The sequence below is a fragment of the Mesoplodon mirus genome, assembly GCF_964341445.2.
Source record: "Mesoplodon mirus genome assembly, chromosome: 7".
NCBI lineage: Eukaryota > Metazoa > Chordata > Mammalia > Artiodactyla > Ziphiidae > Mesoplodon > Mesoplodon mirus.
Window position 1 is genome coordinate 1,974,601 of NC_138983.1, and position 521,255 is coordinate 2,495,855.

At 57.0% G+C, this 521,255-nt stretch overlaps 8 protein-coding genes across 12 annotated transcripts in view; 5 read left to right on the forward strand and 3 right to left on the reverse strand.

The window, feature by feature from the left end:
- The window catches only part of TSPAN32 (tetraspanin 32), a 17,600-nt gene extending 13,685 nt beyond the window's left edge, over positions 1-3,915 (forward strand). The window contains exons 7-11 of one of the 2 annotated variants that reach the window (XM_082627386.1): positions 10-93; positions 377-447; positions 938-3,078; positions 3,442-3,501; positions 3,887-3,915. In XM_082627386.1, the coding sequence (XP_082483512.1) occupies positions 10-93; positions 377-447; positions 938-1,229 (447 nt within the window). In that variant the 3' untranslated portion in view covers positions 1,230-3,078; positions 3,442-3,501; positions 3,887-3,915. Of the gene's footprint in view, positions 94-281; positions 499-937; positions 3,079-3,441; positions 3,502-3,886 lie in introns of those variants that run through there. The other variant, XM_082627387.1, reaches the window with a different exon arrangement.
- A 28,816-nt stretch (positions 3,916-32,731) lies between these two features.
- Positions 32,732-51,370, forward strand: CD81 (CD81 molecule). The gene is made up of 8 exons (XM_082626520.1): positions 32,732-32,994; positions 44,358-44,472; positions 48,141-48,238; positions 49,028-49,102; positions 49,399-49,503; positions 49,964-50,065; positions 50,607-50,693; positions 50,786-51,370. Exons 1-8 carry the CDS (start codon positions 32,929-32,931, stop codon positions 50,846-50,848), a joined length of 711 nt encoding a protein of 236 aa, XP_082482646.1. The 5' UTR covers positions 32,732-32,928; the 3' UTR covers positions 50,849-51,370.
- Positions 51,371-52,205: 835 nt separating this feature from the next.
- Positions 52,206-56,059, forward strand: TSSC4 (tumor suppressing subtransferable candidate 4). Of its 2 annotated transcripts, XM_082626517.1 has the most exons (4): positions 52,206-53,107; positions 53,674-53,835; positions 54,545-54,658; positions 54,815-56,059. In XM_082626517.1, the coding sequence occupies exon 4, from the start codon at positions 54,837-54,839 to the stop codon at positions 55,812-55,814; it is 978 nt and encodes a 325-aa protein (XP_082482643.1). In that variant the 5' UTR covers positions 52,206-53,107; positions 53,674-53,835; positions 54,545-54,658; positions 54,815-54,836; the 3' UTR covers positions 55,815-56,059. The 2 variants fall into 2 exon arrangements, with proteins under 2 accessions (XP_082482643.1, XP_082482644.1); XM_082626518.1 differs by lacking the exon at positions 53,674-53,835.
- A 1,784-nt stretch (positions 56,060-57,843) lies between these two features.
- TRPM5 (transient receptor potential cation channel subfamily M member 5) lies at positions 57,844-71,898 on the reverse strand (the record flags this gene model as incomplete). The annotated part of the gene is given in 24 exon segments (XM_082629316.1): positions 57,844-57,909; positions 58,239-58,268; positions 58,271-58,313; positions 59,085-59,214; positions 59,346-59,702; positions 62,843-63,017; positions 63,111-63,230; positions 63,429-63,485; positions 63,489-63,551; positions 63,698-63,904; positions 63,908-63,956; positions 64,074-64,166; positions 64,402-64,514; positions 64,889-65,034; positions 65,384-65,507; positions 65,591-65,733; positions 65,798-66,116; positions 66,381-66,499; positions 67,606-67,769; positions 67,883-68,261; positions 69,497-69,680; positions 70,423-70,589; positions 71,202-71,379; positions 71,782-71,898. Coding segments are annotated over 24 exon segments (3,543 nt in total).
- Positions 71,899-86,174: 14,276 nt separating this feature from the next.
- On the forward strand, positions 86,175-436,568 carry KCNQ1 (potassium voltage-gated channel subfamily Q member 1). The gene is made up of 16 exons (XM_082629545.1): positions 86,175-86,615; positions 141,791-141,881; positions 179,501-179,627; positions 180,095-180,173; positions 180,534-180,630; positions 181,206-181,346; positions 190,117-190,227; positions 191,255-191,350; positions 193,575-193,697; positions 194,636-194,780; positions 250,159-250,279; positions 358,837-358,912; positions 364,083-364,177; positions 364,962-365,008; positions 365,854-365,915; positions 435,363-436,568. The coding sequence occupies exons 1-16, from the start codon at positions 86,236-86,238 to the stop codon at positions 435,591-435,593; spliced, it is 2,022 nt and encodes a 673-aa protein (XP_082485671.1). The 5' UTR covers positions 86,175-86,235; the 3' UTR covers positions 435,594-436,568.
- A 28,837-nt stretch (positions 436,569-465,405) lies between these two features.
- CDKN1C (cyclin dependent kinase inhibitor 1C) lies at positions 465,406-467,987 on the reverse strand. Its single transcript, XM_082628182.1, has 4 exons — positions 467,806-467,987; positions 466,976-467,625; positions 466,309-466,445; positions 465,406-466,213 (listed from the first exon to the last, which is right to left on the reverse strand). The coding sequence occupies exons 2-3, from the start codon at positions 467,613-467,615 to the stop codon at positions 466,312-466,314; spliced, it is 774 nt and encodes a 257-aa protein (XP_082484308.1). The 5' UTR covers positions 467,616-467,625; positions 467,806-467,987; the 3' UTR covers positions 465,406-466,213; positions 466,309-466,311.
- A 13,568-nt stretch (positions 467,988-481,555) lies between these two features.
- On the forward strand, positions 481,556-503,792 carry SLC67A1 (solute carrier family 67 member 1). Of its 3 annotated transcripts, XM_082626996.1 has the most exons (12): positions 481,556-481,649; positions 481,858-481,961; positions 482,528-482,718; positions 484,718-484,815; positions 485,796-485,897; positions 486,391-486,523; positions 494,599-494,717; positions 496,028-496,135; positions 497,111-497,211; positions 501,235-501,336; positions 501,562-501,682; positions 503,568-503,792. In XM_082626996.1, the coding sequence occupies exons 2-12, from the start codon at positions 481,878-481,880 to the stop codon at positions 503,753-503,755; spliced, it is 1,347 nt and encodes a 448-aa protein (XP_082483122.1). In that variant the 5' UTR covers positions 481,556-481,649; positions 481,858-481,877; the 3' UTR covers positions 503,756-503,792. The 3 variants fall into 3 exon arrangements, with proteins under 3 accessions (XP_082483122.1, XP_082483123.1, XP_082483124.1); XM_082626997.1 differs by lacking the exon at positions 481,858-481,961 and having other exon boundaries at positions 481,566-481,649; positions 485,737-485,897; XM_082626998.1 differs by lacking the exons at positions 481,858-481,961; positions 482,528-482,718 and having other exon boundaries at positions 481,585-481,649.
- A 1,954-nt stretch (positions 503,793-505,746) lies between these two features.
- On the reverse strand, positions 505,747-506,893 carry PHLDA2 (pleckstrin homology like domain family A member 2). Its single transcript, XM_082627444.1, has 2 exons — positions 506,404-506,893; positions 505,747-506,136 (listed from the first exon to the last, which is right to left on the reverse strand). The coding sequence occupies exon 1, from the start codon at positions 506,808-506,810 to the stop codon at positions 506,415-506,417; it is 396 nt and encodes a 131-aa protein (XP_082483570.1). The 5' UTR covers positions 506,811-506,893; the 3' UTR covers positions 505,747-506,136; positions 506,404-506,414.
- Positions 506,894-521,255: the final 14,362 nt, after the last annotated feature.

A 521,255-nucleotide genomic window follows, 5' to 3' on the forward strand; every position in this document is an offset into this window, starting at 1 on the left:
TCTGCGCAGGACTGCCTGCAGGGGATCAGGAACTTCCTGAGGGTGCACAGGAACATCGCCTCCACCCTGATCAGCCTCGGCCTCGCCTCCATGGTACCCTCTCATCCCCACCCCCGCCCCTTCCCCACCTGCCTGTGCCCCCCCACCTCAGACAGAAGGGCAGGGCTGGGCAGCCCCAGGTCAGATCGTGGGTCTTGGGGACCAGCAAGGCTTGCCCTGCGCAGGGAGCCGGGAGGAGCAGGCCTGTGGGGTGACAGGGCCTCCCTGATTCCCTTCCCTAGACGGCTGGGAACCCTGCACAGCCCAGTGACCTCCTCGGGGGGCGATGAGCCCCCTCCCCTGGAGCTGCTGGTGCAGGTGCCTCCACCTCCCCCAGGTGTACGTGATGCTGCTCAGCGCCTTCCTCTGGTTTGCCATCCGCTCGGGCAAATACACCCTGAGCCCACGGTAGGCCCGCCCGCCCCTCCCCACCTCCCCAAAGGGGTCCTACAGCCCTGCAGCTGGAGGCGGGCAGGCAGAGAGCACGCCTCCCCCCACCCCGCTCCCAAGATCTCTGCCTCTGCCCAGCGAGTGGGACCCCTGGACCACGGGCCAGGCCAATTCTCCAGAGGAGGTGCTTTGGGGGAGGCTGGGCCCACTGAGGGCCCCATCCTGGCCGAGACCTGGCCTCACAGCTGCCAACTCCACCGACATCGAGAGACAGTGCTTCTGGGGCCCCCGGCCAGGACCTCCCCTGAGCGGGGAGCAGGGAGGACCCGGTTCCAGCAGCCGAGCAGCACCCCACCATCCCTCAGCGCCCACAGCGTCCCTGCCTGCCACCTCCTTCACTCCCTGACCCAGCCACTCCGCCCTGGCCACCTGGGTGCCGTCCCTGCCCAGGCATCCCGCCTGGCCCCGCTGCATCCTGCAACGGCCTCACGGTCCCTCTGCCCCTCAGGGACCGTGGCTGCCAGCTGCAGGAGCCCCGCTTCTACAGACGCTGCCAGGAGGGGCCCGCCCCTCATCACGCGTCTGAAGCAGATGCTCTCAGGGGCCGTCGGGGTCCAAGCAGTCGCTCGGGTCACCCTCCGCTGCTCCAGGACACCCACCCACCTACACACAGGAGCAACAGAGACGCTCCGGCCTCGGCCCGCACGCGATCCTTACCAGGAGGGGATGAGCTGCTTTCCTCCACATGGTGGTGGGATGGGGAGGGAGGGGACCCCACCAGACAAGCAGCCTCCATGTAAGCAGACGGGGGACCGGGGGTCATTTGCAGACTCTGGGAACAGGCTGGGAGGTGAGTCAGGACAGAGGAAGCAGAGGGCAGCTTGGCTGGGCTCTGCTTTGAGTCTCACAGGGTCAAACCCAGGGGTGGGCTGGGCTGGGCTGGCTGCCCCCGCAGGCTCTGGGGAGGACCCACTCCAGGCTGGGTCAGGCTGTTGCCAGAGTTCGGTTCTGTGCGGCTGTGGGACTGACGTCCCTTCCGTGCCCGCTGTCTGCGGGGCCTTTGTGCTCCCCGAGACCCCTTCCCCTCCATCCTCAAGTCAGCACGGCAGGTGGGTTCCTGCTCCTGCTGGGAATTCCTCTGACTCTCCCCAGGGCTGGAGGACAGTCTGCTTTCAAAGGCTCACATGTGTAGATGAGGGCCACCCAGGTAAACTTTCTGCCGTACAGAGAAATCACATTTGTGGTGATACTGTGTCCACGGGTTCTGGGGAATGCATTTGAGAAATCCCGCCTGCCACGGCCTCTCCCTGTGGCCATCCAACTACCCGCCTGGTGACTTCTCTCTAACGAACCGTCCCTGACGATTTGCATCCTTGGCTCAAAATCAAAGTCCTGGGTGGGATGCCAGACTGGCCCAGCCTAGGCTGAGGCCCCAGCATAACTGACAAGGGAGAAGGGACTGTGGGGCCCTTTTAACTTCCATAGAGGGAGCTCAGCCCTGCCCCCCACCAAAACCAACAAAGTTGGGCGCCTCTCCAGTAAGAAGCAGCCCTCTGTGACAGGCAACCAAAAAGGGACAAAGTGACCAATGCCCGCTGCAGTGCACCCCTTGTGTTTCCAATCACACACACACACACACCCTCTTCCCACACTTACACCCCCAAAAACAAGACGATGCTCAGCCAGGATAAAGCAAATAGCTCTCCTACAACTGAAGGTGCACAGGCCTTTCCCCCAAGGAATGTGCCAGAAGTCCAACGGTTCTGCATTTGATAACCGTCCAGGGCGTCCGGGGATGTGCGCGCCTCTCCTGGTCCCGTTCTTCTCATCAGACAAAATAAACTTTAAAGAAGCACCAGCTAAATTCCTGTGTACAGCAGTGGTGGAAAGAAAAGGGAATGTAGTTAAATTCTGTAGAAACGTACACGACACCGCAGGAGAAAGGACTTTGCCGGAAGCTGTAAACGGTGCTCCTTTCTGCAGTGGCCACGAGGCTGTGACCGGCCTTCGGGCTTCCCTGCTCCACGTCCTCTCATGGGTCCGAGCGCTTCTTCTGCTGGGTGAGCCCACTCTTCGTCGGGGACGGAGCTGGGAAGGAAGGTCTCCATCCTGTGGTCACCTCTGCCACCGACTCTCATCACCAGATGCGCAGGACGAGGAGAGACCCGGGGGACCCCTCAGCCCTCCACACTCAGTAGTAGCACCTTGTTTCCTCTTGACAGGATCACCCAGCCATCCCCATGGCCCCCTTCGTGTCCTCTTAACCCAGTGGCAGAGGAGCCCCGAGTGGGCCAGGTGGAACCCCCCACCCAGCTTCCAACTCAAGGACACTATTGTTTTGTTCAAAGCATTCCTTTGCTGGTTACTAAAATGGCCAAACCAGGGGCCTCCCTGGTGGCGCAGTGGCTGAGAATCTGCCTGCCAATGCAGGGGACACGTGTTCGAGCCCTGGTCTGGGAGGATCCCACATGCCGCGGAGCAACTAGACCCGTGAGCCATGGCCGCTGAGCCTGCGCGTCTGGAGCCTGTGCTCCGCATCAACAGAGGCCTCGACAGTGAAAGGTCCACGTACCGTGATGAAGAGTGGCCCCCGCTCACCGCAACTAGAGAAAGCCCTCGCACAGAAACGAAGACCCAACACAGCCAAAAGTAAAAATAAATAAATAAATTAATTAATTAAAAATGGCCAAACCAGGAGAGCAGGGACCAACAGGGCCGAGAGGCAAATGTTTGTGAGTGACTCAGTCGTTCTAATCACAGGAAGGGTGCCGCCCCCAACCCCTACCTCCCCCTCCGTGCATCCTGATTCAGGGGAAAAGGTGCTGCTGACTAGCGTGTCCTGCAGGACACAGCGTCAGTGTCCCCGCACTGTCCCCCAGCCGTGGCCCTAAATGATGCCCAAGACTAGGCCACCATCCCTCAGGGTCACCTCCTTTGAGGAGCAGGGTACATGGTGGCCCCCTGGGAAGCCCATGGGCACCTCCCAATTGCCTTGTTTCTTTGACTGTGAAGTCAGGTCCTTGGCCAGAAACAATGACACGTGAGGAACCGGGACAGCAAATAAGGCTTTAAGTAAGTAAATAAGGCAAGTGCCGGTGCACGCAGGGGAGAAAATCCAAATCCAGCACGAGGCCCAAGTCCGGTGGGAACAGTCGCTACCCTCCCCCACAAGGGAGGGGCCCATGATGTCTACGGTTGTGTCAACGTGACCGGCCCCAGGCGCCCAGGTGGGACATTACTTCTGGGGGGAGTCTGGGGGGGTGTTTCCAGGTGAGATCAGCATTGAATCACGGACACATGGGAAGGCACCACCTGGTCCCCGAGGCCTGAACAGAACACAGGACAGGGAAGGGAGAACGTGCCCTTTTCGGGCCCCACCCCTTGAGCTGGGACAGCTCCTGTCACCTCCTCCTGCCCTCAGACTGGGGTTTACACCATCCGTTCCCCTGGGTCTCAGACCTCCAGACTCAGACTGGATGACATCACCAAACTGGTCTTCCTGGGCCACCAGTGTGCAGACAGCAGGTCATTCCCAGTCCCCATGACCACCTGAGCCAATTCCTCATAATCATCTCTTTTTATAGAGAGGTAGGTAGGTAAATAGATGGATGATAGGTGGATGGGTGGATGGATGGGTGGGTGGGCGGAGGAGATGGATGGGTGGATGGATGGATGGATGGATGTAGAGACAGATATCCCACAGGTGCAGTTTCTCTGGAGCATCCTGACCAATACAGGGTCCAAAGTCAGTGAACCTGCTACAGGTGGCAGGCTGGTCTCCCATGAAGATACTGCATTGCAGTGCAGAGTTGTACGCTGCTATAACAAATGGAGCATCCGGCTGTAGGGGTGTCCAGGTGAGGCTCGGTGGCTGGACCACGGTCGGCTCTCCCTCCTACCCTCTGTCTGCTTTTCACGAGGCCACCGGGCAGCACGGGGGTGGCTGGGGAAGAGGCTGCCTGCCCACCACGGGGTTCCAAGAACCTTACAAGAGTCCAGACACCCAATCTCACTGGGTGATGCGGAGCTGCTGGGCCTGCCCAGCTACGCGACCCAGTGGACAGATGACACCCACTTCAGGATGGGCGGTTCAGGTTACCCTGCTGTCCCACGGACAGGGGTCAGCTTCTCCCCTGGCCCAGAGGGAAGCCAAGTGCTGGGTTGCAGAGGGAGGCGAGGTCCTTGCAAAGAGTGTGGCTGCGTGCCCGTGTGGGACTGGCGCTGAGGTTCCCCATCTCAGTTTTCACAGCAGCTGCTGGGGCCATGGGGTCCTCGGGTCACAAGGACCAAGCTGTGTGGCCACTGGGGCACCTCCGCTGCTCTGCACCTCGCTCAAAGCCAGCAGCCCAAAATGCCGCCTGGGTGCCGGTGAAAGCAAAGCTGACGCCCAAACGTGGCTTCCTCCATCTGTGCACAGGTGACCAAGGCTGCAGAGGAGACACGCTTGTGTCCACTGGACCCAGCGAGGACTTGTGTTTTCCCAGGGCTTACTCTCACTCTGGCAGATGCAGTTTTCACCGAAGTGACCAGACATTTCTCCAGATCTCATCAGCACAGGATCTCGGGGGGTGGGGGGGAGCACATGGTCAAGGTCCCTGTGGATTCAGCTGTGGCTGAGACCCCGAGTGTCCGTGTCGTCCCGAGGCAAGACCACAGTCCTGCCCTTCCAGGTGAAAGCAAACGGCCTCTGGTTTTCTGCATCTCTGGACAAACCTAAAAATACAAAAACAAAACCAGGGATTCACTGGCCGAGCAGCCACATGCCAGGGGGCGGCCCCTTGCATCGATTTGCACCGATTAAGAACACCTGAAGCTACGGCTGCGCTTATGTCACCACCTGATTTCAAGATCCCCCCCACCTCCGCCCCCCCCCATGGAGCACACAGCTCAAAATCCGACGACTTGATGCAGGGTTCCGTCCAGAGGCGGGGTGCCGAATCACTGCACGTGCGCGGGCCCACCCTCAGGAACATCGCCCAGCGGTCCACTGACTGCTCGCTCCAATTTCAGTGCTCGCAGCATCGCACACGTGTTCTTGCCCACAAACTTAAAACTTCTGTCCTTCTAGTAGGTGTTAAGTGGTGTCACATTATGGCTTTAATCTCCTATTCCTGTTTCCTGTTTTCATGATTATTGGCCATTTCTGTTTCGTATTCTGCCAAATGTCTGTTCATGTCTTTTGCCCATTTTTTAAATTGGATCCTATGTCTCTTTCTTCTGATGCATGGGGAAGTTTTTATGTATTACTGGGTAGAAATCATGTGTTACTTATATGTATTGTAAATATTGTCTCATATTTGTGAATTGACTTTCACTTTCTTTATAGTGACTTCTGTGAACAAATGTTCTTTCTTTGTTTTTTACCTTTTAATGAAAGCTTTAATACAGAAAAGAAGTAGAAAGAGTAATGCACTGAACACACATATATCCACTGAGACAGCTCATTTTATGTGTCAACTCAGCAGGGCCTTGGTGTCCAGCTGTTTGGTCCAACCAACAGCTGGCTGTTGCCCTAAAGGTATTTTTAGATGAAATTAACATTTAAATCAGAAGAGTTGGAGTAAAGTAGGTCACCTGCCATGGAGTGGATGGGCCTCGCCCAATCAGTCAAATGCCTTAAGTGCAAAGACTGAGGTTTCCCAGAAAAGAAGGATTTCAACCTCAAGACTGCAACATACAGAGCCTGCCTGGGTTCCTGCCTGCCCACCTGCCCATGGAGTTCAGATGTGCCCCTCTCCCAACTGCATGGACCAACTCCTTAGAATAAATATCTAATTTTCTCTCTCTTTCCCTCTGTCTGTCTGTCTGTCTCTGTCTCTGTCTCTCTCTTTACATATAGACATGCATACATATACACACACATATATTTACTTTAAGATGTATGTATTGATATATGTAAGTTTCTTAGTCAATTCCATACATCATGACACTTCAACCAGAAACAGAATAGATAAGCAGTTCAGCATTCATCTCCAAAAATGGAAGACATCCCCAGCAGACCCACAATCCCATTATCATGGAGCTAAGTTAACAATAATTCCATAATAGCATTGAAAAACCTAATCCATATTCCATTTCCACCATGTCCCCCATTAGCTTTTATTGCTGGTTTGTTTACTCCAAGATTCTATCAAACCCCCTGCTTTGGGTATGTCTCCAGTCTTTTCTAATTTACAGCAGTTTCCTCCCACCCCCAGTATTTTTCCCCACGCCATTAACTCATTTCAGGAGCCCAGGTCAGGTGCCCGAAGGTCCCAGGTTCTGGAGGTGACATCCTCATGGTGCCATTTTACGTGTTCCTCTCTCCCCTGTTTTTCCTGCAACTGGAGGTCAGCACTAAAGGCTTGGTTGTATGGCAGCTGGACCACTTTGGCAGGAGCCCTGCACAGGTGAGGCGTGGTGCTCCTTGCTGCCCATGCCCGGGGAGCATGGTGCCTGCTTGTCCCATGTTAGTGAGGCTAAGTTTGATCATGGGGGACACCAGATATTTCCACTGTAAAGTTGTAGCTCTGGATGTCCTGGTGATAACCAGTTCCCCAGCAAGCATCCTCCTCCTGGTTGTAGCATCTGTGGATCGTCCTTGTCTGAATCGATTATTTCACCAGGTGTGGCAAGGTGGCAAGTTGCTGACTGCGGGAGTCGGCATTGAAATTAGCCCGAGACTCTGCGGTATCTGGCTAACTACTCAAATCTGCGACTGTTTGCAAAAGGAGCCATCTATCATAACACAGAGGAGTAGCTGTGGGTGTATTTCAGTAAAGCTTTATTTATATTTGACTTGTGGGTCCTAGTTTGCTGACCACTGGCTTACAGCATTGTTTTCACATAAGATACAAATGTCAGAGTATAATGTTTTAGTGTAAAACTTCATTACTTACTACTGACCAGTAAAATTCGATAGAGCTTAAGATAAATTCATTCTCTCCTATTAAATAAGAGTTTGCATTTGACTTAATGAACATTTATTAAAGTTTAATTTTTTAACACACACACACACACACACATTAGCCCCAGAGAGCCCTTCCTCTTGCTATAGTCATGCCCCCCTGTGCAACCCCCTTGTCTAGAGTGTGGGCTGATCTAGCGAGTGACTTACTTCCAGCACCTGAATGAGGTAAAAGTGATGGGGTGTCTTCCGAGACCAGACCTAGCTTCCGTCCTCTTACCCTCTCTTGCTCACTCTACAGGGAGCAGCAGCTATGTTGAGGACTGCCCTATAAAGGAGGGCAGAGTCCAACCAACAGCCAGCAAGAATGAATCCTGCCCACAACCAGTAAGTGAGTTTGGACGGATACACTGCCCAGTCGTGCCTTCCGATGAGACTGCAGCCCAGCCACTGAGGGCCACCTCGTGAGACACCATGCAGTGCATCCTGGGGCTTATCCTGTGAGAGACCCTGGACCAGAAGACTCAGCACTAAGCCATGCTTGGGCTCCCCACCCACAGAAACTGAGATAATAAGTGTTTGTTATTTTATTTTATTTTATTATTTTGGCCATGCCACATGGCTCACGGGATCTTATTTCCAGAACCAAGGATTGAACCTGGGCCCTCAGCAGTGAAAGCGTGGAGTCATAACCACTGGACTGCCACGGAATTCCCACAAGTGTTTATTATTTTAAACGACTACATTTGGGGCTAACTGGCTACTCAGCCACAGATAGCTAATGTGCTGATTTTGCCATTCCTTCTGTGTCTCTTAGATGGCTCTTCTTTGGAAGGTCATGCATTCCTTCATCAACTAAGACTTACTTGAGAACTTGGGATATTCTTACTTTTATTTCTTCTTGAGTCAACTTGGTCCATTCATAAGTTTCTATCAGTGTTTTCGCTTCATTGAAGTTTTCATGTTTCACGGCCTACAACTTTTTTGTGACACTCTATTTTGGAATAATTATACGTTTACAGGATGTTGCAAAGAAGTGTACAGGGAGCTCCCATGCACCCTTCACCCCTCCTCCAGGAAGCCTGATAGGAGAATCTGCTGTCTCAGCTTTCCTGAACGGGTCTTACAGACACCACTCAAAACATAAGTAACTAACAAAAAAATGGGGAAAGGGGCATGCAGAGTCACGGAACTCCTCCTAACAGGGTGGAAATCTTTAGGTCGTTATTAAAAAATGGATTAATAAAAGGGACATTGATGGGGCAAAACAACGGTTTTAATACAGCCCTCTGAAGGGTGGGTGGGACAAAGGGACCCCCTACTGAACCCCTAACATTAAAGGGCTCCCAACAAGTCTGGTCTGTTTCCCCCAGTTTGGAGGAGTGCAAGAAGCAGGAAGGCAGAGGTGACAATGAGAAAGCAGACCTGGCATCTCCTGGGGACAATGATTGGGCAGCTTAATCAAGATAAAAGTTGACACTACTATTTACAATAGCCAGGATATGGAAGCAACCTAAAAGTCCATCAACAGAGGAATGGATAAAGAAGATGTGGTATACACACACACACACACAATGGAATACTACTCAACTATAGAAAAGAACGAAATAATGCCATTTGCAGCAACATGGATGGGATTATCATACGAAGTGAAGTAAGTCAGAAAGAGAAAGACAAATACCATGTGATATCACTTATATGTGGAATCTTAAAAAAATGGTAAAAATGAAATTATTTACAAAACAGAAATAGAGTCACAGATGTAGAAAACAAACTTATAGTTACCAGGGAGGAAAGGCAGGGAGGGATAAATTGGGAGATTGGTATTGACATACACACACGACTATATATAAAATAGATAACTAATAAGGACCTACTGTATAACACAGGGAACTCTACTCAATACTCTGTAATGACCTATATAGGAAAAGAATCTAAGAAAGAGTGGATATATGTATATGTATAACTGATTCACTTTACTGTACAACAGAAACTAATACAACATTGTAAATCAAATGTACTCCAATTAAAAAAAAAAAGATAAAAGTTGACAAAAGGGTCCCTTGGCTCAACCCCCTGCTGGGGACCCAGAGCCTTGTGCACAGAGTGGGCCCCAGGGTCAGCGGTGGAGAGACATGGTCCAGGACTCCTTGATGCTGGAGCCATGCACGTGGTGATACCAAAACCAGCTGGTGCAGCCAACAATCGGAACGATGGGATGGGGAGAGTACAGAGGCGCCGGAGATGGTAGGATGATGGTAGCTGGGATGTTTGAACAGGCTTTCGGTAAAGAAGTTGTGCCTCCCTTACCTAATGTTTTATGATATGGATATTATGTCATAGTGGGGGATGTGGCCCCTACCTAGTATTGTGAAACCAAATCCTGTAGATGAAATCCCAGTGCAGGCCACCACAAAGAATGTCAGGGTCGATGGAAGTAAGGTCAAAATTTGGAGGAGCACTGGGGTGTTTGAACAGGCTTTATGTCATGCGACTGCACCTCTTCCACCTGACTGCACTGGGGGATGGACATGGTGCCCAAGTGGGGGGCGTTTCTCTTGCCTGAGCTGGTAAAACAGGCATGTGACTCCATCCTTCAAGCTGTGTTCACCAGACATGCTAAATGGGAACCAGTAAGACCTGAGCCACGCAGTGGGGAGTAGAAGCTGGGGCGCTAGGCAGGCAGGTCCTTGTGTGATGGTCCTGCGTGAGGCCGAGACGGGGGCTCAGGGCAGAAGCCTGCGGGCACTTCCCAGTAATGCCCGCAGGCACTTCAGACGAGAGAACTTCTGTTTGGGTGGACTTATTACCTTGGTATCAGACACCGACTGGAGCTACCCCAGTAGTCGCAGGACGTAAAATGATCATGAATCCTGAAATACCCATAAACTCCAGGATGATGTGGGGGAAATGCTCTCACGGGGGCGGTGCTGCCCAGAAGATCTCTATGATGACATGGAAACACTTTATACTGGGTCGTGCAGCCTGGGAAATGTGAGGTGAGACCCTCCCGGGCAGGGACCCTCTTCTGGCCCAGGACTGGCTCTCCTAGGACGGACCGAGTGAAGAGCTGCTAGATTCTGCTGTCACTTGGACGGTGCCCTACAATCAGCTCTCGACTGACCGATCAAGAGTGTGCGGACAGCAGCAGCATCCTGTTTGGAAGGCCTCCAGCCTGGCCGAGGGGGCTGCAAACAGCTCAACCTGGCGTCGTGCAGGCTTGCGTGTGCTGTCCTAGCAGTGGGGGAAGGACCGAATGGTGGGAAAAGTCCCGACGTTCGGGTTTTTACTGACAACATGGGCAGCAGCCAACGACCCGGCCATATGGTCAGGCAGGAGGGCCGTGGAAAACTGGCCTATCACAGGGATGCCCACGCAGGACGTGGTCCCGTGGAAATCTCCATGGGAATCTGGGGGGTGCGTTCAGGTAGGCACACCCTCAGAGGCACACATGCCAAGGAGAGCTGCCCTGCCACCAACGAGAGACCGAGGTGGCCATTGACCGACCATGTGGCCGTTCCCGGGGGCAACGCCCTGATCACAGCTGCAAGGGGAGACTGAGGCTGGGCTCCCAGGGTCTGCAAAGGGGTCCTGACAGGAACAGACGCTCACTCGGGATGGGGCCTGGCTGACTCCATCTGATCTGAGGTGTAGATGCTCAGAGCCATAGGAAACTGGAACAGAAATGTTGCAGCAATCTGGGCAGCCAACTGCCATTTCATCAGAACGAGGGGCTCACTCTAGGGCCCAGAATGTCCAGCAGGGCAGAGCTCCCCTCCTCAGAGCACAGGTTGGCGGGCAGAGGGACCAGCCGGGCGTTGAAGCACAGGGAGGTGGAAGCATGAGGGCGGGCGCTCTGCGTGGGCGGGCTGGTGGGTGATCCCGCTGGACGGATGCGCCTGCTTTTCTGGTGGAGCTGGGGTAGCGGGGGTGGAGGAGGATGCTGGTATGACTGTGCAATTCCTGCAGGGCCAGTGGGGGGTGCACGTTTTTCTTTCTTCCCCACATCACCTCAGTTTTTCCCCCAATTGTTGCAGTGGTCACAGGGCCACATCTGCAACTACCAATGCCAGAAGCAGGGATGATTCCTATGTGAGAGACTGCAAGTGGGGGATTTCCCTGGCGGTCCAGTGGTTAAGAATCGGCCTTCCAATCCAGGGGACGCGGGTTCGATCTCTGGTGGGGGAACTAAGATCCCACGTGCCGCGGGGCAGCTAAGCCCGCGCCCTGCAGCTACTGAGCCCATGTGCTCTGGAGCCCGTGCACCGCAACTGGAGAGAAGCCCGCACGCCAAAACGAAGAGCCCGCATGCTGCAACGAAGACCTGACACAGCCAGATAAATGAGTTAATTAATTTAAAAAACTGATTAAGATGGTCCATTTAAAAAAGAAAAAAAGAAATTGTAACTATGTTTTTAAACCTGATGTCAGAATTCCTGAAGAGGCCAGTGGTGACGTCGCCCCATCTGGCACACCGGGGGCTGACAGCGGATGCTGCCGTGTGGCCAGGGGCCGGATAGCCCGCTAGCCCTGAACCTGCGTGGATGGGAGTGGACTGGGGGGAGGACTCTTGGGGCTTGTATCCTGGCGTGAAATCTAGACCAGCTTGTCTGGGTACCAGGGGAGGGAAGGAGGAACAGCAGCTGAGGGTGAAGAGATGAATCAGTGGGTTCTGTGATGCCAGGAAGGAAACCCGATAGTACACCGACACCTGAGAGAGGCCCAGAGGAAGATGGTGGGAGCCCTTAGCTCAGGCTCAATGACACCAGAGGCCTGACAGGTGAGGCCGTGGGGAAAGGGCCACTCCTGTTTTAGAACCTGACCAGATTGGATGGAGGCCTGCAGTCCTGAGGGGCCTCACCCTGGGGGATATTCCCACCTGATACGTCTATGGACCGGGCCGATTCTGGCAACGTGCCGATATCTTTTGACTTTTATGATTGCTTTGCTGTAAGGGATGCAGTCAGAGACCAGAGGGTGGCCTGTGATATAAGAAGATATAAATATCTGGTCTTTGCTCTGGTTCCTGGCACACAGTCCTAAAACCCTTGGCATTTCTTGGGGCCTCCCCGGCGGCCCAGTGTTTAAGACTCTGCACTCCCAGTGCGGGGGCTTAGGTTCAATCCCTGGTCGGGGAACTCGATCCCGCATGCTGCACGGTGCAGCCTAAAACAATAAATAAACAAGAAATTAAAAAATAAAAGAGGGCCTCCCTGGTGGCGCAGCGGTTGGGAGTCCGCCTGCCGATGCAGGGGACGCGGGTTCATGCCCCGGTCTGGGAGGATCCCACATGCCGCGGAGCGGCTGGGCCCGTGAGCCATGGCCGCTGGGCCTGCGCGTCCGGAGCCTGTGCTCCGCAACGGGAGAGGCCACAGCAGTGAGAGGCCCGCGTACCGCAAAAAAAAAAAATAAAATAAAATAAAACCCTTGGTGTCTCTGGAGTAATGAGCCTCCTTTTGTGAGCTAATGAGATGAAGGGTATCTGGGGGCCCCTAGATCACTTCAGGATGAGCCCTGGTCTCCAAAAAGACCAGGTGTGATTAGAGGGTTGCAACCGTCAGCCCCCCCACCACCCCGAGTTCTGGGCAGGGGAGGGGGGCTGGAGGCCGAGTTAGTCCCTGTGGCGGTGATTTAATCAGCCTGGCCTATGACTGGAACCTCCATAAAAGCCCCAAACCGAAGGGGTTTGGTTGGTGGACAGTGGAGGTGCCAGGAGAGGTGGTGCACCCAGGAGGGTATGGAAGCTCCTCGCCCCACCCGGTCCCGAGCGTCTCTTCCATCTGGCTGTTCCTGAGTTGCATCTTTTATCATAAACGGGCGATAGTAAGTAAAGCACTTTCCTGAGTTCTGGGACCCATTCTAGGAAATTATCAAACCTGAGGAGGGGGTGGTGAGAACCCCGGATTCCCAGCTGGTCGGTCAGAAGTAGGGGTGGCCCTGGACTTGTGGCCGGCATGGGGACCATCTTGTGGGGCTGAGCCCTTAACCTGGGGGTCTGACACTAACCCCAGGCCGACAGCTTCAGAATAGACTTGGATCCCCCACTGGTGTCCAGAGACTCAGAGAACTGGATGTGGGGGTTGGGAAACACCCCTAAGGGGCTATGGTAAGTAAAGCTGCTATGGACACCTGTGTACAGTTTTTTGAGTGGACGCAAATTTTCATTTCTTTTGGAGAAATGCCCAAGACTGTCATTGCTGGGTTGTGTGGTAGTTGCATGCTTAGCTTTATTGAAAAAGAAACAAATAAAAACCTGCCAACGTAATCAAATACTCTCTCACTATCACTATCTCCTGCTGAATCTGTCGGTAGGTCCCTTTTTACCTTCCTAACATTTTTTCGTTGTCCTTGTCCTTTTGTGATCCAATTCTCCAGACTTTGTTAATTTCGTTCATCTTTTCAGGGAAGCTTTTGGCTATCAACCCTCTCTCCTGTACCCACCCCCGCCCCCATTTCATTAGTTTCTGCTCTTCCAAGGTAGGTATTGTTAACTTCCCACAACGATTTCCTCCTTTGGCCCTTCGTTGTTTGGGGTAAATATTTTAAACTATCTTGTTCCTGACTTCTGGCCTCCTGAGTCCTTGGCCTTCGTGGAGATGGTCTCGTGGCCGACAGTGGAGGGACGGGCTCCAGGGGCACCCTGCACCGGGCCCCACGTCCGCTGTCCTCAGAGTGCCCTGGCGAGGCTGGCCTGGCGAGGCTTGGTCCTTGGACTGTCCTGACCATGTGACAATGAGCATCCCTTCCCCCCACCCAGGGTCAGCCGGGGACACACCCCACAGCAGGCTCCTGAGACAGGCTCTGGTGCCCCCGGCCACAGTCCTGCCACATTATCTGGTCCCATTGCTGCCCTTCTAACGGTCACAGGCCTCCCAGGCCTTCCTTGTGACTCCCCCCTGCCCCCCCAGAATGGGTTCTTGCAGACTCTCCAGGAGCTGCAGGAGGTTGGTGCTCAGAGGCTCTGCTTGGCTTCCATCCCAGGGCAGCCAGGCCTCCTTCCCCGTCTGTTGTGTGCCGGCTGCTCAGGTTTTCAGTGCTGGACACTAACCCCCCAGGGGTTCCCTGGCAGATGACATGCAATGTGCTGGCAGCGGCCTACTGCTTAGCCGGGACACTGCTGTCTGTCTTGTCACCTGCATATTGACACACCCTTCCGTATATGTGAAAACATTTCACAGTTTCACAAATGTACAACGCGACGGCAGAGGCCCAGCAGTGCCCCCTGCCCCCTGCCAACCCCAGTGTCCCAGGGATGGTAGGGGTCCCCGACGTCACACGGCAACCTCCACCCCCAGCGCTCGTCTGGGCGCTTGTCAGGCACTGCCTCGTTCTGGCCTAGGAGGGCCCGGGCCGTCCTTCGGCACACGGACTCAGTGCCCAGCAGTAGGAGAACTCCCTCCCCCCATCTGCAGCACTCGCTCTGCAGGGGAGGGCAGTGAGGGGTGGAAAGGCTGACACCCACTGTTAGGGTGCAGTGCTGGGGGTCCTGGCCGGTGGCAGAAAGCGGCAACCCCCCACCGGGGGCTCTCCGGCCCTGCCGTGCCCGCAGCCGACAGCCCTCCCTCCTGCTGGCACGCAGCCCGCTGAGTCCGGGGCACCTCTCCAGATGGGTCAAGGTGACCTGGGAGGACAAACACCCCAGCTCTCAGACCAGAGGGGATTGCAAGTCCTCATCACTCGGGAGGGTGAGGGGTGGGTACCGGTAGTTTCTGTCCCTCTGGCCCAAGGGATCAGAAAGCGCCCAATCCAGGGGACAAGTGCAGCAAGGGAGACCCCCCCCAGGCCCCAGGCCCGGGTCAGAGGCCCTGCTAGGCCTTGGGGGCAGAGGTCATGCAGCAGTCCCCGCAGCCAGGCCCTGGGTGTCCATCCGTCCACATGGCCGGTGGTGTCTGCCTCACCTCCCTGCCAGGAGCTGGGAGACCTCACGGGGGGAATGAGAGTGCTTACCCTCTCCCACTGGCTGTCGGGCACCTCGGGCGGCTCAGGGGATGGCGAGGTGCGGGTTGTCGGGCACTTTGTCCGTGAGGACACACGTCCAGGGGGTCGAGGGCCTTGGTGGGCAAGGTCTGGAGAGCCCCCGGGAGCTGGAGTCTGCTGTGCAGGGACCCTGTGCCTCCCACCGGCAGCTTCAGGGTTCCCACCCCCACATCCAAGGCCAAGTCCCTTCCAGGCTGCCAGGACCCAGGTTCAAAGACGCTGGAGGGGGGCTGGGAGGATCGGGTGACCCTGCTCAGGGTCAGAACCCGGGATTCGCCGGCTGCTGCCTCTCTCCCAGCCTCAGCCCCAGAGCTGGAGGCTCCAGTAAAGCCGGGGCTGGGGCCCTGCAGGCCCCCCCGGGGTTGCCCGGTGTCCAAGTGTTGGCAGCCTCTGTCTGGGCCGCGGAGCTCACTCTCAGGTCCACCGCCTGCGGCCCAGACCAGCCTGGGGGTCCCTTCACAGCCTCCCATTGAGGGGTATCCCAGGGTTCCCCGGGGTCAGGCCTGACCCCGCATACCAGCTGCAGCACCAAGCACTAGAGGCCACGGTCAGCCCGTCCCCTGTTCACTCAGCTGTGCCCTCCTCTACTCACTGGAACAAAACCTGCTGAGCCCACCCCGGGCACCGGGACACGGCTCGGAGCCGGCAACGCCGGCGGCGACAGAGGACGACCCGCCAATGGGCCACAACCTCGTGCGGTGGCCAGCGAGATGAAGGAAGGAAGACGGGGCGGGGTGGGAGCCACAGGGGGCGCTGCAAGGGTCTCAGCCCAGCTGGTGGGCAAGCTCCAAGCTGAGACCCGAAAGGCCAGGGGGATGAAGAGGTGTGTGCCTGTGTGTGCACATACGTGGATGTGTGTGTGTGTGGGCATGTGGGCATGCTTGTGTACGTGTGGGTGTGTGTATGCACATGCGTGCGTGTGCACCTGGCTGTGTGTGAGTGTGCACGTGTGTGTCGGGCAGGGTGGGGAGGAAATTCCAAGCAGAGGAAACCAAATGTCCAGCTGCTCGGAGGTGAGGGCCCTGTGTCAGGAGCAACAAAATCTGGACGTCCAGGGTGGCGAGCGGCGACGGGGCGACGGGACGGCTGCCGGCCCCAGACACGCCCACTGAACGCGCCAGTCTGCTCACTCCTCTCTGCACCCGACGGCCGCTGCCGGGGCTCTCGGGCGCTGACGTGCGCCTGACCCTCTCTCTGATCTTTGCCTCGCTTGCCCCGACTCAGACGTTGTTCTGGGCCTCTGTCACCAAGCTTCTAAAATCCCAACTCTGGAAGCAGCTGGCTTTCCAACTTTGCCAACTTCTGAATTCCTGGATCCGTGTCCATATTCACTTTCATTTCTGCTCACAACGTGGGCCTTCTTCTCGACCTCACCTCTTCCTTGTACACATGAGGCCAATGGCACCCAACACACACACAGAGCACACCTGCACACACACAGAGCACACTTACGTGCACAGCACACCTGCACACACGCATCATTCTGTTTTCTGACTTTGGCCCTTGGCTACTGGCTCAGTCCCTTCACAGTCCGCCTGCAAAGTGACCACGGGCATTTTTTACCAAATGCAGAGCCTCAGCACCACGTGGACCACCAACCACCATCGTTCCAGCCTCTGCCATGGGCTCCCATGGCCAGTGTAACAGAGCAGGACTCCCCCTCCATGTCCTCAGCCTGCCTTTTGTCTGTAAACATCTTTAGTCAAAGAATAAATTTAATCAGAGAAGTGAGAAAATGTAGAAAGAAAGAAAAACAGTCAAATAAGATAAAATAGTAATAGTTTAGCCACTAAACAAAGTCAAGGACCTTTAGTTCCTCCTCCAGGGCTGTAGATCATATTCTGAGCCATGTCCCTTGAGCTGTTTCACAGATACTGAAACACCCACCAGGTGGAAGAAGTTAACTCTACGCTGCCCACGAGCACATAGACCCCAGACCAGATGGAACCAGGAGGCTGATGATGTTGACTCCTAGTTACCTCACCACCAACCAATCAGAAGAGCGTCCATGAGCTGATCACACACCCCACAACCTCCCCTCCCTCACCCTGTCTTTAAAAATCCTTCCCTGAGGACTTCCCTGGGGGTCCAGCGGTAAAGAATCTGCCTTCCAATGCAGGGGACTTGGGTTCGATCCCTGGTCAGGGAACAAAGATCCCACATGTTGCGGGGCAGCTAAGCCCGTGCGACACAAGTACTGAGCTCGGGCGCCTGAATGAGAGAGCCCACGTGCCTCAAAACTACAGAGCCCAGGTGCCCTGGAGCCTATGTGCCACAACTAGAGAGAGAAAACCCACACGCCACAACTAGAGAGAAGCCTGCACACCTCAACCAAGACCCTGCGTGCCGCAACGAAGACCCGACACACACAAAACAATAAAAAAAAAAATCCTTCCCTGAAAGCCTTTGGGGAGTTCGGGCCTTTTAAGCACTAGTTCCCCGGACTCCTTGCTTGGCACCTGCAATAAACGCTGCTCTTTCCTTTTCCACGACCTGAGGTCAGGAGACTGGTTTTACTGCGTGAGTGCACAGACCCGAGCTTGGTTCTGTAACACCAGCAGCCTGTCTGCTAAGCCAGTGTCACATCATTTTAGTCTAGGGCTTATTTGTTACCACAGCATAACCTGGTCTATCCTGACTAACAGAGAAAAAGGTTCTTTGAAGTAGGGTGCTGCCATAACAAAACACCTAAATTAACAAGTATCCACACGTCACTGTGACACCAGGCAGTACACTTTGCAGCACATGAGGTGGGGCTCCGCCTGCCATGTCAGGACATTGGCTGCTGTGCCCAGACCTTGGCTGGCTCCATGCCACGTGTCTCATCCTCAAGAAGGCTGGCCTGGGTGTATTGTCTTGATGAGAACAAAAGCGAGTCATGTGACTAAGACCAGCATCGAGGGGCAAAGCTCCTGAACCACGGTGGGAGGGCACCCCAAAGTCCCATAGCAAAAGCGTGGGCCCAGGTAAGGGTGAGGCCTGAGGACGCAGATACAATCTGTCAACTTTTAAAGTCAAAAGCTGCAGGACCAGGAGGGGGCTCACCCCCACCTGATGTGTTACCACCTGGACATTTGGACCTGGGGGGTGGATGCCATAGCCAGAGGGCTTTGGGGAGGAAGAGGATGTGTTCTGTGTGTGAGAAGAAGTTGTCTGGTGAGCAGAGGGGCCCTGGTGGAAGAGGCGGTACTAGGTGCTGGGCAAACAGATAGACTGCAATTCCCAGCCTCCCCTACGGTCAGTGCGGTCACTCAGCATCACATGACTGCATTCCGACCAGTGGGAGTCGAGGGGAAGGGAAGTAGGCTAATTCCCACATGGTCCCCCCTTTCAAGGTGACCTTGGAGGCCACAGTTTCCAAAAACAGTTAGAAGATGAGGCAGACACGCTCAGCCCACGAGACTGCGTGCGGTAGAAGGAAGAACCCTGAGAGTTCAGGGTGTATTTGTTACTGCAACATAGCCTAGTTTCAGAGTGTGGTGGCTGAACCAGTAGCAACCCCTGAACGGGGTAGAAATGCAGATCCTCAGGCCCACCCTGGACTCAGGAATGCTGAAGCAATCATGTCCTAACAAGGCCCCCCAGGGAGTGTGGTGTCCATTCTGACTAAAAGGAGTCACAGACACTGAAACCCCAGAGGACCCTGTGGGGCTCCTGGGCAGGAAGCCTCACAAACAGTTGCTAATCAGGGCAGGGAGGGGATGCAGAGACAAGGGAGGGGCAGTCAAGAAACAATAGTGCAGCCTTGGAGCAGGGTCCTGGTTCCACCTCAAGGGATGCACATAACAATGTCTTTGAGCTCTTCTGCAAAACTAAAATCCCCCAACAAACGGAAGATGTTATCATTCTTCATCCCAGAGAACCGCATCCAGAGACCATCTGAAGCCAGATTAAAGGAACCAGAGAAGCTCATCAGGAGACCACCCGAGGCCAGATTAAAGGAATGCAGGCCCTACACACACCCTGATCTTATTGACAACCCCACCCTTGAACCACTGCTATAAACTCCTCGACAAATCCTCCCGGGTTGGGACACACAGTTTTTCAGGGCGGGGTGCGGGGGAGCTCACTGTGTCCCCCTTTGCCTGGCAAAGGAATAAAGCTATTCTCTCTATTCTCTTCTACTTCACCCAAAAGTCCGTCTCCGAGATTCGATTCAGCACCGGTGCACAGAGGCCGAGTTTTCGGCATCCATATGAGCAAGGGCACGATTAGTGTGAAGGATGGCTGCCATAGGCTGGTGGCTAAGATGTGAAGACAGGAACGGCAGCAAAGTAGGTGCTCAAGACAAAGCAGGTATGAGATAAACACAGGGCAAGTGGAAGGATGGAAGGGAGGCGCCTGGGATCTTCAGTCTCATGGGTGAGGCAGTTCCGAGGCAGATGACACCCAAGGGGTGACAGTGGGCTCGCAGGTGGAGTGAAGGTCACCGGCGATGGGATGTCAGTGGCGTTCAGTGCGTTGTCCCACCTGCGATGGACACAGGGCTGGGCTGGAGAAGAGGACCGTGAGCTGGTCCTCTCCAGATCCAGCACACCTGGCTCCTAGGATGGAGATTCAGTCCCCTGCTGACTTCAGACTCTTGGAACAATTCCAGAGACACAGCATATTCCTCAGGGCTCTCAAGAGACACAGAACCAGTAGACTGTGTGTGTACATAGACGGAGACTGATTACAAGGAATTGGCTCATGCTATCAGGGAGGCTGGGAAGCCCCCGGACCTGGAGTTGGCGAGTGGGAGAACCAGGAGGGCAGATGGTGTCAGTTCTAGTCCAAAAGCCAGTGGGCTCGAGACCGGAGAAGGGTCCACATTTCAGTCTGAGTCTGAAGGCAGGTAAAGGCTGTGTCCCAGCTCCTCCATCAGTCTGGCGGAGTTCCCTCTCACTCAGCCTTTTGTTCTATTCGGGCCTTCACCTGACTGGACAAGGCCCACTGTGCTGGGAAGGGCCACCTGCTTTATCCAGTCTATACATTCCAATGCTAAGCTCCTCCAGAAACAGGGACACACCCAGCATAAGGTTTGGCCAAAAGTCTGGGTCCCCTGTGGCCCAGGCAGGTTGACACACACGATGAACCCCCTCACGTGGCTTCTGTCCTTGTAATGGTGTGGAATTCCACCCCACCTCCCCCTTCAGGACCAAGGCCACCACAAGCCCTGAGCTGGTTCAGACATGATGAGGGCCAGACGCAAAGGAAGCTGCAGGACCTCTTCGGGGGCTGGGAGAGGCTGGAGAAGTCGGGTCCTGAGCGGGCCGCCCCACAGGGAAAGGATACCAAGTTGAGTAAGTGTGTGGATATTGAACACTCCCTGTGACACAGGATTTAACTCCCTGCAAGGCTCCTGGAAGACAGTGCTAAAACATCGCTAGATTGGCCCTTGGATGCCTGGGCACAGAAAAGAACCAAATCTAAGTGTAGTCATCCAGGGCTGTGTAACAAGATACCACAGCCTGGGTGAATTGGACAACAGAGGTTTGCCCTCTCACAGCCTGGAGGCGGAAAGTCCAAGGTCAAAGTGAGGGCTTGGCTGGTTCCTCTGAGGGCTGTGATGGAGGATCTGGTCCAGGCCCCTCTCCCAGCTCCTAGTGGCTTGCTGGAGACAGGTGGGGTTCGTTGGCTTGAAGAAGCAGACCCCCAGCCTCCACCTTCATCTTCACATGGCCTTTTCCCTGTGTCTGTGTCCAATCTCCCCGTGACTTTCTCTTATAAGAACAATTGTCCCTGGATTTAGGGTCCACTCTAAATGCGGGGTGATTGCCTCTTGAGATCGAAAACTTAATTCCCTCTGTAAAGGCCCTATTTCTAAATACGGTCACGTTCTGAGGTACTGGGGGTTATGGCGTCAACATATGAGTTTGTTGGGGACACAATTCAACCCATAACATCACCCCTCCCACCGAGGAAGCAGACCAGCAGGTGTGATGCAGGGGGGGCTGGCTGGAGGGGGATGGGGACAGACACCCCACGGCTTGACCTGATGGCTCAGGGAGGCTCAGCAGCGTGAAGAAGTACAGGTGCTCCATCAGGAATCCAGCCCTGGGCCTCCCAGCGCAGGCCCTGCCCAGCGGCCTGTGCACAGCCTCTGGAGGGGTCGGACCAAGGTCCGTCCTTATGAGTAGGTGTCCGTGTTCTGTCCCTCACGACCTTGAACCCCCGGGGCCCTTGCAGAGCATCACGGTCTGGCCAGCATCCTTTGACCTGGTCAAGGGTGAAAACGATAACAGCTGATGAGCCATTGGGTGCCCGTCTCTGGAATCTGAGCAGAGAGTGTGGGGAAAACTCAACAGTTAGAAGAAAAGAACTGGAGGTACTTCAAGATGGGCGCCAGCTCTGCACGGGCTCCTGTGGCCAAGGGGCCATGATCCCCCAGGAGGAAGTGGGGGTCACCGTGTCCTGGACTTCTCGGGTCTGTCTCTCGCCCTGCACCCCGTGATCGGAGGCCTGTCCCTGTAACCACGCTGTCCTCCCAGCTCCCTCACCACCAAATCAGGTTTCCTGATGATTTGCAGAAAACATTTTGGAGATAATAAAATAAACAGGCAGAGAGGACTCGGGAACCCTGGAGGTGGGGTGCAGGCAAGGCCTCACCCAGGGAGGATGAAAACCTCCACAGACAGCGCCATGTTGCCCCAGAGCCAGCCCAGGGCAGAGGCGGGAGCAGGGGCGAGGCCTGTGCTCCCAGACCTGGGCGTGGCGTGCAGAGAGGCAGGACATCCCGCCTGCCCTGGGACAGGACTCTTGAGAGGCTGGCAGAGCCCGGGTGAGGAGGGGCTTCATGGATGGGCCAGCAGGAATGGGCCAGCAGGGGGCTCCGAACTGGACGGATGGCGACGCCCGCAGACACCTGCAGGTCTGCAGCTCCATTCTGGCCTCATGGGACCTTGTCCACCTTACACACCCCTATGCACTTCGGGGAGGGGGGTGGGGGAGGGGAACACGGAGTCTGGAGTTACAGACGGAGACAGAGCAGGACCCCAGCCCAGAGGGTGCTGCGTCCCCACCCTGGCACCCTGTACAGAGGGGCTCAAGGAAAATGAGACGGGGGTGGAACAAGATGGAGCTACATGCTGGCGGCCCAGGAGCGAGGGAGACTGACCGGCAGTGACCCGGCGGCCTCAGCACGGAGATGGGCCACGTCTGGGGCAGGAGATGGCTCCCCCAGCTTCTCCTACCCTGTGGGCTCTGTGAGGCGAGGGGGCAGGGAGGGGCGTGTGGCCCAGGGCGGAGTCTGAGGGAAGCCGGCCGCCCAGCCCAGCACTGTGAGTGGTCAGTTACCCAGTGTCACGCCCTACCGCCCCACCAGCCAGGCCAGGAGGGTGGGGGGCTGTGGGCTTTGCTAAGTCATTTATATATGTTGGTTGAACCCCTATAGTCCATACCAGGCAACATAAATGGCCCCCAGGATGCAGCAGGGCCCAGATCGGGCACAGATGCTGGCCCCAAGGCTGACGCTCTGGGGAGGCTAGGCGTGGGGGGCTCCCCAGGACTCCCCTCTCCCCCTGCTCCTGCTCTGGGCACAGCGGGGAGGGGTGCAGCCTCCGCTCTCCCCAGCCCCAAGCTCGGGGGTTCAGAGCCCTTCCCCGTCACCCACCCCACCTGAGCGCTGGGTCGGCCGGGGTCCTTGCTCTGCCCACCTGGGGCCAAGGTTCCAAGTCCCCATGGGAGGCTGGCCCGAGTGGGGCCCCCATTCCAGTGTTCCCGAGACTCAGGAGTTCTTGGGATCGGTGTGACCGGGATTTGTGGTGTGAGGGGGGCTGGGCGAGTTCAGAGGTGGGGAGGGGAGGAGGGGCAGCAAGAGAATGGGGGCCTGGAAGAGATGCAAGGGGCCCAGAGGACACGCAGGGCAGAGAGCCGGGAAGCCAGAGACCCACTGCCCAGGGCTAGTTTCAGTGAGGCCGGTGGTGCCGAGGGCTCAGTCTCCACCGGACCCACCAGCTGCCCAGACCCCCACGGCCAGCGGGAGTGGAGGCAGTCTGGCCAGGGCCTCAGCTCTAAAGGGGACTTAGAGTAGCACCTGGCCCAAGTGGGTGATGGGGACCGGCCCCCAGGGAGTCCCCAAGGAGAAAGGCTGCGGGACTCACTGCCCCCATCCACCTGCCTGGCCAGCTGAGCCTGTTGTTTGAGGTCAAAGGTCCCCCGGCTGCACCCAGACGCTGGGATCAGCCCAGGTACAGCACCTCAGGCTGGGCATCCAGTGCCCCCAGTCCCCTGCCTGCCCCCACCTGCCTTCCGAGAGCCCCTGGTGTGTAATCCGGGGAGAGGGACAGACAGAGGGGAGGGGGAGCCTCGTCTCACCTGCCTGCTGAGGTCCCATCGGGCCCCCGTCCCCCCAGACTCAGAACCTCTCCACCCTCCCCTGCACCCGTGCCCCCACGGGAAACAGCCTCTCCACTCCCACAAGGCAACCAAGCTGAGGGGTACACCCCTCAGTGTCCCCTCCTGCAAGTCCCTTGGCCTGTGCCCCGGTAGTCATGCTTTCACTCCATTCAGCCTCCTCACCGCCCACCGGGGCCCCTGGAGGACCCTCCCCGTACTCACATTTTGAATCCATCCTCAGAGCCGCCCCCAAAGGCATCCAAACACTGGAGAGCATCCTGCCCTCCTCTGAGTCCTCCCTGGGGCCCCACTGCCCGAGGTCAGATATCAGCTCCTTGCGGGGCCTTCGAGACCCCAGGACCTCTGCCCACCTCTCATCCCCTGCTGCCCTCCCACCTCCATTGGCTGGTATCGATTTTAAATGTTCTCTCCCAGTTCTTTGATTATCTGGTATTGATTTGGAAACCAGAGCTGGGTCCTTCGGTAAAGCAGTGAGAGTAGGCAGTGTTGATTGCTATTCGTTTTCCTTAACCTTAAGAACGGAAACCCCATTACCCCACGCCACCGCAGCTTGGATACCGAGGACCCCGCCTCCGCTCCCCAGCCTACGTCTCCATCTGCACGACCCCGCCTCATCCACAGCTGTTCAGGGGCCTTGGGCCTCCCTCCAGAGAGAGCCGCCAGCTCCCCAACGGGAAGCGCCAACGGTTTAAGGCTCCGACCCCACCCTCTGCTGCATCCACCAGACGGGATCGCTGTAGCCTGGGCGATCCCGGTCCCAGTGCTGAAAGATCCCCCTTCGACCAAACTTCCCATTCTCAGTAGACCTGACCTGACCCCGACTCCGGGCCCGTCATGACGTGGGGCCCCCTCCCCGCCCACGTGGGAGCCGGGACTGGACGGTGGATCGTGAATCCCTTCCTTTCTGGGCACCGCCTGTTTCTCCGTCAGGTCTCACCAGGGCAGCCAGGACGCAGAGTTCCTCTCCGTGGTCCTAATCATGTAGACGTAAACAAGGCAATGGTATCAGAGCTTGTTCGAGGGAGAAAGACCCTGGGAGCCTCTGGTGGGGGCCTGGGAGCCCAGGGGCAAGTTTAAGGGGCCCCCTGACTCCCTCAGCCTGAGGCTCCCCCCATACCCCACCATGCCTCTCACACCCGATGTAGTACATTCTTTATCCCTATTTTAGACTCACGGAGCAAGAGGCTGACTGTGCAAAGGACAAGGACAGACCACATATGACAGCAAGGTCTGACCCACATGAGAAGTCCAGGAAGACCAACCACAACCTCTGCAGAAATCGGCCCAGAGGGTCAGGCCGTGGCCAGGACCACCGGCTTCCCTATTCTTGCTCCCAACCCAGGACGGCCCAGAGAAAGCCAAATAGCCCCCAAACCACTCCCACGGGCCGCCTGGCTGGTTAGCTACCTCCATCTCCCCCAGGGCTGACAGCCTCTGATCAGAACGCAGTGAAGCTTCCCTTCTCTTTCAGCTTTACTGAGATGTACATCATATACCATCACATTCGCTCCTTTAAACTGTACAGTTCAGGGGTTTTTATATGCTCGCAGAGCTGTGTCACCATCAACACTACCCAGTTTCACGTTCCAACACCCCAAGAAGAGACCCCGCAGGTACACTCCCTCCACCCGCCGAGCCCCAGGCAACCGCTAATCTGCTTTCTATCTGTGCATTGGCCTGTTCTGGACATTTCCCCAAAACGGACATTTCCCATAAACAGAAATATAACACGTGGCCTTCTGTGACTGGTTTCTTTCACTCAGCATCATGGTTTCAGGGTCACCCGCATTGTAGCCTGTGTCAGTGCTTCCTTCCTCTTCACGGTTGAATGATACTTCACGGTACAGCTCCTCTATACTTTGTGTATCTATTCAGCCGTTGGTGGGCAAGTGGATTGTTTCCACCCGTTAGCTGTCGTGAACTGTGCTGGACACATTTTTGAGAGGACGTACGGTTTCGTTTCTCTTGGGAATGTACCTAAGAGGCATTGCCAGGTGATGTGATACCTCCATTTAGCATTTTGAGGAACTGCCAGACCGCCCTCCAAAATGACTGCATCACTTTACATTCCCACCAGCAGTGTTTGAGGGCTCCAGCCTCTCCACATCCTTATAAACACTTGTTATTTTCTGTCTTTTTGGTGATAGCCATCCTAGTGGGTGTGAAGTGATTACTTATGGTGGTTTGTTGTTGGTTTTTTTTTTTTTTTTTTTTGCAGTACACAGGCCTCTCACTGTTGTGGCCTCACCCGTTGCAGAGCGCAGGCTCCGGACGCGCAGACTCAGCGGCCATGGCTCACGGGCCCAGCTGCTCCGCGGCATGTGGGATCCTCCCGGACCGGGGCACGAACCCGCGTCCCCTGCATCGGCAGGTGGACTCTCAACCACTGCGCCACCAGGGAAGCCCACTTATGGTGGTTTTGATTTGCATTTCCCTGATGATTAGTGATGTTGAGATCTTTCCACGTGCTTATTGGCTACTATCTATCTTTTTTGGAAACTGTTTATTCGGGGACTTCCCTGGCAGTCCAATGGTTAGGGCTCTGCTCTTTCACTGCCGAGCGCGTGGGTTTGATCCCTGGTCGCGGAACTAAGATCCTGCAAGCTGCTGGCCAAAAAAAAAAGAAAGAAAAATGTTAATTTAGATCCCGTGTCCATTTTTAAGTTGGGCTGTTTGCCTTTTTGTTGTTGTTAAGAGCTCTTTACATGTTCTGGATACTAGTCTCTTATCAGATATCTGATTTGTAAATATTATCTCCCATTTCATAGGCTGTCTCTCCACTTTCTTGATGATATCTGTTTTGTTTAAGGGGGCGGCAGATCATGCTCAGAGACTGAGAGTGTCTTTGCCAATACTTTATTTAACACAGGTTCACGGCGGGAGTTATAATAATATCACAAGCATACAGGATAATGTCTCTTAATAAGCCAATACAGAAATAACATACTCCAAACAAATGATAGATTAATTACCCCCTTTGTTCCAGCCAAGGGGAAGTATAAGGAATAAAGTCCACATCCAGTTGAGATGTACCTCTTGTACAAAGTTTTGGTTTCTCGGGGAAGCGGATGTCCCACTGCCCGCGCAAAAATAAAAGTCCCTCGTTGCTAGAGCGCGTTGCTAGGGAACCACGGTGCTGGTGTTGGCCGGCTGGCTGATCTCCTTGGAGAGAAGGCTGCACCGTTTGTCACCACTGCTCATAAAGGGATCACCTTTACCAGGGCGGGAGCTAATGCCCCAAGGGCTTCGGAGAGCTAGATCAGCAGTCTCGCCTGGTCCTCACAGACTCCTGGTATTTACAGCCCTAAATGTCCGGCACCAGAGCTGCTTTTTCACACGGTTCTTACTGATAAGCCCCCAGGGAACCCTGAGCTGCTGAGCTCTGATAATAACATAACATCCTGACACGGTTCATTCTTATATCAAAACAACTTTACTTCTATTTTGTTTGTTTTGTCTTTACTTTTAATTTTATACTGGAGCATAATTCATTAACAATGTTGTGTTAGTTTCAGGCGTACAGCAAAGTGATTCGATTATACGTACACGTATGTCTATTCTTTTTCAGATTCTTCTCCCATATAGGTTATTACAGCGTATTGAGCTGAGTTCCCTGTGCTATACAGTAGGTCCTTGTTGATTATCTATCTTATATATAGTAGTGTGTATATGTTAATCCCAACCTCCTAATTTATCCCTCCTCCCCAAAACAAATTTACTTCTAAAAACAACTTTTTTTTGTCTTTGCCATAATCAAGTGGATTAAAACAACTTCACTTAAATCATCAAGTGGATTTGAAATCATATCAATCAATACACAATATCCTTTGACACATGAAAGTTTAAAATTTGACCAAGTCCAATTTACCTATTTTTTCCTTTTTCTTTCTTTTTTTTTTTTTTTTTTGGCCGAGCTGCATGGCTTGTGGGATCTTAGTTCCCTGACCAGGGATTGAACTTGGGCCACTGCAGTGAAAGCGCCACGTCATAACCACTGGACCACCAGGGATTTCCCTACTTATTTTTTTCTTATTTTGCTTGTGTTCTGGGAGTTGTATACAAGAAACCATTGTCTAACACAGGGTCACGAAGGTTTATGTTTTTCTCTAAGAGTTTTTAGTTTCAGCTCTTACATTGAGGTCCATGATCCATTTTGAGTTAATGTTTGTGTACAGCATGAGGTAGGGCCCCAACTTCATTCTTTCGCCTGTGGATATCCAGCTGTCCCAGCACCAGGTGTTGAAAGGACTGTACTTTTCCTCATCAAATTGTCTCGGTGTCCTTGTGGCAACCCACCATGAATGTGAGGGTTTATTTCTGGACTCTCAGTTCTATTCCACTGATCTGTTTGTCTGTCCTTAACACCAGTGCCACACTGCCTTGATCTCTGTAGTTTTGCAGGAAGTTCGAAAGGGGAAGTGTGACAACAACTTTCTTCTTATTTTTCAAGTTTCTTTTGGCTATTCTGGGGCCCTTGCAGTCCCATATGAATTTTAGGATCAGATTGTAAAAAGCCAGCTGGGATTTTGATAGGGATTTCATTGAAGCTGTAGATCAGTTTGGGGGAGTATTGGCATCATAAACATATTAAGTCTTCTGATCCATGAACACCAGTTATCTTTTCACTTAGTTAGATATTCTTTAATTCCTTTTGACAACGTTTTGTAGTTTTCAGTGTACAAATCTTACGCTTCTTTTGCTCCATTTATTCCTAGGTATTTTGTTCGTTTGCTGCTGTTACACATGGGATTGTCATCATAATTCCACGTTTGGATTGCTCATTGCTAGGTATAGAAATAAAATTGATTTTTGTATATTGACCTTGTATTCTGCCAATTGTTGAACACACTTACTAGTTTTAATTTTGTGTGTGTGTATCTCTTAGGATCTTCCATACACAACATCATGTCATCTGCAAATAGAGATAGTTCAAGCCTTCCTTTCTAATATGGGTGCCTTTTTAGTCCTTCTTCTTGCCTCAATGTTCTGGCCAGAACCTCCAGGACAATGTTGAATAGAGTGGCAGGAGTATGCAGCAACATGGATGGACCGAGAGATGATCATACTAAGTGAAGTAAGTCAGAAAGAGAAAGACAAATAGCATATGATATCACTTATATGTGGAATCTAAAATATGACACAAATGAACTTATCTACGAAACAGAAACAGACTCAAGGACACAGAGAACAGAATAGACTTATGGTTGCCAAAGGGGAGGTAGAGTGGGGGAGGGATGGATTGGGACTTTGGGATTTTATTTATTTATTTATTTATTTTGGCTGCGCCAGGTCTTAGTTGTGGCATGCGGGATCTTCAGTCGCAGCATGCAGACTTCTTAGTTGCAGCATGCATGTGGGATTTAGTTCTCCCACCAGGGATCGAACCCAGGCCCCCTGCATTGGGAGCACAGAGTCTTACCCACTGGACCACCAGGGAAGTCGCGAGTTTGGGATTACACATGCAAACTATTCTATGTAGAATGGACAAATAACAAGGTCTTACTGTATAGCACAGGGAATTGTATTCAATATCCTGTGATGAGCCATAATGGAAAAGAATATGAAAAAGATATATGAATAACTGAGTCATTTTGCTGTACAGCAGAAATCAACACAAAGATAGTGGCAGGATGTGGGGTCCTTGTCTCGTTCCTGATCTTAGGTGGGACGCTCTCAGGCTTTTACCACCAGGTGTGATGTCAGCTGTGGGTATTTGTAGACGCCCCTTATTGGGTGGAGGACATTCCCTTCTATTTTGAGTGTGCTGAGTGTTTTCACCATGAAAGAATATTGTTTTTTGTTTTTGTTTTTGTTTTTGTTTTGCCGTATGCGGGCCTCTCACTGCTGTGGCCTCTCCCATTGCAGAGCACAGGCTCCGGATGCGCAGGCTCAGCGGCCATGGCTCACGAGCCCAGCTGCTCCGTGGCATGTGGGATCTTCGCGGACCGGGGCACGAACCCGTGTCCCCTGCATCGGCAGGTGGACTCTCAACCACTGTGCCACCAGGGAAGCCCGAATATTGGGTTTTGTTAGATGCTCCTCCTACATCCATTGAGATGATCACATAATTTCTGTCCTTTATTCTATTGATAAGGTGTAGTACATTTTTCAAAATGTACTTTTTTTTTCAAAAAAACCTCCTCCTTTTTTTTGTTGTTTTTTTCAACATAAACCTGTCTCCCTTGGGGATGGCCTTCGAGTCCCTGCCAAATGCAGCGAGGGTGGCTGATTCCCTTGTATGTAGCAGGCTCTGCAGATACAGCCAGTTTGTCTCATTTAGGTGGTCTTTGTTTATTTCCACAGGAAATGAAGGCAAAGAGGCGGGGTTCCGTGATTCACCGACTCCCCCCGACAGACCATGTGCCCCAGGAGAGCAGTGAGTCACCAGCTATGGGCAGAGAAGCCTCTCCATCAGACAAGCTGAAAGGAGGCCCTGGCCTCCTGCCTCCCATGGCCAGGCCTTGCTCACGTGCCTGGGCCTGTGGTCATGTTCCACGGCAGACAGGGACACGGTGGAACCAGCCCGAAGTCACTGGGAGGGGAGGACTCAGGCCAAACCCAGCTGGATAGCAAAGCCTGCTGGTCCAGCCGAGCTGCCCACTGTATCCCCATCAGCTCCTCTTCCTAGGGCAGTCAGGGCCGCAGGGCAAGGGAAGCACAGGGAGGGGGTCTCCTATCCCAGGCATAGCAAGCTCTGCCCCGTCTCCCACATTCTCTAACGCAGCCCCTCTGGGAGCTTGCCCATGCATCCTGGAGCTGGGATGGAAAGCGCTGCAGTCCAGCCAACGACGGGAGCCTTCCCCAGGACACCCCCGCTGGGCGCGCCCTGCCCCCGATCACACTGGCACACACATCATGTCACCGCTCCCTGTGATATTTACTGTTGTGTCAATGTGACCAGCCCCGGGCACCCGGGTGGGACATTATTTCTGGGGGAGTCTGGGGGGGTGTTTCCAGGTGAGATCAGCATTGAATCGCGGACGCAGGAGAGCAGGTGGGAGGGCACCACCTGGTCCCCGAAGCCTGAACAGAACACAAGACAGGGAAGGGAGAACGTGCCCTTTTCGGGCCCCACCCCTTGAGCTGGGACAGCTCCTGTCACCTCCTCCTGCCCTCAGACTGGGGTTTACACCATCCGCTCCCCTGGGTCTCAGGCCTCCAGACTCAGACTGGATGACATCACCAAACTGGCCTTCCTGGGCCGCCAGTGTGCAGTCGGCAGGTCATTCCCAGTTCCCATAACCATGCGAGCTACCTCACAGGGGCAAGGCCTGAGGTTCCCCCTGTGGAATACCCCCAGCCACTCCCACTGGGGCCAGAATCCAGTGCAGCCCCACTCTGGCCTTCAGGCCCAAGAGCCAGCCCACCTGGCCCCTGACCTCACCGCTGGTCCCAACCTCAGACCTCAGAGTCCAGCCCTTCCCACATCCTCTGCTCCCACCCCACCAGCTTCCTTTCCACTCCTCCAAGCTACCCCTCTGCCTGGAATGCTCCCCCCAGCACCCCTCAGGGGTGGCTCCATGGCTGATTCCTTCCAGGACCCACGGGGAGGAGTGCCACCCCCCACCTGTCACACATCCTCAGAAATCCCCCCCCCTTTGCAGCACTGGCATGATCATCGTGGGGTGACATCTGTCACCCTCACCAGGGCCGAAGGTCCTCAAGCGAAGGGGTCCTGGCTGTCCAGCTCCTCACAGCGAGCTCCTGGAATAGTGCCTGGCACACGGCTGGCACCCGCTAAATGCAGGACTGAAGCAGAGGACAGAACAAGCTGGCCAGGCGGGACCCACTTTGGGGGATGGCGGGCCGAGGATGCAGGTGCTTGGTTTTGCCGCTCCCTGAGGGGGGGCTCTCTGCCCCCACCACCCCCTTCCCCAGAGGGTCCAGGGAAGGGACAGCCCACACCTTTGGCTGGAAATGTCCCTATCACTGTGGGCAGCAGGGAGCTGATGGGAGGGCAGGGTGCCCAGGGCACCTAGACAAGCGATTCTTCACACTGAAGACCTGTTCTACCTCCGCTTCAACAGAAAGGATCTGGGCAGACCCCCAAAGGTGTTACTTCTGTTGTAACGTCCCTTCGACACCCACAAACCCAAGACTTGTGGCTCTTACACAAGCGTGAAGCCAAAACAAACTTTACAATAAGCCACCAAGAAAACTACAAAACTACCAGAGCCCGATGAGTACGACAGCGCTGCTCTGGCCGCCCACGGCTATTGAAATTCAAACCACTGTACAATGAACGGAATGAAAACTTCAGTCCCCAGCGGTGGCACTGGCCACCTTGCAAGTGGTCAGTAGTCACTCGTGCCAGGGTTACTGCAGACGCAGAGCTCTCATCTCTCCAGCTGCATGTCACCTTGCTGTCACCTGGGGAGAAAGCTTGATGAGTCACCCCTCTCTGTCTCCTTAGCCCTCTGGAGTCAGCAGGAGTGTGGGGCCGGGCCCCTGCGGTACTGGCGCCACCAGGCTGTGCATGAAATACACAACACCTGGAGGTTCCATAAGCGGCTTGGGCCTCTTGGACACCACACTGGCCTGGGGGACACCCTGTCTGTGACCTTTCCAGCACAGACTCTTCCAACAGCCCTCAGGGACTCCCCCTTCCATGGGACAAGGGCTTGGCGGCCTAGGCTCGCCTCCCAGGATCTTCAGGCCAGGGCCGCACCACCGCCACCCGGGTTCCTATCCCGGGAGCGCTGTGAACCAAGCGCGCTGCTGTCTCGGCAGAGCTGGCGCCCGTGCATCACCTCCTCCGCGGGGCCTGCTACCAGAGTCCCAGGCGCCTGAGGGAGGAGGGGAAGCAGTTTTCCCCGCCTGCAGGCCTGTCCTCCGGCGCGGCCCCTTAGGGGAATCCGAGCGCGCCTGCAGCCCAGGGACGCGTGCCGCGCTTGGCACTCTGTGTCCAGGCCCCGAGGTCCTGACTGCACCAGGTCTGACACCCCGATGTGTGTGAGCCGGGGGGAAGGGACGTGCGCCCCGCCCCCCGGGGGCTGGGCTGGGGGCTGCGGCTGCTGCCTCTCCGCGCTCTGGCGGCAGGGTCGGGGGCGGGGCCTAGGGGGCGTGGCCTCGGCGCCCTATAAGTGACGGAGTGGGGCGCGCGCCCGCCCAGAAAGCGAGCGCGCATCGGCGGCAAAGACAGAGGCGCTTCTCGGCTCGGCCTCCAGCGCCCTTCTTGCCCCCCGTCCGCGCGTCCCAGCCGCCCGCCAGGCCACCGGCTGCCCATCAGGCGCCCAGGCCCCGCGCCCGCCGCCCAGGACCGGCCCGCGCCCCGCAGGCCGCCCGCCGCCCGCGCCGCCATGGGGGTGGAGGGCTGCACCAAGTGCATCAAGTACCTGCTCTTCGTCTTCAATTTCGTCTTCTGGGTGAGCCCGGAGCCGCGGGTGGGAGGGCGCTCCCCGAGCCTGGCAGGCCGCGCCCCGCTAGGCCCTGCCAAGGGGGCGCAACCGGGCCGCCAAGTTGCAGGGCCACCTGTGTGCGCCGAGCGCGTGGTGGGGGGTCCTAGGCCTGTGGGTCGCAGCGGTGGGGCTCGTCCGGGACTGCCGTGCCCCTCGAGGGCGGGGCGGGGGGCTCCAAGACGGGTTTCGGGCCTCTGTGCGTCGGGACCCAGAGCCCCGCGGCCGGGCCGGGCCGGGCCGTTTGAGGACCTGGGGTCTGTTCCCGGTTGGTGATGGTGATGGTGCGGTGGGTGCGCGCTCCGAACCCGGTACCCGGCCACTGCTCAGCCCTCCTGGCCGCTGTTTCTGGGACCACCCTGCTTCGCCGGGACTGAGGGGCTCGAGGGCGGGGCTCCAGACGCCCCGCCCCCATGAGCTCATCGGGGCCACCGCCCCTAGATGGGCGGCCCAGTGCGGTGTCGGGGGCGGGGGGCGCCGACGCACACTCTGCCAGAGTCTTGGGGACCGTCCACCCCATCCTGGGCCCAGTCCAGTTCACCCTCCTGCCTGCTGTCGCCACCCTGAGGGTCGTATGGGGGTCCGGGCCGGGGCGAAGCGCAGAGAGGAAGCGCCCTGGGCCCCGGGTGGCCCGCGTGCTGGGGTGCCTCCCCCCTGGTGCCCCCAGCTTGTGGAACCCCATCCCCCTCCCCTCCTCACCCAGCCTGACCTTCCAGCCCGTCCTCCCCCTGGGGCGCCATGGAGGCTGTGAGGGGCAAGGGGCTGGGCGGGTGTTCTGAGTTGGCACAGGCAGGGAGCCTGGAGACCTGGTGTTTCCGAGCCCCAGGGGTGCCGGGGCTGGGTGGATGTCCAGGTCTGGGCTTGGGAGGCCTCTCTGGAAAGAGGAGCCCACGGGTTGGACGGCTCAGGGTGCGGGAGGGTCTCCTGGGGTCTGTGGGCTGGTGGCCTGAGTTGTGTTTCCTCATCAGTCTTCACTGCTGGCCTGGGACTGATGAAGCTTTGGCTTTTGTTTCCATTTCCTGTCAGTGTTGGAATTAGGGGGGTGGAGATCTCCTTCTGGCCCGGAGGGACCAGGAATGGTTGTCGGGAGCCCCTCTCACAGCTGTGTCCTGCGTCCCCTGCGGTCCCCTGGGCATAGTGACTCGGGCCCCCTCCTGGCCCCTTCTTGCTTCTCCGCCACCCCAGGCTGCTCACCCCTTGTCACGGAGGACCAGGACAACATCTGGTGGGTGCTTTCTTAAGTTGACACTGGGAGGGTAAACTTTTAAAATGGCTCCTGGAAAAGTGTGTGGGCCTGGGGACATCTGTTTGCCATCTGGACGGCCAAGGGTCCCAGGGTGGACCTCGGGGCACTGAGGTATTTGGGGTGGGGAGGGCAGGGACTGGACACGGAGTGGAGGTGTCACATCTTCCCTTCAGGGGCACTGGTGAGGGTCCTGTAGCCAGCAGCCTCTGCCCTGGGGGTGGGAGCGGTTAGGCAGTCAGGATGGGCCAGGGTGGGCCTGGCAGCCTTTGCTGAAGGGGTGGTCTTGGCAAGGGGTGTCACCGGGACACCCCTCTGCCAGCCCCTGAGCCTGTCCGTACCCGCAGAGCCTGGGAGGGCCCTGGTGGGAGGGGGAGGGGGGCGGAGGAAGGGGACTTAGCAGGAGTGGATTCTTGCCTTTGGACTGAATGTAGGGGCGAGGTAAGTCCCTCCCACCCCCAGCTCAGCCTGGGTACCTCTGGTTATTTCCCAGGCAGCAGGGGTGGAGGCCTGACACATCCCCACCCCCACCCTGGGCCACTTTGTATTTGGGCTTAAGGAATTGTTTCTGAGGCCTCTCCCCTTCCCTCCCTCCCTGGGCATGCCCAGCTGACCAGAGGAACATTTGCTTCCAGTGGCAGCAAGGCCCCACCCACCCATGCTGGGCTGCCCCCTGTGGTGGGATGCCACGCTGAGCCAGGCGGGGCGGGGGGGTCTCTCTGTGCACCCCCTCCCCCAGCATCGCTTGGCCAAGAGCATGGTGCCAGGGGTTTGGACCTCGGTGGAGTCCCCACCCTGCTGCTCTGGTCCTGGGCTTCCTCCCCGCTAAAGCGGGGGGTCCTTCCCCTGGGATTGTTGTCGGAGTAGTTCAGGAAATGGGTGTTGGGCATGGTGGCTGGTAGGGAAGACCCCATTCCTTGGCCAGTGTAGGCAGTGACCTGGGGAAGGGGCTTAGACGCCTGGGTGCCTGGGAGGCCCCCGCAGGGTCCAGTGGGTGAGGGAGGGCTCCTGGTGCCCAGCCCCACCCACTCACCGTGCACCTGGCCACAGTGCAGTAAGGGGGTGCTGGGGGTGGGAGCTGGGTCAAGAAGTTGAAGATGGGTGTCTGGATTTGGATCTGGGCTTTTTTTTTTTTTTTTGGCTGTGTTGGGTCTTCATTGCCGTGCGCGGGCTTTCTCTGGTTGCAGCGAGCGGGGGCTACTCTTCATTGCGGTGCGCGGGCTTCTCATTGCAGTGGCTTCTCGTCGTGGAGCACGGGCTCTAGGCTTGCGGGCTTCAGTAGTTGTGGCTCACGGGCTCAGTAGTTGTGGCGCATGGGTTTAGTTGCTCCGCAGCACGTGGGATCTTCCCAGACGAGGGCTCGAACCCGTGTCCCCTGCATTGGCGGGCGGATTCTCAACCACTGCGCCACCAGGATCTGGGCACTTTTTAAAGTTTCCTTTCAGAGAGTAAAGCCTTCCCCCGTGGGTGGAAGCATCAGAGGCAGGCTGGCATGCTGTCTGAGAAGGAGCCGGTCACCATGCACGCCCACACACACCAGCACACACATTTGCTCTCCCACCTCTCAGCGCCAGACCCCGGGGCCCAGGCTGTGTGCACTCAGCACGCCTGACCCCAGCCTGCTTTGGGGCCCCCTGCCCAGGTGGGCCCAGAGGTGTGAGGTGGGGACACGGCAGGAGGAAGAGCAGCGGCCCGGCCGAGCTGGGGAGACAGTGCAGATGCTCCCCCGAGGGCATGGAATTCCCGCCGGTGGGGTGGGCCCGGGAGCTTTCTGACGAGGTGACTGGGGCTCAGGGCCCTGCTGCTGGAGCAGCTCAGGGCGAGCAGAGGCTCCTGCCCCTGCTTCCCTGCTCACCCCACTCGAGTGGGCGACCTGGGGCGACCTGGGGTGGGCGCACGCCCTGTGTGAGCCCTGCTCGCCTCATCTGTGAAATGGGTGTGATCACAGCCTCTCCTCTGCAGGGGGAGCAGCAGCGTCCCTGCCTGGGACTGGCGGCTCCTCCAGCCGGATGCAGTCAGGGCTTCCTTCCAGAGGTAGCAGGGGCAGTGTGGCCAGACCTGGCTGGGAGTGGGGCTGATGGGAAGCCCTGCTAACTGGCTTTAAATTCTTGCTTCCGGACAGCACATGGCTGTCTATCACTTAGTGGTTCTGTCGCCTTCCTTCTCGGAGAGGGGATGTGACCCAGGCGGGCTCTGGCTGGGGGCAGGGATTTTCTGTTCCTGGTTTCAGTGGGGGGGGGGGCAAGTGAGCTCCCCTGGTGCCCCCGGGCATCTGGCTGCCACGCTCTGGGGAAGCGGCCGTTGGGCCAGGGCCTGCTGAGAAGAGGAAATCTGTGGTCTGTGCCCAGGACTGGCTGGCCCCAGGGAGAGTGTCTGGGCATTACGGGCTGCAGAGCTGGAGCCAGAGGCGGGGAGCCTGGGACCCTGGCCGGCTGCCGATGCGGTGCCCACCCTGTGGGGTTCCCACCCCCACCCCTGCCCCCAGCTCAGTGTGCCTCCAGAAATTGAGTTCACCCCCAATCCCTAACTCATACTGCTTCCAAGTCCAGACAGGGAGATGGGCCCCCCCAAAGCACCCCCCTCCCATATAATCTACCCCCCCCACCCCCCGCCTTCATTTCAGCGCCTGAAATCCCATGACAGGGAAGAGCCATGAAAATCAATAAGGTGTAGAGTCCGGGCACCCGTGGAGGGGCAGACGTCACCTTTGCACTTGCGCAGCGTTTTGGAGAGGGCCCCAGGTAGGGGTGGGGGAGAAATGCGGGGACCCTGCCTCTGCCCGCCCCCCGAGACGCAGGCTGGGCCAGCAACCAGGGCTGGGGGTTTCGCCTTGGAGGCAGCACGCCCCCGTGGCCGGGACTCCTCATGCTGCGTGGAGCACCAAGCTCACTTCGAATCGGCCCTTTCCAGATGTCCTGCAGGTGTGGTGTGACCCAGCCTCTGGACTTCAGTGCCGCTCCCCCGCCCCCATACTTTGTACTGTGGGGCCCGGCCTAAGCCCCTCCTCCCAATGGCGGAGCAGGTGCTGCTTCACGCAAGACCACCTGGGACTCTAGGTGGGCCCCCAGGTGCTAGGGGAATCCCCACAGGCGGGCAGGGGGCCTGGCCCCAGGGGTGGCCGATCAGCTGGCAGTAGGTCTCCCTTCCCTGGCCGGCCACCAGCGCGTGGTCGCAGGGGTGCCTGTTGGCACGTAGCTGCCCTCCCTGGGCTCGAGGGCTGCGGGGCTCGGCGAGCAGGGAGGCACCTTAGAGCTGGGGCTCGGTGCATGGTGGGGGAGGGTGCTGAGGGCAGGGTGGTCAAGAGCCCAGTCATGGGGGTCCGAACGCCACAGAGGCCTGGGGAGCAGGCAGTCCCCTTGCCCTCTTCTTTGAAGCCATGCCCTTTCTAACTTTGGAAGGTTAGTGCTCCCCCTGCCCCCAATTACTGGGGTAACAGGATGATTGTGGAGAAGGTGAAGGACAGGAAGCTGGGACCATGCGGAGTGGGGGGGTGGGCGGCCCGTGGGCGGCCCCCTGGCATCCCGAACCGTCACACGGGAATCTTCTGTACCAACTCCCACACGCAGGCCAGCCTGGGTCGTAACTCTCCCTCGGGGAGTGTCTAACGGTGCTCTGTAACCCCCCTTACCTGTCACATCACCTGCAGCTGGGCGTTGAGTTTGGTAGCCAGCAGCCAGCTCCTGGCGGGGATTTGGAGGTCAGGCCGTGACCCCGGGGCTGCAGGGGAACAGAAGGGAAGACCCCAGGCCGCCCGCCTTCCTGGTCTCCAGTCCCAGGTGCTGGGAGGCCTGAGCCCCAGAGTTTGATAGCATTGGTCTTGGGGGTGCTCGGCGGGTTTGGGAAGCACCCTCTACAGCCCTGTCCGCCCCCGGAGCTCACGGGGAGTCTCCCTCTCACGCGGGCCAGGCCCTCTCTGCTCCCCATCCCAGGGGCTCGGCCGCCCACCTGCTGGACGGACAGTCTTCCCCTCTGTCCCCGAGATAACAGCTCAGGCGCACACGAAGTCCCACTCCCCTGTGCCAGGCGGGCACTGGGCTGGAGCCATGCCCTTTGCCTCCAGCTGGCTCACGGGAGCGATGAGGAGACCAAGGTCCCGGGTGCCCACACGAGGAAGTGGTGGAGGCAGACTGGAAACCAGGGCCAGTGTGGTTTGCGGCCGGCATGACCCGAGGCGGGGCCAGGGCATCCCCAAGGGTGGGGGGCTGTGCCTGGGTTTGTGCAGGGAGCACGTGGCGGCCAGGGAACCCGGCCTGCCCCGGGGCCCCTCCACTCACCTCTGGCCCCTGCCTGGGCCCACCACCTCCTGTCTTCCGCCCAGTGTTTCCCTAGCCTATCCAGATCCTCCTTGTCTGATGCGTGCGCCCCGCTGCAGCCCCTCGAGTGCCCTTTGCTGGCGGGTGGCTGGGACGTCTGTGTCCACACGCCCCTTGCTGCAGGGGCTGAGGGGACGGAGGGGCATCCCACAGGAGGGGCCCTTTCAGCCAGTGGGGTGGGCGTAGGGCCGGGGGGCAGGCCGCTTCCCGGCCTCCCCGCCTGCAGTGGGTGGTAGGTATGCTCGGGGTCGGGCCCAGGAAGCAGGCGGGCCCTGCGGGTTCCCCAGCGCACTCCGCTGTGCCTGGAGAGGTGGCAGGGTGTCCTTGGGGGCCTGCACTCCCCTCCTGGCAACAAGGGGCTCCTGCATCCCGCAGCTGGCGGGGCCCAGTGTCCTCTTCCGCCCCCGCAGCTATTCTTAGAGGCCAGTCCAGGCGGCTTCCTGACGTCAAGGGGCCTGGAGGGTGGTTTCCGCTTCCTGGCTGAGGCGAGGGTCGCTGCTCCTCTCTCTGTACTTCCTTCCTGCCTGGAGCTGGGTGGCTGTGTTCCCGGAGGGCACGACAGGGCCGTAGGGTCGTTGCCCACCCCCGGGAAGGCTGGGTCAGGCCCTGTGTCACCCTGTTCTCATGGTGGGTGGAGATGGAGGGTCAGCCTTCAGGGACCCAGGTCCCTGCCCGGCCCAAGGGTGGTGCCTTCTGCCCCCACTGATCCTCCACATCCCATCCTCAAAGGGTCTTTGCTGCACCTCTTTCCTCTGACTTATCCCGGTGTCTGCCAGGGCGTTTCCTGCCTGTGGCCTTCACTGCCCTCCTGGGGAGGGTCTCCGGGCCCCCAGGACCTCCTGGTTGCCGAGCTGCATGGGCACTTCGTGGCACATTTTCCCAGCAAGAGTGTGCACCCCTTGCGGTGGCAGGTTAGGGAGCAGAACGGCTCAGAGCCAAGGCCCTTCCCGGGTCACGACGGAGCTGCCCCCTCTATCATCTGTCTCTGAGAGCGTCAGCGCTGCTAATTAAGGGAGCACGTTGACGCGTGGGTGTCCCTGTCACTCCTGGAACGCGTGGGCAGGACTTGGGGTGACCACTGGGCCAGCACGTGTGGGTGGGGAGGGATGGAAGACAGATCCCAGCTCAGCTCCCACCCAGGGCCTGGCAGGAGCCGGTGGGGGGGGGGCGGGGGGAAGGTTGCCCCAGGCCTGCCCGGGCAGCACCCACTCCTACGCCCTTTCAGCTGCTTCTTGGAAACGCAGACAGGCCAGGCAGGAACCCAGTGTACTTGGCAGCCCCCCCCCCCCGCCGTTTTTAGTTGACGCTATTATTTATTAATTCTCAGAAACGAGGAAGAAAGAAACAGAAACTGCATCTTTCATAGGATTACAAACAGTCCGCGCCGTCCCCTGCTGTGGAACCCTTCAGTAATCCCAATAGGTTAGGGGCTCCTTCCTGAGCTGCTCGCCAGCCCCACCCGAGCAGGAGCATCTCAGGATGCAGGAGCATCTCAGGATGCAGGAGCAGGTGGCAGTGGCACTTCCGCCAGGCCAGCTGGCAGGAGAGAGGGAGGGGGTGAGTGGAGATGTGTCAGACTCTGCCACTGAGCAGCCTGCCCGGAGACCGCCGAGGGTGGGCACAGTAACCGCCGGCTCTGTCGAACGCTCTCCATGTACAGCGGCATCATCTGAGCACTGCGTAGGTCAGCTTGTGTACTTTTATTTTATTTTTATTTTTTGAATTTTATTTTTTATACAGCAGGTTCTTATTAGTTATCTGTTTTATACACATCAGTGTATACATGTCAATCCCGATCTCCCAATTCATCCCAGCACCACCCCCACCCCCCCTTCCACTCTCCCCCCTTGGTGTCCGTATGTTTGTTCTCTACGTCTGTGTCTCTGCCTTGCAAACCCTTTCATCTGTACCATTTTTCTAGGTTCCACATATATGCGTTATTATACGATATTTGTCTTTTTCTTTCTGACTTAACTTCACTCTGTATGACAGTCTCTAGATCCATCCACATCTCTGCAAATGACCCAATTCCGTTCCTTTTTATGGCTGAGTAATATTCCATTGTATATATGTACCACGTCTTTTCAGCTTGTGTACTTTTAGTTCCTCATTATACACACAAGGATATTGGAGGCACAAAGGTGCCGAGATGGTCCTGAGATGACCCAGCAGCCAGAGGCTCTGGGGGCCCTTGGCAGCCACACTCTAATTCCCACCCAATGCGAGGACTAAGTGCTTTCCGTTAAGTCTGGACTCCGTTTTAGAGCGGGCATAAGTGTTCCTTAGTTTATCCAGTCCCTTTTTTGACCCTAAAACCTCAGTTTTGTGGACAAGACTTCAGCGTTTCCGGATGCTTGCTGTTGGCCGCTAGGAGCCTGGGGGTCCTCACCTTGGTGGACGGTTGGCATGAAGACAGCAGGCTGGATCCTTTGGGACCAGAAGAAACATTTACCCCTAAAGGCTTTGCTGCTTAGAAGTTCAGTGGACGGGGATTTGGGTGTGTGGGGTTTTTTAAACAGCTTTGTTTGACATAGCGTCAACTGCACGTTTAAAATGTACAACTTGGTAGGTTTTGACGTAAGGAGGCACCTGTGAGACCTAGAGGGTGGTCCACCAGGAGAGTGAATGTATCCATCACCCCCAGAGGTGTCCCTGGGGCCTTGGGATCCCTCCTCCCCATCCCAGGCCACCCGCTGGCCTGTCATCTGTGCCCGTGATCGGCATCTCCTGTACTTTTTATATGAACGGAATCGGAAGGTGGTAGTGTTTCCTCTTGGTCTGGTTCTGATGATCAGCGGGGTTATCTGGAGATTCACTCTGGTGGTTGTCTCAGTAGTTCCAGTATTTTCTTCCCTTCCCCCGCTGGTGGGCATCCACCCACTCACCGCTTGAAGGACATCGGGTTGTCCCCGGTTTGGGGGTGTTACCAGGAAAGCTGCTGGCACGTTTGTGTGGGCACGAGCTTCCACCCCCCTGGGGCAGTACTGGGGTTGCAGGGGCTGGGCGCGTGGCGGGTGGAGGGGTGGAGAACGTGCCAAGGACCCGAACTCTGTCTCCTGTGTCCCCGCTGCTCCCCACCCTCGCCTGGGGGTCTTCTCACTTCAGCCCATCCCATAGGTGCTTGGGGGTGTCTCACTGTGGTTTAATTTGCATCTCCCTGCGACCAATGACTCTGCGCGTCTTTCCATGCGTTTATTTGCTGTGCACATTTCTTCTTTGGTGAAGTGTCCAATTTTTTTTTCTTTTGCCCGTTTTTTAAAAATCGGTTGTTTGTTTTCTTGTCGTTAGAGTTTTGCAAGTTCTTTTTAAATTTTGGATACGGGTCCTTTGTTAGCCATTTGCAAGCCCCAGTCTGTGGGTTATCTTCTGAAGAGCAGGCTTCTTTCAGACCTCTGCTGCTTCTGGGACCCCTGCCCTGCCCTGGGCACCCCCTCCCTGCAGAGACACGGGTCCACCCCACCCTCTGCCTTTTCTCATGGCCTGGGTCGGGGGATTGCGGGGGGGGATTCGCAGTGCTGCCTTTGCCCTTCCTCCGTAGGTGACCTTAGGTGAACGCCCATCCCACCCCCCGTAACTGGGGGTGGTCACTGCCACCATTGCCTTCATCCAGGCCCACCCCAGCGGGTCTGTGCGGGGCCTGGAATGACTGAGGACCAGCTGAGGAGGGTACACGTAAGCACCAGGCTCTCCCCTGCCCGGAGGCGGGACTGCCTTCCCTGTTCACCCATCAGGAGGTGGGCTGGAGCCACAGGGGAGTCTGGAGGCTGCTGTCCCCCCTCTGCCCCTGCTCCCCACACATCCTGGGGTCTGCAGCGGAAAGCCCTTCCCGAGACAGGAGAGATGAGGACTTTGCCTGCCACCCCACGGTTAGCATCTGGGTGCTGGGATAAGCATTACCCTCACAGCATTTCTGTTAGGACCAAGTGCCCTAGATGGGCTTGTCCCCTTGGCTTCTGGGGTGAGGGGCTGCATGGGGAAGATGGGAGTGGTCCCAGCCCAGCCAGGGGGGCGGGAGGTGCCACTCCACGCTCAGCTCTCCTTACCGACGGGGATGCTGAGGCTGAGTCAGGGCTTGGGGCCAGGCCTCTGTGACTGCAAAGGAGGCCCAGGACAGGGCTCCCCCTGCCCCACCCCCTCCGTCCTGGAACGTCTCACAAAGCTGTCTCTGGACCACAGTTTCAAAACAGAGTAAGTGGCGGTTTCTAGCCAGAGTTACCACGGCAACCCTCAGCCTCACCACCGCCTGCTCTGGAGCTGCAGACCGCAGCCAGAGGAGCAGGACTCCCTCCAGAGCCTACCTGCCCCGTCCCCGCCCTCTCCCTCCCCCTGCCCCGTCCCTGGGCCCTCCCACCCGCTTGTGGGTGTGCCAGGCACCAGGAGCAGCCACGGGACGCTGGGAGTTCGGCACTGCCCTTCCAGGGGTGTGCAGGCGGGGCCCGGGGGCCCCGGAGGGACCCTGTCGGTCCCGCTGCATGTGCTCCGGGAAGGGGGAGAGCAAGCGTGCTGCCCTGGGTGTGGGGAGTGGAGTCCCTAGTTGAACGTTTGGAAGAGAGGGGCAGAGAGGGTGCCGGCCTGCCCTGGGGAGGCGGTGTCGACAGCACCACCTTCCGGGGCAGCCCGGCTGCTGCCCGATGCCAGCGGTCCCCAGCGGTCCCCACCAGCCTCATCGTCCACGGAGCCCAGCGTAGGAGAGCCAGGGCCACGGGGCTCCTGGCCTCCCCGCCCCCCATCAGCTCCCTAGCGTCACCTGCCTGGAGATCCCTGGAGATGCTTGGGGCTTTCCTTGGGGCAGCCCCTGGTGCTGGGGCTTCGAGTCTCACATGCTCTACTGAGCCTGTCTTGGGGCCGCGCTCCCTGGCCAGGGCCTTGGGGAGAGGCACTGGGCCAGCCAGGTGGTCTTCTCGGGGTCCGCCTTTTGGTTTCTCTTCCTCATTGGACACGTAGCTGACGGTCTGTGCAGGTAGGAGCGGGTGCTTGTAGCCCCGGGGACAGTTACTGCCTCGGGGAGCAGCCCAGGGAGGAGGCTGGGGTGCGGGGGCCAGCTTGACTGGGTGGGTCAGATACTCAGGCATGGGCCTGCTGGGCCCGGTCTGGGCTCACCCTCAAGGACAGACCCCACCTAGCCCTGAGCCACTGTGCTCGCAGGGGCATGAGTCAGCCGGAAGCCTGCGCCCCCCCGTGCCAGGCTCTGAGCGGAGCCCCCTTTCCTGCCCGCCGCTCAGCGCAGCCTCCACCTTGCGGTCTCTCTGGCGAGCGAGCTCCCTTGCTCTCCCGGCAGTTTCTCATCTCCGCGACGGCAGGCAGTTACCCCACAAAGCCCTGGCCCTGTGGCTTCCCGGCTGCCACCGGCCCCAGCAGCCTCTGCCATCCACACCAGGGCCCCAGTGGCATCAAGTGCCCACCCCCTCCTTAAAGAAGTATTTGTTGTCTGTCTGAATGCAGATTAACCAGGTGTCCTGCATCTTATCTGGTAGCCTGTCTGGGAGTCTCACTCCAGTGGTGCTGGCGGGAGGGTTGGGGACCAGCCACATGGTCCCCCATGCCCAGGTCCCCCGGGGCATCTTGACAACCAAGGCAGCAAATCAGACATTTGGAGCCAGCAGCAGCCCAGACCCCAGGGGCTAGTGAGTCCTGCCTGGAGGGAAGCCCTTCACGCAGACCCAGCGGACAGGAGGGTTCGGCAGCCTCCTCTGTGTGTGTGTGTAGTGTGGTGGATTCACACTCACCACCGCTGGGCTCTGGGCCACGAGTGACACCATGCCCTGCTCTTTCCCCAGCTGGCTGGAGGTGTGATCCTAGGTGTGGCCCTGTGGCTTCGCCATGACCCTCAGACCACCAACCTCCTCTACCTGGAGCTCGGAGACAGGCCTGCACCCAACACCTTCTACGTAGGTAAGTGGCAGAGGACGGGCTGAGGACCCTGGCCAGCTCTGGGCTGGGGGCCGGCGGGAACGGGCCACTGGGGTGTGTGACCGTAAGCTCGGTAAGGCCTCAGACAGGCTGTCGGGGAGGGCTTCCAGGAGGGCTTCCAGGAGGAAGCAGGGGCTGAGCCAGCTCAGCGGGGCTGGCTTCTCGCTGGGGCAGGGAGGAGGCCAGCCAGGAAGGGCTCTTGCGGCCATAGGGTGAGACGGAGCCAGAGAGCAGGTGGGGTTATATCAGCCTGGGGGCCTTGAGGGTCCCCTCTGGAGTTGGTGCAGTGCCTGCCTGGGCCGGGGGTGCTCCCAGGGAGAGCTGGAACTGGGGCGGGGTGTGTGTGTGGCTTTTTGGGACCCCACCCGATCGCCTGGGGTTGGGGGGGCAGGAGCAGGAGAGTGGCAGCTGGGTGGGGCGGGGGCCGAGGGACGTTCGGGAGGCCCGGTTCGGGGGCGTTGCTGGGCAGCACAGAGGTCCCTTCCAGTGGCGGACCAGGAATGTCGAGTGGCGCTCAGACTGGGCCACGCCTGCCCCCTTCCCCTGCGCTCCCCTGTGTCATGGTGGGTGTTTCAGGGGAGGCTTCCTGGGAGGGTGGGGCTGGAGCCCGGAGCCCCCTGGATGGAGACTCAGGGCCTGCATGACTCAGCCCTGCAGCCACACCTATAGCCACCCTGTTAGGCTGCGAGTCTGCCTCCTGGGCGCCTGTGGCGGCCCCTTTGGGGCGTCCGTCAGGCTGGGGGGCGGGGGGCTTGGGCCAGCAGCCCCCAGGGTGGGGGTGGGAGTGTCAGAGGAGAGACAAAGGGGCGGGATGGGAGAAGGGGTGCCCCCGCTTCCTGCTGGGGCCCCGCCCCCCATCAGGGAAGGTGGGGCCTGGCCCTTGTGGAGCTGTGGGAGTGTTTGTTGAGATGCTTCTGTCCTTTAAAGGACTGGCTCCTGGGCCGGTCCCTCTCGCTCCCACAGGCGAGCAGCAGGGCAGGGAACCTTCAGGGCTCAGGGCGCCCTGAGGGGCCAGCAGCCACCCCGGGTCACACGCTGGACCCTCGGCGGCAGTGGCCCACACACTCACCTCACTCCCAGGGCCGTGGCGGGTGCCTGCCCCCTCCCTGCCCGTGGCCCTCTGGGCCATACGCTGGGAGGGCTGGGTCCCGGGGGCCGTGGACGGGGGGTGGAGACCGGAGCCTGGGGTTCTGGCGGCGGGGCTCCCGGGGTCAGCCGTCCCAGGTAGGGTCCCGAGCCCTCTTCCGCAGGTTCCTGTGCTCCCCCCGCGCTGTGGGACCCCTCACAGGTTTGAGTCTCAGGAACAGAGGGTGAGTCCGCCCCCTGAGAGGGCACAAGGGGTCCGTGACCCGGGGCCCCCGCACACGCGCCAGGCCCCCTCAGAAGCAAGGCAGTCAGCGGGGCCCACACGTCTGAGGACGCAGGAGTGTCCTCTGGGCCCTCGAGGGGTGTTTCTCTCCCGCGGGGCTCCTCCCAGGCCTCCCCTTTCCCTCTCAGAGCCTCCGCAGGGGTCCGAGCCAGCATGTGCCCGGGGCTCTGTCCCCGTGTGGGAAGGGCTGCTGCCATCTCTCCGTCCCCCTCCCTGGGACCTTGGGTGCAATGAGCGTGGGCTCTGCTGGTGGCAGAATTGAACCGGCCCCAGGGCGAGCAGTCTGGGAAGGGGTCCCACCCAAATTGCTGGGGCCGGGGCCGCCAGCCTCGTGGCTGGGGCAGCTCCTGCTCTCAGCCCAGCGTCTGACCCAGGAGGCAGGAGAGGAGCTGAAAGCTCCCCTGCTTCAGGCCAGGATGGGGCAAGAGCGGCAACAGGCTGCAGACTTGGGTTAGGGACACAGTCCAGGCCGGCACGCAGACGTCTGGGGGGACCTTGGCGGGAGAATGGAGGCGGCGGGGCTGTGCTCAGTCTCTGGCGGAGAACGGGTCCCACGGGAGAGGCTCGTCAGGGGCAAGGCTGGCGTTGGAGCAGGTGTCCCCCCGGTCCACTCACTGGGGGCCGCACGTCACCTGGGGCCTGACCCTGTCTTCTCCTGGCTCTGGAGAATCCTGCCCTTGGAGCAGCAGTGCCGGCTGCTGGGGAAGCAGTGTTAGCTGCTGGACCACCCGGCAGGCTGGGTGCCAGCCCCTGGACCTTCTGCTGTGTCCCCATGGGCGGGGGCCTCTCAGAGCCCCTCTGGCCACAGAGTTCCTGCCTACCCAGGGCCGGTCTTCTGGAGCCTCTTGCTGGCTCCGATGCAGACTGGGCCTGCCAGGGAGGTGGGGGAGCAGACGTGGGCCCTGACAAGAGCTCTTTGTCCAGTGCCAGGCAGCGGGGGAGGGTGAGCTGGGCTGGCTTAGCACCCCAGGCAATGCTGCAGAGCCCAGGGGGGTCCCGGACCTCACTGGCCAGAACCAGGCCGAGGGCTCTAGGTGGAAACCCGGCACCGTGGGGGGCTTGGGGCTGGGCCTGGGGGGGTGGGTGGGTCAGGTACCGCCTCTGGGTCTCCCAGCCTCTCGCAGGACCCTCCAGAGCCCGGAACGCCAAGGTGCCCCTCCCTGGCGCCCTATGCCATCTCGCTGAACCTCAGGTAGTGATGTGGGGATAGGGGTCTCAGGACCAGAGCAGAGGACACCTGGCTCAAGGGTGCTGTGCCCGAGTGAGGAGCCCCCGAGGGCAGGCCTGGCGGGAGGCTCCATCTGTCCAGAGGGGAGGCCCTGGGCGTTTTCTGAGCCCAGCAGCGGGTCCTGGCCCCCAGGCTCCTTCTCCAGAGCCTGGCCAGGCAGGGGCGACAGGCCCTTGGCACCGGAGCCCTGGGACCCATTGTCCTAGCACTGTGGAGGGGGCTTGGGCTGCCTGCCCGCTAAGTAACCATGGCGACTGGGGGTGGGCCCAGATCTGCTGGCAGGACTAGGGTTGTGGGAGGTCCTTGGAGAGACGTGGTCCGCGTTTCAAGGGGCGCGGGCCCCGCCTGGCTGAGCTGTGGACGCAGAGAAGGGCCGCATGACCAGCATGGGTGCTGGGCAGGCCAGGGGGGCAGACTGACCCCGTGTGCCAGCCTTGAGCTGTCCCAGCCGCCAGGCCTCTGCGTCCAGCAGGCTCCAGCCCCCAGGGTCAGGGCCTCAGCAGCCGGGTAGAGCCCCCTCCTCTGAGCAGAGCAGCTGGACTCGAGCCCCCGCCTGAGAGGGCACAAGTGAAGTGGGGTCGCCAGACCCCTGGGCTCACCTCCACCCCACCCCACGGGTCAGTAGCTGGGTCCTCTGCGCCAAGATGGGGGTGATCCTCCATGGCGCTCCCAAGTCCCGGAGACTGCGGGGACCAGAGAGGGTCCGGGTTGTGGCGTCGCACCGAGTTCTCTGAACACTCACCACGGGCCGTTCGGTCCTGGCCTTGGTAACACCGGTCTCCACCCATGTCACAGAGGAGGAAACTGAGGCCTGGAGAGGGGCCCACACGGTCCCGCCGGGCTGCCAAGCCCTTGCAGCTCCTCTCCAAGCCTCCAGGCATCTGACGTCTCCCCAGCAGGGCGGGTGTCAGCGCCTCGTGGCCCCTCCAGAGGCCTGGGTGGTAGTGTGTGTGTACGCAGCTGGGGAGGAGGGCTTCCGGGGGCATCGGGGTGTCTGTCTGTCCTGCCTCCTTGGGCTGTCAGGGCCCTGAGGGCACCGTCTCTCCCCTGCAGGCATCTACATCCTCATTGCTGTGGGTGCTGTGATGATGTTTGTTGGGTTCCTGGGCTGCTACGGAGCCATCCAGGAGTCCCAGTGCTTGCTGGGGACGGTAAGGCCCTGGGCCGGGGCTGGGCTGAGGGTGAGGGCTGCGGGGCCGGCCGGGGGCAGAACCGGGAGCTCTGGTGGAGGCAGGATGCCTTCAGTCCCCGATGTGGAGCTTGGTGCCCCCCCTGGCCAGTCTGGCCCTGTGGACCTCCCCCAGAACGCCAGCTCTCTGGTTTCCCCAACTGGGTCTCAAATCCCTCCGAGGTGGACTGCCGTCTCGTCTAGTTCTTTGTCTAGTTCCTACTGAGTTCCAAAGTTGCTTTTTCTCTTTCTTCCTTCTTAAAAAAAGCCACAGATATAATAGGGAGTGAGTCCCAGTCCCAGAGCCAGCCTCAGGTGCCCCTGGGCATGTCACCCACCGACGGGAAGTGGAGGCCTGGCTGTGCTGCCCAGGGCCTGGCGTCTGGGAGACGTGGGCTGCAGGAGGCTGTGCCTGTGTCTCCGGTGGGCGAGCCCAGGCACACCACGGTGACCCCCTTCCCATGGGCTTTGCCTCCCTGCCCTTTCCGACCCGCCCAGAACCAACCATGTCCTCCCCTCCCACACCCACCCCATCCTGTGGAGCCCGGTCCCTTGGGGATGATGAGAACATTGGCATCTCGCTGCCGGGCCGAGTCCTAGATTCTGCTTCTCGGCTCCACGCCTCTCATCCCTTCGGGTCCTGGGTGGGTGGATACCACCGGCCACCACACACACGCCAGTCGGTCACTGGGGCCTCAGGAAGCCCCGGGCTGGCTCTGACCTCCCCTCTCCGCCCTCCCCTCCCCTCTCCACCCTCCCCTCCCCTTTTCAGTTCTTCACCTGCCTGGTGATCCTCTTTGCCTGTGAAGTGGCCGCCGGCATCTGGGGTTTTGTCAACAAGGACCAGGTGAGGCAGGGTCCATGGGGAGGGGCAGGGGGGCTGCTGGTGGGGAGGGAGGAGGGGCTCGGGCTGCGGGGGAGGGGTCGGATTGCAGGGTGCTTTGGGAGGGCTCTTCCCGGTAGGAAGCCCACAGAGGGCTTTCTGGAAGAGGCAGCATGGCGACCGAGTGGAAGGCAGGGTCACCTTCTCTAGGGCTCGGTGGCGGGCAGGTCTGTCCTGGGAGTGATACCTTCCGGGAGAGCCAGGTGAGGGCATGTCTTGCGGGGGCAGTCCCGCTGTGCTGTGACCGCCTCCCTCCCCAGATCGCCAAGGACGTGAAGCAGTTCTACGACCAGGCCTTGCAGCAGGCCATAATGGACGATGACGCCAACAACGCCAAGGCTGTGGTGAAGACCTTCCACGAGACGGTACAGTGGGGCTGGGGGGAGGTGGGGAGGGCGTCCCTGGGGGCTGGGGGACCAGGGGAGAGGCGGGGGCCGGGGAGGGCTTCCGGAGGGGCTGGGGGACCAGGGGAGAGGCAGGGGCCGGGGAGGGCGTCCCGGGGCCGGGGGTTTTGCCCTCCCAGTGACACCTCAGCCAGGAGCGGGAGGGGCATTGGGACCTGGGGAGATTCTGAGGGACCTGGGGGTCCCAGGTGGGAACTAGATGAGCCAAGCCAGCTGGGGTACAGGGGTCTCTGCGCAGCACAGCTGAGTGGGAGGAGGGAGCAGAGTGGGGCCCCTGGGCTCTGTTCTCCCCTTGGAGGGGACCCGCCCAGCCCCCCGCCCAGCCCCCCGCCCCCATGCTTGGCCGGCGCAGCTCCTGGGGCCTCTGTAGCCTGCGGGCTGCATGTCCAGGGCTGACGGCGGGCGCCCTCCATCTCTGCAGCTTAACTGCTGTGGCTCCAACGCGCTGACCACAGTGACCACCTCTGTGTTCAAGAACAGCCTCTGTCCCTCGGGCGGCAACATCGTCAGCAACTTGCTAAAGGTGTGTGGTGATGGGTGGGGCCTCCCAGGGTGGGGCGGGGCCTGCCTGCTCCCCCATTTGGCTGCCACCCCTGGTGGGTCCTGGGCGGTGGCTGGCCCTCTCCGGGCTCCCGCTGGCAAGGGCAAGGACACGGCCATACTGGGCAGTGCTGTGGCTGGAGTTGGGGCTGCTCTGCCTGGGGGCTGAGGCCAAATTTTTGCTGCCGGCCGGCCCATGGAGAGGCGAGTCTCTAGGTTCCCGATGGGGGAGCCCTCCGAACCTGGCACGGAGGCACCCTGACCTCCCGGGTCAGCCCCGTCGTGGCGGTGCTTCCCTATCTCTGAGTGCAAGAGGGCGCACACGGCACACTCGCCATTTCCGTGTTTGTTTAAAACGATGTGAGTTAAAACCTGGCAGAGACCAGGCCCTGTTCACACCTCTGGGAGGGGTCCTGGGGGGCAGGGCTGTGCCCCTCTGTGCTCCTTCTGCAATGACCCTGGGCTGCGGCCTCGCCGGGGGCTGAGGACGGGCACCTCTGACTGCTCTCTGGCCGCCCCCTCAGGAGGACTGCCACGGGAAGATCGACGAGCTCTTCTCGGGGAAGCTGTACCTCATCGGCATCGCCGCCATCGTGGTGGCTGTGATCATGGTGAGTGGGGCGGGCCGGGCATCTGCTCAGGGCCCCCCCCACGGGTCTCCGGGTGCTGACCCACCTGCCCACCCCCACCCCCTTCTCCGCAGATCTTTGAGATGATCCTGAGCATGGTGCTCTGCTGTGGCATCCGGAACAGCTCGGTGTACTGAGGCTGAGGCCGCAGGGAGGGCCGCTGGGACCCCTGCAGTGCCCCCAGAGTGACCCGGACACTTCTGAGAAGGGGCCGTCACCACCTGTGTATATAACCTCCTGGTATCACTGCTACACTTATCAGCCTTTTTACTTTTGGGGTTTTGTTCTTGTCCTGAAGTTCCCTGTTGCTTTCGGGGCTGATGTCACCTGTAGGTGGCATGTGAGTGGCCTTGGGGACTGCAGGGCAGGGGCCCCCTCTGCTTTTGGGGCTGCTCGGGGGTTCTGCTTGCTCAGCCGGGCCTCTCCTCTGGGCCACGAAGGGCCGTCCGGCCGAGCTGCGCCCTCCTACCCACCCGTCCCCATGGGTGGCACACGCTCAGCCTTTTTTAATCCTTGTTCCTTTCCGGCCACCTGTCTCTAGAGCCGGGTCCACGAGCAGCCTTATGCCTTCAATGCACCTCTCCTTTCTAACGCGTCACCTTCGATTGTAATTACATCTTGAAAGTCATTCAATAAAGAAGGAAGAATCAGGCATGCTACCACAGTGTCCGGCCCCTTCCTGTGCCCGTGGTGTCTGAGACCCAGGGGCAGCCCGAGGGGCTGAGGAGCCTGGCGCAGGCGGTGCTCAGCTCTTTGGACCTCGCTGGGCCCAGGCTGTGCTGCCGACCCTGTTGGTGGGTGTCTGTGGGGCGCTCAGAAGGACTCCGCGGAGGGAGTGCCCCTTTGTTGGACCTTGTGCCACCTGGAGCAGCCTCCACCCGGCCCTCCCTCCCACCCCCATTCCTTGTGCACCACTGTCCAGCGGGGTCTGTGCAGGGCAGTCAGGCGGCCCAAGAATGTGGTACAGGATGTGGGGCCCCTGCAAGACTCCCCACCCTCCTGAGGGCCAGCTCAGGAGGATGGACACACTGCTCCCTCCCAAGGGTCTGAGGGGCTCTTCTCTGACCTTCTAGTTGCTTGCAGACGTCCTGTCAAGGGGCTGGGTGGCCACATCTTGCAGGGGCTGGAGGGCAAGGCCTCAGCCACTACCTGGGGGAGCCTGCCTGGCCCACCACCGTGGACTGAGGCCCAGCCACCTCTTGGGTAGGCTGCTGCCCCCAGCGGGAATGCTGGGTGATGTCACCATGAGCTGCATGCAGGTACCCCCCGTATGTACATTAACTTGACCTCTTGAGACAAGTCCCTGGCTGGGATTCATACGTCAAGGGCTCCCTGGGGACTCCTTGGGGGGCTGATTTTGGAAACTAACCCCAGCCCTGCACTGGGGGTCACAGGGCCGCAGCGGGCCTGCCCTTCCACAGTCCAGGGGGGTGCTGGTGGGTTGGGAAAACGGGATGGCCCAAGGAACCCGCTCCTTTTTACTTCTCCCTGTGCTGCGAAGTCCTGGGAACATTCTGGCCGAGGCCTGGGTGTCACCCCTGCTAGCTGCGGTGTGAACTAGCTGCCTGCGGTGGCCTGGACTCCACGTTCCTGGTGAGGCCCTGTATGGGGGGCCTTAGGGATGATCAGAACGGGCCCTGTCTCCTCTCTGGGTCCCTGGGCTAGGCCGCAGCATGGCCTGAACCCTGAATTTCCGGGGTGCAGCCCTGGGCGAGGGAGCGCGCTCTGGCCGTCCAGCAGGTGAGGTGCCAGCAGGGAAAGGGCGCCGGCCGCCTGGGCCCCGGGCCGAGGTACGTGCGGCCCGTCCAGGGGAGACCGGGATCTGCCCTGCGCTTCGGGGCAGAAATAACCAGCCAGGCCATCAGCAGGAATAGGTAAGGGCGCCTCTCCCAGGAGGGCTGCTGCACAGCGGGCCCGGGCAGTCGGGAGGTTGGCACGAGCGTGCAACGTGGGGAACGCGCTGCTACCCGGCTCCCGGGACCCACGAGGGCGTGGCCGGCCGCTCCAGGCCAGGACCGGAAGTGCCCGGGAACGGCGCCGCACGCGTCGATGCACTTCCGGTCCCCGCGGCTTCCGGCAAGTGGCGCTGTGGCCCCGGGAACGCGGAGCTGGCCGTAAGCCTTCGAGCATTCTGGGAGTCGTAGTTCTGCCTCCCAGTCTCCCCCCTGGCCTTAGTCAATTCCGGTCTCTTCGCGCGAGAGCGCCGTTTCCGGGAGGGAAGACAGAGAATGCGTAGAGACCACACTCCCGATAGGCCTCGGGAGTAGCGGCCCCGTGGCTTGTGGGAGATGTAGTTCTTCAGGCGCGGAAGCCGCGGCCCTCAGCCGGCAGAGGACTCAGTTTCCCAGAGGGCCGAGCGCGGCGCAAGATGGAGGCAGCCAGGCCGCGGTGAGCCGGTAGGTTTGTGGTGGGGAGGACGGTGCTCCTGGGCGGTCGGGCTCCGGGAGGCCGCTGTCCGTAGTGTGCTGCGCCGAGCGGGGAGACCCTCGTGAGGCCCGGACCCTTGGCCCACCCACCCGAGTTGGCCCCAGAACTTAAGCCCCCGGCACGGAGAGCCTGCTGAGCACGGGCCGAGGACCTGGGCGCGTGGAGTGGAGAAACTCAAGGGTCCGCCTCCCAGGGGAGCGAGACAACCGGCAAAGAAGCCAGTGTTCCCTGGCCTGCCCGGATCCCGGCCCTGAGAAAACCCCTCCTCCGAGCCCCCCAGGCCCTCAGCCTGTACTCAGTTCTGCCCTGCGCTGAGCTCGGGAAGTTCTCAGAGAACTCAGACGCAGACCCCGCATTCCCTGTCTTGGGGCGCGATCCTCGTCTCCCCGCGGCGTGTCCCACTCACCACAGGCGTTCCCGCGATTCCAGGGGATGGGGTTGCAAGTTTAGGAAGCCGGAGTCTGGTTTGAACTCCAGCTTTGACTGCAACGTCCTGTATGACGGGCAAATTCTCTCCCCGCTCCGGTCCTGCCAGCTCTAAAGCAGACACCACTGACGTTTACTTCGTGTCCCCTTTCCTGGAGTTGTGCCTTCATTTTGGGAGTCACGCGAGACCCAGAGGAATGGAGATCTTGCCTGTGTTTGACCTGGTGCCGGGCACTCAGAGCCACTCCTGGTCTGCCTGGCCTGGTCCTCGGTGGGTGCACGAGCAACGGGTCACCCTGGGCCAGGGAGGCTTGGTGGGAAGAGGGAGTTGGTGGACGGAGGGCTGTGCGGAAGGTGAGACTGGGCTGTCCTCTGAGCCTGGAAACAAGCTTCGGGGTGCCTGGTGACACTGGAACGCTAACCAGGTGTTGGCAGCACTTCTGTGCTCAGCTGGGAAAGTGAGAGGTGTGCGGAGGAGCACAGGACGAACGCCCCAGGAGCTGTGGGGCTGGCCTCTGCGTAGCAAGGCCGCTCCGGCTTCCTGAGCGCTTGACCCGCAGATGCCAAGGATGTGTCTGCAGACTCCTCTGGAGCTCCAGGGCATCTCACAGCGGTCAGGAGCACACCTCCTCCCCACGGAGCAGGCAGGCGCCCCGGCCTTTGTGGAGTACTCGCTGCCTGCCACACAGCGTGCTTGGCTGAGTGAGGGAGTGCAGAATAGAGGTCGCTCTTGGCCCTGGGTTCAAGCCCTGGCTGGCTGCTTACTACCAGACCCCCCGCCCGCCCCTGCAGCAGGCTTCCTAGTGGCTTTAGTCAGACTGGCTGGAGAGGATTGAATGAGGTGACACGTCAGAAGGCCCAGCTCCTGGGCCTGGCTGTGTCAGGGGCTCTGTAAACCCAGGCCCGCTCCCGGGGTGGTGGCTCCACTCCTGCATGTCTGCCGTCTGGTCTGATGGCTGCTTTTCCCTCCCTGCCCTCAGCCAGCCACTGAGCCACTGAGCAGAGCCGTGCCTGGGGGGAGCAGTTGCGACCAAGAACCTTCTCCAGCGCTCGGCCCACCAGCCGTCCAGCACAGGCGCCCAGCAGCCAGGGAGGTAAGAGGAGGGCTTTCGGGGCGGGGGACCTGGCCGTTCCTCCCTGGACACAGCTCTTCCTGCTGCTCCTTTCCCGGGGTGGTGGGTCTGCAGGAGGGACTTGTTCTGAGCTTGTGTTGTCCCCAGTGACCGAGTCCCTGGGCTGCTTTGGTGCAGGTGTGGCGTGGCTGGGGGACACATGGCTGAGGCAGGGGACGGCCAGCACTTCCTCGGCTCCGGGGGCGACGCTCTGTCTCCTGACCCCGTCTGCCTCAGCGACTCGGACTCCGACCTCAGCCTGCTCGATGATGCTGGAGTGGAAGCTCTGGCTCCAGGGGGGCCGCCCGGGGAGGCCCTGGGGGATTCGGGCCCCGTTAAGCCCCCCTCGCCCCCCAGGAGCTTCCCCACAGCGGCGGTGCAGCCCTTCCACCTGAGAGGCACGAGCCCCACCTTCTCCCAGCGCAGCCACGACATCTTTGGCGGCCTGGAGCGGGCAGCCAGGCGGGCTCCGCCCTCTGCGGCCCCAGCAGTCCCTGGTGACAGTGGGGGCTTCCGGCAGCCACTGACACTCTCCAGCCGGCCTCCAGCCGGGGCCCCGAGCAGGGCCACTCAGAATCCCGCTCCCCCGAGGGTGCCCCCCGTTCCTGACTACGTGGCCCACCCTGAGCGCTGGACCAAGTACAGCCTGGAGGACGTGGCTGAGGCCAGCAAACAGAGCAACCGGGCCGCCGCCCTGGCCTTCCTGGGCCCCCAGAGCCTGGCCGCCCCCAGCGACTACGTGCCCTCCTTCAACCAGGACCCCTCCAGCTGTGGGGAGGGCCGGCTCATCTTCACCAAACCGGTCCGAACCGGCGAGGCCCGGCTTGAGAAGAGGAGGGTCGCGAGGAAGGCAGGGGAGCCGGGTGGGAGCACCCGCGGGATCCCGGGAGCAGCAGGGGGCGAGGGCCCCGTGGAGCTGGCCCACCTGGCCAGGCCCGGGAGCCCGGAGGCTGAGGAGTGGAGCAGACCTCGGGGGGGCCTGCAGGAGGTGGGTGCACCTGAGGGGGAGGCCCACGCGGGGTCTGGGGCCAGCATCCTGCCAGGGGAGACGGTGGGCTTCCACAGCAGCAAGAAGCGGAGCAGGGACCACTTCCGGAGCAAGGGCAGCAGCCCCGAGGCCCCAGGCGCGGAGGTCTGAGTGGGGGGACCGCCTGGCCGCCTGCCTGCCCTGGCTGAGCTGGAGGGACGGCCACCACTGTCCCCCTGGTGTGGCTTCAGGGGCGGAGCAGGCCCGGGGCCCCACCCCCAGGGAAGGGAGCCAGCGGGCTGCCTGTCGGTGGCACCAGCGGCCAGGGCAGAGACCTTGCTGAGGGTGTGGGCCCGGGGATGGCAGAAGCCCTGACCCACCCTGTGCCCAGGGGGACAGTAAAGGCTCTGGGTGTTCCTCAGGCTCCGTGTCTCTTTGTCAACCCCCCTCCGCCTGACTGTGGCCAGGGCCCTCTCTTCTCTCCAGACACCCCATCACCTTGTTCCCACATTGGAGCCTCCCAACTTAGCGTCAGGGGGCTCTGAAGGTTTTTAAATCAAGCCTGTGTTCCTCAGTGGCACGTCTTCCCAGCCTAGCTGAGATGACCCCCTCCTCAGTCCAGAGCAAGAGTTGGAGACCCCAGACCCGTCCAGAGGTGGGCTCACAGCCATTGGTGTGCAGCCCCTGCCTCCAGCATATGCCTGTAAGCCCCAGGGCCAGGAGCGGGGAAGCGGCCAGCTGAGCGAGCGCCCTCTCCAGCCCTGGCCAAGCTCGCCCTTGACTCTGTCCTACTCAGGGTGTGTGAAGACGACCGGTGTCCTGGGACAGTGTCGCCAGGACTGCTGAGCTGCTGTGCAGGGCGATGAGGACGGTCCCCAGAGGGCGCTGGGGAGGTAGCCGGGAGTGGGCGTGGCTCTCCTGTGACAGCACTTGGGGTTGGCCAGCCCATCGCGCTGCTGAGCCCCGGGCCTGGCCCTGCCCCTGCCGCCCCTACCCCAGGGCTCCAGGTCCCTAAGGGAAGGAGAGGCCGCCCTGGCTGGCCACTCAGCTGGGGCAAGCTCAGGAGCTCAGACCCCATCCCTGCAGGGCAGGAAATCTCTCTCCCCCCGCAGTGCTTCACTGACCGCCTGACACCTCCCAGACACCCCTGGGGTCCACTCTCATGTGGGGCTGCAGCCCAAGGTATGGGTGTGCTTTCCAGGCTCCATTTAAGATAAAGCAGCTTTGGGGGCGGGTCCTCTTGGGGAGGTGACCCGCAGCCGCTGCCCAGGCCGGACAGCCCTGCGCTCACTGTGCGAGCTGTTGGGGCCATGCCGTGGCAGCCGACACACGGTGAACACTCAGTCTTGGGTCTTAAAGGACAGAAGTTCCAAGTGCAGGCATTTCAGAAAAAGACCAGTTTCTTGGTGGGCGACACAGGTTGGGCCTGGACTCCAAGGCAGCTAATGGGAGGTGCCCCGCACAGGGCGCTCAGCAAGTGTCTGCTCTCCTGGGCCTGGCTGGTTGGTTCTGGTCAGGGTCCTGAGGGCTCTGCCTGTCAGGGAGGGCCCATGACACACCGCTGCACCCCGTGCCCGGGACGTCCAGGGAAGGTGCCGGGCAGGGCAGCGAGTGGTTCCTTTTGGCAAAACCCTGAGCCACATCCTGCTGGGGGGCTCCACTGGAGGTGGGGGCAGGCTGGCGCGTCCATGGGGCCTGGGGCTCTGGGAGAGGTGGGCCCTGCGTGCAGACAGTCCAAGTGGCTCAGGTGTTCGAGGGCAGCCGGCCGGCCTCTGGGTGTTCCCTGCTGCCCAGGCCCCCTCCATGGTCAGCAGAGGCCTGTGGGTTTCCACCACTGAAGTTCGGGAGTCTGGTGGGGGAAGGGAGGCCCCTCCTTAGCTGCTGGGTGCCCAGTGGGGCAGCAGGGGAAGGGAGAGGTGGCCCCGGCCGGGGGCGGGGGGGGCAGCAGCCCAGTGGGGCCAGGCAGAGGCTCCGGAGTCTGGGTGGCCACGCCCTCACACCCTGGCTGGGTCAGTGGGCTTCGTCAGAGAGCCCCTATCCACCCTGAAGACTGGTCAGCCAAAGGCCATCAGAGACGTAGGCCGGGCCCCTCCCAGGACAGGTGGGAAGCAGAGGCCCAGGCCAGCGGGCTGGCGGTGGGTTGCTCGCGCCCACCCCGCCCCAAGCCCACCCAGGACGTGTGGGGACAGCCACACCTACTCTAGTAGCTGTCCCTGCGGGCCAGCGTGTTGGCCATGGAGGAGAGAAGCACCGTGCAGTAGTTGACCTGGAGAAGGGAGGCGCGCTGGGACCTCCCGGGCCAAGCCCTGTGTCCGCCTCCCTGGGCCCACCGGCGCCCGCACTGCTCTGTGACCCTCCTCTGGTGGCTGCCTCTCGAAGGAGGCGGGCGGGGGGGGGCCCTCCAGCACCGTAACGTGGGGAGTAGACGGTGAGGGGTCTTAAATGCAGGACCCCCCTGGGGAGAGTTGCAGGGTCTCCCCCTCAGGGAAGGGTGGGTACAAGTACGAAGCCCCAGGCCCTCCCTGCCCTGACTGCTGAGCCCCGCGGCCAGGCCCCTGCCCCGGGAGAGAAGGGCGCCCTGGTGTGCCTGCCTGCCTGAGACTCCAGACACTCGACCCGCTTCTCCCCTGCTCTCTCAGGCCCCCGAGGTACTTGGCTACAAAGTCCACCCTAGGATAGGAGCAGGCAGGCAGCAGGCCGCTGAGCATGGAGCGGCGCGGGGCGGGGCGGGGAGGGCTCCCAGATTGGGAAACCTTCCCGTCCTCCCCCATCCTGTGGCCCAGGCCCTTCGGGTGGGTTTGGGGGTCACTGAGCCTCTGTGGGCGCCTGAGTTCAGGGTGCTCTGGCCCCTCGGGCCTGGGTGCAGAGCTCTGCTGCACCCTCCCTGCAGGCACGGGGCGGGGGCGGGGTTCTGTCCAGCAATGGTGGGCAGGGCTGTCCCCGCCCCCCCACCCGCAGGCAGGACCAGGCACGTGGGTCTGAGGGAGGGCTGGGGACGGACCTCTCTGGGAAGACCTGGAGACCCCAGAGCAGAGGACACCATGAGTATTGGCCCCATCCCCCAAATGCAGGGCAGGCAAGGCCCCAGCAGAGCTCTGTCCAGGGTCGGGAGGGAGGCCGTGTGCTGGACCGGGCCACATCCCTGCGCCTCTCAGCCCGTTTCCCCAGCTCAGACCCTGTGACGTGAGAGCCCACGCCAGATGTAAGGCAGCCTGATGCCCAACAGTGATCCTGGTAAAGACCTCACAGCCCCCAGTCCCATGGCGTGAATTCCGGCCCCTCACCAGCTCCGCCGGTGCCTCTACATACCGGCACCCTGCGGGGGAGGCGGCCAGCGCTCCAGGCAGGGCCCTTGTCCCTGTAAGCTGCCCGGTGGGCTCAGCACCCCAGGCCGCCTGCCACACCCACCCAGGTTGGGGGGGCGGGGCCGGGTCCCAGCACCTGTGGGCCGTCTTCCGCAGCAGCCCCTCCCCACTGTCCTTCCTTCGCCTCTCCGGCTCACTCAGGAAGTTCTTCTGCACCGCCTCCCAGGTCACCATCTTCTGGTCCAGGGGCTCCGTCAGGTCCCTCTCTGGGAGGGCCAGGCAGCCTCAGGGGCAGAGCCAGGCAGGAGGAGCCCTCCCTGTGGTGCCCCTCCCCAGGCCCAGGGCCCCCCCGCCCCACCCCTCTGGTCCAGGCAGCTGAGTCCAGCCCAAGCCTCGCCCAGGCGCGCCCGCTTCTGCTGGGCCTCCTTCCGGAAGAACCTCTTGAGCACCGGGTCCAGGTGGCGGAGGAGGATCAAGGGCGGGGCCGGGGCAGGGCGCTCGTGGTACCCCACGGTGAGGTGGTGGCGCTGGAACTTCCAGAAAGTGTCCGCGTTGCCCTGCACCACCTGGAACGTGTAGCTGCGGACGCGTGTGGGCGGCGGTGGGCACACGGCCCGGCTCCCTGCGCTGTTCCCGGAGTCCCAAGGGCTCCCCCCGCCTCGCCGTCCCCTCCTCCTGTGACTTCTCTCCCCTCCTCTGGGGTCTTCCAGTGCCCCCCCTCTGCTGCAGCCTTCGCAGACCCGGGCCCTACTCCCTGGGGGGCGGGGGCCTGGGAAAGCATCGTCACTCCACCCACACGCACACACCTGCCGTGCCCTGCACCACCTCCTAGGTGCCCTGACCTCCAGGCCCAACCCAAAGGGGAGCCACGGTTTTGGGTGACACCCCATTTCCAGGCCCCTCTTGGGGGCAGAGAGGTGAATGCAGCTTGAGGTCCGGAGGGCCAGGCAGGTCTGGGCCAGAGACGCTGGAACGTCTGCACCAGTGTGGGGGGAGCTGGGCTCGGCAAGGGGGGGTGGAGTCTCTCCTGCAGGACTTCGCAGGGCCCCTATGGCTCTACTGCCTATCACAGGGCTCTGAGCTGGGGGGCAGGTCTGCACCAGTGTGGGGGGAGCTGGGCTCGGCAAGGGGGGGTGGAGTCTCTCCTGCAGGACTTCGCAGGGCCCCTATGGCTCTACTGCCTATCACAGGGCTCTGAGCTGGGGGGCAGGTCTGCACCATTTCCAAAGCCTGTGGAGGCAGAACACCCTTGACACTGAGCACTGTGGTCATGGGGACAAGCCAGCCTGAAAAGTGCCCTCTGGGTGGGGCCGTGAGTGCCCTGGGAGCAGGCTGAGCTCCACGCCCTGGACAGGGACGCCCTGGAGGGGCCAGCTCCAGCCCCTCCCCTGCCTGCCTCTACCCGTGCAGGGCCGGCCTGGACCCCCACCGCATCCCAGGAGTTGGGAGGACGGTGCAGAGGATGCGGGGAGAGCGCCTCCCCATCAAGAGGGCTTGTGGCTCCAGGTGGGGACCTCCACAGGCCGTGCGTGTGCATGCGTGTGCGTGCGTGTGCGTGGACCCGGACACACGCCTGCACGTAGGCCTGTGTTTCTGTGACTGCCCCTCCCAGTCTTCATGCTGTGACTGAGTCCGGGGGGCACTGGGGGCCTCTGGCTCTCTGTGGGTGCCTGTGTCCCCGCCTCCCTGCTTGCGTGTCAGGCTCGCAGGGCCTGTTTCCGTCTGCGCGTGTCTCCCTCACGGGGGCCAGTCCCTCCTGAGTTACTGTGATGGGGGTTGGTGCGTCCCCACGTGAGTTCCCTCCCCGGCTGCCCCCTCCCTCCCCGCCCACAGATCTGCCCGGGGCTGATGGGTGACCCTCCTCCCTCCCTCCGGCACCCTGAGAGGAAGGCCAGGGCCAGGCCTGGAAAGCGTGTCTGTGAAGCTGTAAACCTGTCTGATGGAAGTGGATCTGTGGTCACGAGACCCCTGCGTCTCCCCCATAACTCTCAAAGGCGCCACCAGGCTAGGCTGGGAAATGAGTTGTCCTCGTCTCTGACCTCCTAGAGCCCAGAGACGGAGCTCTGCCCTGGACGCTCGGCCCCCAGCTCCCGCGGGCATGTGTGGGGCAGAGAGGGCAGGGCGGCCACCAGGGAGCCCGCGGGACCGCGGGCTGCCTTCCCTCTCGGCCTAAGTGAGGGAATTACTCTTGGCTGCACCACCGTGGGCTCACAGGGAGGGGCCGGGGGCGGGGGGGTGGTCGGGAGAGAGACAGGGAGGGAGACAGGGACCTGCCAGGGACCCTCCGTGCCGGCCCAGGCCCGGCCCTGGTCACGGACTTTCCACTGTGGAACTTGGCCTGGCAGCCACAGCAGCAATTCAGGCTGGACCCCCGGGAGTCTGCACTTCCTCCGTCCTGCCCAGGTGGCCCCAGGCTCCTGCGAACCCCGAACCATGACAGAGTTCCTTTGTACCAGCGTGTGGCCATGGGGACAGGAATGAGCCCCCACCCCTGCCTGTTCCTGGGGGCGCCCACCTCACTCCCTTCCTTCCGAGGGGCCCCATGGGACTGGGGCAGTGTTGGGGGTCATGGTAGCATCCCCCAGCAGGGGCCATGTGGTGCGGGCAGGAAGAGCTGGAGGGCAGGCAGGGCCTCATTAAACTAATGGCCTGGAAACTGGTGCCCACGGATGAGCAAACACCGGACCCAGTGCCGGAGGCTGCGGGACTAAGAAAACAGCCGAGGAAATGAGCCTGCAGAGCACCCTAATTAGGAGGCAACTCCCATGACGGCCCAGCCCCACCGCGGCCCCATCCTGGAGGCCTGTTTGCTTCAGTCACGTCCTCATCCCATTGACAAATATTTACCAGGTCGTGGGGCGCTGACCTTGCGTCATTAGCTGCAGTGGCCACGGTCAGGCCTCAGGGACAGTGTGCCCGTGATCGTCCGGTGGGCCCCAGGTGGCCTCAGTCTGACACCAGCCTGAGCGAATGATCCCTCCGCCCCCCTCCTCATGCCAGGAGTGCCCGGCAGGGCGGGTGCCCTGGGCCCTCACACTGGGCCCTGGCTGCTGGCCCACCTTGCTTGAGGGGCTGGTCCCCCTCCCCCTCACTGAGTCCCAGCCATCCCAGAGCCTGTACAGGCGTCCCTGCCTCCAGCCCAGGTCTCCCTGAGCCCCCATGGCTGAGCCACTCTGCCCCCCACACTGTGCTGACTTGTGGGAAGGTCTCAGAGCCTCCACCAGCCCCAGCGCCCCCAACCCCCTGTACAGGGGCCGCCCTGGAGACACCCCTCAGACAGACCACACACACCCGGCCGGAGATCAGGCACACATGCTGGGTGGGTCCCCAGAAGCACAGATGCCATCAGGAGCGGCTTCCTAGCTAAGGGCCTTTCCAGCAGGTGGGCCCGGGGCTGGGTGCGGGGCCGGGTGGATGGGGGCGGACAGGAGACCTGATGCCCGCTGGGGACATGCCGGGGGGGCAGGGCAGCTGGAGGGCCCAGACCCCAGGCGACCTGTAGTGCCTACCCATCCCCCTTCCCAGCAAGGCTCCCCCCACCCCGCCCAGGCTGCTCCCTCTCCCTGCAGCCCCGTCTCCATCTCCAGCCCGAGGCCCGAGTTTGGGGCCTCCGCAGCTGACACACATCAGCTTGGAGCTGTCCCCTGCCGGACGTGGCCCTGTGTGGGTGGGCAGAGCCTGGGGGGCCAGCCCCGGGGACCCCCCGCTCTCAGCCACTCCAGGCCGGGGTCTCCTGTGACCCTCAAACACCCCTCTCAAGGGCCACATGTCCAGGGTCTTACAAAAGGAACGTTCATAACTGGACTCGGTTCAGCTGCACCTCGGGGTGGGTGGGGGTCCCACGTAGAGTGGGCACAGAGGACCCCCACGCCCACCCCCAGGCTGCGTGCTGACCATCGATCTCGTCCAGTGGGATCTGCCCGAAGATCTGTAGGTACGGCCGGTAGAGCACACGGCGGAAGATCCACTGCAGGCGCCTGTCATGGGGGTGCAGCAGCGCCTGGCTGGTCACGCCGTAGGCCACAAGCCACGCGCTCAGGAAGAAGAGGAAGAAAAAGACGTCCTTCATCTCCACGGCGGGTAGGCGTGTGGGGAGAGAAGCATCAGCACCCGCCTGGCGGTGGGCCTCCGTCTCACTGCCCTCCCAGGGGCGGGGGCTCACCATCCGCTCCACGATGATGATCTTGGGGCCCAGCTGCTTGCGGATGACAAAGATGTGGATGAGCCGCAGCGTGAACACCATGAAGTCGATGGCGAGGATCATGCGGCTGGCCTCAAACACCTAGGGCAGCATCCTGGCAGGGCGGGGGTAAGGCAGGCTGGACGGCTGCTGGTGCCCAGAGAGGGCAGGGGCTTCCCCCAGGACACACAGCATGGGACACACAAACACAGGGTTTCCGGGGCCTGAGAAGACCCATCCTGAAGGCAGCCTGGCCCACCAGCCCACCAGGGCTGCCCCTGCCAGGCCTCTGGGACCCACAGACCTGCAGGTGACACCGACAATGAACAGGAAGATGGCCACCATGTCACAGTTGTTCTAGTTGTCCTCCACGTAGAGAGTGAACTTCTTCACCAGATGTGTGTCCTCATCTGTGAAGAAGCCCTGGCAGGGGGCAGACGGCCCAGTGACAGCTACCTGGGCCCCCACCTAGCTGGGGACAGCCCCGCCATGGCCAGGCTGTGACCGTCAGGGATCGGGGCTCCATCTGGAGCTGGGACGGGGCTCGGTGGGCTGGGCCCACCACTGACCTGCCGGATCTCCTCCAGCACCAGCGTGAAGACCCAGAAGTAGAGGGTGACCTCAGCCCCCGACAGCCCCTGGGGAGGGGACCTGAAGTCCACCAGCTGGACGTAGGTGAACAGGAAGAGGAATGCAAAGTACACGACCACGTTCCCCAGGAACACAGTCACGGGCGCCCCCCAGAACTTCAGCCAGCGCGTGAGCAAGAAGGCGGCTCATGGGCCTCGGCCACTCTGAGTCCTTGGCGCCTTGGCCAGCTGCTCCGCCCGGCACCACGAAGGAGGCCACGGCCAGTGGTGAGGCGGGTGGCCAGAGCCCCGAGCTTGCCGCTGCCCACCGGGGTCCAGCCTCCCTGCCACTGCCCACCCTCCGCAGGGCCCTCACCGACTGCCCGGGCCACGGAGCAGCCTCTTCTCCGTGTGCAGGCTGTCCAGCCCCTGCAGGTCCTCTGGGCCCGTCCTTAGAGGGGCCTCCTCACTGGGAGCACAGGGGGCCCTCAGCGACGTGGGGAGGGCACCCAGAGGCCCCCCACTTGGTCCCAGGCACCCAGCCAGCAGAGGAAGTGCTGGACACACTGCAAAGGGACATGGGTAGGGGGCGTGCATAGGGGGGCCCACATGTATGCTGGATGCGGTGGGGGCCGGCGCCGGGGACATGCTGCCACCAGCCCCAGTGAAGCCCAAGGCCCCCCAGCCGCTCTGTCCTGACAGACCTGAAGGTGATGAGGTTGGTGTACACGGGGGCCGGGCAGAGGAAGGCACCCAGCAGCCGCAGGATGGGCGTGCCCGAGGCTATGTCCCCCCACCAGATCTTGGTCAGGAAGGCCTGAAATAAAGGCACGGTTGCCCCTCCCCCCGCCTGCCCCTGCCTCCACACTTCTGCCCTGCTGTGCCCGCAGCAGGCCTGCCCTTCCAGATTCAGCGGAAGCATTGCCCCTCCCAGCCTCCATCCTGCTGGGGAAGGAAGATCTTTCGATGGGGGAGGCCAGGCTCGGGGGTCCGGGAGGGCTGAGCTGAGGAAGCGGGGTTTCTGCCGAGACTGGAGGTGGAGAAAGGGCTGGACGTGGGGAGAGTGACCGGCTGAGGGAGCCCCCCACCACCATGGCCGGGACACAGGCTGGGGGAGGCGCGTGAGCGGGGTCGGCTGGGGCACCTCCTGTCTGCTCAGTCCCTCGCCCCACAGCCCTCCCCAGGGCTCACCTGCACCCCGTCGTGGGCAAAGAAGGCCTTGGTGTCGGCCTCGGTGGCCAGGTGCAGACACGTGGCCCTGCTCCATGAGCGGTTCCGTCGCGCCAGCAGGGCGAAGGCGCACTTCCCGCTGTTACAGTAGCACTCGGAGAAGAGGTCTGCCCGAGGGCACGGCCGCTGCCACGATGCCCAGGCCCAGCCCGCCTGCCCTCCTCCTCCGGCCGGCCCTCTGCCCTGTGCCTGCCTCCCAGGGGGCTGGTGAGACCCGGGAGAGGCCGGCCACGCGGAGGCTGCCCATCCCGGCCCGGCCTGCCTGTCGGGATCATGGGGGCCTCCCTCTCCCCGAGTGTCCCTGCCCGCCTGGCCACAAGGCCCAGCTGGCCCGAGTTTTGGAGCTGCGTCCTCGTCAGCTGTGTACCTGTCTGCCCCCGTTAGGATTTTAAGGGGGAGCCCAGTGGCCCCGAGGAACACAGGGTCACTGCAGCCCCCACTGCCTCGGCTGCTCACCCAGGGCTAGCTGCTCGTACTTGGCCTCACGCAGGGTGCAGCCCACCTCGGCTCCCGTCTCCAAGTGGGACATCTCTTTGAGGATCTTGCAGGCGGCCAGAGCGGCTGCCACGCCCTCCTGGCCCTGGGAGGTCAGGTCTGAGGATGCGGCTGCCTCCCCGCCGCACCCCGCCCCCAGGGACCCGGTCCCCTCCCCGGAGTCCTCACCATGGCCCAGAAGTAGGTAGCCATCTCGTGGCGGTTCTGCAGCGTCGCCCACAGGAACAGGTCCCTCCAGGGCCTCTCTCTCCTCTGGTTCAGGCCCAGTAGCCCCTTCGGGCCTGTGACGTGGGCCGCAGGGCCGGGTCCTGCTGCTGGAGAACGGGGGTGTCAGCCCGCAGCTGCGGCCCCGCCCGCCCCCCGCCGCCCGCTCACAGCCCACCGCCTGGTAGAGCCCACGGCAGGCGTCATGCAGGAAGTCGCTGAGCACCTGCGACACCTCATGCAGGGAGAAGGCGGGCGGCTCCCGGGCCTGCTGGGCGCCCAGCCCAGCCCGCGTCAGCCAGCCTTCCTCGTGCTTGTGCTGCAGCAGGTCAAAGAGCAGGCTCTTGAGGGGCACCGAGCGGTAGAGCTGCTGCAGTCGCGCGTACGTCAGGAAGTCCGCCACGTCGGCGCCACTGTCCACGAAGAGGCGCACGAACTCGGGCTTGCTGCTCACCTGCGCGTCCGTCATCACCTCCTCCAGGTCACGGGACTGGGCGGAGGGGGAGAGGGAGCCACTGGGGCGGGGCGTGAGGACCCTCGGCAAGGCCCCCGCCTGCCCCGCTGCGCCAGGTGGCCCACAGCCGCCGCAGTTCGGCCCATCCTGCCTTGGGGGGCAGACGAGTGAGGCGGCAGCAGCAGGTGCCCCGGTCTCCCCCGGCCCGCGCAGCCACGGCTGGGCCAGGAGGCACCCGGACACCACCTGCCCCAGCCCCCCACGCGTCCCCGCCCGGAGCTGGCCACAGTCGGGTGACACCTTCCACTGCACGTCCCCGTTGAAGATCTCGCTCCTGGCGATGTCCACGCGGTCCCAGGCCACGGCCAGCTTCAGCTCATCCGGGTAGTCCTGCGCCTCCTGGCTGCGGCTCTTGCAGGCTGCGGGCGGAGGTGGGGAGGGCGAACCTAGGCGCTGGCCACAGGGTCCCTCAAGGTGACTCTCCGAGACGCACAGCCACGGAAATCGCACCCTGGTTTGCTCCACACCCTCTAGATTCACAAGACGTCCCAAGAACCCCAGGAGCCAATGTTGGGAGCGCCAGGACCCCAAGGGGACCCCAGGGGTGAACGGAAGAGCAGGGAGCCGGCGGCCTGTCTGGAGGAGACTCCCCTCCCTCAAGGGTGTCCAGGCCCCCTGCCCCGCACAGCCCCTCCCTGCCTGGGCCCCTGTCCCCCACCAGCGGTCAGCCCCTCCACAGGTGTTTATGCCCAAGAAGAAGCACATCAGGTGACAGCCAGAAAGTGGAGACAACCCGAGTGCCCATCAACAGAGGGACAGAGAAACGAAATGTGGAATGTTACTCCACCCTAAAAAGGAGTGAAGCCCCGACACAGGCTACAACGTGGACAACCCCCAAAACATCGTGCTCAGTGAAGGAAAGACACCAGCGGCCACACGCTGTGTGATCCCATTCATAGGAAATGCCACAAGTAGGCAAATCCTTAGACACGGCAGATTCGTGGTTGTGGGGGGCTGGGGGAAATCGGGGTGACTAGCAGGGCTCCTCTGGGTGGTGGAAACGTTCTGGAGTTAGTAGTAACGGTGCCCAACCTTATGAAAACACTAAAACTCCCTGAATTAATTGAACAGTTTAGTTTCTTAAATTGTGATAAAATATAGTAACATAAAACTTGACAAAGGCAGGACTTTCTACGGATTGGCACGTCATCCTTGCACGGAGGCCTTGGTAGGCTCTGTATTCCTCCAGTTTTGTTACACGTGCTGCCACGGCCGAAGCGAGCAGTGACCGGTACACACGCCCACACACTAGCACGCTCGCTCACACGCCCACACACACAGCGGAGTGCAGCCATGCCAGGGGTCGCTCCCGGCCACTGACAGCCCCCAGGCGGCGGCCCTGCCCCTGGAGGCCGAGACCCAGGACGGGGCAGGGGCCGGGAGCCGCCCCTTACCAGGCTGGTCAGCCATCTGCCTCTGCCCGGTGCCCTCCGCGGGCCTCCCAGTGGGCGTGGCCAGGCCTCACCTTTCACCAACGCCTTGAGGATGGACAAAGGCCCCGAGGTGGCGCCTTGGGCCGGGCACGTGGTATACGACCCCACGTCCCCCAGTGAGAACGCCAGCCCTCTGCCCGCTGGGCCCAGGGCAACCCCACCCACAGACCGAGGCTCCGCCCCCAGGCCTGAGGGCCTGAAGCAGGGGTGAGCACGGGAAGGTGGGGTAGTTTTGCAGCCAGAGGGGCCGGGCACGGGGAATGCAGGGGGCGGAGTCCGGGTTAGGGACCAGCGCTTGGCCCTCCTGACCTGTCTCGGGCGGCGCATACCAGTTCTGTCCAGTGCACGATGTCCTCCCAGGAGAAGTTCTCACTGGGGAACTTCTCTCTAAACTGCTTCTCGGCCACCTGGGGCACCAGGAGGTGGGGCTGGTTCATCAGGGCAGCAAGCATGTCGGCGATGCCCCCCAAGCCTGCCAGGATCAGCCACAGGCTGGCGTGCTCCACGGCCCTGGAAATCCCGTGAGGTGGACAGGGAGGGACAGCAGGCCGAGTCAGCTCCAGGCCCGTCCCTGGCCTGGCGGGGGGCCCTGCAGGAGGCCCCCACCTGCCGGCCCTGCCTACCTCCGGGGTGCTGGGGTCACCTTTGACCAGCAGGCACAGGACGGGGATCTCGATGCTGCTGATGCCTGCAGATGGAGCACAGGTCCACCCCGGTGCCCGGGCGAGCGGGGGGCCTGGGACCCTCCCCATGGGTGACCACCACGGCCTCAGACCATCAACTTGCCACGTTTTCCGGGCAAACTCCAGCCAAGAGGCTTTTTCTAGAGAAGTGCGGGCTCCAGGCTGCCCCGTCCCCCGGGAAAGGATGCCAGTTCTGCACCTCACTATACAATGTGGCCGCTTCGTGGCTATTTAAACCTCAAGTTGAATATTCAGTCCCTGGCTGCACCTGCCACATTCCGAGGGCCTGGCATCTCCCCGCATCAGGGCAGAAAGCTCTGTTGACCACCTGCCAGGTCATCCGAGGCCCACGGAGCACATCGAAGAGGTGAAGGAGGGGCGCTGGTCAGTTTTTTCCCCAAACAAACCAGAAATGAGACTTTTGAAGGTGAAGCCCCAGAGAAGCCTGGACCTGCTGGGTAGGCTGTATAGGAGGAGCCCGGCAAAGTGCTGGGAGGACTCCAGGCAGGCGGGATCGTCCCCCCGCCCCACACCCAGCAGGGTCCCCTCTAACTCCTAAGGCGCCTCCTGAATGAACGTGGAGGATACTTGGGTTGCGTGGGCCGCCAGGCATCAGGAACACGGGGCTCAGCACTGCACCCACATGGTGATGGTTTAAACACAGCTTTGGTTGTGTTTTCATTAAAGGGCGCTCAGTCGACAGATATTTCACATTGCTTATAAATATTGTAAGCAATTATACGTATCTTGTTTATAAATATTAGTCGTGCACTAGTGTTCGCAAATCCAACTTTCGAACCCACAGCTGGCCACAGCGGTGCCCCGGCCTCGGACAACACTGCCCCCTGGTGGCGCCTTACCTCGGGCCAGTGGAGGGAAATAGGCTTCTTGAAACTTGGAAATCTCATTTTCCTGCCAAAGCTCGGAGCCCACAGCCAGAGCCTCTAGCCAGGGGACCCCCACTGTAAATCGACCTACAGCCACTCTGCCGACTGGTGGGAATGTCGCTGCCTGGCAGGGCTACTTCCCGCAGCTGTGTCCCCTGTCCCTGTGGCTGGCAGCTCCCCCTCCCAGGTCTTCCCAGTGGCTTGAGTCTCAACACTCTGGCATGCTTTGTGCCTTCAGCCGGGAATGCCCTTCCCTGCCCGCCCTGGTGGTCCTTCCAGCCCCGTCCACACGCTGCGACCACCCCCATCCCGTGTTCCCTGGCAGCCTCCCTGGGCAGCCAGGCAGGCCTCACCCCCGTAGCCGGTCCTTTGCTCCAAGATGTGCTTCTCCAGCCTCAGCCGCAGCTCTGTGGGCTCGTTGACCTTCCCAGGGGTGCCCGGGTCCACCAGGATGAAGTGGGAGTGGTTGTTGTCCAGGGGGCAGAGGGGGCCCTGGTTGCCACCATCGTCCATGGGGTAGTGGACAGGGCTGTCCTCCTGGGTCCCCCACGCACATCATGAGGCCTGGGCAAGGCTTCTGTCCAGGCCCCCCGCCCTCCAGATGGAGGGAGGGCTGGCTGCTGTTTCGGGGGTCCAGAGGCAGGCACAGGGAGGGGACCTTCTAGACAGAGCCCAGTGCTGGGGGGAGCTTCTCTCACAGGGCTGCCTGGGCCTCCTTTGGACCTGCCTCAGACCCCTCCCCCAAGGTGGGAGCAGAGGCCACTTGCCCAGGGTCACCCAAACTTGCAGGGCGGTGCCCAAGCCAGGCATTTGGGCACCGATTTGGGCGGGATCCTTGGAGCCCAGGTCCCCATGGCAAGTCTGTGCGGGCTGGGAGCCTGGCAGCCCCCTCCCCATGCCGTTCCCGGGGCGATGCTGCCACCTGCTGGCCACATGCTGTGCACGCGGCTCCCCGCTCCCCCTCCGGTCCCTCCCCGCAGCCCCTCCCCCTCCCCTGGCTCTGAGTCGTTTCCCTGCCTCAGTCCTTCAGAGCAGTCTCACTCCTCCCCCGGCCCCACGCCCAGGCCCCTGAGCCCTCGAGGTCTGGGGCTGGTCTGTCCACTGCTGGCCTGTCCACTGTGGGGGGACTCAGTCACAGATGGAGGGCTGTGGTCAGCTGTGAGCATGCCTTGGTGGCCTCCTTAAGGCATGCCCTCCTGCCCTGGGGGGTGGCCGATATTCGGGGGCCTCCCAGGCCCACCGTGTCCCAAGGCCACAGTGCCCCGAGCCCGACACTCACCTGGGCAGCGTCCAGAAGCTGACGGTGCAGCACGCGGCCCAATGAGGTGATGCCGATGGCCACCACGCAGACCTTGATGGACGTGCTGGCCAGTGAGTGGTCACGCACAGCTTGACCGACGTACCGGGCAAGGCCCACACGGCGTGCGCTGGTCAGGATCCAGGAACCTGCAGGCCCGGGAGTCACTGCGCCCAGTGGCCCCAGGGCATCCTGAATGGCCCCCACCCCAGGGCCCCCTCCCGCCTTTGGGGCATCTGCTGGGAGCTGGCCCCCCCAGATGCCATCTGGACAGAGCAGGCCACGACTCTGTCCCATGGCCTGTGCTGGGCCAGAAACCAGGAAGGTCTTTCCCGGTTACAAAGCTCTCAGCCCAGTGGGTGTACAGACCAGGCTTTTTGTCTTTTCTGCAATCAATCATTTCTGGCGTGAAGGAGACCAGAGACCCCACGTCCTTGACTGGGTTTTCTGAAGGCCCAATGGCCTGAAAACAAAGCCCAGAAGTTTGATTCTGACCCCAGTGACTGGCCAGATTCCTCGGGCCAGCTTCCTCCCCCGAGGGAAGCAGAGGGGGAGAAGGGGGCCCAGCCACGGGCAGCAGGGTGTGGAAGCTGGCACTGCCCCCAGGTGTCTCGCTGAGGCCTGCGGGCCCCACGGGGTGGCCGGGCCCTCCTGGAGAAGGCTCCTCTGCTGCGTCCCCGGGGCTGCTCCCACTGCCACCGGGGAAGGGTGGCCGTGGGGCTAGCGGGCTGCGGGGCCGAGGCCCTGGCCCGGGGCCTCACGTGTGCTCTGAGCCGCCTTCACCAGCCCCGTGCGCAGGACGTCCCGCAGCCACGGCTTCAGGGCAAAGGGCCACTCCTCGCCCACCAGCGACGCCACCAGGTTGGGGGCCGGCAGGTGCCATTCGGCCAGCAGAAGGTCAAAGAGCACAGACGGGGCTGCGCCGCTGGGCACAGGGTGCTGGGCATGGGGGTATTCTGAGTATGGGGGTGCTGGGCATGGGGGTATTCTGAGTATGGGGGTGCTGGGTAAGGGGGCCCTGGGCACAGGGGAGGGCTGGGCTCCACGGGGTGGGGGGCAGGGTCGCAGCCAGAGGCCAGGGCTCCCCCAGGCCCCGTCTTGACTTGCTGTGTGACCTGGGCGTCCCCATCCCCTCGGGAGAGGCTGAGGCCGGAGAGAGGAGGGTTCTGGACACGCCGTGCCTGGGGGTAAGAGGCAGGGGCCGGAGGGTGCTGCCAGCTCCACAGCTGTCTCCGCCTGGGGCTCTGAACAGCCCCCGTGCACCCGCCACCCCCGCTGTGGGAGAGCGGGCGCAGGGGCTCAGTGCTGAGGGGAGGACGTGGGGTGCGGGCAGCCTCTCACCTTGCCTCGCTTCTTCCCAGAGCCTCCGAATTCGATCTCACCCCGGCACAGGCCCGGGCCCTGTCGGTCGCCAGCACCCCCGTGGCTGCCAGGACGGGCGCCCCCGGCACCCTGCATGGGGCCCTCTCTGCAGGGACAGAGCCCACTCCTGTGGGCGCGAGAGGCAAGCGCTGCCCCGCTTCCTGCCAGAGGCCAGGGCCGCCTGCACCAGGGAAGCCCCTCTCCCCAGGCGCCGCTCTGGCAGAAATGGGGGACCACCAAGAGGATGTCTGCCCCGGTGCCCTTCCCACCGGCCGGCCCCCCTGAAGCCCCACTGTGTGGACTCCGTGTCCCCCTTCCCCAGCCCCACCTCCTGGCCCAGCGCCCACCCCCCATATGCCCCCACTCACCCACCCTGGGAGCAGCCGGCCGGCCACATCCCTGTCAGCCCGGGACACGGATGGGACCCTGGGTGTGCCTGGTGCCCAGGCAGAAAGCGGGTGGAAGGCGAGCAGGTGAGGCCTGTGTACACAGCTCAGGTGCAGGGGGATCTGGGGGGCTGGGCGGGAGCCGAAGTGGTAGAGACGCCCCTCCTTGCCCAGGTGGGCCCAGAAGGCCCGGGGAGGGAAGGGTCTAGCTGCCCCCCGCCCCTCCCACCACCCAGGGACCTTCCCACCGAGCCCTCACCCCTGGCCCAGCGCTGCCCACGTGCCTGGCGGGGTTGGCACATTAGCAGAGACTTGGGAGCCACGCCAGGGTCCCAGGAGTGGCCCGAGTGACAAGGACCTGGGTCCCATCAACCTGCCTGACAGCAAGCACCCCCAGCGCCTCCCGGACCCACTGCTGACGGCTGCCAGCCAGGGCCCAGCCCGGCCCCCCACCACCTGCCCACGGCTCCCCATGGTCCCCACTGCCTGTCTCCAGTGGCTCCTCTGCGGGCTCAGCGGGGAGAGCACGCCCTCCCTGCCCCGCCCTCCCAGAGCCTGGGGCCAGAACACAGGAGGGGCAAAGGTCTTCTCAGAGCCGGTGGGACCCCCAGGTCCCAGGGGACCTGAGAGGCCCACCTTGTGAAGCTCCGTCTCCCTGGTCGCCCCGTCCATCACGGGTGTCGGCCGCCGCGCCCCGTTCGGCTGGGGTATTTTCCCAGCTTCTCCAGGGTCAGCCCCACCCCCGGACGGATGGGCCCTTTGGGAGAGGAGAATGAATCTCTCGGTAAAACGCTTTCCTATGGCAGCTCCGGTTCTCAAGGCCAGGCCAGCCCTTTGTTTCTTGGAGAGGGGCCACCTGGGTACACAGGAGGGGCCGGTGGGGGGGCACCTGCAGGCATGACATGGTCCTCCCACTGCGTCCCCCCAAAATCACGTGTCCAAGCCCTAGTTCCTGGTGCCTGTGAACACGCCTTTTGTAGAAATGAGTTCTTGGCGGATGTGATCAGTTTAAGAGGAGGTCATTAGGATGGGCCCTCATCCAGTGACCTGAGTGTCCTTATAAGAAGAGGGAAGAAGCCCAGTGAAGATGGAGGCAGAGAGTGGGGGGGTGCGGCCACAGCCCAGGGACGCCTGGACACCCAGAAGCTGGAAGAAGCAGGCAGGACCCTCTGCTGGAGGGAGCTTGGTGGTGCAGCACGTTGATTTGGGATTCTGGCCTCCAGAGCAGGGAATCAGTTCCTGTTGCTCTCGGCCGCCCATCTGTGGGACTTCATCACAGCTGCCCAGGGCGCTCATACAGCCCGTATCTTGTCCCCTCCCCACTGCCCACACCCAGGCCCTGTCCCCAGACACTAGCGTCCAGTATTAAAAACCCATAATCACCAGCTTGGAAAGGCCATATTCAAATCCCACCCCTCTGCGCTCCCTGCTCTGGGGTGGGAAGTGGGAGGGTTTGCATCCGCCCCCGCCCCCCAGGGCTGGGCCTGATGCTTTTGCTACCAAAAGCCTCTGAGGCCCGGCCCTGCCACGACACGGAGGGGAGTGGGGAGACCTGCACGCGAGCACACAGCCAGGGGGAGGCTAGACCTGGCCTGGGCTTGGGCACCGGCCAACGCTCATCCCCTCGGCACTGCTGCCCTCTGGGTTATAACTGCACGGGTGTCCCAGGGTGGCTGTAACGAGCGACCACCAACTGGGCATCTTAAAACAACAGGCGTTGATTCTCTCGTGGTTCTGGAGGCCAGAAATCCCAAAACAAGGTGTCTCAAGGCCGAGCTCCCTCCGGAGGCTCTAGGGGAGGGTCCTTCCTGCCTCTGGCAGCTCTGGGGGCTCCAGGCGTCCCTGGGCTTGTGGCCGCATCCCTCCAGCCTCTGCCTCCGTCTTCAGGTCCCCGTCCAAGCCTCCCTCTCCTTATAAGGACACCGGTCATTGCATGAGGGCCTCCCTACTCCGCTATGACCTCATCGTAACTAACTGCTCCGGCAAAGACCCTCTTTCCAAATAAGGTCATGTTCTGAGGTTCTGGGTGGATGTGAATTTGGGGGGACACTCTTCAACCCCAAAGTACGGGCAGCGACGTGGGATGTGTTCGCGCCATGCGGGGAGGGTGGGGCTGAGCAGGGGCCTCGCTCCCGCCGGGGCCTGGCACCCCTCCCACTGCTGGACGCACCCCCGGCCCGGGGTGTGTGCGGGGACTGGGCAGCACTGCCGTGCTCATAGGCCGAGAGCCTCGGCTTTGCTCCACCAGGGAGGGGGGCCTGGAGGGGACGGCGGCGGGGGGAGGGTGCTGTGGTGCTCCCCCCCACCGCAGCCCACATCGCCCTTTCCTCACTGACAGGGCAGGAGGTCCTCACCGTCCCCGGGGCCACAACCAGCACCCCTCACCCCACGCCCTGAAGGCCTGGGCCCAACCCCTGGCTTCCCAGCCACAGGGGGCCAAGGGGGCATTGGGGTCCTGTGCTGAGAGCCAGGGGGCACTGGGCCAGATGCCAGGCAAATGGGACCACCAAGCGGGAAAGACATGCAAACGGCGCATTTGCATGAACAGCCGTCCGGGTCTTTGAGGGCCCTGTTCCCGGAAGGGGCAAGGGGGGGTGTGGGTCTGGGCAGCTGGGGGTCCTGCGTCACCCCCCCGCTGGAATCCCGCCCCCCCCACCACGACCGACAGGGAGAACAGAGGCAGGATCTTCAGCCCCAGCAGCAAGGGCACTGGGGGCTCTTGCTCAGGGGGCAGACGGCCGCCCCTGGTCAGAGGCCACCAGGGAAACGGCCCCAGCGCAGGCAGAGCCGGGCGGCCAGGCCCCGGGGGTCCCAGTCCACCCGGCCCTTCCTGGGTTGTGTCACTGGGCAAGCACCCCACCTGCCCGGCCCCTCTGTTCCTCCCTGAGATGGGGAGCACACTCAGCGGGCGGCGGTCAGCACGGCAGCCCCCGGCCCCCAGTGAGGACACGGGTCTCCCAGGCCAGGAGCGGAGGGCACGGCTCGGGGAGGGGGCAGAGAGGGGGCACAGCTGCCCACGCGCTTGTGAGGCCCCCAGCGGGACAGGTACCGGCTCTGAGCCCTGGCTCCCCGAGTCTGGCCCCCAGGGCCGTGGGGCCACCCCCTGCCCAGACCCACCCCGAGCCCCCCTCACCTGCAGAGGGACCGTCTGGAAGGCCGGGCTCTCCCCAGGCTCCAGAGGAGGAGACGGAGATGAGTGGCAGCCCGTGGCCACGGAGGAGGGTGCCCCCACTCCCGCTCCCTGATGGGGGCTGGCGGCCAGGGAGCCTACCTGCCTGCTTCCTCCCCGGGCCCGGACACGCGGCTGCTGGTCAAGGAGCGGGTGGAGGTCCCCACAGCCTGGCGCCCGCCTTTCCTGCCCCCCACCACCACGCCCGGCACCTGGGCAGCCAATGCCGTGACCAGCGCCAGGCGTCCCCGATCTCTGCCCCACCCGGCCCACAGGCCTGCTGCAGCCAAAGCCACTGTGTGCGAGGGCCAGCCTTCCCCGGGCCTGACAGGCCCCGTGACCCCCTTGGGCGTGACCGGTCTCCCGGTGCCAAGAGGTGGCCCCGTGTGGGGCTGGCTGCTGTCCCTCCCTCCCTCCCTCCGCGGCGGGAGGGGACGGCTGTGCCACACCCGTGTCTCTGCCTCCCAGCGGCCCCCAGTTTATCTCTGCAGCAGGTGGGAATGACCGCCTCCAGGGGGTGTGGCCAGCCGTCCTGTGGAGGACGCGTGGGCAGAGACTAGGCCCACAAAGCCGAGAGGCGCGGGTGCCCCGTGTGCGCTGTCCTGGAGGGTGGGACGGCTGGGTCAGCTGTCAGGTTGTCAGCACGGCAGGCTCCGCACAGACACTGTCCCTTCGAGCAAGGGCAGGACAGGGCAGCACGGGGGTGGCCCTGGAGCCCCACAGTCCTGGCTCACACTCTGCAAATCCTTCGGGCTCCTTAACTCTGGGCCTCAGTTTCTCTGAGAAAATGGGGATCTGAGTAGCCCGGCTTCAAGGAGCTTGCGGGTAACACATGACAACAGATGACACTTCTGTGTGCCCCTTCCCCAGAGACCCCAGGACCTCCTCCCAGGGACCCCTCATCCCCTGAGCTCTGGAATCGGGGGGAGACCCTGTCCAGGCCCTGTGCTCTGGGACCACTGGTGGCCTCTCAGGTCTGGCCCGTTGGCCACCAGGGGGCGCCCCAGGACCGCAGGCTGGTGGAGGTGGCCCGGCCAGTGGAGGCAGCTTTGCCAGGGACACGAGGGCTCCGTCCTGGGCTGGGCACGTCCCATCGATGGGCCTGGAGCCCACCCAGGGAGGAGAGGGGCCGCCTGACGATCCCTCAGGAAAGACTGCATTCCAGGTAAGTGGGGCTCCAGGGCAGGGACCCCACAAACCCTCGGGGCCTGAGACCCTGTGGACGAGATTCTGAGGGGAGATGCAAATCTTGGGGTTCCTGGGCGAGGGCCAGCCCCAGCCCAGCTGAAAGACCAGCCTGGGTCCACACCCCCTGCTGGCCTGGGGCCTGGCCCCGCTGTGCGTCCTGCCAGCGTCAGGGGTATATGCAGAGTGAGGGGATCTCCCCAGAGCCTCCAAGTCTGGGGGGTGGGAGGCACACAGTCCTTGGCCTCCTCCCATCCTCTGTTCCAGGCCTGCCCTCTACCCTGGCCTCCTGGACGCTCCTCTCCGGCCGCCCCCAGCCCAGTACCAGGCTGTGCTCCTTCCCTGCCTACAATCCTCCGTGGCTCCCTATTTCTCCACAATAACACCCCACCACGAGCCCGCAGCCCTGCCCCGCCCATTGCCCACCTCTCCAGCCGTCTGGCCTCCCCCTTGCTCTCTCGTCCAGCCTCAGAGCCTCCCCTTCTGCCCACGCCCGTCCCCCTCGTCCCCCCCGTCCCCCCACCATCCCCCAGCCACACCGGCTCACGGGCCTCCCTGGGTCTCTCTCTCCAGGCCACCCGGCATCACTTTTCAGGAAGCTTGACCCTCTGAGGGGACCTTTTATTCACCTGTGTGCTGTCTGTTTGCTTCCTGCCTGGGGTTCTCAGCCACTGAGTCTCCCGGGCCCAGAACAGGAGCTGCTGGGAGGACACACAGTGAGCAAGTGGATGCGGGGAGTGGACGTGCGTCTATGCGGAAAGCCTTGTGACTGAGGGGCCGGGCGGGGCGCCACTGAAGGAAGGAGGTGCCCGGGGCCACCAGCACCCACTGACGCTGTCGGGAGGACGTCCCAAATTCTGCCTTCTGCTCCATTTCCAGCCGCCTCCACCCCCTTTCCTACAACTGGGTCCAGGGCCGGAGCCACTCGGGACAGGACTGAGTTCACACGACGACGCTTGCTTTGGGGGAGAGGCCACGCCTGGCAGAGCGCATGCCCGCCCCCAGGCCTCTGTCCGTGGGCCGGCGGATCCTGCTCTGAAGCAGGCTGACCACAGGGACCCACCGTCTTCTGTCCCTGGCTGAGGCCTGGGAGGGAGGGACATACGCATACGCCCCGCCCCCGACAGAGGGCCAGCCCCCCCGCCCCTCCCCGTGCAGGCTGGGTGCCTCGTGGGGCTTAATTTGCAGGAAGACTCAGCCTCCTGAGCCACCTCTGGTGTTTGTCTCCCAGGACAGAAACCACAACTCAGAGAGGGGTCTGGCTGGCTCTGGGTCTCCCTGCCGGCCTGGGGGCCTCCTCCCACCCGGTGCCTCCCTCGGGTCTGAGTGAGGTCGAGACTCAGGCCCTCGGACAGGAAGCGCCCTGGCCTGGTCCTTGGGGGTGGGGAACGCCACCTCTGGCCACTCCTGGTTGGAGAGGGCAGGGTGGGCTCCGCGGGACGGGCCACCGTCCGCCGCCTCTGGGCTGCCCCGAGCGTCCATGGTGAAGGCTGAGAGCCTGGTGCTTCACCCCGTCTAAGGGTTGTCCACGCCGAGTAGCCCAGACTTGCCCCCCCACCTTGCTGACCACACACATGCCAAGGTTTCTGTAGCACCCCCCTCACGGGACTTGGGGGACCTGCAGGCCCTCCTTCCCACGGGGACGCCCACAGCTCTGAAGCTGCGCCTCGTGGGCCCTCACCCCCCTCAGCCGTGGCCAGTATCCTCCCCCTGCTGCCGTCACAGATGCAGGGAGAGAGGCCGGAGAGGCCCAGCCGGGGCTGAGCCGGGACTCGGGCATGGCCACGGGCCCAGGCTCACGGCCTCTCCCTCCCACCATCCTGTCCCTGGAGTTTTCTGGAGTCCAGGAAGGAGACACCCCCAGCCTGCTCCCCTCTTCCCCTCGGCACCTGGTGGTAAACGCAGACCTACAAATACGGGAGCGCCTCCTGTCCCACCCGTCACCGAGGAGCAGCCGTCCACTTCAGCCCCCAGAGCAGGTACCACCGTGGAGCACTGGGCAGGCTGCTGGCCTGGCCTGCGTGAGGGGCGGCCCCCGCGGAGTCCCTGGACAGCTGTGGGTCCAGGTCCTGATGCGAAGCGGGGACGGTGATCCCACCGCCTCGCAGGGCCTGTGCGGGAGGGAGAACGCTTGGAACAGAGCCGGCCTTCGAGCTCCTGGCACGAGTCCCGTGCAAGGACCAGTGTGAGCGTGTGCGTGTACACAGCGTGTGTAAGTGTGAGGATACCCCGTGTGTGTGTGTATGCACTGTGTGTACGTGTGTGTGCACGTCTGTGGACGCACAGGCTCTTACCCTGAAGGTGCAGCTGGAGCACCAGCACGTGGACATCGGGCCAGGGGGACCACAGCTCCACCAGTCCTCAGCTGCCCCTGTGTCGCCTTCTTCTTGGCCCCCGAGGAGGCCGAGAAACTGATTCTCCCTCCCTGGGGGTCAGTTAAGGCTCAAACCACAGGCCTCTGTGGACCCCCACCCCGTTCTCCCAAGCGCACCGTCCACCCGCCTTGTCCTCGACCGTCGTGTCACCCGCCAGCTCGTCCAGTCATTCAACACAGATTTACTGAGCAACATCTAGGCGCCAAGACTGTGCTGGGGGTCAGGTGACATGCAGACAATGAACAAAGAAGTAAGTCAGAAGCAAATTTTAAAAAAGAAATGATTAAAATGGTTGTGGAGAAACATAAAGCAGGCAAGAACCTGGGTGGAGGATGGATGGATGGTTGGGGGATTTTATTTTTAAATGGTCAAGGGCTACCTCACTGGGAAGGTGACATCTGTGCAAATAGTTGAAGGAAGGGTGGCTCACCTGCCCATCATCAGTCACTTACCCACGCCCATCCATCTGCCCATCCATTCACCTGTCCGTCCGTCCCTCCGTCCACCCGCACATCCATCCATCCGTCCATCATCCATCCGTCCCTCCATCCATCCATCCATCCATCCATCTGTTCCTTGTCCATCTGTCCACCTGTCCACCCACACATCCATCCATCCCTCCATGCATCCACGCCTCTCTCCAGTCACCCACTCACCCTTTGTTAACTTCTCCTGGGCGCCTGGACTCAGAGGTGAGTGAGTCAGCCTCAGCCCTCAGGGGCCCACACGCAACAGGGAGGGCAGCTCTCCCCTCCCCCGGGCTCTGGCAGCTGTCGGGGGAGGAGGTGGTGGCTGGGCGAAGCACTCCACCACATGGCATGTGAGGTCCTCATGCGGCTTCTTCCCGATCTGTGTGTCTCACAGAAAAGCTCACCATCCCCTGCGGGCAGGGCCTGGCCTTCTGCCCCTCTGGCCTCCCCCAGCAAGGCTGGGAACTCAGTAGGTGCCGCATAAATACGGGCAGGTTGGCTGAATCCTCCCTGCCTCCTCCTCCTCCATGCACCCCTGTTTTGCTGTTGGCCCTTCTCCCCAGCCTCCCTGCCTCCCTCCCTCCCTGGCCCAACCGGCTCACCTGCCCTCCAAGTCCACTCTTGGCTCAGGCCCTGCATGGGCTCTGGTTCTGCGGGGTGGACAGCGTAGCTCCAGAGGGCCAGCCCCATTGGCTGAAGAGCCAGGTCAGCAACACCAGCAAGGTGGACAAGGACCCTGGCTGGGAAATGGCTACCATGGCCTCAAAGGATCAAGCCCAGGTCTCCCATCTCCCTTCTCCCAGTGGCAGGGGACACCCGGCAACTCTCTAGTAAGGAAAAGCTTATTGGCTGGCTTATCAGATGACCCAGCACAGACACTGCCTGGACTCCTGGAGTGCACGGCAGCCTGCTGCCCCCAAAGGGTCAGCTGAGGGCAGTGGGCGGTGGGCAGGTGCCCTGGGACGGTGGGGAGGTCTCAAGTCCTGGTGATCAGAATCGGGGCATGTCGGGCCCCGGTCCTCACTCCCCAGGCTACGTGGGCCAGGCACGTGTCCTCAAGGGTCCCACGAGGCTCGGAGGTCCCTGACTTCACCCCATCAGGTCACACAGGAAACTGAAGAATCAGGGTGAGTGTCTAAGGGTGCACATTTTAGGGGTGATTTCACCAAAGAGGGCCCCAGATGGTGACCGTGCATCCTTGCTACAGTTGGACTGGCAGGCTAAAATAAACTCAAGTCAATTTCACAAGCCGTTGATGCAAATTCCCAGCAAAGATATTACAAGGTGGCCCTGCCAGCTGGAAGCTGACCCGAAACCCCAAACCTGATTTTTCTGCCCAGCGTTACTGCTACTCAGGGCTCCTGTGAAGGTGACCCTGCCAGGTGCCAGCTGCCCCGGGGCCTCATCACTGGGCTTTGGATTCTTGGGCTGGTCCCTAAGACGTCCCCTTGGAAGGGGAGGGGGAGGCTCAGGGGCCGGTGGGAGGGGACCTCAGGGTGCTTCCATCTCTGGCCACAATGCCCTTCACTGAAGCCGAGCACCTCCACCCCGCCGCCCCAGCACAAAGCAAGTGTCGGAGGCCCCAAACTTTCGTGAAACTTTTGCTTAATTTGGAGGACAGGCATTGAGCCCCGGAGAGCATCCAGAAGGGCTTTCTGTCAGCTGAGCCAGCCCTGATGGCTATCTGGGAACTTGTGAGAACAGGGTGCATGAGACCAGGTCGGGTGGTGTCAGATGACCTAACCTCAGATCAAAGGAAACATGCAGGCAGTGCCCCGTTCTCTGACCGGGCTGGCAGGACCTGGATCCCGGGCTGGGAGGGGTGAGTGAGGGGACGAGGCTCTGTGGGCAGGGCCCAGCCACCGAGTGACCCGCAGAGCCGGCCAGCTGGGGCGGAGGCATGGCCCCAGGGCGATGGCTGCCTGCCCCCGATTCTGCCCCCAGCTGGTCTCCCTTCTGAGAGCCCTGATGCCAGCCCCCAGGTCCCATTGCTCTAGGGCTGCCCTTAGGAGCGGAGATGGAATGTCCCTTTTCCCTGTGTGGTCACAAAAAGGCTTGTGTGCACACACACACGGACCATATACTGCCGTACACGCATACGCAATACACGTGTGCACCGTATCCTCCACAACCTGCCCACACACCATACCGTGCACACATGCACCCAGAGCTGTGCCCCGTGCACACGTGCACGCCCAGCTCTCAGCCTTCCTGGCCTGCCCCCAGTGTGGCACCTGGGGGAGGAGGGCGGGCCGTGACAGCCCTGGGACATCCTGCGGCGCTGGAGCCCCCACTGAGGCACGCTCAGCTCAGTCTGTCCTGCCCCATGAGACTGGCTGCAACTTGTTCCCCAGGCCGGGACAGTCTGTGCCGGCTAACTGTGGAGTGACCGTCCGACAGCCCACGGCGGCAGAGATGGAGTCAAGTCAGAGCCGAAGGATGCCCCTCGGCCTCTGTCCTGGAGCGGTGCCCAAACTTGGGGTCCTCAGTGTCCCCTGCCCGCGAGGGAGAGAGAGGAGTTGGCTAAAATGCAGAGTCCTGGGAGGGTGGGCCCTGCCGCAGCACAGATCACCCCCTGCCACCGGCCCTGCCCTCGTCCCCTAGTTTTCTTCATCTCACTCATCCCCCTGATGACCCTGGGCCCCAAGAAGGCCGGCCTCGCGCACACGGCTCTAGGGCCAGGGCGGAGCAGTGTCCGGCGCACGGCGGGTGCTCAGGGGGATGTGAGGAGTGAATGGGTGAGTGGGCAACTCAGCCGTGGGGCTGGAGGTGGCCGCCAGCCAGGAAGCCTCTGGAGGCGCAGCCCCGGCCTGGACCCTGACCTCTTGGGGGCCGCACAGCCCTCCCTCCCCAGCCTCAGTTTCCCCCTGTGTTCGTGACAACCTCTGGGCTCCTCCCACGGCTGGCCTGGCATGGGTCTGGGGTGCTGAGGGGTCTTGGCAAAGTGCTGCTGAAGGAAGGTGAGTGTGGTGCTTCCAGAATATTCTGAGGCCCGGAGATAGCCCATGGGCCTGAAAAGCAGGAAGGCGGCCTCCCGGTCCATGCATATCCAGGTAGATCCATCTGCCTGTGCATCCAGGACCCCAGGGTGTGACAGGAGCATCCCAAGTGACTGAGAGGCAGGTCCTGGGGAGGGAGGGGGCCTTCCAGTGGGGGGCCTGGAGGGCAGCTGGGGAGCCAGTGACTGGGTCAGGCGCACTTCCCACCTTTGAGCAGAGGCCCTGGAGGCCCTTTGGCTGTGCTTCCTACTCCTGCATGCTGGCCCTGCCCCCTCGCCCCCCCACCAGCCCTCTGCCCTCATTCTGGGCCCTTCCTCACTGTGCCTGGCTTCATTCCCCCCACCCAGCTCTCCCATCCTCCCCGAGGCCCCCACCAGCTCCTTTGAGCTTTCAGGGAACTTGCAGCGACCCCTTGTTGTCTGGCCTCCCATTCATTGCAGCGTCCCTGTGCCGGGGCCAGGACCCCAGAGCTGGCTCCTGCACAGCTCAGCCCCTGAACCCCCAGGTGCTTGGGCGGCTACTTATTATAATTTTTAAAATACAGAAACTTACACAAAAGTAAAGCACACAGTATCAAGACTGTATCTGCCAGCGGGCTCAACGATGACCAGTTCAGAGCAGGTTGGTTTAATCTCCACCCCAGCCACTGCCCCGCCCTCCTGATTATTTCCAAGCAATTCCCCAAAGTCGCATCATCCATCCGGAAACACCTCAATACATACCTATGGCACGTGTGGCCTTTTGCTACCCTGAAGTTCAGTGTGTACAGAGGGGGCAGGACAAATGCTTGACTCTGTCCTTTTTTCATTTATTTTACTCCTTTTCAGAATAATGAGCCCTAGCCTCCGACAAAGGGCCAGTGAAGACTTTTTAGTATCATTTTGAATGAATGCATAAAGATATTTGGTATGTTTTAATCCACACTTCTTTTGGATGCAACAACTTTTCAGCAGACAGAGAAAGTATTCTTGTTTTAAGAAAACAGCTGAGGAGTTTATGCTAGTATTCCCAATTCAAATTTAAGGATCGATTTGCCCTTTGATTTTATATATATATATATATATATATATATATATATATATATATATATTTTTTTTTTTTTTTTTTTTTTTTTTTTTTGCGATACACGGGCCTCGCACTGCTGTGGCCTCTCCCATTGCGGAGCACAGGCTCCGGATGCGCAGGCTCAGCGGCCGTGGCTCACAGGCCCAGCTGCTCCGCGGTATGTGGGATCTTCCCAGACTGGGGCATGAACCGGTGTCCCCTGCATCGGCAGGTGGACTCTCAACCACTGTGCCACCAGGGAAGCCCTGATTTTACATTTGTATCTCTTTTCTCTTGTCCTGAAAATCCAGGTTCCTAAGGAATTTAACATGATATATGTATGACACATATTACACGTATATATCATTTCAAAGCATCAATACTAATGATGTGACTCTTTGGGTTCCTTTTGTCCTCTGAGTGTTAGTGATTATATTGGTAACGTTGTGAGCTGTACCAGAGCATGATTCAGCTTAACTGAGGGACGTTCTTGCTGTTTCTAGCCTTTTACTAATACAAATAATGTCGTAACAAATAGCCTTATGTGTGTATCATCTTCTATTTTCCCCACGTATCTTTGGGCCAGTTCCTGGAAGTGGAACTACCTAGCCAGGCTAAATGATACGAGTGCTTTTCCTAATGCCACCAGGACCCCCTACCAACTGACAAGGTGCCAAGAACACCTGCTTTCCCTCGGCCCTGCCCACAGAAACTGCGGTCCAACGTCTGGATTTTCGCCAATCAGATAGGTGAGCAATGGTCTCTCAGTGTACTTTCAAATTTGCATTTTTGTTGTTGAGCATTTTTTCATAAGTGTAAAGATCATGAATCCCTTTTCCCGTGAGCTGTTCATGCCTTTCGCCCGCTTGTCCACAGGGTCGTCTATCATCTTCTTCTCAGTTTTAGATGTTCTTTATGTACCAGTGCTATTAATCCTTTGCCTGTGCAAATTCTTGTTCCAGTTTGTCACTTGTCTGTTTTGTTGATTTCAGCTATTGTCTCTGGATTTCAGCCACAGTTGGAGATGTTTTCCCTACCTAGAGCTTGTTGAGAAACTCACCCATACTTCCTTGTAGAACCTACGTGGCTTCATTTCAGCGTTTACATTGAAGCCTCTGATCCATTTGAAATTTATTCTTGTCTGTTGTGTGCAAGATGGATCAACGCTTTTCTTCTTTCTCTTTGACTCTCCAGTTGTGCGTTGGCACTGACTACTAAAAGTTCTTCCTCCTGCTGATTGGGGTGTGGGTGTGCTGACACTTCATTCACGCATGCCTTCATTCAGAAAGTATTGACTGAATGCCTGCAGGTGCCCTGGCTGTCCCACAGGCCCTGCGGAGGCGGACTCCCCACCTTCTTCTGGCTTTCTGCCCATTTGTATCCTAAGTGACGCGCTTCCCAGGAAGGTTCCATTGTCTCAGCCGCCCTGAGTCTCCACAGTGCCTGGCACAGGTTGGGACCCACTTCATTCATTCTTTCTGCACATACCAACTGTGCCGGCTCTGTACAGGCACCAGCCGAGGTGTGGGGAGTCAGGGGTGAAGGGCCGAGCTGCACTCGGTCCAACAACAAGAGCTGACTTTCTGATGAGGGAGTACGTGAAATAAATCAGCCCAGGGTGCTCAGTCAAGACCTGGGACGTGTCTCCTAGGTTATGGGTCCCTGAAGTGGCAGGCAGTTATCCCCCTGCCCAGGGCAATGTTCTGAGAGAGGCCAGTTTTTTTCTGCTCGACACCCTTTCTCCACCCTGATGTCAGGGCGTTGTGCAGGGACCCAAATGCCAGTGCAGGGTAGGGGACCTGTGCAATTCTTCTGACCCTGTCACCCACCTCTACATCACCCCCACCCAGGGAAACCTACGGGACACAACAGCAGCCCTGTCCAGAGGGTGAGGAGGACAAGGACTCCATTATCTGACACCTCTCCCCTGACCTGACCAGGCAGCCCCTCCTGCCGCGCCCCTCTCCAGAGCCCCGAGGCATCGCCTCCAGGAGCCCCCGCATCCTCCCCACGCACACGGCTCCCCATTGGGCCATCCCTGACCCACGATGGCCCCCGTGGCCCTGTCTGGCCTCCAGAGTCCGACAGCCCTATGGGCACCAACCCGACCACATTCTCTGCCCGCAGCACGCGCGCTCGCTCGGGCGCTCGGGCACCCAGGGGACGCTCGGATTGTTCGCGGGGCTAACCGCCATCCTCCTGACGTGCCCCGCCTTCCCCCTTCACTCCCACCCTCTTCTGAGTAACTGAGAGGGGGTGAAGCGGCTGTCTGCTCCCCACCCCGTCCCCCTGCCCGGGCAGTTCGTGGTCCCTGCACCTGCTGACCCCGCGCCTTCCTTCCTGACTTGGCTGGGGGCTTCTTGCAGGCCTAGCAGGTGGGCCTGGGGAGGGCGAGCACGTGGGCGTAGGCGGGGCGGAGCGAGGAGCGCGGAATGGGGCGGACCGAGCAGATGGGGCGGGCGGGGCCAAGAAGGTGAAGGCTAAAGGGGCGGACCCAACAGGTGGGCGCAGACGTGGGAGGGACCGACCAAGCAGGTGAGCGCAGTTGGGGCTCAGCCTCCGGCGCTCCGGGCGCCGACGTTGGTTGGGGGCGGGGCGTCCGGCCCGGGGCGGGGCTCGCCAACTCCCGGGACCCGCCCGCGGCCACCGCCCCCTCCCGGCCCCGCCCCCCACGCCCTGGCGGGGCGGGCAGCGGACCCGCGGCCCGGCTGGCAGCAGCGGCCGCCCGCACTGCGCCCCGGCGGCCGACTTCGCCGCAGCTCTTCGTGCCGCCTCCCGGCCGGCCCCCGCGGGCCCTGCCTGGCCATGGCCGCGGCCACCTCCCCTCCCAGGGCCGAGAGAAAGCGCTGGGGCGGGGGCCGCCTGCCGGGCGCCCGGCGGGGCAGCGCGGGCCTGGCCAAGAAGTGCCCCTTCTCGCTGGAGCTGGCCGAGGGCGGCCCGGCGGGCGGCGCGCTCTACGCGCCCATCGCTCCGCCCGGCGCCCCGGGGCCCGCGTCCCCCGCCGCGCCCGCCGCGCCCCCCGCTGCCGCCGACCTTGGCCCGCGGCCGCCGGTGAGCCTCGACCCGCGCGTCTCCATCTACAGCGCGCGCCGCCCGCTGCTCGCGCGCACTCACATCCAGGGCCGCGTCTACAACTTCCTGGAGCGCCCCACTGGCTGGAAGTGCTTCGTCTACCACTTTGCCGTGTGAGTATCGCCGCCGGCCGGGACTGGGAGCTTTCCGCGGGGCCGGGGAGGGCGTGGGGGAAGCGCTGTCCCTGTGCCACCTGCTGCCGCCCGAACCTGGTCGGAGCTGCGACTCAGATCAGCCGGGAGGGAAGGAAGGGTTAATGGGAAAAACAGAAGCAGCGGGGAGCTTGTCTGTTGGAGTTCAGGGACGTGTGGGTCTGACCCCGTGGGGGTGGGAAGCTCCCCGCTGGCGCTGCCCAGGCATGAGTTGGGGGAGCCAGCTGGGAGGAGTGCGCTGCCCAAGCAGGCCCGCTCCTCCCTGGAGGGACGGTCCAGGTGTTAATCCTTTCGCGGGAGGACGGGGGCAGGGGAGAGAGTTCCCCGGGCGGGGCTGGGAGGCAAGAGAGGGCAGGGCCCGGTGCCCCCGCTGGTGCAGCAACATCTCAGACCCTCCCCGGTCCAGGCGGGCCCTGTGGGGCGTCTCCTGGGCAAGCGGAGCAGGGTTGCCCCACAGGGCGGCAGGCCTCGTGGTGTAGCCTGAGGTGTCAGCATGGCCGTGGGGAGTGCCCACGGCGCCGCAAGAACCCAACCAGGCTCTGGGAACCCTGGGTTGAAGCAGGGGAGCCTGGAGGGGACACACAGGGTGGCGGGGAGGAGAGAGGTCGGGCCCCTGATTCCATTGGTCCATCAGAGGAAGCTGTGCGCCAGGCGAAAGCAGCGCCCTATAGGCAGCACCTGCCCCCGCTGCTTCCCAGGTGGTTCTGATGCCAGCCGCCGCTGCGCGTGCCTGTGTGGGGCAGGGCAGGGTGCGCTGGGACGGGGCCACGTGGAGCCCTCCCCCCCCCCGCTCGCGGTCCTGCTTCCCTGCTGCCTGGCCAGTGGGCTCTTGGTGTGGGGCCGGCCTCTGGCCTGGGAGCCTCGGCTTGGCCATCCCCGGGCTGACCTCGGAGGCTGCTCTGGGGCCTGCGGGGGTGACCCCCCTCTGGCTTCCCGCTGGTAGGGGCAGGTGCTCGTCCCTGCCCCCTTGGCGGGCCTGGGGCTGGGAGAGACCTGGCTGGGGGGTGTCCAGGGCCCTCTTCTGTCCCACTCCGGTAGCCACCACCGGAGCCCAGGGAGCAGAGAGGCTGCTTGGAGCGCGGTCTCAGCAGGTGCGGCGAGGTGGGGCGGCAGGACTTCGGTTCCTCGCCTTCGCTCCTCTGAGCACAGGTGGCACCAGGGTTGCTCCCCTCCCTGCGGAGGGGCAGTCCTTCCAGAGCAGGAGGGCGAGTGGTGGGGACAGTGTCCTCAAGCCTCTTCCCCACCCCCCAGTCCCTGCCTGCCGAGGTGTCAGAGAGAGCTTAGCCGTGGCCATGGCTGGTCTGCGGGAGAGGGCGGCCTTGCCCGCGGCTGCAGCGGCAGCGGCTTGTCTTGGGGTTTGGGGGAATGTTTGTGTGCACTGACCCTGAGGGATCCTGCCCTGGTCTGACGCTGGCTGTTTGAGCGCCCAGCCAACAGCTGGCTCGTGGATGCTGCTGTGTACGTGGGCTGCCTGCCGCCCAGCCCTCACCTGCTGGACCCCAAGCTCCCGGAGGTGGCCAGGGGCGGGCCGGACCCCACAGCCGGTCCTGGAGCAGACCCTGCCCAGCCGCCTCTCTGTCCGGGAACCCTATGTGCCAGCTCTGGGCAGAGAATCGCCAGGCAGTGCAGCAGTGCCTCCTCACCCCTAGGGCTGCCAAGGCGAGGGGCCTGCAGACACCCCGCTGGCTCGCGTCCTGTGGTGGCAGGCCCGAGGGTGCGCGTGGTGCCCAGGTCCCCTGGCCGCTGCAGGGCCTTGTGGAGGAAGAAGGCTTGCTGCTCCCCAGAGGAAGTCTCTGCTTACACTTGTGTTTTCTTCCTGATTCTGATTGTTTAGCTCTCGGAAGTTGCTCAGCAGAGTCTGCCTTGCCCAGCCTCCCCAGGAGCTGTAGGGCAGGGGTGGCTTCTGGGGACAGTAGCTGAGTGGCTTCCCCTTGGGGGAGGAGCTGGGGTGGCTTGGTGACCTTGGGTCAGTCTCTTCCCACTCTCGTCCCCACCTGTAAGAGGTGTGCCACAGTCTTCCGTGCAGGGTGGGTCTGCAGGTGGACCCTGGCTAGGCAGGGGACGTGGCTTCCCTGGGGCCCGGGAAGGTGCCCCCTCACCTCCAGGAGGTTGGAAGGGCCCCAGACACTCTCTGAATTGGCCAGTGTGTCCAGGGGACCTGGGCTCAAGCTGGGATTGCAGGGGCAACCTGGGACTGAGTGGCCAGAGCCTGACCGCAGCACTGAGAAAAGGGGTGGACGGTGCCCACTCTGGCCCCGGTGTTGTTCTGAGAAACGTCCGAGATGGTAGCAGAGAGAGAGCTCTGTCCTTGGTGAGGCAGATGGTGAAACGTGCGGGCTGATTGTTACGACCCAGGCTGAGCTCGGTTTCCGGCCTGGGAAGGATGAGCCCGGCCTTGAAGGGCTGGGGAGTGGGTGGGTGTGGGAGCCGCTGTCCTGCGGGCCCTGCAGGGCTGGGCACACTCTCCCAGGCACAGCTGGGGAAGCAGGCCAGGATATCCTGTCCCCCTCCTGGTCGGGGAACCCCTGCTCTGGCCAGGAGAGCGGCCCTTCCTGTGCGCGGCCGCCTGCCCCGTCTGCCGGGGTCAGGGGGCAGGAGGCTGCCCCCGCCGCCCGACCCTGCCCCTGGCCCCCAGTCCTCATCTGAGGCTCTTCACATCCCCACCGTGCGGCGGCTCCCACTCTGGCTGAGGGCTGATGGGCCTTGGCCAGGGTTGTCTGGTTAGGGAGATGCCTGGACTGGAGTGGGGCCCGGGGGCCCCATAGCAGCCCGCCCTGGCCGCTGGGCTGGGCCTCCACAGCCTCCGTCTGTAGAGGCCAGGGTGGAGGCTGCCCCCAGCTTCCGTGTCCCTCCTGCCAGGCGGGGGGCTTCCAGTCACAGGAGCCCGGAGGAACCCCCTCCTCCCTCCTTCTCCCTCTCTCTTCTCTCTCCCTCCTCCCCCGACCTCTCGGGAGCTGCAGGGTGACACGTGCAGACTCCTGTCTTCTTCCAACTGCTGCCACCCACGCAGCCTGGGAGAAGCCCCCGTGCCTCAGTTTCCTCATGCGGGGACAGGTGCCCCTCGCCCCCTCCGTCAGCATCCCCGCTGGTTGGGAGAAGCTTGGAGATGGTGGGGGGCTAAGGGAAGGTTTGGGGGAGGGCCCAGGAGTGCGTCCTGTCCCTGCCCTCCTGCCACCCTGCCTTTCCCAGGTTCCCTAGAACTTTCCGGTGGCTTTGGCGGCACCTTCAGAGCGGGTGTTAATAATTGATGGCGCTGGCAGCGTTCCCTGGCGGTTTGTTGGGCCGAGCCCGCCCGCCTTTCTGAAAGTGGAGGCCAGTTCCCTGGTCGCATCCCCCCACCCTGGCCCCTGGTGCCCATCGCACCCCAGGCAGACCCACCAGAAGGGGAGCTGGTCAGGGAGGGCGGAGGGCAGGGGCGGAGGGGAACAGGCTCTCTGGTCTCCCCACTATCCCCTTTGAGACGCCTCCAAGAAGTTCTTAGCCCTCAGTTCCCAGTAAAGCTGGGGGAATTCCTTCTGGTGCTTCTCCCTGTGTCACCTTCTCCCAGGGCCTGGTCCTCGGGTCTCCCCCTGGCTGTCTAGAGACCCCTCACTACCGCCCCAGACCCAGCACGCTGTTTCTGGACCCACTGCCCTCTGTATGTTGAGCGCCTCATCGTGATCTGGCACTAGTTGGGGGACCACAGGTGTCCCTTACGCCGGGGCCACCAGCTGCGGAGGAGGGAGCCCGGGAGACCTTGAGGATCCAAGGGAGGTGGTGGGAGGGGAGGGATGGTCCAGGGGGTGGGAGCCCCTGGGCTGGAAGGCACGCCCAGCGAACGCCGAGGTCTGGGGCCTGGAGGCCACCTGGCGCAGGATGTGGAGTGGGCCAGGCTGTGTGGTAGCTCGGCCCTGGGAGGCGTCCAGGCTTCGTGCCCCAGCGTTGCCCCGAGGCTGGGCCACCTCCCTGGGTCCGTATCCCCTCCTCTGTGGCAGGCTTGGTGAGTGTGGCACCTGCCGGCAGACTTGCTCAGGTGGGAGGGGATGCTCGCCCGTGCCTGGTTCTGAATCGTCGGCTCCCCTTGGGCTCGGTGCCCGTGGCCTCCGCTTGCACCCGTGGGGGTACCCAGGGCTGGAGGGGTGGGAGGGGCCCATTTGCACTCACCATCCCCACGCCCTGGGACCTTCCCGCAGCAGGGTCTTGTGGGGCTGGGGCGGGGGCTTTGTCCCAGGGAGGCAGACACGGGAGCAGCTGAGGCAGGCCTGGAGCACCACACCCACCGGGGGCTCCCTGCTCCACCCGGGGTGTCCGATTCCGATGCCCCGGCTTCTAAAGGTGTCAGGGGCTCGGGATCATCCTCCTCCTGCAAAAGCCGGTTCCCAGGTTGACTCTTCTGGTGTGAACGGGGTTTTTCAGGCCAGTGTGTCCTGGGGATGCTGCTGAAAGGCAGGTGTGTCCAGCAGTCAGGAGCCCCGGCCCTGGTTTCTCACCAGCTCCCAGTGCTGTGCGCTGAGTGGGGTGCTGCTCCTGATGGGGGCCCTGGGCTGAGCCCTCCCTGCCTCCTGGTCTGGGCCGTGGACCCAGGAAAACTTTGAGGCCCTTCTCAGACTGATGTTCTAAACCAGCTTTCAGCTCGTGTGGCATTTCTCGTGGCTCAAGGCCCTGCCCACGGGTGAGATGGACGGGCTGGGACGGTGTCACGTGTGGCTCCTGTGAGGTGGAGACGGTGTCCAAGGACGCCTGTGTGCAAGGAGAAGGTGCTGGGCCTGGAGGAACGGGGGCCGCAAACCTGAGGCCAGACAAGGGGTACACTTGCTGCTGGGAAACGCCACGGACGCTCACGGGTGCTGCTTGGTGCCTGGGCTCTGCTGCTGGGGGAGAACGAGGAGGAGCTCCGTCACCTGGACCCTTCAGTTCGGACTCTGCGGATCCAGGCCTGGATGGAGGGTCCAGCGGGCCGGCTTCACTCTCCCTGGGGAGGCACCTTGGAGCAAGGGGCAGAGCTTGGAGGCGGCCCGGGGTCCCCAGGGCAGGTTGGGTGACTGTCTGCACTCCCTCCTGGAGGGCAGAGAGGGCCCTGAGTTTCCCTCCAGAGGTTCCCCGAGTGCTGGGACAGCCCCACATCTCACGGAAGGCGGGGTGATGGTTGGCAAGGGGTGGGGCCCCAGCTCTGCTGTTGGGCAGGGTGACCACCTGTGACGCCATGTGCCATTTTTACACACGGCTTCTGACAGTGTGATGAGACTTGGCCTCGCGATGGTTTGTCTTCTGCTTCCTGGCCCGGTGACCCCAGGTCCCTTCTCTGAGCCCACGTGGGCACTAGCTGGGGTGAGGGTACTGGGGCAGAGGGGCAGCCTGGCTCTCCCCCAGGCCCTGGTGGAAGACGGAGAGGGACGGGCTGGTGCTGTGTGCAAATCCTAGGCCCAGAGAGGGGAGGTGACGTGCCCATGGCTGCACAGCTGGCCATGCTCCAGGCTGCCCGCCTCTGAAACCTATTGCTCCTTCCGATGGTGGGGCCAGAATCCTGGTAGGCCTGATGGCGCCTTGTTCACGTGACTCCCTCTCACCCTGGGCAGGGGTTGTAATGCTGACCCTGGGGTGGCTTGGCCACGTGAGGAGCGGATGCCACCGTTTGTCGGGGGAGGGGAAGGGAGGAGGAAGCTGCCTCTTGAGGGCAGTACGTGAGCCCAGAGAGGGCGTCCCTGGATGTGCCAGCATGGCTGGGGCACTGGCTCTCCACTCCTGGGGCTGCTACCCTATGGGTGGGTGACTAGCCTTTGGAGGCCTTTGATCTGGCTGCGTTAGGCCTCTGCCCTAAAGCCCTGCTGCCAGAACCCCAGGCTGAGGCTCAGCTCGGAGACCTCCTCCTCCAGGAAGCCTTCCCATGTTGCCCCAGGCAGAGCCATGCCTTCTTTCTTTGCCACCCCCTTGACCTGATGCTCGGAGCCCCCATGGTGGCTCAACCACTCTGGTGCTGTGTGGGGTATTAGTGTGTGCTGGTCTCAGCGCTCTTGGGCGTTAGAGGGTCCGAGTGGGTGGGCAGGGCCAGCCTGTACCTAGCAGGGATAGGCGCTCGGGACAGGGTCACCTGGTGTCTGGCCTTGGTAGCCCAGGGCCCCCACCCCACCCCCCGCCCCGAGCCTGGGCCGTGGCGGTCAGCCTGCTGCCCGGCAGCTCCGAGCCCCACAGGCAGGCTGGGCCTGATGACATCGTCTGTGGGTATTTTTATCCAGTGACATTCCTGAGCTTGGGCGGCGGGTGAGCTCAGAAAGTGGTGGGCAGAGGCCGCTGGGACCCTCCCGTGGCTACGGGAGGGTGCTGTAGGCCCCCGTGTGTTTGAGGGCGGGGGCTTTTCGGAGCCCTTTCCCCCAGAACGTCTCCATCTTCACAGTAGCCCTGGCTGGGGTGGGGGTGCCGATCCTCACTGCCCGGGTGAAGAACCTGCAAAGGGAGTGTGTCCTGAGGAGGTGCCCGAACCCCCGTGCAGAGCGCGGTCCCCCCGGAAGGATGGACGCGTGGCCCAGGGAGGTGACACTGCCGTTGCCTGTGGCGGGCTCTGAGCACAGGAGGACCGAGCCGTGGTCCCAGGCGCTCCATGGCGGGGTGTTGGCTCCACGCGTCAGAGCAGGACTCTCCAAACACCCCCCGATCTGCAGGTGCCGTTCCGCCTTGCAGGGGCTGGGGCAGCGGACGCCAGGGTCCGCCCCGCCCCCTCTCAGGCTCTGGGCCTGCTCCCCGCTCCCTTCTCTACTCAGTGACCTGTGGGCGGGGAAGCAGGCCCAGCCACTTGGCTCGTGCCACCCCCGGAAAGCTGCTCCGCTTCTGCCTGGACGTCTTACAATACTGATGTTCCCGGCATCGTGCCTGGTGTGTGCCCACTGGCCCCTACCCCCCCCCCGCAGAGGCTCCCTCCGCCGCATCCATGAAGCGCCCGACGGTCACCCCTTCAGACTTCCCGAAACACTGACCTCACGCCTGCCTCTCACCTCGGGCACCCTCCCAGCTGCCCCCGCCCACCGGGTACCAGTTCACTGGGGAGCAGGAGCTGTGGACGTCCCCCTGTGTCTCTCAAGGGTGGGCTCCCTTCTCTCCTTCCTCTGAAAACCATGCCCTTGAGCGATTCCTCCACATCTTCCTGCCGAATTTGCTGCGGAGTGCCATGCAGAGATCTAGAGAAAGTCAGAAAAAGAAGCCGAGAGTCCCCCACCCTGCCCCCGAGTCTGTTCAGCCCTGGAATGCTTCTCCATGTGGAGATGCCAGGCCACGCCGGGACCCCCACTTCACCCCACCCCGGTCTAGGCCAGGGGCTGCCTCCTTCACTGCCAGGCTGATCGTAACCCTTCCATCTGGGAGGGGCCTGCAGAAGGAGCCCTGACCCAGAGGGCCCCACCCGGCAGAGGGAGCAGCTGGGGGTCCCCAGGGCACCCAGAAGAGCTTCAGGTGGTGCCTGAGCAGCCCCGGAACCACGTGCTTGGAACGTGTCCGCTTGACGGGTCACGTGGTTTGGATTTCTGTTCCAAGACATCCGCAGCTGGTCTCTCGCAAAAGTCCCATCCGCGTTCTTGGCTGGGACGGCTCAAAATGTTATAAAACAAAGCTTGGGTAGTAAAAGCACTGTGGCACTGACATGTGGACAAGCAATAGAACAGAATTAAAAATCCATGTATAGACTCAACTGCGAATGAATGTTTAGCCAAAAATATAAGCAGCATCTTCAACCAATGGGGAAAAGTTGGGGGGTTTCTAATAGGTGATGCTTCAGGAAGAACAGGTGAGGCTGGACCCGGTCCTTGCACTGCCCACTGGGATGGACCCCAAGTGGTCGGAAAACCACTCAAGTACCGCAAGGAGGCTCGGGGGACCCTCTACAGTGCAAAGGCGAGGGTGGGGAGGCTTCTCTGTGACTCAAAAGCCAGTGCATTAAGGAAGAGGCTGTATGAGAAAGAAGTGGTTTTTGCGTGATACCACCACCTGGTGAGCAGTAAAGAGACCGGTGGAAATCTGGGGGAGAGACTGTGGCACATGCGCCGGGTTAATAGCTCTAAGATAGGAAGCGTTTCTGAAAATAGAGAAGAAAAAACCCAGTGACCCCACAGAAGACAAGCAAGAGATGTGAGCAGAGTTCACAGAAGTGGCTGGTGGGGTAGCCCTTAAACGTGTGAGAAGATGCCAACCCACTCACTGTCAGAGACACGCAGACACGGGCTTCGCTGAGGTCCCTCCAGGCTGGCAGAAATCCAGAAGCCTTTATAGACATATGTAGCTGGCGGCCGCCGAGGCTCTGGGAAAGCAGTGGTCATGTTACTGGAGGGTCTACAAAATGGTAGAATCCGTGGGGAGGAGGATTTGGCAACATCTGGCACAGTTACGTATGCCCGTACCCTCGGGCCCAGCAATCCCACTTCCAGGGGCCTATCTTGAAGAGATCGGCAAAAAAAAAAAAAGAGGAAAGTACACCTGTGCAAGGCTGATTGTTAAAGCGTTCTTTGTAAAAGCGCAAGATGGAGAACTCAGATGCCAGCCTGTAGGAAGCAGGTTAGATCCGCTGCGTGCAGAATATTGTGCAGGTGAGGAAAAGGGACAGTGCAGTCTTCACGTGCTTTTGTGGAGTGATTACCAGGAAATATTTTTACGTGGAAAAAACCCCGCCACGCACACACAGTGGATAAAAGTATAACATGCTGCTGCTCCTCTAATTAAAGGGTACGCTAATATACTTACTTTATATTAAGAAAGAAAAGCAGTGGAAGGATAAACCGAAACTTATAAAAAGTTACCTCTGGGTAGGGGGACATGACAGAACCCAAATGTCTCTGAGGATGATTAGATGGTTTTATAGATTTGACTTTGGAACCTTGTAAATAGTTCCCATAACTTTAAATATAAAAGCAACTCCTGATCTCGTAAATCCCTAAATAAATCTTAACGAGAAAAAGAAGTTCTTCAAAACCGAAATGAAACAAATGACCTAGTTTGCACTGGGGTGGAAGAATCCCTAGAAAGGTCTTATCTCGGGGGACCTGTTGCCGGTGGGTTCAGAATGAATGGAGCTGGGTGTGTGCGTGCGCGCTGTTTTTAGTCATGGTGTCGCGGTTGTGATGGGATTTGTTTTATTATTCTAAGGCCCTTGCATGGGAATCATGGGGTGAGGCTACTGAGGAATTCTGTTGGTGTCGCTGAGAGCTGGGATGATGAGCACAGACGGAGCCGATGAAATTTAGGTGATGCTGAGCAAAACCCTCCAGCCTGCATTTGGTGAGAAGCATCAACATGTGTTCACAATGATTTTGTTTAAAAACTGCTTCTCTGGGGCTTCCCTGGTGGCGCAGTGGTTGAGAGTCCTCCTGCCGATGCAGGGGACACGGGTTCATGCCCCGGTCTGGGAAGATCCCACATGCCGCGGAGCGGCTGGGCCCGTGAGCCATGGCCGCTGAGCCTGCACGTCCAGAGCCTGTGCTCCGCAACGGGAGAGGTCACAACAGTGAGAGGCCCGTGTACTGCAAAAAATAAATAAATAAATAAAAACTGCTTCTCTGTTTACATGAAAGGGCTAGAAAGAAGGGCTGGCCCATTGCTATGAGCATCCCTGGCCCCCAGGTTGTGGCCCCCAGGTTGTGGCCCCCAGGTGCCCTTTCCCCGGAGGGAAACCAGGGGTCCCGGAGAAACGTCTGCATTCAGGTCTGGGGCAGGAAACATACAAGCTGAGCCTGGACCATTGCGCCACATGGGAAAGCAGGAGCGGCGTCAAGGCCCCTGGGGCCACGTCTCAAGGACTTGGAGTCAGCTGAAGGACATGCCCACTGGCTGCATCACGATACGTCGAGAGTAAGGCCCTCCTCAGTGGACTGATGGCCTGATGAGGAGCTTCAGTCCCAGGCTGCACCCTGCATCCATCTGTGGGCCAAACCAGCAGCCGCCTTTGGAGGATAATAGGGAGGCCGCTGGTTATTTTGAACCCCAGCAAGTAAAGGGAAAAGACACAGCCCGGGTCCTGCTTCCCCACATGCAGCTGCACCTCAGGGAAGCCACATAGCCGGTGAAGTCCTGCCTCTTTGGGATCCCGGCTGATGCCTGACCAGGCGACTCGGGGGCTAAAGCGTCACCGTGGCCTCCTGCTGGGGTCGTGGGTTCGGCTTTGAGTCTCACGGCTGCTGAGGTCTCCAAAGCGGAGACAGCCAGACACCCTACGCCTCTGGAATTTTTTGCACAGAGACCTGCAATCAATCAGTTACTTACAGACTCATATCAAAACCCTATCAGTGAGTGGCAGTGAAAGGGCTCTCACTGATTCTGCATGATGGCGAGTTGTATAGTGATTTCATGATATGTTACAGTGTAACAATAATAAAAATAAAGTGCACGATAAATGTAATGTGCTTGAATCATCCGGAAAACACCTCCACCCCACCACCCCCAGGTCCATGGACAAATTGTCTTCCATGAAACCGGTCCCTGGTGGCAAAAAGTTTGGGGACCGCTGACCTACAGGACAAGAGGCCTGATTTCTTCAATGAATAAATGAGCAAGAAAAAAAAAAAAAAGAGGGTGTGGGAACATATAGATTGAAGGAGTCCATAAGAAGCGTTGAGGGATCGGTTGTGACGTGACCTTAGGTCATGATTAAACACATTGGAAAAGCCTTGTTTGCAGTCACCTTGTTCAGGGACACGTGCCTTTTTGCCACGAGTGTCGCTGGCCTGTGGCTGTGCCGTCCTGATGTTTCATCCACAGGGTCTGAGTGGTTCCCTCCCTTCCCAGGCACGGACAGGGACTTCAGGGGTCCCAGGGGCCGTGGAGCAGCCTGGTTAGACCCAGCTCCCTGACTCACCGAGGCCCCTCGGCCATAAGATGGGGGACGGAAGAGATAGGAGGTCCTGCCTCTGCAGTTGGGGGGAGGGCCATCTCTCTCAGAGGAGCGCTTGCTCCCAGGCATGGCGCGTTCTGGTTTCTTGTTTGGGGTCCTTGTCATCCTTGTCCACTGGCTGGGCTGAGGCCCTGAGCCCCTTCCCGTGGACGGGAGCCCTGCTGTCGGAGGGAGGCCCCGTTCCTCTGTGGTGCTTCCCAGCCCCTGACTCCCAGCTTCCCAAGTCTCAGGAATTTGAGACCTGTGGTTGCTGTGGAATAAGGGGAGGGTCTGGGACCCCTGGGCCAGTGCAGGGCACAGTGTGGAGTAGGTGCCCCTGAGGGATGGGTGGGTGGGTGGATGGACAGACAGATGTAGAGATGGATGGTGGATGGACAGGTGGAATGATGGATGGATGGCTGTGTGGGTGGATGGGTGGACAGGTGGCTGGATGGCTCCACGCGGGTCCCAGCACCCACCAGGTATACCAGTCAGCCATCTGCTGTCCTGAGAGGGGCGTTCTGGACATGGTCTGTAGGTGGTGTGGCTTTGGCCACACTTGTCCCCAGTGTGGTTGGGTGGACCGGCTGTTGGGCCAAGCTAGCCAAAGCCCAAGACCTAGAAAGTGGCAGAGTGTCCTCGGCGGGGAGACCTAGGCCTGCCGTCTTTCCGGGTTTCCCAGACCCAAAGGCCGTCTCTGTGGGCACTGGTTTGGGAAGCCATGGGAGCCGTCTGTGGCCTGGATTCTGGGTAAATGGGGGTGTGGGTGGGTCGCCATGCTGTCCCTGGGGCTGCCCGGCTGCCGTGCACGAAGTGGACGTGAGTGTGGCTGGCGGCAGGGCCGGTGCCCGAGCTGCGCTCTCTGGGGCTGAGTCTCAGTTCACCTCCGCCCTCTGTCTAGTCCCGTCGTGGACCTTGCGCCGGCCCTGCGGGCTCCCAGCGAGGGCCTCAGTTTCTAGGCTGTGCACACGGAGCCGTGTGCGGTGTCAGCTCTGGTTGGGGTGGCAGCCCTCATGGCTCACCCCACCACATCCCCTGGAGACCCCGCCGTCACCTCACGTGGCCGTCCTGTGGGTGCTTCCTGCTCGCCTCCCATGTGCCCCGGGGGTAAGGGTGACCCCACCGAGAATCAGACAGCTCGGGGAGGCCGGGCGGTGGTGAGGGACCTGGTGGGGCAGGCAGGAGGCCAGGAGTCCAGGTTTCTGTGGAGCGCGGCCAGCAGCCATGCGGGGTCCTAGGGGTGAGGGTCCCAGCCTGGTTTGAGACCCTCGAGCTGCTGAGTGGGGGGAGAGGGGGAGGGGAGGGGGAGGGAGGGAGGGGATCAGGGCAGATTCCAGGAGGCCCCAGTTTGCGAGTGATCAGAGCAGGAAGTCCCGACACATGGCTCTGTTCCTGGCCTGTCCCTGACCTGCCGTGCACCCTGGGGTGACCGGGTGACCCTCTGTGTCCCTGGAGAGGCCTGTCCCTACCCCACCGGGCTGAGGATAAAACAGGAGATGGGGCAGGCGAGAAGCCCCCAGAGGTGGAGGCCGCTTTCTGCCCTCCCCCATCTGGCCCCCTGGATCAGGGCCCAAGGTCCCGCGTGCAGCTTGGCGGGGGCGTGGGCACCTCCCGGGCAGCACTGGAATGTTCTGGCTGCCCTTGGCACGAGGGGGATGGGCGAGGCTGGGGGCTCTGCGGGCCTTTCTGGCCTCGTCCCCAGGACAGGCCCCACCTCCGTGCTCTTATCAAGGTCTCTGGCAGACGGCCCGCCACCTCCGAGTCACGCCGCCCCGGGGTGTCCGTGGGCCTTTCCAGCCTCTTTGGGCAGGCGGTCCTTTGGGGCGGGCTCTCCGTGCCCTGTGATGGGGTGACTCGGTGCTTGCTCAGGGACAGTGGAGACCGTGGGGCTGAGGTTGAGCCGGGTTTGGAGGACGCGAGGCTCCGAGCAGCAGCCTCCCACTTCCTGCGACCCCAGGAGGTTGCCGGGGAGGGCGTCAGCCCCGTGGCAGCTGGCTGGGCCCCTGCCTGTGCCTAGTCACTCCGGGGTCCATGCCCACGGGACCACCTCCCCAGGAATTGCTTGGCAAACTCACCACAGGGAAGGTGGGAGCCAGCGCCCTGGGGGCCGCTCGTTGGGCATGGGGTTTGGTTTAACAAAAGGGGTCCAGGACAAAGGGCCCTGTCTTTCCAGCAGGTAGCGCTGTTGAAAGGACGGCACGAGGCAAAGCGGGGTCAGGACGCTGGGGGACACTTTGGGACAAGTACAGCCTGGACGGGGTGTGACAGGAAGGCAGTGCCCCCTGGCAGCAGACGGCAGGCCGCGCGCTCACCGGGGCCAAAACGCAAGGCCATGCAGGTGGGGGACGGTCCGAAAGTGGATGCCAAGGGGTTCCTGGTGCTCAGCCCTGGGTGTGGGTTCTGGGTTGCAAGTTTTAAACTTTTGCTTCTATGAATTTTCTACTTTGAAAATACCGGTCGTTTAAGAAAATAATAAAGTGTCGTTTCTATTAAGATAAGCAGCAAAGCACACCCCAGGAGGGTCCGGGGCCCTTGGTCCTTCCTGCGGCTGAGAACCCTCAGTGGGTTGAGCACGGTGTGGTGCCAGGGGGGAGCCACGGGGGTGCGTGCCCGGCGGGTCTGCCTCTGCCTCCACATCGGGCCGGGACAGGCCTGGCTCCCAGGTCCTGCCCTTGGGGAGATGGCGGGATGGGAGTTGCCAGGGTGGGCAGGGCTGCCGTGTAGGGGACGCCAGCTTCTCTCACGGGATCATGATTGCACGGCCCATGTCGGGGTCCCACTCGGCCCAGGTCTGGGGTGACCTGGAGGGTAGACCTCGGGGGGGTCCTGCCCAAAGACAACAGGAGCCAGCTGTCGGGGCGGAAGTCCCTTCAGAGGCCTCGGGCCTGGGGAAGGACAGCAGGCTCACAGCGCCTCTGTGGCCCTGACCCACGAGCCCAGCCCGGGAACCTGGTTGCCCATCCAGGAGGGAGGCCCAAGGCCCTCGCTGCAGCCGCAGCCCTTGGAGCGGTTCCCTGTGATGGCGGCCAGCTGCCCTCTGCCCAGCCACGTGGCCTGAGACCGCTGATTCCGCCATGGCCAGGCCAGTCGTGGGGTCTGAGTTGGAGGGAATCACACCCACGGTGGGGGGGGGGCAGCTGATGGCCCCGCAGCTTGTCAAAGTGGGTGCAGGCCCCAAGGGGACAGACACAGGGTCACATCATTGGTGGGGGGCAGGGCTGGTGTCGAACCCCATCCCGGGACTGTCCCTTGCTTCCCGAGTTGCTCTGTGCACCCTCCAACCTGTGCTGGCCACTCACCCTGGTCCTGCTCACCCCAGGGATCCTGCCCTGAGGGGCGGGGGGCCTGCTGGGTGTTGGCGTGGCTGCTCAGGGCCGCTTTGCCTGCTGGTGGCCGGAGCAGGCGTCCTCCTTCATGGATGTCCCCAGGGTGTCTGGGCCTGAGTCAAGGATGCAGGCCCCGGGCCCGGTGCTGTGTGCAGTGTGGCCCAGCCTGATGGGGCCGGCGGGCCTTGGTGCTCTGCCTAACACCATCGCGCTGCTCCTGGGAAACTCCTGGCCAGGAGCTTCTGGGGTGGGGGGTTTGAAGGGGTGGCCTCTGGTGGCCCTGCAGCCCGACGCTTGCTTTGTGGGACAGGGCGGGTGCCGTCGGGCCCCGAGCCTGGGCAGCGCTTCTGGAGCGGGAAGGTCGTCCTCGGCTCGACGGGCCTCGGCGGGAGCCGAGCCGCCCCGGGTGGTTCTGGATTTGGGTGGTTCCTGGTGGCACCTGCCTGGCTGGTAACACGACCCGTCCTTCCTAGGGAGCTGGGTGACCGCACCAGCGTTGCCTCCCTGGGGTGGGGACTGGGTGTGTGGGCACCGCTCCCTCCAGTCCTGGGCTGAGGCTGAGACCACGGGTCGCCCCAGGGGACTCAGGAACTAGTTGGTGAGGCCTCTGCTCAGGACGTGTTGCCAGTGAGGCTGGACAGTGACCTTCCTTGTAGGGGAGGTGCAGACACACTGTGGCCCTGGGTGGGGGGGACCAGGCCCCGGTGGCAGAAGGGGCCTCCGAAGGCCAGGGGACGCCTTGGCTGAGCTCCGGCCTGGACGGCCACGTGTCGGTGGGGAGGCCCCCTCCCAGTCCTGTCCCCTCTGTCTGTGCTGTCCCTGGCGCACCTTCCACTTTGCAGGAGTACAGTGGGGGCTTGCAGCGTGCAAGTCCTGGAGGAAAGGGGGCACCAGGCTCCTCTCCGGTCCTGGGGCCGCTGTCCTCAGAGGGGTGAGGGGCTGGCAGTGTTGCCGTCCCCTGGGCTTGTCCTGGAGTGTTTGTCAGGTGGCACTGTGGGCGTCTGCCTGGCCTCGGGGCTTGGTCTCTGGTGTCAGCCTCGCCCCAGGGAACACGACCCGGACCCGGAGGCTGGAAAGCCCTTTGGGAGCTTACTGCTGGCAGGCCCTACCTGTGGCCGGGCTACAGGAATGTCGAGGGAGGGCGCTGCCCGGAGGGGGAGAGCGGGGCAGGGGGTGGAGGTGGGGGAAGTGTTCCTGCCTCTAGGGCAGCTGGCGGGAGGGGTGCACTCTGTGCCCCAGCCAGGTTTGGCGTGCTGGCGGCTTAATCTCACAAGGCCTCAGCTGTCTTATCTGGATCAGGGATTGTGATAGCTTTCGGTTTATAGAGCAGGTTCCTCCGCCCCCCCGCCCCCCCTCCCCCGCCTGTGCTCCTGACATTTTAATCTGGATCATTCCCTGGGGGGAGGGGCAGCCTGTGCTCTGCAGGGGGTCTGCAGCATCCCTGACCTCGGCACCCACTGGATGCGAGTAGCGTCCGTCCCCCAGCTGTGACAATTAAAGCATCTCCAAACATTGCCCCGTGTCCCTGGAGGGCAGAGTGCCGGGTTCAGAACCCCTGCTCGCAGAGGAAGTGTCGGGGATCAAAAAGGTCAGCACACGGCAGGCCTGGAGAACACCGGGCAGGTGGACACCGCGTGCAGCCCAGCCGGGTGCAGGGGTGCCATCGCTGCGGGAGGGTGGTGGTCTGCTTGAAGGGTGGGCCCAGTCCACAGTCAGCAGAGCCAGCTGGCCTGTTCCCCTGGTCCCACGGGATCCGTGCCTTCTGCAGCGGGGGGCAGACACGGGAGAGGCCCTTGGTGCTGATGAAGAGCAGAGCTGGGAGGGGACGGGGCTGCCCCGGGGCTCTCAGCCCCATGGGGACAGCTGGCCACGGGCTGCGCGCTCTCAGCGTGGTGTCCTGCTCGGGATTTAGGGACATACATCCAAGCCAGACCCCGGGACATCCTGAGATGACACTCACGGCCCTCGGCCGGTTGGGGTGGGGTCGGCATCCACGCTGGGGCCCACGAGCCGCCCAGCCCTGGAAAGGACTCGGTCTTCAGCTCTTGCCCGCCCTCTAGCTGCCCCGCGTGTGCCTTGGGCCTGGGCCTGAGCCCGGGCCTCCCTGCAGCCCCCAGCCCCCTCCCTCTGTGGTGTTCTGGGTCTGCAGTGCTGTGTGATTTGGGTCCCAACTCAGCTGAGGCCTCGCCCCACAGCTGCTCCCCTGGGGGACTGGCCTGTGCCCCGGGAGTGCCCAGCGGGCAAGTGAGGCCCGATGGACCCACACTGCCACCCTGTCCCTCCTGCCCCGGCCGTACCCTTTGCACTTGACCAGCCCAGACGCCGTGGCCCACCTGTGCCCTCTGCAGCCAGCCTCCCAGGCCCCCAGAGGGGCTGAGGGTCCCTGCTGGTTGCTCTGGGAAGGTTGGGGTGATAGTGCCAGGTCTCTGCTGCCCCCACCCGGTCCCTGCACTGCTCGGGCACCCCAGGGGCCCGCCCCACACCCTCCAGGGCCAGTACTGAGCAGGGGCCCGTGTAGCCAGAGGTCTTCCTGGGCTGCGGGACCCTGTGCACGCTGCAGGGGGCCGGGTGGGGCTGGAGCCTGAGGGAGGGGCTCTCAGAGGCCGCAGGAGGCGAGAGGGGCCAAGCTGTGGCCGGAGAGCTGGGCAGGGCTGCTCGGCTGGCCCGGGGTCGTGGGCAGTGAGTTTGCCCCCCGTCGCGGCTCCTGGGGTGAGGCTGAGCTGTGGACACCCTCGGGTCTGGTGGGAGGCGGGTGCTGACTGAGTCTGCCCCGTCCCCTCGTCCCTGGATGGGTGCAGGCAGGACACAGTCCCCTGGCCTGGCCCGGCCCCCGCAGGGGAGGTGGTGTGGCCAGGGGGTCAGCCGAGGAGCCCCGGAGGAGGGCAGACACCATGTTAGGAAGTGGCCCTCGCAGAGGCCGTTGAGATGATATCAGGGTGCGGCGGGGGGTGGGGAGGCCGGCCTCAGAGCCCGAGACAGGCCCGCTTCTGCCAGGCCTCGTACTGGGTTGCGTGCCACGGGCCCCGTCTCAGAACCGCTTCTTCCAGAACAGCTTTATTGAGATATAATTGACACCCGATCAACTGCTCTGAAGTGCACAGCTGGAGCAATCTCAGCATGTGCGCCCCATGAAACCGCTGTCAGCAGTGTGGGCACATCCATCACCCCCAGAATGTCCTCGTGTCCCTTTGTGAGCCCTCCTTCCTGCCCCCCCCCACCAGGCCACCACCCATCTGCCTCCCGTCTCGGCAGGTCGGTTTGCGGTTGGTGGGATTTTCTGAGAGCGGGGTCCAGCAGCCAGCACTCTGCCTGGCTGCTTCGCTCACCATCCTCTGAGCTTCATCCTGATTGCCGCGTGTCAGCGTCTCACCCCTTAACGGCGGGGGAGCATCCCACCCGTTGTTCACCCACCTGCCTGGCAGTGGACATTAGGGTTGATTCCAGATTTGGGCTGTTACAAATGAAGCTGCTTTTTTTTTTTTTCCTTATTTATTTACCTTTTATTTTTACTTTGAAACTCTCTGTGGCTCCTTTTTCTACTGGTCAAATTCTCCACTGTATAATTATAAATATTCTACTACTTTCAAGCTCTTATGTGATTCACTCTTTACCACTCCCCACGCCCATACTTTTCTTTTTTTTTTTTTTTGCGGTACGCGGGCCTCTCACTGTTGTGGCCTCTCCCGTTGCGGAGCACAGGCCCCGGACTCGCAGGCTCAGCAGCCATGGCTCACGGGCCCAGCCGCTCCGGGGCATGAACCCGCGTCCCCTGCATCGGCAGGCGGACTCTCAACCACTGCGCCACCAGGGAAGCCCCATACTTTTCTTTTTATTTGTTTATTTTTAATTTATTTTTGGCTGTGTTGTATCTTCAGATGCTGCTTTTTGAAAGATGCGAAAGGTTGGGTTGTTTGTTTTCTACTGGTGAATTTCAGGAGTTCTTTATGATATTCTGGAGGCAAGTCCTTCATCACCTGTGTGCTCTGCAAAGATTCTCCCTGGCTTGTGGTGTCTTTCAGAGAGGAAAAGCTTTTAATTACGGTGAAGTATGATAACACCTGTTTGTCCCTCTATGGACTGTTGTTTTGGTGCTTTGTCTAAGAAATCTCTGCCTAACCCGAGACCCAAAGATCTGTGTTTTCTTCTAGAAGTTGTGTAGTTGTCGGTTTTACGTTAGGCCTACGTCCGTTTTGAGTTCATCTCTGCGTCAGGCCTCAGCTGTGATGGAGGCTTCCTCCTGCATGTGGGCTCCCAGCCGTCCGAGCGCCGTGTGAAGGGCCCTCCCTCTGCTCCCTGACATGCTCACCCCCAGGCGTCCTCGGCACTGGTCCCTGACGCCGGAGACTAATATTCAGGACCCTTGGCTTGCACCTGTCCACCTGCCAGAGCCCAAAGGCAGGTACCGCAACCCCCATCTCACTCCATACTCGTGAGTTCTGGGACTTGGAGGGCCCGGTGGCCCTGATGGTCCCGGATCCGGGTTCTGAGCACCGCAGTGCATCTCAGCCTCGTGTGTGTGTGGGCACATGTGTGGGTGTGTGTATGCGTGCGTGGGTATGTAGACACGTGTGTGCATGTGTGTGGGTGTGGACACACGTGTATTTACACGTGTGTGGGTGTGCATACAGTGTGGGAGCGTAGGTAGGGGCGGCGCGTCCTTTGCTGGTGGGGGAGAGCGGGAAGAGACGGGAGCGCCCCTGAGGCCAGCCTGTGCATCTCGGGGTGGGACGCCTGCACACAGAGGGAAGGTGTGGGCTAGGGCCTGGGGCCTGGGGTAGAGCAGCTGGGGAAGGGAGTCATGCTGAGAGCTTCTGGGGCCCCTGCGACGCGAGCATGAGGGCGGGGGGTGGGACCAGCGTGGGGGGCACTGGTTGCCGACTCGGGCTCCTGCCTGCCAGGCGAACTTGCCCCCTTCCTGCCCGGGGTGCAGGGGGCTGTCCCTGCCCCCTAGTTTGAGGAGTGGATGCGGTAGCACTGTGAGCGTGGCTGGGTTCTGTGCCGTCCGCAGGGGCGTTGGGAGGGCACCCTGGCCTTCCTGGTGGTGGTCGGGGGGCTCACAGCTCTGGCCCAAGACTGGACCTCAGGGCCGCTTATACCACGGGTCCCGGATGGGCATGAAGAGAGGGGCTCTCGGTGAGGGGTGGGCTGCGGAGGGGCTGATACCAAAGGCATCTGTGTCATTGGGGGGAGGAACTTGCTGTGTTCCCCCTCCAGTCTTGGCCCCTGGATGGGGGGCACCTTCTAGACAGAGTGGGGCACAGGGTCCCTCCCAACCCAGGCCCCCACCTCCCACTTTGCCCCCCAGGAGGCTCCTAGCCACAGGATTGACTCACTGTGAGATCAGACCTCCAGAAGGTTCTTCTGGCAGCTGAGGAGCGGCTGGCCTAGGACAGGAGAGCAGGGGACGCGCTGGGGCCTGGCCAGGATCTGTTACCGTTTATGCCCTTTGTTTGCTGCTCCCGTATGTGTCCAACAATAAACCCACAGACTTGGAGGATAAGAGTGGCCGGGGGCTTTGGTTGGCTTGGGAGTCCGGGGCGGGCATCAGGGACTCAGAGAGGGTTCCCACTCTGGGGCTGCAGTAGCGGGGGCCGGGGCCTGGGTGGCAGGTGGCGTATGCTGTGGCTCCTGCCCGGCTGCCCGGACTTGGAGATGCCGGGTCGGGGGTGAGAGGGTGCAGGCCCTTCCCTGGGGACCCGGGTTGGGGAAGGTGTCTGTGCCAGGAGGCCGGGGCCGGTGTCTGTCCGGGTCTGTCATTGTGTCCCCAGCCGTGGCACAGTGCCTAGGGTGGGATGGATGGTCGGTGATGACTTGTGGTCAGAAGGAGCATGTGTGAGTGACCTGGTGCTGCTCTGCTGGCCAAGGGCTTTTCCCCACCATGGTCCAGAGCCTGGGGCTGCCTCCCTGAGCAGGGAGGGGGGCAAAGGAAGCCCCCTACTCTGCAGTGGGCGAGCTGGGCTCCAGCGGGCAGGGGAGAGGAAGCGGCCAGCGGGTGGTCAGGGCCGCCTGAGGCCCCCTGTCCGCCCAGTGGTCATGTCTGTCGTGCCTGCAGGGAGGGGCAGGCAGCCGTCCTAGAGTCGGAAACGTTTATGATTCTGAGCATCAGCTGTGGCCCTTTTGCCGCCCTGACCAAAGGCCCAGTGTCAGAACATTCCATGTGAGCTGGAGCTCCCGGGACAGAGAGACTCAGTGCGGGCCGTGCCTGCTGCTTTCCGGGCCTTCACGGGCGCCTCGTGCAGCGCGTGGGGTTCGGGTTAAGTGGGAGGTGGGGGGCGTTCGGGGCTGGAATGGATTGTTCTAGGTCAAGATGGCGGTGGTCAGCCTTACAGGGGGTGGGCCCTGGACACGTGCCGGCCGCCCATCTGGGCACTTGATGTGGCCTCTCCTGATGGCACCTCTCCACAGCCCGGCATTAGCCTTGTTTACAGACGGGGAAACTGAGGCATGGGATTCCCCGCAGGTGCGGGGCAGAGCCAGATGGAACCCGGGGGCTGGACTTCAGGGAGCCCTCTTTGTGTGCGTATGTGCATCTAAATATGCACTTTGTTTTGAGGTAAAATGCGCGTAACCAAAATTTATCATTTTAACCATTTCGAAGGGTACCAGTTCTGTGGTAGTTGGTACATTCACAGTGTTGTACAGCCATGGCCTCTTCCTGATTCCTGAAGGTTTTCATCTCCCAGATAAGAAACCTCTTACCCACGGCCAGGGCCTCCCACTCCTCGCCCAGCCTCGGGCAGTCATGCTCTGCCCTCTGTCTCTGTGGATTTGCCTGCTCTGGGTATTTGCTATAAATGGAATCCTATAACGTGTGGCCCTTAATGGCCGACTGTTACTGTACTGTTTCAGGCTTCCTCCATGTTGTGGCCTGTGTTAGAAGATCATTGCTTTTGTTTTTTTTTTATATTGGGGTATAATTGCTTTACAATGTTGTGTTAGCTTCTGCTGTACAAGGAAGTGAATCAGCTGTATGTACACCTATATCCCCTCCCTCTTGGCCCTCCCTCCCGCCCCACCCCCCATCCCGCCCATCTAGGCCATCACAGAGCACACAGCTGAGCTCCCCGTGCCGTAGCGCAGGTTCCCACTAGCGCTCTGTTTTATACATGGCAGTGGGTATATGTCAACCTTAATCTCCCAGTTCATCCCATCCCCCTTCCCCCCACTGCGTCCACCCGTCTGTTTTCTACGTCTGTGTCTCCATTCCTGCCCTGCACATAGGCTCATCTGGACCACTTTCCTAGGTTCCACATACATGCCGTAATGTACAATATTTGTTGTTCTTTTTCTGACTTACTTCACTCTGTATGACAACGTGCCGTCGCTCTTTAAGCCGAACGACATTGCATCGTGTGGACGGACCACATTTTGTTTGTCTCTTCATCCTTCAGTGGACGCTTGGGTTGTTTCCACCTTTGGGCCGTTGTGAGTAGTGCTGCTGTGAATGTGTGTGTACAAGTGTTTGTTTGAACACCTGGTTGTGATTCTTCGGAGTCTACACCCAGGAGTGGCATGGCCGGGTCACATGACCACTGGTGGGCGCTGCCCACGGGCCCCTTGCCTGCACCAGTGCCCTGGCGGGGGCCTCGGAACAGTGCTTTCACCTGGGGGCCGTCCGCAGCGGATCGTGGTTTCTGGTCTCGTCAGCTCTCCATGCTGCCTGCCCCCCGACCCTCCACGCTCTGGCCCCGGATGAAGTCCCTTCTGTTCCCCACTCCTCACCCACTTCAACCCCCTCACACTGGGTGCCCAGGCCCTCCTGGGGCCAACTTCCTCCCTCCACCTGGAGTGCTCCCCGCTTCTGTCAGGTGAAACCCTGCTCCTGAGCCCCTGTTTGAAATGGCAGTGGAGTCTCAGCCCCCAGTTTCTACCTGTGATGAGAAAGAGCCACACTGATGGTAGCCCCCAGGGCCATATCAGGGACAGGATGTGCTCCGGAGCTGGACCCTGGGGAGGAGCTGTTCTCCTGAAGGATGGTGGGAGGCCCTCCTCCTCTCCCCTCCCCCTTCCCTCCCCTCCCCCTCCTCCTCTCCCCTCCCCTTCCCTCCTCTCCCCCTCCTCCTCTCCCCTCCCCCTTCCCTCCTCTCCCCCTCCTCCTCTCCCCTCCCCCTTCCCTCCTCTCCCCCTCCCTCTCTCCCTCCCTCCCTCCCTCTCTGCCTCCCCTCCCTCCCCCTCCTTCCCCTTTCCTTTTCCTCCTTCCCTTCCCCTCCCCCCACTCCTCCCCTCCCCCTCCCCCTTCCCCCCAAGAGCCTGAGAAAGGGGTGGGACCCATATTGAGATGGGGCAGCAGCCATCCCACTGCTGAGCCCCAGCCTGCTGGCCTCTCCCTCTCACTGCGATGGCCTGGCCTTCCATGTCCCTTCTCTTTCTTGCCGCCAAACTTCAAAAATCCCTCACCCACAGTGCTGCATCCTTGCTTCCCTCTCCTCCCAGCGGGGCTGGGTGCTCCTTGGGGCGCCCCTCCTTCCTGGCTCAGCTCCTGCTTTCTGCGGGCTCCTTCTCAGCATCGTTGCACATGCTTCCCGTTGCCTTCCAGTCAACAAACCTGAAACCAGTCCACCCCTCAATTCTATACCCCACCCTACCTTAGGCCGGCTTCTCCCTCCCACCCTGGAAGGCCAGACTTTTCCATGCATGTAAACAGTGGCGAGAGCCCCTTACTAAGAGCCTCTGTCTTAGAATTGATTAACAAACAAACAAACGCAAATACATGTTGCCTATAAAAATCACAAAATCAGGTATAGCACCATCAAAATAAAAGCATGGCTGAAAATTTTCCAGCACACACACCTAGAGAGAGCAGAGGTTGCATCCTTAATCTCAGGTAAAGAATTAGGGCCAAGAGGGTAATTTTATTTTTCTAATTTAATTTGTTTTATTTTTTGGCTGCACCGCACTCCTTGTGGAATCTTAGTTACCCGAGCAGGGATTAAACCCACGCCCTCGGCAGTGAAAGCATGGAGCCCTAACCACTGGACCGCCAGGGAATTCCCCAAAGAGGGTAATTTTAAATTGCTAAAGATACAGTCAGTGCTGAATCAGTAACGTTCATGAAGGGCAATAAAATAAAAGCCGTTTACGATGCAAAGAGAAATAACCAGAAGCTTGAATCACTTCATCCAGTCTTTGACAGACTGGAGAAAATCATCCAGTCTGTCAAATGAAAAATCATTTGAATTGTTAATATAGTTAAATTGATAGATATACCAAACTTTGCACCCTATAAGCGAAAGATACATCTTTTACAATATTCCCGAACGGTCACAACAGGTGATTTTACGCTAGACTGCAAAAGTCTCGGTACAATCTAAAATCAACAAACTATACTGGATTCCCTTGATTTCAACATAAATTTAAAGCTAACTACAAGTTTAATTAATAATAGGTTTAAAAAAAATCTCCTTAGAAATGAAAACAGCAGCAACACTATCACTACATGAGATGTTAAAATTAAAGCAGTGTGTACATATCTGTACTGTGAGGTAAATTCATAGCTACAGGTACTTTCATTCTAGAAAAAGAATAAATAAGTAAACTAAGCATATAAGTTAAGAAGTTCCCAATAAGAAAAGCAGAAATTAGGAAATAAGAATAGAAAACAACATATTAAGAAGCAGAAAAATTGGATTGACAATATCCAATTCAGGAACTGATTCTTGGTTCTTGAAGAATGAAAAATGGCACACCTTTCATAATTCCAGTCAAGTAAGAACAGCAAGTGTATAATTTTAAGTGAGACACGAGAAGGCTCTTGGGTAACATATTTAGAAAACGTTTTAAATTTGACAGTGACTTGTAAAATTCTAACACATTTGAAAAACTTTGTGATATGGTTGCCTATTTGGGAAAAGATATTAAAGTTGTGCTAGTGAGAAGTAGAACATCTCAGTAAGGACGGGGTAAGTTTGAAAATTCATGGAAGCGGGTGCCACTTGCTCTGAACTCATCAGAAGGTTGAGGTGAATGGAGGGACGGTGTGTGATCAGGACACCGGGGTGTCTAGGTGCCACCTCGGGGGGTGTTCACGGCACAGTGTTTTCCTTCTGTATGTTTGAAGTTCTCCAGATGTGGGATCAGGAATAATGAGAGAGAAAATGCTTTTTGAAAAGTGACTGATGAGCTTCCTCCTGGAGGGCCTCCGGCCAGATGGCCCCCACCCCGACGGGTCCATAGAGGGAGGCTGTGCGTGGCCACAGAGAGCGCCCACCCTCGTGAGCTGCTCGATGGGGCAGCTGCCCGCTTCCGCTTGTAAGCGCGGTGCTGTCACGACATTGCGGGCCAGCCCTGTGCCCCAGTGGCTGTAGGAAGCCGGAAACAGCACAACATCGAGCTAAAGCCAAGAGCACGCTAAAAAAGTGACCACACGTACAAACTGGGGAAAATGGATATGACTCGTGAAGTAAGAGCATCCATTCTGACCCACCTGTGTGCGGATGTGAGTAAGTAAGGGGGGGACGGGAAGGTGTCCCGAGGGTGGACGCTGACCAGGCAGGTGGGAGAGTGGCGTGAGATGCGGTCACTGCAGGTGCAGGCGGGTGACAGGGTCTCTCAGCACCCTCTGTGGTGCTGATTCGTTACTGGGGAAGATGTAACTTCCCAGGGACAAAGCCTACGGTCCCCATCTTCCCCAGTGGGCAAAGCTAACCCCCCCAGGAAGGGGACAGACCCACACGAGACGCCCGGAACGGATGTCCTCCGTTAGCTGTATCCTCGCCAAAGACACAATCTGAATCTAATCGTGAAGAAACACCAGATAAACCCAAGTTGAAGGACACGCTCCAAAGCAGTTGGCCCGAACTCTTCAAAAATGTCAAGGTTAAAAAAGTGCAAAGAAAGACTAAAGAACTGTTCTGACGAAAGGAGAACCAAGAAATATGGTCTCTCAACAGCATCTGTGATTCAGGAGGGAATCCTGCGAGGACAGGGTGGGCAAGTGGGAGTTGGAACAGCCCCGGATGAGGTGACGGCGTCACGTTTCCCGGCTTTGACAACCGTCCTGTGGTTATGGAAGAGAAAGTCCTCGTTCCCGAGAAATACACACGGAAGTATTTAGTGGAAAACAGGCACGATGTCTCCAACCTACTCTCAGATGGCCCAGGAAACCCTAGGGGGCAGGGGAGACGGCTGGGGGGTAAGGACAACAGCACAGGAAGTGGCCGACTGACTGGCTGGGGACTCGGAACCAAGGGTGCTCGGGAGGACCTTGTGCTACTCTTGCAACTGTTCCTGAGTTTGAGATGAAAGAAGATAAAGAAGAATGTACCCCGCAATGACCACAGCCACTCTGGGTTTCTCTCCCGACCCCGCAAGTGGGTGGCTGGCTCTTCTGAAATGTACCGGTAGGCTGTATATTGCATCATGGCTTCTAATCAGAAGCACATGATTGTTTCACTCGCGGCTGGAAAGGCTTCTGATTATCTCCTCGCCAAACATCAGAACATGTTTTTACAAGATTCGTTTTTCTGATTATAAAACTCCGAAATGTGGAGCTTAGACCATTTGGAAATTTTTAAAGAAGAAAATTAAAATTAGTCATTGCACCACAACCCAGACGTGCCACTGCTGATTGATTCCTTTCTAGCCTTTTGTCGGGTGTGTGTGTGTGCGTGTGTGTGTGTGTGTGTGTACACACTCTGTGGTGAGCCCTGGGTCCACGGCTAGACGGCAGCCCGTGGGCACTGCGGCCATTAGCTTAACCTATTTGTACCTCGGTTTCTTCACCTGAGAAGTGCGGATGAGCAGAGCCCCTGCCTTGTATGGCTTTGGAGGATTGAGGAAGCTCCGCAGAGCACACCTAAGTCAGCGCACCTCGGAGGGGGCACGCAGCACCCACTACTCCATGTGTATTTGCAAGTGTATGTTTGTGTTAATATTTGGCAAAATTGAGATGATGCTAAGGCATTAATTCGTACCTTTTTCTCACTTGACGTGTGACATGTGTCCGTTCTTCTCCCACGTCAGGATCTCTCACGTCAGCCTCGTGTTTCCACCGCGTCACTGGACACCATGCGTTTAACTGTCTCTCTGCTGCTGACATCTGTCTCATTTCCTATTTTATTCTTTTTTATACATAACGTTGTGATGCAAATCCTTGTACATTCATTTTTTTCCCAGAACCCAGATGACTTCCTTGGGTCGCCATTTGCAGGAGGAGGCCGATAGGCTCCGAGGGTTCCCACAGTTTCATGTCTCTGACACCTTCAGCCAGACTCTGCCTTCCAGGAAGATTTTCCTCATTTAACCCCCCACGGAAACGCTGGACATGACTTGTTATGTTACACCCTCTCCAAAGCTGGGTATCATCATAAAAACACTTTGCCATTTTGATGAGGCAAAAATAGCATCTCGTTTGTAGTGAGGGGAATGCTTTCCTGTTTGTCGGCCTCTTTGTGTTTCAGCCATACGCTCGCTCAGCTGCCCGCCGTGCACCTGGGATACGGGAGGTTGTCTTCTGGGTTCCTGGGAGACCATAAATTAAAGGGATGGGAGCTCTGTCCTCTAGGAGATTACGTTTGAGAGAGTGAACAAACCTCTAGAGTGTCAGATGGCGGTTAGAGCCAGAAAAGCATAAAGCAGGGAAGGGGGCAGCGACAGTGATGGGGTGCCCGTTAGTGGGGGTGGGGGTGTTTGAGCAGAAATGTGAAGGATGTGGGCTGTGCCCCCTTATGCAGGAAGAGCATCTGGCCGGAGCAGGTGGCACGTGCAGAGACCCTGTGGTAGGGGTGTGCGTGGCCCGTGTGAGGGGTGATGGGGGGTGAGGATGAGGGCGGAAGGTGGCCCGGTCACAAGGGTGGACCTCAGAGAGTGGTGGGGGCTTGGGGGAGGGGCAATGAGAACTGTCCTCTCTAAACTTATGTACTTTTTTTTTTTTTACTTTTTATTTTGAAATTGAAAATAAGTCCCAAAACAGTACAGAAAGCTCTGGACCCCTCACCCAGCTTCCCCTTCCTAGTTACATCTTCATAGCCAGACGCATTTATCAAAACCAGGAGGTTGACGGTGGTGCGTTTTTACCCCTGAAACCACATACCTTATTTGAATCCCATTGGTTTTGCCACCGACGTCCTTCTTCCATCCCGAGACCCCCGCCCTGCATCCACTTGTCCCCTTTGTCTCCTCCTGCCCTGGCAGCCCCTCGACGTCTCCCTGACTTTCACGACCTGGACCTTTAGGACGAGTGCTGGTCAGCTGGTGTGTGGAATGCCCCTTGATTTGGGTTCTCCTGCTGTGTCTCATGATTAGATCAAGATTATGCCTTTTTGGCAAGAATACCCGGGAACCATGCTGGGTCCTGGGAAGTGCCTCCTGTCAGGGTGCAGGGCGTCTTATTTCTGGTGATTTTGACCTTGGTCCCCTGGGCAGAGGCATGTCTTTCAGGACTTCTCTGCTGCAAGTGAACCGTTTCCCCCTTTGTCCTTAGTAAGTATCTTGAGGGAGATACTTTGACACAGTGCACATACCTTTTCCTCCTAAAGTGTTGCCTGCTGGTTTTAGCATCCATTAGTGGTGGTTGTCCAGTGGGGATTTTCTCTTCCTGCATTCTGTCTCCATTTATTAGCTGGAATTTCCTTAGGAGGAGCTGTCCCTTTTCCTCCACTGATCTATTCAATGATGTATTTACATCAGTGTGGTCCTGTGGATATTGATTTTATTTATGGGTTGTGAGCCGGTCCTTTCATAATTGAATTTATGGCTCCAGTTGTCCTGACTTTGGTCTTGGGGGTCATGCAGGTCAGCGTCTGTGCCCTTCCAGCCTTCCTCCTCATCCTTCGAGCACTGCATCCCTTCCCGGCTTCCCGAGATGCTCCAGACTTGGCTCGCATTTTCATTCCCCGACTCTGAAATCAGTCTCTCCCCCCAGCAAGCCCTGGGTCCTTCTATTGGCAAATGGTATTTACAAACGAAACCCTCGGTGCTGGCTGTTCTCCTGCCAGCCGTGTGGGCACCTCAGCTGCTGGATGGAGGGAATACGTGTGTGAGCACCAGCCCGTACAGACACATGCATCCATCGTCATTTCTCTACCTGGCTACCTGTGTGTATGTACTTTAACACAAATACAGGTTCACCCTGATGTCTCCGGTTCTGGTGCAGCCCCACGGGGCCCCGTCTAGCCTCTCACCGTCTTTATTGCAATGTCTTTCTTGACGGTGGACAGCCTGCCCTCGCTGTTTACTTGTCTGTTCGGCCCTAGTGTGTACGTGGAGTGGCCGCACGTACATACCGTGTGTACCGATGGAGACTTGGCATCACGCACCCTGGAGAAACAGACTCGCCCATGGAGTGCAGTGTACGCGCAGTGTTCTTTTGTCTTTGGTGTACGGGATCCTGTCCCGTTGCTATAGCCCATGGTCACTCAGGACACTTCCTTTCTTCCCCGTCCACGTGGTCCTGTCGTCCATGTAGTACAGTGAAATTCATTTATTAGGTTGACATTCCATTCTGAGTTCTCCTGCACCCCGATCAGTTTTATTGCCTGTGTATTTGGGGGACATGGGGAGGGGATGTGAAACACTGCGGTGGCTGGAAGCATCAGGGCAGTAGGACACAGAGTCCTCAGAGGAGCGCAGCTCCCCCGTAGCACCCGTGCAGGCCCGCCCCCCTCCCTCTCCTGTCTCTCCTTTCCCACCCACCCCTGTAGATAATCCATCTCTTTAGTCCCTGGTTCATCCTTCTTGAGGTTCTCTTGCAATTACACGTGTATTTTCTTGTATCACTTTCCTTTTTTACATGAAGGGAAGTGTACTATAAATACTCCTGTCTGTAAACTTTTTAATTTTGGGAAATTATGGAAATTTATATAATTTACAATAATAATGGTAAAACACATGTAACGTAAAATTTACCATCTTAACCGTTTTTAAGCACACAGCTCAGTGGCATGAAGCACGTTCACACTGTCGTACAACCATCACCACCGTCCATCTTCAGAACTTCTTCTTCCCAAACTGACACTCTGTCCCCACTAAATACTCCCCTCCCTCTCCCCCAGCCCCTGGCCCCCACCATCCTACTTCCTGTCTTTATGAACCTCCTGAGAGTGGAATCCTGTAGGATTTGTCCTTTTGCGTCTGACCTATTTCACTCAGTGTACTGTCCTCGAGGTTCATTCGTGTTATATAGCATGTATCAGAACTTCCTTCCTTTTTAAGGATGGATACTGTTCCATTCTATGGATGGACCACACTTTGTTTATCCCTTCATCCATCAGTGGAGACTTGGGTTGCCATCACCTCTGTGGAATAATGCTGCTACTAACATGAATGTATAAATATCTCTTCAAGACCCTGCTTTCAATTCTTTTGGATATAGAACCAGAAGTAGAATGGCTGGATCATGGGGCAATTTTATTTTTAATTTTTTTGAGGGCTTGCCATACTGTTTTCCACAGTTACTGCTCCATTTTACACTCCCACCAACAGAGCCCAAGGGTTCCAATTTCTCCACATCCTCATCAACGCTTGTTATTTTCTGCTATTTTTTTGATGGTAGCCATCGTAATGGGTGTGAAGTGGTATCTCATTGTGTTTTGGGTTTTTTTGCGGTACGCGGGCCTCTCACCGTTGTGGCCTCTCCCGTTGCGGAGCACAGGCTCCGGATGCGCAGGCTCAGCAGCCATGGCTCACGGGCCCAGCCGCTCCGCGGCATGTGGGATCTTCCCAGACCGGGGCACGAACCCGTGCCCCCTGCATCGGCAGGTGGACTCTCAACCACTGCGCCACCAGGGAAGCCCTCATTGTGGTTTTGATTGCATTTCCCTAAAGGTTAGTGATGTTGAACATCTTTTCATGTGCTTGTTGGCCATTGTATGTCTTCTTTAGAGAAAGGTTTATTCCTTTGCCTGCGTTTTTTCCAGCTTTACTGAGGTATAATTGACAAAATAAAATTATAGTATGTTTAAAGTGTACAGCGTGATGATTTGATATATTTGTACATTGTGAGAGGATTCCCTCTATGGATTTAATTAACACATCCATCACCTCACATGTTTACTTTTTTTTTTTTTTTTTTGGTGAGAACATTTATGTTCTACTCTGTTAGCAAATTTCAATTATACAATACAGTGCTCTCAACTATAATCACTCTGTTATACTTTAGCTCCTCCGACCTTATTCATTTGATAACTGAAAGTTTGTACCCTTTTACCAACCTCTCCCTATTTCCCTCCCCTCAACCCCTGGCAACAACTTTTCTACCCTCTTGTTTCTATGATTTCCGCTCCCTCCCTCCCTCCCTCCCTCCCTTCCTTCCTTCCTTCTTTCCCTCCCTCCCTTCTTTCCTTTTTTCCCTCCCTCTCTCCCTCCCTTCCTCCCTCCCTCCCTTCTTTCCTTTTTTCCCCTCTCTCCCTCCCTCCCTCTCTCACTTCCTTCCTTCTTTCCTTCCCTCCATCCCTCCCTCCCTCCCTCCCTTCCTCCCTTCCCCCTCCCCCTCCCTCCCTTCCTTCCTTCTTTCCTTCCCTCCATCCCTCCCTCCCTCCCCCTTCCTCCCTTCCTTCCTTCTTTCCTTCCCTCCCTCCCTCCCTTGCCTCCCTCCCTCTCTCCCTCCCTTCCTCCCTCCCTCCCTTCCCCCTTCCCTCCCTCCCTCTCTCCCTTCCCTCCCTCCCTTCCTCCCTCCCTCCCTTCCTTCTTTCTCTCCCTCCCTCCCTTCCCCTCCTTCCCTCCCCTCCTTCCCTCCCTCCCTTCCCCCTTCCCCTCCTTCCCTTCCCTTCCCTCCCTCCCTCTCTCTCTCCCTTCCTTCCCTCCCTTCCTCCCCCCTCCCTCCATCCCTCCCTCCCTTCCTCCCTTCCTTCTTTCCCTCCCTCCCTCCCTTCCAGATTCCATATATAAGTGAGTTCATACAGTGTTTGTCTTTCTCTGGCTTATTTCACTCAGCAGAATGCTCTTCAAGTTCACCGATTGTTGCAAGTGGGAGAATTTCTTTACTTTTTAAGGCTGAATAATATTCCAGTGTGTGTGTGTGTGTGTGTGTGTGTGTGTGTGTAAATATACAGTGTCACATTTTCTTTCTTTATTCGTCTTTTGATGGACACTTAGATTGTTTCTATACCTTGGCAATTGTGAAGAATACTGCTGTGAACATAAAAATATCTCTTTGAGATAGTGAGTTCATTTCCTTTGGATATATACCTAGAAGTAGGATTGCTGGATCATACAGTAGTTCCATTCTTAATTTTTTGAGGACGCCTCCATAGAGTTTTCCATAGTGGCTGCACTAATTTACATTCCCATCAACAGTGAACAAGGGCTCCCTTTCCTCCAAATCCTCACCAACACTTGTTATCTCTTGTCTTTTTGTTGATGGCCATTCTGACAGGAGTGAGGTGCTATCTCGTTGTGGTTTTGATTTTCATTTCCCTGATGTTTAGTGATGTTTAGCATCTTTTCATATACTTGTTGGCCATTAGTATGCCTTCTTTGGGAAAATGTCTATTCAGGTCCTTTGCCAATTTTTTAATTAGGTTATTTTTTGCTGTTGAGTTGTATGAGTTCCTTGTATATTTTAGATATTAACCCCTTATTGGATATGTGATTTGCAAATATTTTCTCTCATTTCCTAGATTGCCTTTTCATTTTGTTGACAGTTTCCTTTGCTATAAAGAAGGTTTTTGGTTGATGTGGTCCCACTTGTTTGTTTTTGTTGCCTTTGCTTTTGTTATCAAATCAAAAAAATTGTTGCCAAGACCAGTGTCAAGGAGTTTGCCTCATATGTTTTCTATGAGGAATTTTACAGTTTCAGGTCTTAATGTTCAAGTCATCAATCCATTTTGAGTTGATTTTTGTGTATGGTGTCAGATAGTGGTCAAGTTTCATTATTTTGCATGTGGCTGTCCAGCTTTCCAACACCATTTATTGAAGAGACTGTTCTTTTCCAATTATATATTCTTGGCTCCTTTGTAGTGAATTAATTGATCGTATATGCATGGGTTTATATCTGGGCTCTCTATTCTGTTCCATTGGTCTATGTGTCTTTTAATGCCCATACCATACTGTTTTGATTAATGTAGCTTTGTAATATCGTTTGAAATCAGGGAGTGAGATGCCTCCAGCTTTGTTGTTCTTTATCAAGATTGCTTTTGCTCTTTGGCGTCTTTTGTGGTTCCATAAGAATTTTAGGATTGTTTGTTCTGTTTCTGGGGAAAATGCCATTGGAATTTTGGTAGGGACTGCATTGAATCTGTAGATTGCTTTGGTGGTATGGAAATTTTAACAATATTAATTCTTCCGATCCATGAGCATAAAATATCTTTCCATTTATTTGTGTCTTCTTTAATTTTTTTCCTCAACGTCTTAATAGTTTTCAGTGTACAGATCTTTTATCTCCTTGGTTAAATTTACTGCTAAGTATTTTATTCTTTGTAAATGGGGTTGTTTTCTTAATTTTTGTTTCTGATAGTTTGTTGTTGGTATACAGTAACACAAATGATTTTTTAAATTAATTTTATATCCTGCAACTTTACTGAATTTGTTTATTCAGCAGTTTTTGGTGGGGTCTTTAGGGTTTTCTGTATATAATATAATGTCATCTGCAAATAGGGACAATTTTACTTCTTTCTAATTTGGATGCCTTTTTCCCCCCTTTTCCTTGCCTAATTGCTCTGGCTAGGACTTCCACTACTATGTTGAATGGAATTGGTGAGAGTGGGCATCCTTGTCTTGTTCCTGATGTTAGAGGAGATGCTTTCAGCTTTTCATCATTGAGTATGATGTTAGCTGTGTGCATGTCACATATGGCCTTTATTATGCTGGGGTATGTTTCCTCTATACCCAGTTTGTTGAGAGTTTTTATCATGAAAGGATATGAATTTTGTCATGCTCTTTCTCTGCATCTAGCAGATGATCATAATATTTATACTTCGTGTTGTTAATGTGGTGTATCACATTGATTGATTTGTAGACATTGAACCATCCTTGCATCCCTGGGATAAATCCCACTTGATCATGGTGTATGTCACCTTTAATGTATTGTTCACTTTTGTTTGTTAGTATTTTGTTGAGGATTTTTGCATCTGTGCTCATCAGGGATTTTGGCCTGTAATTTTCTTTTCTTGTAGTGTCCTTGTCTAGCTTTGGTATCAGGGTAATGATGACTTCTAAAATGAGTTTTTAAGTGTTCTCTCTTCATCTATTTTTTGGAAGAGTTTGAGAAGGGTTGGTGCTAATTCTTCTTTGAATGTTTGGTAGAATTCACCAGTGAAGCCATCTGGTCCTGGACTTTTCTGCACTGGGAGGTTTTTGATTACTGAGTCAATCTCCTTACTAGTAATTGGTCTGTTTGGATTTTCTATTTCTTCATGACTCAGTCTTGGCAGGGTGTATGTTTCTAGGAATTTATACATTTCTTCTAAGCAGTCCAATTTGTTGGCATATAGTTGTTCATAGTAGGCTCTTATGATCCTTTATATTTCTGTGTTATTCATTGTAATGTCTTATCTTTCATTTATTATTTTATTTATTTGAGTCCTTTCTCCTTTTTTTTTTTTAAAGGAAACTGTTACTACAGCCCTCTTTTTTAAAAATTTATTTATTTATTTATTTTTGGTTGCATTGGGTCTTTGTTGCCGTGCGTGGGCTTCTCACTGCAGTGGCTTCTCTTGTTGTGGAGCACAGGCTCTAGGTGCACAGTCTTCAGTAGTTGTGGCTTGTGGGCTCTAGAGTGCAGGCTAAGTAGTTGTGGTTCATGGGCTTAGTTGCTCTGAAGCAGGTGGGATCTTACTGGACCGGGGATCAAACCCATGTCCCCAGCATTGGCAGTTGGATTCTTAACCACTGTGTCACCAGGGACTCACCCTATTTGAGTCCTTTCTTTTTCTTGGTGAGTCTAGCTAAAAGTGTGTCTATTTCATTTATTTCCACTGTGATCTTTGTTATTTCCTTCCTTCTGCTAACTTTAGCCTTCATTTGTTCTTTTTTTATTTTTTTGTAGTTCTTTGAGATTACAGTTAGGTTGTTTATCTGAGATTTTTCTTTTTTCTTAATGTAGATGTATATCACTATCCTCTTTCCCCTTAGAACTGTGTTTGGTATGTTGTGTTACCATTTTCTTTTGTTTCAAGATTTTTTTAATTTTTTTTTTTTTTGTGGTACACAGGCCTCTCACTGTTGTGGCCTCTCCCGTTGTGGAGTACAGGCTCCGGACGCACAGGCTTAGTTGCCATGGCTCACGGGCCTAGCCGCTCCATGGCATGTGGGATCTTCCCGGACCGGGGCACGAACCCGTGTCCTCTGCATCAGCAGGCGGACTCTCAACCACTACGCCACCAGGGAAGCCCTAAATTTATCTTTTGATTTCTTTTTTGACCCAATGATTGTTAAGTAACATGTTATTTAATCTCCACATATTTGTGAATTTTCCATTTTTATTCTTGTAATTGGTATCTAGTTTCATACCATTATTGTTGGAAAAGATGCTTGATATGATTTCAATCTTCTTAAATTTATTAAGACTAGTTTTGTGACCTATCATGTGATCTATCCTGAAGAATGTCTCATGTGCCCTTAAGAAGAGTGTGTATTCTGCTGCTGTTGGAGGGAATGTTATGTATATGTCTGTCAGGTTCATCTGGTGTAATGTGTGATTTAATTCCAGTGTTTCCTTATTGGCGTTCTGTCTGGATGATCTAGTCATTATTAAAAGTAAGGTATTGAATTCCTTACTGTTACTGTATTGCTGTCTGTTTCTCCCTTCAGATCTTTTAGTATTTGCTTAATATATTTAGGTGCTCCTATGTTGGGTGCATAAATATTTATAAATATTATATCTTCTTAATGAATTGGCCCTTTAGCATTATATAATGACCTCCTGTGTTTCTAGTTACAGTCTTTGGCTTAAAGTCTATTTTGTCTGGTATAAGACTAGCTACCCTTGCTCTCTTTTGGTTTCCAGTTGAGTGGAATATCTTTTTCTATCCCTTCACTTTGAGCCTATCTGTTATCCTTGAAGCTGACGTGAGGCAGGATATACATGCAGGCAGACCTCAGAGATGCTGCAGGCTCAGTTCTAGACCACGACAGTAAAGCAAATATCCCAGTAAAGTGAGTAACATGAATGTTTTGGTTTCCCAGAGCATATAAAAAGTATGTTTACACTATACTGTAGTCTGTTAAGTGTGCAATAGCATTATGTGTAAAAATATGCATACCTTAAATAAAAAACACTTTATTGCTAAAAAATGCTAACCATCATCTGAACCTTTAGCAAGTCATAATCTTTTTGCTGGGGGAGGGTTTGAAATATTGCAAGAATTACCAAAATGTGAGTCTATAGACTCAGTTGACACAGGCTTTCCACAATCCTTCAATCTGTTAAAAAACCCATAATATCTGCAAAGCATAAGGCAAAGTACAGTGAAAGAAGGTCTGCCTGTAGTTGGGTTTTGCCCGTTTAATTGGGTTTTTGATGATGTTGTTGAGCTGTAGTTCTTTACATATTCTGGATATATGATTTGTAAATACTCTCTCCCATTCTATGGGTTGTGTTTTCGCTTTGTTGATTGTATCCTTTGCTGTGTAGAAATTTTAATTTTCATGAAGTCCAATTGATCTGTCTTTTCTTTTGTTCCTGTACTTTTCGTGTCCTAGCTAAAAAAAAATCATTGCCAAATCCAGTGCCATGAAGCTTCCCCCCGTATCTTCTAGGAGTTTTACGTCTTATGTATAGGCCTTTAATCCATTGTGAGTTAATTTTTGTATATGGTATAAAGTTAATGGTCCAGCTTCATTCTTTTGCATGTGGAGATCCAGTTTTCCCAGGACCATTTGTTGAAAAGACTATAGGTGCTCTTTCATGATTGCTTTTCTCACCTACCTGTACATCCTGGAATTCACTCCATATCAGTTCATCAAGATTTTCCACTTTTTTTCACAGCTGCCTTGTACTTCGCTGTGTGGATGCACCATCGTTTATTTATGGGCATTTAGATGATTTCCGATATTTTGCAATTACAAACAATGTTGCATTGAATAGCCTTGTATATTTGTGTTTTCGTATTGTTGGAGGTGTGTCTTTAGGGTAGATTCCTAGAAATAGAAGTGCTGGGTTGAAGGATAAGTATGTAATTTTGTTAGGCACGACCAAATTTCCTTCCAGAAGGCTTTTGCCATGTGCACCCCCAGCAATGTATGAGTGAGCTGCTTCCCTTGCAACTTCTCCAACTCTGTTATCACACTATTTCATTTTTTGCCAGCCTGACAGAATTTCTGTAACTGTGCATTTGGGCATCTTTCACATGTCTGAAGGTCATGTATACGTGCATGCATACACGTATTTGTTAGTTGTCCATTCGTGTCTTTTCCACGTTATTCTATTGAGTTTTTGGCCCTTGATCCCTCAAATTTTAAGTCATTTATATTCAAGGAATGTTAGTTCTTTGTCTGGGGTTTATGTTGTGAACATTTTCTCTGAGCTGGTCATTTGTCTTTTGACTGTATTTATGGTACTTTTTGTTATGAAAAAAATTTCTATGTTGATGTAATCAAATTTATCAATCTTTTATTCTGTTGCTTCTGGATTGTGAGTCATGATTGAGAACCTTTCCCTACACCGAGGTGAAAGAGGAATCGACATATTTCCTTCTAGAACTTTGGGGCTCCGATTTTTGCGTCCGCATGGGATCTACTTGTGTATGTGTGATCTAGGCCCTCTCTTCGCTGATGGCTGCCCCGGGCCCCTTCCTTAGACGTCCGGACTGCTCACCAGTGCCCTCTGACCTCAGAGTGGGATGGGACTGGGGGCAGGGAAGCCAGAGGCTGATGCTGGGAGGGCCCGTGGGTGGGGGAGGCTTGCCCCAGGGGCCCTGGCATGAGGGTGAGAAGTGAGGGGGCCTGTGGATGAGAGGGTTTGAGGGTGGAGTGGATGGTGGGTGTGCAGGAATGAAAGAGGGTGCAGGACCCTAAGGCCTTTGCCTCAGCACCCAGGGAACATAGCTTCTGAGATGGGAGGGTGCTGTGGTCGGCGAGGATAAGCAGCCAGGTGTGGGACGTGTCATGTTGCAAGGGTTTGCCCAGCGAGACGTCGTGAAGCCAGTGGGAGCTCAGGGGAGAGCCCGGGCTGGGGTCACAGGTCTGGGGGTCATCAGTGTATGGGTGAAATGAGAGCAGGGGCCTGAGCTCTCCCAGGAGTGAGTGGGTTGGTGAGGGGAAGAGGAGGGGGGCGCCGCAGGGGACAACCCAGCGGGAGGCTGAGGGTGGCGGGTGTCCTGGTGCCAAGGGGAGGGGGTGTAGGGGGCCAGAGTGAAGTGTCCTGTGGTCCTGAAGGGTCTCAGAACCGGCCTTTGTGGGTGCCTGGAAGCCTGGCTGCACCGCTGGGAGCCACCCTAATGCCGCATCCTTGCCAGAAGCATCAGGATGGTTGAGGGACCTGACACAAGCGTCCCGGGTGTCAGATGGGGCTGGTGACACCCACAGGGGTTGGGGGCTCCCCCAGGGCCCGAGGACAAGCCTCGGGAGGCTGGTGGTGGACTTCGCGGAGCATGGAAGATGTGGGTGACACAGCTCTTCTGTGGGGGGAGCCGGTGACCTTGTGACACAGCCCTTCTGAGCGCTACCCCTGCCCCTGCCACCCCTGGGACCCCCAGGGGACCTTCAGTGACTGCAGTGACCACTGGCTTGTATGATAGAAGCTCCCTGGCCTGAGGGATGGCGGGGAGGGGCTGTCAAATTAAGATTTTTAAGAAGAAAGGTGTCTTTTCTTTTGGGCTCACACAGGGCTGCACGGCACTAACGCTGTTTAATTCATGCTGCCTCCACACCAGTGTGCCCCATATACCTGGGCATTGTGCCAGAGCTGCCCTAGTGGACTTTCAGCTGCAGACTCATACAAACCAAAAAGGCAAAGCTCCAGCCAGGACGAGGTCTGTAGAGGGAGGTGCGCAACACCGGGAAAGTGTGTGTGGTGTGTGTAGGGGGGCTTGACCAAGCAATCCAGGAAGGCTTCCTGGAGGAGGGGTTGCTCATGGTGAAATAGAAGTTTCTAAATCACTGTAACACCTGCCCCACACTGGGGAAGGGCTGTGTTTGTATGACAAGTGCAGTGGGCAGTGCAGATTGGGAGGCAAAGCATCTATCTAAAGGTTTTTATTTGCTATTTCATGAGACAGAGAATTTCAGTTCTTAATATTGTATGGTACTATTTCATGAGGGGGTGGCTTCAGGCTTTGGGGGAAGGCTGGTGGGATCCCAGAGCCTTTTCCCTTTGTGTCAATCATTGCTTCCCCCCTCCATCTCCAAGTTCTGCATCTCTGCTCCCAGGACCCCCTTGCCTGGCGAGCACTGTCCCCCGCCCCAGACCTGCAGGGGCTCTTTGCTGTCATGAATGACCGGCTTCCAGAAGGCTGGTCCGTGCTGCATGGGGGGGCACTCAGTGTCCTGGGGAGGGGTCTCAGTCACAGGCAGGGTTGGGAGGAGGCAGGGTGGGCTGGGGGTGGGGGGTTTGGGTGGACTGCTTGGAGGATGTGCCAGCTATTCTGGGCGGCCGGCAGGAAGCGACAGCTGTGGGCCGGGTCCTCGGGCGGCTCCCAGACGGCCGTGCAGAGGTGTCGGCCTGGTGTTGGCGTTTCCGGTCCCCGTGTCTGCGCAGCATGTCCTGGGCTGGTTCTCCCTTTCCTTTGCTTTGTTCCCTCCTTGGTCAGGGCCTCTGTGGGTTGGGGCCAGACTGAGAAAGAAAAGAGGGGCTCTCGGGGCAGGGTCTCACTGGCCGCTGGCTGGGCCGCGGGGGCCGGCAGGTGTGGGCAGGGTGCCCACAGGGCTGGCATGGGGCAGCCGTGTGGGGTCATGCTGCGGGTGTGATGAGCGAGGGCTGGGACGGACTCACTGCTGATGTCTCCTGTCCGTTGGGACGCAGCCCGACTCTGGTGTCCTGGTGTCCGGAGGCTCCAGTCCCCCTGGTTAGGGTGTGTGAAAGGAGAGTACCTCTGATGTCCCCGCCCTTCCTCCCACTCGGGGTCTCTGGGGCCCAGGCCAGGCGCTCAGATCCCAGCCCAGAGCCCGTGTCTGCTGGTGCTGGGAGACCTGGCAGGCCCAGATGCCTCTCCTGTGCCCGCAAGGTGCTCCTGGGCATGGCCTTCCTCTGACCTCCTTGCTGGTGGTGCTCCCGGCCCTTCACCCTGCTCCTGCCACCCTGGCCTCAAGCCTGCCCACCCTGCCTCAGGGCCTTTGCACTTGCCTTGGCCTGGAATATCCGTCCTCAGCCCTCACCTCCGTGTCACCGCCTGGAGCAGCCTCCCTCCCTCCCTCCCGTCACTCACTGTGACAACCCCTCTCTGTTTCCCAGGGGCAGCTGTCACTGTCTGTTATTTTGTTTATTTGGTTTCTGGTTTATTATCTCTTTTTCCCCGTGTCTGCCTCGTCCCTGGAGTCCACCAAGGTGCCAGGCACAGAGCAGGTGCTTTTGCCCCATCTGGGGGTGGGCAAGGGTTAGACCCCCAGGCCTCGCAGGCAGGCCGGGTGAGAAGTGTGCTTTTATCCCGAGCACCTGGGGAACCACAGGAGGGCTTGCTGGGGTGCCGCGTGGCAGCACCTTGTTCTCATTTCTAAACCTCCTCCAGGCCTGTGTGGCCTCCTCCAGGCCCAGGACCTTCTTGGCTGGCCTCCGGGTAGGTGGGGACCTGGTTTAGCCGAGTCCTGGTCCCTCCTCGGCCTGGGAACCCTTCCCCCGTGATGGGTGACAAAGCGCATCTTTGAGCACCCCCCCCCAACCTAGGCCGGCCGTGCTGGGCGGAGGCTCCGACCTCCCTCTGCAGCAGAGGCCAGGCTGCCATCCGGGATGGAGGATGCTGAGGCCAAAATAAACCCGCTCATTGCATCCGGCGTTGAGTAATCCACGGGAGGCAGTGATGGAGGAGCACTAGGGACCCCGCCGGCCCTGCCACACAACTAGCTGCTTCCTTCCCCCCTCCACGCCCTAGAGCGGCTCCCGGCTTTGGTGCAGGCTGGGCCTGGTTCCGGGCAGCCTGGGTGGAAGTCCAGCCCGGGAACCTGGATGCAGGAGGGCGGGCTTGGCTGCAAGGGGGCAGGGGGCACCTCGACCGCTTGGGGGCCCAGGCCACGTCCACCAGGGCCCCTTCCTCAGGCACGTGTCAGAGCCTGGAGTGTGTTTTCACAGATCAGAGTGGGGTGCGGACACGGGGTGAGGAGGAAGCACGGAGGAAGTGAGCATGTTGGTCTCAGGCCCGCTGGAGAAAGAGGAAACAGGCCGTTTTCCGGAGGGGCAGGCCCTTCAGAAGCCACAGCTCGTGTGGGCGAGATCTGCGTCGTGTCCCAGGATGGCGATGGGTGGCCCAGTGTCAGGCACCTGCCACGTGCCGGGCACCCTCCCTCGGTCACACCTACGACGGTGGCCCAGCCCCCTCACCGTGTCTACGCGCTCCCAGCAGGGCCGGCATCGGGCCCTGCTCCTGGGACCCTGCGGGCACATCTGGGGGCAGCTCGAGGCGTTGGCACCAGCTTGGGAGTCGGCCACAGGGCCACCTGCCCCGCCAGCCTCCGCCCGTGCCGAGGGCCGGAGTGCTTGGTCCCCGGGTTCCTGGAGGCTGCATCTGGGGATGTTGTCCTGAGCCTGGGTGGGAGGCTCCAGACCCCCGCTCAGGGCTTATCATCCTCCTCTGCCCCAACCCCTGCCTTGGCCTCTCCAAGCCCCTGCCCCCACTGCTGCCACCACGGGTCACTGGTAGAGCTCCTGATGGCCCAGCTGAAGGCAGGGGTGAGTGGGGGATGGGCTTTCCGCAGGTCGGAGCTGTCTGAACAGCAAGCTTGCGGCTCCCGGGGTGGTGTCATGGCAGTGGGCCAGGCCAGGGCTTCCGTATGGGGGCGGGCAGGTTGGCTCACAGCAGTGGCCGCTGGTCAGGGGACCCTGCAGTCCTTGGGGACTGACCATACCCGGGCCTGGTGTGGAGGTGCTGGACAGGCAGGTGGCAGTGGCTCTGTGTGGGTGCAGCCTGCTTGGCCCCTCGGAGGGTGTCAGCAGCACGGCAGAGAGGGGTTGGGGCTGGATTTGGGGGTCAGCGTCGGAGAAGTGGTGTCCCCACGATGGGCCCGAGGGACCATGTTTGCCTCCTGCCGCCCCTGACGCCCTTGCCTCGCCTGCACCCCACCACATCCCAGCTCCCCCAGCTCCCCCGCCTCCTGGGGATGCTCCGTAGCGAGAGCTGGTGTGTAGCCCCGCCTGACAGGTGTCTCTCTTGCGGCCCAAAGTGGGGCTGCCGCCACCTTAGGCCTGAGGCCCGGCCACGCTGGGGTCCGCCCGGGGCCGCCCTCTCCCGTCCTGCCCCTCTTCGTTGGGACGCCAGCAGAAGACAGGCAGAAGACCTGGCCCCGGCCCTGATCCCAAGACCTTCCCATCGACAGCAAAGCCGACCACAAAGGCCGGGGTGGAGGGCCCCATTCAGGAGGCCTGCCCGGGGCTGTGTGCGTTGGCAGGTCCCTCTGCCCGCGGGCTGTCCCCGTCCCAGAGTTCTTTCTTTTTTTTTTTTTCTTTTATTTGCGGTACACGGGCCTCTCACTGTTGTGGCCTCTCCCCCTGCGGAGCACAGGCTCCGGACGCGCAGGCTCAGCGGCCATGGCTCACGGGCCCAGCCGCTCCGCAGCATGTGGGATCCTCCCAGACTGGGGCACGAACCCGTGTCCCCTGCATCGGCAGGCGGACTCTCAACCACTGCGCCACCAGGGAAGCCCCGTCCCAGAGTTCTTGTTTTGTCAGCAGAGGGCTCTTCTGGCCCGGGGTGACGGGGAGAGGACAACAAGGCTTTCTTGCTCTGCGGGTGGAGGACAGGCCCCTGTGGCCCCTGCATCCCATTTCGGGGGCCTTGGGAGGAAGAGGGTGTTCCTTGGGGAAGGAGGCATGGCCCGGATCGCCCCTGGAGAGAGCTTGAAGCCAGGCCCCTTCCCGGTCTGGGCTGCCCGGGGGTCCTGAGAAGCTGGTATCTACCTCCAGGGAACCTTGGCCCATGGGCCGCAGGGAGACAGGGCAGCTGCTTCTTGGCCTCACAGCACAGGTCGGCTCTGGGGCGGGGGGTGCCTCTGGCCCGGGCCTTGTGCCAGTGCTCGGGCCCCACACGGAGCCAGTGGTGCCCGGCGTGCGGACCTGCTGTCTCTCCACCTCCCCCAGGCACTGACCTTCTGGGCTTAGGGGCCCGGGGGCTGGGAGGGGTGTCGGGGGCCCCCGAGGCCCTGGGCGGGGGGCCACGCTGTGGCCCCAGCAGCCCCCCACGGGGCCACACCTGCAGCTACCCTGAGGGCTGGGTGTGGGTGTGGGTGAGCTGAGGTCAGCCAGGGGGCCCCTGTCTCCTGGGTGGGCAGCCTTGGCAGGTTGGGCTGGACGCAGGATGGGGGTCGGGTGGGTTCTGCCTCGGGCTGGGGCTGCCCACGTGGGCTTTCTGGCTTCTCAGAAGGGCCCCCGCCTCCGAACTGTTGGGTCCGGGGCTAGGGAAGGAGGAGGAATGTCTCATTTTGGCCAGCGAACCTGCCTCTGTGGGTCTGGGTGGTGGTCTTGGCCCTGAGGACAGACTTTACCGGGGGGGGGTCGCCCTGAGGGGCTGCCGGGGCTGACTTGAGGGCAGAGCCCCTCTGGACAGTGAGCGGGCCTGTCCCCGGCACACGGGCCCCTCCAGAGGCTGTGTGGTAGACCAGCTGAGGCTGCCACAGGCTTTACCACGAGGAGCCCTGAGCTGTTCCCCATGAGGTGACCTTGTCGCGTGGTCTGGGCCGGCCCACCCGCCCTGGCCTCAGTTTCTTCCTCTGCGGAAAAGCAGGGTCGGCTGAGCTTCTCACCAAACCCGTGCTGAGTGCTTTCAGTGCGGGACAAAGCCCAGGCCGGGTGGGCACTGGGCACATGTCCCTGGGAGGTACAGCCCTCCCAGGCTGCCCACCCCTGCCCTGGCCTTTCTTGTTCTCTGGGGAAATCCTAGGTGTTTACAATCAGGCAGGACCAGAACAAGCTGGATTTAAGAGGGATTCTTGGCATTTTTGAGCCTCCCATTTCCCCACCTGGGAAATGGGCATCTTAATACCTAACTCATCCTGTTAATGGGGGTTCTCCAAGAAACAGAATCATGTGTATGCGTGTGCATGCATGTAACCACACACACACACACACACACACGGACAGAGAGATTCCTTATTTTTATTTTTATATATATATTTTTTTATTTTTTTGCTGTGCTGGGTCTTCGTTTCTGTGCGAGGTCTTTCTCTAGTTGCAGCGAGCAGGGGCCACTCTTCATCGCGGTGCGCGGGCCTCTCACTGTCGCGGCTTCTCTTGTTGCGGAGCACAGGCTCCAGACGCGCAGTCTCAGTAGTTGTGGCTCACGGGCCTAGTTGCTCCGTGGCATGTGGGATCCTCCCAGACCAGGGCTCGAACTCGTGTCCCCTGCATTAGCAGGCAGATTCTCAACCACTGTGCCACCAGGGAAGCCAGAGATTCCTTATTTTAAGGAATTGATTTGGGGAGCTGGCACATTCCAAATCCAAGTGCAGGCCGACGGCTGGAAACTCAGGCAGGGTCTCTGTGTTGGAGTCTTGAAGCAGAATTCCTTCTTCTCTTTGGGGAAACCCCAGTGTCTGCTCCTGGGGCCTTCCCCTGATGGACAAGGCCCTGCATCAGGGAAGGAGACCAGGGTCACTCAGTCTGCTGCCTGTAGGTGTTCACCACGTCTAAAGCACACCCTTCTTGGCCGCCTCTGGTGTCCGAGTGTCAGGTGGGAGACCCCGGCCCAGAAAGGTTCCCAGACGTCAAGGCGCAGGTGGGAGGTGAGGTCTCTCTGAGGTGGGGCAGGAGTTTTGGCTGCGGATAGGAATCGGCAGTGAGGGGCACGTGTCCCCTCACCCTCCCCTCGGAGTCAGGGAGTCCTGAGGGTCTGGGAACCCTCTCCCCGGGCATGGAGACCCCTCCCGGGACTGAGGTTTCCCTGCCGAGTTCTGGATTCCACAGACATTGGTATCTGCGTTGGAAGAGACAGCGGACATAGGGGGACCTCCTCCATCATTCCGAGTCGGCGGCTGCTGCTTCCCTGCCTGTCTGTGCCGCCTCCTCCCTGAATTCTTTTCAGGGTCCATGTGGCCGTGTTCTCTTCTCTCCTCTGGGCTTTGCACATGCTGTTCCCTCTGCCTGGGTCAGGCCCCCGCCTCTGAGAAGCCCTCCCTGCTTGCCCCTTCCAAGGGGAGTGGAAGAGAGAAGAGGGGTTGGGAGAGAAAGGGGTGCCCAGCTGGAAGCCCCCACCTGCCCACTTCAGGCCTGTGATGTCCCTGGGCCTGTGGAGTGTGTGCGTCAGGGTCAACCCCACACCTGCCTTGGTTCCCTGATGAGAGGTGGCCGGCACCCAGGCCCCTCGGTAGCAGCTGGGGAGGCCTCCCTCTCCTGCAGGCTCTCACTGGTGGTGGTTCTTAGCCCAGTCGTAGAGCTGGGTGGCATGCTGCTGAGTCCCTGAGGTCCCAGCCCCAGACTCTGGGGCTGCTTCTGTCTCCCTAGAGGAACAGAGTCAGGCTCTTGGCACCCTTGACGCACCCCCACTTCCCAGTGGGGAAACCAAGGCTCAGGTCACACAGCTGCTCAGTTTCCAGGGACCCCTTGAGTCAGGCCGAAGCCTCCACCGTGGAGTTATGAGGTTTCCTTCAGCTGCAGATCAAGCCAAACTGCAGCAAGAAAGGCTTAGGCTAGACAGGAGGAGGGACTTTTCCAGCAGGGATGAGCTCGAGACGCCCATCCCCTCGGGCACTGATGGGGTTGCGTTGCCCGGCTGCAGGCCACCTTGCTCCTCCTTGTACTTGTGTTGAGGTGTGTCGGGAGCCCTGCTGTGGCCTCGAGTCTCCAGAGTTGCCCTGTTTGAAGGAGGGCAGGGATCTGGACCCTGGGCAGGAACCCCACCAGACCCCTCCCACCTCCGCTGGTGCCCAAGTCCTCCACTACCTGTTGCCCCGTCTCACCCCAGAGGGGAGGCTGCCCCATCCCGTCCGGTCCCATCCCAGGAGAGGCCTGCAGGGCCCGGCCGCGCCCAGGCCAAGGATCTCCCTGCGACACAGGCCGTGTCCGGGGTAGAGCCAGTGGGCACAGGTACGTCCAGCTGCCTGTGCTGCCCACTGGGAGGGCCTGCTGGGCTCCTCCCCCAACCCGGAACAGGCCTCTTTCACGGGGAAGACGACGTGTGTCCTGGGACAGATAAGGCCTCTGTCCGTGGGGTCACTTCAGTTTGTTCTCTGGCACCTTCTAAATATACCCTCCGAGGGGGTTCTTATCGCGGCCGGGCCGGGCCGGGCAGCCAGGCTTAGCGTAGGCGACACTGTGCGGGTCAGAGCCACCCCCTAGCCCTGGGCCCTGGATGGGCTCGTCCTCTCTGCCAGGCGGCCCTGCCTCAGGTGGGCCTGCCGTCCAGTTCTGGGACCCCGAGGGTCGGGACATCCCCCAGCCCTCCTAGCCAAGCCCGCCTGGGGCCTGTCCTCCCACCGCTGGGCCGGGGCAGCCCCTCAGGGGTGGTCAGTGGGAGGACAGGCCCTGCCACTCAGGTGGACCCTGTTTTCCTGAAGGCGTGAGGGACAGCCTGGTGGGAGGAGCCTGCACTGGAGTCGGGCAGCCCTGGAGTCCCTTTCCCGCTGCTGTTTGCGGCCCTGGCTCTGGGCAGTCACATGCCCTCTTTCTCCTCCGATGAGGGACAGGCCTGCCTCTGGGGCTTCTCGTGAAGACCAAGTAGAAAGGAGGCGGTGGGCTTTTACTCACCTTGTCCCTGCCCTCCTACCCCTCCGAGGCCTGGACCCGCTGGGGCTCCTCAGGGGAAGGAGGATGGGGTCCCAGGTCTGTGGGGGGCTGCCCCTGCTGTCTGTTGGATGCTGAGAAAGTGCCCAGGGGGCTGGATGTTCCAAGTTCAGTCGCCCACAACCTGATGCTCGGATATGGCTATGGTGTTTCTGATTGTGTAACAGGCCCCTGTGGAATCACACATGTGTGTACACACGGCACCCCCCTCCCCCAGACCCCTGCAGCCGCCCCTCTAGTGCCCTGAAAAGGCTTTGAAATGACTGCTTAGGGCGATGTGGTTGAGCCCTCAGCCAAGGCCTGTCCTCAACTGCCCCCCCAGCTGCCCCCCGCTGGCGTGGCCCTCAGCAGAAGGGGTCGCCCCCCCGGAAACGTGAGGGCCCTGTGCTGAGGTGGACATGGAACGTGAGCGGACGCCAGGCGTCGGGATGAGATGCAAGCGTGGCCACAACCCACGTCCTCTGACAGCAGCCAGGCCGCTGGGCAGGGCGGTGGCCTGTGTGACCCCCGAGCTCGGCTGGACCCGGGCCGTCCCACTGCCCGCCCTGCAGGGCTGTCAAAGCAGAATGCATGGCCAGTGCGGGGGCCGCCACTGCCATCTTGGGGTGGGGTGCAGTGGGGCTTTTGGGGACCGGCCAAGATGGGCCTGAAGCGCCTTCGGCCAGGGGGCTCCCCGGGTACCCCCGGGGCCTCCAGGATGGAACGTGTTTCTGTCTGCGCGGGGAGGTCGGGGTCCCTGAGCGCGGCCATCGGGTGAGCGAAGGTGGTAGACCCCGTCTTTATGGTGCGCTGCTCTCGGCGGAGCTGTCACACGCCTTCCCGGGGGAGCAGGACCCCGTCCCTATGCCCAAGCTGTCCCCTCACCTGCGTCGTCCTGGGTTTCGGGGAGAGGCCCCGAGGAGAGGGTGCGGGCTGAACCCTGGCGGTCGCTGCCCGGCCGGTGGCCTCCCCGCAGAGTGGCCGTGAGAGCAGTGCCTTGCAGGCTTGGGAGGGGCCGGCGGCATGGGAGGGGCCGGCGGCACAGGCGGTCCGGACAGGTGCAGTGCCCCACCATGGTCTCCCCCAACTAGCCTGGAGTCGGTCTCCTGGGGCAGCCTATCCCTGCTGCCTCTGGGGCCGACTTTGGGCAGCTGGACCATGGCCCTCAGAGCCCTCGCCCAGTGCGTCGTGATGCACTCCTGGCAGTGGGGTGGCCGTGCCTGCTCCCAGCTCACATCAGAGCCCACCCTCCCCCCAGGGAGGCTCCTTTCTGCCTGGCACTATTAGCATGCAGTCTGGTGGAGGGGGGCATATGTGGAGAGCTGCCTGGTGTCTTGGCCCTTTGGAAGCCCTGTAGGGCCTTGGCTGAGCCCGTGGGGGTGGGATGTGGCAGGGCAGGGCAAGGAGGAGAAGAAGGGTATGAAAGGATCTCACTGCTTGATAGACCCTGGAGGCCTACCTGGAGGAGGTGGCACTGAGAATTCTTTCCACTGAGCTCCTGAGTTCAACCTAAAACATTCGTTAAGTCAATCAGTCATTCAACAAACACTCATGTACCAGGCCCCATATGGGGCCTTCAAAGGGGGACATCGGCAGATGGGCCTCTGCCTGGGGAGCCTTTGCTCTATCAGGGGGCAAGAGTGGGCAGCAGGTGGTCAGTGGTCTGATGAGAGTGGGGCAGGACCCACAGGGCCCAGCTGTGGCATCAGAAGGCCCCCTGCGGGGAGGCCCAGGAAAGTGGGTTTGGAGTTCAGACTTCATAGGAGAGTCTTTAGCTTGGGAGGGGGCTGGTGGGATTTGCATTTTCCCAGGATCGCCCCGGCCGCCCAGTGGACACTGAAAGACTGGGGCAGGGAGACCAGTGGGGTGTGGGCTGAAGCTTCCGGTGCAGTCCTGGTGGCCCTCCGGTGGTGGTGGCCCCCAGGCAGTGGAGGCCTGGCCTTTGGGGAGGTGCCGTGCGCACAGGCACAACGTGAGGGCCCAGCCAGAGCACGAGGTGTGAGGTCCTGTGTCTCCGGGCTCCCCAGCCCAGTTCACTTTCAGAAGAAGTGTCAGCTGAAACCCCACAAGGCTGTGGAAGGCCTCCGTCTAGCTACAGGGATCGCATCGCCCGGGTGAACCTTGTAAAGGAATGAGACTCGGTGCCTCTGAACAAGCCCCGTGGAAGGTTCAGAGTTGGGGCGGGGGGGCGGCCGTGGAAGCCCTGGTCAGGAGGCCTGGCCTGGACCCTGCCTGGCACGAGGTGGGAAGACGGGGTGGGGGGGCTGCTGTGGTCACGGGTGAGAAGCATGGGGGTCCCTGGGGAGCCGAGCCTCACCTGGGCCAGGTCGACTGCCACTCCCGGCTCCTTTCGCTCTCTGGCGCGATGCGGTTTGGATGGTGCAGTGCCGAGTGGTGACCTCGGAAGGACACGGCTGTGTCCTAATCCCCGGAGCCTGTGACCTTATTTGGAAAGAGGGTCTTTGCAGACATAGTAACAAGATGAGCAGGAAACTCTAAATGTATCTTGGACTGTTTTAAAAATTGTGACACTAACATATGTTTTTACCAGACACCTGATGCTGATTTTTGAAAACTCACTAAAGATTCACTAATAGATATCATCATCCTAAGTAATTTCTTTGTTTATTAAAATGCTTTATACGTTATAGAGGCTGACTAATGGCCCCCCAAGATGTCAGGCCCCCTGGAACTTGCGAACATGACCTTACGTAGAAAAAGCGTCTTGGCAAGGGTGATAAGTTAAGGGTCTTGAGAGGAGGGGATGGTCCTGGATACCCGGGGGAAGGGGGCCCAAATCCACTGACAAGCATCCTCATAAGAGACACACAGAAGAAACAGACACGGGGGAGTTGGCCCCCTGACGATGGAGCAGAGACTGAGGGATGTGGCCATGAGTCCAGGATGCCTGGGGCCCCCAGAAGCTGGAAGAGGTCCAGTCCCGCCCCCCACCCCCACCTGCCCAGGACAGCCCCCCGCACCCCGTGGTTCAGCCTTGGATGTGGCGTTCCCGCTTGGAGGACCCTGGCACGGAGGGCTGGGCCTGGCCCTTGGCAATGGGGTCCCCTGCCCAAGGGGGAGGCTCAGTCCTTGCCTTGAAGCTGGAGCTGGGTAGGGGGCCCCAGGGCTGGCCGGTCCCCTCGCCTCTTGCTGTACAATCCAGCGCCCTCTCAGGGCTGGGCAGCGTGGGCGGGAGGGGCAGCCCCACAGCCTGGGGCCGGGACCCGCCTCGCCCGTGGCCTCGGTCTCCTTGTGGGAGGTGATATGACACCTTCCACACGGGGTGTGGTGGGGAGCTTGTGCGTAGCACCCAGCACCTGGGCCCGAGGTGTGAGCTGCCACGTGCCTGGCCCAGCCCCACCCAGAGCAGTGCTGCGCATGGGCTAGACCAGCGGGGCGCGGGGTCTTGGCATCCTATTGGGCAGTGTTGCCCCCAACCCCGGGGACAGCCCTGGTGGGACCAGAGGTTGCCTTCCCCCAGGGGTCCAGTGCCACGGGGGATATGTCCAGGCACTGGCTCACCAGCCCCGGGGCCCAAGCGGGGGTACCTGTCCTCTGCTTGTTCGGAGGTGTTTATTATCTTTCAGGGTGACTTTTGTGCAAAGAGGAGCCCCTCCGATACACCTGGGGTTTGAACGTCAGCACCTAATCTATTAAATCACGCGTTCCGAGTTCGGCCTTGAGCTTTAGGCCACTGGACAAGCCCTTTGTCTGTTATCGGCCCGAAGGTCCTGGCAGGGTGGGCGGGTTTTTGAAGCTCGCTCAGCCTCATTTATAGCCTTTGTCAAACACCGGCAGCCATCCAGGGCTTGTGTATAAAAGTCATTTACTTAGTTTCCTTTTTTTTTTTTTAACTTTAAAAACATTGTGTTAAGATACATGTAACATAAAATTTATGCTGTAACCATTTCTAAGTGCACAGCTCAGTGGCATGACGCACGTTCACATTGCTGTGCAACCACCACCCCGTTCACCCCCAGAACTTCATCTTCCCAAACTGACACGCTCTGTCCCCATTAAACACTCACTCCCCATCCCCTTCCCCAGCCCCTGGCCCCCAGCATCCTATTTTCTGTGTCTGTGGATTTGATGACTCTCAAAGGCACCTCGCAGGAGCAGAATCGTGCTGGACCAACAAAACTTTTCAAAGTATGTAATTTATCCATTGAATAAACTGAGCACACAGATAACGGCACATCTTACGTTCTCTGATTCGTCCCAGCGCTGCATTTCAGTGTCCCGGAATCTCAGCTTTGAGCCCAGGGAGCCCGAAGGCTGAGGTCTTTCACGTCTGGGTTCTGAGGGCGCCTTGAACAGGCCACATTCCCTTTGCACGTGAAGTGTGTGCTTCTTGTTCACATTTTCAACGTTATTGGGAAACATCCCCGTGTTGAAAGAGGCTTCCCTGTGGGCTGGAGAGACCGTCACGGTTAGACTTACATAGGTTCCCCGAGGGTCCGGCCCATGCCCTGCCTCTGCGGGGCGCCGGCCTGGGTGAATCCACCAGTCCCAGGCGCTGGGGGTCCCAGCCCATTGCAGGGGTTGAAGGGGGTGCAGTCTACAGCCCGCCTCCTGCACCCTGGAGCGCCCTCCCGCCGAGTTGCGGACCACGGCCCTGGCACGGCTCCTGCATTCTTCTGTGTTTCCAGGGCACCTGCTGCCACGGATCCTGAAATGATGTCCGATAACGTTCCGGGCATCCCTCGGGGCGGGGGCTGGCGGCCGCAGTGCCAGGGGCGGATCAGCCGTCAGGGCACAAGCAGGCCATTGTCCTCGGGCCCGGAGCTGCCTCACCCCTGGCTGCAGCCACCTCCCTCGGGCACTCACATGCCCTCCTGGGAAGTTGGATCGAGCAGAACTGGGGGCCGAAGGGGCCTCTTCTCCCCGACAGCCCTGCTCCCCACGCCCCATCCAAAGAACAGGGTGGTTTCCTTCTTTCCCTGGACCTCTGTCTCCCAGCTCCTGGGGGTCTGTGCCTGCCTGGCTTTGGGGCCTTGGGAGGCAAGCTGGGACGGACAGGTGGTGGCCAGCCCTGCAGAGGCAGGAGGGGGGTGTCAGGCACCTCAGGCTGCTGCGAGCCCCCAAAGGGCAGGGACCCTATCTTGGCATCGCTGAGGCTCCGGGGCCCATGCAGGACAGGTTGGAGGGGACAAGAATCACCTTTGTTAAGGGATTCTTTCTGAAACTAGCACGACGTATGCGAATAGTTGAAGAGCTGTTTAGCCTTCAGAATACAGCAAGGCTGAAACTAGCAAAGTGTGTAGGGATAATAAACACCAAACCCCCTGAGCTCCAGAGAAAGTAGTCTCCAGCCGGGTCCCCGGGGAGGAGCTCCCGGGCAGGGGCCCCGCGCTCTGACCCAGAGCCTCAGCCTCTGGGCGCACAGAGCGGGGGGTCTCCATGCACCTCTGAACGGAGCTCGGGGTGAGGGCACCCGCCCTGCTGTTACCCTCCATGCAGGCCTGTCCACAGCCCCAGGCAGGGCTGCTCTGGCCAGAACCTTCCTCCTTGGCAAGGCTCAGTCACCCTTCCCCCGGCCCCCTGAGCACAGCCAGACACAGGACAGCGAGTAGAAGAGGTCTCCCGGCAGCCATGGTAACTGCAGCCCATTCAGGACGCTCCCCCGGGGTCTCTGTGCCCCGCCTGGCACGCAGTTCTAACAAGCCCTCGCTCTGCTTTCTGTCCGAGGTCATCCTAACAGCGACACTGAACGGTCGGTTGCCACCCTGGCAGCAAGAGTCATACAGGGACAGGCCTTGTAGCAGAGTGACGGCGGCCTCCTAGGCCCCAGAGCACGGCCGAGCCGCCACCTGGCGGCATGCAGCGCCCACCACGATGCACCGCTTTGGGCTCTGTCTGCTTCGTCTGCCTTGGGAGACAGGAAACAGCAGAGAATTCAGGACTTTTCGAGCACATCCTGGCCGTGGAGGCTGGGGAGCCCTGGGCAGCGGAGCCCAAGGACCTGGGTCCAGACCTGGCCCGGGCCAGCCCCCTCCCCTCCCGGGCCTCACCTTCCTGGCTGCGGGTCGCTGCAGGCTTGGGGACAGTGGTGCGGGGCACAGGGCACGTGACTCAGAGCTGAGGCCAGTTTTATTGATGTGGGGACTGCGGGTCAGCACTGATGTTGGTGTCCTGACCTCTGAATCTGAGTGTGACCGTGTGTGGAAAAGGGGGCTTCGCAGGTGTGGCTAAGCGAAGGATCTGGATCTGGGGGATTGTCCTGGATCACCTGGCAGACCCTGGGTGTCATCGCAAATGCCCCTCAGATGGGGGGCGGGTCAGAGAGAGATGAGACCACGCGTGTCGTGCTCCCTGCCCCCACCCCCGGGACTTGGCCTCGTCACCTCCGTGGTTTGACCACGTGAGGTTCATTCACCCTTGGGAAGCGTGGAGCCCGAGCCCCTGTTTCCCCGTATGTAGCATCTGTGGCATCTGTCCCCGGATCACTTCCTGTGGCCCGACAGGGAGTGGTTGAAGTATCCCCACGGGCCATGGGCGGGCAGGTTCTGCCCATCTTCTCAGGAGGAGAGGGCATGAGGTGGGACACTGGTCCTAGCCTTGGGCAGGCACAGGACTGACCCCTGAGTCCATGCCCGGATGTCCACTGCCCTGAGAGGCAGTGGCCACGGGCTGTGGCTCTGGCTATGTTGATGGGGGAACTGAGGCCCGGGAGTAGCCTGGACCACGTTGCAGGCAGTGTGGCTTCTTTGTGCAGCTGCCTCTACACCCAGGGGGCCTCGGGGTGGGGGTGGGGGTGGGGTGGGCACCTCCCTCCCTGCGGGACCTCACCTGCCCTGGTTTCTCTCGTCCGAGCCGGGCCGCGAGGTCCTGGGACTCACGGGGCTTCAGGGTGTGGGCCGGGGGCAAGTGAGCTCTGTGCCCGAGGGACAGTCGGGCCAGCCAGGCACTCACTCTGCCAGCCAGGGTTCGCTTGTGTCCTCCTGAGATCGAAAGCTTCCTGAGGTGGAGGCCCAGGGTCTCAGTCACCACACAAGGGATGCCCTCGGGTCCCAGCAGGGAGGCATGGCTGCATCTGTTAAAGGGCTTCCCTGGGGGCTGGGCGGGCCTGGGCGCCCTTCCAAGCCGGCAGGTAGGTCCGCAGTCGGGCAGAGTGGAGGGTGGGCGTTCAGAGTCCTGGGGGGGGTGGGGGTAGCACCGGGTATGTGGACTTGGGAGGCTTGATGCAGCCTCGGGCCCTGGGGCGCTGGTGTCGGGACAGGAGGCCCCAGGCCGGGCGAGGGCTGCGGCTACCAGGGTCCTGCTGGGAGCCGCTGGGGGACTTGGGGCTGCGTTTCAGACTGTGCTTCGGGCCCAGCGTCCTGGTTGGGGCTGGTGTGAGCCGGGCTGTACCCCACAGAGAGGAAGGTGGGGCGCAGAGGAAGGGCCAGCATGGAAGGGACGGAGGAGGGAGCTGGGACTCGATGGAGGCGCACCTGAGCAGGTGCGGGCTGAGTACCTGCTGTGCGCCAGGCCCTGTCTGCGGCACTGGGGTGCGGCGGGGCTGGCACCCCACAGCCCTCCTCTGGGGGCTCATGGTCTTGGGGGTGGACGACGCAGAGGGGGCAAACAGGCCCCAGGCCCGGCGGTGATATGTGAGCATGAAGGACACGGGTGGAGGCACGTGGGGGTGAGTGTTGGGTCCCGTCTGCGGGTGAGGGTGCGGAGCTTGCAGGCGGGGCACCGGCAGGTGCAAAGGCCCTGAGGCAGGCGGGGGGGGGCACGCTGGGAAGGAGCTGGGGTCAGGGTCACCGTGGTGTCATGCAGGGGTGATGTTGAGGGCTCAGTCAGTGGCCGGGCAGGGTGGACTCTGGGGCCCAGGGTGGAGGCAAGCACTGTGGTCAGGACAAGAGACAAGGCTGATGAAGGGGCGGGTGGCTGGGACCCGGCTCTGCGGGTCGAGCTGACCCAGCCTGTGTGAGGCACCGGGAGAGAGGTGGGGACGAGAGCTGTTGGAGGGAACCCCGCGAGCTGCGGGAGAGCAGCCGGCTCTTGGAGCGGGCTCCCCAGGCAGGGAGGAGCATCTGGGCGGCCCGGGTCCTGTCTCCCCCAGGAAATGTGGGCAGGGAGAGTGGGCTGTGTCAGGCAGCCTGTTCTCAGCGGGCTCTGAGGGGCCGGGAGGGAAGGTGGGCTGGAGTGGGGAGGAGCGGGGCAGTGGGGGGAGATGCAGGGGGCTTCTTAGTGGGCACAGGGCAGGCGTGTGGGGATGGGGGGTGGAGTGAAAGCAACTGCGGACAGCAGGATCTCGGTGGGGAGAGGGCCAGGGCTCCTGGGTGCTGGCAGGGGGTCCGTGTCGTGGGCCCAGAGAGCTTTCTCCACATCTGTACCCCCGGGGCCACCTGGAGAGTGTGCTTGGAGCCCCTGGACGACCCCCCTAGAGGTGTCCTCTTCCCAGGCAGGAGGAAGGCTGGGGGCTCGTCCTGGTTTCATCCAGGGATGTGGAGGGAAGGGCCTGGAGGGTCTGCCTTCAGGAAGCCTTACTGGTTCGGGTGTGATCAGAGCAGTCCCGTCTGTGCAGGGATGGGGTGGGGTGGGGGGATGGGAGGGGGCTGAGCCTGGGAGCTGGCCCCAGGGGCAGGGGCTGCCATCTTCCCTTTGTTCAGCTCCGTGGGCTCCACCTCAGGCCTCCCCACACCCCCGCCCCCGGGATGGGGAGGGGAAAGCAGGCGCAGGGCTGGCGTCAGAGCAGCCTCCCGCCCGGGAGCCCAGGCTCTGGTGACACCCCATTAGCGGCTGCGGGAGACGGCCCCCTCCTGGCGCCTGTGCTGCAACCCCTGAGCCTCGTGTTGAGTGCACTGCCCTGGTTGTCAGGACGGCCACGGAGCCCTGCGGCCATCGCCACTACGTGCAGGTTCAGGACGTTCCCCTCCCCCAAAGGAGGCCCCTCCGGCCCCGGTGGTCACCAGGCTGCTCTCTGCTCTGTGGATTTCCATCCTGGACGCCTTAGAGACAGGTGGTGGGCAGGGTCTGGTTCTCGGCGTGGGGTCCCAAGGCCCACCGTAGCCTGGGTCAGAGCTCATCCCACCGTAGCCTGGGTCAGAGCTCATCCCTTCGAGGCCGGGTGACGTCACATGCCGTTGGCTGTGCCACACTTTGTGCACTTTTCACGGCTGGCGGTCAGGGTTGGCGGCCCTTGGAACCCTCAGATCCGGGGAGGGAAGGGCCTGGTCCCTCAGGCGGCAGGCGAGCCCGCCTGCTCCCCGGGCCTGGGCCATGTCTGAGGGGGGAAGGGGTGGGCATCCTGGCGTGGGCGCTGACCGCGTGTCCTCCTGTCCCGCAGCTTCCTCATTGTCCTGGTCTGCCTCATCTTCAGCGTGCTGTCCACCATTGAGCAGTATGTCGCCCTGGCCACGGGGACCCTCTTCTGGATGGTACGTAGCTGCGTGAGGGGTCCTGCACTCTCATCCCCCAGACGTGTGGACCAGGGGGTGAAGCCAGCTGCTCCTGGCCTCTCCCACCCACAAAACACTCCTCTGCCGGAGCCCCCCTGCTAGCTGGCTCTGCAGGCTCGCCCTGATACTGGGGGACCAGAGGTGTGGGGATGCCCTACCCTGGCACCCTCACCTGCCAGGATGTGGCCGTCAGGCTGAGAAGGCCGAAGAATGAGAGGACCCCGGGGCCTGGTGGTCTGGGAGAGCTTCCTGGAGGAGGGGGCTTCTGAGCTGGGCCAGGAAGGAAGGACAGGAGAACACGGGCACAAGGAGCCGGGGTTGTGGTCTGCTCGGCCTGCGCTGTGGCCCCGGGTCTGGCTGGTACTCGGACCCTACAGGAGTCTCAGCCCCTGCCTCAGCCTCTGGCCAGGTTGCCTCCAGCCCTGGCCAACTGATGGCTGCAAGCTTGGGTCCCCAAGTCCTCGTAACATGGCCTTGAGGCAGTGCCTGTTTTATGTGCATGCCGTCGGCTCCACTTTCCCTTTGATGTTTCTGGATTTTGGTTCACAGGAGTTTCCCCCTCTCAGGTTATAGAGAAACAGCCACAGCTGCCTCAAGCACTTGTCTGGGTTAGTCGGGTGGCTTTAAACTGTTGATGGCAGTGGGCACACCCTGGCGTGAGGATCAGATTCACTCTCGCTCTATCCCTCTCGTCTGCCCCCTCTCAGCACCACTTACTCCAGAGCGTGTCTTTGTTCCCCAATGTGAGGAGCCATTTTTGTTGTGAACCAGGAGTCCAGGTGCCAGCGGCTCTACTCTGGGATCTCCCTGTTCTGTCCACGGCTGTTTGTCCGTGCATCTCTCCCAGAGCCATGCTGCTTTGCTGATGTTTGCACTAAAATTTGTTTTACCATGTGGTTAGTATCTGTGCCCAGCTCTTCTCTTTCAGGGGCAATTCTTGCTTGTTTGTTTGTTCTCCCCAGTGACCTTCACAATCAGCTTGTCTGCCTCCCAGAAAAAATCCGATGGTGTTTCATGAATGAATCTGGGGAGACCGACATCTCTCTGGGGTGGGGTCTTTCTGTCCACGGTCAAGCCGTGTCTGTTTTATCCAGGAGGGTTTTATGGTTTCGTAACGTGGGTTTTAGACCGTTGTTGTTATTATTTTTAATATACTAATAGTTGTTCTTGTTAGTTGCCATCACAAATGGGATCTTCTCTTCCACTGTGTTTCCTGGAGGTTATTTTGGTGTCTCGGAAAGCCTTTGCTCTTATCGCTTGTACAGCCTGTGACCGCCTCTGTTTTGTTATTGTTTGCAGGAGTTTTTCCTCTGGTCCTTTAGCGTTTTCTGAATTTGGAATTGCCGCTGCTTGGTTTGGTTTAGCATGCTGTTCAGGTGTGGAGACTGGCATCTGTCAGTCGCTCTGCTTACCGGGCCAGGGCTAAGGGGGCTCCCTGTGCTTCCTCTGAAGGAATGTGCCAGCCCGGGCAGAGAGGTGTGCATTTTCTCAGTTGGGGGGGTCCTTCAAGTCCAATGAGAGGGCATGATTCTAAAGTGATGGTGTTGACTTCTGTTGGGTGTCTTTCCTGCCTCTGTGGAGGTGTGGGCGGGTGTCCTTGCTTTCCCGGGATAACTGTAACTGTCCCGGCATTTTGTTTTTACTGTCCTGTTGGGTTATACTTTCTCATATAAAGGTACGGACTTGTTTGAAAAGTAGGACGGCCGCCATCCCAGCAAGACGGATGGCCTTTCGGGGTCATGGAGCCTTCCCCCGTTCGCCTGGTCCTGAGGACCTATGGAAGTAAGCCCGGTGCCAGCCAGGTCCGTGCCAAGGCCCCAGAGGCCGCAGCTCCTTGCAGAAGTGCACTCTGGCAGTATGGCGGCTGCCATTGGCCTGCAGAGAAATGTCCCCAAACCCCTTCTCTGGACAGGCCGTGGGGCAGGCCAGGGGTCATCTCCCTCTGGGTGAGTGGTGAGCCGGAGATGCTTCTCTCTGCTGTGGGCATCCCGGGTGCCCTGGCCGGCCGTGTGTCTGCTTCCCAGATGGGGAACTGTCCTTCCCTCTGGCCGGCCTCCTTCCCACCTCCCAGACTGCAGGGGAGGAGCTGTGGGGGGCAGGGGGAGAGTGGAGAACGTTGGGGGGTGTCTCTGGTGCTTTGGGTTATCACGGGGTGATTTGAGCCCCTGCCCAGACTGCACAAAGCACGTCTGCTCTGCGAGCTGCTCCTGGGTTCTCCTCGTGGCCAAGGTAACGGAGGGTTCAAGAGGCAGCGGCTGGAAGGGGCCAGGAAGACCTTGCTGGGCCGGGCCCAGGTCCCAAGGCTGCCGTCCTACCAAATGTAAGTGCTGGTACTGCTGGGCCCCGGGGCCTGGTCGGCCGCTCGTCCCCTGTGTAGGTCTCCTGGGGCCGTAACAAAGTCCACAGCCCGGGCGGCTTAAACAGCAGATGTTTATTGTCTCCCAGTCCCGGAGGCTGGAATCCAAGACCCAGGTGTGGGCAGGGCTGGTCCTCCTGGCCTCTCTCCTCAGAGTGTAGACGGCCGTCTCCTCCCTGTGTCCTCACGACACAGAGGGTCGTCCCTCTGTGTGTGTCTGTGTCCTGACCTCCTCTTCTTATAAGGACCCCAGTCCTGTGGGGTTAGGGCCCCACCCTAGTGACCTCATTTTACCTTCCTCGCCTCTTTGAAGGCCCAGCTCCAAATACAGTCACATCCTGAGGACTTGGGGGTTAGGGCTTCCACATAGGGATTTGGGGGGCACAAAGTTCAGCCCATAAGGCCCCCTGAGTGACTGGGGTCAGTTCCTCCTCTGCTGGGAGGTTTACTCTTAGGTTCTTAGCGGCTCCAACAACATTGAATTCCCTGGTTGATGTAAAGCATCCCAGGGACCGCCCCCGAACCCCACCCTGCCACCCCGGGCCCTGCATCAGCACCGAGGGTCCTGAGTTTGGGTGCCAAATCCTTGTGAAGCTCAGGCAGGGCTTCTGGGTACAGCTCAGGTAGGGCCTCTGGGTGCAGCTGGGATGGGCTGGGTGAAGCCCACATAGACTCTCAGCCCGGGAATCACCACTTATGTGTCAGCGCATCCCAGGCCCTGCGCAGGGGGTGGAAACCAGACCCTTGGTTGGGGGTCACCCCAGGACCGCCCTGGGGTTGGGGGCAGACCCTGGCGGCCTCAGGCCTCGCCTGGCCCGGCCTCCACTTTCCCCTTGGCCTGGCCGGGAGCATCTCCCTCCCCAGTCAGTGCTCTCACGTTCAGACAGGTCTCCTCGGGGCAGGTTTCGTGGTGCCGTCCTGGCCCCTGAGTCCCGGCAGCCCCCTGCCCGGCGGCCCCCAGCCCCTGCCCGCCACTTCCTGCTTAGCACCGACCTCCACCCTCAGTCCCGGCATCTGTGAGGCTCGAGTGCCACCTGGTGGCCGTTCTCTGCAGCGCGGGCACCGTTCCCCTGCTGAGGATGGGGGCTTGGCCCGAGCTGGGGGTGCGGTCCTGCCCCCTCGCCCTCTGGGGCCTGGGATGCGTTTGCCAGCGATCAGCTGCCGTGCTCCAAGCAGAGGGCACCCCACTGTGGTCGCATCTCCTGTCCCACCCCTCTGAGGGGAGAGACCCTGTGCCGCCTCCCTCGTCCACCCCCCTTCTCTCACATCAGCACCTTGCGCGCTGCCACCCTCGTGTCCCCCCAGGAGTCCTCTCCACACAGCAGCCATTGGTTGCGGGGGCGACTCTCCAGAACAAAACTCTGATCGTTCTAGAAGCTCCCGGTGGCATTCAAGATCGGCTGGGCCTCTCAGGCCCCCAAATGCTGCTCACCCGGCACTGGCCCGCATGTCTGTCCCGCCCCCCCCCCGCTGCTCCCCTCTGCTCTGATGCACTGTTTGCTGACCCTTGGACACTCCCGGCCGCCTCGGGGCCCTTGCACGTGCTCTGCTTGGCATGTCACAGGACCGGCTTCTCCTCCCGTCAGGCCTCGACTTGGCTGTCACTGCTTCAGTACCCCCTCCCTAACCGCCTTCTGCGCGGTCCAGTCCCTCCTGCGGCACACCCCGCTCTTGCCCCAGCGGTCTGGGTGTGACAGGGGTCTGCGGGCGGGACGGGGGAGTCACAGGGTCTGTCTCCTTGCTCTGTTCCCCACCCCTAAGGGCAGGGCCCCAGGGGCTGCGACCCCTCCGCAGGCCCAGAACGGTGCTTCCGGGGTTTGGATACCCCTCCTTTGAGCCCACGTGCCCAGAGCCGCCCCGGGGGGCACCTCAAGCTGCTGTGCAGTCCTGGGCCTCGGTTTCCCCATCTGTAGAACGGAGGGCTTGAGCAGGATGGCCTCAGACTTAACCTTTTGATGGCCTTGCAAGGTTTCCAAGGGTTTCCTAACTCACTGGCCTGTGGAGACAGATCCTTTGCGGTGGGTTTGAGCTGGCTGTATCCAGCCGCCACCGGAGTCATGGCCATGGGGGTGTGGAGCGTCGGGGATCCTGGGAGGAATGAGGCAGCCAGGGGCCCAGCCTCCAGGGTGGACGTGAGTTATGTCCGGGGTGGGGACGGGAAGGAGGTAAGAGGTGAAGAGGGACTGGGGGTGGGGGTGTCTGCGGGGATGCTGAGGGCCTCCTGGAGGAGGGGCCACCCAGAGAGGGGAAGGAGGAGGTAAGCGGGTGCTGGGGGGTCGTGGGGACGGGTAGGGACCCTCCTGCAGCGGGCAACCTCAGGTGGGCCGGGCAGGCGCAGCGCCCCGGAGCTCTCGGTGGAGGTGGCGGCCTGCGGGGCGGTGGCCCCCAGGCGGAGGGAGAGCGGGTGCGTGTGGGGAGGGGGCCGCGGGGGCGGGTGTTTGCAGGCGGCCCAGGGCGGGGCCGCGGGACACCAGGTGGCGCTGTTGTCCGCGGATCGCGGGCACCGCTGGCCCCAGCCCAGAGCTCCGAGCGGAGCCAGACCGCAGCCGGGAGCCCAGGAGGGGCCGAGCGTGGGCTCCACACAGGATTCCGAGAGCAGCACGATGCTTACATGGTGGAGAAAAAGTCATTCAAAGCTGTGTTTTCCCAGAGAGCCCATATTTCTTCCTTTCTTTTCACGCGCTCGCTTTTACGGGGCCAGAGAGCCGTTATCTCAGCTCTGTGTGAGGGAGCCCCAGGGCGGCCTCCGAGGGATGAAGCGTTCTGCTGAACCAGGGAGATCTGGGGGGCCTGAAAAAGCCAGTTTGGGTGGAATCTCATCTCTGCTTCAGGGTCTGTCCCAGGGCTGTGAATGGGCCCGTTTGAGATCTGAGCCTTGTTTGTGGTTTCCCGGGGAAAAGGGCCACTGCCAGGGCTGCAGGGCCGGCTCCCAGCATGGTTCCTGACTTCAGAGGAAGCCCCGGCTGTGTGTGTGTGTGTGTGCGTGTGCGTGTGTGTGCCTGCCTGCGTGCACGTGTGTCTGTGCGTGGAGGTGTGCGGTGTGCTTGTGTGCCTGCTCGTGCACATCGCCGTGTGCACGCACGTGCGTGTGCATGGGTCCGTGCGTGTGTGCTCTGTGCCCGTGTCTCTGTGCGCACACGCGCAGTGGACGAGTTCTGGGTCTGGGTGGCTCTTCTGTGTCTCCCCCTGTCCTGATGCTGTGACAGAAACACTCCCCTCCCTGCTCTCTGGAATAAGAGACCCAGGCTGGGCCCAGGTGAGGGGCTGGTTTTTGTCTCTGAAATCGAGGGGTTTTTTTTGTTTGTTTTTATTTTCCTTCCTTTTTCAAATCCCACACAAAGAGAGAGGCACTCAAAAGCACAACACAAACACCGCGTATTCCATGCCTTCTGGTGGGGAACATACCAGGGAATTGTCCTGCGATGCTGCGGTTAAAAACCCCGTGAGCCGCGGCCCGGAGGCCTAGGGGATGAGGTCATTGCTGCGGCTTCCTCCCCGGCCCAGGCCCCTCGGCGGTGACCCAGCCCTCCCGCCGCTGGATCACCCACCCTGGGGCTCTGGCTACGCCAGCATGGAGCGAGACTCTCCCGTCCCCTGGGCCTCAGTTTCCCAGATGCAAAACCAGGCTCCATGGGACTCTCTGGGCCCCCTTGGGCCCCTCTGCGGGCCTCACTTTTCTCAGGAACGCAGTCTAGGCTCTGTCCTCAGAACCACCCCCCCCGCCCCCCGGCGGCCCCAGCTCACACTCAGCTCGGGCCTCTGCAGGCCCGCGTGTTCCCAGCTTCTGCTCTCTACACCCTTCACATGCCAGTGAAGACGACCACGCTAAGTCAGGACCTGCGGCCCCCGTGGGGAGCCTGCTGCGTGCGCGCCCTCTGCTCTGTCCTTCACTCACACGGAGGGGATGAGACTCCCAGAGCTTAAGTCACTCCTACCCAGTGTCAGGGCACCGGAGGGTGGCCCAGGTTTTCCATTAACAAACCCCAAGGTCTTGTTTCCTCCAAGGCCACCTCCTCCTTGGAGTGCTCTTCTCCCAGCCGTCTCCTCTCTGCTTGGTGAACTCCTACACATCCCACAAAGCCCCGCTCCTGTACATTGGCTTTTGGGATGCCTTCCTGCTCGCTCAGTGACATCACTTGCTTCGTCCTCCAGTGCTCTGGGAAGATGTCATCTCCCCCACTGCGGGGCCTTGAGCTCCTTGGTCTCTGTCCCCAGCACACAGGAGCTGCCCAGTGAGGACTGGTTCCCACTGCCTGGGCCTTCTCTGATGTTCTGCCTCAGAATGTAGTCCACCCTTTCCCTCCACCCTGGTAAGGGGTGTCCTCGCCTGCGTTTGTTCAGCCAGCAAGTGTTTCTCGTGCACCCACTAACATGCCAGGGTCTGTGTGCAAATAGCAGGGATTCTCGGGGACAGGACACGGGCTTCATGTCTGTGCCCCCAGGGCCCTCCCCGTGGGCCCTGTGTAAGAGGGGGCCAGTGCTGAAGCATGGGGAGGGACTGACCCCCCGTCCCCGGGAGCCAGAAGGTGGTGGCGGTGCCCTTCTGCGAGCACACGTGTATGTGCGTGTGGACACGCATGTCCCACCAGGCCAGGGTTGGGCCTTGGCCTGGCTCAGGTGTCCCGCTTGTCCCTCTATAGGGCGGGGGTCTTGGCTGCCTCATGGGCAGTGACTTTCCGTGGGCAGAGCAGAGCCTCTTGGGTTTGGGGTAGAAACACTGAAAGCTAAGGGACAGCCCCACACTGCAGTCTGCATTCTGGATATTTCTGCCCAGCGGAGCTGGCTGAAGTGTCCCGGGGTCTGACCGTGCAGCCTGGGGGTGTGGAGCGGCCCGCGGCTCCAGGCCACAGGGGCCCCCTCGCTCGTGCCTCTGAGGCTCTGCCCGGCGCCGACCCAGGGAGACGGGATAGAGGGACACTGGCCTCGGGGACGGGGGAGGGGGTGAGCTGGGGGTAGGGGTCCGGGCTGCTCCTCAGGCAGGTGAGGAAGGGCCCCACCCTGGACAATGCGTGTGTGGGGAGAGGCAGACTGCTGTGTTTGTCCACCCCATCCCAGGTGGGGTGGGCAAGACCCAGGCAGCCCCTGCACTCCCCCGGGTCTGGGTCACCCCTGATGTCCCTGTGTGAGTCCGTGAACAGAAGCTTAAGGGCCGCCAAGCAGAATTTGAAGCTGCTGCCCTCAAGGGGTCTCGGCTAATTCTCCAGAGCCCCTTTGCCACCTGGTGGGGACCTCTGAGAACGAGAACCCCGACTCCCGGGATTCTGTGGACATTGGCCTGAGCCCCCTCTAAAGCCCTCTAAACCAGGGGCCCGGCGCCCCTGCTCCCTGTGACGGGCCCCTCACTTCCTCTAGTGTCTCCAGGGCATTTCTCCACCACCGCCCCCATCCACACTCGAGTGTCATTGCTTCTCCCAGCGCCTGTGGCCTTTTTTCCTCATTGTGTGTGGTTGTCGTGGGTTTTTGGCTTCCTCGGCCTGGAGTGGCCTGGGCCCTCCCTTTGGGATCTCCCTCCTGGGCTTGCAGGGGTGAGTGCCACTGTCCCTACCTTATAAGGGGGACGGTCCCCCAGCCCGAAGGCATCTGAGCAGGAGGAGGCTGAGAGCTCGAGGCTCGCGGGGCCCTCTCTGGGGCCCAGGGTGGTGGCTCGGGCTGTCCCCACCCCCGGGGCCATCGTTTATCCCCGCCAGGGTCCCCATCCCCAGGGCTGGCTGCGTTCCTGGCCTGGAGGCAGCTGCTCCTGAGGGGACAGCTGACATTCCTTCTTGCGGGGTCTGCGCTCAGCCGAGAGCCGTGAAAACGGGAACCCTCAGCTGTAACCGGAACCTTCCGCGGGCTCACGGGCCCTGTGGGTGGAGAGGTCCTAGGGCAACTTGCGCTCGCTAACAAAGGCGCCCTCTGTAAAGCCCACGCTCCGTCGCGGGCCAGGACTGTCCTGTCCATCAAGTCGGTTCAGAACCAGGGGAGGGGGGCCTAGGCAGGAGGTGGAGGAAACTGCAAAGTGTTTGAAACTTTCCCGAAAAACACGTAACCTGATCCCGCGCGAGTGGCCTGAATCGGGTCACGCCCGGGCCGGCTGGGCAGTTTTACGCCCCAAGCCTGTGCAGGGGAGGACAGGGCCCCACCTGGGGTTGAGGGACGGGGTGGGGGCGAGGGGGGCACGGGGACGTCCACCTGCAGCCCCTGGTCCCCCAGGAAGCAGGGCACCTCCTCCAGATCACCTCCCCCGGACCCCCAGAGTTTCCTCCTGAAGGAAAGCGGAGCGGTGGGGGGGGGCCCTCGGCTCCTGCCTGGTGGCGGGTGCTCTCGGGTCCTGGGGAGACTCTGCGAGGTCAAGTGGAGGCCCTGGGGCCCGAGACCAGCCAGGGCCCGGCCTGCAGGGCTCCCCCCGCCCCCGGCTGTGTGAACCACCAGGTCTGGGTCTGTTTGTTTCTACAGTGTTTCCTGTTTTCAGGCTGTAAAGCTCTGTGCTATGAGGTGGGTGCCGGCGTGTTAGTTGCCTTCCGGGGTGTCTTTGCCGGGAGCCTGCTCAGAGCCCCTGGCCAGCACCCCGTCCGCCCTGGGCTCTGGGAGCGTCTCCTAGGCTTCCCCCTCAGGGAAGCCCGTCCCGCTGTGTCCAGGGGCCCTGGGAGGGAGGAACGACTACCCTGCTGGTGGAGGCTGCTGGGCCGGCCTCCGCTCCCTCGGGCAGAAGGAGACGGGGCTGGGACGGCAGCAGCCCATGGCCTCTCCTGGCACCCGCAATGCGTGTGCGTGCATATTCGTGTGTCCACATGTGTGCGTGTGTTTGCGTGGTCTCCTAGGCTTTCTCTCCAAAGCGGCCAGGTGTCTGGGTGGTCTCATCAGCTCTCCCCACTGTACCCCCCTCTTTTCTTCACCCTTTTCCGAGGTTGTAGAGACTCAGCTCCAGGTTGGTAACCAGAGTCAGTCGGAGCTGCCCCCGGTTGGGATGCGGGGGCTGGGGACCAGCGGGGGCGTCGCGGTCTGGCCAGACATGGAGCTTGGCCTCCCATGTCGGCAGGAGGGCCTTTCGGGCCAGGTGTCCCTCTTGCCCTTCTGGAAGGCGTCAACCGTCCAGGAAGGGGGTCTTCACCTGCACCCAGGCCGCCCATCGGCCGCCCCCCGGGGGGAGGGTCCCGCGCGGCGCTCTGCCCCCCACGGTGTGGGTCTGGCCGGGGCGGAGACGGGGGGACTGCTCTGTGTTTTCCGTCCCGCCTCGCCCGCCAGAACGTGAGGGTCCAGGACCAAAGTCAGACGTTGGGGTGCGGGCGCCTGCGCGGCCCGCAGGCCCCTCCACTGGGGATTTAGCGGGATTAGAGTGTGCCGTCCTTGGGACAGGTGTTTCCTTTATGCTCTGCCCGGGGGCTGGAGAGAAGCGCGTCATGAAGTGCCACATTCAGTAGGGTCTCCGGCTTGGGGTAGCTGGAGGGCCGGGTTTTGTTAGGGCTTGTTTTTACATCTGACCCTGACCAGCTGGAGTGCCTTGTTTTAAGCGCGGGGTAACAGCTGACATAACATAACGGGGATCAGGCTGAACAGGCAGCCGTGTCGCCGGGCGCGGGCGGGGGCCTGGCACCGGCGCTCCACGTGGGGGCTGCCCTGGGGAAGTCGTCAGGGATAATGGGATGAGCCCGGCGGGGCCTCGTGGCCGTGGGGTGCACGGCGCAGTGGGGTCTGCCAGCTGTCACCCCCGGGCGGGGGCTGGGGGCTTGCAGGTGCCAGAATAATCGCCCCAGGAGCCTGCATTCAGATGGGCTATAATCGTGTTCTCTGCTTCCCCAGGTCACGGAGAATGGGAACCAGAGGCCCCGGCTGTGCGCCCATTGAAGTATGCCATTGTGTGACTTCACGGGCGGGAGGAGGGGACTGGTGCAGCCCTGCGGGGTCGGGGGGCCGCTGCCCATGCACCTTGCCCACCCCCGCACCCGACCCCTGACTCACTAAACGGACCTCAGAGCCAGGGTCGGGGGGCGGGAGAGGCTGCTCTTTGCGAATTTTCCGTCTCCCAGCTATGTGTGGGTCAGGCACACCGGGTGGGGTGGGTGGAAGGCGGGGCTGTGGAGGCCCCTGGGGCGGGGGGCTGCTGGCAGCCCTCTCCTGTGACCAGGCAGGAGACGCCCCCGACTGGAGCCAGTCCCATGTGCCCAGTGGGCTGCCCGTCAGCTCCTTCTGGGCCCCTGGGCGGCGGCCCCAGCTGGGCTCAGGAGGCCTTGATGACGCCCGTGAGCACAGAGGGGGCCCAGGGAACCCCTCAAGCCTCCGCAGGGTCGTGGGAATTGGGGGCCACGGTCCCCTTCTCACACACGTGGGTCTGCAGGCGCCGATCCCGCTGGGCCTCTGGCTGCCCCGGAAGGCGAGTCCGGGCCTCAGGCCTTGGCAGTTTCACTTCCCCTTGGCTGGCGGCTGCGAGACAGACACCCCCAGCCCAAAGCTCAGGGCAGGGGTGTCACGTTTGCATTTCCAGGTGGACCCAGCCACCCCTGGGCTGAGAGAATTTGCCCGTGCCAAGCTGACGCCCAAGCCGGGGCTGCTGCGAACTGGTGATGCCAATTTCCCAGCTTGAAGGATCTGGTTGGTAAAAACATACCTGGTCCAGCCGGACACTGGCAGAGAGGCAGGGGTGCACAGGGGTGCACACGCACGCACAGACACACACGTGTGGATGCACTCACGTGGCGTGCACACTCAGGCACATCCACGTGTCTGCGTGCACACGTGCACACAGGCACACTCGGCTGGAGCTTCGGCCGGCAGGGAGCGAGACGCCCTTGGGGCCGCGTTCCATTTGCACATTTAATCCAGAAACTGTCAGCACGGGAAGCCTGGACGGGAACAAAATGTCAAGTGTGTGCTGAGAGGTGCAGCCTGCCCCCTTTCCTGGCGGGCGATGGTCTGGTCAGTTTCCGAGCGTGATGAGCTGAGGATAATTTGTGCGTTCGGGACACAGTGCAGTGGGGAGACCTGGGTGGGGGGGGGTGCGGGCAGCGTCTTTATTTCATCTTCAGTTTCTTGAGCTGGGCCTGTGTCTTCTCCCCAACCGTTCTCTGAGCCCGGCCGGGAGGGTCGGAGACGGGGGCCGCAGTCCTCGGTGGTGGGGACTAGGCTGGGTCCATGTGTATTCATTTCTCAGCATTGGCGACTCCACAAGGTCCCTGGACCCGGGCTGCAAAAGACTGAACGTGACCACAGAGCCCTGGCGACCTCACCGTTTTCAGGGTGCTGGGCAGCGGGGCTCAGCCCCTGCTGTTGTGGTCCCCTGAACTTTCCCCAAGCATCCCCCTTTTGCTTAAGGGCTCTGTCTTCCTTTCAGGGTCAAGGTGATTTTCTTTTAAACAAGGACATCTGTTAGACCACTTAGTAGCTCTGGGACGTTGGGAAGATGCTCTCTCGTCCCGGGGAGTTTGTAAGAATTCCTGGTTTCTCCCCAGTGTTTGGAGAGCCAAACATGTCATAAGCTCCGTCACTGGTCGCTGTGTACACGGGCAGCTGGAGGCCTCTGTACCCCACCTTGAGAACGGGTGGCAGTGGAGCAGCAGGCCCGGGCTCCAGGCTTCTCCCCCTTTCTGCTTCAGGGTAGGCCTGCCGTTGGCGGTGGCTCCCCAAGGCCCCAGAGCCAGGATGCGCACACACAGGCCCCCAGGCCTCACCAGAGAAACTCCAGGTGGCAGTGGTCCAGATCCCCCCAAGACCGCCTGGTGGGCCGCACACATTCCCGACCCTCTCCAGACCTCAGCCTAGAACCCCGGTGCTGTGGGTAGCTCAAGTGCCTGGGGCTGTGGTCTGGGCACAGACAGCGTGCAGGTTCTCAGTCCAGAGCTGAGGGCCTTGAGGGCCAAAGGGACAGTGGTGGACAAGTGGCCTCTTCCTCCTGGCAGGGTTGGGGCAGGGGTGCTGGGGAAGTAAATGGGAAGGCCGTCAGTGCCCACCGAAGGCGCCTTAGTTGGGAATCAGTGACCTCAGTTAGGAGTCTGTTAGCAGCACCTGGGCCCTCTGCACCTGAAACGCAAGGGGGAGCGGTAACAGACAGACAGACAGACAGGCTCAGGTTTGCCACGATGGCCGGATGTACACAGATGTGGTAGTCTCTGGGTTATGTACTCTGTTCATGTAAGCCAAAGCCAGCTTTCAATTGCGGTATAATCGACGTGTGATAGACGGCCATACTTAAAGCGCACAGTCTGACACCATGAGACCATTACCCCCAGAGCTGTCCTCAGGGCCTTGGGATCCCTCCTGCCGCCCCTCCCCACTCAGGAGGCAGCCACTGCCCTGCCCGTCAGCAGAGACTGGTCTGTACTTTCCAGGGTCCTCTGGTCAGTGCATCACACACACGTGCTCCTGTCTGGTGCCTCAGATCGTTGTTCTGAGGTTCATCCAGGTGGTTGTGTGTATCCAGGGGCCATACTTTTCGTTGCTGACTTGTGTTCTGCTGTGTGGACGGACCACAGTCTGTTTATCCATTCACGTGGGGGCGGGCATTTGGGTCGTTTCCCATTTTGAGCTGTTGTGCGTACATTTGCGTTCAAGTCTTTGTAAGGACTTGTATTTCCTCTTTCTTTTAAAATATATTTTATTGAAGTATAGTTGATTTACAATGTGTTAATTTCTGCCGTACAGCAAAGTGGCTCAGTTATACATATATAGACATTCTTTTTCATATTCTTTTCCATTATGGTTTATCGCGGGGTATTGAATACAGTGCCCTGTGCTATATACGGTAGGACCTTGCTGTTAGGACTTGTATTTCTTTTTTCTTGGGTAAATACCCAGGGGTAGGATGACTGGATACTATGGTAGGTGTTTATTTAATCGCTTAAGAAACTGGCAAACTGTTTTCCGAAGTGGTCGTACCACTTCTAAGTCCCGCCAGCCACATGAGAGTTTCAGTCCCTGCAGTCCTCACCTGCGCTGGATGGGGTTGGTCTCTTCCATTCTAGCCAATCTGATAAGGTGGGGGAGTGCTGTCTCCTTGTGGTTTAATTTTCATTTTCAAATGACTAATGATGTTGAGGATCTTTTTGTGTGGTTTATTGGCCTCTGTATAACTTCTTTGGGGAAGTATCTTTCAGACCTTTGGTTCATTTAAAAATGGATCTGTTTGTCTTATTTCCTGGGTTGTGAAAGTTCTTTATATATTCTAGATACATGGGTATATGTTTTACAATTATTTCCCCCCCCCCAGTCTATGGCTTTCCTTTTCCTTTATTTAATAGTGTCTTTTAAAAACTAAAAGATCTCAATTTTAATGAAGTCAAATTTATTGCTTTTTCATTTTTTATCTGTTTCATGCTTTTAATGTCATATTTAGGAAATCTCTACCAAATACATGATTACTAAGGTTTTCTTCTGTGTTTTCTTCTGGTGGTTTTAGTTTCAGTGCTTACATTTAGGTCCATGAGTTACCTTTTGTCTACCATGTAAATTATGGGTTGAAGTTCTTAATTTTTATAATTTATTTTTATTGAAGTATAGTTGATTTACAAAGTTGTGTTAATTTCTGCTGTACAGAAGAGTGATTCAGTTATATATACATTCTTTTTCATATTCTTTTTCCATTATGGTTTATCCCAGGGTATTGAATAGAGTTCCCTGTGCTACACAGTAGGACCTTGTTTATCCATTCTATATATAATAGTTTGCGTCTGCTAATCCCAAGCTCGCAATCCATCCCTCCCCCACCTGCCTCCCCCATGGCAACCACAAGTCTGGTTTCTATGTCTGTGAGTCTGTTTCTGTTTCGTAGATAAGTTCGTTTGTGTCATATTTTAGATTCCATATATAAGCGATATCATATGATATTTTTCTCTGTCTGACTTCCTTCACTTAGTGTGTAATCTCTAGGTCCATCCATGTGGCTACAAATGGTGTTATTTCACTTGAAGTTCTTAATTTTTTTTTTTTTTTTTTTTTTTTTTTGCGGTACGCGGGCCTCTCTTTGTTGTGGCCTCTCCCGTTGTGCAGCACAGGCTCCGGACGCACAGGCTCAGCGGCCACGGCTCACGGGCCCAGCCGCTCCACGGCATGTGGGATCCTCCCCGACCGGGGCACGAACCCACGTCCCCTGCATCGGCAGGCGGACTCTCAACCACTGCGCCACCAGGGAAGCCCGAAGTTCTTAATTTTTTATGTGAGTGTCCAGTTGTTCCAGTGCCGTACATTGAAAAGAGTATTCCTTACCCAGGGAGTCACCTTGGCACCCTTTCAAAAACTCAATTTACCATAAAAGTGTGGGCCTGTTTTTGGTGATGCGATTCTGATGCATTGATCTTTCAGTCTGTCTTTATGCCAATACCACGTTGCCTCGATTACTACAGCTTTGTAAAAGTCTTAAAATAAGGAAAATCATCCACCTTTGCTCTTCTCTTTCAAGCTGTTTTGGTTATTCAGGTCCTTTGCACTTCCATATAAATTTTAGAAACTGCTTGTCAATTTTTACAAAGAAGATTCTGCTTGGGATTGCATTGAACCTCAAGATCAACTGGGGGAGAATCCATCTCTTACCAATATCAGATCTTCTGACCCATGAACATTGTAGATCTCTCCATTTATGTAGATCTTTAATTTCTGTCAGAGATGTTTTGTGGTTTTCAGTGAAAGGCCTTGTACCTCTTTTGTCAGATACCAAGTTTTTCATATTTTGTTATGCTATTGTCAATGGTATTTAGAGCTGTAATTAATTTTGGTACTTATATATCTTTTATATTGATACCTCTGTAACTCAATTTTTAGTTCTAGTAGATTTTTTGTGTGGATTCCATTGATTTTTTTTTTTACTACATTGATCATCATGTCTGCAAATAAAAACAATTTTACCTCTTCCTTTTCGATCTGGATGCCTATTATTTTTTCTTGCGTGATTGCACTGGCTAGCCTCTCCAGTACAATGTTTAATAGAGATGGGAAGAGCGAACATCCTTGCCTTCTTCCCTGTCCTTCCCAGAAGTACGTTTAGTTTCTCAGTATCAAGTGTGATGTTACTAGGTTTCTGTAGGTGTCCTTTATTAGACTGAGGAATTTTCCTTCTAATACTAATGCTAAGAGTTGTTTATTTTAACATGAATGGATGTTGAAATTTGTCAGGTGCTTTTTCTACACCTCTTGAGATAATCATGTTTTTTTCTCCTGTAGTCTCAATATGGTGAATTATATTGATTGATTTTTCAGACGTTAAATCAAGCTTGTGTTTCTGGATAAACCCCAGTTGGTCATGTTGTATTATTACCCTTTGTAGATATTGTTGAACTTAATTTGCTAAAATTTTGCTAAGAACTTTTGCAACTAAGTTCATGAGGGATATTGACTATAGTTTTCTTATAATGTTTTTGGTTTTGGGGTCAGAGTAATGCTGGCATGGTAGAGTGCTCTGGGAAGTGTTCTCTCTTCATGTGGGGAAAAGAATTTTGTAGAAGTGGTCTTATTTCTACCCTATGTGTGTGGTGGAATTCATCAGTAAAGCCACCTAGGCCTGAACTTCTGTTTGTGAGAAGGTTGTTAACTAGATTTTAAATGCATTTAATAATTATGTTCAGGTTATCTATTTTTTCTTGAGTAGACCTTGGTATTTTGTGTGTTTGAGGAATTTGTTCATTTCACCTAAGACGTTAAATTGATTGGCACAAAGTTGTTCATAATATCTCATTATTATTTTTTTAACATTTGTAGGATTGTGGTGATGTCTGTTCTCTCATTTCTATATTGGTAATTAGTGCCTTTTTTTTATGATCAGTCTGGCTAGAGTTTTAGTGATTTTGTTGATCTGAAATAACCAACTTTTATCTTGGGGTTTCATTGGATGTTTTTTTCTTTTTTGTTATTTCGTTGGTTTCTGTTCTGATTTTTATTGTTTTTTTTCTGTTTGCTTAGTTTTAATGTGCTCACCTTTTTCTAGCTTTTAAGGTAGAAGCTGAGGTCATTGATTAAAGATCTCTCTTCTAATGTAGGTGTTTGGTAGTCTAAAGACCACTTTAGTTGCATCTCACAGATTTTGATGTACTGTGTTATTTTCATTCCAATTTGGCATATTTTCTAATTTCATTTTTGATTTCTTCTTTGATTTATGGGTTACTTAGAAGTGTATTACTTTCCAAACATTTGGGGATTTTCAAGATACCTTTCTGTTATTGATTTCTACTTTAATTCATTGTGGTAGAGAAAGCACTTAACATGATTTGATTCTTTCAAAATTTATTAAGACTTGTTTTATGACCCAGAGATAAGATTTATCTTTGTAGATGTTCCATGCACAGTTGAAAAGAGTATGCAATCTGTTGCTGTTGGGAGGACTGTCCTATAAATGTCAATTAGAACATTGTGGTTGTCAGCGTTGTTCAGTCTCCTGTATCCGTACTGGATTTTGTGTCTACTTGTTCTCTCAATTATTGAGAGAAGGGGTGGGTATCAAAATCTCCACCTATAATTGTGGATCCATCTTTTCATTCTTCCATTTCTAGTAGTTTTTGCCCAGTGTATTTCGAAGCTTTGTTATTGGGCGCTTTAGTATTTAGAATGGTATGTCCCCTTGATGAGTTGACCCACTTATTGTTATGAAATGGCCTTCTTCATCCTGGTAACTTTCTTTGCTCTGAAATCTGCATTGTCCGGCTTTCTATTCGCTCGTGTTAGCACAGTCTGTCTTTTAAACTTATTTTACTTTTAACCTCTTTGTGTCTTTATATTTAAAGTGTGTTTCTTGTGGGAAGCATATAGTTGAGTCTTCATTTGTGAGTCAAATTAAAATACTTTTAAAGGATGAATTAAGCTTATTCGCCTGTATTAATATGACTGGTGTTCTTGGTTTCACCCTGTCGTAGTCTTTTTTTTTTTTTTTTTTGCGGTACGCGGGCCTCTCACTGTTGTGGCCTCTCCTGCTGCGGAGCACAGGCTCCGGAGGCGCAGGCTCAGCGGCCATGGCTCACGGGCCCAGCCGCTCCGCGGCACGTGGGATCCTCCCGGACCGGGGCACAAACCCGCGTCCCCTGCATCGGCAGGCGGACTCTCAACCACTGCGCCACCAGGGAAGCCCTGTCGTAGTCTTTTATAATTACGTGTATTTTGCCATAGTTGCTGTGGCAGTTTTCTCCGTGAGATGTGTATCCTTTGCTCTTTAAAAGTATGTTGGTATTTCGGAAGGCTTGTGCTTTTGTTCTGACAGTTACTTTTCTTCCTATACCTTTTAAAATGTCCTCAGTCGTTGTTTTTGACTTCCCCCTTCAGTAGCTGGCTTGTTGGTTATTATTGCTCTCCTTTAACCCCCACCTGTAGCCTGTGGGGCTTATTCCTTTTTTCCTCTTTTATAAGTCTCAGACCCCACAAATCCAGGATCAACAACTGAATACTTAGAGGGCAAGAAAAGGATGAGTGGCGTGGGAGATGGGGGTACTGGTGGCCTCATTGAGCAGGTGTCTCTGGGTGACGGTGAAGGACTGAATCATGCATGCGTTTGGGGGGCAGGGGTGCTCCCGGCAGAGGGGACGGCTCCCATCCAGACCCTGAGCAAGCATGTGCCTAGCTCTTGTGTGTGGGGGGGTCAGCCTGGTGTGAAGGGTTTGGGGCTTGCTCTGGGCACTTGGGCTTTCCTTCTTAGGAGCCGGAGCTCGATGTGGGGTGCCCTCTGACTGGTGGAGGAGGGGCAGGCGGGCAGCAGCAGGGAGGCAATGGATGGTGACTTGACCGGATGCATCATTTTATTTTGATTGCACGAGTCATTTATACCCCAAATGTGGTTCCTTCTGAGGAGAAGGGTAGGAGAAGGCTTTTACTGATTCTGACAGGTTTTATTTCTCAAAAAAAAAAAAAAAAATCTGAACCAAGTGTGGCAAAATGGAGAAAAAGCAGGAAATGGGGTGGGAACTTTTTCTTGTCACGTTATCTGCTATATTCTTAGGTCTATTTTTAAAATCTCATATTGAGCAAAGAAAGAAAAGTCTGTTTAGATGAAAAATTTCCGCAGCAGTTCATATGGTCTTTCTCAGCCTTGTGGGTGCAGAGGGGTACCCTGATATCCTGCGGGGGTCACGGGAACGTGTCTGCAAATGGCTAAATTCCACTGAGACATTCGCAGAGTTTACCAATCCCTAGGGGAAAGCATTTCTGCAGAAGGTTTTATAGGTCTGTGGGGAGGTGGGGTTGTCTTACTGCATCACAGTGGAGCCAGCTGCGTGCAGGCGTGTGCGTGCCTGTGTGTGTACGTTTGTACGTTCACTGGGTGCTTGGGTGTGTGCATACGTGTGTGTGTCTGTGTGTTTTGCAGCCAGGCCCTGAGACAGCGGACACAGAGACCCTGCACTCTCCCCTAGCCCTGGGCTGGGCCCTGAATTGATCTGGGGGGAGCCAGAACTGACGGGAAGCCATGTAGGGTCTCCTCCCCGCTCGCCGTCTTGTCACTGCGTTCCCCTCCCCTGTTTCACCCTCTTTGGTGTCCTGATTCCTCACCCACTGGCCAGTTGTCTTGGATGCTGTTGTGAGCTCCTGGGTCCCAGCCCGTATTCAGAGCCCCCGCACCTGGGGCAAGGGGGCGTCTCAGCTGCCGGCACCACAGTGGAGGTGGTGGTCCCCAAGGGGCTGCAAGGGGCTTTGGGGCGGGGTGGCACTGCCCTGTCCTCCATCCAAGCCGCCGCCAGGTGATTCCGGGACCTGGCGTGTGGTGGGCCGTGCGGGAGCCCAGTGCTGCCTGGTGCCCTGGCTGTGCCAGGTCTGTTTCTGGGGGTCTCTGTGCCTGTTTGCTGAGCAGTGCTGCTCCCGGGATCCCGCTGTCTGTCCACTCGGCCCAAGGGCGGGCTCTCCTGCCCCCAGGCGCCTGCAATGGGAACAAGAGGTGGTCTGTGTGCTATGGCCGCTCCTCCAGCAGGTAGGCTGCCTGGGCTTCCGTGGGCCCGGCCTGGGGACGCCTAGGGGGCATCGGACGTGAGTGGCAGCCCATGGCCAGCTCCCCAGGCCTGCTCGGCCCTTCCATGCCATGGATCCGGGGCCCTGGCCCCCTGTCCGCCAGTCACCTGGCGTGAGCCTCTGTCTCCACTGTACAGTTTGTTGTGGCCAGGAGACCCCAGGGCCACTTTGTGAGTAGGATGCTGGCGGGCTCACCGCCCTCAGGACAGGAAGGCGGTCAGGCCTGAGGAGGGACAGGCCCGGGTCGGTGAGCGATTCCGTAGCAGCCCGAAGGTAACTATCGCCGGCCTCCCAGCCACACGCGCCCCCAGCTCCGTGGGTATGGAGTGCACAGCCAGAGACAGCACCACACAGGTGGGCGGAGTTTGTGCCAACAAACTGCTTCCTTAAACTTAATGCTATGAAACTAATTAATTCTACGAAGCATTGTTAGGCTTACAGAAAAATGGAGCACAAAGCTCAGAAAGTTCCCACTTACCTCCCCCCACCCCCCGACGTGGCCCCATCGTGAACACCGTGTGTTGCAGGCGTTTGTTGCAATCGATGAACCGACTCGCTTGGCTACTATTAACTCAAGTCCACAGCTCACATTAGGGGTCCCGCTTGGGTTGTTCTCTCCGTGGGTTTTGACAGGTGTGCGGTGACGTGTGTTTCGGGGTCGTACAGAGCGGGCCTGCTGCCCTGAAGCGCCTGTGCACTCCCGCTTTTCATCCTTCCCCCACCCCGGAGCGCGGCCACCACTGCTCTTTTTATGTCTCTAGCATCTACAAAAGCAGACAGCGCAGGCTTGGCCGCTGCCAAGTGTGAGGCCCCGGCTCAGGCCTCGTGTGAGCAGCCAGCCAGGGGCGTGTGCCCCTCCCTGGGGTCTCCGCACACAGTTCGAGGGGTGCCCTGCCCCACTACCCTGCGGGCTCTCGCCTGGCCTGCGGGAGTGCCCATCTCACTCCCCCGAGTGCCTGCCTGTGGTTCTCTGGTCCTGGCTTCTCGTGATTTCTTCTTTTCCAGAAGCATCCACACTCCGTGGCCACGAACCGGGCCATGCTCTGAGCATCCCTGGAGTGAGGGCGCCCCGTGTCCTTCTGGGGACCTTCTGGGCTTGGCCGGTAGGGGATAGAGGTCAGGCTCTCTGGCCTGGGGTTGCTGGGCTCCGGGCGGCTGAGTGTCCGTGAGGACCTGGGCCCATTGCCATCTGGGCGTGACCTTTACTCCATCCCATGTCTGAGCTCTGCTGTCCCCCGTCCCACGTCCAGAGCCTGCCGGCTGCCCGCCCACTGCTCTCCCCCGGCCGGGCCTCACCAACGCCCACGATGTGGCGGCTGGGACAGACCTCTTTAAGGAGCAGTCAGATCCGGTGCTGCCTTGTTTATAACCTCCGGAAGCTTCCCACGCTGTGAAGGGACACCTCCTGCCCCCCGTGACCCACAGAGCCCCTTGAGGCGAGGTCACAGCCCCGCCAGCCCCACCTCCCGACGCGGCCTCCCCAGGGTCCGGCCTTCGTGCGTGTTCTTTAGGCTGGAGCCCAGATGTCACTTCCTCAGGGAGGCCAGCCTCCACTCATCCCTTTTGCCCTCGTACGTCACGCGGGGGTCACGGTGCTGGGGGCTTCGCAGCGGGGGGAGGGCCTGAGATGCCGGGCTGGACCTCTCTCAGGTGGGGCACCGTCGCTCTGGGGGGCGGAGGAGCTGTGTGGGTGCTCTGAGGTCTCGGGGGGCCCAGAACTGCAGAGCATCCCGGGTTGTGTGCGGGGGCGGGGACACACTTCCCAGGGTCAGAGTGCCGGGTGGCCACCCAGCAGGGACCCAGCCAACACGTGAGCCCGGGTTCTCCGAAGGAGGATGGAGCGTGGCCGTGAGTCTGAGGGCTTTTCTGGGGGAGGGGGTCGGGTCCGGAGCTTCTGGAAGGAGTCTTCCAGGGCGCCCTCAGCCTTGGGGTGGGCTGCGGGTGACCCTGGGCTCAGTGCAGCTGGGTTGCAAATGGGGTTGGGGTCCCAGGGATGAGGTTTGGATGTCCTCTGGGCTTCAGGCTTCATGAACACCTATTTCCCGAGCATCTCCTGAGCCGGCTTGGGGCCTGATGTGAACCAGTGCGAGTGAGCCGCCCTTGGGGGCCCTCGACGCGAGAGGGGGATGGACGCCAAGGGGGTCAGCAAGATGTGGGGGCCGGCACACCACCCGTCCCCTAGGAGGACAGAGAAGAGGGGGAGACCACCGGGGCAGGGGGCAGCCGCGCTAGCCCCGCTGACAGGGGGTGTTTTATGCTCTGGAGGCTGGGGGCTGCAGTCAGCAGGGTTGGAGGAGGCTGGGCGAGCTCGGTGGGCCTGGGGAGGGTCAGGCATCTCCTCTGGGCAGACAGGGGACCAATTTCTCACTCAGGGTGGTTTTAAAAAAGCCTCCCCAAGCAGATCTTCGATTTAGTGCAGCTCTGCTTATATGTAAACTTGTCTTTTAAAAAACGATCCGTTTTTCTCGTCCATCTCTTAGGTTGGTTTGGTGATTTTTCTCATTCCGTCTCATTTTCGTTCGCTGAAAGTTCTCCTCTTTAGGTGTGCAGGTCAGCGCGTCCTGGCAGACCTTCACCGTCTTAGAGTCGCCACCGCAAGCAAGACCTAGAACATTCCCACCACCCCCGAAAGTCCCTCTGTGCCCTTGGCAGCCCTCCCCCCCCGCCCCCGCGCCCCCAGCACCTGGTAATCACGGATGTTTCCTGTCCCCATGGTCCTGCCTTTTCCAGGACGTCATTTGAAAGGCATCCTGAGTTCTGTAGCCTTTGTGTCTGGCTTCTTTCACGGAGCAGAACACATTTGAGCTTCATCCATGTTGTGGCCTGCGTTCAGTAATTTGTTTCCTTTTAATTGGAAAGGATAAAATGTACCCCAGTTTGTTTATCTGTTCGCGGGCTGATGGACATTTGAGCTGTTTCCAGTTTTCGGCTGTTATGATTAAAGCCACCCTGATTACTGCCGTCAGGTTTTTGAGTGGTCATATGTCTTCATTTCTCTGGGGTAAATCCCTGGGATGCTGGACCATGGGCTAGATGCACGTTGACCTTTCTAAGAAACTGCAAACTGTTTTCCACACTCTGCTCTGTTTTTTCCTTCCTTCCATCGAAGTCTGTTTCCATCATCCGCGTTCCCATCAGCACTTAATACTGCCCGAATCGTATGCCTTAGCCGTTCTAACAGGTGTGTGGCCCCTTCCATGGCTTTAATCTCATTTCCCTGGTGACCAGTGACGTGGGGCATCTCCCTGTGTGCCCACTTGCTGTTCATATATCTTTTTGGACCCAGCGTCTGTTCAGTTTTTGCCCAATCGAGTAACTGGGTCATTGGTCACATTAGTGAGCTGTAAGCGTTGCTTATATATTTTACATATAAGTCTAGATATTAGATTTCAGTGATGAGGTTTGTGTTTTGCAACTATTTTCTCCCAATCTGTGGCTTCTCTTTGCTTTTCCTTAACAGCATCTCTCAAATGAACAGAAGTTTTTAATTTTGATGAAGTCCAATTTTTCAGGGTTTTTTTTTTTTTTTTTTTTTTTTCCCCTCTCCAAGGTTCATGCTTTTTGTGTTCTGTCTAAGAACTATTTGCTGGATCCAAGGTTACCGAGAGTTTTCTCCTATGTTTTCTGTGGATATTTTATAGTTTTACATTTTATATTTAGATCTGTGATCCATTTTGAGTTTAATTTTATATACAGTGACAGGTATGGACGGAGGTGAAATCTTTTGTGCATGTGGTTATTCAGTTCTCCCAGCTCCTTGTTTCCATCGAATTAGTTTGACACCTTTGATGAAAATCAGTCGACCATCTGCGTGGCTCTGTTTCTAGACTTTCTAATCTGTTCTGCCACCATCACCCTGCCTTGATTCATGTGGCTTTTATCGTAAGCCTTGAAATCAGGCTGTGTTAATCCCTCAATTTCGTTCATTTTCAAAAGTATGTTGGCAATTCTAGTCCTTTGCATTTCCATCTTAGAATTGGTTTGTTAATTTCTACCCCAGAATCCTGCTGGAATTTTGATTAGCACTGCGGTGAGTCGTTAGGTGAATTCAGGTATCAAACACATCGTAATAAAGCCGAGTTTTCTGAACACGATGGATCTCTGTGCCTCTTTAGATATTTTAAAATATCGCTCATCTGTGTTTTCTAGTTGTCAGGGCACAGATCTCACATGTAATTTGTGAGACTTGGTACCAAGTATTTCTTGGTTTTGAAGCTACTGAGATGGTATCGTTTTCTCAATTTCACTTTTGGATTGTTTGTTGCTGTATGTCAACCTCGTATCCTGTGGCTTTGCTAACCTTATTAGTTCTGGAAGCTTTTTTTTTTTTTTTTTTTTTTTTTTTTTGGTATTCTTTAGGATTTTCTGTGGAGATGAGCATGGTGTCCCAAATAAAGTCAGCTTTGTTTTTTCCTTTTCAATCTCTGTGCCTTTTATTTCTTGTTCTTGTCTGATGCGCTGGCTGGGACCCTTTTCAATCTCTCTGTTTTTCTATTTCTCTTTCTTGCCTGATGGCCCGGCTGGGACCTCCATGACAAGATTTGGTCGTGAGGAGAGAGGAGTTGTCCTTGTCTGGTTCCTGATCTTGTGGGGAGACAAGTGGTCTCTCCCCCTTAAGCATGATCATAGTTTTGGGGTTTTATATGTGCCCTTTATCTGCCAAGGAAGTTCTTCTCTTCCTAGTTTGCTGGGAATAGAGCATGTGTCGAGAGTGGCTATTGGATTTCGTCAGACGCTTCTCCTGTATCTATCGAGATGATTCCCTGTGTTTTCTGACTTTTAATATGGTGAACTATACTGACAGGTTTTCAAATGTAAGCCAACCCTGAATTCTTAACATAAAGCCCACTTGGTCACGATGCATTTTAAAAGAATATATTGCTGGGTTTGCTTTGCTAAAATTTAGCATAGAGTTTTTGCCTGTGTGTTCACGAGGGATGCATCTGTGGTTTGCTTATAACATCACTGCTCTTGGCGTTAGGTACCACCGGCCTCGTAGAATGTGTTGGGGAGTGTCCCTGCCTTTTGATTTAGGCAGAGCTAGTGTAGAATTGCTGTGTTTCTCTGTGGGTGTTTGGTAGAGCATGGGAAGCCATCTGGGCCCGGAGTTTTCTGAGTGGGAAAATTTTCTGTTAGGAATTCAATGTCGTTCGTAGGTCGGGGCTATTCGGGTTCTCTTTTTCTTCTCAGGGAACTTTCAATAGTTTGTGTCTTCGAAGACATTGTCCCCAAGGAGCCGGAGCCCCAGCCCAGACTGGGGACAAGACCGTCTTGTGATGGGTGTCACTCCCGGGCAGCCTAGGGACCGTGGGGTTTGTAGCATCCACACGCAGCTGTCGGAATGCAGGAGGCCTCCTGGGTGCCCCGAGAGGGGACACCAGAGGGCTGGTGGCCTCTGGCCCAGAGCTGCTCCAAGCCCCCTCCCCATCCCCTCGGCTGCTGGCTGCCCCTGCTCTCTGGGAACAGGTCACTGTCGGGGCGGGGGGCGGGGACATGGGGGGCTGAAGATCAGACTTTCGCCGTTTCCTTCCAGTTCTGCTCCCTGGGAAGGCAGCCCCTTCTCTGAGGAGCGAAATCCAAGTAGCCAGCTCTCAAGTCCCCGGCGTGGCTGCCTTTGTGTCACACTCTTACTTTGTAAACTTCGGCCCTAAAACAACACACGTCGTCTGAAGCTGCTCACATATCAGCTCTTGAAACAGCAAAATCCGTGCACAATTTCCTCTCAATCCCTTAAAACATTCCTGAAAGGAAAGAAAAAAAAAAAAAACTGTTTAAATTCACGCCTGTCATTAAAATCTCTAGACGTGCAGCATCAGAGCAGGTCCCCAGCTGTCAGGACACAAAGGAACGGCCCGTGCACAGCGCACACGCGTGCATGCTCGGGCGCACGCACACCACGCACACGCACACACGTGCACGTGCTCTCGCTCACACACGGGTGGGAGCAGCCTGAGTGCATGCAGCGCAGTGCCTGGACCAGATCCTTAGGAAGGATTTTCATCCCCAAGTCTCCGCTGTGGTCAGCTTCTAGTTCTGGGTCAATTCTTCAATAACACACTTTGAGAAGCTCGGCAGAGAAAATCCCCACCGCCCCCCGCCATGGTCCTTCTCCCTGAGCCGAGTGGCCAAGGCAGAGATCAGTGGGGTGGGGCTTCTTTGGGATACACAGCCCTCAGAAGTGGGGTTCCTGGGCTGAAAGTCAACCCCATGTAGCTGCCCTGTGGACAGAAACAGCGCTCCCCGCCTGGGGAAGATGGGGGATTTGCTTTAAATACCTGTAGAGCTGGCTGCCGGGCAGCTGACGGTGCTGCCGTGGGCACGGCGGGCTCCCTCCCGCCCTTGCCAGCCACTCCTGTCTGGGGCTCAGGACCTGCCTCCCCGAAACCCCCACCTGCCTTTCCTCTACTCAGAGCCCCGGTGCCTCTCCCGCCACACCCCCTCTTCCCACCTGGGGCCTTGGCTTCTCTTCTGCTGGCCGCCAGCATCATGAGTTTTTCCACGGAGTGGGAAAGGGGCGACCGATGTTCCGGGACCCCTTCCCAGGAGGACAAAGCTTCAGGGCCTACAGCCTGGACGTCCCCAGGGACCCTTCGCTTGGCCGTGGTATCAAGCTGGAGCCCCCGGCACCATTGCCACCCCCTCAGGCCAGGGGTTTGTGATCAAGGCGTGGGGGGTTGGTATCTGAGGCTGGGAGGGGGCCTCCCCCAGCTCTGGTGGTTTGGTGGTGACCAGGGACATTCCTTGGCTTGTGGAAGCATCACCCTGATCTCTGCTTCCCCATGTTCACATGGGGTTCTCCTGTGTGTGTCCTTATGTCCCCCGTTTATAAGGACACCCGTCGGATTGGATTAGGGGCCCATCCTAGTAACCTCAACTTAATCACATCTGCAATGACCATGTTTCCACATAAGGTCGCATCCTGAGGGGTCAGGACTTCAACTTACGAATTTGTGAGGGACACACGTCAACCCCGAATGGCGCCCGAGTGGGGCAGACTTGTTGAGCGAGGGAGGTTGGGGGTCATTCTGACCTGCCCCTGTTGGCGTGAGGGGCGAGTAGCCCTCAGGGACTGTTGTCGCCCGTGGTTCTAACGGCCCAGCCCGGGTCCTGGATTTGGTGCTGTGCTCAGAGCCCGGGACTCAGCCAGAGTGAGATGGGAGAGGTTCCTGTGCTCCGGCCCTGCATCCCACTGTGACAACGGTGACCTCGTGAGGGGAAACCAGGGGGCTGCTAATATGATGAGAGGACTGGGCGGTAGAGGAAGCTGGTGGTGGGGACGGGCCGGCAGACCCCTGTGAAGGTGGCACCGAGGGGAGAAGGGGGCTGAGGGGCAGGGGAGGAGCCGCAAAGGTGAAGGCTCAGGAAAGAGGTGGCCGCTGAGGACAGAAAGGAGGCCGTGTGCACATAGCTGCTGCCCCAGCCCTCTGTGCTCCTCCCTGAGCCCCCAGGAGGAGGGTGGCCTCGGGCATGGGCTGGGCATCCAGGTGCCCAGCAGGAGTGTGCCAAGTGGCTCATGGAGATGTCAGGCCCGTGAGTGTGCATCAAGGACGTGGTCCACGCAGAGCGCCTGGCGCACAGTAGGTGCAGCTGGATGGACAAAGGATCGGGCTCTGGTGTTCCCAGCATTGGGAAGATGGCAAGCTGGCCCAGCAGTTCTGGGGGGCGGGGGTCACTGTGCTGGGACCAGGATGAATAAATGAAGGAAGGAAGCAAAGGATGGGTCGTTTCCTTCTTTTTATCTGCTTGGGAGGAAGATATTCCCAGATACCTAAGTGCACGCACGTGGAGAGTTTTGCCTCTTGAAATGTGGAAGCAAAAACCAAATAACGAATTTATTTGGTTTCCAGAGTCGTTGAGATTCTGAAGCCTGGTGGGTCCTCCATCTCTCATCGTCACAGCAGGCAGTTGCCAGAGTAGCTGTAAGGAAGGAAAGCAGAATCCTCACAGCACGCAGATGTCCCATAATGAAGTCATCACTTGTCCTCAGTCCTGTCCCAGAGACCCCGTCTGCCACGCCTGCTCCCTGCCACATCCCCACCGTCTGTGTCTGACCACAGGATGCTAGTTGACTGCAAGGTGAAGTTAGCGTTCTTGCAAAAGGTGCAGGGTTTCATAGGGTCTATAAAAGCAACACTGGAGATGCTTTATTCACCCACAGAGCCACTGACAGGAAAAAAGTCACGCCAATTCCTGCCTCACTGGGGAGACAGCCGTAGGGGAAACTCTACAGTGGAAACTGTTCCTAGGCCGGAGCAGGTTTGGTTATGAGTTAAGGAACTGAAGGATCACAGTGATGGAATGGAAGGGTTCAGTGAAACTCCCAAATTCTTGAATAAAAAGGAAATGGGTAATATGCTGATCAACTTGACGACTATGAAGAGAATGAAAGAAACCAAGTGAAATAGCAAATAGACAGTAAAGTGGAAAGAAGCCAGAGGTATCCAGTTTTACACTAAATGCAAATGGCTTGAATGCCTCTGTTAAAAGGCAGAGACTGTCAGAAGGGTTTTTATTTTTAACAAATACATTGTTCAGAGGAATTCAGTCAAGCAAACTGGTGATGACAGTTGAAAAATGAAGGGATGGCCAAAGTGATGCCCAGCAAGTGCACACAAAAGGAAAAAACAAAAGCAGCGTGGACAGCATCAGGGTCCGTGCTGAGACCGGACTGGACAAGGCACCATTTCTAGAGGAGAAAACTTTCATGCATCAGAGAACATAACAAAATATGTAAAGCAAGCACCATTGGAAATGCAGGGGTTGACTGTGATACGGGAAATTTTAATGCATCTTTCTCAGCACAGGATGATTCTAGCAGATGAAAAAATCAGTAGAGACATGGATGGTGACACGTTGCAATTGTGAGCAATTTCAGATTCCAACAGTAAGCCCAAATAAGTCCCTGTTACCTATAGCCAGGCAACAAGCATCCCCAAATGTGGCTCCTTCAAACAACCATCACGAAGAGCTTAGGGTCCGTGGGGATGGCTCCCCTCTGCCCTGCCTGGAGTCAGCTGGGGCTACAGGCCCTAATTCCGGGGTGGTGGGCCGCATGGTGGAAGGCCCTCTACCCACATTTCAAAACCAGCACTATAGCTATGGATCCTAATCACGGAGGTGTTTTGTTTATGCCCATGGAACACTTGTAAAGACCAGTCACTTTATGTGGCCATAAAAACACCTAACACACTTGGAAAAATTGAGACTTAGCTGTTTACATTTTCTCATCAAAGCCCAATACAATTAGAAATAAATGGTTACAAGGTCACCAAAAAGGCTTGACTATTTGGGGATTAAGCAGCGCTCTCCTATGTGGCCATCAGGGAGAGGAGGCCAGTGGGGAGCACGCAGGCCGCATTCAGTGATGAAAGCAGCCCCTCTGCATGCAGGAGGGCACTTCCCGGGCCCCCATCCGGGCCCAACGCCGACGGGACATTTGTCCTTTCCACGCTGTTGCCCACGTCACTTGCCAGTGGCTTCGTTGTCTTCTCAAGTGCATCTCCCCAGGGTGGTTGAAATTCACTTGTGAAAAGCAACTAATAATACAGTAAAAGTATATAGGTTATATTTTGTGTAAACACACACACACGCATTTTTCTGTTTTTTTACCAAATGCCTCCTGGGTGCCCACCATCTGCCAGACACCCTGGGGTTGGGGGACGAGCAGGCTTTGCTTTGTCAGAATCTGCCCAGACTACCACCTGGGGGCCCTCTTTTCGGCCGCATCTGCCTCTCCCGTGCCAGCCAGGTGTCAGGGCGCCAGACTGCGTCCACCCGCTGACCTGGGGACACCCAGGTGGGGAGGAAGCAGGCGGCGCTTGGGCACCCCCGTGTCGCTGGTCCCAGGGCTGGAGGCACCTCATTAAACCACCTGCAACTCGTGTGACTTTAGTTGGGTTGGCACCGGCAGTCCACGTGAAATTAAAATGACCTCGCGCCGCTCTCCTCCCTGCTCTAGGCGGGAGGCCTTTTTCCAGAGGCTGAGCCTGACCGCCTGCGATGCTGGGAAGGATCTGGCCGCCACGAGAATGGGCCCGAGAACGTGCCAGGGCACGGTGTGCCCCAAGGCCCCCGTCTTGCTGAAACCCCCATCACATACCCGCTCCCTCGGGGCCCGGACCCATTTGCCGTGCCCAGAGTGACAGGTGCTGGGGTTTGCAGTTACTTGCAGAACTTCGGACAGAGGGCGAAGGGGGCGGTAGTGGTGCTGGGGGGGCCTGGACTGACCCCCACTGCACCCTGGCTCTCCACGGAGTGGGGTCCTGAGTGGCTGGCTGCAGGAAGGGGTTGCTCCAGGGACGTCCTTGTGCTTTGCTTGCTCCCTGGAAGAGGGTTTCCGGGGAGCTCGTGGTGGAGGAGGTGCCCCTGTGGGAGGTGGGCCATCCTTGGCCCTGCCCAGTGGCCACTCAGCCTGTGGAGCCGTCGTGAAGTGTTCAAATGTGGCTCCCATGGGGCTGGGGTTGACTGTACAAGGGGGAGCCCAGGGGACCCGACCCTCTCTGGGGAGGGGATGCAGGCCCATCAAGGAGCAAGGAAACCCCATAGGGAGTTGCCATGTGGCCCTTTGAGCAGCAGGTGGGTGCCTTGTGGGCTCGGGGCTGGACTGGGCTTCTGGGGTAAAGATAGGCCCGGCCTTGGACAGACAGCTGAGGAGGTGGCATGGGGAGGGGTCCCCCGGGCTGGGCTGAGCGCTGCTGCCTGGTTGGGGAGGGGGGACGCAAGCTCAGGACAGGACAGGCAGCGAAGGGTTCAGCATCTGTCAGACGGGGTCTGGGCGCCAGTCAGGAGGGCCGTCTGTGCTGTGAGACCCGTCTGGGTTGGGCCCTCCTCTAGGCCTCCCCACTCAACACGACCCTGTCTTCTAGATCCTTCCTCCCCACAGCCCGAGGAGGTGGGTCCCGCCAGCACCCGCATTTCATGGACGGGGTCACTGAGGCACCGCGGGCTTGAGGGGCTGACCCGGGTCAGCAGCCCTGGGCGTTTGGTGGCCCTAGATCTCACTGTCCTGCGGGAGGGTGGACACTTTCGGGGGCCCGGCCTGCCCCTCTGTCCTAGCGTGGATGCCCCTCGGGCCACAGAGCCACCCCCTCCCTCCTCCCAGAGCCTGACCCAGGGCCTGGCCCACCGACCCTGTCATGGCCACCTCGGGCCGCTGGGACCTCGGGCAGGATGCAGAGGGGCCCAGGGGCAAGGTGGTGGCCGCGCATCCAGGGATGCCGTGGCACCGGTGGACACAGCCGAGCAGAGGGGCTCCCCATGGGTCAGGGGGAGTTGGGTGGGGAGGGCTGTGGGGGTCAGCCCCCCAGCAGGTCCTGGGCGGGCAGAATCCTGGCCCCGTGCAGGGCCACAGCATGCGCCTGCCCCAGGCCGGCAGCTCTGGCTGGGTGGAGGTGCTGGTGTTCCACAGTGGGGGGAGGGCGGCCAGCTGTGCCCAGCACATGTCACCAGGAGGCCCACGGCCCTCGCATGGGTGCGCGGCTGGGAGCAGCTGGCCTCAGGCAGGCCCCCGAACAAAGAGCCTTTGAGCAGCATGCACGCCTGCTCCGCGCCCTCCGGCCAGCTGACCTTCCCGGGAATGCCGAGGCCGTCCCCCTCTGTGGCTTATCGGGTCCCACGTGGAGGTAGAACAGCTGGCCCTGGAGCCCGCCGACCGGGGTCTGTGCTGGGGACCCCAGCCGCCCCCCCCCCATGGGGACACCTGGCCAGGGCCAGGCGGCCCACACCTCTTCCAGAGACCTCACCCTGGTGGCCGGCGCCCCTGGCCCTGACGGGTGGCGTGGTCTGGCCCCCAAGTCCACCTCTCCTCCAGGCTCCCCCATCTGTCTGGTGAAATCTTGTTTACCGCAGAAAGCACAGGCGTCCTTCTCACCCGGAAGCCTTTGAGGGACCAGGAGGTCCCGCAGTGGGTCCCCCAGGCCCCATCTCCGAGTTGCCCACGTCTGGCATCCACAGGGCCGCCTGGGAGGGTGCCGTGCCTTTTGTCCTCAACCCCAATTTCTGCTTTCCGTCGGCCCCCACCCCTCCACCCCACAAAGCTCAGCGCCTAATTCCCGGCAGTTAACCTTCCAACTCTCTTTAAAATTGATTTTTCATTATGAAGATAACAGAGCAGTAACATCTGAGCACCAGGACGGTAGCGATAAGGATCCATGAGGCTTCCTTTATTGTTTAGCAAAAACAACAAAACAAACCCTTTCATCCGAGAAGCTAGGCTCTGAGCACAGGCCATGCGCGGGGCTTAACCTCCAGGCCGGCTCGCTATCTGTCACACGGGGGCCGTGCTCCGCGGGGCCGTTCCCAGCGCTTTTGAACCAGGCGATGCGGGCAGGGCTGAGCCTCAAAACACATCGGGCTTTAGACAACTTTCCCGATGGATGAGGGGGATTCACGAGCTGATAAAAACGAAACAATAGATAAGACGGCCGCGTGGACCTTCACCCTTCTGGGGGGTGGGCAGTGGTGCCACGGGGATTACGAAACGCCCAAGGAATCTGCACCCTTTCCCCTTTGTGTACCGGGGCTGGAAAACCCAGATAAGCACCTGCTTTTCTGAACCTTTATCTTGACTCTTGGGATTTGCGGATCTGCTGTTGACTGCCGTTACCCCAAAACGCCGAAGGCGGGTGCGGGCTGGTTCCCCTTACTTGTAACTTGGTCGAGCTCGGGGGTCCCAGCGTTCGTCTGCCCGACGGCAGGGCCTCCTCGTGCAGAGCGAGCAGGGCCCTGGGCATCCTGTTGGTAGCCGGTGCCCTTGGCCCGGCGCCGCACTCTGTCTCAGGGGTCCAGTGCCCGTCCGTGTCCAGTGCGGCCTGGCCTTTGTGCTTCACTTCCTGCACTGTCCTCTACTGGGGACGCGGCTGCACCCGAGTGGCCTTTGCAGGCAATCACTGGGCTCCGTTTGCTCATTTAACAGTGAACTAACAATGGACCACAAAGATTAAGAGCCAGAGGCTCAAGGACGGCGGTTTCTGCCCCGCGGGGCCAGCCCCAAGGTCCAGGCAGAGGCCTGAGCACAGAGCGCCCGGGGGCAGGGGACGTTTGTGTCGTGGAAGAACACACACGCCATACAGGTTACCGTTTTCAAGTGCATTTAACGCGTCAACAACATTGCGCCGCCACCACCTCCGTCTAGTTTCAGAACTTTGTTGTCACCCCGAAAGGGAACCCTGCACCCATCAGCAGTGGCCCCCATTCCTCACTCCCCCAGCCCCTGGCAGCCACCAAAAGGCTTTCTTTTTATTGAAATTGTGGTAAAATACATAGAACATACAGGTTACCACCTTAACCATTTTTAAGTGCACAGTTTGGTGGCATTAAGTACATTCACGCTGTTGAGGAAACATCACACCATCTGCCTCCAGAAGTTTCTGTCTTTCCAAACAGAGACTCTGTCCCCATTACACACGCACTCCCCTCCCCCAGCCCCGGGACCCCACCGTCTACTTTCTGTCTCTATTGGATGTGACTCCTCCAGGGACCTCATGTGGGTGGAATCAGACAGGATTTGTCCTTCTGTGTCTGGATTCTCTCACTGAGTGTATGTCCCCAAGGTTCGTCCACATCACAGCCTGTGTCAGAATTGCCTTCCTTGTAAGGCTGAATAATATTCCTTAGTGTGGATGGACCTCAGTTTGTGTATCTGTTCATTCGACGGACACTTGGGTTGCTTCCACCTTTTGGGTGTTGTGAATAGCGCTGCTGTGAACACGGGTGTGCAAATACCTTTGAGATCCTGCTTTCTTTCTTTCTTTTTTTTTTTTTTTTTTGAGGCTACACCCAGAAGTGGAATTGCTGGATCACATGTGATTCTATTTTTAATTTTTCGAGGACCCTCCACACTCTTCCACAGTGGCCGCGCCATTTTACATTCCCGCCCACCATGCGCAAGGCTCCAGTTTCTCTGCATCCGCGCCAGCACTTATCTCGTTTTCCTGATAGTAGCCGTCCTGATGGGTGTGAGGCGGTGTCTCGCTGTGGTTTCGATTTGCGTTTCCCGATGACCAGTGGTGTTGAACAGCTTTTCATGTGCTTCTTGACCGTCTGTATGTCTTCTCTAGAGAAATGCCTATTCAAGTTTCATACCCATTTTTTAATTGAGTTGTTTCTTAGGAACTTTGTTTCTTAAAATAATTCTAAACTTTACAAATAATACTGCCAAGAGCCACCCCAAACCCTGCTGCTTGGGAGACACATGGGGAGCCCAGGACCCGCTGCTCTGAAACTCACAGAAGGAGGGGCACGGCCGCCAGGTGGGGGGCTCGTGGCTGCCTGGAGCCCTGACATCTGAGTGCCTGGTCTGCTTCCCGCAGGCGGGGGATTCTCGGGCCTGTGCCCTGGTCTTGGCGCCCGGCCGGCTCACAGGTCCCTGGTCCATGAGGCCAACTGCAGCTGGGAGGCGACCTTGCTTTGTCTGAGGGACAGTGGCCAGGTGGGAGGGGGCCCTTCGTCCCTCTGGTGACTGTGGTCTTAGCGGAGGTCCCTGACACGAGGACGGCCCCTTCTCCCCATATCTGTGGGGCAGAGCTCAGGGCCGTGCTCCGGCCGGTATCCTTGACCCCTGCTCACATGCGGGCACGCAGGCACCACGTGGGCTCGCGGACAGGGGCCTCTGGGCTGACTCTTATCAGTGGAGGGGTCAGGTGTGATGGGGGGGCCTGAGCGGGACCGAGGGGGTGTGGGGACCTGGGGGGCGGGGTGGGGAGGAGCTGGAAGGACAGGGTCCCAGGCTGAGCACTTGGGCCCAGGCGGGGAGGGGGGCGTGCCTTGGGCCGGCGGCAGGCTCTCAGGTGGGCCAGGGCGAGCCCTGACCCTTAGTGTGGGCCATGGGGCCAGGGCCGTGGCTTGAACTGGGTGGGGTGTGGAGGCAGGGGCTGAGGTGGGCAGGCTCTGGGGGGAGCTTGAGGCCTCTGTGTTCCCCTCCGGGGCTTGCTCAGGGCCTGGTCTGCAGAGACAGCCGAGCTGCAGGCCTGCCCCTGCCGGCTGGAGAAAACCCAGGGCGAGGAGGGTGGCCGGGGGTAGGGGTGCGGGGGTCATCCTTCTGGGTCTGGGTCACTGAGGCTGGAGGCTGGTCCCCCTTTCCCCGGAGCTAAGAGGAGGCAGCCCTGCCATTCCGTGAGTCTGCTTTGGACTGGGGGTGCTGTCCCCTGAGTCAGGGGCAGCCCCACAGGAAGACTTGGGGGGTCAGCCCTCCGGCAGGCCCTAGCCTACTGGCTTCCACAGATGGACAGTCCAGCCCAGTCAAAGCCCCCAGAGCAGCCCCCAGCCCAGGGTGGCCCAGGCCCCTCTGGTGAAAAAACTCCAGAGTCCCTGCAGGTCCAGAACTTCGGGCCAGCCTGTCCGCCCTCCCGGCACCCAGGTCAGTGGACAGATGGCTCCAAAAGATGGTGATGGCCGGGGCCACAGGGAGGCCCTGGAGGTCCCGGCGAGCGGCGGCCAGTCCGGAGGTCCCGGCCTTGGCCCCAAGTGCCACCCTGCCCAGCGCTCGAGGCTGATGGTGTGGGGATCATTTCATCTTGGAGCAAACGTGTGCTCCCCCCGCCCCGGTCCGGGCTCTCTCCCGCCCAGCATGCCGGCGGGGCCACATTAATGCACAGCCCGGCCTCGAGCTGCATTCCAGACTCAAACGGGATTTGGGGATTAGCGTTGTTTTAAATTATTCCTACACCTCACCCCTCCAGAGGGAGAGTCCCCCAGCCAGCCCCAGCCTGCCAGCCCCAAGAGGGCAGGGGTAGCTCTGAGCTCGAGGCCAGGATAATCCGGGGGGAGGGGGAGACGCAGCATCAACAGCCAACCCTGGGAGTTACTTATTTATCTAAAGGTCTGTTGCAAGACTGAACTGCAAGTAAGCTCTTACCTGATGTGTGTAAGATTTCTACCACTTTGAATATGCTCAGGACGTGGCTGGAGCAGGTACTTAAGTAACAAAATAATGCATCAAAAGAAGAACAAACCTGCTAAGGGACTGATCAGCCCGATGGCGTATGGTTTTGCAGAGCTGGGATGGAGGCCCTGAGGACTGCTCTTTGGCGGACTCTGTCCGCCCCCTCAGGGCCATCGGCAGTCCGGTGACCCCGCCTCTGTGAAGGTGCCAGCACTGGTGTCCCTGCTTTGGGGACCCAGAGGAGGTGGCTCTGCGGCCCTTGTCGAGATGGCCAGACACTGGAAGCCGGACCCTCCAGCCGCTACACCCCTACGCCGGCGTTCATTGCTAGGGCCTCCTGTCTGTCATCTCCTCCTCACACCCACTTAGGACTAGCCGGGCCAGAATCTCGGGAAACACACGCCCGCGACGAAGCCCTGGTACCAGGGAGCCCTCGGTCGTTCGTTGGTCTGATCGGTCGTTCGTTCGTTCATTCATTCATTCACTCACTCAGCAGATCCATGTCCAGGGCCAACCAGGGCAGGCATGCTCCGGGGCCGGGGAGAGGGCGGCGGGCAGGTAAACATGGCCCCTTCCCTCAGCCACCCTCCAGCTGAGGACAGAGGTGGCACCAGCATGAGCCTCTGAGGCCACAGAGCCTGCGAGCGTCCACCCTCCCTCACCCTCCACCATCCCCCACGTGACCCCAACCATACATACCCCCACCCTGAAGAACTTGACGTTGCAAACCAAGAACTTTCTTGCAAAAGGAAAGCGGTAAATTTCCCACATTTTCTCCCATTATCCCCTGCGCTTGCCCCAAACACAAGCTGGATGGTATAAGTATTCCTTCCTAATTATGGATATTTGGGAACAAGTGTCCGGTTACCCCCTCCTGGTGGGCTCCCTGGTGGGGGAAGGCAAGGCCGGGCATGGGAGCAGGCCCGGCCACCTGTCACCCAGTGGGAGCAGAAGTCCCCAGACAGGGCTGTGTTCCCTGGGTTGGGGCAGGGTGGGGACAGGGCAGGGCACCAGCTGGAAGTGAGCTGACAACGTCCTCAGGTCCATCCACGCCGTAGCCTGTGCCAGAACTTCCTTCCTTTATAAGGCTGAGGAATACTCCGTTGTGTGGATGGACCACATCTTGTCTTGGCTGTTCAGGGGCCCTTGAGATTTCGTGTGAATTTGAGGGCTTTTTCTATTTCTGCAAAGATTGTCCTCAGGGTTTTGAGAGGGATTGCATTGAGCCTACAGGTCACTTTGAGTGGCACTGACATCTTGACAGTATTAAGTCTTCCAATCCATGAACATGGGATGTGTTTCCACCTATTTGTTGTCTTTCATTTCTTTAAACAATATTGTTTAGTTTTCATTGTACAAGTGTCCCACCTCCTTAGTTAATTCATAAGTACTTGATTCTTTTTGGTGCTAGTGTAAATGGAATTATTTTATAATTTCTCTTCCAGATTGTTCATGGTTTGTGTATAGAAATGCAACTGATTTTTTTTTAATTTTAAAAAAATTTATTTATTTATTTATTTATGGCTGTGTCGGGTCTTCGTTTCTGTGCGAGGGCTTTCTCTAGTTGTGGCGAGCGGGGGCCACTCCTCATCGCAGTGCGCGGGCCTCTCACTATCGCGGCCTCTCTTGCTGCGGAGCACAGGCTCCAGACGCGCAGGCTCAGTAATTGTGGCTCACAGACCCAGTTGCTCCGCAGCATGTGGGATCTTCCCAGACCAGGGCTCGAACCCGTGTCCCCTGCATTAGCAGGCAGACTCTCAACCACTGCGCCACCAGGGAAGCCCAATGCAACCGATTTTTGTGATCAACTTTGTATCCTACTTTGTTGAACTCATTTATTAGATCTAACAGGTTTTTTTGCGTGGAATCTTTAGGGCTTTCTACACATAAGATCATATCGTCTGTGAACAGAGATAATTTTACTTCTTCCTTTCCAATTTGGAAGCCTTTTATTTCTCTTTCTTGCCTAATTGCTCTGGCTGGGACTTCAGTACTCTGTTGAATAGAAGTGGTGAGAGTGGGCATCCTTGTCTTGGTCCTGATCCTAGAGGAAAAGCTTCCAGCCTTTCTCCGTTGATATGATGTTCACTGTGGGGTTTTCATATATGGCTTTTATTACACGGAGATAGTTTCCCTCTATTCCTAGTTTGTTTACTGCTTTTATCATGAAAGGGTGCTGAATCTTGTCAAATGCTCTTTCTGCATCCGTTGTGATCAGGAGACCATGTGATTTTTTTCCCTCCGTTCTGTTAATGTCATGTATTACATTGGTTGATTTTCATGTGCTGAACTGTCCTTGCATTCCAGGTATAAATCCCACTTGGTCATAGTGTCTAAGCTTTTTTCTATGGTACTGAGTGCAGTGGTGGACCTGGGCCTGTCCAGGTGGGCGATGCAGCAGACCGGGGCCCAGGCCGCCTGCTCTCAGTGGGCGCACGGGGGAGGGGCGCGAGGTGAGCTCACGCCCCTCCGTCCCCACAGGAGATCGTCCTGGTCGTGTTCTTTGGGACGGAGTACGTGGTCCGCCTCTGGTCAGCTGGCTGCCGCAGCAAGTACGTGGGCATCTGGGGCCGGCTGCGCTTTGCCCGGAAGCCCATTTCCATCATCGGTGAGTCACGCCCGCCCCCCTGAAAGCTTCACCCCGAGGTTTCCTGACAAGGGCTGAGCCCCCTCCCCCAGAATCTGGCAGGCGGACCCCCATCACGAGCACCACCAGGCAGAGTCCCTCCTCCGCCTGTGACGGGGCAGGATCCCAAGGCCAGTGGGGTGACCTCCCAGGTCCCCCACACAGGAGCCAGCCTCAGCGCCCAGGTCCTCTGTCCCAAGAGGCTACTCACAGGGCAGGGGGTCTGGTCAAGCTCAACACAACCTGGGCGTCCACTGCCCTCAGCGGCCTGCAAGACAGGGCTAGGGAGGTAGGCTCGGGTGGCCTCTGCACGTGCCTGGGGCGGAGGGCCTGGTCTCCCCATTGAGGTATCTCTGTGTCCCCGCTGTTGGGCCCTGTCCCGCCTGACCGCCAGGCTCCTTGCTGGTGTCCAGCTGCCAGGCTGGTGACGGTGGCACTGTCCCCTCCAGACCTCATCGTGGTCGTGGCCTCCATGGTCGTCCTCTGCGTGGGCTCCAAAGGGCAGGTGTTTGCCACCTCGGCCATCAGGTAGGCGGGGCTGTGGGCTCCCCGGTGCGGGGGGTGAGAGCGGCGGGGCCGTGTGCTGGGCAGGGGGCAGGCTCAGGGCCGGTGCTGAGTTGGGTGGGCAGGAGCGCTTACTCACTTCTGGGACTCAGGCTGGGACCTAACAGTCTGGGGCCCTCAGTCTGCTCGTCTGTAAACTGGGGTGATCCTGGGGCCGCCCCCAGAAGGTGGTCTGGGGGCCAAAGGAATTGAGAAATGTACAGGTTTAGCTCCGGGCGTGGCGTGCTGCCCCAACCTTGACCCTGGGCTTTGGGAGGGGGGAGGGGCGCAAAGGGGAGGGGAGGGCGCATGGGGGAGGGGCACACAGCGACCTGTCCTCCGCAGGGGCATCCGCTTCCTCCAGATCCTGAGGATGCTGCACGTTGACCGCCAGGGGGGCACGTGGAGGCTGCTGGGCTCGGTGGTCTTCATCCACCGCCAGGTGGGTGGTCCGGTGGGGGGAGGACAGGGTCTCAGCCCCGCCTCGGCCTGAGCCAGCTGGGCCATCCTGCCCCCAACCTGAGGGGCCAACGTCCCCAGCCTGCCAGGCAGATGGTGCTCACGTTCCTCAAGCTGGGACAAGAGACTGTCGGGCAGATGGAAAGACAGAAATGCCACATGGAAAAGGGTCCGAGAGCCCCCGAAATCTAAAACGGGGGCAGATCATGATCAGCCCCGTGAAGGTGGAGGCGGCTGACCCGCACCCCTTCGTGAGGCCCAGCCCTGCATCTCACCGGGGTTCTGCGGGAACCAGAGCCGGGCCGGTGGTCCAGGGCACTGGCCTCGTCCCTGGAGACTGAGACCCAACACTGCCACTGACAAGTTGGGAAAGATAAGTTAGTGCTGAAGTCCAATGTCTGCATGTGAGACATGCTGGCAGTTATGTCAACTTGGTGGGAAATGTTGGGGCTTGCCGCTGGCAGGCCCCGCTGCCTGTGATGTCTGCCCGGCGCGGGTGCGCAGGACCCCAGGTGCCCGTGGGCGCCGGCTGGTCACACCTCCTTTGCCGTCTCCCAGGAGCTGATCACCACCCTGTACATCGGCTTCCTGGGCCTCATCTTCTCCTCCTACTTCGTGTACCTGGCCGAGAAGGACGCCGTGAATGAGTCGGGCCAGGTCGAGTTCGGCAGCTACGCAGACGCCCTCTGGTGGGGGGTGGTAAGTCGGGACCTTCGGGCCACGTGGCCACTGCCCACCCTGGGCCTGGGCGGGGCGGGGCCAGGATGTCGCCCTGGGGCTCTGGTTTCTCAAGATCTTACGCCTTGAGACCACCCCTCCAAACGCTTGAAGCCCCGCCTGGGCACAGGTTTGTAGTTGGATGGGCGGGTGGCACAGGGCTCCGCGCACAGAAGGGCCCCGCGCTGGACGCGTAAAGCCCGACAGTCACCACTGTGGGGTCCTTAAGGTTTTTAGCTTTGAACTTGCCGTTTGGGAGGCAAGTCTGGCAGGACGGAGAGCGACTGTGCAGGGGGCACGACGGCCGCACGCGGTCCCAGCTCCCACCTTCCCCAGGGCCGGCTTTTCCGCCACCCTGTGCCCCGCGTCTGTGAGGTTCTGTGCTGGCCCCTCAAGTATCCCTGCACCAAGGAGCGTGACTTTGTAGAGCAAACAGAAGCCACCATGACAGGTCAGGGGATGCTGGGAAAAAGGAAAGTGCTCCCACGTTTTGACTGCGCATCCGGCCCGCAAATTCTGTAGCCGGCCCCGGGCAGCGGTGACACAGAGGTGCCCTGGCTTCTGTCCTGGGGGCCTCGAGGCTCCCCCGCCTGTGAAGTTGGGCTCCTTGGGTGTGCTGTGTCCCCCTCCTGCAAGCAGCCAGCACCCTGGCCTCGGCCTGGAAGTGGCCAGGAGTGTGGGCTGGCTCCTTCCAGGGATCAGGCTTGTGGTGGGGAAGGGAGACGTGCGGCGCGGGGGGCAGTACATGGACATGCTGTGGGTGGTTGCAGGGGTCTCCGCCAGCTGCAGGACGTCTGAGCTGCGTGGGCCCCGGGGACCTGCTCACCACGGAAGCCCAGCATCACTGGTGTGTGGGCCTCAGGGCACAGAGGACACCCCTCAACAAACCCTCCTCTCTGGCCTTGTGGGGAGACAGGTCCTGGGCTCTCAGTTGCAGGGTGGCCAGCAGCTTACCGGCCTGGGAACAGCACATGCGGGGGGCCCTGAGGTGGCCCCAACAGACCCTGGCCGTGGGGGAAGGCGGGGGCAGCCCGAATGCCCGCTCCGTGGGCCACCTCTGGGCCGTGGGCCGGCCTCTGCTCTCCCCCTTCCCTGTGGGGTGCGCTTGGGTGCCAGGGGCCATGGGGTCCAGAACAGCCTGAGCAGCAGAGTGGGTGACACCGGCCTGGCTACGAGCTGCCCGAAGCTGATGGTGGCCGGTGGGAGCCCTTTGGAGCTGGGGGCTAGGTGGCTGACATCCAGGCTCGCTCAGCCAGGGAGAGGAGAGGGTCGCAGGCTGCACGAGGTTGGGCTGAGGCCTCGGGGCAGCACCAGGTCCAAGGGGTCCCGGGTCCGGGCAGTGGCTGTGCCGGGCCCTGGCCGTGTCTGTCCCTGATCTGTTTCCTTCCGGAAGCGGGGTAGGGGTTCACTCTCTCCCCAGGTTCCCCACCAGCCTCCACAGGGAGGCCCATCCCAGATGGTCCGGGTGGGGCGGGAAGCTGCTCCGTGCGCCTCCACCCACACCCCCATGAGGTCCACACGTGTTGGGGGAGGGGCTCCTGATATTGGCCGAGTCGGCGTTTTTTCTGGAAGCTTCCAGTGTACCAGGCCGCCCAGGGAAGGCAAGCTCTGCCAGCCCCCCTGCAGGCCCGTGCCTCCGCGGGCCTGGGCGTGGCAGCCCCCGGCTCATCCCCCCGGCAGGTTCGGTGGGACAGTCCAGTGCAGGGCAGGGGAGGGGACGCATCCTGGTGACAGGCAGGTCCTGTGGAGGGACAGGATGCCCAGAGCTGGGAGGATCCCCGGGGCCGGATGGTGCAGTGGGAAGCGCATGGGTGACGGCCCGCAGCTCGGCTGATAAGCGGTGCTCGGCCTTGGCACTGGCCCCCGCCTCCCCGGCCGCTCAGAGCTGCCCCCCGGCCCGGCCCCTGCGAACGCCGCTCCCGCTCGCACACCTGTGCAAACATCCGCCCGCCGGCCGGGAAAACGGCCCCTTTGTGCCCGGCTTGGCACCGGTGCCCCAGCCTCGCCATCAGCTGCGGCCCCGGCCTGGCCATTGTTCCCGCGGGCCCGGCACCCCCGCCACCCAGCTCCTGGGCAGACGACTCCCATTCACAGCGGTGGCGCCCCTGCAGCTGTCTAGGCGGGTGGAGCGGCCGCGGCTCGAGTTATGGGCTGTGCTTCTGGCACGTCCTGGACAAACAGCTCAGGAAGCGCAAGCCAGAGCAGCCTGGCTGGGGGCTTCGGAGCCAGCTGGCCGCTGAGCCCGATGGTGGCTCTCCCTCGCTGTCCTCTGCGTGGCTCCGTGGGCCACAAGGGGAGCGAGCCCAGCCCTGCCGTGCCCCGTGGCTCCCCGTCCAGGGCGGACAGACCTGCCTACCAGGTGGTACAGCCACCAGGCACCTGACAGGGAGAGGCCTGCTGGCTGGGCCACTGCCCATCACCACGCTGCGTCCACGCCAGACCGGCACCTCTGGCTGGATGTGTGAGACAGACCCGAAAATAGGGCATCTGGGCCGCTGGGATGGGCCATCTGCTGTGTTTCCTCTGTGGAGCCAGGGCAGGAGGGTGGGTTCCTGGGGGGAGTGGCCACTGCTGCGTGTGGAGCCGCCGGGAGGGCTGTAGGTGCCACAGGGGTGGCCCCAGCATCCTCAGCATCCAGGCTTGGCCGGTGTTTGCTGGGCGAGGGAATGAATCAGTTGACGTGCCCGTAAAGCGGTTCTGTCCGCGGCCCCCAGGACAGAGGGTGCATCAGTGTCCTGGGGCGGCCACAGCAAAGTCCCACAGACTGAGTGCCTTAAAATAACAGAACTGCGTTCTCTTATGGATCTGGAGACCAGAAGTCCGAGATCACGGGGTTGCAGGGCCGGCTCCCTCCAAAAGCTCCGGGGGAGTGTCCTTCCCGCCTCTTCCAGCTTCTGGGGCCCCAAGTGCTCCTGGGTGGTTTGTGGCTGCACCTTCTGTCTCTTCTCAGGACACTGGTCAGTGGGTGCCAGGCCCACCCAGGGAGCCCAGGACCATCTCCTCTCCAGATCGTGAACGCAGTTGCATCAACAAAGACCCTTTTTTCAAATAGGCTTGTGTTCTGAGGGCCTGGGTGGACATGGATTTGGGTGGACACCCGTCAGCCCAGGACAGCGCCGTCCCAGGTGGACATCACGAGACTGTCTCTCCCCTCACCGAGCCTCAGTTTCCAGGCTGAGGGTCCCCTCCGCTCCCGCTACCCCAGGTGGGGACGCCTGACTGGGTGTGAGAGCTCCCCCTCACCCCGGGTGTGGCACCCCACGCCTGGCTGCCGAGGTGCTGGGGAGGATTTAAGACTTTTTTCTTTGCCCTTGGAACAAAATGCGTTTGTGTGTGTTAAAGTTTGAGTGGAGGGGAAGCAGTTTTTGCAAACACGGGCTCCTCTGTTCAGTGCCCGGGGGTCCCTCAAGTCAGGAGGTTGCCGGGCTCTGTTTACCCCCTGCATCTAAATTTAGAATTTAGAGTGGAAAGGCTATAGAAGCCGCCCCTGCGTTCAGCCACCATTTAAAACAAGAGTCTGGCTCCTTAGCTGTTGGCTCCAGAAGGTTCTGGCTCTCTAGGCTGGACTGCATCCTGGCAGAGTGCGGCCAAAAGGGTCTGGGGGCCGAGTGGGGGATCTGGGTGAGGACAGGGCCTCCCAGATATTCACATGCAAGGCCTGTCGGCACCGCTCAGTGGGTGGAACAAGGGTCAGGACCTCATCTGGAGCTAGGGAAACCGAGGCCCTGTGGGCCTGGGGTGGGGGGGTGGGGTGGGCCAGGCCAGGCCCCCAGCCCTTCAAAGCTCTTCCTCTGCTTGGACTCCATGCAAAGCCCAGGGGTGTTATGCAGCTAAGAACAGAGGGTCTCCAGGACCCCAGGCTGCCACCTGCCCCCATCCCATCCTGCACCTGTTGACAGTTGTGTATGGGGCTGAGACCGTGGGCTCTGGGAGCCCAGCCAGAGAAGGGCCTTTACGACTGGGTTTTGTGGGATGAGTAGGGGTCCACAGGGCAGGTCTGCCTCTCTGTACTTACTGCCCGCTGAGGGACCCCCTGGGACGATGTTCTTACATGGACTCAGCAGGCCCAGTGAGGGGGGTGTTCAGCTCTTGTCATCCGGGGTAAGAACTTTCCAGCTTCAGCTCGAGGGAGAGAAACATGGTCAGCGTCAGGAACACAGTGAAACAGGAAGTAGCGGGGTAAAACGGGCGGGAGCGTGGTGTGAAGCCATCCTGTTCCACTGCTGACCTGCTCAGTGGCCCTGGGCAGGTTACCCAGCCTCCCTGGGTGTAAGCTCGGTGCCTGTTTTCGTGAGCTGGGGAGGGTTGTCATTGAGGACCCAGAGAGCCCGGGGTATCTGGCGCCCAGCGAGGGTGCAGCAAAGGCTGGCTGTGAATTTTAGGGGCTGTTACTGGCCACGGTTCTCTTGGCAGCGCCCCCAGGCTGGCCGACAGGCAGTGACCCCCCAGCCACCTAATTCACGCTCGAGTGTTCGTGGCTGCCACGGCCCAGTCACAGCCCTTAGCCCTGCTGGTGCCCAGGGTCCAGCTCTGCCCCGGCCGGCTCCCAGCCTCTAACACCTTAACTCACAGAACGGCCCCTCTTCGCGCGCGCATGTGCACGTGTGCGCGCCTATGTGTGTTGGCTCTTCCTGGCCCCCAGGGACCTGTGTTTCCCGCCAGGCCGGCAGTGGGGCGCAGAGGGGTGGGTGCACCGTGCAGCCGCGCTGGGACCAGGGCAGGGCATGTGACCGCTCCGTGCCTTGGCTTCCCCATCTGTAAAACGGGAGGCGGCAGGTCTACCTCCGAGGGCCGACGTGGGGCTCCCTGAGGGGACCACGATCCCAGGAAGGTAGCGACTCTTTCTGTTGCTTCCAAGATATTCCTTGGGGGACTGGGGCCTCTTGGCCGGGCTGGTCCTGGGCACCAGGCACATCCTGGCAGTCCTGCTCTGCACTGGGCACTGGGGCCCAGCAGGGGGTCAGCCCCGCGGGGGTCTCGCTCTCGGAGGCTTGGCCGTGGTCGGTCGTGGTACACATGCCGTGATTTCCCTGGGAGTCAGCGAGGGCCCCCTGAGGAGGACACATTGGAGCTGAGCCCTCGAGGCAGCGTCTCCTGCGTGAGGGGCCACGAGCCCGGCCATGCTGTGGGGTGGGCGCGGCCTGGGCAGGGCCCGGGGTGTCCACAGCATCCCGCCAGGCGCTGTGTGAAGCTCCTGAGGGCCCCTCCCGAGGAGGAAGAAAGGTCTTGACCCCGTCCCCACAGTCCGCACCCTTTCCCCGTGAGTACAGCGGCCAGGGCGCCGAGGTTTCCATAGGGAGAAAATGCACTCACGCGACGAGGATCCCTGGGCCTGCGTGGGTTTCTGTTCATTTACTGACTTTTTCCTTTCTGAAGGGAAGCGGGCTTATTTGGGGGTATGTGTTTGCTTTTGTTTTTACCCAGAATTTGCAAGCCTGGCAGGGTTGTCCCCTCGGCCCGCACGTGCCGGCCTCTGTCCCCTTCACAGTGTCCCCTGCAAGCCTGGCCGAGGTCTCCTGGGGCAGCCCCGCGATGGCTGGAGCTGGGGCCCGGGACCGCTGCTCCCACCCTCTGCTGTCCTGAGGCAGTCCTGCCACCCGCCCAGCCTCCCCTCTGTCCACAGCTCTCCTCCCCCGAGGTGCTCTCTCCCTGGCTCCGTCCTTCCAGCCTCCTCTGGGCAGGTTGGTGGCCCGAGGCTGGGTGAGCCCCAGACCCCTCAGCGCGGCAGCCTCTGGCCCTGGGCTTGTTCTCCGGCTGTCCTGCCAAGGAGCCTGGGGATGAGCAGGCCTCGGTGTGGTGCCAGCTCCGTCACTTAGCAGTGGTGAGACCCCCCGGCCTCCGTTTCCCCCTCTGGCAGGTGGTCCCAAACTCACAGCATGGTCACGAGTTTGCCAGACGGAGGTGCCCTCCCCCGGTGCGAGCCCCTAGTGTCCACGTTGGTGCCGTCCTCACTCCCACTCCTGGCTGCCCGTTCCCTCTGGACAGATGGCCACGGCCTGCAGGGTGGCTGCAGGCTGACCGTGTCCTCTGTGGAGCCGGGCTTCTGGGCTGGCCCTCCCGCTTCCCCCGGAGGCCGGCGTCCAGGAGGAAATAAAATGACACCAGCGCCAGCTTCTTGTGACACAGTGTTGGGGGGACTGGCCTGTCCCTGGAGGGAGAGACACGGGGGAAGGAGGACGCACCCTGGGCTCAGCACCCTGGCTGAGTTGTCTCCCCGAGGCTGTGCCCAGGGGACGTGCAGCTCTGCATTCCAGATCGCCTGCCATGGGGGGCGAGTTCCGAGCACGCAGGCTATAAAACGGCCCATTCCTGAGCTGCTTGTGTCTGTGAATTCAGGAAAAACAAACAGCTCTGCGGGGATGGGCTGTTTCCTCAAAGAGCTGAAAGGATGTCGTTAACTTGACAAAGAAGGTCTGTGGCAGAGTCTGAGAAGCCAAGAGTGTGCCCCGCACTGCAGGGTGGGGGACACCTGGCCGGGGCTCCCCTGGCTTCTTCCTGCTGTCCCACCGTTGGAGTCCCAGCACCCCCAGCCAGGCGGGCGAGGACATGGGGTCCAGCCTCCAGTGCTCCTGTCCGAGAAGGGAGGTGGCCTCGGGTGTCCCCACCCGCTGGCCTGCCCGCACCGCTCGGCCCCCAGGGCCTTCGAGGCCAACCCCTTTCCTCATCCCACCTACGTCCGTTTCCCAGTTGTCTTGGACTTTTTTTTTTGCCTTAATTTTGATAATTAGAAGGTTGTATTATGTGTTATTTGTCTTGAGGCCCGAGTTTTCTGGCACTGCTTAAAATTTGCCCCCTGGCGTGAGGGCCACACTCAGGTCCATCTCAGAGGTCACCCTGCCCCTGCCTCCCTGCATGGCTGCCGTTCTCGAACTTGGAGTCTCAGGACCCCTTGACGCCCTTATCAGTGACTGAAGACCCCAAAAAGCTTTTGTTTACGGGGCTCACGTCTGTCAATACCGCATTAGAAGATAAAAGTTAGAAATTTAAAAATAGACCCACTGTATGTTTACACATAAATAAATAATTCTATGAGAACCATTTTCCAGAAGACACTGGCTGCGGCGTCTCGGACGCCCCATCCCATCTGCAGCCCTGACGTGCCTTTGCTCCGGGCACCCAGGTGTTGAGAGGCAGCTGCCGCCCAGGCCTCACACGAGGGGCACAGACCCTCTGGGGGCTGCTGGCGAGGCGCTGCAGGTTCCCCTGGGCCCCTTATCTGCCTGTTGGCCTTCAGCCTTGCCCAAGGCCTCAGGCTGGCCTGCTCCACCCTGCAGGTACTGGGCCGTGCACCGGCCCCTCTTTATGTGACCTTGTGCCACGTGTGGGATGTGCACATGCCTGTGCCTCGTCACTGCCTTAGCGTGTCTCGGCGTGCGTGTGCGGCTCCCTGTCTCTGTGGCAGGCCATCTGTGTGTGTGCACATGTGCACGGGCAGCACACTGGAAGCGGGTGTGGACCTGTGTCTGAGGGACGGTGACGTTGCCAGGAAATGCTCCGTGTGGCAGTCACAGGAGCCGGGACCACGAACAGTCGCGTGGTGGGTGTTGGCGGGCGGGAGCGTACGCCCGCACTGCCCCCAGGTTGTGCTCTGTGGTGTAACACGGGCTCCCGCACTGTGGTCCTTCCCGCTGCCCGGACCCTTGGTCACTCCTGCTTCCTGAGGGCCTCTCGCCTCTGCCCCGGGGCTTCCGAGCTGTCCTGTGTGCCTGTCCCTGTCTGTGTGGACACGTGTGCGGGCCCCAAGGACCCTGCTGCAGAAGCCGCCACCTCCCACCTGGGCCTTGTTCAGTGGAATCTGTGAAATGGGCCTCCCCAGGCCCTGCTCCCCGCCGGTCTCAGGGGGCAGGGGGGTCTTACAGAGGCTCCGTGCAGAACTTCCCGAGCTGCCGGGGGCCGTCCTCACTTGGCCTGGGCTGGGGGCCCTGGAAGGGAGAAGCCAGGCTGCCCAGCACAGGGCTGGTGAGACCACGGGTTGAGCGCGTGTGTTGACGGTCTGAGCAGGGACTCTGGGCACCCTGGTCCCCCTGCCAGACGCAGAGCTGGCTCCTCAAGCACCCAGACTCTGGCGTGGACAGGTGTGGGCCGCGTGGCCGGCACAGCCAGGGTGGGCTCTGAGTCCCTGCAGGATGGCATTGTCGGGCTCTCGCCGGACGCCCCGCCGGGGAGCAAGCCTCAGATGCCAGCAGAGGCAAGCCTAGGGTGCGGGTGGGGTGGAAGCAGCCCCTCAGCCCCACTGTCCCGGCACACGCCCTGGACGGACAGCTCCCCCGTGTAGAAGAAGGCTCAAGCTGCGTCTGATTCCCTCCGAGAAAAGGGCAAACGCAGCATCTGGTGCCTGGGGTGGCATCAGGAAGTGGCGTGTCATCGTGGCCGGGCTCTTTGGGGAGGGTGGGCCTCTGTGGGAGCTTCCGGCTTCCTGGGGGCTGGAGCACAGCGACATCGGTGGCCCGGTTGGCAGGCCTCCTGGGGACAGGGCAGGGAGTGGGGCGGGGAGGCTGTCCCCCGTCAGCGCTGAGCTCCCGTGTGTACGCTGGGGCTTGCTTCCTTTGCAGCGTTAGCCTGGGGGACCCAGACCCTGCGGGCTCAAGCACCGTGCTCTCAGTCGCCCGGCCTCTCGGTGCTGGGCTCTCTCGCCGGCCTCTGTTGCACGGCGGCAGGTCTCGGAGGGAGCGCGGGGCTCAGGCTGGACGGACGGACGCCCGCCCTGAGGTTCTGGAGCTTGAGTGCCGACCGCTGTCCCTCGTCCTTGCAGGTGACTGTCACCACCATCGGCTACGGGGACAAGGTGCCCCAGACGTGGGTCGGGAAGACCATCGCCTCCTGCTTCTCCGTCTTCGCCATCTCCTTCTTTGCGCTTCCGGCGGTAGGTACTCCATGTTGGGGGGCCTTTCCACAGTTCCCCAGCCTCCTCCAGGCTCTGGGGCTGGCAGGGGGGCCCTGTGAGCAGACCACCCTCAGGGGGCACATTCAGACCCCAGCTCGCCTGCCTCAGAGCCTCTGGAGGCCGCCGCCTTCCTGTTCCCAGCCCCCAGTGGGTCCTTTGGAGCAAGTGTGGGCGGCGGCGATCACCAGGCCTTTCATGGCAAATAGTGGGGTGCAGTCCGGTTCATTCGGCTGCTGAGGGTAGGGGTGAGGCGCCCATGGTGGCTGCCACAGAACCACAGAGGTGCAAGCCGTGAGGGAGGGAGCGGTCCTGCACTGTGGCCTGGGGCGGCTTTGACTCCTGTCCTTCCTGGAGACCGTAGACCATGGGCGTTAAAATCTTCTTGTTCACTCTGTGTGTGTGTAGGTGCCTGGTAGGTGTGTGACCATACCGTGTGTGTGTATGCACCGTTATGTGCACGTGTTATACATCATGCAGTCTGTGTCTGTGTGTACGTACTGTGTGTATGCATCATGCACGTGTGCTCCATGTGTGTTTGTGTGCGTATGTATTGTCTATGCACGTGTCACACAGGTATACGTACCGCATGCATTTGCATGTGCTCGTGCATGTGTGTCACATATGTGTGTTCTCTGTGTGTGGTAGTCCTCATGCACTGCATGTGTGTCCTGCGGGTACGTCGGTCCATGCACGTGTGTGCCACGCGGCTGTGGTATAGCGTGTGTATGTATGCACACATAGAGCGTATGTATATGTGTATAACTTGATCCCCTCTGTGGACAGGGAGCTCCCGCTGGTGGGCCGGCCCTTTCCATCCTGTTAGCAATCCTGGGGGTGGGGCGGCAGTGGGTCCTGCTTGGGTGGAGCTGCCTCCTGCCCCACGGGCTGGGCCGGAGGCACTGACCTCCTCTGTGGGGCCTGCAGCGCCAAGCAGGCCACCGGTGCCCTGCCTGTCTCTCCACTCCCCCGTCTGCAGGATGTGAGCCCTGGTTTCTGTTCCTTGCAGGGGATTCTCGGCTCCGGTTTTGCCCTGAAGGTCCAGCAGAAGCAGAGGCAGAAGCACTTCAACCGGCAGATCCCAGCGGCAGCCTCGCTCATCCAGGTGATGGCAGCCGCCGCCGCGGCCTTGTCACCGTCGTGTGGTGGTCCGTGTGCCCGGCTCTGTGTTGCCCGGGCAAGTACGAGCCGTGTCTGGTCTGGGAACAGCTCTCAGCCCTGAGCTGACCCGGCCCCTGGGGCCGCCGAGACCCTCTCCTGTGGACACTCCTGAACACGGAAGGGCCGCGATCCGTGCCACAGACGTGCCCACCTGTTGTAACTCCTGTCCTGGGAACCGTCGGGTGATGCTGATGGGGTTGGGGCACAAGAGCGTGGGAGCCCACCTTCCTCCATCCTGTGGGCCAGCCCGGGGGACGAGAAGGTGGCCTGGCCAGTCCCGGATTTGGTCAGTCCGGTGGGCCCTTGGCCTCCAGCTGCAGCGGCCGCCTTGGTGTCTGTCTTATCCCTCCTCTGTGGCCAGCCCCCGACTCTGCAAGGGAGCAGGACTGGGAGGGAAGAGTAAGGGGTCCTCAGGTGGCCGTTTCCCCCCCCAGGGTCGGGGTCAGGGCCTGGTTGTGCAGTACTGAGGCTTCTGGGCCACTCCCAGCACCAACGGGGCTCAGTCCTCCCGGCCGACAGGAGGTGAGGACTGGTGACCCAACGGCATGGGCTGCGCTCTGGACTGATGGGCCAGCTTCACTTTCTGAAGGCCCGGCAGCTGCCCCTGCAGGGCCCGGGGCTCACAGTGCTGGGCCATGGGGGTGGGGCAGGGGCTGCCCCTGCCCTGGGCCCCTCGCTCCCCGCACCCTCCTCCCCCCCAGGCTTCTGTGATGAGGCTGTCCAGGGGCTCCCAGCCCGAGAGCAGTGGGAGAGGAAGGTTCCAGAGGCGGGCAAGCAGGCAGGCGGCTCTGAGCCCCTGGACACTGGGCTCCGGGACCCCAGACTCCTGGAACGGCCTGGAGGACTGGGCGGCCCTCTCAGTGCCAAGCAAGACTCGGGCACAGGGACCCCTGGAGGCTCGTGTTTCGAGGGTGTTGGGTGGCGGCCGCCCGGGGCTGAGGAGAAGGCGGAGTGGGCACGGGGCTACGGGAGAGGTGGCCAGGCAGGGGCCTGGGGCAGCGTTGTCACCGCGTGCCAGCGTGAGCATGCGGCCCTGCACCCGCCAGTGTGGCTGCAGTGCACAGCCTGGACCCCTCTGGGCTCCCAGAGCTGAACGGCCCCCGGAGACCGTCTGGGGTCACGCCGGTGACCGCAGCTCAGCCAGGGCCTCTATCCTGTTCCTCGTAAGCCTGTCCGGAACCTCCATCTGGGGCCGGACGCTAATCCTACACCGGAAGGAAGTGAAGCCAACAGCCGTAAAGCTGGGGGCTCGGCCCCCTGTCAGGCCTGGCTTTATGGCGCCACAGCCTCCTCTCGGGGAGACCGTAAATCAGGCTGCAAATGGCCTGCCCGCGGAGAGGGCGCACTGACTTCCCGTGGGGCGTGTGTGCGGCCTCACACAAGCCTCCCAGGAGGCGGGAGAGGCCTGGAGCGGGGCCTGGAGGGCGGGGCTGGGATGAGGGACGGCGGGGCGGGGGGGTGGTTGGGGGGGGCATGTCCACTGGGTTCCCGTCGCAGAGGTGGCATCACTGTCCCGTGAGCCCTTCCCCGCCACCACCCCCGCCGCCGGCATCTCTCTCTCCAGCTCCCACGGCCGGCAGTGCTGAGGCCCTCAGGGTGCGCCCTCCCACAAGGCTCCTGGCGCCCCCTCCGGCCCCCCCACCAGACGTGGCCTCCCCTCGGGTCTCCTCCTCCAGGCCACATCCTGGTGGTAGTCGCCGTGGGCATCTCTAGAGTGAAGGCCTAAGACCTTCACCCCCAGGCCATCTGGAGGCCCCGGAAACTGTGGGTCCCTGGGGGCTCTGCCTCCTGCTGGCCCTGGGGGCCCTGCCCCTCCACGCCCCCAGTGACCTCTCCCCTGCGGCATCCCCGAGGAGAGGCCGGCGACCAGGACGGAGGGTGGGGCCCCGCGGGGGAACCGGCAGGTGGAGGTGGGCGCAGACGGACTGGGGCTCACAGGCCCCTGTGGTGGCTGAGCCGCGTGCGACCGTCCATGAGGCTTTGGGCTTCAGAAGGGAACAGGCTCTTGGGGGTGGGGGCAGACCCTGAGCCTGGGGAAGGGGCTGGTGGGCAGAAAGCCCCGTGGGTCTTGCCAGAAGGGGGCCCAGGCAGGAGTGGCGGGACGCAGCTCCCTGGGAGTCCCCGTCAGGGGCTCCGCGGTGACAACCACTCCCTCCTGCTGGTTTCAGACGGCGTGGCGGTGCTACGCGGCCGAGAACCCCAACTCCTCCACCTGGAAGATCTACGTCCGGAAGCCACCCCGCAGCCACGCTCTGCTCTCCCCCAGCCCCAAGCCCAAGAAGTCTGCCATGGTAACCAGCCCCCGCCTGCCACCAGGATGGGGCACTCACACACGGGTGGGGAGGCCACGCGGCCACAGCTCACGGCCAGGATTTGACTCTGGTGCTTCAGCCTGGCGTGGCCCATGGCACTGTGGGCACTGGGGATGTACACCCCGTGCTGGGCTCCTGCCATCCCGTTGTCCCCAGGCTTGGGGGCTTGTAGGACTGGCCGCTCCAGGGCCAGGGCTGTGGGAGGTCCCGAGGAAGTACCCCGGGAACAGGATGGGCTGGATTCCGGCCAGCTGCTGGGAGAAGGCTCTTGAGAGGGCCTTGGTGTTGGGCTTTCCATGCTGGGCCTGGTGGGCCGCAGGGGCTGGACGTGGCATCCTGGCTCAGGGAAGAGGGTCTTGTGGTCATAGGATAAGGGAGCTCGGGCAGACTTGAGGCAAGAGTCTCGTGAACAAAGGGTATGGCCCACCCGACAGAGCTCTCCTTCCTGGCCTGCGCCCACACCATCCTTGGAGAGACGCAGTCTCCCAGGTTCTGGCTGCCTCTGGAGCCTTTGCACCTGCTATTTCCTCTGCCAGAAGGTTCTCCCAGATCCCAGCGTGGCCTGCTCCCTCCAGGTCACCTCCTCAGGGAAGCCTCGGCTGGCCTCCGTCTGTCGGCCCGCCCCGCCCCGCTCTAACTCCCCGCTGGTCACAGCCCTCGTGACCACCTGCCCTGGGGTATTCCTGTGTATTTATCTGTTTGCTAGTTTCCTGTCCTCCTGTACCCCAGGCTGTGAGCTCCCAGGGCCGCCACTGGGCAGAGACCCTCTGGGAGCATCACACGCTGCAGCCCACCCTGCCTATGTGCGAGAGTGCTGGCCTGGGCCCTGGCAGGTGCCCCAAGGGTGGTCTGGGGCCAGCAGACGGCCTGGCAGAGGACACCCGGGAACTGATCATTTTATTGTCTGGTTTTTTTAGGTAAAGAAAAAAAAGTTCAAACTGGACAAGGACAACGGGGTGAGCCCGGGAGAGAAGATGCTGACAGTCCCCCACATCACTTGCGACCCCATGTCGGAGGAGCGGAGGCCTGAACATTTCTCGGTGGATGGCTACGACAGTTCTGGTGAGAAACCTTTACACAGAGTGAGGAGTGGGGACAGGGCCACGCTCAGCTCCGACCCAGGGCTGCTGGGACCTCTGGGGTGTCCGGACGCCCCCTTCTCCCCCTAGCACTTGTTCTTGTCCTGTGGACAGCTGGTATTGTCTTGTCTGCTCCCGCTGGCCCGCGGAAGTTCTCTTCTGTTCTGGGCTTCTGGGAGCCAGGCCCTGCCTCGCTCGTGCTGTGGGGCTGGCGCCCCAGGTCTGGCAGAGAGGAGGTGGCCCGTAGTGCACGTTGTCCCCCATTCCAGGTGGAGTGGGGCTGGGGGTCCTAAGCCAGCACCGTGTGTGCCTGCAGCTCTGCCCTCCTCGACGCTCTGTGCCTTTGTTCTCTGTCACTTCTGTGTCCATCCCTCCCCTCTTGGACCTCTTCCCGGGACCCCCAGAATGTTCCCGCCTCCGCCAGAACGTTTCAGCTTACTAAGCTGGTGGTTGCAAGGGTGGTGTCACTGTCTCAAGCATGGCAGAGGGTGGTGAGTTCATGTTGTGCTCATGGGCGGCTGGCGCCCCGTCCGCCTGGTGCTGGCTTTGTGGGCGGCCGACCCGTGATGTACCCTCCCGCGTCTGGTCACTGCTAGCAGAAGGGCAGAAAGCGTTCTGGAGAGGAGCCACGGCCTCTCCCTGCTCCCAAGGCTGCCTGTGGACGTCCTCTCAGGGAGCTGGGCGTGCAAGACGGAGCCTGGGCGCCCACCCTGCTGGGTGCTGGGCTGCCCGGGGCCTCATCACACACCGTAGGGATTCTGGCCCGGCCGCATCGCCGACGGGCCCCTGGGTCGCGTTGCCTGCCTGCCCACTGGAGTGGGTACAAAGGACAATTGTGACAACGGCTCCGGATTTGGGGCAGGACCATTGTCGCAATGCAGATGGGGGCTTTCTGCAAATGCTAATGCGCAGGTTGGGCGCGGGGAGGAGTGTCGCTCGCTGGTGGCTGAATACGGAGCAGCCCGAAACGATGCGTCCATTCAGCCTGCTTGGCGTTATTAAGTCCTCAGCGATGTCTGCGGAATGTTAATGAGGCACAAGTGCCGGGGAAGTCGGGCGCCTTTTGTGGAATTGCTCCCGCACGGAGGAGTTGGTTCTCTCCTGCCAACGCGATAAGTCAGCCCAGCCCAGAGCCACCGGATTTCTGGAGCCTGAGCTGTCGGCCTGGGTCCCGTGGGTTACCTGACACTCCTGAATCCTCCTCACCCGGAGGCTCTCAAGAGCCCTGGTGTGGGCGAAGGGGCGCTAATCCCGGGGCCAGATGCCATCACTGGGAAAGGCCTGCAGGCCCGGCTCCCACGCACTGGGGCGCGAACGGCCGTGCTGAATTCCACCGCCACGCCAGTCCCAGGCCTTGAACCTGAACCTCAAGAATGGAGCGTGCTGGACAAAATCATCTCTGTCCCAGCACGCGGTACCTGCCCGCACGCCTGCCTGCCACCCTGCCCACGGCACCTACCAGCCCGGGGCATCCCCTGCCCACGGCAGTGCCCGCCCGCACACCTCTCCCCCACCTCAGTGATTTCTCTCTGTGTCTCAGGCTCGCAGCTTCTCTGGGCTCCTGTCCTGCGACCCTTGGGCCCCGTGTCCCAGGCAGAGCTGCTCCCCCTCGTTCGTGTGTTCTAGAGCCTTGTCTGAGCCGCTCTGATTTCCGGGTGGATGCCCGTCTTCAGGGGAGATCTCGTGAGCGGTGACAGGTGGCCGGCGCGGCCCGGGTCCCTCCTGCACGGCGCCCACCCCCCTGCAGGTTCCGGTCATTCGGTTGCTTGCGCCGTCCTGACTCACCAGGGACTGTTAGCACCCCTCGCCATCCAGGGAGGAAGAAAGGCAGAGGGCAGAGTGTGTGGGCCTCTGAGGGATGAGCACCTGGCTTGAGCCAGGCAGGTCTGGGAAGGCTTCTAGGAGGAGGTGACATCAGGGCTGAGTGGAGCTGGCCGGGAGGGTGAGGAAAGGCCAGTGAATGGCAGGAGCATCTTGGACAGAGGTGTTCGGGGGCCAGCCACACCTCTGCATGTCTCTGCCAGGTGACCTGGGCGTGGCACGTGGTATCTGCATTGGGTGGGGTGCTGACCTCACCCACCTCACATAGATGCCTGAGGGGCTTCTTCACCAGTCTGGCAGCCTCGGGCATGAGTCATGTCCCGGAGACAGCAGGCATTGGACGGGGCAAATGGTGGAGGCCATGGAGCAGGAGTGGCCACGGGTCAGCCCTGTGCCCCGCGTGGTCCCCTGGGGTGGCACGCACGGGACAGCAGGCAGGACTCGGTCAGGGCCCACAGGTGAGACTCGGTGGCGGGCCAGCCCAGGGCCCGCAGCCATGGTGTCAGGGTGCGGGTAAGGGGAGCCGGGAGCCAGCTGGAGGTGGGACCTGTGACCTCAGGGGCTCCCTGGATGACGGTGGAGCTGCTGGGGGGGCGGGGGCGGGGTGAGGACACCGGGTGAAAAGAGCACTCTCATCACAGAGACTTCAGACAGAGAATTTCAGAGAATGAAGGGCCCGAAGCCCACGTGCCCCGCTCTGTGGAGGGACCACGTCGGAGGCGTGGAGGCCCTGCCTGCTCTGGGGGTTTGCGGCTCCTGTTCACGTCTGATGGGCTTCACCGGGGGTGGGGGGGTCCGATCCTCTTGCCTTCTGCGTGTGGAGGCCGTGCAAGTCGATTCTGTCCTGACGGCCTGCCCGCCCCATTGGTCAGCAGCTGCTCCTTGCCTCCTGCACCCCCCGCCCCGTGCCGGGGGGCTCTCACCCCACCACCCTCCTGTTTCACGGGCCCTGCTGCCCCATGGTTGGGTTTTGCCTTTGTAAACAGTCCTCTGCGTTAGCTGCTTGTCCTGACGCTGGAGGAGCGTGTTGCCGACAGATCTGCGAGTTTTCTGTCTCTCAGTCTGGATTTAATTTCCTTCCTCCCGGAGCCTGTGCTTTCTTCCGGGATGGTCTGTCCACGGTCTACTCATTTTCTGCTCGTCTGAAATTTTTGTATTTTGCCTTTGCTCTTGGACAATGGTTTAGTTGTGTAGAAGATCACAGGTTGAGATCTGTATTTATTTTAATTAAAAAATTTTGTTTTAATTGAAGTATAGTTGATTTACAGTGTTTCAGGTGTACAGCAAAGTGATTCAGTGACATATATATATATATATATTTATTTATTTATTCTTTTTCAGATTCTTTTCCATTATAGGTTATTAGAGGTCTGTATTCTCTCTGAGCAGGCTGGAGATCCACCACCGCCTCCCGGCCGGTGTGCCCTGTCGAGCTAATTGACGGTCCTTTGTAGGTGACCCTTCCTCCCGTCTGGTGACCTTGAATACCTTCTCTTTGACTTTGGTGTTCCATCGTTTCACTGTAGTCAATCAAGCTGGTGGATTATTTGTACTTGTCCTGCCTACAAGGTGTCGTGATTCCTGAATGAGCGTTTGTGTCCTGCATCAAGTGGAAAATCAGCCCCACCGTGTCATAGAATAGTACCTCCCCTAACTGCTCTGACCTCGCCTGGAAACTTCCACTTGCCCCTCCAGGTCCATCCTCCTTGGCGTCTCTCATACCCCCCGTCTCTGTCTTCCTGTGCTGCATCCTCAGCAGCTTCTTCGTGGTTTCCTAACTCTTCATGTGTGCCAGCCGGTGAGGTGTTTATTTCAGTTGCCACCTAGTTTTTCATTTCCATACGTCCTCATGTGAGGGTCTCACCTGCTTGATCTTAGTATCTTGTGTCTTCCTCACGTCTGACGACAGAGCTTTGGATTTTTTGGCCCCTTGAATGTGCTCATCTCCTCGTACCCATCCTGTCACTCCATCACCTGCGGCTCTTGGAGAGTCTGGTTCTGTTCGCGGTGGACTCTCTGACGCTTGCTTCCTCGTGGGTCTGCCGGCTTAGGCTGTGATTGTCGAGGTTTTGTATCCATGGGTTCCCGTGGGCTCTGGAGAGGTGATCCCGCGAACCACGCCAGGACACGCGTGGGGTTGGCTTATGGGTGTGGGGTTTCCTAGACAACCCAGGTCATGTACGCACAGAGCCAGTGTCCTGTAAGAGCGAGCCTAAGCACACGCACCATTTACACCCCAGGAACGCAAGCCGAGGCAGGTGAGTCTCCTTTCCCCCCGTTGGCCAATGCGAGGGTTTGGTTGGGTTTTGTCTGGCTTTGTTGTTTGGTTTGCATCACCCTTTGACTCTTGGTTCGGCTTTTCGACGTGGAGTCTCAGCTGCCAGTTCTTCCTTCGTGCTGCTTCCAGGCACGGCCTCGTCCCCTCGGGAGGCAGTAAGGTCCACACTGGGGCTCCTCAGGTGGGCAACCCCTGGAGGCCAGCGGGTCAGAGCTGGGGCGCACCTGCTCCCCTCTTGGCCATGGGGACACCCCCTTCCTTCCCTGTCAGGTGAGCTCAGCGGAGCCTGCAGGAGGTTGGCTCTGTTCCAGAACTTGCAGAGAAAGGCTTTTCATGACATCAGGCCCACTTATTGGCAGAAACGGAAGTCCTCCTCTTGGTGACAGACAGAGCTGTTCCCGGCGAGGAAGGCTGGGAACCCCCGCTGGCTGGGGCTGGGCAGTGATGCTTCAGGTTGGAACTTCCCTGGGTGTCCCTCGAATCACCTGGAGAACTTTACTTTTAACACAGGCTCAGAGACCTACCCCTCAAGATTTTGAGTCACAGTGGCTGTAGGGAGGCCCAGGAATGTGTGTCAGTTAACAAGCCCCTAGGTTACCTTGAAGCAGGTGGTCCATGGACTGGTGTAGCCCTGAGGACAAGGTTCTCCTTCTGTGACATCCTGGTCTGTGTCCACCTCGGTCTCACCTGGGTCAAAGTTGCCTTGCTCAGGACAAGAATAGGGTCCCAGGCGCCCTCCTGCCATCTGCCCCTCTGTTCTGGTCTTAGGGTGTGACGTTTCCCCTGGCTCTGGCGAGGACTTGTGATCATAACTTCTGGTGACCATCCTGGTCACCACACATCACTCATGCAGCCTCGGGGTCCCAAGAAGGTGGTCCCCGCAAGGTCTTGCAGGCTGGGGCCTGCGACTCCTCCAGTGGGTGTGGGAGTCTGGTGGGGCAGGAGACAAGGCCCGACGAGCTCTGTGGGCATGTTCTGAACTCCCGGACCAGAACCTTCTCACGGGCTCTCCCCCAGGCTGCTCACTCCCGTCCCCTCCGAGCTGCCCCAGGACTTCACTGAGGATGGTCTCTCTGTATCTTCCTCACTGTCTTCCCCCCTCCCATCTGCTCTGGACGGCCAGTGAGCAGGTGAACAAATGTGTCTGCTCATACCGCCCCCCAAGGATTCCCTGTCCCCTCGGGGCTGCCGTCTGGATGCCTCTGGGTCTCGTGGTAGCCTGGCCCTCACTCATCTTCCCAGCTCTGCACCCCCCGTCTGCACCCACAGCCAGGCTTTTCCACCTGGACTCCTTTGCCCGAAGGTCACCCCATCATGGCCCATCTCTTCATGACCAAAAGATGGCCACTCCCAAATTTCAAGAGACTTTTTTTCTGCTTAAAAACATGGCATATGCTCATTATAGAGCCTATGAAACATACACACGAGAACAATGAAGAAAAATAATCCCCTGTTGTCTCACTGCCCAGAGAAGCAACGGTTAGGCTTTTGACAGAAGTCCTTTCTCCTTAGTTTTAAAGAATAGACACACCTGGGTTGGTTCCACCTACACTATCCAGTATTGTTCCTGCTTTTATCACTTGCTGTGATACGAGTGTACAATTGATTTTTTGCTGTGTCCAGTCAAACGTTTATGCCAGTGATTTTGTGCTCCTGGTGTGCTGCCTTAGGGGAGGGGTCTGCAGGCTAATTTGGAAATACAATGGGCAAGGATTCCCTGATGTGTTTCTGATTTTGTGGGAATTGGATCCAGCATTTTACTGTTTTGATTGGTGGTGTTCCTGGCTTTTAAACTCTGTCAAAGACAAAACAAAATCCCAAACTAGAGAATATTTAGAAAAATAATAACAGAAGTACTCCGTATCAGATCCTATAATATATAAAGTATTTAAATGACAGTTGATTCATAAGTTGGTATATCTAAATATGACTTCAAACCCAATAGCCAAAAGGGAAAAAATAATGAATAATATATAAAAGGAGAAAGAAACAAATCCAGGATGAGAATTGGGGATTTTAATACACCTATCTCAAAAGTTGATAGAACAAGTACAGAGCAAAGCAGTAAGGATATAACTCTGAACAATACTTTCAACCAAGTTGACCTAATGAACACTTATAGAACACTCCTCCCAACAATAGCAGAGAACATACTGTTTCCAAGTGTACACAGAACATTTACCAAGATAGAAGCAGGTTCTGAACCATAAAACAAATCCCAGTACATTTAAAATGATTCAAGTGATATATAAAGTCTGTCCTCTGACCACAATGGAATTAAATTGAAAATCAATAATAAAAAGATCTCTGGAAAATCCTCAAATATTTGGAAACTAAATAAATGCTTCCAATAGGACAGGGTCAGAGAAGAAATCCAAATGAAAACTAGAAAATATGTTGAACTTAATGAAAATGAAAACACAGCATATCAGAATGTGTAGGCTCTGCTAAGGGAAGCACCCAGGAAGCAGCACAGAGCACCAGCATGTACACTAGAAAAGAACTGGCTCCAGTCGGCCTCAGCTTCTACCATAAGAAACTAGAGAAAGAGTAACAAGCTAAACCCCAAAGTAGTAGAAACAAGAAAATAATAAAGCTCAGAGGGGAAACAAATGAAATGGAACACTCAAAAACAAAAGAAAAAATAATGAAACCAAAAGCTGATTTGTTTTAAGAAGATCAATGCAGTTGATAAACCTTTACCCAGAAATATCAGGAGAAAAAGAGAGAAGACACAAATTATCAGTATCAGAAATGAGCGATATGGCAGTACTGATTCTACAGATATAAAAAGGATCATAAGGGAATATGCTATACAAGTCTTTAAATTCAGCAACTTAGGTGAAATGGGCAAATGTCTTGAAAGATGTAAACTACTCAAGAAATAGATAACCTGAATAGTTCTCTCTTGCTGATAAAATCAAAGTTATAGTTCAAAACATTCCCCGAGACATTCTCCAGGACCACGTGGCTTTACTGGTGAATCCTGCCAAGCATTTAAGAAAGATAAAATCAATTCTAGACAACATTTTCTGGAAAATTGAAAAGGGTGGAATAGTTCCAAGCTCATTATGAGGCCAGCATTGCCCTGATCTGAAAACCAGCCAAAGACATTGTAAGAAAAGAAAGCTATAGTTAAGTATCCCTCATGAACATAGATGCAAAATTTTATTTGCAAAATTTTAGAAAATCAAATCCAATAATATATTAGAATATTATACATCATGACCAACTGGGGTTCGAGAATGCAGAGTTAGTCTGACATTTTAGAAAATCAGTCAGTTAACCATATTAACAAATGGAAAACCATACCATTTTCTCAATAGATGCAGAAAGAGAATTTGACAAAATCCAACAGCCAAGTATTACAAAAGCAAGTAGAAAATAGAAAGGAGTTTCCTCAACCTGATAAAGCTCTCAACGAAAAAACTACATCTATAGCTTCTTCTTAAAAAAAAAAAATATTTATTTGGTTGTGCTGGGTCTTAGTTGCAGCAGGCAGGCTCCTTAGTTGTGGCATGTGAACTCTTAGTTGCGGCATGTGTGTGGGATCTAGTTCCCTGACCAGGAATCAAACCTGGGCCCCCTGCATTGGGAGCACGGCATCTTAACCACTGTGCCACCAGGGAAGTCCCAGCTATAACTTCTTAATGAAGTAAGACTGACTGCTTTCCCCCTAAGGTCAGGAACACAACAAGAAGGCAAGAGAAAGAAATTTTAGACACCCAGGTTGGAAAAGAAGAAATAAAACTGTTTTTATTTGCAGATGACATAGTTATCTGTGTAGAAAACCTGGTGAATATATAAGATGACTACGAGAACTAATATGTGAATTTAGCAAGGTGGCAGATTCAAGATCAACATGGAAAAATCAATTCCAGTTCTATGTTCTAGCGGGAAATAATCTGAAATTGAAATTTTAAAATACCACGTACGGTAACATGAACAATGTGAAATACTTAGAGACTAATCTGACCAAAGGTGTGAGAGCTGTACACTGGAAATTATAAAATATTGCTGAAAGAACGGAGAGAATATCTAAATAAATGGAGGGGTATACCATGTTCATGAATCACAATTCTACACTCAGTAGCTGTTTCTACACTCCTCAGTATAATATCAGTCAAAATCCCAGCAGGCATTTTGTAGAAATTAACAAACTGATTCTGAAATTCATATGGAAATGCACATGACCCAGAACACCAAAACAGCTTTGAAAATGAACAAAGTTGGAGGACTACACCAACAGTGTGGTCGTAGCATCAAGGTACGCAAATAGATCAACAGAACAGACTAGAGAGTCCAGGGAGGCCTACACGTGTATGGACAACTGATGTTTGACCAAGGTACAAAGGCCATTTGGTAGAGAAAGGGTAGTCTTTTCAACAGACAGCATTGGAACAACTGGATATCCATGTGCCAAAAAATGAACTTGGATCTACATCTTGCATCATATATAAAAACTAACTCAAAATTTACCAGAGGCCTAAATTTAAAGCCAACACATATAGAAGGAAACATAGGGAAAACATCTTTGTGACTTTCAGTTAAAGATTTCTTAGACATGACACCAAAAGCAAAAGCCATAATTAGAACAAATTAACTGAACTTAACAAAATTACAGGCTTCACTTTGAAGGACACTAAGAGAATGAACAGACAAACCAGAGATTGGAAGGAAATATTTTCAAATCATACATCTGATAAAGGACTTGTATCCAAAATATATGAGGGACACTTATGACTGAATAGTAAGACAACAAATAAAAATAGGCAAAAGCTTTGAACAGAGACGTCATCTAAGAAGATATATGGGCAAGCATATAAAAACATACTCAACATCATTAGTTATTTAGGAAAGGCAAATTAAAACCACAATGTGATACTACTATACATCATTATATTGGCTAAAATTAAGAAGACTGGCTGTACCAAGTGCTGGTAAAGAAAGTAGAACTCTTATACTCTCCTAGTGGGGATGCAAAATGGTGCAGCTGCTTTGGAAAACAGTTTGGCCGTTTCCCAAAATGTGAAATATATACCCACCATATTATCCAGACATTCTATTCCTAGGTATTTGTCCAGGAGAAATAAGAGCAGATGCATATACCGACACTTGTACATGGAATATTCATAGCAGTTTTATGAAAACTGGAAACAACTCAAATGCCCATAACGTTTGGGCAGTTTTTTTTAAGTTGTAGAATATCCGTACATTGGAGTACTACTCAAAAATGAAAAGTAACAGCCTAAATGAACCTCAGAATAATGATAATGGGTGAAAGAAGCCAGACCAGAAAAGAGCACATACTGTATTATTCTGTTTATATAAAACTCTAGAAAATCCAGACAAATCTAGAGTGACAAAAAATCAGTTGTTACCTTGGGAGGGGGGTGGGGGGGACAGGGACCGTGTTGGGAGGAGGAGTACAGAAGGGCTCAAGGAAACTTTGGGGGGTGATGGATATGTTCAACACATTGTGACAATGGTTTAATTGTATGTCAGAAGTTACTAAATTGTGGGGAAAAAGTTACTAAATTGTATACATTAAACGTGCATTTTATTATACATCAGTTATGCCTTAATGAAAAAAATATAGAAAATAAAAATATTTTGCATAGCACAAAATGCGAAAAATAATTTTTAAAAATTATATCCTGGGGAAAATAGTTACCACTCATATCATAGATATAGGGCTAATTTCATCAATATATTAAGAAACTCTTGTAAATCATGAAGACAAAAGAATAAAAGGTACAAAGACAGTTCTCAGAAAAGATGCTGAGAACCTTGATTATGATACAAGAAATGCAAATTAAAGCCATGAGATTTTTAAACCTATCTGATTATTCAATATTAAAGAGTTTGATAGGTGAACGTACAGGGAAACCCTCCACCTCAGTCACTGATGTTGGAAGATTAAGTTGATACAACTTCGACGGAGACAAATGAGATAATTTCAATGAAATGAAAGTTGCACATGCCCTTCAAATCCTTGCAGAAATTTATTCTACACTGACAGCGCACGTTTGCAAAATGATCCGTTACCGGGATCCTGATTTCTGCAATTGTTAAATAGCAAAAGGCAGCAAACCACCAACATACCCATCGGTAGAGGTCTGCTTAAAGAAGGTGTCATGCATCCATTAAATAGCCATTAGGACTGTGAAACTGTATTCTCAGTGTTGATGAAAGACATCCCTGATACCTGATCCTAGAAATAACAGGGCCTCAGGTTCAAACGAGCAGGAAATCTGCCATCATGTGTGTGCGAATACAAATGTGCTACAAAAGTGAACTCTGTCTGCCTTCCTCTGTGTCCTGGAGCGGTTTGAAGAACACTGGAATTACCTTCTCTTTAAAGGTTAAATATTAGAACTAAGTTGTAAAACCGTCTGGGCCTGGTACATGTTTTAAAGGAGACCTTTAATCTCCTCTTACTCTGTTTTATGGTAACTTGCTTTAAGTAAATTTACTGCACCTTTTGGGGTAATTTATTCATTGCTATTTAACTCCTCAAGGGTTTCATTTATGTTGCCACTTGGTAGCAACTAATTTTCTCTTTTAGTGATTTTATGTCTTCTGTATCTCTCATCTCTTTTCTTTTTCTTGCCTGAGCTTTTATAGTTTTGCTCTTTTTCTTTAATCAAGTTCATGAGAGAGTTATCTTTTTTATTTATTACACTTTTATTATCTTATCAGAAAACCACCTTTTTGCTATTTTTGTTTTCTATTTCACCAATTTGGGCTTTTATGTCTATTAATTCCCTCTTCCTGGTTAACTTTATTCATTTGTAATTTAATTAAGAGTAACAGTACGATTATTTAAAGTCTTTCTTCTAAAAGGCATTGTAAAGGTTATAAATTTTCCTCTGATTGCAGCGTTAGCTATGACACATAGATCTTACTATGAAATATGTTCCTTTTCATTGCTTTATTGGTAGTTTTTATTTTGTGTTTTGATTTACTCTTTAGAGTTCTTTTAAGAAATGTTTTCTTAGTTTTTAAGCAGTATATTTTTTATCACTGGGATTTATTTCCAATTTAACAGGCTTACAGTGAGAGGATGTGGCCTGTGAAATCTCTACTTTTTTAATGAAGATTTTCTTTGTGTCCAAGTACGAAAATAAAATTATTGCTTTTGTAAATGTTCCATGAACCTAACTTAAGAAGAGATATTTTCTTAAATATATAAGAAATTATATATTTTATTTGTAGGACATGAACTTTTTTGTATACAACAGATAAAATTTATGTAGAGATGGATTATGCATACATACATATATACATACATATATACTTATTCACTGCATCATTCAGATATGTTCCAACCTTCTTTATTCTTATTATTTTTTTTAACCCAACACATCTGCCAAATTCTGAAATGGGAAAATTAAATCCTTCCTTTACACGTATGTTTTAAAAAGTCAAGTGGCAAATTTATGGACTGGTTTCGAGCACAGCCCAATAGTCAACCTTCCTGGGGCCAAAGCCCAGCTCTGCCATTTTCTCCTGTGTGACCCTGGGCAAACTACTGCCTTCTCTTTGCCTCAGTTTCTGCATCCATGAAATCAGGATCCTAACAGGGCTGCTCCCAGGATTATTGTGTTGACCGAGTAAGCTAAGATATGCAGGTGCCCACCCAGGGCCTGTATGTAGCCAGCACTCTGGTGTCTCTGGGTTCTGCCCTGACCCTCCCTTACCCTCCCCTGCCAAATAGCCTGCATTCCACCTGGATCCCTGTGCCACAAATCTCAGGGCTGGTCTTTCTTTTAAGCTTTCTCACTTTTATTACTTTATCATACACCTGTAACTCTACACATGTGTATAATGTGTATGTTTTTGTGCTGTCCTTTTTTTTTTCCCTCACATTTGCTTGGTTGCCTTACCTCTGCAACTTACGTTAATGATCTAAGATTTATTCTCATGTTTTTCCCAGTGCTCATAATATATGATGAACTCAGTATACATGATACTATAAGGGTTTATCATTGATTTCCAAACATATGGGATCATATCATATAAGACTCCCTCCAAAGACGCTGGAACAATTCGTCCTAAAATGTACACCTCTCCTTCATTCCCCGTGCTATGCACATGCCACAGTGCTCTCTGTTGCTGAGAATCCATTTTGCATCAGGTTTTGGCCGATTTTCTAAAAACCTCCCTTGAGCCCGACTTCCCTACGTACAAGTACAGTAGTCCCCCATGATCTGTGGTTTCACTTTCCACAGTTGCAGTTACCTGCGGTCAACCATGGTCCAAAAATATTAAATGGAAATTTCCAGAAGTAAACAATCCATAAGTTTTAAATTGTGTGCCAATCTGAGTAGCGTGATGAAATCTCATGCGGCCCTGTTCTGCCCCCCCAGGATATGAATCGCCCCTTTGTCCGGTGCATTCCACCCTTTAGTGACTTAGGAGCTGTCTTGGTTGTCACATCGACTGTCCGTGTATTGCAGTGATTGTGTTCACGTGACCCTTGTTTTACATCATAATGGCCCCCAAAAGCATGAGGAGTGACTCTGGCTATTTAGATAGGACGGAGAGGGGCTGTAAAGTGCTTCCTTTAAGTGAAAAGGTGAAAGTTCTCAGCTTTTTAAGGAAAGAAAAAAATAGTTGTATGCTGAGACTGCTGAGATCTATGGTACGAATGAATCTTCTGTCTGTGAAAGAGCGAAGGAGAAAGAACTCTGTGCTAGTTTTGCAGTCACAAGTCAAACTGCAAAAGTTACGGCCATAGTGCATGATCCTTGCTTCACATGGGAAAGGCATTACATTTGTACAGTAAAATATTTTGAGAGAGACCACATTCACATAACTGTTACTACAGTGTGTTATAATTGTTCTGTGTTATTGCTGATCTCTTACTGTGGCTAATTTATAAATTAAACTTTATCTAAATTACGATATAATTTAAATATAAATATAAAACTTTAGTATGGAGGTTCCTTAAAAGACTAAAACCAGAGTTACCATATGCTCTAGCAGTCCCATTCTGGACATATATCTGGAAAAGACGAAGACTCTAATTCAGAAGGATGCATTGCACCCCAATGTTCATAGCAGCACTATTTACAATAGCCAAGATGTGGAAGCAACCTAGATGTCCAACAGCATATGAATGGGTAAAGAAGATGGGGTATACATACACAGTGGATTATTACTGAGACATAAAAAAGAAGGAAATAATGCCATTTGCAGCAACATGGATGGACCCAGAGATCACCATACTGAGTGAAGTAAGTCAGAGAAGGACAAATACTATATGATATCAGTTATATGTGGAATCTAAAAAAATAATACAGATGAACTTATTTACAAAATAGAAACAGACTCACAGACATAGAGAACAAACATGGTTACCAAAGGGGAAAGGGGTAGGAGGGACAAATTAGGAGTATAGGATTAACAGATACACACCACTATATATAAAATAGATAAACAAGGATTTACTGTATAGCACAGGGAACTATATTCATTATCTTATAGTAACCTATGATGGAAAAGAATCAGAAAAAGAAAACAAATAACTATATATAACTGAATCACTTTGCTGTACACCTGAAACTACACAATATTGTAAATCAACTATAGTTTTATATATATAACTATTGTAAATCAACTATAGTTATATATATATATATATATATATATATATATATGTAAACTTTAGGTATGTGTGTATAAGATAAAACATACACAGGGCTTGATATAATCCACGGTTTCAAGCATGCACTCGGGGTCTTGGAAGATATCCCCCATGGATAATGGAGGGCTACTGCACCTTTCTTTCTATGATAATTTCCAGGATGTATTAGTTTGCTATGGCTGCCATAACAAAATACTACAGACTGGGTGGCTGAAGCCACAGAAATATGAAAGTCCTGGAGGCTGGACGCTTGAGATCAAGGTGTCAGCAGGGTTGATTTCTCTTGGGGACTCTCTCCTTGGCTTGGAAATGGCTGCCTTCTCACCGTGTCCTCACGTTGTCTTTCCTCTGTGTGTGTATCTCTGGCGTCTGTATGTCCTAATTTCTTATAAGGACACCAGCCTCATTTAACTTAATCACCTCTTGAAAGGGCTTGTCTCCAAATACAGTCACATTCTGAAGTACTGATGTTTAGAGCTTCAACATATGAAATCTGGGGGCCACGACTTAGCCCGTAACACAGGTATTAGGTGCATTATTCGTTTCAGTGGGTGCTGCCAGGTTGCCTTCCTCAAGGGCACTCTGTCAGCCACCACTGGCAGAACGATTTTCCATCCTGTCAGCCGAGTAGGGCAGGGTTCCTCCGCTGTGACACTGTTGAAGTTTGGGGCCAGATCATTCTTTGTTGAGGGGGCTAACGTTGTAGGATGTTTTGTAGCATCCCTGGGTTATGACAACCAAAATGTCCAGATGTTGCTAAATGTCCCCTGGGGGGCAAAGTCACACCCAGTAGAGAACCACTGTGAATGCCTCAGGGTTTGGGGGCTTTTTTTCAGCTGTTTATTTGGAAGTAATTTTTAATTACAGAAAAATTGTAAGAGTAAGAATGAGCTAGAAAACACAGACCCTTCACTAAGATTTGATTCACTGATTGTTAACATTTTGCCCCATTTATTTGATCATTTGTACCCCCTTTCTATATGTATATTCGCATAACACTTTTTTTCTGAACCATTTGAGAGTAAGTTGCATACTCTACACCCGTCTGCCCCTAAACATTTTGTTGCGTATTTCTTGAAAAATAAAGATGCCCCCTTTTAAAGCTCTAGCATGGTTATCAAACTCTGCAATTAAACGTTGATGCAGTCCTTTACCCAGTCTAACATCGGTTTCCCAGCTTTGCCAGTTGACATGACAATATCCTTTGTAGCATTTTTTCCCTCCAAGGCAGGATCCATCCCGGGGTCGGTATTGCCTTTAGTTGTCATGTCTCTTTGGCCTCCTTTAACGTGGAACATTTCCAGTTTCTGTCTTTTATGACATGGACATTTTTGAAGGGTACAGCCCCGCTACTTTGGGTTGGGGGCAGGCACCTCTGATGTTTCCTCATGGTCAGATTCAGGTTGCGCGTTCCCAATGCGCACACTTCCAACGTGATGTGGTGTCCTCCTGGGGGTGTCCCATCCCCGAAGCACACGATGGCATCTGCCCCTAACTTTAATCACCCGCTGGAAACATTGTCCAGTTGTTTTGCTAAACAGTTACACTCTTTTGCCTTGGAACCAACAAACAATCTGGGGGACATACTTTGAGGCTATGCAAATAATCTGGCTCCTTATCAAAAAATGCCTCCCAGATTTAGAGGCTTTCCTGAACCAGACTTTATTATGGTGGTTGCAAAATGCTGATTTGCCAACCCCACTGCCCCTTCCACAGAAGTACTGAAGAAAAAAAAAATACTGTCTCACCAGAATGGTATTCCAAGAGAAAATATCTCAACATTCTCCTGTAAGAAGGAACCTCTCTTCTCTTCCACTTATTTATTTCTGTTGATTGATTGTCTATATGCATGGGCTTATGGGTTTTTTATTATAATTCTTTACTGTCCTTATTTTGATATTCAAATTGTCCCAGATTTGGCCAGTGGAAGACCCTTCAAGCTGGCATCTGTGTCCGTCTGACATGTGTTTTGTTGTTGTTTGTTTGCTTTTAGCAGTTCCTTATGTTCTGGTATAACAAGATTTGGGCTCTGCCCCAGCCCTAGAATCAGCCAGTTTTCCCAGGAGCCTTGGTTCCTTTTAATGGAGAATGAAATCACTAGACACCAAAATCTGGGCATTGTGTATGCTTACTGCTGTTAGGTATCTTTTCTTCTAGGCCCTTTCTGTGCACAGAGTTAAGGAAATGTATGCATATACACGCACATGTAAATATGCGTTGTCCTTACATACGTAGACATGGACACAGAGACATGCACACACAGAAGCATTTGCACACTTTAGAAATCTTGGGTCCATACCAGTGTCTCTAATTCTCCTCCGTCCGTACTGGCTTATTCCTTATTTGCAAGCCCCTTGTCCACAGTGAGATGCCTGGTTCCCAGCCACGTCAACACAGAGACTCATTGCTCAGCCTACAGCGCATCTAAAATACTTTCTTAATTGCTTGGTCCTCATCACTACAAAATCAAACCTACTGAAAAGCGTCCATGATCTGTTTGTAACTCTCTACATCACCCCGCTCAAGACTCAGGGTACATAGTCAAATACTATAGTTTCAAACACCTTGGATTAGTGATTTCTCCTCTCCCTCCTCCTCTGTCTTTTCAATGTGGTTATGTTACTCATTTGAAAATTAGTTGGGTATACATTTCTCTTTTTTTTAAACTTGTTTTTAAAAACGCTTTATTAAGGAATAATTTACATACCATAAAATTTACCCATTTTCAGTGTAATTTTAGTAATTTACTGACTTGTACCATCAATCTCTGCAGTCTAGGGTTAGAACGTCTCCCACCCCGCCGTTAAGATCCATCATGCCCATTTATAGTTCATTCCTCTTCCCACTCCCAGCAACCACAAATGTACTTCCTAGTGGTCTCCGTAGATTTGCCTACTCTGGACAATTCATATATATGGAATCATATAAAATGTAATCTTTTCTCTTCTGGCTTCTTCAAGCATATTTTTGGGGTTCATCCAAATCACAGCACATTAAAGGATTTCATTCCTTTTTATTGCTAAAAAGTATTCCCTTGTATGGGTAGAACACATTTTGTTTATCCATTCACCAGTGGAGGGATGTTTGTGTTGTTTCCACCTTTGGGGTATTATATTGATAAATAATGTGGCCATGAATGTTCATGTGCAAGTCTTCGTGTGGACATGTGCTTTCGTTTGTCATGGACGGATACCTAGAAGTAGAATTGCTGAGTCAAATGGTAACTGTATGTTTAAGTTTTTGAAGAATTGCCAAACTGTTTTCCAAATTGGATGTACCATTTTCCATTCCCTCCAGCAAGCTGTGAGAGTTCCTCTTCCTCCACCTCCCTACCAATATTTGGTATTGTCCATCTCCTTTACTATAGCCATCCTCTCAGGGGTGAAGTGTTCTCTCATTGTGGGTTTTGATTTGCATTTCCCTAATGACTGATGATGCTGAGAATTTTTTCATGTGCTTATTGGCCAGTGATATATATTTTCTTTGATGAAATGTTTATTCAGATCTTTTGCCCATTAATAAAGTTAAACTTTGTAGTTTTAGACATTCACATGCAATCATAAGAAACAATACAGAGAGATCCCATGTGCCCTGTACACCGTTTCCCCCAGTGGTAACATCTTCTAAAACGGTTGGCCCTTGAATAACACAGGTTTGAACCACACAGGTCCACTTATATATGGATATTTTTTCAATAAATATATGCTACTGTACTACACTCTCCATAGTTCATTAATCCACAGATGCAGAACTGCAGATTGGAGACCCAACTCCAAAGTTGTAAGTGGACTTTTGACTGCCCAGCAGGTCGACGTCCCTAACCCCTCCATGGTTCAAGGGTCACAATCAGCACATTGACAATGAGACAGTCAAGATACAGAACATTTCTATCTCCACAAGGATCCCTGGTGGTGGCCCCTTTATAGCCACACCCACTTCCCTCCCACTCCCATCCCTCTTTAGTCCCTTGAAATCACTAATCTGTTCTCCAGTTCTACAATTTTGTAATTTCAAGGATGTTATGTAAGTGGAATCACACAGCATGTGACATTTGGGGTTGGCTCTTTTGCCTTACATGCTTCTCTTAAGGTTCAAGTTGTTTCGTGTATCAATAGGTCACTTATTTTTTATTGCTGAGTAGAATCCCATGGTGTTGATGGACCGCAGTTGTTTAGCCGGCTGCCCGTTGAAGGACGTGTGAGTCATTTGCAGTTTGGGACTGTGACAGATCGTGATGGGCTGAGTCATGGCCCCTGAAGTATCCGAGTGCTAGTTCCTAGAAGCTGTGACTGTCATCTTATCTGGCAAAGGAGGCTCTGCAGATGTGCTTAAATTCAGCATCTTGAGATGGAGAGGTGATGATCCTGCCTTATCCAGGTGGGCCCAGTGTCATCACAAGCATCCTTCCATATGAGGAGGCAGAGGGGGATGTGACTATAGAAGAGAAAGGTGATATGATGTTGGAAGCAGGGGAGAAGATGCAGTGTGGTGTGAGGACAGGGTTATGAGCTAAGGGATGCACTTGGCTCCCAGAAGAAAAGGCATGGTAACGGATGCTCCCCAAGGGGCTCCGCAAGGAGTCAACCCTGCCAGGGATTTTTTTTTTTTTTTTTTTTTGCAGTACGCAGGCCTCTCACTGTTGTGGCCTCTCCCGTTGCAGAGCACAGGCTCCAGACACGCAGGCTCAGCGGCCATGGCTCACGGGCCCAGCCGCTCCGCGGCATGTGGGATCTTCCCGGACCGGGGCACGAACCCGTGTCCCCTGCATTGGCAGGTGGACTCTCAACCACTGCGCCACCAGGGAAGCTCTGCCAGGAATTTTTTTAGTCCCATAAGATTAATGTCAGACTTCTGGCCTCGAGAACTGTCAGAGTAAATCTGTATTGCTTTAAGCCACTGTTTGTGGTAATATATTGCAGCGGCAATAGGAGACTGATACACAGGTAAAGCTGGTGTAAACACCCGTGTGCAGGTTCTTGTGTGGACATAAGTTTTCATTTCTCTGGGACAAAAGCCCAAGAGTGTATTTGCTGAGTTGCGTGGTAGTTGCATGTTTAGTTTTTTGTTTGTTTGTTTTTTGAGAAACTGCAAAACTTTTCTCAAGTGGCCGTTCCCATTTTATGTTCCCTGCAGCAATGTATGAGCAATGCAGTTTCTCTGCGTCCTTGTCAGCCTCTGGTGTTGACACAATTTTTCATCTGACCTATTCTCATAGGTGTGTGGCACTGTCTTGTTGTGGTTTTAATTTGCATTTTCCCAATGGCTAGTGATACTGAAAATCCTTTCATGTGCTTATTTGCCATTTGTATATACTATTCAGTGAAATATTTGTTCCTATCATTTGCCCATTTTCCAACTGGATTAGTTTTAAACATGGAGTCTTGAGAAGTCTTTATATATTCCAGATACTAGTCCAAAGTCAGATTTGTGGTTTGCAAATATTTTTGCCCAATCTGTAGCTTTCCTTTTCATCCTTTTAACAGATTCCTTTTAATTTTGATGAAGTCCAGTTTATCCTTGTAATGGATTGCACCTTTGATGTTAGGTCTAAGAACTCTTTGCCTAACCGTAGACCCTGAATATTTTCTCCAACAGTGTTTTTAGCAACAGCTGTAATTAATATATAATTCATGTACCATACAATTCATCCCTTTTAAAGTGTACAGGTCGACGGTTATAAGTATATTCCCAGGGTTGTGCAACCATCACCACAGTCTGTTTTGGGACAGTTTCATTACCCCCAAAAGAAACCCAGTACCCTTCAAATATTACCTCCCAACCCCTCATTCCATCCACTTAAGTCCTAGGCAACAACTAATCTACTTTCTGTCTCAATGGATTTGCCTATTCTGGACATTTCGTAAAAATGAAATCATATAGTACGTGGTCCTCTGTGACTGGCTTCTTTCCCTTAGCATAATGTTTTCAATTCATCCATGTTACAGTATGGAAAAGTACTTCATTTCTTTTTATAGCTGAATAATAGTCCATTGTATGGATATACCACATTTTATTTATCCATTCATCAGTTAATAGGCATTTAGGTTGCTTCCACCTCTTGACTCTTGGGAATAATGCTGCTGTGAATGTCTGTGTACATCTATTTGGGTGGACATATGATTTCGTTTCTCTTGGGTACATATGTGGGAGAGGAATGCCGAGTCAAATTAGTGCTATGTTTAATGTTTTTTTTTTTTAGAAACCAACAGTTTTCCAAAGTGAGTGTGCCATTTTACATATCAGCAATGTATGAACACTGTACAATTTCTCCATATCCTCGCCTTGTTATTATCTTTTAAAATTTACTATTATAGCCATCTTAGTATGTGTTAAATGGAATCTCATTGTGATTTTGACTAGCATTTGCCTGTGACTAACGTGACCATTTGTGTATCTCTTTTTGAAGAAATGTCTATTCTTCACCCATTTTTAAAAATTGGGATCTTTGTTTTTTGGTTTTGAAATGTAAGAATTCCTCATATATTCTAGCCACAAGTCCATTATCAGATTTATGATTTGCAAATATTTTCTCCCATCTGTGGGTTGTCTTTTCACTTTCTTTATATCTTTTGAAGCACAAAAGCTTTTAATTTTGATAAAGTCCAGTATACCTATTTTTTTCTTTTGTTGCCTCTGCTTTCGGTGTTATAGCTTAGAAAGTGTTGCCAAACCAAGGTCATGAAGACTTACTTTTACGTTTTCTTCTAAGAGATTTATATAGCTTTATCTGTTATATTTAGGTCTTTGACACATTTTGAGTTAATTTTTGTATATGGTATGAGGCAATGGTCCAACTTTATTTTTTTCATGGTGTTACAGCACCATTTGTTCAGAAGACTATTCTTTCTCCACTGAATGACCTTGGCATCCTAGTCAAAAATCAATTGACCACAGACACAAAGCTTTATTTTTTTAAACTCTCATACAGTACCATTCATCTGTGTCTTACTTTATGCCAATAACTACACTGTCTCGAACACTCTGTAGTAAGTTTTGAAACTGGGAAGTGTGAATCCACCAACTTCATTCTTTTTCAAGATTGTTTTGGCTATTCTGGGTCATTTGAATTTCCATATGAATTTTAGAATCCACTTGTCAATTTCTATAAGGAAGCCAGCTGGGATTCTGGTAAGGATTATGTTCAAACTGCGGATCAATTGGGGAGTACCCCCATCTTAACAATATTGTCTTCTAATCCATGAACATGGAATGCCTTTTGTTTATTTAGATACTTTCTTTCAATGAGGTTTTATGGTTTTCAGAGTATATATTTTGCACTTCTTAAATTTATTCCTGAATTTTTTCTTTCTTTATTGTGGTAAAAAATTATACATATAAAATAAAATGTACCATTTTAACCATTTTTAACTGTACATATCTGTGGCATTAAGTACATTCACATTGTTATGCTTTATGTCATGTTTTCTTAATTTCATTTTCTGTTTTATTGAAAGTGTGTAGAAATATAATTGATACTGATCTTGCAACCTTGCTAAACTCATTTATTAGTTACAATCATTTTTTAGTGGATTCCTTGAGATTTTCTATATATAAAATCATGTCATCTGTGAATAGAGATAGTTTTACTTCTTTCTTTCCTAACTGGATGCCTTTTATTTCTTTTTTTGCCTAATTGTCATGGATGGAACCTCCAATACAATGCTGAGTAGAAGTGGTGAGAGCAGATATCTTTGTCTTATTCTTGATCTTAAAAAGAAAGCATTTTGTCTTTCACCATTAAGTATGAAGTTAGCTATGGTTTTTAAATAGGTGCCTTTTATGAGGCTGAGGAAGTTCCTTTCTATTTCTAGTATATTGAATGCTTTTTTTTTTCCATCATGTAAGTGTGTTGAATTTTATCAGATGCTTTTTTCTGTGTCTTTTCTTTCTTTGATAATCGTGTAGTTTTTGTCCTTTATTTTATTGATATGGTGCATTAGATTTTCAGTTGTTAATCCAACCTTACATTCCTGGAATAAATCCCACTTGGTCATAGTGTATAATCCTTTTTATCTATTGCTGTATTTTATTTGCTAGTATTCTGTTGAGCATCTTGCACCTATTTTCATAAGAGTTATTGGTCTGTAGTTCTCTCCTCATGTTATATCTTTGTCTGGTTTGGGTAGCAGGGTGATACTGGTCTCAAGAATGTGTTGGGAACTGATTCCTCCTCTTCTGTGTTTGTTTTTGGTGGGGGAAGAGTTTGTAAAGAATTCGTATTAATTCTTTAAATTTTTGGTGGAGTATACCAGTGAAGCCATCTGGGCCTGCTGGGCTTTTCTTTGTGTGTAGGGTTTTGATTACTAATTAAATTTCTTTATTTGTTATAGGTCTATTCAAATTTTCTACTTATAATTAGTAGTTTTTTACTTTCTAGGAATATGTCCATTTTATCTAAGTTGTGTAATTTATTGACACAAAATTGTTCAGAGTATTTATTATAATCCTTATTATTTCTGTATGGTTAGCTGTAAAGTTCTTTCATTCCTGATTTTAGTAATTTGAGTCTTCTTCTGTCATCAGTCTAGCAAAAGGTTTGTCAATTTTGTTCATCTTCTCAAATAGCCAACTTTTGGTTTTGTTGACTTTATTATTTTTCTATCCTCTGCTTCATTAACTACCACTCTGATATTTAGTATTTCATTTCTTCTGCTTGTTTTAGGTTTAGTTTTTTCTTCTTTTTTCTTCCAGCCTCCTAAAGTGGAAAGTTAAGTTATTGATTTGAGGTCTACTGTCTTTTTTAATGTGGGCATTTACAGCCATAAAAGCCTCTTTTATCACTGCTTTAACCATATCCCATAAATTCTGGTACATTGTGCCTTCATTTTCATTCATCTCAAAGTATTTTCTAATTTTCCTTGTGAATCCTTACTTGATTCATGGTTATTTAAGAGTGTGTTGTTTAAATTCCACATATTTTTGTGTTCCCCCAAGTTTCTTTCTGTTATTGAGTTCTACTTTTATTCTATTGTGCTCAGAAAACATACTCTTTATTAATAGTGTCCTTTAAAATTTATTGAGGTTTGTTTAATGGTGTAGCATATGGTCCATCTTGGAGAATGTACCATGTTCACTTGAAAAGACTGTATATTTCTATGGTTGCTGTTTGTAGTGTTCTGTGGGGTCTAGTTGGTTTATAGTGTTGTGCATATCTTCTATTTCTTTATTGATCTTCTGCCTATTTGATCTATACATTATTGAAAATGGGGTATTGAAGCCTCCAAGTATTGTTGAATTTGCTCTTTCTCTGTTCAGGCCTATGAATTTTTGCTTCATGTGTTTTGGTGCTATATTGTTACGTGCATATAAGTTTGTAATGGTTATATCTTCTGATGAATTGACTTTTATCATTATAAAATGTCCCTCTTTAATACTAGTAACATTTTATTTAAAGTCTACTTTGTCTCATTTTAATACAGCACTCAAAGTATCTTGTGGTTGCTGTGTGCATGATATATCTTTTTCCATCCTTTTACTTTCAGTCTGTTTGTATGTTTGAATCTAAAGTATGCTTCCAGCATATAGTTGGATAAAGCAGTCTGATAAGCTCTACCTTTTGATTGTTTAATCCATTCACATTTAATATTATTAATATAGTTGGATTTGTTTGCAGTTTTACTTTTGGTTTTCTGTTTCATGTAGTTTTTGTTCCTCTATTTCTCCTTTACTGCTTTCTTTTACATTTACTGAATATTTCTAAATATAAATTTTTAGTTTCTTTAGTTATTTTCGACTGAGTTGTTTCCTTAGTAGTTGTTCTTATAGTTATAATATACATTTAACTTATCAGAATCTACTTCAGATTTATACAACTTAATCCCAGTTATATACAGATGTTATTCCTATATTGCTTTATTCTGTTTTACCCATTTCTGTGGTATTATTGTTAAACATATTACATCTATGTATGTTATAAACCCAGCAATACAGTGTAATAATGATTACTTTATATAACTTTATGTCTTATAAAAAGAAAAGCAAGTATATATTTATAGTGTTTGTCTGATTAACCTCAATTAACATATTTGACCCTATTCTTTTGTTACTTTGGATTCAAATTACCAACTGCTGAAATTTCTTTAGCACAGTTCAGCATTGCAACAACCAACCTACTTTGAGTTGGTATTGATACTTTTTCTCTTCATCAAGGATTATCATTTTTGTGTATGCTTTCATCATATTACACCCTATGCATGTTCACTAAACAATATGTAGTTTTTTGCATTATTAAAAAAATATAGGTAAATTGTACTATACTGTAAATATCCTCTTTTTTTTAAATGAATTTATTTATTTATTTTTGGCTGTGTTGGGTCTCGTTTCTATGCGAGGGCTTTCTCTAGTTGTGGCAAGCGGGGGCCACTCTTCATCGCAGTGTGCGGGCCTCTCACTGTCGCGGCCTTCTCTTGTTGCAGAGCACAGGCTCCAGACGCACAGGCTCAGTAGCTGTGGCACACGGGCTTAGTTGCTCCGCAGCATGTGGGATCTTCCAAGACCAGGGCTCGAACCCGTGTCCTCTGCATTGGCAGGCAGATTCTCAACCACTGCGCCACCAGGGAAGCCCTGTAAATATCCTTTTAATACTTGCCGTTTTCACTTTCTATTATGTTTTTATAATTTAATGAGGTTGATACATATAGCTCTAGTTGATTTGATTTCAATCCTCTGAATGTATATCACTTTCTTTTATACATTATCTTGTTTAAGGGGTTTGAATTGTTTTAAGTTTTTTCTATTACAAACACTGGATGTTGTTCCATTGTGTTGCTTCTGTTCTATTGTGTTGTGCTGTTTCTGTTTTGATTGCTCTATAATAAAATACTCTAAAACTTAAAAAAGAAAAAAAAAGACAAATATTTTACATTTCTGTATGGTTCAGGTCCAACGATACAACTAAATACCTGTTGTTTTATACAGTTGCTTTACAATTCAGTTAGAAGAAATAGGAAGAAATATGAATTTATATTGTATAATTACATAATTGCCTTTAGGGATGCTTTTTGTTTTCTTATATGTGTGAATTCAATTTACTGTCTGGTGTCACTGAAAACCTTTCTTCAGTAGTTCTTATAAAGTAGGTATGGTAACAAGAAATTCTCTGTTTTTGTCTATCTGGGAATGTCTTTATTTTGCCTTCCTTTCAAAAGAGTCTTTCTGGATATAAGATTGTTAATTTTTTGTCTTTAAACACTTTGATTATGTAACCCCGCTGCTCTTGGGTTCCATTTCTTTTTCTGATGTAAAGTCATGTTAGTTTTGTTGGTTTTCCCTTTTTTCTCTTGCTCCTTTCAAGATTTTCTCCTTGTCTTTGGCTTTTAGCATTTTTGCTATGATGTCATGTTCAAATAGTGACAGTTTTATTTTTTCTTTTCCTGTACGTACGCCTTTTATTGACTTTTCCTGTGCTATTGAAGTGGCTATTACTTCCAGTAGTATGTTGAATAGGAATGATGAGTGAACATCATTGTCTTCTTCTCAATCTTAAGGGGAACTCATTCAGTCTTTCACCATTCAGTATGATGTTAGATAAAGTTTCTTTTGGTTGATGGTGTTTATCAAAATGAGAAGGTGCCCTTTTATTTCTATTGTTTCTGAGTTTTTATCATGAAAAGGTGGATTTTGTCAGATGAATTGTGTGTATCAGTTGATATGATCATGTAATCTTTAGTATTTACCTGTTAATTTGGTGCATTACATTGAATGATTTTGAATACTGAACCAATTTTGCATTCCTAGAATAAATCCCACTGGTCACGGTGTATAATTCTTTTCATATATTGCTGAATTCCATTTGATAATATTTTATTTTAAAAATTTTTTGGGAGGTTGCTAATGTTATTCTCATTCCTCTGTTAGTGACCTGCTTTCTGGAAGCTTAGTTTTTCCCCCTTAATTTATGCTTAGCATTTTAAAATGTCACAACAATAAGCCCAGAAGTGGGGTGTTTTATCCCTTATCTGTTTTGCTAGACACCTGGTGAGTGAGCCCTTTTAATCTGAAGACTCTCACATCTCTCTACTCTGAGAAATCAGTGTTTTATTTATTAATTTCCTCCCTTTTAATATTTTCTCTGCACTCTCTTTCTAGAATTCCTATTAGTTGGATGTATCTCCTGGATGATTGTCTTTGTCTTTATATGTTAGTTGCAAATCTAAATTTGTTTTTCTTTTTACTTTTTGACCTCCCCTTCACTCATTTCTCCCACCTCCCCACCCCTCCTCTGAAAACCACCAATATGTTCTCTGTACCTGTGAACTTCGCTTTTGTTGTTTCATTTTGTGTCTGATTTCACATGTGAGAAAGATCATACAAAAGGTATTTGTCTTTCTCTGTCTGACTTATTTCACTTAGTATAATGCCCTTCATCCATGTTGTTGAAAATGACAAGATTTCATTGCTTTTTATCGATGAATAATATTCCATTGTACATATATACTACAACTTCTTTATCCATCGATTCATCAATGGATATAAGTTGTTTTCTTGGCTATCGTAAATAATGCTGCAGTAAACATGGGGTGCACATGTCTTTTTGAGTTAGTGTTTTCATCTTCTTTGGATAAATACCCAGAAGTGGAATTCCTGGATCGTATGGTAGTTCTATTTTTAATTTTTTGAGGAACCTCTATACTGTTTTCCATACTGTTGCACCAATTTATAACCCCACCAACAGTGCACAAAATTTCCCTTTTCTCCACATCCTCACCAACACTTGCTATTGCTTCTCTTTTTGATAATAGCCATTCTGACAGGTATGAGGTGAAGTCTTATTGTGGTTTTGATTTGCATATCCCTGATGATTAATGATGTTGAGCATCTTTCCATGTACTTGTTGGCCATCCTTTAGTCTCCTTTGGGAAAATGTCTATTCAGATCTTCTGCCCATTTTTTTTTTGTTTGTTTGTTTGTTTTTGACTGTGCCATGCAGCCTGTGGGATCTTAGATGCCTGACCAGGGATTGAACCCAGGCCCATGGCGGTGAAAGTGCAGAGTCCTAACCACTGGACCTCCAGGGAATTCCCCTGCCCATTTTTAATAGGATTGGTTTTTGTTGTTGTTATTGAGTTGTATGAATTCTTTATATGTTTTGGATATTAGCCCCTTATCAGATATATAATTGGCAAATATTTCATAGTGGGTATTTGTGCTTTTTGAGGAATTGGTCTATTTCATCTAAGTCGGCAGAACTTGTGTACGTAGAATTGTTTGACATATTCCCTTATTATCCTTTTGATGTCTGCAGTGTTTGGGAGTAAGAAGTTTTGTATGGTTTTCTTAGTAACTGCCCTAGGTATTGAGTATAAATATGTAATTTATCATAACTTACTGATATCAGTGCTTTACTTCTTTGAGTGAAGTATTGAAACCTTACTTCCATTTAGTTTCTTTTATCCTCACCATTTAAAAAATACAATTGTCTTTAAGTATTTCCTTCTCATCCATTAAGCACCATGTTAGATTGTAAACTTTCCTTTGCCGTTCTTTAAGGGTAGGCTTGCTAGCAACAAATTCTGTTTCCCTTCTTCTGAAATGTCTATTTCCCCTTCATTCCTGAAGTATATTTTGCTGATTGTAGAATTTACAGTTGACAGTTCTTTAATATTTGAAAAATGTTATGCCACTTCTGCTGGTCTCCATGTTTTCTGATGAGAAATCCACTGCTGTTCAAATCAGTGTTCCCTCTAAAAATATTGTGCCATTTCTCTTCTTTCAAAAAAAATTTTTTGTCTTTAGTTTTCATATATCTATAATGTGTCTTGGTATAGATTTTGGGGGGTATATTTGGGTTTATACTTTGTATTCACTTAGCATCTTGAATCTGTAAGCTTATCGTTCACTAAATTTGGGAGTTTTCAGCCATTATTTCTTTGAATACAGTTTTTATTTCACTCACTCCTCTCCTTTGGAATTCCAGTGATACAAATGTTAGGTCTTTTCCTGTGGTTAAACAGGTCACTGAGACTGTTCACTTTTTATTTTCAGTCTATTTTCTATTGTTCAGCTTGAGTGAATTCTATTGACTAGCCTTAAGTTTAAGATTCTATTGTCTACAATTGAATCCATCCAGTGAGTTTATTTTCAGTTACTGTATTTTTCAGTTCCATAATTTCCATTTTTAAATGGAAATTGCTGATTCTTTGTTGAGATTTTCCTCTTTTTCATTTGTGTCAAGAAACTTTGTAATTGCTTATTAAAGCATTTTTAGGATGACTTCTTAATGTCCTTTTCAAATAATCCCAACATTTTATTTACTTTTGTTTTGGCATCTCTTGATTATCTTTTTTCATTTATATTGTGACTATCCTGATTCTTTCATGACAAGTGATTTTCAGTTGTACCCCGGAAATTTTAGAGATTATAAGACTCTGGATCCAATTTAATATTTGGCTCTGTTTTTTTGTTGTGGTGATTGTGGCTTTTTTTTTTTTTTTTTGGTTATTTGTTTGTTTCTTGTTCTGTTTTTAGCAGACAGTTCTCCTGTTGAGGTGTAGCAAGAGGGCTGGGTGAGCATGCATATACAGCTTCCCCCTGTGCTCCCCAGCAATCCCACTCCAGAAAATGTAGGGCAGTGCCTTACACTACTTCATTGTAGACAGGTGAGTGGAAGTTCAGCTTCCCTTTTGTCCCACTGACATCTTCCCAGTGAAAGTGGGGGCACCAACTCACACTGTCTTGTTGCTTTTGAGTTGGGTGTAAGATCACCTCCCCAGTGGACCACGCTGCCGCGTAGAGTACTCAGCTTCTCATTGGGTCCCTGACACCAGAACAGACGAGGTCATTAAGCAGAGTTCCACATAGCCCATGTCCCACCGCCTCATTCAATAATAGTAGTTATGTAATAGTTCAGTGCTCCACTCTTAATAATTGACAAAACAAGATAGAAAGTCAAAGGATATAAAAATCTTGATTAAAAAACTTGAACTATACTATTATTTTACTGTTGAATTGTCTATTATGGCTGAATTGTCTATTTCTTTCATCAGTTCTGTCATTTTTTGTTTCATGTATTTTAGGACTGTTGTTAGTTGCATATATAATTTTTATTTCTTTATAACTTTTAGTTTTATCTTATAATTTTAATTTCTTCCTGATGAGTTGACCCTTTTATCATTATAAATTCCTCATTGTCTCCAGGAATATAGTTTATTTTATTTTTTATTTATTTTTTTTTTGCGGTACGCGGGCCTCTCACTGCTGTGGCCTCTCCCCCTGTGCGGACGCTCAAGCTCAGCGGCCATGGCTCACGGGCCCAGCCGCTCCGCGGCATGTGGGATCCTCCCAGACCGGGGCACGAACCTGCGTCCCCTGCACCGGCAGGCGGACTCCCAACCACTGCGCCACCAGGGAAGCCCCAATATAGTTTATTTTAAAATATATTGTGTGATATTTAGTATAGCCACTCCAGCTTTCTTGTGTTTAGTGTTTACATGTCATCTTTTTTCATCCTTTTTCTTTGAATCTATTTGTGTCTTTGAATATATAATTTATATATTGTAGGCAACATATACTTGGTTCTTGTTCTAGGCAGTCTGGCAATCTCTGCTTCTTTAGTGAGGGTTTAATTCACTTATAGTTAACATAATTATTGACATGGTAGGATTTACATGTGCCATTTGCTCTTAATTTTGTATGTCTCATGTCTCTTCTCATTTTGTTGTTTTCTTCCTCCTTTACTGCGTTCTGTTGTATTAATAGGTATGTTTTAGTGTGCCATTCTTTGTTAGTTTCTTTTTCCTATTTACAAAGTTATTTTCCTATTAGTATAATCTGGGGATTACAGTAAGCATCTTAATTGAAAACAGTGTGCTTCAGGTTAATGCTAAATTATCTCTTCATATACTATTTTTCTTCCCTTTTATCACCTTCCAGGGACTTTAATTATGCATACACTGTCACTCTTAATGGTATCCAGCAAGCTTCAGAGGCTTTGTTCAGTTTTCTTCATCCTTTTATATTCTTCAGAATGAATCATCTTTATGGATGTATCTTCAAGTTCATTGATCCTTTCTTTCTTCTGCCAGTTCAGGTCTGCTGTTTAGCCCCCCTAGTTTTTCATCTAAGGTGTGCTTTCAACTCCAGAATTTCTACTTGGTTTACTTTATAATCCATGTCTCTTTATTGATATTCTACATTGATGAGTCACTGTCATCATACTTCCCCTTCATTCAGTGACTGTTGTTTTTTTAGTTCTTCAAACAGATTTGCAAAAGCTGCTTTGAAGTCTTGGCCTAAGAAGGCTCTCTCAGGGATCCTTGCTATTGACTGCTCTTTATTTCTGTTTAAGGGTTGCGCTCCTTGCTTCTTTGCCTGTCTCAAAAATTTTGGTTAAACCTTGATCATTCTGTGTCCCCATTCTTCCCCCCAGCCAGGGGTGATTGTTGTTGCTGGGTGTTGTGTTTGTTGACTCGTTTATTCCTTGCCTGCACTATTTATGTAGTCTGTGTGTCATGCAGCAGATTGCCACTGATGTCTCTGCTCAGTGTTCGCTTTTGTGTTTTAATTCTCATTTTTGTTTTTAAGCCTGGCTTCCTTGGTGTCACCCCTGGATCTGCATAGCCTAGTGGTGAGGCTGATTGGTCAGTTTTGTTGAAACATCTTGAGCCAATGAGGCTTCTACCATTTGCTGAGGTGATCTTTGTATGAGTTGAGATATTCATTCAAATTCAGGTAGTTTACAAGTCTTCCTGGCTTTTACTTTCTACTTGCACAGGGTTTCACAGTCAGCCAAGGATACATGATAACAAGGGTTCTCTCTGGTCTCTCTTGAGAGGATGTGCAGCCTTCCAGATTTCAGGGATCCTTCAAAAATGTTTTTCTAGTCTATTGCTTGCCCCAACCAATACTGCAGACTTCAGTAGCTGTGATGTTGGCCTTGCCCAATTATTTTCCACTGAGATCACTACTGTTTGACAATAATGCAAGGATTTTTCCATGGAGCTCCAAATCAAGTTATCCCTCTTTGTTGGCACTGAGACTGAAAGTTCTTAAGGTTACTGTGCCACTGAGCTTGGGTGGGGAGATGGGAGCAGCCCCAAGTTAAACTGCCATAGACCCTGCTGTCCCTACCAAGGTTTAGTAGTTTTTTCTTGAATAAACACCTTTCAATTTGTTATATGCCTTTGGGTAACTTCTGGAGTTCTTAAATGACTGGGTTTTTTTTTTTATTTTGTCCAATTTTGTCATTGCTCTCTAGGGAGAAGTTTTGTCAAGGTCCTCATTCCACCATTCCAGAGGCATCCCACACCTTGCTGATTTAATTTTGTTTTTTGTATACGTAGAACATTAATTTACTTCCAAAGTCAAAAGTATACAAAAAGGTCTACTGAGAGAAATGTCCTTTCTTCCCATACCCCTCCCATCCTAATTCTCCCCACCTCTTGTTGGTAACCAATTTCAGTGTTCTCTGGTTACCAGTAGTGTGTGATTGCGTGTGTGTTATCAAACATATGTCATAGTTTTCTCATTTCCTCTTCTTTATTACAAAAAAATGTGGTCTTCTGTATATGCTCTTTTTTACTTTGCTTTTGTCGCCTAGCAGTATCTCCTAGAAATCACTCAATCTCCATTCATACAGAGCTTTCTCTTCCTTTCTTACAGTTGCCTGATATTCCTTGGTGTGTACATAGTACAGTCTTTTCAACCAATCTCTTATACTTGTATGCGTAGGTAGTTTCTGGATAGCAGCTATGCTCATCATTCTGTGGTCAGCACTCTGGTTAGCCTCTAATATTTTGTAATTGCAAATAATGCTGCACTGAATAATCTTCTGCATATTTTTTCCATATTATTGGAGGTGTATCCTTAAGGTAATTTCCTAGAGGTGGGATTGTCAGGTTGAAATATAAATACACATGTAGTTTTGTTAAATATTGCCAAATTCCCCTCTACAAGGCCGGTGCCATTTCGATTTCACACCAGCAGTGTGAGACTGTCCCCACACAGTCTCACTAAAGGAGTATGTTATCAAGATTTTGAATTTTTGTGGGATCTGATAGATAAAAAATGGTATCTCAATTTAGATTTAGCTTGCATTTTTCTTTTTACGAGTGAAACTGCAATCTTTTCATAAGTTTAAGGGCCATTTTTATATACCATTTCCTGAAATATCTGTTTATATCTTTTGCTTATTTTTCTATAGTCATCTTGGTTCTTTACTCCCTACATTTTAAAAAATGTTGTGTATATCATGGCCATTAGCCTTCTGTTACAAAGATTTCCTTCCATTTTTGTCATTGTCTTTTGATTAAGATTTTTTTCTATGCTAAAGGTTTAGTAAATCTGTAGTCAAATTTATTTATCTTATTACATCTAGCTTTTTAGTCACAGTTGGGAAACCTTATTCCTATGCTTAGTTTGTAGAGGAATTCACTCCTCTTCTAGTATTTGTGTAGTTTTATCAAGGAAGTGTCCATCCATTTGTATTTTCATAAGAGTTTAGTTAAGAATGGATGATGAATTCCTGGAGGTAATCATGTTTCTTCTCAAACCTATTAATATGGGGAAATACTTAGGATTTCTGCATCAGCATTCATAAATAATATTGGCCTTTTTATGTTCTATTTTTATCAGGTTTAGATATCAGTGTTACATTTGCTTATAAAGTATATTTGGAAGGTTTCCTTCATTTTCTGTGCTGTGAAACAATATATGCAAAATTTGGACTCTGTTCTCTAAAGGATTTTGGTAGAATTCTCCTGTGAAATCTAATGGATATCACACTTTCTTATAGGGTAGTTCCTTAATAAAACTTTATTTTTTGGAAATTATTTCTACTTCTATTCTACTGAGATCAATTTTAGATGAATTGTGTTTTCTATTTCTACTGAGATCAATTTTAGATGAATTGTGTTTTGCAAGGAAATTATCCATTTCATCTGGGTCTTACAAATATTTTGCATGTAATTGTACCAAGTAGTCTGTTATGATATTTATGAATTTATGAATTTCCTCCACAACAATAGTTACTTTCTCATTACTTCTTCTGCATATTTGTGCTCTCTTTTCTCCTTAATTAAATAGTAGTTTGTCTATTTTTTTAACCAGGATTTTTATTTTATTAATTTGGTTTACTATTTTACTGGTTTCTGCCTCATTAATTTCTGCTTTTGTCTTTGCTATTTTCTTCTTTGTGCTTTCTTTTGATTTACTGTAGGATTTTTTTTTTAGCTTTTTGAATGGGTAATTTGTGTATTTTTATTGATCTGTGTATTCAGACTTATGTGTGCTCAAGAGGAATATTCTCTATTGCTGTGGTATCCTGTTCCATATATATACAAAAGACCTGGTTTATGAATTATGTTCTTCAGATCCCTTATATCCTTGCTTTATTTATCCATCCACTTGGTCTGTCATATGAAAGTAGAATGTGACTCTTGCATTATTAATGTATTTGTATTTTCCCTGCATATCTAGTAGTTTCTGTTTTATGCAGGTGGTATTTATTGCAGTTATTCATAATTGTTGTAACTTCATTATGAAATGTGGCTTTTAGCATTATAAAGGATCCTTATTTGTCCCATTTAAGCTTTTTTAACATTAATTATACTTTTTCAGCATGCCAGAATCATAACCCATTTTCTTGGTGTTTACATTTATCTGGTGAATCTTACCCATTCCTGCATTTTTCAGCATTTTAATCACTGAATTTTAGATGTCTGATTTTTAAAAATTGCATGGAGTTGATTTTACTTTATGAGCCAATTTGAATATATTTTTCTTTTGAAAAGCATGTTTTTAACTCTCATTTATTAGTATAACTGATAACTTTGATCTCAGTTCCTTTTATATTATCACATATTGCAATTATTGCCTGTATTATGACATACTGACTTTGTTGCTCTGTGTGTCTGCCTTGCTTTTTCATAAATTATTTTGGTATTTAAGGATGTTTATACTTTTTTTTTTTTTTTTTACTAATGGTTCCCTTTGTATTACTAATCTTGGTTTAATCCCCCTTTTTCTTTCTTTATCCTATTTGGTATGCCACATGGATTCCTATCTATTAGATGTATAAGTCAGTTTTATACACTACATCTAATACATACTTACTATATATACACTGTTTCATTGTCTCTTCCTTTTCCTCCCAGATTTGTATTCTTTCTATTTATTTGTATTCTTTCTATTCTTTCTATTTTTTGCAGGGACATATGATGTTCTTGTATTATTATTCAGCCATGACTCTCTCCAGGTCTTCATCTAGTTCTATAACTAAATATATAGAATGTTTACCATCAGTTCTTTTGCCAGAGTTTTTCCAGTCTCATCATGGTTGGATGAAGCCTATCCTCTAAGCCTTGCTTAGCAAGGGCTCATGTGTACAATATTTTGTACATATGTAAAACTGTTTTTCTATCACCTTGATACATGAAGTTCAGCTTGACTGGATATAAAATCCTTGGCTTGTGGTACTTCCTTAAGTTTCTTGAAAATTCTGCTCCACTTTGTATATTGTTTTTGTTAAGTCTGTTGCCTTTGTTATTTCGTCTTTTGCTTGGAGGCCCTAAGGATTTCTTCTCTATTTTTAAAGTCTAATAGTTTTACCAGGAAGTGTCTCAGAGTTTATTGTTCCAGGTCAGTTTCCTTGGTACCCACGTGGGTCCTTTCAACGTGTTAGATTTTATCGTATTTATAGAATTTTTAACATATGCCTTTAAATATTATTTCTATTGTTTTTCTTTTCTTCTTCAGAGACTTGAGTTATATGCACATTGGACCCCCTTTGCCTATCTTCCACTTCAACCGTGGTCACTCTGATGCTATTTCTGTCTTTCTCTCATTTTAATTATCTTAGCTGTTTTCATGCTTTTCATCTATTTCTATCTTTAGTTCAGTCACTTCTTGTCATTTCTTATTTTTATTTATTTTTATCCATTTCTGTTTTTAAGTGACCTTATTACTGATTCAGGTATGTTTTCATATCCCAAATGTTGAAAATATTTATTTTGGTTGGGAATGTTATTTATAGTCTTCTTCAGCTTTATGGTTAGATTTTGGAGGAGACTTTTATAAGCAGAAAAGTTTTTATTCTCATTTTCTGATTTTTTTTTTCTCACAGTAGTATTATATGAATGTAGTCTGCTTACTTATATTCCCATGTACTTAGTGGTCAGAGTTCCTAGTTCAAAAATGCCATCTTCTTTCAGGCTTGTCCTCTTTTAGGCAGTTGCATTTCCAGATACTGCTGTCCTGGGGTATGTGTGTGAGGTAACTTCCATGTCTTGCTTTTCTTTAATTCCTGCAGGAGTCTCTTTCACTTCTCGCTCTTATTTCCTTCTTTACCTTCATGGTCATGCCACTTCTCTATTTACCTGAGCCTCCCCAAGACGTGATTCTCTGAGACTGCCACTTCTAACCAGTCACTTCAAAGCCCTTCCTTGTTGCTGTTGCTATGAACTGCCTATTTCTGTCCTGCATTCTCCATTTTGACACCTAATGCTGGACTTTGTTTTCCTGGGGGTAACTGTGTCTGTGCTTCTTTGAAGTCTTCTGTGGCCCCTATTTTTCCTTAATGAGGTGAAATCCACATAACATAATTAATCATTTTAAAGTCAAACAATTCAGTGGCATTTAGCACATAATCCAAGGTCGTAAAGATTTACCTCTGTGTTTTCTTCTAGGGAGTGTGTGGTTTTAGCTTTTATATTTAGGTGGCTGATCCATTTTGAGATAATTTTTATATGGTATGGGGTATGTGTCCAACTTCATTCTTTTTCCTGTGTCCAGTTGTCCCAGCACCATTTGTTGAAGAGCCTGTTCTTTTACCATCAAATGGAATTGGTACCCTTTATTGAATATCAGTTGACTATATATGAGGTTTTATTTCTAGGTTCTCTATTTTATTCCATTGGGCTAAATGTCTACCCATATGCCAGTACCACATTATTTTGATTAATATAGCCCTGTGTATGTTTTGAAAATGGGAAGTGTGAGTCTTCCGAGTTTGTTCTTTTTCAATAATTTTTAAGCTATACTAGGCCCCTTGCCCTCCATAAACATTTTAGGATCAATTTTCTCCTTTCTGCAAAAAAGACCATTAGAATTTTGATAGGGATTGCATTCAGTCTGTGGATCACTGGATAACATTGCCATCTTCACAATATTAAGTTTTCCAATCCATGAACACAGGATGTTGTTCTATTTATTTAGGTCTTTAATTTCTATTAGTTTTGTAGTATTTGGCATAGAAGTCTCTCACCTCTTTGTTAAATTCATTCCTAGGTACTTTACTCTTCCTGATGCTAATGTAAATGGAATTTTTTAAAAATTTCCTTCTCGAATTGCTCACTGCTGGTGTATAGATACACCAGTGATTTCTGTGTGTTGACCACACGTCCTGCAAGTTTTCTGAATTTGTTTATTAGTTCTAATAAGTTGGGTTTTTTTTTTCTTTTGTGGATTCTTTGGGATTTTCTATGTAGGATCATATCTGTGAATAAAAATAATTTTACTTCTTCCTTTCCAATTTGGATGCTTTTTATTTATTTTTTGCCTAATTGCTATGGCTAAAACTTCTAGTACACTGTTGAAAAGCAGTGGTAAAAATGGGCATCCTTTGGTTCCTGGTTTTAGGGGAAAAGTGTTTAGTCTTTTCACCATTATTATGTTAGTTACAGGTTTTTCGTAAATGCTCTTTATCATGTTGAGAAAGATCCCTTCTTTTCCTAATTTTGTGAGAATTTTTATCTTGAAAGGTTGTTGGATTTTGTCAAATGCTTTTTCTGTGTCAACTGAGATAATTCTATTACTCTGATGTATTACTTTGATTTTTCTTATGTTGAACCACCCTCCCATTCCTGAGATAAACCCCACTCACTCATGGTATATAATTCTTCTAATATGCTGCTGGATTTGGTTTACTAGTATTTTCCTCTGGGTTTTTTGTTTGATTGTTTTTGCATCTATAAGGGATATTGGTATCTAGCTTTCTTGTGGTGTATTTGTGTGATTTTGGTATCAGAGTAATATTCATCTCATAGAATATGTTGCAGTGTTCCCTCCCTTCTGTTTTTTTTGTTAAGAGTTTGAGGGACTGGTGTTAATTCTTCTTTACATGTTTGGTATCATTCACCAGTGAAGCCCTCAAGTCGTAGACTTCTCTTTACTACGAGATCTTTGATTACTGAGGGATTCATACTTTTTTTTTTGTGGTACGCGGGCCTCTCACTGTTGTGGCCTCTCCCGTTGTGCAGCACAGGCTCCGGACGCGCAGGCTCAGTGGCCATGGCTCACAGGCCTAGCCACTCTGCAGCATGTGGGATCTTCCCGGACTGGGGCATGAACCTGTGTCCCCTGCATCGGCTGGCAGACTCTCAACCACTGTGCCACTAGGGAAGCCCAGTGATTCATACTTTTTACTTGTTATAAGTCGGTTCAGAATTTCTGTTTCTTCTTGAGTCAGTTTTGTAGTTCATGTGTTGCTAAGATTTTGTTCATTTCATCTTGGTTATCTAATTTTTTGGAGTACAATTGTTCATAGTTCTCTTATAATTCTTTTTATTTCTGTAAGGTCAATTGTAATGTCCTCACTTTCGTTTATGTTTTTATTTGCATCTTCTCTTGTTTCTTCTTAGTCATTCTAGCTAAGCATTTGTCAACTTTGTTGATCTTTTCAGAAATAACCAACTTTTTGTTTAGTTGACTCTTGTTTTTCTATTCATTTTCCACTCTCACATTTATTATTTTCTTCTTTCCGCTAACTTTGGGTTTAGTTTACTTTTCTTTTTATAGTTCCTTAGGCTGTAAAGTTAGGTTATTGAAATTCTTTCTTCTTTCTGTATGTAGGAATTCATAGCTATATTTTTCTCCTTGAGCACTGCTTTCATTGCACCCCATAGGCTTTGGTATGTTGTGTTTTCATTTTTATTCATCTCAAAATATTTTCTAATTTCCCTTGTGATGTCTTCTTTGACTCATTAGTTTTTAACGAGTGTGTTGTTTAATTTTCACATATTTGTTAATTTTCTAGTTTTCCTTCTATTATTGATTTCTAGCCACACTCCATTTTGGTTAGAGAAGATACTTGGTATGATTTTAATTTTTAAAATTTTACTGAGACTGCTTTGAAGCCTAACATGTGATCTATCCTGGAGAATATTCCATGTGCACTTGAGAAGAATGTATTCTGCTGTCATTGGGTGGAGTGTTCTACATAAGTTTGTTAGGTCTCCTTGGTTCATAGTGTTGTTCAAGTCTTCTATTTCTTTACTGATCTTCTGTCTGGTTGTTCTGTTATTAAGTGTTAGGTATTGACGTCTCCAGCTATCATTGTAGAACTGTCTATTTCTCCCTCCAGTTCTGTCAATGTTTGTTTCATGTACTTTGGGGCTCTGTTGTTTGATGTGTACACGTTTATAATTGTTACATCTTGATGAACTGACTTTCTTCCTCAGTACAAAAAGTCAACTCCTATACAGTTCTATCCCCCCATGTTGTTATTGTCAGAAATTATACCTTTATACATTGTATTCCCAATAACATAGATGTATAGATATTGTTTTATGTATTTAAGTCATATAAGAAATAAAGAGGAATTATAAACTAAGGATATGATAACACTGGCTTCTATGTTTACCTATGTGGTTACCTTTTCTGGAATTCTTTACTTCTTTGTATGGGTTTGAGTTACTTTCTAGTGTCCTTTCATTTCAGCCTAAAGGACTCTCTTTACCACTTTTTGTAGGGCAAGTCGACTAGCAAGGAACTCCCTTAGCATTTGTTTATCTCAGAACATATTAATTGCTCCTTCACTGTTGAAATAATTTTGCTAGATATAAAATTCTTAACTCGGGACTTCCCTGGTAGTCCAGTGGTTAAGACTTCGCCTTCCAATGCAGGGGGTGTGGGTTCGATCCCTGGTTGGGGAGCTAAGATCCCACATGCCTCGGGGCCATAAAACCAAAACAGAAGCAGTATTGTAACAAATTCAGTAAAGACTTTAAAAATGGTCCACATCAAAAAAAATCTTTTAAAAAAATTCTTAACTCAGTTTTTGATATTTGTTTTCCTCTTTAAGCACTTTAAAAATTTTATCCCATTCCCTTCTGGCCTCCATGCTTTCTAATGAGAAATCTGCTGTTAATCTTACCAACTACCCCTGTATGTGATGAGGCACTTCTCTCACTCCTTTCACAATTCTGTCATTATCTTTCAACAGTTCGATTATGATTTGTTTCTTGGAGTTCACTGAGCTTCTTGGAGGTTTAGATTCATGTCTTCCATCGAATTTGAGAAGTTAGCTATTATTTCTTCAAATATTCTTCCTTCCCCTCCATCTCACCTCTCCTTCTGGGATTCCCATTATGGATATGTTGTTATGCTTGATGATATGCCACAGGTCCCAGAGGGTCTGTTCATTTTTCCTTCCGCTCCTCAGACTGGATAATATAGATTGACCTATCTTCAAGTTCCCTGATTTTTCTTCAGCTCAAATATGCTAATGAAACCCTCTAGTAAGTGTTTCACATTAATTGTTATACTTTTCCAGAATTTAATTCCTTTTTATAATTTCTCTTTATTGACATTCTCTATTCATTCATACATCATTCCTTTAGTTCTTTGTCTACGAGTTCCTTCATTTCTTTGAACATATTTAAGAAAGTTGATTTAAACTCTTTATCTAGTAAGCTCAGTGTCTGTACTTCCTCAGAGATGGTTTCTGTTAATTTCTTCTGTGAATGAGCCATACTTTCTTGTTTCTTCACATATTTCATAATTTTTGGTTGAAAACTGGCTATTTTGGATATTATATATAGTAACCCTAGACAGTAGATTCTTTCCCCTTCTCAGGATTTTTTTTTTTCTTGCTATGAGCTGTAACTGTTTAGTGACTTCTATTTTTTTGACATCTGTATTCTTTGCCATGTGTGGTTTCTAAAGCCACTGTTCCGCTTGTGTTCAGCTGGTGTTTTGACAGAGACTTCCTTGAGTGCCAGGAGTCAGAGAGAGGGAGAGGAAGGAAAAAAGTGAAAGAACTCTCCCGGCCTTTGCAGCTTAGCTATGTGCTGGGGCAATCCTTCAAGATTTGGCCAGGCTGTTTACAACTCTGCCTCCGCCTTCACTTCCTGTTTGAGGTGGGCACAGAGATCAGTCAGAAGTGAAAGCTTAATGTGTTCTCAGGACTTTTCTGAGCATGCATCCTGCCCTGGGCATGCTCTTGACTTTCTCAAGTTTTCAGTGTTACACAGGTGCCTTAGAATGGCCTGATTTCTCAAAGACACTCTTTCCCCAGCTTTTCCTCCCAGGCTTTCAGTGCTCTATTGTGTGCCTTAACGGTAATCTTTTCCCCAGGTGGCTGTGATTTGTTTGGCTCCCTTACAGTGTTTTCAAGGAATGTCCACCATTTTCATTTGAGAGTTCCCTTGTAGAGGAAGCAAGGGCAATCACCTTCAGGCAGCCTCCAGACAGTACAGAACAGACACATTGTTTGAGCACAAGATCTGCCCTACTCCCTCCAGAACGAGGGATCAGGGTCCCATACTGGGAGTGTGGGCAGCCATCTTCAAGACTGCTAGTGAGTGGGGGACGGGGTGTTGCAAAGACAAGTAAAAATGCCACAGAGCTTCCCTATCCTTTTTAGATTGCCTGTTTCATGGTTGGGTGTTCACTTGGGTGCCATAAACCTCTGACTGCTTTCTAGAGTTTTGACAAAGTTGACTCTGACGTATTTTACTTCATTTCTCAACGTTTCTGTGAAGGGAAGGCTCCTCAGAGGTACCGACTCCTCCATTTTTGCTGAGGTCCCTCGCTTTCCTAATGTGTTTGGACTGGGCATTTTAAGCCTCATCTCCTGACTTTTCATCTAGAGGCCTGCAGTGATGGGCAGGTGGCTATAGTGCTGTTGGACTTTGGTTCATTCCTCCATCCACAGGTAATTTGAAGGCCACAGTACTCTGTTTCCTAGTGCTGCTAAAGGCATGGGTCGTGTATGGTTTTATTTGCACTCCTTGTTGGTTTTATGCTTTGCGGGGGAGGACAAGTATGGAGATTTGGAACCAGACGGAAGGGGAGCGACACGCTGTTGTTCCCTAAACTGCCTGGAAACCTTTTAAAATTATGCCTTTTTCTAAGCGCCTATGTCTAATCCATCAGCAGGCCTTGTCAACTTTCTGGACTTTGCCCGCTCCTGCCTTCTCTGCAGCCATCTCCCTGGTCAGAGCTGCTTCCACTTCTCTGCCTGGGTTGTTCCCCTCCCCTCCTCACCGATCTGCTTCCGCTCCTGCCTCCTCTCCTCCGTTCTCCACACGGCAGCCCAAGGGAGTTCTTTAGAGTAGACCTTGCTGCTCTCCTACTGAAAGCGCGCCAGCAGCTTCCCGTCGCACGGTCGTGGGTCAATTTCCCTGGATCTTGAGCCCACCCTGGGAATCCGTGTTGCAAGTCGCTTGTTGAGGGAGAGCTCTATGGTGGGCAGCTGGGAAGCTGCAGAGAACACTCCTCAGAGTTGTTCCACCAGCTGCTCAAGGAGCTTAGGGTGTTTATCTCTCACTGCCGAGAGCTGCCTCTCAGGGGGTTCGTTCTGCGTCACTTTTGGCCTGCCCTGTGTGTGGCTCAGCAGGCCCCCGAGGTCAGAGATAGCGCTCGGGAAAGCATCTGGCAGGATTGCATTAAGAAGCCTTTGGTGCTTATGGAACGTGAGTGCTGAGGGTACATGGGTGGGGCCCCTGTGCTGCCTCTGTGTCCTCGAGAACAGGGATCATGTGTTCTTTACCTCTGTGTCCCTGATGCCTGCCATACGGCAGGGTCTCCGAGATTTGCTAAGCTGTCTGACCCAGCTGGGGTCTCGGGTCTCCCACAGCCAGTTAACACCAGCCATGTAGCCCTCTGCTCTCTGCAAAACGCTGCTTCCTCAGTAGGCGCCGTCCTCGTTTCTCCACGTTTTTTCTGATTATTGGAAATTTCCTCATGTTCAACCCACTAGGAGGCCAGCAGCATTGGAGTGGGGACTCTGGGGCCACACCAGACAGAGGCCACCATGTCTCTCCCTGAAGTGGTGTTTGCGCAAACTCGGTGGGGGTGGTGTCAGAGCTGAGAGTCCCCTGCAGGGCCCCTTGCCCTCTCCTTGCCTCCCGGTGTGCTCCTGCAGCCAGCAGGGACCGGGTGGGGGAGCCAGGCTGAGCTGATTATTTTTGACATCAGTTGTTAACATAATTTTGATGTTAAGCCTCCCCCCGCCCCCAGCTCTGGGGTGGCTCTGACTGTGTCCAGGCTCCGGCTTGGGGAGCCATGGGGAGCCTCTCAGCCCCGGATCTGGCCTGGCTGGGAGGCGGCCTGGGAAGGGACCTGTGTTTCTCAAGCCTGCGCCCTCGGGGCCTGGGGGTGGGGCCCAAGCAGATGTCTGGATTTGGTAGCCAGGGCCTGGAGCCGGATGCTGAGAACGAGGCCTGCAACTCATTTCCCCATTAAACATTCTGAGAACATCTGCACCGGTTTCCAAGGCTTCTCCCTCACTAATTGCTTTGATTATTGTGTGAAGTTAAGAACTGGCACATTTCCGCGGTGTTGTGATGAAGGTGAAAAGATCGCTCTTAATTAGATTAAAAACATTTTTTTCTTCCTCTGTAATTTTGCCTTGAAAATCAAGGCCATTTTTTTTGTTTGTTTTCTTCATCCAAAGACCTCCAGAAACTTTCCTCCCCACCTCTCCAGAGGTTTCTTGGGAATGTCCTGTGAGCTCAACTCTTGGAGAAGACAGTGCTTAACCCAGATTCCATTGTATATTAACGTTTCCCGGGGCTGCTCTTGCTGCCGGGAACCGTCCCCTGGAACTGTGTCTTAGGAAACCTGGACGGTGACTTCCCGGAGCATGGAGACCCCGGAGGGTCGACCGAGTTGTGTGGGTGGCTGCGTTGCTCCCCTTCCGTTTCCTGTGCTCACTCGGGGTTGACCCTGTCCTGGCTCTGTTGCTGCCTGTCCTCCTCAGCGCCCCCGCTCTTTGGACCCCGCCCTTGGTCCCGCAGAACCATTTCCGTTCCCTCTCAGACTTGTGTGTGCCGAGGCCTGTGAGCCCTGTGGTGAGGGGCAGCGCTGGGGGCAGGGGTCCTCGGTGCCCTCATCTCTGGGAGTGTAGAAAGCCCAGCGTCCTCCCCAGGGTTGGTCAGGATTCCCAAGGTCACCTTTGACTCTGTCCACATCACCGTCGTGCTCATGTCCAATCCACGCTGCATGCCCTTGACTGGATGTGAGACCCAGCACGTTCCACAGTTTGCTTTCAGCAACCTTACAGCAGCGTCACAGCAGTAGAGAGCCAGCCTCCAGCTTCAGGCAGCCACTTTCTGAGAGCTCCCTGGGCCGTTACAGAGGTAGCTTCCTCCCCTTTTGTCTTGTACCCCCCCAAGGCACCGTGCAGGACGTGAGAGTAACTCAGCTCCTGTGTGACTCTGAATCCTCAAACCCATCCCCTTGGGCTCATGCCTCACCCCCAAGTTTGTCACACACATTCTTGAAGATTCTCTTGGTAACAAATGATGGAACCCCAACTCAATCTAGCTGAAGCACAAAAGGGACATTTTTTGGCTCACACAACTGGACCCAGCTGTTTCAGACACAGCTGGACCCCGGGGCTGGGATGATCCCGTTTGCTTGCTCTCACTCTCCCCCTTTTGTGCTCTCCGCCCACCCGCCTTGTTCCCTCTTCTGCTCCCCCTCCCTCTCCCCATTGCCCCTGGGATGGCTGTGTCCTCAGGCAGCCACCAGCTTAGCAAACCCAGCAGAAAGAGGCCATCTCTTTCCCCATCATATCTGCCAGAGTCTGGGGCCAGGCTCTCATTGGTCCCAGCAGGGGGATCAGCCATCCTCAGACCTGCCTTTGTGCCTCTGAAGGCCAAGGAAGGCCTGGGCCACAGGCCCTCTCTGGGGATGGCTAGTGAGTACCTGAATCCTGCAGCCTTGGGAGCAGGGAAAGAGAAGCCCCCCAAGGAAGATTCAAGAAACTGTTCCCAGAAGCCAGGCCTAGCTGCTGGATAGGCAAAAACAACAGGTGTCCACTCAAGCAAGGTATTTTCCTAAGCGGAACTGGGTGCCAGCTGTGAATATGCATTTCCACTCCACTCTTTGCCCTGTTCCTGGCAGCTGTTGTGGGAATGGCTTTTACACTTTCTATCCGTGTCCCTTACTTCTCGCCTCTGAGTGGAGACACAGGTGGCGACGCGGCAGTGCTGGCTCGTGGTCTGTGAGCCGGGCATGGGCAGCTGGCACAGACCTGGGGCCGAGGCTCAGCAATGTCACGCAGGGTCTGGCTGCAGCTGTCCGGATGCCCTGGGGAGGGGGTTCTCGTTCACAGTGCAGGATCTGCAGGGCTTTGGCAAATCCGCCAAGAGGGGGTGGATTTGGGGGGTGGGGGCGAGGCAGGTGGGTGGGAAGGGGCTTTGACTTGGGGCAGCTTTGAAGGGGCAGCTTCTGTTCATCCCTGTGGAGAGAGCTGGCTTGGGGAGCACGCCTGTGCCAGGCCCCGGAGGGATACGGGGGAGGTGGGAGGCGAGGTCCCTGTGCCTAGGAACATGCACAGCCCTGCGGTCCAGGCACACATGAGTCCTGCACCCAGCCAGAGGAGGGGACAACCTCTAGAGCCTTGGAAAGCTCTGTGAAGGATCTGGGTTGCACCTGGGAGATTAGGCAGGATTCTAATCAGTCCCCAGCAGGAGGGCTACGTGAGGACCCAGACACCAGGGGGACTCTCCTGGGGGCAGAGGGCAGTGGGGATGGGCTGGGGCCCTACAGCAAGTTTGACTTGGTTCTGAAGTCCTGGCCTAGTCTGTGTGACCCGGAGCATGAGTTTTAGCCTTTTGAACCTGTTTGCTTGTCTAGAAGTGGGAATCAAAGCTGCCATCCCACAGAGTTGCTGTGAAAATGAAATGAGGTCATGACTGAAGCAGAAAATGGGGAAATGGGAATTCCCTTCATGCATCTTGTGGAAGCCAGTGTGTCCCAGTGTTGGGGATAAGCTGCACTTGCTGTGAACGTGAGGGACCGGAACAGGCAGGGGGCAGGGGCTGGATGGAAAGTCAAAAGAAGTGAGACCAAGGTACTCCTGGGAGCAGGTTTTGGGGACGTTTGTGGTAGGAGAGGGCTCTGTTCAGGCACGTGAGCAGTTCCAGGCCAGGTGGAAAGACAAAGGATGCTCCGACATACTCTGATGTCACTCCAGGATGAGATGTGCAGGACCGTGGGATGGAGCAAGGCACAGATATGGGAGACTTCCACAAAACATTGTTTCCTGACTTGAGAAAGTACCATCCAAGATAGAACGCAATAAGGAAGGAAATGAAAATCATCCAGTCTCTTCACCTAAAGACAAACAGTTAATATTTTGATCAATTTCCTTCCAGTCTTTTTTCTGTGCCCATATTTTCAAATCACCCTATTAAGCAGGGCCACTGGCTGGAAGGAAAAATGCTGCGCTGTTTGGTTCCTGTTCTCTGGAGAGAGGGTGAGACTTGGCAGCCGGTGTCGCCAGCTGTGGTAGTCGCCACGCCAGAGGCTGCGTTCGCCATCCCAGACCTCCCATTTTCCTAGAAAACAAAATTGTTTTGTTCTGCCCTGAAAACTTAGGCCCAGATTCTGGCCTTGACAAGGCAAAGGCAGCCAAGGAATTAAAGCATTGACAACTGGGATTGTCTTATGAAAGTGTGACTTCATTGTCGCCAGGATGCAGTGCTCTTTTTCCCAAGGTCTGGCACTCCAGATGGCTCACCTAGTGTAGCTCCGGTGCCCTCCTCGGGGCCTGGGTGTCCAGATGAGTTGCCCTGATGAGTCCACCATGGGCTCGGCCCGCTCTGCAGTTGTGAGGCGAGGGCTGTGGGTTTTTTCACGTCTTTGTAAAACACCCATCTCCGTCTCCTTGAAGTTGGGGATGACAAGCCAGGTCTCTTGGGACACAGCACTTAGCACAGAGCTTTGCCTGAAGGGGCAGCGTGCCACTGTGTCTGCCAAGGATTCACGTCTACCCCCAGCCCCTGCCACACTCCCTGTACCTTCTTGCAGGGGCCTGACCAGGCTGTGACTGCAGGTGGGTAACGGGGAGGGTCTGCAGCCTTGATTGCTGCCTGCCTGCAGTGGAGGAGGCATACCCCACAGTCTCTGACACAGAAGCTGGGCAAAGCAGTGCCATTCCTGTTGAATTGGAAAACCAACCTGTGGAGCCCCTCTCTTTGCCCCTTGCTGCGGGGACCCTCTGTGCTGTTCTCAGGATTAAACCAAACATCACACATTCTTTTCTGGCAGGTGCAGGCCCCACCTGCTCCCAGCAGTCAACTGATGTGCACACTTTAATTTCCTAAAACACCAGGGCTGGGCCTTTGTCAGGGGTCAGGTGGCTCACCCTTGGCCCTGGGGCTTTGGAGATGGCACTTGTCATCTCGGATGTTTGGAAAGCAGTCCCACTTTCCAGCCACTGCTCTGCTGTTCCTTCCTTCTGTATACAAGTGATGCAGATGTAGAAATATGTATTTGTGCTCGTTTTTCCTTTCCCTTTTTTTTTGAAAGAACATTTGAATCCTGGATGAAGTTCTAGCTCTGTCACTTGACGACTGAATAATATAACCCAGGGTACTTGAATCTCAGCCCCGAATCTCCAAAATGGGGGCTGTAAATGTTCCCGCCAGGTCCCAGACCTGAGAGCCTTTGAACGCACACGCATTCTTCAAGACTTACCCGTCACTTTCCTGTGCTCTCCGAGAATGTCACGGGCAAACAGCCCTTCACTCGGAGCCCTTCTCCAGGGTGTGACTAAGTAATGTCTGTGCGGTTTCCTGCTGGAAGCCTGCCCTCGCCCCCATGGGCTGTGAGCTCCCTGAGTTTATTTACGTCTCTCTGATTGCTACTCAGGCACAACACCTTTCCACATGTTCATCGGCCATTTGGATTCCTCTTTTGCGATGTGCTTGTTTGTCTGTTGCCCCATTTTTCATTAAGTTGCTAACATCTGTCTTATTGATATGTAGGAATTCTTTATAGTTTGTGGATACTCTTCTTCTGTGGTTGTCTTTTTACTCTTAAACGTGTTGTCTGATGATTAGGACTCAGTTTTAATGTAGTTAAATTAATCAGTCTTTTCCTTTACGGTTACTGCTTACATTTTAGAAAATCCTTCCAAACCCTGAGGTCATGAATATATTCTTTTAGATTCAGTTAGAAAGGCTTTATAGTTTTACTTTTCTTCATTCGTCTTCAATTGCCTGGAATGCCAAGAATGAAATGTTGATGTATGGTGTGAGGTAAGGGTCCAGGTCAACCTTCGTCCCATGTGGACAGCCAGCTACCCCTGAACTTCCTCCTCCCACTATGTGCAGGCCACCTCTTATACACAGCAAGCATCCAGATGTGTGGGGGCTACTTCTGGACAGTCAACCCTGCCCCCTTGGGCTGTTTGTCTCTTTCTGCATTAGCACCACACCACCTTAATGACTACTACTTTGTAAGAGGTACCGATGTCTGGTAGAGCAAGTTCTCCTACCTTGTTGCTGTTCAAGAATTTTGTTGATTCTTGGCTTTTTGCACTTCCAGAGCAATTTTAGAATCAGCTTGCCAAGGTTCCAACACAGAAACCGTGGGATTTTTATTAAGATTTGGGGAGAATCTTTTCACTATTGAGTCTTCTAGTCAATGGAACAAAAGCTATTTCTCCATTATTTATGTCTTCTTTTTTTTTTTTTTTTTTTTTTTTTTTTTTTTTTTCTTTTTGCGGTATGCGGGCCTCTCACTGTTGTGGCCTCTCCCGTTGCGGAGCACAGGCTCCGGACGCGCAAGCCCAGCGGCCATGGCTCACGGGCCCAGCCGCTCCGCGGCATATGGGATCCTCCCAGACCGGGGCACGAACCCGTATCCCCTGCATCGGCAGGCGGACTCTCAACCACTGCGCCACCAGGGAGGCCCTTTATGTCTTCTTGAATGTTGCTTGTTAAGGTTTTATAATTTCTCCTTAGAGTTCTTGTATGTCCTTCATTACGTACTAAAAATTTTTTGTACTACTGTATACAGGCTTTTTTTTTTTTTTTTACAGAAGAGACAAAAACAGTACAGCTTCTTTTTGTACTCTCACCAGCTTCCCCTAATGTTAGCATCTTATATAACCACGGTGCAGTTATCAAAACTGAGAAATTAACATTCAGCAGCACTAGGAGTTAAGCTACAGTTTAGTTGATTTACCTGGATTTCCCCAGTTTAACTACTAATGTCCTTTTTCTGTCCGAGGATCCATCATTGCATTTAGTCAGGTCGGCTTAGTCTCCTCTGATCCATGGAGGCAAATCTTGGTCCCTCCTTGTTCCTCATGACCTTGACACTTGTTTTTTTGTTTGTTTGTTTTTTGCGGTACGTGGGCCTCTCACTGCTGTGGCCTCCCCCGTTGCGGAGCACAGGCTCCGGACGCGCAGGCTCGGCGGCCATGGCTCACGGGCCCAGCCGCTCCGCGGCATGTGGGATCTTCCCAGACCGGGGCACGAACCCACGTCCCCTGCATCGGCAGGCGGACTCCCAACCACTGCGCCGCCAGGGAGGCCCCGACCTTGACACTTCTGAGGAATACTAGTCAGGCGTCAGTGTCCCTCGGTTTGGGTTTTGTCACTGTCTTCTCAGGATTAGACTGGTGTTACGGGTTTGGGGGGAAGAATGCCGCAGAAGTGAGGTGCTTTCCTCATTGCACCGTATCAGGTACGTGACATCGACATGGTTTATCACTGGTAGTGTTGACCTTGACCCACGTGGTTAAGGTGGTGTCAGCCAGCCTTATTTAGTATTTTTCCCTTTCCACAGTCTAGTCATGAGAAGGGGGTCAGCAAGTCCTGCCCACACCCAAGGGGAGGGTTGTTACGGTCTACCTCCTGCATGAGAGAATATCAAAGCACTGGTGAAGGTACGTTAAAACCACCACAGCAATGAATAAATATTTGAGAGGAGATACTTTGAAGTTTCTCCTTAAAGTTTCACCTACTAATTTTAGCATTCACCCCTGGATCTTGCCTGTAGCAAATATCACTGTGGTGTTCTAATGGTGGTTTTTTCCCTCAGTCTTTCTACATTTATTATCTGGAATTCTTCTATAAGGAAGATTTATCCCTCTCTTCCAATTATCTGTTGATCTATATCAGTATGGACTCAGGAATATTTTTTTTGAGCTATAATCTAATACTATTATTTTGTGTAATATTCTTTTTCTTTTCCTGTTGAAGTCTTTTTTTCTTTTAACATCTTCTTTGGAGTATAATAGCTTCACAGTGGTGTGTTAGGTTCTGCTGTAATAACAAAGTAAATCAGCTATACATACACATATATCCCCATATCCCCTCCCTCTTGCGTCTCCCTCCCACACTCCCTATCCCACCCCTCTAGGTGGTCACAAAGCACCGAGCTGATCTCCCTGTGCCATGAGGCTGCTTCCCACTAGCTATCTGTTTTACATTTGGTAGTGTATATATGTCTATGCCACTCTCTCACTGCATCCCAGCTTACCCTTCCCCCTCCCCGTGTCCTCAAGTCCATTCTCTGCATCTGTGTCTTTATTCCTGTCCTGCTCCTAGGTTCTTCAGAACCTTTTTTTTTTTTTTTTTAGATTCCATATATATATGTGTTACCATACGGTATTTGTTTTTCTCTTTCTGACTTACTTCACTCTGTATGACAGTCTCTAGGTCCATCCACCTCACTACAAATAGCTCAATTTCGTTTCTTTTTATGCCTGTGTAATATTCCATTGTATATATGTGCCACATCTTCTTTATCCATTCATCTGTCGATGGACACTTAGGCTGCTTCCATGTCCTGGCTATTGTAAATAGATCTGCAATGGACATTGTGGTACATGACTCTTATTGAATTATGGTTTTCTCTGGATACATGCCCAGTAGTGGGATTGGTGGGTCATATGGTGGTTCTGTTTTTAGTTTTTTAAGGAACCTCCATACTGCTCTCCATAGTGGCTGTATCAATTTACATTCCCACCACCAGTGCAAGAGGGTTCCCTTTTCTCCACACCCTCTCCAGCATTTATCGTTTGTAGATTTTTTGATGATGGCCATTCTGACTGGTGTGAGGTGATACCTCATTGTAGTTTTGATTTGTATTTCTCTAATGATCAGTGATGTTGAGCATCCTTTCATGTGTTTGTTGGCAATCTGTATATCTTCTTTGGGGAAATGTCTATTTAGGTCTTCTGCTCAATTTTGGATTGGATTGTTTGTTTTTTTGATATTTTGCTGCATGAGCTGCTTGTATATTTTGGAGATTCTTTGTCAGTTGCTTTGTTTGCAAATATTTTCTCCCATTCTGAGGGTTGTCTTTTTGTCTTGTTTATGGTTTCCTTTGCTGTGCAGAAGCTTTTAAGTTTCATTAGGTCCCATTTGTTTATTTTTTGTTTTATTTCCATTTCTCCAGGAGGTGGGTCAAAAAGGATCTTGCTGTGATTTATGCCATGGAGTGTTCTGCCTATGTTTTCCTCTGAGAGTTTTATAGTGTCTGGCCTTACATTTAGGTCTTTAATCCATTTTGAGTTTACTTTGTGTATGGTGTTAGGGAGTGTTCTAATTTCATTCTTTTACATGTACCTGTCCAGTTTTCCCAGCACCACTTACTGAAGAGGCTGTCTTTTCTCCATTGTATATTCTTGCCTCCTTTATCAAAAACAAGGTGACCGTAGGAACAAGGTGCATGGGTTTATCTCTAGGCTTTCTATCCTGTTCCATTGATCTGTATTTCTGTTTTTGTGCCAGTACCATACTGTCTTGATTACTGTAGCTTTGTAGTATAGTCTGAAGTCAGGGAGCCTGATTCCTCCAGCTCTGTTTTCCTTTTTCTCAAGATTGCTTTGGCTATTCGGGGTCTTTTGTGTTTCCATACAAATTGTGAAATTTTTTGTTCTAGTTCTGTGGAAAATGCCATTGGTAGTTTGATAGGGATTGCATTGAATCTGTAGATTGCTTTGGGTAGTATAGTCATTTTCACAATGTTGATTCTTCCAATCCAAGAACATGGAATCTCTCTCCATCTGTTTGTATCATCCTTAATTTCTTTCATCGTCTTATAGTTTTCTGCATACAGGTCTTTTGTCTCCTTGGTAGGTTTATTCCTAGGTATTTTATTCTTTCTGTTGCAGTAGTAAATGGGAGTGTTTCCTTAATTTCTCTTTCAGATTTTTCATCATAGTGTATAGGAATGCAAGAGATTTCTGTGCATTAATTTGTATCCTGCTACTTGACCAGATTCATTGATTAGGTCTAGTAGTTTCCTGGTAGCATCTTTAGGATTCTCTATGTATAGTATCATGTCATCTGCAAACAGTGACAGTTTTACTTCTTTTCCGACTTGGATTCCTTTTATTTCCTTTTCTTCTCTGACTACTGTGGCTAAATCTTCCAAAACTATGTTGAATAGTGGTGAGAGTGGGCAACCTGGTCTTGTTCCTGATCTTAGTGGAAATGGTTTCAGTTTTTCACCACTGAGAACGATGTTGGCTGTGGGTTTGTCATATATGGCCCTTATTATGTTGAGGTAAGTTCCCTCTGTGCCTACTTTCTGGAGGGATTTTGTCATAAATGGGTGTTGACTTTTGTCAAAAGTTTTTTCATCTATTGAGGTGATCATATGGTTTTTCTCCTTTGTTAATATGGTTTATATCACATTGATTGATTTGCATATATTGAAGAATCCTTGCATTCCTGGGATAAACCCTACTTGATCATGGTACATGATCCTTTTAATGTGCTGTTGGATTCTGTTTGCTAGTGTTTTGTTGAGGATTTTTGCATCTATGTTCATCAGTGATATTGGCCTGTAGTTTTCTTTCTTTGTGACATCCTTGCCTGGTTTTGGTATCAGGGTGATGGTGGCCTCGTAGAATGAGTTTGGGAGTATTCCTCTGCTATATTTTGGAGGAGTTTGAGAAGGATGGGTGTTAGCTCTTCTCTAAATGTTTGATAGGATTCTGTATAATATTTTTAATATTATTTATTTTGTTGCTCAAATTGTTCTAGCTTTGGTCACTGGATTGAGAGTTCTTTGGGGTTAGTTCCTGTGTCCGTTTGATATGCCCTCATCCTTTTCATTTATTTTTGAGCATTTCTTTTCTTTCTAACACTAGACAACACTTCAGGCTTATCTTATATTTCCACTGCCCTCGCCCTAGAATCACCATTCTATTGGAGAGCCCTGGTTCCTTTTACTGGAGAATGGGATTTAGAAACCAGGATCTGGGCACTAGGTGCTCATTGCTCCACAGTTGGTCACTGCTTCTAGGGCCTCTCAGTGGACAGAGCTAGGAAATGTATGTATGTGAATAACCCAAGTGTACACGTATATCTGATTTTATTTGTGTCTATGTTAAACTAAATGTAAGTTCATACTGATATTTCTGACCACAGGGTTTGTTCACCACCCCCCAACTCTGTTACTTTTTTTCTGACATTGAGAATCCTGGCTCCCATTATCTATAATTATTTACTTATTTAACTCAAGTGTACCTGTAGTACCCGTATGAGAAACAAACTTACCAACTAGAATACTGTGTTTATGACATTTTTTTTTTTACTTTAAACATATCCAATCAAAAGATTGTTTCCCAAGACTTCATAGGCCAGCTGCTTCTTCCCCTCTCCTTTTAGTGCTATGTTATGTATTCGTAATACAGAATTCACTCGTGACAGTATGCTCTCCATCCTGGATCCTCCAACAGGCTTATTTTGGCGGGGAGAGGGGGTTGCATATAGTAAAATTTACTCTTGGAGATGTACAGTTCTATGGGTTTTGACAAATGCCTGGAGTCATGTACCTACCACCACAACATCATACAGAGAAGTTCCATAGCCCTAAAAATTCCATTGTGCAACTCTTTTGAAGTCAAGTACTCCCCCTCCTCTAAACACTAGCAGCCATTGATCTGTTTTATGTCCCTGTAGTTTTGCCTTTTCCAGAATGTCCTATAAATGGAATCATATAATATGTAGCCTTTTGCATCTGGCTTCTTTCACTGCTTAGCAAACTGCATTTGCGATTCATCTGTGTCGTTGCATGCGTGAACCACTAGTTCATTTCTTTGATTGCTGGATGGAATTCCATTGTATGGATGTACCACAGTTTATCCACTCACCTACTGAAGTGCATCTTAGTTGTTTCCAGGTTTTGGCATCTGTAAGCAAAATTGCTATACACATTTATGTACAGGTTTTTCTGAATGTAAATTTTCAGTTCAGTTGGGTAAATAACTGGGACAGGGACCAATGGGTCACAAGATAAATGTATGTTTAACTTTATGAGAAACCACCAAACCCTCTTCCAACATGGCTGCACCATTTTGCATTCCCACCAGCAACATGTGAAAGTTCTAGTTGCTCTGCATCTTCGTGAGCATATGGCATTGTCAGGCTTCGATTTCTCTTTTCTTAATGTAAAGTGAAAAGTAAGGCTCTAACCTTATTCTTTGCCAAATATCCAAAACTGACACCATTTAAAAATTTTAGTCATTCTAACAGGGGTATAATGGTAGCTCATTGTGGATTTAATTTGCATTTCCCTAACAACTACTCGTATTGATTGAATTGAGCATCTTTTCATGAGCTTATTAGTAATTCATTTTTAAAGCTGGGTTTTTAGCTTTCTTGTCAAGTTGCCACAGTTCCTTACATATTCTGGATAAAAGTCCTTGACCAGAGAAGTGACATGTAAACATTTTCTCCAAGTCTATGACTTGTCTTTTCATTCCCTTAGCAGTGTCTTTTACAGAGCAAATGCTTTTAATTTTGATAAAGTCCAGTTTTTCATTTTTCTTCTGCTCACAGAGCTTTTGGTATCATACTTCAACACTCAGTGCCAAATCCAGAGACTTGCTCCTATGTCTTCTTGAAGAGATTTTATAGTTTGTGTTTCATTTTAGTTTTTTCAGTAAGACTGCATACAATACCTTTACATTTTCATTTTCTGATTGTTGATGATCTCCTACAATGTGAGGTGTAAGTGCTAAATGTATTAAAATTTACACACACTCATACATTTGTATTTAGAAGATGGCTGTACTACTTTGGGGTGGGGAATCGTTTCTTTTTCAAAAAGCAAAAGATAGGTATCACTTCAAAATCATAAAAAACTTTCTGTGATAAAACAACCATAATTAAGGTAAAAACACCAAAGGTAGACTGGGGAAGATACTTGTGCCTCATATGCAAAGGGTTAGTTATCTCTAGCATAGAAAAAAAATTCCTACAAATTGATGAACAGAAGTGAGCAAAGGATATGAACAGATAATTCCACAAGAGGAAAACCAAATAGCCTCCGAGCCACAATGGGCATCCAGCATAGAAGGAAAAGCACCATGCCCATCTTCATCTACATTTGATGGGCCCAGCAAAGGCTGCCAAAGGCCAGTGCGGGCATGGATGTGGAGAAGGTGGCATGCGCACACACGACTGCTGGAGCCTAATTGATATGACTTCTTGGGAAAACAATCCAGCAACACCTATTAAACTTACCAAGGAAACACCCTCTCACCTGCCTCAATATGTCAGGTTTTCATAAAGATGGATGGGTGCATTATCATTGTCATAAAGTAGTGGCTTAAAGCTAATGGAACCAAATGTCCATCACACATGGAATGGTTGAGTTAATTGTGGTAGATCTAAGCTACAGACTGTTACGCAACTACTAAAATAAGACTTAGATCCATGTCTAAATACCTGTAGAAAAATGAGATGGGCATGTTGCAGTGACAGGAACAAAGTGACAAGAACTGAGCCGTCACGTGTGTATAAATGCAAGTCCCACCAGGTGTCAGCTGCTCTGATGAGCAGAGGGATGAGCTAGGAATCTAGTTGGTGGTTAACGCTGATGACCTCGGGGGAGAAAGGCCTTCATGAATCTTTGAGTCGTGTCCCTTTTTACAAGTAATTTGTTATTTTACAATAAAAACTTTAAATGGAAAAATAAAAAAGGTCCAGATTGAAAATCAGGGGGCTGGTAATTATTCTTAGTCAGCCCTGAGCACTAGCATCCAATCACTGCGGGTGGGCCCAAGAATCTGAATGCTAACACCAGCCGTCAGGGTGGTTCCTGTGCCTCCCTCAGGGTGCGGGTAGTGGATGCAAGGGGCCAGGAGCTCTGTGGCTGCCCCTTCCTCCCCGGCTTGCGACACTCTGTGAGCAGGAACCCTACCACCCTGGGTCTTCACTGATGCATCAAAAGCCATCCAGCCACATGACAGTGACAGCATGGTGATGAGAGTCAGTGTCTTACCAAACCTGTGCTTGTCAGCTATGTTCTATTCTTGACCTGAACGTCTGCTGTGAACCTGGGGAGAGGCCCAGACACCTGAGCTCAGCCCAGGCACAGTCCCCACTCTGAGGAGGTGTCATCGGCTCTCAATTGCTCCTTGACCATTGTGGCCTCAGGCACATGGGGGCCATCGTGACCCCCCTGCCAGTCCTCTGTGCTGAGGCTTCATCCACCATCTCCACTCCTCACCCAGCCCTGCGAGTAGATATCTTACCCGTTTGTGGGAAGGCTCCAGGGGCACAGGTCCGCCCCACAGCCAGGGTAGCAGCTTGGGGTGAACATCTCAGCTCTGAGCAACCCTGGGCCCCCTCTGCCATCAAGCCTTCCATGGAAGCCTGACGTGCTGTCCCGCATCTTTCCCCACAGTGAAAAAGAGCCCCACGCTGCTGGAAGTGAGCACGGCCCATTTCATGAGAACCAACAGCTTTGCCGAGGACCTGGACCTGGAAGGGGAGACTCTGCTGGCGCCCATCACCCACGTGTCGCAGTGAGTGTCCGCTCACCCAGGGGTGATGAGCTAGAAGGGCGTGGGGCTCAGCGCTGGACCAGGGCTCAGGTCTATTCACCCAGTGCCCACCACTCGCTGCCTGCTCTCAGCAACCTGGGGCCACCGACCACCAGGGGCTGGCCTCAGTGCCCGGGCACCAGGCAGGGAGGAGAGCAAGGGCATTTCCCGCCGAGTCTGGGAACATGATCCTCTTGTTTTGACTTATGGAAAACCAGACTGATCATTTTCCACTTGTTTTCGTGCTTTGAGCGTCTGAGAAGATTGTTTTTCTCTCCCCTAGCCCCCTCCCCTGCCCCCCAAAAAAGAGACGACTTTGCTTTTCGCATTTCCCTGGTGGAACCCTGGCCAAAGCCACGGGGCAGATGCCGACTGCTGTCTGCCAGTTGCCGCTGCTGTCCTCAGGGGCTCCTTCAGGTGGAGGAAATGGCTGATTTTCCACGCCTTCCAGTTGGCCTGCCCCTGAGGCACAGCTGGCCTGGGACACATGCCCGTCCTCCCCCACCGTCGCGGTATCGCCAGGCCAATCCCTGGGGCCCGGCCGTGGTGTGATTCCCCTCCGACGTGACTCAGTGCTCCCGGCTAGGGCACCCAGCGGTGACAGCCTGTGGCGGGGTCAGTGGGACACTCAGGCCCATGCTGGCCACTGCCCCGCTGGGGATTCCCCTAGAGAAGTCTTTGTGTGTTGGGATGTGTGAGCGGCGCTCTCAGCCCTTCTGCGAGTCACTTGCTGGCCTTCCTTCCTTCTCTCTGCGGGGTCACTGAAGCGTGTTTCGGCTCTCCGGACTCTCTAAGGGTCTCGAGGTTGTCCTGAACCGTGTGCATCTCTCTGGAAGTGAGGCCCCAGGCTGGCTGCCTTTGCTGCCGGCCAGGTGTGGCCTTTGCCTTGCAGATGACTGAGGAATCGGGACCCGAACTGCAGGGCCTCCTGGCTGCTCTGTAACCAGAGGACTGACAGAGTCGGGGAGCCAGAGTGAGAGGAGGGTAGGACTGTCTCAAGGTGGTACCATGATCAGACAGGATGGACTACCATCCTTCCAGGCCCCCAGGCTCACAGGGAGGTTGACAGCGCCCCATCGATAGCAGGGTGTGCACAGAAAGCATTCTCAGGCCCGCTGGGAGCCACCCAGGTCACTGTGAAGCAGGGTTCTTCATCCTCGTGGACTCGGCACCGGAGCAAGCTTCCAGGCCACCCCTGGGAATGTGGCTCTGACCTCTGGGCCCATCCTGGAGATGACCTGATAGGCTCACTTGATAAATGGGCAAGGGCAGAGGCGTGAGCAGTGGCGGGTGCCAGGTGGGACGGGCAAGTGCCGGTCAGCGTCCCAAGGCAGAATGCCAGCTTACCACTCTGGCTGAGGCCTGTACCGAACCTGGGGCACAAAGGACCCCAAAGTGGTAAAAGTTGCAGTTTTGTGGCTGGTGTCTACAACACAGGTGGCAGTGCCTGCTCAGAGTGAGGACGGCCAAGAGCCTGCTGGGAACCATGACCCTCCCGTGGGTGGATACTACCCAGGCCTCACCATGCCGCTCAGCCTGCCCCTTCCTGTCCTCCTGGCCGCTCTCTTCCTGTCAGAGCTCACTCTTCTTTGTTCTCTCAGCTGTGGCCTGGCCCCCAGAATGCACACGCAAGGAGTTGCCCCCCGGGTGGACAGGGCTATCACCCACCATCCATCCAGCAGGGCAGTCAGTCTTCACCAGCTCCCCGGGCCCTGCCAGGCCCCTGCAGAGGCCCAGGGTGAGGGTGGTGAGACTGGGGACCGAGGTGGCCCAAAGCCAAGCTCACAGCTGCCTTGCACAGTCCCCCCTTTTGAAGCGAGGTCCATGTGTGTTGGCATCTGCGTGCACCAAGTTTCCCAAGGCTAGAGGCCGCCCACCTGCCCAGGGAGCCCCAGGAGGGAACTCAAGCCAGTGTAGCTGCATCGTCAGAGGAGCCTGGCTATTTCTTGTCTTCCCTCCTCCAAGACAGAGGCCCCAAGCTCTCTGCTTGCTGTGGGCCTGGGGCATCACCAACCAGAGAGCCTGTGGCGGGCCTTCTGGGTCCACCAGTCCCATGGCGTGGCCCGCTGGTTGTAGCAGGAATGGACCCTCCAGCGCCGGTTGGACCTAGGCAGTCCACACCCAGTAGAGTCCTCGCCCCAGAACAGACCCTGGAGATGAGACAGCTGGGAAGGTGGGAAGGAGCCTGGGTGTGGTGCTAGGATGAGGGGTCTACAGTGAAGGCTGGGAGTGAAAAGACTGAGGCGGTAGTCGAAAGGCCACCTCCAGGCACTGTGGGCTGGTCAAGGCAGAGTCGAGGTTGAGACGGCAAGGGATCTGCATGCCCACGTCCTCCGGAGTCAGAGTTCTGCTCAGGGGAGCCCAGGTGGGGAAGGGGGGATGCAGGCGCAGTGAAGGAGATGGTGGGGCCTCAGACCTAGGCGCCCCCAGGGCTACAGGCTGGGTAGAGGCCCCACCCCACCATGGCTGGGGAAGGAGGTGGCACCGACGGGCACCATGTTTACTTAGGGCTGTGACTGCCGTCAGGGCAAGGCGGGGAGGAGGATGGCCAGGCCTCGGTGCCCATGCTGGGGCCACATTCCTTTGCCTCCCGCACGGCCCGCCTGGTGATTGATGCCTCTAATTAAACTCGGCTCCAGCCGCTCGGGGACCCGTCTCGGCTCCTGCGGGCAGCTCAGCCCCACGGACTCCATGCGGGGAAGAGAGGGGCGCACGCCCTGGTGTGTGTAAGGGATGGGGGGTGTGCGCGGGGGTCTCACAGCGGGCAGAGTGGGTGGGAGGCAGTTACTGAAAAACAGATCCATTTTTCTTCAGCATTTTACTGATGTTAAATGTATTACCATGTTGGGCCAGTTCCAGGATTCAAATTAAAAGCATAAATAAAGACACATTTTGTTTCCATCTCAAGCTCTCCCCGCCCGCCGGGCCCCAGGGAGGTGAGGTCACTGCAGCCTTGATTACGGGAAGGTCCCTGGGGCTGGGCGAAGCTCCTCTTTCCGGGGCCTGTTGGCCATCGGTGGAGCGAGGGGTCAGGGGACTGGGGGTCAGCAAGCCAGCCTGGTGCAACCGAAGGGGCTGCCAGTGAGCAGGGCCCAGGGTGCAGTGGGCTGGGGAGACACAGTAGCTTTGGGCACTCCAGCCCCACAGGCAAGCCCCTGGGCAGCTCCAGGGCCCTCACACGGATCTGGGTGGCCGGGCCAGTCTCACCCACACCTTTCAGGAAGATAGTCTTCCAGGTCCTGCAGGGCCAGAAGGCAGCTCGTCTGCATTTGAGCACCGCCCCGCCCCCCCCCCCCACTCGCCGCAGTCTTGCCACAGGGCTTCCAAGGAGCAAGTGTGAGGCAGGAGACAAGGCATCTGGGAGCGTGGGGCGCAGCGGAGCCCGCACCCCAGGAGGAGCTGGGGTGAGCTCCTAGGCTCCTGCCTACTGAGGGGAGGGCCACCCCTGTGTGCATCCCTGTGCCTTGCACACGGTGTCCCATCTGGAACAGCCTTGGCACTCCTCTGCAGCCATGAGATTCCTACTCATCTTTCCAAGGTCCTCTCAAGTCATCTTCCTCCCAAGGAGGCCCAGGACGTCCACAGGCCAGGCAGCCGCGTCCTCCTCCAGCCCCTGAGGCCCTCTGTACCAGCTCCCTGAGCCCTAGTATGGGGCCTGGGACTCTTTTATAGGTACCTGTCTCCCAAGATTCTCAGATCCTGGGGAGCAAGCGATGTGCAGCTCCCCTGGGCCTCTCCCTATCTGGCACCCCCTCAAGCCCCAGGCTGGAGGGAGCTCCAGGACTATGGCTCCCACCCCAAGGCAGACAGGGGCCCCCAGCCAGCACCTCCCGAGGAGGAGATGAAGCAGGGCTGTGGGCGCCTCAGCATGGGTGCTGGCATGTAGGGCCAGGGGCAGCTGGGTCAGAACTGGCCTCAGCATCAGGACCTGTGGCTCTGAGCTCCAGGGCTGTGTGTGGGCGTGGCCTCGCAGCAGCCTTGGGAGGCTGCGGCCATTCCTATGGAGTCCTCCCCACAGCTGCAGTCAGCCAGCACTGGCCTGGCATCCACATCTGCCCCACTGGTTGCATGCTGCATGTGGACACCCAAGACAGTTGGTTCAAGTGGCCAGACCCTCTGTGAGCACAGCAGCCTGTGGTTTCCCTGAAGGGTCCCTCTAGGAGAGTTGGTCCCTGGCCCCCCCACCTCTTTCGTCATGACATCTCGGTTGGGCGAGATTCAGCCCTTTTCAACTAGCCACCACTCTTGTCCTGCTCTGCAGGGGGAAGATTTCGGTTAGCACCCTGTACACCAGGACAGGCACAGGGAAGGCCGGGGGCCTTCTAGGAAAGGAAGGCACAGGGAAGGCAAGGCCAAGGCTGGGGCGCTACAGGTCACCCACCAGGTGACCGTGAGCAAGCACGCTCACACACACGCACACACACCCAGCGAGCATATACTTGCAGGCCTCCTGCGACATGACAGCCTGGAGATCCTTGAGCAAAACCAGCCCTGTGTGCGTTAATTAGAATTTCCATGTCTTCAACTTTCTCCTGGACCCTGCAGAATCTCACGCCAAAACGTTCAAGTTTCTCTTTTCCAGCAAGGCCGCTGTGGCCTGGCTTTCATCCACATCACTGCTAATGTCTCCTGAAATCTGCATTTGTCAGCGAGGCCAGGGCCAGCCCCATGCCTTCTGGAAACGGGGGCAAATGTCACAAGGCTTGGTCCTGCACTCAGCTCCATGGACCAGGGGTACTAGCTCTATTGATGGGACTAGGTTTGCTTGGGACATTTCAGAGACACCCAGGGCCCACTGCAGCCCACACCCATGGACCCTGGAGGCGCCAGGCACTGTACCTCTGCGAACACCCAAGCCGCTCGCGCTGTTTCTCACCCTGCAAACTTTGGTGGGAAAGGACGGAGAGGCCTTTCTGGGGCCAGTGTCCAGGGGGATAAAGGAGGGGGCTTGCCAGGAACAGATGAGGCTAGTTTGTCTTTCCAGACCAGTGTCCTGTCTTCTTCGGAGCTCCAGACCACCTCTGTCTGCACAAGGTGCCAAGGAAGCCCCGTGGGAGCCCGCCCGGGAGGGCTGTGCGAAGCTACATGAGTCACAGGCTCCCCGTCAGAGCCTCACAGCTCCGGCCAGGCGCAAACCCGTCTCTGAAATGCACGGGGGGATTAAATGTTCTCCTAATTAAATTAAAAGCGAGGCGGAGTGGCTCAGTGGGAAAGAGACGGGACTGGGAATCGGATGCCCTCAATCTGGCTCCCAGCCTGCACCAGCCCAGCTGCGGGCTGCCCCCCGGAGGCCCCCTAACCTCTGGGAGCCTCACTTCCTCCATCTGAGCATGTGAGGAGGATGCAGCCAGTCTCCTGGGGCTGCTGCTCTGGGGAGTGGGCCCGCTGTCTGGGTGGGAGGCCCAGAGGAAAGCGGGGAGGCTCCTTGCTTCCTCAGAAGCCATCCATAACCCCCGGCCCAGGCGCTCTCAGGCCCCGCTCAGCAGTCTCCGTGGTGCAGGTCCTCAGCAAGGCTAGCGTGGACCGGGTTAGGGTCAGGGTCAGGGTCAGGGTATCACTGGAGAGAACGTCCACCCCCTAGGAGTGGCTGGGGCAAGTGACTGCACAGATCGCACTGGTGTTGCTGTGGAGACATTTCCCACCGTCGGGGAGTCCCACGCAGCTCCCTCTCGGGCTCTGCTTGAACCCAGAGTCCCAAGGCAGCCTGGTCAGGAAGCCTGAGCTGTGTGTCCCTGAGCCAGGGGTGGAGGGTGCTTGGGGGCAGCCCCAGCCCCTCTGCAGGCCTGGGTTGTCCATCTCTCAAGTTTAGAAAGGACTGGCCTTGTATATAGGACATGGTTTTCGACGTTTTAGTTGAAGGATGAAGTACACACAGATGAGTACACAGATCTCAAGTGTACTGCTTTATGCGTTTTCACCCCCGGGACTCACGTAACCAGCCCCGAGCTGAGGCAGCAGAACCTCCAGGAACCCCCTAGACTCCCTTTTCCTGTCACTGATGCCCACGGGTAACCAGTGTCCTGGCTTCTAGCAACAGGACTCAGCTTTGTTCATTCTTGAACTTTCTATCGAGAGACTCACGCAGTGCACGCGCCCGTTTGTCCGAGTCCCTGGGAGCCCCGCCGTCTGGCTGAAGAGAGCAGCGCCTCCCTCTTTCCTTGCCGGCTGGCACCCCGCTGTGTGAATGGCCTACACTTTGTTTATCCATTCTCCTTGGATGGCCACGTGGACAATTTCCAAGGCAGGGTTGTTACCATTATTGCTAAGAATATTCTGTCTAGTCTCTGATGAACATATGGGCTGCTTTGTGGTGAGTATGTGCCTAGGCACGGAGTTGCCAGGTCACTGGATGAGCTTGCTGACTTTTAGTAAACACTGACTAACAGCTTCCCAAAGCAGGCATACCATCTCCACTCCCACCAGTGGCATCGGGGCATTCTGGCTGCTCTATATCCTAACACTTGGCATTCTCCATCATTTCCTTTTCAGCCATACTGGTGTCTGGTGGCATCAAACTGTGATTTTAATTTGCAGTAAGCCAATGGCTAATACAGTTGAGCCCCTTTCTACGTGATTATTATTTAGTTGGATACTGTCCTTTGTAAAATGCCCACGTTGGCTGCCCATTTTCTATTGGGTTATCTTTTCTTTTGATCTGTAGGAGTTCTATCTTTACCCTGGACATGAGTCATTGGTCAGATTATTTGGGATATATATATATGTACACAACACCTCTCCCTCTGCAGGTTGCCCTTTTCCTCTCTTAAGGTGTCTTTTGATGAACAGAAGGCCTTAATTTTAAGGTGATCCAGTTAATCAAACATTTCCTTTCTGGAGAGTGCTATTTGTGTCCTATTTAAGAAACTTTGACTACTCCAAGGTCATAAAGATACTGTGTTTTTCTAAAGCTTTAATAGTTCACCTTTCACATGGAGATCTACAGTCCGCCTGGAATCAATTTTTGCATGCAGTGCGAGGCTGAGGTCAGGGTACAGTTTTCCCCCATTTGGATATCCAGCTTGACTCAGCACCCTTTACTGAAAAGACCATCCTTTCTCCACTGCCCTACCTACCGTATCAGCATCATTATAAACCAGCTTACTGTCTACATGTGGCTCTGTCTGCAGACCCTATTCGCTTCAATGAGTCAGATTCCAGTTTTTCTTTTTTGCCAGGGCCACGTTTCATCATCACTATAGTTTAATACCAGCCCTGGACAGCTGATCATGCAGGCTCCAGCCAGTTCTCCTGCCTTGCTTGGCTGTCTTTGTGTGGCACCTGTCTCTCCATGCATGTGCCAGTTTCCACAGAAAACTTCTAATAGGTGCGGCGGCTCTCTAGATGAATATGGGGAGAATAAACATCTTGACTGTGTTGAGTCTTTGGAACTGTGGTCTTGACGTGTCCCTCATTTATTGAGGTCTTCTTTCATTTCTCCTACCACGTCCTGTAGTTTTCAATGCAGTGATCATGCACCCCTTGTCTGAGATTTATTCCTTGTTAGCTGGTGTTGGTTATGGGTTCACCAAGCCTGGGAACATTGCCTACCAGGGGACTCTGGCCAGCCTGGCTCATTTTATCCTGCCCATGGGGCGCCAGGGAAGTCACCTCACCTCTCTGAGCCTCAGTGTCCTCTTGTAGACATGAGGGATGTGTCTCATGGTGCTGGTGTTAGCTTTTGAGGAGATGGGGTCAGGCATCCAGCTGTGTACCTGATTCAGGAAAGTGCCTGCTAAACAGCAGATAGTGTAAAATGTCACCTTATGATGAGAGGCCTCATGGGGACATCCCTTACTTGGCCTGAGAGCTTCTGAAACCACCAGGTCACAAGCTTCCGTGGGACACAGATGAGGTCACAGTGCGCCACCGTTAGGTGTCGTCCTTATTTAACAAGATATACCTGGAGGCCCAAAAGCCCCGGGCCCCAGGATGGGCTAGCGGCAGAGGAAAGATGCAGATCCACAACCACAGCCTCTCGTCCCTGGGAGAGGGGCTCACGAGCTGTTCTGGCCCCTGTGGAGGTGCAGGGAGAAACCTGACGCCCACTGTTCTCCTCTTGGGGGGAATGCAGAGGACCGTGGTCACAGGTGCCCCGACGTGCCTCTGCCCTCTATTCTCATCACCGTTGGGCTCACCTGCCAAGGATGGCACCCGTCTTCAAGCAGAGTGAGGACCAGGGCAGGCCACAAACCCTGCCTTCCCCTGGCGCTGTGCTTGGCACGGAAGGGCAGCGCACGGTGTCTCTAGGGTTCTGAGCGACTCGCAGGCGGCACAGCCCGAATGTGGCAGCAGCGTTCATAGGCCTGGTGGCCTTCAGGTGCTTCGGAGAGGGTGAGCCTCGGGCAGGATCGACGGAGCCCCTGCCGTGTGTACGTCTCGCGTCAGGGGTGGGAGGGGCGCTGCTGCGGGCCGAATCCTCGGTAGGGCCCTGCGAGCGCTTAGTCAGTCAGTCCCCCGATTCACAGGACTGGGTCTTGCCGGCGTCACTCGTGAGGTAGCGGCAGAGCCAGGGCTTGTTCCCAGACACACTGTCTTTAGGGGAGCCCCAGTCTGTGATGGGGAAGCTGGACTGGCACCCTGAGGGCTGGTAAGCAGAGGGTGGGGAGGCAACTAGCCAGCAGAGGCAAAGAGGCCTGGCCTCTGGTTTGGGTCTGTGGCCCCGAAGTGTTTCTATGGCCCTCCGGGCAGGAGAGGACAGTCCGTGCAGAGACAGTCTGTGCGCTGGTTGGGTGACTCTGTGACCATCTTCTCCAGTGAGAATTCTTCGCATTCAGGCTCTTCGCACACCATGGACCTGGCACCGCCGTGTGAGGAGGGCGAGGGATGCGCAGGCCTGCACACTACTCCAGGGCAGCGCTGATCTGGCCCCCCAGGGTACAGTGGCAGACCCAGCTCTGTGGCTTCTCATGCTGCCCCAGAGCGCCCCCTCTAGTGTTCATTCTTTAAGATTTCCCAGCCCTCTTGGGACAATGCAGGTGTCCTAGGCAGGGGCCACACCTTAGATGCACATCCTTAGCAATGACTGGCTAGCCGTCTGAGGTCTGGCTAGAAGTCTGTCAGGTTTGGTTGGCCCGTGGGAATGCCGAGTGCCATCTTAGAGTCCTCGTGGAGGGAAGAGGAAGAGAAAGAAAAGATGGAGGCAGAGGGAGCTAGGAGGCCAGGTCTAGCCTCAGAGTCTGGCATCCCTGGTGTCCACGTCATCCTCACGCCTCCAGCTATGACCCTAGTGTTGCTCTGATCTTCTCAATAAGTAAGCTCTTGACCTGGCAGTGGCCCCAGAGGCTCACACTGAAGATGGCACCGGGAGTGCCTGGAGAAGAGTAGGTGTACCCCAGGGGTTCACACACGAGTTCGCCCATTTCAGTTGGCACAAGAGCAGCTTAGGAGGGGATACATAAAGCTCTGAGAAAGGAATTTTTTTTAGGGGAAATTCAAGGAATTTTCAAAGGTAATTTTGACTCTACATGATTTGTCTTCCAAGACCTTGGAACTGAGCCATCACAGATCAGACTACACTGTACCCAAAGTAGAATCCTTGCTGTTCCCTATGGTGCCTTGCTGGGGAAACTGAGGCAGAGAGCAGGGTGACTTCATAAAGCAATAGAAGATATTTGGGAAATGGGGGGGCGGGTAGGTAAGGCTATTCAGGGCACAGAGCTACACACACGCGCGCGCGCGCACACACACACACACACACTATATATATATTTTTTTTTTCAGCATCCTTCCCCGCAGCCTCACTTGTGGTTATGGGCCTAAGACTGCTGCCCTCAGAGAGCCAGGCCCCTGAAGAGGAGGTGGGCGGCACCAGGCAGCCAGCCGCTGGTCCTCTGCTTAACTCCTCAGTTAGCTGATCTCTGTATCTGGGGTATAAAGTTCGGGGTAAGGTCACATTGGGACCTTTAGCTGAAAGTCCTTGAGCACGTTCTGGGAGAGTCCTGCTGGCCCCGCTCGGTCTGCACTGGGGCCCGGTGTCTCCCACTCCCTGGCCGGGACTGGGCAGATGTCCTCAGGCCCAAGGGGACCTTTCTTTTCCTACTTAATCTCCTCTCGTGGGCCTTTTGTAGGTGGGCTTGTTTTTCAATGTTTTCGTTAGGTTCATATCCAGATTTGTTAAATTAAATTGAATCTCTTCCAGTTTGAAACACTTGAGCTTTTTTTCTGCTGTTCTTTTTGAACTGCCGCATGAACCCCCCAGCTGGGTGTGTGGGCTCCAGGTGGGAGCTCGTGGGGGCCTGGCTGTAAGGCCAGGGTCATAAGATGGGGCAGCCTTGGGTGGAGCAATGCTCAGGAAAACTGGCTCCCAGCCTGACTGAGCTCGGGCCGGTGTGTGTGCAGCGGCAGAGGGTTGGGACCATCCCCAGGGGCTCCAAGGGCCTCACTTGAGATGCTCTCCCAGTGATACTCCAGTCTGCGGCTGTGCCTGAAAGCTCTGTGCTCATGGGCCGCCCCCCACCTGTCTCATGCACTGGGAAATGGACTCTTCAGACCACATGGCCTGGGTTCAGGCGGGGAAAGTATCCCTTTAGATGCCAGGAGATGGAAAGACTGGGAAACGGGAGCCCTGAGACCAAAGACGAGAGGACCTTGCTCAGCTGCTGGCAGAGCCAGGGCTAGGCCCTCAGCTCTGAACTCTGAACCCTGTGCTCTTCTGCTGTCCCAGAGGGGCCTGTCTGCTCTAGTGGGGCCTGTGCTCCACCTCACGCCAGGCCCAGCCAGTCCCCTTCATCACCTGGGCCAAGTGACCCCAGTCCCGGGGGTGGCTGGGGCACCTCCCCGAGCACCGGGCCGCAGTCACCCGAGCGCTGGGGGGCAGCGCATATGGCCGTCAGCTTGGCCGTGCCCTGCTCTTTAGCTTGCTCCCCCAACACGCAGGGGACGGGAGACAGCGCCCCCCAGTTAATTCTGCGGCAGCTCATGCCCGCAAGGAGAGGCTGGTGGAGCTGAGGCACTACAGAAACACTGAGACGTGGGGTCAGAAAGGACAGGGAAGCTGGTCTCGGGCCACCTCAGAGTACTTATCCAGGAGACCCAGGTGGGCAAGACCAAAACAAGGGTGCCACCTTTCCCAGCCCAGGCAGGAGGATCAGAGTAGCCCTGAGCAAGGCCAGAAGGCTGCCTTGTGACTAAAGGCCCAGGCTGCAGAGGTGCAGCCTTCTCCCCGGGCAGAGAGGCAGGCCACGAGGAGCCTGGGGCTTATGAAAACAGCTCCATGAGCAAACAAAGGGCACTGTCTGAGGAGAGCAGAGCCTGGCCTTTGTTTAGCAGTGGACACTGTGCCGGGGCACCAGGCCCTGGCAGACGCATTCTACCTTGGCGCCAGGCCTCCCTCTGTGCTGAGCCCCTAAAATGCCATAAAAGCTTCTGCTCATCACTGTCCTCGCTGGCCCTGGTGACCTGCAGAAATATCACTCTCTCCGCCTGTTGCCACCTGGCCACACAGGTGCAAGGTCCCAATGACTCAGGCCAAAGAGAAGCTGAGCGTGACCGGCCGGCCCACCACGCGAGGCTGATCACGGACTTGTCTCATTTACTGGGGCTGGTGTTGGGCTCTGCCTGTAAATGTTTAACTCCTAAGGATGCTGACCTCAGGGCTTGGGAGGCTCAGACCGGCTGGGGGAGAGGGGTTCCTTCTTGCTGGTATGCACGCAGGGACCCCGTGGTGGGAAAGGGCGGCATCAGCCTTTGCAGTAGGCCCACCGGCTCCGCAGCCAGCAGAGCAAAGGCTGGGTGGGAAGAGGGCCAGCCCCACAGCGTGCTGAAGGGAGCAGCAGCGCTGTCCTCCCCTGCGTAGGTGAGCGCGGGCCCCGAGCGGGAGGCCCGGCCCCGAGGGCCCCTCCGTGGTTTCCCACCGCTTCAGGCCTGGGGTGCGGGCGCCTCATTTGGAACTGCTGGTTGCCCCACAAGGACCCGGCCTAGGTCTCCCCGCTGGCGGGGAGGAAGCTGTGGAGGCTGCTTTGCTGGGGCCACCCAGTGTGGGCTCAGGAAGGGAAGGAATGCGACCGAGGCCGGGTGTGGCTGAGGAGAGTGCAGCCAGCTGTGGGTTTTTCTTGGGGCCGAGATAGACGTGAGCAGAGATGGAGGCCCCTCTCTCTCAGTCCCCACCACACACACTAGGACCTTTCTTCAGCGTGTGGCTGTGGAGCTGGAGGCCAAGGACACCCTCCGGAAATCTGAATTCCATTCGCTCTTGGCAAAGAGCAGCTTCCTGCTTGGGGAAGGTGTGCGCGTGTGTGCGCGCGCGTGTGCACACATGGCCATGGGGGCTGGCGGAGGGAGAGGCACGTGGGCGGAGCAATGTTTGATGAGACGTGTAAGGTGGCCCCAGTATTTCCCGGCACTGGATGGCACTTGCAGAGCTCGTCCAGGGAGTTAAGACAAATACCTGGAGTGAGTGAATCAGCAACGTGCGGGCCGCACTGCCTCTGAAACAGGCTCTGGCTTAAAACAGTCACGGCAAAACATGCCTTTGAATTTGAAAGCCAGAACTCTCTGCAAAATAATTCAAAAAGTTTGTTGAGCCTTAAACCCTTCCTGACGACTCCTTCCTTCTGAAGTTAACTCGTTAAAGTTGCTCCAGTCCCAGCCTGGTGCCAGACCAGCTTCCTGGAAACCCTCGCCAACTGCTGGCCTTTGGAAAGGCTTGTCGCCCTAATAGCTGTTTAAAAACACAAAACAGCTCACTGGGCACCTTGGCTGCAGGGTCTGAAAAGTCCTTTGTGCTATAGCTCCAGCTGCAGCGTTTCCAGGCCTCGCTTCTGGGGCGGACTGGAGCTGTCTCTCTTCGTGTCCTCTTACAGTGGCGGGCGCTGGGCCGGCTTCTTCCCGCCCAGCTTCTCTGCCAACGGTGTATCCAGGCCTCCCCACGCCCAGGTGGATGTCCAGGGCAGAGCCCTTGGAGAGGGTGGGTGTGGGCATGTCCCAAGAGGGTCGCCAGCCTCAACTTCCTCTCTGTTCCTTCTCCCCATGGGGAGAGATCAGGACCCCCTCCTAGGTCAACACTGTGTCACTTCCCCAGAATACCCAGCACCCAACCAGCTCCCAAGCAGTGCCATTTCAGAAGGGAAGACAATCTGCTCCTCCCCGAAGCAGAGTCTCGGCAGTATAAAGCACGAATGTAAAATGGGGTCTAAGTTATAGTTTAAAAGAGTTTAAAATGTGAATATGCATTGGAAAATATTTAAATTAACACAGACATTAGGCAAATCAACAGAAAAACGTATTAAATGTTGTCACTGTTGCATTAATCAAAATCAGAGATTACCTGAAAATGGAAAAAATTTACATAAAAACTTGATTTAGTGACACACAGCAGTCAGAACATGCCGTGCACGGTTTACTTCCTTAAAAATCACTCCTCTCAAAACTCTGTAATGACAAAACATATGTAACATTTCATCTCCTAGGAGAGCCTTGCTGATCTGCAGATGGGTGGAGGGCACCCCTTCCCATCGAGGGGGGGCGGGGGCGGGGGGCTCGCTGGGAGCCCGCCCAGGGCCTGCTCTCACTCCAGCTCTGCCTCTCTCTGTCAAAACCCTCTTTGTGCCGGAGCAGCCCCCGCCCCTTGGAGTGACATGAACCAGAGCCCACACTGCTGTGCCGCGGGAGCTGCCCCTCGGCGGCCACCCCAGCCCTGCAGCGGAGGGCTGCTCATTCACGGCCTGGCAGAACATCTGCATGAGCTGCAGTACACCGTTCTTTCCCTATTAAAATGTTGTGCTTAAAAAATAATAATGATAAAGTAGTTTTATACGCACATGGTAAAACACATTCAGTGTACAAAGGGAGTATGGCGAAAAATCAGGCTGTCCCCACCACAGCCCTGAATTCCTAAGTTTCCTTCCCCAAAGGTTACCACTTTTAACAGTTTCCTATTGTATTTTTTCAGAGTGTGTTATAGGGGCAAACATGTATCTATAATATACCTCCTTTTTACACAAGTGGTAACATATATTCATCTGCAGTTTGCCTTTTTGACTTAATATATAGGTATGCCAGACTTTTTGAGCTGCCCAGACAAGACTGGTTCATCATAGGGCAGTACACGTCAGGGGCATTTTTATTTTGCAGTGATATGTGTGTACACACACAGGAACAGGTGACAGCTCAGTGCACTGTAGCTCAAGTGCTGCTTTCTTGTGGTTAGCTTCCAGGATCCTGGAGAGAACGTGGCCTCTGCTCTCAGTCTACTGGACTGGGCTTTCCCCAAAGGTGCTCATGGCGGCTCTAGTCTTTCTGGCATGGGTCCTGTTCCTGGTGAACACGAGGACCCAGCTGCCTGAAAAAGGCACGTAGGTGGTGGGGTGGGAGGCCTGTAAGAAGGCTAAAGAATATCATGCTGGCTGTTAATCAGAGAGCCTTCCATCAAAGGATGCAGAGATGGGCTGCTCATTAAAGCCTGATTAAGGCCATGAGCATTTTCAAGGGCAACACTGACTTGACCGCAGCTGGCAGGAGGTGGCCAACAGTTACTTGCTTGATGGTCTGGGCAGGAAGCAACCCCAGGGCATCTGAAGAGAACGGAGCCCTGGCCAGTGTACTGTGCGGGGACCTGTCTCCACAGGCATCATGCTGTAAGGAAACCTTTCAGCTTTCCGTAAGCAAGCCCTCTCATTTCTTGGTAAGCACGCGGTGGCCCCAGTGTGCACTGTTCAAAGGGAAGATGCCTGTGTGTTCTGGAGATGGATCTATATTAAGACATCTAGTGCTTCTCCTTTTTATTAACAGCTGCAGAGCATTTCACTGTGCCATAATGTATGGAACAAGTCCCCTATTGATGTATGTATAGGGCAGCTAAAGACAGCCATTAACCATTCAAATATTCACTAATGAACTGCCCGGTTATGAAATTAGTCGCTCTGAAACATCCCTCCCCACTGAACACTATTGTTTCTCCCCACCCATCTTATCCCTGCTCTATCTCTGTTGACTGAGTCTCCTTCTAGGCTGTCTCTTATCAAATAAGGACAATGTAAAGTAAATCACTTATGAAGAAGAACTGTAAATCTTGTCAAGATAAGAGATTTCATGAAGTTAAGGGAAGTGAAATTGAAGCATCTCTAACAGAGATTAGGAGATTAGGCAGAGTTAAACCAGTTATCAACTGAAGAGAAAATCAAGGCTGATACCTAGATAAGCATTTCAAAAAAGAAATAATAAAAGCAGATGAAATAATAAAAGATTAAGGGTAGGCCCTTAGTGAAGCCATGAAGCCCCCTACCTTCTACAGATATGATCCTCTGTGTGAAAGTGCTGCCAAAGTCCATTATGAAGTGAAAGATGCCCTACTGTGGTATCACAGCATGTTTTATAAACATGACACCAGAACCTCTCTCCATTCACTTTTTTTCTAAAATGAGTAGGTATCTACGATTATAATAACTTATATTTATATAGGATAATCTTGTTTTCAAAACTATTATTACTACTTCTCAAGGTAACTTCCCAATCAAGTCTATTTTTCATGAAATTTTGGTCTCCATTTTAAGTGCATTCACTTCAAGAGGCCCATTTTTTTCCATTTCCAGCAAGGTTACGATATTTGTACATGTTTTGATAGATACTACCAAATCATAAAGGCTGGTACCCATTTATGCTACTATGAAAATTGCACAAACATGCCCGTTTCCCCACACCTTCACCAACAAGTGAGTAGTCACAGTTTTTATCTTTATTAATTTGATTGAGGAAGAAATGGTATACTGGAGTGTTAATTTACATTTTTTTATTGTAAATGAGGATTTTATCTCTTCAAATAAGTAAACACATTTGTTTTTTCTTTTTTGTGAACCATTTCTCCATACCCTTAATTTTTTTTAATACCTCTTCTTACTGATTTATAGGAACTCTGTCTTAGATGTTGAAAATATTTTATCCCAATTTTTCTTCAGTCTTTGAGCTTCTATAGTTTTCTGCTGGCAGAATTTTTAAATTTGAGTGTTTTGGGGGGTTTTGTTTTTGCTTTTTGTTTTGCATTTCTTATATTTTATTAAAAGTTGAGCTTGTTTCTGTGTTTCAGAAGCCAGTTGTATTTTCTTTTCATAAACTGTTCAAATTTTTGGTCCATCTTTTCCTGTTGGGACTTCAGAATTTTTAAATTTTGACACAGTCGACTCTGGCAGTCTTTTGTGATTTGCGGTCCTTGTCTTAAATTTTGGAAAAATTTTGGAAAAAAACCTCATTCTGAGACTGTTTTAATGAATTCTCCCGTGTTTTCTTCTGTCATCTTTGTTTTATTTTTCAGATTAAAAAATATTTTTAATTGAAGTATGGTTAATTTACATGTTGTATTAGTTTTAAGTGTAAAGCAAAGTGATTCAGTTATACACACACACACACATATCTACAAGCATACACACACACACACACACACACACACACACACACACACACACACACACACACACACACACACACACACACACACACACATATTCTTCTTCAGATTATTTTCCCTTATAGGTTATTACAAGATACTGAGTATAGTTCCCTGGGCTATACAGTAGGTCCTTGTTATTTACCTATTTTATAAATAGTAGTGTGTATATGTTAATCCCAAACTTCTAATTTACCTCTCCCCCACCCCACTATCCCCTTTCGTAACCGTAAGTTTGTGCTCTATGTCTGTGAGTCTATTTCTGTCTTGTAAATAAGTTCATTTGTATCATTTTTTTAGTTTCCACATATAAGTGATATGAATATGATTATCTGTCTGACTTACTTCACTTAATATGGTAATCTCTAGGTCCACCATCCATGTTGCTGCAAATGGCATTATTTCATTCTTTTTTATGGCTGAGTAATATTCCATTGTGTATGTATGTGTGTGTATACATATATATATATGTACACACATACATATACACAGACCACATCTTTATCCATTCATCTGTTGATGGACATTTAGGTTGGTTCCATGTCTTGGCTATTGTAAATAGTGCTGCTATGAACATTGGGGTGCATGTACCTTTTTTTTTTTTTTTTTTTTTTTTTGCGGTATGCGGGCCTCTCACAGTTGTGGCCTCTCCCGTTGCGGAGCACAGGCTCCGGACGTGCAGGCTCAGTGGCCATGGCTCACGGGCCCAGCCGCTCCGCAGCGTGTGGGATCCTCCCAGACCGGGGCACAAACCCATGCCCCCTGCATCAGCAGGCAGACTCTCAACCACTGCGCCACCAGGGAAGCCCGCATGTATCTTTTTGAGTTAGCTTTTTTTCTGGATATATGCCCAGGAGTGGGATTGCAGGATCATATGGTTAACTCTATTTTTACTTTTATAAGTTACCTCCATACTGGTCTCCATAGCAGCTGCACCAATTTGACATTCCCACCAACAGTGTAGGAGGGTTCCTTTTCCTCCATACCCTCATTTATTATTTATAGACTTTTTAATGATGGCCGCTCTGACTGGTGTGAGGCGATACCTCATTGTAGTTTTGACTGCATTTCTCTAGTAATTAGTGATACTGAGCATCTTTTCATGTGCCTGCTGGCCATCTGTCTGTCTTCTTTGGAGAAATGTCTATCTAGTCTTCTGCCCGACTTTTGAATGGGTTGGGTTTTTTCTGATATTAAGCTGTATAAGTCGTTTGTGTATTTTGGAAATTAATCCCTTGTCGGTAGCATCATTTCCAAATATTTCCTCCCAGTCCATAGGTTGTCTTTTCATTTTGTTTATGATTTCCTTTGTTGTGCAAAAGCTTTTAAGTTTAATTAGGTCCCATTTATTTTTGTTTTTATTTCCATTACTCTATGAGACAGATCCAAAATAATATTGCTGTTATTTATGTCAAAGAGTGTTCTGCCTATGTTTTCCTCTAGGAGTTTTATAGTATCCAGTCTTACATTTAGATGTTTAATCCACTTTGAGTTTATTTTTGTATATGGTGTTCAAGAATGTTCTAATTTCATTCTTTTACACACAGCTGTCCAGTTTTCCCAGCACCATTTATTGAAGAGACTGTCTTTTCTTCATTGTATATTCTTGCCTCCTTCGTTGTAGATTAAGTGACCATAAGTGCAGGGGTTTATTTCTGCGCCTTCTATCCTGTTCCACTGAGGTTTATTTCTGCGCCTTCTATCCTGTTCCATTGATCTATATGTCTGTTTCTGTGCCCGTGCCATGCTGTTTTGATTACTGTAGCTTTGTAGTATAGTCTGAAGTCAGGGAGCGTGATTCCTCCAGCTCCGCTCTTCTTTCTCAAGATCGTTTTGTCTTTTCAGGGTCTTTTGTGTTTCTATACAAATTTTAAAATTTTTTGTTCTAGTTCTGTGAAGAACGTCATTGGTAATGTGAAAGGGATTGCACTGAATCTGTAAATTGCCTTAGGTAGTACAGTCATTTTTAACACTATTGATTCTTCCAATCCAGGAACACAGTGTATCTTTCCATCTGTTTGGGTCATCTTCAATTTCTTTCAACAGCATCTTACAGTTTTTGGAGTAAAGGTCTTTTGTCTCCTTAGGTAGGTTTATCCCTAAGTATTTTATTCTTTTCGATGCGATGGTAAATGAGATTATTTCCTTAATTTCTCTTTCTGATATTTCGTTGTTAGTGTATAGAAATGCAACAGATTTCTGTACGTTAATTTTGTATCCAGCGACTTTACTGAATTCACTGATGAGCTCTAGTAGTTTTCTGGCAGCATCTTTAGGATTTTCTACATATAGCATCGTGTCATTTGCCAACAGTGACAGTTCTACTTCTTTTACAATTTGGATTCCTTTTCTTTCTTTTTCTTCTCTGATTGCTGTGGCGAGGAATTCCACAACTATGTTGAATAGAAGTGACGAGTGGGCATCCTTCATCTTTTTACATTTAAATAGTGCTCCCTCTAGATCTGGACATAAGGAGTCATTAAATTCAATTTATTTTCTACGTGTCTAACTAGTTATCCCAACACTATTTATTTGAATACATCATCTTCTTTCCACTGACTTAAGTTGTTACCTTTATCATATTTCAAACTCTCATGTAATCTGTGCCCGTTTCTAGACTGTCTTATGGATGGCTGATGGGCCTGGCGATGGGCCAGCCTCAGTTATTTGACTTTTGAACGTTATGCTGTGCTTGTGAGTAGAGCAGGTTTCTCCCATCTCTCTTACTTTACTCATAAGTGGAAGCTGCATTTCACACAGTACGGTCAACCAGGGAATCCATGGCATGGCCTCAGACCAAAACACTCTAGACACAGGATTAGCTCTTGAGTTGGACGGGAAGCCTGGAGTGTTTGGGACTGAGTCCTCGCCTTGGCAGCTAATGCTGTCAGGGAACAGGAGCACTTGTTTCTTCCAGGCTCACTCACACGGCAGAATCCAGACAAGGGATGCACCGGGGTCTCGCGTCTGACCCTGGGGGCCATTTCCTACTCATGTATGATCACAGTTTCGGGGCATCTTATGAAAACTGAATTCGGTAACTCAAGAAAGTAAGTAAGCCTAATCCAAAAAGGAAAAGAATGGCAATAAGAAACATCTGTAGCATGTAGCCAGTCCCTCCCCTCCCCAGGCCCGTCACCGGAAAGGAAAAGAACTGACGCGGTCAAGTGTTGTAATGGGGGTGCTGTTATAACCAGTGCGGGTCACAATGGTTTCACAGCATGACTTGGACGGCAGTGACTCAGTTTCCTTATCTAATCTAGACCACCTGTACCAAGGTGGCTTTTCCCAGCCTCATCCTTGTGAAACTAGCCCAGAGGAATGCTGCTCCTGTCCCCGGACCTCCTGCTTGGTGCTCTCCTTTACTGACTTATAAACAGAAAAGTAGTGGTTAAGAGCAGGTTCTAGAGCTGTAGTGCAAGTTCAGATCCTAACTGCACCCCTCCTACCTGCGGGACCTTGAACGAGTCATTTAACCTCAGTTTCAGTTTCCCCATCTGTAAAATGGGGATAAGAAGAAAGAGTGCCTTCCGCAGAGGGTTACTGGGAGGATTAGATGAATGACTAACGTGAAGTACACAGAATGGTGCCGACATATAGTAAGGTTAGATAGTATTGGTTAAATGCATGTCCCTACCTCAAGATGCGTCATTCAGTTCATGTTTATCATGGTAGGTGCCTGACAACATCGATGGAGAGGGGAGTTTGAATGAGTAGAATCACCTTCAGAAAAAAGTGCAGTTGCACCCTCATTAGACTATTTAGGACAATGGGTAATCTTTAAAACCTGGTGCTTTTCTGGAACACAGAGGGACAGGCTGCACCAAAGAGCTCCAGACGCTTTTTCAGAATTGTACAGGACTTGCATTACATGCTCATTTTTTTTTTTTTTTTTTTTTACATAAGATGCTGCGGGTAGGAGTTTATTAATTAATTTATTTATTTTTGCTGTGTTGGGTCTTCGTTTCTGTGCAAGAGCTTTCTCTAGTTCTGGCAAGCGGGGACCACTCTTCATCGTGGTGCACGGGCCTCTCACTATCACAGCCTCTCCTGTTGCGGAGCACAGGCTCCAGACGCGCAGGCTCAGTAGTTGTGGCTCACGGGCCCAGTTGCTCCACGGCATGTGGGATCCTCCCAGACCAGGGCTCGTACCCGTGTCCCCTGCATTAGCAGGCAGATTCTCAACCACTGTGCCACCAGGGAAGCCCAACATGCTCATTTTTTTTACACATAAATTTTAGAATCAGCTTGCCTGATTTAAAAAAAAAAAAAAAAAGTGTGTGTGTGTGTGTGTCCCTCCATATTCTGCCAGTAGTTTCTATTGAAACTGCAATCAATTTAGATTAACTTAGAATTATCTTTCTTACAAATATTTTTGACTTTCTAGCCAAAAATAGGAGAGATTTATCCATGTGTTCAAATCAGTTGTAATGTCCCTCAGTATTTTTTAGCCCTCTGTTCATATAGATTTTCTGTATCTTAAAATTCATTACTGGGTATTTTTAGGAAGACGACTGGTTTTTTAAATTTGGCAATCGTGATTTTTTTCATGAATTTTTCATTTTGAGATAATTGTAGATTCACATGCAGCTAGCTGTGAGAAATAATAGAGAGATCCCATGTAGCCTTCACCCAGTCTGCCCCAGTGGTAACATTTTGCAAACTGTAGGACCAGATCACTGCCAGGACACAGACACTGACACAGGGGAGCTTCTGTCACCCCAGGGTCCCTCATGTAGCCCCCTTTCATAGCCACACTCCCTTCTCTCCCATTTCACCTTGTCCTTAGCCCCTGGCAACCACTAATCAGTTCTGCATTGCTTTAATTTTGTCTTTACAAGAATGCTCTATAAATGGAACCGTACAGTATGGGACCTTTTGAAACTGGCTCTTTTCACTCAGCACAGTTCTCTGAAGATTCATCCAGGTTGCTGCATGTATCTTTGCATTCTTGGTGTGACCCTATTTACGTTGGTTATTTTTACAGCTGATGGACCCTGGTTACTAATAGCTTCCCTTTTTTGCGCTATCATAGATGAAATCAGTATGTGTTCTTTTATTATGCCAGCCTTGTCAGATCAGTGGAATTTTGGCTCCACAAAGAGACTGTGGAAGATTTCATTAAGGATGTGACTATTTTAAAATATATGCTCAAAGAAAAAAAAAAAAAAGCTCCTGTGGAAAAAAAAATTTGTTTTGTTCTTAATTTTTTTTCAACCACTTTATTGAGTCACGACTCACATACAAAATCTGTACATAATTAATGTATACAACGTGATGAATTTGGAGATAAGTGTATACCTATGAGACCATCACCACAATCTAGGCCATAAACATACCCATCACCTCCAAAAGTTTCTTCACGCCCTCTTTATCATGTATATTATTATTTCCTAAGAACACTTAGCATCCGATCTACCCTCTGAGCAACTTCTGAAGCACACAATGCAGGGTTGTTGACTACAGGCACTGCCCTGGACAGTAGCTCTCTAGGACCCATTCACCCTGCAGAACTGAAACTTTGTGCCCTTTGACAAATTCCTCCAAGCTGCCTCCTCCCCCTGCCCCTGGCAACCACCATTCAACTCTGCTTCTCTGCGCTTGACTATTTTAGATTCTTCATATAAGTGATATCATACAGTATTTGTCCTTCTGTGTCTGGCTTATTTCACTGTCCTCCACATTCATCCGTGTTGTCACAAATGGCAGGATTTCCTTCTTGTGAAAGAATTCTTGTACAACAACTCGATTTCTGAATGCTAACAGGATTCAGGGGGGAAAAGTCCTTTTTACATCATTTATGTTTGATAGAGAGTGGGATAGAAGGAAGCAAGTTTCCTCCCTATGGGATAGATACAAGAGTTCAGGGGGCCCCCAAGGAGGGGCCTGGGAGCCCTGGGGCCATCCTGTGGGGCTGGGATGAGGGCATTCCTGTCTTGAATGCTCCCCCGAGAGAGGGCCTCACTTTCTCCCAGTATCTTCTTGTCTCCTCACCAGCCCACCCAGCTCTGTCTCTCTTATCTCTGTCTCTCTCCCCAACTCTGTGACTCCTAGTCGTCTTGAAGCTCCCTGCTCACCCCCACGTACAGGACTGCTCTCAGGGCTGGGGTGAATGCAGACAAAGAACGGGAATCTTTGCGAGAGCTCTGGGGGAGGGTGCTATAAGTTGACCTTCACGGCCTCAGGCTCCCTTGATGGGAAATGGGGTTTGTTAAAGCCCCCACCCAGTCTAGACTGGGCCAGCCCATACACGCACACACACACCCACACACACCCACACACACACACACACCGCTGAGCTAAGAAGGGCAAAGGGCAGCCCCAGTCTGAAACTCCCGTGGGTTCCCCCAGCGTGGATGTGTGTACGGTCTAGGCTCTAGGAGCTGAAGGGATCTGTAAGATCCAGTGCGGTGCCCTGCAGGCAGGTGGAGGAAAGGGTGCCCCCTTGCCCTGTGTGTCCATTCTTCCAGGCGGGAGGTGTGAGTGCACACACCAGGCACTGTGCAAGCCCCAGGGGACTAGGAGGATCTGGGCAGGGGCCACCCCTGCTCTCTCAGAGGTCCTGATCTCATCGGCAACACTCCCTGGGCACCGTGTTCCAAAGGAGCCCCGGCGCTACCATTTCAGTGAGGAGAAAGCTCGCTGGCCCTGCACACATCTCTGGACTAAAGAATATTCTTAAAATCATAATAGTACTCGCCCTTAGCCAGGCACTGTGCTAAGTGCTTTATAAACACCATTTCACTAATCCTTACATCGCAGCAGCTTTTGACATAAGAATATTATCACTCCTGTTTTATATACAATCCACCTGAGGCTTGAGAGGTTAAGTCGGGCCCAGGGTCACAAAGCTAGTATTGACCCTGAGCAGTGGCTCTGATGAAGTCACTGTCGCTCCTCAAATACTCCCTTGGTATCATTTTAAACAAGTCAAGCTCTCTCCTGACCCTCTCCCCTTCCCCAGGCTGGGACCGACTATGTCCCTCCTTCGGAGTGGCCAATTTCTAAGCCTCAGACTGGTCCACAGAGAACCCATCTCCCCTCTTGTTCTTAATGTATAACTGGGTGTTTGTCTGTGGTGAAGGGTTACGAGCAGTCTCTTTCGATCCCAAGGCCGGTGAAGGCAGAAGTAGGTCTTTTAGTTCAGCATTATCTTCAGTGTTTAATCCGCACAGAGCCCATCGTGGCCGCGCTGTGAATGTGTGACGAATAAATAAGTGAATGAATAAGCAAGGGGGGATTGCACCAGGGCCTGTCAGGTGCAGGACCCTGGCTGTGGCCCATCCTCCTCACAAGGGCCTGCCCAGTCTGCAGCGGGTCTCGAAGCAGCAATGAGGCCTTAATGCTCTTTCTGGAGCTCCTTCACCCCTGCTCTTCCTCCAGGGCTCACGTCCCCACTCACACAGTCCGTGGCAGTTGGAGTCCAGAGTCTACCAAAGGTCTCTGATCAAAAAACCTGCCCCCCCTGGAGCCCACTCCCTTCTGCTGCTGTTCTAGAAATACAGGGAAATCAAATGCAGTCACTCTGATGATCCTCCAGGGCCTTGTTATATGGGACTGTTTCAGTTTTCGTAGATCAAGAGACCAAGGTTTGGGGATGGCAGATGTTCCCGGGTAGAAAGCAGTGGTACCTGGGGAGGAACTCAAGTCCGTGCATGCTGAGACCAGGCTGTGTTCACACGCCTTCCTTGCTTGGTTGGCCGCCCTAGTTATGCCCTCCCCCGAGAGGAAGTCTGCTCCCCCTTCCTAATGGCAAGTCTCCTGTTAGCCTGAGAACCAGGGGCCTTTAGATCTTGTTCCCGGGATAATTCTCACCAGCTCAGGAGGCATGGGGATGGGCCAGTGGTAGGAATGGGGCCAGCACCTGATTAAAGGCTCCAAATGAGGGCTCTCGCACTGGGTGATGGAGCTGGAGGTGAGGGACAGAGCGAAGGTCCTGGCCCTCTGCAGCCTGCTGGCCTGAGTGTGGACAGTGGTTTGCAAGACCAGTCATGTGGAGGCCAGGTTTTCTGTGCCAAGGGCTAGGCCCCTCTTCCTGTCACTACTGCCTACAAAGGCTGGACCTGGGGCTCTGGCTGATCAGGAAAAAGTAAGAATTGCATATGATTCCATCAAAGATGGTTTTCCTATTAAAACATGACTCGTGTTAAAACACAGGGCTTAGTTCAGAGTAAACATTTCGAACTGCTGAGGAGAAGCAGAGATTTATAACACAGAGCAAGACTTAAAGAAGTAAAAGCCCCTGTATAGTGACTGAGGCCGTGAATGCTGCCCTGAAATGCCAGCTCAGTTCAGACACAACTTGATCCAACCTGCTCCATCTCTGCTTCCAGGAGCACCCCCCTTACTTCTCACCTCAGTACTCCCAGGTTGGGAGGTCTTGTGGTCCAGCCTGGGCCTTAGGCCCTCCTCACTCCCTCCTGGCTTGAGCTCCAGGGCAGCCGCCCTTGCTCTGTGCCCCCAAATCTTGGCCTCCACCAGCTTTGTTAGATTCCTCTCCCTGGCCGCACACTCGCTGCTGCCTCTCTCTTCCAAATCATAAACACAAAGGATGGCCAAAGGTACACTCTCCACGACATTTTTCCTAGTCAGACAAAACCTAATGACTGCCTTTTGTTTCCTTCCATTTAGAAGCATTTCCCTGGCAACCCTGTCTCTCCTTAGCCAACAGCAGCTAACTTCATCCTTCCCCTTTATCGAGATATTGTTTAGAGCAAATAACTCATTAACTGGTACAGCAACTTGGGAACCCTTTCACACCGGCTCTCAAGAGGACCTTTCCCCTGAGAACGGGGCACCCCACAGAGCTTAGGAAGAGAAGTGCCTTCGGGGGCTTTGGTAGGGCTCTGCCAGCAGACAGGCAGCTGTCTGTTAACGACTGTGCCTGGTACCTTCTCTGATTGGATTAAGCAACTTAACAAAAGGGAAGCCGATGTGGCTGGAGTGACCTGCCACATTCGTATTCCTGTGGCATCTCCTCCTAGGTGGCCCAGGTGTGTGTATGAAGGCCTGAGGCCTGCTGCCAGCACCGCATAAGCTCCAGGGGGCCGTGTGGGCTCAGTCCCCACTGATTCCTCAGCTCCCCAGCAGCATTCTCTTTCATTTGAAAATATACTCATTTGATAAACAGACTGTGTTCCAGAACTTTCTAGGTGACCTCCCTTCTCTTCCTCCTTTTCCACTGTTAGGGGTTGGAAAAGCAATAGACTTGCTTTCTCAGTGTCTCTGGAGTGACTTTCGGGGCAAGAAGAATGCCCCTTGTCCTTGGCACCAGAGTTGAGGCTAAGCTTTCTTAGGAGAAGAACAGGCTCACTGGCCTGACTGGGAGCTGGTGGCCAACTGAGAACTTGCTTTGGCGGAGGGAGCTGGGAGGAGCCCCTCAGCTAGGCCTGCTCATGTAGAAGGAGTGAGGGAAGCTTCTGCCTCTCACTCTCCCTCACAGACTGCTCCAGCCACAGGCAGGGGCTAGGAATCTCCCTACCAGGGCAAGGGCCAGACCAGCCTCCTTCAGAGGGCAGCCCGAGACACAGGCGACGCTTTGCCAAGGTTTTGTCTCTGTCAGAAAGTAGGTCTGTGTTCCTAACCCACATAGTACACTAGATGGATGCTGGTGTACTGTGTGTACAGCAGGTGACCGAATAAGAAGTGAAATGGCTTCCATCTTTAGAGCTCTGCGGCTTTGCATTTACAACTTCCTCCCATCCCTGCCTCACTCATATTTCCTGGATTTGACATGTGTGCCTCTGGGGACAACCTGTGAGAATTACAGATTGCCAGGGGCGGGGGCGGGGGTGGTGGTGCAGCGATGTCAGATTGGCACAGAGCGTCTAATGTTCAGACCTGAACAGACAGGGAAGGGGTTACCTGGAGAGGGTCCCCATCTGGACAGAATGTTCCCCTACGTGGGGCAGCCGGCACAGCTCACGAGAGCATGTCTTCGGTCCTCAGATCCCATAGTGTGCGTGCCATGGCATGTCACACCCATAACCATGTGTCTCACACTTCAGGGGCCCAGCCATGTCACGTAGAGGGCCACCCACATCACTGGTTCTGGACAGGTGTCGACGGGTCCCTTTTCACATGGAACTGCACCCTGAATGGGAAGCCCCACGTGCCTTCCACCTGATGGGCCACGCCAGAGGGCTGCTCACAGCCCGGTGTGCGACCCTGGCCCCACTGCTCAGTGGCAGCGCCCACACAGATATCGAGCCTCGCAGCTGCGGGGTGAGCTGCTGTCATTCCGCGTGGGGTGGGAGGATGAGCCCACGCGGGCAGTAGAGGCCACAGGCCGCCACAGCCCCTCGCTCAGGCACTGAAATTCCAGAGGTCCCATGCAGGCTTTAGGCCTTCGGGTCTGGGGCTTATGGAGGCGGGCCCCCGCCCACCCTGGTGCTCTGACTCCGTCTGCCCAAAGGCGCTTGCAGTGTCGGCCATCCTCTGGAATAGGACTCCCGGGCAGGGTGGGCCAGGTTGTCTCCTAGTCACCTCCTGACTCACCAGGGTCTAGACCATCACCTGGGCTAAGCCGAACGTTCTCTCTATGGGCAAGCCTGCCCGAGTCCTGGCCCACTCACCGTCAGCCTGCACACTCTGGGCCTCAGCCCAGTTCCAGGAGAGTCATGATGGGGCTTGTTCTAGGCCCCTCTGGCTCTCACCCATCCAGGGGATGGGAGAATAGAGAAGGGTGCTGGGCCCGCCTCTAGCAAGCCTGAGTCAATGGCGAATCGTCGCCCTTCACCCTGTCTCGCTCCCTCGCACTGGGCTTTTCTCTGCCTTCCTGAGAACGCAGCTGTGCCCGCCCGTCCGGCTCCTCGACCACCAGCTCCAGCCTGGCTGTGTGACCCTAAGGCCCTGTGATGCAGGGGACAAACATGCCCATCCCGATGATGGCACTGGCCTGGGAGGCCAGACCCCAGACCACACCACACCGTGCCTGGCCAGGGGAGGAACGCACTCAGCAGCAGGGTGTGGGCACCCTGTGCAGAGACCTGGACCCTTACGGGCAGAGCCCCTGCCTGCCAAGTTTCTGTGATTATTTTGAAACAGTTCCCAGCAACAGACACCCCCCCCCCCGCCCCCAGCACTGAGTCTCATTCGCAGCCCCGGAACAACAGCTCCCGGCCCTGGGCAGCACGTTCCTGCGGGACAGCTGCTGTAACCGGATCGCGCGCCCGGCTGCCAGCACTCTCCACATGAGCACGTCTGCTCTTAGGCCAAGCTCTGGGCTGTGCAGAGCGTGGCTGCTCGACCAAACACGGGTCCCCCCGCTTGGATGGCAAACCCCTGTTCGAGGCTGGGATGTCCTACTCGGCCCCATTTTCAGACTGGGACCACTGGCTTCCAGCTCTAAAACTGCATTCCCTCCGGAGCAAGAGCTCCTCTGCCCACCCCCACAGAACAAACAAAGGGACTCAGGTGCACTTCCCTCCGGCCAGAGGGCCCTGGTGTGTCAGTCCAGTCCCCAGCCTAGAGGCCAACCCAGGTCCATGAGGGCCCTCATGATGCAGAGCATGCCTGGTCCATCCTCCTGGTAAGTGAAGGCGAGGGCAGGGCCAGGTCTGGCTTGCTGAGGCAGGAGCAACAGCTTGGGGTGAAGACATGGCAGTCACAGATCTAGGGGGACAGGATGCCAGGGAGTGACACAGATGCCCTGAACGGGGTGTACCAAGTAGACCTTAGCCCACCCGCAAACTGCAGTGGAGAGATCTGGGTCGGGGATTGTCCGCCAAGTACAGGGGCGGTTGAGAGTGCTGGACTCCCAGGCCTGACGGCCTTGGGTTGAGGGCTGGGACAGCCTGGCCTGCTTGTGGCTGCCCTCAGTGCTACACTCTGCAGAAGGCTCTGGTAGGTGGATACACGCCCACGAGCCCAGCTGTCCACACAGCGCCCCTGACTGCACTGGGGCTGCTGCATAGTATTCAAGAGGGCCGTCCTGGGACTTGGGACTGTTTGTACAGTCCTCTCCCTGAAACAGCCTATTCGGTGGCTTTGACCCCCTGACCCCTACCAAGGAGGTGTGGCTGGCGGGGGAGGGACAGGTTCCCCCTCCATTCTTCTCAGGCCCTCTGCTCAAGCTGCGGCCTTCCCTCCCCAGCCAGGTCCCAGAGCCTAGGGTACAGTGTTCTGATGCGCCTGGGCCAGCAGCCAGCCAGTCGTGGAGACACTGAGGACGGGGGCCTCCAGCCCAGACCCTGGTTCCCAAGGAGCCTCAAAGGCCAGAGTCGGGGTGTCCTGCGGAAATCCTGGTGGGATGGAAAATCCCCAGCAGTTGGGCCCCAGGCTGAGCTGTGACACTGCACTTTTCCCGCCTGCTGGGGGTCAGCCGGCTCGCTGCTTCCTGCTTCCCTTTGATGTCCCTGTGTGAGGGAGGGGTCAGCACCCCTCTGGGCTCGGGCACACACACATACACACACGCGCGCGCGCGCTCTCGGCTGCAACAAGGACTCTGTGCTCTGGGGCCTGGGTAGTGGGAATGCTGGGGTCAGGCAGGGGACCTGGTGGGCTGGGGAGGGAGGCCAGGTGGAAAAACCCCAGCCTCGGCAGAGAGTTCCTGAGAGAGAGGGAAGGAAGGGTCTGCCCTGAAGCCCGCCGAGGGCATGTCCGCTCTCCCTCCTGGGCTGTCTGATCTGGGAGGGAAACACCATGATGAGCCTCTGTCTAGACGAGGAAACTGAGGCCTGTGGACAACCCAAGCACCGCCACTCAAATGGCCTCCTTGGGGCCTTCCTCTCACATCTGGGGAGCTTCCCCAAAAGTTTCAATAGCTGCTGCCGTTTGCCAGCCCCCCCTGCAGCGCTGGGCCCCAGTCTCTGCGTGCGCCCTCTCCGGTTCACTGCATGACGCCGGGCTTGGCCTACAGCTCCAGGTGGCAGGGCAGAGCTCGTGCAGCCAGGCCTCGTGGCCCTAGTGCTACCGTTCTACATGCTCAGTGCTGACGAGGCGGGTGCCCTCCCGAACACTGGGACCGAGGTGGCCCTCTGACCGGCCCAATGACCCCAGGAGGTACCCCGCTGGTTTTAATTTGGGCTCACAGATGAGGAAGGTGAGGCAGAGAGACCTTAGGTGACCTGCCCAGTGGCGCGTACCCCATCGGTGCTAGAACTGGGACGCAAGTGGGGTGGCCTGGAGCCGCTGACTACTGTGCTGTGCCGCCATGTCACACCTACATACTCCACTGTCCCCCAGGAGCCCCCGGGCCCAGCCCTCCTGGAGAGGTGCCCGAGGGGCAGAGCGCAGGCCAGAGGCCATGCAGCAAGGTCTGGAGCTGAGCTGGCGGGGAAGAGGGAGCTCTGCTCTCTGCGCCTTCCACATGTGGCGCTGGGGAACAGGTCAACCCTCTAGAAGAACCCAGAGAAAATGGCAGGGGATGACCGGGAAAGCCGGGACTGCAGGGCCCAGGCTGGGAAACTGGAGGCACGAGTACCGCCTGCAGGATTCTGAGGGGCGGTTGGCCCACCCTGTAGTAGTGGCTCCTCCGCCTGGGAGTAGGGTGGTTTGGCCCCCACCCACCTGTGCAAGAAGGCCTTTGAGATCCTGAGGAGAGACGCTGTGGAGATGCAGGTGGCTGGGGAGGTGACTCCCCCCACTCTTTTAATGTTCAAACAGCTCAGCTTGCTGACTTGGATGCAGGGGGTTAGGCGGAGTGGCTTTGAAGTCGGCCCTTGGGGGACGCTCCTATCAGCCCCTGCATAGATAATCTCCCACCCGGCCCTGGGACTCAATGCCACTCTTGGGATGCCCCCCCTTACAGCTTGGGGCCTTTTTGGTGGCCTTGGGAAGAGGGGGCCTTCGGGGGGAAAAAGCAGCCTCTCCTTGGGAAATGGGGAGCGTGGGGGAGGGGCAGCCCAGGACACATGCCCCCAGAAACCCCTGCCCTCTGCTCCGCCTCTGCTCCAGGCACTGGTGTTCCTCCAAGAGCCCTAGGGGTAGAAGGTGTCTGGAGAACCACCCTCCCTCCTTGGCTCAGAAGGAGCCTGGCCACAGCCAGTGTGTCCCCGACATCTTCCACCTCATAGCCCGTGATGTGCTCCCTTGCCTTGTCTGCCAGCCTGGGAGCTCACAGAGGGGCACCCCATCTGATGGCCCCCGCGTCCCAGCACTGGGCCTGCACAGGAGGGCCAGAATAAATGATGAATCAATGAATGATGTAGAAATCTGTTAGCCGGGGTACCTTCTGGATTCTCAGACATCCAGACATTTCAGGAACAAAAGAAGCCAGCAAGTGGCCTGCAGCCCTGGCAGCACGAGTGGGAGGGGCAGTGGGATGAGCAGCCGGCCAAGGAGGCCAGGGTCAGGTGAGTGGCTGCTGGGGGCAGTGCCCTTTGCACTGGGGCGGGGCACAGTCCCATTGGGAAGCTAGTTGAGGGGGTGGCGTTTGGCTCCCGAGTGGCCTATGCAGGGAGGGAAGCCATACCTTATCAGGGTGGCACTTGGCCCTCCCAGGTGCCTCGCCGTGGCCTCGGGCATCCCTCTGGGCTCCCACCCCTGCATGTGCAGGGAAGGCCTCTTGGACTCCAAGGCTGCCTTCCCGCATAATGATGACAGTGGCGGGGCCTCAGCATGGCCCAGGGCTCTGCTGCTTGGGAGACCTTTGCCCGAGCACAAGCTGAGAAGGCATGTGAGCCTCTGAGGGCCGGCCCTGCCTCTCCTACCCTCTCTCGGGCTGGTTCTCCAGCGAGCTGAAGGTTCGAGAGTGACTCTCTCTCTTCCGAGGTTGGACAGGGAGCCTAACAAAGGCCTGCAGCCCTCCCCAGCCATGAGAGGACAGGGAGGGCTGGCCTCCTCAGAGCCCGAGCTAAATTCTGCTGTGTCCGTGCCCAGTGGCCTCAGGCAAGTCACTCTGTGTGGCCAGGCTGCTCTTTGTTGCATCTGCACGCGCGCAGTGCCTTCGTCCCTGGGCCCTGGGCGGCGGGGGATTAGATCAAGTCGAGCATGATGAAGTTAAGGTGCTGCGTGGTTACTTTAGAGGGCTGGTGCTGCTGGCGTGACCGTTCTGCGGGTGACATGTGCCTATACTAGAAGGCTATCTCCCTCCCTGAGAAGAGCAGGGGTCCTAGGGGCTGCGAATGAGGCAACGTGAGAGCAGAGGCCGGGTCCTGGGACCTTGGGACCAGCCCGTGGGCCTGGTAGGGTCTCAGCTTCCATCATGAAGAAGGTGCCACGGGGCCAGGGGCTGGGCAAGAAGCAACACGAAGAGGGGACAGAACCCCAGGCCTTGTCAAGGAGTGGGTGGGTCACAGGCTACTAAGCACACATGTGTTTTAGCGCACGAGTGAGTGGGTGTGTGTTAGGGCAGATGGGTGTGAGGGACATCTGTTAGAGTTTCTGAGCAGTTTTCATCCCATTCCTAGAGCCTTCAGGGGGGTTCGGCCTGGCAGGGATGTCAGAGGGAGACTGTGGACTTCAGGCTGTGGGAGCGCTCTCCCCACTTGCCCTGGATCCCGGGCTGCTGCTTTCCCACTGCTGGGAACCGGTCTCTGGGGGCACAGGAGTCCAAGCCTCTACTCCCACCCAGGTTTCCCCTGGGTTGAGGCCCCAGCTCCTTTAAGCCAATCTCAAAGGTTCATTTGGAAGTCACGGCCATGTGTTCATGTCCGCCAGGCTTGGATGGAGGGCAACGGCTTTGGGGTGAAGTCTTGTCTTAGGCATCAGAACAAGCTGGATGAGGGAGGGCATGGGGAGCCTTTGTTCTAGATGCACACAGATTCCTGGCGACACCAGGGGGTGGGGGCTGAGCAGAGTCCCTCTCAGGGCCTTCTGGGAGGGGCACTCAGAGCTCAGCTGCGTTTAAAAATTAGCAGGCGGAGGAGTTCGAGGCTCTGCAGTTAACCCCTTTTGAGCCTTTGAAGCCTGTTTGAACTGTTAATCAGGAAGGCTGGGCTGAAGGGCTGCCGCCACCCCCCTGAACGCCTGGCCCTGGCTGGGTCTCTGAGTCTGGGCGTTAAAGCCGAGAAACTGCTGTCTGCGTGGGGTCTACTGAAGCCCCCCACCCCCTCCAAGACTGTGATGTTGACGGCCTCTTTGTTTTCTCATCTCAGCCTATTCAAGGCCATTTTTCAGCTTGCTGGCTTTGCGTTAAGATTGGGGGGATTTTCCACCCTTCCGAGGTTATGAAATAGCTCAGCAAGGACGAGGCCTCCCCGCGGGAGTCAACCCAGCCTCCCGCACGTGCTGCAGGGAAAGGCTCTTTATTGCCACAATTCCAAGGGCAAAATGAGAGAGAAGGAAGGACTTTTGGGGAAGGGGTCTCTCCCTGTCTGTCCTGGGGAACGATGGCCAGCAGAGAGCCACGCTGGCTGGAGGCACATCCCAGCAGGGCCATTTTTAGGCCAGCGGTCATCCACTGCCAATGGTCAGAGGGCCAGGAACACTGCTTGCAGTGTGGCCTCTGCAGGGGCCATGACCCTTACTTAGGCAGGTGACTTCCCCTCCTTCCTGGTCTCCTGGCTTTCCCGCACCTCTCCGGCTCTGTCCTCCATCTTCTTTGCAGGCTCTCCCTCGTGGCCTGGCTGTTAACACCTGAGCTCCTCAGGACCTGTCCAGGGCTGGCTTCCCTCTTCTCTCCAAACTGCTTCCCCGAGCTGCGCCTGCAGCTTCCAGCACCGTCTGTGGGTCCCTGATTCCCAAACATGTCTTCAGCCTGGCCCTCCACGCTGCAGACCCACGTCCCAGTCACCAGCCCCACGGCTTCCTTCTGCAGTCTCTCATGCCATACTCCACCCCACCAAGGCACCCTTTCTCCAACAACAAAGGTCCCTGCCACCCACCCCTGCCATGCAAGCCAGAAACCCCAGAATCATGCCCAGCACTCCCCCTTCCTAGCTGCCCGAGTCAGTCCAACACCACACCAGGTTGATTTCACCCTGACATCTGCGAAGATTTCTGCTTCCCTCTGTTCCCGTCACCACTGCCCAGGCAGGTAACCGTCTCTGGGCACTGCAGTGCCTCTGTCCCCTTCCAGTACCTTCTCCACTCAGAGGAGGGGGATCATTTCACAACACAAATCCAACTGGGTCACTCCCCGTGTGGGACTTTCAGAGGCTCTCGGCACTCTCAGAACAAGGCCAAAGTCCTTAGCAGCAGCGTGGCCTGCTCTTCGCTTCAGGTGCCTGGCCTCTTTCCGGCCCTTTGGCTCATGGGCTCCCTCCACCAGGGGGCCCTTTGCCTGCAGCTCCTGTCCTGCCTCCCCCACCTTCCCCAAGGGAACTTCTAGGACCCCAGACTAATTCCTGGCGCAGACCCTGTTCCAGGTGGTTCCTGTTATATGAGTCTCTTCCGTGTCCCCACCTGCAGAGCACCCCCCTTGGGGTGCAGTAAGACACACACATGCACGCACTGGGTAGTCTCTCCCCTCGGACCACAAGCCCCAACAAGGGCAGGGGCTGCTCAGTTCCTGTTCCTACCGAGTTCCTACTGCCTGCTGAGTTTTCGACAAAGATTTGTTCAGTGACCAAATCTGTAAAATGGCAATGGTCGCTGCCCTGCCTCTCAGACAGAATTCACTGCCTGGGCAAGTGCTATGTAGACGGGAGAACGCTGCCTCAAAGTCAGCTGTACGTGGCCTGTCTCACTAGCAGGCCTGGGGTGCGGGCGAGCTCTGCGAGGGCCTGCTGCAATCTCCCAGAACAGCACAGGCTAAGAATGAAGGAACAGGAGCTCCCTTGTTGGAGGGAGGGGAGAGAAGGGATTCCACTGGGCCACACTGGGAAAGGGCTCCCCACCCTGTAAAAGCAATCTGCTCCAAGACTACTTCCTGTCACACCCTCAGATGTTCCTCACTTCTGCCCTCTTGGACACACACTCAGGCGGACATGATCTGGCTCTCTGCTCCGGTCAGGCCCTCTTCACAGCCCAGGGTCACCTGTGTGGCCGCTGGACTGAACCGCTCTGCTGCACACCTGCCACAACTCGCCTGGGCACCCGATGGCCCTGGTCCTCTCTCCCACCCCCATCCCCACCCTGAAGCCCAGCCAGAGCCTTGGTGGGGGCCCAGTCTGCCTGGGCAGTGGCCGGAGGAGCTGGGGCCTGGGCCCAAGCTGGGGACAGGCTTGTGTGCTGGGCACTGGCCCCCCAGGGAGTCCCCATTCTATGACACTAATTGCTACAATTAGCAGGAGAAAGGGCTATTAGATCAGTTTCTTCTCCGGCTGAGGCCTGGCTGCTGGGGAGGGTGAGCCCAAGCCCAAAGCTTTTCGAAGCAGCAAGGATTCTTCCATAAATGAGGCCACATTTAAATTGCAAACAAGGGCCTCGCCCAGCCCAAGGAAGGGCTCCCAGAGAAAGGCTTTAGTTCCGCAGATGCAGCGGCTGGGGGAGCGGGTACAAGCTCTGGTTTTGGTTTCGTGGGCCTTCCCTATCTGATGGAACCTTGGGTCATCCAGGCTCCCGTCAGTGACCCAGTCCTGCTGGGACCGGCCAGCAAGGAGGAACACGGCGATGGCTGGGGAAGGAAGGACAGTGCTAGAGGCCACTCCCTCCCCTCCCCACCCCCACCCCCCGCACCAGGTCTGCTCTGAGGCCCCCTAGGATGCCTCCTCCTCCCGGAGCGCATGGCAAACCTTCTGGATCTGCTGTCCATCACAAGAGCCACTCACTCGTCAGTCTGCACTAACTGGGAAAGGTGAGAGGGCCCACTCGGCCTCTACCCAGGCCACCTCTAATTCAGACAAGCCATAGGCGCCTATGCCGGAAACAGCTCAGGGAATGCAGCTGCAAGACAGTTCCAACTAAAGCCCCAGGTGGCAGCCTATGGCCTTGGGATGGAGGCACCTGCCAACCCTGAGTTATACCGCTAGCCAAGGAAGGGGGTGCTTCGATTGGCCAGGCCTGGGTCAGGGTCTCTCACTCAGAGGGTGAGCGCTGGGTGCTGGGTGTGGCAGGATGCAGGTCAGGACTTGCTTCACTTAAAGGGCCAGAGCAGAGATCATCCCAGTCCCCGGAGTGGGTCTCAGATAGACAGTGGCCCTCACCTGGGGTGCCCCCCAGGGGACATGTGGCGATGTCTGGAGACGTTTTTGATTATTACCGCTGTGGAGGTGCTACTGGCGTCTACTGGGTAGAGGCCAGGCAAGCTGCTAAACATCCTAAGACACAAAGAACAGCGCCCCACAACAAAGAACGCTCAGACCCCAAATGTCACCAGTGTGGCAGCTGAGAACCCTTGGTCTGAGGGGCTGAGATCCTGACATGCTGTGTACCTTCTCATTGCATTCTGAAAATGGATGCACACTTTCCTGGCCTGGCCTCTTCCTTCATTCAACAAATCAATGAAGCCATTCAACAGCAATGCATGACGTACCCCGCCGTGTGCAGACCCTGTAGAGAAGACAGACACGCTCTCAAGGGGCCTCCCTTCCGGTAGAGGAGACAGGCAGGCAACAAATAAGTAGATGCCTAAGGAACCAGAAAATACTGTGACATAGTCTGTGCACGTGGAAGCCTGAAACATAGTGCTGACCTAGCGAGTGACTGAAGGGGCCAACTGAAATGGCACGTCAGAGAAGGTCTCTTTGACAGGCGGCATTTCAGGTGAGACCTTAAAGGATGAGAAGGAAATGTCGTGCGAACAGCCAGGCAGAAGTAGCTGGTGCAAAGGCCACAAGGCACTTGTCTTGGCTGGTTTGAGATGCAGGCAGAAGGCTGGCGTGACGGGAGCTTGGTGAGGGAGAAGGACAGCGGGCGGGGCAGATCTTGTAAAACCAGATGGAATTTGAAATTTATTTCCCCAAAATAGAAGCTACTAGAGGATGCCTGGCAGGGGGGAGGGATAGGACACACATTCATTCATTCACTCTTGGCTTTGGGGACTCTGCTGCATAGGACATGGGGTTATTCACAGCCCTAAGTTCACGAAGCACTGTGGGCTACCCCATAAGGGTCTGTGGGAGGCACCCCTGAAAAGGCATCTTTCTGCTTTTCCATTTAATCCCTGTTCTCCACCCCACCTCTCCTCTCGCCGTAGCCAGCCGCTCCAGTGTAATTTATTTATATCATTGTGTGCATGCGGCCTGGTAATGCATGGAGTATCTTCTAGCATGTCTGGGTGGTGTGTAATTTTAATTTAAATACAGAGCCGTGTACCGAGGCTCTCATTTTGTTTGGCGTTTGTGTCCCTCGGCGCTGTGTCTGCACACGTCTCCATTTTGGGAAGTGTACATCTAGTCCTCACTCCTAACCACAGTGCCAGGTTCCAACTCCCCACCCTCACAGGCAGGCTGCACTGAGCATGCACACACACAGCCCCTCGTTGTTCTGGTGAGAACTGCTCTAGCTGTTTACCCAGCAGGGAAACTGGTAGGTTGCAGGTATTAAATATTTTATTTGAGGAAGAAGTACTGGATGGCCCTCCAGAATGTCTTTGCCTGTCTACATTCCCACCTGCAGCACACAGGGAGGCTTGTTTCCTGCATTTCTGCCAACATTTGGCATTATCCTCCTTTCTACTTCTTCTCAAATGAAGAATATCTATTACTTTCATTTGCATTTCTCTGATTACTAATGAGCTTGAGCATCTTTTCACGTGGTTGTTAACCCTCCTGCAAATTGCCCATTAATATTTTTTGCCCACTTTCCTTTCGGGCTTCCTATCTTTTTCTTATCGATTTGCAAGGCTTTCTAGTGTATTTTAGCTGTTGTTCCCTTATCAGTTTTAGTTGTCTCACATATCTTGGAATTTGTCATCTGTAACCTGGGCAGAGCAACACAAGTAAGAGTGAAAAAAAGCAAGTCACTATTATGAAAATAGTTTTGACCTTTGCCGTGATGGATTTATTTAACAGAGATACTTAATTAGCATGTATTCAAGTTCATAAATTTTAGTCTTGAGGTTTGTACTTGTGCGCTGACCCCAAGGCCACCCTGGGCCACAAAATTCTTCATAGTTTTCTCCTACTGAACAAATGTCAAGTACCTTTTACTTGTAAATCTTTAAGTCCTTTTGGAGCCTGCTTTTCTAGGGGGGGTCACATGGGAATCAACATTCATGTTTCTCCATTTAGGGCTAAGTTTCCCAATACCATCTTCTAAACAGTCCCCTTAGACATGTGGGGCCACCTTTATCTCATGCCACCTTCCTCTAGTGCAGGGCTGCCTCTGAAGTCTCTCCCGGGCCTCTGTTTCCCACCATTCCAGTCACTGAGGCTTGGAGTAGGCCCCAGGATCTGCTGGTACAAGGCCTTCTCTGTTCTCCTTTTCCAAAGTTCACTTGGTGTTTGTAGATCTTGTTTTTTTCACATACACTTTAGAATATGTTTGTCAAGTTCCTCAAAAGCTCCAACTGGAAGTTTAACCAGAGTGGTATTCAATTTACAGATTTGGAAAAACCTGACATCTCTCTAGTACTGAGCTGTCCCATCCAAGAGAATAGAATGTCTCTCCATATCAAAAGATCTTCCTTTATATCCTTCGATAAATTTTTAAAATTTTCTTCATAAAAGTCTTCTTTGTTAATTCCAAGACCTGACATAAACTTTGCTGCTACACGGATTTGTACCTTAACTTCTACTACGCTTTTAAAGTATTCACTACTGGCATGAAAAAAAATGCTTTGGGCGGGGGGGGGGGGGGCGTACATTGATCTTATATCCAAAGACTCTGCTGAAGTCTCTTTTCAGTTCTAAAAGTTGAATTTTTTTCCACGTAGCTCAGTAGTTTTCAGAGTGTGGCCCGAGGACCCCAGAGAGCCCCTGAAACTCCTTCCAGGGTCCAAACTATTTTGGTATTTTCGTGATAATACTCGTAGACAACATTTGCTTCTTCTGTTCCGAACCACTCTCCCAAAGTTAAAGAGTTTTCCAGAGGCAGCACGACCCCCCCCCCCCCCGCACCGGAATATGTGCTTGTACTGTCCTATGTTTTAAGCATTTCTCAGTTTTAACTTCTAAGAAGGTTAACTATCAATCAAAAAAGATATAACCCATATTAACAAAAGCTCTTTGGGGACCTCAGTAATTTTTAAGAGTACAAGGGTCCTAAGACAAAAACGTTTAAGAACGCTGATACAAACAGTCTGTCTTACATCAGCAGTTCTCTCTTTCTCTTCGGCCCTCTCCATACACTTCGCTCCCTTTCCTTGTGCTGGGGGACGCGGCCAGGATGGCATCCTAAGGGTACTCCTTATCTTAAAGGGACAGATACACTTTTGGTTTCTCCCTTAAGTGCTGAAAAGTAAAGTTTTTCTATATGACTTGTATCCGTTTAAAGAAGTTCCCTTCTAGTCCTAGCTGGCTAAGTGGTGCCCTCCCCCAACTCGTACAAAGGCATTAAACTTTATCATACAATTTTTCTGCTTCTACTGAGAGACCCATATGGTTTTTCTCCTTTAGTCTCTTAATGTGGTGAATTACATGGATAGAATTTCTGATATTGGATCATCTTTGCATTCCTAGTGGAAATCCCACTTGTTTAAGAATTGTTTAATATACTGTTGGATTCAGTTAGCTAACGCTGTACATGGGACTTCTGCATCTATGTTCATAAGGGAAATAGTTCATAATTTTCTTTTCTTTTGGCTCTCCTTATTTGAATTTGGACATGCTCTGATTCACAACTTAAAAAAGATCCCTCTAGCCGGAGCATAAATCCTGAAACAGGCCCACTCTTCTCTTCAGCATGTTTGGAAATACATTAAAATAGAAGCGTAATCAAGCAACCCAGTCCTTCGATTTTTCTCCTAGTGAGTATCTGGAAAACAGGTGCAGAAACGGATCATCTGAGACACCATGGAAATCTGGTTAAGCCTGCCTGCCTGCTTTCCTTCGACAAGCACTGCCCGAGGAAGGTTGTGTACCAGGCTCCAGGCTAGGTGCGGGGCAGGCAGCAGAGAACAAACCAGAAGAGTCCCTTCCGGGAGCTCTCCGCAGGCGCAGGCACGGCAACAAGGAAAGGGGCTGGGAAACACACCTCAAATGTAGATTTTACTGTTGTTAGCAACATTCTTGTACTTTGTGACACTCAATCTAGGTCAGGACTGTTCTGTGCAGATGGAGGAACCCCTCTCGTGCCCGCAACAGTCCTCTGGGAAGGCACTCATCCCCGTTTCGCAGAAAAGGTGCCAGAGGAACAGTGGGGGCTGGCGGTGAGTTTGTCCCCGGCTCCTGCCCACACTGAGCCCCCGACTCCAATCCTCAACTCCCAGCGCCTGCTGTGACCACGATTTCTAGGCCCTCCTCCCATCCCCCACCCGGGCCGGTGATTCCGACCCCCAAATGGAGACCGACCTTTGACTCAGAACCTCCACTGCGACTAGAAACTTCGACTTCCAATTCCTGCCTCTGATCCCCAGCTCGGACCTCTTAGTAACCGCCAACTCCGATCTCCAACTCGCAACCCCGATCCCCAACCCGGACCCTGACTCAGAACCGCGACTCGGGCTCCAATCCCCGACTGGGACGCCTGACCTGGAGCCCCTCCTCGGAAATCCGATCCCGACTTGGCTTCTCGACGCCCCACACCAGCAGCCCCGACCCTGGACTCGGAACCACAGGGCGGACACCAGACCCCCACTCTGATCCCCGACCCTGGACTCGGCACCACAGGGCGGACACCAGACCCCCACTCTGATCCCCGACCCCGGACTCAGAACCACAGGGCGGACACCAGACCCCCACTCTGATCCCCGACCCCGGACTCGCAACCCGGGTCTCTCCCAGGACCTCTGATCCTCAGCTGTCCGACTCAGACCCCGAGGCGGACCCCAGCCGTGGATTCCAACCCCCGACTCGGACCCCAGACGCAGCACCGCGAGGCGGACGCAGCACCGCGAGGCGGACTCGGCTCCCCGACTCAGAATTCGGATCTTAACGCGGACAGACCCTGACTTGATCGCCGACTCAGAGCCCCGACCCGCACTGGGACCCCGGACTCGGACACGGATCCCCGACGCAGAAGGGCGAGGCGGACTCCAGACGCGGATCCAACCCTGGACTCGGAACGTGACCCTCGGATCCTCCATCCTCCATCCCCAGACTCGGAAGCGTGACACGGAGGAGGACCTCGCTCCCGACCCTGGTCTGGCTCCCACGAGGCGCAGAGGGAGCGCCAGCCAGGCTGGGCCCAGCGGCTGAGCAGCCGACCACGGCGACCCCCACCGCCCACCGCCCGCCCCCGAGACGCGGAGCTCACCTCGGCTCGCCGGCAATCGCCCGTCCCCGCTCCTCCCGGCGGACCGCGCCCAGAGCGCTGAGCGGCCGTGAGGCGAGCGCGGCCTTGAGGAACGCGGCACTGAGGCGGCTGCGGCCGTGAAGAGCGCGGCCCGAGGAGCATCTCGGTGGAGAGAGCGCGGCACCGAGGAGAACGCGGCCTGAGGAGAACGCAGCCCGAGGAGCGCTGCACTGAGGTGAGCGCGGCCGCGAGGAGAGCGCGGCACTGAGGTGACTACGGCCACAAGGAGAGCGCAGCGCGAGCAGCCGCCGCGTGCCAGGAACAGCGACCGTCTGCCGAGTGGCCGCAGTGGCGGCTGACCCGGGTTGATGTGGCGGCCGTCCCGCCGCTGATTGGATGGCCCTTGGGGGCGGGAGTGCCACGTGCCGCAGCGTGGATTGGCCGGGCACAGAAAGCGGTGTGCCGCGCTCTGCCATTGGCCGAGACGGCTGCTGCCGATGCCACCCGGGCTCGCATTGGCCGGGCGAGCCGAGCGCCACGTGCCGCACCCCGCCCTGTCCGCCCCTGCTCAGGGGCCGTGCCACCCCCACCCCCACTGCCACCGCCACCGGCACCTCGGCGGTCCAAACGTTCACCCTCGCGATCGGGTCCTGTTGCGAGTCCAGCGCTCGCTCCGCGCCTGGGTCGCCCCTCGATGCGGCGCCGTGCACCCCAGGGTGACCCCGCGGAACATCTGCGGCACTCTACACGTGGCCAACCCTCTGCACACTCTTCCCCGGGCGTCCACGCGGTCATATGGGCGGGGTGCACAGGCTCCCGCGTGGCTGGATGGGCGCACCTCCCTCAGGGGCTCTGCCGCTCCGTCTTCAGGAGACCCTGCGAGGAAGGTGCCACGATTTAACCAGGTCACCCTGTGGGAGTTGGCAGGGCTGATGACCCAAGTGGCCTATCTTCCGCTGGACCCTGACAACTCTGTGTGCGATCTCCTCCTCCTCCTAACCTGACCCCCCCGCCCCCCGCCTTGGCTGGAGGCCGGGTCCTGTCTCTGCCTCTTGACTGTTTTCCCTACCAACCATCCATCCACCTGCCACCTATCCACCCAGCCATCTCTTCACCTACCCATTCGCTCATCCATCCTCCCTTCCTTCCTTCCTTCCTTCCTTCCTTCCATCCATCCATCCCTCCATCCATTACACCTATGAGCTCCTCCCGGCTGCCAGGCACTGCCTTAAACAGCAGTGAGGAAGCCTGTCCTCACAGAGCTCTCACTGCACTGAGATTTTACCAGCACGCCTGGACCTCCCACTCGAATTACAGAAACAGTCTGGGAACATGGAACTCTCAGAGTGTTCTCCAGAGTGGCTACTCCTGGCCCTCCACCCAGGGTTGAGCTGGCAGCCATCCCCGCACCCAGTGGGCTCAACAAGGCCATTCACCTCAACTGGTTTGCCTGAAATACATGTCTACGAAAAGACCCAGGAATCTGTCCCAGGGTGACTGAGTCCAGTTTTATCTTGTGGTTCAGCCTAGAGGACAAAGGGGAAATGGCGTCCTCTTTCCCAGTGTCAAAGGCTTGCTCTCTGACCTTCAGAAACAGCCCAGATTGGCCATCTCCCTGGCCCCCGCCCAGCCCATCAAAAGGCCAGGCAGCAAGCCTGGGTTGGAGCACTTGATTTAGGGGGTCATCCGCCCTTGCACACCTGGCTGGGAGGGTTTTGGCATCTGCCTATGCTGGAGGCACTTGTAACCAGGACCAACCAGGTGGGGCCCTGCGCTCAGAGGGCCCCATGCTTAGGGGTTAGTGCTCTTTTGTCGCCACCTTGAAATTCTTAATAATTTCATCAATATCTTTGAACTTGTGTTTTATGAGTGAAGTCTGATGGGGCAACGGAGCAGGCTCCGGGGGCTTGGAGCCTAGGCTCACGGGTGGTGCCAGCCCCTCTCTGCCCCCACAGGACAGGTTCTCAGCCGCCCTCTCTCCTGCCTCTTCTGACTGCCTAGCCTCCCTCTCCCCACTCCCACAGGGTGACCCTCTGGCCCTGGCCAAGAATGGCGGGGAGAGACTGGCGTCCTAGCCCACAGTCCGCCACGCTGAGGCCCCTACTTGAAAGATGGAGGTGACGCTGTCAGCCTCACGAAGCAGCTAGGACAAGAACGAGAGAGAATACACAGGAAAGCAGCGCAAGCATTGCGGAGCCGGCAGGTCCAACATGGCCTCGGGCACTACCCTGGTTCTTACTGCTTTGAGCAAGCGGGATCCGGTTCAGACCTCTGCCCCTGTGGCCTCCCACATCTCTCTGTGGGAGGTGGGGCCCCTTTCCTGGACACCCTGGGGCATGTCCGTTCCCACCACCCCCCGCCCCACCCCGCCCCGGGATGTCAGGGGAAGCAGGAGCCCCAGGACTTCAGAGCAGTTTCAGAGATTTCAACGGCACAAAAATCCCTGCCTGTGTGGGGTTTACATTCCAGTAGGAGAGACAGACAAGAAATTCTCCAAGTGTTCTGGACATTCTCCTTTGTCAGAACCGACGATCCCTAGGTTGCTTTCGTTAGCTGCATCGTAGGAAGGACCATGGTTGACCCCTCCAGTCCTCATTCATGAACGCCAGCTTTTTCCCAACCTTTTGATCTTGGTTTGGGGTTTGCTTTTAATCCAAGGATGTTGAGCATGGGATGAAAAGCCATCTGAAGCAAATCCACTTAAAATGGTGACCACCTCCGAGTAAAGAGTGACAAAGGGCGTTGATTAGAATTCCATCTTGAAAACTGATTTTTTTTAATTGAAAAAAAACCTGATTAACTGGATTTTTTTTTTTAGTTAATTTAAAATGTTATGTTAGTTCCTGGTGTACAGCAGTGATTCAGATTGTGTGTGTGTGTGTGTGTGTGTGTGTGTACATATACTTTTCTTCAGATTCTTTTCTATTATAGGTTGTTACAAGATATTGAATATAGTTCCCTATGCTATACAGTAGGTCCTTGTTGTTTATCTATTTTATATAGAGCAGTGTGTATCTACTAATCCCAAACTCCTAATTTATCCCCCCCTTCCCCCTTTGGTAACCATAAGTTTTGAAAACTGATTTTTAAAAATCCTTAAAATTGAGTTGACTTGATCTTGTAGCTAACAAAATGGGGGTTCTGACTGTGTACCCGGAAGGGGCGCATCACAAGAGGGGCCGACTTCACGCGTGCGTGGTTTCCCGTGACTGTGCTCGCTCACTCCAGCATGCCCTCTAACCTCAGGCCGAGATCCCAGACCCTCACATCCTCCCCTCACAGACTCGCTCACGGTGGAACACTGCGGGCACCGCGGGCACCGCACCTTGGTGTGCTTGTGTGACCGTCTCCTCGGGGCCGTGCTTTGAGCCAGGCCCAGGAGCCTGCCGCCGGCCATTCTGACACAGTGGTGGGGAAGGGTGGTTCCGAGCCACACGCGGGCCGAGTCCTCAGCCCTCACCCCCTCACCGCGCATGGGGTGCCGTCAATCAGCCAGTGCTGCCCGCCAGCCCAGCACACCTGTTGTGTGCCCCCCAGCCCCGCCTCCTCCCTAGGCCTTTGGGGGAGACAGAGAGGAAAACAGCCCGAGACTGAGAGGGGTTTCTTGTCTCGTCGGGAGACAAGAGACACGTGGGAATTGGCTGAAGAAGCATGTGAGGCTGGGCGGACTCCAGGCCAGCCCGGGACAGACTGGGGGCTGCCAGGCGGGCAGGGGGGAGGGGAGCCTGGAGCTGGCCTTGGGCACGTGGGCAGAAGTCAGGGATGGGGTGGCAGGCACGGCCAGCTCCTCTCTGGGTTGTACTGGGCTCCCTCCCCAGCCTGGGCCAGGACAGGGGCTCCCTGGTCCTGGAGGCCCTGGGGTGTGGCACCTAGCCCCTGTCACCTTCTGGGGCTCGGGACTGTGGGGCGGGCGTGGGGCAGAGAGCCCGGGCACCTGGCGGCCTTGACTCTGGCTCCCCGTGTGACAGAGGGCATCTGGTTTATCTCATCCGTACGCGATGGGGGCCGCTCCCTCCAGCACTGATATTCGGGGTTCAAAAGGTTTCCTCGCAGGCCCCTGCACCCGAGTGCACGCACGCACACACGCACACACAGCTGAAGAGAATTAGGCTCAAATCGTCCACTCGGCTTGTCTCTTGATTCCGAGGTATTTAGAATGGGGGTGGGGGATTAAGGGAGGAAGTTGCTGAGCTAATTCTCCTGCCTTTGCCAGCACAGAAGTGCAGATGGGGCCCAGAGCCCCGCCGTGTCCCAGAGGAAACACCAGCCCTCCTTCACACGGGGCCGGGCGGGAGGAAAGGACAGGGTGGGAGCCCCTCACCCGAGCGACTGGACGTGGCAGGGCCCGGCCCAGGGGTCCTCCCGGCCGCAGTTCACCCTCCACCACTCCCCACCCCGAGAGTCTTAAGGGTGGAACCAGCTTCAGGCTCAGCCAGGTTCCCGGAGAGCTGCTTCCCTCCAAAGCAGGGAGGCCCAGGGCCACGTGGCTGCCTCAGCCCCATCTTCCCAGGAAGGGCCCTTGCCCCACGCTGCTCTCTGAAGTGGCCAGGAACACAGAGCGGGACGAGGAGCCCGAGGTCTCCCTGTGTGGCTGACACAATTGCCAAGAAGCCCCCTCTTCAGGTCAGCCCTGGCCGTCGGCACCCACTGTCTCCGTGTCCCCGGCAGCCGGAGGCCTCTCCTTGGTCCTTCTCGGCGCTGCACTCACGCTGCATACAACGCACACCACCACAGCTGTCCCTGGTGAGGGCTCTGTGACCCTCACAGCGCCACCCCCAGCTCTGTCCCCCCAGGCTCCCGGCCTTGTGTTCTCCACTTCAGAGCTTGGCACCCCTGGTGAGAGCGGACGGGCTCAGGTCCTGGGCCTTGCAGGCCGTGGTGGGGATGCAGTGCAGTGCAGGGGTGCCTCTGGGAGGTCTGGGGGAGAAAGGTGGTGAGGATCAGATCTCCCTTCTGGAAAGATCACTCTGGCTGCCAAATGGAGAGAGAACTGGAGTGGGCAGGGAGGCAAGGAGGCCCAGGAGGGCCGTGGGGAGCCTCGCCATTGCCCAGTGAGAGGGGCAGGAGCCTTGGCAGCCTTGGTGGCTGTGGAGGTGAAAGAAACAGCCAGGCCCGGGCCCCCACGGGAGGCAGCTTTGGGAGGACTCCTTGGCAAGGCCAAGGACGAGCTTCGGGTAACCCTAGGATGGGTTTGGAGGGAAGGTTAAGGGTCCACTGGACAATGTTAAGAAACCTGTGTATGTGCGTCAGTCCCCCCACCACTACCCCCCAGCTGTGGAGAGATCCCACGGCCCTGGGACATTGTCAGTCCACGGGTACCCAGCTCTCTGTGGTACCCGTCCCCATCCTAGCTAGCCGAGGCCTGGGCGGGGCACAAGTGTGACTGGCATGGGTCCTGCGCCTTCCGATTCCAGGACGTTCTTGGGCCCCCATAGCACCCCTTCTCCAAGAAGGAGACAGGAATGGAATCACGGGGGGAGTGCCCTTAGACAATTATGCTGCACTGGGGTCAGTCCCGGCCTTCCCTCACCAGCAGATTTGCTTTCCTGAATCGGCGTCAGCAAGAACGTGATGCCGGATGGGTGGGGGGTCTCGCGTCCAGGAGGTCCCGATGAGTGGCAGCGTGGGGTGTGGGCCACTCCCCATCAAGAGGGCAGCCGTGCTGTGTGTGTGTATGTTTGGGCATTGCATGGCCACGCCTTGATTAGCCAACCCCGGCTCTCCCAGAGCCCCTGCTTCGATGCGGGTTAACTCAGCAGCTGTCTCCTGAGCACCTGCTTGAGGCCTGGTTGCATGCCAGGCATGGGGGGTGGGAAAGCAAAGTGAGCCAGGCCCTGCCAGACCCATCGCCTACAGAGCCGTTTTTATCGCTACCTTCCAGAGGCAGTTTCTTCCCACGGTGCATCCGTCCCAGAGCGTGTCTGCCCCCACTTCCTGCCCCGGCCTGCCATTTCCACAGCCATCACTCAAGCCTAATCTCCGAGCCCTTCGGGTTGGGTGGGCCCAGGGCCTTTGAGGACATTGGCAGTGCCAGGGCCACCCCGGAAAGTGTTTTCAGTTATCTCTCAAGTTCTAGGAAATGTGCTTTCTAACAGGAAGTCCCATCCCCATAGCTCTGGTGGTTATAGACTGTTTTTTAAACATTGCAGGGCTCTCCACTGATATTTGTGGTGAGGACAGATATAGGCAGAGAGTCCACTGTATCCTCAGCTCTGTGCTGGTAAAGAGCAAGGTGGCTGCAGTGAAACCCACCAGGCCTCTGGTGAGCAGTGGGTACAAGGTGATTGGCTGTGAGGGGGCTATGGATGGAATTTGGACAAGAAAGACAGGAATGAGAAGAAAGGGCCTTCTGACTTGGGTACCATGCGGCTGTTTGGTGTTAAGACCTGTCCATGAGGTCTTTGAGACTCTTCCCTTCGAGAGGTGGAGCTTATTTCCTTCCCCTTGATTTTGTCTGGACTTAGTGGTCTGCTTCTGATAAATAGAATTGGCGGAAGGTACACGGTACGACTTTCAAGGCTAGTCATGCAGCTTCCTCCTCACTTTCTCTCCCTGGGATCAACGACTCTGAAGGAAACTGGCCACCACGTTGTAAGGACACTCAAGCAGCCCTGTGGAGGGGTCCACTCAATGGGGAACTGAGGCCTCCAGCCAACAGCCTCATGAGTGCACCATCTTGGAAGTGGATCCTCCAGTCCCAGTCAAGCCATCAGAGGACTGTAGCCCTGGCCAACATCTTGACTCCAGCCTCCCAAGAGACCCTTGCCAGGTTCAGCCTGACCCTTGACAGGGGTAGCAAGGAGGGCTCAGCCTGCCTGCCAGCTTTGCCGGTGGTTGATGGCTTCCAGGAATGTGGTATTTGGGCCCCGGGAGAAAGGGTGCTGTGACCAGACAGCAGTATCTGCCCCAGGTATGCGAGGCATATTTCTGCTCTCTCTCGGAATTTGAATTCTGCCTGCAGGCCAGTGGCTCTTAGTTAGCCTGGGGTGCCCATGAGAACCACACCCTGTGCACAGAGGTGAGCAATCTCAACTCAGTGGGTGGTCTCCAGGCAGCAGAAAGCTGTCAGAGTCTGAGCAGGGGGGTGACTTTGTGACACTGTGCTTGCGGTGGGGAGAAGCCAACAGCTGGAGTGTAATCCAGCAACTGTAACGGTGACTTTTTCTCCCCCAGAGGACATCCAAGTCCAGGTCTTTAGGACACAGGTAGGATGAAGGGCGGTGCTGGCCTCTCCTGAGGCTGGCGACCAGGGACCCTACCTCTCCAGGCAGCCTCCAGGGCACCCGGACATCAGGGGGCCGGGTCACTATGGTGCCTTCTCACCTGAGCGGGTCTGACCCCAGCCTGCCTTGTCGGGCACAAGCCTGGGGCTGGCGGGGACCCCACGCTCTTGTGACCATTCTCCCTTCCCTCCTCCCTTTCCTGGTGCCCCGCCCTCGGGGGCCAGCAGTGGACCTGCACATCGGTCCTTTCGCTTCCCATGGGTATAGCTTCCTGTTCTTGGTTGTGGCCTATGGGCCGGAGGACGGACCCCGAACTCCTTGATGTCTGTCCCACACTGATGGTTCTTACGGGACCAAGGCTCGGGAGAAGGCTCGGCAGCCAGCTCTGTCCCAGTTGTGTTTTCTGTGCCCGCAGACAACGATGGCCATGTCATCGGTCAGCCACAGAGAAGGGGGAGCAGGCACATTGGGGGAATGGCGAGATGCCCTGTGTGGGTGGGCAGTGGCACCGAAGCCCCCTCCCATTTTTCTGCTCTCCCTGGGTCTTTGGGAAAGGCCAGTGCTTTCTGGCAGGATCGTTTCTGCTCTGTGATCATCCACTTGGAACAAAAGGCAGAAGTGGGGCTTCCCTGGTGGCGCAGTGGTGGAGAGTCCGCCTGCCGATGCAGGGGACACAGGTTCGTGCCCCGGTCTGGGAAGTTCCCACGTGCCGTGGAGCAGCTGGGCCTGTGAGCCATGGCCGCTGGGCCTGCGCATCCGGAGCCTGTGCTCCGCAACAGGAGAGGACACAACACTGAGAGGCCCACGTACCGCAAAAAAAAAAAAAAAAAAAAAAAAAAAAAAAAGGCAGAAGTGGTGGGAATGGCCCAGATTTCATTAGATCCCCTGGAAACCAGGCACATGCCTGCCTAGACACAGACCACACCTGGGGACAAAGCCTCCACCTCACCGGGCAGCCCCTGCCTCCGAGGCCTCACCCGCTGGCTGGTGCTGTGGGCCATCCAACTGCATGTCCACCTGGGAGCCCCAGTGAGGCTCTCAGAGCAGCCTGAACCCAGCAGGGTGATGGATGGGTGCGGCCGGGGCCCCTCCACGTAGGAAGTTCTGTGTTACCAAACCAGCAGCTTGCGGTGGTCACTCTAGCAGACCCAGTTCTAAAGGCTTTATGACCATAGCTCATTTAATCCTATCACAGCCCACCGTGGAGATGGGGAACTGAGACACAGTGAGGCCAAGGGACTTGCCAGGTGTCATACAGGTAACAGGTGCCGGAGCCCGGCTTTGGACCCTGGCATCGTGGGCTCTGTCTGTCTGTCCTTCCCTCTCCACCACTTGGCCTCAGGACACGGCCCTGCTTGCACGGCAGCTACACGGCTCGGGTGGGCAGTCTGGTCATGGACACAGCACTTCCTGGACAAGAGGGCAGGTGTGCCTTGGTCCCCATTTGGCCTCCTGGGTGCTGAACCCACGTGTGCCCAGTGGGGGAGGCATTGCCGTGCCCCTGGAGTCAGACTCCTCCAACAGGTGACCAGGACTGGGGACCCCAACACCCCTGCTCATTAACCGTTCCACTTGACCATGACATTCTTTTTTACGTAGTTGGGGAGGCCTCAGAGGACCCCTCCTCAGCAGGGGGAGGACCCCCATGGGGCCCCTTGGCCCAAACTGGCTTCAGAGCAGTCACTGAGCAGACTCGCCGTGGACAGGTTCTCAGCAGAATCCTTTCCTTCTGGGGTCTGCGGCCCAGTGCCAACCACCGGGGCGGCAGAGCAGAACCAGACCAGGCGATGCATCGGGGTCCCATGTGGGTGATGGGTCTTTGCTGGCATTTCTGTCTAGCTCCGTGCTCTTCTTTTTCCTTTGTAACTTCCCTTCAGTGTACCCCAGATCTCCGGGCAGGGTGGGGTGGTGGAAAATGGAGTCAACCCAGGCACAGGCAGCATCCCCCCAAGGGGGTCGGCGCAGGGACCTCTGATGGGCACGGGGTGGCCAGCGGCCTCCAGTTTCAGCCCAGGACCCAGGTCTGAAGGCAGGAGGTGAAGGCTCACGCAGCCTCAGCTCTGAGGAAGCGGAGGACCCAGTCTGAGATGGGGGCTCCATCTCCTTCACCCCCGTTCTCCGCCACCAGGCCCACAGCCAGGTCCAAAGCCCTTCTCGAGACATGTCGATGGCAGCAAACATTTTACAGATGTGACATGCTCGGAGCCTGGCAACAGGGGCAGTCCAGCTGCTGGAGAACATGGTTGGATTTACGTCCACGGCGAAAAGCACCCGGTCACCTTTCTCTGCTTGGAGTGTAATCTTTTTTTGGAAGCCTTGCTGGAAAATCTGAATCTTGTGAGCCATCAGCTGTTTATAATCAGAGAAGCATATGTTTAAAAGAGCTGAGGGGCCTTATAAACTCCGTGTGCAAATTACCTTTGGGGCTGCCTGCTCCCCCGCCCCTCCCCACGGCTGCCATCGCTGGCGAGGGGCTCAGCGCACTGCACAGAATTACTGTAACCCCGTTGTGGCATGGGGTCTGTTTAGCTTTAGTCACGTCAGCTTGGCCCTGGGGCGTGGGAGCCTCTGTCTCTGCTGCACGGCTTCCAGGCCCCCACCCCCACCCCAGCTGCTGAGGACTTCTGGCTCCTTGTTCTTGGGCCCTCACCATGAGAAATATCCAACCTGGGAGCCGCGTAGCACGATGCGGGTAGGAGGGCTTCCTGGGCCCCGCCACACTCAGGGGCAGCCTGGAGTTGGGGTGCCGCTCTCGGGGCCTGCTCGGGCACCAGCGTCCTGCAGCGTTATTTGTTTGGTGTTTTCTTGGTTGTGATTTTTGTTTTTCTAATAGCTTTATTGAGATACGATTCACATGTTGGACAATTCACGCATTTAAAATGTACGACTCAATGGTTTTTAGTATGTTCCGAGTTGTGCAACCATCACCGCTAGTTCCAGGACATGTTCAGCACCCCGAAAAGAAACCCCACCTCCTCTGGCTGCCACTCCCTATTCCCCTCCCACTCCCCAAGCCTGAGCAGCCACGCGTCTACTTTGCGTCTGTAGGGATTTGCCTGTTCTGGATGTTTTATATGAAGGGAATCCTACGATATATGGTCTTTTGTGACTGGCTTCTTTCACTGAGCATTACGTGTTCAAGATTCATCCATGTTGTAGCCTGTGTCAGTGCTTTAATTCCTTTTTATGGGCAAATAATATTCTATTTTATGGCTGGACCACACTTTATTTATTTATTCATCCACTGATGGACATTTGGGCTGTTTCCACTTTTCAGCTATTATGAATCACGTTGTCGTGGACATTCGGGTACAAGCTTTTTTATGGACATGTATTTTCATTTATCTCAGGTATCCATGGAGGAGTGGAATTGCTGGGTCATAAGGTCGCCCGATGTTTAACCTTGTGAGACTGTTTTCCAAAGTGACTGTGCCATCTTATGTTCCCAGTAGCATCGTACGAGAGCTCTGATTTCTCCGCATGCAGCTCGACACTTCTTACTGACTCTCATTTTCATCTTAGCCATCCTAGAGGGTATGAAGTGATATCTCATTGTGGTTTTGATTTGCCTTTTCCTGTTGGCTAATGATAGCGAGCATCTTTGCATGTGTTTATTCGCCATTTGTATATCTTCTTTTACGAAATGCCTAGTTAGATCTTTTGCCCAATTTTTTGGTTGGGTTATTTATCTTTTTGTTATGGAGTAATTCGAGTTCTTGAAGTAGTCTAGATACAAGTCCCTTGTCAGATACATTTTCTCTCATCTTTGGGTTGTCTTTTCACTTTCTTGATGGTGTCCTTTGGCTCTCAAAACTTTAAAATTTTGATGAAGTCAATTTACCTACTTTTTTCTTTTGTTGCTTGTGTTTTTAGTCTTATATCTAAGTAACAGTATGCAAATCCAAGGTCACAAAGATTTATCCCTGTGTTTTCATCTAAGAGTTTGATAGTTTCTGCTCTTACATATAGGTTTGGGATCCATCTGAGTTAATTTTTGTATATGGTGTGAGGTAGGAGTCTAGCTTCATTCTTTGGCATGTAGATGTCTAGTTATCTCAGCACCGTTTGTTAAAAAGACTATTCTTTCCCCATCGAGTGGTCTTGGGCACCCTTCACAAACATCAATTGACCATCAACGTATGGGTTTATTTCTGGACTCTCAGTTCTGTTCCATTGATCTGTATGTCTGTTTTTACACCAGTACCACAGTGCCTTGATCACCATAACTTTGTAGTACGTTTTGAAATCGAGAAGTGTGAGTCCTCCAACTTTGTTCTCCTTTTTCAGGCTGTTTAGCTGTTCTGGGTCACTTGAATTTACATGTGAATTTTAGGATTGGCCTGTCAGTTTTTGCAAAGAAGCCAGCTGGGATTCTGAGAGGGATTGCACTAAAGCTGTAGATCAATGTGGGGCGTACTGGTACCTCAACAGTGTTAAGTCTTCCAGTCCATGATCCGAAGATGTCTTTCCATTTATTTAGATCTTCTCTCATTTCTTTCAAGAATGTCTCATAGTTTTCAGAGTGTAACTTTTACACTTCTTCGGTTGATCCTGAGGGATTTTGTGCGACCATGACCAGCAGCCATGCTTCCTTCCCACCCACTGGTTCTGCCTAGCTTCCAGGCCCATCCTCCCTGGAGCCTCCCCACTGCTCCAGGCCTCGAGGCCCCTGTCTCTGGGCTCCAGTGATGTTTCTTCGTGGTGTCATCTGGTGGCAGCGCCCAAAGTGTTGCCCTGGTGCAAGTCTGCACACCCTGCATTCCTGCCTGGGGCATGCGCACTCCTCCCTTCTCTGGGAGCTTCCTCGTGTCCTGGCCGGTTCCCTGAGTCACCCCTCGTGCTTCCATGGCCCTTGTAGGGCACCTTTACATGCCTCAATCATCCTCTGCCAAGTGTGAATGCCACCCCCAGACTGCGGCTCCCTGAGGCCCGAGTGGCTCCACCATCTTACCCACAATGCACCCCAAGACTGGGCACAGGGTGTGGAAACCCCAGGAAGGTCTGCAGGAATCACTGAACTGTTTCCCAGGCAAGTCGTTTTATCGCAAGTCCCCACGACTGATAAACAGTCCTAAATACCAAGTGAGGCATCTTGGGGCCTCACCGCCAGGGAAACAGGACTTTGGCAGCTTATAAAAGGAATTTAATTTTTCATATTTCCTTTCAACTCAAGGGTCTCAAATCCAGTCTGCAGCCCTAGAGGGGAGGGTCCTGGCACTGCTTCTGAGGAGGGTGCCTTTGAGGGGAGGTCCAGAGTCAGCTCATGGCGAGCTCGCCTGGAGCCGACGGCCGGGAGCTGGGGCTGCTCACCTGCTCACCTGTGTCTGTCCCTTTGGATGGGGCTGGGCCAAGCTGTGTGGACCAAATTGGATTACTGCCAGCTGTATGCCCAGCCTCACTGGGTCTCTCTCTCCATCTGTAAACGGGGAGGGAGGGGAGGAGGGAACACTCCCTGGATTCCCTGACCGCCAGAAAGTAAGGAAGGGGACCACGTCCGAGGAAGTAATGGTTTATGATTCCTTTGGGCACTGGGGAGGGGCTTTGTGCCCGTGCCTGATTTAAGCCATGAGTATCACTCACTGCCCTCATTTGTCTGTTCATTCTGCACTTATTGAGCACCTTCTGTGTACCTCGCCCTCTGCTAAGCCTGGGAACTGCAGTGTGGAGTGAATGGACACCAGTGCTCCCTGCCTGCTCCCAGCTGGGCTGCCTGGCCTCAAGGAGGTCATTACAGGATGGCGGGGGCCGGGGCCAGAGTGGGATACTGTGCTCTCCAGCAGCCCCCCAAGGCTGTGGGGAGGCTCAGAGCAGGGCTCCCTGTAATCACAGTGAAGGGTTGAGAGACAGAGAGTGCCCAGGGCACCAGGCCAGACAAAAGTGTGTGGACTGGAGTCCCGAGGCCCGCATGCCAGACTCAGAGCCTCACCCGCACCTCGTGAGACAGGGGTGGGTGGAGGAGCTCTGGGGGCTTCCGTTCAAATGTGCAGATGGGGTCGAAGGGGGGGCCTCCCCGTGACCACCCCCGCCTCAGGCCTGCCTTGCTCGTCCGCAGCCACACCCCATGGCGGGGAAGCAGAGCCGCGGGGCTCCCGAGCCTTTCCCACACGTGACTTTCTCGCAGGCTCCTGGCAGGGGGCTTGCACATTGGCTCCTTGAGAGTCTAGGGTGGGACACGGGAAGGAGGCTACGGGGAGGACGGAGGGACTCCCACCCCTGCCTCCCTGTGAGGCCATTGTCAGAGCAAGGGCAGCTCCCCAGACGACCCCCAGCTGTAGAGAGGGTGGGGAGGACGGTCCTGGTGTGGATGAGGACTCGGAGGCCTCGCCGTGTGGGCCCACCGCTTGGCACCGGGCACCCAGGAGGCGGCCGGCGAAAGACTCCCTGTGATGTGAACCGCTGGACGAAGCATTTGGTGTTTGGGGATTTTTCGTTCGGGAGGGATTAATGAGCCTCTGAACGAGATCCCAGAGAGCAGCCAGGACCCTGCCTGAGAGTCGGCTTCCGTGGACTGAGTGTGGGGAGGCCCCGCTCCTCCTGGCGCCCGGGCCAGCCGGACCTGCATTCCGCTCCGCCTCCCGCCTGCTGGAGACCTTCCCTGAATCACATTGTTCGCGCTCTCCATCGGCCCTTCTGGGCTCTTCCCTGCCGCTCGCCATAAAAACGCTCCAGTCATCTTTTCCGCTGTGGTTTTTATTGTTTTATTTTATTATTCCAGCTCGATTCAGTTGGGAAGAGCTAGAGAAATGATTTCTTCTCCCCCAGACTCCAGAACAAGTCGTAGCCATTGTAGATTTTAATCAATCACCACTCCCCCACTTCTGTTTTACTTTCTTCAACTTTTCTTTCCTTCCTGTAAACGGGGTTTCAAGGACAGGAACCCATGTTGCTCCTGGAGCGGGTCTCCGTTTCCCCCCCACCCGCCGCTCCCACCCGATGGGAGAAAAAAGTGAGCTCAGATCGTGGGTCAGCTCTGTTTCTGGAGGCCATGGCCACAGGCGCTGCTGGCCCCTGGCTGGGCCGGGCTGTGGTGGAGCCAAGTGCAGGGTGAAGGCCCAGGGAGGAATCCGGGCTCTTTTGGCTGCCGGCAAGATTATCCATTAAATCCATATTCCTCACTGTAGAGTTCACGTATTCAGAGAATATCCCGTACTCTGGCCGTCTTACATTACTGCAATATTGCTTCCAGATGGGCAAACACCCACTCAGAGCCCGGCCCTGCAGACGCGACGGCCCAGCGTGCTGCGCACCCCCGTGCCTTTGTTCTCCGGGTCCCACTCGGTCCCCACTCACTTGGGGAGCTCTTGGGGGTGTATTGGGGGCGCCCCCGGCCCCACAGGAGTCTCTACAGAGAGAGAACGGCCTGGATGCCGGAGCGTCTCTGGGCCGGAGCCACGGGCAGAGGCCTGCCTCCTGAGCTTTCCCCGTGGTCGGGGCCGTGACAGGCGTGGTCCCACTGGTGCCCCGGCTGGAGAGGTCCTGCTTCACCACTGGGGATAAGGCAGATGGAGCGTTCTAGCATTCTGCCCCTGACCGGGTCAGGCCCACTCCCCTCACGCAGCCAGGGCACCAAGGTCAGACCCTGCCCGGCCCCTGCCCGCCCTCCCCGGCTCCTCAGAGGCAAGGCATGTGTCCCGAGCTCCTGCCTGCTGGGGCCGTGGTCTCGAGCCTTCCTCACGCGGCTCCACTGCCGGGTCTGAGCGCTGTGGTGGAGTCAGGGCAGTGGGACGGCCATTCTGTCCTCGGTGGGGATGAAGCCTGCTCTCTGCCCCCCCCCGTCTCTGTGTCCCTGGGCTCTGACGTCGTGCAGGTTCTGAGTGGATGGAGGAGCTTTTGGAGCCGCAAGTGTCAGGCGGATAGGTTGGGGGAGGAGGGTCGCTCGAGGCTTCACAGAGATGGTTTCTTTTTTTAAGGAGGAGACGGCACAGCGCAGGCCAAGGTGTGGCAGGTGAAGGGGCCGACCCAGCCGGTGTGCCCGGGCTCTGGATGCCCTGGGGATCTCGAGGCCGGGGCAGTGCCAGGTGGGAGAGGGTCTCGAAGCCCAGCTGAGGAGCCCCGCCATCAGCTTTCAAGCGGTGGCATTTCTTCCTCGGGCAAGGCAGCAGTGTGGACAGACGTGCCTATCCCAAAGAGTCCCAGTCCTGGGACCTGAGGCCTGGTCCCCTCACGACACGTGTTCTCTGGCTTGTCAGCATCTTGACGCTCTGAGTGGGGACCCCAGGGCTGGTTCCCTGAAGAGGGGGTGGCGGGCAGGGCAGGAGCTGCACACACAGGGCCCTGGGTGCAGGTCAGAGCAGCACGACAGGCAGGCCAGCAGTCAGTCACAGTGACACATGAGTGACACGTGGGCCTGCCGAGCCCTCGCATCCCAGCAAACTCTCGGCACCAGCCCGGACCTACGGACCAGGACCCCCAGCACAGAGATGTTTGCCCACCCACCCCAAGCCCCGCAGCCAAAGAGTGGCCAGTGGGGTTCGGTCCCGCGCCTCTCCCAGGGGTCAGGGCTCTCTGGAGAGCTCAGGGGAGCCCACGCCTTAAAGGCCTTACCCTGGGCGAGCAGGGAGGTGGAACAGGGCCGGCTTTGCAGGTTACCAGACCCATCCGGTGGCCAGTGGGGGGCTGGAGGGGAAACCAGGGAGGACCCTCCTGCAGCCGCCCAGGCATAAAGCGCCGCAGCCAGGCCTAGGCAGGGCTTACAGGAGGGAAAGTGGGGAGGGTGAGGCAGGCGCTCTGGGACCTACCGGCACCTGCTGTGCATGAGGCACAGGGAGAGGAAGGGGGCCGTGGTCCCAGCTATGGGTGTGGGATGGGGGCCACCGCACCCCGAGAAAGACCCAGACCCAAGCCTGCCTCCTCTGTCCCACCCCTCCTGGGGTCTCGTGCAGGAGACTCCCATCCATCCCTGGACCCTGCCAGCCTTCAGAGCTCATGACCACGCCAGCAGTCAGATCCAGAAGGACCTCTCTTGTTAGGAGTGGGTGCTGGCTCGGGGCACCCCCATATCACACCCTGTCCCTCTGGCCACATTCCGGACCGACCTACCCATGGGGGTTGACCAGCTAGGGTGGCCCCACGCTTTCCTGAAGCCTCTTGTCCACCTGAAAGCCACCAGCCTCCTGGGCTGGGGGAGTCGCCGCGGGGGCCCAAGCTCCAGTGATTGAGTGGGCAGGGGGCGGCCGGGTCAGAAACCAGGCTGATGCAAAGCATTAAACAGTCCCAGAGTCTCCTGGAAATCCCTCTGGCTGTAACGGATGGTGGGGGAGAAGCTGCCCTTTTACCCAAGGGACAAATTTGGGGCTTGATTACCTGAGATAAAACAGGGCTTCCCTGACAACCTCAGGCCTGCAGCTTCGGGATTAATTCCCTCCCGTAAAAGCAAATTTCAGAGGGTTTAAGCCACCCGGGGGCCGCGCCCTGCCTTTGACCTCCCTTATGCTGGGAGTGACAGGACCAGCTCTGTCGTCAAAGGCTGACCCTGCCCATGGAGGTCAGACCCCCTATTTCTCACCCACCTCATTTGTCTTGGTTGCTAGGCCCACATTAATTGCTATTTGTATCACTTACAATTTTTCACATTTGGGATGGTCGTAAATAACCCCAAAGCGATCTGTGCCCCCTCTCGGGGCCAGGCTCGGGCGGGTCTCCTGCTGGGGAAGAAGCAGGAGATAGGTGTGAAGCTGAGGGCCCCCTCGGCTTCCTCAGACGCATCATAGCTCATCTGGGTGCCCCCCCCCTCCCGGGGGGAATGGTTTTGGGTGGTGGAGCTACGTGGCTGTCCCGCTGAGTGAGCCACGGTGGTCAAAGGCAGCCCAGTGGTCGGCAGTGCCACGTGCATGGTGGCCATCCAGGAACCTCTGAGTGTCCCTTCTCCACAGACAGCCTTGTCTTTGGTCCCAGGGCCAAGTAGCGTCAGCGCAAACAGCCTCAGTTCCGCGGGGCCTGCTGGCTTTCCGCTCCCTGCCCTCTCAGAACATCTTAGCTGAGGGCTTCCCAGCAACCACCAGACCCCGACTGGCCCAAGACGTGGGGCTCTCGCTAAGTGGGGGTGCTGCGGATGGCACAGGTGGTGTGGCCCTTCTCCTGGAACCGGACAGCCCACAGTGAATGGAGCAGGCACTGGTGTTCTGGCTCCAGGGCGATATTTCTATTCCCACATTCAGAGGGAGCCGCAGGCAGCCCAGAGCCGGAGGTAACGAAGTCCTGGATGGTAAGCAACTTCCAGGGATCACACCCGGCCTAAGGCCAGACGCACTGTAGGAGCTCAACATACAGCTACCGGATGAGTTCACAGGTCTCGACATCAGATGCAGAATGGGCAACGGGCCCTGGACTAGCCAGGATGGGCAGGATGGGTTTCATTCCCTTTTGTGCTGCTTGTTTAACGCAGAGCGGCTGGGGGGCCTGCACAGGAGGCCAGGCTGCTCTCACAAGCAGCCCTGGTCACTGTGCCAACAGGAAAGAGAGCCTGGGGGGATGGGGTGAGGCATTTGGGGTCCCTCCCCCCGACGAGGGAGGACACCATCGGAGTTTGGGGATCAGGAAGCCACACACGTGGGTTTCTGCTTTAACGGCCCCTTGTTGGGGCTTAGGCTGGCTTTCTGGAAGGGCTCCGGCCTTGCCCCTCAAGGTGGTGGCGTGGAGCCCCATACATGCAGCGCACTGTGCAGGGCCCGAGTTCACGTCCGCTGCTCCACCGCCTACAAGGCACGTGTTCTCAGGCTTGACATTTACTTTCTCTAAGGGTCAACCCGGGGAGCACAAGCCCTCCCTTGCAGAGCCATGTATGAGCTTAAATGAGATTCGTGCCCATGAGGTGCGAACACAGTTCCCAGCACGGAGTAGGCAATCACCGGGGGGTTGTACTATTATCGACAGGCCAAGCCGGCTGGGCCTTCTGTGGGGCCTCCCACACCCTGCAGGCCTGCAGACTCCAGCACCGTGTCCTGGAAGAGTTAATGATCAGCCAGAGCCCCTGCCCCCAGCCGCAGAAAGGGTCTTGCTAGCTGGCGACCGTGGCCCCCTGGAAACCACGCTGCCCTGAGGTCTAGGAGAAATGGACCAGGGGTGGGAGGAGAGAGGGGTGCCTGAGCAGACCCCCTTCCGGACCCCCTTCCGTCTCACTCCCAGTAGGGCAAACAGACACAGCAACCCCTGCAGGGGCTCTTCCCAGCACTGTGTCCCTCGGGCTGCAGGGCTCTGGGTCACCTCGTCGATAGTCAAGGCTGTCTGGGGTGGAGGGTGCTGGAAGTCAGCTCACGGCTCACCCTAAAATGAGAACAGTAACAGCTGGCCCACCAGGCACATCTGATTGCAGCCTGGCCTTCCATTTGCAGGTTACTCAATTTCTCCCAAAAGCTCAATATCAGAAAGTCAGCAGGAAGGAGACTGAGGCGGCCACGGTAGAGTTCCTCGCTCCCTCCCCTGCTCCCTCCCTCCTGACTTTCCGCCCTTCTCCCTGTCCTTCTCCCAGAGCATTACCTGCCCCCGCCCCCCAGGCCCCCCCAGGCCCCCCCAGGCCCCGGGCTAGGAGGAGCCCTGGTGTTGGGGGAGGGGCGTTCCCAGAAGTCACAGTCCCCCTCCCCCACCTCCCATATTCAGGAAAGTTCCTCAGGCCCTACTGGCTGGCTTCTTATTTTGTTCTGAACACAGGCCCTCAGAGGAGCAGAGTGTGGGGCTGTAGGGGCCTCCCTCGGGATGCCATATGGGGGTTGGAGGGAGACAGGAAACCTGCTCCAAGGGTGAGGGAACGTGAGGGGTAGCCTGTCGGTGGTCTGGGGCCAGAGAACCCCTCCCCACCCCTGCTCGCCCAGGACCTCGAGGTCAGAACACCCCGGGGAGTAACTCAGCATCAGGGTACGTCGGGGGTCCTGGAGAAAGGACTAAACTTTGCTCTCTGGCTGGGAAGGGCACGTCTGCTGCAGAAGCACCTCTTCTGGCTTTGCTTTGTTGAAAGGGTGTAGCCTCGGGGCCCCGGCAGCGCCTTGTCTGTGGGGTTGATCCCTCCTCAAGACGAGCCCGGGTGGACAGGCCACCCTGCCCAGCCTGGCTTAGAACCCTCGAGGACTCCGCAGCACCCAGGGTGGGGCTCAGAGCAGTGCTTCAGCCCCAGCCCCTCCTGACCCCCGCCTTCCTCTCCCTGCTGTCACCTGCCGTCACCCCCACCCACTCTCCTCCCACTGGGCACCGGCCGCCAGAGCCCCTGAGGGGTCCCAGCCCGGCCTGGCCTCCATGCTGCCTGGCTAAGCCCCCTCCTCATCTCTGTTTCCACACCGTCCTTTTGACTCATGGAGGCCTCCCCGACCCGTGACCTCCCCCTGTGAGCCTTATGGGGAGCAGCCCCCGGGACATGGGTGACCAGACAGAGGACGGGCAGGGATCGGCCAGCTCCGGGAGTTGGCTTCCAATGGCTGTTCACCGTTGAGGAAAGTGGGACCGTCCGGAGCCATGGCTCCGGGAGCACATGCGCGGCCTGGGCTGTCTGGGACCCTCCGAGCGGCTTTGTGTAGGCGTGTGACCCAGCCAGTGCCACCTGTGTGTCAGGGGAAAGGAAGCTGCTGTTAGGACATCCTGAGTGTTGGTGTCCACCTGGTGCTGACCAAGCTCCAGCCCCCTTTGGAGGTGTCGACTGCGCTGTCGCCCGCCTTGAGTGCGTGCGGGGGCGGGAGGCCCCGTGGCGCCCAGCCCCGCCTGCCACCTCGGAGCTGTGGGCTTAGGATACAGGACTGACCTCCCCCATCTGGACTTGCGCGTCTCCTAATCGGGGTTGCTAGCAGGCCTGTGCCTCCTGACCATGGACGTGAGGTTACAAATGCACGAGTGTAGCTGTCGCGAGAGGTGATGGTGGTTAATGCCATTGTCACTCCTGGCACATGCGTCCCCAGACGCTGGGAACACAAACCGAAATAAGAAGTCAGGAAAATTGTCTCTGCCTGAGAACCCTCATGGTTTTGCCACCCCCAATCAAGATGCTGCCTGGTGGGTGGCAGCCTCGTCTGGTGGCCACAGTGCCCGAAGCTGGGTGGTAGCAACCAAAGCTGGGGCTGCCAGGCACAGAGCCTCGGGCCATAAGCTGTGTGGTTTCTGAGAAACAAAACAGCCCCAGCTTGGCTGTGACCTCTGGAGGCATCCTAATTGTCCATAATCTTCAGTTACGGAAAGACGGAAATGAACTCAGATCAAGCTCTCATCACAGATCTGTGACCAGGCCATGCACATCATGTCCCATCCCCATCATGTACCCCTCGCGGGGTACACCGAGCCTCAGTCTCCCACAACTGCCTCCCGACTACCCGTTTCCCTGCAGGCTGGAGCAACCAAAAGAGTGGTGTTCGGTCCCCGAACTCGCTGAGGCCTGCAAGGAGACACTCCCGCTGCAGGAGACGGCGTGGGAGCTGACCTTCCAAGTCGATTGGACACGCGAGATTTAGACACTCGAGACAAAACGTCTCCGTCGTTTATTATCTGTAGAGAGCATCGGCGGACTCGCGAAGGCTTGCGTGTCGGCAGCTCTCCCGTCCGGCAGCTTTGCACACGCAGGCATATGCTCCCTGGCTCGGCTGCCTTCCGGGGCCAGGCTGAGGTCAGGCCTCCTTTGGGCCAAGCCCACGCTGGCCTTGGGAGGGGACAGCTGAAGGCCAGGAGGAGGCCACTGGCCTTGGGAGAGCCTCCCAAAGCAGAGGCAGCCCCCTCGAAGGTCACCTGGCTGCTCTCTGTGAGGGGAGTGGGACCCAGGGCTGGCCAACACCAGCAGTGTGTCATTAACCCCTGCCTGCCCGGAGCTCCGAGCTCCTGCCGGGGCCTTCCCTGAGCGTCCTTCACTGGGGCGCCCTCCCTGGGCACCAGGGACCCAAGAGTGACCACTGAAAATGGGAGCTGAAGCCTCAGCAGCCTCTGCCGACCCCCACCCCTTGGCAGGCCTGACTTCCAGAGCCCAAGGCCCCCACGCCTTCTGGAGAATTCATAGTACCGCTCTTGCGGCCTGTAGGAAGTTATGCCCCTGGAGCGTTTGGGGCGATCGTCCCACCTTTGTCTCATTAAATTGGGTTAGTTTGGGGAGCAGGCCTTGCTGGGAGTCGGAGACTGGCATAGACCCCCAAGGCCACTGGGGCTTGGCACTGAGGGGTTTGAGGTTGTTCCTCTGGCTCTCCCCACTCCAGAGGTCAAGCCAGCACCCCACCCGCCCCAGCCCACCTCCACAGCTTTCCAGGGACGAGGGCAGTGTGGGCAGCCACAGCTTTCCAGCTCAGAACCCCGGCACCTGCAGAGGCCAGGCTCAGATGCAAGAAAGGGGATTTGTCTTTTGAAGCCTGTAAAGAGTTAAAAAGGCGGGGAGGGGGCCTGGCGGGGGCCTGCTTCAGGTTATCCATTCTGAATGTCAAGGGGACAAGCTGCCAGGGCCAGACCAGCTCCGGGGAGACAACACGACAAGTTACAAAACATCCAGCAGCGTCCACAACTAATTTCTTCCCCTGTTTGTCCTGCCGAGGAGGCCAAGTTAAAAGGCAGCGCTTTGGGGGTTGAAAGGCTCCCCGCGGGGTCTCTGCGCAAGGGGACCCCGAGCCGCCTTTGTGGCCTTTGTGGAAGGCCGTTAATAAGCCGGCTCCCGCGGGGCACTTTGAGGGCCGAGGCCACAACTCCAGCCCCAGCACGGCAACCTTCTGTCTCCTGTGCCTGCCGCCCGAGGGTGTGCCCGGTGCTTCCCAGCCGAGGTGGGAGTGGAATTAGCAGATTGTATCAAGAAATATTTCTAGGGATTTACATTCCGGTGGTCAAGAGTCTTCTCGAGGCTTTTCTCCTGCGTGTTGGGGTGGGAGCCGCCCTGTAGAGTGGGCCAGGGGGCGGGGCAGGCCTTGGGGGTCACGTCCCCATCCCCACAGGGCCTTTAAGAGGTCTCTCGCCACTCTGCTACTTGAGATGTGACAAACAGTGCAGGGTGATGGTTCTCCGGGGCTGGCTGTCGTCCCCACAGCTGCCAGACCGGCCTCCCCAGCCTGGCCAGATGCTGGCCGAACCTCCGAAGGCACCGAGCTCACCCAGACTCAACTGTCTGTCTCTCCGTCTGTCCCCCAGTCCCTTCTGAGGCCCCTCCTCCAGCTAAGGGAGGACCCGGGGTGGGCTTGTCTCGGGTGGCCCATGAGACCGGGCTCCACGGCCCCGCACAGGCCCAGCCCTCTGGGGACACCCTCACTATCAGCCCCAGAGGCCGGGCTCCGTCCACGTCACCCGGGAGACATGCACCGAGGGCTTCCTGTCCCCCTTTCCGCAGCTACCTCAGCTCCCCGTGGGTCTCGCGGCCCGGCCTCTTGCGTGAGCGGCCCCCACATGCAGGGAGCACACGCAGCCTCCCGGGGTCCTGCCAGCACCGAGTGTGGGAAGCCTCACGCCCCCTGAGAGCAGGGCTGGGTCCTGAGGCCCCAGCAGGGCGAGTCTGGGCACAGGGAGGGGGGAAGCACAAAGCTGACACGCCTGTACCTCAGAGCTCACAGGTGACGTGACACCCCATCAGGTTGACAGGTGAAAAAAAGCAGACGGGGTGAAGGCAGGAAAGGAGAGCAGGCAGCTGGGGTGGGGCTGGGCGTGACTCCTCAGCCCACGGGGACAGCCTCTGCATGGAGGTGACAGTTGGGCGGCACCGGGGGAGGCCATCCGTCCCCAGGGGGTGGGGTGTGAGTGTGGACCGTAGGAGCCCTGGCGAGGCTCTGTCACCCCAGGGCCCTGAGAGACGGCTGGAGCAGGCTGGGTGGCTGGGTCTGTGTCCTGTGGGTGACGGGGACCTTGGAGGGCTGTGAGCAAGGGGGTGACCACGGGCAGAGCAGCTCTGAGTGCCCTCTCCTCCTGTCCTGCCGGCACGGGTGTGGCTGCTGACCGAGCTTGCATCCCTCTGTGGAGCTCCACGCGCCTGGCCTCCCCACTGCCGCAGGGTGATGCCGCTGACAGTGCTGTCCCCGTTTACTGTTGGGACAAATGAGGGGTCACAGAGTCTCGGGAGCCTCCTAAGGGACACTGGGCATGAGGGCCTCTTGGGGGGATGCAAGAGGGGTGTGAACTTCCCCCAGACCAGGCCCGATCCCGGCTCCAGCCCTCGAGACCCCCAGCAAGTCCCTCCTTCTCTGAGTCTCGGGGCCCTGTCTGTCCTGTGCGATACGCTGCCTCCCTCCTTGCTGCACTGGGGGTGGGGGGCGGCATAGGTGAGAGTAGGTGGCACTGTTGATGTGCCTGCCACACCTGGAAGCCCGTGAAGACAGCCCCAGGCCTGGGCCAGCTCATGTTCCTGTCCCTGGTGTGCCGGCGGTGCCTGGAAGCAGCGACAGTGTAGTTAAAAGACGATGCTGAGTTTCAGAGACACAGTGTATCAGTTAGCTTTGCTGCCAAACAAAACTGTCCCCAGGTCGCACGGCCAAGCCCAATTCCGGAGAGTAAAGAGACACTTCCTCCCCTGGATGAGAACGGCGAAGTCACGTGACAGAGGGGAGTTGACAGGCATGAGAGGGGTGGTGGCAGCCTTCATGACCTGCCGCAGGTGTGTGAAGGAATTCGCTCTTTTCAGTGGGTGGAGCAGAAATCTAAACCCTGCTCTCTCTGTCTGACACCGAGCCCTGCCCTCCATCCATGCCACCCCCATCCCACCCCATCACCACCTCCACAGGCAATTCCTGGGCCCTGCCCAGGGGCCCCATCTTTCTGATAGAAAACCACATCTGGACCTGGACAATCCAATAAAGTCATTGGGGAGCCACGGACAAGGAGTCCAGGAAGTAAAGACAGAAAGAAAAACATGCACACATGCAGGCTCAGAAAATATACAGCCCTCTCTGCAGGCTCAGTATCACTTTACGGTGTCACCTTTCCGCATGTAGCCACTTATTCTGTCAGGGCAGAGAGCCCTCCCGCTCCACCAGGTGACGGTCCTAAATCCTTGGGAGCGACAGCCGTCCTCCCGCCTGGATTGGGTTTCTGCAAAAGGGAACAGGGCTGGAAGCCAGGGCCCCCATCGCACCCGTGTAGGGCTGCCTCTGAGCTGTGTGTGTGGAAGGCTGGGGACAAGGGCTGGATGTTTCCCTGGGAAGCTGGTGCTGCCCACGGAGTGGGGAAGGTGGAGCTTTGTCCCCCAGGCAGGCCCTCGGCACTGCACCCCCTTTGCGGTCCCTTAAGGAGAAGGGCAGGAGGAGCCTGGGGGCCCCGTGCCCACGCTCCTCCCCGTTTGTCACACACCCCAGGAGGCAATACTGTGATTATCCTGGGCTCACAGATGAGGACATGGGGACTTGCCTGAGGAGAGAAAGGAGTCGGAATGGGGGTGGGGGTCACCAGCCCCCGGCACGTAGCAGCATCTCTAGGATCAAGCTTTCGGCCTCAGCACAGAGCTGGCTTCGTCCTGCCCTGCCGCATGGCAGCTGTGGGACCTTGAACGAGATACTTAAAGGCCCGGGTCTCAGTGTTCTCAGCTATGAAGTGGGGACACAGGGGTCTCTGTTACAGGGAGCAGACGACTGACCCAGTGACCGGTCCCAGCTTCTGAGGGCAGCGCCCAGTACAGCCAGGGCTCAGAAACGGGGGGTCTGTCGGAGCCATCACGCTGGAGTCCTTTGTGTCACCAGGACACCCAGTCCATTTAGGGACAGTCAGCGAGCCTGACGGTCACGTGTGGAGTTTGCTGAAAACCACAGATGCGTCTGCTAAACACGGGTCTTGAACTGGGGCTCGACCTGTTCCTGCCCTGTTTCAGCCCCGAGAGCGTGGGCCCCGCAGGGACTAATCTGTGACAGGGAGACGGGAGCGCTGTGCACTTGGCGGGGATCCTCCATGGCAGGGACAGTGGCGGCTGCGGGGAGCTCCGCGGCCACCTCCTCCCCCAGGCCCACGGCCACGGCCAACTCATGGAATGTCAGCAGCAGGGGCACAGCGGCAGGGCCGGCACTGGGAGAGGGGCTCCCGGCATCTGCAAGTTGCTTTGGCTCTTTGGTGGCTTGACTTACAGCACACAGGCTGCCACCCAGCTCTCAGGACCAGGAGAGGCCATTCTACCACCTTTTGCCTTGAAAGAACAGCTTTCATAGCGGAGATGCCCTGCCGTTCGTCTGTTTGGGGCCCTGAGCTTCTCTCTGAGTCTCTGAACTAGAGGCCCACGTTTAGCTGTGGTTGAGGGAGCACCTTAGCCAGAGGGTCCCTGGGTTCAAGGGCTTCGCCCCCAGAACCCGAGGCTAGCTTGCCTTTGCCCTTTCCCAGACAACCCCCCACAAGGCCAGGGGCCCCTCCCCCCCAGCTGTGGGCTCCACGGCTGGATTCCCACGTCCAGCTGAGGGGGATCTGGGGAAGGCGGGGGCTGCTGGCCTCTCTGAAACCGGTCAGCTTGCGCAAATGCTGTCTCCCCTGCCCCGAGTGCCGGTCACCTGCCCAGTTAATCATCCCAGGGCCCTGCGGGTCAAGGAGAGGCGGGAGGCCAACTCCCTGCTTCTCAGATTCTGCTGAACCAACTGAAACCCTAACCTTCGGGCTTCCCCACTAATTTGTGATAAGGCCTCGCCAAGAAAAACAGCAGGCGAAAGACCCCTGATTTCTCCACGAATTCCAGAGCGCTTGGTTCATTCCAGCAGGGAAGGGGCCCCGAGGCGGCCGTGCGTGCAGAGCCATCGCTGTGTGGGTGCATGGCTGGGGACGGCCTCTCGGGAGCAGCTAAGGAGGACCACCTGCCCGTTCCGAGGAGATTGCTTCCAGCTGGCGGGGCAGGAGGCCGAGGATGTGTCCCGCGGTGGCTCAGACCGGGCTGCGCTTGCTCACGTGATGTGCGTGCAGCTGTGGCCCGCACGGGCAAGGGTGTGCGTGGAGGTTCGTCCACCCAGGCTCCTGACCTGCGGACCCCGGGTCCCCATATGGATCGGGGGGAGCTGCCAATGCCCTGAGAATGGGAGCCAGCGGCGCATCTGGGTGAGGGAGAGAGTCCTCTTGGAGGCCACAGAGGGCTCTCGTGGGGCCCAGACACCCCACAAGAGGCGGCCACTGCTCCCTCAGAGCTGGGGAAACTGAGCCCCAGGGCGGAGAAGTGATCGGCTCCCGGTCAGCGCTCCCCAGCCCCACCCCGCTGTGGCCCACGTGGCAGGGCGGTGGCCAGGAGCCCAGAGGGGCTCTGGGTGGGACTACGGTGACGAGCCAGTGGACTGGGGCCAGAGAGATGGGCAAGGCCCACTCCCAGCAGGGAGGAACATTATTTGATATTTTTTCCCCAAATCACATTGTTTCTGTGTTGGCCTGAATAGGAGCTGACTTCAACAGGGAGACGTGGGGATGTCAGGGCACCGACTGGCCTGTCTGCCTTCCCCTGGAACGTGCCCCTCCCTCCATGCAGCGGGCAGCCGCCCCTTGCTGGGCAGAGGGGCACCCCTTCCTTCCCCCTACCCCAGAGACTCGGGAAGAGGACCCAGGCTCCTGCCCAGCAGCTCTCAGCAGACATCCACGCTCCTTAAAGAGACACAGATCGTGTGCACCCCGGGCACTGTGCTCCCCTAGATCTGCCCCCCTGGGCGGAGGGCTGGCCCTGGGCGTGGAGGTCAGCAGGGGCAGAGGACATTTGAGCCACTTGGTTGGGGGCTCAGGCTCTGCGGTCCTAGCTCCCTATCCCCAGGGGGGTCCTAACAAACCCTGTGTTGTCTTTAAAGCATCCTGGCGGAAAAGCCTGTGCCCGCCTTCTGCTCTGTCGGTTTTGTTTCAAATTCTGAAGTCCTGTAACCCTTCCACCCAAGTCAGAGCAAGGCAGCATCGTACACCAGACTCCGGAAGGATACCGCCCCCCGCCCCCCGGGACAGTGGGGCTCTGGAGCAGCGGAGGCCTCAAAATCTCAGCGTCTGCGGATGTTAGGGAGTGTGAAGGCAGCTTGGAGGATGCGAGGGGCTCTGGGACAGACACCCTGGATTCAAATCCCAGCTGGCCAAGACCTGGGGCGGCTCACAGCCTCTCTGAGGTTCCGTTTCCTTATCTGTGAAATGGAGATAATAAAGGGTAACTATGTGTGGGGCAGGACTCCATGGAAAGCAGACACACTTTGGGATTATCCTGTGTGGGCGGGGCGTTGGGAAGCGTGGGGCCTCCTGCAGGAATCCGGGGCTAATGTCCTTGCAGCAGAGGGTGGGGGGATGGGGGAGGGTACCAGAGCCCTAGAGAGCAAAGGTCAAGTGAACAGTTTACCTTGAGGAGAGGAGCAGGGACCAAAGCTGGGGGGGTGGGGCGGGGGTGGCGGTCACAGCCAGCAGGGAGATCCAGACCCGAACTGGAAGGCCCCGGAAAGGAGCCTGGGATGTACACGCAGAGATCAGGCTCCAGGACAGAGTGAGCCAGTGGAGAGGGCTGCGTGGTCTGGAAGGGTGAACAGACAGCATCCAGGATTCAAGGACACGTCAATGGGAAACACGCATGGCTGAGCCTGGCCTGTGCTTTGCTCGCTCCGTGATGGGGTGGAGACACAGGCAGGCGTGCCTTCCTCTGTGGAGCTGTGGGGCGTCGAAGTGGATGCAGAGGGGCACCCCGTGTCCCCCTAGACCCTGCCCTCCTCATGCCCTGTCCCCAGGCTCGTGTACTCTGGTGTCCTCCTCGTCCCTCCATCCCTTCCAGCTCGTTCCTGCCTCTGCCTGTGTCCACCCACCCCCAGGACTTAAGCTGGCCCTGCCCTCCCCCCCACGCAGGTATCTCCTCTCCTGTCCCCTCCTCTCCTCACAGCCCTCCCCTGTGCCCCCCAGGGTCCGTTGTCTCCTCTGCCCCAAACAGAAGCACTCTGAGGTCAGGGGGGATCTCTTGTTCCTGCCCATCAGGGTCCAGGCCACTTCCTTCTGGAGATTCTCAAACCACCCTGAGTGAACCCATTGGCAGAGCTGGGCCTTGGGGAGGACAAGGGCGGGGGACCCAGGTCCAGGCAGAGCCCACTGCATCCTCGCAGAGGCTGGCTCTGGGGGAGACCTAGATGACCCATCATGTCCCCGAGGGCTCAGGCTGGGGGACGGGTGTCCCAGGAGGGGCCCACCACGGCAAATGGTAGGCTGGCTCCGGGGCTCAGGGCCTTGGCAGCCCCCCGCCCCCCTGCACTTCCCCAGCCCCTCGCCACACTACCCGCCCCCCCACCCAGAGGACCAGGATGCTGTTGAACCGCCAGAAACCTAATCTATTATTACACAGAAACTTCTGTGAAGTCAGGGGTTTGAACTCCCCAGAAGTGTTTGCCTGATTTGGGGCCGATAGCGGGTGATAAATGCTGGCGATAAGGTGTTGATTGGTTCTGGGAGCTGCTGTAGACACAGGGGCTGTTGTGCACGCCAGGCGGGCAACTGTGCTCACCAGGACAATAGCCCGTTTATCCACCGCTCTGCTTGCCGCCCGCCCACCCACCCCGGACAGCCACGAAGGGTGCTCGGGCCGGGGACCCCTGAGCCCAGCCCTCCCCGGGGCAGACCTCAGGGGCAAGCACCCTCCCAGCCGCTGGGAATCTGCCCCTTGCGCTTCTCCTCCCTGGAGCATCCCGGCAGGGGGGGAGCCACACTGTGGGTGGCAAAGTTCTCTGGCCTCAGTAGCCACACCTGTAAAATGGAATCATGAAGCCCCAGCACTGTAGGGCTGCCGGCAATTAGATCGAATACGCAAGTCCTTAAGGAGAGACACGCGGGTGTTTATTTGACAAACATGGACACCTGCTCCAGGTAGGAAATTGACACAGATCGATGATACAACATGGACACAAAATTGACACAAGTCAACATGGATGGATACAAATTTGGTACAAATGGACACATACTGGAGGAGCCGATATTCCAAAGGGGGAACCATGGACAATCACACGAGAACAGATGGAAATGTGTTTAGCTCTTCATTGTTTATCGTTAAGCGCCTGGGAGGAAAAGGGAAGGTAGGCAGGTCTGGTGCGTGGAAGGGGCCTGTCCCATACTGAGTCAGGGGGCATCTCACGGAGAGGGTGACTAGTCCAAAGCCCGGGGAAGGTGAGTTTTGTGGCGTCAGGGTGGAGCTTGCTTTGGAGGGGGCCCCACAGAAGGAGGCCGATGGGGCCGGGGCTCTGGAAGTCGCGTGAAGACACTGGCGTTCGCTCTGAATGGGGCCCAGCCCAGCCCAGATGGTACAGGGTCACCAGCCGCAGAGCCGAGGATGGACTGTGGAGGAGCAGGGGCAGAGCTGGGAGATCAGGGTGGAAGCTACCACACGGTGCAGGGCAGCCAGCTGGACCAGGCGGGCGGGAGGGAAGCGGCAGATGCTGGGGGTTGGGGGAAGGGAACTGTTTCAGCCTCCCGTGGCAGCTATAACAAATTCTCACAAACTTAGTGGCTTTAAACAACACAAATTAATTATCTCACAGTTCTAGAGGTCAGAAGTCCAAAATGGGTCTCACTGGGCTAACGTCAAGGTGCCACGGCAGGGCTGTTTGCTTCTTCTAGAGGCTCTAGGGGAGAATCTACTCCTGGCTTTTTCCAACCCCTGGAGGCTGCCTGAATTCCTGGGCTTGTGGCCCCTTCCTTACAGCACTCTGACCTGCGCTTCCATGGTTTACTCCTCTCTCTTTCCTTTCTAAGGAGCACGGGTGGGGGGCACTGTAGAAGCTGGCAGGGGAGCAGTGTGGCTGGCGGGGGCAGTGGGGACAGACCACGCGGGGCCTGGGAGGCCCCAGGAGGGAGGTTGACTTTGTCCCCAGGCAGCAAGTCCTGGCATCAGGCTCGTATGGCCACAGTTGCTCCCATCCTGCCCCGTCGCAGTGGAGGCAGATTTGGTGGCGGGGAGGGGTGCAGCCACGGTGGCTTGAACAGGGAGACGGAAAGGGGGAAAGGGGGCTGGGGCCAGGCCTAGGAGGCTGCGGACTGGAGCTGGGCCGGATGGGCCAGAGGTTGCCCTGGCAGGATGGGCCACAGGGGCCAGAGCCCCGGCCCGGGTGCTCCATGGCTCTGGGAGCTCAGCTTTGTTAAAGGAAAAGGAAAGAGGCCTTATCGCCATACGTTGCAAGCAAACTCCTACTTCTGGCCGCCAGCTGAACGCAGCCCCTGCAGGCCCTGGGCCTGGTGGGGAGGGGGCAAAGTCGGCAGAGTGTCCTCGCTGTTCCCTGCAGGGCAGCCGCCCCACTGCCACCAAGGGACAGCTCGCAGCTCCCCGCAGCCTGAGCGGGTTCTGCGGGGCGGCCCCGCCCATGCTCTCCATTGCCGCATGGAGAGAACAGAACCGGAATGCCGCCGTCCCACGGTCGGAATGCCGAGCCCCTGGGGAATTCAGGCCCTGGTGAGTCTGGCACATTCCAGCTGTGTGTCAGTGGGAGAGTCCCGGGAGAGGGAGCCAGGGCCGTAGGCCGCCCACCCAGCACGGGGCGCAGGGCAAGGGCGCCAGTGAGGCTTGCCTGGTGGATGTGTGGCTCCGGGCGGGTGGACTTCCTTCCGTGTCCGGCGTCCTCTTCTCGGCTCCAGGCAAGCCCCTCTGGTGTCGCCCTGTGTTCTCAAATAGGGCCCCATTGTGGCCACACGCAGCCTGTCTTCCCTGGGGACCCTGCAGCCCCAGGGATCAGGGCCCTAGAATCCCCACGGTGCACAGAGGAGGGACAGAGACCAGCCCAGGCAAGGAGCAGGTTAGGGTGGGGCCGAGGCCCGACCCTCTCCCATCCAGTCGCCGGGGTGCTCCGCTGTCTAGGAGGCCTCCGGTGGCACCGAAGCTTCAGAAGCTGCTAGAAGCTCTTCCCTCAAGCCGCCTTTGTCCATCTCTTAGCCTCAGGCCTTCTGGTTGAGAGGTGGTTTTAAGAGGGACTCATTCAACCAAAGTAGGTCACTGGGCCGCTGCAGCCGCTTCTCACGGGTGTTATCCTTAGGACAGCAAGTCCACTGGACCTCTGGGCACCGGAGCTGGGAGGTCAGCCACCAGCCCCATCCTCGGCCACCCTGGTAGCCCTGGGTGTGTATGTGTGTGACGTGTGTTGGGAGTGGAGGTGAGCAGGTCCCCTCTTTCTCTCCGCCCGCGCTAGTGCCTGAGGCACTGTCCCCAGCACAGCCCGTCTCTAGAGCTTTCTCCTGGGAAGAGAAGGAAGGGCAACAGCAGCAACACCAAGAGGAGGCCAGGGTGGGGGTGACTGGGGACACCACCCCTGAGGCTGGCACACACTGGGATCCGGCCCTTGAGGGTTCTGAAATCAGGGAGAGCCAGGAGCGCCTGAGACAAGGCCCCGTCGGATGTGCTCACTGCACAGAGGTTTGGCGAGTGCCTGCAGTGTGCCAGGCGCCATTCTAGAAGCCGGGCTGCAGCCGTGAGTGAGCAGCCCGGGCACAGCCCTTGGCCCTCTCTGCTCCTGGGAGCGGGTGGCCGGCCGACGCGCTGGCTGCACTGGCGGGTCTCTGTGCAGCAGCTCTCACCCTGGCGTCCAAACTCCACAGTCAGCACTGCTGCATTCGACCGGTGGGCACACCGCGCCCCCGTGAAGCTCCTCGTGCCCAGAGGCACTGCCCCCGACCCTGGCTCCCTCCTTCCCAGGTGCTGGGGCCACAGGGCCTGACCTCCCGATGGCTGCCCTGGCCGGGCAGAAGACTCGGGCTTCTCTTCCCCCTTTGCCTTTGCCGGACCGCCATTCAGACCTTTCCTGGCACCTTCCCGCCCCGTGCCAAGGCCCAGAGGGGCTGCGGGCGACGCACACTGCAGCTGGGAGCGAGCAAAGGGGCCTGAGGCACCAGTTGCTTCCGACGGGGCCCGAGGGGCGTCTGACCTTTCCGGCCACAGGGCAGCAGTTGCGTGAGCACAAACAATCAGCCCAGTGTGCAAGGCACAAGCGGCCTTTTCTTCCTCCCCAGGCCAGCGCACACAGCTCCCAGCCTGGCTTCCCTTGAACAAACATATTTATTGTGGCCGCCACCAAGGGCCTCGCCTCACAGCCGGAGCCCGGGGGCCTCTGTCCCACCCACCAGGGCCCAGGGAGGGGACCCCTGCCCTGACAGTCTCCCCCCAGACCCCCTTGCCCTGCAGGCCCCAGCCCCGCCATGCCCGAGGCAGGGTGGCTCCAGTCCCCACCTTGAGATGGCTGCTGGCGCTCCCGCTGGGGGCCCATGACCACCCACAGGCGGCAAGCCAGCCCTGAGCCCCAGGCACGTGGACAGGGGGCCACACCTGAGCCCACCCTCCCCTCCCAGGCCTCAGTTGTCTCTTCAGTGAGACAGGTAGCATCACCCAGCCTTGCCTGTTTCTAGTACCACCCGGCACAGCCCTGCCCAGCAGTCAGGGGCTGGGGAGCGGCCCCCTACCCCAGCCCACTCCATTAGCCGAAGTCCTTCTCCCCGGCCAAGCCCTGTATAGTCCTCAGGCCTCAAGTGCCACTTCCCCTGAGAGTCCTCCGTGGGCCGCCCGCATTCTGAATCAGGACCCCCTCGTGGTTCTCCTCCCAGCCCTGGCCTCGCCTTGTAGAGCTTCTGGTTTCTGATCGCACGTGTCAGGGAGCTTATCTCCTCTTGAGAGCGGGGAGAGCGGGTCCCTGGCAGGGGAGGCCACCGCTCTGGCCCCAGGGGCTACAGATGCGTGCATGAGAGGCTGCGTGAGAAATGTTAGAAGAACGAATGGAAGAACAAACCAGTAAATGAAAAACTATGCAGGTGGGTGGCAAGAGAGAGCCGGTGAGTCTCTGTGGTCAGGCCGGAGCCCGGACTGCACCGTGGGGCGGGGCGGGGCAGGGCAGCCAAAAAGGGCCCGGCAGTCCCGTCTGGCCATGTGGACTTTGCTCCAAGCAGTGGGCGGCATGGAGGGCGGGGGGCGACGGGTCGAAAGAGTGAGCTTTCCCAGCCCCGCCAGCCACTGCAAACTCGGAAGAGGGCGGGCCTGGCGTCCAAAGCTGCTTAGCTGAGGCAAGGGGAGAAAGGGCTGTTGGTGGGGGGGGGGGGGGGGATGAGGGAGGGAGGGTGTCAGAGGCAGGCTTGGTGGTGAGTGCATCGGGAGAGTGGGGCTCTCGAGGCCAACGTTAGGCTGCTTGCTCAGGGGGGACAGCAGTGACACCCCAATCCAAGAACTCCAAGAAAAGAGCAGGCCTCAGGGTGGGGGGCTTCCTGAGGAGTCCAGCCAGGTCCCAGGCCTGCTCAGTAAAGTGTAGGAAGCTGGCAATTCTGGGCGTTACTGTCTGGACGGGGCGAGAATAGCACGGGATCCCGAGCTCCATTTCTCCGCAGCAACTGTGTGTTGTTGGACAAACCACTGGCCTCCGTTTCCCCTCCTGTGAAACAGACGCTCTGCCCCCTGTTGGGGCCTGCTCATGTGACCCCGTGTGAATGGAGCTGTGGTCCCAGCTCCAGGAGGGGCCGCGGCAGAGCTGTGGCTTCCCCGGCCCTGCGCTGGGGCCACCGGAAAGTGAAGTCCCCATGGCCACCTCTGGGGTGGCAGTGCGTGGCCCTGGCCGGGGGCGCCTGGCTTACACAAGACTCCCCAGTAAAGGCGTTCGATCTGACAGCTGTGTTGACAAGGACACAGGAGGCCCTGCGGGTGGAAACAGGAAGAGGGCACAAAATTGACCTTAAGGTGGTCACTTCCAGAGAAGCCACTGGGAGACGGCCTGGCCCTCGGGAGCAGAGGACACTGGGAGCCGAGGGTGGGGACAGGCTTACACAGGTGGGAGGGGTAGAGGCAGCCACCCCTCCTTCACTCCTCGCCCACCCCTGACCCTCAGCCCCGTGGGCCAGGGACACTCAACGCCACACCTCCCTGGGGTCCTCCTGCTTCTAAAGGCCATACGCCTTCACACCCACCCCTCCAAGTCCTACCAAGGCCTGGCCCACCCTCCCCTCCCTCCTTGCGATTTTCCGTCAAGCACGTATGTGTGTGCACGTCCGGCACCTCTGAGAGCTGGACTGTGATCGGCTGGAGCGGCCCTAACAAAGGCCCCCAGCCCGCGCAGCTTAAACAGCAGATGTTTATTGTCTCCCAGTCCTGGAGGCTGGAATCCGAGACCCAGGTGTGGGCAGGGCTGGTCCTCCTGAGGCCTCTCTCCTCAGAGTGTAGACGGCCGTCTCCTCCCTGTGTCCTCACGGGGTCGTCCCTCTGTGTGTGTCTGTGTCCTGACCTCCTCTTCTTATAAGGGCACCAGTCCTGTGGGGTTAGGGCCCCACCCTAGTGACCTCATTTTACCTTCCTCACCTCTTGAAAGGCCCAGCTCCAAACACAGCCACATCTGAGGCTGGATCTGGTAGACAGGATGAGCTCACTCACTTCTTCAGTGTCTGGAAGGGGGACAGAGACAAGGAGGTGGGCCCTTGAGTTTCCACATCCCTGGGCATCTGGGGACTGGAGAGCCCAGATCCAGGGCCTGTGAGTTGGAAGGAGAGCTGCCATACTCGGAGAGCAGGGGGCATGGTGGGTTCCGGGGTGGGGGGCACTGGGCGCCAGTTGTCCAGGAAGGAAACCACTGGCTTGAAGTCTTCACCATGGCGGACTTGCTCAGGCTCACCCCCGGGTCCCCCAGCTGCACAGCCTGCAAACCGCACCCCAGCCCCTTCCAGGTGGCCTTTTGTCATCTCCTGCGGGGACAAACCCAGCTGGGCAGGGACTGCGACTGATACGGGTGTGGCCAGAGCAGAGGGCAGCCTCCTGCTGCCTGTGTCTCTGACACCTGTATGTGGCCTCCCTGGTGGGCTCCAGGGGCCAGTACTTGGTGCTGTGTGCAGGCACCGGGCTGGGTGGGGCTGTAGGACGGGAACTGGGTCAACACAAGATGCCTGAGGCTCAGGGACACCCCCCCCAACCCGGTACGGGTGGGGAGCCGGGCTTGAGCCAGGCCGGCCTCAGGTCACTTCTGTGTGGTGCTGGCCGAGGGTGGGGAGGAAACATCATCCTTCCTGCCCTCCCTAGGGGGTGTTGAGTGCCCCAGGCCAGATCGCTACACCCTGGGACCCCCGACACCCAAGGAGGAGGAGCTGGGGGTCCCACATCCCATCAGTGGGGTCCAGAAAGGCTTCTGGCAGGAGGGTGTTTTGGGCCAGGGCTTTTGAATTAGGCAGGACGCCTTGGGGGCCGGGGGCCCAGGAAGGGCAAGTCCAGAGCGGGAAGCAGGGGAGCAAAGGATGGATCTGGCCTCTCGGGTTCCCCGGGCGGGGGCGGAGGGCTGTGAGTGCGGTGAGCCATGAAGGGGGTGGTTGGTCACCTCTGCTGGTCACTGTGCAGCCGGAGGTGGGAAAGAGGCCGGCAGTCCCTGCTCTCCTGGGCGTGTCGACCTCTCAGTGGGGGCAGCAGGGAGGCCCCCGGGGGGCCTGCTGGATGCCTGAGCCCTGGAAGGAGTTAACTCCCGGCCTCGTGGGCTGGCAAACTCTAACTCACAGGGCTGTAAAAGTCTTGTGTTTTAAAAAATCAGTATATTGGCTTAATTTTATAGATTTCAGAAGTCCTACTTGAAAATAAAAATCTCCTAATTATATTTATGATTCCCGCGTGAATCCATTTGACTCCGATCGTGGCGAAGAACCTTTGTGTAAAATGTCGGGAAGTAAGCCCCGTCCTGACTCGGGCCTCACGGCCGTAAAGCGCAGCTGGTGGGTCCGAGGCGGGTGGGAAGGCGCTGGGGCTCCGCGTCCACCTCATGGCCGGAGCGGGGGAGGCCGGGCCTCAGGGAGCCCAGGGGTGTCGGCGGTGGTGGTGCGTCTGAGCCCCATAGCAGGGCTCTCGAGGGGGTCCCGTTGTCGCCGCTGTGGCACTCGGGAGCCAGTCAGGGGGCTGCACGGAGGGCGGGCAAAGGGGTTGGCAAACCCCCGGCCCAGGGGAGGGAGCTTCTGGGGTACAGAATGGATGCTGTACCCTCTTGGGGGTCAGGGGAAGACTACACCACCCTCCAATGGCAGGGTAGAGTGTCTCAGCCTGACCTTGACTCGTAGACTGGGAAACTACCTGGAAATGGAGGTGAGCAAGGAAAGCTTCCAACAGCGAGGAAGGAAGAGAGACCCACAGAACGGGAGGCAGGAGTGAGACCCCACCCAGCAAAGGCTGGGGCCTGGGGGCTGGGGTGCGGGCCTTCCTGGCAGGCTCCCTGGCCAAGGGGGTGGGCAGCCGCATTGTCATGAGGAGGCCACAGTGACCTGAGGTGACGTTTGTACTGAGCGTGACAGAGAGGCACCGAGTCCTCCCCTTCCGGGCTAAGGACCAGAGTGAGAAAACAAAGGCAGCAGGGCCACCAACACCCAGAGAGTCTGCCCAGGTGTTCCCTGGGCCTCTGCTCCCCGCCCCCGCCCCCCAGGGGACAGAGACCCCAGCCAGAGCTGTGTAATGGGCCTGAAGCCCAGTGTCCTTGGAGGCCAGAGGAGGCTGACCTCTGCCTGCCCCGTCCCGGCGGGGACCCTGGGTCACTGGGAGGACATGGGGCTTGGCCTGGAAAGGGCTTGTGTGGCCTCCAGGTGTGGGGATCGTCTGATTTTCCCTGGGGCCCCCCACCGGGCCAGGCTGTCCTCTCAGCAGACCACGTGCTGGGCGCCAACCGCACGGACTCTGGGGGGATGGTCCTCCCCCGGCCCCGGCCTCTGCACGCGGCCTTCCTTCCGCAGGAATTCGGAGCAGGCTGCCTAGTGGGCTGTAACTGGATGCCGGGCCGGGCTGCCCCTGTTGTTGCAGGTGCAGTGTGGGTGCCCGCGGCCGGGAAGGGCCAGGGGGGCACTGGCTGTCATTCAACAGCCGGGGCGGGTGGGGTCCCCTGGTAGGAGCATCGGCGGGGGCCACGGAAGACAGTCTGAGCCCTGCTGCCCAAGTGCGACCTTCAGCAAGGACTCCCCTGTGGTCTCCGTCTCCCTGCGATGACACTGGCCCAGTCTCCTGGGGTGAGCGTGAGGAGAGGTGACAGGCTGGCAACCCACACATGCCCAGTGTGCAGGGACAGGCCCTAGGTGGGCAGGCCCCCACCCTGTCAGGCTGGATGGGCTGACCCAGTGCCCACGGCGTGAGGCCCTGCGAGCCCCTCCCACGGCCGTACCAGCCGAGGCTCCGGAAGGTGGGTGGCAAGTCCAAGGTCACCCAGGGTTGCATGGTGACACAAGGATTTAAACCCAGGAGTTCTGGCTCCCCGATGGGGGCACCTTCCACCCTCTCACTGGTCCTCGGCTATGTGGATTTCAAGGCCCCATCAAATATCCATTATCCACCCCACACCCCCCCAGAAGAAATGGGGTGACATAAAATGGCTAACTTTTTAATTGTGTGGGAAAAGGACATTTTAAAACACAACTATGCTGTAATTAGATACCACCGTTGGGTTCTAGAAAATCTGAGGACATCATCTCCGACCAGAGAAAGGAGTCCTGTGTTTTCTGGCAGGATTTTGGTCCCTGAGGCCATCTGCCAGCCCAGCCCCCTGTGCCCCTAGAAAGCAGCAAGTCCCAGGAAGGTTCAGGGAGTGTAGGCTCTGAGAACCTCCATCAGCACTGTTTCCTCGCTTGGTTAATATTGGCCCAGTTGACCGTGTCCAGGGGGATGGGAGTGGGAGGACAGGGCTGTCGGGGGCCATCCTGAGGAATGTGACTTGGAGGAGGGTCCTGAGGTAAGTCAGCCTCTGTGGGCCAGGACCAGAGGCCTCCCTGAGGTGGGACCTGGCCACTGAGCCTAACGGGCAGGCCGTGCAAAGCCACATGGCGTCCAGGGCCCGCCGCCCTGTGCCCACCTCTGCCTCAGCCCTAAGGAGCTGGGAGGGAGGCCAGGAGCGGTGCCCTGCAGGGCTGGCGGGGCTCTGGTTTGCTTTCAAACCATGAGAAGCCCCAGGACTTGTTTCTCTCTCTTTCTGTGAAATGGCCCCCTCTCTGTCGGGGGGAGCACCTGGGAGAGCCCCCAACGATGACCGGAGCAAGGTGGGAGTACCGGAGGGTGCGTGCAGCTCCCCGTCAATCTGGACGGGGACGGGGGAGCTTTAACAGATCCAGTGCAGTTGCCTTTTTATTGTGTGTGTTTTGACAGCTACCATCTACCTAGAGTCACTTATTCTGGTTTCAGATACACTTAGATAAGGAAACAGTCTATTTAAAGGAGGAATATTAGGTAAACAGTGGTACAGGTGTTCAAAGATACAGCATGAGGGACAGATGTGGTGAGGGACCCCAGTGTGTCCCCACCCAGGAGACAGCACACACTGGCTTTGAAGGCCTCCCCAGCAGGCCCGGAACCTGGGTGGGCGGCCCCTGGGGGCTGGACACCACACGGTGGATGCCATGTTAGTCTCCTATGTCTGCCGTGACAAATGTCCAAAATGTGGTGGCTTGAAACCATGCGAATTTGTCATCTTACAGTCCTGGAGATCTGAAGATCCTCACTGGACAAGGCGTGGGCAGGCTGGGTTCCTTTCTGGAGGCTCTGGGAGAATCCCCTCCCGGCCTTTTCCGGTTTCCAGAGACACCCGCGTTCCTGGGCCCCTGGCCCCATCCTCCATCTTCACAGGCAGCCGGGCCATCGGGGTCCTGCTTGTGTCCCATCTCTCTGACATTCTGCACAGCATTACATTTCCTCCTCTGCCTCTGCCTCTCTGGCCTCTTTCCCTATAAGGACGCTTGTGATCGTATTTCCACTGGGATAATCCCGGATGTTGCACGTCAAGGTCACCTGCTTAGCAATCTTCATTCCATCTGCAACTTTTGTTCCCCTTTGCTGGGTTACCAAATACATTCCTGGATTCCAGGGACCAGGACGTGGTCACCTTTGGGGGCCATTATTCTCCCCACGGTGCCCTGGGTGGGGCACGGTCCCTTGTGTCTCCCTGCACCCCTCACAAGCCAGCTCTGGCTGCACGGCCTTAGATGGGAATTGAAGGGGTCCCTCAGGCGGCAGCAGACCAGGGCATTGGAGGGTGGGTCGCAGAGGCAGGGTAGGTCCCTGTGAGCTGGTGGGAGGTGCCGGTGGCCCTCCCCCTGCCAGGTCCTGGCCTTCCCAGCTTGCCCTCCTCCAGACCCAGACGTGACCTCCCTCGGGGTCTCTGTCCTCCCCGCTTTAGCCCCCTGTTTCTGCTGGAGCATTCCAGAACGTTCCCCCCACCACTAGCCTGTCACTGTGAATGGCGACAGCAGGCTGTAGAATGTGCTAGTCTTGTCGAAGGCGCTGTGGACACACGGATAGCTGGGGCCAGGGGCCTCTTCTGGGACCCTCGACCTTCCCAAGAGGGCCCATCCCTTCTCCCAGCTGAGCCCCTCTCTGGCTCCTCAGGCGGGCCAGGGCGGTTGCTGCCCGCAGGAACCCCCAGCGGCCCCCAGGAGCCCCCGTCCTACCCCAGCCCAGGGCCGCTACTCCTGTCCATCGTATACCCTTCCAGAACTCGGGGCTCTAGAGTTTGTCAGTCAGCGTTGACTGCTGCAGGACCCTCTGCTGGGCACTGTGACGTCGTTAGATTTTTCCACATTAAAAGGTAAAAAAAGAAGAGAAATACATTCTGAAAACAAAACAGGTTTTTCCCACCGTGGCCTGCTCTTGAGGCCGGCAGAGGTTTTGCACAGAATGGCCATCCTCTCTTGCGCACCCAGCAGGGGGTGGCTTGGACCCCAGGCCGTGCTGGCAGGAATCAGCCCCCGCAAGCTGGGCAGAAGGGTCCAGGGTAGGGGCTGCCTGGTGCCCAGAGCTCAGATGTTGCAGGAGGTGGCCGCTGGCCTTGGGCTCTGACAGGCCCAGCCGAGGAGCTGAGTCTGGAGTGCCTGTTTACAGGCGCTCCTGGGGCGCACGGCCATCTGGCCACTGCACCCCCGTGCTGCAGCGGGGCCCTCTCTCCCGCGGGTCCTCTGCCTGCCCAGCTGCACTGCCTTACATGAAGGATTTGTTTGAATGCTGGTCCAGGGCGCCCCGACCCCCCGCTACCCTTTCTTGGGGGCAGTTTGCACTTTGCAGCTGAATCAATCAGAGGCTGAAATGCCATGGCGGGGGGTGTTTACTGATTTGGCTTCTCTGGGGTTGAGGATGCTCCATGTTTGTCCAGGCTCTGTCCTGCCTGGTTCTCCAGGAGCTTTGCAAACAAGGGCCCCGGGAGGGAAGGAGGCCTCCCCTCCCCCGAGCGCGCCGCATTCCGAGGGGGGCCGGCCACAGTGCCAAGGGGCCGGCAGGGGCCTCCTGCCCTGGCTGCTGAGGAAATGCAGGCCAAGCCAAGCAAATAGCGACGGCCAGGGGGCCCCGAGTGAGCAGGCACAGGAAGCCCAGTGCCTCTGGGCCTCCGGGTTTGGGTGCAGAGACGACCGGAGACACGCGACAGCGGCCACCGAAGGTCCATGAGCGTGGGCGGTGGAGGGGTTTCGGGAGCGGTTGGTTCTCACATCCAGGAGGGTGCCCTCTGCCCTCACCGGAGGTGGGGTTCTCAGGTTTTCAGTGAGCTCCTTATTGAGGCCACGGACCACACAGGCTTCAATACGCATTGGCAGGAGTCATGCCCCCCCATCCGTAGTGGGGAGACCCAGGCTCTGACGTTCTTAACGGTCACTCGGGGACAACTGGTGTGACCAGGACGCCCCCGCCAAAGGGATGAGAGGCACCCAAGCGATCGTCTCTGCTTCCACTAGAGCTGCGTCCTCCTGGGCCTCCCTCCCCACGTGGGGACTGATTTTGGTCTTGGGGGCAGGGGGTGTCTCCTAGCCCCAGGACTCCGTGCTACTCAAGTGGGGGAGGCCTGGGTTTCGACGGGGCATCTTTCTTCACTCCTTTGGAGGTGTTATTCAAGCCGTTCCCCTCCAGGACCTGGCACAGGCTACAGAGAAGGGCCTCCCCCTCTCTGACCCGCTGACTTCAGGGTTAGAAATAACCCAGGTCCTTGGTGAGCACTCGGGGCGCGAGACGTCGGAGGCCCAGGCTTGCTGTCGCTCTGCCCTGACCTCCCCCCAGCTCCCCGATTTTGACTCCCAAAGGAAGCCGTGAGTAAGGAATGTCCCCTGGAGGAGAGCAGCCCTGCCTGGCCCCCTTTCGCCCGACTCCTCAAGTCTGCACAGCTGGGCCACAGGGCTCTGCCGATGGTGCCCAAGGGGGTAGAGTGGGAGCCCTCCTAACCGACATCCCGCTGCCCGCTGTGCCCACCCAGAGGCCCTTCCCCTGATGCCCACGGGCAATGCCTGGCGCACTCAGGCCACAACCCAGATGCAAGGCTCATCTTCCTGATGGCCTAGATGCACACACGCACGTGTACACACCCACACACACACACGCACACGTGTGTGCTCACACACAGTGTTCTGTGGCAGTCTCAGTTCTAATTGATTCTATTCTGTTTTAAATAATTGTATTATTGTTTTATTGATCATCATTTTACATTAAATAATTGAGTCATTTTTATAATAATTTATAGCAAATATGTAAAAGATATCATGAATAAAGTACATGATATAATGTTTATTATTATTTTAACTACTTCTAAAAATTATGATGACCTGCGGTTTAGACCCCCTGCTCTGGCCCACCACTCCCACTCCCTGGGACCCTGATGGTTCAGCCAGGTGGGAACATGGTCGTAAATGTTTCGTTGAAGTTCATGTACCAGGTGGATGCACACAGACGTGGATTTCAGATTTCCATGACAACTTCACTGGCAACTTCGGGAAGGTTTAGTTGAGGCGTATTGGAGTCAAACAGCTAATAAGACCAGGAGGAGGGGTCCCCACAACTTCTGTTCTCAGATGGCCCCGTGAGTGCCTTGAGCTCTCTGTCTATCTAAAAAGACAAGCCCAGAAGTTCTAGGCACGCTCAGGGTGTGGAGGTGCACCTGGCCTGCATGGCAGGGTGACCCAGTGGATGCACAGAGGAGCTTTTTTGGTGAAAACAGCATGTCTGGGTGCCCAAGATCAAATTCGAGATTTCTGCTTCGTGGCCAACCCTCCGGATGACCGGCCCGCTGCCGCCCAAGTGCACAGCTCCGCAGGCCACTTGCCCCAGTGATGGGTCGGTGCCTGTTCAGTCCACAAACTGCCTCGGGAAAGGAATGTCACACACGGCCGGTCCTTCCGGTGGGGCAGGATGTTTCAGGGGAAATTACACAGGCGTCCTCCCAGGACATCAACTGCAAGCCTGCCCTGGTGGGCCTGGGGGGCAGGGATGCAGCCTGAGGGCTGCCTCCTGCATATTCTCACCCGACCCGGCCTCCCCTGACCCCAGGCCTGAGCTCTGAGCCCCGAGTGCCCCCCGCCCCGTGTGGCCCGGGACACCAGCCGCCCCGCTGCTGGCACCCGCGTACCTTCACCTCCTCCTGGCCTTGTTGGAAGTCAGCTGTTTACTCCCTCCTTGGACGTACTCCCACTCCCCCAGACCGTGAGCCCTGGGGCCTGGGCCCGGCAGGGGCTCAAGAAGTGTTTTGTTGGCACTTCTGGGGCCCTGTGGGGTTACCACCTTCCCCGGCCCTCCCCCAACCCACAGGGGAGCCCGCGGCTGTTGAGTGCAACCACCAGCCCTCCGCTCACCCCGCTTGCTGAAAGGCTTCTCTTTGGGGCTGGGGGAGGGGAGACTAGGGATGGGAAGCTGAGGGGCCCAAGATCCAGGTTCTTTGCTCAAAGAGTCATGGGGAGAGGCCCGTCCCGCGTCCGTTCCCATGCCACTTCACGCAGCCCGTCCAGGCTGCCTCCAGGGGCTCAGCCCAAAGCTGCGGCCTGCACCCTGCCTGCTTAGGGTGCCCTGCGTCCACTCTGGTGCCTCCTCCAGAACAGGAGGTGACACCCATTGCGAATGTGAATGTGAGACTCAGAGGAGAGAATGTTCTGGGCGGGGCTGGCGCCAGGTGGGCTGGGCAGCTGGGGAGTTTCTTAGGGCGTCCGAGTTCCCTGAGATGTTTCTGGGCCTTAGTGAGTAGAGGGATGAATTTCCTGCCCACTCCAGTCCCAGCGAGCACCTGACGCCTGCGGCGGTACGAGATGCGCCTGTTCTGGAGCCCTCACCTGAGGCCGGGCAGAGCTGAGACTTGTCTGAGGTCACTCCCGGTGACAGGTGTGCACGTGTGCATTTATTCCTTCCTTCATTGCTCCGTTCATTCGCCACGGATTCCTGAGCCCCCTACGTGCCAGCCATCGTCCTGGGACCTGAAAATACAAAAGTCAACGAAAGAGACAAAATCCCCTTCCATAGAGCTTAGGATTGTTCAGGGAAGAAGGAATTTCTGCAAAGGGAAATGAGGTTCCTGCTGGACAGTCAGATGGTGGGCGAGGGCAAGGCCTCGGAGAGGAAAGGAATGGCCCAGCCAGTCGTAACGTTCTGCCTTGAACGGAAATCCTAAATCATGACGTACCAAATGCATCCACTTGGGGCCTTATTGTGTGTGCTCTTAGGAGGTATTTTCGTGCATTTTCTCCCATCAGCGTTATAATTCACCGACTGTCTTGCAGGTCTTTAAACACTTCCAGGTATACCTTTGTGTGCTCGGCGAGAATCCAGCTTCATCTTCCTCCATGGAGTGACCCCATTTTCCCACCCCCCCCCCAACCTCTCCAGGCTGTCCTGGTGGCTGGTGCTGTCATCTTAGTGGTCGGCTCCATTCCCAAGTATACAAGGGGTGTGATCCCACACCACTGTTCTGCTGTCCAGAGGATATGCCTGCACCACACAGATGGGTTGTAATGCCAGCAGAAGACCTACCCTCCTCCCCACAGTATCCCCTTTTAGAGTTTGAGTTATGTATTCAGAACCGTTGTGCCTCCATGTCAACTTTAGAGTACACTTATGGAGTTTCTTAATTTCAATGGAAAGTTTGCTTGGGATTGCATCCACTTTATAGATTAAATTTGGGAAAAATTGAAATCTCTATCATATTATACCATCTCATCCAAGAGCAAGGAATCTCTCTGCATTGACTCAGGACATCTTCTCGCTCCTCCACTGGAGTCTGAAAGTGGTTTTGGAGGGAACCTCTGGTGGGGGTTTGCTTTTGTTATTCCCAGATAGCACATCCTCTCTAGTGCTAAGGGGGGACTTACTTTTCCTAGGACTTTATTGCTGGAGTGAAGAAATGCCATTGATTTGAGCAGGTTCATCTTCTATCTGGCAACCATGCTGGACATTTTTATCAATTCGAATCACTGATCTGTTGATTATGCTGATTTTCTAAGTAGGTGACCTAATCAGCTACAAATAGTGCCAGTTTTATCTTCTCTCTCTCAATCCTCACAACTATTTCTTTCTCTTCTTTTGCATGAAGTGAGGTCTCTAGAACCACCTTAAATAGCGTGGAGTCAGGGGCATCCTTGTTCCAGATCTTGGTGGAAGCGCATTTAAAGTTTCTCCATTAACTGGATGGTTTGTTCTAGGCTTTGATCTATAAACTGCCAAGTTAAGGAAGTTCCTTTCTATTTTTATTCTTCAGAGATTTAATTTTTTACTGTGATTTTAATGCTTTCTGTACTAACAGGGATGATCATGTACTTTTTCCCTTGAGGTGAGAAGCACATTGATAGAGTTCAGGTGTAGAACCATCCCTGCATTCCTGGCATAAAAGCCTAATTTGTATTTCTTTTTTAATACAATGTCATGTATGGTTATCTAATTTTTTTTTTTTTTTTTTTTTGGCGGTACACGGGCCTCTCACTGCTGTGGCCTCTCCCGCTGCGGAGCACAGGCTCTGGACGCGCAGGCTCAGCGGCCATGGCTCATGGGCCCAGCTGCTCCGCGGCACGTGGGATCTTCCCAGACTGGGGCACGAACCCGCATCCCCTGCACCAGCAGGCGGACTCTCAACCACTGCGCCACCAGGGAAGCCCGGTTATCTAATATTTTGTTTAGGATTTTTGCCTCTATGTTCATAAGTGAAATGGACCTATAATTCTATTTTCTTATATTTTCCTTTCATGGATTCAGAATCAAGTTCACCAGCCTGTTAAAATGAACTAAAAAAATGTTATTATTTTTCCACTTTCTGGAACAGCTTGTAGAAGGTAGGAATTTCTGTATTAGGTGTTTTATAAAACTTTGGCAGAGGTCACCTACAAAGCCATCCAGGCATGAGTTTTGGGGGGAGGTCTTTGGTTACATCTTAATTTCTTAGCTACATGTTTATTCACATCCTCTATTTCGTCCAGCGCCAGCTTTGACATTTTATCTAGTTCTAGGAATTTATCCATTTCATCTGGGTTTTCAAGTTTATTGACTCATAGATGTCCCTAATACTCTTTTTAAAAGTTATTTTTGCAGTTTCCATCACATCTTTTTTTTTTTTTTTTTTTTTTTTTTTTTGCGGTACGCGGGCCTCTCACTGTTGTGGCCTCTCCCGTTGCGGAGCACAGGCTCCGGACACACAGGCTCAGTGGCCGTGGCTCACGGGCCCAGCCGCTCTGCGACATGTGGGATCTTCCCAGACCGGGGCACGAACCCCTGTCCCCTGCATCGGCAGGTGGACTCTCAACCACTGTGCCACCAGGGAAGCCCTCCATTACATCTTTTATCACTTTATCAACATGTACATTGGCATCCTTGGTCAATCTCTACACCTCCGTCAAAGGTGTTCTGTGTTGCCCCTTTTTTTGAAAAAGCAGTATTGCAGAAGTCTATCTACCTTAGTAATCTTTGCCAGGTATGACACACCACCTATTTTTGTATGACCCATGAGCTGAGAATGGTCTTTACATTTTTAAATGGTTGAAGAAACTCCAAAGAAGCATAAAATCGTTCTGATGCACGAAACTTACTTGAAATCCAAATTTTAATGTCCAGAAGGTAAGTTTTGTCAGCACACTTCTACACTCAGCTGTTTCCTCACTGTCTACAGCTGCTTTCAAACTACAGCAGCAGAGTGGAATGAATGCCCACTCTCGTTCAAGTTCCTCATCCTGGCGTCCAAGGGCCAATCTGCTGTAGCCTCATCATCAGCACCTCTTGCCCCACCGAACACACCCACGTCTGTCGCCTCCCGATCCTCCCCACCTCAGGTGTGCCCTGTGCACCCAGTGGACTTGGTCAAGGTCCTGACCTTGCTTGCCGTCGAAACCCATGCTCCCCGAGCTCTCACCTGGCGCTTGGTAACTCGAGTTGATTTGGTGGCTCTCGCCCTCCCTCTTAGGCACTTACTCTGCCCAGCCTTGCCCGGTCATGGTGCCACCTGAGTCCATGATGGTCCTGGGGTAGAAGGCGGGCCTCAGTGATGGTGCCTGGTAGCGGGGGTGGGGAGGCCAGGGGAGATTTTAAAGCAGTTTTGGAATCACAGAGTCATTACAAAGGTCATACAGGGAGCTCCCACCTAAGCCCTCACCCAGTCTCCCCTATGGGTAACATCTTACATTAGGATGATGATCTGTCACAGCTCACAAGCCAGCAGCGGTGCATTATGATTAACTGAAGTCCACACTGCCCATAGATTTCCGGTTTTCACCCAATGCCCCAGGACCCCGTCCAGGATCCCCCATGACATTTAGTCGTCACCTCTCCTCAGGCTCGCTTGGTTGTGACAGTTGCTCAGACATCCCTGGCTTTCGATGACCTTGAGAGTTTTGAGGAGGACTGTCAGGTGTTTTGTGGGACGCTGCTCTGTTGGGATTTGTCTGCTCTTCCTCTCGTGGGCGGACTAGGGTCGAGTGATTTGGGGAGGAAGCCCCCGGAGGTGAAGTGCCCTCATCCCGTCGTGAGGGCACGCTTATCACGGTGCTGGCCGAGTCAGCACTCAGCAGGTTTCTCCACCATCCACTTGTCCTCCTTCCCCCTTCCCGTACTGTCTCCTTGGATCTGCCAGAGTTTGTCTCTGCAGTGGACCCCTGAGAGCCCCAGGGTGGGCAGATTCAGGAAGGGACCCTCAGGAGAATGAGGTCTGGCCTCCGCCCGGATCAGAGCCGTGACCCTAGTTGCGGGGGTGGGGAAGCTGGGCAGGCAGACGGAGTGTCAGGCCAGACGTGGGAATCCACACATGGCCCCTTCTCAAAGGCGGGTGCTGTCCCCAGGGCCCTGACGGGGTCCTTGGGCCTCTTTCATTGGGTACATACGAGCCTAGCCTGGCCCATGGTGGAAACGCAAATCTAATTAGTCTGGCATTGAGCCCGTCTTAAAAGTATTAACAGAGCCTTAAACTGTGCTGCTGGATGGGGATGGAGAAACGCCTTAGAAAGAAATTACCGGATGGTGACAAAGCCCCAATTTATTAGTCCTCTCCAATGGGGGCTGCGCAAAGGACGTTAATTACTTTAATGGGACTTATTTTGCTTCGTTGCCCAAAGTAATTGGTTTATTAACCTCTCCTTTCCTTTGGGGGGAGGGGAAGGCAGAGGGCCGGGTGGTGGCCCTGGGAGCGCCTTGCCCAGCGCTCTGCCCCTCAGCCCAGCATGCCCGCCCCCCGGCAGCCCAGTGCCCTGTCCCTGTCGGCCTAGCCAGGAGCAGCCCAGCACCCGTCCATTTGTCCTTGTTTGCCGGGCACTCGCTATGGGTCCAGCACTGGGGAAGTGGCCGTGAGAGACGGGGCCGTCCAGAAATGCGCTGCAGCCCCATCCATGTGCCCCAGAGCAAAGGAACCTGGCTTCAGGGAGGCGTGGGTGCACCGGGCAGAAGTGCCACAGAAGGGCTGGAGGCTGGAGAGGGCAGGACGGGCAGAGGACTCGTGGAGGAGGGGGAGCAGAGAGCAGCGGGGGAAGGGTGTCCAGGCCGGGGTGGGGATCGTGAGGGTCAGGGTGTGCAGGCAGCCCAGCCTGGGGAGTCGGCTTCCTCAGACATCAGGAGATAGGAGTGATAACGTTTGCAGTTCAAAACATCCCTCCAGCTGGAGCGAGCCGTCCCAGAAACAGACCAGGAGCCAGCCGCTCCCTCACCACCCACAGGGGGATTCTCCAGAAGACCGCTCAGGCCTGGGGCCCTGAAAACAGTATCTGATCTTCAGAAGTCAGTTCACCCCCCTACTCGGCCCTCAGGGCTGGGTGAGAGGCCAGCACTGCCCTCGGCCTGGCCCAGAAGCGGCCCGGACCCAACAGGAAGGACCCCCCCCCACCAACCCCCAGCTCCCTGAGTAAGGCGGGGATGGACCAGAGTCTCCTTGTGTCCCTGGACCGTGGGTAGGAGGAGAAGAAAGCGCCCCTCGGGAGCGCTGGCTAAGCCAGAATGCCCCTGTCCCCATGGCTCACCCTGGCGGGACCCACGTGCCCTGTTCTCCGCGTGGACCCTGGTGGCTGCACCTGCCCTGCTTGTCCAGGGAGAGTGGTTGTGTGTGCTGGGGGGACATGGTGGGGGGGGTCTGGAGCTGGGGGCGGTCATGGGACTGCATGGCTTTGGGCCCCCCAGGCGCCCCCCCGCCCCGCCACGGGCTCTGGGCCTGGAGCGGTGCCCTGTGCGACACTGCCTCCCGTTGAGTTGGGTTCCAGGCGGGGGGTCTGGGCCCAGTGCTGACCCAGAGGCGTGGGAGTCCCCAGGCAGCCTGGAACGTGGGGTCTCTGATGCCCTCTCTACTTACGGGTAGGGACACTGAGGCCCAGAGTGTGCAAATGAGGCCCCAGAGGCCACCCAGGGCCCACTGCGGGGGGGCCCCCACTGTCACACCAGGCCTGGCGGTCACAGTGCACAGGGCCCGGCTGGTTCCTGCTGCTTCCCGCGGCTTCCTGGCTCCCCAGGGGCCCCAGGCCATCCCTCCCTCTCGGGGCCTCAGGTCATCTGTCACGTGAGAGAGACATGCTGGGCCTTTCTCGCCTCTGCTGTGAGCTTTGTGGTTGTTCTGGTCAGGTGAGCAGCGCCCCGGTGATGGCTGGGTGCGTGGGCCCCCCAGCCGCGAGGAGCACCCACCTCCCCACGCCGCAGCCGTCACCTCGTCCCGGAGTTTAACCATGGACTGAGGGGCCATCTCTCACCCTCTGTGCTGGTCAGACATGAGCTGCTGGGGTCAGTGGGGAGGGTCGAGGCCCCCAGAGCAAAGGGAGGGGGCGCGTGCTGACCCCAGCAAGTCCCTGTGCTCGTTCCTGGCGTCCAAAGCTGCCTGGTGGCCCCTTGGTTAGTGGGAAAGGGGCTTTGGGAGGAAGGAGGCTCAGTGCCTGGCTGGGCTTCACCAGGATCCCCAGCTCAGCTGCTTCACCCCTGATCTGGAGGCCTGTCCCCCCAGCACCCCTCCAGGAAGGATCGGTGGATGCCATGATTTCCAGGGGGTGCAGGCTCTGCAAGGGCAAAATGACCCCAAAACTCAACCAGAAGCCCAGGAGATTGGGGTCCAAGGTAGGAGGGACCTGGGGGGGGTAAGGCCTCAGCTGGGGACAGGCGAGGACATGTGCCCCCAGGTCCGCTCACCCCTGCAAGTCTGGGAGGGGATGGGGGTCTGAAGACGGGGCTCTGCCTCTCCCGAGCTGTGTGCGGTGGGCAATCGGCACTGCCCCTGTGGCCTTCAGCGTCCTCATCTGTACCGTGGGGATAACAAATAGGTAGAGCATGTGTTTACAAGCACAGGGCGTGGCTCACAGTAGGTGCTTGTCAGTGGATGAGAACAGGGTCAGAGAAGAGGAGGAGAAGGGGTGCGGCCAGCCAGACCCCCAGCCGAGCCCTGCAGGGGCCCCGAGTCCAGGTCTTTGTTGAAACAGCCAGAGGCGGGGCCTCTGGGGAGGTTGAGACTCACCTTGTGTTCTGGGAAAGGCGGGGTCCTCAGCCCAGGGGCTGTGGTCACCAGAGATTGGGGTGCAGACTTGTGGGTGGCCTGGCAGGTTACGGAATCTGTTGCGGGGGTGGGGGGAAGACAGCGGGACACTTAACGGGGGCTTTGCCCCCAGACACTAGTGCAGGGATCCCACCTTCAGCGCCCCAGGGCAAAACCCGCATCAGCTTTCTGTCACGGGGGAAGGGGCTAGAAAGAGCATCGTGCTTTATAACCACCTCAGGGGGTGACTCGCCCATTCCTCATGCCTGAGAGCAGGAAAGCAGGGCCCCCAGGGGCAGGGCGGGGCCGCACACAGCACCTCCTTCCCCACAGCAGGCCTGCTCAGCCCTTCCTAAGATGCCCTGGGAGCCTGGCAGGACCTTCTGGGTCCTGACCCCCAGGCTCACCCATCTGGAGAACCCCTACTCCTCGGGTCTACGTGGAATAGCCCCGGTTTTAACTCTGAGTCTTTCCCTTTCCTGCCCGGAACCGGAGTGGCTGTAGAGACTCCGTCCTGACCGGGTTGGTACATAATTCATGAGGCTTCGGGAAGGAAATGCTCACAAATCACTTTCCTAGACGAAAATCTGTAAGAAGCCCGTGTAATTCTTCCTCGACGTTAGGGGGTTTTCTCTCCGTTGCTTTAATCAACGAGGTCCCAATAAGTCATTTCAGTGAGGCCATTACCGATGGCTCATAATCTCCCGGGGGCTGCGAGCGAAATGGGACCCCCGGCTCTTTTCCTGAAAACACTTTTCTTGTTTTCTTTCTCTGGCGCGCTGGAAGCAGGCCAACTCGCCAGTTCCATTAACTTAATGAGGGCTGACAGCCTGCAACAAACGTCCTCATAATCTCCCCAGGATTTAAATGGGGTTCTCCCCAGCCGCCTGCTCACACCCAAGCTCTCTCCCTCTGTCTGCTCGCCCGCCCCCCTCCGGGGACAAAGCCGGGACAAAGATGCGTTTCTTCACTGGCTCCTTCCCAACAGCTCTGCCCGGGCAGCCTCAGACTTTCAGGCTGCCCACCCAATTTAGGGCACCCCACTGGGGCCCGGGGACCACTCTCCCCACAGCCCAGGAAGGGCCAGAGCCTGGTCCTAGTGATTTCTCAATACCTCCTAATCTCCAGAGCTCAGAGCTGCACAGCTGTGACGGCTTTCCTGGGCTCCACTTCACTCCGAGGCCACGTCCTTGTTATGATGAAACCTCAGTCCTGGTCTGCACTGTCCTTTGTGGTCCCTCCAGCTCCTAAGGCCTCCAAAGCTCAAGGAATTTGCTGGAACCAGCTGAAACCCAGCATGGGGATCTGTGTGGGGCTCTCACACCCCCCATCCACTCGCACCCTTTCCAAAGAGAGCTTCGGGCTCTTAGGAGGAAACGGACACCGACATTTGCAAGAGGACCCGGGTCATGGGGCTGGGGTCTCCAGCAGCCAAGTGAAGGCAGGGATTGAGCCAAGGGTCCCGAGTGGGCGGCAGTGGCACGTCCCACCCCCGAGAAACCTTTTCCCTGATGTAAGGACTCAAGTCTCGCCCGTTGTCTTGGGGAGCCGAGGTGGAGGTCCCAGACCTGGTCGCCCAGGGTCACAGCCAAGTCAGCCCCTCCCGGCCATGTTCATGTTCTCCGTGGGCCCCAAATTCTGGCTCTTCCACACCTCACAGGCCATCCCAGGCAGCCCTCGGCCAGTGTCAGCCGCAGCTTTTACATGCAAGCCATCCATCTCTGGGTGCCATGCCCCTGCCCAGGTCACAGCACCAACTGTGAGCACTAGGATGGATCTGGGCGAGGCAAGGGCAACAGTGCATCAGGAAAGGTCACCACGGCAAGGGGCTGAACCCTGCAGGGGCTGCCATTTCTCCCCACAAAACGAGGCCCCTGAGTGCTATGCGTCGGGCTAGCGTGGGGATGGAGTGACCCTTGGGAAACATTGCGCTTGGTGCCACCCGATCGCTGCTAGCTGCAACCGCTGTGGTCAGCATTTCTGTCCTTACTATTGGAGTTTGATGGTGCCCTTTTCCACTGGGCACCGAGCACAGCGCTGCCCACTCTCCCGGCCTCCCCCTGTGCCCCTCCTCCTGCCCTCACTTGGGCCACCAGCCACATGGACCTTCTTTCTGTCACTCTCTCCCATCCCCAGCCCTCGCTCAGCCATCCTCCCTGCTGACCGCTATCTCCCGCCCCCTTCCTGTCTCTCCTGCTGCCCTAGATGCCCTCAGGCTCCTCAGACGGGCACTATCCCCACACTCTGTAACCCACAGTGTTCCCCAAAACTGTCACCTCGCTGGCCAGACCACCAGCCCATCCACCACTCTCTTCCCTGACCCCATCCAGGGTTAGCGATGGGTGTGGTGCTTTCTGGAACCTGGGCCACTCCTGACTCTCTTGAGGTCTCTGTATTTTGGCTTTTCCATCCTCACGGCTCGTCTGGCCCAGGATGTCCCCAGCGGTGGTCACTCTCCTGCCTGGCTGCTTTCAACTCCCTGGGAAGTTGACTTGGGCTGACTTGGGTTGACTTGGTCTGCGCTGAGCTGAATGGAGTCGAGTTGCCTGAGTTGGGCTTTCAGCTTCACTGAGGTCACCTGACCCAAGCTGAGTGAGTTAACTGGAGGTGACGTACACCAAACTGAACTGAGTTGAACTGAGCTGTTGGGTGGTCCGATCTGTGCTGGGTGGTCTCTGAGGGTCCAGTCGGATGCCCTGATCTTAAAGAGACCGAGAATTTACTTCTTTCCCTTGGTTCTGGGGTGTGTTGAAATAAGTTAAACCATTTCAAATCCATTGCCAAATCCATTTCAGTCACCTGTCCTGAGGTCCTCGAAGAATTTCACTGCCAACTGGTTGGGGGGAGGGGGTAGCATCTGCTCCGGCAGGCCCAGGCTTGGGGGCCAGCATGGGATTGCTCTGACTTTTGGATCACTGATATGAAAACAATCTTCCAAAGACTTGAGAACCCAACGTGTTTAGTGTTTCGCGTGTGAAACAATTTAGGGGAGAGAGAGAGAAGGTGCGTAACCTCGGAACTTGCCCAGAGCACCGGACGTTTTGTTCTGTTTGGGCCTGGTTGTGAAGGACCCAGCAGGTCACCCTCGGAGTTTGCACACCCTTGGCAGGCGGTTGGGAGCTGGGGCGGGGAGGTGTAACAAGGTCTGTGATATGCGCCTTGGATTAAAACGGGTCCTTTGGCAGCCACATGGTGGGGGATGGATTGGAAGTGGGGCGGCTGAGCCAGAACGGGGAGTTAGGGGCCTCCGGGGCATCCCGGGAGGGAGGGAGGCCAAGCCCAGTTGCACCCCTGAGGCAGCCAGCCGTGTACGTGAAGCACGCGGAGGTAAGGTCCCTCCCCAAAGACGCTTGTGCCCTGGCCAGAGCCAGGATGGCTGGGGGCGTCCCAAAGGCTCCCAACCCTTCCCCATCCCCTTGTCCCCAGAGAAGCACCAGCACCTTCCCTCCCAGCACCTGCTGTCAGGAGTGATCTAGGAAGATCAGCCACACCTTTGAAAGCCGGTTTTAGTGTATTCACAGAGTTGCACAACCATCACCACTGCGCCAGCCGTCACTCCCCACCCCCGCTCCCCAGCCCCAGGCAAACACTCATCTCCTTTCCATCTCCGTGGATTTGCCTATTCAGAACATTTCACATACATGGGATCCTATAATATGTGGTCTTTTGTGCCTGGCTTTTTTCACTCAGCACGCTGTTTTCAAGTTTCACCCATGTCGTAGCAAGTGTCAGGGCTTCATTCCTTTTTATGGCTGAATAAGATTCTATTGAATGGATATGCCACATTTTGTTTATCCCTTCGTCAGTTGATGGACACTTGGGTTATTGCCACCTCTAGACTCTCAGGAACAAAGCCACTACGAACATTCACGTACAAGTTCTTGTGTGAACATGGGTTTCCACTTCTCTTGGGCATTTCACTGCAAGTGGAAGGAATGGCTGGGTCACATGAGAATTCCAGGCCTCACATTTTGTAAGGAAGCTCCAGGCTATTTTCCACAGTGACGTCCCCATCTTTCACTCCCACCAGCCGTGCATTCTTGACAATATTTGTTCTCTTTTCATGGTAGCTGTCCTGGTGGGTGTGAAGTGGCTTTGACTTGGGTGTCCTTCATGGCGATGACACTGAGCGTCTCTTTACCTGTCGATTTGCCATCCGTGCCTTTTCTTTGGAGAAATGCCTATTCAAGTCCTCTGCCCATTTTTTAAAATAATTTTTATTCGGTGTAGTTGATTTACAATGTTGTGTTGGTTTCAGGTGTACAGCAGAGTGAATCAGTTATACATACACATATATCGACTCTTTTTTTAGATTCTTTTCTCATATAGGCCATTACAGAGTATTGAGTAGAGTTCCCTGTGCTACAGAGTAAGTCCTTATTAGTTATCTATTTTATATATAGTGGTGTGTATGTGTCAATCCCAATCTCCCAGTTTATCCTTCCCCTCCCCGCACTTACTCCCCCCTCCCCCGGTAACCATAAGTTTATTTGCTACATCTGTGACTCTATTTCTGTTTTGTAGATAAGTTCATTTGTCGCCTTTTTTTAGATTCCACAAGATTTAGCACCTATATGGTTTGCAAAAACAGCAAACAAACAAACGAAAGCAATGCCAGCAGATACCTCACTTCCTCGTGTTGTAATAGAGCAAGCCTCAGACAGAGGGGCAGAGAAGTTTCTTGAATGTGTGCCCCCGGCCAAAGGAACAAACCAGTGGGTGAAAGAGGGAGTGAAATTAAGTGAAACGAGACCCCAAGGGATTTCCCACTGCGGTGAGCTGTCCCCACCATGAGATGTGTGCTTTGTCCCAAGATGTGTGCTGAGCCCAGTTCCCAGCTCAGCTGCATTATTTCCACAGTCACCTTGCATGTGTTGGGGGCAGGTCCTAACCACCTTCGGCCCCCACTCCTGATATGACTTGAGTTTTGAAGGGATACATGCCCATCTCAGGCCAGAGCCCTGCATCTTCACAGATGAGTGGAGTCTTCTAGACTTTCCTCCCCAGAACATGGGGACCCGGGGGCTCGGGGGCTCCCAGGCCAGGGCTGATCGCCTGCTCCTGCCTCCAAGCTCCGAGCTGGACGTGGGGAATATCTGGGCCACATGCCTCAGCCCCAGCGGCGACCATGAATTACACGGTGATCATTTGATTACAGTTGGTGTTTGGGGCTCCCAGGTGCCATGACAGCAGGGGAGTGTGGCCACCCGACACCTCCCTGGGGAAGGGGTGTGGCTGGATGTGAATGAGGGTGGGCTGTGACCAGGAAGGAGGTGAGGGAGGGTGGCAGCCTGCCCGGGGGGGCCCTCCAAGTGGGCATGAGCGTGGCCCTGCATGTGGCAGGGATCGGTGGATGTGGGAGGCATGGTGGGAGGGTGGGCTGCAGAGAAAGTTGCAGACTCAGCCCCCATCACGCCTGGGCTGGGCCTTGTCCACCAGCAGCTCTGGCCTTGACCCCTGTCAGAGGTAGCCACGGCTGGCCAGCTATGGAGCCACTGTACATTCGGCTCAGGGTCAGCAGAAGACAGGCACGGTAGCCCCTTGGTCCACCCGTCCTTCGATTGCTTCTCAGACCCAGGCGGAGCCAGGCCGGGGCCCTTCACAGCCTATCCTGAGCTGTTTTTGTCAGAAGCCAGTGGGCCGTGCCCGCTGGGCGGGCTGGTTTGAAGTCTCAGGATTGCAAAACCCTCACCCCGCAGGGTGCTATCTCTAAAGAAGTCTCCTGACTCAACCACAGACTCCCCCCAGCCCTCAGGCAGGCATCCAGAGCTGCCCCGGTGGGATGGGTCAAGGGCGGGAAGGGAAGACAGCAGGGCGGCGAGCCCCCAGCCAGCCCGGGTGGGCAAGACTCAGAAACAGAGTCCAGCCTGAGCTGGGTGGGGGGCAAGGGGGCCTGGGCTTCCCCCCGCCCCTCCCCACAACAGAAACCAGAGCCAGGGCAGGAGGGTGACTGGGCTGTCACGGGGACAGAGCTCATACTGCAGTCTTGCCCTCAGCGCTGCCGCCAGCAGGGAGGCCGAGCCACGAGTCACGAGGCTCTGCTTCCCCGGGCCTGAGACGGGGACACCCTGCCTTCCTATCAGAGCCGGCACTGGGCAACAGACACATACCAGGCCTCCAAGGGAAAGGTGAGAGCAGCCTGCTGTCTCTGCACACCCTCCCCAAACCCCTTCCTTTGGAAAGACCTGAAAGGGAGAGTCCCCACAGTCAGCCACTTCCAGGGGCAAAAGAGCAAGTGTTCTGGGAGACCAGCAGGTGGTTCATGGAAATGTTCCTGGGTGCAGACCTTCAGGGATGAAGTCAGCAAGGGGCTGGTCCTCTGTGGCTTCGGCTGGGCCTCAGGTTGCGCTGAGCACAGCAGCCCACATCTCTGACAAGGGCAACACCCTGCTCCCTGGTTCAATCATTTCTGCTTATATTGTTATCATTTCCACCCTTCTGCTTACTTTGGGTTTCAGTTGCTCTTCTTTTTCTAGTTTCTTAAGGTAGAAACTTAGATCATTGATTTAAGACTTTTCTTTTCTTTTACTATGTCATGGAATGCTATAAATTTCCCTCTGAGACCTGCTTTAGCTGCATCCCTCAAATTTTGACATGTTTTCATCTTTCATTCAGTTTAAGATGTTTGTATAAAATTGTGATGATCTGTTCCTTGAAAGTTTGGTAGAATTTGGGATAAAGCCATCTGGCCCTGGCTTTTTCTTGTGGGAAGGTATTTTAACCACCACTTTAATACCTTTAGTAGTTGTAGGCTTATTCAAATGTTTTATTCCATCCTGAGTCAGTTCTATTGAGTTAGATTTTTTCCTGAGAATATAGCCATTCCTGTCTAGGTTTTCCAAAGTTTCTGGCATATAGTTATTGAGAATATTCTTCTATTAGCTTTCAAATCCCTATTTGTAATGTTTCCTTATTTTCTTTTATAATATTTTTATTTCTGTCCTTTCTCAGTCTCACCAGAGCTTTCTCTATTTTGTTAGTTTTTTTTAAAGAACAAAATTTTTGCTTTATTTAGAGATTTCAAAGACTTACATAAAGGGAAAGATATACCATATTCATAAATAAGAGACAGTGGTATAAAGATGTCAATTCATTTCTTCCTCCTTCATCTATAAATTCAGTATAATTCCAATAAAAACTCCAATAGGTTTTTTTTTCCATGAAACATAATATGATGATTCTAAAATTTCTGTGGAAGAATAAAGAGCCAAGAATACCAAGACCTTTTTTTTTTTAAAGACCTTTTTAAGAAGATCAAGGAAAGGCCATTTCTTCCAGGTACCAGGACATAGTATAACACATAGTAATTAAGATGCTGCAGTGTGGGTGCAGGAATCGATAATTAGCCCAGTGGAATAGAGAGCCCAGAAAAGACCTGCACAAATGTGAGGTTTTTGAGTGTGATCAAAATGGCATTGCCAGTCGCTGGAATAGGTGATCATTCATAATGAGAAAGTGAAGTTGGGCCCCGACCTCACAACATATTCAAAAATTCACTCCAGATGGGCCTAAGAATTAAGTGTCAAATACAAAGCTTATAACCATTAGAAAATATAAGTTACTTTGTATCTTTCAAAACTTAGCATAAGGGAATATTTCTCACACGAGACACAAAAGCACTGACTATGAAAGAAAAATATTAATAAATTTGTTTATGTAAAATAAGCACTTCTGTTCATTGAAAGACACCTTAAAAAAGTGAAAAGATAGTTTCCAAAGTGGGATTTGCATTAGTTTTCTATTGTTGCTGTAAGAAATTCCCTCAAACCTAGTGGCTTCAAACAACATGCATTTATCCTCTTTTGGTTCTGTAGGTCAGAAGTCCCACACAGCCTGAGGGTCTGAAAGGTATCACAGGGCTGGTTCCTTCTGGAGGCCCCAGGAGAGAATCCATGCCTGACCTTTTTCAGCTTCTAAAGTGTCCTTGGCCCTTTCCTCTACCTTCAAAGCCATCACATTGCTGCTCTCTGGCCTCTTTCCCACAGTCACGGCTTCTTCCAACCACAGCTGGGAAAGGCCCCACTTTTAAGGACTCAAATGTCTAATTGGGCCCACCTGGATAATCCAGAATACTCTCCCTGTCTCAAGGTGCAGCACCTGAATTGCATCTGTAAAGTCCCTTGTACCACGTAAGGTGACATATTCATAGGTTCTGGGAATTAGAACATCTTTGGGAAGCCTTTTTCTGCCTAATACAGGAATAGGTATTCCCAATACATGAATTGACAAAGAATTGGTTTGTTAGTAGGTAGATAGATAGGAAGGGAAGGAAGGAGGGAGAGAGAGAGAGAGAGAGAGAGAGAGAGAGAGAGAGAGAGAGAGAAAGAAAGAAAGAAAGAAAGAAAGAAAGAAAGAAGGAAGGGAGGGAGGGAGGGAGGGAGAAAGACAGACAATTTACATTGAACTAACCAATAAGTGCACAAATAACTGAACAGAAAAATGGCCCAGGGCTGTGCCTTTCACAGTGGAGGACACATGGCCAGTCAGTGTGTGAGAGCATCGCTGACACTGGTTTCATCTGGTGTAAATCCCAAAGCCTGATCACTAGGACAGCAGACGGGGATGTGGGGCAATGTGGGGCCCCGGGTCTCTCCTGAACCGCTGGTGGGATGCTTAGTAGGGCCACCACTTTGAAGGACAGTGTGGCAGCACCTGTAAGGTGCAATTTTACATACTGATGACCCGGCTGTGGCATGCCTGGGTACTCACTCTGGGGAAACTCCAGTCCGTGCCCAGCCGGAGAAGGTAACCAGGAGTGCGTGTCGTCCTGCCCTCACCAAGCCACGTGCCCATCCAGGAGGGAGAGTGAATGTACTCAGAATGTCCACATAGAGGTGTCCTTTCCACCAGTCAAAACGAACGAACCAGAGTGACTCACAACCGTGTGGGCGGGTCTTGGCAACATAAGCCCAGGGAAAAGCATAATACGTTTCTATAAGGTTTAAATCACTAAAATAAAAAATATATGCCCTTTTTTGGATATATATAAGTGTGATAAAGTTATATAATCAGGAAAGCAAGGAGTGAGGGACATGGATTCAGGTCGAGGGCTCCCCAGGGTGGAAGAGGCAGGGGGGTGGTTGAATTGGGGGCTGTCGGGGTCTAGCTTTTATTCTGAGCAGTGGGCTCCTGGGGGTTTTCTACATTATTGAGAGAAAACAACCAACTCTATAATGATGGATAAAAAAATGAAACACCACAACCAAGTGAGATTTATTCCAGATAAACCCGGCCGGTTCAATATTCAAAATTCCATTAACATAACCCATCACATCAACAGGCCACAGAGAAAACTCTCATGATCCTATCAAGTGATGTGGAAAAAGCATTGATAAAATCTAATATCCATCCAGGTCCTTCTCTTTGTCAAAGGGGTGGCGGAGGGTGCCTCCTTTCTCAGGCAGAGGGAAGGGGACGCACGCTCTTCTGCAGGGCTCGGCGTGCCCAAGGGGAGTCCTACCGCCCGTCCCACCTGCCTGGTGTTGGAGCCACCAGAAAAGGGCACTCACCTCCTCCCCGGGCCAGGCCCAGCCTGGAGAGAGGAGAAGGCCCTCAGAGAGAAGGGCCAGCCAGGCCCTTCCCCAGAGACCGAAGAGTCTTTGTGTCCAGCAGAGAGGCTGGCCATGGGGCTGTCACCAGAGCAGGGGCCAGGCCACAACAGGCCTGAGCAGAGCTGGCCGGGCCCCGGTGTCCCCAGCCCTGGCTTCCCTTCGGCCTGGGGGGCCGCTTGGTTGCAAAGGCCATGGCTTTGTTCCGTGGACCTGGCAGAGGCGAGGGTGGCGGCAGCCTCTGGAGGCCACTGGGGCAGTCACTGGGTGTGGTCCTTTGTTCAAGTGAAGTGGGATCTGAGAACCTCGGGCCTCGTCCAGGCCTCGGCAGGCATGGCCAGTGGGGCCCTTCCCAGTGGGGCACCTGTGGAGGCCCCGCCCACCGCCTGCTCACACACCACCTGGGGGGACTGCAAGAGGCAGGAACCTGAGGCCAGGGGACGTCCCCTCCCAGGGCTCAGGCCTGGGGTGAGGGGCTCATGGGGCCAGTGGCCCAATCTCAGGGCCTCCCGGAGCCTTCTTTGGCTCCCCCTCCAAGCCCGTGTGCGTGTGCGCGCGTGTGTGTGTCCTGAAGTATGTAAGTTGCCGCCCCCTCCCATGTAGGTGCACGAGTGTCACCAGGCCTGGGTGCTGCATGCAGGGGGTCCCCGTGAACGCATGTGCTCAAGTGAGCCCCGGTCAGAGGAGATGCGGGGACACAGACAGACCTGAGTGCCTTCTGCACATGGGCCTGGCCCACCGTCCAGTAATGTCCAGTAACGTCCAGTAACGTGGGGGTCTTGGTCTCGCTGGAGAGCATCTCATATGATCTGCGCTCAAAAGTGGCCAACTCTGGGCTAAGTAGAAACCACCTGTCCCTGAGAACTTTAAAAGCTGCTTATCTTGAAAGGCTTTTTAAAAAACTATATGATTTATTTATTGTAAAGTGCACAAATCCTGCAGGAACAGATCAGCTTATTTTTACGTATATATACCCTACATAAAAACCCACGAGGTCAGGACATAGAACACCTCCATCCCACCAGCAGTTTCCTTCCCACCTCCCCAGGGAAGCCTCCCCTGACGCCCCCCACCCCTGCCGCCACAGGTAACCCCTATCCTGGCTTCTCTCACCATAGTACAGTCTTGCCTGTTCTTGAGCCTGCACAGAATCGTATTTGCATACAGCTTTGTCACTGGCTGGCCTTCCTATGAGGAAAGCTGCTATAAAGATTCTAATCGATATACCTGGTGGACGTGAACACTCATTTCTCTGGATTAAGTATCTGGAGAATACAAAATGCCAGGTCCCAAGGCTACAGCCAAACAGCTTTCCAAAGTGAACCAACACACGTTCCCACCAGCAGCGCATGGGAGTCTGTCACTCCACATCGTCTGCGACACTGGATGTTGTCAGCCTTTTTAACTTTGGCCATTTTAGCGAGCGTATATGGGTACCTCATTCGGGTTTTCATCTGCATTTCCCTAACAGGTCATGCTGTTGAGCACCTTCTCATGGGCTTGCTGACATTTGGACATCCTCTGTGAAAAGTGCCTGTTCCAATCATCTTTTAAAATCATGTGGTCTTTTCCTTACTGATTTGTAGGCATTCTCAATATATTCTGGCTACAAGTCCTTTGTCAGAAAATAGCCTTTCCTGGCCTGTAGAGCGTCTGTTCATTCCTTCAGTGACGCCTTTTGATGTCTAGAAGGTCTTAATTTTAAGGGAGGGCGATTCGTCACATTGTTTGGTTGTTCTTGTCAGTGTTGCTTGTCTTTTGGGAAACCTTCCAAGGTCATAAAGATATTCTCCTGCTCTCTTCTGGAGGTCTGATGGTCTCTGCCTTCATGCTTTGATCTAAAATCTAACACGAATTAATTTTGTGACTGCTGTGTGGCGGGGATCATGGTCCATATCTTTTGCGCACAGCTATCCAAATTCTTCCAGTACCATTGACTGAAGAGAACATTCCTTCTCCCGCTGGATTGCAACAGTGCCTCGGTTATAAACGCAGTGACCACATAGGCGTGTTTGTGCGTCTGAATGCTTTATTCTGTCCCGCTGATCTATCCTCTACCTAATACGGCTGTGTTAAAAGTGTATTCTAATACCACATCTCCCTAATACACTCTACTCATCACTGTAGCTTTACAGTACATTTTGAACTCTGGCAGTGTGAGTCCTCAACTTTGTTTTCTTCAAAATTGTCTTGTCTACCTTAGCCCTTTGCTTTTTCACCAATATTTTAGAATCAGCTTGAAAATTGTGCCCCCCGAAAATGAATAAATAAAAGCACTCTGCTATGGATTGGCATTACATTTGACCCATACCTCAAAATTCACCTCTTAACAAATATTGAGTCTTCCAGTTTATAAACATATAACCCTCAACTGATTTAGGGCTTCTTTAATTTCTCTCACTAATGTCTAGTATGTTTCTGTGTAGAGGTCTTGTTCACCTCCAGGAGATTTATTCTTAGATATTTTATGAGTTTCGATGCTCTTACAATTGGTATCTTTTTATTTCATTTTCTAGTTGCTTTTTACTAACATAGAGAAATACAATTGCTTTTTGTATATCATCTTTAAAACCAGTGTCCTTTCTAAATTCATTTAGCAATAGAATAATTTATCTGAAGATTCTGAAGGGATTTTTAACGTATATGATTATGTCATTTGCAAATAATGACAAAAGTTTTATTTTGTCCTGTCCAATTATTGTATCTTTCATTTCCTTTCCCCCCCCCCCTCAGTGCACTGGCTGAGACTTTTGGGATAATATTAAGTAGAAACGGTAATGGCGGACATCCTTGTCTATCTCAGGAGGAAAGTGTATAATATTTCACCATTAAGCATGATGTTTGCTTAGATTTTGTTTGCTTTTGTGTTTGTTTTTTACGTAATGGAGTTTCCTCCTATTCCTAGTTCTCTAAGAGTTGTGTTTTTAATTATGAATGGGTCTTGAGTTTTATCACATGTTTTTCTGCATCTTTTGAGTTGCTTATATGTTGTTTTCTTACTTGTTCTGTTGATGTGGTGCATAATGTTGATTGGTTTTCGGCTGCTAAACCAACCTTGTGTAACTGGATTGAACTACACTCGGTCATCTATCTTTACATATGGCATTGGGTTCAATTTGTTGGTATTGCAGGTAGGATATTTGCATCCATGTTTACGAGAGAGATTGGCCTGTGACTTTTCTTTCTTGAAACATCCTTGTCGGGTTTTGATATCAGGGTTATACTGACTCATAAAAATCCTCTAAAAAGATTTGTATAAAATTGGTATTATTTCTTCCCATTTAAGGAAGAATCTACTGGTGAAGTCATCTAGACCTAAGGCTTTTTTGTGTGTAAATTCCAAATCTAATTTATTTAATTAAAATTGGGCAATTTGGATTTTTAAATTTCTTCTTATGTCTGCTTTTATATATTGTAGTGTTTTTAGGAATTAATCTATTTTACCTAAACTATCGAGATTATTTTTGTACATAATATCCTCTAAATAGGCTCTTAAAATACCTCTAGTTAGTCTTTTCAGAAAATCAAATTTTGGCTTTGTTGATTTTCCTTAATGAAATGTTCATTTTTTATTTCATTGAATTGTGCTCTTATCTTTATTATCTCTTTCCATCTACCTTCTTGGGATTTAATTTACTATTGTTTAAACTTCTTGAGACAGACTTCGGCCTCTCCTCTTCTCTTAATATATGATTTAAGATCATAAAGTTTCCTCTAAGCACCATTTCATGGTACCTCAAGTACTTATTTAGCTGTAAGTTGTGATACGGGACATTTTTATTATTATTCAATTAAAAGTATTTTCCAAGTCTTATCAGATTTCCTCTTCGATCCTTGAGGTATTTAATTTCCAAAACACTTAAGGATTTTCCAGTTATCTTTTTCTTATTCATTTCTAGCTTAATTTCTCTGTGGTCAGAGAACATACATATATGACTTACTTTCTTTGAAATTTGTTGGAACTTGCTCTTCAAGCCCTGCACGTGGTCCCTTCTGGTAGATGTTCCCTGTGTGCTTGGGAAGCTTAGACACTCTTTGGGCACTGAGCACAGTGTTCTGTAAGCACTGATCACATCAAGTTCCTACTCGGTTTGTTCAGACGTGTCTCTCTTTAGATGTTTTCACAGCTCCTCTATCTGTTACCCACAGAGGTGCATCCACATCTCCCACCATGATTGTGGATTTTCTCTTTTACCTTTAGTTCTGCCAGCTTTTGCTTTATATATATGAAGCTTATGTTGTTAAGTACATACAGATTTAGAATTGATCTCTTCCCACCAAATTTTGACTTTTTTTTTTTTTTTTTTTTTTTGCCACGTGGCATGTAGGATCTTAGTTCCCCAACCAGGGATAGAACCCCTGCCCCCTACAGTGGAAGCGTGGTGTCCTAACCACTAGACTGCCAGGGAATTCCCTTGACCGCTTTTTAAATGATGAAATATCCCTCTTTATCTCTGGCCGTACTTAAAGTCTTCTTTGTCTGATATTAGTTTACCTGCACTAGCTTTCTTTGGGCAGCACCAATGTATGTCTTTTTCTATCCTTTTACTGTCAACATTTCTATGCCTATCTATTTCAGTATATTTCAGGCAACATCAAATTGTTTTTTTAAATCTCATCGGACAATCTTGGTTTTTTAATTGGAATACTTAGTCCCTCTGCAATGCATGCAATCTACTATCTCACTTTTCTTTTTCCCATTTGTTCCATCCCTTCCTTTTGACTTCCTTTCCTGCTTCTTTGGGTTAATCAAAAATTGTTATTAATTAATTTTTATCCCCTATTAGCTTGTTAATTCTACAGTCCTTTATTATTCCATCAGTGGTTGCCTAGAGATTATCATACACATCCTTGACTCACTGGAGTCGACCTCAGATGGGCACTTTTACCGTTTCCCTGACAACACACGGTGCTCACCACTGTTTATCTCCACTGATGCCTCCTCCCTTTTATGCTATTTTTATCATGTATTTTTAGCTATAGTTATGCCTTAAACCTCAGGAGACAGTATCATGATTATGTCAGTCGAGTTAATTTACTAACTTAAACTTCCTCACATATCTGTCCTTATCTACATTCTTAATTCCTCGTTGTATTTCTGTGCATCCTTCTGGGATCATTGCTCTCTACCTGGGGAGACCCCTAAGTCGTTATTTCAGTGCAGGTCTCCCAGCAGTGAATTCTCTTGGTCTAGTTTTCACCTTTTTTTTTTTTAATTTATTTATTATTTTTGGCCGTGTTGGGTCTTCGTTTCTGTGCGTGGGCTTTCTCTAGTTGCGGCGAGCGGGGTCCACTCTTCATCGCGGTGCGCGGGCCTCTCACTGTTGCGGCCTCTCTTGTTGCGGAGCACAGGCTCCAGACGCGCAGGCTCAGTAGTTGTGGCTCACGGGCCTAGTCGCTCCGCAGCATGTGGGATCTTCCCAGACTAGGGCTCGAACCCGCGTCCCCTGCATTGGCAGGCAGATTCTCAACCACTGCGCCACCAGGGAAGTCCTCACCTTCTTTTTTTATAATTATTGTAGAAAATATACATAACATAAAATGTACCATTTTAACCATGTTTAACTGTATCATTCAGGGGCATTAAGCACATTCACGTTGTTGTGTAACCATCACCATCATCTCCAGAACTGTTTCATCTTCCCAAACTGACACCCTCTTCCCGTTGAACGCTCACTCCCCATCCCCCTCCCCTCAGGCCCAGCCCCACCATCCTACTTTCTGTCTCTGTAGACTTGACGACTCTAGGTCCTCATACAAGTGGAACTATACAGAGTTTATCCTTTTGTGACTGGATTATTTCACTTGAACCTTCATTTGTAAGAACGTATTTGATGGGTATAGCATGCTAAGTTGGTAGGAATCTTCCTTGGGCACTTTAAGGATGTCATTCTGGCTTTCATCCTTTCTGTTGACAAGTCTACCATCAGGATAATGTGTCATCATTCCCACCCCCACCCCCCTGACTTTAAAGCTTCTGCAATGGTCCCTGTGCCTTTGGTCTTCAGCAGGGTTACTCCGATGGACCTGGGTCTGTTGTACCTTGTCTCTCTCTCCAGCTGGATCCAAAGAGCTGTTTGAATCTGTGGCCTGATGTCATCCACCATTTTGGGAAAATTCTGTGCCACTGAGGCTTCAAAATTATTTGTTCTCCATTTTGCTTCCTCTCCTTCTAAGGTGTTACATGTATGAGAACTTCTAACCTTATCTTATATGCCTTACACTTTTTCCTATATGTTTAATTCTACTTTCCCTCCATACTCTAACCTGGCTATTTTCTCCAATTCACAAGTATTCTCTTCTCCTCTGCTATCAAATTCATCTACTGCATTTCTTAATTTCCATGAGTGTCTTTTTGTTCTGGAATTTCCTTTCTTTCTTTTTCATATAGATTTTACTTCTCTGGTGAAATTCTCCATTTGTCGTCTATTTTCTTGAACCTACTTATCAAGTTTATTTTCAAGTCCTTATCTAAAAACTCTGAAGCAAACCACTTCATCTGTTTGCTCCTGAGTCTGTGGGTCAGCATATTGGGCTCCTCATCTGGCTGGTCTCACCTGGCTCGTCCAAGCGGCACCTTGGTGGTGACTGGGTGGTCTCAGCTAGCCTCTGGCGTCTGGAGCTGTCGGGCTGTCAGCCAGGGTGTCTCAGCTCTCCTCCACGTGGCTTTTCTAGCAGCCCAGCTCAGACATGTCCACATGGCAGCAGCATTCCATGATGATGGAAATAGTTGGGGGGAGCTCTGATCGGGGGGAACTGCAAAGGATTTACACCCATCTCACCTCCCCCCGCCCACCCTCTGGCCATAACTTTTTACGTTCCCCCCAAAGTAAAATTCACTCACCCCTCCAAGCGACACCAAAGTCTCATGTGATTAGAGACTGCACCCTGTCCAAAGTCCAGCATCTTATGATAGGCCCTTTTTTTTTTTTTCAGCCTCTGCCCAATGCCTGGTCCCTAAACCAGCACTATGTGTTTCAGGATTTTGATATGATGTACCCCACTTTGGGGTCCTAATTTCTTTTAATCTATTGCAGCATGGAAAACCACACCTAAATTTAGTGGCTTCACACCACAGCTCTTTCCTTATTCATGAGTCTGTGGGTCAGCAATTTGGGCTCAGCTCAGCTGGGAGATTGTCCTGCTGGCTCTGCATGGGGTGACTCTCACAGCTGCAGTCCCCTTGGAAGCTTATCAGGGCCGGATGGTCGAAGATGGCCTCAATTCACATGCCTATTGCTTGGTGCTGGCTCTTGGCCAGAGCACCATGATTCTCCACGTGGCCTCTCCAGACAGCCAGCTCAGGTGGTTCAAGCAACCATATTCCAAGAGCACACAAGTTATACATGATGGGACTTCCCCAGCATTCTTTTCATCACAATAAGGGTCAAGGTCAGCCCAAATTCAAGCAGTGGGAAAACCAACTCTATCTCTTGATGCAAGAGCTACAAGTCTTTAAGGCATTGAATCTACCACATCTTTAGATCTGTTTCCGTGGTCTGTTTTGTCCGTTTGTTTTCGGTCTGTTGAGTATTAAAAACAAAATAGAGGCTCCATGATCTTATCCCTACAGATAATTCAGTTTTCTCTGGCGTGCAAAAGGTGCGGGACGGAGCACTTTGCTCCAGGTGGGGATTGAGGTGATTTGAGGCTATGGCAGGGTTGGGGGGGGTCTCATCTGAAAGCTTGGGGTGTTTGCCAGGACCCCGTCTCCTTGGTGACTCTGAATCGCAATTCTCCTCTCCCCAGTGACGTGAGTCTGTGGAGGCCTCTGCTTAGCTTTTTATCCTTCTAGCAGCTGCTTCTTGCTCCGTTTCTCAGAATCTCACCCCATGCTGTGCAGCTTAGTTCACAAATGTTTCAAGGGGAAATTGCATGAAAGGGGGCTTCCTTCTCTGTGGCCCCCCATTCACCAGGATCTTGGCCCATCAAGTCCTGGATGTCTTTGCAGCCCTGGACTCCTGTTTATCTTGCCAGCCCAGGGAGCCCCCTGCCCCCCCATTCGGCTAGTGTGCCCCACACAACAAACGCACAAGCGCACACGTGGGCTCTCCCAGCTTGTTTCTCTTCTGAGATCTCAGCCCTTGGAGTCTTTCTTGCTCTCAAAGCCATCACACAGCTGTGGTGGTGTTCTCAGCAGAAGGTTTGGTCAGATGCAAGCTTCAGAGCCAGAAGCAAAATCCCCACTGGTTCCATGTGGATGTATTTCCTTCCGGTCTTTTTCCTATGAACATATATATATATATCAACGATTGTGTTTCCCTTTTTAATGATGTTTCTAGAAGGAACTTCAGAGGGGATACCACACGGTCTCCTTAACAGGGTGGCTCAGGTGGTAACTATCCTTGGCTAATTTGTCCGGCAGCCCTGTATTTTCCAAGTGGGTACCGGTGGGCGGGCTATAAAACCTTCCAGCTGAAAGGGGCCTTAGCTGTCATCTGTTTGTACCCCCTCCCCACTCTACTAGTGAGCAGCCAGAAGGCCCAAGGGTAGAAAGAAGCTTCTGTGGCTCTACCGTGAGTGAGGGGCATAGCCATTGCCAAGTCGGGACCCTGACTCCTATCCCACTTCTGAGCGACAAGCAAGGCGAGGGTCCCTCTAGGGTCATCCCCCTAATTTAAAGCCTCTTGGCCTCAGCTTCTCCTCCTGCCACCAGGATGTGAGCTTGCAGATCCCCATCCGAGGCGGTTGAACATTCTCCTTGTTTCTGGAAAGGCCCAGCCCTTTGTCGGGGGTGGGGGGCACATTTGGGAAGCCTCCGAGCCTCTGACAGTGGTGGGCGTGGGATGACCATCATGGTCCCCACTCACGCCCTCCTCCCCATTCTCCACTGCAGGCTGCGGGAGCACCACCGGGCCACCATCAAGGTCATTCGGCGCATGCAGTATTTTGTGGCCAAGAAGAAATTCCAGGTGAGCCCTGTACTCAGCCCTCCTGCCCTGGTCCACCCTGAAAGCCCCTCTCCCACCCACAGCACAGGCTGCGGGGTCTCCATACCCTGCCGTATCTGAGACCTGACCCTTCACCCGTCAAACACCCTGCCATGACTTCAGGATCCGTCCCCAAGACAGCAGACCCTGGAGGGACACCTCCCTCATCGGCCTGGACCCTGAGGCCCAGCACAGAGCCCAGATGCGTGCAGAGCCCGAGGGCTCCCTGGCCCCTCCCACCCCCCACCAGACAGGAGTGGGAGTGACTCAGGGAGGGTGCGGAGCCCGCCCTGCGTCACCTGGACAGGAAGTGCTCTGTCCCAGGCGGCTCAGGGCTCTTGTCCCCCTCGCCCACCCTGTGCGAGTCGGAACAGAGGGGAGACCCAGCCCTGCTCTGTGCCCCGGGGTGGCCCACCTTTGCAGGGACAGGTAGGGTCTCTCTGGCTGGGCGAGGCTGGAGACTGTGGGCTTCCCCATCGGCACTCCTTCCAGGGGTGGGTCTCCTGCAGCAGCCCCTGGGAGCCCGCAGAGGAAGCCAGCTGGCGGCAGGCTTGGTGCCCTCCTTCCTACGTGGGGACCGTCCTCCATCTGAGGAGCGGGACCCAGCTCAGCCCTGACTCTGAGAACGTGGAAACTTAGGAAGCAGGGACCCTTGGTGGAGGTCATTCTCTTTCCACAAGGCTTGGCCACCGGTGCCTTTCAAAAGTGAGTCCTTGGTGGAGCCAGGACTGGGGGTCACCCAGAGCCAACCAATATCCACATCCCCTGGGCCTGCTTCGCCAAGCAGGGGAGGTTGGGAGTGGCTTGTTCACACCCCCTGGGAGGTCACAGTGAGGCTGGGACAAGAGCCAGCCCCCTCCGGGCCTCGCCTCCCACCCCAGGCTGAAGGCTTGACACTGGCTCGTTCCAGCCCCCTCAGCAGCGCCCTCACCCGCTCAGGCCACAGAGCCAGACTCGGTGCGGGGTTCTGGAAAGACCCCACCCCCTGGCAGCCCTGGGGAAGAACCCTTCCCCCGCTGGTAGTGGGAACAAGAGCCCAAGGTGCTGGCCCAGGACAGCATCCAGGGTGCCCAGCTCTCACACAGGCTCTGCCACAACATGACCGCCACTGATCCCGGCCCCAAGGACAGCCCTGGTGAGGCCCTGCCCCGGCCGCCCCGTTCCTCCGGCTACCCGGCAGCACCCGTGGCCCCCTTGGCTGGGTGGTTTGCACACAGAGTCCCCGGTGGCATCCTGCTGCCTGCCCGTCTGTCTGCCTGTAGCCCTGGAGGGGGGCCGTTCCCCACTAAACTGGGCCAAGTTGTGCTAAGGCTCCCGCCAGGGCCTGGGACTCCTCATTGTTGAAACAAAAGAGTTGTGGTGAATGCTATTGTCGGCCGGCGCCAGGAGGTCTGCGCAGCAGTGTTCTGGGCGAGATCCGACGGCCCCAGACAGAGGGCGTCTGGGTTCTGTGGCTGTTCCTTCCCCGAGGGCCCGCTGCCCTGGCGGTGCCAGCAGAGGGGTGGCTTGGCGGAGCAGGGAGCTCAGGGGGTGCTGGGTGAGGGCGGACTGGCCTCCTGGTGAGGGGGGAGGAGGAATGGCAGGAACCCCCTCAGGGGTCAGGTCTGGGCAGGACTGCTCCCAAGAGCAGAAGAGGCCCCCAGAAGGGCCACAATGTGTCGCCCTCGCTGGAGGGCCGTTGGTGGTGACGTCTAAAACCACAGACGTCAACCTGGGGAGCAGAGGGGTCAGCGGGGACTCTTCCAGGATGGGGACGGTCCCCAGCCTGAGCAGCTGGGCCACCAACGTTCCAGAGCAGGCCCCGGCAGGGCAGAGGCCATAACCTGCTGCTTGGGGCACTGTTGGGCCACGCAGGGCCGTGCCAGGGTGGACACCAGGCTTCCTGGAGGCTGCTTCCAGGGTCTGGGGCACCCAACAGGGCAGGCGGAACCTTGGGGCTCATGGCAGGCCCATCTCTGGGGGTGATGTGAGCAGCTTCCAGCTCAGAGCCACAGACCGCCCTGGGCAGATGGGCGCCACAGTGGCTGGAGCAGCTGTGGACGCTGGTGAGCGCCCGTCACAGAAATGCAGGCAAGAACACTGGCTGCTGACCTCCCTTCCAGGCCGAGGGTCTCCTTTTCTGCCGCAGGACATAGGCCAGGGTCCTGCGAATGGCCTGGAGGCTTCTGGAAGGAGGCTGGGCAGCCTCACCTTCCCTGCTCCCTGCCCCTCCCCTCGTTGCAGGACCCCTGGGGGGCCTTCAATAAATTGGGTGGGGCCCTTTGAGTGGAGGCGCTCCTGGGAGCTTCCTGGTTTGCCCTCGGGTACAAAGACTCTTGAGCAAGGCCAGAAGCTGGGGCAGCAGGAGGGATGGACAGCAAGAGGCCTCCAGGAAGGAGGGACCCACGGAAGTAGAAGCGGTGGACGAGTCCCTGTTAGTGAGGGGCTCTGTGGGGCTCCAGGGGTGGCCCCCCACCCAGGCCCAGCTGTCAGGGATGCTGTCCCTTCCCCCGCAGCAGCCCGTCTGTCTGTCTGCTGCACGCCCACCCCCATCTGGCCTCAGGGGCTGCAGAAGTGGCGGGTGGCCCCCCTGCCCGCCTCGCCGGCCGATAAGTACCCAGCTGGCCGCCCCTGTGTCTGGCCGGAGGAGCCAGAGCCTCTTAGCCCTTCACGTTTGCCTTGAACTCACATGTCCACCGGCGGTCAGTCTGGACAGCCCGGCATTATCTCGGCTCATCTCAGGCTCCTGCTGCTGCCAAGGAAATGAGCTCTAGAGAGAAAGCTGAGATGATGTCTCCAGCTGGGCCCCAGGCCACCCCTCGACAAAGGCCTCCAGGAGCTCTGAGCAGACCCTGGTTGGGGGGCGGAAGGTGAACTTCTCAGCTCCGAGATGAGTCTCAGGGGGCCTGGGACCCCACCGCGCCATGGGTCCTGGGTGTCAGCCGGGCGTCGGTTACCCTGTTGTGGTCCACACCCTAGACAAGGCGAGGCCGGGGGTGGGGGGCCTGCTCACAAACCCCACCCTCCCCCGCTTCTGCAGACATGCACACGCATGCCCGGGCACATACACACACACCTGTCACCTGTACTCTTACGCCTTCCCACAGGGACATCCGTATACATTTGTGCACACAGAGGCTCTTAACACGCTCAGGTGCCCAAATTCACCTGCACGCAGTGGGCCGTGACCTCCCAGGGTGTCTGGGAGACCAGGACAAGGACCCGCTCCATTCCAGGCCAGGCCTGCCCCACTTTGACCTCTGAACCTAGCCTTCCCCTCTTCTGATCCCACCCCAGACGGCACCAGCAGGCCTGGAGGTGCCCAGTGTCACTCACAGGAGGCCAAGATCACAACTCAGTGGCGTGTGCGCTGAACAGCAGTGCAGATCCTGGGCGCAGCCGCAGACGCTATCACAGCCACCTCAGGCTCTCCTGGCAAGAGCCAGTTCAGGACCCGCTGGCCTTTCTCACCTACCATCTTACTTCATCCCCACTCCCTCCCTGTCAGCCAGAGGGCTCAGCATCCCCATCTCACAGAAGGACAAACTGAGCCCTGGGGTATCACCACTAGCCTGTAGCTAAGTGCCACTGTTAACACTTGTCATGAAGCTGAGTGTGTGGCAAGTCAGAGAGCCTGCCAGAGTCCCACCCCACTCCTGACCCTGAGGCTCCACCATGGGCCTCGACATGTAGACCACAAAGGGACACAGGGTGGTGTGTCCAAAGCAGGGCTGGGTGTTACCTGTGCGGGCCCCACCTGGCAGATCTTGTGGGAGCAGGAACCCCCTGGAACTCTTGTGCCCAGAGTCCCTGACAGGGAGGAGGATTCTGCGCTGCTTCGGAATTCCTGGGGTCCAGGACGATGTGGGGAGCCGCGAGGACTTAGTTAAGCCGCCAGCGTTGATGGCAGGGCCCCTGGACATGTCCAAAGGGTGCCCAGAGATCGAGGCAGGACCCTGCCCTCAGGGGAACCCCATCTTTCTGGAAGGTGGAGGTGGCCCTACCCTTAGCCTGGGGTAGCCCCAGTCTCTGGGGTGGCACCCCAAGGAGAAGGAGGCCTCAGGTGGGCAGGGGGGACAGGTGCCCTTGGGGCTCCCGGGGTTGAGACCTGGCCCTGACCCTCAACGGGCATCTGTGCCTTATTACTTCTCACCCTCTGACCCGCCGGCCCCGCCCTGCCCTGCCAACAGTCTGGCGTGTCTCTCGGGCCCCCTACACTCCCCAGCAAGAGGCAGTAACCTCCCAGCCCATCACTAGTGTGGGCCCTTCAGGGTTAATGAGACCACCTGGGGCCCCCAACCCTGTCTCCCCGCGGTTCTCCCAATAGAAGTGGCCTGTGTCCCCACGCGGCTCTGGCTCGCTTCTATGGGTGAAGGGCCTCCTGGGCCATCAGACCCTGATGCGGCCAGCCGGATGCTACCTGGGCGAGACCCTCAGACCGTAAGCTCCTGGGATAGAGGCCATAAATGCGGCTGGAGGTTTTGCTGACATCGTGAGAAGCCCCGTTCTCTCTGTTGTGGTTTCACCTGAGCCCCGGATGCATTTATGGGCTCAGGGCTGGCGCCGAGCCTGGAGCTCTGGGGTCACCTTCCCCGCCCCCATGGCCCCAGGTCTGCCGTGGGACCATCCTCTCTTCCTAGGCAGCCTGGGAGCCCCAGCAGGAGGCCTGTCCCCCGGGGCCACCCCTGCTCAGCTCAGGGGGCTGCCTGGGAAGGGGGTGGGGTGGGCCACCTCCCCGCCCCAAGAACAGTGGTTGCGCCGGCCAGCAAGTGTGTGGAGGGTGAGCTTGGGGCCCAGGCAGGCAGGTGGTGGCCGCACAAAGCTGTGCCCTCCACCCAATGACTGGCAGCCATGCTGGCCCCCCGCCCCCGGGCCCTCAGCTGGGCCAGCTCTTCCAAGGCAGCTTGAAAACAGGGACCGGTGGCCTGGAAAGGAAGAGTGGGCAGGTCCCTGCGGGGGAGTGGGCAGGAAGCTGAGGCCCAGAGAGGCCGAGGTACTGGCCCAGGGTCACCCAGCTCCCGGGGGGGATGAGCCCGGCCACTGCATGTGCGCTGATCCAGGCCTGCCCCGTGGTGCCACGTGGGCAGCTCCTTAAACCCTGGAAGACCGCGGAAGGTGGGTGCGGGCGCGCGTTAGCGCTGAGCCCGCAGCGTGACTCTCTCTCCCACCGCAGCAAGCGCGGAAGCCCTACGACGTGCGGGACGTCATCGAGCAGTACTCCCAGGGCCACCTCAACCTCATGGTGCGGATCAAGGAGCTGCAGCGGAGGTGGGCGCGGGGCCCGGGGGCGGGGCCCGGGGGGGGGGAGGAACCTGAGCGGGCGGGGGAGGGGCAGGCGCTCACTCCACACATGGCCACGCCTCACATCCCAGCACACACCCTGTGAGCAGGGGCCAGGCCCAGCCCCAGGAGACACCACCTTCGGGAGAGACTCTACCAGTTGGGAGCCGACGTCCTCTGGCTTCTGACTTGGGGCCCACAGAGCCCATCCTCATGGAAGCAGCGTGGTCCTTGGGGACCTGCGTGGGCTCAGACCAGCTGCATCTCCACGGTGGGCTGGCCTGGGAACCGAGCTCTGTGCGACGCAGGGTGTGGCTGGGAGACGTGCCTGTCCTGACCACAGGCCAGGCCAGGGGCTCAGGCTGCCCCCGCCCCTGTCGCTGCCCTACTACAGGGACGTGAAGCCCACCCAGCCCAGCGACCTGGCCTCGCCCCGGAAGGGCCCACCTGCAGGCCTGCCTCTCTGGGATCATTCAGGACACTGGGCCATCCTGGGACCCTGCTGTGCCCAGGGAGGGTGACAAAGGGACAGCCCAACCACTGCCCTTCACCTCTGAGTGCCGCCCCCCCAAAGCCCCCTTGGGAGCATGGGCCTCTGGAACCTGGGAGGCACCTGGCTGGTTTTTGGGTGGCAGTGAGGGGTGGCCCCCAGAAGGGGCGGGCAGCTTGTCTTGCTGGGCACATCAGCCCATCCACCCACCGACAGGCCAGATGTCCGTGCAGTGCCCCGGCCAAGCATGAGCTGGTCTCCGTCTCCCTCCCTCCCCCCCAGGCTGGACCAGTCCATCGGGAAGCCCTCCCTCTTCATCTCCGTCTCAGGTGGGTTTCTGCATCGAGACACCCTGGGCCCTACCATCCCTCCACCCACACCTGCCTCTTCCACCATCAGAAAGTGCATGTCTGGCAAGGAAATCCAGAGAGGGGGGCAGGTAGACCCACCCTAAGCAAATTGGCTTCAAACATGATTTACAAGGGATTTTCAGTTAGTGAAAGAACCTGCATGCGTCCTTATAAATGGCAGTCTTTTCTAGGCTATTGATGATCTGAGTGTGGAAACGTAACCAGGACCCTGGGAAGGTGGGGACCTGGCAGTGGAGTTGGGGGGTGAGCAGCCAGCTAGAATGTTGGGGAGCAAGGTGGGTGCCGCTCTGCAGCTCTGAGGCACAGACTCATGTCCTCTGGAGAGCGGCTAGGGGGTCACACCAGGGAGGGCAGGGACAGGCCAGTTCCTTGGGGCTGCCCTAGCCCAAGTTCAAGTGGGAGGCGCAGCTCACTCAGGGACAGGACGGCAGGAGCCGCAGGGGCGACAGGCCTCCCCGGCCAGAGCAAGTGCCCCCTTGGGGCGGAATGTTCCCTTTGTACAGCGGGCACCGTCTCAGGCAGCCCCCGGGCAGGGTGGGTGCCTGTCCTCTGAGGCTCTCAAAGGTCACAGAACTGGAAAGAGTGGAGTGGGGACAAGACAGCCAGCGCCCGGCCCACCCACGGCCGCCCCTGAAGTTCTCACCTCAGAAGAGCTTCGAAGAGACATTCCCATAGGTTCAGGCCTTTGACCCTCACTCCCTCAGCCCCATCGCCCTTCTCCCCGAGCCCAGTCGGGGTCACCTGCCCACCCCTCCCCGTCTGCCAGCCCAGGCGTCCCTGACTTGGGTGCTTTAACCCCACAGAGAAGACTAAGGACCGAGGCAGCAACACGATCGGTGCCCGCCTGAACCGCGTGGAGGACAAGGTAGGCACCTGAGCCCGCGCCAGCTCTCGCGGGCCACGCAGCATCGCTGCTGGCGGGCGGTGGGCAGTGTCCTTGCGGCCCGATGGCGCTGTCCACAGCGGCGTTTCACTTTCCAGCTCTGTCCTGAACGTGCAGGGCTTGGCTGGTGCCCTAGGTGTCTGCGGTCTCCCTCCCTCCCTCCCTATTTCCTTCTTTCCTTCCTTCCATCTGTGCCCGGTGTGCGCTCCCTGACGTAGGGCTCCAGCTCCTCTCCCATGTGCACTGGGCGTCGGTCCCCACGGGAGGAGGACGCTCAAGGCCAGGCTGGCTTAGACCTCTGACAAGTGGCATCATTGTTGGCAAGTGGCACCGAGTGCCCGCAGTCCCCTCCCTGGCATAGCTGAGGACCGCCCAGTGCACGCTGAGGTGGGCAGTGCTGTCCACGCTGCCTGCGGCTCCCTCAGCGCCCAGCCCGCTTGCACTCAGGGACTCAGAGGTGCTGACAGGGACACGAGGGTGCATCAAGGGGGGAGGAGGGGATGTGGGCTCCGGGACCGTCCTCCGCAGGGTCCGGACAGCGAGGGAGGTGGGGAGTGATGGCCGAGGCCCTGCTGGCTGTCCGGGTGGGACGTGGACGCCGTGCTCCCTCCGCTCCAGGGCACCGGCAGCCTCAGTGGCCGGGACACCCCGGTCCGCGCCGGGCTCTGTGCCCGCGGCCCCGCCTCTCAGCTCCGGAACCCCTTCCCAGGGCATCCTGGGAGCCTCGGAGGAGCTGTGGGATGGGAGGGGGCGGCCTGCTGCCCTTTGAAGTCTCCGTGGTTGGGAGCAGGCTGTTATCTTGCCGAACAGCTCATTCATCTACATGGACTTTATCTGAAAGCAGCCAGGGGGCTAAAAATAGAGGAATTTCGGTTGAGCAGGGAATGCATCCGACTCTAGGTTTCCTGGGCAACGCCTGGCTCTGGCCCGTGTCCATCTCTGCTGCAGCTGGGCAGGCGGGCAGGGGCACAGCTCCGGGTTCCTGCCCCACTCACCCTGGCCTGGGCCTGCAGGACGACCCTCTGCCCACCGACAGTCTTCCCCGGCCTGGGCGGGTATGGGGCCACAACCCTGTACGTGGGGGAGGGCCGCTGTCCAGGTGCCCACGGGGGCCCTCACTTCGGGCCTGGCCCTCTGGGGCTGTGTGATGCCAACACCCTGACCCCGCCGGAGGGCTGGCCCGTCTCGGTCAGCACAGGCCTCAGTGGGCCTGGTGGCTCTCCTTTGCCCAGGCAGATGGTCCAGTGGCAGACTCCCTGTCTGGCAGGATGGGTACTGAAACTGGGAACGGTCAGCTCCCCAGGCAGAGCGGCATCAGAGGTTCTGGGGCCTGGACTCCGCCTCTCTGGTGACCCGTCCTTGGCTTTCACTCTTCTTCTTATGTGGGACCAGGGACTCGGGGCTGGCACATTCCAGGAGAAGCAGCAGGTGGCCACGCCCATTACAGCAGACCAGGCACCCGGCGGGGGGAACCGGTGGGGCGGGGCTTCCAGACATCAACGGCTGCAGAGGTAGAGCCGGGGAAAGGACCCAGGCGCCACCCCCCCCACCCCCCACCCCCCACCCCGCCGCCTCCTTGCCCAGCTCTGGAGCAACCCTGGCCAAGGCAGGCTTCACTGACTGGCCCCCGCCGCTGGCAGGGGTCGTGGTGGCCCATGGGCACGTGAGCCGGCCCCCACCCAGCAGCTCTGGGAGCGCCCCGCTGCCCTGTCATCCAGATGCACTCACCCCTTCTCAAGTCCCTGCCCTGGTCTGGTTCTGTCCCTGGTCCCACTGTCCTGGGCCTCTCTTACGGCTCTGCCCACTGCTCCTCGGGACAGGCCACCCCTTGAAACCTAAAGCAGAGCCTGGTGTCCTCTGGGGGTGACGATGGGTAGGAGACAGGGTCCCCTGGAGCCATCTGGCAGCCGGTGGTGGTCCGAGAACCAGGGCTCAGCCCTTGTTCAGCCAGGGTCGGTGTGGTGGGCTGAGGTGCGGCCCACATTGGCCTTGGGGGTACAGAATTATGGGCCCACATTTCTTCAGATCTGAACAACAAAGGGAAGGGTTTTCTGGAGTCCGCGATCCTCGGGGGCAAGGTTGGGAGCAAGGACCCTGGTGGCCTCCACCGTCAGGCTCTGCGCCCGGGACAGGGGCCGTTTCTGGGCAGCAGGGATTCCGGGTGTCCCGCACACACTCAGGGAGATGGGCTCTGTGTCGCCTTCGTCCCTCTCCTGCCTCCCAGGAGCTGGTTCCGCCCAAGAGGCACAGTCACACCGCCAGTCTCAAGGCAGGGAGCAGGCCGTGCTCCATGCTGAATCTCTGCCCCGTGGACACGTGCTGGACCCAGGCAGAGGCTGCCGTGGGCCGGCGTCCAGCTCAGGCTGCCCAGCCCCGCCCCCGCTAGCCGATGCCCCCCTCGGGGACAGACCCTGGGAAAGGGCCCCGCCGGGCCCAGAGGGCACAGTGGCGTGTCCCAGGCCCCACGTTATCACCACAGCCATCGGGACCATAAACAACCCCCCTCGCAATCCTGCTGACTGAGGGAAGTTGGGGGCAGGAAATCCAGCAGCCGTCCAGCCCTGGGAAGCCCAGCAGGCCTGCAGTGGTGGCAGTGCCAGCCGGCCCGCCAGCCCCAGCCGGAGCCCCGGACCTCCCCCAACCCCACCGGGCTGGCCTCAGGCCGGAAGGGAGCCTGGCCCCCAACTGCTTCCTCAGCTCAGCTCAGGCCCTCCGCGGTGACGGTGGTCCCATCCCGGCCGGCTCACTCAGCCACAGGACGAGGGGCTTGGAGAGGAGGGGGAGGGGACTTCGGGGTGCACAGCGGCTGCCTCCATCCCCGTCTTGGGAGCAGGTCATTCTGAGGGTCAGTGGCCGGGCTGTCCACTTGCAGGGAGCCACCAGGGGTGGGGGAGGCCAGCTCAGCTTGTTCGGGGGGGCCTCCATCTCCCGGCAAGGAGTCCCCTTCCCACGTCCAGTCCAGGGGCCACGTGGGCTGGAGGGCACCCCCCACAGCCTTCTCTCCGGGATCCTGCAGCCTCGTGGCAGCTCGCACTCCTGCTCAGAGGCCCCCACCTCCCCTCAGGATGCCCCCTCTCCCTGGCCTAGGCTGGCTGTGCAGGCCTGCCTGGCTCCTGGGGCACGGGGAGCAGACACAGCATTCCCCCACCGCAGCCTGCACCCCACTGGCCTGGGGAGCCCGCTGGCCCCCTTAGTTGTGCGAGGAGAGGGCTTGAACTGCTTTGTCACGTTGCGTTCTCTACTCTGGCAAGGACTCGTTTGCCCAAATAAAGTCTCTTTTACCACTGGGGAAACTGAGGCCCGGAGAGGTTGAGCGGTTGCCTAGTTAGCTGGTTAGGTAAAGAGCTGGTCCCGGCGGAAGCCACAGACAGAAGGGGAGATAAGGTGGAGAGAGACAGAAGAAAGCAGAAGAGTATTTCACAAACAGAAGGGGTCTGGTCGAGAAGAGGCCGGGAAGGAACACTGAGGGCCAAGGTGAGGGCAAGCAGCAAGGTCCACGGGCGGCAGCGGTCAGACTCCGACACTCCAGGCCCTGGGACGGGTCCTGAGAACGCGGCCCCCAGCCCCCCGGCCCCTCCCTGTCAGGGCTGCTCCGGGGCAGGGACCCTGGGGCTCTCTGGGGACCCAATGGAGAAGTCTGCTCCCACCTTCCTCCCCCAGTGTGTATTCTTAGCTCCGTCCCCAGGACCTGCTGCAGTGTTTACATTGAGCCCTGTTTATTTTGCAAGCTCAGCTCACACTGCTTTTGCTGATATGAGGAACACAGTGGGCTGGGAGAATTTCTTTCTTCTCTGTTTTTGCCGGAAATGTTCATGGCTCAGAGCCGGACACAGGGAGTCCTGGGTTTCCAGGCCCCAGTTCAGAGACTGTGGGTGGGAAGGGCCCCCCCAACCCCCGACATTCCTTCCACCACCCCCCGGCCTAGAACCCTGGCCAGACACACCTTTCTCCCGGACAGGAATGCCCCCCAGGCCGGGGTCCCCACCACCTCACCTCCCCAGCCCCTGCCCTGGACCAGGTAGGCCCGGTCACCCAGGACCGGGCGTCTGCCCCAGACCCCCATCCTCCTGCTCTGTCTTCCTCCCAGACTTCTCCGTCCACCAGGCCTAAAAGCTGGACCCGGGGTCCTAGTCATCCCAGCCACACCCCCTGCTCCTACCACCACCCCGAGAGCCCCTCAAAGCTGCTCACCCTTGCCCGCCAGCTGCACATCCTCCCCGCTGAGTTCAGGCCTTTATCATCTTGGGCTTAGATTATTTTTCCAGACATCTATGTGGGCTCTGGCCTCTCCCCACCACACACCAGTCCTTCACATTGTATAAGCTTTCTTAAACACTGCTGAAACCCTCCTGCTACTATTTTCTTCGGAGTTTTTCTGTCCACATTTGTGGGTGAGATATGTACTTACAGTGTCCTCATTGGGTTATGGTATCCAATGTATGTGAGCCTCACAGAACGAGTTGAGAAGTGTTCCCTCTTCTTCCATATTCTAGAATATTTTGTATAGGATGAGGATTCTCTTCCCCTGAGTGTTTGGGGAAACTTGGAGGTAAAGCCACCTAGGCCTGGTGTGTTCTTTGTGGGCAGGTTTTTAATCGAGTCAATGACTCGGATGTTTATGGGACAGTTGGGGTTTTCTATCTCTTCTTGTGTCAGTTTTGATAAGTTGCATATTTTAAGAATTTGTCCATTCCATCCTAGTTTTCACATTTATTGGCATTTATTATCATCTTAGCATCTGTATCATCAGTGGTTAGGCCCCTTTTTTATTGCCAATATCGTTTGTTTGTGCCTTCACTTTTTTCCATTGGTCAAGCCTGCCAGCTAGTTGACAACTTTATTCATGTTTTCAACAAACTTTTGACCTAGTTGATACTCTCTTTTGTCAGTTTTGTTTTGTTTCATTCGCTTCTCTTTATTTTCTTCCTTCTATTTACTTGGGCTTAATGTATTATTCTTTAACTTCTTAGGTTGGATAATTATGAATTCTAAAACTGTCTAGATTTCTAAGGTGTGCATTTAAGACTATACTTTTATTTTTCTCTAAATACCACTCAAACTTCATCCCCCAGGTTTTGATATATAGCATTTAATTTTAATGTTCATTCACGCAAAGATTTTTCTAGTCTCCATTATGACCTCTTGTTTATCTCAGGAGCTATTTTGGAACATGATTTTTGTCATTGTTGTAATTGGTATTCCTCTATTGTCAAAGAAAGTGATCTGTAGGGTATCGATCTTTTTTTTTTAATAAACTTGTTTATTTATTTATTTTTGGCTGCGTTGGGTCTTTGTTGCTGTACGTGGGCTTTCTCTAGTTGCAGTGAGCGAGGGCTGCTCTTCGTTGCGGTGCACGGGCTTCTCACTGCGGTGGCTCCTCTTGTTGCAGAGCATGGGCTGTAGGCACGCGGGCTTCAGTAGTTGTGGCACATGGGGTTCAGTAGTTGTGGCTCACAGGCTCTAGAGCGCAGGCTCAGTATTTGTGGCGCACAGGCTTCGTTGCTCCATGGCATGTGAGGCCTTCCCAGACCAGGGTGGATTCTTAGCCACCGTGCCACCAGGGAAGTCCTGTAGGGTCTCTTGGAACATTGTGAAATATGTTCTACAGGTACAACATGTCATCAACTTTTGTAAATGTACCTTCTGTGTTTGAATACCATGTGTATTCTGAAGTTGCTGGGTGCAGTGTTACACTTGTGTTCATTAGAACGAGCTTGTTAATTGTTTTGTTGAGATCTGTATCCTCACTGGAATGTTTTTATCTTACTTGATCTATCATTACTGAGAAATGTGTTGAAGTGCCAACAATTGTGGAGAATTTTTCTAGTTTTCTTTATATTTCTGTCAATTTTCCCTTAATGTATTTTTAGATCTTATGATCAGATACATATAATATCCAAATTTTTATATATTCACTGCTGGAGTCAATGTTTTCTAATTCCATAACACCCGCTTTCTCTCAAGTAGTGTTCTTTTTTCCCTTAAAGTCTATTATCATTGTTATACAAACCTAATTTTGTTTGTAATCTTTTTTTTTTAAGCTTTCTTTTGAGGTATAATTTACATGCCATAACATTCACCCAATGTAAATGTAGACAACACATTTTAGTAAATTTCTAGTTTGATGTGCAACCATCATCAAAACTAAGTTTTAGAACATTTTTCAACACCCCCAAATTCCCTCAATGCCATTTGCAGTCATTCCCAGCTCCCACCGCCAGCCACACTCAATCACTGACCTGCTTTCTGTCTCTGTATCCTTAAATTTCTATGAAGCTAGAAATTTGCCTTTTCTGGATGCTTCACATAAATGGAATCAGACAACTTGTGGTGTTTTGTGTTTAGTTTTTCTCACATAATGTAACATTCTTGAGGGTCATCTGTGCTGCATCATGTATTTCTTTTCTTTTTAACACTGAATCGTATTCTGTTGTATGGATCAACCACATTTTGTTTATCCATTTGCCAGTTGATAGACGTTTGGATTGTTTCCAGTTTGGGGCTATTATGGTCAATGCTGCTGTGAACTTTTATCTACAAGTCTGTGTATGGACATATGTTTTCATTTCTCTTGGTCAGGTTCCTAAGAGGGGAGTTGATGGGTCATATGGTAAGTTTCTGTTTAACTTTCTAAAAAACTTCTAAACTGTTTTCCAAAGGGTCTGTACCATTTTGATTTCCCACCAGTAATGTACAAAGGTTCCACTCTCTCTATATCCTTGCAAATACATGGTATGGTTGGCCTTTTTTCTTTTCGCCATTCTAGTTGTGGGTTTGATTTGCATTTCCTTAATCACTAATGATGTTGAGCAACTTTTCATGTGCTTATTAGCCATTCATAGTCTTCTTTGGGGAAATGTTTATTCAACTCTCTTGCCTATTTTCTAATTAAGTAGTTCTGTTATTGAGTTGTAAGAGTTGTTTATATGTTCTGGATACAAGTCCTTTATCAGATATATGACTTGCAAGTATTTTCTCCCATTCTGCGGCTGTCTTTTCATGTTCTTAATCATGTCTTTTAAAACACAAAAGTTTTAAATTGTAAAAAGTCCAACTTATCTTTTCTTGTATAACTCATGCTTTTGATGTTACATCTAAGAGCTGTTTGCCTAATCCAGGGACATGAACATTTTCTTCTATTTTTATCTCATAGAAGTTTTGAGACTCAACTCTTACATTTAGGTCTATGATTTATTTTGAGTTAATTTTGGGGTGTGGTGTGAGGAAAAGTTTGGGGTTTTTTTTGTTTTGGTTTGGTTTTTGGCTTTTGTTCTTTTTGCTTATGGATATTCAATTGCCTCGGCACCATTTGCTGAAAACGTTACTTTCCCCTATTGAATTTTCATGGCACCTTTGTCGAAAATCAATTGAACGTAAGTATATGGGTTTATTTCTGGATTCTCAATTCTGTTCTACTGGTCTATATCCCTATCCTTAAACCCACATTACACTTTCTCGATTATTGTAGCTTTGTAATAAGTTTTGAAATCAGGTAGTGTAAGTCCTCCAATTTTCTTCTTTCTCAAATTGTTTTGCACATTCTAAATGCTATGAATTTTTATATGAATTTTAGAATCAGCTTGCCAGCTTCTACCAAAAAAAAAGAGAAGAGGCCTGCTGGGATTTTGATAGGGATTGTGTTGAATCTATAGGTCCATTTGGGAGAATGGATCTTAACATCTTAACATCTTGACATCTTAACAATATTGAGTCTTCTAATTCATGAACATGGTATATCCTTCTGTTTATTTGATCTATTTTAATTTCTTCCTGTGATATTTTATAGCTTTCAGTGTACAAATCTTACATATCCTTTGTTAACGTTCCCCCTAAATATTTTATTTTTGATGCTACTGTTAATGAAATTGTTTTCTTAATTTCATTTTTGAACTGTTTGTTACTAGTATACAGAAATACGATTAAATTTTGATATTAAGCTTATAAACTGTGACTTCATTGTTATTAATTTTAGTAAATTTTTTGTTATTGTTGTTGATTCCTTAGGATTTTCTACATACAGGATCATGTCGTGTGTGAATAAAGACAGTTTTAGGTCTTCCTTCCAATCTGGATGCCTTTAATTTCTTTTTTCTTTTTCTTTTTTTTTTTTGCCTAATTACACTGGCTTGACTGTCCAGTAAGATGTTGACTAAAAGTGGCTAGAGAAGGTCTTACAGGGAAAAGTATTCAGTCATTCACCATTAAGTATGATGTAGATTTTCATTAGATGCTCTTTATTGGGTTGAGGATGTTTCCTTCTATTCCTGGTGTGTGTTCAGAGCTCTTATCATGAAAGGACGTTAGATTTTCTCAGTTGCCCATTCTGCATCTTTTGAGATGGTCACATGCCTTTTAGCCCTTATTCTATTAATATGGTGTGATACATTCATTGATACGTTAATTGATTTGGGGGTGTTAATCCAATCTTGTATTTCCCACTTGTTGGATTTTATTTGCTAAGATTTTGTTAGGAATGTTTGTATCTATATTCATTAAAGATATTGTTCTCTAGTTTTATTGTGACATTTTTTTCTGATTTTGGTGTCAGGTTTTTAAATTTTTGTCTTTTTAATCCTGTATACACATTTTAGGTGCCTGTTGTAAACACTGTGTGGTTAGGTTTTTAAAAATCATTTAATACATTTATACTTAATGTAATTTCCAATATCTTTTGATTGATTTTCTAGCAATGTATTTTGTGCTTTTCATTTGCACTAAATTTTTTAATGTTTACTTCAGTCCTCTTTCTTGCCTCTTGTTGGATTGATGATTATTTCTCACTCCATTTTTTCTTCTACTAGTTTTGAAGTTATATGGCCATTCTTGAAGAGGTTAACCTAGGACATTGTAAATGGTTATAGAATAGAGCCATTTGCTATATTTACCCACATCTGGAATAAAATAAGGACCTTAGGACATTTTAGTTTCAATCTCTCCTGCTGACTTATATGTCTTGTTGTATACTTTAGTTCAAGCATAATTAGTAGTGTTTTATACAATCAATATGTGTTTAAATGTACCCACCTGTTTGCCTCTTTTGTCACTCATCATTTATTTTTCATCTCAGATCTTACATCTGGGGTCACTTTTTTCTGGCTGAAGTATTCATTAGAATTTCCTTCACTGAAAATCAAAATCCCTCTGTTGTTTTAAGATGACTGTTTTACTGTTGTTCTTAAAAAATATTTCCACTGGGTATAAACTTCTAGACCCTAGGTTACCAAAAAGATTTTCTGTTAACACATTGAAAAGGTTGTCCAACTGTACTTTGACTTCCATTGTTTCCATTGAGAACAAAGGTGACAGTGAGTCATTGCTCTTTGAAAGGCAATGTATTTTTTCTCTCTGGCTACTTTTAAGCTCTTTCCTTTGACTCTAGTGTTCTGCATTTTCACTATGTTGTGTTATTAGAGAGTTTCTTTTGTTCATTCTGCTTGGAATTCAGTGAGTTTCCTTAATCTGTGCTTGGTGTGTTGCATCAGTTCTGGATTACACTCAGCCACTATCTCTTCATATTTTGCTTTAGTTCATTATCTCTTCTGTAACTTTCATTAGGCATTTGGTAGACCATCTCAATCCCCTCTATGTCTCTTAGTGCCGCCCCCCCCCCTTAAAAAAATCACTTTGTTTCTCTGTACTGGGTTCTGGATAATGTCTTCTGATCCATCTTCCAATTCACTAGTTATTTCTTCAACTGTTTCTAATCTGCTGTTAGACCTATCCAAAGAATTTTAAATTTCAATGATTATTTTCCTATTTATGGAAATTCTATTTGGTTTTTATGCATACTTGATAGATCATTTTTATAGTATCTTTCTTTTCACTTGTATATTCAAACTTTTAAAAAATTTCTTGAAATATATTGAATATGGCTATTTTATATTTAATTTCTGGTATCTAAAGTCTGTGTGAATTGGCTTCTCTGTTTTTGTTTTTTCTTCTGGCTTTCATTCATGGTGTTTTGTTCTCTTTGAGGATTTCCTTCTCTTTTTTTTTTCTTTTTTTTTTGCGGTACGCAGGCCTCTCACTGTTGTGGCCTCTCCCGTTGCAGAGCGCAAGCTCAGCGGCCATGGCTCACGGGCCCAGCCGCTCCGCGGCATGTGGGATCTTCCCGGACTGGGGCACGAACCTGTATCCCCTGCATCGGCAGGCAGACTCTCAACCACTGCGCCACCAGGGAAGCCCGAGGATTTCCTTTTTTTAATCATGAGTTCATATGTCTTAAAATGTATCTGTGGGGATTTTTGAGGTCTAATGTGAAGTTGAGGTTCTTGGGGCGGGGGGGTGGATCTACGTTCACCTCTTCATTTGCTATACACGTGGGAGTATTACCAGCCTGGACTATAAATCCTGGGCTCAACGTTTTCAAGACCCCCCAGGTGGTGTGCATTTGGGCTTCCAAGCTGAGCATGGACCACCTTGTGGATGTGACTTCTCAGGGCAAAATATTGTTCCACTCCTGTTAGCGGCAAGACAATTTTCTATATAGTCGTTTCAGGGACGAGGTTATTTCTTATTGACCTTTACACTGAACATAGAGCCGTTTGAAGGTTCCAGCTTTACGTAGGGCTCCGCTGTGACACTTCCCCACCTGGGGCAGGTCTGGGCTTGGATACCTAGCTATCCATCACCTGTGAGACTGTGAAAACCAAAGCTCAAGTGTACTCAGTTCATCAAATGCCTTCAGGACACCTCTTACCTCTGTGGGCTCCACTTTCACTGCACATTCAGCCTCTGACCTCTCTTACTTCCTGGCTAGCTCGTCAAGGGCAATGAGTCTCGTGGTCGGACAAACTCTTGTTCACTTACAGGGGACAGAGTCAGGGTTTGGAAGGTGGGGTTTTTCTGGGCAGCCTGGGTCTGATGGCTGCTGTCCCAACTCCCTGTACTGATTCCTGACCTTCCCATGTTCCATCTCCCCATGAAACTGGGAGCTACTGGGCAGTGGTAACGTGTCTTGTTCATGCTGGTCCTTGGGGATCTTAGCGATCAGTAGGTCTTACGCCGGGACTCCAGTGGGGACTGGGTTGGGCCACCAGCCCTTGGCAGGCTGGACCGAGAAGGATGCCAGCTGGTCTAGAGCTGGGAGCCTCCAGACCAGGGGCCAGCAAACTGGGGCCCACAGACCAAATCTGGCCCCTGACCTAAAGAATGTGTGACAGAGACTATACGTGATTCCCTAATGCCTATGATATTTACTATCTGGCCATTTACAGGAAAGTGTGCTAAGCCCCAATTCAGACCAACGTTGTCCAGTAGAAATATAATGGGAGCCACAGATATAATTTTAAACTTTCTAACAGCCACATCAGAAAAAATAAAAATAAACAGCTTAAATTCATTGTAATATGTTTTATTTAACCCAACAGATTAAGATATTATCATTTCAATATGTAATCAATACAAAAGAATGCTTAGGATGGTCAACATCCTGTCTTCAGAAGCCAGCGCGGGTTTTAGACTTAGAGCACACCTCAGTTTGGATGCTCTGTTTTCATAAGAACTGCTTGGTCTGCATTTAGATATCATAAAATTTACAGTTGAAAAGGCGGATTCTCATGCCTAAAGCATTCCAAACAACCATAGCTAAGGTCTTCCGATAACTGATTTGGGGATCTGTATTTAAATTTAATTGTGAATTCGTTAAAATTAAATTAAGATCCAGTTCCTTGGTCTCACAAGCCACATTTCCAGTGCTTTTAGCCAAGCAGGTCTGGTGAACAGGCTGTTGGAGAGGCAGCTTCAGGCTCTCATGTGCTTGTGGACAGAGGCGAGAGTGGTCCCCGAGCATCTGACCAGGCCAGGCCCAGGGAGGTGCTGGGTGAACACCAAGAGGATAAGCAGATGCTGCTGCTGTGGGGAAGACAGGGGTGGGGCTAAGGCTGGGGCTGGGTGGGAGGGAGCATCTTCTAGCCCCAGCATCCCCTCGGTACTTCCTTGCACCCTCCTGGGTTCCCATTCCTCAGGCTCTTCCCTGAATTCCTCCCTCGAGCCCCTCCGGGTCCATGACCCACGCCTCCCCAAGGGGCCTAAGGACCGTCCACCTGGGATTCTGGCTCTTATAACCACATCTGTCTCCCACCAGCCTTGGCTCCTGGGGGGCCGTCAGGAACGGCGTTCCCTGCGTGAGGCTCTGTTTCCAGGCTGCCTCAGACTCGGCGCACCTCGTCCCTAGCTGGGGCGGGTTGCACTGGAAAGCGGGGCGGCCTCAGATGGGCACCGATGGCCCCGCTCCCCCACACGCCGAGCCCAGACCCCCGACTTTCCTCTGCCCACCCCCAACACGTCTCTCTTTGCTGGTGACCTGCTCTTGAGTGGCACGGCCGTAAATAGGCGAAGGCGTGGGGCTCCGCCTGATCAAAGGGCCCCCTTCAGAAGCCGTCATTAGCTGCTATTCTGGGAACTGGTTATTTTAAGGTTAGTGTATTTTTTCTTTCCTGAGGAGCCGTCTTAGTGGATGGCAAGGTCCTGAGGTGCTGGCTCTTCAGTCAAACCACACAAGCCCTGTTTTGTCTAGGGTTTCAAAGATAAACCTATAATGAAAGCGTCAGTTGACACTAAGCCCCGCCATCCCCATTCCTGGGCAGAGGTGGGCGGGCCTGCCAGGGAGTCCCCGCGCCCCTCGAGCCACAGGGAGACTTGACGGGCCCCCGGGACGGGCCTGCCATGTTCCCGGAGGGAGCCCGAGGCCAGAGCCCGGCATTCTCACGGCCAGGGCAGCCCCCATAGGACTTGCCTAGAGCCTGGCTCGGGGGCCTTTTCAACAGTCAGCCCGGCTTTGGCCAAAAATCTGTGGGAAGATGCCCACCCCCACCAGTGGCCAGGGGAACGCACAGTGACGCCATGGTTTAAGAAAATGGTAATACCCAGTGCTGGCACCCAGGTGGGGAAACAGGCATTCTTACACGTTGCTGGTGGGGACGCAAATTACGGTAGTAACAGAGCTTCTGGGAAGGAATCTAGCAGCCTCTGTTAACATTCAAAATACAGGTACCTTTTGATCTAACATCTCTGCTTCCAGGAAATGAAACCCCAGGGTCAGAGATCTATGTATCAGGACGCTTGTCATGCTCTAATTTGTGACTGAGAGACATGGGGAGCCACTTGATTGCGGCGAGGGAATAGTTGAGTAAAGGAGATTCCTCCCAGCTGTGGGCACCACCCGGCCTGAGGTCCATCAGTGGCTCTGGAGCCACACCTTTTTCGGTGTTTTTTGTTTGTTTGTTTTTTTTGAGGTACGCGGGCCTCCCACTGTTGTGGCCTCTCCCGTTGCGGAGCACAGGCTCCGGACGCGCAGGCTCAGCGGCCATGGCTCACGGGCCCAGCCGCTCCGCGGCATGTGGGATCTTCCCGGACTGGGGCACGAACCCGTGTCCCCTGCATTGGCAAGCAGACTCTCAACCACTGCACCACCAGGGAAGCCCTGGAGCCACACCTTTGATGAGTCGCTAAGTCAGAAAGCTGAGATGCCGAGAACCGCTGGGGTCGTCTGGGCAGTAGACAGCCCGCGTGCGGCTGTGAGATGCTTCGCCCTTGTTTGTCCGAGGTCAAGGTGCCCCTTGTAGCCAGTGTGCGTGTTCCGAGGTAGTTCAGGTAGAGATGTCGCATCCCATCCAGCTTCCTGCTCTGGCCTCGGTCCTCTGTCAGCTGGGGCTGCTCTCCCACCAGAAGGACTAGCCCCCAAACTCAATATCCTGTGAGCCCTACACCCAAGGCCCCCTCCCCAGGGCTCTGGGTTCACTCAGCACTCAAGCCTCCGTCACTAGTCTGAGCCTCCTTCCCCACAGGCTCTCTCTGTGCCAAGATGGGGGACACGGTCCATCAGCTCCAGGCCCCTTCCAGGCCCGAGGACCAGCCCCAAGCTCTTAACTGCTCCATCCTGGAAGCGACACACACATCACTTCTGCTCCAACCCGCTGGCGGAACAAGTCACGTGCCCCACCCAGAGGAATGTGGGGAATGTGTTCCCGGCAGGACCCTCTTGAGTCGTCTGTGTGACGGGACGTCCGTCTGTCCACCCATGTTCATCCAGAGGCGGCAGACACACCTGTGACTCGGGCCTGCCCACCTGCCCCTGCCCACACACAACTCACCTCAACAGCCCTCCCCATGGCCCGCGGCTCAGCCCTCTGCGCCCAGCAGGACCCTGAGAACAGCCTGGCACCCAAGGGGCCCAACCACGAGGCTTGGTTTTGTGGGCCAAGCCCCCACCAGGGTTAGGGAGCACCCAGGGAGAGAGGCATCTGGCCATCTGACCCGCCACACAGATGGGCACCCGGCCGTCGGCAGTAGACGTGTTTGCACAAAAGGGACGAACAGGGCGATGGGAGGGGAGTGTGATCAGCTGCAGGGTCTGAGCCGCCATCCGATCCCCCCTCCCTCCACCGGGTCCCCAAGGTCCAGGTGACCGACCGGGCTGGAGCCAGATTCCCCCTCTGAGGAGCTCAGGAGCCCCTCACTGAGGTCAGAGGACTGGGCCGCCCACCACATCTGTGAGTCCGAGTTTCCGCCGGAGATGCTAAGATCACATGCCTCCATTTCAGAGGCTGGGTTTCCCTGTCACCGAGGGAGGGCCTGGGTCGGGCAAGCTTTGAGGGACCTGCAGGCATCCCAGGCCTCTCCATCCCATCAAGGGTGAGACCCTCAGGCCCCTGTGGTGTCCAAGGGGTTTGTTGCCAAGAGGCCATGGTCATGGTGGGGAGGTCAGAGCTCAGACTGGCCTAGAGCTGAACCGGCAGCTGGCATCCGGGCTGATGCTCCGGGCAGTGTGCCCGGCCAGCCTGTAGTCCTGGGCCTCTCCTGACCTAGAGGCAGGAAGGCTGGCCTCGTGGCTCACCTCCTCCTGGCTGGCAGGAGCCGATCTCCCCGTGGTGGTAGCCTCGCCCATCGCTGGCAGCAGACGCTTGGCCTCCCAGGAAGGAACGTGAGTGCTGGCTTCCTTAGTCTGTTCTGGCTCAGAGACTAGGCGTGGGGGACATTCAGCACAGAGTGATCGTGAAGACTGCACCCCACAAAACAGTAGGTCCCCACCTCTGGGTGACTTGGAGGTCCATGGAGGGGCACCCGGGACCTCCCAGGGGCACCCTTGCCGGGGGGACAGGCACTGCTCGCCAGCCTCTCTGAGCCTCAGTTTCCCGCTCCATCCAAGGCAGGGAGGAGAAAAGAGGGGAGGGTGTGTGTGCTCAGGGCCACCTGCCCAGGCCTGGTCTCCAATGGCCGCTGCGCCCACACCCGACGCCTGAGGACCCGGAGCCCGCCTGAGAGTTGCCCACAGCAAAGCCAGACAGGGGCCCCTGGGGCCGCTCTTCCCACCTCTTTCCAGGCCCCAGGATCCCACCCGTCCCTGCGGTCCTGACTCAGTGGGGCAGAGCTGGGACCAGGGCCGGGCAGCCTGGCTCCCACGCCTGTGTGTTCTCAGATTCACATGTCCTCCTCTGGCCGAGAGGACAAGGCAGCCTGCATGCACGTGGGCCCAAGGGGCCTTCCTGTCCTCCTCCCATTTCACACAGTGCAAAGCCCAGGCCTTCCCTTTGCACGTTTGCAGCCAGTGGCTGGGGTTCAAGCCCTGCCCCCTCGGCTCACTGGCCATGGACCTGGGAAGTCATATTGGCTCTCGTGCCTCAGTTTTCTCACCGGTCAGCGGAGGGGATGAAATTGATGCTACTAAGGCACGTGCTGTGGGGAGGATCCATGAGTTGATCCATATCCAGGCAGAGGAACTTCATGTGCAAAGGCCCTGTGGCACGGGGAAATACGGCAAGTCCAGAGCTGCGAGACCCGGCATCTGATTACAGAGCTCAGAGAGAGTGGGTGTGAGGGTGGGCCAGCTATCGGTCAGGAAGGTGAGGGGTGCGGTCAGGGGCCAGTCTGGGAGCCCAAGCTCTGCTCTGACCCGACTGTGTAGCATCCTGAGCCTAAGCCTCAGTTCTCCCAACTGCACCGTGGCCTCCTGCTCCCCACATACGTGGCAGCCCCCCCAGAACCTTTCTTTCCCTCCTCTTTCCTGGGTGTTTCTCTCCCAGTCTGGCCGGGGGACGATAACCCCTCCCCGCAACTAGGCCTTTCCTGAATGGCTCTATTTATAGGCCTCAAATATTGGCCAGAAAGGAAATTTACATTTTTTTACAATTTAGCTCCAGTCTGTGTCAGCTTCTGTGGGTTGACTGCTTCTGAGAGAGGCGGGGGGAAGGGAGGAGGCGGGGGGAAGGGAGCAGGCGGGCAGAGATGTGTGTATTGGGCCCACGGGCAGCGCACGGCGGCCGGGAGCCCTTCTCAAGCCTATTTGGTGATCTATAATCAAGGGCCTCACTGGGGGCGTCGGGCTAGGCAGACCATCTGGGGGCGCCAAGGGGTGAGGGTGGCCCCGAGCCTTGTCTTTGTGGCGAACCCTGCCCCGCCGCCTTGGCCGACCTCAGAAAAACATGTATTTGGATCAAAATGGGCCCTTTTTTAAACTTGTCACCCTGCGGGTCAGGGCACAGCCTGCCCCGCCAGTCCTGCATATGAAGCAGTGGCTTGGTCACTACCAAAAATAGATGTCCCAGCCCAGAGGCAGGGCTGTCCCGCCTGCTCCGGGAGGGGACCGGCCCAGAAAGGGGCAGCCGGCCCAGGCCCCGGCCCTGCCGACTCTGGAGACTGCAGGCCTGAAGGCAGGCGGCAGGGAGCCGAGTGGCCTGGTTGGGGACCACGTCCGCCTTGGGTCTGCAGAGTCTCCGGGGTGGGGTCGGGGTGGCAGCCACGGTGGGCCCCGGGCCCGGCGAGGTCGGAGCACGGCCCACGCCCGCCCAGGACCAGGTGGCAGGTGGATGCCAGCAGGTCCCCGGCCACAGGGCCACACCCGGCGCGCGGGCGGCCTCCTCCCCGCCCGGGGCCCACGGGCCTGGGCTCTCACTCCACCTTGGCCATCAGGGATGCACAAAATGGCTGACGCGGCCGTTTCTAACCGGGATGCGCGCACATGGCAGTGGCCGTGCGGAGCTATGTTTATTTTGCCGAGCGGACGGCCTTTCGTTGCCCGGGTTCCGAGCGCTCCAGAGGCAGATGGAAATTTTTGTGGATTAAACACGGGGCTGAGGCGCGCTGGGCTGTTTGGGTTGGCAGCGCTCCCTCCCCATCCCGTTCCTCATCCGCGCTCCCGCCCTCCTCACCGGGGCATCCATTCATGCCTCCATCCTGGGCCCCCTCCTCCACTCCCAGCTCGGGGGCCTCCCTCACTCCTGCTGGCCCAGAGCAGGGCAGCAGCCTCGGCCCCCTCCCTGAGTCTGGAAGAGGCTTCAGGGTGACGGAGGGCTCACCGGGAAGGCCTGCTCCTCCGGGGCCCTTCTCAAACTGGGGCCCCCTCTGACCTCCAGACCCTCATCTATGAGATGGGAGCTGGTGTGCAGACCAGACAACCAGCATACGGGGTATGCTTATGGGTCCGGCACCCAGAAAATGCCCAGTACCCAGGCTCCGTCATGGGTCCTGCTCTCAGGAAGGCAAAAGCCACCAGGGAAGCATGAGGGGCAAGGCCCTATCCCTCGCTACCTCGGGAGAAACTCTGCATCCAGACAGGATCTGGACCTTTCTGAAAGGACTGGAGGGTATGCTGGTCTACAGAAAAGATCTTTGGGGGACAAGGAGCAAAGCATGTGGATATCTGGGGAACCAGGTTCCAAGCAGAGGGCACAGCTCTGCACACCCTGCAAATGCCCTGCGGTGTGACCGTGCCTGGCTTGTTTGAGCAACCAGGGTGGCCATGGGTTAAGGAGGAGCCTGGAGATGGGAGCAGACAGGTAAAGGGGCGGGCAGACCTCCGGGCCCTGTGAGCCACTGAAAGGACTTGAGGCTTCACTTGGAGGGAGGGGGGCTTTGGGGCGGAGAGGGCCGCGATCCAGCGCGTGTTTTTAGCTACGCTGCCCTGGCACGTTGAAGGTAGACTGAAGAGGGGGGCAGGTGTGGCCGCGGGGAGAGCTGCGGGGCCAGCGCACACCGCTCCTGTCCCTCCCCCTGCCAGCCCCACCCTGGGAGGCAGGTTGGTCAGTGTGCCCAGCCTGCTCTGTCCCCGCCGGCCGGGAGCCATAGGTCAGGTCTCACACATAAAGAGTCATCTGTGTGGGCAGCAAGGTGGCCAGCGCGCCTGCCACCCGCACGGGGACGCTCTACTCAGCAGGCTCCGCCCACCCCCTCCCCGACGGGGCCTGCGGACACCCTGTCAGACCGCTAGCACCCACCCCTGGGTGGGGGCTTCTCTGGATGATGTGAAGCCCTGGCCCGAGGTGCTGACACCACAGTGACCTGTGTCACCTGGCCAGGCTCAGAGCAGCACTGGAGATGGGGAATTCAATGAGGCTCAGGCAGAGCATGTCTGGTGGCGGGGTAGGGGGCACAGCTGCAATGGGATCTAGTATCACAGGCCCCTGTGTGTGGCCCACCTGGGTGCACCCGGCAGCATGGGGTCTTGGTTTTAAGCCTTTACAATGTTACCTTCTGATAAGGGGCCACATCCGATAACCAGGGTGGAAATTCTGAACCCTGCACCTTCTCCAGAACCCATGGGTGTCCCCACACATGAGCCCTCTGGTCTTGATGGAGGGACCGGAAGTCCCGGCCACAGAGACTAAAGAAGCCAAGGAAGGGTCACCTATGTCCACTGGGCACCAGCAACATCAAGAGTTGCCACTGTGAATGGGGCGGGCTCATTCCTGCCCCTTGGAGCACATGGTTTGGGAGGCAGAGGGGGGGGATGCATGGAATGGCCCATAAGTACCTACTGCCTGGCTGAAAGAGGGCTGGACCGGATAGGCAGGGCCACCTCCGGTCAGGGGTCAGGGGCCTGGAGACAACCAGGGGTGAATGAGGTGGCGGGTGGTGTGGCTGGAAGAGTTCCCAGCATGAGCAGCCATGCAAAGGCCCTGGGGCCCAGGGTCGTGGCCGTCTGAGGCTGTGAGAGCGGGCAAGGCAGAGCCTGGCCCTGTCAGCCGAATTGGGGGCCTTAGAACTCACCCTATGAGCCTGAGGGGCAGGGGATGATGCTGGCTTCCCTGGGAGGAGGATTAGAGGCAGGCAAGGGTGGGAGCCCCAAGAGTAGTGAGGGGCCGCAGTGGGATTAGGACACACGCATGTGCCTTGGACTAGGGTGGACACCTGTGGGCTAGTGGCCCACAGTCCACTGGACCCGTTGGTCAACAGGACAGGCAGATGGAGGGGACAGGGTGTCAGGAAGGGCCAGGTTTCTAAGGAAAGCACCTGGATGGGGGTGCTTTGCTTGGAGGGACGCCAGGGTGGGGCAGGTCAGGGGCAACCTCGAATTCCATTCTGGACGTGTTCAGTGGGCGGGTGGACTCCAGTGCTTAGAGATCAGGTGGAAAAGAAGGAAGGAAGGAGATGGGGAGATGGGAAGGCAAGAGTGGGCCTCGCCAGAGCCAGGGAGGGGAGGATGTGGCCCTGGGCTTGGCCAGGGAGGGGTGGAGGTTTGCTCTGATGGGGCCAGGCTTCCCCAGCCCCGAGCTCGGCCAGGCCCTCGGAGGTTGGGCAGGCATGGGACCTTAAAGGCACAAGAGAGGAGCTGGTGTGTTTAGGGTTAGAGGGGGCAGCACTGCACCACTGACGTCCGCGGACAGCTTTCTAAGTGAAGAGGCCTTGGACCGGCTGTTCCCAGGGACAGGTGCCAAAGGCAGGGCACCCACTGTCCGTGCTAGGGTCACTGCCCGCAGTCCTGTACCTGTCCCTCCCGAGTCAGAGAAGCCCACGATATCTGCCCTTTGACAGCAAGAGAGCACCCGCGGGGCCGGGTGTGCCACAGAAGACCCGGGCTGGGCCTGGGCTCGTGCAGCTCACCAGGCTGCAGAGCTGCAGAGGGAGGGAGGGGGCACAGGGGGCACGGAGTCCAGACTAGGACGCAGTCTGTTTGATGACCCTGAGCACCTAAGGACTCAGTCATGGGGTTCACCTCCCGTTCCCACATCTATGCAGCCCCATCAGCACCAGCTGAGGAAAGGCGCGTGTGTCACCTGACTGAGCTCCGCCTCCGTTTCCCTGTCTCTCCTCCCTGCCCCCCGGGAGCTTTATGGATGAAACATCAGCCCCTTGAAGAGGTGGGGACACTCGACGCCCTTCCCGGGGCCTCTCTCTGCCGAGGCCCAGGAAAGGAGCGGGATTCACAGAGTGGCCCCTGCCTCTCCTGGGCCTGTGGCTAGGGGGTCTGCACCGCCTTCTGGAAAAGCACCCGACCCGGCCTCAGAGGATCTGGTGACCTAGCTTCTCTGTCCCACTCGGTTTCCCTCTGCTCCTAAAATTGGAGCTCTGCTGAACAGCTCCAAATCCTGCACCCGGGGACGGAGCAAGAGCTAAAGGAACAGTAACCCTTGGGCACAGGTGGACACAAAGCCCGGCTTCCTCCCTGGCCCAAGCAGACCCGTGGCCCAACCCACCCACTGTACGACTGACTGACCTTGGGGGCTCACCCAGAGTCCCCCAGAGTCTGAGTCTCGCCCCTGATTCTGCTGGCTGCAGACTTTCCGTTGTCATAGTGAACACCCAGCCCCTAGCCGCAGAGCCCACGGAATCTTCCCTGCCCTTTTGTAAGGAAAACTAACTTATTTTTCAGCTCCGTAAACCTGGCAGGAGCCTGTCTTTTCCAGGCCAGTGGGGGACCTCCGTGGGCAGGTGCCTCCCATTGGGGTCAGGCGTGGCCACCTCTGCCTTACAGATGAGGAGGTGGAGGGTCCTCACAAGGCGAGGGGAGCGCTGCCCGGCTCCCCCCTCCCGCCCCAGGGTCCTGCGGGGGTCCCTTCCCACCCCTGGGCTCCAGTACCCTTTTACACAACACTCTCTTCACACCCACCCCCCTCTGTAGGCATGACTGCGTCTCCTGCGACAGCACCAGCCTAAGACACGTGACCATCCCCCTCTCAGTCATCTGTCTCCTGCCAGAAGCCAGCACAGCCCTGTTCTGCCCGCCCAGTATGCTGCCCAAGGTGGCCGCAGTCCTGATAGGGCTTCGTTTGAGGTTGACACCAAGGCCAAGGTGGCCGAGTCCATCCTCTCCGTGCCCACGTGCACGGACAGCCGTGCAGCCAGTCCAGTGGGTTGCTCTGACCTTTGGCGGTGATGCAGCGGGAAACACCCGCCGCTTCTCTCCTGGCCCCCTGCACCTCCCACCTCCGGGCAGCCTCGCCCCCCCCAAGATGGGCCAGGTCTCCAACCGTAGGGGGCCCTGTGCAGGGCCTGAGACACACTGCTTGTGTCCGGCTTTCGCACGGGTGTGTTCAGCATCACGATCCTCTCCCTTGTGAAGGAACCGACCCCTGAGGGGGCCAGTGTCCGGGTTGTGGGCCTCCCCCAGCCCCATGGGGCCACACGTCCCCCGGCCTCAGAACCAGGCCCCCAGATGAAGGGCCGGCTGGGGCCCAGGGCAGCAGGAAGGCCTCGGGGTTCCCAGGAAGCAGAGACTGTGGGCCACTCTTCCCTTCTGTGGCCGGTCCTTGTCCTCACACAAGCCCCATTGCTGCACCGTCCCCACCACACCACCTGACAGATGGGACAGTGACAAGATGACCGGGCAGGGAGACGCTCGCCTTTCGGTGCCAACACAAGAGGCTTTTATCCCGGCCGTAAATGGTCTCTGTGTCAAGGGAGCCTGTACCCAGCCCGGGCCTGAGACCCTGGCGGCCAGCGGGGCGAAACTGGGTCCGTGGGGACAGACTCTACAACGGACGGCTGGTGGCATGTGGTGGCAAAGCAGCCCCACGGGGCCACAACAGGATATTGTTTCGGCCTCACCTGGGCTGGTCTCTGCCCGCAGCCTCGCGGCCCCCGGGGGGAGGCCCTGGGAGGCCAAGGCCGAGGACGGCGCCGGAGGCCGGGCCTGGGGAGAGGCCGGGCAGCTGCTGGCCTCCGCACACCCCCTGCCGAGTGTGGGCCACAACGTGCCTACTGACCCTGGTGGCAGGTCACACCGTGAATGAGCCATCTCTCCTGTGTCCCCCGCCAGGTGGGCAGGGGGCAGCGCCCCCCGGTCAGGGCTGTGCCCAGGAGGGCTGGCCCGCGGGAGGCTGAGCCAGCCCCAGGGACCATCTCCCCTTGGCTTTTAGTGATATGGTACCAGCGCCTGCACGATCCAGGCCCCCAGAGCCCACCTAGCGCATTCATGGCCATGCCAGCCCTGCGTTAGCTGCCCAAGGGCAAAGCCTCCTCCTTGGCCGCCTGCCCACCCTCAGCCCTCACTCTGGGGCCCGAGGGTCCTGCCCCCGTGCCCATTTGACGGCCCTCTTGTATGTCTTGAAGGCTCCTTGCCTTTGCTGCGAGATGGGGCACACGTGATCTTGCCTCTGTGCATCCCCCGCTCCAGCCTCTTCTGGGCACAGTGCCTTTTCACACCCCTGAGCCCTTGCCTGTGCAGATCCCCTCCCCCAGGATGCCCTGTGAGTGTGCACAGCCCAGGGCTCGGGAATGCCCGGGGGCTGGGTCATCTGAGCCCTGCCAGCCTCCATCTTCCATCTTACTGTCAGAAAGGGTCCTAGAGAAGGTTCCGCAGTCCTGCCTACCTGTAGGCCCGGCTCCCCTCCAACAACCTGGAGACAGGCCCGTCCCCAGAGCTCATCCGGCCCCCATCTTCTGAGCCATTCCCACAAAAGCCTTCCCTGGGGTACTCGGTCACCCTGCAGGGCCCCCCTCACCAGCCAAGGTCACCTTAAAAATAGCCGTGGAGGGGTTCGCAGCAGCAGCAGACCCTTTTAGACTAATTCATTGGTAATGGCAAAATGCTGCTGAGTTCCCCCCCGCCAAAAAAAAAAACCCACTCTATTTCCTCATTAACATAATTGCAAACAGAACGAATCTTTCTTGATTTCATGTAAACAACAGCTTGAAATAGTTTATAATCCTTGCAGGTATCAAATTAAGTTTTTACTTATGGTCTGGAAATTAATTACCCTTACAGCGAGACAAATGTGAAAACTGTGTATTTTTGACAAGAAAATTAAGCAGCTATTGGGGAAATGTAACTTAATCGTCGCGGAGAAAATTGTTTATAAATTGGTCGCGTTGTTTGAACTCTCGCCTCTTCGACCCGGGGCTGGGTTAGCTGGTATGTGTGCGTTTGCCTAATTTGGAGCATTACTGGGGTAGCAGCAGAGGAAGGGACCAGAGGGGCCGAGAACAGGGCAGGGAGGAGGAAAGGAAGGAGAGAAGAGGGAATCCTTCCCCATGAAGGAACCGATGGCTGAGGAGGGACATGGGACCAGGATGCGTGGATCAGGGACAGCACCTTCTGGCAGATGAAACCTAAATGGAGCCATGGACCCAGATGGGGAGGAAGCAGCTCTCTGGGTGACCAGGACGAGGGCTCCAGGCAGAGGGAACAGCAAAAGCAGCAAAGGCCCTGGGGCAGGAATGAGCCTGGAGCAGAAAGGAGGCAAGGGGGTGCAGGAGAGGAACTCTCAGAGACAGGCGGGGCCGCACCCCGAGGGAGGTGGTTCTCAGATGCTGGGTGGCAGTCACCCAGTCTTCGGGGCACTGAACTTGAGCTGTTTACAGTTTTTCATCATTATCTATCCTGTTACTGCATACCTCCTCCTACACGTTTTCCCCTCGTATTGTGTTTTATTTTCTGGGAGTGAAATTTCTGGGTCACATCAGGAGCATTAACGAGAATTTCTCAGTAGTCGGGAGTTGTACAGGGTGGGAGTGAGTTCCCCGTCACGGGGGTGACCAAGCAGCGGCCGGCCGACCGCTTGGCAGGCTGTGTGCAGGCTCCCAGGGGCTGCATGGAGGCATGTGGCCAGGGAAGGGTGTGTCTTCCATGCCTGCCCTTCAGAGCTCCAGGGTTCCAACCCCCCACACACACGCACACCCCTGCAGCTCCTTTCCCCCTCCCCGCCTTGGTCTGAAGCTGGGCAGTGCCAGCAGCGGCCTGTCTCCGCTTTGGCCTCTCTGCTGTTAAGTACAGTCCGGGCACGTGGTGAGGAGTAGGCAGAGTTGGGTATCAGAGTTGGGTTGCCCCCAGAACCCACAGCCAGAGTGGTCACGCCCACTGGGCCCCGGCCTGTGGCGGAAGGCTGGCGGGGCAGGCGGGCGCAGTGCAAGGGCTTAGCATCCTCATGACGACTTTGGGCACGTTACACGGCCTCTCTGTGCCTCAGTTTCCTCAGCCTGGAGACGGAGCGTCCACAGGGAGGCTCGAGGGCTGGGGACCTCCACACTGCACACCCAGAGCTGTCACATGGCATCTACCGGTGACGATTGGCTACCACGATTTTCCAAGGGTTGGAATAACCCAGCCAAGGCAGGCAGCAGGGGACGAGGTGGAGCCGGAGTGGGAGGGGAGAGTTTGGCTTGGCGGGTACTCAGGAGGCTCAGACCGTGGGACTAGGCGTGGAGGGCAGGATCACAGAGCCCACCCTGGCTGCCCACTCTGGAGAAGGTTCTGGAAGGGACGGGGGAGGCAGGGGGTCAGTGAGGTTCCCAGGGTGGGCACAGGCAATAGGGAGGGCGGGTGGCACAGAGCTGGTGAGAGGTGGAAGCAACGGCATTTGGTGAAGGACGGGGATGCGGCCGGGCCATGCCGATGGTCAAGATGGGGTGGAGTTTGTCGGAGTCTGGTGGCAGGTTGGAGACCATTAGGCCCTGGCCGCGTCCAGCACTCTGAAGCATGAGTTCCTCCGCTCAACCGGCTGCTCCCAAAGTCTCAGGTGACAAGCCTCAGGGGGCGTGCTCCCACGCCCACCCCCACACTGCTGTCTCTGTAGCTCCCCGTCTTGCTGGTGGCCGTTGTATCAGCACAGGCTGATTTAGCAGGACACCACAGACTGGCGGCCTAAATAGGACATTGATTTCTCATAGTTCTGGAGGCTGGAGGTCCGAGATCAAGGTGCCACCCGTTCAGAGTCTGGAGAGGACTGGCTTCCTGGCTCGCAGACGACCATCCTCTCACTTGTGTCCTCTCGTGGCCTCTTCTCTGTGCACAGAGGAGAGACAGAAAGCTCTGGTATCTCTCCTTCTTCTAAGGACACTAATCCTATGGGATCAGGGCCTCACCCTTAGGACCTTTAGCCTTCATAACCTCCCTAAAAGCCCCATCTCCAGATACAGTCACACTGAGGTTAGGGCTTCAACAGATGAATTTGGGCAGTGGACAGTTCAGTCCATGACACCTGTCCACTGCCAGGGCACCCAAACGTGGAGCCCAGTGTCACCCCAAGCTGCTCCCTCGCCATCACCCATGTGAGGCCTAGTGGTGAGAAGCAGGAGGTTAGGGAATTGAGTGTCCTTGCCCCTTAGGGCCACATCCACTGGCCAAGTCAGGGAAGCACAGCCCGTCCACGTGGCGACGGGACCTGCGTCCAAGCAGCTCCAGGGCTCCACCACCTCCCTGGCAGCACACTGACCTCAGAGGGCCTGAGCCTCCTGCGGACGTGGGGTGTGGATGGAGCCTGCAGCAGGGTCTGAGGCTTTGTTTTGCACCAGTGGTCAGGGAAGGGGGAGGGCTGAGGAGGTCTTTGTGTTCTCACAGCTGGAGGTGAACTTGTCAACATGGCGTGTACTTGTCATCTTGGTCCTATCTTCCCCTCCCCTGTAGCTGGCTGGGGACATTGAAGCCCCGGGCCCTCCCAGCCTGAGCCACACCTGTGTGGTCCTCACAGGAAATTCAGGGTGGTCTCCCACCTCGGCTGCTCTGAGGCAGACAGAGAGGGCCTGAGCCCAACCTGGCATCTCGTAGGCACCCAGGAACAGGGCTACTGACCCCGGGCAAGCAGACCCACGTGCCAGAGCCTGCAGGTCTGGGTACTGACCGTCCATTGACCAGGATGTCCGCTGGGAAAGTGCTGGACATGCAAAGCCTGACTCACAGCCCAGACATAGGGCCTGGTCTCTGGTTTACACCCAAAATGTGGTGTAAACTCTGAAGTGAAGGTGTGTGTGGCCCTGCCCACCCCACTCCAGGCCCTCTGCTGGCTGGAGCCTCCCACCCGCCCGGAACCCTGGGGATACTCTGCCGACCTCCCTCCCTCCCAGCTGCCCTCCTGCGCCTGAAGAAGCCTGTCATCCATACGGCCCTCCAGCGTCCTTCCTTTTGATGAGGAAGCTCAGGCTTTGCTGGCAGAGAGAGGATGCCAGGTGAGGCATCCCTAGACGGCCGCAGGTGCCCAGTGTCCTACTTCTGACACGACATAGGCTTGGCCTCTCCCCTCTCAGTGGGGGCCACACCTCTGGGGAGCTGGGTCTCGTGGGGAGGCCCCTCCAGCACTGGGAACCGGGGGGTCAGGAGCTCTCAGCTCCTCCTTCCTAAGGCTCCCAACCCCCCAGAGAGGTGCAGTTACCCCCCACTAATGAGCCTTGAGAGATGGGTAGCGCACATCTCCCCTCTGAGCCTCCATTTTCCCATCTATAAAATGGGATGATGAGACACCCCAGCTCAGCAGGAGTAGGGGGTTCAATGAGACGGTGCACGTTTAGCTCACCCGGGGGAGGGGTTCTTGCCATTACTGCTACAAAGGGGGTTCAGCTGGAGCTGGGGGGGTGGCCCTGGGATCAGGGATCCAAGAGGTCAGCTGAACTGCTCTCTGGCCCTGGATAGGGAAGTGTGGAACGTTCTAGACTACCTAGTCTGCTGGGGAGGAGGGCAACAGGACAGTGGACGTGGCCCCTGGCCCAGGCCCTGTCCCTCTCCCTGTGTCTGGTCGGCAAGGCTGGGGGCACCAGTGCAGCCTCCCAGGCTTCTCAACATTAACTGCCATCCCTGGTGCCAGCCTCAGTCACAGGTGGCCAGATACTGGCCACGCCATGGCAGGGTGTGTTTACCCCCAGCCGAGTCACCCCTCCGGGGCTCAGGGCCTTGTCTCGGCACTCTCTCATGATGGTCTGCCCTTTGGGGAGGGTGGCTTTGGCAAGCCACCCTGCCTCTCAAAGCCAGCCCAGCGCCCCCGGGGTCCCCGAGAAGTGGGGACAGACACCGAGGCACGAATGGTGACAGGCCCGCCAGAAGCTAATTTCCCTGGGCAACCCCCAGGGTGGCTCTCACCAGGGGACAGAGGGGAACCAGGTGCTTCCTCCATGGCCACGTCGGAGACCCCAGGTCCAGAAAGTAGAGGATCACAGGGGGAGGGGAGCCGGGGGAGGGTCGTCTACCGAGGACCACGGGCTGGGAGGGGTGAAGCCACTGCTGACTCCCCAACCCCTTGCCCTGCAGGCCGGGGAGCCACTGTCCACCCCAAGCCACCTCGTCATGCCCCCAGCAGCAGGGCCCAGGGAGTCCATGGCCCTCCCAGTGGACCCTCAACATTGCCTGTGTCGGCCAGGCTGCCCATGCCCCTGGCTGGAAGGCAGGCCGGACAACACACTGGCTTGACTGTCCAGGGGCCACGCCTAGCTCCCCACCTGGCCTCCTAGCATTTACGGAGCCCACCCAGACCATCCTGCCCTGGCCACTCCTTACAAGCAGAAGGCAGGCGGGCAGCGCAGGTCCCTGTGCGAGCTAGACATCGGGGCGTCTGCCAGCGTGGCACCCGAGAGCCTAAAGACTGAGAAGGGACACAGCCAGCGGGACCTTGAGCAGCTCTGGACCCCAGCCAGGGCCCCACGCCAGGCACACCAGGACCAACGCGGCCGTACAGGATTCTGGGGTTGTCCGAATGTGCTCCCGGGACTCACCCCGAGTCCAGGACAGAGGAATAAGCAGTGTCCGCGAGTCCGCCAGGGCCTCCGAGGGGCCGCACTAGCCTGCACTGTGCTGGGGCTTGGCTAGGGAAGGACGCTCCTGGCTGCGTGTCAGCCTGAGCCCAGGCGGGGATGAGCAGGGATGGGGGCCTGGCCTGGAAGCCCTGAAGGCAGGGCCAGTGGAGGGGAGCCCACTGTGAGTTTGGGGGGCTGTCTGCAGAGGTTTCGTGGTGTATATGAAAGGACATCCTCAAGCCAGATGGGGTTGTCGTGTCTCCCAGACCCTGGAGAATCCCCCTTCGCCCCCAGGAACTCTTGAGGTGCCCCTGTGCTCCGGTTGGGGGCTGGAGCTGGTGTACCCCCTCCCACCCCTGCAGGCAGGGCTGATCCCAGGCGGAGCTGAGGAAGGGTGGGCGTGTTGGGGGAGGGTCTGTGCACTGGGGAGGGGGGTTCAGAGAGCCCGCAGGGGCTGGGGCACACAAGCCTGGGCCTGCGCCTTCTGCAGCCCTGCCTCCTGCCCCGGCCTGCCCGCTGCGCAGCTCAGGAGCCGGTACCCTCCCGCAGCCTGCCCCCTGAATGCCCAGGGCTGTCGCCTGCCCAGACGTGCCCAGGGAGCTCCTGGGGCCCTTCTTTCTCCTGTCCTCTGGGCCATGGTCACCATTCCTCTCCCAGCTTCTCTCCTCCCCTCTCACCACCCCCCAGTTTGGCCTCACCGGCTCCCACCCTGCTGCCCCTACAGACTCATGTGCACAGGTGCTCAGGACGCCTCATGCAGCCACTGGCTTTGGCCACCGATCCCACAGCCCCAAGGTCAGTGGAGTTTGGCCCAGCCTGGGGGGGCCCGGCCACCAGGTTCACCTGCTCCAGCCACTTGGCAGGTCCCATTCACACCGAGCCCCAGGCCAGCACATGGTGGTAGCCCCTAGTGCCAGGCAGGGCCAAGGGGGAGGGGGAAGGGAGCTGGTGTGAGGTCCACTGCGGACAGGTGCCCTGGGCTGTGGGCAGGACCGGGAGCGGCTTTTGCATCTCAAATTTGGAGTTTACAGGGCTCTCAGTCCTCCACGGCGGCCAGCAGAAGATGCTGGGGGAAGGGTATCCCGTTCCAGGGACCACAAAAACCCCAACTCGCAGTCGCTGAGCGCTGGATCGCTACCTGCCATACAGGTGCTCAGCCCTGCACACCGGCCTCCCATGACGTCACTTCATGGGAGGTCACTTCATGGGGGGAGGAGCTGAGACTCCAGCATCCAGTCCCAGCACTCTTGGTGGTGGTGTGGAGCTGAGGTTTGAACCCAGGCCATCTGGTCAAACCCCTCTGTTTAGTGGGACACTGACGCCCACAGCAGAAAGGAAGTTTGCTGGGTGATGCTGGGTGAGGGGGAGGAAGCTGGTGGAGGAGGCACCTCTGACCCAAGGACTGGGCGTCGGAGAGGCGCACGCTCACCCCAGGGGCCTTCGTAGGTTTATCGCAACCCCTGACCCAAGCATCCGGGCTATTTTTAACTTGACAAAATGGCTCCAGATCTCATACGGAAGAACAGAGGTGAAAATAGCTGTGAAGTTTCTGGGAAAAAAAGAACCGATGAATGGGTGGTCCTGCCTCACGCTGAGGAGCAGGCCACGACCTTTGATGGTTCACAGCCTTGGACCAGGGAAGACCAACCTCGCAGGCCGAGGCCCCTGATGTTCATCTGTGCCAGGTGAGAGCGGCTGAGCTCATGGACTCGGCACCACTGCTCTGCCCATTCTACATTCGAGGAGACTGAGGCCCACGGCCATGCAGCTGCTAAGTGGCAGGAATGGCCTTGGTCCCCAGGCCACCTGGCTCCACCTGCAACATGGGATAACGCTTCTGATAGGGGAGAGGCAGCAGTGTCACAAACCAGTTGGGACACTTACGACACCAGCCATTTAGGGAAAAGAACTAAGGTAGCGTGTCACTGCCAGCAGACAGCAAAGTGCCATAGTGATAAGGTCATCGACGTGAAATTGAAACCATTTATAAAAAGCAATACTGAGCAGAGTGTGTGAGTAGCCAGCAATCCTTGGGCGATGATTTCCTGCCCTTGGGCAGCAGGCGGAGGTGCCCCCTGGCCTCACTGGTTCAGGCTGAGAGCCAGAAGTGGGGAGCAAAGTCTGCAGCACCCCCCGGGCCCTCCAGACATCAGGCTGGGAGAAAACTGCAGCTAGCAGTGGAGAGCCACAGTTTTGGGTATTAAAGTCTCCCAAATCTATGAGAAAAGCACTCAGAGTAGGCCAAAAAAAAAAAAAAAAAACTGGAAAGACAGTCCACAAAAGAAGGGCCCCAACGACTGAAAAGATTCCTCACTCCATCCGTCCTCTAAGACAGGGCCCATCAACCACAGCCTGCAGGTCTGATCCAGCCCTCGGCCTGTTTTTGTCAATAAAGTTTTATTAGAACACAGCCACGCCCACTGGTGTGTGCTCTGTCTCTGGCTGCTCTCACTCTGCCACGCAGAGTTGAGGAGTTGCGGCAGAGATCACGTGGTCCTGGACCTGAAATCCTTCCCACCTGGCCCTCCTTGGGGACGTTGACAGCCTCAGTCTCAGAACTTAAACGGAGAGATGCAAGATGGGCCAAAATGGATGTGAACATAGGACATTGGTGCTGGGGGAGCGGAGGTGGAAGGTCTGTTAACTGGCTGGCCCTTCCTCTTCCGGAAAGCGCTCTGCTGAGACCCATCAAGAGGGTTACAAGCTGTTCCTCTCCCGTGACCCTGGACTCCTCCTCCCAGGACCCCATCCCTCGAGAACAAATCAGTGTCTCCGCAGGGTCCTGCCCAAGCAACTTAATCACTGCCTTCTTCATGGTGGTGAGAGATCGGAAACAGACCGCATAGCGGGCGTTCGCAGGATGCTTGGTTCTGATCATGCGCATTAGGGACAGTAAGCAGCTTGCAGAGACCCCGGAAAATGTCCAGGGTACATAGTGACCCGGGGCCGGACAGGGCACGGCGTGATCCCAGCCTGGTTTGGGGAGACGTGTGTGCGTAAAATACCACCTCGTGGAAAACACACCAAAACGTTACCACCGTCGTCTCTGGAGGGTGGACTTCGAGATGAGTTTTTAAAGAGATTTTTCTGTATTTTCCAGAATTTTCTGTAACAATTGGTTCTTGCTTTTGTGACTGGGAAGAGTGAACATTAACGTGAAGGGAGGCAGGGAGACTTGGGGGGCTCCCAGAGAAAGGAAGGGCTCTGACCCCTCTGGCCTCGCCTCCATGAGGGCTCAACTCTGCCCGTCCCACACTGTGGCCACGTCAGGTCACTGTGCACAGCAAAGCCTGGCTGCCCCGTCCAGGAAGGGCGAGTGACCCCGTGCTGGGTCTTGGGGACCCAGGACCCAGCCTCGCGCCAACTGGGCTGAGCTGCCAAGCACCGGGTGACCCGTCTGTTCTGCCCACCGGGCAGTGTCGCCATGCGCCGTCGGGGCCACCTGGGGCTCTCTCTGGGGGCTGCAGCCCGCACCACCACCCCCGGCTGGGGCGGGATGGTGCCCCCAGGCTCACCCTGCCCTGACCTCTCCCCCTCCCCCTCCTCCCCACCCACCCCTCCCCGGCGCCCTGTCACTCCCTCCGTGGGCCTCCTCGGGGCCCTGCCCCAGTACATCCAGGCTCAGGGTGTGCTGTCGGGTAGGACCCACCTTCCTGCAAGGAGGCTGATGCCCTCCTAGAAGCGGGGCCCGAAGCCCCCTCCAAGGCCTCCTGCACCACCTGCCCCAGGAGATGGGCTGGAGGTGGTGGACGTGGCCACGGAGGCCGGGAGGGCGGGGAGAGTCTGGGCCCTCACAAAGGCGCCATTTCCCTGTCACAGAATGAAGTAAGTGGGACAATTAAGGGGGGCAGTTTTTAAGTTGCCGCTTTAACCCATTTGGAAGCCTGCTAATTATTCTCTTGGGGAAAGAAATGCAGGTTCATTATTATAACGAGCTTTGGGCAAAACATTTCATCGAGTCTGACAAGCTGCAGCGACTCCTTAGGGAAGCGCTTCGAGATCGCTCCAAGGGGCCTCCCCCCGCCCCCCAACTCGGAGCTCGTTGCCCGTCCGGTCCCTGTGCTGTGGGCGTGCTGTTTTAATTCGCTTATGAAAAGCCCGCTTTGATGTCCCGGACCAGATAAGGACCGCGGGCCGCAGGCTGACGGCCGAGCGGGTCTGCGGCCTCTGGGACCCCGGCCAAGGCGCTGCCATGAGGTAACTGCACAAACAGCCCTGTTTTTCCCTGCCTGAAAAAATACGCTTTTGTTTCACTAATAAATCTCTTCTTGGAACGCTCCCCGCCGGCTCTCGGCTGTCCTCGGCCGCGCTGCCTTGGGCCTTCCTGCTGGGCGCGGTGCGGCCGCTCGGGACTGGACGGGGACTGGGACGGGCCGTGGCGGGCGCAGGGGCGCGGGGAGCTCCGGCCTCTGCCCGCCCCTCCCCCAGCCCTCTTCCGCCCGCTCCCCTCCCCCAGCCCTCCCCCCTCCACTCCCCCTCCGGCTCCTCCCTCACTTCCGGGCGCTGGCCTCCAGACCTCTGTCTGCCCCCTTTCCCTCCTAGTCCTTGGGGGGTACCCGGCCTGGGGTGGAGCAGACCAGGATGGCAGCCACTCCGCCCCTCAGACGGTCCTGTCTGTGCCACCCCCTGCTGTGCTGAGGCCTGGGAGACAGGGGGTGGCCCTGCCCTCTGAGCCCGGAAGGCAGCTCAGCTTGGTCCGCCCAGGGCAACGGGGTCCCGCTTTGTGGAGAAGCGGCCAGCGCAGCTCCTGAGCCATCTCGGCCTTGGGGAGCCCGAGACAGGCCCCCTGCCCCCCTCCAGGCGACCCCGGAGCCTGCAGCCAGGGGATGTGCAGAGCCCGGCGGGGTCCCTGCGCAGTGGCCGGCAGGGGCTGTGGCACCTCTGGGCCCAGCTCCTCCCCCACCCTCTTGTCACCCCCTCTGGGCCCCTTTCCCCAACCTCAGGGGCGTTCCTCAGCCTCGACTCTGCCTGGCGACCGCCCACTGCTCTCCTCCGCCCTGGACATATCTTCACCTCCCCCACTCTCACCTCTGCCCCAGGCCACGTGGCCCCTGGCACCTCACTCCCTTCACCTGTCCCACCAGCCCCCTCGCCCCCCCCGCCCCCCCCCCGCGCCCGGCCAGCAGCCCCTGTGATCTCTCCTGGCAGTGGCATGAGCGGGGCTTAGAACAGAGGTTAGAGCAGAAGAAGCCTCCGGACCCTTGCCCTCCCTGCTGCGAGGCCCAGGCACCCCACGGGGCCCCTCTAAGCCCCGGATTCCACATCCGTAAGGAGGAGACAGGGACTCCAGCTCCCGGACCATGGCCAGGATTACCTGGAGCCCTGTCTGTTGAGCACCTGGCCTGACGCCCGGCACGTGGCGAGGTGGAAGCTCTCGCTTCCCGCCCCCTCTTGTGGGCACCGCTGTGGGCACCGCTGTGGGTTCGTCTTCCCCGCCTGCTGCCAAGCGCCAGACCAAGATTTAACGCCATCTCCTCAGGGCATCAAAAGTCTGGTGGGTGCAGCTCAGAGTGAAGGCATCTGGCTGACACGGCACCCACCCCCCACGGCACCCACCCAAGCCCCTACCGTGTCCCAGACGGCGGACGGGTGCCGAAGGTGCTGCAGGGACGAGACGGCACTCCTGGCATCATGGAGCTGCCCCCGGTCAAAACTACACCACGTAATTACAGACCTGGATAATTACTGGGCGGGAACAGAGCAGGGCACTGTGACGGAGGGGAGCCAGGGTGGCCAGGGAAGACCTCCGTGGGAGGGGCATCTGAAAATAGCACTCAGAGTTGCTATTAATAGGCTTCAGTGTGGAGCCGTCCAGAGGAGAAAACAAAAAAAGGACCCTAGCGTCTCCATAGATGACTATCGTTCGCGTTTTTTCAACGGAAGTGTTGAGATAGAGTCATAGCTATTTTAGTTCTATTCGAATTTCCAGAAAATTCGAACAGCACAGAAAGGTTGGGAAAGTGAAAACCTCCAGGACCTCCTCCCTTCCTCCTAAGGGTATCCCTTGTTATCCCAGAAATACCCATCATTAGTGTGAGGGGAGCAGCATTCCAGACATTGCTCTGCACATTGCGTACGGAAAAGGATGGATGGATGAACAGACAGAAGGATATGTGACTGTGGGACGAGGGAGGCAATGGATGGATGGGTGGGCGGGTGGGTGGATGGGTGGATGAATAGATGCATGGATGTGTGGTTGGGAAATGGATGGATGGGTAGGCAGATGGATGGGAAAAGAGACACACCATCAGAAACTATTATGAATATGGTAATGCTACTTTTGATTTATTCATTTTTCTCAACTAACAAAAGATTAAAAAACAAAGTGAGATAGAAAAATTGTTAAATTCAGATAAACATTTCTTCACCAAAGGAGAAGTTCATTTCTAAATGTCACTTTCACGTCAAGGGAAAAAATATTACACAGTGTGGGAAGTTGGAGTCGTTGTGGGGTTTTGTGGTACACTTTCAGTTTCGCGCGGTATTGAATGATGCTGCAATCCTGCCCACCCTCCTTCCTGCCTCCCAGTACGTGTTAGTCATATTGTTACCGTGGCGTTGGGCCGGGTCTCTAACATCTGTGTGCCGTTCGTTCTGTCAGGGTATCTTGGTTCTATATTAAGGTGGAGCTGGGACTCACCATGATCTTTCCACCAGGTGCCCATTCCTCAGTTCTTTAGTTTGATTTTGATTAATCTCCTGATTGGTTGGATTTCTTCCTCAAGCAACTGATTTGAGAAGGTCCCACGCTCCCTGCCTGCTTCACCACTGTCCTTCTTCTCTTGCATTGGCTGCCTTCACTATGTCCTCCAAGTGGTGTCCCATCTCTCAACCCCCCTGTGTCCTGGTCACATTCCCCCTGGAACCTTCCCTCCCCCTGCTCCAACCTGGAATTTTTTCCCCAAGGCCTCCTGCCTAGCTTCCTTCTGGAACTCACCTGTATGACGATCCTAGGTTGGATTTACTGCTCCCCAGATCTTGTGTCTTCTTTGTTGTTTACTTCCTCAGTTTCTTGGGAAAACCTCCAGTGCCTTCCTAACAAGAAGTGTGTGGAAGGTAAGCGTTATGAGTCCTCACGCATCTGAAAACGTCTTTCTTCAACCATTATGCCCTGCAGATAGTTTAACTGGGTATAGAATTTCCAGTTTTCCTTCAGAAAGCAATTCCCTTCAGAATTTTGAAGACCTTGTCCTGTGATGTTCCAGCATCCAGACTTGCTCTTGAGAAGTCCACGCCTGCTTTATTCTCATGCCTTTGTAGGTGGTCTTTATTTTTTTTTTTTTCCTAGAAGTTTTCAGTCTCTATACTCTAGCCTCAGGTCTGAGTTCCAGGCAAGTTTACTTTGTGGGTGACCTTGACCATTGATTGTGCTAGGCACATGCTGGGCCCTTTGGAGACTTGAGTCCTTGAGCTCCAGAAAGTTCTCTTTATTATTTCTGATCATTTCCTTCACGCTATCATCTCTATTCTCTCTAGAATTCCTTTTAATCAGATTGAAGACGTTTTTGATGTAACTGCAGGGTCTCTTAACTTTTCTCTCTTTTCTATTTATAGAATTATGTCCTCAACTTTACCTCTTCCAACTTCTATGACATTTTATTAGTGACCCTAGTTTGGGCGTCCTCTGGCATTTTCTTGTTCTCTAACATGTGTGGTGGCATCCTGCACTTCCTTGATGGGTATAACAGTTCCTGGAATCTTTTTGGAGATTCCAGATACATCTTTATATCTTGAGATCTGCTTCGTTCCGTATCTGCAGAATGGCAGTAGGACGGTTCTGAGTCTCTGCCTGATGGTGGTTCTGAGAAATAAAAAGGTTGACTCGGGAAGGGCCTAGCAGGTGCGTGCACAGCCGTGGGGGCCCCTGATGCTGCGGGTTTGAACGGCCCCTCAAAGCCCTCACTGCTCAGCACCCAGTAGTGGCTCAAACCTCACTCCCAGCAAACCAGCCCCAGGGCCTCTGCCCCAACACCACCTGTGCCCACCCCATGCTCCTTTCCGGCCCCCGCACTGCCTTCCCTGCCCCTCTAAGTCATTCCCTCCTCAGGAAGCGCGCTCGGGCAGCCATGCCCCTGTACCGTCACCTTTGCCCAATAGGCAAAGAAACCCAGAAATCTGATCCTGGCACCGACTTTCCATTTCAAGGGATAGAAACTCCCCTAAAACTTGCCTGCGCAAAGAAGGAAATGTGTTGACTCATTTTAAAAAAAGTCTAATGAAAGATCTAAGAGTAGCAGTTTCAGGTACATCTAGATCCAGGGAAGGAAGCTACAGCAGGGGCGGCAGCAGCCTGCTTCGGGTGCTCTCCACCACGTGGCAAGCGGCTCTCAATAGCCCCAGACTTACATCCCCAAAGGTCACAGCTTGGTGCTTCCCAACACCTGCAGCCAGAGTCCCGTTGCCTGACTCTCACTGACCAGCATGGGTTGCAGGCCTTTCCAAGTGGGCTGCTCTCTGACCTGGGTTGTGCATGATTTCCAGGATAGGGGGTAGAAGGGAATGACACCCCTAAGATGCAGGGAGAATTCCCCCCTGAGGCTCTCCTGCCCAAGGAGGAATAGCGTGCCCACCTCTGCCGGCCAACAGTAGAGCTGAGGGGCTGAAATTTTCCGGCTCAGTGAGCTCCGTGGGCAGAGGGAAGCCTGGTGGACACGCAGAGAGTGTGGACTGGCCCCACCTGGAACAGCCTCCCCAGGACAGGCTGCAGACCAGGCACCCTGAGGGCTGCGCCGACAGGGAAGCCTGAAGGCCAGCCGGTTCCCACCAGCAGAGAGACGGGGCCTTATATCCCAGGGAGAGTTGGGGGATCACAAATCTGGAAGCCCCTCCCAAGCTGCAGGGTCTCTGGAAAGTGGCCAGATTTTGCGAATAAAAATGCAGGACGCCTGGGAATTCCCTGGCGGCCAAGTGGTTAGGACTCCGTGCTTTCACTCTGGTGGGCCCAGGTTCAGGCCCTGATCAGGGAACTAAGATTCCACATGCCACTCAGCACAGCCAAAAACAAACAATGCAGGACACCTAAGACGTGTAATTTTTCTTAGTGTAGGTATATCCCAAATATTTATGCGCTATATTTAAACTCCAAAAAAAAGTCATTGTTTATGTGTAATTCAGATTTTCAGCCTTGACTGGGCATCCTGTAGTCCATCTAGCACTCTTACTCTTGAAGGTCTCAAATCCGTCCGCGCCTTGGCCCCCAGCCTCTGGTGTAGGACCCCGCCTCCTGGGACTAGAGCAGAGAGGAATGGACAAGAGCTGCCTGCCAAGGCCCAGCACATGCCTGAATGAACATGAACCCCTCCTTCCCTCCTTCCCTCCCTCCCTCCCTTCCTTCTTCCTTCCTTCCCCCTCTCCCTCTATTCCTCTCTCCTTCTCTCCCTCCCTCCCAGTGACCTGGGACCAGGAGGACAGCTCTACGCCCAGCCACACCCTGACAGCAGGACCAGGGCCCTGCTTCTTGCTGCCTGCCCAGCTGGGCGTCACAGCAGCACACCCCCCACCCCGCTGCCCTGTCTGCAGGAACAGGGCCTGCTCGCTTATGGGGTCTGGCCCATCAGAGCTAAGACCCTACACACACTCAGAAGGGTCCTGAGCCCCTGACCACAGAAGCCAGGGCACTGGGGGACTGCGTCCCGGGCCACAGTGATGGACTCACCATTGTTTACGTCACGGGCAGCTGCCCTCGGGCACCTGGCCCTCAGCTCGGCTTGGGGGCACGACAAGAGCCGAGGCCCAGTCCCCCAGGCAGGGGGCTCCTTGCTTGGTGGGCAAGCTGGCCACACAGGTGAGGGGATGCAGGGTGCCCAGGGTCCCAGAAGGGTCCAAAGGAGTGGAGAGTCCCAGGAGGGGGAAGCCACCTGAGCTGTGGGCACTCAGGGAGGGCTGCTGGAGGAGGTGGCCCTGAGGCCAGCCAGGGGCAGCAGGCCACGCGGGGTGTGGTTAGAGGTCATTTGCAGCTGAGGAAACTAAGGCCTGAAGGGAGGGAAGGAAGGCACCCAGGGGCACAGGTCATAGTGATGGGCGAGACAGTTTTGAATCCCAGACAACTTCCTCTGCAGCCTCTGCCTGGGGCGGAAGGGCATTTGCAGCAGACAGGAACAGCATGTCTGAGGGCAGCGTTCCTTCCCAAAGAAGAGGGCCAGCCCCATCGCAAGGGGCGCCCCGCTTTCACTCTCACTCTCACTCCACATTCCTGCCTCCACGCAGCGGCCAGAGGGGCGTGTCAAACATAAACCAGACCACCGGCTCCTGCTCAAACCCCCGGCCCCCCTTCTCCCTGGGACGAAATCCAGGCGCCCCCCACTACCCACGCCTACCTCCCAGCCGACCTCACCTGCCTTCGCGGGTTCCCTCCTCCAGGCCCCTCACCTGTGTGCACGGTGCCCTGCGCCCAGGCGGCCTGCTTGCCCCCCCGGGGACGCCGCCTGCACGTGCTCTTTCCTGCCCAACACGCCCTCCCCTCACTGCCTGCTGGTCTCGGCCCCCAGCACCCCGGTCCCTCATCACCACCTGACCCTAAAGCTGGGCTGGGTGTCACAGTCTGGCTCCACCGTGGGAAGGGAAGCTTCGCCGAGGCGGGGCCGGTCTAACGCCATCCCCACAGCGGCCAGCGCAGAGTAGGTGCCCAGCGAACTCTGTGTAGTGGCCTCGCTGCCCGAAGGGTTTATCCGTGAACACAGGCCAGGCCTAGCCGACCTCACTCTGTGTCACAACAAGGGGGCAGGCAGGAGTTCGGTGGGTATCTGTGCCTGGGACAGCTCGATGGGAACTCTGGTGGCCCCGTCAATGGCCAGGGCCCATTTTAAGGCTGTGTGGTCCCAGGAAACTGACCCCCGCCCAGCCCGCACCCATGTGTCCCTATGCATCGCACCTCGGGGAACCCGGACTCCCCACTCTCGCTGGGGCCGAGCCCAGGCCCAGGTGCTCCCTCTTCTTCCCCCACACCTGCCTCCCTTGGGTGTTTGCTCTCTCCACCAATGGCCCCAGTCCGCGACGTCCGCCACAACCCTCAGGGTCAAACAGACGCACCCCGTTTGTCAACCTTGTACCTGGTCACCCAGCCCTGACAGCACCCCCATGCCTGCCCCACAATCCCTTTTGATCTGGGACCTTTCAGCCGCATGGAGTGTGTCCCCTGTCGAGAGAGGCAAAGACCCAAGAGATGAAAGAAGGGATGGAGAACCAGCCGGCATCTTGATCCTGGGCTATTTTTAGCTGGTGGCAGGCTGTCACTCCAGAGGCCAGTGGCTGCGTCATAAATGCCTTTTGATCTTCTTGTTGTTGCCGTTGCCACAAGATACACAGGAGGCAGCTGCTAACTGCTCGTGGAGAGAATGAAGGCGGACACAGGGAATGGGGGCGGGGGGGTGGGAGTAAAAGTAGGTAGACGAGGGATGGATGGAGGAGATGGATGGATGGGTGGAGAGAGGGAGGATGGATGGATGGAGGAGATGGATGGATGGGTGGAGAGAGGGTGGGTAGATGGATGGGTGGGTGTTTGGACGGATAGACGGATATTGGTAGGAAGGAAGTCTGGGTGGGTGGGTTTGTGGATGGATGGATGGAAGGGAGGGAGGAAACAAACAAACGTGGATGAGTAGATAAAGCAAGGATTCATCAGTTAGGAACACGTGGGCCCCGAGCCCTCAAGGCTGGTAGCCCTTCTTCCTGTGCCATCTGCCTCTGGCTGCTGAGCGGACCCCTGAGCCATCCTGCTAAGGCCTAGGTCTCGAGCCATTTTCCTCTGGGACTCTCCCCTGCTCATGAGCAGGGGCTCCCTCTCTGCTTCCTGGCCCCACTGCTTCTGGGGCTGGCCCGGAGCTGGTGAGAACGTGTGTGCAGAGTGTCCATGCACACCCACATTCCTCCCTGGGGGCCCACGTGGGCCTTGTGGACACCCACACAGGGACCCTCTGCACCCTGGGCTCAGGGATGGGGCTCTGTGGCCTCTCTCGGTTCCAAAGAGACACACTGGGGTCCCTTGGATGTTTCTGAGTCCAGCCTGTGGAGCCAGAGGAGGTCTGGGAGCCCTCTCCTCTCTGTGAATCCAAATACCTGGTACCAACTCAGGATCCCCAGCCAGGGCCCTGCCCGAGCCTTTGGGAATGGGGGCTGGAACCCCAAGAAAGGGCCCTCAAGACCTGCTTGAAAGTGGAGTCACTGCCACAGTACCCTCAGTCTCAGGCTGGAACAGGCAAACAGGAGGAGACCGTCCTGGAGGGCCCCTGCCCCCATGCCAGCAGAGAGGGAGGTGGGACGTGCTGGAGCCCCTGCTCGGGCGAGGGTCGGGGAAGAGAGGGGCCCCAGAGGCACTGGGCTGAGCTGCCCCCACTTCCTGCCAGACGCCCCCAAGCTCCTGGCTCTGAAGCCCCACCCTCAGCCTGGGGCAGGCTCAAGGGTCTCCGGGCGGTCTCCGGGCTGTCTCCGACAGCTGCCTGTGCTGAAAAATTAACCCCCGCTGAGTCACCACACACCTGTCGGGGCGGGAGGGCGGGGGGCCGGGCCAGCTGGACACGCTCCCTGGCAGGCGGGCTCGGGCGCTGGGGGCCCAAGTGCGCACATGGCTCTGGGTGAGGGCCGCCTGAGATGAATGCAGACAGCTGGCAGCCTGGGCTCGGGAGGGCGACAGCCCCCGAGGACATGGATGGCAACTGAGGGCGAAGGCCTTCAGCCGGTCCACTCTCAGCTTGTCCCCTTACTCCTCTCTCTGTGAGCGAGGCTGAAGGGCCCTATTCTGGGGAAAGCAGCCGTCATATGTGTTGCTGTGGAAGGGTTAGCAGCCCTGTGTCCAGCGAGCTCCCACACAGGGCGCTGAAGTCCTACCCCCGACGGCGGTGGTCAGGAGTCCGGGGAATCGGGTGGTGGGATGCAGGCTCTGGACAGCAGGCTGGCAAAGATGAAAAAGGAGAGTAACACTCAGTGCTGGTGACGCCCCCTCCCCCCACCGCCCCGTCAGGGGACAGTTTCTACAGCCTTCGGTGGAGATGGTGGGCCGTCAGCACGGAGATGGTGCTCACCCTTTGGCCGCACTCGCCGCTTGGCGAGTCTGTCCGCGAGCACTGGCGCACCGGTGTTGGGCTGGGCCTCCGGGCTGTGCGCTGCAGTGGTCCTCTTAGCCGTGGAAAGCTGGGCCATCCCTGCCGTCGCAGAGGGGACGGGCTCCCTCCCACTGAGGCAGGAGGGACTCCCTGGCGCATGCCTCCCCGTGTACCGCGTACCCAGTACCTCCCAGTTTTACCTCTCGGCTTATCACATCTCTCCCCCAACTCCAAGATACCAGCTGAGTGCTGACGGGGTCTGCTTGATACATACCCCCAGCCCCGGACCACACCACCGCCCACTCAGGGTCCCTCGAATGAATGAACGCTTGTCTCTGAGCCTCAGCCCCACCGGTGGCAGCAGGCTGCCCCTTGACCTCTGGAGGCCCCCCCAAACCTGGATGTCCCCGGCCCCTGAGGACGTCCAGACCCTAGGCTGCCGGAGCCCAGCAGCACCCCTGATGGCCCCGCACCTGCCCCCAGAGACTGTGCCCCGGGCTGTGTCCCTGCCGGTGGCCAAGGCCATGGCTCCTGGCCAAGCCGGCTGCGCGCACACTTCCTTCCAAGGGTTAACGCACAAGCTCTTCACTGCACCAGCGCGTTTGCATTTCACATGAAAATGTTTTCGCAGCAGGCCCGAGGCCAGCATTTTTGTGGTCGCAGTCAGATGTTTTTAACTACATTGGACAGAACCCACGACGGCTCTTTCCGAGGCTTCAGCCAGTTTCTGAGTGCTACCTTGAACCCCTGTCGTACTGGGACGAGGGCCGTGTTGGTGCCCTCAGCCCCCCAGCTTTGTGCACACGGCGATGGCCCCGCAGAGGCGGCCGACCCGGCAGGTGGGGCCCGTTTTCCAGGAGGCGCAGAGGCAGTTCAGACCCTGAGCTGAGCCCGGGGCCGCCCTGCGCTCCAGCCGCCTGCCCCGTGGAAGGACAGGTCCCCAGTTTCAGTTCCTGCTGCCTTCAGAGGGCTCAGCCGGGGGTCCGTGGCTAGGAGGGCTCAGAGGATGGGTGCGGGTCACAGCCTGGGGCGTTAAGTCCTGGCTGTCCCAGCTCTGCAGAGCCTGGGTAGGAGGCAGGTGGCATAGATGCGATCAGGCCACCCTTCTCACGCAGGGCACCCGGCCTCTCGGCATGGCAAAGGTGGAACACTGGACTTAAGGAAACCTTGAATCTTTAGAATTCTGCTCAGAATTCCAGCCGTGGATCCTGGATCCGGGGCCAGAGGAGTTTCAGAAAGCTCCCACAGAACCCCTCCCTTCCCACTCAGCACCCCTCCTCCCCGCCCCCGCCCCCGGGCTTTTGTGCAAACGATGCTCATTTGCATTTTAAAGGCCCTGAGAAGGCCTCCAGTCAAAGAACCTAATTTTGTTTAACCCAGCAGTTCCCAAAGTACTGTCTACAAAACCGTTTTTCTTTTCTTCTGGCAGAATATGTATTAACATCTAAACCCACTATCTTGGCAGGGAAGCTGCGGGACCGTCCAAAGAAACAGTCACCCCCCTCCACTCTGTGGGAACCCAGCCTCTCGCGGGGGAGGGGGGGCGGCCCAGGCAGGAAAAGCTTGTCCTCAACCCTTTTTTCCACCCAACATCCACACTCTGTGCACCCCCTCAGTGTGCACATCCCAGGGCCTCCAGAGTTCTCAGAAAAGCAAAAAGAGGCCTTTCTCAGGCAGAAAAGCCTGTGGCACATCGGAGCCAAACGCTGGGGGCCGTCACAGGACATTGCCGCTCTGGGCGAGGGGCCCAGAAAATGCCCCCATTGTCCCCTGTCCCACACCAGACCCCCTGTGCCCACCCCCCGCACACACATGCACACACAGCTCCGGGGCCGGATCTACCCCCCGGGATGTGCCTACCCCGCCTCCAGTCGTTGCCAGCCCAGCTGCTGAGCCCCCCGGCCCACCTGTCGGGCCCACAGGTCCCGGCACCAGCTGCCCAGAGCCCCCAGCCCCAGTCTGCTGACCCAGGCCCTCCCCTGGCCCGGGCCAGGCTCAGCTCTCAGCTGCCAGCGCGGCCCCCTCCACACCCTCCCCGACAGGTGTTCCCACAACTGCTGGGGAGACAGCCTGGCCTTGCTGCTCCTCCACTGCCCCGGCAGAACTGGGGGGGGGCGGGACGGGGGTGCAAAACACTTGCCCCGCAGGAAGGCAGGTGGCCTGAGAGGTCTGGCCCGGAGTCCAGCACAGTCGCCAGCCCCTGCCCCAGCCCCGCAGGACTCCCACCTCCTTAAGCCCCCGGTTCCAGCCTGGATGGGGCCAGGCCACTCTCACCCCTTTGAAAAGTCCAACCAGAATTATTCCCCCAGGGAGAATTCCCCCAGGGGTGTCCCCGCCTGGCCCTCACTCACTCATCCATTCACTCAACAAACGTTCACTGCACACTCCTGTGCCCCAGGGGTCAGTGGTGGCCTAGATCGCAGAGGTCCCGGCTCCCAAGGGGCTGTCATCTGTTGGGGAGGACAGACAGTAATCAAGGAAACAAGCAAACAAACAAAAACAAGATAAGTTCCTAGTGATAATAAGTTCCACAAAAGAAAGAACTTGGGGGCCGTGATGAGGACCCTCAAAGGGGCCGGGATGGCGTCCCTGAGGGGCTGAGGCCCAGTGGCGAGAAGGAGCCAGCCTTGCGAAGACCAGGCAGAGGGAACGGCAGGTGCAAAGCCACGGGTAGGAATGAGGCTTTCCCAGAGAGGCCCCAGACCCTGTCCTCCAGGCTCCTTTTAGAATGGACTTCTCTCCAGCCTAACTCTGCCCATCTTTCCTGAGTGCCAGCCAGGTGGCCCGCACAGAGCTGCTGCTGTGGAGTATGGGGTGCACAGCCCAGAGGTGCTCAGGGTATGAGTCATGTGGGACCCACAGAGGCTCAGGACACAGTACTCAGTGAAGGCGTTTGGCAGGGTTCCCAGTGAAGCATCCCAGCCTTCTCTTGCCTGAACCCTGGTGTTCTGTCCCCTGAAAGGCTCAAGAGCTCATGTGAATGTCCCTCTATATCCATGGGTTGGTTCAGCTTGGGAACACCTGAGCCCATGTACCTTCTGATCCTGGGGATCCCTGGCTCCCAGCAACCTTAGCTCTTTGGCTGCCTCTCGTCCATCTGCTCACACTCTGTGTACCTGTCTGTCCATCCTTTCCAACCGTTCCAGCCCGAGGTCACCTCGCATTGGTGCAAGAAACATGGCTGAGTCAGGAAGGATCTGCCTGAGTGTGCTGAGTTACAGTCAAAATCAGATCAGTTCCATAGGGATGCTCTGGGTGCCTACTGTGTGACTGGCCGTGAGTTGGGGGGGGGGGGCGGAGGGAGGCGGTGAAAGGATGGAGACAAAACAGAGCAAACCAGCGTACAAGTGAGGCCAGGCAAAGTTGGCATGAGCCCCACCCAACCCTGCCCCTGGGCAGGCTGGGAACTTGGGAATGGGAGACACACACCCAAACCCATCAGCCCACAAGTGAGAGTATAAGTCCAGTTGAAAACACACCAAGGGACTTCCCTGGTGGTCTAGGGGTTAAGACTCCGTGCTTCCACTACAGGGGCACGGGTTCAATCCCTGGTCAGGGAACTAAGATCCCGCAAGCCATGAGGTGTGGCCAAAAAAAAAAAAAAGAAAGACAGACAAGAAAACACACAAAAAACAGGGGCCAGATACCAGATCACGTGAGCTAGAACATTGCTTGACTTCCTAAGGTCAAACTGTCCTTGAATTCCTAGTATATATATGATCTTGACTCTCTTAGGCTGCTGAATTCCATCTGCTACTTTACAGTTTAGGATTTGGGCATCTGTGTTTATAACTGGCTTTGACCTAGAATTTTCTTATATTTCCTTACCCAGTTTTGGTGCCTGGTTTTACCTAATAAGATAAGGTGGTCAATGTCCCATCTTTGCCTATAAGTGGAACACTTTGTGTGGGCTCGATGTTATTTGCTTCTTGAAAATATTGTAGAAATAGCTCAAAAAACTTAGAACCTTCAGGAGGAGGGTAGGTGACTATCATTTCAATTTCCCCAATGGGTTTTTGTTTATTAGGATTTTCTATTTCATAAACCACTTTGGACAATTTTTCCTTGAAAATTATTTATCATGTTGAGTTTTTAGTTTTATGGACATAAAATAATATATCATCATAACATAATTATTCAATTCACTCTGCATGTGTAGTTATTACTCCCTTTTCATTCCTAATTCTTTGTTACTTTACTTGCTTAACGTTAATCTATTTTCTTGACTCTTCAAAAAAATAGTAGTTGGTTTTGTCGATCAATTCTATTTTCAAAAAATTTCTCTTTGTTTTGTTAATCTCCTCCTTTATCCTTTCTTATTCTTTCTTTGTATTTATTTTGGTGTCCTTTTTCTAGCCTCTTGAGTTGAAAGCTTAGCCCATTTGTTTTCAAACTTCCTGATTTTTAAAAACTGCTATAAATATTCCTCTGAATACCTTTTTGGCAGCATCCCACAGATTTTGATATGTTATACTTTTATTGTGAATCTGTTTTAAATAAATTTAATCTCCATTTTATTTTCTCTTTAACTGAAGACTTATTCAGAAATATATTTTTTTAACTTCCAGGTGTATCAGTTTTGTTGCTCTCTTTTTATTACTAATTTCCAATTTTATTTTAAGGTATAGACTTTTTCAAATGTATTGGCTTTTCTTTTAGGGCCTAATAAGGCCATTTTTGAGAACTTTCTGTGTACATGTGGAGGCAGCAGAGACTTTTCTGTTAGTTGAGTCATTCACTTCCTCTACATCCTTATTTTGTTTGTTCATTTTTCCCACTGTGACATGTCAGCTTCTGAGAGATAGGTGCATAATTGCCAATGATATTGTGGATTTCTTGGTTTCTTGGTTTAGTTTGATTTTTTTTCTGTTCTGCACTCTGGGCCCTTAAAGTCCAGGCACATGTGTGTCCTTCCCTCAGGTGTGTGCAGTGGTCTCTGCTCCCCTCCCTCCCTCTGCTTCTTCTCTCCTTTTGGAACGCCTCTCCATCGGTTCTGGAGCCTCCAGCCTCCACATTCCCCCACCTTTCTTTCGTCCCTTACTTTCCTCTTTCTCACTGTACTATGTCATGAGTGATCCCACTGGCTTGGCCTCCACTCACTGCTCCCCCATCTGCTGGCCTGGCCTGCTCATTGGCCAGTCTCTGGAGGCTTCTCTGGCCATCACAGCAATCAGGTCTTTGATCTCCACTCCTTTTGCTGGCACCCCTTTGTATCTCTCTAAGGATGTTGGATCTAATCTAAAGCCCCCTGAAGCTCCCTCTTCAGGTGTGAGTTCACCCCATGGTGAGGCTGCTGTCCCACGGGGGTGGGATCAGGCTCCTCAGGTGTTTGGTGACTCCTCATCTCGGGAGTGAGACCCTGTAGTTCAGGGAGTGATTACCACCAAGTGAGCGTTGGAGCCTGGCGCTTCCTCTACCTCCCAGCTGTATGATACTAGGTGCAGAGGACGTGGCTCATGCAGGGCAGGAGTGTGGCAAGTGAGGACGGAAAGGGGACCAAGGGCCTGGCAGGGTGAGGCAGGGGGAGCGTGGTGAGAACCCTGCACCTTGGGTCTTCACGCCAGCCCAGGGGAAGCTCTGGCCAGGTTTCAGGTGGTGGGGTGGGGGTGGCGGTCGCTGTGTGATCTGAATTGTTGCTCTGGCTGCAGTGGGCAGGGAGCCTGGGGGGCTGGCCAGGTGGGCTCAAATGGGATTGGAGGTCATCAGGCCTGAGCCAGAGCAAAGGAGAGCAGGTGGAGAGCCCGGGGGACACTGAGGAGGAGTGGTCTGTGGAAGAGCTCCTCAAGGGCAGAATCACACAGACTCCCCACCACCACCCCAGTCACCAACAGTGTCCTCTGCCCTTACTATAGTTCTAGACCATTCGTGCTGGCTTCCGGAACTTTGAGATAGGTCCTGGTACTGTCCCCCTGGAAGTCCTCATGGCTGCTCAGAGGCACTTCCCTCTTGCCCCCCCTTACCTGCCTGGTCCTTGAGGTGTCCCCTTAAAGGGCACTTTGCCCAGGAGACCCCAATTATCCTGCACTGGAACCGTGTCCCTGCTCTACAAGCACGTATGAGCATGGTGCTCTCATAACAGCCCCAAAGATGTCCCTGTCCTCGTCCCCGGCACCTGTGAACATGTGACCTCCCATTGCAAAGGGGACTTTGCAGATGCAATTAAGTGAAGGCTCTTGAGGTGGGGGAATCACCCTGGATGATCCAGGTAGGACCAATATCATGGCAGGGGTCCTTATAAGAGGGAGACTGGAGGTTCAGAGTCAGAGGAGGGGCTGGGATGACAGAAGCAGAGGTCAGAGAGGAGAAAAGATGCCACATGCTGCTTTGAAAGTAGAGGCAGGGGCCACGAGCCAAGGATGCAGTAACCTCTAGAAGCTGCAAAGGGCCAGGAAACAGATTCTCTCCTGGAGCCTCTACAAGGAATGCAGGCCTCGTGACACCTTGATTTTTGCCCAGTAAGTCTCCTGACCTCCAGAGCTGTAAGAGAGTAAATGTGTGTACTGCTAGGTTTGTGGTAACTTGTTACAGTAGCAATGAGACACTGATACAAGCCCCAACTCCATGCTGGGCCCTGGGGTACAGCAGCGGACAAGATGGACCAGACCTCGCCCTCATGGGGGTTACCCTCTAGGAGAAAGGGGTGGGGACTTATACAGCACTGTATGTCAATTATATCTCAACAAAACTGGGAAAAGAAAAAAAAAAGGAAAAAAATCATGCCGAGTGCTATAAATAGAGCTGAAGGGACACAGAACAGGGGTTGTGACCCCACCTAGGAAGTTAGCAAAGGCATCTGAGGAAGCGCCCTGTGATCTGCACACAAAGCATGAGTGGAAATTAGCTCGGCTAAGCAGAGAGATGGAGAGAGCCTTCCAGACAGGGGGCTGCACGTGCAAAGGCCCCGAGACAGGAAGGAAGAGGCCTGCTTTGTGTATCTGAGAGGACATAGAGGGCTGAGCACAGGCCAAGGGAGTGAGTGGGGTGAGGGAGGGTGAAGAGCTGGACAGGGTTAGATCAAGGAAGGGGCACTCAGGGTGAGGACAGTGGGGCACCCTAAAGGACATTAGGCAGTGGAGCCATATGAAAAATGTTGCATTTGTAAGATCACTCTGAAATTCAAGAGGATAATGTAATCATTAAGCCAGAACAGGATGCTATGAAAAAGAAACAGAGAACCAGAAAGAGCTCTTGGAAATGTAAAATATGTTACTGAATTAAAAAAAAAAAAACAAAGAAAGGCAGTAAAAGATTGAAGTCAGTCTCCCAGAAAGTAGAAGACAGACAGAGAGATGGAAAATAGGAGAGAACAGCCAAGAAGCATGGAGACTTGGTCCAAGGAGACTCAACATCCAACTACTGGACATTCCAGGAAGGGAGATGAGAGACAGCTGAGGAGAGGAAACGTCAATGGAAGGGAGAGCCCACCGAGAACCTGGACTAAAAGGGCAGCCACCGTGTCCTTGTGTCCTTCCAGAACCTTCCCAAAACACTAACAGGTGACCTACCAAACCACAGGCCTCAGAACAGGTTGGTTTTCAGTAGAGAAGACTTACAAAGATGCCTTCAAAATTCCAAAGGAAAGTACAATTCTATACCCAGCCAAGGTATCTATCAAGGGCGAGGATACCATAAAGGCATGTCTGAAAACACGTGAGAGTTCGTGAACTTTACTTTCTGCACTTTTTCTTAGAAAGTTATGGAGAAGGTGCTCCAGCAAAACGTGGGAGCAGGTGAGGACAGAGGAAGGCATGGAAGGCAGACAGCAGTAGGGCCTGTGCAGGGGGATGCTGGGGAGGTCCTAGCCCAGGCACAGGCAGAGGACAGGCTGCCCCAGGGAGGTCTCCCAGGAAAATGAACAGGGTGGACTCAGAGGCAAACCTGATACAAAGGGGCTTGTGAAACAGCAGAGGATCACCCCAAGGTAGGCAATGCTAGAAAACAGGGTGGAGAACCACAGACCCCATGGCTCTAAAGGAATAAATGCTGGGCGTAGATCTCACTGTGGACTGAATGACAATAATGGTGAAGCGATCCTGGGAAATGAGAGAGAGGGGATGCATAAGATGGTTTGAGAGAGCTCAATCCTCACCCTCCATGGAAGGAATTATAAAAAAGATTCTGAAGTTGATAAATCAAGAAATAATATGGGAAGCATGTTCCTTAAGGCTGATAAGAGAATTGCCAAAGGGAAGCCTTAAAAGTAGCTGCCCCATGAATGGGACAGAGGTGTGAACTGAGGTCCAAATGGTTCTTTTTCATTATAAGCTCTACAGTGAGTGCATCCTCTCGGTTACACTCACGTATACCCACCCACCCACACTCTCTCTTACACGCACACACACACACACACACGTAATGAACTCTTCCCACAAGAGCTGCTCTCTGGCTGGAATGTGAGACGATCACAGGGGGACCAGAGGAGATGGGGAGACAGGTGAGGGGCCATGGCCAAAGTCCTGGGAGAAAGGGGGAGGAGAGGACCACGGGGTGGAAAGAAAGGCGATGCAGGAGATGTTCAGGGGGTGAAATACTCAGACTTGGGGATGGGTTGGATATGGGGGTGGGGGTGGGGCATCATCAGGAAAGGACCGCCCCCCCGCCCTGGCTCTGTCTTGGCCACTCAGTGGGGGAGGGAAGGCCAAGGTGATTCCCAGGAGGGAACACGGCATAGGAGGAGGTGACATGTCTCTGAGACGTCTGCGTGGGAGTGTCCACCTGCAGTTGGAGTATGAGGCTCAGAGGGAGGGTTGGCGAGGTTGAGAGTGGGCGGTGTGGAGCTGGCACCGAAAGAAGAGGTGTGAGTGAGGTCACCCAGAAAGAGATTCCGGGGGGAGGAATCTCGGGCGTCCCATCATCCTAGGGGAGGTGACTTCAGGAAGGGGTGTACCGTGCCATTGGGAGGCCCGGAAACAAGGTCTGGGACATCCCATTGGGTGTGGCCCTGCAGGGCCACGGAGTTCCTTACTTGGTCTGACTCGGTGCTACCGCCGTGTCCACTCTGACCGCAGTAGACGCTGTGCTGACCTGATCGGGGACGTGGATCCCACCGCCTGGGTCACCAGGACCCCCATGCCAGTGCATAGTAGGTGCCTCATAAATCCTGGTGGCCTGAGTGACGGGATGAGGAGGTGGGCACTTGGGGTGGGGAGCCTGGGTGTTTGTTGGTGGATAGAAGCTGCTCTGCCCAGCGAAGGGCCCGGCTGGGCAGCTGCGGGCCTGCTCCTCCAGCCACGCCTTGCCTGCACCTGGGGACAGTGCAGGAGCAGTGGCATGTTTGACCTCAGACTGGGGCCGGAGACCAAGGTCGGGTGGGCCTGGAGAGGGATAGCCTTGGGCCCAGAGTTGGTCACAGAGGAAAAGGGCCCAGAAAGAGTGGGAGGTGCTGCTTCCCCGAGCTGTGGCAGAGGCCAGGCCTGAGCTGGACCCTCCCTCCTGCTGCCGCCCCAGACATCGGGCTCCCTGGGCGTGGATGGGCTGCCGGGCTGCCGGGTGCAGAGCGAGACCGATGGGGAGGCCAGGGGAGGGCCCTCCCAACCCACACGTTCTGAGTCCTCCACCCGCCTCGGCTCAGCATCCTTCCAGGGAAATGGGCGTTTCCTGCGGGAGGTTCCAGGGGCCCAGGGTTTCAGGGCGCGGGCGCGGGGAGGGGAGCGGAACTGTCCACAGCTGTCCTCTTGCCAGCATCCCTTTGGCACTGGCTGCCGGGGGCCCCGCCCTGCGTGCCCAGAGTTACACTCTTGACGCTTCCTTCTTTGGGTTAGATGTCGTCTTCAACAAATATTTTCTGAATGTCTGCTATGTACTAGGCGCTGGGAACACGGGGGAAAGTATGTGGACCTGCCCTTGAGGGAGTCGTGTTCAATGGGGCCACGGACAGTAAACAGACAATTAATTATCTTCCACAGAGAAGGGGGAAGTGCTCCCAACATGGTTAGTCATTCACACTTCAGTATGAATGAGTGTCTCCCATGCCTTGCTCAGTAACAGACTGGACCAGAGTGGCCTCACCCTCCAGGGACTGGGGCAAGGGTAGGAGTCAGAGCAGAGAGGGGGCAGGGAACTGCTTCCCACAAATGCTTCCCCGGCTCCCAAGTTCCCAGGCTGCATCCCTGGGGCCCCCGGGAGGCCCTCCCTCGGACCCACCCCCACCCGGCCTGGTCTCAGCCCCTCCAGCCGCCGCCCCCCCCACCGCCGTACCCCCTCCCCGTACCCCCTCCTTGAGGCCTCGCCCTCCCCGCCATCCTGGAAACGATTTTGTTGTCTGCAGGGATCATGTGTAGCTGCCTGTGAGTTATAAGTCTCCGGAGCGAGCAGCCTGTTACCTAACCAGGCCCGGCTCATGCCAATGTCTTGAGTAATTATTGGGGGGCGGGGGGCCGTCCAGCCCGCAGCAGAACCTCTCCGAGGGAGTGCTATTGTTTTTCATGTCAGCTGCATTTTAAGGCTACATTTCACGTCAGCTGTGACTTGGAAGGAAAGAGGGCCCGGCCTTTGAGAAATGAGACGGGGTGGTAGAGGGCAGCTTAACCCTTTGCACCCACCATGCGCCCCAGCTTCCCAGGGCTGCCTGACAGAGAGCAGGCTTGTCGGGGATCAGAACCCGAGGCCAGGCCCAGCAGCCGCCACTTGGCAGCGCTGATGGAAACCGCGGTGCGGTTACGCACAGACAGTCACGGAAACTCGGAGGACGGCGGCGTTGGAGGGCGAGCGCCAGGCCCGGCTCCGAGCCCTTCCCCCACCCCTGCTGCCGCCCTCCTGCAGGTCTCCCCCTATCTGGCAGATCTGCAGCTGGCAGGCAAAGGGCTCTGGGGCATGTGGAGGGGACCGGGGGGCGGGGGGCCAACCAGCCCACCTCACCAGCCACCGCCACCGGTGGGCCTGGGGGAGAACAGAGGGGGACGCAAGGGAAGTGGGGCTCCCCGGCCATCCCGCTTCTCTGGCCCCAGACCTGCCTCCACCCCAGATCTGTTGACTCAGTGACTCAAGCACCGACCAGAGGCCAGGAGTGGCCCCAAGTGCTGGGGAGGCCACACAGACCCCTTCCTCAGGAAACTCAGTCCAGGGAGAGATGGACAAGAAACCAGCAAGCCAAGGGGTGGAGCATGGAGTTACGGAGCAGCAGGACTGGGCGGAAGAAAGCAGGCGGGCGGCAAGTGAGCAGTGTGGGAGGTGGGCAGGGGGGTCTCCCAGGAGGTGGCATCAGAGTAGAAACCAAACAAGGGAGGGTCGTGAGCTGGACAGACGTCCAGGAGCAGAGGGGAGGCTGCCCCCGCCACCTCGGCCCCTCCTGACACCTTGCATTGCTGACAACTAGGCTCTGCAGCCCACCCCACCCCACCCCGGGCCTTAGATGGTTCCCATGCTTCTGGATAAGGCGGAGGTGGATTCACTCACTCACCTGTTCACTAAGCCATTCAACAAACCTTTACTAAGTGCTGCTGTGGGCCGGGAGCATCAGGCCTGAGATCTTGGGGTGAAAGAGCCTGGAATACTGGGGGACAGCAGCTCCCGGGCAAGTGGGACTTGGGCAAGTGGTATGAGATGATGGTGGGGAGGGCTGGTAGGGGCCAGATCGGGGCCTGGCAGCCCCCATAAGGAGTTTGGATTTGTTTTCGCTTGATCAGAAGCTGTAGGTGGGTTTTCAGCTCTAAGCCCAGAGGTGACATGCTCTGATTTACATGTTTCTGAGCTATGTGTAGAGCAGGGGGTTTTAGGGGGCGTGGGTGTGGGGAGGCAAAGAGAGCAGCTAGCAAGGAGATGATGGACTAGATTCAGGGCAAGTGGCTTAGTCCCAGCTGTTGCTAAGACAATGGAAGTGGTGGTAGCCTAATTAAGGGAGAATTTTGCCACCCATAGGGTCCCAGCTGAGCTGGATCACCCAGAGTCTAAATGTGTACAGCACTACAGGAGGACCAAGGGGCCTTCTCTCTGTTTACCTCACTGTCTGAAAAGCAAAAAATAAAAAAGGTTATTTTCAATCTGGGGTTCTATACCCAGTCAAACTCTCAGGTCTGAGAGTAAATTAAAGACATTTTCAGACGTGCACAGTCAGGAGTTTTACCTACCACATACCTTTTCTCAGAAAGTTATTTGAGGATATGCTCCAGCAAAAGGAGGGGGAAACCAAGAAAGGAGAAGCACAGCATCCAAGAACCAGGGGAATCCAACACATCCCCCCCCACAAAAAAATGAGGCCAAGGACATTCCTAACATGATGGGGGAAAGAAAGTCTAGCATTACAACTATTCAGCAGGGCTAGAGAGTAACTAATCCTTCTAGGGCCCTAGGAAGAAACTTCCAGAAGAAAAAAGTATAAGGCTGATAGATTGCTGGTGTTCTCAGCAGGATGGATAGAAGCTTTACAATTCTGGCAGAGAGCTCAAGAGCAAACTAGTGACAGATGCACTGAAAACTAAGCAAAACATAAAGGCAATTTTAACCCCAGGGAAAACAAAAAGTTATAATCATAGAAGAGCACATGACTTGGCTGAAAATAGCATTTACATAGTGATGCTGTTACATAATGTTTACATAAAATGCAAACAGTAAATATTTATTTAGCCTAGAATTGCAGTGTAACTATATTGGCAGGATAGGGGAGTGGCAGGGGGCAAGAGATGTGAAAATGAAATCTTGATCTCTCGTCTTCCCTGTTAGGCAGTCACTAGATAATGTCTAGAACTTCAAAAGCAAGGGGTAGACATATAAGCCTGTGGTTTAGAAATACCAAGGTAAAGGCAAGAGACAGCAGGGAGGGTTGAGGGGTTGCCTCTGGGTCAGGAATTGAGGATAAATGATACCCACCCATGGGAGCTCTTCAGCTGGGTTTGCTGCTGATGGTGAGAAAACTCCAGAATGGAGGAAGAAATGGGGAGGTCTGATGGTGCCCTGGTGAGGAGGAGGTGGAGACGTGCCCCTGGGTTTGGGAAAAGCAGGACAGTGGGTGCAGAGGCAGGCCAGGTGTGTCCTCATGTCACATGTGCAGACTTGGGGCTGGCTGGTCCCCGGACAGGAGCCTTCTGGGTAGCCAGGGGGCTGGGGCTGTATGGGATGGGGGCAGCGGTGAGAGAGGAGGGCCCACTGGTGGGCACCCCCTTCCCACCTTTAACTCAGGTTGACAGAGGGCCCTGGCCTCCTGCCTGGGTGGGCCTCCCAGAGCTGTGACCCAAGTGGTACCAAGGATGGTCTCCCAAGCCCCCAGATCCAGGTGCTAATGGGGAACCTGCAGGCTGTGACGGAGGGTGAGCCAGGTCCTCCCAGAAGCCTGCAGACCATACCTGGTCTGGTCAGTCTGGGTCCCCCCCACCCGGGCCCAGTGTCCCAAGGAGCTCTTCCTCTCGGCCCCAGGAGCAGGAAGTGTGGGCAGGGAGCCGCAGGATGGCCTGAATCTCTCGCCTTCAGGTCAGCCCAGGCTAGGTGGGCCACGGGCCAGCCCGGGGCCTCCTTCCGGGGTGGAGGCCTCCCCACACTTTCACTCACCTTCCGAATATTGTGGGCCGTCCTGGGAGCCCCCACTGCTCAGCCCCCAGGTCTCTGACGCACCCCCAAGGTCACCCCACCCCATCCCCTCCATCGCCCCAGCCGCTTGGCCACACACCTCGGGATCAGGGCTGGGGACCTCTAAGGTCACCTGCCTCAGTGTGGCGGCTGGAATGAGGCAGGCACAAGAGTGCAGACGTGGGGACAGTGAGGGGCAGCCCTGTCACCTGCACAGGAGCCGCAGGTAGCCTGGCCTGGGGTCCAGGGGTTTGGAGATGGAATGGGGTTAGGAGGCAGATACCCTGCTGGGGAGACACGTTTGACCCTCCACCGCCTCGTGGCGCGTCCCTTCGCATCCCCGTCTCACAGATGCAGAGACAAAGGCTCAGGGAGGTGATGCCAGGAACGCCAGGTCCCATGTTTGCATGTGGCTGGGCCCAGGCTGGAGACCAGGCAGGATGGGGGCCTGTGAACCACACGGGCAAAGGCCCCAGGACGGGACCACCGGCAACAGTAGGGAAGCGAAGCCCGGGACCTGGGGGGTTGCTGGGAGCAAAGGGGAGTGGAACCCACCAAGTGTGTCCAGAGGGGGCTGGAGCGCTCGGGCCCGGCCTGGAGCCCCAGCGGCTTCCTGGCCCACCTGCTCCCCCCTCCTCCTCACCCACTTCCCGGACAGTGGGTCTTAGGGTGGGGCGGAGGTGCAGCAGCGCCCCCTTAGCCACAAGGTCCCCACACACACTGGGCATCTGCGTGGCCAGGTGACAGAGCAGGCCCCCCAGGGCCACGTGCCCACGTGGATGAGTCATGACCCAGGGATGCGGCGGCTCGGCAGGGGAGGTGAGCAGGCAAGGAGAGGGCGGGAGCAGCTGCTGGCACTCGGACTGCCGTGAAGCAAAGCGCCAAGGAGGGGCCGGGGGGGCAAAGAGGGTGGGGGGGCCCGGGCCCCCGTCTTCTGGGGCTGCTGGCGCTGCCCCTCCACTGAGAGCGTGGGGGACTGAGCTCCCGGTCTTAAAGAGTGTGCAGACAGAGGTGGGGAGGGAGCCCGGTGCTGGGCGGAGGAAGAATGGGGCTGAGGGGCTTCTGGCTCACAGGCTGTGGGTCCCACAGGCCGGGAGAGAACAGGCCTGGGAGGGTGTTGTCACGTGCCCAAGGTGGCGAAGGCCCACCCAAGCCCCCAGCTGGGCCTCCAACGCCAGGCAGGGTGCAGGGCTTGGTCCTGGACAGGCAGAAATCCCTGCGGCTTCCCCAGGAAGGCGGGTTCCAGGAAGGGCGCTCCAGCCCGTTCCACGTCTCCTTCCCCACAAGGCTCTTCCAGGTGCCAGGAAAGGGGCTCAAGTCCAGGTCCCCGGGTCTGGGACCCCAGCCCAGAGCCCCCCGGCCCAGCCTCTAACTCGGGTCCAGCCTCACGGGGGCTAATTCAGGGAATCCTGTCCTAGGGGCAGGAGCCAGGAGTGGGGGCGGGGCCGGGGGTGGCCCTGACCTGGGTGTGGGCCTGGGGGGGCCCGGGGCGCCAGGGGCTGCCTGCCCGTCTGGGTCAGCTGCAGCTGCAGCCCGGCCCTGGGCGGCTGAGTCATGGGGCCGCTGTTTCCAGGCCAGGACCGAGGCAGGAAAGGCAGGGAGACTGGACACGCCGGCACCTGAAGAGTGGGCAGGCATGGCCCCCCCCGGGCTGGGGGTGGTCAGCCTGTACCCCAGCTCTTCCAGCCCCCCAGCCCTTGACACCGCCCCTGGATTCTGCTCCACGTGCCAGTTCCCAGGTTTCCCCCACTCCCCAGTGTAGGGCCCAGCACAGCCCTGGTGGAACTCTGCCCGTGTACACACACACACACACACACACACACACACACACACACACAGGCACACACGTGCCAGAACACACACACGCAGGCCAAGCCCCTCAGCCCCTCTGCTGGTTGCCCTACCTGGGGCTGACCTGGGCAGTGTGGCCTCTGGTGGCGGTGATCCACTCATCCTGCAGGTCTTTACTGAGCACCTATTGTGTGCCAGACAGTGGGCCGGCAGCTGCAAGGCAGCAAAGCAGAAGCCCTGCCTTCAAGGAGTCGAGCGTGGCAGGGGTGCCGGGGAGGGGTGTCTTTGCAGAAAGAGTACCTGGACAGCCCTGAGACGGGGCATTTAAGTGAATACTCAGAGGAGGGCAGAGGCAGCTTGAAGCTCCTGGGGGAAGAGCCCGCCCCACAGAGGCAGCAGGTGCAAAGAGCCCGGGGCGCTTCGGGGCCTGAACAGAAGACCCGAGGGGCTGGGGCAGCAGGGAGGACCCGGCCAGATCGTGATGGCCTCGGGGCCACGGCAGTGACCCTGGCCTTGACTCTGAGGGCATGGGGAGACCCCGTTTTAACGTCCCCCTCCTGGGGCCTAAGAGTGGCCATGGGAGAGCGGGTGGGGGGCCGCTGGCAGGATCCGGGGGACGCTGGTGACCGGGCCCAGGGCGGCAGCTGCAGGGGTGGGGGGAGCCTCAGATTCTGGATGGATTTGCTGGGGCCTGAAAGTCTCCAACCTTGACCCTGTTGGGTGCCTCTGTGGCTGGTGACTTGGGGAGAGGGGGGAAGGCTGAGCCGCCTGGGTGCACTGGGAGGACAGGAGGACAGGCCGGGCGGGGGCTCCTCTCCCCCAGATCAGGGAGGAGCGGAGCGGAGGAGGGGTGGGGGGCTGGGGCGGGGGAGCCTGTCTGGGAGTGAGTGGAAGGGCCCCTGCAGGGCCAGCCTCGCAGCCGATGCCGACGCCAAGAGGACCTTTCCTGGAGAGCGGTGCCCTCCCCTGGGTGTGGCCTGGGGCGCACTCAGCCTCCCTGTCCACAGACAGACACTGACGACGTGGCGTCTCCAGAGCCCCGTGGAAAGGCCCGCTGCACCGCCGCCCCGGGGAGCGGGCTCCGTGGGCATGTTTCAACACGGGCGGCCTCCAAACCCGTGTTGAGTGAAAGGGAGCAAGCAGAGAGCCTAGCATCTCATGTTACCGTTCATGCTAAGCCTGCCGCAGATGGATACTGTATCGCATGCGCGTGAGCTGGTGTTTTGAAATGGCTGGAAGGATAAACACCAGATCGCTAAGACGGTTACCTGGGACGGGGCGGGGGGGAAAGAAAGCCAGACGGGCCAGGTCAAAGGGGACGTTTCTTTGAAATGTTTTTACTTCTTGGAGAAAATGTTTTTGAAGAGTACTTATATCATGCAAACGCTTTGTAAAGAGGTTCATTGAACAGCAAGAAGTCCAGCTGGGCAGAGCGTGTTGCCAGGGCGGGGGCGCACGGGCGCTGTCCTGGAGGCCGGCTGGCGTGGGATCAGCAGGCCTCTAACTGTCCGGGGAAGAGGCTCTGGGGGCCTGTGCCGTCAGGGAGAAGCCGGGAAGCTGCGCAGGTGTCCGGAGAAAGGACATAGTCCAGGACTGAGCAGGAAAAGAACAGCCAAGGGTGGCCGGAGAGAGGCACGGAGAGAAGCCGCACCAAGCTGTGCGTGCAGGGGAAGTGGTCAGAGGCAACTGGAAGGTGCTGGGAGCCTGGGGGGCACGCTGGGGTCTGTCCAGAGGAGCTAGACCCTGCCCCCAGGACACTCCAGCCACGTACACATCAATCTCCATTCTGAGCTGCAGCACGCACTCTCTGTCCCCTCCCTGCTAGGGGGGTGACGGAGGCCCAGAGTCCCCCCAGGTGGTCAGGGGTCATGGACTGCCTGGCAGTATCCCCGCTTTCAGGGAGGTGGACATTTAGGAAGCAAATGATGCACGTGGTACCTGGGCAGACCAGAGTGGCTGGAAGGGGCAAAGCAGGGAGGTGATGGCAGGCAAACTGGGGTGGGGGTGGCGCTGTTTCTAAGGAGGAGACCCTCACCTAAGGGCCTGAAGAATGAGACCGTCTGCTGGTTCAGGAGACGGGAGGAACGTTCTAGAAAGCAGGCCGGCAGGTGCAAATGTCCTGAGGCAGAGAGGGGGTACAGCACATCCAAGGAACTGATAGAAGCCAGTGCAGGGCAGGAAGGGGCAGTGGCCAAGGTGGGACACAAGGCCCAGACCGTGAGGGACCCTCTGGCCGAGGCGGGGCTGTGTCTTTGTCTTGAGAGCAGTAGGCGTCTTGCAGGAGTCTCACCAGGGCAAGGACGGGGTGCGAGGGGTGGAGGGAGGCCTGCTGGCTGTGGAGCTCATGGAGGGTGAACCCACCTCAAGAGGCACTGCAGGCCCAGGGGTCCTGAACTGCCCACACCCTGGCTGATGGCCCCGAGATGGTGGTGGGGAGGGGGACTGGGGGCAGCCAGGCCAGGGTAGCAGCAGCCAGAGGCAGATGGGACTATGATGACGGAGCTGCTGGGCGGCCCCTGCCCACCTGCCCGCCGTCACTGGGCCGCGTGTCACCCGCCTGCCCGCCCGCCGGGGCTGGGGGTTTGGCTGGGGTGGCCGGGTGCTCACTGGCTCCCAGTACAAAGTGTTCTGCCCGGCGTCCCCCTGGCTTCCAGGACTTCGAGGCTCGTCAGAGGGGCAGTGCGGGAGGGGGAGGCAGGGGAGAATCAAATGCAGGTGGGGCCTCCACCCTGCCGCCAACACAAACACGGCCTCTCGGCTTCCAGTGCCTTTTTCCAGCCTGCCCTACATTCCCGCTCGCCCGGCCCCGAGGAGGGTGACTGAGTCGGCCAGCCTGGGGCTGCATGATGTGGGCAGGGCAGGCAGCCCCCACTTGGCCTCTGCTGGCGGGACCCCCCTGAGGCCCCAGCTAGGGGCTGGCCAGCCTGTTGGGAGGCCCAAGCCCCGCCCATCCTGAGCCAGGGTCCCCCCCCGCCTCCACCAGCCCACCCACCAGGTGGCCGTGGGCAGCTTCCTGGCCTCCGTGCATCCTGGTCCCCACTGCCCAGGCCCCCTTCCAAGCAAAGAGGCTCCTGTGCAGCCCAGGAAGCTGTGTGCTGCCTGGGGCCCCCTGACTCTGCCACTGTCCCCTCCGTAAGCTGTCCCATGAGCCTTCCTCCCCGCAGTCCAGGCAGGGCGGCCTCAGTGGGCACAGTCAGGCGGTGGTTGTGAACGACTCTGGGCACAAACGTGGCCCCCACAGAGATGCGGCTGGAGGGAGGAGGTGGCTCAGTGTGGAGGGGTGAGGACTGAGCACATGGGTAACACAGCACACGCAGAGCCCCCATGGGGCTTTCGTCCTTGGGGGTGGGGGGGGCAGGCAGCTAGAGATGGAAAATATAATAAATAAGCCAGTGACGTCAGTGTGAGTCCTGGAGGAAAGGACAGTAGGTGGAGGATGGGGGCAGGTCGCTGCGTTTAGCTCAGGGCCCAAGGGGGTCTTGTGGGGAAGTGAGCCTTGAGCAGAAATGTGGGCAAGGTGATGGTGTGAGCCACGCGAGAATCCAGGAAGACTTCCTGGCAGCGGTGGCAGAGAGAAGAGGCGGGAGCAGGGCAGAGAGGAGGCCTCATGCTGGAGCTGCCTGGGGGAGGGGTGACAGCTTGGAGCCTCAGCCCAGACTTTCTTTTTTTGTTCAGAGCTCAAAGTGGGGTTTCTCAGAGTTCTGAGCAGAGAAGCAAAATCTCTCAGACTGTGGGGCTGAGGGCAGAGGTCACTGAGGTTGTCCAGGTGAGCTGGTCCATGCTCCCCTGGCCACCTCCCCTGCTAGACCCCCCGGATGGAGCCAGCAACGTCTTTCACCTCAAGAAAGAAGAGCCCTGCCACCCACTAGCAACACATGTCGTTAAGACCACCCTAAGTAAGACGGTTCACTGTAGACTGCAAAGCATGTACAAAAAGAATGTTCCAGCTCCATGGGGAAAAGAAAGATCCTTCAGTGAAGTGTGATGTATCGACAGGCTGATCGCTGAAAACAGGCCTGCAGCTCAAAATCAGTCCCACACCGTTCAATGATTGAAGGGTAAAATACAAATCTAAAAAGTCCTAGAAAAAAAATGTTTCAGGGTCGGAATTGGGAAAGCTACTCCAAGCATGCACAAAATCTAGAAGCCACAATGGAAAAGGCAAACAACTCTGACTACATAAAAAAGTGAAAAAGTAAATAAAACTTCTGTATGACATGACCAAAAATGATAATCATAATTGCCATGAACCAATTCACATGACCAATGGCACACCAGGAACAAACATTTGTGATGTCCATGTCAAAGGACAAACTTTCTTAATATACAAAGAGCCCTTACAAATCAATGACAAGGAAAAGGCCTGGCCAGCAGCACCCTGGGGAGGGAAGGAGCAATGCGCTTAGAGGACATCTGCCCCCCACCCCACTACTGGGGCCCTGGGAGATGGCAGAGACCCCATTTTCTCATCCAGCAAATATCTGTGAAGCACCAACTCTATTCATCCCAAGTGTATTTAGTGAGCACCTACCATGTGCCAGGCTCTGGGAGACCCTCTGGGGACGTGAACGTGACAGCATGGTCAAAGGCCTGGCAGCAAGAGCTTTCAGCTGGTGGTAGGGAAGCCCACTCTCAACATTTGAGCTCAGGTTATATGTTGTGGTGAGGGCATGGCAAGTGCAAAGGCCCTGAGGCAGGATCGAGAGGAATGTGCCCAGGACCTGAGAGAAGGGTGTCGGGGGGGACTGTGAGGGGGCTGCGTGGAGTTCAGGGGCTGTGGATGGAGGTGAGATTTCATTCTGGATGCACTGGCAATTCTGCGGAGGGAGACAACTCAGCCTGGCTGCTGCTGGAGTGAATGGGAGGGGGATGGGCCAGTCAAGTAGAGGCGATTCCAGCAGCACAGGCCAGGGATGCCACTGGCCTGGGCAGAGGGCGTGGGGGGGGCGGTGTTGGATTCAGAACGTGTGCTCTTGAGAGCGGGTGGGACATGGGTGAGCGCCAGGGGAATCCAGTGCTTTGCTCTGTGGGTGTCGGCACCACTTTCTGAGATGGGAGGATGGGATTGCGGGCAGGGCAAGTCTGAGTTCTCTTTGGGCCCTGCTGCACCGAGATGCTGTTAGACCTGCTTGCCAGTGGAGACGGGGTTCTGGGGCCCCCGGGAGAGTGCAGAGCTGGGGCGGAGCGTCAAGGGTGTCTGTGTAGAGATGGTGCTGGCCGACGGGGGTCCTTGGGCTGGGTGTAGAGGGCCTGCGAGATTGTCCCGGCTGCGGCGGATGAACACTGGAGAGGTGGCTGTGGTTTATGATAATGATCCTGAGACCCGCCCCCCTCAGCAGTCAGCCTGGATGGAAGCAATGCTGAGGGTGCCTGGCGGACCCCAGGCATCTGTGGGGCTGCCCCTGGGCGAGCGTGTGTCTGTGGGGCAAGTAGAAGTGTCTTCTCTCCATCGTGACACTCTCTCAGAGGGGAGTAACCTGCACTCCTAAGGGGTGGTCAGCAAGGGTCAGCCAGGAGCTGGCCGGCCCCCAGAAGGGTCTGGGCTGACCAGGGACCTGGACCATGCTGTGCCGAGGACCCAGCTGAGGCATGGCTGACTCTGGTGATGGCTCAGATCACCTGCCACCCAGTAGCCAGAACAGTGAGAGATTTGAGAGACAGTGGCTAGGACAGAGGCCTTGGTCTACAGCCTCTGAAATGCCCACCCCGGCTGATTCATGATGCTAAACCAATGCACCAGTCCCAGAGACCAGGGCACAAGTGGCGGCCACATCGCCCACCTCTCCTGGCCAAGGCTCACCCCCTGCCTGGACTCCACCTGGGCAGAGGACCCTGGGAAACAGGCAGAACGGCTGGTGTGTTGGTGACCAGGGGTTCCAGAGATGGTGGCATCTATCTCCCAGTTAGGAGAGTATGCTTGGCACCCGACAGAGCCCCCATGCTGAGTGGGGCTCCCACTGCTCGCCCGCTGAGCTGCCCCATCCCAGCAGCACCACCGCCTGGTAGAAGGCTGCTCACCTCCATGGCACGTGCAAAGGCCCAGGGGCCCAGAGGTCCAGGCAGATACACTTGCACCCTTTGGCAGCTCAGGGAATGATTTGGTGGACGGTACAGGGAATTGTGCAAAACCACACCCGAGGCAGCACATGCATTCTTGCACATGCAGTCTCCCTGCCCTTGTAAAGCCTGAGTACTCGTGTACACACACGTCTACACGTACACATGCCAGCTGGCCCTCAGGCCACGCTACACGCAGGCAAATTACTAACAATAATTACAGTAATGGTCAACAGGAGACTTAATCAGAATTTGCCAGATGCCAAGCACTCTTTCCAGTGGTTTCCTGCATAAATTCATTCAATCCTTACAACATCCTACTGAGGGAGATTCTACCAGCATCCCCATTTTACAGATGGTAAACTGAGGTTCAGAGAGGCCAAGTGATTCACCCAAGGTCACCCAACCAGGAAGCGGCAGAGGCAGGACATGAGCCCAGGCAGCCTGTCTGTGTGCCCAGGCCCTCCCCGCGGGCTCTGACCCGCTGCCCTGCGGCCCGCACACCCAAAACGCGTCCTTCCCCAGGGCCTCCCGCAGACTGGCGTGCACACATCCTGCCCCGGCCCACATGCCCAGCGCACGCCCAGCCCAGCAGGCTGTGGGCCGGGCTCCGAGGCTGTCTCCTCAGCAGGCTGGGTGCACCGTGCACCGCAGGACAGAGAGCTAGGCAGGCAGGCCGCCCTGGGGACTGGCAGTAAAACCTCGGCAGCTAGAAAACACGGCTGATTTTTCTCCAAGAGCTAAAGCACTAAAACAAAGTCATAAACACAATTACACCGTCTCCTGCCATAAATTACAATGTTATGAAGCGCTGTGATCTATTTCCACTCATACCCAGCTCTGTGAGACCGGCCAGCCCCACGGGCTCTAACGAAAGGATGATTTATGGGTGTTATTCCCCCGCATTCTCGCTGTGGGGGAGGGGCGTTCCCAAACTCCCAGGAGTCAGGGAGGCCCAGCGCCAGGGGCAGGGCCTGGGGGTGGGGGCCAGGCTGCCCACCAGGCAGGGACCTCCCCCCAGGACAGCTGGCCCTAGGCAGGCAGGTACCCCGCACCACCTCCCCCTTCCCCCTTGGCAGAAAGGTTCCCCGGGGGCTGGGGCGTGGAGGCTCTGGGCTGTGTAGCGCCCACCATATTCGTTCCACAAATGTGAACTGGGCCCTCCCTGTGCCACCAAGGACAGGCAGAGGGCTGGGGCTCCTGGAGCCCAATTCCAGTGGGAGAACCAGCTAAGGAGCGAGCAGCTACAACCGCAGGCCAGGGGCCTTGGAGAAGATAAGGGCCAGCGTGGGGATGGTGGGGGCCATGGCAGAAGGAGGGACATGGCCGCGATCAGTGCTTTTGGTGAGGTCCGAGGGTAGAGGGTGGCTGATGCAGGCGGGGAGCAGCTGGGGAAAAGGGCCTGAGGCAGGCACGTGCTGCCATGTTTGAGGACCAGCAGAGTGGCCTGGAGTATTTACTCCAGGGAAATGCAGAGGGAAGAAGGTGGGGGGAGGCCATAGAGCAAAGGGGGACAGGTCTAGGGCCACAAGAGGGACTCAGGCTTCTCCTGGGAGTGAGGTGGGAGCTCAGGAGGCTATGAGTAGGGCAGCGATGTGACCTGGTTTGTGTTTTGAAAGGACCACATTGTGGGGAAGGCTACCTGGCAGGCTACTGTAATAGTCCTAGCATAAAAGACTGGCGGTCTGGCCTGGGCTGGGAGCCAGGGAGGGGCGGGCAGGGGTTTCCCAAGTTCTGCTGACAGACTGAATGTGGAGCATGACACTGAGATTTTGGTGTGTTTTTCTGGGATGAGAAAAATGTGCAAGGAACAGGGTGGGTGCTGAGAGAGAGAGAGAGAGGTCTCAACAGAGGTGCAGGAAAACCATGGTTTTATGGTCTGAGTTCAGGCCTGAGGTCCCCAGGGATCAAGCGTGTGGGTCTTGGGTGTGTCCCTAGCCTGAGCCTGGGTGCTCAGGGTCAGAGGACAGCAGACCACAGCTGTCACATCAGGGTGGCCCTCCTCCTGCCGTGGTCTAGCAGACACCAGGACGCAGCCAGTGCCCCTCCCCTTGATGCTTTCTCTCAGTGACATCCATTGCCCTAGACGTGGGTGCTCAGCATCACCTGCATGTGCTGGAGGGCGCAGGGGGCAAAGGTCACAGGTCACCGTGACCCCCACCCCCACTCCCCTCCCTCACCAAGCAGCAGCTTGCGGAGGGAGGGCCAGGGCCAGGGGTAGGGCAAGAAATGGCATTCTATGGAGATGGAGAACCCAGAGTCCCAGGGGCTGGGGTGGGGGGGGTGGCTCAGGACCACCACCTGAATCCCACTGAGCAGCCACGAGGCCCAGGGGGCGCAGTGTTACCTCTCAGGCTGAGTCCTTCCTGGGTCCAGCAGGCCCGTCGTCCAAGGCTGTGGCTGGGCTCTAATAGGGGTGGGAGTGGGCACCCTTCCACCGATCAGAATTCACTCACCACACCCTGTGTCCTGCCCTGTGCTGGGGGCTTCTCACAAACTGTATGTTTGGGAGGGTCCAGGGTGGACTGCGCACCCAGGGGACTGTGAAGTGTGGCTGGGGCCCTGGACAGGGAAGGCGGGTTTCCCAGCACGGGGCTCCCTCTCTGGGAGGCCAGGATAGGGACCGGGGTGGAGGTGTGGCAGGCTCAGCACCCCTGCCATGGGCCACTGGACCTGCCCCGGCTATGAGCGGGCCCCACCCGGTCCCTCCAAGCTGCGTCCAGGGACTCAAGGCCCGCTGTGTCCCCGGGCCTCAGCTGTGTCACTTGTCTCATGGGCTCAGGAGCAGCGGGAAGCAGGGGCTTGTGACCTGGGCAGTGCTGGGCCTTGCAGGTGCCACAGGCCTGTGGCCAGGGCAGAAGGGGGAGATAGGCCAGCAGCAGCCCCTCTGCAACCCCTGCTCCCTGGCCTCTTCGCTCCCATGCTCCCTGCTGTGTGTGAAGGGGGGTGAAGGGGGCAGAGCCGTGTCGCAGGGCGTCAGGAGGACTGAGCGGGCCTGTGCATGGACACGCTGAACTGTCATGGCCATGTCCCTGCGCCTGTTGCCGGCGTGTGGGCTTGGGCAGGGCTCCCTGGGGCTTCAGGCCCCCGCGCACCCTGTGACATACCTGGAACCCCCAACTCCCTGCAGCCCAGCTTGGCCCCAGGGCTGGCATCCACCTCAGTGCCTGGTGTTTAAGTATTTTGAGCATTGCCCCCGCGAGCGGCTCAGTGACTCTTGGTCTAGCACAGTCTGCAAACAAGAGGAGAGCCCAGAGGTCTTTTGCCCTGTGACCCTGCAGAGGGCCCTGGGCTGTCCCAAGAGGAGCCCTGCCTCCCCCTTTAGATGTTGACCCACGGGGACCCTGGGGCACCACGAGCTGCCCCCCAGGGCAGGGGACTCCCTCCCCACGAGCCCCAGGCCTCCGTGTCCCCCACTCCTGCCCATCTTTGGCCAGTGTGGCCGAGACAGCCCAAGGCTTGCACGTGGCCAGGGCCATCGGCGGGTCCAGAGCTGGGATCAAGGCCGAGCAGGTTCTGCAAAAATTTCCCTTGAAAGACTCTTTTTCAAGATTTTCTTTTGAAAACAAATTCATAAGCACATCAAACAGGAATCCCGTCGTCTTGGGTTTGATCACCAGCCGCCCGGGGCTCTCTAACTGGCTGTTATTCTAATTGCTTTTTTTCTCTTCCGAGGGCCGGGAGTCGTCTTATGGTTATTAATTTGGTGAATGGAGGCAGGGAACAAGGGAGCTTTTGTTGGCCTTGCCCTTTAGTCACTATCAAATTGCAAATAATGACGAGATCCAAGATCCCCAAAACTGATGTGCCCCAGCGGCTCCCGGGGAGCGCCGTCCCGGTCCCCGAGCGGGCACTGCCTTCCTCTGAGGGTGACAGCGCCTCACCTGGGCACCTGCCCGGAGGGACGCACTTCTCTGCGGCTGGGGTTCGGCTCAGGCCGCTCCCTCCGACCAAATGAAGTGCTCACTGGGCGTCACCATCGAACGTGAAGCAAGATAAAGGCACTCTCCTTGGGAGGAGGAGAACCCAGGGCGGGGGGACCCAGGGACCATCTCTCTGGGACGTGCTCAGCCCTGGAGAAGCGTGGCAGGTGTGAGTCACACTCACAGAACCCGCGGGCACGGGCTCCTACACGACTGTCCTGCTCCATCCTCAAGAACGCCCCCCACGGGAGGAGCAGGGTGCCCCCACTTCCCAGCTGAGAAACTGAGGCCCAGGGAGGACAGCATGGCGGCCAGGTCTCAGCATGGGATCTGACTTGGCCTCCTGGACCAGCCTGACCAGGCTCACCCCACACTGGGGGGACAGGGGATCAGCCACTGAGAAGGACGGAAGCCCACCCGGGCAGAGGCCACCACCGGCCCCTAGGGGCTGGGCAGTACAGGGCAAGCTCAGGCAGCCCAGAGCCAGCGACGAGCAGCAGGCAGCCCCGGGTGGTGTGTGGCACCGAATTCAGCCACCAAGGTCGGCGGGGGCGGTGGGGGGGGGGAAACATGGCTCCCCAGGGCTTGGCCCACCCACTGATCACCACGCCCTGAAGCTGGACCAGGCGAGTGATGCAGAGGATCCCTGCCCATCAGGCGTGGGGCTGGGCAGGCGGAAGGACCCTGCAGGGGCCCAGGAAGACCCAGGGGGGCCCTGAGGGTGGCCAGAGGACCAGGAGGACTCGGCAAGTGGCCGGGAGGCCTTGGCAGGAGTCTGGTTTGGCCTGCGGGCTTCCCCACTTGCTCTCTCTCCCGTCCCATCAGTGGCAGCATGTTAACGCTCCTCCCCAGACCCGCTCCTCTCCTGTGCGAGAAGGAGGAGGAGGCGTGAGGCCCAGGCTTTGGGCCGGCTCTGGGATTCTGGCCCAGATCCGAGCTAGTCCCCGGCGCCCCTGCCACCTCCAGCAGTCTAGCTAATGGGAGCATGTCCCCTGGGACCAGGGAGCCCGGTGAGCCCCCCCCCAAAGCCCCATCTCCCATGAGCAGCAGCCCAGGGGGCCGAGGTGGGCTTGGAAGCAGAGCAGGGCAAGGGCAGTGGGCAGAAGTGTCCCAGGTGGCCCCCCGAGGGCGAGCTCGGCCTGGGGCCAGCCTCCCGCCTGCTCCCCAGTGGGGGCTGTGCTGTCAGCCCCCTGGGATGCGCCCCCTCTCCAGTCGTGCCCAGCAGCCCCACCCCTTCCTGAATCCCAGCCATTCTTCCATTTCCTTTTTTCCCAAGAACACCCTATAAAGGCTTCCATACCCACTTGCCCTGCTGGGGGCTTCAACAGATGTTCAAGTGCCATAAAGTGAAAATTTATGAAACCACAAATTTTCTTCTGTAAAGTATTTGGTGCTCTAACTGATGCCAAACCAATCAATACCCAAGCCGGGGCCTGCACGGTGGAGCGACAGGAAGCTCGCCCGGACCAGCCTCGTGCAAGGCTCATTCCAGGCTACCAGGCGTGCAGGGTCCCCCACAGGTCTCCCAGGGCATAGGCGGGCAGTGGGACTGGGGGGCTGGTCCTGCCGGCGGCCGGAGCCCCAGCGGTCTTGGGCCGAGGAGAGGGTCCTCCCCAGCCCCCCTTGGCTGGGCTGCAAGGGTCCCAGCCAGAGACCCCAAATGAGACTCTTCTCCTGGGGCCTCGGGGCCTGCGTCTGTGGGTGGCCTCAGCATATGGTGGGACTAGGGTGTCAGGGAGGCACCCGGGGGAATGCAGGGGTGGGGAGAGCTGAGTGAGGGGCCCAGGCCCTACCCCAGCTAAACCAGAGAAGCTCTGCACCCCTTCCCTTTCTAGCCTGGACTCCGGTATCAGATGTGTCTGGGAAAATAGGTTAGGCCCCCCTGGCCTGGGTGAGGGGGCCTCAGACATGCAGCTGTCCCTGTCCCCAGGCCCAGGGGCAGGGGAGGAGGTCTCAGTCCCCCGCACAGTCTGAGGAGGCAGAGGCAGGCAGGGGAGCCCAGGAGGTCCCAGGAGACAGCACTGGCCTCAGTGCTGCAGCCGCCACCGTGCGAATGGGGGACGTGGGTCACAGGCCCCACCTCACAGGCAGCTGTCCTGATAGGGGGGCTGCTGCTCCACGCCCCAGCCCCCATCCTGCCCTACCTGCTGCTAGGTCTCAAGAGAGCCCCGTGGCCCCAACTCAGGAGAGAACCCTCCCCTCCTCTCCCTCAGCCAGCCCTGCCCCTCCCCCCTGACTCAGCATCCACCGTGGGAGGGAGGCTGTGGACTGCCCCACCCGCCTCTGAAGCCTGACCCGGGCGCACCCGGGGACCCAGCTACACAGCATTTGTGGCCTCTTCAACCCACAGCATCTTCCCCGGGGCCGACCCACTTGGCCAGCACCCAGCTCCGTCCGGTCCTGGGGTAGGGATATTGCAGCCAGCAGTGGGGCCCAGATGGGTCCTGGGGCAGTCTGGCTCAGGGCGGCTCAGAGCACATACATCATGGACCATGTGTGTGTTCAGGTGGATGGCCGGCCCCAGCCAGCTCAGCCTGCCGCCGTCCTCGGCCCCAGCGTTGACCCTTGGCTGAGCCATCCCTGGGCTTTTACCCCAAGCCACACTCTCCCCTGAAGCAGCTCTGTGTTCTTGCAGCTTGGCCCTTATCGGTGACGATCTGGCCACCTCCGCTCCCTCCCCCATCATTTCTAGTCTTTCCAGTGTTCCAGGTACCCAAGGCGGGTATTATTTTCTGAAGGAGACCCTGGGGGAACCACCCCCAAGGGCACTGCAGGCCCCAGGGTGAGCCATGCCTCCTCCCGGCTCATGCCAGGACGTCTGCTTCACCCCTGCCCCTGCTCTGAGGGCCCTGGGGTCCTCTTCCCACCCCTGGGGCTCACTCCAGCCCCACCCCGTCTTGGCCATCCAGCAGCCCCTGCTAAGTACCTGCAGCCCCAGGCCCATCTTCCATCCACCTCCCCTCCGGCTTCGTGGGGCGACCCCACCTCGTGGGGTGGGCGACCCCAGTGCTCAGCGCGGCAAAGGCCTTTGAGAGGAACATGGTGGGCATGTGGCCCTGGCTGACCCCTGGGGATTGGTACAGGTTTGGAGGCTCAGCTGGGAAGACGGTGGTGCCCCTGCTGAGTAGGGGGACCGTGCCCGGGATGACAAGACCACCCTGAGGCACAAACCCTGTTGGTGGGCATGGTGGTGGGGGTAGATGGCAGGGGAGGGGCCCCACCCTGCTACCTGCTCAGCCACTGGGTCTCAGGTGAGGGCGGCAGAGCGGGTCTCCCTCCACGCTCGTGTGTGCACACGTGCAGACTTGCACAGGGGCCACGGACACCCCCCCACCCCCCCCACACACACATGCGTGTTCCACACGCACGGGTGTGACCAAGGCCAGGCCCCGTCCCTCCCCTGGCCCTCAGGGAGCCCAGGCCTTGAGGCCACCTGCACACCGCCCGGCTCACCTCTGACCCTGTCCCCGCAGGTGACGCAGCTGGACCAGAGGCTGGTGCTCATCACAGACATGCTGCATCAGCTGCTCGCCCTGCACCACGGAGGCCCCCCCGGCAGCCAGCCCTCCAGCGGGGGCGGGGCCCAGGTGGTCCAGCCCCACAGCGGTGGCTCCATCAACCCAGAGCTCTTCCTGCCCAGCAACGCACTGCCCACCTACGAACAGCTGACCGTGCCCTGCGGGGGCCCCGACAAGGGCTCCTGATGGGGGCTCGGGGCCCAGGCCCGAGAGGGGAGGCCCGGAGGAGTCCTGCCCGGCCCACCCCACCTCCCACTCAGCACAGGCACCACTAGGCCTGAGCCACCTCTCGAAGGCCCGAGAGAGCAGTCCCGCTCTCCAAGGCCCCAGACACCCGGTGGGCTACAGGGCCCTGTGGCCTGGGCTGGGGGGCTCGGCAAGACCGCCTCTTCCCAGCCAGCGGGTACTAGAATTTGGCTGGGTGTTGGGAGGAGGGGCCTCTCAGCTCTGAGACCGGGGTCCCCCACATTGCTTGCATAATACTCGGGACAAAGCGGCAGGGGGTCAGGCCGGGCATCCCAGGCACTTGGTCTGTCCCATGTATGGCCAGGAAGCAGTACAGCTGTGTGCAGGCCCCAGGGCGTTCCTGAGGGGAGACCGAGGGACGGCCTGGACAGGGTCTGTGAGGACCCCACCCCCAGCCTCAAATCCAGGCCCAGGGGGACCCAGGGAGAAGGCAGGCAAGGCAGGGCAGGGCAGGCCCAGCCCATGCCGAATAAAGGATGCCCACGGGCAAGGCCCAGTCAAGGCCCGAGAGTCCGGCAGAGGCCCCCCCGGCCTGGGCCTGACTCCCTCACGCTCCAGAGGTGCTGACTCAGGCCAGGAGCTGTTGGGGAGCTGCTCCTGAGACCACAGCTTCCAACGGGAGGGACATGTCCACCGCTGTGGCCAGAGCTCTTCACTGGGGGTGGACCGCCCACCAGTAGAATGGGGGTGCTCAGGTCCCCCACTTTGGACTGGCAGCTTCTCCTACCCATTCCGGAGAAAAGAGGAGGATCCCCAAACCCCGCTCTGCGTGCGGGCCTCACCTCCAGCTCCCTGCCTGGTCTGAGCAGCTGGACAGACACACAGACGGTCGCCTCCCTGACTAGCTGCTGAGCCGCAGGGGAGCAGACGGGCGTCACCCTCTCTGACGAGACCTGTCTCCTCTGGGGTGCTCCGTCTCACCGAAATCAGAATAATCTGTGGTGATTTGGAATCTGTGCTTTAATGAATTTCACAGTGTGATTTTGATTCTTAATCGTTCAGGTTTTTCCTAATAAATGTGGAATCACAAAATTGATCTTGCCCTGCTCTCGCCTCCTTTCCTGGGGGAGCAAGCGACCCATCTTTGGGACAACCTGTGTTCCCGTGGAGCTGCTGCCCACCCCTCAACACCCCAGCACCCCTCACCCCGTCTGCGCCCACCCCGGTGAGGGGGCCCAGAAGCCTCAAGCCCCTGGCCTGGGATTCCTGGGAACGGGGTGGCGCCAGTGACCCAGGAGCACCTGGAGGCCGGGCTGTTCCTGTCCCCCAACCCAAGGTCGGGCTCCAGCCCACCCGCTAAGCCTTTGCTCTTGCTGGTGCCTTTGCAGGAGAACCTCCTGTCCCCTCTCCATCTGTTGAAACCACTCCCTTGGTCTCCAGCCAGGCTCAAAGCCCCCTCCTACAGGAAGCTCTCCCTGATAGCCCTTTATGAAACCAACCCCATCCCCAGGTCTTGGGACCCTTCAAGGGGGGTGGGGTGAACAGGTGGGGTCACTGCCCCCAGACAAGCAGCTTGGGGACCCTGTCCTCAGGACTCACACCCTACACGCACTTCTCAGGTCTCGGGCTTAATTCTTAACTCCAGGACAGCACCTGCCCCCACTCCCACCGGCAGCCTCCCACTGCTGCCCACGGGCATCTGGGCCCCTGCCTCCTCCAGGCCCAGCTCTGTTCCCCCAGGTCCCTCCTGGAGCCCTCCCCAACCTCCCTCTTGGACGGGACCCCTGCAGTCCCCTTGGAGGCAGGTGCCCAGGTGGCCTCGAAGCAGGAATTGCTGGTCCGTGTGGAGTGTCAGCTTGGGCCCCTGTGGGAGGGGAGGGGCCTGGGTCCCCCTTTGCAGAGCCCCAGGGGCTCCCCGGAGCCCAGCCCTGGCTCCCACCCGAGGGGACGTCTGGCCGTCGGGCACTGGCCGGTGTGGGGGAGGGGAGGAGGGCCAGCGAGGGCCCGGGGCCTCCCCAGCCCAAACCCCCGGGGGGAGGGGCGAGAGCAACAATTACTGGAAAGGCAAAAGCTGTTGTTTCCTTGTTGAGTAAATATTTGTGGAAACCCCAGGAGGCGGCTGGCTGGAGAGCGGGGCCCTCCACGGCGCCCCCGCCCCGCCCGCTGCCGGGCACGGCCCCCAGCCCTCGGGGCGCTCGCTCGGGCCGCCCATCTGGGCCGGGCGCGGCCCCTGCACCCAGCCCGGCTTTGTTTTGCGTATTATCGACTGCGCACAAAGTGCCCGAGTGCTTCACTCCTGGACGGGCCATTGCAGCCCTCTCGGGTGTGAAATGCAATTTACCTGAAATAAAGCCCAATTATGGAATTAGCTAATTAAAGCCGCAGTGGAGGCTGGGCCGGCCGGCCGGGAGCTCAATGCCCGCCGGTGCCCGCGGTCTGAGGGAACAGATGGCGCCCCAGCCCGCCGCGCGGCCGCATTCCTTCACTCTGCCCCCGATAACTGACTTACACAGCACACGGCCATCTGGTGTATGACACGTCCTGTGTGCCCCGGACAATGGCCCAGCAGACCTCTCCGGGAGAGGGCCGTCGCCCGGGCAACGGTGGCATGTGCAGCCCAGGCCCATTCCCGGCCCCGCCCCCGGCCCCTTTGTGGGCCTCGCCTGGCTGCCTGGCCGCTCCTGCCGACAATGTCCGTGAGCGTTTGTCCCTGGCGTCCGGCCTTTGTCTCCCAATTGGGCTTCCTCGTTGGGGTCCTCAGTGTCCAGTGGGTGCCGAGAGCATCTGCTGGCGGGAGAGGGTGGGGCTGGGGGGGCTGCCCTGCCCCCCTCCTGGGGCACCCACCTCCTCTGCCTATGCCCCCTCCCCCATCGGCGCCCCCTGGAGCCGGGCAGAAGGAGGGCAGCATCTGGGGGGCTCGGGGCTCGGCCGCGGGGGCCAGTCTCTGAGGCCAGTGTCTGCATAACCTGAGGTCCGGCCGACCTGCACCTCCTGCCCCCTCCCCTGTCTGTGCAACGGGAACAGAGCGCCTCTAGAAGGGGTGTGGGGGAGGAGCTGATGACTATAATACATGTAAGTCTAGGACCGGGTCAGGCACACAGTAGGTGCTTCATAAAGGCAGCCAGACAAATGGTCCAGGAGGTGCCTGGTTCTGGGGTCTATCGCCTCATCGCACTCCCACTGCCTGGCCCCAGTGCCCCCTCAGAGCAACTCCCTGGCCCCTGCTGCGTCCAGCCTCACCCCTCAGCGCCCCCTCGGAGCCAAAGCAAGCTGCCCACAGCCTGCTGTCCTGCACCCTAGCCAGCTCTGGCCCCCACTGCCCAGGCCCTGCCCGCTCTCCCGTGATGCCGGGCATCTCCAGCCGGGCCAACACGCCCCTACCACCCCCCCTGCCACACACACACAGCTCCTCCCTGCACCCTAGTGGGCCCCAAGCTGCCAGCAGCCACAGCCCCCTCCCTGCTCAGGACCAGTTTGGCAGGCACCCCCCCCAACCCCTGCACTGGGCAGGGGTCAGGAGCCAGGCCCTCCAGCCTGCCACTGGAGAAGGGGCTGTGCTAGGACTCTGAGGACCCAAGGGGAGCCAGAGCCCAGGAGCACCTGGCACAGGGCCTGGCGCCACTAGGTACTCAGGAAGTGCCAGTTAAATTAAGGGACAAAATTTGAGTTTGGAAAGAGGCTAACGGCACTGCTGGGGCTGCGGACACTCCTGGAACAGGCAGGGCACCGCCAGGCGGTGCCATGTGATGGATGCTCAGGGGAGGAGGGCTGGGCACCCTGGGCCCTGGAAGAGGGGGTCAGGTGTGCGTCCTGACTGGGGTGGTCAGACAGCTGGGCTAGGTAGGGGCGGAGTGGCAAAAGGCAGCCGTGGGCCGGGTTCCTGGGAAGGGCCCACACACAGCACCGCACGAGCGTCCATCCGGTAGGGACCCGCTGGGTCACCCTCAGGGGCAGACGCCCCCTTCCTAACATGCAGCCAGTCCCTGGTGTGGGAGGCCCTTCCTACCTCCCCGGAAACCTGCCTTCCCCAGCTTCATCCTAGGACCACCCTAATGGTCCTGGGCCCCAGTGGCTCACTAGGGGTCTGAAAGGGTGTCTGCCTCACCATTCTCAGCCCCCAGCGGCACCCCTTCTTGGCTCTGGCCCAATCGTTGTGGCCCCGGGGGGCTGGGGAGCTGGGGAGACCGGGCCCGGCACGGGTCAGACAGACAGCGAGGCCTAGAGCATGCTCAGAGCAGCCAGAGCTGGACAAACAAAGTCCAGCTTCCATTGCCCTCTGAGTGTGGGGGGCCCGGGGCCAGGCCCTCTGGAAGCTGACCGCCCCCCACCCACACCCCTTGCACTGCGCAGCAGAACCTCGGAAGGCGGGCAGAGGGCCTCACAGCCGGGCAGCACTGGAGCCCAGGAGCAGGCGACCTCTGACCTCTCTGGCCAGCTGCTGTGTTTTCACCTGCTCAAGGTGGGAGTTGCCTCCAGCACCAACAGATCAGGCCTGGGCTGGGAGCGGGGGCAGGTAGAGGCTCTCGACACTAGCCAGAGACACTGGCCTGAGGAAGGGTCTTCTCTAAAGATGGGGGTCCTGGCCAACTGTGCCCCATCCCAAGGCCTCTGAGGCCAGGACACCAGCCCCTCTCTGCCCAGGTCTCAGGTGCTAGCTGTGTGGCAGGAGGTAGGGGCTCCACTCTGAGCCCCAGATCCTTTTCTCTCAGCAGGTCCCTCTGTGACCTGCTGGGCCTGACTCTGTCATTTGGCCCTTCCCTCAGCAGCCCTCAGCACCCCTCAGCACCCCGTGAGGCACCAGGATGCCAGGGAGAGGCCTGGGGATCCCTGTATCCCCACGCTTCCGCCTCCCCAGCCCCCAGCCCCTTAGCGAGGTGGAAGGTGGAGGAGGGGGAAAGCTCGGCTCAGGGCAGACCTACTGGACACCAGAGAATGCTCAGACCCCTCCCCCTGCTCATGTCGTCAGACCCCCCACCTCAAGCCTTCATCCCCGCGCCCACCTCTGTGGCACCCAGAAGGAGCAGGCCTGCCCTTGATTCCCAGGGCCACACCTCTCCCGCCCCCTCACCTGATCCCAGGCTTAGGTCTCACCCACATCTGGGCAGTGACCCCTCAGCCTGAGAAGGCCCAGAGGCAGCCCAGGACGGGTGCCCATCACGGGCCTGGCACACCAGGTTCCTCCTGCCTCCTGCGTGTGGACCCAGGTCTCACAGATGGGGAGTGTGGAGACTGAGTTGAAAACGTGTCACTTGGACGCTGCAGGGACTCCCACCTGCCCACGACTCTGGAAGCCCCAGCCATCCCCCAGCCCCCCTCCACACCCTGCTCGGCAAAACTCTCTCCGAGTTTCCAGCCTGTAGGAATCGTGTGATCTTTCTGAGCAACATCAAAGTGGGAGGCGCGGGCTGCTTGGATCAATCACGCCGGCAGCCTCGTCTTCCTGCTTGGCCTGCGGCCCCAGGAAGCTGGTAGCGGCGGCAGAACACACAGTGACGGGTTGACGGGGTGCTCGTGGGGTACACAGATTGTGCTGGGGGAGGGAGACGCTTAGAGCAGAGAGGCCTCAGGGGATATGGGTCCTCCCCACTGGTGCAGATGGGGAAACCAAGGCCCAGGGCAGGACTGGCCCAATGCAGCACCTGCTTGTGAGAATTTGCATCAGAAAAAAAGCCTCAGAGAAGAATCAGGACTTCCAGTGGCAGAGAAGTCGGTGGCTGGGCCAGGAAGCCAGGAGGCAGGGGGGAATGGACTGGTTAAAACAAAGAGCTGGCCTTCTCGGACTGGATCGTGGGGCCGGAAAGGCCAGATCTGAGAAAAAGACGCAGAAAATTCCCAGGTGGTATGAACATAGCTCCTTTGCTGTCCTACGTGGGCGAAAGAGCCAAGAAGCACTATGCCTGTCCGATGCAGCGAAATGCAAGGGCTCCATCAGGACATGCCCACTGGCTCCAATATGGCTGCCATTGCACCTGCCACGCAGAAAAATACCAAACTCCCTGGTGGATCTTCAAGAAACTCTGTTACAAGCCTAACTACTGATTGAATCTACCAAACCCCACTGAATTTCTGTTGGTGGTTTCTTAGCTTTATTCTTCCCCAGTGCCCACTCCCTACACACACACACACACACACACACACACACACATACACACAGTTCAAGAATGTTCCCATTCTGACTCAGCCACTCTCTAGCTGTGCATTTTTGGGCAGGGCTCCTAACCTCTCTGAGCCTCATATGATCTTTGCAGCCCCAGCTTCACAGAGCTGCCAGCAGGGTGCTAAGCCTGAGAAGACAGGACAAAAGCCACAGCAGCCTCACAACCAGGCACCAGTGACAGAGCTCCTGAGGTCAGGGAGAGACGTGCATATGAACTGTTCTCTTTGGCCCAGCAATATGTCTTTATATACAACGGCAACACACAACTGTCCCTGACGTAGACGTCTCCATAGCAAATCCGCATTGAGTGGGACCCTGCTGGGCCTTCCACTTGACTGGCCAGCTCAGGTCACTCGATGGGGTAAGGGCCTCATTATCCCCATCCAGTTCTCCCAGAACGACTGAGGGAGGCCAACAGTGACCCAGGATCCATGGGGACAGGCAGCCCCCGCTGCAAAGCCAAGACGCCCTTGTGTCAGAAGCCTCTCGCAGCCACTCACCGGACACCCTCTGAGCAGCCTCAGCCCCATCCCAGCGCGCCCCTGGGGGCCAGAGAATCTGCCGGAGGGGCCTGGGGGCAGGCACGCAGGGAGCGCTCACCCCCAACCGTGCCCTCAGCCCACTCCCCAGAAAGCCGGGTCTGCAGCCCCTCTGGCCAAGGACAATGGAAGTGACAGGTCAGAGATGGATCAGCCGGGCTCAGGGAGAGGAGGCTCGTGCTGGGAGAGGCCCAGGCGCTCAGGGGTGGAGGTGTGGAGGCCCTGACCTGATGGGCTGGGGCCTGGGTGGGGCCATAGCATCACCCGGGAGAAGGGCCCATCCGGCAGGGACGCTTTCAAAAGAGACGGCTATCGGACGGTGGGTAATGTCACTGAGTAATTTCAAAGTGTCTTAATCAAATCCCCGCTCCCATCCACAAGGCCGCGTCAAAAGGCCTTTGGAGAGGAAAGGCCGGCGGCAGACAATCAGCGCGCCTTCCACTCGGCTGGCGGCCCTGCGGCGCAAGGCCTGTGGGGCTCCTGCCCCGCCTGTGACTCCATTTCTGACCCTGAGCCCTCCGGTCTCCTCCCCGGGAGGCCTGGGTGATCCCAGGTGCTGCCCCGTTCAGGGACTGGTCAGCAGAGGGGAAAGGCCCCTCCCCGCCACTCCAGGGGAGGCATCCCAGATGTCCCCTCCGAAGCCTCAGCAACGCAGCCGCTGAGAACCACCACTTACAGGAGGGGAAACTGAGGCACAGCAGGGGATGCAATGGGGGGGACCTGTAAATACGGGCCACGTATCCAACCCCCTGAACCTGCACACCACCCCCATGCATCAGACTCACCTTGAGCGAGGCAATGAGGCGCATGCAGTAGACGCCTGCTGAATGCTCTACCCCGGTGCCTCAGGCCCACTGTCCCCAGAGGTCCCCCTCTGTACCCACCTCTCTTCCTTCTTTGACTTTTTTCCAAGGTATAGACATGAAAACATCCTCACTATGTGCTTTCAAACACCTCACATCCATAGACTGGAAAAGGGCAGCCCCCTCCTGGGAGGTGAATGAGCAGGTGCTCACCTTTCCAGCCGGCGCAGCAGCCTGAGCCCCAGCCCAGGTTCAAATTCACATGTGCAAGTGCCACGGGCTCCACGGGCACACGGGCTCCGCGGGCACATAGTCTCCGCGGGCACACGGGCTCCGCGGGCACATGGGCTCCTCAGGCACACGGGCTCCGAGGGCACATTGGCAGCGGCCAGCCGTCTGAGCTGTTCAGCGGCTGGTCCTTCTCTCCTACTGTCCGTAGGGGCCTTTCCGTTCTCCTGAGCTTCTGCACAGAGTTTCTCTGTCCATTTGCTGTAAACCACACTCAGCGTGTCCCTACTCATGGACGTTCACTTGTTTCTAGGTGTGACCACTGAGGGCTGAACTGGGGACACCCAGACCCACACACCCTACAAGCCGAAATCGCTGTCCCGGAGCTGTGCCCAGCCACCCTGATTCTTCTGTCACCCCGTGGAGCGGAGCAGCCCGGACACTCCAGAAAGACCCTTCAGGTTCGCAGGGGGAGGCTGCGGCTCGAAGGAGGACCCTTCCTCCCGGGGCACCGAGTCCTGGCCACCCCCCTCTGACTCAGTGTCTGGCCCCAGGCGGCCAGGCAGGCACACGCAGGAGGGCAGCTGTGGGCGGAACAAATGCACATGTGAATGCATGATTCAGCTGGAAACACTCCCCAAGCTATGCCCTGTGTCAAAGGATGGAAACGAGGCGCCTGGAGGTTGGGCACATGGTGAGCTGGCACCCCTGACTCCAAACTCCCTGCTCTTAACCACCAGGAAGCCCCCAAGCCCCCTCGCCACCCAGAGCAGCTCTGTCCCCGCAAAGGGAGTGGGGAGGGCCGGCCCCTGCCCTCACCTCCCACGGAACCCAAGCTGCGTGGGGAGACAAGAGGCCAGCGGGTGGTCTGTCCCAGGCCCCTGGCCCCCACCAGCATGTTCATCTCCTCCCTCCCTGCCCGTCTCCATCCTGCCACCAGCCCCAAGGTGAGGCAGGCAGGCAGAGCCTTGCCCTGAAAATGCTCCACGAAACCCCGCGTGTGTCCAAGCGGCTTCGGTTACCAGGCACCCGGCTGGCCCAGCCTCCCTCGAGCCCTGCCAAGGCCTGGCACCGATGCCCCCGGCAGCCCCTCTCCCTGCCAGCAAGCCCACGAGGCCCGAGGGCGCGGGCAGATTGCTTTACCGCTGCCGGCTCGGCCCAGCTCCCCCGGGAGAAGGCCCCATTGTTCCCCGCCCCCGTGGCCCCCGCCTGGCTCGGAGACACCCGGGCTCCGGGCGGCAAGGTCACCGGGCCGCGCAGAATCCACCTGCAGCCGCACCAGCTTCCAGGAAACCGAATCCCAGCGGCAGATGACAGCCGCAGGCTGCAGGACAGAGCGCCCATTCAGCCTCCGCTGGAGCCGGCGTGGCCCGACCTGGCGGCCGCCTCCCCAACCTGGGCCCTCCCACGCCTGGGCACCGGGTTCCCAGAGCCAGTACTGCCCAGACTGCCTGCCCGCCCGGGGCCACGGCCGGGGACAGAGGGCTGCGATGTGCCCTACCCTGGGTGCCCGGGACAGGTGACAGGGTGGGTAGGGAAGGGTACAGAGACCCTGCCCCACCTCCAGAGCCTCACGGACAGCAGGCAGCCTACGCGGGCACAGGGAACCCTCCAAGCCGAGCGTTAAGGCAGGCAGTCCCCCCACAGGGCCCTACATGTGTCAGGCGAGTCTTACTGCACCCATTTTATGGATGAGGCCCTCAAGGCTGCAGGGCTTGACTCGACTGCTGAGTTTCTGTACTGATGAGGAGCAGAGCTGGGTGGAGCCGGCAGATGGGACTCCCCTGGCCTGCCCTTGCCCACCCAGGGGTCCCCTTAGAGCGAGCAGAAGGAGAGCTGGTTCGAGCAGCAGCCTTTGGGAGGGCGAGGCAGGTGGAGGAAGCAGCCAAGAAGGCCAAGATCTTCGAGGTGAGCAGGGCCAACCCCACCCCACCCCCGCACCAAGATGTTTTCTTGGACCCATTTCACAGATGGGCCAGCTGCGGGGCAGTCTAGGAAGCAAGTGGATTCACGGGTTGCGTTGAGGACAAAAGGCCCCCCCACATCCTCCCACCTTAACACCCTGCAGAGGAGACCCAGAATGACTTGGGGTCCTGTAGACCACCAGCCTCAGGTGGTCTCGCTCTCCTGCTGCCACTACCTACCCTCAGGCGTGCAGGCTGCAGCCTCATGGACCTCACGGAGGCCGTGGGAGACAGGGCCCAACCCCCCACACAGAAGGAGACTATTTCTCTTCCAACAGGGTCTCCTGCAGCCAAGTCTCCTGCCAGGTTGGCCATTTGTGGACCAGACAGGAAGAGAGGGATGGAGCAAGCAGGGAAGTGGAGGTGGGCTCAGCCATGGGGCATCAGTGTAGTCCTGTCCCACCCTGGCAGCCAGGCCTGAAGCCATGCAGGTCACACCCAGGTTCCACAGCCAGGACCCAGGTTCAAGGGCTCTTCCTAGGCTGCCCCATCCTTCTTCTTGAGCATCAAGCCCCAGCCGGGACTCAGGGCTCAGAGGCCTCAGGGCTCAGAGGCCTCAGGGCTCAGAGGCAGTCCTGCTCTCCAAAGCCTGGGCCACGAGTTGCCTGTCACTCAGCTCTTCTGAGCGTCCTGTAGCCGGGAGGCATGAATATAGGCTCGGACCCAGCTCGAGAAGCACGGCCTGGAAACCCAAAGGAGGAAGCCCTGGTCTCCAGACCCAGCCGCCCAACCACCACCCTCCCCCCCAGCCAGCAGCAGCCACCCCAGCTCCCCCCAGTCACCACCCCTGGCGTGGCTGCCACCACCGCCGTCACCCATCACACTGGCCCTTCCTCCCCATCTCCACTTAGCAAACTCCTACTCACTCGACAAAGCCCAGGCCGAGGGGCCCTTCCTCCCTGAACACTTCCTGAAGGGCCAGCCAAACGTGGCTCAGGTGCGCCCCTCACAGCAATTGGCACCCACCGCAGACCCTGACTGTGTCCTCTGCAGCTGCTTCCCCTACAGGCAGGACAGTGCCCCTTCCGTGGGTTGTGGAGGGGACGCATGGCACGGAGAACCCTTGGGCATTTGTCTAGGAAATGCCGACCTGTGGGAAGCCAGCTCGGGTTGGACCTGTGAACTCCTGGGGATGAGAGCAGGGAGCTGCGGTCGTTCACAGCACTGGGTGCCGGGCCCCACTGTTCGCTGATGGCTTGGACCTGACCCTGGAGAATGGGAGATGCCCACCAAGAACCACTTAGGAGAGAAGGGGGCACCCCCTCTACCTGCTCTCCAGCTGTACCTGCCTCCAGCGCCCCGTCCCCACGGACCAGCTGTATTGCAGTCCCTCGGAAGCCCCCTGGGGTTCCACCCCAGCCCACCCCCACTCCGAGTACTACTCTGCCCCATTCACGCAGCAAAAACGCAAGGCCCAGGTGGAGAAACAACACCACAGCTCCCAGGCCAGAAACCTTTGCCCCACCTCACAAGTATGACCCACACATGAGGCTGAGGGTCACTCAGCTACATCACAGCCCTGCCCCTCCGGGTGGCCGATAGCCAAGGCTCCCACGCCTGCCATCCAACACCAGACTCCCTCCCAGTCTGAGCACGCCTGTCCAAGAGACTTGGTGTTAAACACCAGTTCCTGGACCCCCAATTTCCAAGAAAATTAGTTGGGAAACTAACTATCACTAGAGTGTTATTGACTACTCAACTTGCAGCTTTCTCTCTCTGATAATATTGGGCCCCCAGAAGCAGCAGCTAAAGAGGACTTCACCTGAGCCCTGAGGTATATATTTCTGGGAAGATTTTAGAATTCTGGCTCCTGCTAAGGGGAAGTATTTGAAGACTCCCACAAATCATGACTCAGTCTAGCATTCACGGCCTTAGGACCCAGCACCTACCTGCATCTCCAGCGTCCCCCCACCCCATACACCCTGTACAGAATCCCAGACCTCAGCCCCAGCCAGCTGACCCAGGGATGGGCAATGGTCCCTCTCCCTTCCCTCTACGCCCCTCCTCCGGGAATCTTCATCGCTCTCAGCCCACAACCCCTTCAGATACGCTGGGAGCTGGTGCTGAAGGAGAAGGAGATCCAGCGACCACAGGCGGGCGCCACCCTGAACGGGATCAACAAGACACCCACTGGTGCACCTGGGGAAACTAAGGCCCAGAGACAGCCACACACTGTCCTTTGGGGGTGTCCAGAGCCTGAGCAATGCTGTTGCCAGTGACCAGGGACTCTTTCTCCAGGGTTCCCCGTCCTGCCTCTTGCTTCCAGGACTCCGGGCCCTCCCTGCAGCCGCAGCTGTACCCCCCGAGAAGTCATGCAGTTCCTCTGATGGCACCCCTTCCCACGCTTCAGATTCTCTGATGGCTTGGTCCTGAGCAAGGAAGGGGAGAATGCTTGTCATTGAGCCCGGGTCACCAAGCTGGAAAGCTATGTGCCCATTGCAGAGACTTTCTGACTTCTAAAGCCCTAAGTGAAAACACTTCGAAGTCACCGTTTTCAAAGGTTTAGGGCATTAAACACCACTGGGGTAGGGGGTGGGGCATTGTCCAGGTGATCAGCTGGTCAGTTTTTAGTAGCTCCCCGAGGTAATATTTCCCCCACCCGGCCCCCACCCATCTATGCACTCTCCACCCACCACTTGGGATTCTAGGCAGGACACCCATATCTCCAGAAAGTCCTGCCCACAAGGTAGGCAGGGCAATCAAAGGCCCAGAGGTGCCACCACGGGGGCAGAGGCTGGGGGCCCAGGCCCAGGGGCTCTGCTGGACACTGCAGCCACAGAACCAGGCCTGGGCAGGGGGCTCAGAAGCTCCCCGGCCTGCCTCCTGCACACGCCGTGCGAGAGCCAGGCCGGCCCCAGGCCTCCGAGTGCCAGGCCCGGGTCTGGGCCGCGAGGGGCCGCGGGCCGGGCAGGCGGGGGCGGGGGTCCGGGGTCGGGGGTCCGGCCAGCTTTAATGCGCTGACAAAGCCTCATTTGCAGGTCAATGCCGCGGCACACTCGCCTCTCCCCTCGCCCGGCGCCCTTTGTCCGGCCGCGCCCGCTCCTCGCGCCAGATGGCCGCGGAAATGCTAATTTCGGGCGCCCCCCGCCCCCCGCGTTTAATTGCGCCTTTGCAGATGGGCCGCGAGTGTGCGCTTCATGCAGATGAGCGTGGCCTGGCCGCTGCCCGGCCTGCGGGCCGCCGCCCTCGGACCCGGAGCCGGCAGGGTCGGGGGAGGGGCCGGCGGGGAGGGGGCGAGGAGGGAAGTGGAAGGGGGCCGTCCCCCCACCAGCGCGCCGCCGGGCACGAGCGGGCACCCAGCGGGCCGGGCGCGGGAAGCGCGCTTTTCTCTTTTCATTTCTCCAAAATGGGATCTTAAGTGACTCTGAATGAAAACAAATTGGCCCGCTTTCTTCTCCAAACAGACGCGCGGCGTGGGGGCGGGGAAGGGGCGGCCGGGCTGGAAGCGGGGGATGGCCAGGGGACCCCTGCCCAGCCCGGGCCCTCGCACCCCGACGCCAGGGCCCCGCCCCAGGACGGCATTCGGGGCGGCCAGGTAAGTCCTGGCAGAAGTGGGGCCTCTTCTAACTGGAGCCACGGTTCCGGGGACTCAAGCAACCAGAATGCGGACAGACGCCCCTCCCCCCTCCAGTTTCCAGCCAGAAACAGATGCCCAGGCCGGGCTGGACCGAGAAATGGGGCAGGCCACGGGGGGCTCAACCTCTGGGGGTCAGCCAGCTTCCTGCGCGCTCTATCTCCAGCCCCAGCAGGAGCCGAGCTGCCCTCACAGGCCTCCGCCCCATGAGGGGAGGAAGATCCCTCAGGTCCCCGGCTCCCCGCACCCACAGCTCTGCGCAGAGGGGGCTCAGACTAGACCGCACAGCGGTGCAGGGGTAGGCAGGGAGGGGGTGCAGCCGGACCGGAGCTGGGGGATCTTGGGAGAATGGATAGGAGGCATGAATGAGTGAGAAAATGTTGGGGAAGGTCCTTTGTGACCTTGTCTTCTTTTTTTTGTGTGTGGTACGCGGGCCTCTCACTGCTGTGGCCTCTCCCGTTGCGGAGCACAGGCTCCGGACGCGCAGGCTCAGCGGCCATGGCTCACGGGCCCAGCCGCTCCGCGGCACGGTAGCACTTGTTTTTATTGGAGTATAATTGCTTTGCAATGTTGTGTTAGTTTCTGCTGTACAACAAAGTGAATCAGCTGTATGTACACCTATATCCCCTCCCTCTTGGACCTCCCTCCCCTCCCATCCCACCCATCTAGGTCATCACAGAGCACACAGCTGAGCTCCCCATGCTATACCACTGGTTCCCACTAGCTATCTGTTTTATACTTGGTAGTGTATATATGTCAAACCCAATCTCCCAATTCATCCCACCCTCCCCTTCCCCCCCTCCCGCCCCCCGCCCCGTGTCCTTGTAGTATTTTAACCACGAACTTACAAACCCTATGCTTTGCTGGGTGATGGACTTGCTCCATCTCCATCACCAGCTATGAAACAGGGAGAGGACCATTTTATGGGCCAGCAAATACTCCTGACATGTAACTCAGGCCACAGCGACCGTTAGAAAGGAAAGGGATCTGTGTGTTCCTCAGACTTTCTGTTGTATTTTTGTAGTCTGCCCAGGCAAAGGGCTGTCGTGCCACAATATTGGATGATCCATCAGCCAGGTCCGAAGTCAGCTGGCGTGGTGAACTGGTCCAGCGGCCACTAGCCCAGTGACGGCTCCTGGTCGCTGATCCCTCTGCCTGGAGGGTCCTCCCTGCTGGCCACCCTCACCTTCACCTGCTCCCAGATCCCTCCGGGCTTCCAGGACAGTCCCCAGGCACCTCCTTCACCCAGTCCTCAGGGGAGCCCTCGGCCACCTTCACCTGTGGGTGCCCAGCACCCGGCACGGAACCTGGCTCAGTGGACTCAGTGGGGGACATCACGGGGGCTCCCGCTGACAGTCAGGCCTGGGCCAGAGGGCTCAGCCGACCCCTGATGCCCAACCTGCCAGCCCAGGATCTGTGCCAACACGGTGACAGGCTGTGGGCAGGGGATGGCTCGTGAGAAATGCCCAGCCAGGATGTACCATGGAAGTTTCCATGGTCATGGGATGGAAACCATTTCCTATCAATGTGGAAATAACAGGTGCCCCCCTCAGGCCTCCCCTTTCATTTCTTTCCAGGAAACAGTTCCAACGAGATTTGTACACCCATTTTGAGACAAACATGGCTTGGTCCTGACCCCCTGCAATCACTTCGTTAACCAAAGACTTCCATCTTCCCCCTGGGAATGGTGCTGGAGGCTTGTCAGTGGAGCACTCCTCCACCCTGCAAGGTGTCCTGGGACGGCAGCCTTGCCCGGGCCTCACCGGCCACCCTGGACCTCAGGTCCGGTGACCGCATCTGCACTGGTGAGTGGTCTCTTTAGAGCGTCTGTGCTTTCCTCCTGTTCACGTTACCACTTTTCAGTAATGACGTCCCCCCAAACCTGTAACCTGGGGAGAGTCTGGCCTTTTGCTAACACATTTACTAAGATGCAAGCCATCTTCCAGTTTTGCTACAGTCACCAGCTGCTGCTTGTACTGAAATCTTTCTTCCAAACCGTGTGTCTGTCATTTTGTTTACCACACTCATATTATGGGTCTTAAACCTCTCATCATGGTTAAATATTTTGAAATTAAGACAATATATGTGTATATATGTGTGTATATGTATTTAATGCTTTAAAATATGTACTAAAATATGCACTTTGAACCTAAAAAGTAATGTGGGTCCCGAAATTGCATAGAGCCCCAAACTACCATCTCTGGTGTTCTTCGGGTGGGAGAATGTATCTCGGGGAATTTTACTTTCTTTTTGATACATTGCTGTATTGTTTGCATTTTTTTTTACCGTCAGTGTATAATACTTCTACAATTGGGGGAAATATAAGGCTATTTTCATTTTGAGAATTAAAACCAAAAAAAAGCGCCATTGGTTTGCCAACCATGTGACTTAAGCCCTGTGGCAGCAAATCCACGAGCTGGCCCTGGGCCGGTGGGGGAGCAGGGGTCCATGGCAGGACCTCCTTACAAGAAGGGCCGCCTTAGAATGGATTCCTGGGGACGCCTCAGTAACTAAACCCCCTTGGACAGAGGCCAGGGCAGGCCCCCTCCGTGCCAAATTCCACTTGGGCCCACTCTCAGTTCCAGCAAAATTCCAAAGTATATTGTTGTTATCATTATTATTTTGCAATTACGTGACATTTTTTAAATGCCTGGAGTGTTTTTCTACCATTTTCATTAGCTCCTTCTCACTCTGCCCACGAGACAGGTCAGCATTTTGCTTGCCATGAAACAGGCCTGCCAAAGCTCAGAGAGGTCAAAAAACCTGCACGGGTCACACAGCAACAGGGCGGAACGGATTGGGGGTGGGGGTGGGGAGCGAGAATGGATGTCGGGATCCGGCCCCAGGTCATCCTGCAGAAGGTGGAGTATATCTCACATTTCAGCCCCTACTGGGCTTTTATTTGGATTTAGGAATTGGGGGGAGGGGGACATTGGGAAAGAGAGAAAAAGCAGCAATGTGATAGGAGAAAAAAGGAAAGGAAAACCGGAGTCAGGCACAAGAGACAGAAACAAGAAGCACTGATTCCACGGGACAAGGGGCCTGGCAGAGTGGCCACCCAGAGGCCCAGGCAGGGGACTCAGGCCCTCGAGGTGGCCCTACTGGCCCATTCTCCCTGCACCTCTGGACCAGGGCCGGGTTCTAAAGGAGCTGGGCATGAGATGGCCTCCCTTTCTGGACTCCGAATATTCAGTCCAGAAGGGAGGGGGGTTGGGCCTGGAAGGATGGGGGTCTCCAGATGCCCCTCGGGACTTCTCTGAAAGGTGTGTGAGGCCCTAGAGCCTGCATTAGTCATGAACCTCAGTCACCAAGCCCATCCCCCAGCCTCAGGAACAGGCGCCACAGCCCAGCGCCCACCCTCACAATGGCCCAGCCTGCTGGAGGCCTGAACAGGGCAGCTCACCATTGCTCGTCCCAGACCCCAGGGCAAGAGGCCCAAACTGGAAGCTCAGTATTATGGGCTGAGTTGTGCTGTGTCGAGTCCTAACCCCTAGTATCTCAGGATGCAACCTTATTTGGAGAGGGGGCTTTGAAAGAGGTGATTAAGTTCAAATGAGGTCACTAGGGTGGGGCCCTAATCCCATATGACTGGTGTCCTTATAAGAAGAGGAGATCAGGACACAGACCCACACAGAGGGACGGCCATGTGAGGACACAGGGGGAAGACGGCCGTCTACACACCAAAGAGAGAGGCCTCAGAGAAACCAACCCTACCGACACCTTGATCTTGGACTTCCAGCCTCCACGACTGGAGACAATGAATGTCTGTGGGACTTTGTCACAGAAGGCCCTAGGAGACTAATACCCCCAGCATCTGCCCCTCCCCAACTCGACAGAGGGGAAGACACCTGTCCAGACCCATGCAGCCAGGGTGGACAGAGATGCCATGGCACAGACCTCCAGACCAACAGAAACCCCCACCCATGCCAGGTTTTGAGACCTTTTCTAATTCAGTGCATCAAGCTCCCTCCCAGCCAGCTTCCTTTAGAAGCAGTGTCCTGACACCCAGGGACTCATTGTGAAAGTGGGGAGTGCCCCAGAATGCCATTTTTCCAAGGCCAAGATTAAAAAGCCACGAGCAAAGCCCACAGCTGTGTGCCCCTAATGCTAATTGGGGAGTGTGCGCATTTGGATCTGGCTGACTTGGGTGGCTGGGGAGGTTCGGTGCCCTGGAGAATCAGGGCCCGCCTGGAGGGCCAAGCCCAGGCTGGGGCTGAGGGAGCTGCTGGGCCTCCCTCCTGCCCACCGTGCCTTCATGAACAGCCTCATCCAGTCCAGCTGGAGTCAGCTGATTAGCCCATTCTGGTGGCATTGGGAGTCCCCAGTATCTATTTTTCCACCCGCACATGTTCAATTAAATTTTGCTTTTGTGCCAGAGAGGCCTCTGATGTGAGCATTTCTTGGGAGTTTTTCCATGTTTCTTTATGTCCTTGAAACCAAAGTCAGTCACCAGGTTTCAGAAAACACCCTCCTGGATGGAGCGGGTAAGAGGAAAGAAAAACACAACACAAAACAAAAGCAGAAGAAACAAAAGAGAAAGCACTGACTGCCTTTATACAGAATCCTCCTCCGAGGAGACAATTCATTCCGATTGAAACGTTTCCCTTGTGCAGTGTTCACGGAACGCGCTTGTCGCATTGGGCAGAATGCAAATCCTCCTTTTTCCTTTGATTCAAATATTTAAATTTTCAAATATATATGCTGTGACAATCGAATGGCAGCTGACCTCACTTATTTTCATAGAAGATGCGGAAGCCACGGGCAGCAGTTAATCTAGCCAGCAGAGGCGCCCACAGCCCTGGGGGTGGGGGCGGGGGAATAATCCTTTTATTCAGACATTTGGCTTAAAAGAATAACAAGGAGAAAAAGCTGGAACGTAATTACATTGCATGGAAAACAGAGAAAGATTTTTTTCTCTCTGTCTAACGAGCTTTCTCTTTTTCCTTCCTCAAAGAATGGGGCGCATGGCCAGAGGCTATTTTCTTGGTGAAGAAATCAGGAGTGTTTTCCTTCCTTATTGTCCCCTACTCTCACCTACCCCACAAGGGATTTTCTTAGTTGGGTTGGCTGCCACTGGCTCATTCGTTCATTCACTCATTCACTATAAATTCCACTGGAAGACCTACTGTGTGCACAGCCCACCTCAGCTCTGGCTGGGCCAGTGGAATCAGACACCCCCTCCCCCAACCCTACCTTCCTTCCCGCTCCTTCCCTGGGGGCAGTCGGGGGACTCGGTGCCCCAGCAGAGACATCCCCTGGGCCATCAATGCCCACAGGGTTCCCTCCACACCTTCCCCGGGGTCGGGGGTGGGGGCCCAGAGCACCTAAGAGGAAGGCGTCTGAGCACCGCGGGGAGGGGGAGGAGGAGAGGGCACCCCTCCCTTGGACAGCAGGGCCAGCGTCTGCCACAGTCTCTGTTGCTAAGTCCTGCTCCCGGGCCGGGTCTCCCAGAGGACCCCAGCCCAGCCCATCAGCAGGGCTGGGTCTTTAATATTTAAAGAGCTCTCCCGGACATTTCAAGAACTCCCCGACACGATTTTCTGTGATGCGTGTGCTGTCGGGACATCTGTCTTCTATACCTAATAAAGTCGCCCCGATTCAGAATGAACTCCTCGGCATCGCTTTGAATCCGGGCTCACATATGGTTGGTAATTAGCTGGCTATCTCTTGGAGTTAAATGATTTTTTTTCTCGCCCGTTCGCATCCATAATAGACGCGAACAGAGTTGTGATTGTTCCCCGTTGCGGGACATTCTGCGCCTGAATGAGCGGGGGCTGCTGTGTCGACGCGGATTTGCCATATGGTTGCGCGGAGCCGGGAAGAATGGGCCCCTGTGTGTGCGCCCGGGACGCGGCGGCGCGGGCCGTGCCAGCCGGGCGGAGCCGGGTGCCCGACGGCGCGTGAGGAGCGGGCGCCACGGCCGCGGGCGCACGTCAGGGCGCGGGGTGCCCTCGGGCCGGGCGCGCGGGTCGTGCGCCGGGACAGACGCCGGGAGCGCCGGGCCGGCTCCCCGCCGCCTGGAGCGCGGAGGACGCGCGGACGGACGCACTGACGACCAAAGCACGACGGACGGACGGCCCGCGCCGCCCCGGGGCCCTCGCGCCCGTGCAGGCCGCGGGCCGCGGCGGGGGCCGGCACTGCGGCTGCGGCAGCCCCATTGTGAGGCCGGCGAGACAATGGGCGGCCCGAAGAGGCACCTGCTCGCCTGAAAGGCCCATAAATCGCCGCCGCGTCCAGCTGCCTTCCCGCCCCTCCCCGCGGACCGGCGAGCCCAGCGCGGCCACGGCCCCGAGAGGGAGCCTCCCGCCCGCCAACGCCGCGCACGCGGTCGCGGGGCACCGCCGCGGGCTCCCCTCTGGGGAGGCCTGCGCCCAGGGCCGCTGTCCCCTCGGGTAGCCAGTACGGCCCCTCCTGCCGGGCGCCCACGCACCCACGCACCCGCCGGGCTTAGGGTACTCACTCGGGCTGCCTTTGAACCAAATTCTTGAACTTTTGAACCCCAGTTGTTACTGTCGCTGCTGTTTATAGTGTTGGGAGCCCGGGAAAGCTCCCCAACACCGGAGGACCGGGATCCCCACCGCTCCCAACCCCCGTCCCCTCCCCCTCCCCTCCCCCTCCCCCCCCCTCCCCCTCCCCCCTCCCCCGGGGCCTGGGATAAACAACCCCGCCCCTGACCTCCAGGCATGCCAGGCTCCATCCCATCTCGCTAAACTAAGGCCCAGCCCAGTTAGGGACCGGCCAGCCCCTAAAAGAGGGGGCCAGTAAGCACCCTGTCTGTCCCAGCCACACCCAGCCCTCCCGGTCTTCTGGGAGCCTTCCCCTTTCAGAGACTGGACTGAGTCCTCCAGCTGGAAGGGCCACGCTCTCAGGAGTGCACAGTTTTCAACTCCTGGACACTTACCTGTGCGTCTGGCATCAACTTCTCCTATAACCTTATAATAAAGAAAATCAGCCTGCAGCCATGGTCACCTCCGTGGTCACCCCGGGGGCAGAGGGGGTAGGGGGAGATGGGACAGGTGTTTTCCAGTGCCCACACTGATAAGGCCTCTGGGCCAGGGTGGGGGGTTGACCACTAATTCCTCCATGTATTTGACAGCTGTGTCTTTCCCCAGGCTTTAAACATTTTAAAATCTCCCTCCTTGGAGGGCGGAAGTGATGGCCAGGTTGGGCCCTCTTGATCACCAGGAAGTGGTGCTGCTACAGGGCCTATAATGCCTCCTTGGGTGCCCCCAGATGCAGCAGGGCAGGCTCATCTTGGGGCGCAGACTGCAGAGTCAGGGAACAGGGCCCTGCTCCAAACAGCCAGCCTCAGGTGGGCACTGGAGATGGGCCTTGACCTGAGTCGAGGGAGGATGTGGGCCTGGCTGTAGGCAGGGTTTGAGGCCTGCCCTCCCCTCTGTGGTAGCAGCTACTCGGTTGGATGGACACCCTGCCTCTCCCTCCATGGAGGGGGCGGGACTTGGGCTCCGCAATGGTCTAGGCATTCAAGTGTTGGCACACAGGTTCAGCTGGGGTTTTCTTCCAGGAAAAGGAGTGCATTCAGCAGCCAGGTCTTTGGCAATGCCAGCCCTGTGCTGGTGGCCTGCTGTTTGCACCCCGAGGGACGCGGCTCCCCAGGCCTGCAGGAGCCAGCTGAGATGGCCAGGCCTCTAAACACTGGTCTGGGGGTGGCAGGCAGAGGGGTGCATCAGCAGGGCCCTGAGCCTGCTCCTTGGGTCTCCTGGCTGCAGGAAGATGCTCACCCCCACCCCCAGTTCTCCAGCTCTTTTGATTTTCATTATCTTGATTTTAATTATCTAACTCCATCTCACCTCCCCCCCTCCCCTCCCCTAATAAAGGGCCAGCATTTTCCCCACTCCCTCTTTTCTCCCTGACATATTAGAAGAATGTTTTTCCATTTCCTTTGATGTCCTTTACAAGCTGCATCTCATTTCCTGCTTGGGCATTTCTGACCTCGAGTGACTTCTACCAGCCAGGCTGCGTGGCTGTGTCTCCCCCTCGGTGCCCCGCCCAGATGCCACTCTTCGTTCCACCTTCCCCACCTTCTTCCCCCGGCTGCCAAGGGGGCAGCCCCGTCCAGCCTCAGCTGAGTTTCCGAGGAAGGCTCCTCCTTTCCAAGTCTCCCCGTGGAAACCCGATGATCTGCTTCCCTGGGGCCTGTGCTCTGCATTTTTCTGCTGTTATTCTTTGGGCAGGCTGGTTTTGTTCATTCTCCCCCTTGGTGGCGTGAGCTGGGTAGGGGCTGTTAGGGACACAGGGAGCTGGGGGCCTCCAGCACCCAGGGCAGAGGGAGTCTGTGTCCTCCGGACGGAGGCCGCGGGAGGTGCAGGAGCCCAGCAGAGCAGAGGGGTTGGTGGGCTCCCTAAGCCTGGCTCTGTGCACCCCCAAAGCGGCACAAGTGAAACGGAAAACTGAAATCCGAAAACTGAAAACCGAAGCCCCTGAAATGAGCCACCAAAAAGAAAAACAAAACTAGAATCAACAAAGGGGAGTCGTTTGACAGGATTCAAACAGTGTGTCTTTCTTCCCTCCCTCTTTCTTCCTTCTTTCTTCCCTTCCTCCCTCCCTCCCTCTCTCCCTCTCCTCCCTTCCTCTCTCCCTCTCCTCCCTCCCTCTCTCCCTCCCCTCCCTCCCTTCCTTCCTTCCTTCCTTCCTTCCTTCGTTTCTCCCTCCCTCTCTCTCTCTCTCCTGATCAGGCACATGACTCTGAGCTTCAAGCACCATCAGAACCAGTGGAAGTATCTTCAGCGCAGGCTGGGAACTGGGTCCTGGGACCTGAGACCCAGTCCCTGCCCCTTTGGGGTATAACAGACCACACAGGAATCTCCCAGCACAGGAGGGCAAGGGCGGAGGGAGGTTTGCACAAGAAAGCAGAGGAGATAGACCCTTGCCTTTGTCTCAACCCCCAGTTAGACTCCTCCCAGGGAGGTTTGCGTGTGTGACAGCTCCATTTTATTACTATTATTTTATTAGGATTATTACTATTTCAATCACCAAAAATGACTCAAAAGAGGCTCAGTAAAGCAGCAGCCTATCAACCAGCCAGGACTCGAGGGCAAACGTGGGATGTCCTGTCCAGACAGGGACCGTCCACCCAGTGGGACAGGCTGCAAAGGGAGGTCCTCTGGGTAGCGATGGCTGTCTGGAACCAGGACATCACGGACTGGTCCCCTTTGCAGGGTCTCTGGTGTGGCACTGGCGTAAGGTCAGCATGGTTTTTGTGCTGTTTTCAAACAAAGCCCAAGGCCTTCCCTGGAAGCCAGCAGCGATCTTCTAGAACAAGGGAAAGGAATGCTTTCCGGGACAAACTGCTGGGCGCTGCCCTGATGGCGGCCGGGACCACAGCTGCCTCTGCCCCGTGGGTCCACACTGCACTCCCAGACCGACGCCTGTTCCAGTGGCAAAGACAGATTTACCCCGTGGGAGGATTCGGGGTCTGGGATCCACTTTAAAACAAACAGCAGTAACAAAAAATTAAGAGGTGGGGGAGGGAAACAAACTGACAAGTTTCGAAAAATGTTAACGATTGTTGACTCTGGCTGGTGAGCATGCAGAGCTCACCGTAATCTTCTGTTAACTTTGTGTATGTTTACAAGTTCCAAGTTCCCCGGAAAGAATTTTTTTAAAGGAGGTACAAGTGATACTATTGCTGAGAAAATTTAACACCAGCTACAAAGTTAACAAACAAAGAGAGAAATTATATGCATGTATATGTTGTGTGTATGATGTACATGTATATAATATCTATTATGTATTTTATATCTATATAAAGTATACACACATACAATAAAAGAAGGCAGAAAGGGTTGCTAGCAAAATGCCCTTATCAAGGGTTGTCATGTCACCGTTTCAGTGGCCTTGGGGGTCGGGGGGTGGGGTCCGTGCTGTCATGGGCAGGTGCCCCCGACTCTGCTTCTCGCCTGGATCCAGCTCTGATGCCTCAGTAAGAAGCCTCTCCCACCATTTGGTCAGTTCAAACACAGGAAATGCTCCGTGACCTTTTTTCTGTTTATTACTAAAAATCCCTGCTAAAGGAAAACAGTTTTGTTTTTAATTTGGGTAACAATCGTTTTGTGAGTCCTGAAGCAAACCCCCCAGAATATACTGGATACACACTGAGCACCAGCGCTGAGCACTGCTAGGAAAGGTGCCATGGCCAAGGTGGCTGCAAACTCTTTGGAAACTTGTCTGCTTGGTCAGATGGGGCAGAGGTGATTCTACTCAACTCCCCAGGCCAGGCTGTTAGAGACATTGCTGCTTTCACCAGGGCTCTGGGAGCACTGCCATGCTGTGAGGAAGCCCAAGCAGGCCTGAGGAGAAGCCACAGGAAAAGGAACTGAGGCCCCAGTTGGTGGCCAGCTCCACTCTCCCAGGCACGGGAGTAAGCCGAGCCATCTTGGAAGGCAACCCCCAAACCCCGACCAAACCACCCTAGCTGATGCCCCATAAGCAGAGCTAAAGTACCTGCCAGCGCTTCCCAAGTCCCTGACTCATAACATCCTAGGTATAAACAAAACCGTTGTTTTAAACCACAAAGCACTGGGATGGCTCTTACTTGGCACAAGATCACTGGAGCAGGTGTTCTCATGCCAGTGGGAGAGAAGGGCTGGTTGCCAGTGCTCCTCTGCCTTCATGGCCCTGGCATTGAGGAGTCCAACCCTGGTCGAGTTTCAGGGCTGAAGGGGATGCTGAACACACAGCCATGCGACACAGAAGCAGGTTGGCCCCTAAGGGGGCCCCATACCCAAGGGCTCTCAGGCAATGGCTAAGTTTGAAGCATTTCTTCCTGATGCCACTCAGGCCACCAGAGGCCACTTCTCTTTCTTAGTCTAAGAACATATGCCAGCAATACAATCTGTGTCTCCACTCCCCTTGAAAATCTCACTTCAAGGCTTACATAATACCAATGTTAAATTTCAGAATAAGATATTGGGGCTACTCAAGTATGCCCGACTGTCGGCTCACAGCTCAATCTCTGAGACTGTGACCTGTTCCCAAACCTTGACAAGTTTCCTCCTTCATCATATAAAAAAGTTAGATGAGTGACTGGACATGTGTGTGTCTGTGTCTGTGTGTGTTGTGTGTCATGTCTGTGCATGTATATGTCTGTGTGTTTCTGTGTGTGTGTATATGTGTGCATGTGTGTGTGTGTGTGTGTGTGTGCAGGCAGTTTCACTGGGGACCACTCTTGGGCTCACCTGGCTGGTGGGGTGAAAGAGCAGGGTTAAGACCAGGAGAAGTTGAGCTATGATGCAGATCTGAGAAAGGTCTCAGCCAATCCCTCGGGGGCCCCGGAGCCGGGATGGTCCCTCAGAGTTGTCTGTTCAAGGCAAGGGGCCAGGGCTTTGCCCCCCAAATCCACCAGCCTTTGCAGGTGGGGCATGTATGGGCAGGGATGAGGCGACTCTCTTCAGCTGAGAGCAAGACCTGCAGAAACACTCCTCTGAGCCAGCAGCTGCCAGCCTCCCGCGGTGGGAATCGATGCCTTAGTGGTTCAGCACACTGAGACCTGGGAACGTAAGCCTTGCCTCCGGAGCCTGGGCCCCGGACAATCCAGATGGATCAGTGCAGTGCCAGGGGAGGGGAGGCGGAAGGGGCGTGTGGAGTCTCGTTCGTGTGGAAGCTTGTGATCCGTCCTATTGCCTCAGGAAAGCTCAGGATGGTGGATTCCCGTGGCGGGGATGAACATGCGGCCAGCATGTTGCAGTCAGGGATGCAGTCAGAAGCTGGGTCACTGTTGCGCTAACCATGAGAGGGACTACCATCCTGCCCCCAAGCTCTTCCGTCCCACCTGCAGCTCCTCGGCCCAGATGCTCCCTGCCTCACCTACTGGACACTTTTTAAAGCACACACAAACTCTACCACAGAACAGAAGGCAACCAGCGAGGACACGGGACCCTGCCACGCTGAAAGATTTGGCCTCCCGCCCTTACATGTGACAGGGTTGAGTTGGCACTGTAGGACACTGAAGGCAGTGCTCAGAGAGGAGGCTCCAAAATTTCCAGACACGTGTCCAAGCATCCAGAGCAACTTGACATCACCACCCAGTCCTTGCTGTCATTCCTGGAAACCTAAAACAGTGACTTGGGATCTTCAAAGGAGCTGTCTCTGTCAGCTTAGTTTACCGTATGCTGTGTAACAAAAATCTCAGTGGCTTACACCAACTACAGAGGATTTCTCTCTGTGACAGTCCCATCCTGGTGGGCTGGGGCTGGGTTCCCCTGCAAGTCAGTGGAAGGGGCAGCCCCATTGGGACCCTGCTGGTCCCTCAGTGGAAAGATAAAAAGGTGGCCCCATACCCAGGTCTGTAAGGGCTTCTGTTCAGGCGTGGCATATGTCACACGAGTCACATTTCATTGGCCAGAGCAAGTCATGTGGCCAAGCCTGACATCAACATGCAGGAGATGTAGAATCCTCCCACAGGGCAGGGCAGCAAATATTTGGACAATAATGCAATCCACCATCATGCAGAGCCAACTGGACGAGGAACTGACCAATGGCTCAGGCTCTCTGTCCCAGTCAGGTCAAACCAAAGAGGTACTGAAAGGAAGCCACAGTCATCAGGGTTCTTTTTTATTTATTTATTTATTTATTTTTAATTTTTTTGGCCACACTGCAAGGCTTGCAGGATCTTAGTTTCCGAACCAGGGATTAAACCCAGGCCCAAGCAGTGAAAGTGCCAAGTCCTAACCATTGGACCACCAAGGAATTCTCTAACGTTCATTTTTGATTATGCTTTGTCTTTGTGTCTAAATTGTAATTAGGTTTCTGTTTGTTTGAATTCACCTAAAAACTCGTGGTCAGTGTGGTCCACCCAGGAGAAAAGTTTGAAAAACAGTGTCTTGGACAGGAACTCTCATTCACTGCTGGTGGGAATGCAAAAATGGTAAGCGACTTTGGCGGTGTCACAAAATTCCGTGTACTCTTACCGTATGATCCAGCAACCGTGCTCCTTGGTATTTCCTCCAAGGAGTTGAGAACTTAGCTCCACACCAAATATGTGCACAGCTTTATTCACAATTGCCTAAACTTGGAAGCAACCAAGATGTCCTTCAGTAGGTGAATAGATGAATAAACTGTGGTCCATCCAGACGATGGAATATTACTGAGAAAATTTTTTAAATGAGCTATCAAGCTCATTTGGAGGAAACTTAAAAAGTGAAGTGAGGGCTTCCCTGGTGGCGCAGTGGTTGAGAGTCCTCCTGCCGATGCAGGGGACACAGGTTCGTGCCCCGGTCCGGGAGGATCCCACATGTCGCGGAGTGGCTGGGCCCGTGAGCCATGGCCACTGAGCCTGCGCGTCCGGAGCCTGTGCTCCACAACGGGAGAGGCCACAACAGTGAGAGGCCCATGTACCACAAAAAAAAAAAAAAAAAAAGTGAAGTGAAAAAAGAAGCCAATGAGAAAATGCTCCACATTGTAGGAATCAAACACTATGACATTCTGAAAAAGGCAAAACTATGGAGACAGTAAAAGTTCAGTGGTTGCCAGGGGCTGGGAGGAAGGATGAACAGGCAGAGCACGGAGGATTTTTAGGGCAGGAAAATACTCTTTAGGATCCTGTAATGGTGGATCCATGTCCTTATACATCTGTCCAAACCCATACAATATCCAACATGGAGAGTGAACTCATATAAAATATAGACTTTCGTTAATATTTAAATAATGTATAAAAACTTAAAAAAAAAAAAGAAACAGTGCTCGGGGGAGGGCAGCTAGAGCCGTTGGGCCAGCAGCGTGGGCTGTGTCCTGACTGGGTACTTGGCCAGTGAGTGACCCTGGGCCAGTGGCTTTGCTGTCCTCACCTGTAACATGGAAAGCTAATGCCTCATGGACAGGACTGTCCTGGTGTCCACAGGGCCTGGCTGAGAGTGGAAATCAGGGCAGGGTAGCCTGAACTACAACTTATGTCCAAAAGAAGCGGCTCTCCCCTTCTCTGGGAAGGCTTCCTCAGCTCTGAGAATGGCCCACATTCACACTTACATGGAACCAGGAACCTCAGAGGTCTCCCCCCGCTTCCCCACCTTCCAGTCCCCCTCATGCCCACCCCGACCAGTCCATCAACAAGTCCCATCAGCCCTCCCTCCCAATATATCTCCCAGCTCCCCCCACCCCACCTCCCACTCCGGCCCCTCTGGTCCACTATTCTGTGAGCACTCCAGACCTCAGGGCCTTTGCACTGGCTATTCCTTCTGCTGAAACTATCTTCTCCCAGTTAATCCTCAAGACTTGCACCCCTCACCTCCGCCAAGCTCAGATGCACTTGCTGTGGGGTGGGAGGGGGGCTCCTTGATATGGCCCGCTTTAAACAATAGCCCCCTGGCCCCGGGTTACGTCACCTCTCCCCATAGAGGCAGCTCCTGCTAGCAGGGAATTGTGTCTGTTTCATGCATCGCTGTGTCTCTGGTGCCTAGAGCAGTGTCCGGTGTGCTGGAGGCACTGGGAATGTTTGCCAACCTGGTACCTCTGCTTGGGTGGCTGGCCACAGTAGCCCCTACCCAGCCCCTCCTTTGTTCTCCTCCCAGCAGCCTTAGGATGCTTTCTTAAATTGCCTCAGCTTCTGTCACCCCGCTTCAATCTCCCCAAGGGCTCCCTACTGCCTGCAGACAAAGTCCAGCAATTGACGCCAGCCCATCAGAATCAGGAAGGTCCAGGAGAGCAGTGGGAGACCAGGGAGTGGAGAGGCCCTGCAGGCATATCCTAAAAGGCACTCTTACAATGAATAATGTTTAAACCATGTGCCAACCCAACACGCACCAACAGGCCAGGCCAGGGCCATGGGAGACCCCCGAGTGGCCCCCTCGGCCCTACTCTCCAGCTTCATCAGGACCCTCTGGCTCCAATACACTCACCCTATGGGTGACATCCCATCCTATGGCTTCCTCAAACACCCAGCTAAAGCGCCCTGCCCACCACTGCCCGGGGCAGTCCCTGCTCAGCCTCTGCCCCTTTATCATCCCATCATTGGCTCATGGTTAGCTGCCCTACATTTTGTCTTCCCGGCCTGGTCCGTAAGAAGTTGCCCAGGTCACACTATGACTCAAAATCCAGTGCTTTTTCCCTATGGAGGGCAACCTCTGGGTCTCTGCTGCGAGCTCCTGCCTAGGGGAGAAACTGGCCCCAGAAACGACGTCAGTGTCCCCTTCCCGTCCCTAACGGCCCTGATGCTTTTGAGAAAGCCACCCTGAGTGACACCAGGAAGCTGGGTAGCAGGGGGCTGCATCGCCTGGTCCGTGCTGGGGGCCAGGGGTGTAAGCAGCAGAGCGGGGGCAGAGGGTGGGGGGCGGGTAGGATGCCCGGTCACATTGAGTTTGGGGTGGGGACGTGCCCACCCCCAGCCAGACTGTCCTCAGTGTGAATGGTCACTCCAGCAGGGTTCGCTGCCCGCGGACTCCCGGCTCGCGCCACCCTCCTCCCTCCCGCTCAGCCAGGCTGAGCTCCCACCTGGTCACACAGGCAGGCGTGGGGGAGGCCCCCTCCCCAAAGGAGAGGTGCAGAGCCTGAAGTCAGATCTCGGCAGGTCTAATTCCCAGGATGTGTTCAGGCTGAGCTGAAGGCGGCAGGGCCCCTACTCTCATTTCCCAGGGGAGGTATTTCTCAGCGTGCAGCCCCAGCTGGGCCTCGGGGCCGGTCCCATTTCCCTCCTCCCCACCCTTTCAGAAAGGCAGCTGCGGGGAGGGTAAGTGAATCGCATGTCCAAACGCATCTCCAAAATCGAGGCTTCAGCCGAGCCTTTGACCCTGATCCGTGGGGGACATCAGTGTCGCAAACAGCCCCAAAACGGTTAACTTAAAAAAATACACCACCGCTGCTCCGCTTCCCCAGGCCCAAGGCACCAGCAAAAACATTGCTAGCCGCCACCCTTTCCATTGTAAGCCATAATTTTCAGAGGTTTATAGGTCAGCTATAAAAAAAAAATAAACCTCTCCTTTTGACTAAAAGGGAGCACTTGGAAACTAGAAGGCTGGTGGGTGCCCGGGTGGATCCGGCCTCGAGTTTTTCCACCGAAGCGGCGGCGCATCTCATCTCTCCCCACCCCCACCTGCCCCTGGGCCCTTCCTCTTGGCCTCCCCCTCCCCCTCCCCCTTCTTCCCCGCAGGCCTGCAGGCTGCCCCTCCCCCACCGTGGGCGAGCAGAGGCCAGAACACATCTGCGGTCCTGCGGCCCCACCCTGGAGGACACCGGGGCCCACGAAGCGGAGGGCTTTGGAGCCGTTGGGGTCCACCTTGGGCGGGGCCTGAAGAATTTCAGGCTCAGGTTCGCCCTCTCCGGGCCTGCGACCGGCCCGGTTCCCGCAGGTGCCCACCTGAGTCCCACTGGGGCTCGGCCCAGGGCAGCTGGGGGTGTGGGTGGTCTCCTTGGAGCCGGGGAAACAGTGAGCCTTGGTGTCCGCGTACAGCCCTGCACGTGTATGTGTTTGTGTTTGTGTGTGTGTGGATGTGTGGATGTGATAAATGCAGAGCGAGGGCGGGGCCGCTCATCCCTAATTTAGGGCCCTGGAGCAGGTGGGCGTGGGCCAGCCCTGCCAGGAGAAAGCCCCCCTCCCTCCCTTTAGGGCTGCCCCCTGGGTTCTAACTCCCTAACTTTTGGGGGTGCCAGAGGGGAAAGCTGGAGGCAGTACAAGCACACACGGAGCTGAGTTGCAGCATTATTCGGCCTCTTTATTTAGAACCCGGCGGACGAGGAGCCGGGGCAGTGGTGCAGACGGCTCAGGAACCTTTTTTTTTTTTTTCTTTTTTTTTTCTTTTAACAGATTTGTCTTCAAGTTTAAAATAATCATAATAGTAAAAAGAGACAGCGAAAGCGCGAAGAGACTGCAAGCTAGATGGGCTTGTACGGCAGCTACAGCTTGTGAGCGACCCCCTCCCCCCAGAGTCCGCTATAAAAAATAAATTTACATTTGTCGATAACCAGATGCGAGTGAGGTGCCTTTGGCATAACCAATAACCGAGCTAGCGCGTGGCAGAGCGGCCCACGCCTCGACATAAATAGAAAATATAAGTTAGTATAACTTTAAAAACTTTTTGTACAAATATACATGTTTTTTTCCTTTTTTCCTTTTTTTTTTCTTTTTTCATTTTTTTGCACTGAGTTTCAGCAGAGATTAAACATTTTATATAAATGACTCTTAAAGCTTTACACCTTGGGACCAGTGTACTCCTCGTGCAGAATACATTTAGATATAAAAGACGTTATTAATACATTGCACAGTTTTCAAACTTTAAACACAAAACCGAACGCTGCTCCGTGGCAGCTGCCGCCGGTTGCTGCTACATGGACGGTCCCAGCCGAGGCCCAGCGCTCCTCTCCTGTCCGCTGCCCAGCGGGCTCCCTCGGGGCTCGTTGGGCGCGAGGCTGCGGGAGAGAGGTGCGGTGAGAGAGCGGCGACAGAGTGGCCGCCGGGACCCCGCGGGGCGCCCCTCCCAGCCCACCCCGTCTGCCGCGCTCACCTCTCATCGCAGCCGCTTGCGCGGGGTTTGCTCAGCCGAGCCGACGGCTGGAGCGGCGCCGGGCGCGGCGCATCCCGCGGGAACCTCGTTCGACGCCTTGGCTTCGGGCGCGGGTCTCTTGCGCTTGGCGAAGAAATCTGCGGGCGACAGCGCGCGCGGCCGGTCAGGGCGGGGCCGGCCGGGGAGCCCAAGAGGGTGCCGGGAGGAGGCGCGGGCGGCTGGCCGGCCGGTGGGGGGGCGCCGTCCCCGCCCGCGCCGAGGTCCGCGGCGGGTCAGCTTTGTTTACGTCGCCGCGCAATGTGCTGTGTAAGCATTTCCCCTTGTCCCGCGGCCAAGCCCCCCGGGGCTACCGCCGCGCTTAACCCCCTCCGCGCCGCGATCGCCGCGCCCGGCCGCGCCCGAGGAGGGTCTCCAGTGGCCGGAGCGAGGATCGCGCTCGGAGGGGGCCAGAGCGCGCCCTCCCAACCCTCCCGTGCGAACCTCTCCGGAGCACAACAACAGGGCGGGGACGGGGTGCGGGCGCTGCCTCGCCCCGCGCGCTGCGGGCCCTTTAACGCCACGGAGGAGGCGGGGACCAAGAGAGGCCCCCGAGGGCCTGGGAGCCCGGCCGGCCGGACAAAGCAGGGCCGGGCCGGGCCGGGCCGGGGCGGGGCCGCGCGGGACTCACCGGAGATGAGAGGCCCGGACAGCTTCTTGATCGCGGCGCCTCCGGCGGCGGCAGTGGTGGCAGCGGCGGCGGCAGTGGCGGCGGCGGCGTTGGTGTTGGTGGCAGTGGCGGCAGTGCCCGGCGCGGGGCGCCCCGAAATCCCTGAGTGCGGCGGCTCAGCCAGGGGCTCCTGGCTGCGCGGCGGCGGGACCGCCTCCGGCTCAGAGCTCTCCTGCGGCGCCGGGGCCGGGGCCGGGGCAGGCGCTACGGACGGGCCGCTGGACGGCGACGCCGGCGCCTCCCCGAGGCCGTCGAGGGACTCATCGGCCGGCGGCCCGGAGGGCGGGCTATCGCCCGCGCCGTCCGGGCGGGGACGAGGCGCCAGGAGCAGGCGACAGCGCCCCACCTGCACCGTCTCGCGGTAGAAGGCGGGCACGGAGTCGCTGTCCACCTCGGTCCACTGCAGGCGCCCGGGGCCCCGCAGTGGCACGTCCTGCTGGAAGTTGTAGTCCCAGCGACGCTGGTCCTCGGCGCTCAGCTCGGCCAGGCGCATCTGCAGCTCGCGGCTGAGCTCCTCGTGGTCCACGGGCCCGAAGAGGCTGCGGCAAGCGCTGGTGCGCGCGAACAGGGGAAAGGTGCGGCGGGCGACCAGGCGCTCCATTGCCGACGCGCTGCGGAGATACGCATCGGACTTTTCCGGGGGCTGCGCGGGCCGGGCGACGGGAGAGGAGAGGGGAGGAGGAGGAGGAGGAAGAGAGGAAAGGAGGGCGGAGGCCGGGCGCAAGTGAGACCCCGCGCGCCGGAGTCTGCATTTGCAAAGGGACACGGTGGGAGGGCGGCGCGGCGGCTACCTGGCTGTCGGGCCGTGGACTGCTCCTGAGTCTCGCTCGCTGTGTCGTCCGGCCGGCGGCCGCGCCCCCTCGGGTGCCTGTCCTCGCTCGCTCGGCTGGCCCTGGTCTGGCTGGCACCCACCGAGCGCAGAGCACTTGGCCTGTGGAACGCCCAGTCCTCGCGCGCCCCTTTATACGCGAGGGTCCCACCCCCCCGCTCACGGGCCCCGCTGCTATTAGCATAATGTAGTATTTTCAGTTTCAACAACACCGCGGCGATTGGCCGGCGCCGCGCTGCCCCCGCCCCTCCGGCGGTCCGGCCCCCGCCCGCCTCCCATTGGCCCTGCGCACACACCCACCCGAGGGCGGGGCGGGGCGCGAGGGCCGATTGGCGGGGCGCGGGACGCGCGCAGCGGCGGGGGAGGGGGCGGGGCGCGGGGCGGGGCCGGAGTTAAAGGGCGCTGCGGGCGGTAACGTGACACCGCGGCGCCCCGCCCCCTCGCCCCATCCCCCCCACCCCCACCCACCCCCCACCCCCACCCCCGCCCCCGCTCCCGCCCCCCGCCGGCTCCTTTGTCTGCAGGCGGGGGCTGCTCGGCGGCGGTGGCGCGGGCGCCCCCCCCCCACCTCGGCTGGCGCGCCCTACCGGGCGCGGCGGCTGACGACCCCCGGCAAGACCGGCGTTCGGCCTGGCCCGACTCGCCCCCCGGGGGCACCCAGCCCCGCCGCCCGCGCTCGCCCTTGGGCCTCCCGCGCCAGTTGACGGGCCTTTAACCCGCCGCGGCCAGCTCGTCCCTGGCTGGAGCTAGATAGGGTCTTCGGCTGCCCCCGCGCGGCCTGCTGCGCCCGAGGCTTCTGTCCCTGGCAGGGTTCCGCGCACCTGGAGCCCTAACACACCTGCTAGACCTAAGGCCCACGAGTGAGCGGGGAGAGGGGTTTGGGGGCCGGGGGAGGGAGGCTCTGCTCCACTCTTTCTCCAAGGGCGAAGTGGCAGACACCTTGAGAGGTGGCCCACAGTCGCCTGGAGCCAGGGTCTGGAGACTCTAGCTCTTGGGGCCGTCCGTCCTGCCCAGTGGATGGGAAACTGGCCATGCCCATCCTGAGCTATGCACCCTGTGACATCCTGAGCTACGTCACTGACTGGGTGCTCAGCCACTTCAGGCTTGGCCAGGCTGGGGGTTGGCTGGCTGGCTGGAGGCTGCTGTGCTGGCTATTGGACAGGGCACTGGAGGCTTCTCCACTAGGGTGGGCCTGGCCCTGCCCAGCCTGGGACCCTGACTATGTATGCTGATCCTCTGGGCCAGGCTTATCCCTTGACACACAGGGAACCGCCAGATGGGGTGGGGGCAGGGGGGCAGCAGAGAGCAGCCGCGAGGGCGCCCAGGCAGCCCTGGTCCAGCTGCTTATAGGAGCTGCGCCTCTCTGCCTCCATCCTGGAAGGCTAGCACCCCCTCACTTGTGCCCAGAAAACATGTTGGTTGGGAAGTACACACCTAAGAATGAATGACAGGGCATGCGAGCCAGTGGGCCCTACCACAGTGCCAGGGAGAGAAGAAGCCAGCCCAGAAAGGGAAGGACCTGCCTGGCAAGGCCTATGACCCTGCTCCCCCGCTTCTTGGTGTGGCCCCTGGCTCTCCCCAGTGGCCATCCCATCGGGGCCAGGCCACAGGAGACTGTAACTTTCTGCTGCTATCCCCTTGGCCCAGCCTGTCCCAGGGCTGGGGGCCTAGGAAATGCCTCCAGCAGCTCAGGCGGGGAGGGGGACAGCCAAGCTCCTGCTGGAGGGCCCAGCAGGGCCCTGAGCTCCCAGCCCCTGTCCTGGGTGAGCCCACGAGCCCAGTGAGAAAGGTGAGCTGGGGCCGACCCAACCCAACCTGCCTGCCTCCCCCGCAGGGTCAGGTGGGTTCCAGGTCCTTTCAGGGACGGGACTCCTTGCTAACATGCAGACGTGTCCTGGAGGAGGCTTGTGGAGGCAAGGTTTGGAATGAGGGCCAGCAGGAGAAGCCATCAGCCCAGCTAAGGGACAGGGCACGTTGCCACCCTTGGCTCTTGACAGCAGGACCAAAGTTGATGATTCGTGTTATATTTCTTTACTCTTTTTTGTGCATTCTATTCCAAGTTTTCCACAAGTACAGTTGGTACAAATTTTTTTTAATTAATTAATTTATTTTTGGCTGCATTGGGTCTTTGTTTCTGCGTGGGCTTTTCTCTAGTTGCGGCGAGCGGGGGCTATTCGTTGTGGCGCGCTGGCTTCTCGTTGCGGTGGCTTCTCCTGTTGCAGAGCATGGACTCTAGGTGCGTGGACTTCAGTAGTTGTAGGACGCAGGCTCAGCAGTTGTGGCTCACGGGCTTAGTTGCTCTGCGGCGTGTGGGATCTTCCCGGACCAGGGCTCGAACCGGTGTCCCCTGCACTGGCAGGTGGATTCCAGTACAACTTTCTATCTTCGGGAAAATAAGAAGATGACAGAGGCTCCCCTGGCCCTGTGGACCCCTTGGGTGGGGCTGATATCACCTGGCCTGGAGTTAGGAGGCAGGGCCTTGCCCCACCCTAGTGCCACGGCCACACCAGTCTCCCCAGAGGCCATATGCACAGGGCCACAGTGGGTAGTGACCACCAAACGTGGATCCAATGGCCCCCAGGATTTCCCAAGAGGTCAGGATGCCCTGACTTCAGCCATCTGGGAGGGCAGGCCAGGGAAGGAGCCAACCCCCGGCCCAGGCTCAGCCTCCAGGCTGTCTCCCTTCCAACAAGACTGAAGCCACCGCACTCCCAGCCCTGCTCTGGGCACCCAGGGGAGCCAGCACTCTCCTCCCTGGCAAGGATTGCCCCATGGTATGAACACCTGTCTGCCCTGGCCCCCCCAAGGGCAGGGGACCTAGTGCACGCTTCATAACTTACGGGAGCTGACCGTGCACCAGGCCTCCTGCGACCCTGCCCTGCACGTGCGCGGTCTGGTCTGAGGACAGGCTTGGGAGGGCCATCCCGACTGCCTTGGGTGCACACCAGACACCTCCGTGAGTGCCAGCTGAGTTCAGGCAGATGGGTCCCAGGGCCCCCACAGTGAGAAGCCCAACAGCATCTGACTTGGAGTCCCGTCTCCAAGGACTGGAAGTGGGCGTCCCATACTTGTTGGGTCACATAGCGTGGCAGCTGTGGAGCCCTCAGCCAGCCGAGCCCTGCACAGGATGGTTTCCGTAGATCCCTTGCTGGGCCTCACCTGTTTTACGGGGGAGGGAATGGAGAGCTGGAGGCTTGGAGACACAGAGGCTGGGTCAGCTGCCAGTGCCACCCCCAGCTGCCTGGTGTCCTAGTTATATTTCTCCAGGGGCCATGGGGACACCTCCTTGCTCAGTCACCTCATTAGAGCAGGGAGGTGACCTTCTGAGTCTGTGACCTTGAATTTGATCCAGGATGGTACCCACTGGCTTACTGAACCTGCTGGTCCCAGTAGTAGGCTGGGTCCCTCCCTGCGCCAGGGACAGACGGTGGGGAGGGCTGGGAGCCGAGGCCAGCACTGAGAAGAGGCCCAGTCCTCCACTCTAAGGGGCTCTGGACAAGCAAATATCTGTCTAGGTACCAACCAGGCTCTGCTTTTGTAACTTAAAATGTATCCAAAGGAAAAAAAACATTTAAAAGGAACAATGTTTGTGCAGACAGCAGAACCAGGGAGGGGTGTGGCTACCCTACCCCCTCAAATCCTGCATGTGCAGGAACGGGGAGCCTATTTGCAGTGGGGTGGGGTGGGGTGGGGGGAGTCCTAAGCACCAGGCCCCCTGCTGGCATCCTGCAGGTACATCTCTGTAGCTCTCACCTCATCCAGCCTAGGAGCAGCAGAGTAAAAGCTACGAACTCACCAAACCTTTGCCGTTTCCTGTAAGCACACAGAAAGCCCACGTGCCCAACCCCCTTGCGACGGGGGGGCACAGACGTGAGCAGGAGTGCGCTACACCACTTCCAGGCAGGGCCCATCAAAACCAGCCAAGCGGTCCTCCTCCCCTCCACACCGGCGGGGGCCGGGGAGGGGGGCCCCTGGGGACAGCAGAGCCGGCAGCAGCAGGAGCCCTGAAAGCCCACGTGGAGCGGAACCACCAGACCCGCGGCGCCTTCTGCACACCCACCTGACCAGCATGGGAGTGAGAAATAAACTTTCATTGCACCTTCAGTCACTAAAAAGTGAGAGTCATCCGTTTCAGACACGACTTCCCCTGACTCACATATATGGCACGGGTAGCTCCCGGTTGGCATTTTCTAGGTGAGGAAAGGAAGGTTCAGGAAGATTCAAGGACTTGCTCCAGCTTCCAGTGGTTATGGCCCGGTGAAGGGGGGTGCGTTTAGTCCTCACAACACCCCACAGTCGGTGGATACTGTGGGCTCTTTTTCCAGGGAGGAGAAACATGCTTGCCGGAATGAGTGGCCGAACCTGGTCTCTGGTGGCGGGGAAACGCCATCCTCAGCCGCGTGCTGCCCCCTGGTGGCTGACTTCGGCACCAGCGGCCTCTCTGGCTGCCCCAAACCTCCCTTCTCCTGGGGACCCACTGGGGCAGTGGGTGTGCCAGGGCCCACCCCCAGCAGTACTTCTGGGGACCCTGCAGGGGCGTCTGTGTCTGTGCCCTTCCCAAAGCTCTCCGATTGCTATCCAGGGTACTGCCCTGTCTGAGGAGTCTGGAAGGACATGACAACTGGTGACCACACTAGCTGCCTCGAGCCTGCCCTGCACTGAGGCTGGCCTCTTTGCCTCATTTAATCATTCCAAGAACCTGAAGACGGAGGCGTTTTGATGCCCATTTGCCAAGGGAGGAGCCTAAGGCTCAGAAAGGTTAAGCAACCTGCCTGCAATCAGCGGTCAATGGCAGCTGATTTGTGCCTCTGGCCCAGCCCTGAGCCCCTCCACCTGACTGCTATGAGGGGCCGATAGGCACAAAAGCGGGAGAGGAAAGAAGTCAAGGGTCCCGAGGTTAACTTCCCCTGACACCCCCGCAAGCCCTGGAGCCAGGGGCGGGCACATGTGGGTGTATGGCCCTTCCCCGGGATGGCTGACCCCGGGGGTTCATCCTACCAGGGAGGTGACCAAGCTCCCGCTCAGCCAAGTCGGCCTTCCCACGTGCAGATCTCAGCTTGTCCACCTCCCACCCACCAGGGTAAGGCCCTCACTGCCCCACCAGCCCACCCAGTGTGCCCGGGAAGTCAAAGCACATCACCCAGTGGCGCACTTCACCAAGGCCCTGGGCCGGCCTAGCAGGCCCCCCTGGGGAGGCCACTGCCCCTCTGAGCCTCACCTTCTCCTCCGTAAGATGGGGCCTGGAGGCCCCGAGGGGTATGGAGAGTTACAGATTAACCAGCCAGCCCCCAGCGACCGGCGGATCGGCCCAGCTCTGTGCTTGCGCGCTCGCACGCACAGGGGGAGGTTTCCTGGCGCCCTTGGCAGGGGACCAGCGCCCCGCGCACAGCGAGAATGTTCCTCCCGCACCGAGTTCCCGCGCTTGGCTCGCCCCGCCCCCAGCCCCCCCAGGACGGGCTGTTCTCGGGGCGGCTGCCAGGCACGTCCTCCGCAGGTGCCGGCCTCCCTCCGGTGACTGTCCACAAGCCGCACAACGCGAATCCAAAGCTCCGATTACAGGGACTGCCTTGTACTCAGGGTCGGGGCCGGGGTCCTCACTCCCCCCAACCCCGAATCGGTGGGAGGGGCTGAGCAGCCCTGGGGGAGGAGTGGGGGAACAGGAACAGCCCTGGACGTGAGAGTTCCTCCGCCCCATCTCCAAAATAGACCGGGGCTGCTTCCCCCTGACCCCCGGGATCTCAAGCAGGGGGACCCCCTCTTCCCGCCTTAACTGGGACTTTTCTGGTTTCAATCCTCAAAGTCCCAGGAGCCACTGGACCACTGGTCATCCGAGGCTCCAGCCAGACCCTCCCAGGGCTGAGGAGGTGTCCTGGGGCGGGGGGCAGGCACCGGAGAAGGATCTCAGGGCCCGGCTCAGACACCCTCTGTGGCCAGCTCTGAGTCCCACCAGGGCCCCCTCCTCCTCCCCACCCGCAGGACACAGACCGGACGGTCCCCTGGGCCAGAGGCTCACTTTGCCAGGGAAATAGCAAGAAAAGCATATCGGGGATGAGCAGATGACCCCCCTTCCCAGACCTCATGCCCACCATGCCACCCCAACTTCCTGTCTAGTCTTCTTGAGCTAGTGGGGTCCCCTGTGAGTCAGCATCTTCTACCCACAGGGTACACCAGGGAGCCCCTCTCCCATGCTGCTTCCAACACCTCTGCATGGTGTTCAGAGCAGCTGAAATGCCAGGGAGGAGATGTGATGGTCCCCACCCCTCCCACAGCGGGACCTGGACCCTCGCAGCCATGGAGGAACAAGAGGCAGGGGCTTCCTAGGCTTCAGGAGAGACTTCATGTGAGACATTAGTGGAGCACCGAGTACTCGCAGGCACTGGGACACCCCCAGCAGGCTCCCACCGCGAGTCAGGGCAGGATGAGGGAGCAGCCGCCTGCCTGCTGCCCGTCCACGGCCAGGTGAGGAGGACAGCCCTCACCACTCCGTCCGCCCCTCCATCCGCTCACTCTCCACATTTGCCCAACTTCCCACCCCCCATCCCCCGCCCCGCAGCGTTTCCAAGGTGAGCAGCAGCTGATCAGGACAGAGACCAGGAGGTAAAAGCAGGGCAACCCAGCGAAGCCAGGGCTGCAAAGAGTAGGGGCTCAGCAGAAGCGGTGCCTGTCCCCTCCCTCCCCCAATGGCCCGGGCAGGGGGGCCACAACCGTCCTCAGTGTGAGCGGCAGCCCCTGGGCCCCCGGCCAGACCAGTCCAGGCCGCCTCCCCACCCTCCGGCAGCAGCCTTGAGGCCCCAAACTGGGCGCCTGCTGCCCCCTGGTGTCCACAAAGGGCACCACCACCCCCAGCCCGCCCACGCAGCCCACTGGGGCCGGAAAGTGGAGGGCGGACCCTGCGCAGCCTCCAGCCGCCCCCTCCCCCCACTGCCGCCTGCCTGCCCACCTCACTCTTCCTCACCCCGTGGGTGCCTTGGCCAAGGGCCTCCCTCTCTGTGACCCTGAGTCTCCTCGAGTCTAAGATTGGGGTGAGGTCTGCCCACTGTGGCCAGTCAAGGCTGTGGAGGGGGAAGCCTCAGTTTCAAAAAAAAATCCCCGCACCCCAAGGTGCTGGGGGTGAGGGGTGTCCCTCACACCTTAGCGGTAAATGCGTTTGGCCTCTCCTGTCTCCAGGGTGGGCAGGGGGCCAGGGAGCCAAGGAGGGGAGAGACAAAGAGGCTACAGACCCCAGGTGAGGGCCTCAGCCTGCCCTCCCCCTCCCCTCGTCCGCGTCCCTTTTCCTTGCCTCCCCCTCCCCTTCGCCCCTTCTCCTCCCCTCCCCCCTCCCTCCCTCCCCGGCCGCCCTTCAGCCCCTCCTCTTCCTCTTCCTGCCAGTCCTGAAGGGGCCAGGCCTCACCCCAGCGCCCTCTGCCTCGTTCCCTCCATCCGTGCCGCGGGTCACTGGATCTCTCTGTGAGGCCTGCACCTGGCCGCCCCTGCCTGCCCCCGCTGCTGCGCCTGGGGGGCCGCATGCTGCGGACCTTCCCTTACGGAGCACAACTGGGGAATTCCCTGGTGGTCCAGTGGTTAGGATGGGGCACTTTCACTTGGCGGGGGGCCCGGGTTTCAGGCCTGGTCGGGGAACTGGACTCTGGCCCACCTGACAACATCAACGACCAAACCAGTAACTATAACTCCCATTTCTGGGCTGGGGCTAAGGCCCAGCGGGCAGATATCTGGGCAGACACAGGCCCCTCAGGGCAGAAGTGCCTGGCTGGGGGGACAGCAGATAAGATAGCAGGCTTGAAGGGACACGTGTGCCCCACAATCTCCATCAGCTGTCCACACCCCAAAAATAAGCCCACACCCTAAGGGAACCCTGTGGGCCGCCAGGGAAGGCCTGGGGTCCGCCTCCAAGCTGCCCACGGTCAGGCACAAACCCCGAACCTCCACAGCTACCGGGGCAGCTGTGCTATGATGATGGGAAGTGGGATACAGCAGGAGCCCGCAGCAGGGGCCACCCCAGCTTTGGGATGAGGACGAGGAGTCTGGGAAGGGAGGGGGGCCCAGGCAGGGAGGTGGCCATGCCCAGGCCTTGAGGGCCTTTGCAGCCCATCGTAGCCGGTGCCCGGAGAGGGAGCAGGGAATGGGCTGGGTGGGGGCTGGATGGAGGCTGAAGAGGGTCGCAGGTTTGCAGGGCCTGGGGATCCATCTGGCCCATGAGCTGGCTACATCCTGAAGGCACCAGGGAGCCCCGGAGGGTTCTAGCTGGGGGTCCAGGGTCCTGTGGTTGAGTGGTGGATGCAGGTGCCAGGACCAGCGAGGTGAGGAAGTCAGGGAAGCAGGCAATGACGGGGCGCCAGGCCAGAGGCTGGGAGCCTGGGAGAGGCCAGGTCTGAGGGCTCCGGGAGCCTGCGATGGGGGATAAGAGGAAGGAGGGGGAGGGGAGTTTGGAAGATGGTGCCAGGAGGTGCCTCATGGCCTGGAGTGCAGGTTGGGGGTGAGAGGCAGCAGGCCCTTGCTGGGGGGACAGGAGGGTGTGGCCACAGCCCACGGCTGCCCCCAGGGTGCCAGTGGGCCCAGCTTCCTGCCGGTGGCATCTTCGCACAGCAAGAGGAATGGGGCAAGGGGCAAGGTAGTGGGCGCTGCCTGGTCGAGGGGCAAATCTGTGGGCTTTGGAGTTGAGCAGAGTGACTGCCTCTTGCTGGCTGTGTGACCTTGGGCAAATCACTTAACCTCTCTGTGCCTCTGCTTTCTCATCTGTAAGGCTCCTGATGAGGCTCGGAGGCCATGTCCATATGTGCCTGGCACAGTGGCCCCCTCCTTGAGAAGAGGCATCACCCTCTGCATAATCGGTCTCTCCCTCCAGACCTAGAGGGGTGGGCAGGGCACAGCCGAGCACTGAGGACCCCACCAGCTGCCTTTGTAATGAAAAATGGACATTTGCTCTGAGCCCAGGGGCATGGGCTGGCAGGCAGACTCCAACCCCAACAAAGGCATTTGTACCCCCCAAATCATGTGCAGTTCCCTAATAAATTGTCAGACAGGATGAAGCAGTATTTACATAACAAGCAGCTTGGACAGTGCTACCACCCGACCCAGGGGGCTCTGTGGGACACAGATCACAGTGACTGGTGGGTCTGTCTTCATGTAACCCAGGCTGTTTCACCCGGCTGCACACATGCCTGATCCTCAGCAGCATCCCTGGTCGGTACCCTGCTGTTGCTGGCAACACACCCTCTCTGTGCCAGGCAGCCGCCCCGGCCATGCAATTTACGTGCAGATTGCTTCATTTAATCCTCACATGTATCCTACGAGGGAGGAATTAGCATTGTCCCATTTTGAAGATGGGGAAACTGAGGCTTGAGAGGATGAGATGCTTGTCAAAGCCGGGTAAGCTGTGGAGATGCTGGCCCAGCAGGGCTGCCTGCAGAGTCAGTCTGGTCCTGGCTCGGTCACCGTTGGCGGCGTGACCTTGGGCAGCCCCTCCTCCTCGACTGTCAAATCGGGGCCTGGACCAGGAGTGTCTGACTTGTGCCCTCGTCTGTGTTCACCTGTCCATCCAGCAGGGCTGAGTCCCAGTGGAAGGGGCAGGGCGAGAGGCCGTGGCTATCCCTCATACTTCTCCAGTTTGCAAAATGCGTGTGAGACCTGGCCGCCCCCGAGCTGGGTGTCGGACCAGAGGCCCAGGGGTGGGAGGCAGCAGGGGCCCCAGAAACGCCCCCACCAGGTCCCAGGGTGCCCAGAAGGGAAGCTGCTGCTTGTCACCTCTTGAGGTGTCAGCGTGGCTACTCCCAACAGAGACCAAATAGCCAGGCTCTCTGAAACTGCCATCCAGGCAGGGGGAGGCACTGGTGCCGGCCAGGGGGGTTCTCTGGGGTAAGAAGGGGTGCATGGGTTTGTGACTTCTCTTCTGGGGTCCTGGAAGTCCTTCCTGCTTCTTCCTGGATTCTCTACTGAGTTTCCGATGGGTAGAGGTTCCAGAAGGCGCTGTGTGTGGGATGGATGGTCAGAACATGGGCGGTCCCTTCTAGAGGGGGATGAGGGACCAGGACCGGAGGAGGTGGTGCTCGGGGAGATGCGGGGCCCCTCCAGGTCCCTCGGGCATGTGCCTGTTTCGGGGACTGAAGCACCAGGAGCACATGGAGAGGAGTGCATCCGTGCCACATGTCCTGCCTCGGTTTCCGCCCTCCCAGCCTGGTGCACAGGTGTATGGTTACTGTCTCTAAGCCCTGCTTTTCCGTGACGTTGGAAGGTTCATCTTTTCCTGATTCCAGGCTGCCCTCTGCCCTCTCAACACCGACCCCCCCCAGGCCCCAGCCAGGCCAGACCGCCAGCTGCTAGCCACTTCCCCCTCCATACCTTCCTGGATGGACAACTCTCCTTTGAAGCTGTAGTTCCTGCCCAAGTATGGAACTTGGGGTAAGGTGTTCCTCCAGGGCCCTGGAGGTGGGGCCTGTGACCTTGCAGTGCCCACCCCTGCTCTGCTGCCCGGGCTGTCCCCCACCCCAGCGTCTTTCCTTCCTTCCTCTAGGTCAAGGCCCAGCGTGAGTCTGTCTGGCCTCCAGGGACCCGAGAGGGAGGGTGACCAGCTGGCCGGGCTTCTCCAGGACAGTTCCTGTTTTCACATGGAAAGCCCCACGTCCCAGGCAAGCTGGGGCCTTTGGCACCTCTTTGAGGGTCCCAAGAGCAAGGTGCCCTGGTCCTCCTCTCCTCTGGTCGTGGTAGAAAGGGGACACGGCCATCCCACAGTGTACCCCAGCCATCACCTGAGGGCCCCGGGGTCTCTGGTCCACAGGCCTCTCTCCCTGAGGCCGCCTCCAGCAAACTGCTCGGCCGTGCTTCGCCATCAAGACTCTTTCTCCCTCAGCTGTGGCCATCGGCTGGCATGAGCCCCTGGACTGAGTGATCCACACCTCACCACGTGGGACCCTGCATCCCAGCACTGGGCCAGGTGCAAGGTGGAGCTACTGGGTGAGAGGTGGGACCCCAGGCCTCTGCCCCCCGTGCAGCCTGCTGCCCTCCCTCTGCCTGGACGCTGGGGCCAGGGGTCCCTGCATCACTAGAGGCCAGCAGAGAAGCCCCTTTGGCTGGCAGAGCCTCCTCTGGGGATGTGGCCAGGCCATGTCCTGAAGGCCTCAATCCCATGAACCCACCCAAAGGGTGAGTCGGAACCAACACAAGGCCCAGCCCTTGCCCCCTCCTCCGAGAAGCCCCTGCCCAGACTCCAACCCCAGGAGCCTAGTCACAGACTCCAGTTCTGGAAGGTTTCTCGGCACCTGCCAGCCCAGCCCCTCCTGTGGCATCTGCAGAGGGACTTTGCACCCGCCCTCCCAGACCCTTAACCCAACTGCCTCCAAGATGGTGCTCACCAACTGAGACCAGACCCCCGGTGCCTGCAGTGGGCTGGGGCGCCCCTCGTACAGATGCTACTTCAAGGACAGCTACCAAGCTGAGTCTGAGCTCCTGGGGATGCTGTGAGGGGCACAGGCGCCGCTGTGGGGTCTGGACACCCTCCTGCTGGCCAAGGCCTGAAACCGTGCCTCACCTGGGCTGGGAAGGTAAGCTCTGGCAGAGACCTGCCCCCAGCCCTGGTCCTGCCCCAGCCAAAACCTCCTTGGCATCCCTGAAGAGGTGACGTTGAGGTGGGCCCCTCGGGGAACAGTAAGAGTAACAGGCACTGTTCCCTGGACCCGCATCAACCCCCTCGTGGGTTCATCTCGTCCTGAGTCAGGGCCCTAAATACTATCTCGATACAGAAGATGCCCTGTGGTACCTCCAGCTCAGACCCCACGCTCCTGCACCTGTGTGTGACCCACGTCTCCACCCCCTCGAGCACTGAGCCCCAGCAGGTTCTCCCCTCGAGACCCCACACTCACACCCTGATTCCTTCTCAGCTGATGGACACCAGCCAGACACCCTGTCAGCTGCTCCTTCCCCAGCTTTGCAGACTGTCCCGCTCTGCTACCACCTCCTATCCAAGTCCACGTCCCCCTCCTCAGGACTGCAGAAGTGTCTCTACACTGGCCCACCCGCTTTGGTCCCTGATCAGCTAGAGGTTCCTTCTAGAACACAAGAGCTTAGGACCCTGCCACGGCACGCAGAGCCAGCCTACGTGCTTGCAATCAGTGTACCATTTCCTTACGCGTCCCACGTATTGGGTGCTATCTGCCCTCTCCCACACACGCAGACCCACGTGCATACACACACGCCTGTGCACGCCTGTGTCGCAGCCCATCGCCAGGCAGTGGGTGTGTGGTGGTGGTAGGGGGGACTCCAGCCCCTTGGATCCTGCCAGCTCATCCTCAGGACTCTGCAGAGGTGTCACCTCCTCTGAGAAGCCCTCCTCCCCAGCCCTGCGCAGATGAGCCTCACCCAGAACTTCAGCAAGTTTCTCTGAGAGGCTGTGAGTGCCCCGGGGCTGGGAGTGGGTCCAGGGGGAGGGCAGTTGCAGGGCTAGGAGAGCACTTTTCCCACACTCCCTGGGACCAGGAAGCTCCCTGCCCACAGAGCCTGTCATGACAAACACTTAGGCTGGATCCCATTGCTTCTGCTCCAACCAGTTCCACGCCACCCGTAGGCCCTGTGTGACGCAGGGAGAGGTGAGTAACCAGCCCCTTCCTGCCCACCCCACGCATTTGGACTGAAGTCTTCCTCCACCTCAGGCCCACTCTATGGCCCACTCCCCAGCAGACTTAGGGCCCCCTAGCCCCTCCCTGAAAGGCCCCACAGCAGGCCTGGGGCTCCCCGGCTCCAGGCTTAACTGCTGGTCTTTGGCCTGCCCTCCCGGGCCCTGCAGGGGTGGCTCGGAGGCTGCCTGCCCCTCCTGTCTCAGGCTTCTCGACCCTGAAGTTAGAAAACTGGTGAGCTGTGGTTAGCACACGGCGGAGGGGATGTTGGTTTTGACACTTGGCCTGGCTCTGGGCTGCAGGGCAGGTGGTGGAGTAGCAGAGTCCTGCATGGGCATCTGGTTACTTATCTGAGAAATCGTGCCTGGACCCAAGGGGGAGTCTGTGTGCCCCCCTGGGGGCTCCGGCAGGGGCTCTGGGTGGCTGCAAGGGGGCCCCGCACGGTCCCGTGGAGGGACGCGTGAAGCCATGTGAACCTGCATACCGTGGGGCTCTGATGGCCTTGACCAAGCCGGTGAGGTCGCCACAGAGTGAAATGAGGAAAACCGGCGTCTCAGGAACTCCCAGCAGCCTCCTGCTCTGGGGGGGGTGGCGGGGGAGGGGCCCAGGAGCGGTTCCCAGAAGTGCTCTTCTCTCCCTGCCCCTCCTCGAGGTCTCTTTGCAGACCCTAGGCTGGGGGCAAGCTGGGGGGCAAGCCAAGCATTGCCCTCACCCCTCCCCCTCCCTCCACCCCTCCCCCTCCCTCCACCCCTCCCCCTCCCATCCTTCTTCCCAGCCCGTCTCGAGTCCCTCCGCCCCCTCCCCCTCCCCACCCTGCCCACCCCAAGCCCGGACCGGACACCAGTATTGCTCAAGAGATCTGAGTTCCGGCCTCCCCCGAGGACCTGGGAGAAAAGCTGGAGGGAGCTGGTCCGGGCAAAGCTGGGCCGGGGAGGGAGCAGGCGGCGCAGGGTCCAGGACCGCGGAGTGGGGCGGGGCCCTCGGGGGGCGTGTCAGGTTTAGCCAATGAGAGTGCGGAGGCCGGGAGGGGGCGGGAGTCAGCCTCCGGGACGGGGGAGTTCATCCCTGGAGGGTGGGTGTCCCAGGTCCCCCCCCACCGGAGGGCGGGTGCCCGAGCCCTGCCCCGGAAGGGCCAGGCCGGAGCTCACCCCAGGAGGGCTCACCTCACCAGGACGGTGCCCAAAGCTGACCCCTGCGAAGGCAGGTACCCGAGCTCGCTCCAGCAGGGCGGCCCTTGACCCACACCCCGCGCGGTGTCGAGCCCCTGCCAGTTGGGTGCCCCTGACCCGCTGCTCTCAGCCTCTGGCCCACTCCCCGCCAAGCTCCCCGCACCCCGGGTCCCCTCCTTGGTGTCACCCCATCCCCACCCCTGGCCCAGGTTCTGAAGGCCGCCCTTCTGCCCAACCGTACAGCCGAGTGTTCATCTGGCAAAATGTTGTGGAGGCCTCCGTGGAACCGTGGAATCTGGCGCCAGCCGATGGGGGTGGGGGGAGCAGACAGGGCCCTGCTGCCGGAGGTGAGGCAGAGCTGCCCTGCCTGGGGGCCTGCGAGGCTGAGCTGTTGCCCAACCCCACCCCCCGGCCACTCCAGAAGCCCCTCTGGCTCTGGCTGGAGGAGCTGGGCAAAGTAGGCCGCACGCTGAAAGCCGCTCCGTACCGGCGGGGGGAGGGTGCACTGTGGGCCTGAAGACCCCCCAAGCCCCCAGCACAGAGACCCAGCCAGCCCCTTACCCACAGGAGTCACCTACCTGAGCCGCAGTCGGCAACCACTCTGGGCCTCTGTTTCCCTCTAAAAATGGGGCACTGAGACCAGCCCATGCTGGAGGGGAGGGTCCCTGTCTCCGGTTCCATGGTGGCTGTGTGCCCAGAGACCCAGAGTTGTCTGTCATGGAGGGAGAGAGCCACTTGTGGTCTTCTCCAAGAGCCAGACTGGCCCTAGGTCGCACGGCGAGGGGCTGGAGATGCCCCGTCCGGCATCCCCGTCCTCTCCCACGGGCCCTCTCAGGGCCGCCTGCCTCCTGCCCCATGACTCAGCACCTTTGCCCAGCACAGCAGGACTTTTGCCCCCTGCCCGCTCCTGCAGCCTCCTGTTCGGATCCCTACGGGGTCTCCTAGCAACGCCTGCCCAGGATGCGGGAAGTCAGGGCCTCCAGGGGCCAAGGCCAGTCCCCCAGCAGGATTGGCACTCTGGGCCTGTCCTGGGTCGTGCTACTCACGTACGCGCTGGCAGCCCTGGAGCTCACCTGCCTCTTCATGCAGTTCTCCATCCTGCCGGTGAGAACCCCTCCACAGGCAGCCTGGCCACCGGCATGCCCTCGCCGTCCCTCTCACCCTCCATCTCCGCCCTGGTGGTGGCTGGTGGTCGGGCCCCATGCCGCCCAGGCTCCTCTCGCTGGGGATCCCTTGCCGAGCTGGAGCTAAGTTAAGGCACCTGGGAACTATGCCTCTGGACACCCCCCTTCAGCATGTCCTGGGCTCTGGCTGCACCACGAGCTGTCCTCAGCCCCCCTCCCCACGGCTGCCCTAGCGCTGCTCCTCCCAACCCGCCTGGGGGCATTTGCCCTACTGATCCGCCACCCCGACACCTGCTCAGCTCACTTCCTAGCCCCACTCAGGCCTCTGCTCAGGTCTCCTCCGAGGCGGGGCCCTCCCTCCAACACCTGCCAGGTACCCGGGGTCACTTGCCCTCCCGTCCTGGCTGGTCCGTCCTCATGCAGCTTGCCCACACCCCACATTGTACTTCATGGCATTAGATTATTTCTGTCTCTCCAACCAGGATGTGAGGGCATGACTGATCCAGCTCATTCTTTGCCGCCTCCCTGGATCTGGAATTCTGCCTGGCCATAGCTGCCCCTTGGTTTAAGTGGCCATTGTGGCTTGCTGGGCCCGGGCACCCATCCTCCTCCTCCGTGCACTCTTGTTTATTCATTCAACACCGCCCTGTGGGGCCTCACCCTCCTGGGGCAATAGCACCCAGGGGACTTTGGAAGACCCAGAGCCCCAGAGGTCCTTATCTGTCTGGTCCAGGGGGGACCATGGCACTAGCCACTGGCCACTCACCAGGAGATTCTGATGAGCAGCCTGGGCCTGGGGATCTGGGTGGGAGGGGGTATTGCCTTCGTCACAATTCCGGCCTTGGCAGGGCTCCCTGGCCAGACAGTGAGCCCAACTCCCCCGCTTCCCAAGCCCAGCTCACTTCCACTGAATGGCTTGGTCTGAGCCCTTTTTCCTCTCCTTGGCAGCCAGGTGGCCAGGGCAGGTGCCTTGCTGTCCTCATCATAACATGGGTGACGACCATCCCTCCCTCGGAGAGTTGGTGCTGGGGCGATGAGAGAACAGTTGAAATCCTTAGCACGCGGGGCACAGAGCAGCTGCTGGTGCCACCTCCCCTCCCACTGGCTCTCCCAAGAGGGGCATGTGTTTGTTCAACAAATGCTCGCAGGTCCTCTGAGCACCTGGTCTCAGAACTCAGAATACCGCAGAGTGCACCGTGCGCCCCTGCCGCTGGCGGTCCTGAGCGCTGGTGACACCCACTGGCAGTAAACAATGCATAGTTAGACTGTGCTGCAGGAAGGGCGCTGGGGGTGCCGAGGAATGTGGCAGGTTTGGGGTCAGCAGGGCCTCCCTGAGAAGGCGACCCTGAGCGAAGCCTTAAAAGAGACACAGGAGTGAGCTAGCCAGTGCAAAGGCCCTGGGGCAGTAGTGGGACAAGTGCTGGAGAGGGGTGAAGGAGCTGAGCTCAGGGGTTGCTGATGGATGGGATACAGGTGTGCGAAAAACAGGGGGCTCAGGGCTGACACTGCGGATTGGGACCTGAACCCTTGGAAGGGTGGAAGCATCAACGGTGGAGCAGAGAAGCTGGTCTTGGAGGGAGACCGGGAGTCAGTTGTGGACGTGCTGAGCTCCAGGTGCTTTTAGACACCACGTGCAGAGCCAGAGTAAAATGGGATTTGCCCTCGCCCATTTGAGGTGTACCCCAAAGAGGGGAAGGAGGGGCCAGCAACTGCCTTCACCAAGTACCGAGTCCCTGGAGCCTGGACCCAAAGCCCCTGTTGGGCTCCCCGCTACAAGATAAGCAGCCGGTTACCCCAGGGCCGCTGAGTGCCAGGGCCACGGGTCCCCCATGTGCACTGCGGAGTGGTCAGAGCCAGACCCTCAATTCCCTCCCACCCTGCTCAGGGCTACCCCTCCTACGCCCTGCCCATGGAGGACCCCAGATTGCAGATGCTGGGGTCCTTCCAGGCCCTTCCCATGGACCCTGCCTATGTTTCAGTACCTGTCCCGGAGGCTGGGCCTGGACTCTGTTGCCTTCGGCTACCAGCAGACCATCTTTGGCGTGCTTCAGCTGTTCGGCGGGCCCGTGTTTGGCAGGTACCATGGGGCAGGGAAGTTTGGGGGCCCTCACCCCATGATGATCCAGGCCCGCCCTTTGGAGGTCGTGGCCTGGGTTATGCCAGGTTCCCAAACCTCACACTGGGCCCCACTAGAGAGATGGCAGCTGCTGCTTCACGGATGGCCAGCCCGAGGCACAGAGCGGCTTTAGTCCCTTTAAGGCTGGGTTAAGCCCCTGCTCCCAGGGTATCCCCACCCCTAACTTCCACGAATTCTGGTTTGTGGCCAGACCCAGAGAGGATTTAATTGGTGAGACCCTCATGGCTATAAGTGCCCCGCCCCACTGAGCCAGGGGGCCCCACCAGCAACTTTTCTGGAAAAGAATATTCTGGGGACTGGAACCCCCCAGACTCCCGCTAGCCTCAGTGGGGTCGCTGGGCTCAGGGATGTGACAGCGGACATCCTCCCGCAAAGCCTGCCGTGGACAGATCAACGTGGCAGGAGTCAGATTTTTAGAGTTACTCCACAGAAAAGAAGGGTCTCCAGACCCGGTAACATCGGACAGAGCAGAGGCCCCGGGGTGGCGGGGGGTGCGGTTTCCCAGGCTTGAGCCTGGGAAGCGCTTTCTGTAAAATAAGCACATGCCCTTGGTCCATTTGCATCCCACAAGTTATTCACATAGGTGTGGGAATGACCGTGTGGGTCAGACCCCCCCCCCCAACGAGGTCACTGAAAACTGTCCCACTGGAAGGATGGAGAAACAGGCCCTGAGAGGAGGCAGCCCAGCAGCCCAGCAGGGCCCCGGGTGCCCCGGCCCACCCTTGCAGCACCGGGCCTCCCTGATCAGCCCCGTGGGAGCACTGCGGCCCAGTTCCCCGGCAGTGCCAAGGGGTTGCTGTGGGGCCGAGGAGCGGGAAGCCTGCCTCACACCTGTGAGGGTCACAGGTGTGGGGCCCCCAGGTTCGCAGATCAGTGTGGGGCGCGGGCAGCGTTCACGCTCTCCTTCCTGGCGTCCTCAGCGCTCTACCTGCTCCTGGCGGCCGCCTGCAGCCCGGCCCTGCCCGGCGTGGCCTTACTCTTTGCCTCGCGCCTGCCTGGCGCCCTCATGCACACGCTGCCAGGTAGGGCCAGGTAGGGCGCCTTCCGGCCTGCTGGAGGACTATGGGTGGGGGGCGGCAACAGGTCGGAATAGCCAGGGCCAAGGGTGGGACTGGAGGGAGGCGGGGGAGCTTGGTGTGGGCGTGGCCTGAGCCAGGGGTTGGGGCGGAGACCACTCCCAGGGTGCCGGTCTAGTCTGGAGCACAGTACCGGGATGGAGGGGTGATGTGGGGGCGTAGCCCGCGGAAGGGGGCAGGTCCGAGGTGAGGAATGATGGGGTGTGGCCTGTGCCGCGACCAGGGTGGGGAGCACGCGGCCTGGGGGCAGGTCGGGGTCCCGCGGGTGATGTGGGGGGTGGCTGGGGGAGGGGGCAGGTCAGCTGAGTGGAGTGGTGTGAGGGTGTGGCCTGTGGCTCGGGTCTGGAGTGCAGGAATGGCGAGGCGTGGCCTGGGTCCGTAGGCCGCAAGACGGTCGGCGAGGGGGCCACACTTGTCAGCTCCCCATCCCACCCTGTAGCTGCCCAGATGGTCATCACGGACCTGTCTGCACCTGAGGAGCGGCCCACGGCCCTGGGCCGGTTGGGTCTGTGCTTCAGCGTTGGCGTCATCTTCGGCTCCCTGCTCGGCGGGACCCTGAGCAGCACGTGCGGGTGAGTGTCTGGCGCGGGGACCCGGTCGTGGCGGGGTCGGGGGGGCGCCGACGAGGCGGGGTGTGGGTACAGGTCAGGACGGCCAAGGCTAGGTCAGTTCTGCGCCGCGCTCCGGCCCTCGGCCCGGCCCCGCCACTTCTCCGGGCCTTGGTTTCCCCACGTGCACGCTGAGCGGGTGGGGTCCATGGGAGGGTGACCTGCAGGAACCTACAGCTGGGGGTGGCCATCCGGGGCGTGGCCCTGCGGTGGGCGGGGTCCAAGGGCTTAGCTAGGAGTGGTGGGCAGGGCCCACGGGGACGCGGCCGGCAGGGGGCAGTGCGGCCAGCAAATGAGGGAGTGGCCAGCAGGGGGCAGTGCCGTCGGCAGACGTGAGCGTGGCCAGCAGGGGGCAGTGCGGCCGGCAGACGGGCGTGGCCAGCAGTGGCGTTGCGGCCGGAAGACATGGGCGGGCGGCCGGCTGGGGGCGCCGTCGCCACACGCTGCAGCCGCACCAGGTCCGTGCGCTCCGGCTGCTCATTCCTGGGAGGTCCCACGCTGAACCTAGAGGAACCAGACGGCAGGCCTTGGGGGCGGGGTGATGGTGCCGTCACCTCCCTGCGATGGGGATGCTGTGGGCAGCCAGACCCCTTGCCTCTGGAAGGAGCGAGGGTGGCTTGCGGGGGGGTAAAAAGCTAGCACGTGTGAACTAAAGGTCTCTATTGCCCTCACCCCGCGCCCCCACCCCGGGTTTTGCGCACCCAGGGGTCCGGGGGCTAAACTCAGCTCCTGCCCAGCGTCCTGAGAGCCTGTGGGCGGCAGATTTCACATGCGGTCTGCTGAGTGGACCCCATGCCAGGGACCGACCCTGCAGAGGGGCTGCACAGAGCCGTCTGTTCCAGTGGTCCTAGTCGTGCATACCCTTGGACTTAGGACACCTGGCCCTGGAGAGGCCCTGCCTGGCCAGGGAGAAAGACCCCGCTTCTGCTGCTGCCCGCTGTGCTGCCCCACCCCCGTTCCTCCCCCCAGGCGCTCCAACACCCACTCAAAACCAGCTTCCTACATAGGAATGGACTTTGCACCTTACCTTCATTCAGGCCCAAGACCTTGGTTTTGCTCTGGGGATCAAGGTGCCCGGCCCAGCTGTGGGTGGAGGCCCTGTGCCAGCTGGTGACCCGCCCACCCTGCCTAGGCCTGGATGAGCTGCCCTCGGCCTCCACTCAGGCTAGGGGCCTTCCTGGTGTCTGAACCACATATGCGTGCACTCAGCCTGAGGCCAGCACCTAGCCCTGCCATCTTGAATGACCCTGTGCCGGGGCCCCTGGGGGCCTTAGTTTCCCCAGGTTCCCTGAGTGCCCCCAGACCAGCCCCAGACTTGGGAGCCAGATGATGGCTGAGCCCCAGGGATTGGGGGACAGGAGGGCACAGCGGCCTTGTCAAAGCAGCTCCCTCTCTTGAGGGAGGTCTGTTCAAGGCCTCTGCCCCCCACCCCCTCCGCATCATCTTCCTCAAAGCTGGGTTGGGGGTGGCTGGCTCTGCTAAGTGCTGTGAGCAGGAGGCTGGGGTGCAGAGGGCAGGACTGCTTCGTTCGTTTCCCCATCGATGTCTATTGAACACCTATTAAGTGCCCCTGGGATTCCAGGTTCTGGGATACAGTGGTGAACGAGACAGTCAAGTCCTCAGATGAAATGAACATGATGTGTATTCCTATAACGTCAGGCTGGAGGACATCTGGGGAGGCAAAGAGATAGCAAGTGCAAAGGCCCTGAGGTTGGGGAAGCGAGAAGACCCGTGTGGCTGGAGTGGGGGAGCAGGGGTGGGCAGTGGGTCAGGCCTTGGGGCCCTGGGAGGGATGAGCAGGGGCAGGGGATGACCTGGCTGCTGTGTCGAGAATGTGGAGGCTAGGGCCACCTCAGGGAGACTAGAGAGGTGGCTACTGAATCAGTCCAGGTGGGAGAGGATGGCAGGTGGACAAGGGATGGCCATGGTGGGGAGAGGGCAGGGGCAGGGGCAGGTTCTGGCTTGGTTTTGCTGATGGCTGGGGTATAAGTGTGAACTCAAGGCCGTGCCCAGACTCTGGGGCTGGCCCCGGGGGAGCCGAGGGCCTCGCTGAGATCCGAGCTGCCAGGGTGCCAGCGGGAGTTGGGTCTCCGTCAGGATGAGTCTGGTGCTCAGCAGACACTTGAAGGAACCCCAGAGTTGGTGGCTGGGTGGGGGAGTCTGAGTTGGAGGACAGTGGGGCTGTGTCTTCGAGTGGGTGGCTTCTTAGCCCTGGGAACTGCTTAAGATGGAGGCTGGTGCCCGGCACTTCATGTTAGAAGCCGGGGATCAGGAAAAGGTACCAGGAGGACCAGAAGGGAGGGTGATCCAGGGAGACATCCAGGCTTGTGGGTCAAGGATGGGACCCTGCGCCCGTGACGGATTCCGCCTGAACCAGGGCTGCCTCTCTCCATGTGCGATGAGGGCGGAAGCCTGATTTGGTAGATGGACCAGGGTCAAGAGAAAGAGGGCCTCTTTGTCCCCAGGGAGGGAAAAAAGAGGGTCAGGGACTGCAGAGTAAGGAGGGGCACCAGGGGCGTGAGGAGGGTGCTGGGAAGGGAGAGACGAGACCGGGAGGAGCCCCGCTAGCTGCCCCTCACACCGGGACGCTCAGCGCCCAGACTCGGAGTTCACCTCCCAGCCCAGCCACCTGCTACGGTGGGCCATGAGCAATGCCCCTCCCCCCCAACCCCCAACACACACACACACGCAGAGGCCTCCTCTGGCCAGCCCCACCCCACGTTCCCTCCTGACCTTTTCTCTAGCCCAGCTGCTGACCCAGAAGGCACCCTCACTTCCCTCTCCCTCCCAGCGGCCCCCAAATCCACCCCCACCCCTGCCCTCACCTTCCCGAGTCTCCCACCAGCTTCCCTTCTTGCATCCCAAGATCTAAGGCGCTGTATACGCGTCCTTTGACAGGTGGGGAAACCGAGGCCCCGGAGAGGGTAAGACTCCCCCATGGAGCTCCCAGTCCCCATCCAAGGCCCAGGGAAGGTGGGCTCCGGGACCCTGACGCTCCGTGGAAAGGGCAGGCGCCCCATCTCCCTTGTCCGGCCTCTGCCGGCCCGCAGCCTGCCCTGCCTCTTGGCAAGGCCCAGGCGAGATGTAAAGGCCACCTTCCCGCCCCCCGTTCTTCGATCAAAACTGAGGCACGGTGTGAGGTCTCCCTGGCTGTTCCTCCCTGCCCACCTCCACCCCGGCCCCCTAAAGGCCCCTAAAGTCCCCAGCCGTGCCCCACCCCCTGCTGGGAAGCAGGTGGAAGGAGGAAGTGGCCTTGGCAGCCACTGCTGAGGGCTGGGTAGTGGTATAACTGGTTTGGGCCCAGTCTGGAGCTCAGGGCTGGGAGGCCTAGCTCCCATGGAGGACCCAGACCTGGGCCCTGAGTCATTTAGCAGGTGAGGGGGCAGCTCTGTGACTCATGTCCCCGAGCCTGGCACCTCACAGCCTGGGGAGGCCTCCATCATCCCCTCCCCCAAGTGGGCCGTTTGCCTCTGGGGTGGGCGGCACCAGCCTGCTAAGCCCACCAGAGCTGGGTCCCGGGTCGGGGGTGCTCAGGGATTTGAGAAGTGGGGGGCCACCTGTCAGACGCCACTGATGGTGGGGTCAGGCAGAGCCCAGGCCTGATGGCTGGACTTAGTGTGTGTGGGGGTCTTTGCAGGACCCCCTGCTTCTCTGAGTGCTGAGGGGCTGCTGCACACAGGCCACAGGTACAGCTGGGCCCGCAGTCCAGCCCCCAAAGGCTCTGTCCCCCCGGAGGTGGCCCACCAGGGTGGCCGCTCCTTTAGGTCCAGCCACAGACCCTTGAGGTCAGGCAAACCGGGGCCTCAGTGTCACCAGCTGGCCATCCTGGGCACTAACTGGCCGGCGTGTGGTCCCGCTCTGACCCCAGCCCTGCGCCGCACCCAGCGGGCCCTGTTGACTCGGCTGGTGTGACCCCGCTGCTTATCTGGAGGCCTGGGGGGAGCCAGTCGACCCGAGAACCGTATATCGGCCCTTGGTCCGGGGAGGAAATGGGAAACCCTTATCCTGCTGACGGAAGGTTTCCACCCCAGTGACATGGCAGCGTCCCTGGAGTTAATGAGTAGACATCTAGGGCTGCCCTGAGCGGCTCTGGGATAGGGGTGACTCACGGGTCACCCAGGCTGCCTACCCCACTTGGTGCTCGAGGTGGCTCACCGAGGGTGCGTGGGGCCAGCCAGGCCTGCTGTCTTCCCTCCCCACCCCGGGGCCCGCGCCGCCCCTGCAGACAGAATGCGGGTGTTTCAGGCACTAGGGAGGTCCATGGACAGGGCACAAACGGCTGAGAGTAGCGGGGCTGGGAACCTCAGCCTAGACCTGTCAGCCGGACAGTGTTCCAGGCAGAGGGGAAGCCCATGCAAAGGCCCCGGGGCAGGAAGGAGGTTGGGGCTTGCCTGGAGGCCTGTGTGGGCAGAGGCTCAGGGGACACAGAGGGCTGCAGAGGGTTAGGCCGGACACAGCGTTAGGGCCTTTTTCTGGGACTCGGAAACCAGAGGGGGGCTGACGTCCCACAAGATGGGGTGGACCCACAAGATGTCCATTTTCAGACACCGTTCTAGCCACAGGGCCATGGACTGTGGATCAGGAGAGGCAGGGGGACTTCTCCCCGGTGCCTCTCAGGAGCCCCGCACGGCCAGGCTTCCCATGAAGCCAGCTGACCCCAGCCTGCCCTTCAGGTTGGACAGGACAGGGGTACGCAGCCCGGGAGGCCCTGAGCCCCACCTGCGGCCAGGCCGGGGGACCTTGGCTGAGTGCCATCCCCTCTGGGAGCCCAGGAGCAGGTGGGGAGGGAGGGCAGCTCCAGCTTCAGGAGGAGTTGTCCCCTCCAAGCCGGGCAGGAGGCGGACGGCGTCAGGCTCAGAGTCCACACTGGGTGGGCAGGTGGCCAGGCCTGCCACCCTCCTGACAATGTCACATCGGCAACTTCCGGGCCCTCGAGATAAGGATGAAAGTGGCATCTGTGGCCGCTGCCGTTTGACCAGCACCAGTGGCAGCCGTGGTCAGTTCCAGAGGCCTCCCTCTGCGGGACTCGGGGTGAGCTGCCTCCAGGACAGCCTTGGCGTGGGACAGGGGGTCCCGGGAGGGTGGCCCCTGGGAGTCTAGCCCTCATTTGCATCTGAGGAAAGGAGATCACCCAGCAGGGTAGCTACAGAGAAGGGACAGAGAATTCGGGTGCCCTGAGTCTGGCCCGGGACCCTTTCAAGGTGTCCATGGGTCCATCCGTCCAGTCTCCCGTCCATGCATTCAACCAAAAATAAAAGGGGGTGGGTGGACAAAGACACGCTAACAGTGCCTGCCTCATGGTCAGTGCCCGGTTTGTAAAAACAGTCCAGTGAGCCAATGGACAGGTGGCCCAGAGCCCCATCCTGCGCGATTGGCGTCCCGGAGGTCCCCAGGGCCAGAGGCAGACTCTGGGGGTGGGCTGACTGAAGGCCCCCGGGGAGGGGCTCCCGAGCTGTGTCTCGGACGACAGAGCAGCAGTGGGTAGGGGCACGAGGCTGGAGGGCATCCCCACCGAGAAGGCCCCGGTGTGGGACCCGGGGCTGCCACGCTGTCCTCCCGTCTGTTCACTTTCCTTTCTGGCATTTTGTCTGGGGGAGTCGGAGAGCATTCTGGGTGCGGAAGGACACCCAAGCCTCCCCTGGGGCATCTGTGGGCCCCAACGCCCTCCCAGGGCCCCCCAGGGTCCCCATGTCCCCTTCGGTTCACTGGCCGCCACACAGGGACAGGAGAGATCTCTGGAGAAGGGGTCTGGCTCCCTGCCACCCGCCCCTCACTTGTCACCAGCCTCCCAAAATAGCCATCTAAGTGGCCGCCTCTGCTCTCACGCACTTCCGGGGCATCTGGCAAAGAAAGCTGGTTTTGTCCCTGCCCAGGCAGTCCCGGAGCAGTGACTTGTGGGCCTCTGAGGCCACAGTCCTGAAGAAAGGGCCCCTCTCTCTGACGGTGGCCTGTGGGGCCCATACCCGGCCTCATCCCTCCCCTGGGTCCGAGCAGAGGCCTCACTTTGGGGTCCAGTGCCCTCTGACCCTTCCCACCTGGCAGCCAATGGACTCGCCCACTTGTCCGGAACCCCTGCCGCCAGAAAGCCCAAATGTCCAGCATCCTGGGCAGTGGGTATCGGCTTGGGGGCCAGAGATGGGCCCGTGTGGGAGGGGAGAGGTTGGTGGCACATACAGACTGGACAGTGCTGGCTGCAGCAGTGACCAAGTGTGTGAGACCGGGCAGGTCCCAGCCCCAGAAACAAGGGGCTGCTGAGGCCCATTCTCTGGTGCTGGAGTCCCCACTGGCTTCCCTGCCTGGGGTTCCTGCAGGAGCCGTGCACGTGTATGTGTGCAGGTGTGTGCGCGTGTATGCACCTGTGGTGGAGTGGGGGCGGGGGAGTCCTCTCTTTGAACTCCGAGGAAGGTCACAGGCGGCTTGTGGCTGCCTCACTGAAAGTGCGGAGGGCGTCTCCCAGGACACTGACACGTTCTGGGGCAGGACTTTTGTCGTCCATTTAGTCCACGCTCTGATGCCCACTGGGGTCTCGGCACAGGGTCCCACCCAGGCCCACCTGCCCCTGGGGGCAGATACTGACCCTGGAGTAGAGCAAGCCCTTCTTAGAGGACAGGGCGCCCGCTGGGGAAGAGGGGCAGGGCCTCACAGGGAGGGCCTTTGCAGGATGTATAGGAGTTTTCTGTGCTTCAGAGGGGCAGGGTGTTTGGCTGTGCACAGGCCTGGCGGTCGAAGCAGCCTGGCTCAGTATGAATCTTCTGTTTCACTCCTTGTCTTCCTCCAGCCCTCAGGAGGAAACGGTGACAATCAGAGGGGCCAGGCCCCAGTGCCTTTGTCCCCAGGTGACACGGGCTGCCTGGAGCTGGAGACCGAGGTCTGCCCGTGCGGTCCAGAGAGGTCGAGGGCTGAGTTTCCATGTAGTGACTCACAGAGGGGAAATGCTCCCTCAGAAGTGACAGCTGAGTGCCTGAGTCACAGCCCTTGGTGCCACTGTGGGCAGGCAGGAAGGCACCCTGAGGGCTGTGTCCTAGGTTTATCGGGGGGCCAAACGCCCCCCTACCCCATGGGCCCAGCCTGCCCCACCCCCTCCAGGAAGTGGTGGTGGGGTGCTCCTGAAGCCCCCTAAGTGCAGGCCTGTCCTCCCCCAGGAGGGGAAGGAGGCATGACAATCCCCAGGATGCAGATGGGGCTGCAGGGGGTCCCACAGTCTTCCTCGTGGGTGGGTGGAGCTGAGATTCAAACCCAAGCCCCTGTCCACCGGGCACGTCAGCCCCCGTCTCTCCGGCCCCTCTTGGCACCCTGGCCCCAGTGCCACCTGACATTTTGCTCACCGCGAGCCAGCATCCTGCCTCACCTGAGTCCCCGAGGGCAATGGTCATTTTCTCAGCCGCCCTCCTCCACCCCAGGCGGCTCCTCCAGTCCCACCAGAGGCCAGAGGACTGAGGGTTCTGGGAATGAGGCCCTTTCCCCCGGGAGCCTCAGTCTCCTGCTCTACAGGGTGGGGAGGACCCTTGGCGCTGCCAGGGTTGTCTGGGGAGCATCCTCCCTGCTGCTTCCAATTCCGCGGAACACAGCCCCCAGGCCTCTAACACCCCTGCCCAAGCCGGGAGCAGTGGGTGCACACCGCCCAGCAGCCCGGTCCTTCGGGGGCCTTTCTCACCCCTCAGCAGCCTGGGAGCCAGACGCCCCCTAGAGAATCGCCACCCGCCCCAGGTCTCTGCCCAGCCCTTCTGGGGCTCACATTCTGGCGCCCACTGCCACCCATCCTCAGAGGCCACCAGGACCCGTGTGCTGTATCCACAGCCTGAGGGTCGGGAAGGCAAGAGCTTCCTCTGTTTCTTCATCCATCACCTCATTAATGTGCCCTGAGGGTCCCGTGGCCTGGCCTCCAGTTCGAAGCCTGCGAGGACAGGAGTGGTGGGGTTTGAGCTGTTCTCAGCTGTCAGAGCCTGAGTGTGACTGAAGGGGCAGGTGGGGGAGATGCCGCAGGTGACACCTTGTGCACTGGGGCCTGAGCCCTGTGTGACCACAGCTGTCGTTCACAGGATTCAGTGTCCGGTCATCGTGGCTCTTGTGGTCAACCTCCTGGGAGCCATCCTCAGCTTCACCTGCATCCCCACCAGCACCAAAGGGGCCAGCGCCCATGCCCAGGCTGCCCTGCCAGGTAAGCTGCACCAGACACACCCCAGCAGATACACACAAAGGAGGCCCCACCAGGTACATCCCGCTGGATCTACCCTACCAGACACACCTCACCGGTTACACCCCACCAGGTATGCCGCTTCTGGATGCTTGGCCAGTGTGAAGTGTGAGCCCTCCCCTCCCACCAGCCAGCAACCTGGACCTCGGGCTAGGCCTCCCCCAGCCCGGCCCACCCTTCAGGGAGAGTTTGCCAAGAGCACAATGTGCCAAAGCATCCCTGGTGGCTTCTCATCTGCGGGGTCAGAGGGGTGTGCTCCAGGCAATGGGCCTGGGGCATTCGGGGCCACTCAAGCCCTCTTTTCTTCCTTGGGCCCCTCCAGGATGCTGGGCATCTCCCAGCTTCGGACACCACTGGAGCTGAGCCTGGGAAGGACCAGGAGGGACCTGGGATGGGGCGGGCATGGCGAGCCAGGGTCCTGAGGCCCAGAGCAGTCGGTCACTGTGCTGTATGGGGGACCGTGAGGGTGCCAGCTTCAGGAGCACAGCCTCCGGGGCAGGGTGCCGAGGCGGGGAGGCTGCAGAGCTCACTCAGGTTAGAGCCTGTGGGCTCAACGTGCCTCCCAGGCCCCACGAGGAGAGGTCGGGGCTCAAGAGGGGCGTCCCCTCCAGGGCATCCCGGCCCAGCCACTTTAGCCTGGCACAGAGTGGGACCCCATGCCTCTTGGCCTGGTGACCGAGAGCTCTGGAGAGACCCACCTGGGACAGGAGACCCCTGAGCCCTGGCTGTGATGGAACAGCCCAGAAAGAGTCAAGAGGGAGGGCCTGGGTGGGGCCCTGGCCTGCAAAGGGACAGAGGAAAGGGGCCGAGGCATAGGAGAACCTGGGAGAGGCAAGCAGGGGGCACCGCCGCACCCAGCTGGGAGGCTATGACGTGACATCCAAGCATCCTCTGGATCAGGGTAAGGTGGCCACTCCTGGCCGAGGCTGCCTCACCAGCCTCGTCATGCTGTCGCCCAGATCCAGGGCCAGGCCGGCAGCAGCTGCCCCGGTCACACGGGTTTGGGGAGTGAGAGCCTTCATCGCTTGGAGCCCAGGTCCAGGCCAGGCTGCCCCCTGAATTCAGAGGTCCCCAGGGTCAGCAGGGCCTGAGGCCCAGTCCTGAGTGTGATGAGCCGCCCGGGGCTCACGGGGGTGCTGCTGGGAGGCACACTAGGAGGAGCCCACGTCCCCGGTGGGGGTGGGGCGCCGGGCAGCAGGAGTGCCTCCTCCGCACCCAGTGGGCCCTGGGCCGCGGGCTGTCCGGTGCTACCGTGGCCTCTCCGGGTGCCTCAGGGAAACCCAAGGCCAGCGTGTTTGACCTGAAGGCCATCACCTGCCTGCTGCTGCAGCCCGGCGTCCTGCCGGTGTTTCTGGTCAAGGTCATCTGCGGCTTCCCCTCAGGTGAGTCCCAGCCGCCCGGCCAGCGTCCAGAGCCCGGTGCGGCTGAGAATTCGGGGCCGCGGAGACGGAGGTCTGCAGCCCGCACGTCACCCCTTCGCTCTGCCCTGTGTCCCACACTCCGAGACTCCACTGGGCCCTATCCAGTCACATCTGTCCCAGAGAGGGTGACAGCCCACTGGTTCATGCAGATGTGGCTGCACAGGCCAGAAGGAGGAAGAAGCGAGGGTCTCCGTCCTTCCCTCCTGCCCCCCAGGGCCCTGCTCGGGCCCCAGTTACCCCTGCTCTACAGAAGGTCTCGCCTCCCGGGCCTGTGGCTTCCAGGGCCTCTCAGGACAGTCCGGGAGGTGGGAAAGACGGAACGTCTGCAGGTGGACACACACATTCTTGGTGGAACTGAGGGCATCCCTGACCACAGTCGTGCCCAGTAGCAACCGCTCAGAGCCCCCATCTGGGGTCCTCCAGCCAGGGGGGCAGTGCAGAGGACAAGTCGGCGAAGCAGGGTTGACAGGCCCTCAGGTGCTCCCACACTGGCGCTAAAGGGTTAACCCCTCGGCCCAGGAAGTTCTCTGTCCAGGCAAACTGGGCAAGCCCTCCGCCCAGCTCCATCTGTGACTCCGGATGGCTCAGTGGGGCACAGTGATGGGAACCCAGGTCACCGGCGTCAGTTCTGGGGCCAAATCCTCCTACATTATCAGCCCAGGGTCCCCCATCTCCCAGCCTCCACCCCCAGACGGCCTTGGGCTCTGGCCACCCTGTTCATGGGGCAGCTTCTGGCACCTTCCTGTTCACAGCCCACAGCAGCCGCGTGGGGTGGACCTGCCAGGGACGACCTCGGAGAAGGTTCACGTTGGTCTTCCCTGAGCCGGTCACCGTGGCCAAGCCCCTGGCACCGTGACGCTCACCTGCCGGGGGGAGCAGGTGTGGGCACAACTGCGCAGCCCTGACCCCTCCCCCCTGACGCCCCACCTCGCCCAGGGCTCTTCATGGTCATGTTTTCCCTCATCTCCATGGACTTCTTTCAGCTGGAGGCCGCCCAGGCCGGCTACCTCATGTCCTTCATCGGGGTCCTCCAGATGGTGAGTGGATGCCGGGCGCACAGGGTGGGCGGGGCTTTGGCACCCCACGCTCTGTGGGCTCCCTGCCCTCCCAGGGTCCTCTGGGCAGTCGGCCTGTGTTGGGGTCCCAGGACCTCACAGACCACCAGCACTCGGTTTCTCCACAGCACAGGTGCCGTGCTGCACGCCTGCCTTTGGGGTGTTGCATCCACACCTTAGCTTCTGGCTTGTCCTCCTCTCCCTGCTCGTGGCTCCAACGCCTGGGTCTGTCTGCCCACCCACCTGCCCGGAGGTCCCGTCTGAGAGGGGAGAGGGGAGACTCATCCGCAGTGGAGGCTGGCGAGCCCTTGGCCTCCCATAGGGAAACACGGCGGAGGCCCATGGTCCGCCGAGTGTCCATCTGGGCGCCGGCGGTGGACAGGTCGGGAAGGGGGCAGACCCCAGTGGTGGGGCGCATTAGAAGGAGAATGGCCAGGCTCTGCGTCCCGCCCGCCTGCCCGCCGGTCGTGTGACCATGGCGGGGACAGGTGGCGACGTGCAGCCGCCACCCGGGACATCTGCCTGACAGCCGGAGCGCAGGAGGGGCTATTCTGGGATCTGCCTGGGCGGGGGAGAGAGCGCACGCTCTCCGGAAGCGAGTGGCATTCCCAGCACCTCCAGGCCATCTGCTGCCCATGCCTCTGGGCCCAGGACTGGTCTAGACTCTGGTTCTAAAATAGCCACTCCTGGGAGGGGCTGGCCCCCACCCCACCGTGGGCCAAGAGGGCCTAGCTGGGTGGGCTGGGAAGTGCCAGCCTGGTGGAGGAAAAGAGATAAACAGAAAACAACAGCAACCATGATAATACTCTAAATTGGGGGCCACTGGAGCTTTCTTCTAAACGGCTGCTCCTGGGACCTCCCTGGCGGTCCGATGGTTAGGACTCCATGCTTCCACTGCAGGGGGCACGGGTTCGATCTCTGGTCAGGGAACTAAGATCCACGCAAGCCGTGCATTGTGGCCAAAAAGAAATAAATAACAATCTTAAAAATACAAAATAATTTTTAAAATAAAATAAACGGCTGCTCCTGCCTGCCTGGGACCAGAGCACCAGGCTGAGCTTGTCCTGGGCTCCCCGGGACCAGGACCCCAAGCCTATAGCCTGGCTGAAGCCAGCAGACCCCTCGAGGCCCTCAGGGACAGACCCTGGTAGCCTCTGGCCTGGTTGGGGATGAGGGTGGGCCTGCCCGAGACGGACCTGGCCTCTGGCACCTGTGAGGATGGTGGTGGACAGGGTTGGAGAGCAGCGGTGGGAGTCGGGAAAGTGCCTGGGGGGGTGGGCTGGGGACCCCAACACAGGCCGACTGTGTGGAGGAGCCTGGGGAGGGCAGGGAGCCCACAGAGCGGTGTGGGGTGCCAGGCCCCAGGCCCTAAGTCCAGCGGAGGGAAGGTGGAGGCAGCTGAGGGCCTGAGGTGCGTCTGCAGGGGAGGCCCAAGCCACCTTCTCCCCCGGCCAGGGTAGAGCTGGTCACCGAGGGGCCGGGGAGGTGGCCCCACCGCTGGGTGAACCATGCCTCCCACCTGGTCCCCCACAGCTGCTGTTGCGCCTGCTGCTTCCCTTGCAGACCATTTCCTGCCCCACCTGAGGTGTGGTTGCCGCCTGATCCCAAGGGCGATCCCCCTCCACCAGCCTCCCCTCCCCTCCCCAATCTGCTGGGGTTGGGGTCTCAGGGGGTGGCAGCCCGGATGGTCCTAACACGAGGGGATGGTGGTCACCCTTCCCCCGGGGGCTGGCAGCCCTCTGTCCCTCTAGGACCCTCCGGTGAGGACCCCCCACTCGGCCTTCATCTGTGCCCCAGGCACAGCGCCGCTGCAGCGATAGGGAGCCTCCGTCGTATGCTGGGGGGAGACGGAGGCAAGCCCCCAACCACCGGCGCATCTTGTGTGTCAGGGACAACAAAACCTCAAAGGAGAATCAGGGCCCTTGTAGGGGCAGAAATGCTGCTTCAGATGGGGTTAGGGTTAGGGTTGGGGTTAGGGTTAGGGCTGATAAGGGCTCTCCACTGGCCCACGGAGAGGCTTGGAGGGAGAGAACTTCAGACAGGGAGGGGGTGCAGGTGCAAAGGCCCTGAGGCGGCTGGGCCGGCCTGAGGGGAGAGGACTGCCCTCTGAAGACATGCGTGGGCAGTGGTCTGCAAGGCCAAGAAGGACCTAGATTTACTCAGATTTACTCGGAGTGGGTGGGACCGTTTGGAGGCTGGATGTGGTCTTACTAGCCCCCCTGCTGGGGAACTGGGTGCTTGTGGCTGATGTGACCTCCGGGGAGATGGAGGTGGCTCAGGCCAGGGCAGCGGGGAGCAGGACAGGTGAGCAGATGGGTCTCCAGATGGGAGGGTTGGGAGAAAGTGAAATTTCTGGTGTGCTTGGTAGCTCTAGTTTCATGTAATAACCCGTAAGGCATGAAAGTTTAGGCTTTGTTTAAGTTAATGGGAAAATGGAAAGACGACCTCAGTACATTAGGGTCCTGGTCTCTGGCTCTGTATGAAAAGCTGAGGCAGATTGAAATCTCTCTCCTGGTTTGGTGGTTTCCTCTCGGGTGTAGGGCACTAAAAGACACTTGCCAAGCAGATCTTCCCTTTAAACAAACAAAAACTAAGATAAGCAAGTGTGAAAGTAGGGTTTGTTTTTTTTTTTAAAGGACATCTTTGGTTCTGGTTTGAGACAGTTTCGTTTTGCCAGGCAGGCAGCTCGCAGAGTGGTCCGTCCTGTTCCGAAGGGATGGGCCCGCCCCGTCACCCTGCCCAGCCCCGGCCTGACCCCCAGCCCCAGGGGGTGCTGCTCCAAACCCGCTGCGCCCTGGGCACTTCCTGTCTGCCTGGTGGAGGTGGCAGGGGGCCAGATAGGGAGCCTCACCCTGGCCTGGGGATGGCCCAGGGCTGGGTTTGCCCTCTGAGTAACATCCCCAGTGTCAAGGGTGTCCCTGCTCTGGGCCCTTCCTCCCCCGCCACGAGGGCAGGAAGACCTGGCTCCTGGCTGACCCTGGGGCCGGGGAGGGGGCTGCGGCCAGGAGGACGGAGCTGGGAGTGGAGGGCGGAGCAACAGTGCGGGTTATCTGGGGAGACTGGTTGCTCCCTGCTTACCTGCCCAGGCTCAGGACAAGTCCACCGCCCTGGGCTCCACCCCAGCCCCACCCCTGGCCAGCTCTGGGCCTCAGTTTACCCAGTTGTAACTGGAGCGGTGGCCTCCTGGCCCAGTCCCTGGCCCCAGTTGACAGTAGCTGGTGAGCCCGCCTGCTGGGGCCAGGCCTCCATAGGGCCAGCTGGGAGGGCGACCCCACGTGGGCACCAGGGCTCTGAGCTCGGGTCCCAATCCAGCCCCCCCTCCTCTGTGCCCTGGTCTCCCCATCTGTGAATGGGGCAGGTCCCACCTCCCAGACGAGACAGCCAAAGAGGGGGCTGAGGACGAGTGATTGGCCAGGATGGGGCACATGAGGGCCAGGTGACACGGTAGGCTTCCCAGGGCCCCAAGGGTCCCCAGGGTTGGAGTCGGGGCCACACTGGGAGCATTTTCCTGTCAAAGAAGTTTTTTGCACCGTAAGCCATGGCCTCCCCCACCCCCATCAGGAGTTAACCGGCCCTTTGATTAAAATATGTTTATCACGCCTGAAACTGCAGAGATTAGTTTTGAATGTGGACCTCTGAGTGGCTGGCTGTGCACCTGTGTGTGTGCGCAGGTGCATGTATGTGTGCATAGGCGTGCATGTGTGTGCGTGCACGTGCGTGGGTGTGTGCACGCATGCGGGTGCGTGGGTGCATGCATGTGCGTGTGTGTGTGCTTGCACGCATGTGTGAGAGACGCCCAGGCTTCTGGGCCCGTCTCCCCTGGGACTTTGAGGCCATCGTGGGTACCACAGGCCCACCCCTGTGCCCTGCGCCTGGCGCCTGCTGTGGCTGGTGGCAGTGGTCCCAGGGGCTGCAGGTGGTGGGGGAGGTCCCGCAGCTGGCCACAGCCCAGAACCCCTCCCCAGGCCCGGCTGTGCCCACCTCCACCCTCTCGCTCTCACCTAGGTCTTCCAGGGCCTGGTCATCGGGTGGCTGAGCAGCCACTTCTCTGAGGGAGCCCTGCTCCGGGCCAGCGTGCTGGTCTTCAGTGTGGTGGGACTGGCCATGGTGAGAGCTCCCGCCTCTGGCTGCCCCGCAAAGAGCAGGGTCCCAGGCCCGCTCCCCTGACCCTCTGCCGGTGCCCAGTTTGCACTTGAGCCCCTGAGCCCCCTGGCCCCCTCTACTGCGACCCGAGGCCACCTTAGTGGACCTCAGGGATGGGCAGTTCCACCCTGGTCCTGCGAGGCCCTGCAAGGCCCCCGTGACCGTGACCCCTGCTCTGCCCCTTGGCAGGCGCTGATGGCCAATGTCTTCCACTTCTGCCTCCTCATGCCCGGCCTGGTCTTCAGCCTGTGTGCCCTCAACGTGGTCACCGACAGCATGCTGACCAAGGCCGTCTCGGCCTCAGATACGGGTGAGTGCGGCATCCCAGGCCAGGTGACGGGCAGGCCCTGGGGAGACCCCGGCCCTCCTCTCTGGGAAGCTTGCTGAGCAGTTTCGGGCAAAGCAGCTGCCCTGATGTGGGACCTGCCTGGACTCAGTGGGCATTGAGTAGGGTGGGCGGCTGGGGGTCTGAGTGGGCAGGGTGGGGATGGTGGGCTGCAAGAGGGTTCAGGAGAGAATCCTGCCCACCACCCAGCCCAGCCAGGCCCAGTCAACCCTGCACCAGGCCCTGCTGATCAGCCCAGGGCCAGGCCAGGGGGAGGGGAGGAGGGCTTCCTGGAGGTGGCGTCTGGCTTGGCTCTGAAGCATGGGCAGAGAATGGCTGGAGGCCAGAGGGGGTGGCTAGCATGGGGAGCACCTCCTGTTCCCTCCCTGCGCACGGGACGTGCAGGTGCCTCCTGAGTGCACGAGTGCGGGAGGGAGTGCTGCCCCCGGGGCCACCCAGTGGGACTCAGGTGCCCCCACTCTGCACCTGGCCTTCTTTCTTGAGGCCAAGGAGTCTCCCATCCAGACTGGGGGTCCCTGGGCCCGATGCTGCCCAGGCTTCTGCCCCCGTGCTGCCCCGGGCATGGTGCAGGTCAAGGTCAAAGGCTCCTGTGGGCCGGTTGAGGTCAAAGACCTCCCTCCCTGGCAGCAGGGCCAGAAAGCTCAGGGCCCTGGCTGACCCTCCGTCCATCTACCTGCATGTCTGGGAAGGTCGGACTGAGGTCTAGAGGCCCTGATGAAAAGGGGGAGGCTGCTGGGCAAGGCCTCTTCTCAGGACTGCCTTGGGGACCCCAAGGCCTGCCAGACCTGTGGCTCTGTGGTCCTGGGAGGCTAGACTGGTCCTGGAGGGCTTCCTGGAGGCTGTGGGCTGGCAGGTGTGAGAGGCCAGGAGGAGAGAGGAGGGGAGCAAGGCCTGGAGAGATGAGGGCGGGGCCTGAGAGGGAGGAGGGCGGAGCAGATCCAGGCGACCAGGGCCCCATGTGCCAGAGGCACCATCCCTCAGCTTGGAAGGAGCCAGGAGCCGGTTCCCAGCACCAGCCTGGGAACCGGAAACCACAGAGGGGGCGGTAATTGCTCCCTGGTGTCTGCAGGGGATGTGGGCGTCGGGAGAGGCTGCTCTGAAATTCCCCCTACGCTGGCCCTGAGCCTGGGCGGGGCCTTGCCAGGCCACGCCCAGATGACCCAAGGGCAGGGCTTTCCAGCTCCCAGAGCGGAGGGCTGTGAAGCCCCTGGAGCCTGGGGCCCTCGGGGCAGACGGCAGTGTTGATAGGAGCCACAGGCTTGGTGGCCCGCATAGGGCACAGCTGACAAGAGGGGCGTGGAGGTAGGGGTGTCAGGTAAGAGGGGTGCAGGCAGCCAGGCGAGCCCGGGAAGTGGATGCAGAGAAGCAGGTGCGGGCCCTTCGAGTGCCCCGAAGCCCCTCCCCCACCCTGGGGGGAGTTCCCTGCAGTCCACGTGAGGGTGGGAGCCGTGTGGGTGACAGGGATGTGTGGTGGCCCACCCCGTACCCCAGCCCAGCCCTCACCGCGGTGCTTCGGGAGGCCCCTGGCTGGGATGCCACCTCCCAGGCAGGCCTGGGGGGGCGGGGCGGGGCCTGGCCCACGACCTGGGGCCCTGTTCCCAGGCTCCTCCTGTGCTTGGGAACTTTCTGGAGCAGGGCAGAGGCTCAGCTCCCCATTCGAGAGGGCCCAGTGCTCCCCCTGTGTGGCTGGGGGGTCTGCAGGGAGGGAGTGGGGGGTGGAGGGCAGCAGGGGAGACAGGGAGGCTATAGCTGTGTCAAGGCCTTGGGCGGCTGGGGCAGTGACGCTGAGAGACCGGCAGGGCCGACTCGACCCTCCCCTCCCCTCCTCTCCCCTCCCCCCCCCCCGTAGGAACCATGCTGGGCCTCTGTGCCTCTGTGCAGCCGCTGACCCGAACCCTGGGGCCCACTCTGGGAGGCCTCCTGTACCACAGCTTCGGAATCCCCGTTTTCGGCCACGTGCAGTTCGCCATCAACTTCCTTGTCCTCCTGGTCCTCTGGAGGCAGCCTATGCCCCCAAAGATGGACAAAGCCTGGTGACCGTGGCCCCCAGGCACAGACTGGCAATAAACTCCCTTAGGACCTCTTCCAGCCTGATTTCTATCAGTTGGGCAGGGGGCCTGGGGACGAGGGCAGGATGGAACCTTGGATGCTGGAGGGCTTCCTGGAGGAGAGGGCCTGCAGCTGTGCCCCAGGGCTCCAGGGAGAGCAGAATCACCCAAGTTCATCCCAGTGTGAGGTGGGTCCTGCCCCCGGAGTCTGCCACCAAGGCCAGTGAGGAGTACCCCATGCTGCCACCCAGACAGCCCTCCCACAACATCCCCAGAGACAGGGAGCTCTGAGCTCACCCTTCACACCCCCCACCCCACACCAACCCCTGGCTGGGGCCGAGCGCGCGCTGCCTGCACACCCTCCTTAGCCCTTGAAACTGCTTCCACCCGTGAACAGAAAGAGGACATGGTTGTTTGAAAAGATCAGGACTTCTGAGGCTTGGGAAGAGATCTAGGAAAAGAACCCTCATTTCATGTTGGGGAGCCCAGTGGGGAAGACCAGGCATCCAGGCTTGAGAACTGGGGAGCTGTGCCTCCCCCTCCCCCCGCCTCCCAGCTCAGGTTCTACAGAGAAGGGGTACCAGCCACAGGGAGGCCAGCAGGCTGCCGTGCCCCATGACCAGTATGGAAAGGACAACCTTGTCAGGTGTCTACAGATGCCCTTGAGACCAGGAAGGCTACCCCTCCCCCACAGGCTGCCTTTAAAAGAAGCTGTTAAACTCAGAAACCCCAACCTCAGAATTTCATGTCCCAACTGGAGGGGCCTCAGAGAGCCAAGGTCCGCCCACCCTCCCGGCCCAAGTGCTCAGGCCGGACCCCGCCTCCACTTGAGCCCCGCCAGGAACTGGGGTCCCACCCTCTGACTTTGGTCATTCACCCAGAGGGTCTGGCGGGAGGGGTCTCCAGGATAGGGCAGCATGGGGGCGCACCCTGGGGTTGGTCTTTTCTACTCTCTGAAGGAGCCCCCTCCCCATTTGCACAGGGGCTTCACAGTGCTGTTCAGGAGAAAATTCATGGCAGGAATGGTTTCTTCTCTGGACCCAGCAGAGGGACAGCCCCTCCCCAGTCTGACCCCTGCCACCCGGTTAGGAGGCCTGTGATGGTGCCCCCCCCCCAACAAGGGTAAGTGACGGACATTAGGGCCCAAGTTTGGCCCTTCACTCCTCTCACCTCTGCCCCCCACACCTGGCTCCCTCCAGCCACAAAGGTGAAATGAAGGTCCCCTGGCTAGGCCAGGATCAGCGTCCTGTCCCTTTCTTCCATCCTAGGCTTCTTCATCACCCACAGCCCTTCCGGGTGGAGGGGCACACCTCCCCTCTGGAGCCCCGGGGGTTTGGGGCAACCCTGGACACACAGGGTCCCAGCGGGCAGTAAGGGCAGAAGCTGCCCGCTTGTCAGGACCTCAGGCCTCCCCATCCTGATGTCACATCCTGGGCCACTCGGAGGCCTCAGCCTCCTGCCACGCCGGCAGAAATGGTGCAGGCCTGTCTCCCGTTGGCCCAGAAGCACTGCCCACCTTGCTGGCCCCGCACGTCAGGCACTGGCCAGCAGCGTGGGGTTAAGAGGAGTGCGGCCGGTGGGCAGCCAGAGGCCTGAAGGCTTCCTTTCAGGGGGCTAGGCGGGTGGGCGGGAGGGGGCAGCTAGGGTTGGGTACCCCACCGAGGGCCGGAGCAGCTCAGACGGGGGAGGCATGATGACCTCACAGGGGCATTTTGTGAGTGGCTTCCGGGAGCACGCGGGGGGGGGGGCCCTGCCCTCCCCATTCCACACCCGGGAGCGGAAGTCAGGGCCACCCCCAGGGCACTTCCCCGCCTCCAGCAACGGTGCGGCCAGGGTCCGGCGGGTAACAGTGTTCATTCAAAGAGCATTCATTTCCTTGCCCTTCGGACACCTTTGCTGGCCGCTCCCCCCAACCAACACACACTGAATGAAGGGGCCACCCACTCGCCTCCCGTAGGAAGCTCACTGCACCACACCGGCTGGTAGAAAAGAGAACAAGTCAGATAGTTTATTTGGAATGGACACATTGATTATATATATATATATATACACATATATATACACATATGTATATATATATACACACACATATATATATACACATATATATATGTATATATATTAAGACAGATGGTTTTAACACAAATACCATCAAAATAAATACATAGATAGTCCAATAATTTAATGCACCCGCACAGCGGGGGCGAGGCTCTGCAGAGGGTCCTTCTCTGCCGGGCAGGGACGCAGCCCCGGCCTTTGTCCTCGCCGTGGTCAGTGGCTGGGCGCCGCCGGGGCTCTGCCGCTCCGGGCATTTCCTGAGCTCCTGCCGGCGCGGCCCGCGTCCGGCCCGACTCGTCCAGTGTGTGGCTCCTGTGGGGAGAGGGGGGAGGTTCAGGGAGCTGTGCCCGAGCCCGGTGGTTGAGCGAGCCGGGGTCCGGCCGGTGGGTCTCCCGAGGCCCGGACACGGAAGGGGCAAGCGACGGCTCCTGCCGCGAGCTCCAGCCGCGCCGCGTTGGCGAGGCCCCCAGTCCCCTCTCGACAGCGTTCCCTAGACGGGACAGGACCTCCCCCCGACGTCCGAGGTCGACATCCTCCTCCCCGAGGACCGCGTCCGGCGGGCGGGCGGGCGGCACTCACCGCGTCGGCGCTCAGGGCGCGCGGGCCGTCACGGCCTCGGGCTGCCCGACGGGCGCGGCGCGCTCCTGGCGGCTGCGGAAGTCCTGCAGAGCGCGGCGGTTCTGGAAGTCGATGAGCGCCAGTGTGATGGCCGCGTTCCAGCAGCTCTCGCCCGCGCAGCGGAAGTCGATCTCTTTGCGGTCGGTGGTGACGATGGTGAAATAGACGTACTTGCCCGTGCGTTCCACGCAGTCCACCTTGAGGATGGAGTGGAAGCGCAGCTCCTTGGGGCGCGCGCCGGGGCCGGTGGGGAACAGGCTCAGGCAGTCAGGGGTGAGCACGCCGCGCTTCTTCTTCCACAGCTGGAACAGGCTGTCGCTGCGCTTCTCCAGCTCGCCCTCGCGCAACACCTCCCCGGGGGTCTTCATGTCGGCCGGGTGCAGCTGGCAGAGGCAAAAGCGCTCCGGCGGTGGCGGCGGCCTCTGCAATGCACCCAGGCGTCCCGGCGCCGTCTTTATAGCGGCCCCGCCCCGCGCGCTCGGTCCGGCCCGCCCCGGGCACGCCCCCTCTAGGCCACGCCCCGTACCCCCTTCCTGGGCCCAGCCCGCCCCGGTGCCCCCATGGCCACCCCGGGGCTGCGCGCCGCATCCTCACCCCGGGTCGCCGAGGTCGCCCCCTTTCCCCTTGTCTGCAGCCCGAGCCCCACTTCCCCGCTCCCCCGGCGCCCCACCCCCGCGGCCCCGTGGGGCGACTCAATGGCCCCCACCCCGCCCCGGACGCCGGCCCCACGGAGGAATGCGCTGCGGCCTGCCCTGCTCGCGGTGACTCACAGCCGGGGAGCCGCGGGAAGCGCCCGCGGCCGGGGACGGCCCGGGGCGCGGTGACGGCGGGGCCCAGACCCCCACCCTCCAGGCGCCCCGACACCCAGCCCTGCCGCTCCTGGGGCAGATGCAGTCGCGGCCCCAGTTCCTCCCACGCCCCCGGGGAGACCCTTCGGTGGCCCTGCCCCAGCCGGCCTTATCTCTCATCTTGCCACCCGCCGGCTGGCGCGCCTGGGACGACCTGCCCTCTTCCCCCCGGGTCGTCGGGCCGACCGGGAGAGCAGGTGTTCTGAACTTCAGTTTTCTCTGTAAAATGGGGGACAATGACACTTGTTGGATTAGGCAACGCACGGAAAATGCTAGAACAGCTCCCCTTAGTGTTCAGTAAGTGTGAGGGCCGCTCCAGCTCCCTTCCCAGGGGCCTATCCTGCTCCCTGGGCCCTCCTGGCGGCTGTACGTGGGGGGAGGGAGGACGCACCGGCGGACCCGCCAGAGGTACTGGGAGCCGAGGGGGCGCGGAGCGCGCTGGTGCGGGGGGCGCAGAGGGGGCTTCGGCCTGGGCCGGGGCGGGGGCGGCTGAGTCATGCCCTGCCAGCAGGACAAGTCTTTTTATTTACCCTCTTCCTTTAAAGGGTTTAGCAGGAAGTGATCGCTGGCTCCTCCAGGGTTTCGGGGTGGGGTGGGGAGCCGGCAGAAGGGAATCTTCGGGGGCCCCAGCCGCTCCGGGGCCAGCACCTTCCAACACCCCGCCGGGCTGTGACCTGGGCAGGTGGTGCAAAGCAAGGGGAGCAAGGAGGGCACTAGTCCGTTGGGGCTGTGAGAGCCACGCCCCCTCCTGGTGCAAGATGGAAACGCAGGTACCGTGGTTCAAAAAGTATTAATGATATTTTCAGGACTGTGAAGGCAGAGCATAAAGCCAATGTGGGACCTCCTGGGTGCAGGCCCGTCAGGCCGGCCGTGGAGCCAACCCTGCCCCACCTGCCCCCGCTCTGCGGCCTTGGGCAAGTCCCAACCCTGGCCCTTCAGGGTCACCGTGAGGAATAAGGTGCACCGCTGGCTCAGATGAGTGGCTTGGGCCAGGCCTGTGCGGATGGACACACCCACCTGTGCATCCAGGGCACCTGTCAGGGGTGTGGCAGAGGGCAGAGGGGTGCCCAGGACTCTGGCCTGAGGGAGGGAGCACAGGACAAGCAAAGGGATGCTGGTCAGTGTTGGGGGGAGGGGCGGAGCTGGAATCGGCAGGCCCGTGGGGTGGCAGGCCAGAGGGTGAAGGGAGCATAGGGTGGGTGGGTGGGGAGACAGATCTCCCCTCAAGACAACACAGGGCAGACTTATAAGGGGGTGAGCTCCCCATCACTACAGGCATCCCAGCAGAGCTGGTAAAGGGGATTCCAGCATCAGGCAAGGTGAGACTGCTGACCCGCCTTCCCGCAGGCTCTCTGTCCTGAGGGGGCCCTGGGCTGCCAGGGCCACGGGAGAGGCAGGCCAGGGGCCAGGCTGCTGCCTCTAGGAAGCTACTGTGAGCCCCCTGGGTGTCCAGCGCTCTGCCGGGACCCCTCCGAGGCCCACCAGCCCATTTCCCCCACCCGGGGGCCAGTCATTGGAACCTCAGGGCCAGGCAAACCACAGACACTTGGCACTGCTTAAGCACCTACTGTGTGCCTGTAGGCCTGGCTGGTGCTAGGACCCCGAGGAGAGGGGAGAAGCCCTGCCTGCCCTGGGGAGTACAGGGTTGGGGGTGGGCAAGAGGACAGCTTGGAGGTCTCCATGGGGAGGGCGGGGTGCCACACGGGGATTCCCAAGGAGCCCAGGTGAGCGAGGCCCAAGGTGGGCATTCTTCCAGCCCCATTTCACAGACGTGGTAGCAGAGGCCCCAGGGAGGGCGGGGCAAGAGAGACAGCAAGGGATGTGAGAGGCCTTGAAAAACAGGTGAAGCCAGGTGAGCTGCACTTCGCCATGCCCACCCAGCACTCCTCTCTTTGTCCCCAATGGCCAGGCCTTTCTGGGGAGAGTCAGTCGGTGACCAGTGACCTGGGGGTGGTGGTCTGACAGGTGGGCGTCCGCAGGAGCTGGGAAAGCAGGTCACAGGGGATGGGGAGCCCACTGCCACTCTCCCCGGAGGATGGGGATGGGCTGGTGGGAATCCCCCCCCAGGCAGCTTCACCACCAACGGCCCCTGCCCCGGGGGGCCTGGAAACCCCTCCAGCCAGAGGCCCGTGGGCCGCCTGCAGCTGCCTGGCCAAACCAGCAGGAACCCAGAGCAAGGAGCGGACCCTGTCCCCATCCCTGAAGCAGGCCCGTCTGAGGGTCCCTCTGGAACATGAGGAGGAAGCAAAGCGCTAACCTTGCAACCCCAGTGAGGATCTTTTGGTGGGGACACCCCTGAGCCATTTGACAGCTAGGAGCCTGGAGGACCCACCAGGCTGGCCTCCTGCAGGGGACCGAGGCCCCCGGTGAGGATGTGGGCTGCACCCATAGCAAGCTGCGGCCCATCAGGGGGCCAGGCCAGGTTGCTGCTGGGGAGGGAGGAGCCCCAGCCTGAGGGTCAGGGGCCTGGCACCCTCAGGGAGGCCCGTGTGGGCCCTGCTTTCTTCCTCAGGGTCACCCCATGAGGCGGGGGCCGCTGGGTTGCTTTCTGGGTGTTTGCAAGGAATGGGTGGGGCTTCTCAGAGAAGTTAAGTGGCTCAGCAGAGGTCACCCAGCCTGCCAGTAGGATTCAAATTCATCCTATTGCATCCGGAGCCTGGGGGCAGGAACTAGCCTCTGCCTGAGGGGCTGAGCAGGTTCTGGGCTGGGGATGTTTGGTGGCTGCTTCTCAGACGGGGGGGGGGGGCAGCGCGGGGCCTTGCCTGAGACAGTGGCGTCAGAGAGTGTAGGTCCAAGCCAAGTTTACTAATATTTATGCAAGGGCCACATCCGGGATTCACGCGGAGCCTGAGGGGACCCCACCTACCCCACTCCCCCCTTCCCACCAGGCAGACAAGAGACTGGTCCCCAGACATCCGGCTGGGGACACCTGTCATCCCTTCCAGCTGGGTGAGGATGTCAACTCTCCGAGTGAGGTCACTTCCCCAGCGGTGACGAGGCCGGGCCCTCCAGGCTCCGGCCCAACCAGCCTGGCGAAAGGAAGATGAGGAAGAAGGAAGATGAGGAAGCCGTGCATCACAGCAGCCCCTGTGCCTGGGGCTCAATACCATGCTCTTCCTGTGGGGGGCAGTGCTCAGGGACAGCCCTGAGGACGGGTTCCCTGCTCCCCTGCCTGGAAGAACCGCCCCGCCTTGCCTCTTCCAGGAAGCCCTCTGGGATTGCCGGGGCACACCCTCGGGCCTGCTTCCACCAACCACGTGACTGCCAGGACTTGGAGTTCCATTGCCTGCTCCATGCAAGCCTGGGGAGGGACGTGGGGGAGGAGGCCCCAGCTGCCTGGAGTTACAGCACCTGAGAAGTGACCTGATGTCACCTGACCTGAGCCCAACATAGCCCATTGGCCGTGGCCTGTGACTCAGGCCTGCCCTCAGTCCCTCTCCCCAAAGCTGCAGCCTGGGAAAAGTGAGAGGTCCAAGGGCGGGAGGCAGGCGGCCTGTCCCCACCTGGTTTCAGGCTCTCACTGTCAGCCTGGCCTTGGTCTCTCAGGTTCGTCCCTCTGTCTGGCTCCCTGAGCCCCTAAGCTGGAATGCGACAGGCAGGCCCCACCTCACAAGGCGCTGGGGATCAAATGAGGAACAGTGACACACCACCCAGAGCGCCTTTCCCCTCCTTGGGTCCTGGCAAGCGCCCATTCATCCCTCAGTACCCTGCTCAGAAGTCACTACCAGCTCCTAAAATGCAGTGACAATGTCTTAGTCTTTGGGACCCTCAGGGCCCAGCCCAGGCACTCGCGAAGTGTTTTTGGAAATGAGTGGACCTAAAAAGCATCTACCTCCCTGTCCAAGAGACCCAGCTCTCTGCTCAGAGCAACTGATGTTGGTGGAGACTGTTTGCTTGTCTCTGAAACCAGAACACCTTGGGGCGGGGTGGGGGGGCCTGGTGGCGGGGACAGGGCCAGGCTGGTCCAGGCCTGGGGGAGCTGAGAGGAGGGGCCTCTCCCATCGTCACAGAATGCGGAGGGGGTAGGGGAGCCAGCTGTCATTCCTGTCACTCAGCAGAGACTGCCCAGGGCCTGGTTCACGGGGACAAGGGAACTTTCTGGAATCTCGGATGAATGTATGAACAAAATACAGGAAAGGGGGGAGGGCGAGTGGGCAAGGCATGGCCGCCACCCTCTGGACAGTGCTCAGCCCTTGCAGCCGCCTGGGCTGTGTCATCACGGGACAGATAGGACATCTTGCTCCCGCCCACCCTGACCCCAGAGTCTGTGCAGCAGGTCTGGGGTGGGACCCTGTCATGTGTATTTTTTTTTTCTCTTTTTGGTCATGTGTATTTTATTTTTTTCTTAAAGATTTATTTATTTATTTATTTAGGCCGTGCTGCGCAGCATGCGGGATCTTAGTTCCCCAACCAGGGATCGAACCGGAATCCCCTGCAGTGGAAGCACGGAGTCTTAACCACTGGACCGCCAGGGAAGTCCCTGTCATGTGTATTGTAATCAAGTTCTTTACTACTTTAAACATTTACCAAAATAGTTACCAATTGTTGACATAAAAAGTAAAAAATGGCTGAAATGATTTCAAAGTTCTGAGCGCTCCTCTCTCACGACCCCACCTCAGGTCCACTCTTGATGCGGTTAAGTGACCTTTGATCCTTTTTATTGGGTTGGCCGAAGTGTTCGTTCTTTGCCGTAAGATGGCTATTAGTTGTCTTTAACTGCATTCAAAACAATTTTGTTAGGTTGTATTGTGACAGCTGTCGTATCAGCGTGCATTTAAAAAAACTTATCAAAATTGATGAATTTTCCTGTAGCCATTTTAATACTGAAGATGGAAGAAAAACATTTTCGGCATATTATGCTTTATTATTTCAAGAAAGGTAAAAACGCAACTGAAAGGCATAAAATGATTTGTGCAATGTATGGAGACGGTGCTGTGACTGATCGAACGTGTCAGAAGTGGTCTGTGAAGTTTTGTGCTGGAGATTTCCCACTGGACGATGCTCCACGGTCAGGGAGACCAGTTGAAGTTGAGAGCGATCAAATCGAGACATTAATTTAGAACAAATCAATGTTATACCACGCGGGAGATAGCCGACATACTCAAAATATCCAAATCAAGCGCTGAAAATCATTTGCACCAGGTTGGTTATGTGAATCACTTTGATGTTTGGGTTCTGCGTAAGTTAAGTGAAGAAAACCTTCTTGACCATATTTCTGCATGCAATTCTCTACATAAACGTAACGAGAACGTTCCGTTTTTAAAACAAGTTGTGACGGGCGATGAAAAGTGGATACTGTACAATAACGTGGAACGGAAAAGATGGTGGGGCAAGCGAAATGAACCACCACCAACCACACCAAAGGCCGGTCTTCATTCAAAGAAGGTGATGTTGTATATATGGTGGGAGTGGAAGGGAGTCCTCTACTATGAGCTCCTTGCAGAATGCCAAATGATTAATTCCAACAAGTACTGCTCTCAGTTGATGAAAAGTGTCCAAGAAGTTCTGATTTATCCGCTTTATTCACCAGACATTGCACCTTCGGATTTCCATTTATTTCGGTCTTTACAAAATTCCCTTAATGGAAAAAATTTCAATTCATTGGAAGACTGTAAAAGGCACCTGGAATAGTTCTTTGCTCAAAAAGATAAAAAGTTTTGGGAAGATGGAATTATGAAGTTGCCTGAAAAACGGAAGAAGGTAATGGAACGAAACGGTGAACATGTTGTTCAATAAAGTTCTTGGTGAAAATGAAACATGTGTTTTTACTTAAAAACCAAAGGAACTTTTTGGCCAACCCAATAAAAAATGCATGGCATTTCCTCAAAAAATTAAGAATAGCATTATCATGTGATCCAGCAATTCCACTTCCAGGTCTGTCTCCAGAAGAAGCAAGCAGAGACTTGAAGAGATGGTTGCACACCCGTGTTCACAGCAGCCAAAGGTGGAAGCACGTGCCCGTCCGTGGATGAATGGATACACAAAACGTGGTCCGTGTACACAGTGGAGTATTACTCAGCCTTAAAAAGGAAGGAAATCGTGACACAGGCTACAGTGTGGATGAGACTTGGGGACATGATGCTCAGTGAAATAAGCCAGACACAGACGGAGAAATTCTGTCTGATTCCACTCACACGAGGTCCCTGGAGTCATCAAATCCATAGAGACAGGAAGCAGGACGTTGGGGGCCAGGGGTTGGGGGAGGGGAGAGGAGTGAGTGTTTCATGGGGACAGAGTGTCAGTTTGGGAAGGTGGAAAGTTCTGGAGACGGATGGTGGGGATGGCTGTACAATATCGTGAATGAACTTAATGCCACTGAGCTGGCTAAGCTGCTAGAAATGGTTAAGATGCTAAATTGTATGTAATGTGTATTCTAGCACAACTTAGAAAATGTGACTATCCATGTCTGCACAGGCACGAGCTTGCATTTTTAATCTGTCTGATAGAAAGGGAGACAGGTCTTGTTTTCTTCTAGGTCGTGGGTGTCCCCCATGAGTCCACCTCCCTTCCGCCGGCCACACTCTGTCATCTAATCACCTCCTATGCTGGGCCTCAGGCTGCAGTTCCCGTGAGCAATGTTGCCAGAGTGTCTGTGCACCCCTGACCATACCCATATGTGCAGCGTTTCACCAGGACAGCTGGGAGGACACAAATTGCTGAGTTAAACATGTCACAACTCTGACAAGATTGCCTGCCAACCAATTTACAGCCCTCCTGGCAGTCAGGGTGCCCGTTTCCCCAAAGCTGGCCGAACAATGGATGCTCTGTATTACCAATTGTGGCCCAAACTGGGGTCTGGTCTCCACAGGCATTTCTCTGAGCCCCACGTGTCTGCCGTCTCTGCTCTTCACATGCTTGTGTCTGTCTGAAAAGCTTCTGTAGGGGGTGACAGTGGCCCTCCCCCAACAGATGTGTCCGTCTTCATCCCAGAGCCTGTGAATGTGACCTTATACAGTAAAAGAGTGAATAGGGTCCCACTCACATGAGGTCTCCAGAGTTGTCATTCACAGAGACAGGAAGTAGACAGTGGGGGCTGGGGGAGGGGAGGGGTGTGAGTGTTTAACGGGGACAGAGCGTCAGTTTGGGAAGACGGAGAGTTCTGGAGTGGATGGAGGGGATGACCTTATATGGCAAAAGATGCGATTCATGCCCTTGAGGAGTTGCTCCTGGATTATCGAGGAGCCTGAAGGCCAGCACACGTGTCCTCATCAGAGACACAGGAGAAGAGGAAGCCACGTGACAACAGAGAAGCTGGCGGGACGTGGCCACAGCCCAGAGATACCTGGAGCCCCAGAAGCTGGAAGGGGCAGGAGGACCCTTCCCGAGAGCCGCTGGAGGGAGCGTGGCCCTGCCAACACCTTCATTTTGGATTTCTGGCCTCCAGAACCGTAAAAGCGTAAGTTTCTGTTTGTTTTAAGCCACCCAGCTTGTGGTCAGTTGTTACAGCAGCCCCAAGACACTGATACAGCCCCCAGGGAGTCTAGTGCTGAGCCTGCCCCGCCCTCCCATCCACACCTTCTCACCCTCCCCTGGGCCTGCAGCCCAGTCTGATGGCAGATGGGGACAAGAGTGATGGGGTCGTTAGCTGACCGCGGGTGGTGAGGTCCAGGCTTCCCAGGGACCACCAGTGAGCTCTGAGCTGGGTTTTCAAGGATGAGTAGGAGTTCTCCACATCACCTGGTTTCCCCAGGCACAGACAAGGAGACGGAGCTCCTCGGATGTCTGGAAATCCAGATGGAAGTACTTCCTGGCCAGGAGGGGAGCCAGAGGCCAGGAGAGCAGGCTTGGGATGTTCAGAGGGGCCTGAGCCCGTGGGACCTGGCCAGGGGGTCCCCTCGGCCCCTCCTCTGGGGAGAGACTGTGCTTTCTTTGGATAATCAGCCCCTCACCAGGCACCGCAGTCTCGGGGCTGGTCTCTGCCTGTGGCCCCTCCCATCCACCAGCCCCATCCTGGCCCCCCACCCATGAGCTGCTGAGGGGCCGGGCGTCCTGGCCCAGGGTCTCCAGGCCCCCCTACACACCACCCCAGGTATCTCATGCTCTCAACAGTGTCCCCTTGTGCCTCTCACTTTGCAGGCCAGAGGCCGCGCACTGTCTTCCCTGCTGCCTGAAGTCCACCCTCCCGCTTCTGTACCACCACCCGCCCGCCGGCGCAGCTTCTGTCGCAGCCTCCAGCCCGGCCGCCTGTGGCCATCTGCACGAGTGTTCTGGGGCTGCTATAACAAATGACCACACACTGTGAAGAACACAGGTCTACCACCTTCCAGTTCTGGAGATCAGATAGGCTGTGCTGAAAGCCTGAGAAAAGACCCCGGCCCAGCCCCTTCCTGAGCCCCTTCCTCAGGTCCAGGCTCCTCCCATCCTCCTTGGGAGCCCCACAGCCCTGCCCTGTGGCAGGACCCCAAGGACCGGGCCTGGGGGTGCCTCTCACGGTTCCCTCCCCCACTTCCACTGCAGAGCTGGGAAAGGTGACCTCTCCAAGTCACAGATGGTCACAGCCTGGGGGGCTGGGCCCCATCCTCTGCTTGGTTCTCCTCCTTCTCAGGAGGTCAGGGTCCTGGTCCCTGGGAGGGCAGTTCCAGGAGCTCTGCTGGGACCTTCCAGCCCCCTGCCAAAAACGGGGCCAAGGCAGAAGAGCCCAGACAACGCTGGCCCAGTGCCTGCCCGTCCCCCGAGACGCATGCTCCAGGCTCGCTGAGGCCCAGAGCTCCCAACTGGCAGGCACTGGGGAAGTGGCGTGGGCAGCCCTGCCTGTGCCCGGGGTCGGAGTACGAGGGCGGTTCTGGCCTCACGCGCCGGGCTTCCTCTCCCGTATCCCCAGAGTGGCAAGTGATGGTTCTCCTCACAGCCCAGAGGCATGAGCTGGGGAGGCCAAGGCTTGGTGGACACCCCCAGACTTGCAGAGGGGCCCTGGAGAAAGCCCTCAGCCCGAGCGGGAAAAGCCCGCAGAGGGCGTGTCTGTGGGGTCCCCTGCCCCTGTCCTCCAGAGCCTGGGCAAGGTCCACAGACCCCACGAGCCCGGAGCCCAGCTGGGCCGGGCCAGGCCAGGCCTGTTAGGTTGCCATAGAAAGTCACATCCGGCCACCGCCCTGGAGCTGAGTCTGCGTGGCCAGACTGGCTGGGTGGTGACACCTCGGGGCAGGCAGGGGCTCCACCCAGGCATACCAACGTGACTTGGCCTCGGGGTGTGTCCGAGCCTCACCCTCCCGGCGGCCTGAGGAGGCAGGGCTGAAGGGGGTCTCCAGGGTCAGCGCCCAGTGGGAATCCACAGAGGGTCCCGGGCTCCGAGGCTGTGAGACGGATCCCAGGCAAACAAGGTGCCCGGAGAAGCACACCAAGTTCAGAGGGACCGAAAGCTCAGCCAGGGCTGGGGAGGGGTCCTGGAGGTCCTGCTGTCGAGAGCCTGAATGGCTGGGTTTGAGGTCTTGGGCTCCCGCACCCCACGGGGCTCTGCCCTCTGAGCTTGGGGCTGGGAGGACGTGTCCGCCTCCACAGGAAGGAAGCTGCTCGGAAGGACTGGGAAGCAGGGGCCGGAAGTCCAGGTGCGGCTGCGCCGGGCAGGCCGTTGGCAGGGAGCCGGGGGCACCCACACTTGGGACACTGCCCTCCAGCAGGGCCCCAGCCCCGGGGACGGCCCCTGCTGCAACCAGGGGCTGGGCTGGCGGCCAGGGGCTCCCTCAGGGTGCAGCTGGAGGTGGCCCCTCTCCCACCGGGCCTCTGCAGCCCACCCAGCGTTGCCCGGCCCACTGGGCACTCAGAGGCGGGGCGGGGAGTGCTGGGAGGTGTGGAGGAGACAGTCTGAGCAGAGGGCAGGTCAGAGGTCAGGAGCACTACCAAGACAGCCCAGCTGCCCACCTCTGGGGCAAGGCTTGAAGGGAACCCCACCCCACCCACCACGGCCCCCGCAAAAGCGCTCAGGGAGCAGAAGCCCAGCTTGGCCCGTGACAGCCTGGGCTTAAAGAAGGGAGCCCTTGGGCTTCCCTGGTGGCACAGCGGTTAAGAATCTGCCTGCCAATGCAGGGGACACGGGTTCGAGCCCTGGTCTGGGAAGATCCCACATGCCACGGAGCAACTAAGCCCGTGAGTCACAACTACTGAGCCCACATGCCACAACTACTGAAGCCTGCACGCCTAGAGCCCGTGTTCCACAACAAGAGAAGCCACCGCGATGAGAAGCCTGTGCACAAGAGCGGTCCCTGCTCGCTGCAAGTAGAGAAAAGCCCTCGCAGCAACCAAGACCCAAGACAGCCAAAAATAAATACATAAATAAATTTTTTAAAAAAGAAGGGAGTCCTTGGGCCTGGGGGGACTGTGGGCCCCTGGAAGGGGGGGTCGGGTCTCTGCTTCGCCCCTGCTCCACCAAGTGGGAGCCATGGACCAGCAGAGCAGGCTGGCCGCCGGGGGCGGAGGGGCCTGGGAGGCTTTGTCGCCACCCCAGGCCCTAGGTGCCACAACTCCCAACTTCTAAAGGGGAAAACCAGAGTTTTAAGTGGAATCTCCCCAACTTGTGGGGCTTTTGAAAAATCAGCCTCACTAAAGTACAATTTACATACGTACAACCAAACGTCCCCATGTGAGGGGCTTTGATGAGTTTGACAAGCAAACACACAACCCAGAAGGCGCCCTGGGCAGCCCCAGGCCCGCCTCCAGGCAGCCATGGTCACCGTGCAGTCTGGAAGGTTTGGAAGTCAGAGATACGTCGTCGAAGGCCCCGCTCAGGTGATGCTTTTGAGAGCCCCGTGTTGCTAGGCTCCTGTGGCCAAGGATTAGTCCACGTGGGGTACAGACACTGCTGCCGGCCCACCTTTAGGCAGGGAGCCCCTGCTCCCCAAGGCCGGGGCACAGGGCCACACGCTGCCCGGAAGTGAGGATGCCGAGGCTGGCAGAGGGGGGAACTCAGAACGGCAGCTGGGCCCGGAGTCGGTCCCTGGTTTTTTGGGGTTTTTTAAAATAAATGTATTCATTTTTGGCTGCGTTGGGTCTTCGTTGCTGTTCGCAGGCTTTCTCTAGTTGCGGCGAGCAGGGGCTACTCTTCATTGCGGTGCGTGGGCTTACTGTGGTGGCTTCTCTTGTTGTGGAGCACGGGCTCTAGGCGCGTGGGCTCAGCAGCTGTGCCACGAGGGCTCAGTAGTTGTGGTTCACGGGCTCTGGAGTGCAGGCTCAGTAGCTGTGGCACACGGGCTTAGTTGATCTGTGGCATGTGGGATCTTCCTGGACCAGGGCTCGAACCCGTGTCCCCCGCGTTGGCAGGCGGATTCTTAACCACTGCGCCGCCAGGGAAGTCCCGGCTCTTTGGTTTTGAGCGTGTGTGACAGATGAGACCCAGGCCCTGTGGGAGAGGCATCGAACCAGGCCCTGCGGCCTGCGACAGAACCAGGGTGGCCTGGGGAGACTAACCCAGGGAGGGGGGCGGGCAGGGGTGGCAGAGGCCACGGGAGGGGAGGTGGCCCCTCACGAGCATCGTGACGGCCAGGCCCAGAGGGGGCCCCAAAGCAGAGCTGGGGAGGCCTGGTCATCAAAGCCCTCCCCAGCTTGCGGCCGTCCAGAGGCTCAGTGGGGACGGAGGCCAAGCAGGCAGGCAGTGCTGCAGTCCCGTGGCGACAGCAGCCTGGGCCCCAGGAAGCTGCAGCTCCCAGGCAGAGCCGGCCACCAGGAGCGCCACCCTCCCGCTGCCTCCAGGCTGACGGCTCCGGGCAAACCTACGGGACGCTCCGTGACCTTCCAACACAAGTGGCAAGGACTGACGGAGCCCTGGAGCTTGTGCGCGCCCAGGGTGAGACAGGGCGCCCCGAGGTGCCGGAGGGTCCAACAGGAGGGTGCGTGGCTGTGGGGTCAGAGCCACAGCGCACGGCTGGGGAGGGCACGGCCTCAGGGCTTCGTGCTGCAGCCTTACCACCAAGTGTACCCAGAACAGCCGAGTGGCAGCCTGAGGCCCCAGCGCCCCAGGCGAGCGTGGCCCCCTCGCCCACCCTTCTCACCACGGGGGAAATAAACCCGGTGCCACAATGTGAACAATCTAAACATCCCTCCCTTTGCCCCCATTTACACTGGTCTGATGTAAAACCACTGGGTCTGGTCACTACGTCACATGGCTCCCCCCAGAGGACGCAGAAAGGGGTCCACCAAAGCCTGGTGTTCCCCCAGGCACGCAGCTCCTCTGACTGGGAACCCACACGCAGCCGTGTCCACGAAGGTGTGCACGCGCGTCCAGGTGCACTCACCATACAGGGTCTGCTCCTCTCAGCACATCCCAGAGGACGTTCCCCATTGGCAGGCAGGTGCCCTTGTCCTCTGTGGCCACAAAGCCCACTGTGGGCGTGGGACGTTTTGTTTTAAATATTTATTTGGCTGTGCCGGGATCTTTTTACTTAGTCGCAGCACGCGGGATCCTTAGCGGTGGTGTGTGGGCTTCTCTAGCTGGGGTGCGCGGGATCTTAGTTCCCCGACCAGGGATTGAACCGGCATCCCCTGCATTGCAAGGTGGTTTCTTTTTTTTTTAGATATTGGGGGCAGGAGTTTTTTTTCATTAATTATTTTTGCTGTGTTGGGTCTTCATTTCTGTGCGAGGGCTTTCTCTAGCTGTGGCAAGCGGGGGCCACTCTTCATCGCGGTGTGCGGGTCTCTATCGCGGCCTCTCTGGTTGCGGAGCACAGACTCAGAAGCTGTGGCTCACGGGCCTAGTTGCTCCGCGGCATGTGGGATCCTCCCAGACCAGGGCTCAAACCCGTGTCCCCTGCCATTAGCAGGCAGATTCTCAACCACTGCGCCACCAGGGAAGCCCACAAGGTGGATTCTTAACCACTGGACCACCAGAGAAGTCCCTGGGTGCGGGACCTGACTCATCGTGTCTCCCGGGGGTGAGGGAGGGCCTCCCCCACCCCCTGGCCATTTCAAACTGCGGCGGCACCTACTGTCCACCCGCTCACAAAGGGGTGACACGCGCCTCCTCTCCTGAAGCCCCACAGACTGCTGGGCGGAGGCCCCAACAGTCTCCTCAGGCTCTCGTCACACCACCTGCCAAACCCTCACTGCCCCTGACCAATCGGCGAGAAGCCAGCCAGCCTCTCACCTGACTCGACAGCACCCTGCATGTGCCTGAGGGCAGGGTCACTGCTCTGGGCATGAACTCAGCACCGCCACCCGTTGGTTACGGTCAGGAGGGACAGGCGGCCAGAGGGAGCAGGTGCTCCCGGCACTAAACTGTCCCCGCTCTCCCCCTGCAAGTTACCTGTGCACGTCACTTTGTGCAATGGTGTCTGACCCCATAGGTACTTGTCAACTCCGCTGTCCTAAATGTGGTCACTCTGAGGGCCCGGGGTCAGCAGGAATGGTAGCTCTGCTCAAGGTGGGGTGGGGGCCCGAGGGGGCCTGGATGGGGGGCGTGCAGGCCTCCAAGCACCCTCCAAGGATGGGGTTTTTGTTGCGTGTCTGCAGGAGCGAGAACCCCCTGGCGCCCCCGTCTCTTCTCGGTGGCCGTTGGGGCAGGCCCGGGAGAGGCTCACCACCGCCCGCCTCTGGGGGGTCTGGACCCGGCCGGCCTGGGGGGATCAGGAGTGGACAACGTTCTGGCTCTACTACGGTCGTCTTTGACACCCCGAAAGCACGTTTCTTGCTAAGCCTTGCTTGGCCCTTCTCGTGGCCCCCGGTGCGCTCTCTCTGGCCGCTCCCGGGAGAAGCCAGCCCCGCCGGCAGGAGGCACCGGGCGAGCTGGGCACCGGCTCCTGTGCTGCATGCGGGTCGGGCCGATCCCCAGATGGGCAGCTGGAGCGAGAGCCCGGGCACCAGGTGTCTCCCCGCTAACGAAGGGAAGCAGGGAGGGCACAAGCACCAGAAAAGCACCAGCGAGAAGACACGTCCAATGTGGCCATGGCGCAGCAAGTGTCCCTCCTGGAACCTTCTCATCGGAAAGGCCCAGCCCGGCACACGCGGAGAAACGACTCTCTGCTGGGGGGAGGAGCAGACACT

Bases quoted from the DNA above. Each gene is read 5' to 3' on its own strand.
- TSSC4 (XM_082626517.1), top strand. From the start codon at position 54,837: ATGGCTGAGGCAGGGGACGGCCAGCACTTCCTCGGCTCCGGGGGCGAC.
- SLC67A1 (XM_082626996.1), top strand. From the start codon at position 481,878: ATGTTGTGGAGGCCTCCGTGGAACCGTGGAATCTGGCGCCAGCCGATG. The intron at 486,524-494,598 runs GTGAGTGTCTGG...TGTCGTTCACAG, and splicing joins ACCCTGAGCAGCACGTGCGG to GATTCAGTGTCCGGTCATCG. The intron at 496,136-497,110 runs GTGAGTCCCAGC...CACCTCGCCCAG, and splicing joins CATCTGCGGCTTCCCCTCAG to GGCTCTTCATGGTCATGTTT.
- CD81 (XM_082626520.1), top strand. From the start codon at position 32,929: ATGGGGGTGGAGGGCTGCACCAAGTGCATCAAGTACCTGCTCTTCGTC. The intron at 44,473-48,140 runs GTAAGTGGCAGA...TCTCCCCTGCAG, and splicing joins ACCCAACACCTTCTACGTAG to GCATCTACATCCTCATTGCT. The intron at 50,066-50,606 runs GTGTGTGGTGAT...CCGCCCCCTCAG, and splicing joins TCGTCAGCAACTTGCTAAAG to GAGGACTGCCACGGGAAGAT.
- CDKN1C (XM_082628182.1), bottom strand. From the start codon at position 467,615: ATGGAGCGCCTGGTCGCCCGCCGCACCTTTCCCCTGTTCGCGCGCACC. The intron at 466,446-466,975 runs GTGAGTCCCGCG...TGTCGCCCGCAG, and splicing joins GTCCGGGCCTCTCATCTCCG to ATTTCTTCGCCAAGCGCAAG.
- KCNQ1 (XM_082629545.1), top strand. From the start codon at position 86,236: ATGGCCGCGGCCACCTCCCCTCCCAGGGCCGAGAGAAAGCGCTGGGGC. The intron at 358,913-364,082 runs GTGAGCCCTGTA...CTCCCACCGCAG, and splicing joins TGGCCAAGAAGAAATTCCAG to CAAGCGCGGAAGCCCTACGA. The intron at 365,916-435,362 runs GTAGGCACCTGA...CTGTCCCCGCAG, and splicing joins TGAACCGCGTGGAGGACAAG to GTGACGCAGCTGGACCAGAG.
- PHLDA2 (XM_082627444.1), bottom strand. From the start codon at position 506,810: ATGAAGACCCCCGGGGAGGTGTTGCGCGAGGGCGAGCTGGAGAAGCGC.